The 576,716-nt window shown below is 33.6% G+C and overlaps 2 protein-coding genes across 5 annotated transcripts; one reads left to right on the top strand and one right to left on the bottom strand.

Moving 5' to 3' along the window:
• Window positions 1–12,235: 12,235 nt before the first annotated feature.
• Snx27 (sorting nexin 27) lies at window positions 12,236–98,347 on the bottom strand. 4 transcript variants are annotated; one of them, XM_076474337.1, is made up of 14 exons: window positions 97,932–98,346; window positions 84,010–84,112; window positions 75,342–75,470; window positions 69,735–69,927; window positions 64,779–64,849; window positions 59,382–59,483; window positions 54,511–54,589; window positions 49,130–49,293; window positions 47,416–47,505; window positions 43,964–44,113; window positions 38,362–38,490; window positions 31,693–31,750; window positions 27,183–27,260; window positions 12,236–16,227 (listed from the first exon to the last, which is right to left on the bottom strand). In XM_076474337.1, exons 1-14 carry the CDS (start codon window positions 98,228–98,230, stop codon window positions 16,217–16,219), a joined length of 1,656 nt encoding a protein of 551 aa, XP_076330452.1. In that variant the 5' UTR covers window positions 98,231–98,346; the 3' UTR covers window positions 12,236–16,216. The 4 variants fall into 4 exon arrangements, with proteins under 4 accessions (XP_076330452.1, XP_076330453.1, XP_076330450.1 ...); XM_076474335.1 differs by lacking the exon at window positions 12,236–16,227 and adding an exon at window positions 23,347–23,479 and having other exon boundaries at window positions 97,932–98,347; XM_076474338.1 differs by lacking the exon at window positions 27,183–27,260.
• A 78,310-nt stretch (window positions 98,348–176,657) lies between these two features.
• On the top strand, window positions 176,658–452,511 carry LOC143239527 (lachesin-like). Its single transcript, XM_076480683.1, has 12 exons — window positions 176,658–176,963; window positions 353,226–353,362; window positions 357,866–357,953; window positions 373,179–373,277; window positions 388,265–388,353; window positions 402,198–402,405; window positions 409,152–409,304; window positions 418,762–418,890; window positions 419,852–420,142; window positions 431,274–431,399; window positions 435,813–435,899; window positions 449,612–452,511. Exons 1-12 carry the CDS (start codon window positions 176,897–176,899, stop codon window positions 449,686–449,688), a joined length of 1,551 nt encoding a protein of 516 aa, XP_076336798.1. The 5' UTR covers window positions 176,658–176,896; the 3' UTR covers window positions 449,689–452,511.
• The last annotated feature ends 124,205 nt before the right edge of the window (window positions 452,512–576,716 follow it).

Below are 576,716 nucleotides of genomic sequence, written 5' to 3'. Positions count from 1 at the left end.
TATTAAGTACACTAGTAACAGAGCCCAAACAAGGCAAAAACAGTATAAATAGTTGTATTATGTATATTAACTATTTATTTTGTAAAGTTTGTACATAATGTTAACAGGATTAAGAACTTATAATATTTACTAATTCTTATAAGGAATGTAAGCACACAGGTCCGAAGGTCGTTTTTTCTTTGAAACGGGTCGTTTCTTTGAAGTTAAGCGAAAAACTACACAATGGGCTATCTGTGCTCTGTCCACTACGGGCATCAAAACCTAGTTTCTAGCGTTGTAAGTCCGCAAACGTACAATTATACCACTGGGGGCACCACCGGTTTGGTCATTAGTTTGTTCGTTTTAAATTTTCGCACAAAGCTACTCGAGGGATACCTGTGCTAGCCGTCCCTAATTTAGCAGTGTAAGACTAGAGGGAAGGCAGCTAGTCATCACCACCCACCGCCAACTCTTGAGCTACTCTTTTACCAATGAATAGTGGGATTAACCTGCAATTATAACGCCCCCACGGCTTAAAGGGCAAAGATGTTTGGTGCGACGAGATTTCGAAACAGCGACTCTTAGATCACGGGTCGAGCGCCCTAATCACCAGACCATGCCGGCCTATTAAAGAAAATAAAGAAAAATGCGTACTAAAACATATTTAAATATATCTTAAGTCAGATAAATTATTATATTTATAAAGTGATAAACAAACTGAAATTTTGTGAAACAAATAATTTGATATAAATTATAAATAGTTATTTGTGCACAAGTAGTTGCAATGGCAAAAACAAAAAATGCTCGGCATGTCCAGGTTTGAATCCCTGTCGCACCAAATATGCTCGCCATTTCAGCTGTGGGGGTGTTATAAGTGAAGGTCAATCCCACTATTCGTTGGTAAAAGAGTAACCCAAGAGGTGACAGTGGGTGGTGATGACTAGTTGACTTCCTTCTAGTCTTACACTGCTAATTTAGAAACGGTTAGCGCATATAGCTCTCGTGTAGCTTTACGATAAGTTAAAAAAAACATACAAACAAATGAAAAAAAAATCAAAGTTGAATTTTTCATAACGTCTGGATACTCGAACTGACAAAAATGTGTTTTATTATTTATATATTTTTGATATATGTAAGTTTCACAAAACATCAACTTCTATAATTTTTTAGTTATTTTTTGCTTTGTTTAATCAAACTTTCGTTCTCTGATAGGATAGCGGTAAGTTTAGGGACTCGTATCATTAATGTTTGGGGTTCGACTCCTCCTGGTTGTCACAGAAGATAATTCATGGTGACTTTCCTCTAATGCAGGAAAATAAAGTTGCTAAATACAATTTTTTTTACGTTTTAAAGCACTTTAATAATGCATTTTCAGTTAAATTTCTTTTAAATTTGAATTTGTTGTAACTAAAATTAGCTGTTTACAAAACTGCGCATTTTAATAGTGACGAGTAAATATACTAATAAAATATTATGTAATAGCTAAAACCCGATGTAACATATGTAATTATTAGTTATGTATACTGAATATCTTTAAAAATAAAGAACAGTCTTATGATATTGTTTGCCATTGAAATGAATTATATTTTTATTCCTGTAAAGCATGCAGTTGCGATAACATTTGTGACATCGGTTATTTCATGTGACAGTGTCAATTTAAAATTTCAGAATTTTTTTTTAAAACACGTTCGTTTAGTCTTCTAGGTTGTTATTTGTAGAAAATACATTTTTGAAGTAAGAAATCAAGTGAAACTTATAACTATACATAACTGAGATTTTTTCAGTTAGCATTATGCAACTTTTATTCAAAATGTGCTGTTTTAGTGCATGTATGACAGAACTTCATAATGTATGAATGCAAAAATGAAATTTAAGTTATCCATTTAGTTTATTTGTTGAATTTCTCCAGAACTATATGAAGGTCATTTGTACTGGTCGATTTTAATTTGGAGGTGATAGACTAGAGGAAATGCAGCTAGTCAAGACCACCCATCGCCAACTCTTGGACTACTTTTTTTAGATTGAATAACACTATGTAACAAAATTTTTACTTTTTTTGTTCCTGGACAGAAAGTGTTATTTCTCAATTGTTTATGCTTAAAGTAAATGGAAAAGACCTATTTTTCTCTTCAAACTTCGCTTTTGTGACCTGGGAACCTATGAAGAAAACATGATGGGTAACTATATTTGAGGACTGATACGTGAAAGTGATTTATATTACAGTCGCAAATCTCGAAAAACTACTCACTTCTAAACATTTTTGTATAATTTTAGTATAAATACATGTAAATCTTGATTCATATGTTGTTTTATTCAGACCTTATGTAAATTTGACTTTTTTACACAGAAAATAGGTTCATTTCTAAATTTCATTATCCAGGTCACAAAAGCAAAGTTTGAAGGGAATAATGGCCATTTTCTGTACTTTTACAACATAAGCATTTAATAAATAACACATACTATCCAGGAACAAATTTGTGTTACATAGTGTTATTTGCATTACATAGTGTTACTTGTGTTACAGAGTGTTATTTGTGTTACTTGTGTTACATAGTGTAATGGATGCTGGCTGTCACGCATGACAAGCTTGGTAAATCAGGAAACTTTTAGTTTTTTATTTAAGTCTAATCTTAATTTTACTTTTTCCAAAACTATTTCTATCAATTATGTACAATAAATTTTAATGTAATATACTTCAAAATATATTGACATCTTCACATAAGTAAATGAAACAAATATACTTCATACTCAATGTTTTAATAGATAACCATATTACAAGTTCAAAGAACTCGTATTCAGATACTCGTTTTTACTTCGATAAGCATAGCAGTATTAGTTAATCTACCGACAGATAAGTTAATATTGTGCATGGTTAATTACTGTGCAGAAAAATTAGAAACGAATGGAGTGGAGGATTGTTTGTCACATAAGTTATTTAATGTACTGAGAAAGATGCGAAAAAACTTTAGCATTTGCTAATTACGTACATCTATAATAGTTTGTAGAGATGACAAGGATGTGTGTTTCTTATAGCAAAGTCACATCGGGATATCTGTCCACCGAGAGGAATTGAACCCTTAATTGTAGCGCTATAAATCCGTAGACTTACCGCTGTCCCAGCGGGGGATAGAGGATAAGGGACACATTAATAAAGATAGTTCATTTTTGCTATCATATGTTTAACTTCAGTAAGGAAGACCTGTTTTATTTCAGTTTGAGGTATGATCATAATATTGTCAAATCCAAAATATGTGATGACGATTAGATTTTATTTTGTTAAATGTATGTGTGTGTTTTTCTTATAGCAAAGCCACATCGGGCTATCTGCTGAGTCCACCGAGGGGAATCGAACTTATGATTTTAGCGTTGTAAATCCCTAGACATACCACTGTATTAGCGGGGAGACTTGTTTTGTTAAATTTAAATAAACAGTAGAATTAATTAGTGTATAAGGAAGCCATTCTAAGAAGTTAAGAGACTGGTTATAAGTTACTACAAGACATTAATAAAATATAAAAAAAATACAATATTGTTACTTTGTATGTATTATTAAATAAAATAAAAACTTACACCAAACAAAATGTCGCCGAACGTTCGTGGGGGAGGGGTACTGCGATCTAGAACTGTGTATCCCAGGGTATTTATTCCCAGGAACCTAATGGGACACTATAAATGTTTTCTTCCATGCTTAAAAAAATACACTAATTAATTATATCTCATTGTATAGACCACGCGGATGGTGCTAGTTTACATTAAGTCCGGTGGACTCACCAGATAGCCCGAGGTGGCTTTGCTAAATGAAAACACACACATACATTAAGCCACATTAGATGTAATAAATTCACTGTATGTGTTACACAGATGATTTTAGTCACCTTTTTACAACCATAATGAATGAACGTTTGTCATGCTCCAATAATGTTTTTAGCTAAACTGAATGCATTCTAAAAAAATCACTAGTTAGTGCACAAACCACTGACAAATCTTATATATTGCAGTTTGTGCGATTGGTTCATATAACGAGTTTCCATACTTCCAGCATCATGTAATGCATCCTCTTTTGATATTTTGTACAAACCTCAATACATCTATCTGACTAAGTCAGTCATCTTACAAATCATGGTGGACAGGCAATGTTGTTTCTTTTAAATGGTGTCCATATACTTGTGGCAGTGGTATGGTAAGCACCATAGCTAAATAATAAATGGGCAAATTGTTAAATGAGAACTGAGTAAGTAAACTAGTGATTATGACACTGACACTTATATCCCTGATTATACACCTTGTTTAGACATGAACAGAAGTCTGATTGCTGTAACTCATTTATTTACAACAAATAATTATTTTTCACTCTTCATTGGTCTGTAAATTCTCTGATTAAATTCCACGAGAATTCTACTGAAAATGTGAAAGAGAAGTACAATTGGTGTTAGAAAATGACATTAAATTTATCAGGATAAATATTAGAGAAAATGAAGAACATATATTTAAAGATTTTAAGTGAGAGCATGATCGGTAATTTAGTGAAATATTTCAAGAACATGTCCGGAAAACAAGCATTGAAATATATATATGTATATATAAAACCTAGAACGTTAGCAAAAAATAGCAAATCAAAAACATAATAATAATTATGGCCTGGTGGGTTAAGGCGTTCGACTCGTAATGGGGGGGAGGGTCGTAAATTCGAATCTCCGTAGCACCACACATGCTTGCCCTTTCATATCTTGCACTTACACTGTTCTGAAGAGTGCTGCACAGTGACTATATTTCAATAACACATTTGTTTAGAATATAATACAGTGATTACGTTTTATTTAACCAACAGCGAAGTGCTACGAAGTAAGTTCTAACAGTTGTATTGTTTGGTTGCTTATAACACTATAAATGTAAACATTTGTAAATAAAATATTAATAAGTATGAATGGGAACACTGAAAAGTAAGGAAACTGGGTAGGAATGAGCGGGTTCACATTACAACACTTGGTGATTTTTGATGCGGTGCAACTAGAAACTGGGTGTCACATCGTTCACTTCATTCCTATTTTTTGTGATTTTTTGTAAATTAATAAATTATTCAAACTAAATCAAAGGTGTATATACAGCTAAATTTTTCTGCTGTAAACTTTGTTTCAGCAACAATGTACAAATACGTGTATGTAATCAAGTTACTTGACTCTAATGGAATCTGTGACGTCATAAAGGGTATTTGATGTAGGAAGTGCGAGAAGAAGCTCCAGTGGTCTTACTTTGTTTATGGAAGACATTATGGCTATCTGTTTCTCAGAAAGGTTGGTATGGGTATTAACACTTTTATTGACCTTACATACTTTGAGGTTGTACGTGTCAAAAACCACCGAGTATTGTAACGTTAAATGTAACACACCCATTACTACTTTTTGATGCATCCATTCCTACTTCTGAATTTTTATTTAACAGTTTTTTTAATCTTGTCTCATGGTTTTTTCTGTACCAAGTCTCGAGAGTGGCTGCGCACTAGGCCTATTCTTCTGGTAGCTTTTCTAAGAGGTATCTCTCGACATTTCATGGCTTTTGCTGATATTTTTACTATAGGCGACCTATTCTTGGGCTGGACTAATGGCTTGTTTTTCGTATTCAGCATATTGTTGCTATCGTTGTCTATTTTTGCAGTAATGCTCTCTTTGCTGGGATAAAGACGTTTCAAAGTTATCAACATAACATTTTTTTCTCGTTTCGTTTCATTGAAAGACATATTTTAAAAATTGCAAAGGTAAATTATTTAACTTCTTGTTTTCAGTCTAAAGAACTTGAACAAAGCCGTGTTAGTGTTGATCTTCACGTAAGAGACTCACGTTTTAGGCATCAGTTGCTATGATAAAGTTACTTTGTCCAACACAAAACCATCCACTCTAATTTGCATAACCGAAAAATACCTTTCATAGATTATATAATAGTTATAACCTAAATCTAGATAATTAACGCAGTCCATACTTTTTTATCTGACGAATACAACTGCACGCTTATCACTTAGTGCGTGCACATAAGCAATCATACACCAAAACGTGATATGAATGCAGGATGTTAGTTGGCAACTCATAGAGCGTACTTATAATTTAAAATATGGCTACCAGTGTATTTTTAGCTCATTAGTAGTGTTGCAAAATGTTTATAGTTACATTTTGTTACTACCAAGGTTATTAGTAAAACTACAGTAGCGTAATGCGTTCATTTGCATTTTGATTTACATAAAATGAAGGCAGGAGAGAGTTATGCCTTTCCAGCAACGTTAGTCAGTGAGATTAAGAAATCTGTGTTTTTGTGAATTTTTGTTTTTACTCTTCCCACTTTCTCAATTGCTTTGGTGGCTTTTTACTCTGCAGTTTGTTTGTTTACTACTCAACAGTTTGTACGACGTACTTACTAAATTTATTTTATATGTTTGCAATGTGTGTGTTTGAGATTTTTAATTTTTATTGCACATCTGGCTCATTTTTATTATTAAATACTACCGTATGTGTGACACCATCTTACTTCTTACGCAAACGAAACGCCATTTTCGTACCTCATTGACGCGTTTGTGAGATCTTCAGTAACACGTGCAAAAATGTTGATAAAGAAGCTAAGATTTATCAAGTTCTCAGTTTCTAGTATTGGAACTAAAGATACTATATGAAGACTTGTAATTCTGAAATGTACTACAGCCTGATAATTTCAGGGCTACTGTAAACAACGTGACAAAGTAATTGTACAATTAAAGAAATAATGTAAAAATATTTTGATTAACGAATATACGACTTAGAAAACCAAATCAGAAACTGATTTTGTTCGCTGATAACATTGGGCTAAATTATGACGATTATTATTTGAGCTTGTGGTAAATTTATTTCACGAATTAATCTAATTGTGATTTGTAATATTCATCTATTGGTCTATATGCTGAGTTCTGAAGCCCAATGAAGATATAAAACTAGTTTAGCACATCTAAAAAAAAAAGGACACGATGTTATCATAACTTAAAGGGCTCTCCAGTAAGTGTGAGGGCTTATAACGCTAAAAATTGGGTTTCCATATCCATAGTGGGTAAAACACAGTTAGTCCATTGTGTACATTTGCTCTTAATGAACAAACAAAATAACCTGAACCTACTTTTATTTAATACGAAGGAGGAATAAGTAAGCAGTATTTTGATTAGTTATTTTACGTTTCATGAATACAAATTTTAAACTTTGCTCGACCAGACACTTTTTAGGAACTACTTTTTAACCCTTTCAATATAAACATCTTCACTTGTTTTAATTTTTGTGCGCGGCTCATACATATAAGTAGAGGTATGTGTAATAATCTTTCATGTTAGAACTGACTTGTGCTACTTGTTTGTGCAGCAGTAGACACCACACAATCCCGGGAATTATCGATCGAAACCTGCGCAGAATCTGATCGATTGCTAATCGGTGTTTGCTTGAGACCAGAAGCGTGATCATATATCTTTTGGTTTCCTTGGTAACTGTACAATGACTGAAACGTCGAATTTTTCCACAGGAAAAAAGTCATCAAAAAGCGCATTTGAACAAAGAAACGAACAATATGACACACGTACTAACTAGACAGTTGACTTTAAAAAATAGCCTGCAGTAATTAATAAACTGATATAGAAGATAAACTTTTATCATAACACTTATAGTTTATTAACATGTCTAACTTTTAACTAATTTATATAATACAGATGCATATTTAAACGCTTATTTTTTACTTATATTTGCATAAATATTACAGCTAAACCTAAATAGTAGGGAATCCTCAATAGGCGCGAAACTTGATATTATTTAAGGCAGAATTAGAATAAATTAATTTATAAGTCTCCACCCCATTTTTATTTATTTATTAATTCTATTTTTGTTTGCCACCAATACAAAACGTGGGGCGCGTATACCGATTCAATTTTATTACTTATCAGGTATCTATCGTCAAGTTGAAATTCCTTTAGGCAGGATTATAGAAAATTAATCCATGAGATTTTGCGTGCGATAAGTACATCAACCGAAAGGGATTGGTCTCCTAAATCGAAAACTGTAATTAGATCTCAAATCGATCAAGCAAAGATAGAGGTAGGAGCTAAAAGTTTATGTTTGAAAGAAACGAAACCAAATGAATCCAGAGCTGTTCTATGAACCACTCTGGCGCGGCTAAAAATAACTACTATACAACCTAAACATACATACACGTATATATTAAAATACTTAAATATTTAGTTGCAAAAAATATTAATGAAGATTTATTATTAAACAAAATATATTTTATGCCGTTTATGAATTTTGGTAGTAAATCTAAATGTAATCTAAGAAAAGACGAAATACATATGGTAAAAAAAAAAAGATCTGGTTTGTTTTGAATTTCGAGTAAAGCTACACGAGGGCTATCTGCGCTAGCCATCCCTAATTTAGCAGTGTAAGTCTATAGGGAAGGCAGCTAGTCGTCACTACCCATCGTCTACTCTTGGGGTACTCCTTTTACCAACGAATAGTAGGATTGACTGTAACATTATAACCCTCCCACGGCTGAAAGAGCGAGCATGTTTTATGTGACAGGGATTCGAACCCGTAACCTTCAGATTACAAGTCGAGTGCCTCAACCACTTAGGCCATGCTAGGCCAAAAGGAAAAAAAAAACAAAAACAGTAAGAGACAGACAGAGTTGAATAAGAGGCAATACTACTGAATGGTCATAAAAGTCATGCTTATTCCAGAAAAATGACCATTGTAAGATATATGGAAACTTAGAAATGCATCAGAATATTTATTAGTCACATACGGCGAGACATTACTTCTTCCTAGTTATTTGCTTACCGATACAGTAATCTCCATTCACTTATTTACAACATCTGCCTGTTGTCAAATACAGTGAAACCACTTTATATTATTTACAACATTTATGTTGTCAAATACAATGAAACATCTTTACTTCTTCATAACATGTCTGTTGTCAAATACAGTGAAACTCCTTCACTTCTTTATAATTAATACCTGTTTTTTATCAAATATAGCAACACAACTTTTAAAACACTTTTCTTGTAAAATACAATAAAACTCATTCACTTCTTTACAACACTTTTCAGTTGTAAGATGCAAAGAAACTTTTTCACTTCTTTATAATGCTTGTCAGTTATCAGATATAGTAAAACAACTTCACAGATTCTGAATATTTGCATATTATTTGATATTGTAAACAACCTTCATTTATTCAAAACATTTCTCTATTGTTCTTTACAGCTGATCCCCTACCACTGCTTCAGTACACGTATGCACAGCTAGATACAATGAAAACTCAAAACTGCATCACACAATGTCTATTGTAGAAACCAGTGAGGTCTTACCATAGCGAACAACTACGTGTTTTCAGATACAGCAGTGTTTCCTACACTATTGCTTCACAACACCTACCTATGGTAAATCAATAAAATTATTTTGTAGTGATATTTGTGATGGAAAGTTGTGTCCATACTGTTAGCTATAGCAATTTGATATTGAACTGTTACAACGTGAGCTGTATCAATGAGTGGTATTTAAATCAATGTGGAGAATGTAGTGCTTATGAACTTGACCTGTCTTTCAAGTCCGTTTCCAGTGATAACATGTAATCATTTCCGCATGAATAATTTCAATTTCAATGTGAAAAAGAAAGAAAAAAGCATACATGTCTTTTACTCATATATCATGTAAGAAGTTAATAACACCATGGAACTAAGTACATTCGATGTTTCCTACTCTTACTGCAAAGATAATCCATTATGTACGTGCTGGCTCCATTATTGGAAATTTTTGTATGGTTTGTTTGCTATTGTGCTTTACGCACTGCGAGTATCAAAACCCGGTTTCAAGTATCGTAACTTCGGAGATTGGGAGGCTTTTTGCAACTATTCGAGGTTGTACATGGGCTGTTTTGTTTTAGGACTTTTGACCGAGAATTGGGATTAAAAAACAATCAAACAAAAAACAACCCTGAGAAAGGGCGCGTTTCGTTTAGTTTTTTAAATGTAATAAGCTAATTGTTTTTTACAGTAACTCAAAAGTGTTCCACAGCGTAAATTAGTTATTTTGTTTACTTTTGTGTATTCTGCTCGAGAACAAAGAATTGAAAACATCCTGAAATAAGGCACGTTTTTATTTTAAATAGACTTTTAATTTTGAGCTTCAAGACAAAAGGGCCCCGGCATGGTCAGGTGGTTAAGGCACTCGACTCGTAATCCGAGGGTCGCGGGTTCGTATCCCCGTTACATCAAACATGCTCGCCCTTTCAGCCGTGGAGGCGTTAGAATGTGACGGTCAATCCCACTATTCGTTGGTAAAAGAGTAGCCCAAGAGTTGGCGGTGATGACTAGCTGCCTTCCCTCTAGTATTACACTAGAAGTTAATAACGCCATGGAAATAACTTATTTGGAAAACACACCGAAGATCCAGTTTAAACGGATAAATAATCCGGCTTGTGATTCGAGTTTGGAAGGCATTTTGTATTAGTTAGAATGCAGAGCCGTAAAGAAGCTTTGTTTGTTTTGGAATTTCGCACAAAGCTACTCGAGGGCTATCTGTGCTAGCCGTCCCTAATTTAGCAGTGTAAGACTAGAGGGAAGGCAGCTAGTGATCACCACCCACCGCCAACTCTTGGGCTACTCTTTTACCAACGAAAAGTGGGATTGACCGTCACATTATAACGCCCCCACGGCTGGGAGGGCGAGCATGTTTGGCGCGAACCCGCGACCCTTAGATTACGAAGTACACGCCTTAACGCGCTAGGCCATGCCGGGCCCCAGTAAAGAAGCAATATAACATTCAGGATAGACTATCATATTTGCGTCCATCCCCGAGAATGTCACGCTAGTAGCCATTTTATTGTTCCTTACTGCTTTGCACCAGGTTGTCTGCTTGCCCTAGTCATGGCTTTGAGAGAAATTTACCGGCAAAATACATGAAACACGCTGAGCGAAATAAAGTTTTTTTGCCGTGCGTAGTACATTTATACGTTTACATCAGAGTTATGGATGATGTGTTTCGACTCAGAATACTATTATAGCACTGATAGGCACTTTGCTGTTGGTGTATAATGCCATGGCTGACAAAGCATGTCTCTCAATAATGAAACATTGTTTATAGAAGTACAGTAATGATAACTGGAGAATTACAGGAAGAGGAAACATACGTAAAATAATGCCCAAGCCAAAGTATTAAAATCAAATAACTACTGGTGTGAAACATACGACAGACCGCGTTAAAAATCACAAGAGATCCAGGCCAAAAGGCTGTGACAGATTTAAAAGAGAGCACTCACGTTTCATGATGGAGATTTTTTAAATTGCGGTGGTACAGTCGTCAGAAACGTCGACGTGCAACATGTGCCAAACATACTAGCTTATTCAGCTATTGTGGCGTTTTAACGTGATGGCCAATTCCAGTATTTGTTCGTGAAAGAGCACCGCAAATGTTGGCGATTTTTGTTGCCTCCATCATGGTCGGCAGCTCAAAATTAAAGATGTTGGCAGATAGTCTTAGTAGTATCGCATAAACAGAAATAAACATTTTAGCTAAGAGCCATAAGTCTGTTTTGTTACTATTTAAAATTTGAGAGAAGATTTTTGTCGTCTGATGTTTTCCTTGTGGCAGAAGTTATAGAAATATATAACATTCTTAAGAAAAGATGAATCTTACTTTTTCTAGCATATATGGCCTTACAGCCATCGCGTATGTATTTCAGTGTATATCATCAATACTTTTTTTTGTTTTAGTGCAAAGCTTCACAAAGGGTAGTAATTCGGATATGAAAGGCCAAGAAGCTAGCCAACATCAACCCCAGTTTGACCGGATCTTAGAATTCGACAGTCATTGTTACAATGCACTCGCAGCTTCGAGGTGCAGAGAGCGATGTTTTTTTTGGTTTTTTTAAATAGACTGAAGTAATATCAGTGTTTATATATTAAATCAGAATTGTAGAATTTTCAATTTTACTTCTTTCTGGTAGTTCGTATAAGCCTTAAACTTATGAGTAATTTGGTCGAGTTCGAATCCACATCTGGTGTTGGATAAGCTCAGTGTTCAGGAAAGAAAAGTGCAGCCATTGCTTTCCTTTTGACAGATACCTCTAATTCAATCACTAAGAGTTCACACGTGATTAAATTTGTCGTTTTTCCTCTATTACGATATTCTAGAGCGGTTCTCCTTCCTACACTGTGAAAGGTGTGTTTATTATGTACGTTTTAATTATAAACAGAAAAATAATAGCGTACACATTTTGTCTACAAGTTCTTTAATAACTGTTTCTTTACAATTTTTACAGTCATTTTTCACACAGTTAAAGAAAAAAATCATTTCAAATTCAAGTGATTTTTGCGATTGAACATTATAATACACACAGACATCTGAGCATTAGCTTTATGAAGACATTGATGGATATGTATACTAATTCCTTCTAATGATAAAACTTTTACCATTACACCCGATTAAGGGAAAACGTTTGGCAATAATATTAAGGAAATAAGACAATTCTGGAGCATTATTTTACAAATCATTTGAAGGAAAAATATTATTTTTGGTGTGTCTATATTGACTCCCAGTAATATACAATAGTAACAGCACAGACGGGGGTTAACAAGTGTATTGTACCATAGCTCATAATTTACTCATTAATATTGTATCAAAGCTAACACAATCTTATTGTAACTTGGTGAATTATATCATAATCTAATTAATGACATTCATCTTTCTGATGTTTTAACATATGTAAACGTTTGATTTTTATGTGGTTTTAATTATTACGGAGCTAGCTTGAAAAAAACAAATCTTTAGAAATTGTGTACCATAAACTTAATTTACAAAACACAGTTTTGTATATCAACCTAATGAAATCTGCTTCAAAGTATTATTTTATGCTAAAACATTTAACTTTTTTACAATGTTTTTTGAAACAGTAAAGCTGTTTTATTAAAACTATCAATTGGTTGCATGCCACTTTTCCAAAGATTATGAAATAAAAGTTAAAAATTATTGAACAATAAATTTGGTAAAACATACAACTACACTAGCACAAGGTAAACTTAAATATCTTCATGTAACCATAAATCCTATGTACATATAAAATACAAGAAAGATATTTTCTGAATATCTCATTGTGCTAGTGGAACTAACACAGAATTCTGTGTTCACAATTCTCAAGTGGTCTTCCAAAGAGTAATAAAATCTACAATTTTAGAGGGATAAATACATAAGTACCCCATCTTTCACAGTAACTCTCACCAGTGTTAATACGAACCCCTTTTCAGACTAGGTATTGAAGCATTTGGCAGGAGCCACAGTGATCCAAATATTGACTAATAATCATACAATAAATCATTGTTCTAACTAATATTTTCACTGCAATGTTACATGTTAACTGTGAATCAACTACCCAGTTACATTATCTCTTTATCTGAAGTCTTGTTTTCAGTAATGATTTTAAACAGATTTGATTTCTAACTTATTCAAAGGGATTTACAGGAAATTAAAGAAATGAATGTATGTATTTTACAATATTTCACTCGCACGTTAAAGTGGTTAAATAAAAGTAAATGTTGTTCAAAATAACCTACAAATGTAAGTCTGCCAACAAATAATAAACACTTCTCTTAAAACAAAAGTGTGAACTAATATTAAAACAAGTGCCAGAAATCAACATATAAATACTTAAATAACTGAAGTTCTAAATTTAAGATATTTGTCACAGCAAATTTGAGAAATATTTTATAATTTATTATTGAATTTAAAAAGTTTCAGTTTACAGAATGAAACTCAGATGTAGCTTGTAAAGTTCCTCAATAAAACTGGAGTGACACTGCTATTAAAGTTGTTATACGATGGTTTAAAATGTCATCAGTTGATAGACTAACAAAAACCTCAATAAATGAACTAACTTAAGATAACTTTAGTGTTGACAATACAAGTGCAAATAATCTCTCCATAATAGTATCTTTTTTCAAACACCAAGTAAATCTTACATTTGGAATGGTGAATGCATCAAATGCTTCATGCAACTAATAAAACAAAAGAAGGGGTATATTTCTTCAGTGTACGAATGTTAGAGCATATGTGAGCTTAACCCTTAAACGATGGGAATGTTGAACATAGCAGCATTAATTAGTGATAGCTGCTGTTTAAGGATTAATGTATCAATTAAAGTTTCTCTTTATGGGAAAAAGTAAGATAGACACATATCAACACAATTTACATACATAAATTATGATGATTGTTAAAAATGACAGTTGAAAATACAGCAAACAAAAATATTCTATGTTTTTCCTTGTTTATAGTAAAATTTTTTTAAAAATTAGGTTTATCAACAGTATATATAATGAAACAGAATCATTTATTAAGCCGGTAAATAAAGTACATATTACAGTGATTGAATCTGATAAAAATTATCCAGTTTTAACTGGAGGATATTGTTTGGATACATGTGTTTACAGTATTTACTTGCCTGTTGTTTGTTGGGCAAAATTACCAGAATTCAAAAAGAAAGCATGTACAGGGATGTTTTGTATCTGTTTATTACACTTGATGCACTCTTGACACAAAAATGTCTGTTTGGAAAACGTGAGGAGACAAACATTTTCTGAATTAAAATTTCTTAAGATTTAAATACATGAAATAATAATAATAACAATAACATGACTGCTATTTAACTGATATTTCACAAACAATATGAATCTTTCAGAAATGAAACATACAAGGGATCTGCTTAAACACAAATACCTCTTTTCCTAATTTTGTTTGAGGTCTACAAATAATAATAAAAGAGCAAAAATTCAGCTTTGTGTGTGTATGTATACATACATAAACACAATTTATAAATATTCAACATTATATTTACCCAAAAATCAAATTAACTTTAATATTATTTTCAATTTGTTTTACCTTATTCAATAAAGTAACTTCAACTTGCTTAAAACACACAAGGTGTAGTAATTATAACACTAAGTTCACATTTATTGTTCAGTATCGAAATAAAAAATACGTTAAATACATTTTTGTATATTTTTTTTTTAGCCTTGGAAATGTTTCAGGCACTTTAAGATTTACACTAAACACACACACACATACATACATACACAGACAAATGTACACTCACACAAAATCTTTCTTCCATATTTATTTATTAATTAATGATCATTTTTCTAAGGCCTAACTAAATGGAAAGATTAAAACACACAAGCATTATGAACATAAACATAGAAATTTGAATACTAAATGTTTTTATTAACGATATCTTCCAAGCACTTGATTTTTTCTGTAAATTATTCAAAGTGTGCTTTAACGGGAATTTTGTACAAAAAGTTTCTAAATCAAATTCTCCGTTTATTGTATTATGCTGAGAAATAGTTTTAACAAAACTATATATGAGTACGTATATGAAGATATAAACACTGTACAACAAAATTAGCTATAATCTGATAAATTATCAAATAAACACTAATATCTTGATTATACAACTACCAAAATGTCTGAAACCCAGGAAATGTCTTTTTAAAAATAAAGATGATTATTAATAAGTCTAATGTCTGATTAATGACACAAGTAGTTTTGATTTTATTACATTATTAGCTTCAAAAATTATTTTTTTTTTATTTTTCACTGCTATTCATAACTAAAAACTATCATTTTTTAAAGGTTTATCAATACATTACTCCTATACTATGACAGTTATCTTATTGACTATCAAAAATATTTGAAGGGAAAAAATAATTTCTGGGAAAAAAACTTGCCTTTACTTGAAACGTTTTCTGCTTGAATTTCTGATATACTTCAGAAAATATGTATTTTGTATAATTTTCTAAAGAAAACTTTAATAGCATCATTTAACAATGTTCCATGCTTTACTAAGTAATGTCTGTGATGTTTACTTCTTAAGTATTTTTTTTCTTTGCTTATTTAGATTTAAGAACCTATTTATTTTCCCCAACCCTGCCATTCATATAAATAAAACAATATGAAGCAAGCAAAGAGAATTAATTTGACAATTTCCAGTTGTGTAAATCAACAAATTGGGAATTATTCATTAGTGAATGAGAATGGACTTTACTAACTCTACAACTGTAATGGATCTCTGACAGCGATGGCACAAAGGTTCAACAGCTCATCATGCCAGGTTTATCTACATGAGGAATGCTTCAGTTTTATTTCAAAACCTCTGAGCTTCTCTTCATCTCAGCAGTAATTATGTTACACATTTGGTTTCCCTATTATTCACAACCTGGAAGAATAAATTACCAAAAAAGTCACATATAAATGAACTAACTCCTTGAAGTAGTTTACTAAATTAAACTTCTAATAATATAATTTATTTGTATAAATATGTTATGTATAAGTTTGTTCATAATTTACACAAATTGATCATCAGCAATCACAAGTCAATTTTGGGGCTCATTAACATGGAAAACATCAACTGTGTCTTACTTATCTTAATTTCTAACATGTTTATTGTACAAACGTTAAAACATAACTCATCATTAGGGTTATTATAATAGCATCTCATGCTCAACTGGTACATATACTTTTCTTCATATGTCCAGAACTGAAATACATGTGTTATCTTGGTATGTTTATCCAAATTTATGAAACTTTATATTTTCAGAAGTTTGATGCAAATACAACAACAACAAAACATAAAAATCAAACTACAAAGAAATGAGGTTTCTTAAACATACAGGGTGAATTAAGAGTTCCACTGAAAGCAAATTAATTAGAAATAAGAAGTATAGGAAAATAATTGTTAGTGATATAGAATGAGGTCATACAGGTTTCCTTCAAGCCTATGTCCTTTAGAAATCATACTAATCTGCATCACACACCCAAACTGTTAACACTCCTACGAAAAGACGTTTCTAGTCCTGATTTCTCCAAGCCCATTCCCCTGGCTGTGGTTTCGCTAGATAGTAGATAGGGACAGTGGGAATCTCGTTAATCCATTCATTAATGGATTTAAATGGCAATTTCATTTAAATACAAAATTATTAGCCTAATATTAATAACCTTTCAAGTTGCTCTGGGGCCTATTAGGCCCCACTTTTCGTAGGAGTGTTAATGGCAAATGTAGATAACAGCATATGGAACTGTAAACACAGTTATAGCCAAACAACAAAGCAATATGTTGTTACACAAACTTAGGTTTGATGTTTATGGCCATAATTTCATATATGCAGGTCACTGCATCGTTGAAGAGTTCAAAAGGTTAAAAAGTAATAAAAGCCCCTACATAAGGCAGTAGATATACACTGTGCTGCAACTGGTTCCAAATCATCTAAATAATGGCACAGTTGAAGAACAGTTTAACATTATCTTATTGTATAGAAAGTGTTACTAGAATATCTGGGTTACTGTCGTATTATACGTTAGATAGTTCCTATACAAACATTATCTTTCACATCAGATGACATGAAATGTGTCAGTGTCTGTATGCAACAGACATTTTATGTCACATATGAGTAGCAATCTGAACATGACCTTTGGTTTTTGTCAACAATTACGAATTTGTGAAAACAGCATCTTAAAAAATGTAATATGTTGAAAGTTTCATTATGTTTTGTTGTGAAAATTTTCAGATTCCTGATGAAAAGTCTTCCTTTATTTTTAACTTTTAAGTGTGTTTTGTTATAGCAAAGCCACATTGTAAATTTAAAGACTTACCACTGTTCTACTGGGAGACCTTAACTTTTGAAGGATGGAGAGGTTGCTTAAAAGTTTTTGACAATTACAAAAACATAGGTGCTTGAATTGTTAAAGAGAGTTTTGGTAATATCCTGCCATTATATTGCTGAAAAATGTTTAGTCCTGATTTCTACATTTTTTTAATATCAAAATTCCATTTTATTTACAATGGGATTTTTTTTTTATAAAAAGGTATGTTGATACCAAATGATTAAATAATATAGAAATTAAAATGTACGAGAACAAAAAAGCAGTATGTTGCTGCTATCTCCTTGTGTCTGATGGTTTAAAACTGGGAACAGTGCCACGCTACCTGGGCTTTACATTGATAAACATTCTATGACAGGATTCCATAACTGGCGAGTGCTTGTGACTTAGACAGTACTACAAGTTGTTACTGTGTAACAATAAACATAGCCAGCTACTTCATGTGCACTAAATACAAAATGTAATAATTAATTAGTAATAGGGGTTTCAAACCTTCCATAAATTTATGCACAATCAAAACAAACTTGTTTTTATGGCATCAGTAAAAATTACCACTTGTTTGTCTGCATGCCAGTAAAACAGAACAGAACTGTAAGGCTGGCAACCTTGCATAGTAACTTTGTAGCTATGAAATATACTACTGTGACAGCAATACATCGTGTTCCAAAATCATATTTTTAAACTTTATAAGATGTTTTGCATAAAGTTCAGCTTCCTAACTGCAAAAAAAGAAACATTACATGCAGCATAACTACTAAAAACAAACATTTGAGCTCCACAGTACAGAAGGGATGTGGTTCTAGAAAAAAAAATTTCATAGAATAAAATTCCTTACTTTGAGCCTCATTTTCCCATGTTATGAGTGTAGATGTGTTCTTATGAAAAATCTTTTGTTCCACAAAAGTAATAAAAACACACATACAAATGTAAGAAAACAATTTTAAACACCTATTAATTATGACTAACATAGTTTAATAGTTTACTCAACAAAAATAATTAGGTTTTACACAGAGAAGAAGGATCAATCTTGAAATACACTTATATTCATCAAAGCTTTCTTATTTGAATGACAAAATCACAGTATTAGGCTCAACATATCCCTTTAGAGCCCTTGGAGTTATAAACCTGTACATTAGCAAGGGCTTTAATTTAAAATATCCAGCAGCATTGCCTCTCATAGAATTATATGATCTTTGAAAGCCCTAAACACAGATGGTCTTTTTTTCCTTAAAACTAAGTTCAATCTGCCATGTATTTCCACAACAGCCCCATTTTGTTCACATTAAGACTTGTTCTAGACTGTAACCTCCTCCATCATTAATATTTCCGAGCTCACTAGTGTATCTTCAACATCAGCACTAGTAGTCTCATCATTTAGTTTTCATGTTGTGCAAGTTATAGTCTAACAAACCACCTTTTACTTGCCATGAAGGTTTTTTCTTTAGAACTTCCACTTTGTTCAGTCACCATGCAACCTTTTTGGTTTAGTGTTTGTATAATCATAGTTTTAATGGCACACTATGTTTGACCTGATCCTCAATCCACAGACTCTGGAGTCTTTCTATATAAAGTATCACTTCTATAAAAATACAATGTACAAATGTATCTGCTTTATCACTTTTTTTTTTACTTCTTTATTATTACATATTGTTCCAACTGTAGATGTAGCAAGCCCTTAAGTTTTAGCAAGAGCTAAGTTACTCTATGGTATCAAACTATCACAGAGTTTTACATTCATAGTAATTCCTTTCTGTTCTTTTGTGACTTGTACTTAAACTTGACGGCCCCTTTCCAAACGTGCAAACAACTGTATGACCATATGGCAACTGTCACAGGAGTGTTTGCTGACATAAACAATGAATGTCAACAAAGAGTACCACCTATGACACTGATGCTTGGACATTTGGCCTGTGTTTCTATATATATATAACTGGTCGATCTTTTGCTTTTTGCATTTTGTGTTAAAGTTTTTTAAATTTACCCCACAATTCTGTAAGGGTGAATTTGCAATCTGTACCCAAATTTATTGAACAAGCTTTTAATTCTCGTATGAAGGACATTCCATAACTGGAATGCCTGTAACATGAGGGCAGACTGTATTAAGCTACACAGATTATGTTACAGCATATTTGTTATAAAAAATTTAAATCTACTATTTTTTTAATTCCAAACATATAATATGTAAAAAAGAACCAATCCTTTATAAATGATCTGGTTACCTTTATTATTAATATGCGATTCTCTTAATGACACTGGTATTTAAAGGACAACTAAATGTTATAAACAATAAGTGTCTAAGTGAAAGTTGGGAGGTTAATAAATGTATGAATTAAACACACTTTCTATTAATACATTTCTACAATTACACTAAGTTAATGGGTGTAATTTGGGTTTGATAAACGTAGAAATAAAGGATAGTTTCATAAAAAAAAAAAAGTGTTAATTCTTGTTATCTTTAATAGTTTCCATGCGTTATTATCATACATCAAACCAGCTACAGACAGTAGGTGATAGTATATTTCAAGACAAGATTTAAAGTACCACTAACTTGGTTTTTGTTGTTAGTTGTTTCCTTGTCATAATGTTTTTGTATTATGTCTGATAAACGGGGTATCTCCAGTGATATTAGAAGTTACTGCTGCAAATACTTTAATATTATCTTTTGCATTTCATTGACAAATGGTATAAACTTCAATTTCATTGTTAGCACGTATTACTAGTGTCATTGGTTTGTTTCTGAATTTTGAGCAAAGCTACACAAGGGTTATCTGTTCCTAATTTACAGTGTAAGACTAGAGGGAAGGCAGATAGTCATTATCACCCATTGCCAACTCTTGGGCTACACTTTTATCAATGAATAAATGGATTGACAGTCACATTATAAATGCCCCCACAGCTGAAAGGGGGAGCATGCTTGGTGTGATGGGGAATCAAACCCGCGATCCTCAGATTACGAGTCAAGTGTCTTAACCACCTGGCCATGCCAAGCCTGCTACTGCTACAATGGATTTATTTTGTTTGGATCCATCTTGATGAACATTGTGATTTTAAATTTTGTGATGACATCTCTGTTTTTGAATTTGGTACTTAATATTTTGTTTTGTAATCTACATTTTTTCATCATTGTTAAAGAGTAGAATTTATTATCAATAAACACCTGATGTAATTTATAATTTTAGACTTGTGTACATTTTATATATAAATAAGATAAAATATAGCTTTTTCTGTGCACTACATAGTAAGATTTTTTATGGTATTCATGCATTCGTATTTTAATATTTTATTGTTGATTCATTATTTTTTGTACAACAAGCATTCAATTTCTTTCGTACTAAAAATTTTTTGAAGTATCACAGCAGATGTTTAAATCTGAAACTCTTAAGATATAAATCTCACTATTTGCTTGTGTACACACTGCTTTGAGACACAGTACTTAGTGTTTAACACATGTATCTCTGTAAACCTTGTTTACTCTCATGATACCACTCTTATCAGTGGTGGGCTAGTCTGCCTGCCAGGCAACCATGCAAAATCTTGGTGTGGCTCTTAGAACTTGAGGATTGGTGTCCTCATCCAGTTTATAGTTTACCACAAAGTAACTTTTAAACCCACTTCCACAAATTAGTGTATTTTATTCAGCTGGAATGGCTAAACTATTGTAGAACACTAAAATAAACACTCAATACATTTAGACCTACAATACACAGACTTACAATTCTTCTTGTAAGCCTTGCAGAGGTAACTATAAAATACATTCAAAGCCTCTTGAGGGAAGTGCTTCAAAGAGCTAATCACATCATATTCTGTACATCACTAGTTTATTTTTAGAATTTTGCTTATGAAATAGAGAAGGGTTCTTTAACTTTTTAAGTATAGGCCTAGATGCTTGTTTAGACTTGTCCATGAATGACTGAACATGACTGTATGCTGTACAGGCATACGAATAAGCTTCAGCACCTCACTTCTCTTTTGACCAATAACCTCATAGCTGTACATTTTGTATAAAAATCTGAGAATAATCATGAAATGAATGCATACTTTTCACAAATCCTGCACCTATTGTCTAAAGCTGACACTAGTCTGTAGTATTCATACATTTAAACCATAAATATTGTCAGGGAAAAAGGAAACGAGTCAATGGATCCCAAAATGTAAAAATGAAAAAAATTGCAAGGGTCTGAAAATGTCACTAGAAATAATGAATCAGCATTTACCATTCAAAGTGCCCAGATGAATAATAATCCTCAGGAAGTGGATCTGTGAGTAAACAACTATCAAAAGTTTTGTTAATATAAATATTAATCTGATCACATTATTATTGTCCTATCTGACAAAAAAATAATTTTCCAATGTTAATACTGAAATTGCCAGCTACAAAAATCAGTATTGTGTGAAACCTGTAGGATTTTAAGATGTATAATGGTACAATTATGTTCTATTATAAACTCAACAATTATATTAGGATTAATGGTTTCTTCTGTCTGAAAATTTTGCTGAAGAATTGTATTTGCTGATATTTGGCAAGTATCACCAACAACAATAGGACTGAACAGTGAATTCTAGATTTGTACTTAAGCTACAAAATTATTAGATTATCAATAGTTTGAAAATAGATAGTTTTGCACATAAGTTGGTCAGTAGAATGTTTAACTGATCTTCATAAAATACACTGAATGTTTATTATAGGGTCTTCAGTTGATCAATCATAATTCCCAAAATTTTGAAATCATCATCAAAGAGTCTCATGTCCATATCTCAATATTTAATACATGATCATATATTACATATGAAAATAAATATATTTCTAACATCACATCATGATCAATGCCATTTCGACATTCACAAAAGAAAGTAATATTTGTGTTGCACACAGATTTGATCAGTAGTTTTAAAACAATTCAGCTACTCATGACAAGTAGCACAAGGAGCTGATAAACAGTATATCTGATCAGTACAGGTATGACTGATAATCATACTGCCATGGAAAACTCTGTCTAACATCACCAAAGTTTGCTAGATACAATAAGCTGGATTACTGTTATAAGAACGATATGCAAGTTACCACTCCTACATGATTATGCCACAGATGTGATTTTTATAAGACATAATGACATTATCAAATCTATTGATTTATATGATAGAGAGAAGTACAAAATCATTTCTCACATTAAACATTTCAAAGTAATCAACAGATAACACAAACTGAGTGGGGAAGAACTCTTGAAACATGACATGTTCATTAATGTAAAAATGATGATGATAATACAGCATCAGCTGTATTCCAAACAGCAGTGAGAAATAAAGCATTGAGAGAGTGAAGTAGACAACTCTTCTCATGAAACTGGTGTTTCTGATGATGTGAACATATTCTCTAACCCATCAAGGATAAGAACAGAAAGTTATGTGCCCAATACTCAGTTCAACCACTTGAAATTCTCCATTTAATCCAAAGGCGTACTAATGAAAAAAATTGATGTTACAAAACAAAAAGAAACGATGAACCTCTATCTTCACTATTTACCTGTATTTTTCAAGCAAGTAATACCAGTTTTTCATTTGTGCTTGAACTTAGTGACTGTTACCATGTTCATCAATGTGTAGGGAAACATGAAGAGTCTAAAATTGTGAAATACATGATGAATGTGAAAGGAGGAAACATCTTGTATTATGTATATGACATGTCATCTAATAAACAAAAAGTTAAACTCAGGGAGAATCATAAAGTTGTTGCTAAAATTATTGCTGTTGTCGGGGTTATTAGAAAGGATAATCTTCAGTCTAGAGGACACTGAGGTGGAGGTGCACATAACCTGGAAATAGATGAAATATTGATGTTTTTCCTTGAAAATGATAAAACTTGTCGTCAGTATGACATGCCACTCAGAAACCATTTAAACAAAATAAATGCTAACTTCAAAGAATGCATAAAGTCTGAAAACACTGGAAGAAATGCTTCAGCTATTTACATCAGTAAAACAACATTCAATAAACTCTTTGTTATGCTGAGGAATATTATATCAGATGAAGTTAGAAATACTTGTATGTTCTCAGTACAAACTGATCCCACACAAGTCACCACTAGAACTAACTAGTGTACTGTGGTAGTCTGGTATGTGCTTGATGGTAAAGATGTTGAAAGGCTGTTAGTTCTTGTTTCCTCCCATGGCCACAGAGGTAGTAGACGAGGCCCGTTTGATCTAGTAAAATGTGTAGTTTGAGATTACAAAATCGATATCAACAAGTGTTTCAAACAGCTCACACGGAGTAGAACAGTTTGTCATGAGCAGTATAGTGGCTTTCAGGTAAAGTTATCTCTGCTGTGAACATGCATGGTTCTATGCACTCACTTTAGGTTTGATAAACATGGCAGATGTATTGCAAATTTCTACAAAAGATCCTACAAGCAAATTGATATCTGGAAAAAGGAAACTGAGGTCAAGTTAGAGGTAGGCACACTAAAGAGAATCAAGCTGATAGGTGATACATGTTGGTCAGAAAAATACAGTGGACACTGACAGTTAATTCCAAGGCTCTAATAAGCCTTTGCTAGTATCACCAAAGAGCTGTTTCTTGCTCCTTTATACGCGCGCACGCGCGCGTGTGTGTGTGTGTGTGTACATGCGTGCGTGTAAGGGATAAAATATAAAAATGACCTTAACAATATAACCAGAGTTTAGTACAGTGAAAGTATAACATTAATGAAAGCTTGCGAACTATGAATACTGTGAAAATATTTAGCTATTGACTCAACTATTTCCTGAATGACTGTATTACAAATTAACTGAGTTAATTTTACAAATATCAAATTAATTAAATCTCAAATGTGAAATGAAACCATAACCTAATAACCTTTTTAAGTTATTGAAACAAACAGAAAAATCACAGAATCTCAGAACAGAATAAAGTTACAATTGAAGATTATTATTTCCCCTTCATGTAATTTTATGTACACCAGAAAGGATACTGAGAACACAGAACAGCTACTCTAGTTTAAAAAAAAAACAACAAAGCAAACATTCATAGCTCAGTAACCTTATGGCAAATCAAATAAATACAGGGTGCCCACACTATCTTGGTATATCTGACAATACAAATGCAATGACAAGGACTCCACACATTTAGTGTGGAGAAAGATAAGCCAACACTATAAACCATGTGAACACAATCAAACACAGTAAAACTTCTGTGTAATTACTGTGCTACTGTAGAACCTAAAATATAGTGAATTTATGTACTTCATTTTTTTCTTAACTATCATCTTAGGCCATTTTTGTTTAAAACAGTTTTATGGAGCAAAAAAGTCCTAGCTTAAACAGCATCGTAGTTTTAAGAAGTTCCTGTATGGAAAAAGTATTTATTTTTCAGACACATTTGAGCTATAAATTGCTGTTAAGTATCCTAACAATTTCTTTGGTGTCATTATCAAACAAGTTGTTATTTGTAGTTAACCACAAAGCTACATAATGGACTATCTGTGCTCTGAACACCACAGGTATTGAAACCTGGTATCAAGCATTGCAAGGCCACAGAAATACTGCTTTGTCACTGGGGGACTATCAAACAAGATTTCTAGGTACTGTCCATCAACTTATAAGTGAAACGAGAAACCTAAAATATCATAATCACCAAAGAACTTGATACAACTTGACTTCTATTTAAATTCCTTTTTTTCCAAGAAGGATTTTTATAAAATGTTTAAAATTATGGAAGATTTTAATTAAAATGTTTAAAATTAAAATTATGTGCCTTTTAAAATTAAAAATTATGTGCCTTTTAAAGGTTTTAACCTTTATGATCAAAAGAAACAAACTTTTTCTGTTAACTTTGATTTTTATCAAAATAACTACCAACTGCTTTTTAGATATAAATTAAACAACTCAAGCGTTCACCAAGTATGATTAAAATCAGTTTATAAATTCTACAGGCAAAACTAACTATAATTTTAACTTAACTATAATTACAAAGTAAAAAAAATATTTTTATTTTATAATCTAATTGCCATTCCATGTTTGTTGTTTATCTACAAGAAAGAAGTCTCATTCTGTAGCACTGTGGATTAGAGACAAGACAACAACAGTTTCCAACTGAAATATTTCACATGAAGAAACTGCAACAGAAGGCAGGTTCAGAAAATTTGACAAAACATATCTCTAAAAACCAAACCAACAAGTTTTTAAAAATAAATTCTGTAACAAATGGTTCCAATAGAAGTAGTAAGAACAAAACAACTACCTTTGAGATTTTGTAACTATGGTTTATCGAAAAATCTTTAAAAACTACAATAAGGCAAGTTTAAGACTTCAAACAGGGTGGAGTAACAGGAAATAAGGCATTACAGAAATGTTGCAATGAACATCCAATAACAAGAATGGTGCAGTCATCATTTACTTATAAATATATAAAGTTTAGGTATTGACAGTGAAAGAAGTTTACAGTGCTGTTTGAAGTTAAAACTGAGAGAAGCATCAGTAAAACTATGTATATGGAAGGCAGGCAAGTAATTTGCATGTAAAAATTCTGAATGGATTACCTAATGCATGCACATAAACAAATATATCTCAATTAGAAACACATATTATAGTTACTGACAAGCCATAATATAAACTTAGAATTTCCAATTTCTTTGTTTTACTGAGATATAAAAAATATCAAGTCACATAAAACTGCTTTCCTAAAAAATGTCAATAATTCTCTCTGACGTTGCTACGTGATAATTTATATCTAAAAGGAAAAGCAGATTTTTCTTTACAGATATCTTATACAGTCATTTTGTTTTGTAATCTGCAAGTACATATTTATCCTCTGTTCAGTAGTTTACATTTCTGAGGGTTTGCACACAATTATGGTGATAAAATTTAAGGACCTAAAGATTTTTCAAAGCTTTAACTGTTGTTTTTCAAGGGCTCTCAACATACTCATGAAACTTTTGACATTTAGCACTGACAGGATTCAAATGATTGCAGTTAGGTAATTTTTTTGCAAAGATAAATTTTGTAGAAGAATTGGAAGGTATCCTCAAACTGCTGCATTCTGCTTACACCATACTAGGCACGAACTTCATACAAATAAAATACCCTGAAATCTGTATCCACAATATCAAGAGCATGTCATTGTTTATAATATTTTGTAAAACTTTAAACCTCAAAACTTTAATCAAGGTAGAACTTCACTTGTATATCAAAATTTTATTTCTGAGCAAAAATCACAGTTATATACAGCAAACACAATGTTATCATCGTGGTACATTTGACTCTCTTACAAAATCAAAATCTAGAAAAACCTTCTTGAAAAGAAAATCAACACCCCTACCAAAAACATGATTTGACATTTCTGTTAAAATACGTTTTATTCAATTCTTTGTTTATTTCTTTTAGCTTTTTTTCTTTTCCATTGTAAGGTCTTCCTATAGTTTGACTCAGTTATGAATGTAAGTTTCCCTGTTTACTCAGTTTTTTCTGCTAAGCTGTCAGCAAACTCATTTAACTACTTCCACATTAATATGTTTTCCCTGACCTTTAGTTTCCAATAATTCATCCAAATTATGTTGTTCATTCTCCTGTTTTTCATCCTTTTTACTGTGCTGTCTTTGATCTAAAAGATAAAACATAAACTTCATAACAGTTTTGTGCACTTACAGCTGAGACAAGTAGTTCCTTAGTGTTAGGATATTAAGTATGCCTCTAACTGATCTTATGTACTCATAGATTACATGTTGGGCCACAACTGATCTCTCTTTCAGACTATAAATTTCTACTTCCTTATTTATACGAAAACCTTGTCCAACACTTACTATCCATGTGAAAAGACAAACAGTAGTTTGACAACATTCCAGAAGCATTATGTATGCAGTGTATCCTTTATGACTAAGAAACACATCAACCCACTGGAGATCTTGTCAAATTTTACAAACTTTTCAGAACAAATAACAGAGATCTTATCCAGCAATTACTTTATCAGTAATTTCTTTTAGCATCTTTGCACTTACCAGTTTTCTCAGCAATTTTCCCTGAATTTGACCTTACAGTCTGATAAGTCACAAGCCATTTCCCTTGGGTTCAAGCACAAGAGGTATTTAACCAAGTAGAACAGATGACATTTTTCCAGGATCATCTTTGCAAGATTAACAAGTTTCTAGCTTCAAGCTCATATTCAATGATTTACTTTTTATTACAGTTCAGCTTTTTATTTGCTAGAATACTTATATCAGTCTGTTTGAAGTAGACATATTTTCTTTTTCTTAATACTGATTTGCACAAGTTTTTCAAGACAAAAACAAATGCAGAAATTATGTCACTCTTAATGAATCTTCTTTTGAATGCTTGGACTACCTTGCTCAGGTCATCTGAAATGGAGCAGACTATTGCTACACCTGTTAGATAATCTGTCAAAACAGTTCCTGGTGAAGGATTGTAGCTTGAAAAGTACATGAAGCTTAGCCTTGAAAAGTAGGTCACTAACAGCTTTTCCAATGGTTTCAAATGACTTATACCCTGGTTTTGATATACACTTATTTTGTTATTGCACTGACGTAATTTGCTACATCATCTCAAACTGAGAGCACACAATTAATAAACATGGTTAATAAACTTCTGAGGCATTTGTGCAGTAATCTTCCCTCCTCATTAGAGAATCTTCAAACAAGTAACTCATACATCTTAATACAAGTGAAATTTTCAAAGTAATGACAACAGATTGTGCCTTAAAACTGATTTACACAATATGAAACTAGCATAATGTTTATGAGGGATGTGTTATAATCATTCATTAAAGTTCTTTCTTAATGTTACAGAATTTCTTATTTATGTTTGGGCCACTCCTGTTGATTTAAACCATTCATTAAAGTTCTTTCTTAATGTTACAGAATTTCATATTTATGTTTGGGCCACTCCTGTTGATTTAAACCATTCATTAAAGTTCTTTCTTAATGTTACAGAATTTCTTATTTATGTTTGGGCCACTCCTGTTGATTTAAACCATTCATTAAAGTTCTTTCTTAATGTTACAGAATTTCTTATTTATGTTTGGGCCACTCCTGTTGATTTAAACCATTCATTAAAGCTCTTTCTTAATGTTACAGAATTTCTTATTTATGTTTGGGCCACTCCTGTTGATTTAAACCATTCATTAAAGTTCTTTCTTAATGTTACAGAATGTCTTATTTATGTTTGGGCCACTCCTGTTGATTTAAACCATATTTATTATGTTCAAATAATCCTAAAAAGATTTTAATAAACTCATAAAACATCAAAGTTCAAGTAAATACCCCAAAATTGTATGCATTCCAATAACTTGTTTTGTACATTTCTGTTGATCTACTGTGCAACCTTGAATCATTATTACAGTTATAGCTTTGTACTAATTATCTTAAGTACTTTCATTCACTAAACTCTAATTAATGATGGATAGAAATTATATAAAAGTAAATGAGACTAACATTTAAAAAGGTTAGATTTTAATAGTGTGCTCTTACCTAGAAATGTTGATGCAAAACAACAGGTGACACATCTATTAATCCAACATCACAGGTAAATGTAATGACAAGAACCCCACTTCATCATTACTTCACCATGGTGATTATACAAGAAGAGCAAGTCTATAGTGTTTCTTTGTGTACTATGTTATCTGTTTAAGTTCCATTGTGCCTGAACTTACTTACGTTACATCACTGTTAACTGTATATGCTTGTGTGATCCTAATTAAACTAAGAAACTTAAACCAAAAATTATCAATAGAAGAAATTACATTTATTTCATCCAACAGCACTGAAAGGAAAAACCATATTAAGTAGAAAAACAAATGCAAAATCAAAGAAGCCCTATTTATACAACTAAAACCAAAAGTAAACCACTATAAAGGAACACCTTTATACCTATACAAATTAAAATGTAACATTTAACTGTAATGCACCCTACAGTCATGCACCCATTTACACTCTAGTCCCTAAGATATGTGCCCGACAACGGTCAGTTGCAAACTCTCTTTCTGTTAATCTGAAGATGACTTAAGAAGGTCAAAACCTTCTTATTGTTATTTGCTTTATTACTAAAAGTGTTAACACCTATAACAGCCATGCTGAGATACAAAAACGTACATTTGTTTATCTTCACAGATTGCAATAAGAGTTCTTTAAAGTTTTCAGCTGACCAATATGTATTCAGATATGAAGACTTTCTATTACCACGCTGAAATTTTTCAGCTACATTGGTGTTCAGGGACGTAGCATGATATAATTTACTGATATCAGTCTTACCAGTATAAGAGCTGTTAGAAGCAAAGGTATGAAAAGAACACAACAAATGAGTGTGCAGTGCTTCATTTTTAGAAACAAATTCTGTTAAGTCCTACATTGATAGCTCAATATTGGGGCTATATGCACATGAACATCCAGGATTTGTCCCACTCCTCAAGGAAACAAATGTGCTGCTTCTGATGAAGACTCAATATACAGTTTTCCTCAAAAGTCTTGTGCAATGCTATTCACTTGGACCTTAGCGCACTTTCACCGACCTTGCACAAATCAATTACTATGCTACAAGAGACAAGTCTTACAGTGACATCCTTTGTATTTCTGACCAAATATTTGAATTCATCTTGATATAGCTACTTCCTATTTAATATGCATTTCCTCATGTTGAAAGATAAGAATACTGAAATTCCTGAAAATAGGTTTACATATACTAACTTTTATTATTGGTTTTCCTTACCCATTGTTTCACTTTACGTATGATGCACTCACAATGGAAAATCATGTTAACAAAATATTACTGAAGCAAATCAGGTTTTTACAAAAAACAATATGAGAACTGAATAAAGTGTTTCTTTGGTGAAGACAAAGATAGCTAACACTTTGTGACTAAGTGGCCTGATCATGCATAAAACTAAAGGACAAATTATTCTATCATAAGTTTTTTCAAGTGGTTGTTTTTAAATTCACTAGTGTTTTGAGGAAACATTTGAATTTAAAGAATTTCAAATCTCTGTACAAATCCTAGTTTGTGTTATTCCACTCTGAATAGTTAACAGAATTTTTATCCTTTTCAAAGCTTAGTTAGAAAACTGATTACATTACATGAACTTTGTAAATTCAACTCTAGTGTCTGACAGATATTTTTGTATTCTAAAATACATATTTCAAAGGAAGATTAGGGAATTTGAGGAAAATCAACATATTATGAAAACAAACAACTAATGCTAAGGAAGTACAGTTTCAAATACTTATTAATGAAATATGTTTCAACTAACATATCTTCAACATCTCTCGTTTTTCATTTATATTTTTGTATTGTTATATTTTTTAAAAAGAGTAAAATGTAAAAATCAGTAAAAAATAAATACAATTTTATCCAACCAATTCAAGCTGTATCACATGACTGTAACCTGCTCAGTTGTTTACATTGTTTCTGTTGCTAACTGCGTGTCACATACTTAGGTAAATTTAATTTTAAAGGGTATTGTAAAGTAATTAAATTAAAAATAAACAGATGTAAAAAATTAGATAGTTGAGGCTGTTACAACCTGCAATCACAGTCATTCTACAAAGAGTAAAAGTATTTTCAATTTTATTTCATTTAAAAATATTTTTCGTTTGACAATTTTATTACAGTTAATATTTGTGTACAGAAAATAAAAAAAATTAAAGTTTGAATGAAAAAAAAGTGATGTTCATTATGGAGGTTTTAAACATTATATGAAACTAAGATAAAAAAGTCTTTTTATTCTAAGCATGAAAGTCACCTTTCAGCCATTTTATTAAAAAACTGACTTTTGTGTACAGCAGACTTACTGGATTTACTAAAAGCTGGAAAAATTCTGTGAAAATGTACTTAGTACATTCAGAGCTATAGTACATATAATTTTGTAGTCACATGGTGGTTACAAGGTTTGACAATGTGACAGAGCTAAGAATAACAAAAACAAAACAAACATTTGTTTTTTGTATTGAACTTTAGATTTTGATTCATACATAATCTATTAAACATCTCTGCATTTTCTTACATCTTATGAAAACTTAAATTCAACTCACCATCTTCCCAGCTTCTTTCTTCTTGCACTCTTTCAAAACATTCAAACATGAAAATATACTAAAAAAAAAAAAAATTTATAGATATTCTAGCCAAAGTTACAATTGTTCACAGCAAGTTTAAAACTAGAGTTACTACTAGTTTGAGAGGCATGTATACTTTTATACAATAAAACATAAAATGAATTTAATTTTCCTTCAGTTTGATAACCTTGGCTAAGACTGTGGTTAGAAGCAATACTCAAAACTGTGTCTTAGCTTTTTTAACACAATAAAAAACCCATCATGAAGCAAAAGAATCTGGAAATGTACTTCTTAACATTTTAAATAAATCCAGATAACACTATGCTGAAGAAACTAAGCAACATTAGCCTAATGAAACAAAATATGATTTACATTCCACAGTAGACAACATCAGTTCAGTGTACCTCTACTGGAAAACACAAATTTGTAGCCTAATTACGAGATTGGTTCAAAAACAGACCTCGCATAGTTAGAGTATAGAAAATAATATAATATAAAATATAGTCTTACTGAAAATAAACATTTGAAAAATATTTAGGAGGTTTTAGAAATTATGCAAATAATATTTAAGATTTTTGGTATGAAGCCTAGTTTTTTCATCAGAACATGAAATCACTTTACACCAAGACTTAATAAAAAGATTTCTCACGAACAAAAAATCTGATTTTTCGTGTAAAAATACTTGTAATCTTTACTAAAAATCTACCAAATTTTGTGAAGGTTCACATACTAAAGTTATAGTGCAAATACTTAACACGCAGATGAACTTGTTTATACTATACCGAGTCAATACCGAAAGTAAACAGTTAGAAAACATATGAAAAGCAAATAACATGTAGAAAATGTTACTGTAAATGATAAATTAAAAAACAACTGACAAAACTGTATGGAAATTTTGACAAACTTAAGTGATATAAATTTCAGGATTTGACATTTTTTTGTTTTTATTTTTTACAGCTTCCTAAAGAAAACTCAAGGACTGTTATACACAACTTGCTACACAATCTCCAACAGTATCTATTTAGCCAACACTTACTGTCCATTGCAACTTTCAGTGTTATATTAGTTAATACAGCATAAAATCATTATTAATAGTTCATATTTTAATAGTACCTAAGTTTTAAGTTCTTAATTTTATAAGGCAATTATTTCTAAAAAAATCCTAAATTTCCTCTAGTGAGAAAGGTGACAAATTTTCTCTTGGCATCTTTTCTATTTTATTCAGCACCCTTAAAATACTTTTGATTTTTGGGATGAAGCACAGTTTTTTAATTATAAAATGAGATCACTTTGCAACAATAAATAGTTCACCATAAAATCATTATTTCTCAGACAAACCACAATTTTTATAGTTTTCAATTTTGTTTGGTTACTTAACTGTTACATCCTCTCTTTCAGAATTTCTCAAAGAGTTCTTTCTTATTTTTAATTCTATATTATTTATAACCAATAGAAAGCCAAGGTTTTCATCTATCAAATGATGTATTAAATCATGTTGTGTTCTGAAGAGAGAATTATTAATTTCCCTTAGTATAAGTTTTGTTTTCAACAGGAAAGATAATGACTAGCTTAGATGAATTTGTAATGCCTCTTGTAACACAGTTAGAAAGCTAGAAAAATTGAGATAGTCAGAGGAAAAAAAAAGACACGAGTAAGTACTTATCATTTTTCATATTTATTCTTTATGTATTACTACAGAAGTAAATAAAATGTAAAAAATATGGATCTCTTTAGGTTAGATTAGGTAAAATAAAGAAAAATAATACAATGAAAATATCTCATGAGACACACAAGAAAACAGTTCGATGTAGCTCATGAGTAATCAATTTGATAATGTAAAGTGAGCTGCATGTTCCCCAAGTGATCTACAACTTGCAATATTGCAAATAGTAATTATATATGGTTCAAAGGGCAATAAAACACTAACATCTTATTATAAATTGATATATACTATACAGCAAATGTTATCCAAGGATAGACCAAATTCATCCAATTGCACCTAGATACGATGGCCAATAGGAACAATTGCAGATCATCTATTCTGAAAATGCATGGCCTACCAAGGAAAAAAAACATCACCCCAGGTGGGATGCTTTGGTAAGGAATGAAGTTTTGAAGCATACAGTAAAGACAGTTGTAAACAGTAGAGGTGCAAAGAAAGTTCATGATACTCTGTGTATAAGCTCTGAACTGGGGAAGTGCAGAAAGCCCCAGTGCAAAGTCAAAATCCTTGATGATGAATGGGGTCCAGCATCTTTAAGGCAGAGCCATAGAACAGTGATCTATAGTCGAGTTTCAAACGAATAAAAGCATGATATGTCTTTAGCACAGAACAATGATCTGCTCCTCATGTGGTGGAAGAGAGGACACGAAGGATGTTCAGTGCTCTTTTACATTTGACCCGTAGCTGCTTGATGTGTGGTATAAAGGTCAGCTTTTGGTCAAAGATAAGCACACAGGGAACACAGGCAGCACAACTTTGTGAATGCGGAGTTCAGGATCAGGGTAAATACCCCAACGGCAGCAAAAGTGCATGCAAATGGTTTTAGAGAGAGAGAGAAGTTAAAGCTGTTTGCTGTGGTCCACTTCCAAACGATTAAGGGCAGTCTATAGTTGCCGCTCAATATAAATTCATGTTCAATGACTGACAAGAGATGTGAAAGTCGTCAACATAGAGTCCATTTGCAACAGTAAGAGGGAGTTGTTCAATGATGGCATTAATCTTCATACTGAAAAGTGTGACACTCAAAACATAGCCCTGAGGGACTCCAAGTTCCAGTAGAAAAGAACGGGAAAGTGTTGAACCCATACAGACTTGGAATCACCTGTCCATTAAAAAATGCTTAATAAAAAATGGGCAAATTGCCACGTAACCCATATATATGGAGGTCTTGCAAAATGTCATACTTCAGTTGCATCACAAGTTTTCTCAATGTCAAAGAATACTGATACAAGATGTTGTTGTTTGAGAATGGCTTTTCTGATAGACGTTTCAAGTCGAATCAGGTGGTCTATGGTGGAGCACTGTCGTTGAAACCCACACTGGGTGGATAAGAGGAGGTTGTTTGATTGGAGGAACTAAAGGAGATGAGAATTTACCATCCTCTCAAAGTTCTTACAGAGACAGCTCGTCAAAGCAATTGGACGGTAATTTGAAGGAATCTTGGGATCCCTCCCAGGCTTAGAAAAAGGTAAGACAATAGCCTGACACCAGGCATTAGGAAAAACATTCTCCTGCCAGATTCGGTTAAAAACAAGTAGAAGAATAGTAAGAGAAGCAGGAGCAGCATTTCATAGTGTACATCATTAGGTCCAACCAATGAACCACCAGACCAATGAAGAGCCAGTTTGAGTTCCACCAATGTAAATGGACAATTATTGTCATAGAGACAATCAGCTCGAAAGGACAGAGGTGTTTAGTCTGTCTGAGTCTTGATAGCTAAGAAGGTCGAGGAAAAAGCAGAAGTGTTAGATACTCGGCAAAAGTTTTCACCTAGAGTATCAGTGATGCTTTGGGTATCAGCTGTTTCCAGGCCATCAGAGAGCAAGATCGAGAGGGAAATGGAATTATGCTGCCCACTGACCTGTCAAATCTTGTACCATATGACTTTGGAACTGGTGGTAGAAAATATGCTGGTTGTGAACTTAATCCAAGATTCCTTCTGGCTTTGACGTCTTACTCACCAAGCTGGAAAGTGATGCAGTGTGAGAGTGTGGGATACCTATGAAAAGTATCCAAGGCCAGTTTTTGAGCCTTCCGTGCCATGCGGCAGGCAGGATTCCACCACAGACGAGGATATCGTGCAATACGTGTTAAGGTTTTAGGAATACACTGAGCAGCTGCTTGTATAATACAGTCAGTTACCACTGCCACACAGAAGTCTATTGATGGCTTACAGACAGTGGCAGGATCAAGTTCTGCGAGAGTAGTGAAAGAGGGCTAGTTTGTTTGATCCAGCTTTCACTGGGACATGTGGGTCGGGTGGCATCATCCATAATCAATCTCTCTCAAAATTATAGGAAAATGATCACTGCCTCATGGTTTATTGTCAACCCTCCAAGAAAAATGGAAGAATAGTGAAGGGAGCCAAATGAGAGGTTAATAGCAGTAAAGAACTGACTATGTGCATGAAAATAAGTAGAAGAACCAGTATTGAAAACAGAAAGGTTGTGATCAGTGAGCATATGTTATATGAAGAGACCCATCCTATCAACATCAGCACTTTCCCAGAGGGATGATGTCTATTAAAGTCCTCCAGGATTAAAAAGGGAGACAACAACTGTTCAATGAGAGCATCAAGGTCTGACTGATCATAGGTCTCTCCAGGTGATAGGTAGAGAGAACAAACAGTAATGGTATGACCCAAGGAAACATGGATTGCTGTGGCCTCCAAGGGTGTGTCGAGTGGCAAAGACAGGGTGGGCACATGCTGATCAACCAACAGTGCCACCCCTCCATGCACTCATCCATCACACAGTCTGTGATTTCTATACAAAGAAAACTGCTGAAAGGTGACTGTATTGGTAGGTTTCAGAAATGTTTCCTGTATGGAGAGACCTATAGGATGGTAGGAAGGAATCAGTGTTTTGGTGTCATCCAGATTAGAACGTAAACCTTGACAGTTTCATTGTATCAAGGTGGATATTTTTATTTTCATGTAGCTGAAGTGGGCGGAGAACCCTTCTGTTTACGACCATGTCTTGCTTCTTTACTGTCTTTATTCGAGGATCCATGGATCCTGCCCTAAGTCGTTGGGTAGGTCTTTGCTGTTGGAAAAGGATTCCAACTGAGGACATGAACAAACGACCTTTTTGCATCATGGGGTGGGAGAAGATGTATCCAAGAAAATGCCTGTACCCAAAACCAAAGGAAGGGGATCTTGGGATTTGTTGGAATGTATGGAAGGGACAGAGATGGGTGTTGAAGCTGATTCATTAACCTTTTTAACCATGGAGATCAAAAGACTTTTCATTTGTTTTGAGAATGATTTGTTTGGAGAGAGCAGTCTGTATTCCAACTGTAGAAGTGGAATGGAGTACAACAGTGTATGTCTGAGATGAAGTGGTGGACAACAACTTGTGAGCCTCAGGATAAGTAATGTTATGAATCGTTTTCAAATGTTGCACTTCTTTTTCTTCCAACCATTTAGGGCAAGAACGAAAGTAGGACGGGTGAGAGCCATTGCAGTTGATGCAATGAGGGTTTGTTTCACACTTGTAGGTATCATGGTCCTTGCCATCGTAACGAGCACATGTCAAGAAACCACAACGACGTCTTTGAGTGACTGAATCGCTGACACTGGAAACATCAGAGAGGGTTTTGAATGTACGGCCATACCCTGCAATTGAGATAACCTGCCTTGATGGTGGCAGGTGCACGTGGTGATGTAAATATCAGAACAGGAATACTGGTCGGCAATGTAACTCCATCTTTGTGAGTGAAGATAAGCCTCACTGCAGAAACTCCTTGGGTGGAGACACCAAGGAGAATATGACTCTGGGATGTTCTTCAAATCCCCCTCAACAATAACTCCTCGTGATGAATTCAAAATAGCATGAAGTGTAACCTCAATAGGTGTATCCCCAATTGGGTTTGAATGCAAGAGGAGTTCACTATGTTGAGATGTGGATGTTTCCACCAATATGTCAGCACAATGAAGCTTCTTTATTGTCTTTGGAGAGCCAGCAACTCCCTCCAGTCCCTTCTGAATGAAAAAGGGATACATTTGCCCTAAAGGTTTGTCTGAAAGTGAATGCAATATAAGAAAATGAGGTACAACAGGTGGTACAGATGGTGATGATTGCTGCTCAGAATCTTCAAGATGTGGTTGTTTACCTATGAAATGTTTTTTTCACTATTTTATTTAAGTTTTTATTTGGAGGATCCATAATAAAAAAGGAATATTTTGGTGCCTACTGACCCCACCCATTATGCAGCCCTATGAGGGGACACACTACAATGCCAAACAAGGACACTGCAGCAATGCCAAGGTTCCATGGCACTGTACCCAAACACCAGCATCAAATACAATGTCCACAACACCTGTTGAAAACATCCAACACTGGTACTCGGTTGACCTTAGCCCAGGTGGACCAGCTGACTGACCCAAGAGGAGTCACCCCAAGGCAGCCCGTCTACAGAAATTCAAGGCCAAAGTGGTGTGTTAGGGTTGGACCCCTCAACCATCAGGATCCTCTCCTCCCCTTTATGGGTTACCACACAAGGCAAACACGTGGGTGGATGGTTAGATCCCAGAGATGGGTAAACTGAAAGAAAAGAAACCTTCCGTGGGAGGTCCCCTCACCATGTACAGGAATCTACACCGAGGGGAAGAAAGAAAGGAACTTAAATACTCATTCCAACTGAAAAACCTATACAGAGATAGAAGTTTGTCTACAAAATTTGCATCAAGTTACTTCCCACACTAAGAAATATTTAAAATGCAAAGTTCTTTGGGTAACAATCACTATCACTGACATACCTCAGTAGAAAAGACAGTCCTGAGCTGATCAAGATATGTTTTACATGACCATCTAGATTACACTAGTTGTTTGCAAAATGATGAGGAACTCTTCTAAGTAACAGAAAAATATAATTACTGAAGCTAAAATAAAATCAACATAAATTTATTTGTGAATGAAACTTACATAAGGTGTATATATCTTTATCCAGCGTGGCTTCTTGTCAGGTCGACAGTACTGAAATCCAAAAGCCATTCCTTCTTCATCCACTTCCCACTCTTTAATGCTGTCCCACCTGAATTCAATTATTTGTGACTAGAATAAAAACATAAACAATTAAAAGGTATATTAGAGATATGTTTATTTTCAGAAATTCATGCAAAATATTCATGGATTATTTGTGCTTAGCTCTACCTAACAGACTAATGGGAAGGCAGCTTTTGCATGAAAAAAATAGTGGTTTTTGACTGTACGTCTTTTTAACACACCCAGAGCCATAAAATGTGTGAAACAATTTTTCTTTTTTCCTTTTTGTGGTAATGAATGCAAATGATAAACCTGCAGATCTACAGTACAGCACACTAACTAGTGGTATATGCTTGGTCTTATTACAGATAAAATAATTACCAGTTTTTTGATTTTTTTTAATAACTGGAAAATGACAAGAACTACATAACAATAATAACTGTTTCTTTATACTTAGTTACAACAACAATACACAAAGTACTCTACATGTTTTGTGTTTGACTAAGTGAATAATTTAGCTTACATATACAAAAACAAATGCATCATTCTGTCTAGTAAATAATATATTGGTTGTCTTAATTATATTAGTTGTAGATATTATTTTCATAAAGTTATATTTTAATCAAAAGGAAATGCATATCAATCAGAAGCTCAATCTCACTACAATTAGGGTTTCTGTGCTTCCAAAAGAAATTTTGTTTCCCATAAAATAATTTGTAAAATTCCAGAATATTTATAAAACATTCTTTGATAAAATGTAGTTCGAGAATGACATCATAAACTACAGAATCAAATCATAAAAAACAATGTACATGTGATCAGACTTTTATAGGGCAAAAACATCTTTTATGAAGATCTTTAAAGGGAAGCAAAAATTAAACAATTTGCAATTGCATTACATGATTAGAGTATTTCACTGGAGTGAGGCTGGATATATTTCCTTAATGTAAGAAACACTGACAGTTTCTATTTAGAAATTTTCTAAACCTTACTCTTTCTTCCATACAAATTAGTAAATATCTTTTTTTTTATGTTTGGCTCATTTCTAGAAAGGAAGAAGCTAAAAAACCTTAAAATTTCATTGTCACATTAGTATTAGGAATTGCTGAAAATTAAAATATATGCATAATACTACACATACATAAATAGCATTTGTTTCTCGTTTTTTACGCTGTAGAAGCAGATGAGAAGACAAGACATCCTCAATTTCTAGGATAAAATCTAATAACATCTAAAATATCTCCAATTTACAAAGGTTTTAATTAATATTTGTATGCTAAGAAAATTTCTCTTTTAACACGTAATGCCAAAGATCAATCACATATTAGGTTATATGCCTGGTCTTTTTATTATTAAATAAATTTATGTCAACAAAAATAAACATTTTTTAGCTTTTTTTAATCAACAAACTACTTATAAACAGTAGCAACAGCTTTGTGACAGAAGGACAAGCAATATGGGATACTGAAGTGATAAAAAATAATTATTATTAGTTAGTCTTCGTCACTAGTTTTGTTACTCATATAATATTAATATAAATGAAAATTTTATTGTAGTTTACAAGCTTACTTTAAGAAAAACAAATAGCAGTAGACAGTTATTATAAAAAAAAAACCCTAATAACAACAATTATTATTATTATAAAGCACAAATTGAATTAACAAAACCTAGAAAAATCCCACTAATTTTCAATAGGCCAAGCTTTTCATACTCAAGGAACAGAGTAAACCTTTTCTGTGTCTCAGACATTCAGGTTCAAAATGGCTCCAGAAAGTTCACTAATGGTAGTAAGTGCAAAATTAACATGAAAACAAAACAAAACAACAAGAACAAAACAGACTATCAAGTAGAGGTAAGTTCCAATTCCATTATTAAGTATGTCTTTTTTTGAATATTCTCATATTCTGTCGCGTGTTATATTAATGGAGTTCTATAATGATTTTGATCAAAAACTCCTTTTTGTTATTGAGAAGATGTAATGCTAAGTCTTATTTTTCAACTTCCTTTGAATGACAATAGATGTTATGTTCATTTACTCTAACTGTGAGAAATTATTGTGACCTATATTAACACAGTTAAAAGAAAAAAGCAATAAATACCTTGTCTGTGGTGGGCTTTCAAACAGATTTTATAAAGGGAAAGATAAGGTGAAAGTGTATTCACTAGTTTATAAGATGATTCAATTTTATTCTATTTTAAAACAAAACCTCTTTTTAACACCAAGTGGTAGAAGGGTGTTAGATAAAGACTATCTCTTAACCTATCCACAGTTATTTGATTCACTTTGTTATGAAGCTTTTAACTTTACTGAACAAAACAGTTATCAACTGAAGGATAAATTTCGTGAGAAATGACAAAATATTTGATGTAGTTCAATTCACCATTAATGTTTTTTTCTTTGGAAACAAAAAACGTTCAATACACTTCAAGTTTTTTATATGCTGATTTTCAAAGAAAAAGAATGTCTTGGTTTATTTTGTGGAAACAGGCTTACACTTTTTTTGTATGATGCAACCATACAGTTATACCTTCACTTTATGTTCTAGTTCATAAGTGAATTGGATGTCTGAATGAAATGAATTTACTTTTTCATGAAACTGTTTAAAGAATTTGCTACCATCAGTTAGAGTAAGGTGAATGTGTCATCAAAACACTATACATAGTAATCAAGTATTCATTGAAGAACTTGTTTTCAAAATCATCTGTGAATATAACACAAAAATGAGGGAACAACAGAGTGCCCACACTTAGACCAAGTTTGTTAAAAAGAAAAAAAAAACATCATATTGAAATAGAAATGTGTTGCTGAGACATATTCAGACAAGGTGTATAATTTCCTCTCTGATTAGTAGGGATGGTAAAAATTTCATCTAATCTTTTGAATAATATGTTTAAGATTATATCTATTGGAAATGTGGGGAGTATACATTTTATGCCAAAAGATACCATTCGTTTGTTTGTTAATTTGATAAGAAACCCTTAGATGTTTCTGACACCGTATTTATTTAAATCCACAAGCAGTGATAGTCTGTTCATGAAATATTTGGCCAAAAGATAGGTTGGGCAACTGTTGCAAGCTACAACTCGTCTAAAGGGTAAATCCTTTCTGTGCAGCTTATGAAGAACATAATGTATCTCAAACAATATTAGAAGGCACAACGCTCAATTACTCTCTTTCTATCAAACTTTTAATTTTCTTGGTTTCAGCTTTGGGTTGCACCAAAATGTGTTTTGTTGGGTAAAACTTCAGTTTGGAATATAAACCATTACATAACAGTTTACCAACACCATCATTGAACCACTTTATTGTGTAAAATTACAAGGTCACCACTCACGTGAGTTTTAAAATGTTAATGAAACTGATACAAGACAAAAGAAAATCTATAGTTTTACTTGTTCATGCTTTCATGCAACAAACCACAAAATAATTTTAATTGTTAAAAATTACTGCATAGTCCAATTTCTTTCATCAATGCCATACAAAAATACTATGGAAATATTTGAAAATAAAGAAAACACACTAAATAATGACATGGAATGTGGACTCGATCCGACTTGGAAGCCATTTTTTTTTTTCATATTAATTTACACCCTTATCATTTAGTGAAGCCTGACTTCCCGAGGCCTTTTTGAGTTTCAATTTACAAGATAATGAAAACAATTTTAATCTGTTCCTTGAGAATGATAAGCTTGGCCTGTTAAGACTAGTTTTGTTTTTAGGGTTTGTTAATTCTTTAATGATTTTTGTATTATTATGCTGATGTGTTTTTCCTATTTTTTATCAATTAGCCCAAAGTAACTCCCTTCTTTAGATTGACCATTATTATATTTTTTTTTATTTACCTTAGTGAACACAACACAAATGTTTAAAGTTTATAAATTATACATTAAATAGGTAGTTATCAGACATCTCAAATTATTCATGGTTAATGCAGTCTTTGGCAGAATTGTATTTCAAAACTAAATATTTTATTGCTACCATGCACTGAAACACTAAACTGTCTACAATGCATAAAACTTTATGATATGTAACTAAAGTTAGCCCCCTGCTAGGACAATGGCAAGTCTTCAGATTTACAACACTGAATCAGGGGTTTGATTCTTCTCAGTGGACACAGCAGATAACCCAACATGGGTTTGCTATATGAAAACACACACACACACACTAATGTTAATAAACAGCATGTAACACCAAACCCAAAAACTGACTTTTATAACACTATATATATATATATATATATCTAAGGAATATGAAAAGGATAACACAAAAAACTTTGGGCAGTGTTTGCATTGTCACCACATGAGACAATCACAAAATGGACTATTTCAAGTTCCCAAGGATATTCCAAGATGTTTTAGTAATTTTTCATGATGTTCCAGGAAATGCTGGAACCTTGCAAGTAGCTTCACATTTTAAACTTACTGCTTGTTACTTTTTCATCACCTTTTATAAAAACTATGCCATTCTTATGGTATTACACTTTTTTATATTAATTCTGAAAAGGTCATAGTTATTCAAACTGTATAATATTATTAAATTTCACTTTAATAATCTTACTTAACTTTCACCTTTAATCATCTTCAAATACTGAGTGTATAAATTGTAGATAACATTTTCCTTTTCATTACACTATGTAACAAAATTTTTACTTTTTCTTGTTCCTGGACAGAAAGTATTATTTCCTAATTGCTTATGCTTAAAGTAATTGGAAAAGATCTATTTTTCTTTTCAAACTTTGCTTTTGTTACCTGGAAGGGTATAACAAAAACATATTAGGTTGAGGAATAATTCGTGAGCGTTTTTAAATAATTTCATTCAAGCATTACATGCAAGACTATACAATACTTCAATGCATGAACACATTACACCCAAAACATTTATTATGATACTTTATTTCATGTAATACCTAGGTATATAGTATGCATTGTTTTAAACAAAATTGCAAGAAATTAAATGCAAAAAGCAGATGGTGTCGAAAATGCTCGATTTTGTCCACTTGACATTCCATTTAATTAGCTGAAAATTAAAGCAAAAATTAAAGACATATGAAGATCAAACACACCGTCTATTAGAGCAATAAATAATTATCCAAATGACATGAAATATTTTTCGAAAACGTTTCATTTATGAATATATTTTTTTTAACTTGAATAAACGCTCACGAATTATTCTTCAACCCAATATATTTAGGGGCTGATACATGAAAGTGATTTATATTACAGTTGCAAATCTTGAAAAACTACTCACTTCTAAACATTTTTGTATAACTTTACTTTAAATACATGTAAATCTTGATTCATATGTTGTTTTATTCAGGCCTTATGTAAATGAAAATGTGCAAATTTGCCTGTTTTTACATAGAAAATAGGTTAATTTCCAAATTTCATTATCCAGGTCACAAAATCAGAGTTTGATGGGAATAATGGCCATTTTCTGTACTTTCACAACATAAGCAGTTAAGAAATAACACATACTATCCAGGAACAAAATTTGTGTTACATAGTGGTATTAATTAATTAATCATGTTACTTCTTTTCTTACCTCCAATGTACCATCTTCTTTACATGCTTGAAGCTTTAAACTGCCCAGTCCAATTGTTGCAACTACATGACCTTCCTTCCTTGCATCACAGGCACAATGTGGGAAAGACAGCTCTCCATAGCCATCCAAAGATCGCACCAATTTCAAATACTGCGTAATGGAAACATTTAAATTTACATATTCTGAGCAGAGTGCTAAAATTAACATTAATATTAATACAAATTTGCAGTTTAAATTTTTTGTACCACACACTGAAGTACATGCTGTAATGATAAAATGTATATGTCCAGCATATTAAACAGACAATCAACAAACAGTTCTAGAGTTTTCTTTTGCTGTCAAGTCACATTATGTATACCAAACAAGTTTTATAAACTTAATGTGGAGACATTTTGAAAATTAAATACAAGTCAAATTCACCAAAAAAAAGACGAACAGAAGAACTTATAATGTGAAACAAATAAAGTCTTTAAAGCCTTGGCTGCAGGCCTATTTATTCTTGTTAGGGAATTGTTTGAAAGATTTGTTGCTTCTGAAGGACTGGAAAACATATCCAGATTGCATCAGATTAGAAGCTTAAATTGACAGACAAAAAGACACTGGCATTGTTAAAGAAAGTCTTTAATGATTTAAAGAGGATTTCAAATATTAGTGATAAAACTTGAATAAAGACAGTTCCTCAAGGTCATTGTGAAAATTATACAGAGGACCCTCTTAACTTGTAACTTGGTAAGAAACATGAGCTGCTTGAATCTAGAAGTGTTGATGTTAAAAGCATCATTCAGTGCTGTTCTGATGTTTTCTTAACTGAAAAGTCTGGTAAATGCAGGTGGAGTAAAAGAAATGGAGTGTGATACTATTTTCAAGCAGAGCAAAAAGTTTCTCATTGTATCCCTAAAATCATCTGATTCAAGTGTTGGAATGTTTTAGGGAGAGTGGAACAAATTGGATACAAATTTTCATCTCCCACCCTTTAAGAAAATTCATGAAACTTTGGAGAAGATACAAAACTCTCTTTTTCCTGTCTCATGGATATAAACTTTTCTGTTAGTAAAAAAGTTAGTGCATTAACAAAACCAACAAAACATGTCCCTTAATGCTAGGAAAGTCATAATAGACTACATTAGACATGCTATGGGAGTCCTGGATATAAATATATCTATGAAAATTCTTACCTATGTTGGAAATGCACAGAAAAACTATACAAGAAAAAAAGTCCAGAATCCAGAAGTCACAAAAAGTGACAAAAGAAAGGTTGAAAAAAATGAGTTGCAACTTAAAGATCTCAAACTTAAGACAATCAGACTTGAGTCTGATATTAAGCAGCTCCTTTCATCTTTTCCATTTTAATTTTTAAATAATTCAGTTATATTCGAATACTGCTAAATTAGATATTAAAAATATTACAGCCCTTTCATCTTAAAAGGCATTATTTAAAAACACCTGTATAATACCTGCACATGAAAACCAGTCTGTTCAGGTGCAGTTCCTTGTGTAAACCACACAAAATGGTCCTTAAAAAGTCATAGAATGTCACAAAATTTCATTTCTGGATAGATGCAGGAAGTCTGGAAGCATCTTCAAGTTTTCCCAGCCACTGATGGCTCCATACAGACTCCATTAGCTATACAGGATGGTGAGTACTTGTTGTTCTTATGGAAACCTTCTCCATGATGTCTTAAGCAGTCACATTACAAGATGTACACACCATGAGCAGCCAACTCAATCAGCAACACAAGATAGCATACATTCAGGAAAGGACTATTCATTTCCATTAATAGGCATGTCCTTCTTCTCTGTTACAAGTCCATGATTTTGGAATGTCAATGAGCAGATAAGTTAACATTTTTATTCAGTGTCTTTCAGTTTGACTTACTGTTTTGTTAGTTACAGTTGTTGGAGTAAACACCATGGGAAAAAAAATAGTTTACAGCACAAACACTGAAAAGAATATCACCTATAACTAACTTTGTTGAAACTTATGTTACAATCCTAAGCATCTTGTTATCAGACAAGATCCGTTGACTAGAACTGTCAACACCACACATAACTAATATGCTAGAAAACTAATGAAGACTAAATTAATGAATTATTCAACAAGTTTTAGATCAAAATGAAGAATAACTGCAACAGTTGCTATGGCCAAGATTTGCACACTTCAAGATTGGGGTCATTCTGTTCATTTAGAACTTGTAGCCAAGTACAGAAATGTACATTAAAATTTAAAAAAATTGTATAAATAAAGATATATTTATATACTAATTTACAAAATGGTTTAGTTTATGATAACTGGGTAAAGCATGGCATAGTTGCTGACATGGTTTCCTGTAGATTGGAAGGTCCAAGGGTCAATAAATGGTACATAGCTAAAAACAAACTGCTCTTTCAGCAGCGTGGACATTACAAAGGTAATATTCATTCCCATTATACAGTTAACATGTGGGCTCCCAAGCCTATTCTGCTGATAGTTTCCAGGGTCCCACTAGTCATTTTACAATAACTTACTTTTAGGAAGAGAGTATATGAAGCCGTTGTGTCCCAGCCAATAAGTGTCCCTTCAAAAAGAAAATAGAGCATGACTCACCGGTGGGTCTTACTGGAAAACTATCATGACCCACCAGTGGGTCATGTGGGTACCAATGTGTTATGGATGACTAAGGAAGACAGCAGGTGCTGACAGCTGATTGTTATCCCTCTAATCTGAAATTTTAAATTAGGGATGGTTGTGTCACAAGATAGCATTTAAATTGAAAATACCAAATTATACAGTAGCTTTGTAAGAAAGCATCATGCCTTTCCTCCTTAATACAAAATTGTACATAAATATATACATATAAAAGAAGAAAATAAAAGGTCTGTATCAACATGTGTTCTTCCACTGGAGCTAATATGACTTGCAAATTGAAGTCTATTCAATCATACATAAATTTAACATAAATTTTGTTTACCTAAATATTGCATTGGTCTTATATACTCCAAATATAATTTAGAGAATATTATTGATGTAAACCATATCTAGAGTACACAAGACTTTGTACCTGATATCCAGAGATAGCACTGTAATTTGTATTGTATCTGAAAAGCAAAAAAAACATTGGAGTTGTATCTAGGGAGGCAAGACTGTCAAAGTTACATCAAGAGCAAACACAATAAATGCAAGAGATATGTACAGTAAATAAAATTTAAGTGAAATACTGAAGCAGGTAATGTGATGTTGGCTGCTAATATAATAAAAATTATATAACCACATATTTTCTAGTGATTTTCATAGAGTAAAATGTGTTATTTCTTGAATAGGTCCTTATGTGAGACTGTGCAAAAACAGTTGGCAGATTTCTTTAGAAATTTTAAGATAATCATTTAATGTATAAAATTAATTTTCTAGTGATTTTTCCTTATATTTATCCATGAGGTTATGCATCTTCTGAAGATAAGAAAATAATTTTCCATACCTCAGCTTTCCTGGATGCATCTTGTAAAGCTTTGAGCTCATATAACTTATTTCCAGGTTTAATCTGGCCTTTGTTTACATCATCTATAGCCTGCAAGAATGTAAAGCTTTCCATATAAAACACCTTTGTTGTAATATGGACTAAAACATTATACACAGATTACTTTATTACTTCTACATTTAGTAGATGTCACTGATAAATTTTAAAAGATCACACTGAAAATGACCAAACTTCTATATACTTAAATTGCTATAAATTTATGAGCTAAGTGTAGAAAGAGGTTTGCATTATTTTAATTACACCACAATAGTTTAATTCTACCTTGCTGCTTTACAAAATACAAGTGATCTCCTGAGTTGTCAGCATGGGTTCTAGAATCTGGTTAAGTTCAAACAAAATCTTGTAACTTTTTATGGCATGCTGTATACAGTGCAATACTTAGTTTAAATATACATGATACACACAGTTCCCTAAATATGCCAAATAAAGACTTTAGTAATGTAACATACAGACGTTTCACTACAGCAATTTTCTTTTATAGTCTGGTTACTGCTGCACTAATTTATTGTGCTAGTTAGATATGAAATATTCATACATGAAAATGACTAATGCATTAATAAAAGTAAGACAAGTTAAATCATTTATTTACTTCCTATTGAAAAATATTTTTATTTTTATAACAATAAATAGTTGTGGTTTAAATGGCATATTACTTTAATTAATTAATTATCATAATACATACTACTAAATTAATAAGACATTGCATTATCACTTGAAACTGCTGGAAAACTTCTATTTTCCACCAAAATGTAAAAGAAAATATAAAATAAGCTCTGATCTAACAACTATACATGAAATAAATAAAGTTAATATTCTTACACTAAAGTACAAGAACTGTTTTCCTTGGTGATGTGTTCTTTGATTGATTCTTTTAAATTCTAACTTTAAAGGTACAAATGGAACCCCAAGTTTGTACGTTCCTAGTAGTTTTTATAACCATACTTAACATATTTTTCTTGAAAAAAAACCCAACAAAGAACACAAAAATATTTGTTCTGTACAAGAAAGAATAAGAACCACATTAATATATTTTCTGATTTTTCATCTAAAATATCTTTACTTTCACTGTTCTTATTATCACAGTAGCTGTTTATCTGTATTAGGTATCAAAATAGTGAGGGAAGACAATTATAACATTTTTCTACCAAACCATTATTATTTTGGGTTAACCCACTAAACTTTACTTTATTTCTTTACTGGTTGTTTTTACTTTAATGAGTTTTTTTCCTAAAATTCAACAAATTTTTCAATGTGTACTTTATGGTAAACAATAAAACAAACAGTAAAGTTACTTCACATCATCAAAATAACATAACCCATGTTCTTGTTTGTTTAATTTGTGCAAGCTGATCACATTTAACAAATTTTTGATGCTTTTTAAAATAGCATAATTTTTCAATATATTTACATGCTATGAATACAGCATACCACAAAGTCAGTGAAACTCAACACTTCAAACAGAAGAGAATAATTTATTTCCACACAACTAGAAATACGTCTTACTGATCAACACACGATCCAGAATCATAAACCATATCAAACACTTAAGTACACTAATTTTGTGACCACAGTTTTGGATATATGTCATTTGTTATTTAAAATTTCTAACACTAAAATCAGTCAGGTTATAAAGACATGGGAATAATGTACTAACCTGCCAGAAGAAGAAAGTGCTTGCAATTGTGTCCTCTTTACTAAGTTCTATTTCCTTGCTCAGGGAAAAAAACCACTTACGAATTACTAAGCAAGTTGATGTTGCTGTGCTATAGTTCTGAATATACAGGTTATGAGGAAATTCATTGGTCTGAAGTTTACGCTCTAGACAAAATGGATCAATACAAATGTTGTAACAAGACTTAGGGAATTACATAGTCTAAATCAGTTACTTCAAATGAATCATTTTAAATAAGGCATATAGCATTATACATCTATCTATCTCAGAGAAATAATCTTGACTGTAATAGCATATCAAAACTATTAAAAGGACCAACAGGTTTGAAAGATGGTATCTTTTAATATCTTTAGTTGGTTGGAAGTAATTTCACATATTATGCTGCTCTTCAATCAACCTAATTAAATAAAATAATGATTTGATCTAACTTTGCAATATTATTGGTATTAATATGTTTAAATTCAACATAAGTTTCATGTTAAATATCCAAGTCATAGTCATAGTCCACTAATATGCTCCAAAACAATTTTACAATTGTATCTTACGTACCCATTACAAGAACCTTTCTTTTTCTGTTTTCCACTTTGATTTTGTGATAATAACAAAAAAAAAAAAATTATTTTATTAAAATAAATTGATGTAATTTGAATGTTACATTAATAACTTGTGACTCTCATAAGTATTTAGTTGTTTTATTTGTGTTATTTTTATGAATATTAAATAATGTACTTTTTTATTTTATCTATAAGATTACACTGTTATAGACTGAAATAACATAAAATTCATTAAGACTATTTTTACTGATATGTATTTACTGTATAATCATTTTGATTCTGTTAAAAACTATCATGTATTGTACTTAATTAGGTTGGCCAAAGAGTAGTGTAAGCTGCAAAAGTGCTTTGAATCAACTAAAGATAGTAGTAAATATAGTATTTCAATTCTGTCAGTCCTTTTAACATTTTATACATACACACACACAGTTTAGCATATCGTATTAAAATTAAATTTAGATATGCAAATCAACAAGTCATGTGAAAAACCACAACTAATATAAAGTTGCAGTGGAATGTCAAGTATTAGAATTACTTTTTGCCATTGTTTAGCATTTTGTAGGTGGTATGATGCTACCAAAATACTGGGTGTGTCTGGGAAGGGTATGTAACAGCCTGCTTTTCAATGTGACACATTCATATACTTAGATCATAAACATGTTTTCAGATTGGGGATTTAGACTTTCCAAAATGGTATATATTTTTTTCTTAATGACAATGAAAGCCAAGGAATATTAATCCACCTGAGACACTAAGACTATCCAGAGAGAGTCTTGGAACAAACCACGTACCGATCATGGTAAGTAAAGTGTGAGATCTTGTAATGGTTGAGAATCTACATACACAAAGATCAGTGGCAAAGGTCACTGTGTGCCAAGGGTATGCAACATAATCAAGAAGGCTTTCTGTCTGAAAAAAAAAAGTCATTTACAACAGAAGCTGTTTCTACAGCAAATCCAGGTAAAGAAGACCAGTTGGAGAAAACTATATGAACAGTCCTTAGATGAATAAAGATTATGGTAACTGGTGACACTTATTAACAAGACATTTGTATTCTGATAACTGTAAAAAGTTATTTTAACTTTCTACTGGTGAAAAGGTGGAAACAAATACAAAAATGGTTCACTGCATGTTGTAAAATAGTTTACAAAAGGACAAGTTAGGAATCAACAGAGCGGATATAAAGATCAAGATGAACAATGCTAACCATCAGGTCAATATTCTGGACTCTTTTTTTACCACACAGAAATACTAATTTTGTAGGAAAACAAGGCCAACAGGGAATAGGTTCATCAAGATAATTCTTAAAGGCATATACCCCCCAGTTTAACCTTCATATATCTCAAGCAGCTGGTGAATGAAACATGTAGTCATGCTATTCAATATGAAAACATAACAATCATGCCATTGAACTTGGCATCTATGGGCTTTTGTGATCAGACTATTGAAATTGCAACTGGGAAAATAGCACTCCCATACAGTATATGAATTATGGAAGAGAAGCAGTGTGCTTTGGACATAAAAGCCTTTGTGATGAAAACAATACTTCAGGGCCATTTTCAAGGTGCACGGTCATCAGATAGAGCACAACTGGATGTGGTGACTTGTACTATCATGATGTAGTGAAGCTCCAAAATTATTTTAATATATTTCACTCAACTCTCTCTTTGTTGAAAACAGATAATAGCATTACTTCTCAAAAAATATAACCACCCTGGAAGCCACAGGCACATACTGAAAATTGAGTTATCCCTAAATACGCCTTTAAAAACCAAAAATTCCTTTTCCTGCATAATGCAATTGTATAAAATAGAATAACAGTTTACCAAAATTCTGTACAAAAATATCAAATACTAATATGCATTGAAAGTTCAATCTTACACTTAAAGGATGAAAACGTTATATTTTTATTAAAATCTGTCACCAGTAGATCAAAGTGCACATAACCACGTTTTATAGACAATTACATAAAATATTAATTAAGCTACATTATTATCAATGTATATGACTAACCTTGGCACTGAAACATAGTTTATAAACGAAATTTTAATATTATATGAGTTTCAAGTTTTATATGGAAATAGTTTAAAAAATTCTCAATCTCCCCTAGTATGAGAATTGTGACATTTGTTCTCTAGGTCTTCCCTCTACTTTTATTAACCACCACTCTAAGAAGTACAGGATGTAATACATATTACTCACTATAACAAATATTCCTCAGGCAAAGTATAGTAACCTTGAATTTTGTTTATCTATGGAGCCATAAACTAGGAAATCAGATCTACTTCCAACATCCATTTGTCACATCCTCTCTTTTACAAGTTGCAAATAGTTCTCTTTGATGCCATATATTATTTACAATCTATAGAAAGATAAGGTTTTAATCTATTAAATTATATTACATTATTTTCTGTACAGATAACTGACTATTTCAACTACAGTTCAAAACTTTATTTTTACAGGATTCACATCAACAAGCTTATATAAATTTTAAAGGCTTTGATTACAGTCAAAAAGCCAAAAAAATTATGATAATTACATGTTTGTTTTTTGAAGTTTGTGCAAAGCTGCACAAGGGCTATATGCACCAGCTGTCCCTAATTTTGCTGTATTAGACTAGAGGAAAGACAACTAGTCATCACCACCCATTGCTTACTCTTGGGCTACTTTTTTACCAACACCCTCACAGCATGTTTGGTATGATGGGGATTTGAACCATAAACCCTTGGATTATGAGTCGAGTGCCTTAAACCACTGGCCATGAAGGGCCAAGAAAATTATAGGACATTGATTGTTTTATGCATGTTATGATTCTGTGTTCTTATGTAGATTATTTAATTCAATAAAATGATTCAGTGTAATAGTAGTACCATTAATATATAAAATATGCTGAAGTTTCATTGGTAGTTGACAGTAAAAGCAAGATGACTGAGGTAAGTTCTACATATATTTTTTTCTCGTTATTATAAAAGTAACTAAAATGCAAAAATTAAAAACTTGTCAGATTAGCAGACATTAGATTTGGTAAGATGATGAAAAATAACAATAAATATTCTTCACAACGTACAGCTCATGCTTTATATACTCCGGTGATGTGAACTATATGTTCACCAAGCAATTTACAACTGATGTGGCAGGATTATTAGTTAGACACTGTTTAAAGGGCAATATATGAATAAATTTTAATTAGAAACATTAATGTTTACTATAAATTCTTAATTTACTTAATGTATCTTCAGGAACTTTAGTGAAACTTTTGTAAATATTACAAACATGTTATAACAAAAATATCTGAATTTTCAATAAAATATTTGTACTAAATATTAATTTTCGAATTTACCTCAGTTAGTGTGAATCAGTCTCTGACTAGTCCAGAATAATTTATGTTAATAATAAACATATGTTTTCATCTTGGGTTTTCATTTACATAACCTATAAAACCTCCATAACAACTGAACCTAGTTTTTGGTACAGTTGTTACGAGTACTTCACTGAATTTATATTTACTTGAAACACTTACTTCAGAGCACAAAATTACAACATATACAATAATACAAAGTTCTATAATTATCAAAATTTAACTGGTTTAAGTTAGAGTTTATTAAAATACTTCATCATGATCAAGTGAACTTAACGATAGTAGCTTTGAATGTGTAGGCCAAATAATTTAAACATCGTCATTAGAACAAGTTACCATTAAAAGTAGTTCATTATTAAAATCTTCTGTTTCTGTTAGTTACGAGTAATGTAAAAGCAAACAGAATGAAGTAAGAATATTTTTGAAAGACAGTAAATAACAGTAGGATGTGGCACGAGTTTCACTTTCTTGTTTATTTTTCTGTATATCAAAATGATTGCAGACTATAAAAACTGGAATGCTTCTCAGCAATAACTACAAGTTTATAATCCATATTTAAACTCAGAGGTTGAAATAGGGATTGAAAAAATGTTTAAGTTGGCTATTCAGATCAAGTAAGTGTCATGTGATACACCAAAGTGAAGATACAAGAAATTATTTTAATTTTTCCTTTTGAAATAAAGATATTATGACTTGTGTTACATTAACATTTTAATGCCAATTTTACTGACAAAAATTTATAATAAAGTTAATTTAATTTTGAATGCAAGTTTGTAAAACATTGTGATGTGCACTTTGATCTCTGTCTGTACACAAAGGGTTAACAACTCTCAAATTCATTGAGTTTGATTTCACATATCATCCAAATCAGTGTATTAAAGAGTCAACTGTAGAGCCACTACTGTCACATTAATTGCACAAGATCAAAATTGTTATATTACATGCTACTTATAATGCACTAAACAATATTTACTTGCATAACTTTATGAAAACTATGTCATAACAGCTAGTGAAATTGATACACTACCAAGCATACTCATATTTATAGAAACACAAGTCTTCAAAAATAATGCAAAAGACATTGTTAACTACAAAACATTGGTTTAGGAAGTACACAGAAATAAAATGATGGATAACAAACATATTTTGGAATTGGTAGAAGATATAAGGCAATAAGATGAATGCTGATGTGAAGAAAAGAGTATTTACTTCATGCGACACATCTGTCTCATCAGCTGTCCTTAAGTCAGGATAAGAAAACACGAAGACAATCCTTGCATTACATAATTTAATGAATCATTTATAGCTAGAAACACTTAAAGATTATCTTTTTATTTGTTTTTAGATCTCAAGATACAGTACAGCATACATTTAAAATTCAAATAATTCCTACGTCACATAGTTGTGTACGTACAGGAGCTTATAGGTTCATAAGTCTAAGAAATACTTACCAAAACCATATTCAACAATTTCAAACAAAGCAAAATATTTTGAAATATCAGGAGGTATGTTCAATTTTTCTATAACTGCCTAAAGGAAAAAAAAAGAAGAAGAAAAACAGCAAATGTTATATTTATATACCACCAGTAAAAACGATGAAAATGTACACATATAGTTGTGTCAGATATACTTCACAAGATACAGAATAATACAGTTAGACTGTTTGAGAAGTTTTACTTTATGTTTACAATTGCCCTCAGAAATGCCTTGAAACAACAGTTTGGTTTGTTTTGCAGATTGCAAGTCTCGTAGTAACCTCATTACTAGGCATACCAGGTCCTTGTAGCAAGAAATTTGTATCCAACACGTTAAATATAATGTCCATAAAATGATATGTTTTTTAACTAAGAATTTAATTATTTATTGTTGTATAAGAAACAAGGATCTAGAGGAATGATTCAGGATGAGTCCCTTCCACCAATTTTGTTGTTGTAGCAATAGCTTATATGAATAGCATTCGAACTATTACTGTATTTGTTGTGTTACAACCAGCCTCATGAGTTCTAGATTGAGTGAAAGGTGTTATTATCAATGGATGTGGTAAATACAGTGGTTGAATAGTATTATTATGTACTCTTCTAAATCTTGAAAATTCCCAAGGAACTACATAAATAAGGAAGTGTTAAAAAATACAACAGACCTAATACTGATGTTCAATGACAAGTATCATTAATTATAATGATGCTTTGCCAGCTTTGAAAAGGCATTCAGATCATAACAAATGCTTTTTCATTGTTGATTCCTAAAACATTTTAAAATGGCTATATCGTTTTAAACATTCGTTATTAATTGTTTTCATCTTAATACTAATCACGTTACCAGAAATAAAGATGTAACCTTTGATACTGCTGAATTATAAACTGAATGAGCTAATTATTTGCAGAAATATTATTAATTGTGGTTATAATGTTAAAAACTGGTATCATAATTGTAAAATTGAATCCTTTCTGCAGTTAATGTGGAGGAATTGAAACCTAATGCGGTCACTGAAGTCATTAAGGCTGTGATTTGTTGCTACATTATGTAAAACAAACACTCACAGCATCTGACATCATTTAAATCAATCTGACAGTGTACTAGCCTTTTTAAAACACTAAACATCCTTTAACTATATCAATGGAGTATGACTAGTCAAGCTTCTCTGCACACAAATGCAACAAAAGTTCCAAAAGCTTATTACATTTATTGTGTATAACCTTCATCTACTTGTCTAAAAAGGTATACACATTTACTGAAAAGGGTTCAGAGAAGGGCTATTAGATTGATCCTGGTGATACATTAAAATCTATTATCTTAATTTTTTCTAAGAAAAGAAGGATAAGAAATTATCATATTCAATAAAATTATTTGATAAATTGATAGGATAAAGGCCTCTGATTTCTTTGTGCATACCCTAAAGGTAAGAGGATATTAAGATCTATAAAAAATTATGCTAAGCTTCAGTTAAGATGACTTATTTTTCCAAGAGGGGAGGGTGATTAGTTTATGGAATGAGTTGCCATTGGAAATTGTGGTGATTGAAATATTACACAGCTTAAGAAAGAGTGGAATGAATTCATGCAAAATAAAGAGTGGGTTCAAGAAATTTAGTTTCTTCATGAGTGGGCATGTAAGAACAACCTTATTGTTCTCATGCTATGTTATAATAGACGTACAATGTGTTTTGTTTTTAACATTTTCAAACCTGAATTTATCTGAAGAAAGATTACATAAAGCAAGTTTCTGACATCATATTTTTCAATGTAAGAATTTTTTTAAAAAACACTATACATCCTTCATTATATCAATGGAGTATACCTATTTAAACATCTGTTGAGACAAATGAAACAAAGGTTTGAAAACTTTATTACACATATTTTTGTGTTTTAGAGTAACCATATCACAAATAATAAAATTATTATAATTATTATCATAAGCATTTATTTTAATTTGTACAAGTAAAAATATTAGCTTAGGAGTATACAGGTTGCACACTTTTCAGAGTAAACTTGTATCAAAGGTATTACTTCACTATAAACAACAGACTAATGAATTACTTGATACTGTGGCACATAATCTATGATTCTGTGATGATGGTGTAAAGGGGTGATTATTGGGATAATTTCTGCCAATATATTTGTTAATTATGCTCACTTGAAGTTGTGATTCACATAATGTGTCTAAAGTAAAACTGTTTGTGGCTAAAATGGAAATTATTTTTTTACCATTGTGCATCTGCTTAAAATGTGACAAACTACCAACTTACTCTATTTGGTGGTCTGATGGTAAAACAATGCTAATGACTTACTGCATTTTACTGGTGTAGATTTTTCAAATATTATTATAGAGTATAATTTTTTGTCATATAAAGACTGGGTGAAATTAATTTACTATATTAAAAATATATGTATTTTAGGATTGAATTAAATCACAGAAACATAAACTTGTACAAAATAATAAATTATAACTTTCATTTTTTTATAAAATTGATATATTACCACTTACATTTTTATGGACCACAGTGGTCCTTAGCATGCTCTTTTATAATTTCATGGTAAGTGCTATTTTATTATAGGCAAAAAAACTTGATATTAAATTCAAAAATTACAAATTACACAGTTTTGTTTTTTCAGTTGTTGTCTTTTACCCTTCCACTATGGGTGGGTGTAATAAACCCAGCTCTTAATCATGAAAATATCCATGGGAGTAATTATACTATTATTTTTGATAATGTATGCATATCTTTATAAACTTTTGCAGGTTACTGGTACACATGACAATGCTTCCATAGATTAAGTATTAAAATATTTTAATTACAGATTTTTCTCGTAAATGTTTTCTTTCAGAATGTTGACTATTCAACATGCAGAGTAATACTCACTTTAAGATTAAAAATAGTTTTACACATAAAAACATTTTCTAATTTCAGACGTGAAATCCTTACAACCTCCAAATAACTATCAATTGTTTTTTCAACAAAACTTTACATTTTATCTGTGATTTTCACGATTGAATCAGAATCTCTAAGCATTTGGCAGATTTGACCAATATAAAAAATAGAAAAATAAATATAAATGTTTTTTTTTCATTCTAGAATGACAACAAATTATTATCCTAAAACACAAATGTTTAGTAAGTAGTTAAAACGTAATGACATTATATATTTATTAAATTGGCCTTTCAGCCAGCAATGGTTGAAATTTCAGATATTACAATGATATGGCACATGAGCATTCATGTTACTACATCCAAGAATATAAAACTGACCTTCACAAAGTGACCTGTAAAACACAGTCACATTTCAGTTATAATAAATTATACATGTATATACATTATTAATATTTACAAATAGGTTCTTTGACTTACTTTTCTTAAAAAAATATAACAGTAGATAAATATAGCCAACAATTATATCTTCTTGTTACAACAACCTTTGCACTCATTTGCTGTTTGCTAAGCCTTTTAACATTTTACACATAGAAGATGTGAAATGAAATGATGTTTTTTAGATTTCGTATATGCATTTGAAATAAACAAAAAAATCATAAATAATTATGTCAATACCACAGAATTCCACTATAATTTATCAAATGTAGTAACTAAGTTGTATTGGAGTGCAAAACAAATAGAAAATTTAGAGCAGACTAAAGACACAACCTACCCTCTTGAAGTCTTGTTTTAATAGAACTATACGATGTCAGTATACTTGAAAATAAATAAGAGAGCCACTAGGGAGTTTATGATTAGTTATTCACCTGTCATAGATAGAAGAGTATATAAGAAAAATGTAAAGTATTTTGAAAAATGCAAAACGGTGAGCACAATCACTGATGTCTCAGCAGAAGACAGAAGGTTATTATTTTCAATTCTAGCTTGTCAATATCTGTAAACTGAGTTCTTAGTTCATATGAAATTATAGACTTTATATTTTGACATCAAAAACATCTAAACTGAACCTGTGCTGCATTCAACATATCATGACACACAAAAACTGAGGTTTTTTTTAATATTTACTTTTGAATTAAAAAAATAAATAATGTATAAATCTAATTACAATCTACAATTTAATACTAACAAATTTATAAATATAAATTCATAAAATAGCAGCTCAATAAGATTTTGAATGCAAGTCAACAAATGCACATGATCTCTGACCCATGACCATAGGAAGACCTGTCTTTCTAGGGCTAATAACCTAACTTTATTTACAGTTATTGATAACAGGTTTGTTATGTTTATGCAAAATTTAAAAGATTTGTAAACTCAAAAAGATAGGTGCTGTTTCTGACTTTCAATTTTTTTAAAATCAATCTGAATACAAGAGCACTTCAAGTGTTCTTCCGTTGATTGATACAAACAAGTTTCTTTGTCTCTATAAATATATTACACATTTAAATAGAAGTGTAAGAAGGAAAAAATGTATCAATTTAGATATAATAACAAGAAAAACATTAAAGCTAAAACTGTGTAAGATTTAGTAACAATGTACAATTTCAGGGGGAATAAAGGTGCCAGTGATCTTTAAGTAATATTGGATTCCCATCTCTTCAGTTATTTGTTGAACCATGCAGGGAGGGAAAAAGAAAAGAAAAAAAGATTAACAACAACAAACCGATTTAAGATCCAGCTGCTATAGCCTACACATGTTCCAAGTTCAACTACAAATCCACTGTTATGGCCATCTGTGAGTGCAGTAGTTACCCCAAAACACCAGTTAATATGAAACAATACTTCCTACCAAACCAAATGAAAATATAGTTATCCATAAGGAATGGAATCTAATCAAAGAAAAACAACAACAAACACTTTAATGAACACTAAACTACACAGAAACACTACTCACCTGGTAAACATCATTTGTTGTACTATTTTTCTGGACATTGACAACAACAATATTTCTATCTGGCAGCAGGACTTTCAAGTCAACAGCTACAGAACTGCCTCCCTAGCAGAAAAGATAGTATTAGTAATTTATTTTCTTGAATTTATAGAATCACTATTTTAGCTATTTTGTTGTAATACAAGTCTATATTTACTCTTTTAACACTGAAGGGGCTATTCATCCATACAAGTAGAAGTCTGATGTACGAAACAAAATCAAGGTACCAAAAGTCACATATATATTAATATAAAAGTTTGTGTGTTTTAGATACTTGCACAATGTCACACAAGGGTCATGATCACTAGCCATTTCTAATTTTTAGATGAGAGATTGATGGAAAGACAGCAGTCAACACTACCCTTGGCCTATTCTAATCAAATAATGGTATTTTACCATCACTTTTATAAAGCAGAAACACCTTCAAATTGTGAAGCACAATTTATGAGCAAACTATAAACCCTTTAGTTCACAGTTCACACAATAACCATGGGCCACTCTCCATCAGGTCCCTATTAACTCTATAAATAAAGGTCAGTCCCAGGGACCATTTTTACCTGTTATAAAGTTCCAATAATCAACATCTAATACAGTGTGTGTATCTTCACAAAATTTGGCAGACTTTTAGCACACATTAGTTGAGTACTTGTTTTGAATGGTCCATGTGCAAAGTGATTTTCATATAAAGGTTACAAATACATTTCTAGTTCTTAAAAAAATATCAGATTTGATTTTTGTATTTCCTAAAACCTCCTGAATACATTTTAAATGTTTGCTTATACTAAAACTTTATATTTTCTGTTATTTTCTCTACCTTAACTCTATACAACTTTGGTTAATGTGACTGACCTCATAACCACAAAAAAACAATATCAATCTAAATTACTCTTTTCCTTTATTTCTAGAATGCCTTCAAACTGTAACATGAAACTACATTTGTGTTAAATAGCTTTGAAACTCATAACAGTATATATCTATTCATAGTTCAATTTTGTTTTACTACCATTTGAATAGTGTTTAACTAATATTATTCACACTATTATAAGTTGTAACTCATTTGGGGAATCTGGAGGCTATCTTATGCTATTGCATTACGTTGCCCACGAGCTGCTCACATGTGCGCTTCACCAAACATTTTTATATTATTATTTTACTTAATCTAACCTTAACTAACCAAGAGAGATCCCCATTTTCACATTTTAGTTACTCTTATAATAAATAAAGAATAAAAATGAAAAACACAAAATAAAGTACTTACCATAACTTTTTCTTGCTGTCGACTGTCAATGACACTTAACCCTACTTTCTTATACTAATGATGGTAATGCATTAAATAATGCACCAAAGAATGTAGACTAGTAACAAGTCAAAACAAGATAATTTTCCTAACTCTATCAATTCTTCTGGCTTTTTAACTATTCATTATGAGCCATTACAAATTTATCTAAGATAGTCATTATTTTTCTCATGTTAATGGAGCTTGTACTAACAGTGAAACTGTTTGTTATGAATTTTACACAAAGATATGCGAGGGCTATCTGCACTAGTTGTTCCTAATTTAGCAGTGAAAGACTAGATGGAAGGCAGTCATCACCACCCACCACCTACTGTTGGGCTATTCTGTTACCAACAAATAGTGGGATTGACTGTCACATTATAATAACACCATGTAAGATTTAGTTTTCTTTAATAAAATTTAACTTTAAAAATTAAGCAAAATTATATTCTAACTATTGGAGAAGAGGTAGAATTTACTTAAGTTCCCCCTTTTTTTTTCAAATATTTTAATACATTAGTTGAAGTTGCTTAGCTGTCAAAGTGCAGAAGGTTAATGAAAAATTTCAATCATTAAAATACCACACACTATTGGAATAAATGGATAGAATGTGTGAAAATAAATTAAGAGAGATGTTATTTAAAGTCTCCCCATAATGGTTTTGTGAAAAACAAACAAACCTGAATTTCAAGTTATAGTAAAAGAATACAGAAATCCCTAAATATATATGCACTGTACAGTATATATTTAGTGATTTCTGCATACTGAAATTATTTTTCCTCATTACACCTCATAACTTAGGAGTTGTCAGATGCAATTTATCATGTTTCAAACATACACGAGTTTCATCTCAACTTGTAATACAAATTCATTAGTTCTGTGCAGGCTGGTTATTTACTTTTTTACATATAATGTTTTAACCTATTTGCTATTAGCAGGTCAAAATGCCAAATTTTAGAGTTACTTTCAAAATTTAATTAAACTACTTTATTATCATAGTATACGAATAAAAACTTAATTAATAAATCAAATCTTAATACAAGTTTCAAGTTCTTAAATTTAAGGAAATAAAAAAAATCTCAATCTTTCAAGAAGTGCAGGATGAAATGGAAATTATTAGCATATAAACACCCAAACCCTGCTGCAGGATTCTAAGGTACCCTTATGATTCACAGAGACCTTAATGCACCATGTCTTTGCTTGATGTGTATGTTGCCATTTCCTGAACTTAATTCTTTTTAAAAACAAGTAGTTTTAATCAAGATTGTCAGAGTTGTTTTTTTATATGAATTATTTTCATTCTCCAGTATTCACTGACCCCTAACTTTCTTCCTATCATCTGTTGGCATTTTCTAAAGTTAGTTCAATTCAACATTTTTTCTAATTCTCAGATTTGTCTTTTTATTCCCATATTTGTTTTGAAAACAAGTATTTGCAGAAAACCTCCATATATTGTTCATTTAGTGAGAGAGAATAACAAAACAAAACCAAAAAAAAATTTTTTTTTTTCTACACAAATTTAGGAAGCAGAGGTATGAAGCTTAAAACCTATGGGGCAAAACGATTACCAAAGGTTTTTGGAGTCAAATCTAAAAACAAATTCTCAGTTTCATTCCCTCAGTATCTACTTTATGTGTGTGAAAAGATAAGTTTCCAGGTTCTTTCCATTTGGCACTATATCAATCACAAACACATACACAAATGAATAGCCTCTTTTACTATTATTGAATAAAATCTAAAAAAAATAATACCAAGGCCTACACTCTCAAAATCCCCTTACTACTATTGGTACAAAGTTTCAGGTTTCTAGGTTCTTTCCTCTTAGCACTATGACAGTCACCAGTACACAGGCTCTTTTATTATTAAAGATAATATAGTTATTACTAAGGCAAAGCATAATATTTATACTCTTCACTCCTATTTGTTTATGGAACCATAGATAAAAAAATCAGACCCACTTGCCACTTTCATCTGTTACATCCTCTCTTTCAATAAATTGGTAATAGTTCTCTCTGATGTTTAATACTATATTATTTATAACCAATAGAAAGAAAAAGTTATATTAAATGGTATATTATATTACAATGTTTCTTCAGAGAGAACCATCTATTTCACTTCCAGTTCAAACTTTTTTCCCAGGGGAACATATATTCATGGGCTCAATTGAATTGTTAATGGCTCTTATCTCATAATTAGAAAGGTCGAAAAATTACTACAGTTATAGAACTTTGCCCTTTTTTTTTTTTTTTTACATTCTATTGCTCTGTATCTTTAGGTACATTATAAATACATAATTATTTAGCATATTAATAACATTAGTATAAAAAAAGTAGGGTTATGTTCTACTGATAGTGAACAGCAAAGATGACAATGAGCCAGATAAAAACTATATTTTTGTTTTTATTCTCCTGAAGAACAGTCAACAATTCAAAAGTACTCGAGTTTTGAGTCTCGTGTGAAAACACTGTTTTCCATCCATACTTTTTGTTTATTATTACAAAAGTAACTACAACATAAAAATCAGAAATTTGTTAAGTTAGAGGTAAAATAAAGAAAAATAAAAATAATATTAATATAAAAAAAAAATTATGCAAGCAGCTTATGCATTACATAATTGAATAGGGTAATGTGAGCTACACATTCATTGAGTGGTTAACAACTTGTGTAGTAAAATTATTAGTTAGACAGTTTGATGGGTGATAAAATAAAGTGTAAGTAGAAACATGTAAACTATTACAAGGTTCAAGCAATTAAGGACAAACAAGTGTTGTTTTCTGTTAACTTTGTAGTTTCTTGAAAAAAAGGATAATTTAGATTTATTGTTTTTTTTAAGGGTGGTTATTATGGTGAATAAATTCAGCTGAATTAATGTGGAGTTAAGGTAGAGAAAATAACAGATAAAACAAGGTTTTACTGGGAAAACATTTGATATTTGTTCACAAGGTTCCAGAGATTGTGCAAAAGAAACTTGAAAGTTTTGAAATGAAGAAGAATATTTTTAATCTTAACATGAACATCACTTTCACTCTGTATGACCACAGAAAAATCTTTAGTAAAAATACTTATATAAAAATTTTTTATATTTTTTCTACGAAAGACAATGTTTGCTGAAAGCTTGCCAAATTTCTTGAAAATAATCAAAACACATTAAAAGTTATAGTATGGGAGCTCTGATGGTCAATTTGGGATCACAAAATTATATCAAATGGAAAGTGTTTATACTGAGAAAGTTAATGAATGTGGAACTTTCCCCTGTTTTATAAAGCTACATCAAATTATTAGTCTAATACTTTAGTATTCCTTACTAGTATACATTATGTACACTGTCAAGGCTCTTTCTTGCAAGTTAATCTTTCTACATTTTACCACTGTTATACACTTAAAATACATTATTAATCACAAGAGTTAATTTTTTTTCTCTTTATTTTATACACGCAGAATTGTAACTCTGTTACAAACTGAATTTTGATTCACATTTGATAACTTCTAATTATTTGTAAAACTTCAATGAATACTACCAACAACCTTATTTAGGACTATAACAGCTTCAATAAATAAGAGAAAAAGGTAAACATATACTTAAGTTTACAACAGAAATGGTGAGCATTCTAGGTGCATGATGAGATAAGGAAAACATATACTTAAGTTTACAACAGAAATGGTGAGCATTCTAGGTGCATGATGAGATAAGGAAAACATATACTTAAGTTTACAACAGAAATGGTGAGCGTTCTAGGTGCATGATGAGATAAGGAAAACATATACTTAAGTTTACAACAGAAATGGTGAGCATTCTGGGTGCATGATGAGATAAGGAAAACATATACTTAAGTTTACAACAGAAATGGTGAGCATTCTGGGTGCATGATGAGATAAGGAAAACATACTTAAGTTTACAACAGAAATGGTGAGGGTTCTAGGTACATAATGAGATTATATATATATATATATATATATATATATATATATAATACTACTTTATTTCCACAGGTCCTTTAGTAGAACAAATGTCTTTGACAATTCTCTGGTATGCATATCTTCAAAACACAGAATGATAGGTTTACAATCAAAATGTTCATACTTACATGTTCTTCATCCAAGTCTGTGAGGAATTCTTGCATAACATCATTCTCTGCTATAACACGGACAGCACAAACTGGAAATTTTAAATTAGCAAAAATATGAAAGTTAACAAAATAATTTACTGAAGTAAAATTTAATGACAGGATTCAAAATTTATCACACAACACTTACTTCTCTCTACCAAAGTGAGATAACACCTTGTGTTATGCATGATAAAAATCTTTAGACATGCTTTTCACAAAATTCACAAAAAGTATTGAAATATAGTTCAACCATCTTGAAATTGTTGAAAATCACAAGCAGATATAACCTGTTGCACGTTAGGTGAAATAACAACTTGCACAATGTATAAGCAAATCCTAGAGTCGATGATTTTCACAGAATCTATCAACATGTTGCTGCCACATCACAAAATTGGCTGCCATTTTATATTTGTTGTGAAAGAAGAGTGGTCTATGAAATGGTGTTCCTGATTGAACAGTACCATGTAAACAATCAATTAGCTTAACATTTCATGAGGTCTAAATCACATTAACACATGATGTTGCATGCGAGACAGGAATTAGCAAATGGTATTCTTATAACAGACGAACTGTCACAGTAGACTTTCACCAATTAAGTTGAAGGTAAGCTATCATTTTGTTTTTGAGAAACAGAACAGTACAAGATGCTGAATATATTTAAGAAAACTATGGAGAATGAAAGTAAAGCAAATATGGCTAAGTAAAAAAATATTAAATACAAACATCCTGATAGCTTGATCTATATACATGCAATATGTGTGTACTGTAAGGCAACAGACATATTTGTGATTAGTTAAAGCTGCGACACTAAATGTACTTACAATATTTTTCCTGAAATGTCTAGGCTTCTAATCTTTTTCAATGCAGATATACTTAAATTTATAGTAAATGAGCTTGAGCTTAGGGTTACATTTCAACAGTAAACTGTTATTCACTGCTACAATCTTAGGGTTACATTTCAACAGTAAACTGTTATTCACTGCAACAATCTTAGGGTTACATTTCAACAGTAAACTGTTATTCACTGCTACAATCTTAGGGTTACATTTCAACAGTAAACTGTTATTCACTGCAACAATCTTAGGGTTACATTTCAACAGTAAACTGTTATTCACTGCAACAATCTTAGGGTTACATTTCAACAGTAAACTGTTATTCACTGCTACAATCTTAGGGTTACATTTCAACAGTAAACTGTTATTCACTGCAACAATCTTAGGGTTACATTTCAACAGTAAACTGTTATTCACTGCTACAATCTTAGGGTTACATTTCAACAGTAAACTGTTATTCACTGCAACAATCTTTTGGCAGTAATTTTTCAAAAACTTTTTAAAATTTCACCTACTATAAAAAATCCGTCACTTTGTATTGTTTTGTATAAGTTAAAACTTCCTCCACACACAAAATTGAACTTTTCCCTCTGTTTTCTTGCAAATCTACACGAGAAATTTTAGACTGATGTACTAGTACCACTTGGCAACTCTAACGGAGAAAATGTACAAGGACTAAAATAAATGATACAGTTTTCCTTAGCTGAAAATGTATTTTCCACACATACTCACCTTAACACAATAGAATAGCTCGATTACTCATGCATCTGTCTACGAGATTTGCATGCCACTAGCCTTAAGCTAACTCCTACCTAAAAAGCACAGATTTAACAGGCTTTAAGTACACAAAGGTGACACAACCTCTTTCCACAATAGTTTCTCCTAAGCACCTGTGCACTGGAAGTAGAAAGTACAGGAGGGAATGTGTGGTGATTATCTCATGAAGTGTGACACACTCAATGGCAATGGCTCCATGTAGGCACACCTGTGTCACATCTGGACTCAACCAGGAAAAACTTTTAATTTGGAAGTACAGAAAAGGAAAAGCAGAAAAACAAGCCAACCTGAAATGCTGCAGGGATTGATGGAAGTTTTGCTTGATCAACTAAACATGTGAACACAAGTGGTCAGTGAGCCAAGAAGTGTGTTGTTATGGCATGATCAGATTGTATGGTGTATGTTTGATCTCAATACAATTGGACAGACAGAGACTGGAGTGACAAACCAGTCCTGCAGTGGGAGAAGAAGACACTAGCTGTGTGAGGGTTGACCAACACTACACAGACAGCAACACCACTGCCCTACTATCTGCTGTATTGTGTTGTACACTACCAGTAAGGAACTCCACAAGGTCCACCATCCCATAGGCTAGCAACTGAAGGGTCTCTCATGCTTCACTTAAAGGGTAAGATGGAGTAGAATTCACATTGGAGAGATAAGGAGGAGTGCCCAAATCTCCTCAGATAAATGCTGGAAATGTCTTTTACTGGAGACAGTGCAACAGGAGACTACAAAACCACATATTTATAAGCTTACAAATGCAAGTCAAAGAAGCTGGTAGTCACTTCCCTGGTGTTTTTTCTATGATAATCCATGGAAAGTATGGTGGAGTAGAAAACTAAGTAATTGTAGTACCACAAAGATACCTCAAATGGTTTTGCAGAACACCCTATCTTGAAAATGGTCATTGGTATAGGCAAGGATGGATGGGTTGAGTGCTTTTCATTTATGTGGATTTATTCACATATCAATCTCAAGAATCTTGTCTAATGTTTGGTAGCAAATATGAAGCAAAAGTGAGACAATTCATAAATCTGATGCTATAAAATGTGAAAGTACAACTACTCACCTAAATGGCTGAAGACTCGAAAAAAAAAGCCCAGTCTGAGTAAAGGAGGAAGTATAGTGAAAGAGAATGCAGGAAGAATTAATGGCACATACATTTGAATGATGGTGACCACATGAATGAGGAAGAAAGAAGGAACTACATCTTTTAGAGAAGGATGATATAGTGAACATGAAGCCAATGGTCTGAACAAAGCACATGAAGGAACATGTAAAAGCACATCAAAGTCCCAGTCAGGCATTGAAGGGGGATGAACTAGTGAAGGAAAGATGGATTGGGGGGGGAAAAAAAAAAGATAGGAAGGGCTACTGGAGAAGTAAAGATCTGAGGGGAACATTAAAATTGACTTGATAAAGTCCACTGATAACCAACAATAGTAAAAACTGACAATCCATGGTCAAACAACCATATGAAATAAGCAAAAAGTGGGTCAAAGTAGGAAGATTCAGAGAAAAAGAATAGACTAACATTGAAAACTTGCCACTTCTGTTGACAGACAACAAGAATGAGAGAAGAAAATTGCTACCTAGCCACTGCTGGCAACAAATTGGACAATTCCCACAAACGAAGTTGAAGTGATGCTACCTCTGGGTAAGAAAACGGCATATGTGGTTGGAGCAAGAAAGAGTGGATTGAGGCAGTAGAAGAAGAGGCATTGAGTGTAACCAAGTAAGAGAAAACAGATTATAAGAAGTAGAGACCAATGTGGTGAAAGGAATAAAGGAACCTGTCCAGAATACTCTCTATGGAGTATGATGAATTGTCTCAGATATAAGATGAAGTGATAAGAGGGAGTTAACAAAGAAGCAAAGACACAAAAACTGGGCACTATAAAGGGATACAGATGAAGTTTATTGGCCGACCTCCAAATCAAGTAAATGATTTTAAAGACTGCAAATCAAGGAATGGAAATTAAGAATGTTTGCAAGCCAGGAAAAAAAGAGTCAAGTAAACAAGGGGAAAGAAGCATGTTTAACATGGGTATGCAGTAATTCAAGAAATAAGTCTGCATGGACCTGAAGATAAGGTGAAGGAGGGAAGACAAAGCAGTCTTGAGTATGGGTCTTGAGAAAGAACATTGACTGGTTCTGTGAATCATGAACACTAAAACCAGAGAAACTGAAATGTAATATAAATCAGTAGGAAACTGGTGAAACTTTGAAGTTATTGATCAGCAATTAATGACATATACTGTAGACCATACCAAACAAACGAATGAAATTATTTCATGTGCAAATGCTTAAGGAAAGCTGCTACACAATAAGTTTACGTTGCTCTTCAATTGGTGGAGGGCTATCATCACATGATTATTAGGTGGTAGTTAGCTCTAGGATCTAGTAGTATGCACTGAGGAAGATGCACAAGAAATCAAGGTATGTGTGGAGGTGAGGCACCATTTCAGAAGTTTTTCTTTAGGGACAAAACAAATTTGTTTTAATTATGAGGTTAGTACAAGCTAAAATATTCCAATGCAAGTAAAATGTTACTATTCTCTTGTAGCAGGCATAATGTTATTCTTAATAACAGTAGACCTGAATGGTAAGCAGAAGGTACCATCTGTCTTGTTTCAGAGTTTGCTTCTATCTAAGTTATATATTTTATAATATAATAATTTTGACTTAGCTTCTTGAGGTAACATTCATGTACAGTAGTTGTGTTTGCAAATAACAGGTTTAATAGCTTATTAAAATAATATTCACATTTAAGCAATAGGTAATTATTATTACTACAAAGGGCAGTCACCAGAGGTTATTTCCTGTATGTAATATTTATTAAAATAATTATAACTGAATTAATATACACTAAGTTTCACTTTAAGTCTCATGTAAACTTCCATGGATTGGCTTAGGTGAAATAACATGACATCCAGATATTCTAATTTTAACAATTCAAAACAAAGTAAGAAAAATCCTCAACTCACTTATGCTTTTAAAATTTTAATTTTCTAACCAATGGTTCTATGCAGTTTATTATAGCACTATTCTTGCATATAATTTTTTTTTTCTAGTCAGGTTTTACATGAAACATGTTTTAATACTCAAATTGTTCACCTCTGAAACACACTGGACAAATTATGCATGTGCAAACTGTTCATGAGCTACAACATATCCACAGATTAAAATTGTGGGGAAACACGACTTTCAATAGAAGAAAAACCACTTCCAATTCTAATAGAGTGGAAAACACAGACATGATTCTATAAAGAAAATGCACTAACATGTCATAATTTATTAACTACAGAACACAAGCACCCACCTTTTTCTAAATATTGTTCTAGTCCTCTCCTTCGGGCATCTAGCTGTTGCTCTGACAAAGTGAAAGGCCATTTTCCAGGTAGCTTTGGAAAGTTAAAATCTGGAAATTCTCTTTTTAAATTATTATTAAGGTTTGAGAATTCCCTATAACGTCTGGAACATAAATGCCGACCAGCCATATAAATATTGTACACCTGATAAAATGAAAAATATTGACATATACTTGTACCATCAGAAAAATAAATACTTAATTGTTTTCTTAAATCATATTTGAACATTCTAAATTGTTAAATATAATACAATAAATGGTAAGTGTATAAATAAATAGAATGTTAAAACAGAGTCCATTCAGTAACCTTTACAAATTATTGTGAGTCTAACAAAAGCCATTAAAAACTTAACAAGTATTTTAATGTAAACATTTTCATAAACTGACAATGTATTTCCTGTAATAATTACCTCCTCTCACACTTAAAAGATATTAATTGACCACCAGGATTTCGTTCTTTGTCCATCTAAGCATTGGTCTGATTTTTTTTCACATGCTCCAGTCTTTTATAACCCACTCAAATGCCCTTGGTGGTTTTTATCTTGTGATACTCTCCACCTATGTCAATATGCTCTCTATTCTGGTACTGTATATTAGCATTTCATTTATATAATGTTATCATATTTTCAAGACTGACTCATTTTCAGTCTCTAACACTGGCTCTTAAAGGGGAGAAAGGCAGAAGAGTGTGAGAGTAGGTAAGTTTTTTGGAAACATTTTCAATTTAGGAAAATGTTAACTCCCAAAACATACACATCTCTTCCCCCACTTCCAGCTAGAATCCCACAGAGATAAGGTGGAGGGTCTAAAGAGGGTCATAATTAATACAGAAAGCATCTACATAGATCACGGGTTTGTCAACAGAAGATTAGCACTACAGTGGACAAACCATACTAGATCCAGAACAGGTATGCCTTTCACCCAGAACTGAATTCCTGTACTATGGATAGAACTTTAAATGAATTATCATCACTATAGGTAAGCCCAAACCAAGTGATTGTGAAAGATGCAAAACATCTGCCAAAGAGCCATGGTAAAAAAAAACAAAAAAGAGTTACAGCTGACACTTATGAAGAAAATGGGTTTAACTTTCTTTTAATACACCATTTCCATTGATAAAAAAGTTTATTTTCGACTAAGAAAAAACTGCAAAACCTCTATGCCTGAAGTTTGAGCTTCTGGATAGCTGAGTGTACCATGTCAAATCATGGCTGTCTCCACAGAGAGAGCCTAAAAAAGAACCACAAAAGCATAAACTAGGGTGTAGCAGCTAATTTGTAGTTATCAACAAGACCTAACAATGGGTTGGAACAAATCATATTTGGTATTCTGGATAGCATATAAACTGGAAAAAAGGCTTAAAATTGTAGTTCCATCTTGTCTTGATGGAATGCATGTACTGTCAAAGCCTGATGATGAGTGACTGGAGACCAAATTGCTAGTAGTTGAGTGATCCAATGAGAGGTCATCCCACAAACCACAATTGCAAAATGGGAACCACACACAAAGAATATTGTAATGCAACATCCACTCTAATTAGTTGAATCTGCCACATGCACAACACATGGCAAGCTAGTAGAGTAATATGAAAGGAATATTCCCGAGAAAGAAAGTCCATAAGTTGAAAACAGGGAGCCCTAGACCAAATGCCTCTCAATGAGAAACAAAAGACATTAGAAAAAAAAAGTTACAGTGAATCCTGATGATTTTCCACTCGACAAGCCCAAACTATGAAATTGAACTCTGGAGAGGGTGGTGGTAAATGAACCCATATCATAGTAGTGTCCAGACTTAACAACCCATTGAGACTGAAGAATGATTCTGACTAAGGAAGTTGAGGAAACCAGGAAATTGATGTATATGAACTCTTGGTCACATAAAAGCTATTAAAAGGATTTCTTGTGCTCTCATTCCAAAGGCATGAGAGGTACGAGTGATGTCCACATTCTCAGGAGAGAAAGAAAAATCTATGCAGATACAGAATGAGAAGTAAGTAAAAATGTGATCTCCTATTTCATAGTGTTAGCAGAGCCCAAATGAGAAACAAGATGAAAAGTAAAAATATCCAAACTGATGACATATTGTTGTGTTGAAAAAAATATATTCTTCAGCCCTGAAAAGAAATCTGTCTTGGTTGTTTTTGAAAGTAGAATCATGATGAGGTATGAAGACAACTGTAAAGATGGTGCCAGTAACCAACTGTTCATAAAATGGTATGCACACACTTTGGGGCTAGAGGTGATGAGAAAAGAAACTCGTATTATATAGCAGAAATCATGTGAAGCCAATGCCAATTCAATGGGAAAAACCCAGAACTGCAGTATCTGACTCTTGTATATAATAAATGCCAATAGCAGTGAAACTCCATCACTATGTCACAGTGCAGAGAGAAGCCAACTACAAAAACTTGGCCAGTAGAAAAAAACCACAAAAACATCAACTCAGGTTGGGGAATATTTCACTTGTGAACTTTGGAGAATTCAGACACTGACAAAGATGTGAAAGACTGATGATTGAATGCAAAACGGATGTCTACATAGACTCAACCACAGACAAGCATAACACCTCAGAAGAACTAGCCTGACTCTTCACTACCCCTACACCAATCAAACTCTGATAACCTGAGAATTAAGTTCCAAATCCTTATGATTTGCAGGAGATGAAAACATGACAGGTTTGTTGCCCAATAATGGTGCAAACATGAAATGAATGAAAATAACCTGACTCAAGGACTTGCAAAGCTCATGAATCCAAGTCCATAAATTCTTGGAGTCAAATGCTCAAACCCTGAAGGTGTACAGTAATCATCAATGCCATTGGTGGTTTGACCAAGTAGCAGGGCCTTTGGATATAGACACAATTTATTATGGGTATCAATGTACAAAAGGGGTCCAAATGTTGGGTGTCAGAACCGTGAATAGGGGCAGAACTATGACATCCTGTTAGAGAAAATGAAATTCAAGAATCTAAAGACAAGAGGGGGGAATGTAAAAGCCAAATATAGAATCAACATGCTGCTAACAATGAATCTTACTCATCACCAATGAAGTTTGTGATGCTGGGAATCTTTCAACAAAGTGAAGTGAAAGAAAACAAAATGTCATATTTTAAAGTTGTAAGTCTGTAGACTTACTCTATATCTTAGAGAACACTGAACTATTCAGTTTAAATACAAACCCTACCTTAAAACTCCAAAATTCAAAGGCAGATAGGCAGTGGTAGGAAAAATCACAAAGTTCCAACAAGATATCGGATAAGGCATAACTACAATTGTCCTTGCACATAACTGGCATGAGTGGATGAAGAGAAAACTAAAAATTTACTTCCAGACCATTCAGTCAAACTAAGGTGCAGGCTCAAATGCAATTGCGAAAACCCGAAAACATCTCACACTCAAAGAACCAACAGAAAAAACAAATTAAAGGCAGCTTCTACCAAAGTGGCCTCCTTTTTGTTTTTTCATAGGTCATTTAGAAGCTGTGTTGATTACTATTGACTGGAACAGCATGTTGGAAGGTAAACTTGTTATATAAAAGCAGTGTTAACATATCCCATGTCCAGCCTAGAGAATTAAACCCCAGTGCTGGAGTCTTTAAACTTCCCACTGTCTCCCAGGAGAACTGAAAAGTCAATATATTAAAAAATATATAATAATTAAAGTCACTCCTAATTGTTGAGAATCTCTCTCAACTGCAGCCTTATAACACACCAGAGAATCATCACAGATCCATTAATATGTCTCCATCTGACTACAAATAAGGTCACTGACAGTTGAAAGAGTGGGTCCCTGAGATGGGATAGAAGAGAACTGATTTGGCTCCATGGTGGAAAGAATAGTGTGGGAATTCATACCACGAATCAGTGTGCCAATCAGATTTTTCTTTATTGAATTTACTGTTATTATCAACATGAAAATCAATGATGTAACTCAAATAATGTTCTAAGTATCTCTGAATGATCACAATACTGGGAAACCCGATAGTGATGGTTTGTTGAGAAAAAGTGATAAACTTATCTGAATGAAGTACTTACGTACAGTACCAGAACAGACAGTGCACTGATGTAGGTGAAGAAAATCATGAGATAAATTTTTTTGTTTTGTTTTCTTCTGAATTTCGTGCAAAGCTACTCAAGGACTATCTAAGCTAGCCATCCCTAATTTAGCAGTGTAAGACTAGAGGGAACGCAGCTAGCAATTACCACCCACTGCCAACTCTTGGGCTACTCTTTTACCAACGAATAGTGGGATTGACCGTAATGTTATAACTCCCTCCCCCAAGGGTGAAAGGGCAAGCACGTTTGGTGGGACGGGGATTTGAATCCTCAACCCTCAGAGTCAAACATCTTAACCCATCTGGCCATACCAGGCCCATGAGATACATATTGCTGAGAACAATTGAGTAGGGTATAAATGGATGGAACAAGCAAGAAAATATGAGACCAATCTTAGATAGGCAGTCAAATAATAGCTATAAGTAGATGAGGTGGTATGTATGTATTGGAAAATATACATTAACAAATAAGGAGAATAATGAAGTAAGTTTTCTTTAAAATTATTAATAACTAAATTAAATATCTTGTAAATAAATTTAAATAATTATAAATAATATTAGAGTACAACATATATAATAACCAAGTTGTGATTATTGATTAGAAGTTTAAAATATGTTTGTACTTCTTGATATTCAAGGCTTGAAGCAACAAACATCAGGTTTGAAAAAAAGGTAGACTATTATGCAAGGGATTACAGAAACCTTTAAAAATAAAATAGACCTGCAAGTCATTAGATTTATGTTAGCTGTATAGATCCATGGTTCATTCCTAACATACCTCTATAGAAAGAAAATCTAATTAATTTGTTTTAAAAAGTTTTCCAAAAATATTTTGGAAGATTTAAGTTTAACAAAGAAGAGTAATATTCTGAATTATAAGTTGGATCATACACACACTGTTAGCTCTAGTTAAAAGAATCCTGTCAGCACAGTTACTCAGGGACTAGCAAATATATTTATTATGTTACTTCTACTAAAAATCCACTATTAAGACAAAGTATTTCAGTAGAATATAGACATTCAAATGATTGCAGTGCTGTTACCAAATTCTACTTGACGACTTAAAATAATTCGACTGCAAACGTAAGCTTCAGCTTATATAAGAATTATATCTCATATAAAAAAGTCTTGCATATGAAATACATTTGTTGATCTGAAACTAAGCATATTTAACCTATATGTTAACTTATTTCCAATACAATAACACTAAGAAACATGAAGTTTTCTACTCTTTTATCACATTGTTGTCAATATTATCTTTTCTTCAAAACTCATTTTTGCAGTATTTTATGTCTCAGAATGGCTGGTATGGGTATCACCACTTTTATTGATAAGAAGAGAACAATGTTATGGCCTTCCTAGGTTATCTTCAGGTTAAGAAAGAGAGTTTGAATGTATTTTGTAAGACGGTTTTCATATTTAGGTAGATGACAGAACTGACACAAATCCATATACTAATTTTTTTTCTATAACAGTTCAGTGACAAATTGTATAGAAAGACACCTACAACAAATCTATCAGAATCCTTTTCAACCCAATTATAATCAGGAACAGAGATTGGAAGGGAACGTTTTTCACTGTAGTCAATATAGGAGTAACTTGAAGAGTCATCACTTGGTTCAAGTTTTTCTGCTTCCTGGAATGAAACAAACAAACACCACTTAATCTATTTGTCACTTTATATGACCTTATGTATGAAATGTAAAAATGCCATTTTTGTTCAAAATCTTCTTAATTTTAATGAAATTTTACATCCTCAAAAATAAAATAAAAATATCTTTATTGCAAGTTTTTATATTCATTATCTTGTAACTTTTTAGAAAGCACCCATCACAAGAATTTTAATGTCACAATGAATGCCTCTTATAGAGATGTATTTTTCCTAAATGAACTAGCAACACAAATGAATGAGCTCAAAAAGTTTGACAGAGTTTGACTTGATCTTTCAATATGATAAACATGTAAACTAGTTTTTGCATTATATGCATTTTGTAAGAAAAAACAGTAAACTAAAAGTCTAATGCAAATACAAATTCAGAATTGTCTTAAAATATTCACATAAGTGAAAATACTGAAATTTTACTCTTTCAAAGCTCAGAAAGATAGCATCATTTGTAATAAGATAAAATCTTACAAAATTAAGTGAAGGCATTTTGTATGCTTTTTTTATATGCTGACAAAGTAAAAATGAGTAGATAAGTTTCTTGACTGAAGCAAAACAATTCAAAGTTAACATTTTCCAACACTGAAATAGAATTTCCAATAGATAATTACCTATGCTTACATAATAGCTTTCCTCAATTTTTGCTATCCTCTGTATGCACAATTTTCACTTGCCACTAGCTTTGAGTGTCTTAACTAACATCATATGTCTACACCAACAGAATTGGTTACACCCAAAAGCCAGCCTCCATGATCTGCCACTCCAGTGACTAGGAACTGGTGAGTGGCAAAGACTCCTGTATTTCACTAGAAGAGAGAGGGAGTGCATTAGGAATGCAGCACCTTGAGATTGTTCACTGGGAAACCATAAAACCATATTTTTATAATCAGTCTAATCCAGGTTTATTCAACAATGACCAGAAGGAAAGGCAACTATGTTGACACTGATTTACTCATGATAGTCCACAAGTTGGTGTGGTCTGGGATAGACTTTATTTATGAAACAAGAAAATTTTAAGCAGTCTCATGGAATACAACTCCTAAGGAGTGAGCGATACAGACTCTAATGGTCACATGAAGCAGCATGTTCTGGCAGGCACCTGGTGGGATCCAGAGATGTAGAAATGGGCAAGTGTAAAGGAAAATTATATAGATGAGAATAACTTACCCATTCAGAACCAGTAAAAGGTACAGAGAATGGCAATCAGAAGCAAATGATATTCAGATGAAGAAAAGATGACCAGATGATGAAGATAATGTGTAATGAAGTGAAAGAGTTAGTCCAATGGGCCTACCTGAACAGTCTTCTAAATAGTTGAAAGACGAGGGATCAGGAGAAAGAAAGGAAAGAAGATTGTAAAAGACCTTACAGAAAAAACAATCAAACTATAGTTAGGCCAGCCAGAATGAAGCAGTTAAAAGGATCAGACATGGAGTTATTTAACAAAAAGGAAAGCACCTAGGAAAGAAGACAGATAAAAGGGTAGGATAAAGATAAAGATTGGATCAGGCCTGACTGAATGTATCTACAGCAAGATTGGAATGAAAGGGAAGTTTGATATTGAGGAGAGTGGCAAAAGCATTCAGATGGAAAGTACTTAGCTCTGAGCATAGCTGTTTAAACACTCTATTATTGAGGGGGCCACTCCATTGGGAGAATGTTGTTGAGATGTGAAAAATGATTGACAAGAAGTTTCAGGGCACTCAGGATATTATTTGAATACTGAAGGAGCTTCATTCTTTAAAAATTAAGAGAATGAGACCAAGTACTCTCCTGATGGCATTATTATTGGAATCTACAAATGATGAGTTGCCTGCAGATAATAAAAAGAAAATGATCAAATATTTGCCAAACAGCCAGGAGCTTCAAGACTGTTATGGAGAGTTGATTTGAACATTGACCATCAACTGGTTATCTTCTGAGACTCCAGGTATGTTCTCACCCTGTCACAGATGCATTTGTAAACAGATTAAGATCTAGATGAGGAGGAAGAGAAATGCCAGCAGAGTGCTGTCTATGTCAAGTCACCAGACAAACTTCACCTGCAGGAAAAAGGGAAGCAAAATGGAGGAGTTCAAGAGATCCTAAATGAGGTTGATTGTGCAGTTCACTGTAGATGTTGTAAATGAACACAACCCAAGAGGATGATAATGGATTCCATAGAAACTCAGGTTTCAAAAAAAGATAGAATGTCTTACATTGGGAGAGAAGGAGAAGATATGGCATAGCAAACTAATCTATCCATGTACCTTAAATGAAAAGGATAACACTGGGCTTTGTGAAGATTCTAAATGAAATAATAAACAAACAAATAAAATAGAGTGGATGTAACAAATGCCTACTCCAGGATGACCAAACAAGACATGCAGTCACCCAAAGGACAAAAATCACTGTAGAAAGCTTGCTGGGATGGAGATAAATGAGAAAATAATTATCCAAAACACCCCCTTTCAGTCAACCAAAAAGTTGAAGCAAAAGATTGCATGGGAGCTGACTGAGACTTCAAATACCCATGACTGGACACCAATCCTCTAATTACTTGGGAACAACTAAAGACAGGAATAAAATCCTGAATAAGGATGACAAATGCAATGGATAGCATCTATAACCATTAGGTCTAACACTGCCATGGCAGACATTGACAGGCAACAAGAATCCCCTGGAAGAAGGAAAGTAATGTAAACAAGAGACTATATAGAAGATGGAAAAAACAAAAGGTAATAAGGCTCTTTGACAGAAACCCCAGTAATTAACAATCAGCTGCAAATGGAGGGCAAATATCTGCAGACTGATCTAAATGAGGTTACTCTCTATAAGCATATAGGACAATCACCACCAAGACTGACAATACTGAAAGTTTATGAGTAGTGGAAAGACAAATGAGAACAGAGGAATTTGAAATAGAGAAGAACCAGGAAAACAGGAGACAGAAAAAGTAAATGTGTGTGAGATAAGACCCCCCTGATAATCTGAGATCAAGGAGAGAGAAGACCTCCAAACTGGAAAGCCAAATGAGAAAATATGCAATGCCAGAAACAGTGGGTCCCATTGACCAACAGCAGAAAATATTCCAGTTATGTTGATAAGCTTTATTCATGGAGAAATGATGAATGGACTGAGACAGAAAAGAAGCTATCCACTGGGACAAGCTGAATCTTCTTGTCAAGGACTGGGTAAAAAACAATACATGAAGGCAGAGGACAGGGAGGGCTGGATGAACTACCGGTGACTGAGGTTGGTGAAAGAGATTTGGAGTCAGAAGAAGAGGCAATGGAGGGATAAGTTGGAGCTGGACAAGCTGTAGAAATCAGAATAATCAAGACTTGAGACGGAGTAGCATGGATTATCAAAATTGCCCAATGAAGTCAAATGTGAGGATAGACATATAGGTATTTGTTGGTCCAATCCCGACTGAAAGCATTGACAGCCAAATCAAGAGGATGATGGACTGAAGACCAAAATAGAGGCAATTTGTGGTTGAGAAATATTTTGAAAGCATCAGTGTAAGGAGTACATCAATGAAGGCAAAACCACTCGAAAACAAGAGGATTGAGAGACCACTCCACTGGACAGATTTTGTCTAAATGGGAAAGCCAATCCATGATAAGATTGAAAGCACTCAGAACATGACAACTGATAATATGAATACCTAGCATGCAGGCCAATAAAAAGAAGATCCAACATATGAATACAGAAGGATCAAGGATGGGTGTAAACCATGTAAATGAGATAAGCAACCAGCCGAGGAAGAAGTGGGACACCTGTTGCTGTTTGAGTCTTGTCCAATTACTACTGCAAACAATCAAAAAAGGGCAGAAGAAAGGGTAATAAATAACTGTCAAAGAATTCCTTGAGTTGTGAAGAGCCTGACCTAAAGGGCTGCCATGGAAGACCACATCCTCAGAAGTGATTGAACCTCATGACTTCTATAGAAGGATCAGTAGATTCATGAAGAGCTGAAAGCTTCATCAGACAATGCCAAAGAAAAGAATGTCGGACCCAACCGAGATGGGTGTTTAAAACACAGTCAACTGGACAAGATACTGGGTAGGTCACAAAAATGACTTCTTCAAATTTATTAACAAACCCATTCAAGCTGCCTCCAGGAGCAGTTGATGAGTGTGACAGGTATATTCCTGTTTGGAATGAGCTAACCAAATGTCAGTCATCCATAGAATGGTAAAATCTCAATCCAAGAGCATATAAGTGACCAATCAATAAAAAAAGATGTGTGGCTGAAGCAAGCCCAAAGGGAAGTGCATGAAACTAATAAACCACCCTGTGGTTGACAAACCAAAGACAGGGTCATAACTGATGAGATATCAGAATACACCAATAAGCATATGCAATGTTCATCTTGATCATCCATAAATTTGGAGAAAAAGCCTTCCTGAGGGTGAGCAATGACTCCAAGGTAAAACGGGACAGATTAAGGCACGATAAATCTATTATAGACCAAATGTCTCTGATTTTTGTGGGGACAAGATTTAGCTTGGAGAAAAAGGCTGAACAGGTTTGATGATCTCTTGAAACAGAAGGTCTTGTAATGCCTCTGATAGATGTTGGCTGATGATAGGATCCTGAGGCATAGGGAAGGAAATGTGTGTCTGAGAAAATGTAGGAAAAGTACCCTTTGATAAAACTCAAAGAATCCCACAGATGTGGTAAAAGATCATCGAAGGGAAACAAACCCATGCAATCAAGCTCCCACCAAACTGTAATAGACCAGGTAATCACTAATAATAATGGTGATGTGCCCAACTTTGTCAAATAATACAAGATGAGAAACCCCAGGAAGGAGGTACAGGTAAGAGCTAAGAAGGAACAGACTTGTCTTTACTTCAGTGTGACAAATGTGCTACCAAAGAAAAATGGGTATAGTGATGATGCACAGATTCCAAATGTGATTCCAAAATCTCAGGAACATGAGCACTCTACCTCTTTCAAAACCACCAAAGAAAAAGGGCCCTACATAAATCCCTAAGATAAGGAGATGGCAAACGAATCTGGGGCAAGGCCACATCTCAACCTAGTAGATCCCAACAACCAAAGAAGTAAGGATAAAACAAAGCCATGGATTAAATGCACAAGAAAATCAGGAACTACTTTCACACAGGTAAAGCTGACCCAAGCTGTTGAGGGTTGAGAAATGGACTATCAGCCTGATGGTAAGCTAATGCAAACTGATCTGTAGCCCATGGAGAATGAAGCACACTGGTACCCTTAGCCAGTTGTGAAGCAAGTTGTTTAGCATAAACCATAATATCTGAGAAGGGTGAGAAAACTAAATATGGAGAGAAAGAACTACAATGCAGCAATGAAGGACAGTGATCCTAGGAAATTGATAAAATATTACTGACCTGAGAAATGATGACTAAAAAATCCCATATCAGGCTCAGCTGATTCTGCAAGAGGGGCATAGGAAGATAAGGTAAAAATCAAGTGATGGAGAAAAGGCTATCAAAATATTAATCAGCCTGAACAGGTTCAGTTTGTTCAGGAGGAAGTGGGGCAAGTTTAGGAGAAGGTTGATGCATATAACAGTCAATTTCATGATAGATAATCACAGATAAATATAAGAACTGGCCAATCTCACCTACAACCTATGAAATAGTGTTAATAGAAGGTATGATACCAGAAGTGGTAACCTTAAACTCAAAATTATTGTAGAAATTATCTCAAACAAAAGTTTTAGATGCAAAAATTTCAAGAGTGAGAAAAATGAAGACTGGAAAATTAAACTAAAATATTTCTTCAGTGTAAAGAAAAAATAAATTAATAAAGAAATCCAACTTTGGAAATGAAATGATTAAGATCATGAATGCAAATCACACAAATAGCATAAAAAAAAAGTCTGAACTTGAGTAGGGCCCAACAAGAAGCGATAGTTTGGTAGAATTTAATAGACAAAGTCTCTTGCATCAAGTGTGTATGTTGCACTCCTACTGGTTGAGGATTACTTAATGTTGATTTGTGTAAGAGAGGCATTGGAATCTCTCAATTCCAATTACAAGGAGACAAAAGGCTTGTTGCTTGCACAAAATAATTTTTGGATATAGAGGGCAGCACTAACAGAAAATAACTATTTATAGGAGAAAAAATAATGTACCATATTGGAAATGGGATTTTCATTAATAGTTCAACCTACGATAAAAAAATTTAATTGATTGAATAACATGGAAACAGATATGTGACTAAGAGGTCTACAAACCATGACTGGAAGTTTGAGAAACTAAGCTTGCTTAACACATGCTACAAGTATTAATTCACAGCCCTCCTCCTACACTTTCCAGTCAGAATAAAATGCAATATTTCTAATTCAGTAATTCATTATGTTGTTGTATCAATATCTATATTGCAAATGAAAAGCTTAGTAAAGCATTATTCTTACTTTGATCAAAATTTTAATGAAAGTTTTAAGGTAGGGTTAGGACAAATATAGTATTTCTAGCATAGGGTCACACATGGGTCTGGAAACATTAATTAATTATTAATCTTAACATAATCATAAAAAAAATATGTAAAAAGATAAATTTTCATTTAAACTCAACAAGTAATCATAACTACATTATTTTTTACATCTTCTCATGTGTTTTGACAAGCAATAAAATTATTTCCACAACTTGATATTTTCAATGCTTAAAAGTTAAACATGCATGTGTAGAGAAAGTGAGCTAGATATATAAAATAAAGACTTGTTAAACAAAATGCCTATATCTCATTTGTTCAGTCAAATTTTGGACTGCCAACACAGATACATTGTTTAATTTACCAATATTTTTGAGCTGCTGACCATTAGAATACAACTTTAATTAATACAGGTCAGAGGTTTCATTATGAAAATATAACTTTTATTATGTGTACAAAATTAATATAAATGCTTATTGAAATTTTTCTAAGGCTCAGAAAAGTTTATAAGAGAATGAATACATTTTAGTGAGAAATACTGCCTGTAATTTCCCATTTATATGGTCATGCCAGTTTCTTTTGTTCACAAAATTTAGCATGTGTATGGCTCAAGATGTGTATGGGTTTAACAGTGGCTGGTTTTTTTGAATAAGTTGGGAAAATCTCCTTTCATTCTAGATGCATTTTGTTTTGTCAGGAATATTTTATGTTAGAGTTTACATGTAATTTCTCTTGTAAAAGTGAACAGTAGAATTCTTACAACCAGCAGAGCAGGTGATGTAGCCTTTCAGTTATTTTAAAATGAAATAACAGTTATACGAGTTCTCTTAGAGTGAACATGCTTTTCTGATACTGGACTAACTCTTTCATTCTTCTCAAATTTTAGGAACAATAGTAAACTAGGCTATTTTTGTTAACATTACTTTTTAATCTAAGTAGTTACTATAACTGAATGTTAATTACTATCACAAAAATTATTTCATTATGTTACCTTAGTTTATAAAACTAGGATTTGCCTTATATTTGCTAAGCTTTCCCAGCCAAGTACAACTTTTACCATGGAGTGTTAGTTAATTTTTGGATATTAGCTTAAACGAGTGAAACTTTAGAGCAGTGCAGACATATTGTTGATTAGAATATCCAGTGTACTTATTTTTTATATTTTTTATCACTTGTAATTTAATTTGATGTTTATTACTTTATAATAATGATTCTTTAACTGTTAACTGAGTATATATATAATTAGGACAACTTAGCTTCCTGGTTTGACCAAATCAAGTGATGAAAAAACACATTCTAATTAATATAAGCAATTTATTATTGATTTCTTTTCCTTTAACCAAAATTAAAATTGAAAGTACAATTTATGATGTACAAATCTTATATATTCTTCAATTTGCCATTTCCTCTGCTGTGGATGGCAGTTTCACCTATCCCAGGCTTATCATGTTATTAAATGATTAGTTCAAAGAATTAAACACACTATAAACATTATGAGTAATGTATTAATCAGCTATGCTTATTACTAAGTATATGTTTAGTTCTTATCTAGGTAGGTATTTTGTGTTCATCAGAAGTTAATATACATGTAAATAGCCTTCTATAATACAACCAACATTCAATCTCTTCAATCTGCTAGTCTCTAGCACTAACAAATGCAATATTCCTAAGACATCTCAAATAGTACCTTGTCAAAAAATCTTCTTAAACTGTCTTAAATCCTAAATATACCAAATCCACTGATCTATCCACCATCCAAATCCAGGTTAAAAGCAATTACAATCAAGAATTCTGTTAAGATATGATTAAAATGGGTGTACTGATCTGCAAAGTCACAACTGTGAAAATTGGCACGTTTGATAATACATGTAAATGAGTACTCACCATAAAACTGCAAACATGGAAATTACCAATTATGTACATTGATTAAAATAGTGAAAATGAATACATTTTAAGGAAGTTAAATAAACAAAATCACAAGGAAGGACTGCCTTAAAAACAGCAAATTCAAACCTTTGACTAATTATATATTAGTTTGTTATAACCTATAATATATATTCACTTATGAGGTCACAAATATGCAAAGTGGTAATTCTGTACTCACTTGTGGAGTCACAGAGATGACAGTCAAAGTTAACTTTTCTCCTCCTGATTTAATGAGATCAACTACTTGCTTGTGAGTTGCACCTTCTACATTAACACCATTCCTACAAATAGAAATAGATTATATTTATGTCTGAAGATATAACATTTAACTTCAGACTACATATATACATTTTTGAACGGCAACTGCCTGTTGTGGAGATAAAAGTGTAGAGGATAACGTTTTGAAAGTCTTCTGCCTTTCATCTTTCAGTCAGTCTTGAAGCTGCCATCCATTCTACAAAGTTTCATCATGAATACTCTGCCTAAACAATCTATCAAAGCTCTACTAACTACTTGTGACTTTCTCTTTTAACACACGTTTAACTACTCACCCAAACACACAGGTGTTACAAATTGGTAAAAGTCATTGTTCAAAAATATACTGCAACTATAAATTTTTTTTTTTTTTAACTTGAGTTAAATGTGAAAACTTTGTCAGCCAGAGTTCTGACACAAAAACCAGCAAAATCACACTATGTTTATGTCATGAACTAGTATATAATTTAAAAGGAAAATTATAATTTTCCTGTACTGAAATGGTACTTTTGACAGGTACTTCCCTTAACTCATAAGATTAGTTATTCTTGTTCATTGCTGCCCCCTATTTGTAAGTTTTTCTTTACGTATGCCACAAGCCTTTTGCTACTCCCTACTGGAATCCAGTAATTCTCATGTAAATCATCATGCATCACCTCCTCACTAAAAGGAGCATTGTATACTCACATGATGCATGTGACCCCCTCTATAAGTTTCTACTGAACTATAATTTTGAAATTTGTCAGAAGACAGAAGCTCCAAAAGAGTGGGGAGGGGGGGGAGAAAGGATGGGGAGTGTGCAAAGAGGCAAGTACCTATCAGAAATATATTTTCAGTACAGAAAAATTACAACTTCTGATATGGTATTTCCCTCTTCTCCCAAGATTAGCTATAACTTTACATTGATTAGGAAGATGGACCAGTGTGAAGAAAGAACAGATGTACCCCATAAAAGTGTCCAAAGATATCTCTGTAGATGAGATATTCAGATCAGAAAATCTGAAGAGGAGAAATGCACTACTCCAGACAACATATACTCTTCTCCCAAAAAATATACAAGAATATCCAAGTCGGAGAGAAAGGAGGGAGGATAAGTATCTGAAGTTTTAAACTGACACATGCAAGTCAATCCCATGAAGCAGAAATGTGGGTAAACAAAGGATGAGCCCAATGGTTTAGAGTAGCTAGGGTGCAATGGACTGTACTCAGTAAATCAATTGCATCCAAAACCCATGCTGCTGGGAACTGAATCCATGTGGATGTAGGAAGAGAATCCCACTGTCTTCACCTCAAGCCACAGAGACTGGAATGAAGAGATGTGTTATTTGAGAAATATCTCAATCTGGGAATTTGATATCCAGTATTGAAATATTGTATATGTAAACAAAATCAAATGCCACAACAGCAAAACCAAATTAAACCATCCTATACAAAACAACATCCTTGAACAAAGGCAGATGATGGATAGTAAAAGGACAGAACTGGAGCAATTCCCCTTACCCCCACTATGACCTACAACATGAGGGAGTACAATCAAGGGAGGAAGATAGATAGCCTTGAACATACATAAGGATTTACACTGATTGGTTCATTCTAAATCCAAAACTCACCTGCTGTGTACCAACATTCTTGCAAGGTAAGATAAGGATTTCCAATCAAAGTGGTGAACTGCAATTTAACATTCATTCCTGTAATTTTATAATGCATATTAGAGAACATCATGTCATCTATATGAGCAGAAAACACCTGCCCTACTTTGTACTCAATGGTATTGTCTTTTTTTTAGTGTGGAACATATTCAGCAGGGTGCTTCTAATGGCTTGGAACTGGTAAGTGGTGAGGACTTCATTCTCCATTTGAAGAAAGAAGACAAAAATGCATAGGAGAGACCAGAGGAATGTTACCACCTGAGACAGTGCAATGGAGAATCATGAAACCAGAGCCAAAGATGACAAATGAGTTGAAGTAATGGCAAGAAGGTAGATATCCCCAAATAATCCTTCAGGATTGCTGTGAAGATCCTCAAGTAGGAAATAAATAGTGAAAAGATACTGTAAAAATTATAATGAGGATAACACATAGCTGGGAATATTTGGCATAGATTAAACTGATGGGAGATTTGGAGCTCACCCTCCAAATAGTTAAAGCAGAACCCAACAGTTGATTGTTATGATAAGGACAGTCTACACAATGATAAGCAAGGGTAGATTGATCCAAACTCCTTGGGGAACAAAACATGCTAATGCTGTTGTTTAACTGAGAGGTGAATTGTTTATCATGGACCTAAATGTCAAGGGAGTGGAAAAAACAAATAGGGGTGGGTAGATGTTCATTACTAAGGAAGGATGTGAGTTGTAAGAAATAGGGCAAGGGGTAAAACATCACATACCTGAAAAATAAAGTCCATAAAAACCAAAGAAAGCCAAACCTAGTCCTCAGAAAAGGTATAGGAAAGTATGACAAAATTAGAAGATGGAAACAGGCAGTCAAGTTCCTTATCAGCCTGAACTTCAACAAGTTCAGGGGGAAGTGAGACAAGGACTGGAGATAGAAACTGACCCATGTAATGTTCAATCTCCTGAGAATAAGTGTTGATAAATCTCCTGTGCAGTTGCCCACATTTGAAGCCCAAGATAAAGTGCTTCTCAAAGTTGTGACAGCCAAAGAGGTAATACTGACTTCAGAATACATGTTTCAAGAGTTGACAGATAGTTGAACATATAAAAAGACGAAAACAAAAGTGACTATAATGAGGTAAAATTAAGGTAATTCTAAAAAAACTGGGTAGTTTATAAAGTATAACCATTTTGTGAAAAAACTGTCTCAAACCAAAATCAGGTAAAAAAAAAAACATTCAAGCACAAGCATTGCCAAACAAGAAGTGACAGTTCATTTGAGGAGCACAGAGGAGTTGCTCGTGTCATGAGAATACTATGTCCCTATCAGTGGAAAGGTGATGCATGATGATTTGCATGAGTCTTGTCGCATGCATAAAGAAAATTTTCACGTAGAGGAGGAAGCAATGAAGCAGAATAGCTAATCTCATGAGCAGAGGGAAGTACAACATTTGAATACACAATCTATATAAATCCTGTACACGCTGTATCTGACCAAGAAACGTGACAACCAGAACTGAAGTATCCTGTATAAGCCTGCCATTATTTACATTCATTCACTTTACAAAAGTGCAAGGTACCTAGTTGGTAAACCAAATGAAACAAAAGTACCCTGTATAACATTATCTTGAAGCTACAAAAATGCATATCACTGCTTTACACAAGTGACATTTCAATCAAGTTTGTTGCCAATAATTCCTTAAAAATAAAGTTTCTGTTCATTGTCCCCTAATTATTGTGAAGTAAAAGTTTTTAAATTATTGTAGGAATATTTATGGTGCAATACTATGCACTCATCTAATACATGTATTGATGTACATTTTTAACTAATCCCATTTTCAATCATGAAGTTCAGTAAAAAAGACTAACACTTAACATAAAACTATCTAAATCACAGGTAGTACTAAGCATTAATTAAAAGATCTATAAGTATACTTTCTACAGATGCCGTATTAATATCTTTAATAGCAGTTCACACAATTACCCCAGTGATAGTGCTTATCAGGACCTTAAACTGTTACTTAATATATTAAATTTCTTAATAAAGATTTAATAAGGAGTAAAATAATAAATTAGCAATTTACTAATATTCTTGGAGGAACTGCCACACCATTTTGTTTAGAAGTAATGAAATCTCCCAATTTAAAATTTTATAGACTGAGGTATAAATACAACCAACCTATCTCCACCTACATATACACTCACACGTTACAATTTGGTAAAAGCCAATGTTCAAAATATACTACAAATATACAATATTTTTAAACACAAGTTAAAAGTGAAAATGCTGTCAGCTAGAATTCTAACAAAAAACCCCATAAAATCAGACTTATGTTTATGCTATGAACAAGCAAATAATTTAAAATAAAAGGAAATATATAATCTCTATATATGTAAAAATAAAGTACTGTAAAATGCTCAAATATTGAGGTACAAGTAGAAACTAGGAGAAAAGAGGTGCACCTGGTGCAAATCGCTGGAGTCGTGCTTTTTGGGGATCTGGGTACAAGCAAATATTTTCCACTCATATTACCCCAAAAAGTCCTTCTCTTTCTCAAAAAAAAGTATTTTATACATATACATATGCTGTTGTTGTATTTTGGCAAGTCTTACAAGGAAAAAATAATATACATGATTTAGGAAGGGGAAAAAGAACAAGGAGCCAGAATCAGTGGAAGCAGCAGGACCCAGGTAGTATACTGTAAACACCCAAATGTTAAGCTATAGGTATGTAAATAGTGTACTTTACATACCCAAATATAAAAAGTAAAACATCATGGGCTAATTATTAGATACTTAATATGGTGATCAACCTTATAACCACCTGGCTGAATGAAAAATTTCATAGTCAGTGAATAATTTATCTCAACCTAAGTGGCATCACCACCTTCATGTAACATATTAAATAAGATATATGAGGTCTAGTCCATGAAATTAAAGTATTGTTCCCTATTTACATATACATTTAAATGTGATTATAAAATAACTATAATTTTTAATACACCACTAACATGAACCTTAATGTTTGGAATAAATGCAATGCTCAAGTGTTAACAGTTTTTTTTGTATGTGTGTGTGTGTGTTTTCCACAGATGATAATAGTAAAACATTCTTAATAATAATGTTTTAACTTTTAGGAAACAAGAGACCCTTTGGCCCTTCAAAAAGTTGTTTCTGAATGCCCATAATACAAAAAAAATAATTAAACCTATCATTTATTTTTAAGAAATCATTACTTCTACACTCCTAAACTCTTGAAAGGTGATGACCTTCACTACTGAGACAAAAGATTATTTCATAAGTTAATTAATGTCATAAAACTGCTTTACCTAGTCTTTTTCAAATATTAAACTTGTATTTACTTGTTTTGTTGTCTCTAGGAAAAAGTGGAAAGAAATCAGAAACTTTTATGATATTAATCCCCCAGATAATCTTGTAAACTTCAACAGACTACCTGTTACATTTATTTTTTATAGACAGTATCCTGATGTAGCCCCATTTCTTTCAAATCTCAGAACCACTCTAATGGTCTTCCTCTCAAATCTTTTTGTTGAAACTCTCCTACTATTCTACATACTATTCTAGCTGAGGCCAATAAAGTGATTTTATAAAGATAACAGAATTGACTTGAATTATGTAGTGGTAAGAAGGAAGAATGAAAAATAAAAGAAGGTAAGGAGTAAGTACCATTTGAACTATTTCCCAGGGTTTTAAAATAGGTCAAGAATCAGATACATGCACATGAGCCTAACTTTCAAATTTTTAGAAAATCAACAGAGTATAGGCAAGAATACAAGTACTGGAGAGTTGCTGTTACTACTTGTATTTTTAGAGAATATAAACAGTTACCCTGGAAAATATAGTGTGTGTGTTTCTTATAGCAAAGCCACACCGGGCCATCTGCTGAGCCCACCGAGGGAAATCGAGCCCCTATTTTAGCATTGTAAAATATAAGCCAGTTAGTCTAACTTCTGTTGTGACAAACATTTCAAAGTCTTATAAAAGTAGTTTGGGAAATTTTGAGAAATATAAAAACTAACAAAAACTCACCAAAATGGAAATTTTGCCTTACTAAAATGTTATTTTTTAGTTTCTTTCAAGGATGTCATTTCAGTGATGTCGAGAAAACCCACTTGTAGAGAAATATATATGCAAAAACGGCTCGTTTGGGTTGAGAAAATATTTTATATAGAAGAGCAAACAACGTTTCAACCTTCTATATAAAATATTTTCTCAACCCAAACGAGCCGTTTTTGCATATATAAGGATGTCATTTGTTATTTAGATGGAGGAAAGGGCATGGATATGATGTTTTGTGATTTTCAACACAATATCTATTGGGGTGACATAGAAAGTATCAGCTACTAAAAAAAAAAAAAAAAATAGGAATTGGGAGAGAGTAACTTTACTGAATTTTTGGGCGATCGGGTTTGGAGAAAGCAAAAGGCTGTTATTAATGAAATCCAGTCAAGCTGAATTTTACTACTGGTATATATGTGCGTGTCTTTCATATATTACAAAGGTAAGTGCTTAAACCCTTGACTGTTTTTTAAATTTATGTTAATAATAGCAATAAAAGAATGATTAGAAAACTAAACAAGTTTGTTGATGTTAAACTCTTGATATTTTTAGTCATATTGAAAGAAATTACAGAACCATATGGATCAATAACAAATTCAATAGTTGGAAATGTAGAACTACATGCACATGTAAGGTTACAAAAAAAACTGTTATTAAGAATTTTCAATTTGTAAGGATTTATACCCAACAATATATAGAAATGAAAATAAATATAATTACAGTAACATATACACAGAGCTAAATATAAATATGGATAACAAACTGAAGTTAGAATAATTTTAATTGTATCAAGGATATTTAATGTTCAGAAATTGTCTAATTAATAAGGTTTCTTTTGTCACAAGTTGAGTTTTGGAATTAACAGTAGTAAGGATTTTAGTTTCATATAATGGTAAAATGACTTGTATGTTCACTATGTTAACATTTGCATAGTATGGAGGGTTGTCGATTCTTCTACATAATTTGACTGACACTTCCACACTTCTGTTCATATTCTTATGATCGTGTTTGACACCATCAACACAGAACCTTGTACAATGTTTGCACATATATAAATAAATGAATCATGAACAATAGGTAATTGTAAGGTGGTCTAAATAGTAGAAAACATTTAGTCTGTGAGCAGGTTTAAAGATAATCTACCATTCCACTTGAACATAGTACTGGTTAACTATTCTTCCAAGATGTTTTATGATAATTATATACTGTTTTTCAATGTGTTAAAAGAAATGAGGTACATAGGTACAGTGAGCTGTTTATTATGGTTCAAAATTTTTCATAAGAAGTGTGTGACTTTATTTTAGTATGTTTTATGTAGCAATTCTGACTTAGGATGTTTTCTAGCAAGGAAATTCCCAAGTGAATGACTAGGTGAGTGTAGTAATGGTTGCAGACTTTATTAAATACTTCAAAAGGTTACATCTGTAACTAAATGAAACAAAGCTAACAAACTGAGTAAAAACATCTGTAGGAAGTTCTTCTTCCCCCCCCTCCCAAAAGAGAAATATAAAAACAATGATTGATCAAAACACCTAAAACTAAAAAGGTAGAATGTTGTTAACTCCAGGCTTGTAGATGAATTTTATGGAAGAATGTTGTGATTTAAGATAATCCAAAAAGTCTGGGTATGTTCATTATGAAGAATAAAAACAATAAAAAAATACTGTCAACATAACTTCTATTGTAGACAGGTCTGCTCATGTTTAGTATTGTTACAACATAACTTCTATTGTAGACAGGTCTGCTCATGTTTAGTATTGTTACAACATAACTTCTATTGTAGACAGGTCTGCTCATGTTTAGTATTGTTACAACATAACTTCTATTGTAGACAGGTCTGCTCATGTTTAGTATTGTTACAACATAACTTCTATTGTAGACAGGTCTGCTCATGTTTAGTATTGTTAGAACATAACTTCTATTGTAGACAGGTCTGCTCATGTTTAGTATTGTTACAACATAACTTCTATTGTAGACAGGTCTGCTCATGTTTAGTATTGTTAGAACATAACTTCTATTGTAGACAGGTCTGCTCATGTTTAGTATTGTTAGAACATAACTTCTATTGTAGACAGGTCTGCTCATGTTTAGTATTGTTAGAACATAACTTCTATTGTAGACAGGTCTGCTCATGTTTAGTATTGTTACAACATAACTTCTATTGTAGACAGGTCTGCTCATGTTTAGTATTGTTACAACATAACTTCTATTGTAGACAGGTCTGCTCATGTTTAGTATTGTTACAACATAACTTCTATTGTAGACAGGTCTGCTCATGTTTAGTATTGTTACAACATAACTTCTATTGTAGACAGGTCTGCTCATGTTTAGTATTGTTACAACATAACTTCTATTGTAGACAGGTCTGCTCATGTTTAGTATTGTTACAACATAACTTCTATTGTAGACAGGTCTGCTCATGTTTAGTATTGTTAGAACATAACTTCTATTGTAGACAGGTCTGCTCATGTTTAGTATTGTTAGAACATAACTTCTATTGTAGACAGGTCTGCTCATGTTTAGTATTGTTAGAACATAACTTCTATTGTAGACAGGTCTGCTCATGTTTAGTATTGTTAGAACATAACTTCTATTGTAGACAGGTCTGCTCATGTTTAGTATTGTTACAACATAACTTCTATTGTAGACAGGTCTGCTCATGTTTAGTATTGTTACAACATAACTTCTATTGTAGACAGGTCTGCTCATGTTTAGTATTGTTAAAAATGATATTTGTTTTTAAGAGTTGCAACATGGGCTTCAGGATAGCTTTAGACAATCTGTTAACTAATGTTACTAAAACTTTTATAGAGACAAATATCGGTTGTTTTATGAAGGGAATATTGGCACACAAAAAAGTAATTAAAACTTAAATTAACCATTATATGGTTGTTAAGAAAAGAGTGTTGAATAATTTCACAAGCAAAATTATAGAAGGGAGTTGTTGTGCATTTATTGGTAAAGAGATTTTAAGATTGGCACCGGAAACTTTGTCAAATTATTTATTTTGACTCATGTAAATAATTTACACCACCTTAAAGTTCAACCACATAAACATAAAAAAACAGGTAGAAGTCAATAGTTTTTCTCAGTCTACAATATTTCAGAATAATAAACATTAAAACATTCAGTCAACTGTAATAAGATCTTTAATGTTTTGATATTCTAAGTCAAAAACTTACAATAAAAAATACTAATTATACAATTCCCACCCTCTTTCTTAATACAAATCTTCATACAAGTTGAAATTGTTCTCACTTGTTGTTCATTCTGAATTCTGCACAACTGTTACTGTAAACATATTTGCTTAGCTGATGAAACAATCTAGATGGACTAAGAGGTCCCTTCTTATCCTTGAATGTTATGATAATAGAATCTTTGTTATTTTCAAACATTTGATAAACATGCTTTGTGATTTGGATCAATTGGCAAGTTATACACCTTAAATGAAGAAAATAATCTTAAGTTCTGAAACTGTAAGAGAAAGTTGGAAAACCTCAAAATTAAAGATGTATTGCACAGTCACTTAACCCTACCATGACAGGTCACAAGTCAAAGGCCAAGTTATCTTGTTTGTTGACTTACATTCAAAATTTTATTGAACTACTATTTTATGTTAATGAGTTTTTTAATCATAATATGAAAGTCACTTTGCATTTGAACTAGTAACAGACTTGATGTTTCTACAAACAAATCTGTAGTAAAAATATTTCATTAAAAATATTATTTTCTGTGTACAAAATTTGCAATCTTGACTAAATTTTAATTAAAATTTTTGAAGGTACACGTAATGCATCAAAAGTTAAAGTATAAATACTTAACTTGTATATATTACACTAAGCCTATTGCAAAAGGGTTAAAGCAGTGTGATACAGTGTCAAAGGATCAGTATTATTTCACTTAGGGAAAGTGTTGTTTCAAAAATCTTATATTCTTTGAGGTTGTTACTGCAAGAGTTAGTGAAGGAAATACTATGCACTTCATTTAGAGTTAGTGAAGGAAATACTATGCACTTCATTTAGAGTTAGTGAAGAAAATACTATGCACTTCATTTAAAGTTAGTGAAGGAAATACTATGCACTTCATTTAGAGTTAGTGAAGGAAATACTATGCACTTCATTGAGAGTTAGTGAAGGAAATACTATGCACTTCATTTAGAGTTAGTGAAGGAAATACTATGCACTTCATTTAGAGTTAGTGAAGGAAATACTATGCACTTCATTTACCTTGAATTTCAGGAAACATTTGATAAGATGCCTTTTTACAAAAACTAAATCTGTGGGTATGGGGGAAATGTTATTAAATTGGACAAAAACAATTGCTGTTGAGTAGAAAGCACAGACTAGTAATAAATGGAATTAGATCTCAGTGGATGGTAATAACAAGTGGTGTGCCCTAAAGTTCTGTGATGGGTCCTGTGATGCTGTTTGTGATTTGATGATACTGACCAATGATAATGATTCTGGAATGACTAACAAAACACTGAAGCTTGCAGATGATATTAAGATTTTGGGGTGGGGTGGCTAACTGTATTGAAGATGCTGCAGACATACCAAAAGATTTAGATCATTTGATGCACTGAGCCAATACATGGCAGATAATGTTTAACCATTCAAAATGTTAGGTGATGCATATATATTTTCACAATTCAAATGGGAATACATTAAAAACTGTTATTGATAATAAAGATCATGGTGTTGTGATTGAAAAATCACATATCTAATCAGTGTACTGTAGCTAGCAATAGGACTAATAGAATTTTAAGTAGCATCTATAGAAATATTGAATACGAGACTAGTGATATTGTTTCACTGTATAGAACACTTGTAAGGCTTAATTCATTAAAGTACTGTATACAGTTTTAGGCTTCCTGCCTCAAGAGGCACACTGAATTGTTGGAAAATAATCAAAAAAGAGCCATTAGGATGATACCTGGGATGGTGAGATTATCTTACAAGTAGAGACTAAAATCTCTAAGCTTGTTTTCTCTGGAGAGAAGGGTCAGAGGATATTTGATTGAAATGCTTAAGATTATTAAAGGTATTGATAATATAGATTCATCAAATGTTTTGCATTTAGCAATAAAAACAATAGTACAAAGAGACACAATTTGAGATTTTGGCAGTGCAGGTGTCATCTGCACTTCAGACAGTATTGCTTTTCATACAGGGTGGTTGCCTTTAGGAATGACTTACCTTCAAGTGTGGTAGAGGCAGAAAATTTAACTGAGTTCAAGAAAAACACTAAATGAATACATGAATAATAAGGAGTGTTTAGAGTTGGGAGAAAGAAGACACACCCTTGGTAGACTAATAAGCTCCTTCTTGTTCCTTTAAACTATATGAAACTTAAGTTACTTAATTGTTACTGAAAACAATATTTGGACAACTTTATAGATATGTAGATTATATGTCAAAAAAGTAATTTATTTAAACAAATCATTAGTTGGGTCTTATTTGGATTACTATGCACAATTTTAATCTTATCTAAGAAAGTATATTTAACTTATTAGAAAGGGCTCAGATGAAAGTTTACAAAGTTATCTAGAGTTGATAACATAAAAGCCTGGGATTATTTTGTGTTGCATCCTATGGAAAACAGACCTAGAAGACATATGTCTAAGTAAAATTTATACATATAGTTTTTACACAGTAATTGGTAATGGAATGAATTTTCATCAGCAGTCACGGAATTCTGAGAATTCCTGAAAAATAAAGGGAAATTTATAGTTATTGTTATGTTTCTTTTTATCACGCATGAGTGTGTAATGACAGAACTGAAGTGCCTTGTTATCTATATGTTGTGCTATGAAACATTAAAACTGAAAACAGTTTCAAAGATTTGAGCTTGTCATTTCTGGAGTATAACAGACCTACAGATAGCCTGTTTTATAATTTATGTAGAGCTTGTATAAACTGTCCATGGAAGGTTTGTTAATGGCAGAGAGAAAACATTGTAACTGATAAATTTTAAATATTGGAGGAAGTTGTTATAAATTATGGAAGCCCACATCCTAATCAGTTATTATACAAAAATGTTTTTCCTTTTAGTTGTTAGCTTATAGAATTTTAATAATTTTATCAATGCAATTGGTTACATTAAGGCCATCTGGTTTCTTTATTGGGCTAAATGTTTTTTTTATGTCACTAAGCCTTTTCTTACATTATTCTGTAAGACTCAAAGTACACTGCATGATGGTTTGACCTCAATCTAAGCAACTGATGTGGCTACTTAATAGTCTAAAAAATTACTTGAATTAACCACTCCACAATTCTGTAATAGAAGTGGTTGATAGGGTAGAAACTGGGAAATATCTAGTTACAAGTAATCATTACTGTATTAGGTTTGATGTTTTGCTGCATATGGAAATTGAAAATAATGATATTTTGATTCCAAATTTCAAAAAAGCAAATGATGATGGGATGCAACAAGAATTATCTGCCATGAATCAGGCAGCTGAGTTTTTTGGGTAAAATGTTTGAAGAAAAATGTTCCAATAATTGAAAAAAATATATTCCTTACAGAAAGAAAAGCGTAGTTGCAAGTAAAATAAATAGGTTGGTTTACAAAGGGTTGACAAGATAAAATTAGAGAAAACCATCACAAATTTAAGAAATTTAAATTTAATGACATTATAGAATATTTACAAACCTATACAAGCTCAAAAAAATTTAGTCAAAAAGAAAATTAGGAGATCCAAAAGGATGCATGAAAAATATTTGGTTGAAAACATAAAAACTAACAGGATTTTTAAAAGAACATTAGGGGTAAACAAAATGTTAGGATGGGTATAGTACCTTTGAGGGTTGATAAAGGAAGAGTTTATCTGATGATTAGAAAATGGCTAGATAATTATATTGTTTTTTTATTCAGTTTTTACTAATGAAGATGTAAGCAGCACTTATCATCTTGAGCAATTGATAGATGAAAACAAAGATGAGCGAGACAAATGCATCAATTTAAAGCTTGTCAAAATTTGAAGTTTAAAAAATAAGGCTCCTATGCCAGATAACATTTCCCTGAGTGTTTTATAAAATCAAGAATTGAATATACTAGCCCTTTAAATAGTGAACAAGTACCAACAGATAGAAAATAGCTAATGCCACTCCTATCTTCAGGTGAGGTAAACAGAAATTGTCACAGTAATTATTGGCCTATTAGTCTTGCATCATTTGTGGGAAAGGTTTTGGAAAGGCTGATAAAAACACTTTGTCAAGTCATTTAACAAAGTTTATAATTTTATCAGATAGTCAACATAATTTCACTAAAGGAAAGAAAACCTTGCCTTACAAATTTTTTGGCAAATAGGATTTTAGGTTGTACCTACAGAAATACTGAGTACAATTCTAAAGAGGTTTAATTTAATCATATAGGTCAACGGTTAGATCACATGTGAAGTACTGTGTTCAGTGTTGGACTCCATACCTTAGGAAAGACATCAGATTGTTAGAGTTCAGAGAAGGGTTACCAAATGGTGTCTGGAATGGAATGGCTGTCATATGAAGAGAGATTAAGGTCCTTAAAATTGTTTTCTCTTGAAAAAAAAAAAGAGATTTAAAGAGGATTTCATTGAAGTGTTTAAGATTGTAAAAAGAAGCAATATTGTTGATGCATCAGCATTTTTCATATTTAAGAGTGAGAATTATATAATTAGGGCACATACATAGATTTAGGCAAGGTAGTAGCTATCTTTAGCTAATACAATTATTTTTCAAATAGAGTGGTCACCCTACAAGATGGGTTGCCTTGAGATATTGTGGAGGTAGTAAATTTGAGTGAGTTTAAAAGAAAGCTTGACAGATATATGAATGATGTTTTCATTATTATAATTTTAATTTGGCTTAGAGGATGGGACAACTGAGATGAACTAACAGGTCCTTTGTTGTACCTAAATATTATACCATGTTAGAACTCACGAGTACTAATACGAATAGAAGTACAGTACAAGACTTAACTGTTTCAACAACTTGAGGAAGTAGTATTACTACTAATGAATAAATGAATTATATCAACCCTACTTAAAAAAAAAAAAGCCCTCTGTGTGTTAGACTAGTAGTGCTAACTTCTGATAACAATCAAGATCATTTATGACCTTCTGTATAAGGTGCTCACTTTTCTCATATTTAAAAGCTTACACAAATTTACTCACACTTCTAGGATACGATCCCCTTTTCGAATACCAGCCTTTTCAGCTGCTCCACCTTCCAATACAGCACTGACATGTTGAAGGGGTGCATACAGCTCACCATTAATACTTTTGAAAGTACCACCCTCACTAACTTGTCCTCGGACATTAAAACCAAATCCTGTATCAGTTTTATAGATGGACACTACTCTTGGGCCAAAATTGAATTGTTTTTCGTCGTTTGTGGGGCTTCTATCGGAATCACTTTCCGCCATGATGGGGGGTGTTTGACTCATGGTAAGGTACGAATTAACTGATAACATTAATTTAAGCAGAAAAACTAATAATTGTATTATTGGTAAGGAATATATAAAAAATGATTCCAATTTTGTTTAAACAGATCGTATTTTATATATACCATCAGTGACTAACGTAGAATCATAATTTATTAAAAACTTTCCAATAAAACAACAAAAAAGAATTTTTACTTATGTATCGATTCTTTTAGCCAGGTAAATATTTTTTCACGGATAGAGGGCACATGGCATTTTAAGAAAATGTAAACAGTGTATGATAATTTTATTTACTCACTAAATATTCAAAATGGAAAATACTGTAAAACTCAACCTAATTAACCATTTCATATAAGTTTATTATACACTGAAGTAAGTGTATCTAAGAGATTTATTCCCACTTCATTTTTAAACATGGAAGGAAGGTATGCTTTCTAATGGCGCTTGAGTTTTAAGGTATCTATCATTTATTGTAAATTGTCATGTATGTTTTAGCTTGGCCCGGCATGGCCAGGTGGGTTAAGGCGTTCGACTCGTAATTCGAGAGTCGCGGGTTCGAATCCCCGTTGCATCAAACATGCTCGCCCTTTCAGCAGTGGGGGCGTTATAATGTGTTTGTTTGTTTTTGAATTTCGCATAAAGCTACTCGAGGGTTATCTGCGCTAGCCGTCCCTAATTTAGCAGTGTAAGACTAGAGGGAAGGCAACTAGTCATCACCACCCACCGCCAACTCTTGGGCTACTCTTTTACCAACGAATAGTGAGATTGATCGTCACATTATAACGCCCCCACGGCTGAAAGGACAAGCATGTTTGGTACGACGGGGATTCGAACCCGCGACCCTCAGATTACGAGTCGAACAACTTAACCCACTTGGCTATGCTAAGCCATCAAAGGGCGAACATGTTTGGTGTTACGGGGGTTCGAAATTAAGACCCTTAGATTGCGAGTCGAGTGCCTTAACCATCTGGCCATGCCTGGCCCTAAAAGGGCAGGCATGTTTGGTGCAACCGGGCTTCGAACCCGCAACCCTCGGATTACGAGTCGAACTCCTTAACACGCTTGGCCAATTATAAAGTGACTGTCAATCTCACTATTCGTTTGTAAAAGAGTTGGCAGTGGGTGGTTATGACTAGTTGTCTTCCCTCCGGTCCTACACTGCTAAATTAGAGACAGCTAGCGCAGATAGCCCTAGTGTAGCTCTGCTCGAAATTCAAAACAAACAAACAATATTTTAATTTATGTGATTTCTTAGTGTCATCACGGTCAGCAGTGTATCATCTCCAAATTTCAAAACTGTATAACTGGGAAGTCTTAGGCGTTGCATACGGAAGAAATTAATTATGCAAATAAAATAAGTATTAATAAGCCAAGTCTAAAAACCATGACAGTAATCTCGATTTGAGACGTTTGACCCTAACCTAAATGTTTTGAGTCAAACACAATGGGAAATACCCAGAAATATATTTTCTCCTTATCCCACTCGTGATAAAAAATATTTTACGAGAAAAATATTAATATTGATAATTTTGAGAACAGAATGACAATAACGTGATTGCAATCAATGGTCGGCGAGAAAACCTAGGATTTCACATTTTTACATTTAACGATAACCAAACGGCCAATGTTGGACTCATGGTCTTTCAGGGTGGGGGAGGAATCTGTAAACCCGATAACAAGATTTAGATGTGGGGTATGTTTTATTATAGCAAAGCTGAGCCCTCCGAGGGAAATCGAACCTCTGATCTTAGCGTTGTAAATCCATAGACTTATCGCTATACCAGTGGGGGGTCAGATGTGGGAGAAAACGGGAAAACCCAGAGAAAAAAAAACTCTCTCTGACTAACGCCGAATAATTTCCAAACCAGATCCCGATTAAGAGTGAGTGACGTAAAAGCCAACTGAAGTAGAAGAAGAAATGGGTAAAGTGTGTGGTAAAGGATTACTGTAGTAGAAAACCTGTTTTATTGGACAAACGACTGAAGATGGTGAGTTGTTCTCGAAATTGTCTGTCATAAGATGAATCTTTGTCTTCACTGGTCGAAGGATGGCGAAAGAAAGAGAACTGGATGTAGGATTCTGTATTGTTTCAGGACAATGACTGAAAGTCTACAGAAGTGTCTATAAAGAGGATGTTTGACAAGATAGATTGTGTGTATTTATGGGCGATGTTGTTGGAGGAAGTTTGACGATTAATTATTGTCTTTTGAGGTTCGATCTGCGGCATGGTATGTATGGTCTTCTCCCTCTTGTATGGTTTGATTTGCACGGACTGGGTGGTTGTAGTAAAAGCATCTTTCATGGTAAAGGCGTCTCGTGTATTAGTCGGTGGTGACTTAGTATCCTGGTCGATGGTTTTTCGCTGGACTTCGAGTTTGAGGCACATGAAGTTTTGTGAGTTGTTGTTTCAGGAAGTGGCTGTTCAGCGATCCGAACTATGATTAGCAGGGATAAAGGTTTGGAGATTTACGGTGCTGTTTTTCTGCTGTAAAGTGAAATAAATGGTAGGAGAAGACGCAAGTCAAAATGTGATTTTAGGCTTGCTGCGAGATAGTAACTATTTTCATGAAATTACTTTCCCGTAGTTCCTTAATTTGGTAAGCTGCGTAGAGTTTTATAATTATTGTCTGTTTTATCAATGTTTTGACAACTTCATGGTTTATAGATTGGCAAAACACTTTTAAAAACGCCATAAACAGATAACATCGTCGCCTGGTAATATTGCAGGAAACTGGTGGGGTACAATATCATGGAGCAGATTTTGATGTGGCTTGAAGAAAAATTTCATCTCATCATAGGACCCTGGCCTTGTTGAGATCAGTTGCTGCCCAGGTTTATAACAACCGATGAAAATGATGACCTCACATGGCAAGAAATTAAGGGGTAATCTGTTTAGGATTACAGGCGAAGTTGGCATCGTCATTGAAGGAGAGAGATCATAGTTAAGCAAATGGTGATGGTTTATAGTCTCAGAGGAGAATATTACCAAAATACAAATCAAAAGCAAAACCAAATACCAATAAATACGGATACTGTCTGAACAAGCATACATAAACTAGGGTATATAAATAAGCTGATGTCTAATTACAGTAGGAGATGCACTCAATAATTAGGCTTGAGCGTATTTTGTGCCTGTGTGTGTATGTCGGTAGAAGGTACTACATTGTAAGATTTTAGAATTGAAACTTAACCAAATCAAAGGGAAAAGCGAGCTTTTTGCAATGAGTAGTTTACATTTACATATGGTAAGAATTGGCTTGATTGCAAGGGCTTTAGGGAAAGTTTAAAACTAGATATAGACTGTGTTGAGGTATAAGATAAACTAAATTAAAAGAAATAAGATACACAGGCAAGTTGAGTATAGGAAATGAACATGGAAAAGAATTACTACAAGCTGGCACAGCGGTAATTCTTTAGATTTACAACGATAAAATCAGAGGTTCGATTCTTCTCGTTGGACTCAGCAGTTAGCCCAATGTAACTTTGCTATAAGAAAAAAAACACACACATCCACATACATGTTTCGTACATGCTTTATCTACTCTATTTATACCGATATCCAGTGGCACATCAGCATGTTTGTGGACATATAACACTAAAAACAGGGTTTCAATACCTGTAGTTGGCAAAGCATAAATGTCTCATTGTGTACCTTTGTGCTAAGTTAAAAACACACAGACTATTAATACCAAGATAACCTGTGGGTAGACGTTTATGAAGCTTTTTAAAAGGCCTTCATTACTAAAGTCCAGGCAAACGCACCTCATGGGAATCAAATTCATCTTGCGTTCATACAACTAGATTTTCTTTGCGTTTTTTGTTTGTCTCATTTATATCAATTTAACTTTGCGTGTTTAATATACAGCTTTATTGGAAAGTATTTTTGTGTTGCACAAAATAATTTCCATTTAAGTTAATTAATGATTCAGTAATATTTTGACGTCCAGATATAAAAAGTATTTCTTTGTACAAGTTATGAGACTTTTTACATTTTTCTTCCCGTGTAGATGTATTTATATGCTCATTAGCTGTATAAATGCAGTGGCTTCTAGACTTTTGGTGCCAAAGGACCAACAGAAAATGGTACTAAATAATTTCTCCAATATACAAATATTATCTTCTCTGAATACCCCTCTATTATTTATAGTAGATTATGTTTCTTGAATTAAATTTCAGGAAAATTAATATTTAATAATAAAAATAATATTTTAAGTAAATAGTTTGTTTATATATTTATTTAAATTCATTAACATTTTTAGATCCATCAATTTCTCTAATGCATTGTTTTATTTCTCTATCTCGCACTTTGAAAGAGTTAAATAATTACAGTTCCTTGTTATATCAATTTAAGTTGAATAGTAAGACTGCTATTGGTAAGTTGTTGATTTATATCGTTTTTATTTTCCTCAAGAAAAACGTAAATTCCTTCATCGTGTTTCTATTCAGGTATGCAACCATTAAAAACAACAACATTTTTGTTCGTTAAATATAAGCTATCAAAATATATCTCTTAAGTTATTAGAAAGTAATATTTCTTTTGTTAATTTTTAAATATAATTTTATAAATTTTTCTTATTTTGATTTCTGATATGGCGAACTTTATATTCATTTGTATCATAAAAAGATTGTAAAGTTTTTCATAGTTATGTTTGCGCATGTGTATAGATTATCTTACCTGAGCTGATCACAGATTAGGTGTAGAAATAAATTTATTTTTTTTAACAGTTAAAAGTGTAAATACATATCTAGGCATAAAATAATTTTAATTAGGATGTTCAAACTCTTCTGGTTCTGTGTAATATTTAATCTCTATAATTTAGGTAAGAACAAGCTATGTACTTTTAATTATATGTTCGTATATAAATTAGATAATTTTAACTATACGTTAAACATAAATTAAAGATCAGTGAAGAAGATAAAAAGTATGTAACTTCATTAAAATTACTATCAAGTATAAACAAAGAAATAAGAGTGAAGGATGAAGCACAAGCGTTATGCAAGGTAGGATATGAAGAAACAATAACAGTCTTATAAACCAGAAATCTGGTTTGGTTTGGTTTGCTTTGTTTTGAATTTCGCGCAAAACTACATGAGGGCTATCTGCGCTAGCCGTCCGTAATTAGCAGTGTAAGACTAGAGGGAAGGCAGCTAGTCATCACTACCCACCGCCAACTTATTGGCTACTTTTTACCAACGAATAGTGGGATTGACCGCACATTATAACGCCCCCACGGCTAAAAGGGCGAGCATGTTTAGTTAAGGTGATTCGAACCCGCGACCTTCGGATTACGATTCGAGTGCTTTAACCAGATATAAGAAAAATGAAATTGCAAGTTATTACTTTAGAAAAAAAATTAAGAAATATTAAAGTACCACAATTCGAATCTCAATTGGAATCGACAGTTATAAAAGAACTAAAAACGTATAAAGTTGATTTAGATGAAGGATTAGATGTTTCAGTTTTAGAATAACAAGAATTTGCATGACCATGCAAATTATTTGATAAAGTTAAATTAACTGAATAAATGACTAAAAGAGAAAAAGAGTAAATAAATCTTTGGACAGTAAAATAGCCAGAAAAATACGAACATTAAAAAATTGGAAGGAATGGATATACAGAAAGAAGAAAACAATGGAAAGAATGGATATCCAGAAAGAAGAAAACAATGGAAAGAATGGATATCCAGAAAGAAGAAAACAATGGATATACAGAAAGAAGAAAACAATGGAAAGAATGGATATCCAGAAAGAAGAAAACAATGGAAAGAATGGATATCCAGAAAGAAGAAAACAATGGAAAGAATGGATATCCAAAAAGAAGAAAACAATGTAAAGAAACATACATTTGATGAATCTAAAAAATAAATAAAGAAGCAATAAGTCATGTTAAATTACACATGGTAAAAAAATAACGTTTTGAGAGATGCATCTGAACTCATGAAACTAAATATAATCAATTGTTTGTTTGAAATTAATCACAAAACTATATAATCAAATAATTGATTTATTATACGTTTTATTTAAATGAGAGATAACAGATAATAAAGTCGAAAAATTTTTAATATAGAATTATATAAAGGAGTTCAATTAAAGACAGCGTGTATTTAAGTGATGAGTAAAAAGAAGATTTGTTAACGGCATGTAAAAGAAAGAAGCTATTTCACTTCAAATACATAAAGCCTAAAAATGTAAAGAAAAACATAAATAAAACAGATAAATGACGGAAAGAGAATTATAATATTAAAAATACAATGGACACATTTTATTATTTTCCATCCCAGTATTAGTAAAACTGACAAAGCAGTTCTTAGGAGTAAAAGAAATTATGGACAAAATCAGTAGATCTGGTTTTCCTAAAGGTTTTCATTATAAAACCAGTTTGGAATATAGTAATTCAAAACTGGGAACTACTGTGTTAAGTAATGAATATATAAAGAAAACAAGGAAAGATAAGAAAAATGCTTTAAAGATGCTTATTCTACTAATCTATTACCTAAAAAGATAAAATAATTTGAAAGTGGAAGTATTAATTTAGGCACTCATTGGGTTCATTATTATAATGATCCAAAATGCGACTTCACTGAATATTTTAACCCTTACAAAGAATATGCATGCTCATTTTGCATTTCGCTCAACAATGCACAAGGAATATCTGCGGTAGCCATCCCTAATGTAGTAGTAAAATACTCTTGGACTACCATTTTATCAACGAATAGTAGGATTGAATGTACATTATACCTCCCCCACGGCTACTAGGGAGATCATATTTGGTGGGAAGAGGAATCGAACCTATGGCTTTCAAATAAGGAGTTGAACACTCTCATCACCTAGCCACAGAGCAGACGAAATGAATGTAAAATTGTTTAAAGATATAATACCAAAATAAATTGAACAAAATTGAAGATCAAGTGAAAATTAATTAGTTAAAGTTCAATACAGGTATTATTGTATTACATACATAAAATAAGGAAATGCCAGTCTTAAAATTTGTGAATCGTCAGGTTCACAATGACCGAAGAAGGTCGAAACGTTGTTCGCTCTTCTATGTAAAATATTTTCTCAACCCAAACGAGCCGTTTTTGCATATATATTTCGTCTAGTAGTTAGCTCGCAACTATCTGTGTACTCATCAACTTTCCCTTCCGTAAGACAGGTGTACCCTCTGGCGGCAGACAACTTCTTTTAAGTGTCATGGTGATATGACAACTTCTATGATACTATGCAAGTATCCCCTTAACTTTATCATCATACTCTGGAACGGTGGTTTAGAGATAAGGGCAGCAATCTATTTTTTTAAACGCTTGTTGTTGTAGCGTATGTTCATTACTTTTAATGATTTTTAGACTATTTTTGGTGTATAGGGCTATTTTTGCGTCTTCAAATATTTTTCCTTTTTCAGTTTGTTAACATTTGAGTGACACAAAATAGTATAGGTATATTATTTACACAACAAAGTGCTGTTTATTACTGTTAATCAGCAGCACATATATTTATAAATAGGCTTAGTTTCTTACTGACAATAAATTATTTTCTTCATATCCTTTCCATCTCACATCTCCTGAACTTCTCTCCTATTCCTCATATTGAACTCCTGTATTTGATATTCTTTTCTCAAGCTGAACTGACCCCTTTTTTCCTGTCTATTTCTTTCATATCGGATTACAACGTTTCATAACCATAGGAGTCTTTATTCGTACTGGCTGAACGTAAGAAGACAGTCACTAATGATTTAGGAACTATAATCCCCTATTTCCTTTCTCATCTCTTTAAATTTTAAGTGAAGTTCCCTATATCTATCTTTATAACACTGTCATGTACTGATACGTTGCTTAAAACCCTGCTCTCTGCTTCAGTATCCTGAAAAAAAAATCCTTACAATGAAAACAGAAGATGATCATTAAAATAACCTAGTAGAACATATTGATTTGTGTAGGAAAAGAGATTTTTGTTTCATTCAGTAACTTGTGTTTCTGGATATTTTCATTGCTGGCCATGTTCATTTTATAGCTTGTATACATTTTCAGAAGCTACTGTACAGATATTACGAGTGTTTTAGTCAGAACACTTGAGTACCAAATACCTTACTGTACAGATATTACGAGTGTTTTAGTCAGAACACTTGAGTACCAAATACCTTACTGTACAGATATTACGAGTGTTTCAGTCAGAACACTTGAGTACCAAATACCTTACTGTACAGATATTACGAGTGTTTCAGTCAGAACACTTGAGTACCAAATACCTTACTGTACAGATATTGAAAGTGTTTTAGTCAGAACACTTGAGTACCAAATACCTTACTGTACAGATATTGAAAGTGTTTTAGTCAGAACACTTGAGTATCAAATACCTTACTGTACAGATATTACAAGTGTTTTAGTCAGAACACTTGAGTTGTACAGATATTACAAGTGTTTTAGTCAGAACACTACCAAATACCTTACTGTACAGATATTACAAGTGTTTTAGTCAGAACACTTGAGTACCAAATACCTTACTGTACAGATATTACAAGTGTTTTAGTCAGAACACTTGAGTACCAAATACCTTACTGTACAGATATTATGAGTGTTTTAGTCAGAACACTTGAGTACCAAATACCTTACTGTACAGATATTACAAGTGTTTTAGTCAGAACACTTGAGTATCAAATACCTTACTTACAAGTGTTTTAGTCAGAACACTTGAGTATCAAATACCTTACTGTACAGATATTACAAGTGTTTTAGTCAGAACACTTGAGTATCAAATACCTTACTGTACAGATATTACAAGTGTTTTAGTCAGAACACTTGAGTACCAAATACCTTACTGTACAGATATTACAAGTGTTTTAGTCAGAACACTTGAGTACCAAATTCCTTACTGTACAGATATTACAAGTGTTTTAGTCAGAACACTTGAGTACCAAATACCTTACTGTAAAGATATTACAAGTGTTTTAGTCAGAACACTTGAGTACCAAATACCTTACTGTACAGATATTACAAGTGTTTTAGTCAGAACACTTGAGTACCAAATACCTTACTGTACAGATATTACAAGTGTTTTAGTCAGAACACTTGAGTACCAAATACCTTACTGTACAGATATTACAAGTGTTTTAGTCAGAACACTTGAGTACCAAATACCTTACTGTACAGATATTACAAGTGTTTTAGTCAGAACACTTGAGTACCAAATACCTTACTGTACAGATATTACAAGTGTTTTAGTCAGAACACTTGAGTACCAAATACCTTACTGTACAGATATTACAAGTGTTTTAGTCAGAACACTTGAGTACCAAATACCTTACTGTACAGATATTACAAGTGTTTTAGTCAGAACACTTGAGTACCAAATACCTTACTGTAATATTACAAGTGTTTTAGTCAGAACACTTGAGTACCAAATACCTTACTGTACAGATATTACAAGTGTTTTAGTCAGAACACTTGAGTATCAAATACCTTACTGTACAGATATTACAAGTGTTTTAGTCAGAACACTTGAGTATCAAATACCTTACTGTAGTCAGAACACTTGAGTATCATTACAAGTGTTTTAGTCAGAACACTTGAGTACCAAATTCAGATATTACAAGTGTTTTAGTCAGAACACTGTACAGATATGTACAATATTACAAGTGTTTTAGTCAGAACACTTGAGTACCAAATACCTTACTGTACAGAGTATTGACAAATACCTTAGATATTACAAGTTTTTAGTCAGAACACTTGAGTACCAAATACCTTACTGTACAGATATTACAAGTGTTTTAGTCAGAACACTTGAGTACCAAATACCTTACTGTACAGATATTACAAGTGTTTTAGTCAGAACACTTCAGTACCAAATACCTTACTGTACAGATATTACAAGTGTTTTAGTCAGAACACTTGAGTACCAAATACCTTACTGTACAGATATTACAAGTGTTTTAGTCAGAACACTTGAGTACCAAATACCTTTTCCTCTTTGTGATTGACCGTCATTTTTCTAAGCTATTTACACACATATACCTTTATGGAAATATTTTAAGAAATAGTCAAACATCAGTGGATTTAATATGATGAAATAAACACGAATAATATAGTGTAATTGTATTTTACTCATAAGTTATTTACACATAAAATAGAAAATCCAAGACATTCATATGTTATGTATCGCATTTGATACAAAAATTTGAATATGAAAATAAATTAATGTTTTTGTTTAATTTATAATACAATAAAACATTGAGGAAAAACATTACTTTCATACAAATGACCTTTAGGGCAATATGAGACGGAGTTTTAATCTGTAATTGTTTTTCTACATGATAGAATTCAATTAGAATCTTGCAATAACGTTTCGAAACACATCACACCATTTTAATTACACAAGCTACAAAAGTTACAGTGAAGGAAACGATATTTTGTTGTTCAAAGTAGTTTTACATTTTCTTTACAGTTTTAGCTATATTTTGTGTTTAGTACTCAGGTAATGCCATTTTACAAACATCTAACTTTTATTAAATAATCCTTAATTTTATATAAGTTGTCAGTCTTCGAAGTTATTTGAACTAGGGGATTCATAGTATCATGTTTTATCTCACAATGCTTTTGTCCGGCATGGTCAAGCGTGTTAAGGCGTGCGACTCGTAATCTGAGGGTCGCGGGTTTGCATCCCCTTCGCGCCAAACATGCTCGCCTTCCCAGCCGTGAGGGCGTTATAAAGTTACGGTCAATCCCACTATTCGTTGGTAAAAGATTAGCCCAAGAGTTGGCGGTGGATGGTGATGACTAGCTGCTTTCCCTCTAGTCTTACACTGCTAAATTAGGGACGACTAGCACAGATAGCCCTCGACTAGCTTTGTGCGAAATAAAAAAAAACAAACAAACTCACAATGCTATATATATATACACACACACTAATGCTAAGGAAACTGTATATATATATATATATTATAAAGCCAAATACGGTGCTATACAATGAAAATAAGAAATTTAACAAACGAAAGTACAGGATTAACGTATGGCTAAAACATGCAAAGAAATCTTGGCAACATTTATTGTTTATTTCGCTTTTACTTTGATCAACAATCAGTGGATTTAGTAGCGTGAACTAAACAGAAACTGTAATTACATTTTCCATAGACTTTATTTGCATATATAATAAACAATCGATTACATTCAGGTGTTATGAGTTCTTAATTTTGAGAACGAACTCAAGTCTTTCATTCATGAGAGTGACTCACCATCAATATTTAGGACAAAGAAATCAAGGCATTTAATGTACTATGAAATACAGACAATGCCAATTTGATGTCAGTGTCTGTAATATGTGAAAGAGGTTGACACATTAGTATTTGTTGTAGGAACAATTTAATAATGTGTCAATTTAATGTTGGTGGTATTAACCCTTGGTGTCCGTCCTGTGTTCTGTAACACAGGTGCTGCTTTGAACTCAAGTAACCATGTAAAGAGTCACTTTGGTTTTATGTAAGCTCTGTGTTGTGAAGTGGTACAGTCTTATCTTAGCTTTCGTTCTGAGAGGGTAGTGTTAAATTTATTCAGTATATTCCAACTGTATTAATAAAGTATCTCGCCTCATCATTCTACTAAGAACTCTTATCTTAGTGCTGAGATGTTTTGTATTGGTTAATACGTCAGTTAACCTATCTTCTGTGCAGTAATGTCACTGTACTACTTATTGTCGCATCATTCGAACAACCAACAATATAATATAATAAAGATATTTAGGTCGGTTTGTTTTAAAATTTGCGCAAAGCTACACAAGGGAAATCTACGGTAGCCGTTCATAGTTTAGCAGTGATAAACTCTCCACTAGAGGGAAGGCAGGTAATCAACACCATCCGCCACTAATACTTCTACACTGAAAATGCGAGCATGAATGATAATGGGGATTTAAACCTGTGACCCTCAAGCACCTTAATCACTAGACCATGCCAAGCCCCAAACTCATTTAGCAAAATAACGGGATAGGCATCATGCAGTATGTTGTGATTCACTTTTATTACAATATTTGTTTAAACAACAATTATAAAAGTAAATTGCGTATTTGAAACATGGAGATTAAAGTCATTCAACCTATATATTTTGTATATATCAACATACATTTTGATCTTAATATTTTTAACATTAGTGTATGCATTCCAAATGTAAAACAACAAAATCAAAGATAAAATATACTCGCAACTTGTTTGCTAATTTCTCTAGAAAAAGGCTGAAGGTCGCTTTGAGAAGGGCCACCTCTTTTAAACAGTGGCACTGCTATACAGTAGTTTGTTGTCTGTCATTCAGAATGCTTGAAGTTGAATTTGTACTGTCGTGACGTCAGTAAAACGTGCACTTCCATGAATCGCGAGAAGAATTATATACTGCATGACATATGAACTTCAAAAACAAGAAATACAAAATATTTTCACTGTTAATTTTGGTTTGTTTATTTTTGAAACTTTCGGGGTACCTTGGGGAGATACATCTAATTTAGATTAGACGATGTTTCACAGCTTAGCTATGTTCCTTCTCCAGATCAGTGTGGCGTGGTATGCGCATATTATACATACATCACTAGACAAGCTGTCCGTATAATTTCACGTTGCATGTTTTTTTATCTGATTTGCTACTTGCCAATAACATCTCTAAAACAAAATAAAAGTTACCCAATACACCGCTTTAAAACTTAAGTTAAGAACTATAATTAAAGACCAGCGAATATTACAACTCACCGAGCAAACGTTTCTCATCACATTCTAAAATCATAGAAGACACGTGATAAAAGTATAGCATAAACAAATGAAGAACAAGTTAAGAAAGTTTTACACACACATGCACACATCTGTACTTACAGTGTGTTTGTAATGGAAAGATATCATAGAATGAAAACGTTATGATATTTTGTTTCCATATTTGTTACTTTAAATTTCAATGGTACCTTATGACCATGTCAGAAAACACAAAGTTCCAGTGTAGTCAGCCTTAATTTAAAACTGCTGACCACAGAAGGAGGTCATCCAGTCAACAGCGCCTGCTATCCACGTGGATACCGTTATTTAAGTAGCAGGACTGGCTGCCACAGTTCCCCACGGTACAGAAAGTATTGAGCGGCATATCCGGACTCAATCCGTGGCTCTTTCGATCTCCACTCCAACATGTTAACCACGAGGCTACACCATGCCTATTGTTGTTTTAAGTTAGGTATAGTATAATTCCAAAAGAGTTTAAATTACGAAAGACGTCAACGTTAACATAAACATATGTATATTGATACGAGTGACTAGAAGCCTGATATTTGTCATGAACAATAGTTTGTCAGGGACAACTTGTTTACCAGTAAATATTTTAATGTCATGTTTGTTTGAAGTAATAACAGCATGCGAGAAATGATGCTCAAATATTTGATCCTGTTGAATAATGTAAAAGATTTAGTAATTTTGTGCTGTACGTAGTATTTGATGGTTTAGGGAAGGTACTGATATGTGGGTTCTCAGAGAAGGTGTGTGAGTGTGGACCAGCGTTTAACCTGAAAGGTCCTTGCACTATAACTGCAGAACCAGGAGAGCCAAATGTATTTCCATGTTAAACGAAACATGGTATGGTGTTTTGCAGCGGTATGCCATTTTTGTCATCGATATGTCGCCATTTTGTAAAATTCTTACTGCTATACACCATCGCCATTTTGTAAAATTCTTACTGCTAAACACCATCGCCATTTTGTAAAATTCTTACTGCTAAACACCATCGCCATTTTGTAAAATTCTTACTGCTAAACACCATCACCATTTTGTAAAATTCTTACTGCTATACACCATCGCCATTTTGTAAAATTCTTACTGCTAAACACCATCGCGTACTGACCCACTTTAATCACTGATCGCATGAATGTTGAGATGACCAAAGAAAGAATATTCAGTGTACTAGAAACTGAAACTTACTGATGGTGATCTCTATGGCTGTCTTAACCACAAGATCAATAAAAAAAGACTCGATGCCTTTGAATATTAACTTCTTTTATCGTTGCAAAGTAGGCTTAGTCTGGTATAATATGAATTGAGATGTTACATTTTGCCTGTGGCAAGTGGTTGTGTATAAGATTTGAATAGATTTGGTTATTTACTGATTTGCAATACATAAGTGCGGTAATTTGCTTGTTATTAAAATAAACATATTTATTTAGTATATTTATGAGCGATACACGTATTAGCATTGGGCAGTAGATATAGTACTATAAAATTTCCAAATACGAATGTCGAGCCTAAAGCACCTGATTTATTATGATTAAGATTATAGTATGGTAGCACCATGAAAATACGAAATATTGTAGCTATAGGGCAATAAATCAATCTCCATTTTCTCTTCTGTTTGTTTGTTTATTAAATTTTGCGCAAACGTACTCCAGGGATACCTAATATAGCTGTCACTAATTTTGAAGCAACGGACGTTAGAGAAGATAGCTAAAGAACATCTCCCACCTCTAAATCTTCTGTTACTTTTTACCTTCGATTGCCTGTTACATTATAACGCCCCCGTAGCAGAAGAGACACACGTATGGTGATGGGTATCGATCGCGAGACCAGCAGATTGAAATGACAGGCCTATTTATATTCAACAAGAAGTATATTTGTTGTATTGTTTTCGTCACTATTATTAACATTACTCTAGACATATAAAGCAAGGTCAAATAGTTTTCAATGTGCTGCGTCTAGTGTCTTTTATTCTTTTGGTTTTATCACCGTTACTGTATATATTTATTGCAAACTTTGAACAACGAAACTAAAATCGTACAATGTGTTGCATAATCATACGCTATACAACAGTTACGGAGTGGTTTCCATTAGTGGAAACAGTTCTTAACTGCCTAATAGGTTTGCTTATTTTTTTTAGCATGGGATATTTATTTTGTTGGTAGTATTGTTTGTTTATTTGAATTTCGCGCAAAGCTACTCGAGGGATATCTGCGCTAGCCGTCCCTAATTTAGCAGTGTAAGACTAGAGGGAAGGCAGATAGTCATCACCACCCGCCGCCAACTCTTGGGATACTCTTTTACCAACGAATAGTGGAATTGACCATCACATTATAATGCCTCCACGGCTGAAAAGGCAAGCATGTTTGGTGCGATCGGAATTTGAACCCGCGACCCTCAGATCACGAGTCGGACACCTTAACCCACCTGGCCATGCTGGGCCTTGTTGGTAGTAACAAACGAAGTAAATGAGCCAGCATGGACTATTGGTTAATATGCCATACTTTGAATATGAGGATCCATGACAGAGGCCCCATTGTCATAAAATCGTGCCCCATATTTTGGAGCTATACATATACATATTATGAGAGTGATGATCAAACCTCACTATTCTTATAGAGTAACTAAGAATTAGTGATCAATGCTTTTCAATAGTTGCCTCTCCCTGAACTATCAATTTAAAATTATGGATAACCCTTTTGTAGTTTTGCATAAATATATGAGATAAAAAACAAACCAAATGGCTGATACATAAAATTAAAAAAGTTCCATGGTGCCCTAAACTCGACTCGTGATGCTTTTGACACTAGTTTTGATTCTTAAGTATGTTCTACTTCGTTTTAGAGAGTTTGATCCAAATTGCAGAGACGTAAAAACTAGTTTTATGTGAAACAGTAACTGAGCAGCGTGGAGTATTTTTGTACCTGCAACTTATATTGTTTATTTAGTGTTTTATATCACATATTTAATCCAGTGTTACTGTCAACTATAATCTCTCTGAAGTTTCAGTATTATTAGCTTCGTGTGCTCTCTACATTGTTTTACATATCATCGACTTTAGGCTTAATGTCTAAGACTGTGTTTTTGTGAAAAAGAGTATTTGCCCACGCTCATGAAGAACTGAGCCATCATTTGTTTAAAATCACACGACATAAAAACTTTCTACAGGAGGTCTTCTGGATCGTTGTACTTAATTCTAATGTATGAACACCCCAGCATAGCACTGACGCTATAATCAAGATACTGTTGAGTAGAGTGCGAGCTAGGTGCACCTATTTGATAAATTCTGCTTCACTAGCTCTTTGGTTCTTTTCATTTCCATTATGTAGCTCAATAGCAACGTATCCATTTCGAATGAGAACATACCATTAAAAAGAAATGACTTAAGGTGATATACGACTTTGATTGGAGGCCCATTAGGATTCAGGCTCGGACATTGAGTGTTATTCAATATTCCAGTAAGTCCTCTGAAGGATCCTTTTACATACTCTTAGAGAGTTTAGCCACAATAGTGGCGCTGCTCTTCTTCAACCAAGACATGAAATAATGGAAGAAAAATTAAAAATAATGAGGTTTAACTTGGTGACAGAAAGTTATGTTAATACAGAGGAAAGATATCTCTTTAGGAATCACCAGTCTTCCTGTTTATGTTATTTACACCATTATACTAATGTGCTTGAGTGATAATAGGAAGATGTTAGTAGAAAAATTCAGCTCTAGCCAATAACATTATTGAAATCATTTGCTTTGACTTATTTTGAATTTCGCGCAAGTCGTTCATAATTTAGCAGTAAAAGATTAGAGGAAAGACAGCTAGTCTTACTATCCACGTCCAACTCTTGAGCTATTCTTTTACTAACGCATAGTGAGATTGACCGTAACGTTATAACCCTTCCACAGTTGAAAGAGCGAGAATGTTTGGGGGACGAGGATTCGAACTCGTGATCCTCAGATTGCGAGTAGAGCGCCCTAACCATCTGGTCATTCCGGACCCTTGGGATAAATGAGTAATCCCCTGTGTGAGAGAAGACTTGAGAAGTTGGATGCTGAGCACCACAAATGCGAATACTGTAAAATGCATTACACATGTTGGGGTACAAGAAACAAAGTATTTGCATCAGTAATGCATTTCATGTTAGAATTCAGGCAGGAATTTAACATTTATAACAATGTAGAAGTAAAAATATCATGGCACCGCATCTGTCTTCCCACTAGTTCATTAATGTAACGCTAGTTCTAAGGCTAATGCCAATCAACAGAACTCACTACCTTTGATGAGAAGCAGCTAAACAATTTCCCGATTTATAAAGATAAAGTTAACAATAATTTAGGCAGGTTCAACTGGGTATTACAGTAATTGTTGCATCGAACTTTCAGTCACAAGTTCAAATAAGATATTGCCTCCTGCTAGCTTTAGTTGGAGAACTGGAGTTTCTTCGTTTGGCTATCTCTAATTTTACAGTTCAAGACTAGAAGGAGGGCAGCAGTAAATGCAATTTGCTGGAAATTCTTGGGGTGCTCTTGTCAGATTGAATAGTGTGCGTGTATTTTTCTTATAGCAAAGCCACATTGGGCTATCTGCTGAGTCCACTGAGGAAAATCGAACCCCTGATTTTAGCATTGTAAATCCGTAGACTTACCGCTGTACCAGCGGGGGACAGATTGAATAGTAGGATCTAGCTTTTCTTTTTATAACACACTCACTGTTCCAGAGTACGAGGGATTCGTTGCTTTATCCGACGCTTCATACATCATTACATGTGTCAAGATTTACATTGAGGGTTAATATCACGCTCTTATTTCATAAGCTCAACGTTTATTACTGTTACTAATTCTTAAAAAAGTCCTTATTAAATATTCATTGTGAACGAAGTGAGCTGAAGAAAAATGGTTGTTTCTGACCACTTCTGGCTATCTTTTAGACTCCTTCGGGTCCTGAAAGTTACTAAACGTAAATAGCTATCAATAACCGGACAGCTGGAAGCGAGGTGTATGACTTGTTTTTGTCTTTAACTAGTATGTGAACTGCATAGTCCAGCACAGGGTCACAGTCAGTCCGAGCTGTTTCTGTATCATTAAGTAACTATGTTACAGGCTCGATTTGACAGAAAGTAAAGCCATAAGACAAAAACTTCAAACAGAATATAAGCCTGAAATTCGCCTGCGATAACAAAAAAAAACATTGAAAACAACTGGTATAAGACAGAACCACCTAAAAGAAACACGGGATGCGTGGACACACATCTTGTAGCAACAGATAATTTAAATTTGGTGAAAGTGGCTAAGTTAATTGTTTTCTTGTAGTGTTTGCCTTTTTGGATCATAGATGGCAACACAATATGGGATCTATCGTGACTGAACCTTTGTACTATGGTGAAAGTAACAGATTTATATCGTGTGTGCATTGTTTTGTTCGCTCTTAGTTGGTTAGTGGTTTCCATAGGGATATATGTTGTTAATGTAAATATGAATAGCTACAAAGTTGAATAAAATAAAGACAGTTGTAGGTTTCACAATTATTTCATTTATCGCTACCATGGTTTCGCTGATCAAGACTGTACCCCAATCAGTCTGTACCACTTGACGATACCTTTATTGGTGAAACCATGGCAGCAATAAATAAAATAATTGTGAAACGTACAGATGTCTTTATTTTCCTTTGTTAGGTATGGTGTTCTACCAAGTACTAATAGTGCCTAGTGTTAATTATATAATATCAACAGCTTATTTGCAAAGTTTGAAATGGCACTAGGGTAAAAAAGAAAAATAATGAAGTTTGGAAATTGATGTGTTTTAAATTAATTATTGTACACATTGTCATAGACCTCATTTGTAAAAAGTTTGTTTGGTTGTTCTAAGCACTAATCTACTCAGTGGGCTATTTGTGTCATGCCAACCACGAATATCGAAACTTGATTTGTAGCGTTATGAGCCCTCAGACTTATTACTGAGCCGCTAGTAAGAGGGAAATTTGAGAGAAGAGAATAAGGTAAGTAACAATGGAAATACAAATGTTTTATTATAGCTGTAAATAAATTTAGGTACTCTTACCACACAACTCTAGCAATCTAAATAAAAATATGACAATATATAAGTAATTTATGCAAGGCGAAGTGTGATCTATAGATGGTTGATTGTGTGACATTACATCATAATAAGGCTGATAATAATTTCCAACTAATCTTTCCTAGGCCTTTCCTCAAATTGTATTTGAGTTTGAGTCATTCTTTAATAACAACATTTTAGCCATACAACCGCATACATACATCTTAACAATTTCATAGCTTATGATTTCAGTTTTATTTTTAAAAGTCCACTGCGTAAACATACGATACTATATGTTAACTATGTATCATTATCATTGCCTGTGGTTGTTTTGCTGGAACACTGAGCTGCATTTTAAATGACACAAAACCTCATCTTTAAGAAATGTATAACTGTTTCTGTGGGAGTACTCAACCTTATGCAGTTTCTGTCGTTAGCTGTTTACCAACACATAGAAAAAGAGAATTACAAATTATACAGAACTCCCTACTTACAAAACTGCACAAAGTATTCAGTTCTACATCATGAACCTTTCTATATAAATATGCAAATTTAAAACCACTACCTGACAGACTCCTGCGTAGTTCCCTAAATTACTTTCAGAAAAATTGTAATAAAAAAACAAATTATAACACAAGCTAGACTGCTACCTCACACATGATGAAGTGTTCCGAAGTTCTTCTCTTCAATTAACATTTACCATAATTATATATCTAATCAAAGGTTATCTACAGGTAAACCTAAACATATCGACAGGTTGGAAAGTTATGAGTGATTTAATCTCAAATAAAAGTCCGAGTTATTTAGCCAAACGAAAAGTGTGCGTGCTATCACTGTAATGCGCAAGACTGTCGCACAAACCAATTAACGAAAAACTAAAACAAAAAAAAATCTTCATTACTTACATAGACTTTCAGAGATTTGAGAGTGTATTTGATATTCTGGACACAAGTCCGATCTTCATGATGTAACAAATATAGTATTTTGCCGATGAAATCATCAGCGAAACCTCATTAACCAAATGCCAAGAAGGATACTTCAGGTCAATATCGAACCTGAATCCTTAATGTTTAAAAGACCTGAATTCCAAACAAGTGGAAGATGAGGTTTCATATACTTTCTTTTTAAATATATTCTTTGAATACTGAAACAATTCATCATTGAACATCTACAACAAATTATTTTCGTTTTTAAGTGGCTTGAGTAATACTAATCCTTTTTAGCTTTACAGCATTTTTGTCACTAAGTGTGTTCTGCTTCTCCAAATTAATCATTTTATGCAATGTGTAGTAATATATATATATACGTATGGCGTTCACTGAAATATTTCACAGTGGAGTCATTATTAGTAAGGATCCTGTTTCTCTGCAAAGAGTCTGTTTGTTTTTGAATTTCGCACAAAGTTACAAGAGCTAGCCGTCCCTAATTTAGCAGTGTAAGTCTAGAGGGAAGGCAGTTAGTCATCACTACCCACCGCCAACTCTTGGGCTACTCTTTTACCAACGAATAGTGGGATTGACCATAACATTAATAACGCCTCCACGGCTGAAAGGGCGAGCACGTTTCGCGCGACGGGGATGCGAACCCGCGACCCTCAGATTACGAGTCGCACGCCTTAACAAGCTTGGCCATGCCGGGCCCTTCTCTGAAAAGAGCAGCTGAAGCATTCTAAAAAATTTGACTTTCATGTGAGATAAAAAAAGAAAAACAATATGTCTCTTTTCATCTACACAAACATAAATATCATATTTTTATAATTACTTTTTCTCACCTACGTAGTAATTATAAGAATATGATATTTGTGTTAAATTGTTAATGGAATTTACACCTAAGAAGTGACATATGTATTAAGATTTACTTTAAAATTCATATACTTAACCACCATGTACCTTATTCAGGTTCTGAAGACGACAAGATTTTTTGTGTGAAACATCTTTATTATTTTCTCCAATATTGTTAGGTTTTAATAATATTTTTTTTTGTCAAATGTCAAATCTTGTAACTCTATGTTAAGAATAAAATCAGAAACGTCGTTTTTGACACAATGAAAGATAAACTATTTATCATTTCTTTCAACCAACTATTTTCGATAATGTATTTATTATCATCATTACTACATTTTTTCAGAAAAAAAGAAAATAAACATTCAGTTAATACTCTCTGAATTAGAAGACTAGTTTTAAAAGCTAACCTTTAATTAAGAGTTAAAGTTGTTATTAAAGATGTTTCAGATACTGCGTGTACTGGGGGCCCGGCATGGCCAAGCGTGTTAAGGCGTTCGACTCGTAATCTGAGGGTCGCGGGTTGGAATCCCCGTCGCGCCAAACATGCTCTCCCTCCCAGCCGTGAGGGCGTTATAAAGTGATGGTCAATTCCACTATTCGTTGGTAAAAGAGTAGCCCAAGAGTTGGCAGTGGATGGTGACGACTACCTGCCTTCCTTCTAGTCTTACATTGCTAAATTAGGGACGGCTAGCGCAGACATCCCTCGAGTAGCTTTGCGCGAAATAAAAAAACAAACAAACTGCGTGCATTTAGCTGCTATTCCTTTCACACTTTATTAATACCCTCCAGCTAATAATATTAACGGAGTATTATAAAATTGTGAAAAATACCAGCGCTAGTTAAGTGAATTTAGAGAAATAATTCGTAACTCAGTAAGAATAATCACCTGGCCATGTGGCGTATACACATAAAGTAACTTATAACAAATGAAAAAACATTTCTTGCATAAACAACACAGCAATGGAAAAGTTATAAATACTGTACTGAAGAGACAGAAATAATCCCAGTCGATTTGAACAAAACTCCAGCTGTAGTCATTCAAGGTATGACGAAAATGGAGATTTAATGGCTGGTTTCACAATCAAGAAGAAATGACATTGAACCATGTAATGATGTAGGCAACAAGGGTAAAACGAATGTTGAGTTGTCATCTCAGTAAGATTAGATCCTTTAACTAACGAACGTCAAAATAAATAAATGTTCTTCAAAAGGATTAAAACAACAACTTAGATTAATATAATTAGATAATTAGTATAATAACACAAAATTGGAAGGTGTAAGTACAGAGGCCCCCCAGCGGTATGTCTGCGGACTTACAACGCTACAAAGCGGGTTTCGATACCCGTGGTGGGTAGAGCACGGATAGTCCATTGAGTAGCTTTGTGCTTAATTCAAAACAACAATAAGTACAGAGGCAGTAAGGTTAACTAGGGATTGAAATGTTTGTTTGTATATCTATATTTTTATAACATTGTAGAGAAAAAAGATAAAAAACATAGTTACTGTAGTCAGCAAAGATTAAAACAACTTGGATTTAATTTTTATAATAACGTACAAAAGAAAGCTATTGGCACATAGGTGATAAATTAAATACAGGTTGAAAGTATAAACTAGACAAAAATCTATTCAGTACTGGAAAAATTCATAGAAGGTACAGTAGAATTATTTTTTTTAAATCCTTAAACTGAGATTAGTAGAGATTTCGTGTTAATGTTACTGTTCTTGTGAGAGGAACTGAAGTATTTATAAGACTAGAGTAACTAAGAGACCCAGTTAGAGTAATGTTGGTGTCCTTAAGCTGACACGATAGATAAGAACGAGTGTAGAGCCTCTGAATAAATATAAGAGTAGCTTAAAACTACCAAGCAAGAGACGACACTAGAGATGAAGTGTTATCATGATATTTGAATGAAACTTTGAATGAACAATATAAAATGATGTTTCTAATAGCATTTAAATTTCGAGCTTATTCAAAGTATGGGAATCAAATTCACAATTATTTAAAAGTTTTATCCTGATGGACTTTCTAATTGCCATCCCAGAACGATGTTTCTTAGAAGTGATATAGATTTTGTTGATTTACAATACCCGTAAAGAGAGATTAGCCATTGTGTAGTTTTTAAGAGCATTTGTTAATATAGTTTATATTTTTATTGTTGGGGCTTACAACAATACACCCTGCGATTCAATTATCCGCTGTGGATACAACCGCGGATAATCTTCTGTTTAGCTTGGCCTGTCATGGTCTGGTGGTTAAGGCACTCGACCCGTAATCTGAAGATCGTGGGTTCGAATTCCAATTACACCAAACATGCTCGCCCTTTCAGTGATCATAAATTTATATAACTGTCTGATACATTAATAGTATCTGTACGTCACTGTTAGGGAAGCTGGTATCAGTTTCATCATACATACATACATATTTAATAAATATGTTAATTATTATCTAGATGGTGAGCTAGCGTTTAAATGCAACTAAAATTAAAAAAATATATATACTAAATGATAGAAGGAAATAATACATGATAAACACAACTATAACCATAAATATAAATTACTATCTCACAAGGTGCAAGTAACTTTGGTTCGTAGGATTGATATGTTTGTTTGTATTATACCCGTTAAAACACAATTCCTTTTCATTTGAAAAAAAACACATTAAGTTCGAAGTTTAAAGTATACAAGGAATAACAAAATAATCATATGCTTAAAAGTTTAAAAACTGTTTTATTGCGCGAATGGTATTAACTTTTATCAGCTAGTTTCTGAGACTAGGCATGAGAAATGCACAAAGCCACTGTTTAAAAAAAAAAATTCTATCCATATTTTGCTTTTGGTTGGTTAGGTGGTTAAGGCGCTCGACTCGTAAGCTGAGAGTCACTGGTTCGAATCACGGTTGCACCAAACATGCTCGCCCTTTCAGTCTTGGGGGCGTTATAATGTGACGGTCAATCCCAATATTCGTTGGTAAAAGAGTAGCCCAAGAGTTGGAAGTGGATGATGATGACTAGGTGCCTTCCCTCTAGTCTTACACTGCTAAATTAGAGACGGCTAACTCAGATAGTCCTCGTAGCTTTGCGCAAAACTCAAGATAAACCAAAAAATTTACAGTAAAAAATTTAATGTATGCAGTCGTAACTGATGAGTCATCGCGAAAGAAAAGCCTCCCACTTCATCATAAACCGACTTTATGCTAATTTTGATCGTTCTTACCGATTAACTTTGAGTTTAATGTAATGAGTAAGTTACTTATTTTATAAATAACATTAAACATGTGTTACAGCAGAAAAAGTATATTTTGAATTAATTAATCATCTCGATAATACTCCAGTCAATTAAAAAACAACAACAACAACCTGAAGCCCGAAAAAAGTTCAAATAGAAATGATTTTTTATGTCTGGATATCTTACCAAATGGCATATTAAAATAGACCCAATATGGCCAAGCATGTTAAGTCGTTCGAGTCGTAATCCGAGGTTCAGGGGTTCGAATCCTCCTCGCACCAAACATGCCTGCCCTTTCAGCCGTGGGGTGTTATAATGTGACGGTCAATCCCACTATTCGTTGGTAAAAGAGTAGCCCAACAGTTGACGGTGGGTGGTGATGACTAGCTGCCTTCCATTTAGTCTTTACACTGCTAAATTAGGGACGGCTAACGCAGATAACCCTCGAGTAGCTCTGCGCGAAATTCAAAACAAACAAACAAACATGAAAAAACCCTCTTTTGCTTCTGCGTGCTGAATAGGATATTTGATCATATGAGGCTTTGTATCCCTATTACGTAACGCACAGGGGTTTGTGGGTGAGATAGAGTTAGTTAACTTGGTATTACTGCGTATCTATAATCTATATGTCATCACAAATCTAATGAAATTTGTTTTAACTGGTGTAAGTCGATTTAAAAATAAAAAAAAATGAATGGTTGGTGTAGATGTTGATCTGGCGCCTAGAAATATGTTTCTAAACATATATTTGACGTGATCCAAAGCAGGCAATGACCCAGTAACTGTTACCTCAGAGGTGTGGGTAGTACATGTATTTCTAATTAATTAATAATAGCACTTTTAAAATAGTGAAATACTAAAGAGGAATTAGACACGTTATTGAATTTACTGAGGATAAATGGATGGGCAAGAGGTTTTGATTCACGTTCAAGTATAACATAAGTAAGATTATTATTTAAATAATAACTTAAAAGGCTTAATGCATGTGAGGATGTTCATTAGATATTGTTCTTGGTTTGGTTTGAATTTCGCGCAAAGTTACACGAGGACTATCTGCACTAGCCGTCCCTAATTTGCAGTGTAAGACTAGAGGGAAGGCAGCTAGCCATCGCCACCCACCGCCAACTCTTGGGCTACTCTTTTACCTACGGATAGTGGTATTGACCGTTACTTTATAACGCCCCCACGGCTGAAAGAGCGAACATGTTTGGCCTTCAAATTAGTTGTTTTGATAGAACCATCAATGAAACACCAAGTATCTGAAATTTATTTAGGGAGAGTTTGCAAGTATGAATAAGAAATTTCCGTTATAGTATCCCAATAGCTTTGCAGCTTCAAATTTGAAAATAGTTACTAATGTATCAAGATCATAGCAATCAAAGGACATATTTTAAATAAACAATTTTGTCTTCTCTTGAATAACATTGGTCCTCGTGTTGTAAACGGGTGTGGCCTACTGCTTAGCATATACCCAACTGTGGATCTTAGGGTTCATGGTTCTCGTCTGTAAAACTGCTCTTCGCAATTTGAGGTTGTGTGTGTGTTATGAGAACTATAGCAATGTCCATTACAATAGTAAAAAATTTGGTGGTGATTGCTTTTTATGTAATCTGTCAGGGAAATTCGGGACGTATAGCTTGTGTGCATTGTTTGTTTTTTTATAGGAAAGCTACATTGGACTATCTGCTGAGTCCAGCGAGGGGAATCGAATCGCTGATTTTAGCGTTATAAATCAGTAGACTTACCGCTGTACTAGCGAAGGACGAACGTATAACTTGGATAAACTTATGATACTTTATGCGAATATGCTAAAGAAAACAGATGAAGCGTCTCTTTTTCTTTATTGGTAATAAATATAACATTGCATAGCTTTGAATTAAAACAAACAACTACACACATTACAACCAGTCTTTATTGGTTTTCTTCTATGATATTATTTTATTTCTTTGATAACTTGACAGTTATTGAGTTAATGCAGAAGTAAAGCAGTGGAAAGCATATTGAATATATATATCAACAACAATATTCAATACGTAATAATACAAGGTGGGTGTCAATAATGGCTAAACAAATTCCATGCCAGATTTAGATAAATGTTTGCAAAAATATAAGTAACGGTTATGATAAACTGCTTATTACTGCTTCCTTGCTTATTTCAGATATTCGCAGGTGCAGATAGTCATCCCTAGTTTTGATGTAATAGACTAGAGGGGAGACAGTTAGTTAAGAGCGCCCGTCGCTAACGCTTGGACTACACTAATTAAATAGTGAGATTTGGTCGGAACTTTCATAAAGCATTTGCGGTCCCAAATAGCAGACTGTGGACGTTAACAATGTGCCTCAAATTCATAACATGGCACACTAAGTCATTCCATGCTCATCAATCACAGTAGGTAACACAAATTTTGTTCCTGAATTGTATGCGTTTTTTCTTAATTGTTTATGTTGTAAAAGTACAGAAAATGGCCATTATTCCCTTGAAACTTTGCTTTTGTGACCTGGATAATGAAATTTAGAAATTAACCTATTTTCTATGTAAAAACTGGCATATTTGCTCATTTTAATTTACATAAGGTCTGAATGAAACAACAAATGAATCAAGATTTACATGTATTTATACTAAAGTTATACAAACATGAACAACAATGTTTAGAAGTGAGTAGTTTTTCGTGATTTGCGACTGTAATGTACATGCAAATCACTTTCACGTATTAGCTCCCAAATATAGTCTCCCATCATGTTTTCGTTATACGCACCTTGGTAGCGGCGTTCAAAGTCCAGTATATCTTGATGGAAGCGCTCGCCTTGCTCCTCTGAGTATGTTCTCATGTTCTCCCTGAATTTATCAAGATAAGCATCAACGATATGGACTTTCAGGGATTTCCTGCAGCCCATTTTGCCGTAGTTCTTCATCAGAGTCTCAACCAGTTCTACATAATTTTCAGCCTTGTGATTGCCCAAGAAGCTCCGAACCACTGCGACAAAGCTGCCCCAAGCTTTTTTCCCTTCTTACTGAGCTCCTTGGGGAATTCTTTGCACTCCAGAATCTTCTTTGTCTCAGACAGCTTAGGGAAGAAGTATCGAAGGTACTTGAAGGCTGCAGACTCCTTATCAAAAGCTGTGAAAAATTGTTTCATAAGACCCAATTTTATGTGCAAAGGTGGGAACAATACATTCTGGACGACCACTAGTGGCTCACACTTGACATTGTGCCTCCCCATAGAAAACTCAGTGCGTTGTGGCCGGTGCTTCTTGTTGTAGAGCGCTGCGGTGGGAAAGCAGTTTCCCAAAGGCAAATATAACAAGGAAACTTGGTAAAGCCTCCCTGAAGACCCATCAGGAATGCCACCATTTTAAATCTCTGATAACCTCCCAGCCATACTCATCATACTTCAAGGCTTCTAAGAAGGTCTTGAAACTGTTGTATTCCTCTTTGAGGTACACCGAATGAGCCAGTGGAAGAGACGGATACTTATTTCCATTATGGAGCAGCACAGCTTTGAGGCTTCTGGATGAGCTATCAATGAAGAGGCGCCACTCGTTCGGGTTACAGGCAATTCCAATTGCCTCGCACAGACCGGATACATTGTGGCAGAAGCAGAGCCTATCTTGACAAGTGAAGAAACTTGAAAAATGTCGGTGACGCTTCCTCTGGCTTGCGACTTGCACACTTTCATCTTACAAATCCCACTCATTGAGCCTAGATGTCAAAAGCTCGGCATTTGACTTTGTTAGACCAAGATATCTGGTCAAGTCATTGAGGTTTCTTTGGTTGGGGTAGTATGGGTTTCTCTCACTAGCTGCACCTCTGAACTCGTAATCTGGATCTTCAATGTCCACCCCCTCTTCTGATTTGTTGCTTTCTTCTAAGGATAGCAGCTTTCTCTCTGATGGAATGGGTACAGGGAACTCAGGGCAACGTGGCACTGGGGCGATGGATGATGGAAGGTTCGGATACATGATATTCGGAAACAGATGCATTCTTACCAGCCCAACGTTTGGAAGGGTTCACCATGCAGAAGTAGAAATTGCTTGAGTAGTCAGTGGGTTCATGCCAAATTCTTGGACTAGCAAACTTCATGGTTTTCTTTTCCCCTCTGTACAATCCTGCAAAAGAGCAAAATAAAATTATTATGAAGAATAAATTTATTTCATCCACAACTAGTGTGTAAGAGGTCCATGCAAAATATTTTGTATGTGATATTTTTTTCTATACTATTAGAAATTTAAAAAAAAAGATATTTAAATTTTAAAAGGTCTAAAATTTGTATAATATAAAATCTTACTATTCAAGCAAGCAAAAATTGTCCGCTTTTGCTTCTACAGTTTTCTTGTAGTGCTCGCAGGTAAAATGAGGTGCCCAGGGTTTGTTTTGATCCCTGATAGGCATGCCGAAATATGCCTTGTAGGCTTGAAACATTTTAGCAAATGCTTTTGCAGAGTACTTTTTCGCTCTTGTCTTGATAAATTAGCCACATACATAGCAGAATGCGTCTGGAGAATGCTTGCAGCTTCTTGATGCCATCTCTGATAAAATCAGATAGGTCTATGTGTTCACTTAGGCAGCTAGAACTAAACTGAAGTGGTGAGCCTCTGTATACATATTACTATGGAAAGTTCTAGATAATTCTCGTAAGTTGTACAACATTCAAGAAAATTCTTGTAAGCCATAGCACAACATTCTAGAAAGTTCTTGAAAATTACTGTACGTTCAAGCAATGAATTTACCTGGAATGTTCTGAGAAATTGGTAAATTTGAAAATTTCATTACCCAGGTCACAAAAGCAAAGTTTGAAGAGAAAAATAGGTCTTTTACATTTACCTTAGGCGTAAGCAATTGGGAAATAACACTTTATGTCCAGGAGCAAGAAAAAGTAAAAATTTTGTTACATAGTGTAATGAAACGTATTTTTATTACCAATACGATTGTCACTAATATGTGCAGATATTAGTATATTGATTACTGCATGTTTTGTTATTTTGTTAACTTGTTACAGAAGAAATACTAAAAGGTGTATTTGAGCAAATCAGATATATAGACGCAAGCGCATATGGTGTCAGGTGGAGGCATTCACTTCAACATTGTCCATTATGGATACAAAATGCTATTGTTTTGTACACTTAAATTATATATGATATTTAACTGAAATAAACTTTAGATTTGTGAATTTAATCAATATTCCAAATAATTTGCAGTTAATTTGGAAATAAGTTGCAACTTAGTCATTTTCGTTAAGTCCAAAACACATGCTTCTGTTGGCTACAACAAGACTAATTCATTGTACATCAGGAACACGTTCGAACCTCTTCCGATCGCTCTCCTCACTGTATTATTCAACAACTCCCGTTCACCTTCAGTTTATCTACGTCAGCATCCAAGGGGTATTCATCTCCATAGTCTTTACCTGGTATCAGAGATGTCGTCTCGCTATCACAACTAGCCCGTAGAGATTCGATACCAAAGAAGTACATTACTTCGACAATGTGCAAACCATCCGAGCAGTCAGATCACATACAGTATATACGGTCTTTCTAAATAGGCCGCATTTCACGTCGCATTGCCATTTTCATAAACGTTTCGTACCTTTGGAATTTCAGCAAATCGAGTTAATTCTATATGCTAATGATTACCATTCAGACCAAATATCCTTTCCTGCTCGGACTACCGTGTTGAAACACAACTTTAGAGCATATTATAATGAGGCAGAATTTCAATATGAGTTATTTTGCTGTACAATGATAACACCTTGAAAACCACTTGTTTCCGTTCTATTCTATAGTTTTCTAAAACGACGAACCATTTTAGGCTCATAATTATATACAAACAGAATGAATAAAGTATGCAAATCTCCCAAGATGTAGATAACTTCGTTTTTCGTAGCATCGATCTTAATAGGGTTTCACGGTCCTACCACAGAGTTATGTAAACATTACAATTATGAAGCCAGTATAATTCAGTGAAATCATAAGAAAAACTTCAACCGAGAAAATGATACATAATCAAAATTAAACACCTTCAAAATAAATCGATAAACGAAACCGTGTTTACTTTCCTACAACTTAAGTGGTTTTATATTATGTATTCGTGAAATACCTCAAAGGATTCACAATTTCAGACAGCATATATGTGGAATGAAGTATATATATATATATATACTAGTTATATAAAATCACTTATCCACTTTTACCCATCTCTAAAAGTTTAAGTTTTATTTCAGATAACATTGGAGAACGACTAACAATAAACCCAAACCCACTGACGAATTAAAAAAACAGATCACAAATTCATTTCATCAAACCAGAATTGGTGTTGTGATTATTTAAGTGCTGATGGAACTCAATATGAGTGTCTCAAGCGATGCAGCAGTGTATGTACAGTTAATTTGTTGTATGAAATGTTAATAGTGGTATTTTGCTGTCTTTTAGGTTCATTTACTATAATCTTACGAGATTCGAAATGTGGATATGTTATTTTAGGCCACCCTGTATATATACATATACGCCTGATCTTACATTTTTTATTATGAATCTTTAGTTATATATATATTTGATAAATTGCTTCAACAAGCAGGTTATTTCGAACTAATATGTTACTCTTCAACTATTCACCAAATTATTTTCGGTATTTGATCAAACCAACTTGTTTTTATTTTTAAGCTACCAGAAATTGATTACGTAATAGATAATACATACTTTCTAGCCACGTGGTTACACATTACAATTCATCTTCTATTATATAAACAACATTGACAGCTATCGTGATCTTGTAGTTGCAGTTAAAGCTTTTTTCGTTAAGTGAGGCTATGAAATTTTGGTTCTTGTCCATTTTTTTGTATGGTGTTTCTGTTTAATATTCCCAAAATACCGGAAAATGTTAACAAGATAAGAACTTATACAACATGTCGTTCACCTTTAAGTTTCAGTTTTCTTTTACTTTAACGTTTATGCCTGTTCCAAAGCAACACGCAATCCTGTAACCAGTGAATTATTCATACTTAACCAGGAAAAAGTTAATAGCACACCACAGCACGTGATTATGAAAACGCAAGGCTTACAAGTATCCTTGTAATATGTTGGTCCAGGAGATAAAAGGTTGAACTTCAACTTGATAAATGTGTGATTAGCATACGTCTATTGAAGCAATGTGAAAGTATTAATAAAACCTCAAGCGTTCGGATACTTCTGATTGAAAAAAGAAAGCTAATTGAAAATTATGGCAAACTGTTACCAAAATCTTAGAAAGTTTATGATTAAGAAAAGCTAATTCAAAGTAAACACAAAGTAAAATATGGTTAAATAACAAAGTAAAATAACACGTTAAATTTTAATAAAAATAAAATATTAACAAAAACAAACTAATTAAAATTAGCCGACTACTAAAGTGCTAATAAAAATAATCACGTTATAACATGGAAATGAAGAATTAGCTTGTTAAATAATACATAAATGATAGACCTTAGGTTTAAACTAATTCATTAGTGAAATATAATGCTTTATAAATTCATGTTTGTTTGTTGTAAAATGTAAAGTTATGCTATGGAATATGTAAACTATGCCCATCCAAAGGATCGAAACCTGAAATTTACCATTATAAGTGCTCAAGTCTGTCGCTGAACACCTGAGGATCAAATTTCTCAATAAAATCAAAGTCAGAATTACCTATTTGTGAGTTAAAAAGAAAAAAAAAAGACTGATTCATTACGTTTTTATGGTGGGTTGAATACGTTCAATTAAAACGATTTTGTATAAACAAATCAGCAGATTACACAACAACCTCAGTCGATATAAGATCACGATAGAAACAGATGTGTTAGAGATACATTTTTACATTATTTGGCGTTCAATAGGTAGTTTGATGGCATCGAAAGTTTACTGTTTTTCGGTAGGGCATATTATATGTTACAGCCCTTCTAGATGCAAAATTCTTATACTCTTTGCCCTCCTCAGTGGCTCAGCGGTACGTCTGCGGAGTTACAACGCTAAAAACCGGGTTTCAATACCCGTGGTGGGCAGAGCACAGATAGCCCACTGTGTAGCTTTGTGCTAATTAAAAAAAACAAACTTATACTCTTTGATCATAAAGATGTGTTCAAAAAGGATATTTAGAATTTCCAAAACGGAGATATCATTTGTATTTAATGATATTAGAAAACAAAGAATATTGATCAATTTGGGAAGCTAGAACCATCCATAAAGAGACTTACAATAAGTCGTATTCCAACTGTGGTAAACAAAGTGCACTGTCTTATCACCTGTGGAGAATCTACAAAATCAAGGCCAGTGGCAAATGCCTTTCATCTGCTCTAGGCAACATAACTTAACATAACCAAGAAGGTACTATGCCTGGAAATTAGGTAAATAGGTTCAGATTCACCAAGACAAGTCTTCTGGTTACACCTCCCGTTCAACTGTAGCGTATCACAAGTGGCTGGAGAATAAAACCGCTTTTTATACTGTTTCATACAAAGGAGTACTAATCAAGTCGAAGCAGTGCCTGTAGATTTCTGTTCGATATAGTTGCTGGAATAGCTGCTAAGAAAACCGTCTTCCTCATAAACTTGAAAGATTATAGAAAGCTTGCAAGGAAGAGAGGTTTACTTTGTACATGAGGGTTATTTTTAAGATGCACAGTCGAGAGCACGATCTTGTCTTGCGATAAACAGTGTATCAACGTGGTGAAGCTCCGAAATTTGTGATACAATGTACTCAGTATTTGTGGTCATCATGAATTACGTATTTTACAACGACCGTGAAAAACATTCGTAAATATTTAGTTACAAAATGTGGTTTAAATATAAATTAATAATCAACATTTAGCCCATAAATAAACGAGTGTATCAAATATTTGAAATTGTGCAAAAATTAAAAAAATAGGATCTGCAGTCTCTCAAAAAAAATGAAAACAAGATTAAACAAAGTAACTTTACATCTGATGAAAAGATGTAGATGGCATTTCAATAACGTCTCACTGTTTCATAGATGAGCAATGTTGAGCAACAGTCATGTAAGTTGAAATTCCAAATATTTTGTGGAAACCACAGAAATCGCTACTAGTTTTATACAAGCCAAAAGATTGTTTTGCTTGTTTGTATTTTGAATTTCGCGCAAAGCTACTCGAAAGCTATCTGCGCTAGCCGTCCCTAATTTAGCAGTGTAAGACTAGAGAAAAGGCAGCTAGTCATCACCACTCACGGCCATCTCTTGGGCTACTCTTTTACCAACGAATAGTGGGATTGACCATAACATTAAGAACTCCTCCACGGCTGAAATGGCGAGCATGTTTGGGGTGACGAGGGCGCAAGCCAAAAGAAAAGCGTGACATTTGTAACAGTCAAACTGGTTCCTCTATTTTGAATGATGCTCTCGTAGTCATGACATTCAGTCTTTATTTTTAAAACTGTTGTATTGTCTGCTGCTTTATAAGCTATGGTTTTATAGATTCTCAAGATTATTTCTTTAAGGTTCTCCAATATTTGTCCTATTTTTATTATATAACGTTGACACGTCTTGAAAAATCGCTGATAAAAATGTAAGTTATTAATGAACTTTTTTATGAAACGTAAATGCTTTCACTAAACCTGAAAAGTAAGAAAATGCAGTTAGTTTATACTTCTTCTGTTTTTTACATGTTAGATATATACAGGTTGTTAGAGAAATGCCTTGAAGAAGACAAGGGCTCAACTTCAAGTAGATATTAATATGTCTCAAGTACTTGACATAAAATAAACGAAAATACATTTTTAGAACAAGAATGATTAGAATTAAAGACGCCTTATTCATTAAAATATGAACTTACTGTTTAAACATCATCCAAGTTCCTCTATAATTCGAGTCCTTCACGTCACTGATTTTTATTCTTTTTTACTTTTCTTTCGTTGGTTTGAAATTCGCGCAAAGCTACACCAGAACTATCTGCGCTAGTCGTCCCTAATTTAGCAGTATAAGACTAGAGAGAAGGCAGCTAGTCATCACCACTCACCGCCAACTCTTGAGCTACTCTTTTACAAACGTATAATGGGATTGACCATAACATTATAACGCCCCAACGGCTGAAAGGGCGAGCATGTTTGGTATAACAAGGACTCGAACCCACGGGCCTGACTTGGTTTTCATGGTGTGCTTACTGCAGCGTAAAGTTATAGCAGATTTGTGTTTATATAAATTAAATGTACTAAACTAATAGCAAAAAATATTTTACGAAATAAAATTGTTTTAAATGCGCATGTATTGAGCTATTATATCTGGGTTCGTTATTTTAACTTTACCAATCATGTTAATAAGACGTTTAGTAGTGGCAGAAAATTTTGCCCTTACTGGAGTTTGCGTTTTATTTTCAGATTTAAATAATGGCCCCAAAATTTATAACTAAAATAATGAATTTGAAATCATCAGTTGTCACAACAAGTAACTTAAACATGTTCCCTAAGTGACTGCCTCCTTGATTTTTCTAGTTGGTTGCTCTCATATTTGAACATGTTCCCTAAGTGACTGCCTCCTTGGTTTTTCTAGCTGGTTGCTCTCATATTTGTAATTTGGCTTAAAGTTCTCACTTACCTAATGTTTCAGATATGATTTGTATTAGACGCTTGAAAACAATAGTGTAATACCTAATTTGTGCTATAAAGTGTTTTGATAGAAATTGCATTATTTTTAACATTGCTGTTAATTTCTTTATAATACATACTTTGCTTCTTATATTGCAAGACCAATTTGCATTTTGATGACGAGAAACTCACTTGAAATAACAATGTATCTCAGAACGACTGGTATGGGTATTAACACTTTTATTGATAATCAGAGAACAACCTGAAGATGACCTAGGAAGGTCAAAACATTGCTTTCTTCTTATCAATAAAAGTGTTAATACCCATACCAGCCCTTCTGAGATACACCAATTTGCATTGTTTTGTTTTCCAAACTTTGTGTAATATATATTTTATTAGCCATAATGCAAATCCATCCAACTCTGAATACAACTCACTTTTGAACATACATTTTGTTTCTTAGGTTTGCCAGAGCTGTTGATTATACGTTTCATGTCAACTCGACATTACGCTTAAAGACTTATCGCGCTAAAAAGAAAATCTGAATCCGATACTCGTGGTGAGCACAGCATAGATAATCCTCAGCCTAAAAACAAACATACAGTTTACCAAAGTAATTTTCAACGCGCATAGTTTTGTAAGTGTGTACTACTAGTAATGTAGTTATCCGCCAGTAAACAGGCCTTTCTATAAAAAGTAGTACTTAAGCTCGTGATATATGAAAAGTTTGTTTAGAATTAGGAACAATATATCAATAACAATAACAATATATCTCAGGTGTCAACAATTATTGTTTTTTCAAGGCATTATTTATGCTAATAACGTAATTCAATTGTAAATGCACTATTCCTAAGAAAAACATGGTGTATTTTTTAAAATCATATAAATAATTTGTTAAAACACACTTCCTAGAACCACTTTTTTTCTGTTGTTATTTTATTTCACAGCACCATTCCTCAGTGCTAACAGACACTAGTATTGAGTTTTCCCACACGTATGAGGGGTGTTTGAAGGGGTACATTTTGAGTAATGACTGAATAGTTTGATTCCTCGTCCTTTATTGGCTTCAGTGTTAATTACAGAATCTTCATCAAATGAACTTTCGACAGATGGAAAACTCCATGTAAAGTGAACTATATTGGTCCTGTACTTAGTTTTTTATTATAATAATAAATTTTGCACTTTTATGGCCTATGTGTGTGTTTGAAGGTATTTAAATTTGAAAGAATGTAAAGTGGTCTCACTGTGCTACAGGACAGGTGTGACCTAGTAGGTAATGTGCTTCACTGCTCTTTTCGATCTGTATTTTTGGGTTACTGATGTGCTAAAAGTTTTATGGTCAAACAGTAATAGCCGCAGAGTTTATGCTGGAATCTGTTGGAGATGCTTTTATTCTAGTCTCTTAGTTGAAAATTAGGAACGGCTATAAAGCTCCAATCCAGGACAAAATGACAGATTTAAAGATTCCTAGGCTCCTTTTCCTGTTGTTGATGATTCTGGAGACACTGTTTCAAAGTCACTGCACTACTTTTTGCCCTGACTAAATCAAAGACGTACCTAGATGGACTGAATGCATTTTACTCTCTAAAGTTTACTTTAGTAAAATTCTAGGCAGACTTATCCGAGACACTATTAACACTTCTTAGCAAGTGGATACCATTGCTATTAGTACTCAAATTACAGTAATATTATTATAAGTTCCTGACAGAGTGCAATGCGTAGTAGCGTCTGCAAGTTATATGGATGTTTCCTGATTACAGATAATGTATGACAAAGAAAGAAATACTTGAAAATGTACTATTGCCACCACTTGTGCCACAGAATGTTCCACCAATCATTTTACCAACGTGTCACTGAACTGATATATGAACTTTGATAATCTGTAAAGGGTGACTGCACATTGGATTAGGATGTTGTAAGAGTACAGCCATGTACTTACAGTAAAACTGTATTGTTTGTCATTAACCAGGCTTACAACATGGAAAGCTTATATATTTATTCACAACGCCATACGGGAATGAAAGCTTTTGCAACAACAGTGGTAATAATTATATACATGATGGTTACACTGGTGGATGTTTTTATTTTCGGATATTTATGCAAAGTTACCAAAGAGCTATCTGCACTAGCCATCCCTAATTTTGAACTGACTGGCTGCAACAAATAAAGAAGCTAGTCTATACCAGCTTCCAGGCTACACTTGTTTGAACAAATAGTGGGATATGGCCCTTATCCTATAATTCACCCATGGTTTCAAAGCTTGGCGCATGAGCTTTTTGTGGTAATTAGATAAACAATGATTGGATCTACAACCCAGCATACTAACTACTGGGCTATTTTTTTTGCCCTGGTGAATAAGCAAAAGATGTAGTAAGAAGAGCTTCATAGCTCATATCTAACTTGGATGATACTTTTATATGCAAAAACGGCTCGTTTGGGCTGAAAACACTTTACACCTTCTTCGGTCATCGTCAGGTTCACAAAGAAAAGTGACCGAAGAAGGTCGAAACGTTGTTCGCTCTATGTAAAGTGTTTTCAGCCCATGATTTTGCATATAAATCAACAAGTGGGTTTCTCGTCATCACTGATTGGATGATACTTGTCATGGAGAAAAATGAATCGCAGTCAGCTAATAATGTAGATCATAGCATGAATACATATCACCTTGGATCGTGTGTGATTAGTTGTGAGTGCAGTAAGGTGCAGTGTATACGGTTGTTATAAACTATACATATGGTTCTCAGTTTGTGCTGATAGAACGTTTTGGTGAGAGAAAAGATAACTTTTGCATGAAGGTAAGATTAAAGGTCATAAGGGTGATAAACCCACATGCACAAATATGCTAAAGTGGTTCTTCTGGCTACATCTAAAAGGGGATTGTAAGAAATAATACAAACAGTATATTCTGTAAACTTCCCATAGAAAAACAGCAGAAAAAACAAACTAGAAAGAAGCTGGTTCTTCATTGTAGAGAACAAACCTAGATATGACTAGTCCTCTTTAACAGCTGGTGACACACATAGGAACCATGGGACTAATTTCTACAGTCTGTTATATCCTGAGTTATGCAGATAAGATTGAGATAAAAAGTCCCGTTTGGTAAAATGGCCAATAGAATGAATTATATGTTAGCATTGCTTACGTGACCTCACGCATAAATACACTAATAGACAGTACGAATGTGAATTACATGTTTTATTCTTAATAAGTTTTATCTAAGTTAAGAACTTTGAATTATGAATTATTACAAGGTAGATATTTCACTTTGTTGATTTTAAACAATTGGGAATTATAAACAGCCAATTAAATGAAACACGGTTCATGTTCCCTGTTGTTTTATATTGCACAATTGTTTTATGATAACTGGTTTAGGTTAAGACTTCTCCTCATGGGGCTGTCTTATTAATTACCAATCTATCTATCTATCTAAAGCACAAATGTCTGCTTGTCTGTCTGTTTTCCGTTACCTAACTGCTCTTACGTCGCTGCGCTTGTCTTAACCAGACTTTGAGGGATGATAGTTTGGAACAAGAGGAACGTTAATAAGCGGTTCATAACCCTACTCGTCCCTCATTATTGTCTGTTGTTGAGCATTAATTATCTTTCAATATTATAAGTTATTGTTAACTAAGCTCATAGATGGCATCACATGCTTACTCCGAAACCATAACTTAAATTTTCTATAACATAACATACACCCAGTGAAGGAGAGTATAATAAATGTTTTATATAACAGAGAATTCACTAGCACTCTCTACGTAGAAAAGCAATGAAAAATGGCCGCCAACATTACAATAATACATGAGCTCAGCTGAAGTTTTAACTCCAACAGCTACTGTAAGATGGATATGAAGAGCCGTTTCTTAGGTTATATCCACTTTCTACTTTGATCCTTGACCTTTCAACTTCATTCCGTAAGACACTTCTTCGGTTGATGACTGTCAATTAATTAATCTTCCGCCGGTGGTACAGCATCAAGTATACGGATTTACAACGCTAAAATCAGGGGTTCGATTTCCCCTCGGTTGACTCAGCAGATAGCCCGTTGTGGCTTTGTTATAAGGAAAACACACACACAATTAATTAATCATGTGAAACAGTGTGGAAGGACATAAAGAGTTGGTTGCTGAGAACAGGTAACAGAAAGCACACTTATTACCACAAATTTGGCTCTTATCTAAGAATCACCTAGACCATCATACAATGTGTACCATGTTTTAAGCATATACAGAGTGAGGTCTTATAGCTGATTCAAAACGTTTGGTGAGGCAATAGTGAATGCTGTAATAATATACTACGTTATAAATAATTTGTGTAAAAGTTAGGATTTGTATGTTAATTATCTTAGCATCCACCTTATATTTTTTTAAGTTCATAACTCAGATAAAGGACGGGTACCTCAGCTTTCCTCGTGATATATATTTTGGCAATAATGTATATCATGTTCCTTTGTGTCATTCACTAATGTATTGCAGAAATTGCATATGGCACATGGCCTTTTCAGTACTTGCCGGCTGTATTAAAATGATGACTTAAGTGGTCAAATGCAGTTGCTAAACATAATTCTTTTGTTACAATTGCATGAATTAGAAAAGGACATTTTCTCCATCTTGCAGATTCGTTTAATCCAAAATTATAAGCTAAACTGGCTCTCTAAAAGCAAAAAAACTGCATCTTTTAAATATCTTGAAATACCTTTGTTAAGTTTTTGTTTGATATAAAAATCACATGTATAATAAAATATTTTACTTTGTTTTCATGATATTAAACGTAATTGGTAAAAAAATACATCCAAATTAAGGTGAACATCTTTTCCAACTTTTCCATAAGTATTAGGTGTATTGAGGATGTAAGATTTAAAGTATAATCTTAGTTTCATGGTTTAGCAGAACGAGTAATACATGCTTTCAAGTGGATGATTGCAATGTTTGTTGATTCTGATATGAATTTCAATTGAAATAAACACTTACCATCCTTTACATTAGTGCATTGTGCAAACGGGCAGAAGTCAACTGTTCGGTTGCAAACCACATTTAAATTTGATCAAGAAAAAGAGTTTTTTATAGTCAAACTTTATGAAGAAAAATATCCAGTTTTTAAGACCTGTATTAGTTTAAACTGTAAATTTGTGCATCAGCAGCTAAAAAAGGCTGCCACATGGCAGTTTAGATGCTGTGATAAAGTAATGAATTGAAAAGTTCGAGTGTGATTAGGCAGTATAGATCTGCCACATTCCTCTCATACAAAATAATCTCAACCGTCATAGGACTCTTTCTTATCTCATTCTCTGACAAATCAGCTCATCACACTATAAGCTGCAGCAATCATGTGACATGTGTAAAGACGTTAAACCCTCAAGGTACTGATGAATCTTTCATTTGTTGGTTAGATCAGGCATCATGGGTTGAGACCAAGAAGTCTGATGATAGTCATGGTACTATGAATAGGAGAAAGATACTAAAAGTACTTATATGGTTGTACAAGAAGGTTTAGACGAGAAAATGTTGACAAAAGAGCTTGGTGACTATTTTGATGATTGGCCAAATTTTGTGGACAATGACTTCGTGACTGATACAGTTGAGGTAATTGCCATTAACCAGAAGTTAAGATGGCAGGTTAGTCGACAGACTCATTACTGACAGAAAGATAGATTGATCACTTTTTAAAGGATGGAAAAACTTTGCACCGTGAGATGTAACTCAGATAATAGCTACTCAAGTATTTTAAAGTGATTAATAGAAATTTTAGAACTAAGTTGAAAAGTCGTTTCAAATCTTTCTTTCTGATCTTTTGAGCGATCTTCGGTAGAGCGATATTTATATGATGTCTTGTGACAATTAATTACATCTTTTTAGTTGCATTGTAGCAGAATTTCTGTAGAGCATACAACATAAAGTGGTATATAGGTGTATAGGCAGAACAGCTTATGTTTTGAGATGCAATGCCTGGAACTTTTTTAACTTTGCAGAGTTGAAAAAATCTGTGTACACATACAGATTGAATAAAAACACTTATGATCTTTACCTTATGAAGACTTAAATAATATATTTTGGATTCTTTTTTATAAACTATGTGATATTATGAGTCTCATATTTTATCTATGTATTTCCTCTATCATATTACTCACAAATTATGAGTCTTGTATTTTAACTATGTATTTTCTCTATCATATAAACAGTGTAATAAATCTGGAGATTAAAAAAGCAGTATTACAAACTGTTAGAAATATAGAATAAATTTACTTTTATTTCTTTGCTTTTTTAGAATTAAGCACAAAGCTACACAATGGGATATTTGTGCTCTGCCCACCACGGGTATTGAAACCCGGTTTTAAGTGTGTAAGTCCGCAGATATACCACTGTGCCACGGGGGGGGGCGTTTTTTTTGCTCTGTATGACACGGAGAACTAGATGAAAAGCAATAAATGAATGAAAGATTAATAATTTAGTATAGAAATTATCCGTGCAGTACGTGAAACGAAACTGTAGTTACTGGCCTTTGAACTCATAGAAAATATAGTGCACCTGTTATTTGTTTTCATGTTGGTGAAAAAATTCTTTTAAGTTTGTTGTTAAAACATAGGTGAATTCGTAATAAATGTGAGAAGAAGCATAATAAATATATCCAGTGGTTAACAATGTTAGTGACGAATATTTGTGGTTGGAGGATACGAAAATATTCGTTAATTAAATTATTCTAAAAATGAAGGTTGTTTATTTGTCATAACAAAACTAAATTTCGTGTACATAATATTTTATTTGGTTTGATGTTATATATTTAATCATGCATATTGAAATATTTGCTTCGGAAAATATTTCTTAACATTTATATTTTGGTATATGTTGCAGTCAGAACACGTCAGTACGGTGGTGAGTGTATGAAGTGTGGAACAAAGAAAGTAACACCTGTGTGATGTTGCTTGACAGTTAACTTCAAGTTGTATTTTACTAAAATATAGTTAGAGGAAGATGATGTCTGTGCTACTTGACTCTCATTATTAACAGAATTTCGAGGACAGCTGCTGATTGGTGACCTGAATTCAACTGTTTGGGTAAAGACTTGTGCTTTACCCCTTTCTTCCCATTGGAATTGGTCTGTTTCCATATGGTGGAAGGTTCACGCGCACGTGAGAAATAATTATTTTAGCTGCAGTTATCATGTAATGATTCTGTGGGGAGCACAGTTGTACGCTGGCCATTCATTTACTCCAGACAAAAACTAGAAGACTAGAGCTTTCAGATATGTAGGATAACATTTTCTTTGAGCCATATTCGCATGAATACACGTATTCCCGTAGAAATTTCGCTTGGGCAAAGTAATGATTTTAATACGTCCAGTTCAAACTCTGTTATTGAAACAGATTTTAGCTCTGGCCAGACTGTTATATTTTCAGAACATACTTGAAATAAGTTTTAGTTGTGGCCACAGCAATATTGATCCTTTCGGCAGTTTTGTTTTTAAACAACCGAAAGCTCTGCCATTCAGTTGTTTACCTTTATATTTTAGTTTTCTACTAAGGAAGATAACGTTTTGATTGATAGCATTAGGAGTTACCATAAAACACTCAAGATCACCGAAGCAAGCCTGATCGCTATTGATATACAACCAATGGACAAAGACTCGAGGCTTCCAATGTATTAAAACTATTGGACATTACTAATAGATTGATTGAAGCCATAAAAGCCAGCAGCACCTTCCATTATGTACTTGAATGTTGGGTATAACACAAAGAATACCCTCTTCAAGTTCTTCAATTATCCAAGAACGTTTCCAACGTACTGCATAACAAGTGTGGGTAATATAAGCATCTATCATGATTGACGGAAGGCAAATGATGTTATTAAAGTACCTTATAAGAAACTGTTGTAAAAACTGAAACTCTAAAATGCCGAGAAAGAGTTTAAACATGTCAAGTCACTTAGGAACGTAAAGGGTAATCTTCCCCACTTCCTCTAGTAACTTAGGGACATTTATTTTTTTCACTGAAGCTGTCTCTGTGTTTTTTCACTGGAGAGTCTTGTCAATATTTATTTTCAAAGAAATTTATACAAATATATATATATATGATGTTTTATTCGTTATTTGAAAGAATCTCGTTTTCCACTGCAACATATATTAAGTATGTTTCATGTATTTAGGTGAGAGCATTCCACTCTTGTATATATAGTGCAACTCTAACCACGCGCATCTTTTTGCTTTTTTTTGTATTGAATTTTTTATGATGTTTCATACTACGTAGTTGCAGCTCCTACTCTATATGTTCATATTTATATATAAGCAAAATTTACATGTATTATAATGTTGTGTTGAATTCATTTTCCTGGAAATGTTACTGATGTTATTGTTGTGTTCTGGCGACAATCAGTTCCCAAGAGTCTTTACTTTTATCTATAATACTTTTCTTGTTTGAAAGAAAGTTGAGATCTTCCTTTTTTTCTCTCTCTACGTTTTAAGCGAATTATTATGTTTTGCAAAATATGTTTTATTTATGTAAAAGGGTACTTTTGTGTTATACATATATATTGTATTCTGTTTTTTTTTTGTTAAGGGCAGTGCTGTTTCACTCTGTAAAATTGCAAAGTGTTGAGAGTTTCTGTGTTACGTTGTGTCTCAGCAAAGGTAGAGTGTTATTTTGTTGCACTGTGTTATACTTCCATCTTTGTTCCAGTACTGTGTTGTTTTTAATACTGGGTTGATATAGTAACCATTGTTTACTTTATTATTCTAACTTTTATGGTGTTGAGATTATGTTTGCATTTTCAACGTGTCGGGTTTTATCGGATGATAGATATAAGCACTATGGAAGCACAAATTTGTTTTATTGGTTTTAAAACAAGTGAGAGTGAGCTGTAATATTTGTAAGAGTTTCGTGTTTTCTCTTTCTCTTAGCTTAGAAACATAAATTTTTTATTGTAGAAAAATGTTCAAACATATGCTCTTTCAGAATGCTTACAGATCTTCACATACAAGAAAGCCATAATAAATATTACTGAGTTTAGATCTAGCTTTCGTCTTTTATCTACTGTCTCTAGTGGCATCACTATATCTAAGGCTTTATGCATCTCCAGATTATGTCCTTATTCTGATCAATCAGATGACAGTTTGGAGAAGAACTACGTCATTGATTTGTATTGAATGTTTTATATATATATATATATATGCACTCTCTCAGGCTAGACATGAAACATCGTTGTCTAAACATATATTTTTATCAGTTCGCTTCTGATCAACTTAGTCAAGTTACATCTTTATCATCGTTCTTCCTATTACTTGCGGTTACTACTTGAAGGGTAACTCAGTGTATACCTAAAAATATCATGATATGGCTACCCAGTCATCGATGTCTATTCCAACGCTACTGACACAGTTAACACAGTTGATTGGTTTGGTTTCTTTTGAATTTCGCGCAAAGCTATTTGAGGGCTAGGGATGCCAGGCTCATCCCAATTGCACATCTTAGATGGTAACATCTTAGTTTGAAAATGTGGATTGATGGATCTAAGGCTCGAGTCCACAACACATTGGTGAACACATTTCATATCATCAGCTGTTGATATGCTATAACAATGGTATTCAATACCGCTGTTTGGTTGAGAGTGGTCGTGTAGTGACGATGGTTGTTTAACCTGTCGTTGGTTAACAGCTCTAATCAATATACATCTTTCCCTGAACATTGGAGTTCACGCCGCATAAAGTGCTGTTTACTTTGAAAATACTAAATACCTTAAAAAACACTGTTTGTGTGAGTGATGTAATTCATCTGCTAATATAAACACCCCTCTCAGAACGTTTGGTAGGGGTATTAACACTTTTATTGATAAGCAGAGAACAACTTTTCGACCTTCCTAGGGGATCTTCAGGTTAATTAGTAAGGTCAAAACGTTGTTCACTACTTATCAATAAAAGTGTTAATATCCATACTAGCCCATCTGAGATACATTTTTATTTCAAGTGGGCTTCTCGTCATCAAGAATTATATTTTCCACTTTTTCTAAATCATTGTCTGTACAAGTAATATAATTTTCAAATAACCTACGTTTCTTCTAAATATATTTTTTTCTATTAATATTTACTTGCCATCAAACATTTCCTTACAAACAACAACCCATACCAGAAATATATAATTCATTTATCAAAATATTGTGTTCTAACTTATCAAATGGAAAGGTTCACTTATAGAAAATAACTATTGGAAGTATTAATTTTCAACTACATATTAACATGTGCTTCCTGTAACATGTTTGCCCTTGCAAATGACATAACTTTTTACAAGGCGTTACATGTGCAAGTGACAACTGTTTGCTTACAAACAAAGGACTAATGATAGGCACTTTTATACGCTTGTAATATAATTCCCATGTAAACGTATGCCAGAACACGTCACTTAGTCTATCCACAGCGTGTGTTTGTTTTGTTTGTTTGTTTTTGGAATTCTGCACAAAGCTACTCGAGGGCTATCTGTGCTAGCCGTCCCTAATTTAGCAGTGTAAGACTAGAGGGAAGGCAGCTAGTCATCACCACCCACCGCCACCTCTTGGGCTACTCTTTTAGCAACGAATAGTGGGATTGACCGTCACATTATAACGCCTCCACGGCTGAAAGGGCGCGTGACGGGGATGCGAACCCGCGACCCTCAGATTACGAGTCGCACGCCTTAACACGCTTGGCCATGCCGGGCCCCACAGTGTGTGCTTGTGAGTGGTAAAATTTTACTGGCAATATGCAATTTATTCCAAAATTCTACTTATAGGAGAGAGTCTTATATTAGTATAGAGTACTTTACAAATCAGTACTAGTTGTGATTTCCTGGAGAATACAAAATTCCTTAGAACGTTTCGTGTGTGCGAGTAATGGAAGTCAACGCTTCTCCACAACCTGTGGCAATTATACATTCGCCAGTTAATATAAGGTTTCTTCAAGTGTGCTGAGTATGTAAATGACACAACTTACAGTTAACTATAATGTTCCTTTCATTACAATAAACTACATACAGAAGTGATGTGGTGTTTATTTCTGGCGGAAGGATATGGAAGTAAATTTATGTCTTATTACGAAATGGGAATACCAAAAGAATTTGGCCATCAGCTAAGTTCGAGATTATAGAATGCTGGGAAAGAAATAAAAGAATTAAATACACACACAAAACCAATATTATAGAGAAACTAGTCAATAGATTTAATTACAATTATTTAGTGGGGCATAGAAGTTAAACACTCTGTAGCTGATTTATACGTGTGATGATTTAGATCACGTTCAGCTATTACCAATCTATTGGCTACTCTATCGAAATAACTTGCAATAACTCTATTCTCAGTGAACTGAGGGCTTCTGTCAACAGATCAAGACCGACTTTGATAACATGAACCAATACGTCTATAAAGTCACTTTTTCTCGTTCCATCAGCCATGATTCCGATAAAAGTATCTGGGTTCTTGTGGGCTACTGACTCTAAAAAAGTCTGACTATCAAGGTCAGCAAATCACAGGGAACATAGAAACCAGTGAAGTTCGTACCAATTAGAAAGGGCACTACACCCAAAATAACAGCAGTGAGAAACGGATTTTTAAAGGCAACGTAATTGTGAAAATGTACAATAAGTTTTGTATTTAAGAAGTAAGATCATAGAAGAGAGCTATGATATCTACTTTATAAAATTCTTCTATAGAAGCACAGTTACTTTCAGAAACTTGCCTTTAGGAAAAACACAATTTATCTGTTTGCTTAACGTTTTTCAAAGGCCTGCTCAATTTGAATAATATGAAGGAATTAAGTTTTGCTGAAAGACACAGTTTATCAGTTAATATACAAAAACATGTGAGAATCAGTGTTACATATCTATATTTCTGTTATCTTGTATGAAGAGAGTACATTTACCTACAAATGATATATATACACGCCTATATATTGACTTATGTATCTTTCAACTGAGACAGAGAAAAAAATTTTACATTTGGAACAATAAATTTTTATATGTGAAGTTGTGAATCTGTGGACTGAATTAGTATCTATCCACTTAAATAACAAACTTTTTGAACAGTTGAATCCAATATTTTCTCAGTCTGAACATATGTTTCCATAAGGAATCCAGTAAACAACATTATTTTCATTTGCATTTACAATTACTAAACCATAAATATTATTTTCTGCTAATTTATCAACAAATAATCAACCAAACATTGAACTCTGTACTGTAACCACTGTTTAAATCCATTATAGAGATTCCACTCATGCCACTCATATCTTTCAGTATTTAACCAATTTTGATCTTTTTTTACACTCATATCGTCTAGGATTCAAATCATTACTTTCAAAAGTGATACAATTTGTCTGTCAACTTATATTTTCTTTGAAACCATTGCCAGTGAAAATAAGAAGAGCCTTCTGCTCTCTACAGTTCCTACCAAACTACTGCCAGTATAAATGATGTGATTAATTTAAAATGATAAAATTCTCATGCTCACATTAAGTTTTCTATAAAGCACTCTTGTGATAATTAAGTGTACAGCTCACCATTCAACTTACATTTATTTTCATGGACTAACATATGCTGCACAAGTAGCTGAGTTTCTCTTTTTTTTAAGAAACAAAACACATATTTTTATTTGAGCTGTAGCAATGAACTGAAGTTAGCAATTATTATTATTCTTTGTCGTAGATGTTTTAATGAATTTATTACTAGATACTAGTACTTGCTGCAGGAGTTCAGACGGAGAGAAAATTCACGCCTGCCCCCCGCTAGTACAGCGGTATGTCTACGGCTTTACAACGCTAAAATCAGGGGTTCGATTCCCTCGGTGGGCTCAGCAGATAGCCTATGTGGCTTTGTTATAAGAAAACACACACATACAAATTCACACCTGTAGTGAACAAATGCTGTAAACACATTTAAGGCTTACAATGTTTCTTTTTTTAGTGGTTTTTATAACTTACGACGGCTCGTTATTAGTTAAATAACATCAATGTACATTATTCTTAACTAGAACTAGAAAATATTTGCTGTACGTTATAGGAATGGTCTCGAACGTTATGTACTTCAGTATCCTGTAAATCTTATCCTACATTTGTAAATATTTTATTTGTCCAATTTATCAAGCACAAAACAACAAACGTAATCGTTTATTTTAAAGGTATAGTTCTTTGCTAATCATTAGTAATTTTAAAACATGTTATCCAAACACCTAAAGTATTTTAGATTGTTTGTGATGAGTAGAAAAGGGCTCATTGAAACCAACTAAGCAGCTTATATTCCACCACAGTATGAGCCCTACTTCACTTACTTGCTTCGCTTATTCAAGAAACACTGATAAACTGTACATTTCTCTGTTACAGCGGAAATATCGAATCAGAGACTAGATTAGGCCTGTAATTCATCTCTTCTAAATTAAAATTCACGTTTTGGTGAAGAAAAGAAATTAATAAATATGTGTAACTGTTAGTGAATAACTTTATATTACCAATACAATATTCCAACGTCAGTGTAGGAATATTTCAAGCAAAAGAACCACCCTTCCCAGTGACACAGTGGAATGTCTGCGGACTACTACCGCAAGAAATCAGACTTTGGTACCTGTGGTGAACAGAGCACAGATAGTCCTTTGTATAACTTCTGATTAACTACCAATCTCTAGTCAATATAAAAAAAATATTTTATAGATCGCACAAAATATGAGAATAAAATAATTCATTAAAGTAGTCATTCAATGAGTTTTGTATTATAGTAATCTTATCCATTATCTATAGGAGGAAAAGTGCGCGTTGTAATTACTTCTGTGTAGTTGTAAAGACAACCATCAGAGATTAAGTCTGATTATAACTTTCTCGACAGAGAACCCTTTAGGCTCTGGTAATGGATGAAACGTGATCCAGAAGGAACTACGGTCCTCTCAAAGCTGAATAGGGCCCACTATTTAAGCGTAAGCTCATGTAGGAGTTGGAATTACTTGCCTTAGTAGTACGTGTATAAGATAGATGAAAAATATTTGTCACAGAATAGAGTAATACAGGAATTATAATGCAAGCTCGTGGTTTTCTTTTTGACGTCTTTCTACACAATACTTTTACTTGCTTCTTAAGCACCTCTTAATATCATGCATACAGTAATTTAATGTTCGAGTCTATTTTAACCAACGGTTTGGGGATATTGTTGTGACAAAATAAACAACGAAAGACAGTATTATATATTTAGTTAATGCATAGTTTTTATATACACAAAAAGTGATGTTTGATTCATGCTTACGTAATCAAATCACTAACTTTTTCATTACCCCATAGACATTTATTCTTCCTAATTAAAGTGTGTTAAAATGCTCGTAAGTAACGCAATTCATATCCTACACTATGCTTAAGAACTTAGGATATTAACTCTATCCATTAACTCATAAACAGAAAATTTACGAATATCTTACTGTTAAAGGGTTTGTGTTTGCCTTTTACGTCAGTATTTCAGAATCTTCGACGTAAAAAGTTTTGTATTTAAGATAGCATTCGCGTAACACGTTGCTAGAGGGCGCTACACGCGTGTAGACCTCAGAAAATAGGGGGAGAGAGGAAGGGATAACGATGAAGATCCCACTAGAGACGATGACGGCATGGTTTCACGAAGTGGTGCAAGAGGGCGCTAGCACTGTAAAAGATGTTATCATATAGGGTGCGTCGCTGGGGTTTTTGTTTTTTTTCATTCCGAGTCTAGTAGCCTAGCTGTTAAGACGTACGAATTATTTGCTGCCAAGATGATTCACGTGATTCCAGATTCTTCATCAACAAACTTCTTCATTCCCCTGGTAATTATTGATGAATTTCACCCCTTGACAAATTACTGCCTTCATCGACCGTTACAAACCCGGTGTAACCATTGACTTCAGGATAAACCAGGACCCTCCGATTTGGCGGAATTTTTCTCCATGGACGATCTTATTCACCTATGTAAACCGTGGAGTGCCGACATTAATGTCCGGTACTCCACCGCGAGAAGCCAACTAATCTGTTTTCTGTCTTCCTCAGAGACGTTCATTCATCTATTTCACTAGCCGACATTCAACACTCCCTGGAAGCAGCCACCACATCCAAACTACACGTTGTTCACCGAATCCGATTTAGGATCACAGGCCTACCTGCCCATGTCATGAAGGTGGTCATCTGTTCCAAACAATTAGTCGATTATATACTTACTTGTGATTGTCTTTTGCATTTCTTCCATTACAGAGTCGAAAGTTCTCGCCGAAAGCCACCACTACAATTGAACAAGTTTAAGAATCCTGCCACCCTACGTACTCCAAATCCGACAACCCCTCCAACGACAACAGTCTCTCCGGACAATAATGCCACTTCATCTATTTCACTGACGAAAGACAACTTCACTCAGACCGACGTCGACGACAGCCTCCCGTTCAAATCAACTAAGTGCCACAAATTCAGTTAGACCCACCAATTCTTAAGCTATCAACGACCAGGATCCAAACCCAAACCATACCGGTCTCGACAACCAACACGCAAATTGCCAGCGGACCCAAACCTGAATAATCAGAAAGGACAAATACCTCCAGACTGCAGAAGAACGAGACAACGACTGTCAGTAATTCTTACGATCATCATTCGATTAGCCTACGTTGGAGTCAGAACGCATTAGGGCGTTCAATTGCAGGTTGAAACGCCTATCGGAAGAACTCTGTATATGGAGTTTTTTAAAATTCAAAAGCCGACCTTGACACTCGCTTCCCTGCCGACTAATCAACGTGAACCAATGTTTATTTCCATGATTAACTTTGTGTACTAGGATATTCCTTACGATATATATATTTATATATATTTATATTTTACTAATGTTGCTTTTTCTTCCAGCTACCTCTGGGTTTCTCTTGGGGTACTCCCCCACAGTTGAATTATTGCCTAGTACTGTTGTGTCCTATGATTTCTGCCCTGAAAAAATGACTTCTATTGTAAACTTATCCAAAAGTAAAGTCATTTAAAATCTGGCTCGGCATTACCAGGCGGTTAAGGCACTTGGCTCGTAATCCGAGGGTCGCGGGTTCGAATCACCGTTACACCAAATATACTCGCTCTTTTAGCCGTGGGGACGTTATAATGTTACGGTAAATCCCACTATTCGTTGGTAAAAGAGTAGCCCAAGAGTTGGCTGTGGGTGGTGATGACCAGCTGCCTTCCCTCTAGTCTTACACTACTAAATTAGGGACAGCTAGCACAGATAGCCCTCGAGTAGCTTTGTGCGAAATTCAAAAACAAACAAACAAAACCCTCGTGTAGCTTTGCGCGAAATTCAATATAAACCAAACCATATAAACTCTAAAGTGAATGTTAAAGTCACTCTTAGTTAAAACTGATGGTTAACATAATGCCTGAACTACAATTCTTTTTTTGCAACCAACCATGTATCACACTTGAGTTGTTAAACCTAGATCTCGCTACTCCGTCGCAGTCTTTGTCTCCTCCACATCTGGATGATTTACTAGTCGTTATTCATACCCCATAAAACAGATTGCCAATCGTGCCAAGTCTACTTCCAGCCCTTTCTCGTTTGCTTCTTCCCGGCCTTTCTCATGGACCTCCTCTTTCCAGTTGTGATACTAATTCTCAGCACTTTTATACTTTTATCAACCAATCATGTATCTACTTTTCCCCAATTAAGCACACTATTTGTCTCCTATACTAGCCTAACCTTAATTTGTGCAAGGCAAAAGAGAAACAAATGTTTCTGGTTGTCCTTGGTTGTCTCGCAAGTCCCTTCGGGGATAGGGGGATATTAAGCCAAAACGATTGCCAAGTATAATTGTTTATTGTTGTGGTGCGTCATTAGGCCGCCATGACGTCAGAGACAGTATCGCGTACAACATGTATCAACGTATATTAACTTGGCTGGATGTAAACCGCTAATTCTCTCTATATTTCTATATAGTCTCTATAGTCTCCATTTCCAGACTATTTATATGCAAATTTTCCGGAAAAGAACGCTTATTTAAATATCATGGAATGATTCAAGTTTACTGTTTCACTAATCTGTAACATTAATATAACTTACTAAAATGATTCATTTACATATATTACTTTGTAACTGCAAGACAGTTAAATAGACGACAATTTAGATACAGTGATTTAGTATTGAAGGAAAGAACCCAGAAAGCTCAAATTTTGCACACATACTAAGTGGACCCTGAGGGTTTGCACCTGAGTATTATTACTTATCGACGTGCGTGAGCGCATTGTTTTGCGAAGAAAACTAGAAAAAACTCACATAAGAAAGAATATGTGGCCACCATAGTTTCAAGAACAAAGAACCTAGAAACATAATCTTTTGGACCAATACTAAGTGGGCACTGAAGATCTGCACCTAGGTATTATTATCTATCTCATCCATGGGCATGCACGCATGCTCTTCTTTTTGATGAGGCAAGATAACAAAAAAAAACACATAGAAAAATCAAACTAGCAAAACATCACATAGAAAAAAATGTTTCTTGTATTGCACATAAAAATCCCCGAAAATCACGTATGTGTTTTTATATGTGTTAATTTACTGCCATGGCTCCAAGAGGAGAGAACTTAGAAACCTGAAATTTTCCACTCTTACTAAGTGGCCCATAAGGGCCTGCATCTTGGTGTTGTTACTTTTGTTTTACACGTGTGCGTAAGGGGATGCGCATGCACATCTTTTTAATGAAGCAAGTTAGAAAAAATATATAGAAGGTAAGTGGTTTCTTATATTATAAATAGTAATCACAAACAGACACGTACGTCTGTGCTTTCATATTTGCATATCTATGTATGCGTAACTGCCATAGCTCCAAGAGGAAAGAATCTAGAAAGCTGAAAGTTTGCGCTCACGTTAAGTGGAATCTGAGGGTGTGCAACAGTGTATTATTACTTATCCATGAGCGTTCGCGCATGTGGATATGCGTAATTTTATGCGAAACACAACATAAAAGAAAATGTTACTGCTATAGCTTTAAGAAGAAAGAACCTAGAAACCTGAAATTTTGCACCCACACTAAGTAGACCTTAAGAGTGTGCATCTAAACATTATTAGTTATCTCATTCACGTGCGATTTGGTTTACTGAGGTAAAGTAAGGAAATATAACATTGGAAAACGTCCCGGCATGGCCAGGTGGGTTAAGGCAAGTGACTCGTAAACCGAGGGTCGTGGGTTCGCATCCCCGTCGCACCAAACATGCTCGTCTTTTCAGCCGTGAGGGCGTTATAATGTGACGGTCAATCCCACTATTCGTTATTAGAAGAGTAGCTCAAGATTTGGTGGTGGGTGGTGATGACTAGCTGCCTTTCCTCTAGTCTTACATTGCTAAATTAGGGCTAGCGCAGATAGCCTTCGAGTAGCTTTGCGCAAAATTCAAAACAAAAAACAAACAAACATAGGAAAGAAGTGTTTCTTATATTACAAGCTATAAATATAGATCAGAAACAGACAGACAAAAGACAACATTTTTTTTTAGATTATATATTTCATTTTATACTTGCAATATATAGACTCTTAAAAATAAAATTTGGTTATACATTTATTGCCAAGCAACATTATACAAAAGCTATCGTTTAAACGCATTGTTACCAAAACACACTGACTCTTTTTGTACATTAGAAGTTGTTATGTAACAAACCACTTCTTTTCTGTGTGGTTTTTTTGCAAGTTTGTCTCTTTATAAAGATGTGCACGAGCAGAAGTGTTTGTCTCTCTGCGATTTATATCTGTGGTTTGTAATATAAGAAACCACTTCTTTAATTATAATATTAATTACTATAAAGCGTGTCTGTGATTCACCGCATCGATTGATAAGTACAATGCTACATAGCGGGCTATCTATGCTTTGCTAACCACAGGTACTGAAACCCGGTGTGAGTCTGCAGACACACTGTTGTGCTATTGGGGAACATCTGTCTGTGATTTATTTGGAAAATCAACGAATGTTGTCTGATCTGAAACACTGCAGTGTAAACAAATTTAAACAGGTTTTGATAAAACGTGAGAAATTTGTGATAACAAAATAAAAAAATTGAAATCATGAATGCAATGCTAAAGATCATTGAATATAAATAATTCTTAATTTACTATATTTTACTTATGGATTTTTATGTTTTTGAAAAAATTAAAATGTTAAGATATTTTTGACTGTTTCTCTATGCTACAATAGGTTCAGAATACACACACGGACATAGTCATCTAGAATACATCAACCTAATATCACGAACGAAGCCGGGTACCTTCGTTATTTCTTAATATTTGACAAGATATCAGTCAGTGTAAATGTATGTAATTATTGTGCCCAAGAAATGGTCAGACGTTCAGACTGCGTCAGTCGGCTTAGAATAATTTTCAAATGAAATATTTATTGACCCTTAACATGTACTTGTACATGTGAAATGTATTATATTTCATTATTATAATGCTTCGCAATAACATATAACTTGAAGCTGTGTTGCAATATATTAAACGAAGATTTCAAGATTTCTATGTTGAGATAGGGATAGGTCAGTCCTGATTTACCTTGCAGCAGTGACACTTTTAAAATCATTAATATGACGAAGGTTTTGTTTGGGCAAAGATTTCCATTAACATTCATTACACTGACATTCAATATCACAATAATTACACAGAGAACGTATTAAATATCTGAAATAACTTTGGGAACACAAATAACCGTGTTCACATTTCCTTTCTTCAAAAACAATTTGCCATATATAATTTTACATATTTCATTATAGTCTTTGTTAACACTAGGAATACACGTGTCAGATACTTTGGTAGGTTTTGGTTTCTTTTTAACAAATTTCATAAAAGTCTTTGTTAACACTAGGAATACACGTGTCACATACTTTGGTAGGTTTTGGTTTCTTTTTAACAAATTTCATAAAAGTCTTTGTTAACACTAGGAATACACGTGTCACATACTCTGGTAGGTTTTGGTTTCTTTTTAGTTTCAAATGGTCCTTCATTTTTGTACTGCTACTCTATTGGTTAGAGATAAATTTGATAAATGGGGTCGCTGTTGTTGTTAAATGTTGTTTTTTTTTCAGGACAAGAAGTTATTAACACTTTTATTTTGTTTAAATAATGATTTAATTATCATGTTATTAATATAACATCGTCTAAGATCCTCTTTATTTTATCAAATTTATGTATGTTTTAAAAATGAAAGTTAGTTTGTCTATGATTATTTCAGTTCTACTGTTAATGTTTATGATATACTTAGTCTTAAAAGTTCCATAAATATATGAAATATATTAGATTTCATTATGCAGCACAACAATATATATACTTGAATGATAACAGAGTTAGTTATTTCCAGGTAGTTTTCATAAACTCGTTCACAAGTCCAGACAAATCAGTGTAAAACAGTCTAATTTTTGTTCAAATATTAACATGTTTCAAATCACATGTTATTTTTGTAAACAGCAGCTTGAGACTCAGAAAATGTAATTTTACAGAACTGACATAGAATTATGAAACAATATTACGATAGCTTTTTATTATCTTTTTCACGTAAAAATCATTTTAAAACTTAACTTTATGTACACTATAGCATTTAAAATTATCAGTTTACTAAAGCATCAAATACATTTTTCACAAATAAACAATATCGAAAAAGAGTTTATAGTCAGAATTATAAAACAATCTTTAATTATAAGTTAAGCGATTATTCTTCGACTATTTCAAAACAAATATTTTCTCAAATGGATTTTGAAATTGTAACGCTAATATGAATTATCTTTCATTTAAACTTTATAGAGAAGTAATAAAATGCATACAAGTCAGTGATGTGTGATTTTCTTAAATGAACTCACATCCCATCATAGACTGATATAAAATTTCTAGTATATGTAAATAAAATTTCAGATTTAGATGTCACACACATTGATACATTTATCAACAAAACTTCAAAATAAATTGAGTTACTGTTTACAAAGAAACGTTTTAGTTAGTATATTACTGATCTATACATGTCTAACTTAGTATTTTATGATAAATTAAGCCTCATGAATATAAGTTTCTAACACATTTTCATTTATATTTTATATACAACTAATGTCTCTCAAAATACCATATCTTCACATAATGTCAAAGAACACAAAAGTGAGATTATTCTCTTATAACAAGCACATGTTAAAGAATCACGACAATGTGCCTTCGAATGTCTGAACCACTGACACTGGAAACATCTGAGATCGTTGGGAATATATGGCCATACCTTATAACTCAGATAACCTGCTTTACCGGGCAGATGGGCAATATAAACATCAAAGTAAAAATATTGGCAGAAAGCATGGTTTCTTCTTTACAAAAAGAGATACATTGTACTACAGAAACTCCTTGGTTTGAGAAACCACGGTATCTCCGATTCGGGAATGCTCTTGAAATCCCTCTCAACAATAACTCCTCGTGAGGAATTCGAAGTAGTATGAAGAGTAATCTGAATGGCTATATTCCCAAGGGTTTTCGAAATGAAGAAGAGTTCACTGAGTTTTGTGGTAGATATTTCCACCAAGATGTTCCCAGAACAGAGCTTCTTGACTCACCTTGGAGAGTCAGCAAGTCCCTCTAATCTCTTTTGAATAAAAAAAAAAGAGGACATTTACTTTAAAGGTTTGTCTGACAAAGAATGCATGATGATGAAATAATATGAATATGTAGAATGGGATGGAAACTGCTGTTCAGAGAGAATCTATAATAAAGGGAGAAAGATTCAGTGCCCACTAACCCTCCCTCACCCACTAAGGGGTTTTACGAGGAGACTCACTACAGTGGCAAACAAGAACATTGCAGCAACTCCAATGTTTTGTGAACGCTATACTCAAACATCAGCATCAGACACAATGTACACAACATCTCCTGAGAAAGCCCATCACTTAACCTTAGTCCAACAGAACCAACGATTTTAACATTGGCAGGATAGCGGTATCAAGACCACCCTTTTACAGGAATTCAAGGCCAAGACGGTGTGTTAAAGTTTCGCAGACACCACTCAACCAACAGGATCCTCTCCCCAGCTTCCGCTATAAACGACACTAGGGTAAATATTCAGATTCCATTGGAGATAAACTAAAAGTAGAGAACCTTCTGTGGGAGGTCCTCTTACAACATACAGGAATCCACCTTGAGAGGTATTCTTATGATATTGATGGGAATAAAGACTACTACAAATATTCTTTGAAATACTGAGAAAATAAAGAACTGATATACAAAATATCTTTATTGTGTAATAGCCTACAAACTGGATAAAGTCAGTTATGTTTTGCGTACTAGAAAAATTATGTTTTTAAACAATAATAAAAACCAATAAAAACTGAATATTCAGTCATTCTTTTGTGTATTTTAGAAAGATACAATTTTATATAACATATTAATAAAAACAGGGACTGTGGACACGAAGTCTTTAATGTTTATTAAAAGGTGAAGCTTTTTACAAGACATCGATAGAAATAAAGACTGTTTATACAGAAACACTTTGTGTTTATTAGAAAGGTTCAGGGTTCTATAATATATTGACAGAGACGAGGACACATTGTACAAAAACTATTTATGTGTACTAAAAGGTGTAGTTCTTATATAAACTTCTATGTAAATAAGGTTGGATATACAAACATTCCTCAATGTATATTAGAAGCAAATGTGTATACAAATACTTTTTCGTGAAAATTAGAATTACGTTGTGTATATTTCATAATATGTTTGGATTTGTTTGTTTTGAATTTCGCGCAAAGATACACGAGGGCTATCTGTGTTAGCCGTCCCTAATTTAGCAGTGTAAGACTAGAGGGAAGGCAGCTAGTCATCACCACCCACCGCCAACTCTTGGGCTACTCTTTACCAACGAATAGTGGGATTGACTGTCACATTATACACCCCCACGGCTGGGAGGGCGAGCATGTTTAGCGCGACGCGGGCGCGAACACGCGACCCTCGGATTGCGAGTCGCACGCCTTAACGCGCTTGGCCATGCCGGGCCCATTATTTCATAATAAATCGATCAAAATAAATATTAGATACATAAAGACTCTTTTTCTGTATATTTAAATCATGCATTTTTCGATAACACAACAATAAAACTAAGTACTGAATACACAAAGATTCCTTATTTTTTTAAAAATATAATATTTTCTAAACATGTGAAGACATCAGTAAAATAACGACAAGGTATATCTAGGAAGACTCTTTTTTATCTTCTATAACACACCCAAAGAAATAAAGACTGGTCATATAAAAAACCCTTAGTGTGTATTAAAAATGTTGAATTTTCTGTAAGACATCGACTCCTTATTTTAAATTAGAAATATACTAGTTTCTAAAGATATAAATAAGAACTGGATATGTAGAAACGAAATTTGTGATACGGATTTAAATTATTTACAGAAATCCTTTTTTGTTTTCACTTCTTGAAAAAGTAAAACTTTACGATCACATAGCCCTATCGCGATCACGTTCTGTAGAAGAATGAAATATATACTGTATATATATGTAACCTAAATGTTAACATGCAGCACACGTAGAGCGATCGAATATAGTTACCGACCCTCGAGCTTCATAAGAAATAGAATTACAGGAACATGGTGCAAACGGACACATCCGATAATGTTTCATTAGTATATTGACGACGGAACCTCTTTGTCGGTTTTTCATAAAGCGACAGAATCGCCCATACCAAGAAACTTCCCACTTCTGGTGTTTTATAGCTAGGCTTTTGATAAACCTAGGTTTCTCTCTACCACAAACAGTTATTAATGCCTTTGGCTTCCTATTAGTTTGTAACTGATGAGTTTCATATATCGATTTCAAATGACAAGCATGTTATAAGAGTTAAGTGCAAATTGCTTTTTTGGCAAACTTTAAAACATTTTGTTTCTTAGTATAAAAATTTTGAATTCCTTTTTTAAAGAAATGACATTGAAATTGAGCATTTTTGCCATGATACCTGAAAAAAGTTAGTATATACGCCATCTTTAAAAGTAGTATATATAATATCACTTTTCTAAAATATATATATATCTATACATCACTTTAAAAACAGTGTGTATACCACTTTTTAAAATACTTCAGTTGAAAGAGAATCTTATTAAAAATAAGGACTTTTTCATATTAAAAATTATACGTGACTTTTATCTGCTATAGTAATCTACTATAGAACTATCACGAAAACAAGAAAACTATAACAAAATGAATGTAGTTCGATCCATATGTCCTACCGTAAGACATATGAAAGAATAAGTTGCAATATTAAATAGAGAGGTGTGGCTCAACATTTTGTTTGTTTGTTTAGAATTAAGCACAGAGCTACACAATGGGCTATCTGTGCTCTGCCCATCACGGGTATCGAAACCACGTTTTTAGTTTATAAGTCCGCAGATATACCGCTGTGCCTGTGGGTAGTCGTCAAATTAGAGGTACTGTGTTATGGTTAACACTATTATAATATTTTTCACAGTAGGTTATTAGTAACGTATCATGCTCACAAAAAAATCATATGTCACGAACACATATGACTGTGCTCAGAGCTCACTGACAAAGTCACAACCATGTTTTGCATACACCACAACATAAGTGCTTATTAGGACAAACCATCACAACCGTTTGCAGGCATTACCACTCCTTTCACAAAAATACTGAAGTACCTGAATTTATCTTCAACAGACAATCAACTTATTAACTAACACCATTATTAGCTAATTAACTGTGCTTCTGGTGGGCTTTATTCAGTCTATTATTGTAAACTGTGCTACCACAATACGTTGTAGATGAAAGTTAATTGTTGTTAAATATTGTGAGTTACCCCAATTCAAGATAACGTTTTATAAAATCGACCAGCAATAAAGAATTAGAGCTACATTAAGAACATAATACTTGGTTAACAATAATATAATCTTCAACTTAATTGATATATTAAGTAATTGTAGGTTATTAGTTAGCGGACTGGGCTGTAACCTATAGGGTGCAGGGTTTGAGACACGATGCCGTTGAATATCTTTTGCTCTTTCAACAGTTGGTGGGTTGTAAAAGTGACATTAAATCTTAATATTGAAGTAAATGATCTGAATAAAACTTAGTGGCTTTTTTCTGTCTAGTTTGTACCTCAATATAAGAGAGGTTATAACTTATCTCTAAGATGTCTGATTTAACCATTTGGCTCGGCATGGCCAAGCGTGTTAAGGCATTCGACTCGTAATCTGAGAGTCGCGGGTTCGAATCCCCGTCGCACCAAATATGCTCGCCCTCCCAGCTGTGGGGGCGTTATAATGTTACGATCAATCCCACTATTCGTTGGTAAAAGAGTAGCCCAAGAGTTGGCGGTGGGTGGTGATGACTAGCTGCCTTCCCTCTAGTCTTACACTGTTAAATTAGGGACGGCTAGCACAGATAGCCCTCGAGCAGCTTTGTGCGAAATTCAAAACAAACAAACAAACTTAACCCTTTAGTTCCCGCATACCTACGATGTCAATTAAGTTGAAAATTCCAGTTGTATTTCTAACACGTACTTTATTGTAAGAGTTATTCCTCTGATTGTCTAAACAATTCAAAGTAGATTTTGTTGATGACTAAACTATTTTATGTATAATATTATATGAATCCAATATTTCCTTCTAAATTATATGTATTTATTTTTTGGCAAGATATTTATAATAATAAAAGGATGTGTCTGTTAGTCAGTGGGTTTGTGTGTGTGGGTGGCCGCCATATATTCAAGAAGAAAGAACCTAAAAACCTTAAATTTTGCAAATATACTAAGTGGATTCTGAGTGTGTGCACCTGAGTAACATTACTTATCGCCGTGAGCGCGTGCATATGCATCTTTTTACGAGACAAGCTAGCAAAGCTTGACACATAGAAAAGAAGTGGTTTCTTATATCACAAACAGAAATCACAGAGAAACAGGCAGCCACGCACTTATATGCCTGTTTATGGGCGGATACCACAGTTCCAAGAGAAACAAACATAGAAACTTGAAATTTTTTCACCCATACTAAGTGGAACATGAGAGTGTGCAACTGGGTATTGTTACATATCCACGTGCGTGTGTATCTTTTAATGAGGTAAATAAGCAAAAAAAAACACACACACACATAGAGAAAGAGTTTACTTATATTACAACTAGAATTAACAAAAAGTCTCTTTAGTCAGTTAACGATGTAATCATTTATAATATATATTACCTATTAACTTAAGTTACTGTGGCATTTATTTATATTATAAAATCCATATCTTGGTATACGTTTTGGCTATTATAGAAACTCAGATAAAGAATAAATAAATATAATTTTTTCAAGGATGATCCTTATTTACATTATTCGATAACATTATTTGTGGATGAAGGCGTCACCGTCATTCTCATCAAATTATATGATATAAAGACAATAGAGATGTATTATACTGAACTCAACACCATCATCAGCTTTATCAGAAGCACACACCTGACACCGCCAAATAATCTACATTACAAACTATAATTACTAGTTCTTTCAGTATAGTTATCCTAACCAACTGCTAATAGCTTCTGGACAAATTGTCTAATGTGATAAAATGATAGTCTTTCACCATACATGTTGGAACTAAAGGTGGCACAAAGTTATTTGTACGGATATTTTCTCTAAATCAGGCAGTTGAGAATTGCTGACATAAAACAAGCGGTACATACTACCTTCACAGGCAAACCTGTTCGTCTTTCGATAAGATAAACGTCCATCTTTGCGTGTACATCTTTGGCTATCTGGTCAGACAAGTGGCAATCTAAAAAAATGTTTTTTAACAATTCCAGTGAGGTTGTTATAACCACTCTTACCTAAATATTAAAAACTAGATCCTCTACTTGCTAGTAACATTAAAGGTAAGCTCTTGAGGACGAGAAATCCACTTGAAATAAAAATGTATTTCAGAACGGTTGGTATGGGTATTAACACTTTTACTGATAAGGAGAGAACAACGTTTCAATCTTCCTAGGTCATCTTCAGGTTAAGAAAGAGAGAGTTGCCGGACACATGTCTTAGAGACGACAGTATAAACTCTACATTGTGTCTTCTCTACCTATACCAGCCGTTTTTACATTTATAATTTTCTCGTCATCACGGAAACAGGTACAAGATTCTAGGGGGCGTTGCAGTTGGATGTTAGGTTATTAATTAGTGTAGGTATAAAGGTGTTCCTTTATATTGGTTTAATTTTGGTTTTAGTTGCTGTATAAGTAGGGTTTCTTTGATTTTGCTTTTGTTTATATTTGTTTCCCTGCTTAGTATCTGGAGGTTTTCTATGGTTATGTTGTGTTTATTTGATTTGCAGTGTTCAAAAACGTGTGAGTGTGGTTTCCAGTTTTCTGCTTGCTTCTCCAATACAGAAGTCGTGGCAGTTGTTGCATTGCATTTTATAAATTATGCTAATGTTATATTTTTCAGTGTATTTTCTACATAGTATAGAGTGTTATGTTTTGTTATAAGTTATAAAACTATCAACATAATTTCACATAAAAGAAAACTGAAAAAACAACTTCACACAAAAAGATATTAATTCTATAAACAACTTAAAACAAGACAACAACATCAAAATTCTAAAAGCAGATAAAAGCAACACCATAGTTATAATGAACACAAATTAACACATTCAAAAAATGAACAACATCTTATCATATACAAACAAATTTAAACTACTAAACAAAAATAAAAATCACATGAAAACCAATAAAACAAAATACTACTACAAATGAGAAAACCAACACAATCTAAAAAAACATTTATTGTTACCTACAAAAGACCAACTCATGCACACCATAACTATACTTCACCCCCAAACCTCACAAACCTGATTGTCCACTACGACCCATAATATCGACCTATGAATCATTTAACTACAACCTCGGTACATATATATATATACATAACGTGGGCATTTTCTAAATATATAACATCAGTCAGCTTCTCTTTCAAAGACTCTTTTAACTTTAAGTTTATTCTAATTAACTAAATCATAAATCCTTAATGCCCAGTTTTGATGTAATCTCCCTCTTCACAGAAGTCCGAACAACTGAAGCCCGCAAGATAGCTTTAGAACTTTATATCCAAGACCCCAACCCATTGATACACATCCCAGCAACCAACCCTTAGAGAATTCACTGCCACCAAAACTAACTTTATGTTCAATAGCCAAAACTCCCTACAAATAATTGGCCTAAGTATGGGAATCCCGTGTCACCAGTTCTAGCCAACATTTTTATGACACAGATTGAATCACAAGCGATCAATTCAGTCTCACACCCACCACTATACTGGTACAGGTATGTTGATGATATAATGTTGCTGGATTCACATCTACAGAACACACGCTTAGTGTTTTAATCACGTTAACTCAATACATCCCAACATTAAGTTCACCTGGGAAAAACCTGACCAAATAGCATTTCTTAACTTCAAAATCACTAGAGCTGATACACAGTTCAAAATAGAAATCCACAGAAAAATCACCCTTACTAGATTATCCATTCCCTGGGACTCATCACATTAAACAAAGCAAAAACTCACCATACTGAGAAACTAAATAAACACAACCACAAAACTATGTTTAACTGATAAAATTAACGATGAAATCAACAAAATAAAACAACACTTCATCAACATCAACAAATTTCTTCAAAAAACAGTGGAAAACATTATACACACACACCTAGACCAACAATAATAAATCTCAAGTTACAACAAACTACAAAACCTTACATTGCTGCATACCATATGTTCCGGACACTAGCGAAAAAATAACCAACCTTTGGAAAAAACTTATAATAAAACATAACATTCCAGTAAACACCAAATTTATTCAAAAACCAGGTATAAAACTAAAGTCCATACTATGTAAAAACTACACTGACAAACACAACATCAACATAATTTATAAAATACAATGCAACAACTGCCACGACTTCGAAATTGGTGAAACAAGCAGAAAAATGGAAACTAGACTCTAAGAACACAAAAAACACCGTCACACGTTTTCGAGCACTGCATATTAAATAAACATAACATAACCATATAAAATATCAGATACTAAGTAGAGAAACAAATATAAACAAACGCACAATCAAAGAAGCCCTACTTAAACATCAACTAAAACCATAATTAAACCAATATAAAGAACACCTTTATACCTACACTAATTAATAACCTAACATCCAACTGTAACGCCCCCTACAATCTTGTACCCGTTTATACTGTCGTCCCTAAGACCTGTGTTTAGCAACGGTCACTTGTAAACCCTCTCTTTCTTATCTGAAAATGATATAGAAAGGTAGAAACGTTGTTCTCTCCTTTTTAATAAAGGTGTTAATACCCATACGAGCAGTTCTGAGATACAAAAGTATATTCTATTGAACTACGTTCTATTAAAAGTAATGACTGACTTATACAGAGGCCCTGCATGGCCAGGGGGTTACGATACTCAACTGGAAATCAGAGGGTCACAGGTTCGAATCCCGGTCACACCAAACATGATTGCTCTTTCAGCCGTGAGGGCGTTATAATAGTACTGTCAATCCCACTATTCGTTGGTAAAAGAGTGGCCCAAGAGTTGGCGGTGGGTATTGATGACTAGCCACTAGTCTTACGCTGCTAAATTAGGGACGGCTAGCGCAGATAGCCTGCGTGTGGTTTTGCGCAAAATTAAAAAAAACAAACCATTAAAGTACAGGATATTAAACACTACGTCAAAATATTTCCGAAAACTACCAATCCATCCACTGCACAATACTATTCCCTATCATATGATGTCCTTTCTCTTATATATGCAATGTTAAAGCAAAAACGTGCGAGTATATTACCATCAATGTGACTTGCGCAACACGACTTTAGGCTGATATTTATGACATATACTATGTTCAATAAATAGCTTCAAACTGGATAAATTGTACTTCCTAAGCTTATGTCCTGAACTATTAATAGATCTCCCGTGGCTTATTTGTGGCAATCAATCCATTTGTTCTAGAGGAAGTGCTTGGATTATTGACGAAACAGATAAAAATAGTCCGTTTAATTTTTGTTTGCATAAATACAATTAATATTTATATATGTGTTTGAAAGTTATTAAAAGTATATTGTACATAGTATAAAGCGACTAAACGTGAATTACCGCTTTAGACGCAAGATTTATTTTCACACAAATCGTTAGATGTAAAACCGCTTTAGAGTTTGCGCAGAGGCATTAACTAATTAACTCATTAACATGAGATATATCTGTTATTTTACATTAATATCTGGGTCAAGTATATTTTTGTGTTACTAACAAAGATCATTTTTACTAATGTGTTCAGTATCACTCTAACAAGGAGTGTCTTGATATTAAAATGATCTTAAAATAAAATAAAAGGTTTTATGATTTCGTGCAAAGCCCTTCTCTTGCTTTGATCTAATATTTTAGAGGGAAGATCGGCTAACAAGCAACGTGAACTATGAACCTTGAAGCTATTATTTATGATCGATTTAGGGGATTCGACTATTACTCTTATAGCGCACCAGTGACTCTAAAGTCCGAAGCGCATTCTTGCAGCAACCGATGTGAACCTTAAATGTAGGAGTTACAGTGTGTGTGTGTGTGTTTGTATGTGCTTTTCATACAGCGAAACCACATCAGGCTATCTGGGCTAGCCGTCCCTAATTTTGCAGCGTAAGATTAGAGGGAACACAGTCAGTCATCACCACTTACCGCCAACTCTTGGGCTACTCTTTTACAACGAATACTGGGATTGACCGTCACATTATAACGCCCCTACGGCTGAAAGGGCGAGCATGTTTGGCGTGACAAGGATTTTAGTGTTGTGAATCCTAATACTTACCGATGTCCCAGTGTGAGACATTACAGTTCGGGAATCTAATCACTGGGTCACACCACGATGCATTTCGAAACTCAGTTTGTCTACATAAATGGAATTTATTGTTATTCTTCTACTGCAAAGAAGTATCGATCAATCAATTGTCTTTAATTGTTATTTTTACTTTAATTTATTTCTTGATAAATGTAAAAGATTTTTTACGTTTAACTCATAGAAATAAAAAAACAAACATTCAGAAAACCTGTAAACAATGTTTTACAGATCGTCAATGTATATTTTAAATTTGAATAGTACGTATGTTTGGGATGTTGTTCATGGCTGTCATAGCTATGCCGTGTTTTTCATTTTGAATACAAATAACATAACTGATACGTATTGGGGACGAAGGCACGTTGATGGTGAGTTGATAGATGAATAAGATTTTTTTTTTTTTTTTCTGTTTTGTTCCTTGAAGCTCCAAGGAAGCCAAAGGCGGTAATAACTGTTTGTGGTGGAGAAGAAACTGAGTTTATTAAAAGCCTAGCTGTAAAACATCAGAAGTGGGAAGTTTCTTGGTATGGGCGATTCTGTCGCTTTATGAAAAACCGACAAAGAGGTTCCGTCGTCAATATACTAATGAAACATTATCGGATGTGTCCGTTTGCACCATGTTCTTGTAATTCTATTTCTTATGAAGCTCGAGGGTCCGTGACTATAGCCGATCGCTCAACGTATGCTGCATGTTAACGTTTAGGTTACATATATATACAGTATATATTTCATTCTTCTACAGAACGTGATCGCGATAGGGCTATGTGATCGTAAAGTTTTACTTTTTCAAGAAGTGAAAAACAAAAAAGGATTTCTGTAAATAATTTAAATCCGTATCACAAATTTCGTTTCTACATATCCAGTTCTTATTTATATCTTTAGAAACTAGTATATTTCTAATTTAAAATAAGGAGTCGATGTCTTACAGAAAATTCAACATTTTTAATACACACTAAGGGGTTTTTATATGACCAGTCTTTATTTCTTTGGGTGTGTTATAGAAGATAAAAAAAGAGTCTTCCTAGATATACCTTGTCGTTATTTTTACTGACGTTTTCACATGTTTAGAAAATATTATATTTTTTTAAAAAAATAAGGAATCTTTGTGTATTCAGTACTTAGTTTTATTATTGTCTTATCGAAAAATGCATAATTTAAATATACAGAAAAAGAGTCTTTATGTATCTAATATTTATTTTGATCGATTTATTGTGAAAAATACACAACGTAATTGTAACTCTCACGAAGAAATACTTGTGTATATATTTCTTTCTATGATAATATATACCGACGGAAGTCTGTCTATGCAATCTTATTTATATCGAAGTTCATAAAAAATCCACCTTTTAGTCCACCATAAATGGTATTTTTGACAATAATGTCTCGTCTCTGTCAATATATTATAGAACACTGAACCTTTCTAATAAACACAAAGAGTTTCTGTATAAACAGTCTTTATTTCTATCGATGTCTTGTAAAAAGCTTCACCTTTTAATACATATTAAAGACTTTGTATACACAGTCTCTGTTTTTATTAATATGTTGTAAAAATTGTACCTTTCTAAAACACACAAAAGAGTGACTGAATATTCAGTTCTTATTGGTTTTTATTATTGTTTAAAAACATAATTTTTCTAGTACGCAAAACATAACTGACTTTACCCAGTTTGTAGGCTATTACACAATAAAGATATTTTGTATATCAGTTCTTTATTTTCTCAGTATTTTAAAGAATATTTGTAGTATTCTTTATCCCCATCAATATCATAAGAATACCTCTCAAGATGGATTCCTGTATGTTGTAAGAGGACCTCCCACAGAAGGTTCTGTACTTTTAGTTTATCTCCAATGGAATCTGAACATCCACCCTGATATTGTGCGTGGCGGAAGCTGGGGAGAGGATCCTGTTGGCTGAGTGGTGTCTGCGAAACTTTAACACACCTTATTGGTCTTGAATTCCTGTAAAAGGGTGGTCTTGTTGCCGATATTCTGCCAGTGTCAATCCGTTGGTCCTGTTAGACTAGGATTAAGTGGGTAATACCTACTGGGTATTATTAATGGGCTTTCTAAGGAGGTGTTGTGGACATTGTGTCTGATGCTGATTGTGTGTGAGTATAGTGTTCACAAAACCCGATGTTGCTGCAGTGTTCTTGTTCGGCACTGTCGTGCGTACACTCGTAAACCCCATGGGAGCGGGATTAGTGGGTACTGAATTTTTCTCCTTTCATTACAGATTCTTCCACATCCTCATAAATATTTAAAAAAACAAAATAACAGCTTAATGTTAAACGACAACGCCTTAAAGACTCTGAACAGCAGTTTCCATCCCATCTCTACACATTCGTATTATTTTATCATCATGCATTCTTTGTCAGACAAACCTTTACAGTAAATGTCCTCTTTTTTATTTTATTCAAAAGAGGTTAGAGGGACTTGCTGACTCTCCAAGGCGAGTCAAGAAGCTATGTTCTGAGAACATCTTGGTGGAAACATCTACCACATTGAAGGCCATTGGGAATATAGCCATTCAGATAACTCTTCATTCTACTTCGAATTCCTCACGAGGAGTTATTGTTGAGAGGGATTTCAAGAGCATTCCCGAATCGGAGATACCGTGTTTTCTCAAACCAAGAAGTTTCTGCAGTACAATGTATCTCTTTTTGTAAAGAAGAAACCATGCTTTCTGCCAATATTTTTACTTTGATGTTTATACTGCTCATCTGCCTGGGAAGGCAGGTTATCTGAGTTATAAGGCATGGCCTCAACGATCTCAGATGTTTCCAGTGTCAGTGGTTCAGACATTCGAAGGCATATTGTCGTGATTCTTTAACATGTGCTTGTTGTAAGAGAATAATCTTACTTCTGTGTTCTTTGACACAATGTGGAGGTATGGTATTTTGAGAGACCTATCATTCGTATCGGATGGATAACCATTTACCCATTTTTTTCTGAGCTTTTGATATGACAAGAGAACCCAAGTCCACATCGTTTCAAAATTTTTTTGTTCTTTTACACAGAAACTTGGAGTTTCTCAGGGCTGTGTTTTGAGTATTATACTATTTAGTATCAAGATTAAAGCTTTCACTATACACCTTTCTCCCACTGTTGCAAATGGGTTCTCTGTTGGCGACTTCTACTCTTCATGTCAGTCCTATAAGATATGAGGTTAACGTTTAGGTTGAATCCTGAAGATGACTTAGGAAGATCGAAACGCTGTTCTCTGCTTCTCAATAAAAGTGTTAATACTCCTACCAGCCGTTATGAGATACATTGTTAACTTAAATGTAGTAAAATTCATTCAAACTGAGCTTACTGTGTTAATTTGTTTTTTTTCTCATTTAACACACACAAGAGCATTGTTTTTATTGTATAGAAAATAAAATCCACTGTTCACACTTTCGACGTACTTTTGACATTATCTGATGAGCATGGTTTAACGATTTTGTGTTCTTACAGTAAATGTTTAGTGGTTTATTTTAGAGCAGAAACATCTTGTTCTATCTGTAGTGTCCACCGTGGGATTCAAATCCCGGATTATATCATTTTAAGTCCTTACAATTATAGATGTTCACCTCGGGGATACAATGTTAATGACTGTTGTGTTGAGTCTCTAATAGTAAGCTGTTAGATGATTGAGTTTATTAATCAGTTAGTTAGGTCAATGTTGCGATTATTGATCGTGTGTTTCGAAAAAATAATAAAATACTGACCGAACGCTTTGTACAGCGAGAGTATTAACAAATAAGTGAACCTATCACAGCTATTTCTGTGATTAACTAAGACCTATTGGTGAACATTAGTAACGGTAATTTACAAAACATGAAATTCAAAAAATTCTTCAACTTTGCAAATAAACCAAAATAATTCACCCAATAATAGAAAATAATACAACACTGGTGTCAGGAGTGGGTAGATTTCGGTATGAATAAAATCAAGTCAACACGGATCTGCAAGATAATGATACGTATTCAAAGCGAGATTGCAAATTTAGTGGACATGATGAAATGTTAGAAAAAGTTAGAAAGAGACAAAAGTATGAAATAAAATTAAGAGAAAAGAAATTGAAATTAAGAGAAAAATAACAAAAACAAAGCATGAGATTTATAGAAAAGTTATGAACAAAAAAGTAACTTGATTAAAGACAATATGGAGGAATTAAAAAAAAAGTATACAGCAAAAACAATTTGAAAAAGGATGTCAACGAGTTAACAGGAAGACTATAAGAACAATGACGTACAAAGAAACGTTAATCCAAGGAAAAACGTCAAGAACCAGAAAATGCAAGGTTCAAGCTACTAACATACTTCTCACTGCATCCACAGAAAAATTTGTTTTAAATACTATTAACTATGTCATATGAAAACATAACTATGTCATATTAACTATGTCATATGAAAACATTTTTTACATCTGTTTCCATTAATATTATATAAAAACGTGAAACTGTATAAGTTGTTTAATTGGTTTGGTTTGAATTTTCGTACAAAGCTGCAGAAGGGCTATCTGCGCTAGCCGTCCCTACTTTAGCAGTGTAAGGATAGAAGGAAGGCAGCTAGTCATAACCACCAACCGCCAACTCTTGGGCTACTCTTTTACCAACAAATAGTGGGATTGACCGTCACATTATAATGATCCCACGGCTGAAAGGACGATAATGTTTGGTGTGAGGGGGATTCGAACCAGCGATTTTCGGATTACGAGTCTAGTGCCTTAACCATTTGGCCATTCCAGGCCTGTATGAGTTGTATTTTTACGTTAAGGAACATCAGAAGTCACCAAGAGATAACATTTATGAATTATGATGTTCAATATTCAAGGGGCCCGGCATGGCCTAGCGCGTTAAGGCGTGCGCTTCGTAATCTGAGGGTCGCGGGTTAGCGCCCGAGTCGCGCCAAACATGTTCGCTCTCCCAGCCGTGGGGGCGTTATAATGTGACGGTTAATCCCACTATTCGTTGATAAAAGAGTAGCCCAAGAGTTGGCGGTGGGTGGTGATGACTAGCTGCCTTCCCTCTAGTCTTACACTGCTAAATTAGGGACGGCTAGCACAGATAGCCCTCGAGTAGCTTTGTGCGAAATTCCCTCGGATTACGAGTCGCACGCCTTACGCCTTTGGCCATGCCAGGCCTAGTTATAAAGAAGTTATCTACCCTCTATCAAAGATTTTCCATGTTTCGGCTATTTTATCTGAGTCAAAATATTTTTAAATATTGAATCTAAAGAGTGAATATTGGCAAGTGCAATTCTGTAAAACAAGTGAATAAAATATAGCCTATAGTATACGAAAGATATTGTGACAATTTTTAGTGTCACCATTTGGGTTATACAATTCTGTTGTTAGACTTGAATGACCAACGTAATGTGTTATCTCTGGAATCCTGGAGTGCCGTACTCAGTTACGCGGATGACATAATCACAAATGGAATAATTTTCAATAATGTTTGCGATAGGCAAGAAACAGTACTAGACTGGTTGAAGAACAAAAAGTTTAGGTTGAACCCTCAGAAATGTGAATTGTTCATCTGTAATATTATTTGTACACATAGTCAGTGAAGAGGAAGTGTCTAAAGAAAAAAACACCAAAATTTAATCTGGTCATCATTAGCTAAATAGCCACTGCTACTGTATCAGAAAATCCACGTTTTGATTGTTTTGATTTGTTTGAAGCTTAGCACAAAGCTGCGCAATAGGCTGTCTGTGCTTTACACACCACGGATATCGAAATCCGGTTTCTGGTGTTATAAGTCCGCAGACGTATCATTGTGCCACTGGGGGGCCCACGTTTTGAAGAAATACTCATAAAAATACAGATGGAGGTGTTTTGAAATGGTAGCAATGTTATCACAAGGAAAACACAACAAAGACATGTGATTATCTATTATTACAAGACAATATATTGTAAAATTTGAATATGAACTACTAATTGTTGTTTGAGACCAGAGTTATTTCTGCTATCACCTATATGGCTAATAATTTAAACTCTGCACAAATCATTCATCTCCATATTGAAGTAACAAGGTCCAAAAGGTGAGATAGAAAGGTAGCTTTAGAAATATCGTGATAATCCTAGATGGAACCATGTAAATACGCAAGCATCATAACGAAGACAGGGTATTAACAAAGAAAGTGAACACGATTGAAAGAAGAAATCGCTTTAATAAAGCACAATATAGCAGAATTTAAAGTATCAGTTCCATCGATAAATGAGAATTAATGTGATTTAATATTCAAGTGACAAATGCTCAGGTAAAAGATATGAACATGACGTCAAGTATTCAGTAGATGAGGAATGAAACAGAACAAACCCTATATCAGATAGTCGTTTTTTATATGAAAAATAGGAAAATACAAATGAACAGAATTTATGGCTAATTGGTTTTAATAGTCATAAGCAATCTATAAATTCCATAACTTTTCAATACGCTGGCAATTAACAGTTAAGAAGACAGTGGTTGGACAATAGAAATCTTTAGAGGATTTGAGTAATTAAGTTACCTGTACTGTGAATAAAACAATCCAGGAAAAAAATAACATGAGCGATCATAACAGCACTACTGTGTTGAAATTTAAGAAAGTTTTCACCAATACTTCATTCTCTACAACAGTGAAACAATGGGAATATATACATCTTCTTGGTGATGGATTATTTCACCAAAAGGCAAAAATAGAAACTCGATCAAGGAAACTCGTCACTAAGTGATCACATTGGTGCCATACATGAATTTATTTGAGTGATATGGTATGGCTAGCAACTCACACTATAAAAGAGAACAATTTCCAAAATTAAGTGGACGTTAGAAAGGACATTATGCTGTGTGAAAAGAACCAGTGATGTGAGTTATAGAATCTGGAAGGTCAGACGGTTTAAGTCTATAATAATATTTGAAAGTACATTGATTAGAGAATGATTGGCTCGTGAGCTTCGGAGAACACTTTGTTAAAGTTAAATTGACCTTTGAAAGAGCTTAAGATTCCTGTTGAGATTACTTTCAATGTATCACCAAGGCCAGTACCATCAGCCAACTCAATTGAGTGTCGAGTGTCTTCCCAAAGAGCACTTCACCAGAAATAAGTTGGCAAATTATCATAAAAGACAAAGATTATCCTATCGCCTTACCATATACTACAGAAAAGAAAGCCACCTAAACGTTTAGCAACAAGACAGCTTATGGTAATTAACTGAGTAATAAAATAATGTGTTAATTTGTTCATCGAAATCCTGGGTGTACATTATTTCTAACATTTAAATAATGATTGTGATACGTATATTTATTAAATGGTTTGTTTTGTTTGTTTGTTTTTGAATTTCGCGCAAAGCTACATGAGAGCTGTCTGCGCTAGCCATCCCTAATTTAGCATTGTAAGACTAGAGGGAAGGCAGCTAGTCATCACTATTCACCGCCAACTCTTGGGCTACTCTTTTACCAATGAATAGTGGGATTGACCGTCACATATAATGCCCCCACGGCTGAAAGTTTGGTGTGACAGGGATTTGAGCCCGCGACTCTTAACCACCTGGCCATGCCGGGCCATATTTATTAATGATAATGTTGTCAATTTTTAAGAGATGCTTTATTGTTAATATTGGAAACTTAAGTTTAACATGTTGTTGTTGCATTTTTATTAGCGGATAATTCAAGGCGTTTCCTAATTTATAAAAAGGGCAAAGTCTGAATTTCTAATATATTATTTGGTTAACTTTGCTAGTGTGTTAGTTATTTCAGTGTAGCCGTTTCTGAATGTGTATTTCTACGAATTAATAATAAATACACTTTTGGGTTTCTAGAGTGAGAGTTATGTTCAGACCTATGTGAACAGTAGCACAAATAACTTGTAGAACCTTAAACTCAAGAAATAAAACGCTTTTGTTTCATTAACTACATTGGACTTTGAATTATTTTCTTTTAGTAAGCAATCCTAAAGAACTCGTCTAACGATAGAAAATGTTACAACAACAGCAAGTCAAAGGAAACGGGGTAATTTAGGCTTACTGATAATTTTACTGAGCGAACTTTCAACATAATGAAGGTAAGAGGTCTTATTCCTTTTTTCATAGAGGAATTTTACACCTTAACAGAAAACGTTATTTGAAAATAACAAGTTATTAAACTCAAGAACTTGACGGTGTCAGGAAGTTCTCTGTTTTACCTTTGAAGCTATCACTATAAACGAATTAATTTTCTTTCTCACCCGGAGAGCAGATCCATTATAGACTTCGTCTTTCGTATGGGCAAAGTTTTGAACCCATACAAACTTGTCATTTTAGGTGACTAAACTGTTTGCAGATATTATCTAAGTTACAAACAAACAAAAACTCAGATGAAAAAATATAACTACTTGGAGTGAGGTTATACTTTATCTGTGAGTATCTTTATTTTGTTAAGAAAGTCGAAAAGTGACGAGGCATTCAAATATTACAATATTTCATTGCTTAAATTACATAACACTTTTGATACTGTAACAGTAAAAATAGAGTAAAATTGTATAGAGATATAAATGTATGAATTTAGTTTAGTATCTTCTTATTTTAGAAGTTGCTTAGTTTACCCATTAACACTTTCAAACGTAATACTTTACTTTAGCCAAGCTGAACTTCTATTACGGGGGTTTCCTTTAATAAAAACTTATTTGAGTTCTAGGAGTTAAGAAAAAAGGATTAATATAGATGAAAAATTATTAGTTCATGAGTTTATTCTCATCACGAGCTGGAGTTGAGTAAAACCATCTGGAGACCAGATGATAAAATATGTTAGTTCTGCATTTTTTTAAACAGAAGATAACAGGAAAATACAGGTAAAAACCCACTTAAAAGTGAGACGCATGCAAATAACTTAATTGATTCATATGATCTGTATCAAACAATTTGCTTAAGTACAATAAAACATTAATAAATTAGAATGGAAAATATTTTAATATCTCAAAATAATTACACTATATGGCAAAAAGTATGTAGACACCCCTTCTAATGAGTGAGTTTTTCAGCTACACCCATTGCTAACAGGTGCATAAAATCAAACACACAGCCATGCAATCTCTATAGACAAACATTGGCAGTAGAATGGGTCGTACAGAAGAGCTCAGTGACTTTGAACGAGGCACTGTCATAGAATGCCACCTTTCCAACAAGTTAGTTTGTCAAAGTTCTGCCCTGCTAGAGCTGTCCCGGTCAACTGTAAGTGCTGTTATTGTAAAGTGGAAACGTCTAGGAGCAACAACAGCTCAGCCACGAAGCGGTAGGCCACTTAAGCTTACAGAATGGGATCGCCGAGTGCTGAAGCGCATAGCGCATGAAAATCGTTTCTCCACAGTTACAACACTCACTACCGAGTTCCAAACTGCCTCTGGAAGTAACGTTGGGAGCTTCATGAAATGGGTTTCCATGGCCGAACAACCGCACACAAGCCCGAAGGTTGCCATGCGCAATGCCAAGCGTCGGTTGGAGTGGTGTATAGCACACCGCCATTGGAATCTGGAGCAGTGGAAACGCGTTCGTTGGAGTGATGAATCACACTTTACTATCTGTCAGTCTGATGGACGAATCTGGGTTTGGCGGGTGCCAGGAGAACGCTACCTACCTGAATGCATAGTGCCAACTGTAAAGTTTTATGGAGGAGGAATAATGGTCTGGGGCTGTTTTTAAAGGTTTGGGCTAGGCTCTTTAGTTCCAGTGAAGTGAAATTTTAATGCTACAGTAAGCAATGGCATTCTAAAAAGTATGTGCTTCTTACTTTGTGGCAGCAGTTTGAAAAAGGTTTCTTTTTTGTTTCAGTATGCTAATGACCCCGTGCACAAAGTGAGGTCCATAAAGACATGGCTTGTCGAGGATGGTGTGGAAAAACCTGAATGGCCTGCACAGAGCCCTGATCTCAACCCCATCGAACACCTTTAGGGTGAATTGGAACGTTGACTGCGAGCCTGGTTTTCGCCCGACATCAGTGACAAACCTCACTAATGCTTTTGTGGCTGAACAACAGCGAATCCCCTCAGCCATGTTCGAAAATGTAGAGAAAAGCCTTCCTGGAAGAGTAGAGGCTGTTATAGTAGCAAATGGGACACCAACTCCATATTAATTAATGCCCATGATTTTGGAATGAGATGTTCAACAAGCACATATGGCTGTGATGATCGGGTGTCCACATACTTTTGGTCATGTAGTGTATGCTAAATTTAGGTTTTGTGCATTCTCTGTCCGGCACCAAAAACATTAAATCGTTTGTTGAGCATCAGATAAAACCACAAGCATTCACTAAAAAAACGACAACAACGTAACATGTTTCTTACTGTCTTTTTTTACATTATACGTTTTCAAATTTACCATTGAGTTACCAGGAAGACATTAATTTAGCCAATTCTGGTGTTGAATCTCTACTATCTGTATTTTACGCAATGGAAGTAAGAAACTAGAGTTACATGTAAGATAATATGAGTGATTATTTTATATTTTATTTCGTGGAACTTTTCATGATCCACATAGATTGTAGATAAACACTTGGTTTAGATAATGTATTAATGTTGAACCAACTGACTAAAAGGTACGCCTTTAGAAATTTAAACCATGTAGTGCTTTAGGTAGGTTAATGATTGTGACATATTGGACAAGAAACCTAAATTAATTTGAGTTGAGAAATGTCGTTTCAACCTTGAAATTTTCCAAACTGATAAAAGTAATTTTATTTTAAAACTCAGGGAGTCATATTTTATGAATTGCTTCCTAAATAAAGTTTTCTGGTACTATTTTTTTTATATTTTTAACAAATGCCGAATAAGGTTTTAAACTTCTTGCGATATGTATAATTTTAAATTTCCCACCAGCGTTAACCAAGTCACATTGTTTTCCAGGCCATGAGAAAATAAAATCCATACCACTATCCAAAATTATACACAAAATAAAGTCATGACCACGCCTTTTGTGCAATATAATACCTTGTTCCTCAGTTTCATAAATCCGTTTTCTTCTCCATCCCCGACGCGCCAAACATGCTCGCCCTACCAGCCGTGGGGGCGTTATAATGTGACGGTCAATTCCACTATTCGTTGGTAAAAGAGTAGCCCAAGAGTTGGCGGTGGGTGGTGATGACTAGCTGCCTTCCCTCTAGTCTTACACTGCTAAATTAGGGACGGCTAGCACAGATAGCCCTCTAGTAGCTTTGTGCGAAATTCAAAACAAACCAAATAAACCGTTTTCTTCTCAGTTTTCGCTAGTTTGTCTTTAGAGACAGCCGAAGAAGGTTCTATGATGCCCACTTTCCAGTGTAAGGTGGCTAAAAGCGATATTTGCGTGAAGATAAACGCTTTATTTACTATTTTGAGCAAGAGGAACAGAGTCGGGCCAACCCCTTTCAAATCTACATCTTGGTGTACGAATGTTACCGAAATGTAATTTATTGTTTAGTAAAGTGAGGTTTGTTTGAGGTTAACAGTTCGAGTTCTTTATTGGGATGCATTTTATTTGTCCTAGGTTGAGGATGGGAAACTGTAACACTTCTATGTGACCCACCCTATTCCCTGAATTCTTTCTAATCAACTCGCAGCTGGGTTGTTAAATAAAAGATTTCAGGATTAACCACTATAAACATATCGCTCTACGTTTGGTTCATAGTGTAAAGATTAAAACAGTATAAATTAAAACTAATTTAAAATATATCTTTAGTGATATATGTTTAAATATTTAGGTAATATTTCTAAGTTTTCGTACGGACATGTAGTTTCATATTTTGTTAACTTTCGAGTGCGAAGGAATCATAACGGTTTATTTAGGTGAAGATTACATACGCCAACGCCTTTTAAATACAAATGGTGGTGGTGTGCTTTAGTGTTTTCTTATAACAAGGCCCGGCAAGGCCAAGCGTGTTAAGGCGTGCGACTCGTAATCTGAGGGTCGAGGGTTCGCAGCCCCGTCGCGCCAAACATGCTCGCCCTTTCAGCCGTGGGGACGTCATAATGTGACGGTCAATCCCACTATTGTTGATAAAAGAGTAGCCCAAGAGTTGGCGGTGGGTGGTGATGACTAGCTGCCTTCCCTCTAGTCTTACACTGCTAAATTAGGGACGGCTAGCACAGATAGCCCTCGAGTAGTTTTGTGCGAAATTTTAAAACAAACAAACAAATCATAGCAAAGCCACAACGGGCTATCTGCTGCGCCCACCGAGGGGAATCCAACCTCTGATTTTAGTGTTGTAAATTCGAAGACTTACCGCTGTCCCAGCGGGGTACGAATACAAATAACACAAGATTGTGCCCGACCTGATAACTTCATTTAACAGTGGCTAGTACTCGGGTAACCATACTCTGTACCATTCTCTATTACTGATTGCACCCAAAAATAGGGAGAAACTCTTATTACTTGACTCAATTTGTGTTGATCTAACGATACAGAATGTTGAAACTAATATGAAAGTGTGGGGAATGATTTCCTGGTAAGAGTTAGTTCTTTCTATTGACATACAGTCTCTTTCAAGACAGTTATGCAATAATCCGCCATAATTTATTGTCTGAACTACGTTCGAAAAGCATGATCAAGATTTCCATTTTTTTAGGTCCCCTACTGGGACAGTGGTTAGTCTACGGATTTACAACACTAAAATCATATGTTCGATTCCCCTTGGTGGATACTGCAGATAGCCCGATGTGGATTTGCTGTAAGGAAAAAAACATAACCACTTTTTTTTTTAGACAACACTCATAACATCACAATTCAGATGAATAAGAAAGTGGCATTCACTATCATAATCGTTTGGTGACGTCCGTAAAAAAATCTACTGTATAATTAAGAACAATATGTAATAATAAATACGTTTCAAATGTAATTTTTTACTTAGAAAATGTGCAAAGATGAATCTAAGAGATACTTGACAATATATAAATAGAAGTGTCAGGTTAAATAATTATGTATTTTCAATTGTGAAATAGAGAAATTCATCACATGGTAAAATTAAATCGACCAATAATTATTTCTTGTTGCAGTTTTCAGGATTTTTCAGAATCGATAAGCAATGGTTTGGACCCTTAATATTTATATGACATTTGATCTTTTGCCCTAAATTAATTTACATTTATGTATTTATTTGTAATTTCGTAATTTGTATTTTGTTAATTATAGATTTGCAGCCTATTAAGATGTATATGCTTCTGTATCTCGAAAAAAGCTTTAACTGAATGCATTTTCTTAAGTTACAGTGTTCGTGCGCATGTCCGACAGCGCGGTCATGACGCAGGATTGCCGATAACGTTTGCTGATAAACCGTATTTCACAATAATGGTTAGCTTTGCGAGTCATTTTGCCATCAGACAACGATGAGAGATGAGGTTACTTTGTTGACAGTGATGAGCCACGCTTCGCAAGCAGCGCCTTTCAAACTCAGTAGTTTACGCTCGTATAAAGAGGCGAATCAACAGTTCGAGCTCCTGAGCTCAAAGTGATTGGACAATAAATAGCACGTGCGTGTTTACTGCTAACACGTGCTAATTCGGCGTGGTGTAACTACCAGAAGTATTTCTCATTTTCCTGTGAGCGATCAAGAAAATCACAGATGGCAAGGTCGGCCTGGAAAGAAGTTTATATGTTAGGACTTTTTGTATGTTTCACGTGCTCACAAGGTGAGTCAAATTCCAAAATTTGAAATAATTAACAAAAAAAAAAAATTAAGGTATACTCTCTAACGAACATTAAGTATTACATACACAAACAACTAGCATACATGTTAAAACCTAGTTTCTTTTAAATATTTATGAGATAAATAACATCATAACATTTTTATTTCGGTTATGTGCAGGAAATAGCAAACTTATTATTACCGAACAAAATATTTTTTTTCCGAATTACTGCTGTTTAGGTTTAATTTTGTTTTCATGTAGTTATTGTCACAATTCATTAGGTAATTTTTCTTTCAGTCTATATAACTAAATTTATTTCCGTGTTCCTGTTTAATTAATTGGTGTAGGATGCTTTAAGCCAACTAAAGTTGTATATATGTCTTACAGAGTACGTGTTCAAAGATGCATTGATAAATCCACTGTTCTTTGAATATAGAAAAATTAAAACTTACCATTACTTTTGTCAGAAGTATAAGCTATGAAGAAACTATTCAGGACGATGTTCGATTACAACGTGACTGTGAAGAAAACCATACATTTAAAATTAAGATTTCATAAAACCATATGTCATAGAGTAACAAAGATTCACCAGTCATATTGAAAATGATACTTTTTAATTAGAGAAGTTTGGTTTTGGTTCAGGGCGTTTGAAAACCATACCATACAGCATGCTTAAGTGTTTTTATTGTTATTTTACTTTTGTTCTCTTCAACAGTACAAACTTGGCGATTTTAAATAAATACACGTCATTGTGTGGGACATTGACTAAAACAAGTTAAGCACCCTGCCAATGAAGACGGAAATTGCACCAAACCAACGAATTTAACACGTATGGAAAATCAACTACTAGTTGTTCTACGCACCCTTTTTTTTAAACACTTCTGAGTTAAAATTTATTTCATAAAAATGTTTTACTCATTAAACATAAAAACACATCCCAAACATTCACTTTAATTTCCGAACTAAGACATTAGTGTTTGGAAATTTTGTGAATTTTTTCTGAGCTCATAGTCTGCTAAGAGGAAATTAAAAAATAAATGTGAGCAAAATAGAAACAAATTATATATATATATATTAATGATTTATTCTCATTTTTATCAGAAATGAAATTGAAAATAGGATCTTCAAGCTGGAGGTCTAATGTATTCTTTGATTGGTCGTACCCTCTGTTGTTAACTGCAGTTTCGCCTATTCAAGGCTTAGGTCAGCAAACGAAGTGACGCTAGGCCTTCTGTATTGGTAAAGTGTATATAATACTATATGGGTTTTAAGATCGTTTTACTTCACCGTGTAGTATACCTAAATTAATTTAGGTATGCAAATAATGTTATAATATTTCATCTAATCCATGTTTCGCTATTATACAACGGCCCAACTCTTTAATGATTATTATATATATATATTTGAAAGACTTCTTTCTTACTAGAAGTTAAATTCGAAATAGAACCAATATGAACTTTGTGACTTTAATACAAGTGTATTGTTATGTTGATTTAGGCCGATCACAGTTTCTTAATTTTAGTTATCATGATGTGATTTATCTCAGCTTTGAGAAGTCATAAGTTGGTGATCTGAATATTTAATGAAAATATTTTTTCTGTTAATTTTAAATATGTAAGAAGTATGATTTGCAGGTCAACAAACTTGCAAAGTGCTTGGAACAACGTGATAGAACTTAGCTTGATGATATGTTGCTGAAAGAAAAAAATGAATGATTTTCGTGAAAGTTACAGTGCAGTCCTTATATTTTTAAAGCTTATTTTATCGTTCTGTACTTCATTTAAAATGTGATGTTTGCAGTATGATATATTGGGAATTGGTAAGCATAGTGAGACAAGATTATTTTGCACATGACAGTATAAAAGTTTCTTTTTTGTTGACAAAACCGCTGTTCGTTAGGCCTTGTTTAAATTAATTAGGCGTTATCGGCCTCTGTAACTGCTTTAACAGACAAAGAAAATCACCAAGAACAATTGCAAGCAATATATATATATAGAGAATATGAAAAAGATTACAAACTTATTACATATACTCAATGAAAACACTTTCTTATGAATTTGGCCTGGTAACAAGGAGAAGAAAGTTGTTTCTATTGTACGCTAATGAAACACGATGAAACTGCTTAAAATATTTTTTACAATCGTAACAGAGATATAGTTTAAGTTTTATGAGATAAACTCTTTATTGAAAAGTTTCATAGAGATATAAGAAGAGATAAACATAATTAACCGAAAGTCACAATAAAGATAAGCATTTTAAAATTCTTTCTAAAAAAAGATATCACATTAAAATATTTTCGACTTAAAAAAACCCAAAAAACATAGTAGTCTAATCCAGCCATTGTTACTGTTAAAGGGTGGAAGTACAAGAAATTAGTATGGGTGGCACTTGATAAATAAAATGACTAACATTTATTTTTCATTTGACATTATTCACATTTAATATTTTAGTATTTTAAAAATTATCTCGTTGACTATTTCACACAAATATAATAGTAGTATTAATGCTGTATATTCTTGACATTTCTGTATGACTAAAATATATTTCAAAACACCATACATAATTAAAACACCATTTAGAACTTGCCACTCATTTCAAGGATTATTAGTGAATCATGTCTACGGACTCTTTAACGCATTGTTAAAAACGGACTTTTATTGGTGAATCGTATATAAACTATTTAATACGATATTTAAAATTAACACTCGTATCAAAATACATACATTCACGATATATTTATCACTGAAACGATTATAAGAACTGCATAGTATTATATACAGTGTATAGAATTTATTGCAAGAAGTAACTTTGAAATTTATTTACTCGTAAATAAACCATTCAACACATTGTTTGAAACTTGCACATATAATCAGGAATACTGGTGAATCGTATATAAATTATAGAAACTGGCATTCCTAATCATAAATATTGATTAATTGTATGTAAGCTATTTAAAATTCTTTTTCGTTTATTTTTTAGGATAAACAAGCAAATGTGTTTAAAATATTTTATTCTTATGTAAAATATCCACTTCTAACATGTATATTTAATAAAAATTCATATAAACAGGGTTAGAAAAAACAAAAAGAAAGAATTATGTAAACCAGTTACTCTTCCATACATATTAACTACAATACTAGCCACTCCATGGATTTGTTTCAGGACACACACATACAGAGCATCCATAAAGAAGAATCAATGAGTAATCTTTTAATTTTGCTGTGCTTGTGAAAGGAATTTCTATATTTTACCTTTTGTTCTTCTGTAAAGTATCGTGATCTCAGAAGAATAATGAAACATTAATTTGATTAATATATGTGATGAATTTACTGTTATATACCTATTTCAATATTGATGTTTGTTTAAGTTAAATTTACATTTGGAACTTTTTGTGTCTTTCTAATCAAACATAAAGCTATGTAATGTTACATGTGCTTTGCTCACGATCGGTATTAAAACCTTAATTCTATGGTTGTATGTCTGTAGACATATCACTGTGTCACTGGAGGGGCATTTGGAAATATACATGAATTATATTGTTAAATCTGTATAGCGAAGTTCCTGCTTATCCACTAAGACTGTAGAAAGTTCTCGAGTGCAAGAATCAACAATAAATGTGTGTATGTAAGTTCTGGTTCCCCAGTGCACAACGGTACGTCTGCGGACTCACACTGCTAGAAACTGGGTTTAAATACCCGTGATTGGCAGAGCACAAATAGCCCAATTGTGTAGCTTGGTGCTTAATTCTGAACAAATGAAAAACACAAACAAAAGCTCTGGTGTATTGTCTATATTGTTATGGAAGCTGAAATTTCTAGAAATTCTTCTCACACCTATAAATATAAACAACGCTACGCGCAATGAGACAGTATATATTATTGGTTCGTTATAGTTATGGTGCTATAAACTTTGGAAGCTATAACTGTGATTGATTTAATGCTTATTAATTGGGAACTTTCAATATTTGACCAGGAACCTTTATAGATTTCGAACATTACAACCCATTTAACTTCAGTGGATTAACTTTAGATATCAGTAATTTTACGAAAACATTACATAATTTTAGTAGTGGAATAACTCCGCTTGTGATTAGTTATCTCCCTGTTTAGTGACTTGTATCTACATCAACTCAACCTTTATTCGTTCATTGTGAATTTTCGATAAAATATCAAATAAGTTTTAGTCCAGGGAGAAGAGTCAGTATTGTTTCTAAGTTTGTAAAAGTTTCGTACATAGATTATTATTTGTAATAACAGTTATTGTACATTATGTTATTGTTTATTATTAATTGGATACATATCAACATTTATTTCACTTCTAAATATAATTACAATTTAACTCAATTTTAGTTAATTCAAAATTATAATTCTTATCGTAAACAACAATTTTGGGGCACGTGTTTCAGATCCGAATCAGACACAAAAGTCTATCTAAATCTAATTTCAAATCATATTTCAGTTTATATTTACCAACAAGAATTCTTCATGTGTGATTATCAAAGTTGTCTGAGCCATCCTTCCTCGAACAACTAGAAAGATAAAACAAAAATGAATTATTCGAAACTGTCCACATTTTAGAATTATAGGTTAGAAAAAAGGAAATAAAAAAGTGTATTGTTAAAAAAATTGTCGATGATCATTTGTTGTCTGAGGAAGCATTAGAGGAACACTCTGGTGTCCCTAGTGGATGTTGAGGAATACTCTGGTGTCCCTAGTGGATGTTGAGGAATACTATGGTGTCCCTAGTGGGTATTGAGGAATACTCTGGTGTCCCTTGTGGGTGTTGAGGAATACTCTGGTGTCCATAATGGGTGTTGAGGAATTCTCTGGTGTCCCTAGTGGATGTTGAGGAATACTCTGGTGTCCCTAGTGGATGTTGAGGAATACTATGGTGTCCCTAGTGGATGTTGAGGAATACTATGGTGTCCCTAGTGGGTGTTGAGAAATACTCTGGTGTCCCTAGTGGATGTTGAGGAATACTCTGTTGTCCTTAGTGGATGTTGAGGAATACTCTGGTGTCCCTAGTGGATGTTGAGGAATACTCTGGTGTCCCTAGTGGATGTTGAGGAATACTCTGGTGTCCCTAGTGGGTATTGAGGAATACTCTGGTGTCCCTAGTGGGTGTTGAGGAATACTCTGGTGTCCATAATGGGTGTTGAGGAATTCTCTGGTGTCCCTAATGGGTGTTGAGGAATACTCTGGTGTCCCTACTGGGTGTTCAGGATTATGCGATAAAGTTAAGTTAGAGATCCAATTAAAATACAAACAAATCGAGCTTGAAAAAGCTCTTATCGAAGCCAAGAAAGAAGGAGTCTGTACTGACGCCAAAAAAGAATTAGCTGTTATGGAGTGTGTGTGTGTGTGTTTTCTTATAGCAAAGCCAAAATCGGGCTATTTGCTGAGTGCATCGAAACTTTTATCGAAACCGAAAGAGATCACAAATATCTCACAGTTAAAACAACTATCCTTGAACCAAAAAGAAATTAATTAGAAAGAAATGAAATTTAGACTAAACTCAGATTAACCAAGGCAAAATGACAGTTTGAACTTAATTGATGTCCTAAAGCATCATTATTCAATGAAAACGTAGAAGGTGATAAATATTTCCAACATGGAAATATTTGAGCTGTTAAAGCACATGAAGCTTATACATATCTTTCTACAAGATTCTTGATGACGAGAAACACATGAAATAAAAATGTATCTTGGAACGGTTGGTATAGGTATTAACACTTTTACTGATAAGGAAAGAACAGTGTTTCGACCTTCCTAGGTCATCTTCAGGTTAGCTAAGAAATTTTGAAGTGACAGTTGCCGAACAAGTGAATATAACAAATACATTAAAAACTATTTGCGTGAGTGCTATAATTCGCCTGCTAATTTAAACACTCCTCTTAACATTACATTTCCCATGTATCTCAGAACGGTTGGTATAGGTATTAACACTTTTACTGATAAGTAGAGAACAACATCTATATACATCTGTAGAAGATTGTTTGAATTACGATAAGGTTAAAGTAGCTATCCTCAAAGTATATGAATCAGTATTGGAGGCTTGTTGTCAAATGTTTAGAAGTTATTGCAAGCAAGATAATGAAACTTATATGGAATTTGCTCACGAAAGAAAAGGTTAATTTTATGCATACTGACAAAAGTTTCAACAAACTAAGATGATTATGCCTAATCGAGAAGTTTAAACATTGTGCAGGTGATGACCTGAAAACTACTTGTATGAACAAAAAGTTGAAATACTACAGGAAGCAACTTTAACACATAAATCCACTTTTCATAACGAGGAATTCATGCCATTTCAGCAAAACATGTATCTTTTCAATTCTCTAAAGTTGAAGACTCTTCTAAACAATCCAGCTCCTCTAATTTAAAATCTTTTGATAGTAAGGATAGGCCTCTATCGAAACCATCAAAGCCTGTCTGCCATTTATCGTATAAAACCTGATCATGTTATATCTGACTGTTGATGTTTGAAAAAGAAAATAAAAAAGAGTTACACTAAGTTCATGTGTGTCTACATATGGACTCAGTTTCATCAGAACATCCGATGTCGTTGATTCGGCCAGTGATATAAAGGCTGATGTAGTCAGAGAGGAATTTATACTTTTTGTGTCTGTCGCTTCTGTGTACTTGACAAATGAAGCTGTCAATGCCATACCCATTTGTATTCTATTAGATACTGGGATAACTAAATTATTGCTATATTACCTTTGTATTCGAGTTTTGCCACTGGCGAGTAGGTTATTGCTCAGGGTATTGAGGGTGGCTTTGTTAATATTCTTCTTAATAACATTTATTTAGCATCAGACATTGTTGTGGTCGGAATAAGATCTTCTCTACCTAATTAGGATGTATCATTATTGTTGGGAAACGATATTGATGGGAAAAACGTTGTTGCCAAACCGAGAATGGTTAGTGAGCCAATCACGGATTGATTTAAGGATAAAGTTGTCATTGAGGAGAATGACGATGTGTTTCCTCATATGCTGTGACTTGAGTTCGGGCTAAACAATTGAGTGAAAAATAAGTGATAGACATGCATTCAGAAAATGATATTATAGATTAATCTCAAACATTTTGGGATTTAAGAGGAATCTTGTAGATGATCGTCATATTGACAGATCCTTGGTGAGTAACAATAATGGACATGAGGGATCTGGTTCACGTGTTGAAATCCTGTTTGCTAAAAGTAAACTGACTGCTGAGCATGAAACAAATTCACAGGTCTCTTCACTATTTAACTACACCCTCCCAAAAGATGAACTGGAGAAAATTCTAAATGGCTATTTTCCAAAAATGGTGTGCTAATGAGGAAAGGATATCTGCAAGCTTCAGAGGAATGATACGTAGTTTGCCAGATAGTTGTTTCCAAAGTATATCATTCTGAGATATTGACAATTACTCTTGAATTCCCCATCTATAGTCATTTAGGTTTCAATAAGATATGCAACATGAAACATTTTTTTTTTGCCAAATAGTAGGCAAGATGTTTCTCAGTTTGGTAAAACTTGTCATACATCTAAGATGATCGGAAAACTTAACCAAAAAAATTCTGTTTCGCTTTTGAAACCTATCCAATTTTTCTAAGAACGCTTCAGTCGAGTGATTGTTGTTTGTATTAGACCATTACCCAAAATTCGATCAGGGAACCGGAACTTATTAACTATCTTCTGCGCATCTACTCGACTCCCTCAATCTATCCCTTTAAGAAACACTTCAGCTCAAAAAATTCGAAGGCTTTGATTAATTTCTTTATTTTTGTTAGCTTTCTCAAAGATATTCAGTCTGATCAGGGATCAGATTTTACGTTGAGGTTGTTTCAAGAAGTTTATAAACTCATTGCTAAACAGATCAAATCCAGTGTGTTTTACCCAGAATATCAAGGTGCTCTCCTATAGGTTTCATACTACCTTAAAAAATGAAACGTGGACTTACTGTGTCAATAACAAGAAGGACTAGAATGAAGAAGTTAGTCTATTATTATTTGCTTTTCGTGAGTCGATTTAGGGGTCGTTAGGATTTAACCCATTTGAACTCGTATTTGGCTATTCAGTGTGTGATATTCTGAAGTTGCTGAAAGAACAATGATTGAAAGATAACCTGAAGGAAATGCTCTTATTGGATTATGTTTCCAAGTTTCGGTCCAGGCACCTTTAAATTTAAAAATATTGGAAATGAATGCAACACCGAATTGAGTAACTCTGACATCGTTTCCTGTCTTGATTCGAAATTCAGTCGCTTGCTACCTGAACAGAAAAATAAATTTGCTAGTTTATTGAATGGATATGACTATTTCCGGATGTTCCTAATCAAATCGACATTGTTGTTCATGATGTTCATGCAGGTGATACTTCTTGTGTTTAACAACTTCCTTATCATGTGAATCTAATTAAAGCCTATAAAATGCATAATTAAATGTCTTATATGCTAGAAAACGTTGTTATAAAGTCTAGTAAGAGTGATTGGTTTTATCGTTGTGCACTGGTTCCTAACTCTGGTGGTTCGGTTAGATTTTGTACCGATTTTCTCAAAATAAATACATTGACAAAAATAGATTGCTGTATTACTCCAAGAATGGAGGATTGTGTTGATAAAATTGGAAAAGCCAAATATATATCACAAAGTGTGACCTGGGTTGTTTCTATAACTGACAGGAAAAAGAAATCCCTGCATTTGTTACTCATGATAGTTTGTTTTATTTGTTTATTTGTGGTTATGCACAAAGCCGCACAATGGGCTATCTGCGGTCTGCCTACCACGGGTATCAAAACCCGGTTTCTAGTCCGAAGACTCGCCAATATGCCACCGTGGTATACTCTTGATGGTTTATACTAGTACAATGTAATGCGTTTTACGATGAAAATTCCACAAGCAAATTTTCAGCGAATTGTGTATTAGTATCTCAACAATCTGTCAAACGTTGGAATTTACGTTGATGATATTGTGATTTCCAGTGACACCTGGAAAGAACACTTCTGCGGATTACGTGATGTTTTTTGACAAGCTCAAGAAAACCACTCGCAAAAAGTGACTTTTGTAGAGTCAAAATTGTTTAATTAGGTCATGTTGTGGACCACGGCCTAGTTTTTGATTTTATTGTTTTGAATTAAGCACAATGCTACACAATGAACTATCTGTTCTCTGCCCACCACGGGTATCAAAACCCGGTTTTTAGCGTTGTAAGTCTGCGGACATACCGCTGTGTCATTGGAGTACAAGTTTCTTAAACTCAAGCCGAAGTTTATTGTAATATAAATCATCCAACTCTTGCCAACAAAAAAGAGTTTCATGAGATTTTTGGAACTGGCTGGTTATTACCTGAAGTTTTGTAAACGCATTGCTGATGTCACTGTACCGTTAACAAACCTATTGAAGAAAATAAAAAGTTCAAGTGGTCTAAAACATTTAAATATGCTTTTTAAAAGGTCAAATTTTTATTGTGCACTTACAGTGTATCGATGATACCTGACTTTGATAAGCCTTTTGCATTAGCTGTTGATGTCAAGTGCTAGTACTGTTCTATTAAAACAAGATAACAAAGGTATTGAACACCCTGTTTGTTATTTTTCTCAAACGTTTAATTGCCACCGAAAGAATTATTCTACTGTGTTAAAAAACAACAACATTGACTCTAGTGTTAGCTTTAGAACATGTTCATGTGTATGTATCCGCATTGTAACAACCTGATGTCATTTAAACTGACACTGCCGTTGACAATTTTTAATCCGAATGAAGGGCAAAAACAGAGACTGTTAAACTTGAGTTTATCATTAAAAGAGTATGATTTGAAGATAGTCCTTGTCAAAGAGGTTGATAACATCTGTCCTGACGCACTTTCACGAGCTATCTAATTTTATAATCATAAGGTTTTCTATATTGTTGTCAATGTATATGTATGTTTTTTAAAATCCATTTAAGGTAACTTTTAATTCTATAATGAGGGAGAAGTGATGGATTTACTATCTTAAAGATATATTTATATCAATGCTTGTTTAAGTTAAATTTATATTTAGAAATATACATAACTTCTACTGTTAAATCTGTATTACGAAATTCCCGACTATCCACTAAAATTGTATAAAATTCTCGAGCATAAGAATAAACGATGTACTATATATGTATGTGAATACTATTGTATCGTCTATGTTCTTGTGCAAGCTGAAATTTCTAAAACCTTTCCTCACGCCTACAAATATAACCAATGTAATGCGCTAGGAGGCAGAAAATATTATAGGTTTTCTGTATTTTATAACCTTAGAATCTGTAATGGTGATTGACATAACGCTTATTAATCGGAACTTCAACTATTTGACCAGGAACGTTTGTAGATTTTGAACATTACAAACCATTTAACTTCAGCGGATTTACATCTGGCATCAATAGTTTTACGAAAACATTACATAACTTCAGTGGTGAAATAACACGGCGTGTGACCAGGGAAGGAAGAACACAGAACTAGCTAGCTCTCTGTTAAGTGAATTATATCTACATCAACTCATAATTAATTAATTCATATTGAATCCTCGTTAAAGTATCAAAAAATATCAGTCCAGATAGAAGACTCAATATTGTTTGTAAGTTTGTAAAAATTTGTATACAGATCATTATTTCTAATAACCGTTATAAAGTAAAATATATTTGTATGAAAAAAAAACAAATTCTGTGAATCACTCTTGTTGGGAAGTATAATTTATATATATAAATTCGATACCTACCGACACTCCTTTAACTTCTAAACCTAAATTAAAATTTAACCCAGTTTCAGGCTATTCGAAATCATAATACAGTAAATTTGTCGAAATTCTATCTCCTTTGGCAAATGAAAAATAAATTGAATCAATTGCTGTTATGTTTATGAGTTTACTTTTGGATTTATGAATTTGAACATTGCAGCGTTTAGATCCTGTACTGATACTTCAGATCACTCATTTTTTTAGTCTTTAATAAAATCATATCTGGAAGATAGTTGAACATAAAAACACAAAAAAAACAGCGAGCTAAGACAATATAAAAGAATGTTTGTATTTTGTTAGTTACACAGATAATTCTCTGAACTGCAGGTACCAAAATCCCATTTTTAGTTATAAGTCTTCTGATTTTAGAAAATAACTAATACAAATACCATGTCCTTATTACAAGAATGTGAAATCGTTCTGTAGAAAACAAATAAAGAATGTAAACACATTTTTTGTTGACGTGAAAGTTTTTCCTTAGAAAAAACAACACAATGATGTAATAGTTGATCTCTTTCGCACATTTTTCATAGACGTTGTACAACTTGCGAAATTTGACCTTTAACATTGTTTTCCCTGAAAATATAGAATAATCACTTACAAAATAATAATAACATATATATTTTTTCTTTGGAAACGATAGCCATACACTCCTGTTAGTACAGTTGTAAGTCTACGGATTTACAACGCTGAAATCAGGGGTTCGATTCTCGGTAGGCTAAGCAGATAACCTCCGGTTACTTTGCTATAAGAAAAACACACACAATAGTGATGGAGGAACAGTCACAAAGTTTTGCAAACAAAAAGTCTTAGTTGTTAATAAGTAAAGAGAGCGAACATTTAAGATAAATTTACTAATTAAACACTTTAGTTTCTTGAAGTTAAACATTTATAAGTAAGAAGAAAAGTACAAAAAGAAAGAACAACTGAGTAATGAACTATAGCAGTTTGCAGGATATCTGTGAGTCAAAATTACTTGGTTAAGGTAATTCAAGATATTTTGATTTAGTCAACCAACTTAGCAGTAAGAGAGAGTAAATATTAAGTTAAAATAACTTAAGATTTAATGCCTAATCTACAATGGGCACTATAGTGGATTAAAGAAAAGTGAAAATAAGTTTGAAAAGGAAATACAAACCATTTTGACGAGATCTGTTTGTAAGAAAATATTGTAAGGGGTATAGATGTGGTTTTGCAATGAAGATGTCTGAGGAAGTAAATCATTTAATTAGTATGTAGATGCCTTAGTTCTTAAATTGAAAAATATATTTAGATTTAATTTAAAGAGCTTAAAGGTTTTCAGCTGAAATAATGTTTAGGGGAAATTGGTCAAATTATTCATTTCCTTTGTTCGATTACTTCACTACCGGTTGATTATTGACAGATTCATCTTGCTCATCGCAGGACAAAGTTACTTTAGCGAAAGGAACATGGGGTGAAAATTAACATTGTTAGTACTGAAAGCAAAAGTTGAGGATATATCACAACCATTTGACTGCTGTTTATTGTTGAAAAGAGAAGTGCCTATAAGAAAACAATTATCAACAGCACTTCAATTATATTTGTAAAGCCACTGAAATACCTGAAACAATTATTACATTTGTTGGAAAAATTATATTTTAATGCTTTGTGTTTTTGTGTGTGTTCGTTTGTATTTGTTAGAGAAACAGAGTCAAGTTAAGCATTAGGAAAATTAAGTAGTACAAAACTTTTATCGACACTGTCGAAAAAAAATGCATATAATTAAACCATGGAAAACAGGTTTAAAGTTTAAGGTTTGGCTATAATGAGTAGCTGCAGTCAACAAGAATGCCAAATAAATTAGGGCTATTTTGATTAAGAAAAGTTTATACTGTGTAGGTAAAAGCTAGCAGAATGAGGATTTAACGTAACAAAAATTAAATAGTCTACGTAACTCTCGTGCTCAGAAAATACGTAACAAAGATAAACAGAACGAATTCTATGTGAAGAATAATAAATATTTCTGCAAATGGTTTTGAAATAACAGGACAAACACGCGTTTATAACAACGAGTGTGTTTGTATGTATGTTGGAAGGGCTAGATAATTTTTCAAGGTTGACGAAATTCAGAGCAGCTCTCAGAAAATTGAACTCAGATGAAATTAGGGACACATTCTATAAGAATGATATTGATCAATCATCATTGTTCTCGTATTTAGAAAATAAAAAATAATGTTATTTAATACACTTATTATGAATTTACAGTGAATACGGGTGGAAATAAGCTGTTTCTGTGTAAGGCGACGAAAATAAAATCGAATAAGGGATGCTAAAGGGGACCTATGCATTTTTTTTTACGCAGTGTAGGTCGACTTATTAAACGTTTACTTGACTTAGCAATAACTGCTAATTGAGTTAGCTAATTTTGTGAGTTAACTACATAAGATGCTGAAAATGGTTGACTTACAACTAACAATATTAAGAATTTCAGTGGAAATTCAGTTAGTTTGTATTTTACCAGTATTATAAAATAACTTGTGGACAACAAGAGACTATTTTTAAGGTAATTATACCTTTATTCTCGAGGATGAAGGAATTTTAAAAATTAAAATTTACCCTTTACCTTTTTGGGAAATTATCGATTCCTTTTGTAAAACTCATGTTAATTGTTCACTATTCATTCCATAACCTACCTTTTATATAAATAAAAGTGTCTTACGTACGCCATAACTAGTGTTTCCAAATATTAGGCTTGTGTCTTCTCGTTCTCTTGTTTCTTGAATACAGCACAAAATAACCAACAAAACATATTTGCTCACTAAACCTCTAACGAAATAAACATAAATAAAATACATTTGTTGAACAACCTGAACTTTATGTTACAGTGTCATTCTCGTATAGCTCAGAGAGAAGCTTGAGGACTTATAACATTAAAAATGAGGATTCAGTAGTGAGCAATGAGCTTAAAAGTAAAAAGAAATAATAAAACAATTACATTAGGTTTCTTACAGTTTAGCTTATTTGCTGTAAAATATTTTCTGTTTTAATAACAACAGCAAGTTTTTTAGCCAGTTGTGGATTTAGTTCGTTTTGTAGAAGGCTTTTTAAACATTTCTAGCGAAAGTCAGTTTCATCATCAGTATTTTATACGACAGTGGAGTTTATTCCCTGGTACATAAAAGCATTATCGTAAACATGAGTTGTCTACACTGGAAATGACAGTGTGGATCTTATCGACTTCGTGATTTATGTTATATAACACAGTGTAAACATTCTGACAGCATAATTCTATTGTAGTGGAACGTACGCTTTGCTTAATTACTACATCTAGGCCATCACCTAATAGCACAATTACATTTATCAAATAAGTTAACACTATAGAAGAAACCGTGCACACTAACTGCCCACCTAAGCAGGATCTTTTTCATGGAAATTGAACACATGTTTTGCAAATAACATTTATTTGTAAGAATAGGTTCTCTGTGGTAAAATCAGGTTTTGATATATGTATTGGTCACAGCACAGGTTACCCATTATGTACTTTGTGCTTACCAACAAATAATAAAAACTGTCATAAAGTATACAGGAATCGAATATGTAAATACTCTCTTCAGGCTAGCTTCAATCACAAAGGAAAATATTGGTATAATTTTCAACCTAGCATCAAGAACAACAGAAAACACTTTTCGTACTTATTTCTTTATACTAATCTCTTCTGATTGCATCCATCCAAATGAACACACTACTAGTATATTACTATATCCATCCAAATGAACACACTACTAGTATTATATCCATCCAAATGAACACACTACTAGTATATTACTATATCCAATCAAATGGAACACATTATTTTTATCCAAATTTGCACCTACCCCAACAGAACACATTTCCAACCTCTGCAGATTTGCATCCAATCGAATTAGACACATTAATAACCTCTTCAGATCTGCATCAAATCCAGTTTAACACATTACTAGTCTTGTATCCAATCTAATTAGACACATTAATAACCTCTTCAGATCTGCATCAAATCCAGTTTAACACATTACTAGTCCTGTATCCAATCCATTCCAGTTTAACACATCACTAGTCTTGTATTAATCTCTTCAGATCCATGCATCTGTCTCCAATCTAATTAACACACTACTGCATCGAATCCAGTTTAACACATTACTAGTCCTGTATCCAATCCATTGGAATACGTTATTAATCTCTTCAGACATACATCCAATCCATTTGAACACACTACTAATCTCTTCAGACATACATCCAATCCATTTGAACACACTACTAATCTCTTCAGACATACATCCAATCCATTTGAACACTCTACTAATCTCTTCTTACTTACATCCAATCCATTTGAACACACTACTAATCTCTTCAGACATACATCCAATCCATTTGAACACTCTACTAATCTCTTCTTACTTACATCCAATCCATTTGAACACACTACTAATCTCTTCAGACATACATCCAATCCATTTGAACACTCTACTAATCTCTTCTTACTTACATCCAATCCATTTGAACACACTACTAATCTCTTCAGACATACATCCAATCCATTTGAACACTCTATTAATCTCTTCTTACTTACATCCAATTCAATTGATCGCACTACTAATTTCTTCATTAATAATAACGATAGGCCTGTATATCACATTGTAATAAATTGCCACTGTGTTCAGGCAGGACGCGCCACAATGGAACAACTGTGAAACTACCAGATTAACAACTATTACTGGCAGTGTAATGTTTTTTAATATCATAGGTTCTCACTTACTTTTTTTTCACTAATGTATACATTTCTTTTAACATAATTACTTGATTATGTATCACTGATGACTACAACTTAACGACTTTTTTATTTTAAATTATATCTCTCGTAAACAGCAATTTAATATATGTACTTGTGTTAATGTAAGGTGACTAATGTTTAATACCTTTTCAGTTTATCGTTTTATATGTTAATGTTTCATCAGATTGCGTGAACTATCTTGCAACAGTAAATTACCCTGTTCTTTGTTCATTTTTCACTGTTTTTCTTGTTACGGAATTTCAACTATCTTCTGTCTTCATTATTCCATATCATTTCGCTTGGTAATAAGATATTCTACACTATTGTTGATAAAACGATAGACTTTGTTTCATAATACATCACAAATGCTTACATTAAAAGGGTGAACTATTTGAAGAACAAATGAAAGAAAGAGCACGATTAGGAAGAGTTAGAATTATATAGGTTTATTCAAAGAGTCAAACATGATACACACATTTATTACTATTATTTTTTTGAATGTCTTTGCCTGCAGTTTACACTTTAATGTGTAGATATTTTCATTGTAAGCTTACCACTAATAATTTTCATTACATTTGATTAAATGGCTTTAGTGTTTGTTTTGTGAGGGAAATGTAATGAACATTTATGTGGAAAAGCTTACAGTGAAGATATCTACACTATGGAAATAACTTTAAAACGATTACTCTCTGTTTGTTTCTTAGATTCATAGAGAATAAATATATAGAGCTTCCTTGAAACATTATTTTTTTCCTCTTTCCACGTGACTTAGACACCGTTTGAGACATAATATTTGGCTTATTTTGCGTCAGTTGGAAGTGTATTAGGATACTAATATATTTATGGGTTTATTATACTTGCATAATGCATGCCTATTAATGTTCGAATACGACATATGTCTCAAATTTGCGTGGTGTTGTATCCGTGTCCTTATAGTGCTTGAGGTAAAGGCTATATATGACACCTACATTAATATACCATTTTTCATCCTTTATGAAGAGTCCTTCGAGCTTTATATCTTAATATACAAAGAGACTTAAACACACATTTTAATTCTACCTGCGAATAATTTCGACGGGTTATTTTTCTTAAGTGATTTTTTAATCCCTATTGTCTGTTTCCCATAATATGGTAAAACAAAAGTATATTTTATTTAGTTACTTCCTGTTTGAATGAAGTTGAAAAGACCCTCATATTTAGATTTTCTTCAATAACTTTAGACATAATATTGTTTGAAGAAGCATTTTTATTCGGGATTTCTTAACATTTTCTCTCTCTTTGTACAATATAATTCCTATTCGCTGGTTAATTCATATGCTTGACGAATCAGTACTTTTATGAAGGAGCTTTCTTAATAGGTTATAGTATAAAAGATTTAAAATTAATATAAACATTTTGTGTGTGCCACGAGTGATAATAAATAGGAATCAATTATAAAATAAAGTCTATTAATTAATATACTCAAACAGAGTTCGAATGAACAAAATAGTACAATTCACTTCTTTTGGAAGTTACGAGAGCCGTCGTTTTGCAATACTAATTTTTTTATAGCTTGCTTAGATGATTCTCAAACTAAAGGAATTTCTAGTAAATTAAACGTTAAATCGGGTCGGACATGTTTTTATAAACTGTTATTTTTATAGAATTTTAAAAAGCAGAGGATTAAAGAGTGTAAAAGTACTTTATTATTCATCTGAAATAATATACTGTTCAAAAAATTAAAGGAACAAGTACATATTTCAGTATATGTTTGTCATAACTAAATTTATGCATGAAAAACATATCCGTTCGTCTACAATTGTATGTTTTAAACTTGCGAGTGAAGTTTGAAGCAACTCAAACGAAACTCACCCCACTCAAGGATAATACAACTCAAGGCACCCTATATAAGGTTGTTAAGTGAAACTATGCTGTCCTGATTAATTCTCGAAACAAATACCAACATGGATCTTTTGCGACTCGTTTTGTCAGTGTGCACCTTTATCTTGTACACCCAAGCAGTCAGGCGCCATCTGACAGAGAACGAGGTGGCCAGGACGATCCAGATGCTGGAGGATGGCTAGACCCAAAGGAGGGTGGCACAGCGCGTCGGTGTGTCAACAAGCGTCATCAATCGACTTTGAAGACACTACCAGGAGACGAAATCTTATGATAGGAGACCAGGTCAAGGCCGTCATTGCTTCTCAACAGCCAGAGAGGACTGATACATTATGACTACCGCTATGCTGGACAGGTTAGCTACGGCTCGGTCACTACGAAATGACCTTCAGCATTCCACTGAAACCCGTGTGTCGACCCAAATAGTTCGCAATCGTCTGCGTGAAGAAGGACGCCTTAGGGCCAGACAGTCTGCAATAGGCGTTATTCTGAAAGCCTGTAACCGTGCAGCCAGATTGGAGTTTGCTTATCAGCATCTGGACTGGGAACTTCGTCAATGGGCCACCGTGCTGTGGACAGATGAGAGCAGGTTCACAGTGTCTCGTGATGATGGACATGTGAGTGTATGGAGACTCCGAGTAGATCAATTTTCTACCTGTAACATTGTGTAAGTCGACGCTTATGGAGGAGGTTCTGTAATGGTCTGGGCAGGCACATGCTTGGGTGGCCGCACGGACTTACTCATACTCGACAAGGGTGCTTTGAACGCACGACGATATAGAGACGAAATTACGAAACCCATTGTGAGGTGTTTTTGCCGGTGCTGTCGACGATGGGTTCGTTTTCATGCAGGTTAACGTGCGAGCCCACGTCGCCAGACTGAATATGGACTTCCTTGACGAGGAAGGAATGGAGACGTTTGAGTGGCCCGTCAGATCTCCAGATTTAAATCCGATTGAACATTATTGGGAGTTGTTGTCGAGGCGTGTTAGTGAACGCCAGCACCCTGCTCAGAATGTACAGGAACTCCGACAAGCCCTGGTAAACGAGTGGGCTGCCATACCCAAAGATAACATCGACAGACTTACTCGAAGTGTGTCACATCCAGTGGAGGTCACACTAGATACTGAATGTTTCAAACATTTCTCGAATAAACGCTTGTTTGTTTGTTTGTTTTGGAATTTCACACAAAGCTACTAGTGGTTCCTTGTTATCCATATTTTGTGTTATTCTTATAATCTATCAAAATATCCTAAGCCGTCCTATCAACATTTGTCTTTACAGCCTCTCACCCAACTTAACTCCTAAACCATCCTATTATAACATATAGCTTATCAGCAGTCTCCTAAACCATCTTAAGTCATCTTAAGAGACTTGCCATATTAATCAGTTGACAAAGTAATAGAACTTTGTTTGTTTTGAATTTCTCGCAAAGCCATACGAGAGCTATCTGCGCTAGCCGTCCCTAATTTAGCAGTGTAAGACTAGAGGGAAGGCAGCTAGTCATCACCACCCACCGCCAACTCTTGGGCTATTCTTTTACCAACGAATAGTGGGATTGACCGTCACTTTATACGCCCCCACCGCTGGGAGGGCGAGCATGTTTAGCGCGACGCGGGCGCGAACCCGCGACCCTCGGATTACGAGTCGCACGCCTTACGCGCTTGGTCATGCCAGGCCCCTCGAATAAACGCATGCAAACTGTTCTTTCATAAAATTATTTCTCCGTGTTTTACCGTTCATCACACATTAAAAATGGATACAAATGGAACTGAAATGAGGCAAATTACCTAAAAAAATAAAATATTATCACATTTGAAACACTGAGATAAATTATATAAGAAAACGTACTTGCTCCTTTAATTTTTTTAGCAGTATAAAATTAAATTTTTAAACTAATTAAATTAACAACAGAAAGAAAGTATAGCATTCAGTACTATAATGATCAGAAACGAGTCAAACACGTATATGACTTTCTCAGATCAAGCTGTGAGGGACGTGTTACTATAGTCGTCGTATGTTGAGTTATTTGTACAAACGTAGAATTGTAAAAGCTTATTTTCACTTTCCTTTAATTAACATTCATGCTAGTCTATATCTTTCAAGATTTCAGAGCTCTGTACCATGTCTGTGTCAAGTTTATAGTGGTCTGTACAATGTCTTGACTACTTAGTTATTCCAAACCAGATTTTATTGTTTCATTTGAGACCGGAAAACAAAGCTCGCTATGGAAATGAAACGATTTTAATGAACGCTAGCAAGTGCTTTTCAAAATTGGTCGAACTAATGATTACAACTGTAGTAACTTTTCCTAGAAGAATACCAACATGAAGTCAGATAACTAGACAATATAGTTCATGTTTATTTATTACAATAGAGGCTTTCAAAATAAAGCCATATTAAATTATCATTATTAAACTACTAAAGTTCACCTTTTCTGTAGGAAACATTTTAATATTTTTGTTTCCACTCCTGTTACTTCGTGTTTACATGTAAACAGGGATAACTGCTTCTTCTAAAGCTGCTTTTAGATCACGAAAGACTAGCAATAGTTGGAAAATTTATTGTTATAGCCTTAAAACTAAACAAATTAGTACATCTTACGTGTTTCCGGTGATACAGTGGTAATTCTACAGAGTTACACGACTGAGATTTTGAGGTTCCATTCTTCGTTGTGGACAAGACAGATCGTTTACTGCAGGTTATTTTTAAATAAAAAAACACACCTAAAATTACACAGGGTTTCACGTATATAAAGGAGACCTGTGGTAGTTGGAGTGTTATTTATTTATTACAGTCTTAAAGTAAACTAAATTCCGCATCTAAGGTTATATAAAACTTCGTTCAGATCAAGGAGAACTGGCGATAATTGGAATATTTCTTGATACAGCATTAAATTAGCCAGATTTGGCACCTAAACTTACACAGAACTTATTTCAGATCAAGTAGGACTGAATGGCAATATATTTGTTATTGTTATTTTGAATTTCGTGCAAAGCTGTTCGAGGGCTATCTGCGCTAGCCGTCCCTAATTTAGCAGTGTAAGACTAGAGGGAAGACAGCTAGTCATCACCACCCACCGCTAACTCTTAGGCTACTCTTTTACCAACAAATAGTGGGATTGGCTGTCACATTATAATGCCACCACGGCTGAAAGGGCGACCATGTTTGGGGCGACGAGGTTGCGAACCCGCGACTCTCAGATTACAAATCGCAAGCCTTAACCCACCTGGCCATGCCGGGCCTGCTTGTTTTGAATTTCGTGCAAAGCTACACCAGCGCTATCTGCACTAGCCGTCCATGAAAATATCACTCTTCACTTCTACATCGCATGCTCCACTTTAGAAGAATCTTTCCGACGTAGGAAGAGCATGTGACACCCTGTTTGAATGGCACAGCTCGACAGTTAACTACAGAACGAAATGAACTTAGCTCCAACTTTGACCAACATGTTATGTTAAAACCACATATCGTGTTTGAAACAATTAAATATGGTGATACAAAACGTATTACAACATATGTAGCTCAGTTAGAACGAATGAGTACAGAGTAGTTAAACTGGTTTTGAACTTTGCGAGCCATTCCTAATTTAGCAGTAATAGACTAAATAGAAGGCAGGTAGTCACATCACCCACAGCCAACTCGTGGGATACGCTTTTACCAACTAATAGTGGGATTGACTTAATATTATAACGCCCCCACATTTGAACCACGAAGCCATACCATACCAAGTTTTTGAAATGTTTTACATATAGATCTTCATATATCGAGGCCCGGCATGGCCAGGTAGTTAAGGCACTCGACTCGTATTCTGAGGGTCGCGGGTTCGAATACCCGTCCCGCCAAATATGCTCGCCTTTTCAGCCATGAAGGTGTTATAATGAGACGGACAATCCATTATTCGTTGATAAAAGAGTAGCCCAAGAGTTGGCGGTGGGTGGTGTTTACTAGACTAGCCTAATTCCCTCTAGCCTTTCACTGCTAAATTGGGGACGGCTAGCGCAGATAGCTCTCGTGTGGCTTTGCGAGAAATTCAAAAGAAACAAACTTTTATTATTTTGTCAACTGATTAATATGGCAAGTCTCTTAAGATGACTTAAGATGGTTTAGGAGACTGCTGATAAGCTATGAGTATATGTTATAATAGGATGGTTCAGGAGTTAAGTTGGGTGAGAGGCTGTAAAGACAAATGTTGATATTTTTGATAGATTATAAGAATAACACAAAATATGGATAACAAGGAACCACTAGGTTTGACAGAAGCTCACTCACTTTCTAAGTTAATCACTCACTTAGAAAAAAAAACCTCTTTTTTTTACAAAATTTTGAGTTTGTGCTCATTTGTCCATTTGTCTTCAGAATGCTTTTATACTATTGATTCTTTGAATAATCTTACAAACATCAATAGTTATATTTCTTCTCAAGTGACAGTAACTTAAGAAATATTAATTTATCCACAATAATATAACAATTTCATTCCAGTAAACACACTAAGAGCTTAGCCCTTTCTGATAAGTGAATGTCATTTCTGAGGTAAGGTGATCAAAACAGAATATAGCATTTCAAGTGAAGTGTCACTAGTTACTTGTATAGAGATAATTACTTTGTTTGAATTGTACCAAGATTATATGAACACATGTACATCATAAAACTTTATTAACAATGGAACTAACTAGAGAGCGCAGCATCGATGGCTTAAGAGACCTTTCCACTGTTGCGACAAGATCATTTGCTTCCATTGTACTGCTGAAGGTGTTTACATCTGTATTAAACGTGTGCCGTAAATGAAAACAGAAATGTAATTTCCTGCACATACAATGGTTAAAGATCGTTTACCAAATATTTGTCTAACTTACCAATTAATGCAAGTCATTCTCTATTACATCAATATCTCCAAAACGTTTAGAAACTCCAAAGAGTTTAAATTCTACCAGCAAGCTTTATAAAGCTACTAATTTTGTCTCTAAAGTAATCGTGATGGTAAATATAAGAACAGAAACAAATACATTTGTGTTATTTTGTTTTGTTTTAATTTTCGCCCAAAACTGCTCGAGGACTATCTGCGTTAGTCGTCCCTAATTTACCAGTGTAATACTAGAGGGAAGGCAGCTAGTCATCACCACCCACCGCCAACTCTTGGGGTACTCTTTTACTAACGAATAGTGGGATTGACCGTCACATTATACGAAGCTACTGAATACTGAGGCACAACTCTGGTAACAAAAGTTCAGTTTTACTGAACTTTATTAATAACAACTGTTGCGTGTTACGATTTATCTCGGACAGGCCCCCAATTTATTGTGTTACGTGTTACAACTTGAAATAGCCTGAAATTGAGTTAAATGATAATTTTAATGTAGATGTTAATTAAATTTTGATATGTATCCAATTGATGGTATTTGCCAACAAGATTGGTACATCCAGTCTTATTTTTAATAAATATATATTTTAATATATAAACGATAACACAATTTATAATAACGGTTAATACAAATAATTAGCACAAATAATGATGTATACACATCAGTTTTACAAACGTACAAACAATATTCAGTCTTCTATCTTCTATAAAGAAACAGAAGTAACATAACACATAATTCACTGATGTAGAAGGTGTTAAAATTTTGCATGACATTGGTAAAGAGAGGTAATCTAACTTATCTACCAACACATAATGATTTATACTATTGTGAACGGTTATGATGTGTTGGTTAATAACACTATTCTGTGACAAGTAGTAGCCAAAGAGTTACTGGTAGGTGATGCTGACAAATTACTTTCTCTTAGGGCTAGCATTGCTCAAATTTCAACAAACTAATAAGACATTCATCTTATTTTCTCATATTATCTTAGACTTTCTATTATGCATTTTGTTTCAACAAGTTCTTTGTAAGTCCGAGAAACTTACAACTATACTCTAAATTTTTGTCTTCTTAAGTCTTGGCTGAAATGGTTGTTTAAGCTTCCAAAAGAATGGATTTCATTCTGTGTTTTTTCATTAGCAAGTAAATCGTCAAGGCATGGAATATTATTCGTGTTAGGCGTTATGTGATTTGTAATGCTCGAACTTTAAGTTGATTTAATATGATTTAAATAATTTACTGGATTTCTTTTCACAAGTTATCTGAAAACTAAATTAACAACATGGTTCATTGTATTAATGTCTGCTAATCACATTTCTAGACACTTTTTACTATACAATAAATTTGATTGCTTTTTGTTATTTTTGAGAAGTGTTGCATTAAACAACCGTTTTCGGTGAATCAATTATCTTTACCTTCTATGAATAAAACATTACTTTTAGCTATCTGTTTTCATTAAAAATCTTCACATATCAATAAATTCGAACTATATCCCTTGCAGTGTTCAGACGTTTGCATTGTTATGTGGCAAGAGGGAAACTTAAACTACCCTGATAAGTGCGTGGCTTGAAGTAAATAAATATTGATTTTTTAAACATGTTAATACGCTACGTTACCTGAAAACGTAAAAAAAATGAAACTTTGAAAGCAGTAATCATAATATTATTACATAATGAGTCATTCATTCAAATTTTATACCTCTTGGTATAATATTCATGAGTTCGTCTACACATTTGCACAAATTAAGTATTTGCACTATAACTTTTGATACAGCATGTGCATCACCACAAAATTTGGTATACTTTTAGTAAAGGTTGCATATTTTTTTTGTGCACAAAAAATAATATGTTTTAATGAAATATTTTTTATTAAAGATTTGTTTGTAAAAATTGAGTTTGTTTCGTTATACTAGTCTGAGTGCAAAGTGATTTCATTTTATAAAAAAAACAACTGTTTTTCATTTCCAAAATCTAAAATATTATTTGTGTAATCTCTAAAACATCCTAAATACATATGAAATGTTTTTTTTGAGTAAGACTTTATATTTTATGTTATTTTCTATACCCAGCATGTGGGACCTGTCATTTGACCGAACTCGTGACCATCATAAAAGAAATACGAAGTAAATATAAATTATGCTTTCTTCGTACTATAATGACTACATCTTATAACAGGAACATTCAAATATTTAATTTAAGTAGCTTAAGTCTCCTAACTCTATATATTTATTACTTTTTAGTACATTGACCTTCCAGTCATGCCTAACTAACTAACATTGCATAGCTTGCAATACAAGCGCTGCACGTGCACATTTGTAACGTTTAAATAATATAAAACTGACCTTTAGTTTTCCCTGTCTTGCGTGTGTTTTAGAGGATCCTAGTGTTGTGTAATATAAGTTAAATTTCAATTATTATATATGAATATAGATTATTACTATTTAGAAATAAATTACGAAACTTATTTTTCTTAAAATATAAAACAATAAATCAGGAAGTAAAGCAAACAATTATCTCTTCTCGCTACGACGTTTGTACTCAGTTGCTGCTTGACATACAGGGTGGCTTGTAAGTCCCTACCCATCCGTATGTTATTACGTTACATTCAATACGCATGCATTATAAATTTGTTTATTGTTTTCAGAGAAATATGGCCGATGTAAGCCCATTTACACTTGAAGAACGTATTATGACAAGTATGTGGGTACATGAAATGAGGGACAGCACACAGATACACTGGATACACAAGATATATGGATGGGTAGGGACTTACGGGCCACCCTGTAGATTGCTAAGCCTTTTAAAATTTCACACGTGGAGGATTTATGTTTTATACATATAGTTGAATAACCAAAACATAAATAATTGTACTGATATCATAGAATTTTACTATAATTTATTAAGTTTAGCAACTAAGATGTATTTAGATTTAAAAAAAAAATGACATTTCAATCAGACTAAGGACACAACACAGCTTCGTGCAACCTTTGTTAGAAATAACGTAATAGCCTTTCACAGATTAAAATGGTTGAGAAAACCACTCTGCAGACATTGTAAGCTGTCGATGAGCGTTGAACGGGACCACCGTGTTCGATTCAGTACATACGCCATATCTCAGAAAAATAAAAAAATATGTGAGGTTGTTATTTTCATATTCCAACTTGATAATATTAGTAAAACATTAAAGTTTAAAATATAATTTACAATTTGATTCCAAATTTATTGGCATAAATTAAAAAAATAGTAGGTCAATAAAATTTTGAATGCAAGTCAACAAACATAATCACCTGGTCTTTGACTCGTGACCCATTGCGAAAGGGTAGTGGCCTGGCATGGCCAAGCGTGTTAAGGCATTCGACTCGTAATCTGAGGGTCGCGGGTTCACATCCCCGTCACACCAAACATGCTCGCCCTCCCAGCCGTGGGGGCGTTATAAAGTTACGGCCAATCCCACTATTCGGTGGTAAAAGAGTAGCCCAAGAGTTGGCAGAGGGTGGTGATGACTAACTGCCTTCCCTCTAGTCTTACACTGCTAAATTAGGGACGGCTAGCGCAGATAGCCCTCGAGTAGCTTTGCGCGAAATTCAAAACAAACAAACAAGCGAAAGGGTAAATACGTTACGTTATGTGAAAATTTTAAAAATTTAAAATTTATAAGCAGTAGACATAATATATGAGTCAACTGATTCATAATTTTATACGTATATTAGTCGCTAAAGATGAGTTAATTTATCAGTTAAGATTCGAAAACAATTTAAATTCTTTTGTAGGCCTTACTGCAAACACACGAGTTTTTTAGAACCGCAAACGTAAACGAGCTTGGCAGGGGTTTAGTTTAGACTACAGTGGTTCTTAACCTTTTTCATTGTCTTACCCCCTGAGACTCTCCAGGGTATTGCCGTGACCCCTATAATAATTTTTGTAATGGTGAACTTTGCGTAAAGGTAGAATAAAACAAAACTATATAAAGATCCTAATTTATTGAAAATGTTACAAATAAATGACCTTGAGAAATGCTACAAGTGCTAAACAAATACAAATACAAATGGAATTACTGAACATCATACAAAACCAACTTATTCACTCAGTGTGAGGGTTGATATATATAATGAGAAGATATACTAACTACGATGGAAACTTTGATATTTAAATTTTAAGTTCGATGTATTAATATTATATAGTTAAAAATTTAGGCAATTCAAAACGTTGTAATATATGAAAGGTTTTACTCAAAATTAGACAGGTGGTTGTGCATCTCGAAGAGGTTCAACTGCCGCACTTCAGCGTGTTTCTCATTGGTGGGCAGTTACAGGCACTTACCACAAAAACTACAAACTGCTCCGTGACTTCCTCGATAATTCCCAAACCTTACGTGACCCCCGAGAAACTTCAAACAACCCTCCAGGGGGTCACGACCCCCCAGGTTAAGAACCACTGGTTTAGAGATAGAGAAGTCTGAAGAATTTTCTCCCCAACAAAGGTGGTCAGGAACGTTGTGGCCCCTCTTTGTCCCCTCGCATGAAAGGTTATTTGACTTTGCATGGGAATTTACCTGTATTTTAATTTGACTTGTTTAAGGTGATGAAGTGCGGTGGGGCATTATAAATGAGGGGTGAGAAAGGAGGAGCGAGACAAAAGCGGCACAAGAGAAGTAGGCCAGGCCAGAGCCCGCAGTCTGAAAAACCGATGAGATATCAACTTAACACGGCCCGATTCAGGGCCAGGCAAGAATATTGTCTTGGCTGGGATATAAAGATCCATTGCCTGAGATGTGGATGAAGGGAGAAACGGAAGTGCCCCGAGAAAACCCACTTTCACAGAACAGACGACGAAGGTTTTACCTGACCTGTGCCCGGATCTTGAACCTTATCGCTGAGTGCTTTTTATAACTGACAGTATACTCTTAAGCGTGGGGAAGACACTTTTCTTTATAATTTAGCACAAAACTGCATAATGGACTGTTTGTTCCCTTTTCACTACGGGTATCAAAATTTCGGTTTCTAGCGTTGTAAGTCCACAAATATGCTGTTGTGCCATGTGGGGGGAGGCGAAATAAAATTTCTTTGTTGCATTGTGATCGCAGATAGGATATTTTTGAACACTTCAAGAAAAGAATTGTTTGTTTGTTTTGAATTTCGCGCAAAGCTACTCGAAGGCTATTTGCACTAGCCGTCCCTAATTTAGGAGTGTAAGACTAGAGGGAAGGTAGCTAGTCATCACCACCCACCGCCGCCAACTCTTGGGCTACACATTATACCGCCCCCAGGACTGAAAGGGCGAGCATGTTTGGTGCGACCGGGATTCGAACCCGCGACCCTCGGACTATGAGTCGAACGCCTTAACACACTTGGCCATGGTTGGCCTGCAAGAAAGGAAAGAAATAAGAAAAACGAAGACAATCAGATGAAGCTTTATTTTAGCATAAATATTAAAAATAAAGTGATTTGAAACAATATGTTTACCTCGTGCCATTCACCGTGGAATCTAAATAAAATTCGTTACAATGAAATATTTACATCATGATAATTTAATAAACTGATACTTAAAATATCTAATTATAACCCTGTGCTGTCTGAACCAGTGAAAGATTAACACGTATTTTATAATTTGTGATCTGTAGTTAACTTGTGATTCATAATTTTGAAGTGTATGTTTTCACATGTTGTTTAAAATATAAATGTTTTCACAATGTTGTGTTTAGCGTCTTTTATAAACTCTAAATAATTTATATCATGCAAAGATTTTGTTTGTTATACGAAACTTAAGCATTTTCTATCACGCAAAGCCAGGTGGTTAAAGCACTTGATTCGTCATCCGAGGATTGCGGGTTCGAATCCCCGTCACACCAAACATGCTCACCCTTTCAGCCGTGGGGGCATTATAAAGTGACAGTCATATCCACCATTCGTCGGTAAAAAGGTAGTACAAGAGCTGGAGGTATGGGTGATGACCAGCTGTTTTGCCTCTAGCCATACACTGCTATATTAGGGACGGATAGCGTAGATTGCCCTCGTGTGGCTTTGTGCAAAAGTCAAAACAAATAAAAGAAATCCGAGTTATAACGTCCATACATTGACCTCATTTATGGTTGCCTTTGAGTGAGGGTCGAGCGTATATATCATTATGGTTCCAAGATTCGCATCTCTTTACCACGAAAGAGAAAAAAAACGCATTGTGCGATTTTGGGCTGTGGTTGCAAGATATGAGTGATAATGAAATTCTAGTATTTCATCAGAGAAGCCCACGAATTGCCCGTGGATGCTGTTGACTAGTTTCCTACCCTCTGGTTTATTGTTTGTTTGTTTGTTTTTTGAATTTCGCACAAAGCTACTCGAGGGCTATCTGTGCTAGCCGTCTCTAATTTAGCAGTGTAAGACTAGAGGGAAGGCAGCTAGTCATCACCACCAACCGCCAACTCTTGGGCTACTCTTTTACCAACGAATAGTGGGATTGACCGTCTCATTATAACGCCCCCACGGCTGAAAGGGTAAGCATGTTTGGCGCGACAGGGATGCGAACCCGCGACCTTCAGATTACGAGTCGCACGCCTTAACACGCTTGGCCATGCCGGGCCCTCTGGTTTATTATGTCAAAAGTAAGGAAGGCTAAAAGAGATAGACTTTTTATAGCTTTCGGAGTATGTTTAAAGGAAGCGAACGTATATTGTATTAAAACCATTTTATAAATATAAGAAAAAAGAACAACTAATGTTTCTATTGTTACCCTAAGAATGATTTCCATTCTAAGTTAAATCAAATGAAGTTTGGGAAGCATTGAACTCTCGCTTGGTTGTTTGGCGTTTATTGGTGCAAAACAACTAGGTTATCTTAATCACCTCTAAACAAAATTTATTATTTATTTATTTACTTATCATTTCCTATGATTTCAAATAGTGTGGGTCTCTTACGATTCTGTAAGAGTACTTAAGGGTTAAATAAGTTAACACATATTTTGACTATATTTTCAATAATTTTGGAAAATACCAACAATGAAGGAAGTGGCCTATAATTTACATAATTATTTCCATCTCCTTCATTTATTATACGATGTTTATAATTCTTTTCGAGAAAGGACATCTGGAAAGAATAAACTAAAAATATATACTAATGGCTACAGAATACGAATCGGACACCTATTGGAAGAATAGTGACATCATATCTTAACATCATTCTTGTCATCTTTATTACATGGACGAAACAAGTACGTATAATTAATGTTCTTATTATGTTAAGCTTTTTTAAAATTTCATTATTATTTTCCTTTGTGATATTTTCAAAACAGTTGTTAAAAATCATATGAAAAAATTGCTAAAAATCGTTTTTTTTCTTACTGTATATTACCAATGTATCTGGTGTTATAAATTTATTATTTATTTTATCAAGAAACGTATTTAAAAAAATCCAGTTTTTTTTTCATATTTCATGATTGTCAAATGTCTACTAATTGCACAACGGTATGTCTTCAGACTTATACCTCTCGAAACCAGCTTTCGAAACCCGTGGTAGGCAAAACAGAGATAGCTCTTCATGGAGCTTTGTACTTAATTACGAACATTAATATCACCGTTTTCAAGAACCATTTTTAACTGTCCATCCTTAACTTGTATTTCTGCAATTCTTAAGCTTATCTGTATAGTATTGGTTACATGATATTTGTTTATGTTTTTGTATAATTTATTTATATTTTTATCAAATTTCGTATTTCATTTGTAACATGTTTTTAAAATATATTATTTTATATGCAAAACAAAATTTTTCATTTTATAATGAAAAGAACACCTATCATTTCTGTTAATATTTACAGTGTAACAGTTAGAACGTCGTATCTGTTCTAAAAACAAATATCACTTCATCAAAAATCTGACTTGTAATAAGATATTATTAATGAGTAAGTAAACTTAAACGAAATCATAAACTTAAAAAAGTTGAAGCAATAACTGGAGTTCTGCCATTAATAATAACTCATCCTTGAATTTTTTTTTAAACCTTTATATTACGAGCTTTACAATGTCACAAAACACTTAGAAAATTACTTAACCGTCGAAGTACACGTTAATCGTTTGACCAGTTTTTTAGAATATTTAATTATCTTATAATACAATTTAGTGAAATTATTACACCATGTAACAATTTTTTTACTTTTTCTTGTTCCTGGGCAGAAAGTGTTATTTGTTAATTGCTCATGCCTAAAGTAAATGGAAAAGGCCTATTTTTCTCTTCAAACTTTGCTTTTGTGCCCTGGGAGCATATCATGAAAACATGATGGGAGACTATATATTGGGGGCTGATACGTGAAAGTGATTTACATTACAGTCGTAAATCTCGAAAAACTACTCACTTCCAAACATTTTTATTCAGTTTTGTATAACTTTAGTATAAATACATGTAAATCTTGATTCATGTGTTGTTTTATTCTGACCCTTATGTAAATGAAAATGTGCAAATTTGCTCGTTTTTCTATAGAAAATAGATTAATTTGTAAATTTCATTATCCAGGTCACAAAAGCAAAGTTTGAAAGGAACAATGGTCATTTTCTGTACTTTTACAACATAAGCAGTTAAGAAATAACACATACCATCCAGAAACAAAATTTGTGTTACATAATGTTACTTGTGTTACATAGTGTTATTTGTGTTACATAGTGTTACTTGTGTTACATAGTGTTACTTGATCAAACGAGTGAAAACTTTAATCAATTGACCAAATACCTGATTAAAAGTATTACTGTATCATGTATTCTGGTATTAGATCATTTTTATAGTATACATCTACGTATTTAAGAGGGTTCATATTATTTAACATGCTTATAAGTTGTTGTGTGACATTTAATTAATCATTTGGTGACTTCAGTATTAGGTGTCTCTGTACATTATAAACTATAATTCATCATCAAATACGACTGGTTGTTTTATTCAAATCACATTGTTTTCAAGAGGATAACATTGATCGGTATATTATAATGTGTTAAGAAGTCTTGTTACGAAATGAATGTTCTTAATAACTAAACTCTGTTATAGGCTTGTTACCTACGTCCGTCTTATAAGAAAATTGCTCTTAAGAATTGTCTAGGATACTATCTGTGACCTTTGGTTTTATCAATATAATCGTTATAATACAAATCGAGAGGACACCTTAGCATACAAAAGTAGTGACAGAGCTAATGTCACATTTTCGGGTTTATCATATTTTCATCACAGTTCATGTTTCATGTAGTTCTTAATTGTTTAATCACATAAAATTAATGTATAGACTTTAAGAGTATTTATGGAACATGCAGAAAAATGTTACAGATTGAACCTGAAATACTCTGTTGTTATACATTCCATTTGTAACAAAATGTTTTATAATTTCAGATTATAGTATACGTTTATCAATCTGAAAGACTTACTTTTCTAATTTATTTTTATGCAACAATTGTAGCCTATAAAGTCATGTCGCCAACCAAAAAAGTTTATTATCTCATGATTACAAGGTCATTACATGTGATCATAGCTAGTTTGAAGTCAAAATCTCTAACCAAGAACCACTTGTCACACATGTAGAGTCCTCGCCACCTTTAGAGTTATCGTGTTACTTACACAAATAATTGTCAAAATAACAAATGTTTTGAAATTTACATAAAAATCATGTTATCGAGCTTTACAGTTAGAGTCTCGTGTACTTAAATATATGTTATCTACACATAATAAAACACTAAGTCTGGAGTATTTCCACAGATGTTCCAAGAGCTGAAATACCACAGTTATTATGTTTCTCAACAGATCTGGACTTCCTTAAAATAATATTAAAAAATCAGCTTTATAGCTGCTTCAAATGAAGAAACATAAGCAGTCATAAAGTTATACAGTTTCCATTATTCTTCATATACATATATTTTCCTCATTGTGAGGATGTAAACATATAATATTTAAAGGAGAAACGATATAAAGCCAAATTCTGCAAATAAAGGTTAACCTGAATTAGGGTTAACTAACATACGTTAGTTGTTAATGGTTTTTTATAATGTCCATGGTGAGCTGCGGTACACTGTTCAAAGTTGATTACTTAGTACTTAGAAGAAAGTGGAAAAAATTTATAATGAGTCTATGATGTAATCGTCTAACTTGTTTCCTTTTATTTATAGATTTCCCTGTAAATTGTATTTAATAAAAATATTTTGCCCATACAAAAATGTCTTGTTTGTTTGAAGTTAAGCACAAAGTTACATAATGGGATATCTGTGGTCTATCCCCCACGGGAATCGAAGCCCGGTTTTTAGCATTGTAAGTTCTCATGCATACCGCTGTGTTACAGGGGGGAAAGGCAAGTTATAGAAATGTTAATCAATTTATGGATGTAAGGTAAAAGTGGGCAAATTAAATTTTAAAAAGTGGGTAAAACTTCGCCCAATTGATGTTTATAACTCCTGATGTGTATACAAGTATATATCTACTTGTTAGTATTATTGCCCCTGGAAAAGGTTTTTTCAGATCACCATTGCACTTCTATTGACACTTAAAACGAGAATTACGAACTTAAACAATTCCTGTTTGTTATTTTAGGTTTATTTATCTTAATCTTTTGAGGCTAAGAAATTGGTGTTTTCAAATACATCTGGATAAATCTAGTATAAAAATTTTACAAACTTTTTGCCTCAACATATTTAATAATGAAATACGAAAAACGTTAATATATTAACAATACAACCACTTAAAGATTCAATGGTTAGTATATTGTGTTACTTATTACAATTTATCCCGGATCATCACCAAATTTATTAGGTAAGGAATTATAATTTGAAATTGCCTGAAGCTAAATTAAGTGATGATTTAGATTTAAAAGTTAAATAAATGTTTCTATGTATCCAATTTATGATTGATATATAGAGTTTTCTTTTTTAATAAATATATATTTTAATACATAAACAATAACAATTTACAATAACTGTTATTACAAAAAATGTTGTATGCAGAAAAGTTTTACAAACTTACAAACAACATTGAATCTTCTATCTGGTCTGAAACTTCCTTGATGTGTTATCGAGAGTTTATGATGAACGAATTAATTTTGAATTGATGTAGCTACACTTCACTGAACACGAAGACAACTGGCTCTGTGTTGTTTTTTCTTCGCCGGTCACACGCCAAGTTATTCACTGCTGAAGTTATATATAATGTTTTCGAAAAAATAGTGATGTCCATGTGAATCCATTGAAACTAAATGGTCTGTAATGCTCGAAGTTTATAAGCTTTACTGGTCAAATATTTAAAGTTCCCAATTAATAAGCGTTATGTCAGTCAAAGTTATAGTATCCCAACTATTGCAAACCAATAATATATACACCGTTTATTGGCGTATCGCTCTGGTTATATTTATAGACGTGAGGAGAGTTTCTCGTAATTTCAGCTTACGCAACAATATAAACGACGCACCAGATTTTACGTACACTTTTATAGTGTTGATTTTTACACTCGCAAATTTTCTACAATCTAAGTGGATAGCCGGAAATTTCTTAGTACATACTTAAAAGTATGAATTATGTACATTTCTAAACATAAATTTAACTTGAACAAACATCGATATAAAATAGATTAATGATAGTAAAAATGTCACAACTTACCCTACAAAACAATGCGTGTTCATAAAAATTTACCATTAGCTTATTTTATTGTCTTATTATTCAATGTATTTCACAAACTTTTAAAGCTTTCACCCAGTATTATCTTCTATTAAGACTTCCTGGTTTGTATTTAATCTGTATATACCCTCTATATTCGACAACTAAATGTTGTATTATTCGTTTATCTTATTAAAGTAAATAACAAAATTTATCTTCGTCATTTAACCAATATTTACTTTATTTCCACATCTAAATATTACACTGAATACATAATCCATATACTTAAACGATAGCAGTTTAACTAGTACGTGTTTATCCTCTATTTTTGGATTACTTTTTATAATCTGTATTATAAGTCTTGTAGTTTAACTACGTATTTCCTGTTTCGTATTACTCACTAATATTGTTAGATCTTGTTCTCTAATGTCTGTATTGTGCAGTTTCTCTACTAGCTATGTTATAACTTTTTTTCTTTTGATCTTTTCCTTCCACTATTTTTAACTAGTATTGCATTGTCTACTTTCATTTATCCTGGCTTTATATCTACTTTACATACTTGTATGTCCTTCCAGATCTGTTCTCTTGTAGATTCTTTACATACCATAATAGTAAGGGCATTTTGTAGTTAACCCTTAGTAACCATTTCACATGTTTTAACTCTTATTTTTTCATATCCTGCTTATCTGTCTTATCCATTACCACATACATCATAAAAGGTTTCACTACTGCATCAAAGAGTTTAACTTTTATTCGAAGATCGCTTGTAAACTTCCTTTTTCCTATGATTTAAATTCAGATCATTATTTTTAAATTTCCTTTATCATATGCTATAAATTCAATACACTGTTTGCAGACTTCTTTTCTCGTATTCTATGAATTCAGTTCATTGTTTGTAAACATCCTTTCTCGTGTGATCCAAGTTGAAATAACTGCTGCTCCAGCTGTTGTCGTTTTGTATTTTGTACGAATTATTAATTAATCATTACTTTGAGAATAAAATCTAAAATATTTGAAACTTTGTACACTCCCTGTATTTTCTCCATTATAAAACAATTGTTTATTTTGAGCCTTCATTCCTAATTTTGTGAATATTTTAATTTTGGCTTTATAACACTTAGCGACAATGCTTTTGTATCTAACTATTATTGTATTTTATTTATGGTATTTGGAATTTCCTCAACTACATTTGATACCAAAACCGTATCATCCATGTATGTAAATAAATATATGTTTATGTTTTTAGTACCTGGTTTTCTCTCAGTTGTTCTTCCAAATCTGAACCATATGTATATTGTACACAATCTGATTTAATGCAAATCCTTTTACCTTTATTCTACCCGAACTGTTTACACTTATTTTGATTTAAATTCACTGTATTGTTTCTTAATTTGCCACTGCATTAATCATTTCACCTCCTACTTAACTAGTTTTCCCGACTCACTGTATCAAAGGTAGTTTTCAAATTCACAAAAATGTGTACAGTCGTTTCTTATTTTTCGCTTTAACTGTTGCCCCACCAATATATTTGATATAGCAATATTTTATATTGAAATATTACAGTTTCTAAACCCATCTTTGACATTGTAGAAAAATACCACTACATTCAACTCATTCACATTTTCTTTTTCCAATATTTCAGCAAGAAATATGTAACTTTTACTGAAAAATAATATTCTATGATAATTATTTATATTAATATTTTCATATTCTTCTTTGAAAAGGAAACATTTTAGCACCATTCCTTGTGTGAACCCTCTCCTTTCCAAACTTTATTTAATATTTGTGTCCATTCTTCAACAGATACGTGTATTGCATCTTTGTTTGTTTGCTTGTTTAGAATTAAGCAGAAAGCGAGAAAATGGGCTATCTATCTGTCGTCTGCCCACAACAGGTATCAAAACCCGGTTTTTAGCGGTGTGAATCCGCAGGTATACCGCTGTGTCACTGAGTGACACAAAAAATCTCTATTGCATGTATTCGACCTGTAACATCCAGGTCTTTTCCTTTCTATAACATTTTTGTCTCTTCACTTACTTCCTTAACGTCACCTTTTCCCTTTTGTTAAATTTTTCTCGCATATTTCTAAATTCCCTTTAACTTTTCTATTTATACTTTGTACCATTTTCATACAATATTCTTCCCACGACAACATTCGTATCTGTTTATCTTCCCAACTCTTTTTTCCTATTATGTCTGATAAAATAACATAATTTTAGCTTTCAATTTTGTCATCTGTGAGTTTTACTTACGTTCTCCCTTTTCTTTCTGGACTGTGTTGTCTTGGCGTAAATCCACATAATGGACTATCTTCCAACGTGTCTGTACATCGCAAGGTATTGAACCCAGGATTTCAAAATTTTATGTTTTGAAATGTACGTTGATCTACCAGACGACTTTTTGTGACAGTCTTTTTTTGCATTTTATTTTAATTTTCTTAAAATTAAACCTTCTAATTTCATTATTTTGTTTCCTTCTTTCATTTTTTCTCCCACTATTTAGCGTCTATCCATCCTTTTATTGTCTTTTTATTATTTGTTACATTACTTTCGTTCAACGTCTTTAGTTCCTTATCTATCTTTCTGTCATCTTCTGCTTTTTCTATTTCATCTTAACATTCAGTCTTTCTCTAAAACCTCAAATTATTTCCGCTCCACATATTTTTTTATCTCCTTCTTTTTTTTTCAGGGGCATATTCCATCCTCTCATTATCTTTATTTTTCCATCTTTTAGAACACCATAATCTATAACTGATTTTCCTCTTGCTCCAAAATATGTCCAGTCTTCATCTTCATTCCAGTTCTTCTGCACCAATTAAATTTTCCAGTCATTATCTGTTCTGTTTTGCATCTTGTTTTCTTCTGAGTCACATAGTTATATATACATTAAACATAACTTTATTTTCTCAACTTTGCTTATTGATCTATCTTTCTTCTCTTCAGCCATTTAATCTTCTAATTTACTTACCAATTACTCCCCTTTTCCTTACAAAATTACTTCTTTTTGACATTGCCATATTCCTATTTAAACCAATGTTCATCAATTTTGTCATTTGTTCTTCTCTCTCTTTCTATATTAATAACTCTACTTAGCTCATTTTTATTTATTTTGTTCCTCTATATAATCTTCATCAAAGTAAACACTTGACTATTTTTAATTTTCTTTTTTTACAATTCTGGAAAGCCTTATTCTCTCTCGTAACTTTTCACATTTTCAATGTGTATTTCCTCTACTCTCGAATTTACTTCAATAAAAATTTCTACATTTCCTTGGTTTCATTCCACTTTCTTTTATGTCCTCTAAACTTTTATAACAACAGCATTTCTTCTGCTGAGGATCCAGGGTTCGATTCTCCTTCCCCCGAAATATTTCGCTTGTTCAACCGCGGGTCGTTATAATTTGCGGTCAATCTCACTATTCGTGGGTAATGAGTAGCTGTCTTTCTGGTATTACAATTCTAAATTGGGGATGGCTAGTGCAGATAGCTATCGTGTAGCTTTTCGCGAAATTCAAATCTTTCCTCTTTTTATTTGCAGTTACAAGTTTTAACTTATCCTTCCTCAACTTGTAATTTTGGTTGTTATTGTTTTTCAGTTTTCTCCTTCCTTCTTCAGATTATTACTCTCTTCTATTTTCTGAAATTTGTTTTGAATTTTTAAAACTAATTTTCTTAGTTGTTGTAATTTTCTCTTCATTTCCGTAGTCTATTTTCTTATTAATTGAGCCTCAAACAGTATTTCTTTAATCATTGTAGTTATATATTCGTTTTCGGTTTGTTTGTTTCCACCTGTTTCGTAATTCTTTCGTTTGATAACTGGTGATTTTGGAATATTCTGAACGGGCAAAGTTTAAATATATGTTCTTTTTCACTAATCTCAACCAGCAAGCGATCAAAACAGCCCTTAGGAGTGATTTATCGTATCCACTTTATACAAAGTTATGTGACATACCTTATTTGAAAGTTATATTTTTCTACCTCGTGATTACGGATGTACTGTGAAAACGCAGTACCACCATTGAAAACCATAGTTATCAGATTTGAGATTCTTTTTTTCCACTGAATGTGTTCTGTGCTAACGTATTTGATTTTGTGAATATTCTGTATTGCCCTCGTGGCAAATATTTTACATGCTGCTTCCGGATTAGGACAAGTTGTTGGGTGTTACAATTAGAACGTGTAAATTGTGAATCAGAAACATGCGTCATCATAATGTATTATGTAGTCTTTCCTACCATAGTGTCGTGTAACTCCACGCTCAGGATGAAAAGAAAAATAATTATTTTTAGGAGCACAATTTGTTATTAAAATATCCATATATATATATATACGAGTAAACCAGAATTGTTTATTAGTGTTGCTAGTTCAAAAGGAAATAACTGAAATCATTTTTACTAAAACCTATAAGACCAGTATTCTGAGCATAACATGTCTAATTATTGTTTGTTTTGGAATTTCACACAAAGCTACTCGAGGGGTATCACTGATGTCTAGTTTGTTTTGTCCCAAAGCTACTTATCTGCTAGTCCCTAATTTAGTAAGACTAGAGGGAAGGCAGCTAGTCATCACCACCCACCGCCAACTCTTGGGCTACTCTTTTACCAACGAATAGTGGGATTGACCTCACATTATAACGCCCCCACGGCTGGGTGGGCGAGCATGTTTAGCGCGACGCGGGCACGAACTCACGACCCTCGGATTACGAGTCGCGCGCCTTACGCGCTTGGCCATGTCGGGCCAATCTCTAATTATTGAAATCTCCTTTATCTGCCATATTATCAAGCCCTTTTTGCTTGGCCCAGCATGGCCAGGGGGGGTTAAGGCATTCGACTCGTAATCTGAGGGTCGCGGGTTCGAATTACCGCCACACCAAACGTGCTCGCTCTTTTAGCCGTGTGGGCATTATAATGTTACGGTCAATCCCACTATTCTTTGGTAAAAGGGTAGCCCAAGAGTTGGCGGTGAGTGTTGATGACTAGCTGCCTTTTCTCTAGTTTTACACTGCTAAATTAGGGACGGCTAGCGGAGATTGCCCTCGTGTAGCTTTGCGCGAAATTCAAAACAAACACTTTTGCTTTAAAACAAAGGCTTTTGTAAAAGGTTACATCTTTACATTATTATTATTAGCATTTTGTAATTGTCGCTAATAAAATAATAAATATATAAACTTCCGTTTATTGTTATAATAATAACAATAAAAAATATATTAACAAAGAGAATAACGCAAAAAGTATTTTGAAAAGTAAAACAGTAAAGAAATTGAAACGTTTAAAAGTACAGAAAGTATAGAAATTGAGCTTTCAAATTGCACATGCTTTACTTAAGTGCTCCTTCAATAAATGACTGCACTTTTAGTTTGATGACTTCTCTGATAAATTGTTATTCAGTAGCTTATTTGAAAATTGTAATATATATGCGAATATGTGTCGTATACGACACATATAATCTCGTATAATCCATATAAACATAAAGGACACATTTAACGCAGTGTTTGTCAAAGTTACGTTTTCGTATGGTAAAAGTAGTAAATACAGGGTGTTCGGAAAGTCAATGTGCAGTTTTGTAATCATATTCAGTCTATTTCAATCCAGCAACTGATAGCGATGTTTAGAAAAAAAAAATAGAAGGATCCAGGCCTGTATTGATGCCAACGGAGGTCACTTTCAACATTTTCTATAATTGTCATTCATATTAACCTCCTGTATTCTATATTGAAACATGTCAGTTAATAGATATATAAGTGCACAGTGACTTTCCCAACACCCTGTAGCTTTCTATGAGGAGAACGCCCAAGTATTTCTTAAAACATTGCTGTAAGGAATTTTTGTTGTAAAATACAAAATTAGAAATAATTATGGAAATGAAAATAAAATAAGTATTATGCAATTATTATAGTATTGATTTCTCTAATATGTGAAAATTACAAAGTACAATCGCGTACTCTTCAGTTCTGCAATGATTGGCTATCATTCAACCATTCAGAATGTACCACATCAGCATAATGCCTATAAAAGAATGGACAGTGATACTATTCATAGTAGTAGTGTGGTGATGTATTTATTTCTCATAAAATAGAAGACAAACGTTAATAGATCAATGTTTTGCTGGTGAATACAGACTGAGACAAAATTCCACATCTCAGTAGAAGCTGTATATAAACTCTGAGAAGCTAATGCTGTAGATACTAGAATTTTGTTTGTTTGTTTTCAATTTCGCGCAAAGCTACTCAAGAGCTATTTGCGTCAGCCGTCCCTAATTTAGCAGTGTAAGACTAGAGGAAAGGCAGCTAGTCATCATCACCCACCACCAACTCTTGGGCGAGTCTTTTACCAATGAATAGGAGGATGGACCGACACAATATAACTCCTCCAAAAGCCGAATTGGAAGCTCGTGATATCCAATGGTAACAAAATAACATTTACAACTACGCTATATTATATGAAAGAAAGATATATTATATTATTATCTAATGGAAAACATGAATATATAACAGGTAATATAACTAAAACATTTGTTGTTGTTGTTTATGAATTAAGCACAAAGCCACACAACGAGCTATCTGTGCTCTGCCCACTACGGGTATCGAAACCCGGTTTTTAGCGTTGTACGTCCGCAGACATATCGCTGAGCTACTGGGGGGAGATAAAACATCTGAATTGAACCTAATATTTAAGAAATTTATTTCGCCATTTTCACTTATTATGAAATGCAATCATGTGATGTTGATGTTCCTTATATCCCCAGACCCTGATGGACAAATATCGGTGGGTACATTTATTAAATTGAATATAATTTTCAGTTTTTTTTTTGAATTTCGAGCAAAGCTACACGACGGCTAGCGTAGATAGCCTAATTTAGCAGTGTAAGACTAGAGGGAAGGCAGCTAGTCATCACAACCCACCGCCAACTCTTGGGCTACTCTTTTACCAACGAATAAGAGGATGGACCGTCAAATTATAACGCCCCCACGACTGAAAGGGCGAGCATATTTGGCGCGACGGGGATTCGAACCTCCGACCCTTAGATTACGAGTCGAACGTCTCAACCTACCTGGCCATGCCGGACCATAATTTTCAGAAGAACGTGTGCGTGTGTTTTATTATAACAACGGGCTATCTGCTGTGAGTGGAATCGAATACCCGATTTTAGCGTTGTAAATCTGAAGACGTACCGCTCTCCTAGGACATTTTCAGGAGAAGTATTGAGAATGAAATGGTATGAAAGATATAAACCGATCTTATATTTCACCATCTTGAAATGAGTTTGTAAGCACTGTAACATATTTTAAAAGAAATACTGTCTACCCGTTTGCAAAAGTGTCAATAACACAATACATTTCGAATTTGCGGAAGGTGGGTTAGTGTATTTACTGCTGCTTAAGTTGTATAGTAAACTGGGAAGAAATTTCGTTACGTTGTATTTTTATTATTTTAACAGAGATGAATTTCTTTTATAGGAAAGATTCAGCGCTAGTTTTAAAGCTCTGATAGTCACTATGTTTATAGTTTTGTAACGAAGAATATTATGCTATTATAATAATACGTACGTAAACAGTGATAAGCATAATGGAAAGTTTTGTTGGTGGTGGAACATATTACACTTTTAGACAGAACATTGATCTGCCTCTTTCAGGTATGATTTGTTGTAATATTAGTACTGGCAGGACTTTCAATTTATATTCGTCCGATAAAAGCATCGGGATGCAACGTCTATTCCCCTTACCATGTGTGTTTGTCTTATAGCAAAACAACATCGGGCTCTCTGCTGCGTCCACCGAGGGGAACTGAATCCGTGATCTTAGCTCTGTAAATCCCAGCTGGGGGAGTTTCCTTCGCCCCGTTCGAGGTTGTGGTAGAAACCAGACGAGTGTCTATGTAATTCCAAGGCTTTCTGGAGCTCCTTTTTATTGTGTGGTTTATTTTAATTTACTTCTGGACTTTAATATAAAAGACGAACGATACGGACTTATGGCCCATCAGGGCAGTAGGAGATCTAAAAACCTAATGCCAAGATTTTGGGGCGTGTGTGAAGAAAAGAGGAGTGACCCAAGAAAACAACCACCCTCAGTAAGCAATACAAGGTTTATATGCTGTTACAAAGACAAAAGACCTAGGCATTAAATATTAAACGGAAGTTTTGTCAGCAGATGACACGATGTAGATGGAGGTCAAGTCTGGTCAAGCATCTGAACGGTGAACAGAATTTGCCAAATATTGATGTTGTTATGGCTGTTATCACAGTTCAATGAAAGATAATTTTCTTTGATGATTTCTGTAGTTCTTTGTTTTTAGATGTGAGTTGGTGTAGAACAAGAACTTTGTGATCTGTTTCATACTGATGACGTGTAAAACCGATAAGTGGAAACTCCTTTTGCGAGTGTGACCTTGGTGTTCTTTAAGTATTATTTCATGTTTCATGATGCTAATTTGTTTGTATTATGACAAAAAGGTAACAGTATTGTTATCCATAATAACATGGGTGTATGGCTGTCGTTTCAATAAAAGTGAGAAATAAAACAAAACACGCTAAGTTAAATAGTATAAATGCTATGTGACGTTACGAGTGTTGGCTGTATTTCGGCCAATGGCGTTGGAAATATACTCAAAATTTTTAAAAATCGTATAGTTAGCTACAATAAAATTCCCTACATTATGGTTTTTCTTTAACAGAGATTAACTCTTTTTGTAGAAAGGGTTCAGACCTACTTTTAAAGACTAAATGTCTTCCTCAGTGAGAATTATAATGCCAATAAGCTGCCTGACTTGTTATTGTATATGTGCTCAACATTGATCTCCTATTATTCCTATCTGATATGTTTGTTTGGTATTCAATGGGGCGTGCATCATTACACAATGGCGAGAGTTGATAGTTTCGCGTCAATACCCATATAAATGATAGCACAGGAAATCTTAGAATGTTCAAAGTTGTGAAGCCTACAGTTAACTTGGATTCATAAACATAGCATTCTAGTTTAAAGAGTTACTTATCGATCTGTTTACTAAAGTGGACAGTGTTACAAAAGTGATGTTTATAAATTGCTCTATTTATAATTATATAGGATCTTATTTTGTATAAACGTACAGCACAGGTTCCAGAGTTCATAATTTACTTAATGTTCTATGATTGAGATTGTTTACTGAGAGGTTAAATTTTACTACAAAATCATCTGGATTTTTTCCCGTTGTGTTTGAGATACGACAAAGGTGTTTACAGTAATAAGCCATTTACTTAATGCAGAATAATTCATGCTTAGATCTGCTAGTCAATCTCAAATATTATATTGATGACTGTTTACTTGATATTGGTTGCTCTCAACAATAAGGATGGGAACTTGTCTCGTGGCTTCTAGCTCCATCCTCGTGCCACTCGTGGGGAACTTGAATTCCATATCAGTCTTATGCAAAACGTCATTACTTCACAAGATGTTAAAAATACAGTTAATTCTATAATATTTTGTGTTGTAAGAACCATATGTGAGCATGATGACATGGTTTTGAAATGTTTTTACTTCTGCTCTGCTCATTCTATGGATTTACTATGTAAGCAGGTTATTCCAGTGATTTCCACAGGGGGAGGACCTCTAACATTTAGTGGCGAGAAGCTATCTCAGTAACTTCTGTACAATACTTGTCTGCTTACGACTGTTTTTTTAATTCGTGTTTTAGGTAATCACCTCTTTGATTGGTTACTTTGGAGCTCGGATATCCAAATTGAGAAAGCCATTGGTTCACTAATAAAATGCACTCTTCTCGCCCTACAAATTTTCTCCCCACATTCTCTGTCTAGTAGCTAAATCAAAATTTGTTTGGCTTTAGCCTTTTCTCGCGCTGGGTGAAAAGAAACAAAAGTGCCTGACCAATCTGAGTTGTTTTTTCAGTCCCAAAAAGTTTCTTTGAGGAGTAAAATATTTTTAAATACAAATTCTGCCACGAATTTTGTTTGTTTTGTTTGACAAAATGTACGATCTTTAAACTGTAAGGCCCTGCTAAAGCATTTTACTTGTAAGCGCTATTGGTATTCTGATGTTTATTATATATAATAATGCTTTTATTATGTGGCTATAGTATGTACCATCATCAATATTACGTAAGAATGTTGTATCGTTTCTATCTTATCTAACTGCATACCGTCTACACTGATCATAAATAGTGTAACACGAAGGACGGATCATATCTGCTTTCGTAAAGCATAGACAAGCGAAATTATTCAGCTCTATTTTATAAAGCAGTTTCTTTTAGTGCACTGATGTCTTTTGTTTTGTAGCTCGGGTAATGATGGTTTTTAAATAAATTAGTTAATGATGGTGTTAGTTAATAAGTTGATTGTCTGTTAAAGTTAACTTTAGGTACTTCAGTATTTTTGTGAAAGTAGTGGTAATGCCTGCAAACGGTTGTGATGGTTTGTCCTAATAAGCATGTATGTCGTGGTGTATGCAAAACATGGTTGTGACTTTGTCAGTGAGTTCTGAGCACAGTCATATGTGTTCGTGACATATGATTTTTTGTGAGCATGATACGTTACTAATAATCTACTGTGAAAAATATTAAAATAGTGTTAAACATAATACAGTACCTCTAATTTGATGACTCCTCAGAGTCACAGCTATATATCTGCGGACTTACAGCGCTAGAAACCTGGTTTCGATACCCATGGTGGGCAGAGCTCAGATAGTCCATTGTGTAGCTCTGTGTTTAATTCTAAACAACAACGACAACATCTAATTTGATACTGTATTGTTATATGCAGTTACTGTTTCTTAACCTCAGTTGCCTTGATGTGATGTAGTTACCTACGTATTAGCTTCAAGAAGTCATAGGCTAGTGATCTAAACACTTAATAAATTATCATTATCTGTAGTATGGCTTCTCGGTCAGTGGAGGTTCGAGAAAAGGTTGAGACAAAGTGGTAATAGTTATTTTTGTGGATATATTGTTAGGATAAAGATATTTGTGAACAACTTCCTTCATAAATATATTCTGGTTTATTTAATGCTTTTGACAAACTGTTTATAAAAGTCGACTTGCTTGTAATTTTTGGTATTCTAAAAGTTATTTATATCTGATGCCAGTAGTGGTTGTAAACAAGTGAAACTGCTTGTGATGTTTCCAAAACAAAAATAAAAATTTTAAGGAAAGTTTCAGGAGACAAAAATAATAATTAAAATCTACAAGAAAGGTAAGTATGTTATTTGTTGTTTTTTTTGAAATAATTTCACAATGAAATCTCAAATTGTAAAAGCTGTCAGCTTGTAGGAGTATCACTTAAGAATAAAGTGTTCTACTTGTGAAAGTTACTTATGTTACAGAACATTTATCTGAAGGTTTAAACTATTTTATCCAGTAATTTTGATAATACAAAATATACAACACACACCAGAGCATGACATAGTCGATGCGTCTTTCTACAAAGATTTTGATTTGGTCTTCATTTGTATATAGTGGAATAGTGTCATTGTTGTTCCTGTGCGAGGCATTAGTTTGTATAAGTATCATTTCATTTCATATCCCATGCTTTTGAAGATAGATTAAATTCAATTATACGCAATTCTTGTTTCTTCCATATGGTTTGAGTCATACGTTATCCATCTGGACTCTATCGCGTGTTTTGAGGGATTGTTTCCTTTTCAGGAGTTCTTACCTTGATTTTGCTAAATGATTGTCAGATACTTGATAGTATGAACGGTCTTAGGAAATTTGACATCTTTGTATGTGTTTCTAAATTGTTATATACCAACATATTTTCAAGTCTTTAAGAAGCACACCTCACACACAAGGTAATCAATACAGACATTATGTCTAGTATGCTAAGCAGAGTGTGGTGCATGTTTTGTACATGCTTGTTTATTTGTTCTGTGCTGAGGCCTCAATATTTAGTTCCTCCTTGTGGTTAATTGAGGTCTCCTTTGAGTGTAAGAGTTCTATTGCTCCTGCAGAAACCCATCTGAATGCTATTTCTGAAAATATCGTTGTTTGTAGGCAAAGCCTTAATCACTTATTGTTTAGAGTTCTCTCGCTAATGATCTACACTTTGACAAGGAAGTCAAGTAACGACGACACATTTGCCTATTAGAATAGGACTGTCAGTCTTGAAGTGAATATAAAATAGCCAGTAAGTACAAAGATACACTTCCAGTACCGTGAAGCTTCCAAAAATTATGAATTTAGGCTGACCCACTCTGTTTATAGACTGCTAATCATAAAAATCAACATTTTCGTGTTATTGTCGCCCTCTAGCGACAAAATGTGGTAATGGGTCCTCTTGTTACACTTGGTAAGCTATCAACAACACAGTATGTGTGGAACTGTCTGGTTCAGCTTGCAGATCTAAGCTGTATTTGTTGTTAATTCATATTCAACAGATTCATCCATCGTAATGTTGCACACAACTAGGCTATTGGTGGTTTAGCACCAGGTCTAATCTTACCAGTAGATAAGTCCTTTTCTCAGACTTGTATATATACTAAAACTAAATTAGTCAAGTAGTAATTATGCGATTAACACAAATTAATAATGTGCTTATGCTTACAACAGTATACATTTTGTAACACTGCAAGTAACAATAAAACACGAACTGTTATAACATTTGAAATAAAACACAGTGGCGAGTATTAAACCTACATAGTTGATAACTCTATAAAATAACTGAACTAAACATGTGCCACTTTTACTTATACCAATAGATAAACAGCTGTGTAATTAAATATTTTATAATCATGTAGTAAATTTGTATGTATTCATAGAACTGAAACATGCTCATGAAAACTCATAGATCGTTATAAGACGTTTAGATCATACTTTTGGTTTTCTCCTTGCTTTCGGTTTTCTTCATTTTTCCTTTTTGAGGTATTTGCTAGTATAGATTTCGATTGAGAGTATTATAAAACACCAATAATGATAAACCCAGAAAGCAGAGTTATAGAAATACGAATCAACTTCACAAAAGAAATAAAAACCAGTGAAAGGTGTATTGGGAATGGATTAAAAGCTAACAAAGGACAAATACAAATAGAACAAAAGCAAGTATTGTAAATTAGATAGTGTTCCAGTGGTTTGTGTCATATGCATGGAAATTTGTATATAAAACAGCGCATACACATAAAATTTACCCTCTAAAAGATGTGCTTTTACAACAGTCCAATGAGTAGGGAACAAAGTTATTCTAACAATGAGCCAGGAAGGTTTTACCACCCATAAAGGAGCTTACATTTAAACAATTGTCGTGTTATAGAAGAAATGCAATTCTTTTGCATATCGCCTCTTCGTAAATGAATTGTCTCTAGGACTATCACATGGTTTTCCTTTGACAATTTTGACCTTATACAACATTGTTAATTATGTTTTTGATTGCTTCAGACGCTACTGAGATTGTACTTTTGTCTCTGTCTTTAAATGGATTAGACCATAATCCTAAGAAAAATACAAAAGACAAACAAGCAAATGCAATGTAGAAAGGTTGAGTTAATTAGTCATTCTCTGCTGAACCTCGTTTTCACAGAAATTATAACTGTCTTAAAACTACTGATTCTAAAGGAATTAGATGTTGAATATTCTCGCAAACTTTGAAGAGAACAATAAAGTTTACATTTTGAAAGATTTATGAAAACGTTCTCGTCTGTTTGAAACACAGACGAGCGTGAATTAGGCCTAACAATGATCACACTGATAGTTTCTCGAGACCATTTTAACAAATCAACGTTACGTAAATGGAATAGCATTTCATTTAAGTAAGATTTAGTCTTTATAGCAAGTTATAGTTTGGAAGAACCGTATGTATGCACAAGTGAAAATAAAATATATGTAGTATTCTGTAAATTACAAGCGACATCACAAGGTACACCTCAGGAACATACTGTTTTAATTGTGTTGGATTCGTAAATTTTACCATTTGAATATCAAATTGAGTAGTCGTGCAAGTCATTGGGAGATTATATGAATAATTTAATATTGTTAATAGTGAGCCTTAAAAGTGTGAAAAGAACATATTAGATAACTAATATTATTTACTGTTTTTAATAGTTCACGAGCTCTTATGTGATCGGTTCCTCTAAAAATCAGGAAAACAACATTAAATATGAGGTAATTACATCCACAAAATATATAATTCGTTTAACATATGCATTTTAAACTGACTGTAAGATATAATTGAAATGATCTATCAAGCATATAAAATAGATGTATGAATGATTGCTAAAATAAATGTATGATTATGTTCTCTGTCCGAATGAAAGTAAATAAATGATAATACATATTTTAAGGTAACCACTTAAATGTTTCTTGAATGCTCTTTAGAAATTTCACTTCAACGTTTTATGTATGAAGTTATATCGACACCAGAATGACAATATATAGCGGTAGGAAACGTACTGATAAATTATTCTGTATCGTTAAATCTACAAACCAAATAAAGTTGTTAATAACTGTTGCTGTTTGCTTCATCTGTAGGCCTGGCATGCCCTATCGCGTTAAGGCGTGCGCTTCTTAATCTGAGGGTCGCGGGTTCGCGCCCAAGTCGCGCCAAACATGCTCGCCCTCCCAACCGTGGGGGCGTTATAATGTGACGGTCAATCCCACTATTCGTTGGTAAAAGAGTAGCCCAAGAGTTGGCGGTGGGTGGTGATGACTAGCTGCCTTCCCTCTAGTCTTACACTACTAAATTAGGGACGGCTAGCGCAGATAGCCCTCGAGTAGCTTTGTGCGAAATTCCAAAAACAAGCGTCATCAAGACAGCACTTGGTTTCACATACGCGGTTAAACAACAGATGAAAGATATTATTGTCAACTATTTACACTTACCGGTGAATACGTGTTGACACTTCCTATACAATGAAATAGTTCAAGAGAGTGAACATACGAAACAGTATACTGTTCAATCTTTTAAGCTATTTCGTTGTGTAAGAACTGTCAATACGTATTCAAAACTGATTCAAACATTTGTTTTAAACGTTACTTTTATGGTAATTAAAGCATTTTGTGTTTCAAACAATAAAACAAATGCAATTGTTTCTGAGTTGTAGTTACACCGACTCTCTGAGCTGTAGTTACACCGACTCTCAAGTTGTACTTCATATATTTATGAATCATTGCTTCTGAGAAATGTTTCACTGAATCTTCATGAAACCTCAAAATATTAATTTATTTTATTAATTCAAAAATTCTAAATATCATTGGTGTTCTTTAGTGTTTTTAAAATTATATAAAATATTTAATATCGGGGTTTTATCATCAATGATTCTGTAGCTAGAGAAAATGTTAATATTGCAACTTATTAAGTACAGTTATTACATTAATTTAAAATTATTCTGCACCTAACTACACGAAATATTTCAAAAATATTATTTCCGTGTATGTTTAACATTCCTAATCAGTTGAGTTTTGCACTTCATGAAGTGTTTAATACCAGTGGTGAAAATGTATCTCAGGACTGCACGTATGAGTATGAACACTTTTATTAATAAAAACACCTAGCTTGGTCGGATTTGTCGACAGAGTGAGATACACTCCTGTAAATTTCTCCTCGCTATATAACGTCTTACACTCATGTCGAACGATATCTGTCGGCCTTGCACGAAATTCAAACCAAACCGTAAACTAAGATATGAGAAACATTGTTATATATTAGGCTTAAAAATTGTATTTATCACAATAATAAGCCTAAGGTGTTTATTTTTAGAGAAAATAATCTACATAATTGGCTGCACGTGCTGTTTGTGTTGCGAAGATTTACACTCGAATATTTAGCGTTATATACCATCAAGAATGCGCTAAACCAAGAGAGGTAATGTGATATGACGAACGTATATTTATTGATAGTTTAAACAAATAAACTGAAAATAGTTATATACATAAGCTATACCGCAGCTGCATGCCTTTAAGTTTCAAACAAACATCTCGCTTGTTACTTTTGTTTAAACCATAAAAAAAACTTACTAGTAGCTTTCTTATTTGTTTACCAAAATATTATAGAAATAATTAAGTATTTTTGTATATAAGTTTTATTTTGTAATATTTGAAGAAAAATATAGTTTAAGAAAGCACGTGAATTTTTATGTTGTATTCTTAACTTTCATTATAACCTTTTCTTTTCAGTGATCCACCATGCTATTTTACTTTTGGAGGCTTAGAATGCATATTTATTTAGTTTGAAACTAATTCACAGTAATCAGTATGCAACAGTTATGGTTTGGTAATAGAAGAATAAAAATGAATTAAAATTTACTTTTTATGGAGGGTTTTGAAATTAGGACACGTTTATAAAAAAATAACTTTTATATAATAAGTACATTACAAGAATTTTCTTTCAGTTTTTATATAGGGTTGGAGAGGATTCTATTTGGCAAATGAGGTAGTGCGGCGCACATAAACATGGTTGAGTTGTGTTCCTTAAGATTTTTTTTTACAAGTATGTCTAAAATAATACAGTTTTAAGCTCTTTCTTAGTAATTAAGGAAATACCTTAAGTTCAAAAACAAAATGCATGTATGATATGAGATCGATTTAAATACGCAATCAGATTGAGAACTGTATCAACAGTGTATTATCTCGAACTTAAAAAATGTGTTGTAAGCGTCGTGAAATGAGAAACGTTTTATACGATGACGAAACATCCCGTTACGAGAATATCAATGTATTATTTACTTGTGCACGTGCCATATCAAGGGGCCCGGCATGGCCAAGCGCGTAAGGTCGCGCCAAACATGCTCGCCCTCCCAGCCGTGGGGGCGTTATATTGTGACGGTCAATCCCACTTTTCGTTGGTAAAAGAGTAGCCCAAGAGTTGGCTGTGGGTGGTGATGACTAGTTGCCTTCCCTCTAGTCTTACACTGCTAAATTAGGGACGGCTAGCACAGGTAGCCCTCGAGTAGCTTTGTGCGAAACTCCAAAACAAACAAACAAACAAGCCATATCAAGGTAGATTTCTCCCTCTATCTTTCTTTATCTCAACTTTCCATTTTATCTGGGGGAAGATGAAGATAATCCTGTTTCCATTTAGAATTAGGCGGGAACAGTTGTTCCCGCTGCTTCATTGTCCTTTTGTAACGGGGAGTTAGCTAAGTAATTTGTATTCTAACTGCTATACTGATTGTACTAAGTTAATTAATTAAAATAGTGGAAGCGCATTAGAAATGTTTAATGCCATGATAGTTTAACATACATGCATTTAATCAGCTCATCAATGTAGTAACCAAAAAGAGTTTAATCTAGACAAAATTCAACCAGATCAACAGCAAAATGACCAGAAGAAGTTTGCATTCAACCGGTCTATCAACCCAACATGGAGGAACATGTTTCTTTAGTGTTTTCGTTGTTAATTTTGTTCACATTAAATATTGCAGAACGTCTTTCCAAATCTGTTTGACAGTAGGTAATGTTATTGCTTTCGGAAAGGATATATAACAGCCCTTTCAGGTCCAAAATATTCATTCATACAGGTGTATTGAGACTGAGCATTTAGAAATTTCAATACATCTGTATTCGTTGTGCTTAACGACTTTTGGAAACATCGGAACATGTATTAACCTGGTGCATCAGAACTATCCGTAAAGAAAAATACAAGTCGTGCCACAGCTGTGCAGCTTATTGTAATAGAAGAGAAACTATGAACACAGGCCAGAGGCAAAAGCTGTACACGTATACCAACCATCACATTGAAGAAAAGAGGCTTCCGGCTGTAGGTTCACCAGTGTAAGACTTCCACCAACCATCACATTGAAGAAAAGAGGCTTCCGGCTGTAGGTTCACCAGTGTAAGACTTCCACCAACCATCACATTGAAGAAAAGAGGCTTCCGGCTGTAGGTTCACCAGTGTAAGACTTCCACCAACCACCACATTGAAGAAAAGAGGCTTCCGGCTGTAGGTTCACCAGTGTAAGACTTCCACCAACCATCACATTGAAGAAAAGAGGCTTCCGGCTGTAGGTTCACCAGTGTAAGACTTCCACCAACCATCACATTGAAGAAAAGAGGCTTCCGGCTGTAGGTTCACCAGACATATTTTTAATTCAATCATCTCATACCTTAAGCAGCTACAGATTAAAATGGGTATTAATACTATTATATACGGAAACATACTGGTCTAATCACCAGACTCGACGCCTGTGAATTTGCATGAGATTAGAAAGTTGATACGGACGTTTTGAACCTTTGTCCTTGTAAACGAAGTAGGTTACGGAAAGCATCCTTTGAACATGACAACCTTAAATTGAATCTCTTTCGGTTTGCATTTAAGCAAAAAGTTACACAATAGGCTATGTGTGGTCTATCCGCTACAGGTATCAAAACCCAGTTTTTAGCGTTATAAGTCTACAGACATACTGCTGTGACACTGGGGGCTAGTGGAGTATTTTGCTGTAGAAAATATTCTATAGAGTTATCGTCAAGATGTATATTTGTGAGATAGAACTTGGTCTGATGTGGCTACGTGGTCTGCAACGATGTAGTGGAGCTCCAAATCAAGTTAGTACAACGCTTTCAACTCACTGTAGAAGAAATTTCAGACACAGTTGTCTCTAAAAAAATGAAGAAGTGACTTTATTTACTCCTTGTTGTTGAATTATACAGAAGGCTAAGCGGGAAAAATTTCTTAACGTTTTATAGTTGGCTCGGTAATAAAACTGCTTGAAGAGGGAATTTATACCTGCTTTGGTTAATTTGCAGAGGACTAAAACAAAACCATATTTATTATTTATTCTAGATTATGTGGAGAAACTAAAGGATAACCTCTCTTTACTTTCAGCGGTTAGGTGTATTTAGAAGGTGTATCGATCAGGCTATTTCGAAATGTACACAAATTGATTCTGTCAAAACAGTTATATTGAATAGGATGACTTCAGTTCGTCATTTATTCAGTACAGGTTTTTATTTGTTTAATGCTTGATTTGACTGTTATTTTTACACTACAAAAATTAAGCATTTTAGGTTATTTGAATGTCTGTGCTATGATCGAGTTGATTCATTGGTCTACACTTTGTGATTCATGGTCTAAATTGGATGTTGTTTTTTTCTGCGCTTTAGTAGACTCAACAGGGCTTGGCTTCCCATTGGCCAAAACCGTAAGTATATTTACCTGTCGGTTCTTTGTTGTACTCTTAGTAGGGAAACTTGGTAGAATCATGAACGATATAGAGATATTCTATGAAAGGAAAATAGGTGTTGTTTTATCACCTTTTGCCAAACAGAACAAAACTGCTTCTAGTTTGTATTTTATTGTCTTATTGGTTTTATATCCCACTTTATCGAGTAATTGTAAATCGCAGATAACCTGGGATAATACTGTCGTTTATCATTAGATCAAAATGCTCTTTGTAAACACTGAAATAACTTGAATTATATAGCAATTTTTTAGGAGGATGTCTTGTATTCTAGATAGAGGGCTCAATAAGACATACTGCAGAGAAAGTTAGCTTCGGAAAGTTAATATTTCTGATGTCTGGAGTGCAATGTTTGGCTTTCGTGACTATTTAACGACGTGACTAATTCAGCTATTTGAGCTATGTGTATGGATTTCTTTTTAATTTCTGCAAAAAAAACATCCTGAGTCTAACGAATTTTTATGTCATGCTTGCTCTTGGAGCTAAGATACAAGATACTTTTATGTCATGCTTGCTCTTGGAGCTAAGATACAAGATACTTTCTCTTTCTGATAGATCATTTAAATCTCAGCATCATGGATTTATTGAACACATGAAAATGATATACGTTTTACATTATTGTATTCTGGACATTTTCTGACCTTTGACATCAAATAAATCCTTTGGTGAATGGAAACATCTATAAAAGAAGCTGTAACTATTCCTATGCTATTGGCTAAGTAATCTTGTTTTTTTCTAGTGTTACTTTAGCAATACGCTAATCAACAACTGTAGATATTTGAAAAATAATTTTACATTACATAAATATAAACTATTTTCTCAAGGATACATCATAATTCGTATGCTTTATTGTTATGTGACACTTTGCACAATTGTATTTTCATTGTGAAAGGATAACGTATTTAAAGAAAACAGTGACGTAGCATAATGATTTCCTGAGGTATTTGCAATAAAGATCTTTTATGAATATAAACATGTTTAACTTTATATCTAAATTTATTTATGGCGACATAATACAAATGAAAATCAGCATACTGATCAAAGAATGTGAAACACTAGAATATTGAATAATTTTGTGTGTTGAATACAAAGCTGGTTTGCTACCAATTGCAGGGATCTAGCCACTAATTTCAGCGTTATAAGCTCTCAAGATTATCGCTGAGCCACTGTAGATCGCATAACTGTATTGTACCTCTGAGTCTGTTATAATAAAACATAAAACTATTTATGTTGCAGTAGGCTATATGTGTTGCATCTATGATGGATATTTGGACAGATGTTAGTGTTATGAACCTTCAGACCTGCGTCTGAGCCAAGGGGAAGTGTTTTATAGAGAACCAACACTAGTACTACGTCATGTAGTTAGCAAACGGTACTATGTTATATAGAGAACCAACACTAGTACTATGTCATGTAGATAGTAAACGGTACTGTGTTATATAGAGAACTTTTTATGTTATATAGATTTCAAACACTATAAAGCAAAAAGCTACATATACAGAGAGAGAGAGCCAATAGCACCATGTTGTATAAACCTTACCTACAGTTCTTCTTTAATAGCCAACAATTCATCATTATACAGAAAGTAAACAGTTCTATGTTTGGTTACAGGGACAATCAGTTTTATATTATACAGAGAATGGACAATTCTATTTTACATAGATAGCTAACTGTTCAGTGTAAAGAGCCAACAGTTCTGTGTTATGTAGAATCATCATTTATATGGTATATAGAGGGCCATCAGTTCTATTCATAGTTTTCTCTGAAATCATAATTACTAGTTTTTGATTTTATTTGAATAAAGGACATGATTTAATATACTTCAATAAAAACACATGCTTGGATATTATACAACATATTAAATGCTTTTTATATTAAATTTCCAAAGTTAAAACCAGGTCTAAACTGTTCTCTCAACAAAATGTACCGGCTGTTTTCGCATCACATTTACATCTTTAATTTTTCCTTATAACCCAACATTCATTAATTGTTTAATAAGAAAAACAAAACAATAGCATCTTTTCAGATAAACATATGCATTAGTAAGGCAGGTGTTCCGTAATGTTTTAAGTTGGTGTGCTGGGCGCATGCTCACATCTCTCTCTCTCTCTTTTGTTTTTATGCGAGAACACAAAGAGCAAGATAATAATCTGTTATGACATTTCTAATGTATGGGTAGGATTAATCTATACGGATGTAATTATTTTGTATGTAGATATTTATATATATATACAGACATATTTATATTGACTTCATATGAGGAAACAAAATCATTTTATTTCAGAGATGCTTTTTTATTTTCATTCAATTAGATCAGTGGTTTTTAAACTGGGCGATACCGTCACGGGACTGTGGGATTACCTAGGGGAGCTAAGAGGCAAATGTTGGCAAGGATGCGCCGGAGGTGGGCGGGGTTTTTAGGCAAGAGAGGTGTCAGTACGCACTTGACTTGTTTACGAGACGGTTGTCCTGCTGTGCGCTCCGCTGAGGCTGTTGTCCAGCTATGCGCTCCGCTGACCTTCTCTCTCAGAGCGCGCACTGTTTTGCTAAATAATATTGGTTGGAATTTTTCAAAGTTACTACTCGCATATTATATAATGACTCATGCATAATTATTGAGATAATAGTATAAACTGTTAGCACACTCACACCTGTAATTGTCATGCATGTTTTGCAATGTTTCACAGTAAAACAGCGATGGTTTTGCGTGCATCATATAACATTTCATTGTTGATTGCTAAGTATGGAAAGCCACAGTTAGTGAGGCTCTGAACATTGTTTTGCATAAGTCACCACACTACATACAGTCATGTGAAAAAGTTACGACACCATATGAAAGTCTGTGTATTTTGGTAACATTTTTGGATATATAGATATTTAATCTCAATTTTAACAATACTGAGAAATTATAGGAATATAACTAAACAATTAAAACTGAAGAAAAGACTTTTCAAGATCTTCTGTAAATGTAATTCTACAAAAATGCATATTCTAACTGGGACAAAAATTAGGACACCCCCACATTTATTCCCACATAAAATGGCTCAACTCACACACAGGTGTATCACACCACGTGCACATGATTAGAAGATCGTTACTCAGCATTTTGAATGAGGCTTGACCCATGTAAACCTCAGACATTTAGTTTGGTGTGCTCCTGACTGTTGAAGTGAGAATGAGCACCATGGTGAGAGGAAAAGAGCTGTCTGAGGCCTTCAGAAAGAAAATTGTGGCAGCTTATGAATCTGGTGAGGGATTTAAAAAAATATCCCCCAAAATTTGAAATAAGCCATTCCACTGTCCGGAAAATAGTCAACAAGTTGAGGACTTTCAAAACAACTGCCAACATGCTCAGGAATGGTCGTCCAAACAAGTTCACCCCAAGAGCAGACCGCAAGATGCTAAAAGAGGTCTCCAAACACCCTAACATGTCATCACGGGACCTACAGCAGGCTCTGGCTACTGTTGATGTGAAAGTGCATGCCTCTACAATCAGAAAGAGACTGCACAAATTTAACTTGCATGGGAGGTGTGCAAGGAGAAAACCTTTGCTCTCTAAGAGAAACATCAAGGCCAAACTGAAGTTTGTCAGAGAGAATGTAGGCAAAGACCAGGACTTCTAGAATAATGCTCTTTGGACAGATGAGTCCAAAATTGAATTATTTGGACACCAGACATGTATGTTTAAAGCCTCACTGGTAAGGAATAACTTGATACCGGACGCAGATTAGTGGTTAACATGTCATGTTGTGAACCAACGGTTCTCCTCATATACGCGCCATTGGTACACAAAGTTATAAAAATGAGCAACTGCAACATACTCATTGCATTCTCGTAGAATTTACGTTTAAACGAAACTAATGAAAAATATGCGTAACAGTAATCGATGAAGCATGAACACCATATGTGGGTTTTGACAGTTTTTTTTTGTGAATTTCGACTTATTAACACTTTAGCACAAATTATAATTTCGAGGAATGTTCAAAGAACTACAATGGTTGGAAACTGTTTCAATGAAACAAATTGTGTAAGGTCTTTAAAGATATCATAATCATTGCTGTGCATCTGCAAACCGTCAAAACAGGACATTGTAATCAATTCATCTGTAATAAATGTCATGTAAACAGGAAATATTATTTCCAAGTTCTTCAAATTTTTCTCTGTTTCATAGTATTCCTTTTCTGTTTATATTATTTGTATAGTTTAAAATAAAAATATTTTTATATTATTTGGTGTTAACATATCGTCCGTAATTATATGTCGATATTTGTCTTCAGCTTCCCATTGGTTCGAGTATCAGAACATTGTTTTTGTTTTCTGTTTACAGATATGGATTAATGTATTTCAGAACAGCTGGTATGGTTATTAACACTTTTATTGATAAGCAGAGAACAACGTTTCGACCCTCCTAGGTTATCATCAGGTCGAAACGTTGTTAGAAACGTTGTTATCTCCTTATCAATAAAAGTGTTAATATCCATACCAGCCTTTCTGAGATAATTTTCATTTCAAGTGAGTTTCTCGTCATCAAGAAAATATATGGATTACATCCATCATTCAACTCACAAGCGACATCTTCAACAGTTTACTGTTATTACACCTTTCAGATTTAGCCTGTTTTGGTACATTGGCAAGTTTTGGTAAGTTGAGAATTCTGGATACTGTGCTGTAACCTTAGAGATTGTTTTCCATGCTGTTGGATCTATGTCACGTAAGACAGAGGGTAGAAGTCTCATAGCATTAACATACATGTTTAAAACACAGATAAAGGATCTCGCATAAGCATTTTAACACATACTTAAGTCTTAAATCTTTATCAAAAATACTGATTTTTTTTAGTGGGTTATATGTTTTTTTCACGTGTTCTTAAGTTCTAAAGAAACATCAATCAAAATTTCAGTTAAGGATTTATCTACCGTGTTTTTTGTACCAAGGGTATAAAATGAGTTTGACACTATGTTAGCAACACATTTATAAATCATAAAATGATCCACAGCTCGTCAAGGCCAGGTGGTTAAGGCGCGTGATTCATAATCTGAGAGTCGCGGGTTCAAATCCCCGTCATACCAAACATGTTCACTCTTTCAGCCTAAGAGTTGGCGGTGGGTGGGGATAACTACCTCCCTTCCCTCTAGTCTTACGCTGCTCAATTAGGGACGGCTAGCGGAGATAATTCTCGTGTAGTTTTGCGCGAAATTCACAGAATGATCAGAATATGATTAAAAACCGCTAACTTTATAAACAAGTTGTACATCATACATAAATTATTAATATTTTAGACCAGATATGGAATGTTTTCAATGTATTTGTAAAGTATACTTATTAATTAAACTTTCCAACCCAAACGAACAGATGTTAACTCGCATATACAGATATTTTAATGAAATACTTATTAAACTTTAAAATGTATTAGCTTTCACCCACTAGAAACTTTCAAGAAGAGATAAAGATATAACTTATTCTTAAAGTTTGTAAGTTCAGCTAATAACGATATCTAGTAGCCTTTTTAACATGTTAACTAATATGTTACCCTTCTAATAAAGTATAGCCAGGTGGTTAAAGCACTCGCGGGTCGCGGGTTCAAATCTCCGTCACGTCAGACACGCTCGCCCTTTCAGCCGTGGGAGCGTTATAATGTGACAGTCAATCCCACTATTCTTTGGTAAAAGAGTAGCCCAAGAGTTCGCGGTGGGTGGTGATGACAGTGTCAGGATATCTCCTGAAAGAATGGATTACACTAGCCTCAAGTAACTCATTCCTTATAAACTTTATCTCTATTACTTAGATTTTCGTCAGGGAATGTTATAACATGTTAAAATCTTTAACAGTTCATTACGCTTCTTTTTCCTTAACAACAAACAAACAGTTAAGAAATAATATAAATAGCCCTCATGTAATTTTAATTTCAAGCCAGGCAACCGGAGGTACGTATGGTGATCTGAAAAGCCAATTATAAAGAGACATATAGTAAATGTGCCTTTATATCTTTGTATTTATGAAATTTCACTTCAAAATTTCTTATGCTTGCCACAAAGGAATGGCATTCTGGCACCGATTTTACATAAATCAAACTGATGTGTGTTAATGTCCTGAACTATTTCCATCTTTCCTATAAAATGTCTGTTTCCACGGCATCTTCAGTGCCTGCAGTTACTAGAACGGGATAAGTTCATCTCTCAGGAACATTTCATAGATTCTCTATTGCACGGAACGCTGCTGGGTGTGCATAAGTCACTTATTGCATTTGGCCAACCTGTATATTAGATTTAGTAAATAGTAATAGTCATTGTCGTATATTAACCTTTAAACAGCGGGCATGTGGTAGGTAGCATTATCAGTTGATGATAGTCGCCGTTTCAGGGTTAAGCTGAAATCAGGAGTAATTGCACTAACATACATAAACACACAAGATGTATATATAGTGCAGTTTGTATAATATGTTGTACTGACAGCCCCTTCATCTGTAGAACGTAGAGATAGGTACATTCATCACTGCTTATTGTTACCTATGCTATATTTTTAACTTTACTGTATGTACTACGTTCCATGTGAAAATAAGGTAGAATTTAGTTCAAAATGTTTTCCAAATTAATACATTTCGTTGTCTGGCTGCAGTGCAGAGCAGGACTTATCTGTAAATAAAAATAATGTTATTCCACAACTGGACGCATCTTTGGGACAATTTCAGGTGAATTGTTGTTAGGGGAGTGTTGTTGTCATCTTTCAAGTAGTGTCTATTTCTAACCGTTTAACCAGACAAAGTACCCAGTAGTGGCGGAAAACATATGACTTCAAGCAGACGCCTTAAGATTTTGGCGAACTAGAAATTAAAGACATTGGTTGTCAGTTATGTAGTGGTGGATTGTCTGTTTTCCTTGTCTAAACATTCAAGCGTCTGTATCGTCAGCTTATAAATAGGGAAACATTGTGGTAATTTGTAATTTGCCACAGTCCACTGCAGTTTATCGGTTTCCTATCACTGCATGGTTCTCTGTGTGTTTGTGTATCACTGCATGGTTCTCTGTGTGTTTCCTATCACTGCATGGTTCTCTGTGTTTGAAACATCGAAATGTCTTATTCAAACTCTTTTTTGTGTTTTTTTTGCTTCTGAATTTCGCGCAAAGCTACACGAGGGCTATCTGCGCTAGCCTTCCCTAATTTAGCAGTGTAAGACTAGAGGGAAGGCAGCTAGTCATCACCACCCACCGCCAACTCTTGGGCTACTCTTTTACCAACGAATAGTGGGACTTACCGTCCCATTATAATGCCCCCACGGCTGAAAGAGCGAGCATGTTTGGTGTGACGGGGATTAGAACCCGCGACCCTAAGATTACAAGTCGAACGCCGTAACCCATCTGACCATGCCGGACCTGCTATTCAAACTTGAGTCATGATTTTCGAGTAATTCGGAGCACTTTATTAAATTCGATTAAAAATTAAAACTAAGAGAAAGATGCATTACACCATAACACATATTCTTGATTTAATAAACAACCTTTTGAGACCAAATTATATGCCTTATTTGTATATGGTAAAGTAAAGGTTGACATTATTTTATAGTAGTTGATTTTCTCTATCATATCTGTAAGTCGAGAAAGCTTATTTAACTTTTAAATGTTTTGTACAGTGCAAGCGGATGTAGCTGTTTTAAGAATGTACAAACGAGTGGCGAATCTTTATATACAAAACTAAATCCAAGTAGACATTTAATTCACCCATGAAGTGTTAAATGGTAATTGTTCATAAGTTGCTGCAGATATCTTATCGTTTTGTTTTGTTAAAGAGGACATCGACTGTTCATGTGAGGAGTTAATTAATAACACTATTCTCCTTAACCGAAATTTGATAACATTGCTTAACTTATGATACAATAAAAACACAATCTGCAAACATTCATGGCCTGTATAAGAAAAACTCAGCTTTTATGTAGTTAGGTTTACAGTGAAATTCATAATTTACTTTTATGATAGTCTAAATAAGGCATTTTGCTTTAGTTATGATAAATACATAAATACAGTTTTGTTACAAATAACCAAAATAATGAATTTCACATTTTATTTTTGAACTAATACTTTATTGGAAAGCTTGTTACTTCTTATTTTACTAGCTTTCTCATCAAAGCTTTTTGAGAAACATAAAATGATTGTTACTTTATTTTCACAAGTCTTCGTAGCAAGGTTTTATGAGAGGAACAACATAATTTTTACTTTCTTTTTACACGTTTCTCCGTCATAGCTTCCTGAGAGTCATGATATGATTGTTATTTTGTTTTTACATGTTTCTTTGTCAAGGTTTTTTGAGAGATATAACATGATCGTTACTTTATTTCTACTCATTTTATCCTCAATCAAGTCTCGCTAAGAAGCATAACACTATTGTACTTGTACCATTAAGAGATTTAAATTCAACAGCTAAAATGAGGTTTTTGTGACAAATTAACGATTGCTAATAGATATATTCTTTTGGCAAATCTGAAGGAATGCTTAATGAAATGTTTGTTTTGAATTTCGCGCAAAGCTACACGAGGGCTATCTGCGCTAGCCGTCCCTAATTTAGCAGTGTAAGACTAGAAGGAAGGTAGGTAGTCATCACCACCCACCGTCAACTCTTGGGCTACTCTTTACCAACGAATAGTGGGATTGACTGTCACATTATAACGCCCCCACGGCTGAAAGGGCGAGTATGTTTGGCGCGAGGGGGATGCGATCCCGCGAACCTTGCATTACGAGTCGCACGCCTTAACCCACCTGGCTATGCCGGGTCTAATAATGAAATGTTATTGTTGAGGATGCTTTATACATGTTTATATCACAACTGCCGTTTCTCGGAGCACATCTAGATGGTTTCTATCAGTAGGACGACTTAAGTGATCTCACTTTCTTATTCACATATTGAATAAAGTTGGCGGTTATCAATATATATAATTTTCGTCTTTCCCTTTCTCTATTTAATTAGTTGTAACAGTGTTATGTTATGCGAGATCCACTCTAACATTATATTGAGTGTTCAGTGGAATGTTAGTTAGTTATTATTGAGATGTAGCTTTTTTGATGGTTTTTACGCATACAGAGAATAAGTTCTAACATAATAACATCAGTAGAAACTGTATAAAAATCTGAAGTTATAACATTATTATTTTCATATGAGATACGAAAATGTAAGTAATGTTATAATACGATTCAATCACTGATATATAATTACTACTGTTTTAATTATTTCAGATACTATAGCGAACTGGTATGTACCTTTCTAACAAAACTAGGTCTTAAGTTATACTGAAGGAACGGGTGTTATGAAGTGTTACACTTTTACAGTCACAATACTGAAGGAACGAGTGTTATGAAGTGTTACACTTTTACAGTCACAATACTGAAGGAACGAGTGTTATGAAGTGTTACACTTTTAAATACTGAAGGAACGGGTGTTATGAAGTGTTACACTTTTAAATACTGAAGGAACGGGTGTTATGAAGTGTTGCACACAGTCACAATTTGTTATGAAGTGTTACACTTTTAAATACTGAAGGAACGGGTGTTATGAAGTGTTACACTTTTAAATACTGAAGGAACGGGTGTTATGAAGTGTTGCACTTTTACAGTCACAATACTGAAGGAACGAGTGTTATGAAGTGTTACACATGGTGTTATATTTATTTAAGTTAAATTTATTAGTATTGTTCAATGAAACAAGTTCGATGCGAATATTGAAAGTTGTGATAATAAACAAAGAAAAATATCAAGCATCCAGTAACATTCGAATACATTAAATGAATTAACCACCTTAAAATCAGATTAAACTGCTCACTAACGTTAGTTATGCTGTCTTTGAGAATCTCTCAGTACAGTTGCCGACTGCAATTAAACTTTTAAGCTCAAATTAAACTTATGAGAACTTGCTTAGAAAAACAAACAAACTTCCTTGCCTATCACGTTCAGTATCAACTGTAATTAAAGTCTTAAATTCAAGTCAAGGTTATGACCTCTTGCTAAGTAAAATTGTGTATGTTATGTCTGGCGATTTCTCAGTTTGTTCATCAACTGCAGCCAACTCTTGAGATCTAATTAAACTTTTGAAAATTTGCTAAATAAAATCAACTACAGTGTTTTTCACTTTAGTCGTCGACTGCAGTTAAACTCTTAAGTTCAAATCCATCTTTTCACAGAGCGCTGAGTGATCAGTTCCCTGCCGCTAGGGGATCGTATTTGCTCAATACGTAGCTATAAAATGATCCAGTCTTATAAACTAATGACGAGCAGTAACAATGTATCATGTGTCTCAGAAAGAGTAATGTGTCAGAAAAGGAAACAGTTTATTTAGTTTTACATTAGACAACAAGTTTATTTAGTTTTACATTAAACAACAAGTTTATTTAGTTTTACATTAAACAACAAGTTTATTCAGTTTTACATTAAACAAGTTTATTTGTTTACTCATATGAATCATAACAGTAGTTGGAAGTTGTCAGTTAGTATTAAAATAACAGCCTCTTTAAACACTATTTTCATATCTTTAGTTCGGACTGTTCCCTGGCAGTGTCATCAATATAAGATACAGCTTAATGTTCTATTGTTGTTTAAGACTCATAATGTGCAGAATTATACATGGACTTTTTTCTCCATTAAAATATTATTATTTGCGAGATTTAGGCCCTCTCTGTACATAATTGCCCAATGAGAGCTCCAGTAAGAGGGCCTAGAGCTACCAAATCATTGTGGAGCATAAAATATTGGTTTACGCACTACATACAGTAGTAAGACAGACGCCGTCGTGTAGCTATGTGCGAAATTCAAAACAACCAAACCAAACAAGACAGACGGACTACAAACTATGAGTTTGCAACTTTCATTTGGAAGTAACACTTGGATATATCAATAGTTTTGTTTACATGATACTCTGAAGCAACACATTTTGAAGTATTGTGAGGGCTGATAGTGTGAGGGTACGTGTTAACGTACACATGTGGTTGCTTTAACAATCTGTCAGTAATACCTCCCAAAGAATTTCTGTTATTTTTTGTGCGGGGCCCGGCATGGCCATGTGGTGAGGGTGCTCGTCTTTTAATCTCTGGGCCGCGGGTTTGAATCCACGTCACATCAAACATACTCGCCTTTTCAGCTGTGGGGTCGTTATAACGTGACTGTCAGTCACATTATTCGTTGATAAAAGAGTATCTCAAGAGTGAGTGGTGGATGGTGATGACTAGCTATCCTTCCTCTAGTCTTATACCACTAAATTAGGGACGGCTAGCGCAGATAATCCTCGTGTAGCTTTGCGCGAAATACAAAACAAACCAAAATTTATTTTTGCTTATTTCTATAGAAAAGTGTGGAAATCATAAGAGAAAGTGCAGTTTAGTTTTTTAAAATTTTTACTGTTTGATTTTTAAAATTAATTGTCTTTCATTAACTCTCACGTGTATACCATACTCTTCGCCCCAGAGTACTTTATCATAGCTTTCTGTTTAGCTCAACTATTGATGTTTCCCTATATCAACTGAAATTATAACTTTCATCAGTCGTTACGATATGTTGGTTTTGCTTCTGCTGCTAAAACATTTCATTTTCTGAAATGGTAACCAACAGATGAATGGTCGTTTTCATTAAAAACGGACATGAAACTGGGACTAACAAACTGTCCTCTTTACATGAAAGAAAATGTGAAAAGGATTCAAGATACTTCATGCACTTACTCTACAAGAGAAACCAGTTTCATATTGACATTTCATGTTCGTTAAACCTATACGAAGGTCACATATTAGTCAGTTTTGTAAAGGTTGGGATTATCTTTAATCTCAGGTTCTCATGTAATTTTGCACAAAATAAATCAATCAAGTGAAGAGGTGACGGTTTACAACAATAAGAAGGAACTCTTTCCGTACATAAGAAAAGTTAAACTACAATCTGTTATGGCTTCTTTAGTGACAGGCTTGGCATGACCAGGTAGTTAGGGCGCTCGACTCGTAATCTGAGTATCATGGGTTCGAATCTCCGGCATATTAAACATGCTCGCTTTTTCAGCCGTGGGGGCATCATGATGTAACGGTCAATCCTACTATTTGTTGGTGAAAGAGTAGTCCAAGAGTTGGCAGTGGGTTATGATGACTGGCTGCCTTCTCTCTAATCTTATACCGCTAAATTAGGAATGACTAGCAGATAACCCTTGTGTAATTTTACGCGAAATTCAAAAACCAAGCCACAGCTTTGTAACACGAATTACATATCCCATACCATACGAGTACAACAGATCATACATTCTGAGGCAAGTTAAAGCTACATTGTCCATTTTCTGGCATGGACACTGTGACTACTGTGTGACAATAACCATTCAAAAAAACTACAGGGTGAAGCGAAAGTTGTTCAATTGGTAAGAGTATATATCCTGTTTACGTATTTGTAACGAGAGGCACGACAAAAGAAATAATAATAAACAATAAAAGTGAAATAAATTTTATTTTATATGTACTAGTCATGACTATCATATCTTTTTATGTTTTTACCATTGCAAACTGTGAGTGTATTACAGTACTTTTCTCACATTTTTCACTAACGGTCTCTCTGAAACCTTTGAGATATTCACATGAAGACACCTATAGCTGGTTTCAATTTAATTGACATTTTACTCACCATAACACTCATGAAGCTATAGTAAAGTAAAGAATTATCAAAGTCAAACTGAGTTATCAGTGATTTCAATTAGTCACCAATTACGTGCTGAATATGACTTTATCACATCCTTTCAAATGTATGGATTAACTTTGGAAACGTGAGGTAGTTGTCTCACCTCGCTAACACTAAAATATTGTCAAGAGTACCAGTTACATCGCTCAAGGTCGCTAAGAGTGAGAAAGGTTACATACAACTGCGAATTAATGCACATATTAGGGGCTACTGTTATTGAACTAATGGGTGGTTAAGACATGGTTTTTCAAACTATGCTCCGCGAGGAAATTTTAGAATGGTAATATTTTTTACCTGAAATTATGAAAATGAATCAGAATACGCTGTACAAAAAGTAAAATATATCTTTAATATAACACGTTTATCACATATTGGGCATTTTAATATTAAATTATACCGAACGCCAGACGATTTTATTTAGCTTAGGGGAAGTTCTCAAGGTGAAAGTGTTAATACAATTTCAATTAACTTGGATAGTGGCCTCACTGGTTGCTAGTAGATGTGGCACCACCTTAAGATCACATGCGTTATTGGAGGTGCAAGATAGCCTAGTAATTTTCGTATAAAACATCGATTAACTTGGGGTAGTGATGCCAACTGTCTTTTGAAAGCCAAATCTGGATTAGTGGCTAAATATAGAACGAAATGAAACATCACGTCTTAGCTGAAACTTGTCTACACTCTTGTGCAAGTTAATTGAAACAAGATGGAAAATTACGATTTTTTTTCAATTTTTTGCGTTTTATTTCTGAGAATCCAAAAATTAATCACAAATTAATACATGATATGACCATCTTTATTTTTCAGAAGATCATTAATCCGCTTTGACATCGAGTTCACGAGTTGACTACAACTTTACTAATTTTGGATTGTGGTACCACACCTCAATTATGTCCTCAGTTAGCTTATCTTTCGTAGTACAGTCTTTTCCCCAAAGTCTTTCTTTACAAATCGCCCAAAGATTTTCAATAGGATTTAAGTCCAAAGAGTTTCCTGGTCAGTCCAGCACTTTATTCGCGTTGTAGTCATAAAATTCTTCACAAGTTTCGATGTGTGTCACGGAGCCAGATCTTGCTGAAAAAATGCCAGATTCATCTGGAAATCTCTTTTTCAATTCTGGAACGACTCTTCTCTGCAAAACTTTTTCTTCAAGGGATGTTTTACGAACTGATTGATGTGAGATTCTCGAAGTTTCTCACCTAAAGATCTGCGAACATGCAGACTTCTTTGACCCTGTACGAATAAATGAGTCTCGTCACTGAATAACATTTTCTTCCATTGTTCTTGCGTCCAATTCTTGTATTTCAAACCTCATTGATACAGTTTTTTCTTCATTGAGTTGGTAAGAAGTTGTTTTTTGACTGGTCTCCTTGCCCTTCTAATGCAATTTCGAATGACGTAATATTCCTCAAAATTTCGTCATATATCCCAAAAATAGATCGACCGTACTGCAAAACACAGCTAATGACACCGTCAGTGTGAAAAAAATGACTATTAAAGGAATTCAGCGGGTCCAGCGAGCCTACAAAAGCCGCCATGCTGGAAATATTGTAAAATTAACATTTGTTTCAATTAATTTGCACAAGGGTGTAGATGAAGTATCAATTGTTTCTGTTTCAAAGTATATTTATATGAAGTATAATTATATTTATGACAATTATAATTGCTAATTGTTAGGTTAGGTTAGATTCGTTGTAGTTTAATTAGACAAACTTGGTACCAATGACTTCTGTGACGTCATTCGCCCGCATGACGTCATATGTTATTTTGTTTCATTTCGTTCGAGATTTAGACGCACGTCAGACTTGGCTTAATATTTTGTTATTTGGCTTAAAAACGTCTGCTAAAAAGCAAAAAACAAATTGTAAAAATACCAGGTTACCATTTTAATTAAAAATATATTATTCTAGCGGCCTAGCCTTTTTTCCACAAATCTTTATTTCTGATTTCGTTATGGCAACGTTGATCTTACGTCGGTATTTTATTGTATGATGATAAAACTCAAGTGTTTGAACGAGTTTTCATAAAGAAACTATTTTGTGTACGTGAAATTACTTTTGAAGTGCCAAAGATATAGTAACACGTTTTTAAACAAATTAATAATTAGTTGTTACCCTTATAATGGCTGAATATCAGTAATAAATCTTCCTAGGCCTAGGCCTAACACGAAATAAGTGGTGTTATCGTCGTGTGCAAGCACTTTTAACTCAGGATGATGCAAGACGTACCGAGACAAGAAAGAAAAGAAAGTATGATGAAAGTTTTATTGAATATGGTTTTATATGGACAGGTAATGAAGATGGACCTAGTGGGTTGTGTGTTGAATATGGAACAGTGTTGAGTAGCAGTAGTTTGGATCCAGCAAAGTTAAAACGGTATCTAGAAACCAAACAATCCCAGTTAAAAAATCCAACTTCCGAGTATTTCAAAAGTAAGTGTTTACAATTAATTGTAAGGAGAGCTACATTTCGTTCGTTTGTTCATAAGGACAACAATGGCGCTCTTATTGCTTCATATCGTGTTAGTTACCGTACAGCAAAAGCAGGTAAAGCTCATACAATTGCAAAAGATTTGATAAAACCATGCACAAAAGATTCAATAGAGTGCACGATTGATGAGAAATTTCTTAAAAACATCAACTCTGTGCCCCTTTTTGACAACTCGGTTTCTCGAAGAATCGAGGATATGTCAGTAAATTGCTTAACGAAGTTAATAAGGCGAGTAAAAGCGAGTCCAACGTTTTCGCTTCAGATGGATGAATCAACAGATATCGCAGGTTATGCGATGTTGCTTGTGTTTGTTCGCTACATTCATGAAGCTATTTTTGAAGATAGCATGCTAATTTGCAAACCTATGTGTACTCAAACACAGGCGAAGAAATATTTAACTGACCGATTTATTAATGGAAGAACATGAGATCCAATGGCAGCTTTGCTCAAATATTTGCACTGATGGAGCTGCAGCTATGACTGAAAAATTTTCAGGCGCAGTGGCACACATAAAAAAGAAAAACCCTGACATCGAGAGTTTCCACGACTGTCTTCATTGTCATCTACTTGCAATGAAACGAATGCCAGAAGACTTAAAAGAGGTATTTGGTGATGTCTTAAAAATAGTTAATTTTATAAAATCAAGACCACTCAATGCGAGGATCTTCAGTTTACTCTGTGAAGATATGATAAGTTTTAGAAATTCGCTGCTTCATACTGAAGTCTGATGGCTCTCTCGGGAAAAAGTGATTTCTTAATCTTATGAACTATGTGAGGAGATAGGCTTTTTTTTTTTTTATTTGAATGCCATTTTGAACTTGCATACAAATTAAGGGACAAATGCTGGATACAGAAAGTGGCTTACTTTTCAGACGTATTTGCCTATCTAAATAAAGTGAATGCTATAATGCAGGGTAACAGGGTAAAATGGAAGCGCTTCAACGTAAGCTAAAACTTTGGGGTGAATGTATATTTATGGAAGAACTTTATTGCTTCGAAAATCTCAGTAGTTTTTTACTTATGAATGAAATTTCCTTAAACGAAGGTACAAAAGTTTTAGTGTTGCAGCACATATCTGATTTGTGTACAACTATTAGGGAGAACTTCTCTCCTCATTCAAAAAAAAAAATACTGTAGATTCAAAATCCCTTTGTTGACTCAGCAAATACCAACGATTTTCCTTTGTAAGAGAAATACCAGCTTATAGAAAGTTCAACTGATTACACTCTGAAAACAACATTACAGCAGGAAGAAATTACACAGTTTTGGATTCAAATGGACATGGAATACCGTAAAATAATTAACAGAGCTTTGAAAAATTTGATGCGTTTTCCAACAACAAATCTTTGTAAGCAAACATTTTCACTGTATACAGCTACAAGACCAAATTTAGAAACAGGATAAATTTTGAAGATGATTTGCGCTTACAGGTAACAACCATAACTCCAAATATTGAACTACTTTGTGAACAAAAGGAAGCCCATCCGAGCCACTAATAAATAAATAAGTACACTGTACCGATACTGACATAAATTTTATAAGCAGAATTTTTTGAACAAGTTTGATTGCTTTTTAAATTTCGTGCAAAGCTACTCGAGGGCTATCTGCGCTAGCCGTCCCTAATTTTGTAGTTAAGACTAGAGGGAAATCATCACCACCCACCGCCAAATCTTGGGCTACTCTTTTACCAAAGAATAGTAGGACATATGATATCGCCCCCACAGCTGAAAGAGCGAGCATGTTTGGTGTGACGGTGATTCGAACCCACGACCTTTGGATTACGAGTCGAGTGCCTTTACCATCTGGCCAGTATTTTTGTAAGTGAAAAGTTTGCTTGAGATCGTTTGATCTCTGTTTTAGTGCAACTCTGATTAATGTTTTTATCAAATTTTATACACCCAGCCTTAGAATATTTTATCAAACATTATTTTGCATCACTGAAGTTAAATTATGTAGTTAGGTACATGTACCGAAAAGTCTTTAGTAAAAAACTCTATAGAAATAAGGTGGAGTTGATTTTGAGAACAAGAACCTACAGAATGAGGTTGTGTGGTGGAGATGAAATGAAAAAAAAGTTTTGTTATTACTGTCAACATTAGTTTTGACATTACTAGCAAATAATGTGACACAATTCGTTAACTAATAAATAACAGAATAATATGGTAGTATATGTACATATATATATAAAACGCTGAAAACTGAAGAAAATGAACGTATGCTTTTACAAAGATAATAAGATAATTTACAGCCGTTTTTATAATTATGTATTTCATTAAACATTTTATTTGACCGAGTAGTTTCATTGTTTTGACTTATTGTGGTGTAGCTTAGCCACTAAGAACATTGAAACAAAACGACAACATAACCATATATCACCAATGGTACAGCAGTATATCTGCGTACTCACACTATTAGAAACCTCTATTTTATACCCGTGGTGGGCAGAGCACAGATAGCCCATCTTGTAACTTTGTGCTCAAAACCAAACAATCAACAATAACCATATATACAGACAACAAATCAGTTGTACATATAATTGATACAGTTACTTCAGGTGTACCAAGAAACGTGATTTTTTATCACGCCTGCAATTTTCGTTGTTTAATAATGACTTCATTGTTAATTATTGGTCACGATAAATACTTTTTGCTACGTCAAAAAATGTAGTAATAATGAAACAGTAGGTTCTTCTGTAGTTAATGCGTTGAATGATTGAGTAACTTTTATGAAATATGTATACATTATTTTTATTTCAGTTTGACTAAATACCCTGAAGCACATTTTCAGTTATTATTTGGTTCACTTGTATCTGCTGACAAAACACATGAGTTATATAAAGCAAACAGTTGTAGTAGGCACAGAAAGAAGATGATCATATCACATCTGCCATCTAGTGACAACTTTTAAAACTACATTCACAATGTTAAAAGTGCATAATATGATAGCTACTGCTACTTTGATGATTTCTTGTACATTTATAAGTATTATTGATAATTATATATCTCTAATGAGAGACCGCTATCATAGATATGATTATTATATAAAAGTGTTACATAAACATCAATTCATTTGTCAATAAAGCAATTCACTCCAAAATTTGATTTTCTAACAAGTTATATTGCAAAATGTAACATAAAAATTTGGTAATGTACTTGTTCTATTGTGGTAAATTCATCGACTTGTTTACATTAAAACTGTATGCCAAATATTATGATTGAATAATAAGCTGATTGTAAATGATAATCGAAGTAAAATTACGATTTTTACAAACCTCAGGAGGTCCTTGGGACATACGAATTGTAATTATATGTATTAAAATAGTATGAAATTTTAAATCGTTTAACACTCCTACGAAAAGTGGGGCCTAATAGGCCCCAGAGCAACTTGAAAGGTTATTAATATTAGGCTAATAATTTTGTATTTAAATGAAATTGCCATTTCATTTAATGAAATTGATTCAATGAAATGAAATCAAATGAAATGGAAATTTCATTTAAATACAAATTTATTAGCCTAATATTAATAACCTTTCAAGTTGCTCTGGGGCCTATTAGGCCCCACTTTTCGTAGGAGTGTTAATATTTTATGAAAACATATTTATGTCATACTCTACTGATACATAATATCATTTACGAAACAGCTTAAGTAACACTCGACTTTCATATAACGGAATCGTTTCCTTAATGTGTGAAGGGACAGGATGCAAGACTCGTAGCTTGTTAAAATGTACAATAAACTGGTATGTAGTAAAACTTGTTCTTATACAAATATAATAACGAACCTATTCAGATAAAAATAGGTAAGAAATATATATACGTATATAAATGTGGAAAAAGTAAGGTATATCTAAGTTTCTTTTGTTTTCTATTACTGTCGTGTAATTACAGTTATTTTCGTGAGAAATGTATAGTTATCCAGTTAGTATATATTCGTTGGTAATCTGCATAGAAGTTCGTTAATTATTCAACAACAAAAGTTTAAAGCATACACTTTATCTGCATAACATCTGTTGTTATTATGCATGGATAACCATGTGTTGCGTTGGTGATGTAGAAGGCTTAGAATAATCAGTTTAAATACTTGAGTACAAGTTAACTGTGTAATTATTAACTCATGGGAAATTCCGACAACTAAGTAAACAATATAACACACTTAGCCTCAATGTATGTAGCTATTGAATACTATTCTTCAAAAAATTAATATTTTTATAAACAAATGTTTAGACCTGCTTTTGATCCATTGTAGCTCAAAATTTCTTATTTTGTGTATCCTTTACTAAGTGTAAACATAGAATTAGTTTTTCATCTTTGATAATTACTCAGTCTAGCGTATTGCAACTGAATTTAAAATCGTAGTCAAACTATTGACAATTTTCTCAGTATTATCAGCTTCCCTCTCTCCCACAATCGATACTAACTTCAAATTAAACTATTTCTAAATCGAACGTTAAAAGTAATCTTGCTGTCTTTCATAATTTATTAGTCTAGTCATTTACTACAATAACCACTTTAAATTCAAATCATAAATATTAAATTTTGACAGTCCTACCACAATGTCTCACACATTACTTGTCGACTGCGGTTAAACCCTTTAAGTTTTGTTTGTTTGTTTTTGAATTTTGCACAAAGCTACGCGAAGGCTATCTGTGCTAGCCGTCCCTAATCTACTAGTGTAAGACTAGAGTGAAGTCATCACCACTCACCGCCAACTCTTGGACTACTCTTTTACCAACGAATAGTGGGATTGACCATAACATTATTACGCTCCCACGGCTGAAAGGGCGAGCGTGTTTGGCGCGATGGGGATGCGAACCTGCGACCCTCAGATTACGAGTCGTACGCCTTAACACGCTTGGCCATGCCGGGCCCCCTTTAAGTTCAAGCCCACTCTTTCACAAAGGACTGAGTTATTAGAATTTGTGTCTGATATGTTAACCTCTTTTTTTTATATATAATAAAACATCAAACGTTTCAAAAGTTTCAAGTACAAATTCCTGGTTTGAATGGCACGTATACTGGCGCCATTTTCAGCGCATTTATTAGTACCCGAACATAGCTTTAAATCTTAACAACTTCATTTCTGACTTCCGCCCCAACTGAAATTTAATTTGACCCTACCACTTACGTTTCCTTTCTATACAGATATATTGGTATTCACAGTAAGAGAGTGATCACTTCAGTGCATTACAAAGTTACATTCGTATTTACTGTTCCATTCTACTCACCCTCTTTCTGCTTTATCTCTATTATATCTTTCCTGTTTTTAAATTTAAGATAAGTTTTTAATGACGATATTTTCCTCATTCCCAAATCTGAAGAAATGTTCCATTTCTTTTTTTGAGGCTGCACCCGACCTGTCGTAGGTATAAATTTTCACAAAGCAACTAAAACGACCAGCAATTACACCCTCAATAAAGGCCTACTCTAACTTTGATTATTCCATTATTGTCTGGACTATAAACAAAACCTCAGTGATGTCGAGAAACTCACTTGTTGAGAAATTTATATGCAAAAACGGCTCGTTTGGGTTGAGAAAATATTTTACATAGAAGAGCGAACAACGTTTCGACCTTCTCCGGTCATCGTCAGGTTCACAAAGAAAGAGGTAACGGACCGGAAGCTGACCACATGTTTGAAAGGGGTTGTGTAACTGAGTGTCGGAATGTAGAGGGCGGTATTAGATGTTTGAATATATAATTTTATTTATTTTATTATATTAATATAGGTATAAAGGCGTTCCTTTATATTGGTTTATTTTGGGTTTAAGTTGTTGCATAAGTAAGGCTTCTTTAATTTTGCGTTTGTTTATGTTTGTTTCTTTATTTAGTATTTGAGTGTTTTCTATGGTTATGTTGTGTTTATTTGACTTGCAGTGTTCGAAAACGTTTTCGAATAAAATAAATAAAATTATATATTCAAACATCTAACAACGCCCTCTACATTCCGACACTCAGTTACACAACCCCTTTCAAACATGTGGTCAGCTTCCGGTCAGTTACCTCTTTCTTTGTGAACCTGACGATGATCGAAGAAGGTCGAAACGTTGTTCGCTCTTCAATGTAAAATATTTTTTCAACCCAAACGAGCCGTATTTGCATATAAATATATAAGATATTGTTCGTAAAATACGTGTGTATGTGCTCATATTTTATACCACGACATATCTCGCCTACGATTCAGCAAAAATGTCATATTATTAACAACATTCTATATAGGTAACTCAGTGTTCGCGGTATGTTCTATAGATTCAATTGTACTGTTTGTTCTAAATTGTTATTCTAGACTCTGCATTAGCGATTTGTACATACAACCTCAAACGTTGTGAGAGTGAAATTAGAGTTAAATGTATGCCATCTGCCATGCCCCTTATTTTCCTATAGAATTTTACTTTTATATGATGTTGTTATAAACATTTCTTTATCGTTTTTTTTTTTTTTTTAAATACGTGTACATTTTCGTATTTATACGAGAATTTAAAACAGTTAAAATGAGTTAGATCTATCATCCTAGATGTTTCTGGAAATCGTATTATTATTTGGCCAGAAGGAAGTTTAGTTTAAAGAAATAGGTGTGGCTTTAATGTTTGCAACTTTCTCCAAAATGTACAAAAATATCTGTGCCTTATACAGAACGAGTTACACTAGAGTTATCGGGATGGCGAGTTTGTTAATCAGTTAATGTGTAACTAGTACATTATCTTGTCAGTTCGTTTATTACAATCATCCAGTAGCCAATTTGTTAGTTCACTCCTGTGAATACTGAGTTCGATTTTCGACGGAGAAGTAGAGACATGAAATTTATAAGTGTATGAGTATCAAAATCCTCATACTGGTATTAATATCTGAATTTCAAATGTCTGATCGAAATCCATTAAAACGTAATTTGATTCACCTATCACATGAATGTCTAACAAGTGAAAAGGATTCAAAAATTTGTTGCTAATGATTAATTTACTTACATTATGCCACACAGCGTTTCATCTCTAAGCGGCATTTTTGAAGTGTAAACATACATTGAAGCTGTTAGGAATGGTTCCTCACACGTGTAGAACGTTTCACTTATAACGAGAGTTTGAAAAACGATTGAGCTTTCAAACAGAGAACAAGACACGAATTAGAGAAAGGTTAAAGTATTATTAATTTCAAGAATTGTAACCAATGGTGAAAGTAATTTCAGCTCTCCACCCTTCACTATATTATTCTGAACGTGGAATAATCTCACCCGGCATTGTGAGATAATTGATCTTTATATAAAGAGTTCTTTGCATTGTTTATCATTACACTTGAAAGTACTTTGCTTACAAATAGATGTAAGGTTGTTGGACAAAATACCAATAAATTAATAGTCAGTGCCAGTTTGAAGCCATTTTGTGTCTTCTAATGCATGAGATTACTGCAGATATAAAATACATGTTATTGGACTGATTATGTAATGCATGATGTTAAAGTAATCACTACAATATTTTTACGTAACTGATGATCAGAAAATATTGATATAATGGACGTTCTTACTGTTTATTTAATAGATATTATTGTTAACGTAAAAGACATTGTTACAGTACGTGTAAGTAATGATTTTGCAATGTATTTATGTTATGGGTAATCTTAGAGAGTTGTATCTAATAGATGATTTTACAGCTTATATAAAAAATTATGTTTTATTAACTGTTTAAACAGGCGTTTGCTAAATTTAGGTAATATGTACATGAATGGATCTATAGTTTATTTGGTGGATAATTTTGCATGATTTGTATACAGGATGACTTTACATCATCAAAAGACCGTAAAGACATAGCACAAGAATTGAAAACAAGTTGGTCTGCGGTAATGTATTTAGTGAAGCTGTTTAAAGTGCAAATTAATTCTATCTCTTTATCTAACTTCATTTTATGATTAATAGTCCTCCAGTATTACAGAACTTTTATGTTCTGTGCATGTAATACTGAAAGTAATTTAAATGTAACGCTTAAAAATTCAATATATTTTTTCTTGCATTTCGGAAAGCACACCTATCCTCCTTCTTTCTATTTTGATAGCAGCATGTAATTTGATTTGTACATACGCGTTTGTAATTATATAGGCTAGCCCATGGAAACTTCTTAAATGTAAACTGAAGAACTCGAATATTTCACAGGTAGAACGTCAGTTAATAACTATTGCATAGCAAAAACAAACAAACAGACAAAAAAACACCAACCAAACACGCTTCAAACCAGTTAACACACAGCGTGTGTGAATAAATTGAGAAATGTATATCATATCAGTTACCAAATCAAAACAGCTGTCTAAGATTTTCTTTATCTGTGAATTGTCTCTTTGTGTTCAATTGCAGGAACGTGGTCTTATCGATATTTGTGAGAAACTGTATGCCTATTAATGACTTATTATTTAGCATTTCGATTTAGAAAGTCCAATTTGTTTAAACAGAATCAGTTTTCTGAGATACTAAAGTAAATATCAGAATCTTCTATAAATGCATATTATCACATATTAATTGGAATTTTTGTATTTTTAAAGGAAAAAACTTTTCGGAAATCAAACAAACTGCGTGGGGAAAAGATCGTCTGCTTGTTATAAAAACATATGTGAACTTTAAAACTACTTTGTATCAGTTCGGATCACAAATGAAATATAATAAAAAGTGTCAAATAAAAGTGGTTTTGGTTATATATATATAACAAGTATTATTATATATCTAACAGTATTATGATATATATCTAACAAGTATTATTATATATCTAACAGTATTATGATATATATCTAACAAGTATTATTATATATATATAACAAGTATTATTATATATATATAACAAGTATTATTATATAAATATAACAAGTATTATTATATAAATATAACAAGTATTATTATATAAATATAACAAGAATTATGATATATATCTAACAAGTATTATTATATATCTAACAGTATTATGATATATATCTAACAAGTATTATTATATAAATATAACAAGTATTATTATATAAATATAACAAGTATTATTATATATATATAACAAGTATTATTATATAAATATAACAAGTATTATTATATAAATATAACAAGTATTATTATATATCTAACAGTATTATGATATATATCTAACAAGTATTATTATATATCTAACAGTATTATGATATATATCTAACAAGTATTATTATATATATATACAAGTATTATATATATATATCTAACAAGTATTATTATATATATATAACAAGTATTATTATATAAATATAACAAGTATTATTATATATATCTAACAAGTATTATTATATATATATAACAAGTATTATTATATATCTAACAGTATTATGATATATATCTAACAAGTATTATATATATATAACAAGTATTATTATATAAATATAACAAGTATTATGATATATATCTAACAAGTATTATTATATATCTAACAGTATTATGATATATATCTAACAAGTATTATTATATATATCTAACAAGTATTATTATATAAATATAACAAGTATTATTATATATATCTAACAAGTATTATTATATATATATAACAAGTATTATTATATAAATATAACAAGTATTATTATATATATCTAACAAGTATTATTATATATATATAACAAGTATTATTATATATCTAACAGTATTATGATATATATCTAACAAGTATTATTATATATATATAACAAGTATTATTATATAAATATAACAAGTATTATGATATATATCTAACAAGTATTATTATATATCTAACAGTATTATGATATATATCTAACAAGCATTATTATATATATATAACAAGTATTATTATATAAATATAACAAGTATTATTATATATATCTAACAAGCATTATTATATATATATAACAAGTATTATTATATATATATAACAAGTATTATTATATATATCTAACAAGTATTATTATATATATATAACAAGCATTATATATATCTAACAGTTATTATATATATATAACAAGTATTATATATATATATAACAAGCATTATTATATAAATATAACAAGTATTATTATATATCTAACAGTATTATGATATATATCTAACAAGTATTATTATATATATAACAAGTATTATTATATATAATATAACAAGTATTATTATATATATCTAACAAGTATTATTATATATATATAACAAGTATTATTATATAAATATAACAAGTATTATTATATAAATATAACAAGTATTATTATATATCTAACAGTATTATGATATATATCTCAACAAGCATTATTATATATCTAACAGTATTATGATATATATCAACAAGTATTATTATATATATATAACAAGTATTATTATATAAATATAACAAGTATTATTATATATATCAACAAGTATTATTATATATATATAACAAGTATTATTATATAAATATAACAAGTATTATTATATATATCCAACAAGTATTATTATATATATATAACAAGTATTATTATATATCTAACAGTATTATGATATATATCTAACAATTATTATATATATATATAACAAGTATTATTATATAAATATAACAAGTATTATTATATATATATAACAAGTATTATTATATAAATATAACAAGTATTATGATATATATCTAACAAGCATTATTATATATCTAACAGTATTATGATATATATCCAACAAGCATTATATATATATATAACAAGTATTATTATTATATAAATATAACAAGTATTATGATATATATCAACAAGTATTATTTTATATATATAACAAGTATTATTATATAAATATAACAAGTATTATTATATATATCCAACAAGCATTATTATATATATATAACAAGTATTATTATATAAATATAACAAGCATTATTATATATATCTAACAAGTATTATTATATATATATAAACAAGCATTATTATATATCCAACAGTATTATGATATATATCTAACAAGTATTATTATATATATATAACAAGTATTATTATATAAATATAACAAGTATTATGATATATATCTAACAAGTATTATTATATATCTAACAGTATTATGATATATATCTAACAAGTATTATTATATATATATAACAAGTATTATTATATAAATATAACAAGTATTATTATGTATATCTAACAAGTATTATTATATATATATAACAAGTATTATTATATAAATATAACAAGTATTATTATATATATCTAACAAGTATTATTATATATATATAACAAGTATTATTATATATCTAACAGTATTATGATATATATCTAACAAGTATTATTATATATATATAACAAGTATTATTATATAAATATAACAAGTATTATTATATAAATATAACAAGTATTATGATATATATCTAACAAGTAGTATTATATATCTAACAATATTATGATATATATCTAACAAGTATTATTATATATCTAACAGTATTATGATATATATCTAACAAGTATTATGATATATCTAACAGTATTATGATATATATAAAAAGTAGTATGATGTATCTAACAAGTATTATGATATATCTAACAGTTTTATGATATATATATATATAACAAGTAGTATGATGTATCTAACAAGTATTATGATATATCTAACAGTATTATGATATATACCTAACAATATTATGATATATATAACAAGTATTATGATATATAACAAGTGTTATGATATATATAAAAAGTAGTATGATGTATCTAACAAGTATTATGATATATCTAACAGTATTATGATATATATATATAACAAGTAGTATGATGTATCTAACAAGTATTATGATATATATAACAAGTAGTATGATGTATCTAACATGTATTATGATATATATAACAAGTAGTATGATGTATATAACAAGTATTATGATATATATAACAAGTAGTATGATGTTTATAACAAGTATTATGATATATATAACAAGTATTATGATATATATAACAAGTAGTATGATGTATATAACAAGTATTATGATATATATAACAAGTGTTATGATATATATAAAAAGTATTATGATATATATAACAAGTGTTATGTAACATTTATTAATGTTATACTTAATTCTTTGAATGCTGTGTTTACAAATAAACAACTCTGTCCCAGCAGGAGATTTACTTTCATATATAGAATAAAAGAAACTAGTTTTATTGTTTCATTATTTACTTAAAACTGGTAAACTTTGGAATGTTTGAAAGAAGATGACGTTTGTTTATCGTGGTACTTGATTATTAATTAATTATTAATTAATTCGCATGAGAGAGCTTTGGAGGTGGACACGTATGTGCCCATGGTAGTAAGTGTTTAAAAAGTGACGTTTCAAAACGCTTCTGTGGTTCAGCGGAAAGTCTCGGAGATTAGCACGCTAAGAATCGGAGTTCGATACCTTTAAAATATTTTACACTTAGCAATAAACGAACAAAGAAATTAAAAAAATCCTCTAATAACAGTTTAACTGCACAAAGTTTTATCTGAATATGGCTTCGACTAATTGTGTGGTTTTTGAATAAGTTTCTTAATACATTTTCTAACACTTTTCTTCCTTGATGACCAACATCTGATAGTGAGCAGAAGAATAGCTAACCATTTTGGTTTTTAACTCACCTGTTACTTACAATAATAATGGTATTTATATAGGCAGTTAGTGTTGGTGACGCATATAAGATATAGTATACTTGTTTCCATTTATAATGTTTTATGTGTAAAACACTTATCAATATTTTACTAGTTTTCAGTTATATAATTAACATATTGTACAACATACTTTTACATCTATTTGTCCTGAAAAGAACGCTTATCTAAATCTTCAAATAATATACAATTTAATTTTAACATTTAACTTTATAAGTTGATTTAGTTCACTAACGTTTATATTTAAAATATCTGTGTAAACAAATATGTTTAACCAATACTAATGTAGATCGTCACTGATCATTTTGTAAGCTAATTGTAACAAGAAGATCTAATGAACTACAGCACGTGCACAGCACTTTTTATGAGAAAATTTAACTAAAATCATGAAAAGTTCAGGTATTTACAAAAGTCAATGTTAAAAGTAGAATTTGAGATCATATTTGAACATATTTCATCGTGTATGTTCTAAAAATATATAGTTTTACATATTTTTCTGTTATTTAATAAAAGATACAGCAAATTAACAACATTTTCAAGGGGACACTTTTTGTTTAGTTCCTATATATTCTTATCTTCCTGTAAAATTTTTCATAAATCATTGTCTAGAGATTGGGTTTTGCTGGTTTATATCATTACGCACAATGCTGACTGAAATCAGTCGCATATAAGCATTCCTTTTATTTCTATCTGCGAGTCATTAACCTTAAATGTAAACAGTAGAAGCAACATTCAAACAGTGTAGACAATTCAACCGTATCGGATATCTAGTTTGACACATCATGACTTTTCACTAACGTTTGTATGGCACTGAATATAAAAGTCAATAAATACTGTATTTATACTTTTACTTTGTATAGTGAGTAATACAAATTATCAAAAGTGTATTCGTGCTCATCTATTTTTTAAGCTTATGTAGAAGATGTTGAATATACGTATTTCACTTACCGTACAATTTCATATGTTCTTATATTTACGTTTCTAACAAATGTATTTAAACATCTAATACAAGTCTCCATTTAGACCTACTTTAAGTAATGTATGTAAGTAAAATCTCACATACTGAAACATTTATTCACAATACTTCATGTGTTAGATAGAGCATTATGATCTTTGATCAACTGTTCAGGGTTGTAGCTAATAATCCACAGTGAATTTACAAGAAAAGTCAGACAATGGATTAATGTTGATGTTTATTGTAAATACCAAAGTAAGAAACCTTTGTATTATTAGAAGTGATATGTGCAATCTTAACTTTCAGGATGTGACGGTCCTGTGATACTTGTCACATATCATGCTATGGCGAAACACATCAGTTTTAATTGATAGGGTGTAGTAAGGTTGGGGAAAAAACACACCTAATGTTGGATGTTCTTTCACTATGAGGATAGTCAAATTAGTTATGGATTTCATGTGGATGATATTTTTGTATAGTTTCTATATTAAGAAACTTTTTATGATCATATTAATTCAAATGACTTTGAGAATTTCCCTCATATGAAGGGTAAAAAAAATCAGATTTTTGATATATAAAATGGGTAAAGTACAGATTATTTATTTGTAGTATTGTGCTTAACATAAAATACACAAATTTTGTTACTTATAGGTGGAACTTGTTTGATCGTGTAAAATGTTTTGGCCACTATATGTATTCAAATCTTATCGTATTCTGGTTCATTGTACACACACAAAAAAAAAAGTAGAAAATATGTTTACCCTTATTTGTTAAAGCGCTCTACTTTAGGCTTAAAATAATGATTTTTTTTCCGTAATTTTCGCTTTGTTAAGGAAAAAAACTACGTTTAACTTTTATTATATTCCATCTTTCCTGGGTTAGCAAACATGAAATGTGTGAAAAGAGAGTAAAGGCATAATATAGTTTGATAATTTGAAAAGATAGTAAAGGTATAATATAGTTTGATAATTTGTTTGTTTTGGAATTTCGCACAAAGCTACTCGAGGGCTATCTGTGCTAGCCGTCCCTAATTTAGCAGTGTAAGACTAGAGGGAAGGCAGTTAGTCATCACCACCCACCGCCAACTCTTGGGCTACTCTTTTACCCACTAAAAGTGGGATTGACCGTCACATTATAACGCCCCCACGGTTGGGAGGGCAACCATGTTTAGCGCGACGCGGGCGCGAACCCGCGACCCTCGGATTACGAGTCGCACGCCTTACGCGCTCGGCCATGCCGGGCCCATTGATAATTTGAAAAGATAGTAAAGGTATAATATAGTTTGATAATTTGAAAAGATAGTAAAGGTATAATATAGTTTGATAATTTTACTTTAACATAAAGATCTGGTCACTAATTTTCATTTTGAACTTATCCAGTTATCACTGACTTAACTTGTTCTTGGTTTTAATTCTAGGCATCATTGGTTTCTTATATGAAAATAAAGTTATGAAATTACTGACACCAGAAATGTTTAACCATAACAAATCGGAAACTTAGCTTTTTCAAACTTTCTTCTTTTAATTTCTTGTAATTTCCATGATTCCATCAAGCTGCAAAACATTGGAAGTTCGATCCCTTTTGTACGAGTAAATCAAGAGAGCCTTACGATAATATGACACATATTGTCGCTAGATAAAACATGGTTTCTATGAATAATCAAAGTACTTACTTGTTGTACTTAATTAAGCTTCTTCAGTCTGCCTAATTATTCATGAATCGCTTGTTTGTACAGAATGATGACACACCTTTTTGGCGTGTTAGAGAATGCTTGATTTCAAGTTGACTGTTTCTTGAAGCATCCAATGGTTTGACTTGTTGCTATAATGCAGTACGTGGTTCCTCAGGACGTATTAAACTATGTATTTATAATGTCTGCAGTTTATACAAGAAACAACAAGAAACGTACTCGTAAATAATTAGTTTAATATTATTTACTTGATTTTTAAGGAGGGAGTTATGTATCTTGCATAAACTTTTATTTACTGAACAATGATCCATGTCTTTTGATAACGTTTGTATCTTAAAAATCATAAGACAGACTTATAAACAACTTACATTTACAGATTGCACCATTCAAACTTTACAGTAAGTAAACATATATTCTAATATTGATATCTAATTAAAATATCCAAAGAAACAAGTTAGCACAGTATTACGAATGATCATAATAATAAAATAAAAACTAGAACTATCGCTTAAACCTAGCGATAAACCAATGGACTAAGAAACATTTTTTTTTTCAATTCTATAAACACTATGGTTACAATAGTGCGGAATTAAACCTCTTTGTTTTGTTACTAATCTGCAGGCAGTTGCCGCCAATTCTACAAAGCTTCACCATGAATACTCTGCCAAAACAATGTATCACAGTTTGTTTGTTTGTTTTGAATTTCGTGCAAAGCTACTCGAGGGCTATCTGCGCCAGCCGTCCCTAATTTAGCAGTGTAAGACTAGAGGGAAGGCAGCTAGTCACCACCACCCACCGCCAACTCTTGGGCTACTCTTTTACCAACGAATAGTGAGATTGACAGTCACATTATAACGCCCCCACTGCTGAAAGGGCGTTATAAGGCCCCCACTGCTGTAATAACCTTAATTATAAATTGTATTGTTGTTTGTATATTAAAATATATTCATGTTGAGAAGAAAATTGTGTGTATCAATCTTGTTGGCAAATTTCGTAAATTTGATACACATTAAGGGGGAGTTAAAGAAAAAAGAGCTGATAGCATTATTGTGCTTAGTAAGCTTTTGTTCCATTCATATCCCACTATATAATACGACACCGGCAGTACTTAAAATATTTATCTTTTAAAATATATAATATTCTCTTATATATATACTGTATTCCACTTAATAACTATGGTGAAAAATCTTTTCGTTCTAATCTAAACACTAACGTTAAATTTGAAGATAGTCACTTACGAAATACAAATAGACACGCCAAGGGCCCGGCCTGGTCAGGTGATTAAGGCATGCGACTCGTAAACTGAGGATCGCGGGTTCGAATCCCAGTTAAATGAAACGTACTTGCCCCTTCAGCCGTTGGGACGTTATAATGTGATTATCGATCCCACTTTTCATTGCTAGAAGAGTAGCCCGAGTTTCGAGTTTTATAAACTTGAGGCGAGATAGTCGACACTTGATCAGTGTGTAAAAAAAATATAACCATGGAAAAACAGAGAAATCGGAAGACTAGTAAGTAAGACGTGGATAAAGTCCAGCAGGATTATGGAAGTTTAATTTCTACAATTTTAACTTACTTTCTAACAGTGAGTTAGACAGTGCCTGTTAACATTTCTGGCGTCTATGAATTAGAAGTTGATGAGAGATTTCGAAGTTCAGAGAATTTTCTTTCTACAGTCTTTAAACAAATTATCTTCTTTTAATTGATTTAAGTTCGTATGAGGAAAAGCAACTTTACCTGACAATGAAGAAACAATTCTATTGAAAATCTTCTCAACTGTGAATAAACTGATTTAGGCTTACTGCAAATATAATTTTACAGAGATTCCCAGTCGAATAACCAATATGCATTATATATATCATGGATTGACAATTAAACTCGTTGTACGTTTGTATTATTGAAGATTCAATGACATTTTGTATGAGTTGTGTTAATTAAGTCGGTGTAGAAACTTTATGTTTTGTTCTGCAATGATTTAACACTATTTGTAAGATTTTGTTTGCTTTTTGTTGGAAGCTGGAATATTTTCAGTTTTTCCCTTTTCTGAGCTTAAATAATAGTTTCTGTAGTCTTTTATTTATGCTATTGTTTTTAATTTGGCACACATTTATGTAATGTTGTTTTTTTTTAGCCTGCTGTGATTACAAGATAATACGTGAAGTCTCTGTTGAGATGCTATAAGAAGGGTAGGCTAGGCCTACACGTAGTTTAAGAAGGGTAGGCTAGGCCTACACGTAGTTTTTTGCGTTGCTTTGTTTTCTTGTGTGTACCCCTTTAACTCGGTTGTCAGAAAAAAAAAACGTGTTTTGTTACTAGAATAGCTTATACCTGCAGCAATCTATATGCTTCCGTTGATACTAAACTGGAGTAACCTACTTTAATAATAAATAAATATCGTTCTTTATTTAAACATACATGCACACGTGTTCTTTTACACATTGTTTTCAACCACATATTTTTGTCCGTATTTTCTCCGCATGTTTTGGGTATCTAAGGTTAATTACTTTTTTTTTCTATTGTTATTCTAAGCACTCTCTTCATTTACATTTATGTGCATTAGTTAGTAAATAGAATTTTCTTCGGGGAAAAAAAAAGTCTGTTTAATGTAAACGAAACAAATATATGTGCTTATTGATTTATCTTTAATAATGAATAATTCATAAATTTTGTGTATGTACGGTGTTTAATATCACGCAAAGCTACTCAAGGGCTATCTGCATTGGCCAACGTTAATTTTGAATGGATAGAAGGAAGGCAGCTACTGGATACCGCCCACCGCCAACTAGTGGGCTACTCTAAGCGAATAATTGGATTTAATCATGACTTTTGTAAAACACCCTCGGCCCCAACGTGCAAAGCAAACAAGGACCAATGCTAGAGGAGCGAGGGCTGAGTCCCCTGAAATGTTGTTGGCCTTCCAAGCTATTTCAGTCCATTAATACAATATATCTTATCGGATTCTTATGCAATACACCGGGCCAAGTGCGGTTCAATGAAAATAGTCATGAAAAGCTAGATACAAAATGTAAGCAAATCACGTATGATACGTTCCGTTATTTGGTTTATAGGTCTTGATCACAATGTTAGACCTTAAATTAAAAGTGACATTATTTTGAAACCTTTAAATCCCCACAAACATATAGTGCAATATCTCATTGCGCTTTGTGCAATGTAATTTACAAAGATGGATCTGGTTTTCTTTACAAACAGTTACACTTCGTAATTATATGGCTTAAATAATACGCTTATTCGTTTGTTATCCATAGAAGTATTTAAATTCACAACAAGGGGGTTTATTTTAAAGGATTACTTTCATTCCTCTGAAATTATTAGAAAATCTGAATCTGGTGAGTCAATAAAGGCTAGGAAATCTGAATCTGGTGAGTCAATATAGGCTAGGAAATCTGAATCTGGTGAGTCAATAAAGGCTAGGAAATCTGAATCTGGTGAGTCAATATAGGCTAGGAAATCTGAATCTGGTGAGTCAATATAGGCTTCGGCTGATTGTTGTTTGTTTACTGCAAGCCCTTAAGGCTATCTGCCGTCGTCTCTACGGCTGGCCAGCATCACTCACCGCCAGTTATTGGGCTACTCTTTTTAACGAACGGTGTGATTTACCGTCACATTATAAATTTGTAGCTGAAAGAGGTCAGCATGTTTGGAGTCGAATTTCAGTTCTGGGCCCCGCATGGCCAGGTGGTTAGTGGTTCGGTTCGTTATATGAGGGTCGCGGGTTCTAATCCCCGTTACACCAAACATGCTCGCCCTTTCTTTCAGTCGTGGGGTATTATAATGTGTCGGTCAATCCCACTATTCGTTGGTAAAAGAGTAGCCCAAGAGCTGGCGGTTGGTGGTGATGACTACTAGCTGCCTTTTCCTCTAGCCTTACACAGTTAAATTAGGGACGGCTAGCACAGATAGTCCCCGTGTAGCTTTGCGCGAAATTCAAAAGCAAACAAACAAACAAGTGCAATTCCGCGAACTACGGATTATAAGTCAAGTGTTTTAACCATTAGATCATACTAAGTCCTAATTAATTGAACTGGAAGAACTTTAGAAAAACAAGATTATTTGTTTTCGTAGAATTTTTTACGAAACAAGCAGAAAATATGGTTACAAAAAATTAAGAAAGTGACCGTTTTTACCAGACTTCTGTTGTTTCACGAAAAGTATTGATTGAAGTGCTGATCACCATTTTTGTGTCATATCAACCAGACGATCAGGATAAACATTAAAAGATCTTGAAAATATAAGTATCAGCACTGTTTATAAAACAACTGCCCTTATTGGACTGTCATTTCTTTTCATTCAGTTTATTTAATCAATGAGCGATAGTCACTCAGGCAGCACAATCACGTGACAGTTATACCCATCATACTAAAAAGTTTATTTGTGTGTGTTTGTGTTAGCATGCATCATGTAGATTTAACTGGCTGTGTAGCCTTAAGTTCTTGTGTGGAAAGTGTCTGATGATGTACAAGGGTTAGCATCTAATGAAGTTATTTAGGATTTAATAACAAGAGAAAGAAGAAAGGAAAACATTATTTAACACTATCCTAATACAGTTTTGTTTTCTTAACGGGTACCATTGGCTAAGCACACTTCCTCAGTCATTTACTCATGAATTAACAATAGTAAAGTATGAGAGATAAAAACACTTGAATCGTTGTTTTAAAGGTCTGTAAACAATGGAGCTCATTCAAGCTCTTGTTCATAAATTCATAATCTGATTTCTTTTATTGACCAAAATTCAGTATTTTCAGCATATGTCAATTGGTTCAAGTACGTAAAAGTTGAATAGGATAATTAACTGTTTTGACACGACCCTTCAGATTTAACGAAAATCATCAGAAAAATGTGTTTTCCATTTGAATTGTATGATAACAGTAGGCTTAGGGTGAGTTGAATCAATATAATTGCAACAGATTTTGTATTTTTTTACATTCGAACCATCTACTCACAAGACGAAAACCAAACTATTCAAGAGCATTTTCTTAGTTTGCTTTTCTTCTATTTATATCGCTCTTATAGCTTGTTTCGTTCATTCTACTTGTCAAAGTGTGTTATTACGACAGACGTCAGATGATTAGGGTACACAGTGATAAGAAGAACTGCTGTTGTCTTGGTTCTAGGAAGAATTTTAATCTCTGCTATGTCACGTTTATGTCGTCTAGTAACTCTATTGAGATTAATTTAGAGAAATAGAGCTTGCAGTAAACTACATTGACTAAGTGTTGGTCTGAAGTACATTCCCCAGTTTTCGCTTAAAATTGTGATTAAAAGATGATTAAAAACTATGATCGTTTTCCTCTACGTTTGGATGAATATTAAAGAGTTAGGGTTATACAAGCATTATTAACCTGAACTATTGAGTCACATAAACGGAATTATATGGACTGAACGAAGAAATAATTTCTTTGAAGAAATACAACAACATTATTTCGATAAAATATGTTTGATTCTGTTTTTGTATTGAGCTGCATAGCGGTGATAGACATTCCATGATTGGCTAAACTGCTTACGTGCTGAAAGTCACGAGTGCTATCATTAGATCATCAAATATGCCTTCCTTGTAACTTTACAGAAAATTACCCGCAGCTAGACTTACAACGTTGATGAACATTTGTAAATCTGGAAAGTTTATTGAATGATAATTTATGTTCAATTCACTACATATTTTATGAATATGTACCTTATCATAGTATTAATTAAATTAATTTGTTAATAATTTACTTTCAAAGCTTTCACTTTCATGTATCAGTGAAAAAAAAGAAAAGTCGAGAACTTATGATTAAGTGATTAAAATGTTTAACGTTATAAATTTCTTGCAGTGCTATACAGTTTGCTCTATTGTTTTGATAAGAAGAGTCTTCTAGTCAAAGTAGAAAATGGTGTCCTTCACTTAGAGAAGTGTGTTGACATTTTCTGTTTTTAATAATAAGATTTCGAAAATTTTCTTATTTTCTTTTAAGAATTGAAATTCTATTAGTGTGTGTTGGTTCAGGATGTTGGTGAAGTCTTTATGTTTTTGTTAATTATCTGTTTTAATACACCATTAAAACTTTAGTTAATGAAACCTGCTTGAATGTAATTTATTTTGTCTTTGTCAGTTCTCTGTTTGGTTTCAGTTTTAACGTTCCTTAATTGGATGTATTTTTTATATTTTTGTCTTGATACAGTTTTGTTTTATGAATAGTCTTGATATATTTTATATGCAAATAAGCTTTTCAGTTTAATTATTTTAACAATAATTATGTTATCAGTTAATTATTTTTTTTATAACATAGTTCAACTTAAGTACAAAAGTACATGTGTTTGTTTCTTACTTGATTGAAGAAACACAGTTGTGGAAAATGAATACATCAAGGCAAATATTTATACGTTTTGACATATATTTTTTTACATTATCTTACTATAAAGATGGCCCATTATGCGTGTATTGGCATTTATCACCCAGAATTGGTTGGCGCGATTGCTAGATTTTCTTTATGGTAAATGGAAATTGTTAGACAGTGTACAAGAGCTATTTTATTTTAGGATTAGAAATGGATCCTGTAATAGGAAACATTTTATCTCCAAGTACTTAATCAGTTAAATGAGTATATTAGCATCTAATGAGGTCAGTTGGGATTTAATACCACTAATAAGAAGGAAGGGAACATTATCTAACATTGTCCTATACTCAGTTTTTGTTTCTTAACAGGTATCCTCAGCTAGTAATTAATTATTTTAATAAAAGAACAAGTTGAAAAGAAAAAAAAGAGTTAAAACATAAAATAGACAAATAAAACAAGGGCACAAGCTGAATAATGAAGGAACTGGTGAACATTGAAGACTGTAGTGTTCACCATTATGTTTTAACCCTTGCTAATATAGTAGAATTTATTATTCTAGTTTGTAATTGTGAATACTTGTGTTGTGGATATGATGCCTTTTTCTTTTAACTTGATTTAAATTATCGAACGTAAGGGGCAGCTGTCATACTGTCGTATTTCATGATGGGGATTACTGGTTCAAATTACCACAAGTTAATGACAAGTTGAGTTATGAACAACTGAAGCTAACATGTTATTTAAATGTAAATATTATTCTATCTCCTATATATCTAAGACGCTAGTAGTCTGTTATAACAGTCTACAGAAATGAGATATTAAGGTTTCAAATAACTGTATATTTAAAAACATTACCTGCTTGTTGGATGAAATTTTCACTGGTCAAGTTTCAATTAATCAATTTGGGTAATTTTTTTACCAAAATTAAAAACATATTAATTTCTGAACAGCTAAAGTTAACATCAAATACGGGGCAAACATTTTTGTGTCATGTAAGTATTAAACACATTTTAGACTTTTATAAATTCATTGTAAACATTAAGTTTTAACTCCTTTCATTAGAAGTTGGCATTTAAAATTGCTTTTACTCGTGTTATTGTTTTGTCTTCAATTTTTTTCAAAACAATAAAAAAGTAGAACAGTTTTCAATATTAAATACATTTTAATTTATATTATTATTGTCTTTATGCTGGCAAGATAAACAAAAATATAAGTTACGGAAACTCAGTGTTACAGTTATCGGTTTAATTCAATAAGTAGGAACTGCTTTAATTGTAATTTCTTCTGATAAGTAATACACATTTAAGAAACAGAATACTTTAGCATTCTAATCTATTTGAATGTATGACATAATGTTTTTCATAGCAGAGTGTATGCTAAACACAAAAGAATCCAGAAAGTGTCACAACAACATATGGTAACCCATTTAATGTAGCTTATAATAGACTAAGCCTAATATAACCAATGACACGTTAGGCTACAACATGGCAAAGCAGCTCTTTAGAACAAAAACAATGTTGCATATACCAATGAAATTTGAGCTACAGAATAGAAAGTTGTAATAAAAGACTGAACATTACCTATTAATTAAAATAAATAAAATAAATAAAGCATATGGCCGAAAACAGAAAATTAACACAGAAAAACATACGAGTTAACATGGATGCATAGAATAAATAAAAACTAAATCAAATAAACAAAATAGTAGTTCATCAAACTAAACAAAGCAAATTAAAATATCAAAATAGCAATCAAGATTTCAAGATAGCTAATATGTAAATAGAAATTGTTATGCAAACTAAACGTAGTTTGAAATGAGCCTAAAAATCTAATATAAAATAGAACATCTTTGAGGTAGGTTGTGATGATAGGATACCAGGACGGCTGGTATGGGTACTAACACTTTTACTAAAAAAGCAGAGAACAACATTTTGACTTTCTTAGGTAAACTTCATTATTAACCTGAAGATGATCTAAGCAGGTCAGAACGTTGTTCTCTGCTTTATTAGTAAAAGTGTTAATACACGTACCAGTTGTCCTGAGATATATTTTCACTTCAAGTGGGTTTCTTGTAAACAAGAATCGTTATCACAGTTAACAATCTATACGATCACCTAAGTTTTCATAATTAGTTATTAATTACTAACTAGTTCTTAGCCTACGTTTCGGCTGACAGTCTGCTGTTGTCGTCAAGTTAAAACACTTACATCAATATAACAGATTTTCTTACGTTATTAAAACAAGCAAAATATGACATAAAGCGAGAATAAAACCATAAAGTTTAAAGTAGTGATATAAAACACTGGAGGTATTAATAATTGGACAATTTTTAATTAATTAAAATGTAATACCATCTTCCTACATACTCAATTTTTAATTTTTAAAACTTTACAAAGCAAGTTTTACTATAAAATGAATTTTTAATAAACTACTTTATGACGAGAATGTTTATAAAAATAAAAGTGAAAGTTTTTAACCTTATTTATTCATACCCGTAGATACTATATGTAAATTATCTATTGTCTACTGTGTGTGTGACCGCAATAGCTTCAAGAAGAAAGAACCTGCAAATTGGACGTTTTTCACCCATACAATGTGTATCCTGAGGGTGTGTATCCGGGTGTTATTAGAAACTTATAATTTGTAAACTTGTGCTTAAACAAAATTCAACAATTAAGGTGATCTCATCCATGTACGTGTGTACATTCGCGTGCGTGTTTTTTAGTCAGGCAGGCTGACGAAAAACCGCATAGAAAAGAGATGATTCCTTATATTAACGATTCACAGAACTGTAATTTGTTTAGCACATTCATCTTCCAAGAAAACCATGGATTCAAGCATGCAGAACATATGGTAGAAAGGTATCCAGTAGAAACAGGCTGAAGAAACACTTCCAAATATGGCGTAGTATGCACAAAGTCCCAACATTAATGTTATTAAAGCTGTATGAATGTGTGTGAACATTTATAAGGTCAAAAAATTAAATAACATGGCTAAATTGTGGGAAACAAAACACGATATTTAAAACTTTTTCACAATCGTAAATTAATAAATGTATAATGGCTTAAGAATAAGAATTAATAATTAAGAAACTCAATCCCATCTTACAATTTATTTTATTTTTAAAACTTTTTCTCTAATAATACATTATGTGAACTGCCCTGTCATCCGTTAGGGCGCCATAAATTTTACTAAGTGTCCAAGATTACACTTGTAATGGTCCCCAGTGTTGTACATTTTACTAAGTGTCCAAGATTACACTTGTATTGGTCCCCAGTGTTGTACATTTTACTAAGTGTCCAAGATTACACTTGTAATGGTCCCCAGTGTTGTACATTTTACTAAGTGTCCAAGATTACACTTGTAATGGTCCCCAGTGTTGTACATTGGTCTTGAAAATATTTTCCTTTCTTCTATTTAACGAACTCTCATTGATTATTTCTAAACAACTTTAATTTGGTTTCATATGTCAAGAGCACACAACTTCCACTTTGTTCGTCCCATTGTTTGACGTCTAATGCATATGTCAGATTTTTGGGTTGGTTATATCTCCGAAGCATTGGGGTTTGAGAATCTACACATCTACTAAACTCGTTTAGTGCTAGTAGGTATTTTACCTTTCTGTAGGAAACATTCACTAAGAATAGATCATTGGAGATTTGTACTACATTGTCACGTATTACGCAAAGAGAAAAAACTCACAGTTACTAGTTACTTAAAACCCGGCATGGCCAAGCGTATTAAGGCGTTCGACTCCTACTCCGAGGGTCGCGGGTTCGAATCCCGGTCGCACCAAACATGGTCACCCTTTCTGTAGTGGGGTGTTATAATGTAACGGTTGATCCTACTATTCGTTGGTAAAAGAGTAGTCTAAAAGTTGGCGGTGATAACTAACTTCTTTCCCTTTAGTCTCACACTGCTAAATTAGGGACGGCTACCGCAGATAGCCCTCGCGTAGCTTTGCGCGAAATTCAAAAACCAACTAGTTACTCAACATCACTTTTGTAGAATTTGTGCTTCCTACTTCGATCAATTATATTATCAACTCACTAATCTCATAAACCCTACTTATATATCTTCTAGTGATACATGAAGTTTTACCTTAATCTGTAACATGGTGTAGCTTCCTAGCCGAAACTCCAATTTATATACTTTTGTAACGTGGCATTCCTGAGGACCATGAATGCATTCACAATACAACTTCTGGAAATAGTATTACTCTTTGTCTTCACATTTATAAACATTATGTCCCACTTAGGATGACAGTCAATCATGGTGTTAACTCTGAAAACATGACTGCACTTTACTGCAGATCATTTTTATATGGTATTAAGTATGAGACAATTTTAACTTTACACCCATTTTATTCACTGTTTCAATTATGGTTTACAATACTGTATGTTTATAGAGCCATGGTGTGTGTAGCACATAGTCAAATGTCATTTATTATTGATAATAGTGCACAGCATGCAAAATCCTCCACTTCATAAAAACTACTACAATAAATAAATTATCAAGCCCTTTCATAAAATCAGAACACATATCACAAAATAATTATATCAGAATAATATAATAATCATGCTACTAAAATATTAGATCGTAATAAACGAACACTTTAAAAAATCTTGAAAATTTGACATAACATTTTAGGCACACAGAAGTATTACTATGCAAGAACTCAGTGTCAAAACTTGTTTGAATTGTTACTAAATAATTAAACCTCAATTAACGGTGCTGTCAAAGGGATATTAGTTTACAAGAAATTAGTATCAAAACTATAACAATAAATCTTAATATGAAATTTTAGGCTTTGTATTTTTGGTAGAAAATTCAATAGAGCATTTAAATATGTTTTCATTGCTAGTTTAACCCTTCAAAAACCTACAAAATAGCCAAACCTGTTGTCAAGTTTGAATGCTTTAAACTATAGATAGCCTGCTTTATGTACTTTTGGAAAACTATAAACATCCCGGGTTCACTACTTGGTGATCTAAGGTTTAAATATTGTGGCTGAACTGACATATCATTGTTCTTTAATTTCAGGAGATATCTTGTAATTTCTCTAGTGTCAGAAGGATATTTTTGTGCAGTTGGTCAGGGTGGCCCACGGAATGTGGTCCACTACAGTCAAATTAGCAAGAACTAACACCAGGAAAGTTTGGTTGGCCTATTGAACGTAGGATAGAAATGAAGTCTGGGTTTCACCAAACGTAGAGGGAAATGTTGTAGAAATGCTGGTGAGATTAATCCTCAAATTGTGCTTGTGCTCAAGATGGTATCTGAATGTTGACATTAACAGATGGGTTTCCAAGGTTGCTTCATAATGTTTTCATTTTTCTACAGTTGTATCTTTTTGATTGGTTAGTTACTACTTCCAGACTTTTCTGTGGATATAATCCATTTCTAAGTTGTTTTCAAATATAAAAACTAAACAATACAAATATCAGTCCAAGTTTCCGAAATTCTACTTCACGTACCAAAACATACAGCTCATCCAAACCAGTTAGTTATACGCGAAGCTTAGATATATATACAACCATATATCCCATCTATCTCCGATGTAAATTTCTGTAAATGAATCAGAAATTCCAGTGACGTCATCGCAAAATAATAGGTCTAATATAGCGAAGTTTATGCGGCGAAGTACACCTCATAACAAACATGATAGACATTTCAATGTTGTTTAGCGAAAAGTATCTTGAAAGGGCACCGAAAGATTCAGAGCAGACGTTGTGTATTCTCATGCATAATTATCAATAGCATAAAGTAAAGATGCTGTACACTTTTAGCCAGAAAACCTCCTATTAAAAAGAATTATACCTCTCTAGCCCTGCATGATTCTGTAAACTAGCCATAGATACAGAGTTAGAGGAGATTTGTACCAGACAAATATCCCCATTTTTGCTATCTAAACCTTCTTGATTTCAATCTCGGAGAACAGCTTGATCTTGGTAGCTTTTAGGATGAACTTTGACATGTTTCCGCACTTTGGAATGATTTTCAGCACCTTCCTGGACTTTGGGATGGGCTTTGGTACCTCCTCGAACTCGAATTTGATTATGCAACACAGAAACAAATGTACAGTATCTTAACTTTTTCATAAAATAATACGAAAAGATTTAAGCAAGCATTAGATAAATAATCGGAGCTCTTTCTTTCAGTTTGACTCGATGTTACATGTTTTGCAAATTCATTAGTTTAGCGTACTTCAAACAACAGGCATGAGTACATTAGCTAATTCATACTTGTCAAAGGTGCCATTTGATTACAATTTTTTTTTTTGGTAAAATGATGTTGAAATTATGTGAAAATAAAAATTTTGGATCATTATATGAACACGTTTCTGATTAATTAATAATTAAATTCGAACAAGAAAACTCCTTGAATGATTTATCATAACAGTTCTCTAATTTTATTTTGAGTGATTTAGTGAAAATGACATGAGATACTGTTACTATTCACCAATGAATTTAACTCTTTCGCTCAAACTATGGGATCGCTGATTCATATGGCTTTTATTTCTCAGCAGCTGATTGATTTTAACTTTCATTTCTCATTACCATATTATTAGCTTACAGATTTTACTTTATTCCAACCATAATATGGAAAGGCCAGTTCTGGCATCTTGGTAGCTGTTGTAAAGAGGACCCATTTCGTTTAGTTTGTCATAGTTTGTGTATAAGTAACTTGCAACAGTGTTTATGTCATTGTTGGTTGTTTCATGCATCATTTCTACCGTTCTATTGTTCTCATACCATCAGAAGTTTCTGATGTTGTCAAAGTATGTTGTTTAGCTTGTTTTGCACACACCCATTTCTGTACGCCATTGCAACAGTTCACTTTTCACAGGATAAACTCGAAGATGTTGACATGAAGACAGGGTAACAAAAAATAAACAAATGATAGATCTTAAAATAGTGATAGGTCAGCATTCTGTAATGTTATTTATTTGCATTTCGTTCATCCAGTAATACTTACCACCTTATAGGTGATGTGCAACAATATGAACATATATAATATATAAAAGTCCATACGATATAATTGAGGCTATGATTGCCGAAGCAACTACATACACGTGACTTGTGTCATTTTTCCAAATCTTTCTTCACTATGTCGTGTAAACTCTTACTTTGTTGAAACACTGGGACGGTTTTAGTCACCGACTTTTCCTCGTGTTAACAATATTCTTTCGGTAGAATCAAGATAAAGCTGGAATTTGATCCTTAATTTAAAAAAATCTGTCAGGCAATAATTAGGTTTAAACACACTTCTCAACTGTAATTGTAGATACACCATTCGCATGACATTTCTTAAACTAATTCTTAAATTTCGCGCAAAGCTATTCTAGGGCTATCTGCGCTAGCCGTTCCTAATTTAGCAGTGTAAGACTAGAGGGAAGGCAGCTAGTCATCATCACCCACCGCCAACTCTTGGGCTACTCTTTTACCAACGAATAGTGGGATTGACCCACATTATAACGCCCCCACGGCTGGGAGGGCGACCATGTTTGGTGCGACCGGGATTCGAACCCGCGACCCTCGGATTAGGAGTCGAACGCCTTAACACGCTTGGCCATGCCGGGTCAAGTCAATATTTAATGGACTGATTCATTACTGTAACTTAACATAGCAATATTACATTTGTTGTTTGTTTATTATGAATTTTGCGCAAAGACACGAGAGCTATCTGTGCTGGCCGTCTCTAATATGGAAGTAAAAGACTAGAGGTCATCACCATCCATTGCCAACTCTTGAGCTACTCTTTTACCATCAAATAGTGAGATTGACCGTCACATTATAACGCCTCCACGGCTGAAAGAGCGAACATGCTTGGTGGGACGAAGATTCGAAGACCCACGACCTGCAGGTTGAGAGTCAAGCGCCCTCACCACCTCACTTAACATACAGTAAGAGCCAAAACTTCTGAAAGAAAAGTGTTGGTTTGTTGTACACTTATTACACTCTCTCACCTTTACAACAGACGTAAACAATTAATATCGGGATGTAAGTAACTGAGTAACAAATACTTAACAGGCCTTCCTATACCGTCAGCTATGCATGTATAAATCTTCCGTTTTCTATCTACAGTCCACCATATTTGCCTCAGATTAGGTGAATTGAACACGAATTTCAGATTTATTACACATATATGCCATTAAAGGCTTAAGTGATCTATTACATTAACTATGATGGAAATGTGGTAATTTTGAGTACATTATCTGTAATTAAAAAAAAGGTAAACTTCTTGTGTCATACACTTCCCGTTGATGGCAAGTTTCTTTAAAGGTATACACGGGACTCGGTAGATGCATGGAAAAATGATATGATTGACTTATCAACGCATTTGTTAAGAAATTATTAATTTAAGGGTGAGGAAGTAAATAAGGACGTGGTTGATAGAAGTCTTAACAACAACCAGTAGGAGACTCTGGAAGTCAACAGAAATAAAGGACAGCATTTGTTACTAATATTCGATAACTGAGTCATAGTTTAGTATAAATGTACCAACCTAGGTATGCGTTTTGAAAGAACGATTACTCTCAAGGTAAATATTGACTGTTTGTGGATGTTTAAGAATAAACATATTATTTATATAAAATGCTTAAAAACAAAACTCGTATTTACTATTTATGTAATACTATGAATACGTACATTATTTAAAAATAAGTACCAATTGTGTAATGGAAAACTTAAGTTTACTCCAGGGGTTAGAAAACATGAGTTTGAAGAACATTATGTAGGTATTCACTAACGTTTAAACTCGAATAATTGGTGTCCATTTGTCAATAAAAGCAAAAAATACAAAATTGTGTAAAATACAGTCTTTTTTTGAAAGCTTCTCACGAAGAAAATGTAAATAGGTATATCTGTAAGGGAGGCAGGTAGGATGTTTTGATTTATTCTCACAGTATGTAAGAGTTAGAATTTGGCTCTCTTGAGTGCAGCTTTATTTGTAATAGGTTTTCTTTCTAAGCTACATTCCTTCCATATAGACGACGCAAACGTCCTTATGCATTCCAAAGAAAATGTTTTTCAAATTAGGCTTAAGCCGATTTCGAGGTCCCACAATCCCACAGCCTTAGTACTCTTGGGAAAACAGATGATGAAATATGAATACCAATACACCTGATCACTGAGTGTAAAATAATATACTTGATTATACCCTTGTAGGATTCATAAAGCTGTGTAGGGAATCTGTTATGGTGGCAGTCTGCCAATATCCCTCATTACTTTAGTTACGAAGTCTACTTCAAAGTACGTTACTTCTATAACATTGTTATACGTCTTATTTTTCTCCATTTCTCAAGTTCGACACGTAAAACGAAAATTGGATTTACATTTTAAAAATCTTAATGTTGAATATTTTTTCTTTAAGCCGTTCGATGTGCATTTTTAAACGTTCGTGTCTAAATTATTGTTGATACAATTCCAATTGTCAAGGTGATATAAATGTTGAGCACGCCACTGGTGATAAAATATGTTTTCGTTTCGGCGTAAAAATAAAATAAGGAAATTATAAAAAAAACTGCAAAAGATAATGAAACATGGTCCAAGAAATGTTTTGTGAGATGAACGTACGACGAGTCAAAACCTGTACAAGTTTTCAACCAATGATAACACCTAGTTTCTATAATGAAAATAATTTAACTTAATTTAACTATGAAACGGAAAGTTTAAAGATAAAATTATTGGTCTTTTAGAATTTGTTTGAGAAATAAGAAGTTTTGAGAGTTTTGTTATTTTCTTATTAGCTTATACCGTATATATGTGAAATCAAGAGGAAGTGGAGAGGTTTATACATAGAGAGGCCCTAGGCCTGCTTGATGTTGAATGGTGATAGTTATGGTGTTTAAAATCAATATTCACAACGTAAGTCAGTAAGGTAAAAATAGTAGTAATCACATATAAAATAAATATACGTACATATATTCATATAAGAAGTAAATGTATTAGTAGCTGTGTTAACAAAGAGGTTTCATACTAAAAGTAACATTTTCAGTGTCGTCTTGTTTTGATACGAAATGTGAAACATAAAAACTGGCACAACGAGTTTGAAAAATAATATTATCAACTGCCCGGCATGGCCAGGTGGTTAAGGTATTCGACTCGTAATCTGAAAGTCGCGGGTTTGAATCCCCGTCACATCAAACATGCTTGCCGTTTTAGCCGAGGGGCGTTATTCGTTGGTAAAGAGTAGCTCAAGAGTTGGCGGTGGGTGGTGATGACTAGCTGCCTTACTTCTAGTCTTACACTGCTAAATTAGGGACGGCTAGCACAGATAGCCCTCGAGTAGCTTTGCGGGAAAATCAGAACAAACCAAACTATTATTAAAGTTTCAGTGTTCCGTATCTTCTTCACAGTTTTGCAAAAGACTCCAACTGAAACATGGATTTTTTTCCATTAAAGACTAGCCAATTATTTGAATTTTACATGCTTGTAATGTGGAGTTCCTGTTTTTAGAGCCAAGATTGGATTGACAGTCTTGTACTGGGCACAACAGTCTGTACTTTTATGTACTGTACAACAATCTGTACTTTTATGTACTGTACGACAGTCTGTACTTTTATGCACTGTATACTGGCGTGTCATTTTGTGACTGTTTCCATGCCAAAAAAGCAAATTAAAACCGATCAAAATGTGACCTATAGGTCATTTTTATACATGTTGTCCTCACCAGTTTCATGATTAAACCTGGATACGAAAAAGCTTTGGAGACTTCGTCTTCTATGCTTACATTTTTACAGCATGTATTTGTCGTTCATTCCAGTTCACTCATAATGAATAATCTGCATAAGTTCTTGATGACGAGAAATACACTTGAAATAAAAATCTCAGCACGGCTGGTATGGGTATTAACACTTTTGTTGAGAAGCAGAGAACAACGTTTCGACTCTCCTAGGCACATGTCTGAGAGACGAGAGTATAAACGGGTACGGAATTGTAAAGGGCGTTGCAGTTGGATGTTGACATATTGTCAACGATATTCTCGGCCGTAATTCCAACAACATCTCAAGAAGTATAGCGAATTTAAGAGATTATGTTAGTTCTAAATAAATATGTTAAGCTAAAAATGCGAAACTTTAAAAGAAAACAAATACAAAGCAGTACAAATAAAACAACACTTGTATTAAGTGGTAGGCCGCTTAACAAACAACTAGACCGTTGTATAACGTGTAATTATTATTCTTTCTTTAAGATGAAACGAATATAAAACAGCACAAATAAACAAATAATTGGCTCGTTCAACGCACCACATTAAAACTTTCAAATCTTTTGATGATATGAAATAGCAATTTTAGCCCTCTTAGCAAATTTAAGTGAATCTTCTACCTTGTTAAAGCTTTCTTTAAAAGAGAGTGTTTTCCACCCGTGAATTAACACTTCACAAAAGGCCTAAATGGCAATACTAATGTCCTCTCACCTTCTTCAGGATCATGTATATTGATGAAGTATGAGTGTTACATTAAAACCAATTCTGGTTCAACATAAACTTAACAAGTTTCGTAATACTAATGTCCTCTCACCTTCTTCAGGATCATGTATATTGATGAAGTATGAGTGTTACATTAAAACCAATTCTGGTTCAACATAAACTTAACAAGTTTCGTAAAATGACTTGATTTTATGAGCTTCGATTAATAATATTAAAATGATATTATACCAAGTATTCTGTTTGAAATATTGTTTTTCTTTTAAACTGATATATATATACGGTATTATTAAAGCACAAAGTTGCACAATGGATTATTTGCATTGCTTCCACCACAGAGATCAATTGATTCTCAAATTTTAGTGTTATAAGCACTCAAGCTTACAGCTGAGCCACCAGTGACCAGCTATAGCAAATGTCAAGATTTTAAACATTTTTGAGTTTTCTAAAATTTTAATATGGCAGTATTCAACGCATAATATAAAAGCGTAATGTGTAAGAAACCTGCTGGTTCGTGAGCATGCCGGCCTTCAAATTAAAGTTGTTTAAAATTCAAATTGTTATCTTATTTCTTAGAAAATAATTTTGCTGAAAATACACCAACCTATTCCATTTGTTCTCATTACTTTCAATCACTTACCAAACTGAGTGCAAAGATATACAATTATGAAACTTTAGTCAGTTTTAGTTTAGCACTAAAACAAATATATTCACAAACAGGTTATACCGATACTCGTTTACAGATCTTAAAGCTGATTCAAAAATTAATATATTTTTTCACTTCAAAATAACAAACTAGTAGTTACGAAAATCAGTTTTGTGACATACTTGTAAAGTAATATGTTATGCATGAATTATGCTAGATTCCAAAACAACCAAAACTTTGAACTATTGACTCAAGTATTATATAAAAGCTTCTCACTGAAGAACTCATAAAAACTGTTGAAAGATTTAATTAACACGTTCTATTAAAAAAATACACCATTATTCTCTTACTACTATCCTTTATTGAAATACCGTGTATTAAACACAGATGTATTCAAGGCTAAATTATTGTTTTATTGTAGTTTAAAGTGTCTATTTACAACTATAAATAAATAGAACATAAAATGACATCATGGTTTTAATATGGGAAATCTATGAGTCTTTTACACCAATGTAAAGCATAACTTTTCAAATATCGGTTTTGATCTTTTACACCAATGTAAAGCATAACTTTTAAAATATCGGTTTTGATGTTTCGTAGACATTTTTATCAAATAGAGAAATCTTTTTTTCAGCAGTTTTTGTATGGCACGTTTCAGGTGAGAGTCTTTAATGGAAGTTTCAAATATACTTGGTAAGTTAAGGATTGTTAAGTTTATTTAAAAACAGTAACTAAAAAAACTTGAAATTTTACGTCTAAGCCATAAAAGATTTGCCGACGATCTGCTTCCGCTTTGGAACAGCGGATAACCACTTTATAAGTTGTGTTACGTAACGAAGTTATGCGTGTTGTACTTAACTTGTAGTAAGTGGGAGCTACTAAACAGTAAACGCATTAGCTGAATGTGTAGCTTTATTTTTCAGTTCTAATTGCATACTGGGCTCACTAGGCCTGACTTTACAGATTCAGTTTTTCTAGTTTAACTAAATAGTAAACTCGTTAGGAAACATTATATCTTCAATTCTCAAGTCTAACTTGTAAACTCACCAGGCCTGACTTTACAACTTCAGTTCTCTGGCCTATCTTCCGTTAGGAAACATTATATCTTCAATTCTCAAGTCTAACTTGTAAACTCACCAGGCCTGACTTTACAACTTCAGTTCTCTGGCCTATCTTCCGTTAGGAAACATTATATCTTCAATTCTCAAGTCTAACTTGTAAACTCACTAGGCCTGACTTTACAGATTCAGTTCTCTGGCCTATCTTCCGTTAGGAAACATTATATCTTCAATTCTCAAGTCTAACTTGTAAACTCACTAGGCCTGACTTTACAGATTCAGTTCTCTGGCCTATCTTCCGTTAGGAAACATTATATCTTCAATTCTCAAGTCTAACTTGTAAACTCACTAGGCCTGACTTTACAGATTCAGTTCTCTGGCCTATCTTCCGTTAGGAAACATTATATCTTCAATTCTCAAGTCTAACTTGTAAACTCACTAGGCCTGACTTTACAGATTCAGTTCTCTGGCCTATCTTCCGTTAGGAAACATTATATCTTCAATTCTCAAGTCTAACTTGTAAACTCACTAGGCCTGACTTTACAGATTCAGTTCTCTGGCCTATCTTCCTATGAATTATCTCTTACCAGAACTCACTTGAGATCTCGTTTTCATCTCTATAGATTTTTGTATTACTCAATTAATAAGAGAAAGTTATGGACTAAAGCAAATATTAACCATTAATATGTTCCCTAGACAATAACATTACTTCACAATAAAGTTAAAGAACAAAAGTACAAGTTAAACCTTAAAGAAGTCCCCTGCTAGGACAGCGGTAAGTCTTCGGATTTACAACGCTAAAATCAGGAATTCGATTCCCCTGGCTGGACATAGCAGATAACTCGATGTGGCTTTGCTATAAGAAAAAACACACACACCTTAAGGAAAAATGTAATGTGAGATTCAAAGATGTTTTTACATTATCATATCTGAAGATGAAATGTGATAGTGAAACGTTTATACCTGTGAAAATAGTTTTTTTTGTGGGTATGAATACATTTTATTTTTTCAATGTTACAATTACAAAAAGTAATTCTTCATCTCATAAGTTTCATGTTTGTTGAACTTCGATCTCAGAGAAAGTGACTTTAAATAAGTATATCATGGTTTATTACAGCTCTCAAAATAAGATAATACGTGAGCAATAGTGAAAGGCGGATAAAATGTTAATGAGCCAGTAATAATACTTAATAAGTAATAAGCACGAATCTCTCTTATCTGAGTGTGCAAATTGATAACACAGGCGATAATTTTATTGTTTTGAAATGTATTCTTTTATATTTGTGGCAATTTTTTTGTGAAGAAACAAATGCAAAGCACTACAGAATTCGACAAAAAAGCGTATTACTCTTATTTTGGAATAAAACTTGGGGAGCAAAACAAATCACGTGCTCCACACAAAGTTTGTGTCGAAGAGTTGACTAAAGGTGAGAAAACGTATTATGTAATCCAAGTGGTCTCACGTGCTCCACACAAAGTTTGTGTGGAAGAGTTGACTAAAGGTGAGAAAAAGTATTATGTAATCCAAGTGGTCTCACGTGCGCCTATAAACCACGCATACGATGGATAATTTTGTTCATTTAAAGTGAAAAAACTGAAACACTCGAAATAAAAAAGAAAATTCGTCTTCAAACCTTCAATCTGCTACAAGACCTGTTGCTCATGGACCTGATGTTCCTGTACCTACTCCTCCAGGGACTCTTGATACATTTTCATCTGATTCTGAATGTGATGTTAATAGAAATGATGATGGGGATTGTTGTCAATGTTAAAAGTCTGGTGAACAACAACTTCACACACAAAGTGATCTTAATGAATTGGTGAAAGATTTGGTCCTTCCAAAATATCCTTCAGAGATGTTGAGGGCCAAGTGTGTTAAGGCGTGCAACTCGTAATCTGAAGGTCGCGGGTTCGCATCCCGGTCGCGCCAAACATGCTCGCCATTTCAGCCGTGGGGGCGTTATAATGTGACGGTCAATCCCACTATTCGTTGGTAAAAGAGTAGCCCAAGAGTTGGCGGTGGGTGGTGATGACTAGCTGCCTTCCCTCTAGTCTTACACTGCTAAATTAGGGACGGCTAGCACAGATAGCCCTTGAGTAGCTTTGTGCGAAATTCAAAAACAAAACAAACAAACAGATTTTGAGACTCATATTACTGTCTAAGAAATTCCTTTTTTCAGGAACATGATTTTACTGGTACGGAAATCATGAGAAACGGTTTATACCATACTTTTCACAAGAGGATTAACTGGTTTATTGCTGTAATATTGCTGAATTAGTCCTAATTCTAGGAGTTGCAGTTTATGAACCAAATGAGTGACGACTGTTCAGTGATTTATCTAAAAATAGTCTAAAAGGCGTTTTATCTTCATAATGGCAACATACATGCATCTTTCCCTATTGTTCATTCGATTTACTTGAAGGAAACGTTCGAAAATTTTGAACTTGTTCTTAATAAGGTCAAACACAAATAACATGGAGACTTATGCTTTAGAGATTTAACATTCTTTTATATGTTGTTGGATCAACAAGTCGGTTATGCAAAGTTTCCATGCTTTTTTGTGTGAATGGAACAGTGGAACATGAAATGAATACCAGACAAAGAAACTATGGCCACTGAATGTGAAAGTTTGGTTGACATCAAGTAAGTGCTGTTTTCTTCACTTCACACAAAACTAGGCTTGATGAAGCAGTTTGTAAAGGCCTTAGACAAAGATTGAAATTGTCTCAAGTATTTATGTGGGAAGTTCTCGGGTCTTTTAGAATCAAAATGTAAATAATGGATTTTTTGTTAAGGCCTCAGATTAGTAAAATGACTTCGGATGAGCAGATCTCTGTTTTATGTTAAGAAACAAATGTTAAACTTGTAGTGTTTACTTTTTAATACTGTAATATTTGACTTCTAACGCCTGGGAAAAAAACAATGAAGTCCCCAGTGGGACATATTGTGGTCATATTCAAACACTGATTTCTTTACGTCTTTCTCCGGGGCAGTGGGGTGTCTAAGAATACACTCCAGATTTAGTGACAATCGATTTGGCGGATCTCCAGTTATAAGCAGACACATTACTTAAAGATATTTATTAAGTATTGGTTTAAAATATCATGAATAACAATAGTGGTTTATAATAGGGATCGCCCTGAAATTTCGCAAAATTTCTAATTGAATATATGGGCAGAAACCATCTTAAAAAGTAGAGTTGTTCTTGAAACAAGACTCAATACCTATCCCAATAGTTAAAACTGCTAAAATATTGAAAATAGCGATAAATCTGATTTTCCAAATATTAGAGAAAATTCATTAATTTGTCCTTCATATCATTCTTGTTTCACACGTCTTCAGAAACAATGACTATGAATATTTTATTCACACCTGGGCAGGCCTATTAAAAGTCTTGTACAAGTCGTGAGACTATTTTGATTTGATTTTTGAAGATTTTATCAGTTTTGTCATCACTATTGGTCAAGTTCCTCTTCCACACTATTCAAACACAAAAGCAAAAACTACGGCCCCTATTGGTACGGTGGTAAGTCTTACAACGCTAGAATTAGATAGTTCGATTCCCTTTGGTGGGTACATCAGATAACCCAATGTGACTTTACGATAAGAAAATACATATACACGCAAAAACGGCTAGGTATACTGCGCCAAAATCATTGCATAGCAATTAAACAAACTCCTGTGTAGGTTAAGGAACATTTTTTAAGTTGATCTACCTTCTAAAATTATCTAACATCTTTTTCATTACCAACATATATTCTACGAAGCCTTTCAAGTATTGCAGAAATCTAGAATCCATTTGAGCACCATTATACTATTTAGAAATATTTCTTTTTATTAAACTAAACAATATATATTTATAATAGCGTCTCCAACCTTATTATTTATTATATTTTCTCAAATCACTACAGGAAAAACTGCTACGAATATTTTACTGAAACTTGGACATTAGTAATGAATGCAGTATTGAGTAATTCATAGGGTAGTTTTAAAATTAATTAAAGTGTCTTAATTTTTCGCCTTGAAGAATTTCTCTAAGTCTTTTACTTTGAACCATTAAAAACATCTGGTGTTTTACTAATTCACGTTAATTTGAAAACAATTTTTGCAACTTATAGCGTAGTAAATGGAAACTGTTACACTGAGAATTCATCATTTTTCGATTTTGCTGTTGTACCACGACTATTACAGTGAGTTTTCTAAATATAGGCGATTACCATGTTAGATTTCTCTACTCTTGCGAGTGGTGATTTATTCTACTGATTATCGTACTTTACTGATATTGTAAGTGCGTATTTTAGTATTGTTTCATTGTTATTATTCACATGTTTTTGTTTCACAAGCTTATGGGAAAATAAGTTGAATATCTTGCACCAAATCCTAAACATGAATACTGTATAACAGGCTGCGAATGTCATGAAATATTTAAAATGCTCATTATTTTTGATTGAAAGTTGATTTTCGTGACTGTAATGACAATATATATATATATGACGTTGCTGTGAGAGGATTGCCTTGTACTCGCCGCTTATCAAACGGGTGTATTACACGAAACCTCAAGCACAAAACCAAAACAAAACAAAATATTAGTTGTGTGCAAAAAAACAACAACCAAAACAAACCAATGCAGCGGTAAAGTGTTGAAAAACATGTAATATTCAAATGAATGCATACGCATGTATGTAGCTTAAACTTTATTCTACATAAATGAACCTAAAACCTTAAAAAACAAGATAATCAGAAATTATTAATTTACAAAGAGGAATAAGTATCATCAAAAAGTTACAAAAAGATAATTTGAATCAAAATGTGAAGATCATTTTTCAAGCCTACTATTAAGAACACTAAAAAATTAAACAAAAATCTCAAGATAAGCTTTGGTTTGTTTTAGATTTCGCGCAAACCTACACGAGGGCTATCTGCGCTAGCCGTCCTTAATTTTGCATTGTAAGACTAGAAGGAAGGCAGCTAGTCATCATACCCTTCGCCAACTCTTGGGCTACTCTTTTACCAACGAATAATGGGATTGATCGTCATATTATAACGCCTCTACGACTGAAAGGGGGAGCATGTTTGGTGTGACGGGAAATCAAACTCGCGACCCTCGGATTACGAGTCGAATGTCTTAACCACCTGTCCATGCCGGGCCCCTAAAGATAAGGATTTGTAGCTTGAGAAAAGAATGTGGACGCTATTTCAAGCGTAGTTTCTTTACCTTTACGTAGATCCTGGTAAAAGAGTAGCCCAAGAGTTGGCGGTGGGTGGTGATGACTAGCTGCCTTCCCTCTAGTCTTACACTGCTAACTAAATTAAAGACGGCTAGCGCAGATAGCCCTCGAGTAGCTTTGCGCGAAATTCAAAGCAAAACTTATAACCCTCAGTTATAGGCTTGAAAATAAAATCTTTGCTTTATGATTCAACTTGTTTTTGTACTTATTTTTTGGCGATCCATCTTCTCTTTTCTAAATTAATTATTTTCACTTATCTTGTGGCGTATAACAGACATGATACGCTAACAATACCTCGTACAAATTTTGGCACATATGAAGTCCTCTTAAATGTTTATGAAATTTAAAATCATGGAGCATTATCGTATATCAATTTAGATACTGTTTGCACTGCACAACAAAGTTTTTGCTTCTTGAACACTGTTGGAAGTGTCTCATAGATTTTTGGCTGCTGATCACGAAAATCACATCCAAATTTGCCCATCACGTATCGTTTCATCGAAATCTTCAGTTTCACCAGGACATTGTTACAATGGAAAAACGATATTAGGGCAACTGGAATCCGTCAATGCTTGCTGACTACTGTTGGACACTGCAACGTGATGCACCGGACATTGAATACAAACGAAAATCAGGAGCAAAACACTGTTAATTATGTTGAATTTAATAGCATATTAGAAACATAAACGCAATTAAATACGTTATTGCCGGTAAACAGTTAACTGTCTATTTCTTACATGATGAACTTAGATTTCTTACGAGTTGAACGCCTTAACCCACCTGGCCATACCAGGTCCCTTGTAGGATGACTTGCCTTTTGATGTAGTATGTGATCGTAGTTGAAATTTAAGCGTATCACAGTACTGGACTCAGATGAGAAAACAAAAATTTAAATGTACGAAGAAAAGTATTGTTGCTACATGACAATATAAGATCCGGTGATAAAGGAGGGCAAGAAACAATGTAAGAAATCGAAATCCGACTTAAACATGAACCAGAAGATTGGTTCCAGCTAGGACTGGTTTCTATTGTCGAATGGGTAACTTTATCACTAATGTACGTTCGTCACCAAGGATGTTAAAACGCCAACTTTGGAATGTCACATTCCAATGCATAGACAGGGTCTTAATATTGATTTGAAGCCACCACAACGAGTAGGCGTATTGCGAAATTGCATTCAAATACTTAAACAAGAAAATTTATATCTAACATTAAATAAACAATTTGATCTTTATTAAGACTTCCAAATGATTTTTAATTCCATTTTAGCGTACGTCATTACGTTTGAAACATTTATCTGAATTAAAAATACCTTGTATAAATTGGATTCGTTGTACTTTAATAAATTTCACATTTTATTTTGGCGTTACATACTATCTGAATTGGCCCGGCATGGCCAAGCGTGTTAAGGCGTGCGACTCGTAATCTGAGGGTCGCGGGTTCCCATCCGCGTCGCGCCAAACATGCTCGCCCTCCCAGCCGTGGGGGCGTTATAAAGTTAGGGTTAATCCCACTATTCGTTGGTAAAAGAGTAGCCCAAGAGTTGGTGGTGGGTAATGATGACTAGCTGCCTTCCCTCTAGTCTTACACTGTTAAATTAAAGACGGCTAGCACAGATAGCCCTCGAGTAGCTTTGTGCGAAACTCCAAAACAAACAAACCCTAATTTAGCACTGTAAGACTAGAGGGAAGACAACTAGTCATCACCACCCACCGCCAACTCTTGGGCTACTCTTTTACCAACGAATAGTGGGATTGACTGTCATATTATAACGCTCCCACGGCTGAAAGGGCGAGCATGTTTGGTGCTACCACGATTCGAACTCGCAAACCCTCGGATTACGAGTTGAACGCCTTAACACACTTGGCCATATTTCCCGTATGAGTTAAACTAATTCAGTTCAGTGAGTTTCAACTTTTATTTTTACTTTAATTATTACCTGCATTAATAATAAACACTGCGTTTCAAAGTTCTCTGAATGTTAACTTTTGTTTTAACGAACAAAGACCACGGAAACTACATTTCAATGAGTTGTAACATCTGTCGTACTTTATATTTCATGTTATTGAACAAATAAAAAAAAATTCAAGGACGGTTCTTTGTAACCTGATCAGATGATTTAATTGTAACTAATCTAATTTTTTAAAAAATTGAAAAATTTGTTAGATAATAAATGTTCTCTTAAGAACTTTCAGATTTCTGTCTTACGTAAACAGATTATTTTAACGTACCAAAACTGCAACCTTTCAAGAGTTTCTGAGATTAAATGTCTAAATGAACAAAAACTATTATTAGTGTATTATAATAGCTTCAGTTTCCTGTCATATTGTTAATTAAATACATAATTCTATCGAGGTTAAATTTGAAGTTTTAATTTCTTCAAGTCGTTAAATCTTACCTATGAATTTGGAAGTTTCATCTGATTCTATAGGCTACTCAGAAGAATGAAATAAACTCTATATATCAATTATTTTTAAACTGTTCTCAAGAGATATTTCGCCCCCCGCTAGTACAGCGGTATATCTACGGATTTACAATACTAAAATCAGGGGTTCGATTCCCCTCGGTGGGCTCAGCAGATAGCCTGATATGGCTTTGCTATAAGAAAACACACACAAGAGATATTTTAATTTAATTTACTATTGTGTAAACAAATAACAGGATTTATGTTTGTTCTGTGTTATATGTTACAAGAGAAGAAAAACTTTAAAGAATAAATGTATGATGGTTAATATCAACCTTTCTAAAGCCATGTGAACAATATAGTGTAGAGCTCGTAAATGTTATGTCTCACGAACTCCGTTATAGGAGCATTAATATATTGAACTGTAGAAATCATGTAGGTGTCATACCATCCTGTAGAACTTGAATCTTTCTGGCAACGGAAATCTTTCCCAATCTGTGGGCTCACTTTTAAAAATACAAACTAAGTTTGATGTTACTTGTGTTTAACTCTATTACTGGTATATAATACAATTGTGTTTCGGAACAAATTTACAAGTTGGTTCTGTATCTTGTATAGTTTAAGTATTCACTATATCAAATGCATGAAAACTGTTATAAACACATAGGAGTTGTAAGCATAGCATAATTTTAATTTTGACCGACCTTACATCAAACTTCTGATAAGGTTTAAATCTGCATGCATACAATTTTTTGGCCATCAGAAACAATTCTATGCTAAAATGCGATAAGAAACACATACACTACAAAACAACAGGTGAAAGAAAATATAACCACTAGGTTATTTGACGCAGATAACCCATTGGGTTGAAGAATAATTCGTGAGCGTTTTTTCAAGTTAAAAAATATATTCATAAATGAAACGCTTTCGCAAAATATTTCATGTTATTTGGTAGATAATTTTTTGCTCTAATAGACGGTGTGTTTGATTTACATATGTCTTTAATTTTTGCTTTCATTTTCAGCTAATTAAATGGAATGTCAAGTGGACAAAATCGAGCATTTTCGACACCATCTGCTTTTCGCATTTAATTTCTTGCAATTTCGTTTAAAACAATGCATACTATATACCTAGGTATTACATGAAATAAAGTATCATAATAAATGTTTTGGGTGTAATGTGTTCATGCACTGAAGTATTGTATAGTCTTGCATGTAATGCTTGAATAAAAGTATTTAAAAACGCTCACGAATTATTCCTCAACCTAATAGTTGCTCTGCGCCAATAAAAGCTGAAAAAACAGCTACAACCACAGTGTAAAAAATGTTACAATAATGTCTGTAAGACTGTCTACACTTAGTAAAGCAAACATGAGACAAAAATAATAGCAGTAAGCTGAAATCAAATACTACTGCTGAGGATCTGTTGCACTGAATAAGATAATTAATAACAATGATGTCTAATCAATGGTATATGAAAGTAGCCTCAAATATGATGACTGACTTTTTTGTAACTCTTTTGCACAATTCTGTACAAGTAACCAAAATTTTAAATTCCACGATAAAAGAACACCATAGTGTCTTCTCCAGTTGCACTAACAACACTGAACAACAATGTTTTTGAAAAGTTTTGCTTCCTGAAAAGTTTCTGCTGACTGTGACAGGTACCTGGTGGGTATGCACAAATATAGTTTTGGTTTTGCTTCATCATGTAGGAACTAAGAAATAGTTAGATAGCCCTCGAGTAGCTTTGTGCGAAATTCGAATACCAAACCAACCATCCTACAAGCTCATAACCCTCATTTGTAGAAACTGTACTTTGATTTAGAAACTTTTAGAATGAGTAAGTAGTTAATTCTAGTCTTTTAACACAATAGAGAGTTTTAAGTTTATTTTAATAGTAATTTCATTTTATCCAAATATCCTTGAAGTTTTCTGCTTATTCAAATGTTTTTGTGGCTTCTCTTTCTTCAGATAACCTTGAAAGTTTTCAGTTTCCGTTTATTCATATACTTTGAAATGAAATCGCTTCCATTCATGTGATATCAAAGAGTTTACTAAACACATTGCCATTTTATCTTAGAAATAATTTGTGAACGTTATTCAAACACCACCAAAAAGACGGTTTTGTGCAAAAAAACTTTAAGTAAAATTCATAGAATGAGACATGAACGTTTTTACTGGACATGAACGTTTTTACTGCACAATAATTTATTTGTAAGGTTTAAAAAAAATTAAAAACTGTATATTTTAGTGGAAATAATTTCACCATCTTCAGAAGAATAAATCACGAAGTACACATGAAGTTTCTTATAAACCGTGTTTAATGAGCATGTTTTTACAGTGACAAAATTTACATCAACAATTTTCAAATCCTGGGCCTAAATCCGTATTTTTATTCACTTTGTTTTAAAATTCCTTAGGATTCTCTTATATTTAGTTCACCTTTACCCTTTAGATCTTTGAGAATTTTTCGTTTATTCTTGTCAATAACGTACTTATAATCAATCACGTGCTTCGGCAAAGCCGATTCACCCGTTTCTAATTTAACCATCACATTTTAATGTTGTTTTATTCAAAATGTCAGGTTTCTAATTGTCTATCGAAAATAAATTAGATTATAGGTGCATGAACTTTTATATATACCACATTTATTGCTTAATTTAATTTTATCTTTCAAACCATTAATTATATGACTTAATTTTAATTGAGGAGAAAATGTCACTCGTCACTTCATATTTTACCTAAACACATTAACTATTCTAATTGATCATGATGAAACGTAGTCTCTCTCTAGCAACATTTTTTTGTTATCTGTAATTTAGTACATCCATAAATTTTTTACAAAATGTACTATACATTCTATTAATGATTTTAGGTTGATATCCTCCATGAGTCGATACATGTTTTTAATACACTAATTCTAATATCAAATCCTCATCACGTTAAGAGACATTAACAGCCCTATAAGTCCAAAAGTCACAACAAGTGTCTTTATAGCTAGTGAGTGAGAGTACAAACACAGCGATACCGATTTCCATGGGATCTCTGAACACAAACTGATGCAAAATTCGAGCTCAGCGAACCTGAAACCACAACATTCCTAGGTTTCCAGCACAATAAAGCTCCTTTTATTTTTATAGATACACCAAAGGGATACAAACCCGCAAAACAAGACTTGTTATACATGAGTTCCTATGACATAACGCACTTGTTCCAGTTAACTTGTGATAGTGAGGGTATGAACAAAGTATTAAACATGTCTTCTCCAGGATCTCTATGAGAGTCAGAAAAATAATATAATGACAGATTCAGGCTCAGCAGCCCCGAAAATCTACTGTTACTTGTAAGGAGGTTATGTCATATAAAAACAAACAAACCCCGATCTACACCAAGTCTAAATTTCTTCCTGCTAGCTCTAAAGCTGTGGGGAGTTCGCGAACAAAGAAACAAGCAATTAGATACATACAAAACGTGAACTGATGTAAGATTGATTCAGATAGCGTTAGAGGATACACAAAATATTCAGACTCTTTGAAACCACAGTAGTTTTGAATTATCCCGAGGTAGCGTGAAGTTTACGTGAAGTATAACAGTTCCAAAATTTTAAATTAGCCTTCAGATTTTGGTTTGTTTTGAATTTCGCGCAAAGCTACACGAGGGTTATCTGCGCTAGCCGTCCCTAATTTTGCAGTGTAAGACTAGAGAGAAGGCAACTAGTCATCACCACCCACCACCAGCTCTTGGGCTACTCTTTTACCAATGAATAGTGGGATTGACCGTCACATTATGACGCCCACACGGCTGAAAGGGCAAGCATGTTTGGTGTGACGAGGATTCGAATTCACGACCATTGGATTACAAGTCGAGAACCTTAACCACCTAGCCATGCCGGGCCAGCCTTTAGAATCGAGCAGAATTGTAAAATTCATTGATTTACAAAATATGCAGTCATTCAAATCATTTTAAATATTAGTTTGTTTGTTTTTCATTATATCGAAGCGACATTAGGCTATCTACTGTGTCCATCGAAAGGAATCGAACCTTTGATTTTAGCTTTGCAACTCTGTAGAATTACTGCTGTCCCAGCGGGGAACTTTAATATCATAGATAGCTTTAAAACTCATTAAAACGGAGTAATTTTGTTTCATTATGTAACATTTAAAATTAAGGCTGAATTTCAAATGTATTGAAATACGTTCTATGCAGACATAAACCCTTTCAGCTAACCAATATCATGAGATAGCACTTTCACGCTCAATAAAGCAACGTTTAATATTCTATCGAAATTCCAAATTAACTGAAATTATATTAATTAATACTAACTTCCAATCAGAGCAAATTACCTAGTTAGAGCGAAGCTTAAAATGCAACTGTGTAATTAGTAAAGCCAACTAAATATACTTTTCTTATGTTATTACTTATAAAGATTAGAATGTGTAATTTCACCAGTTGGGTATCCTCTGTGTTAACGGTATTTTCGGACGTAATCCTCATTTTCAGTATAGCATTTAGCGTACTGAAAATCTGTAAGGTTCGTTCATTCACATAATCATTAACATCAAACAGATGTTTTATCTTGATGATTCGTGACGTCAAAGAGAATTATTCAATTCAAGGACAAAAAATTAGTTTCTTTCATTGGATAGCCTTCATTGTTCGGCAGAGCTTGTAATTCAATAGGAGTAAAATTTGTGATAAAAATCTCTTAAATTGGAAATGTTCCCTTTTTTTTTTCACCGTCTTCTTAATTAAAGAAGAGCCTTCAATACCATGGGAAAGACAACAATTTCAAACACCATTGGAAAGACAACAACTTCAAAGTCTTAAAATACACGAGTTTACATTATCTCGAGAACGTGCGAAATTACGAATTTATGGAAAATACTTAGTTTTCCTTTACTTAAATAAACCTTTTGTGTGCGATAGAATTTATAAAGGTTTTTAATTACAGAAGGATAATTCACTCAGATAACATGAGACATCATTAGAACACAGTTGTTTTTAGCCATTTTTATACATTTTATGAAAGTACGCCACTTTTAATACATTTAAATATTGCTACAGTCCAAATGTAAGTTTGGATTATTTCAAATACAGTATTTTCCTTTTAATTAAAGTGGTATTTGAAATACACAAAACAAATTCTTGAAAAATGCTTTCAACAGTGATCGTTGAAGTAGTGTTAGACATCAGAGAGAAGCCACAATTCATTAAATAATTTTCTTTTGTTAATGCAATCTTTAAAATCGCTGGAAATTAAAAATAGGTCGGTTTCAGTTGATTAATATGAAATTTAAAGTCAAACAAAATATTCACATTAGTAAAAATACAAATGTTTTCACTAAACTAAGAAAACTATAATACGCAAGTAAAATAACGAATTCAATGATTTTTTTTTTACTTTCACTACAGGCCCGGCATGGCCAAGTGTGTTAAGGCGTTCGACTCATAATCCAAGGGTCGCGGGTCGCATCAAACATTCTCGCCCATTCAGCCATGGGGGTGTGATAATGTTACGATCAATTCCACTATTCGTTGGTAAAAGAGTAGCCCAAGAGTTGGCGGTGGGTGGTAATGACTAGTTGTCTTCTCTCTAGTCTTACACTGCTAGGGACGGCTAGAGCAGATAGCCCTCGAGTAGCTTTGCGCGAAATTCAAAACAAACAAACTTTCCCAGGTCATCTTCAGGAAGGCCGAAAGGTTGCTCTCCGCTTTATTAGTAAAAGTGTTAATACCCATACCAGCCGTTCTGAGATACATTTTAACTTTAAATAGGTTTAACGTCATCAAGATGTAGTTCGGGCTGGATAAAATATTTATATCCCACATTTTAACTCTCATGTTTGATACTCAAACATTCCAAATGCAGTCTGGAGAAAACATCAATATGTGTCACGTTTTTTTAAGACTTTCGATAAAGTTTGCATTACAGAAATATAGTGACATTTAGCACTGATTCTAAATACAATACACAGTACCGAATGACAAAAATGACGCATAACATTTAAAGTTCTAGATACGAATGCAGACAAAACTGATGACATTAAATTGTGACGTTAAAAAGTAATAGCAGATCTGATAATTAGCCAAGTTTAGAACTATTTAGTAACATACAATAAAACTGGCCATTTTATTAAAGCATTGCCCGAATATTTCATGGAAAATGTCAACTTATACTGTAAGTAAAACAACCAAATCTCAGGAGAATCCTTTGTTCTGTAAATACTGAGAATTCCGTCATGTCTTGGCTTGTAAAAGAATCGGTAAAAGCAAGGTTTTATTTCCGTTCAAACGAACATAAATAGGGCAGATACCCTTGTTGTAGTAGCATCGTTAGCGACTAGAGTTATGAATGTAAGTGTAAATATGTTCTTAAGGGGCAGTTTTTGTGTGCTGTTAAACGCAAAGCTATAAAATGGTAATCTGTGCTGTGCTCACCATGGTTATAAAAGCTTGGTGCTTAGCATAATAACCTTAAGATTGTTGCTGTGCTACAGGGGTGAAGCAAAAGATAATTAAAAGAAGTATATTGGTAACAAGAAAAACTGTAGACAAGCTTGTAAGAACCCTAAATTAACTGGTTACTTCAAGAATTTTTTTAGGATTTCACAATCGCAAACTGTACAATACGAATGGTTTTCCAGAAACTATTATGTAATTTATTCATCTCGATATACATACATGCTGTGCACAGTACAAACATTCAATAATTGAAACTTATCTGAGAAAAATATTTAAAATTTTCCGACACTCCTTTAACGTTTTTGACATGACAGAGAGGAAACAAACCTCTTGTACAAGTAAAAACCATAGTTTTCTTATTTTTATTTTCATGTTTATTATTAGTAAACAGTGATATACATCTTTAGAAGTAAACATTTACTGTTAGAGAAACCCCCAAGATTTAGACCAAAACTTTTGTGGAAGCACTTAATCCTGCTGAAGAGATGTGGAAGTCATATCATATGATATAACCACTGGAACACTTGGGGTTTCTCCTGGGATGCATCGTATTCATAGCCAAGGGATATGATAAAGGAAGGTTAGTATACTTTGTAAATTTTACGGTGCAACGCCCACATTCAAACAGACGTCATATTATATACCTTATGGCACAACGCCCACATTCAAACAGACGTCATATTATATACCTTATGGCACAACGCCCACATTCAAACAGACGTCATATTATATACCTTATGGCACAACGCCCACATTCAAGTAGATATCATGCCGCAGAACCTACAGCAATGCAACGGTAGGATTAAGTTAGTATACTAGTCGTATCAACAAATTTTCTGTTTAATTGTGTAAACACAGAGAAGAAGAGAAGATATTGAAGGGAGAAGAAAAAGCTATATACGTTACTGATAAAATGTAAAAAATAGCCATAAGGTTTACTGCGTGAATTTTTTTGTGCAGTTTTTTACTTGCTACAAGAGTATATGTACATACATCGAACATTAGGGGATCATATCGAGTCGAAGTACACAGAATCCACTTCGCTTGTGAGCTCCATGAGCGAGGAAAAAAATCATACTAGCATTCGTCGACAAACTCTTCATGAATTTTACAAAACAAAAACTTTTTTCGTCATGTTATCTATAATACAAGTACAAAATATCTTAACGTGACTCAGAGCCTGAGGCAGGACTTGTACCACCGAGTGAAAGTAAAGAAATTCTCAATAGGATTATAGTCAACTTTTCATCTTTTACCAAGATAAGCATATTTTGACCGTTTCTGTTACTCAATTCCCTAAAGTGCATGCGCTGTTAACAATACCTGCCACCATCACTGTCCTTATTTAAAACTGTAGGTGTTCACACAACATTGACATTAAGCAAGTTACAAAACTCGCTAATACTTTTAAATACTTAATGTTTTCCTGTGTTAAATCGGCTTTCCAAAAGCGGAAAGAAACGAAGGCCTATTCTGTCATCCTTACTTAACTTAGGAATTGAAGTAGGCTTAAGGATATGCTTTAGTTATTTTAAACGTATTTTAAGTATTATGTTTCTTTCTGTGCTCAGGTAAAAATTTTACGTTGTATGTGCACGTCACATATTTAGGAACAAGTTACTTCTTAATAAGTAAATAATGTTTGTCAAATCGAAATATTATTTGAACAAACGAATTTTCTTTTTAGATCTCCATTGACAAACATTTTTGAACAGCAAACTTTGTTTTGAAACAAATGGGGAAGAAAGTAACAAAAAACAACAAGACTTCTCATGTGTAAACTGTGTTTACTGCCTACAGATAACTTCATTTGTAGAGTTAGACTTTAATTTTTCTAAGAAATAATAATGAAAAGCATGTTAAGAGGAACCTTGGCTTGATAACTTTGCACCTGTTTACATAATTTCCACACACTTAAAACAGTTATGTCTTTTACACACACAGCCAAATAATAGAACTTGTATACTGAAATTGGTTTCAAGTAGCCCTCCGCTAATACAGCGGTATGTCTATGGATTTATAACGCTAAAATTAGGGGTTCGATTACCTTCGGTAGGCTCAGCAGATAGCTCGATGTGGCTTTACTATAAGAAAACACACACACATGATTTCAAGTAAAAATAAATATTTATTGTTTTAACGTGTACTAATAAGTGTCGAACTCTTTCATATGATTAGAAGATTTTACTGTTATTATAAAAATAAATATTTTTTGTTTTAACGTGTACTAATAAGTGTCGAACTCTTTCATATGATTAGAAGATTTTACTGTTATAATAAAAATAAATATTTCTAATTTTCAAACGTATTTAAATGTCACGTTTTGAAATAATCACAATGCGTATAGGATAGGACCATTATGGTGAGGAATCGATAACTGTTAGGTGATATACGTACTTGTGACTTCTGAGGAGAGAATGAAAATTAGTAATATATAATACCACTAGAGGGCGAAATGTTAATTACGTAGCTAGTGACATTCATTAACACAATAACGTTTCATTAATGAATGTCACAAGTTGCGTGCACTGCCCTGTAATAAATTGTATATAATTGATTTCATCATTATTTTGAAATTGTACATATGAATAAATTATGTAATCAAAATAATAATAATAATATACAATTCACTTTCACATATTTTGGTTTGCGCGTCTTTGCGCTTAACAAACGTCCTGGAAAATCACTTAATAAAATCAAAATTATATATTATTCGCAGACGACACCTCACAATTTGATTGACGTGACAAAAAGACATACAATGTATGTTATACCTGACACAATGAATTACTTAATATACTGGTAAAAGTGATGCCTTCATTTGATAGTATTTATGCAATAATTAACGCTACGATTTCACGTAAGAAGTATTTCTAATTCTATCATGATAGTTTATTAGATATTGTAGATGCTTGAAAATAAAACATCTCTTCTATTATAAATGAAGTGTATATGAACATAATTTCGCAGTTTTCAATTTTTGTTGGTTAAAACACTTTTAGTCCAAGATAAACAATGGCCATTAGATTCTTTGTTTTTGAATTTCGCGCAAAGCTACATGAGGGCTATCTACGCTAGCCATCCCTAATTTAGCAGTTTAAGACTAGAGGGAAGACAACTAGTCATCACCACCCATTGCCAACTCTTGAGCCAGCCTTTTACCAACGAATAGTGGGGTTGATCGTCACATTATAACGCCCCCACGGCTAGAAGGACAAGGATGTTTGGTGTAACGGGGATTTGAACCCGCGACTCATCACCTACGAGTCGAGTGCCTTAACTATCTAGCCATGCCGGGTCTAAAGTTAGTAAAACACATTAGCTTTTCTTAGTTGTTTCTTGTACATTTTATGACAGATCTCTTGATTTTCAGTTAACATACAAGACTAGCTCTCTAATCTCAAGCATTTTGTGTATGAATCTTTAAATACGTGAAAGTTATTTGACAGCACGAATAAAAAGTAAATGCATATTTAATAAATGTTTCATGGTTTGAACAATCATTCTGTTGACAATAATATTTTCGTTTTGCGTTAAATATGATTATTTTAGAACTTTTACGTGTTATTATTATTTTGGAAAATCATGTGACGAATATAATTTTAATTGTTTTAATAAAAATGTAAAAGAATATTTTGAGTAAGAAGACAAATTAGTGTTTTTTAAAATATTTGGTCACAGGCTGTAAATCAACATACCTATTAAAAATGCATAGTTCATAAGAGGATGACGTTGAATAACTGCCTAACATTTAATCTATAATTTAAAAATTACAAACAACTAGCACTCATAGCCCTAGAGCAGTAATAGAATTATCAGTGGATGAAGTTTTTGTTGCTCTATGTCATGTGCAACATCAACTTCTTAGTCATTGGAGCTCCCAGAACTGTTGATGTGTATATTGAACACTAGTCGTCTAAGTCGTGATTCTTGTGGTTTAGTGTCCACTTTAGTCTTTAGCATTTCTATTAGCATGGTATAGGGCATTTTTCTTCTTGATAAAAGTCTGATATCACTGCACTAGCGAAGGTTTGTACAACTACGCTCAATACAAGTACAAAATGTTACTGATTCCTCAAGAACACATTAAGATTTACACGTTTATTAATACTAAGGGCTACAAAGGCACTGTAACTGAATTATACTAAACTGGTTATTATCAATGGTGTTAAAATGAACAAACTCTTCACCTTTACTATTTATTCTAAGTAAATAGGGAAGCGTAATCAGTTGTAGAACTAAAATAAGCCTTCTCAACCTGATATCGAACTGATGAAATCTGTTTCTTTACACTTTATTACAAATTATTGTCAATTTTTTCAACTAAAATTACACTGAATTTCTGCAGTGGCACTAGAATGAAATGAAGACATACAGGTAGTGTATGCATATGCATATATATGCATATGTATACATATATAAGTATGCATACTATATATATATAGAAATAGGTTTTTCATAAGCTATCACTTTACACAAAACTAATCATAAAATGACCATTCGGAATTTCCAGGACAATGTCGGATCAGAAATTGAAAATGATCAATTTCCAAGATGAAATGATCACAAAATAGAAATAGTTTAAAATTGTGGAGGAACAGAAAAATGCAGACTTTTGAAAATACTGGTTTAAATTTTGGATTTTTATAAACTATTATTTTTAATGAAATAGAGTTACAGTAAAATAACTATAGTTTGGATAACAAAAATATATCTCTTCAATTTTCCTCTTCAGTTAATCTTTAGTAACCTCAATACTAAATAATTTAATACCTCAAATAATTTTACAAAGAAAACTTAAAATGGAATTGATTAAATTAATAAAGAATGAGACTAAATCAACGAAATAAATATGTGAGCAAAAAACGACTAAAAATTAATTATGTGGAGAAAAATGAAGGTAACATTTCAAATGTTGCAGTTAAACAAGGAAAAGAGGGTTCTTCAAGCGTACCTAGTATCAAAGAAAAAGACATATAATGCTGCCAAATGAAGATGTATTTTAGAACCGTATGGGAATTTGGAGGGCAGAGAAAAGGAGAAAACTGTATACAGAATAGTTAAAGTTAGGGAAACAAAAATAAGAAATATGGGTTGAGAGATGGGATTCATACTTCAAACACCTATTAAACAAGTTGAATGAATGGAAAAAAAAGGAAAAATACGAATATGGATTACTAGCTATCTATGTCACGATATCTGTTGTTTAATGCCGATTTTTGTTCTTAACATTTCTATTAGTATGTCATAGGACGTTATCCTTCTTCAGAAAAGTCTGATATCACTGCATTAGCGAATAGCTTTACAACTAGGTCCAATACAAGTACAAAAAGTCACCAAATATTCAGGATGGAGAAATCATGAACCGTGTGTTAGCGGAAACAAAAAAGAAAGACTTGGAGAAAATGAAAAATGAGAAAGTAATAGATGATATACCTAATGAAGCATTTACAAAGCTGTGAAGGCCAGGGAGCCGGATGCTGTGCAGATGTTTCAATATTATAATGAGAGAAGGGAATATGCCAAATGTTTTCAGATAGAGTATGCTTGTTCCAATATTCAAAAGGAACTATTTTGTGCGGGACTGCAGCAACCATCGAGGTGTAAAATGGCTGTGCCAAACAATGAAGCTTTGGGAGAAGGTTGTATATAAAACTGGTAGCAGAGATGAAAATAGAGAGAAACATTATGAGTTATGTGTATGCACTATTTATATCAAGACAATAGATAGAAAAGTTCAAGGAATAGAGAAAACCTTGTATATGGTATTCATCAATCTGAAAGGAGCTTATAAAAGAATGACAAAGGGTTGATATGGTGTTGTTAAAGGAAAGAGAATCATCAGAGTTATATGTAAGACTGATCCAGGAAATGTCAGTATAAAGTGTGGTAGGCGACTCAGAGAGATTTTCAGTGAATTTGAAAGTCCATCAAGAATCAGAAGTTTATAGTTATTTTAACAATGGTGCTGGACTCTAGAATATGTAGGACATAAAAATATAAATACCAAAGTACATGTAATTTGCCATATAATGTTGTACTGTTTGGTAAGAACAAAAGTGTTAGTTCAAATGGAACTAAAGAATATCCATAGAGATTTGGAGTGAAGATAAGTAAAACACAAATAGAATACACGGAAGAAAGATTTAGTGAAAGGGTAGTAAAAGAGGATGACAAGGTGCTCCTGGATGATAAAGAGTTAAATATATTGGATCAACTAAACAGGAAGATAGAGAAGTGAGTAAAGAGGTTAAGTAAATAATAGAGAAAGCATGTGTGAAGAGGAGAGAAGTGAGAGGAGTGATGTGTGATAAACAATTGCCATTAAAGCTGAAAGAAAAGATCTGTAAGACCCTGATACTGTATGGGGCTGAATGAAAAAGTTTAAGATAAAGTAGATTAAAAATACAGTAAAGATGGAAGTTTTGAGGTGAATAACGTGGGGTGTCAGAGAAAGGCCTAATCAGGAATGGAAGAGGATGAAATTTGTACCAATTATGGAAGAAAATAAGAGTAACTCACCTTAGATAGCTCGGCTATGTACAAAGAAAGGAAGAGGAGTGTAGCAAAGCTACAAATGTAACAGGGGAAGATAAATAAGAGTAACTCACCTTAGATAGCTCGGCTATGTAGAAATAAAGGAAGAGGAGTGTAGCAAAGTTACAAATGTGACAGGGGAAGATAAATAAGAGTAACTCACCTTAGATAGCTTGGCTGTGTAGAAAGAAAGGAAGAGGAGTGTAGCAAAGTTACAAATGTGACAGGGGAAGATAAATAAGAGTAACTCACCTTAGATAGCTTGGCTGTGTAGAAAGAAAGGAAGAGGAGTGTAGCAAAGTTACAAATGTGACAGGGGAAGATAAATAAGAGTAACTCACCTTAGATAGCTTGGCTGTGTAGAAAGAAAGGAAGAGGAGTGTAGCAAAGTTACAAATGTGACAGGGGAAGATATATAAGAGTAACTCACCTTAGATTGCTTGGCTATGTAGAAAGAAAGGAAGAGGAGTTTAGCAAAGTTACAAATGTGACAGGGGAAGATAAATAAGAGTAACTCACCTTAGATAAAGCAAATGTAACAGGGAAGATATATAAGAGTAACTGTGTAGAAAGAAAGGAAGAGGAGTGTAGCAAAGTTACAAATGTGACAGGGGAAGATAAATAAGAGTAACTCACCTTAGATAGCTTGGCTGTGTAGAAAGAAAGGAAGAGGAGTGTAGCAAAGTTACAAATGTGACAGGGGAAGATAAATAAGAGAAACTCACCTTAGATAGCTTGGCTATGTAGAAAGGAAGAGGAGTGTAGCAAAGTTACAAATGTGACAGGGGAAGATAAATAAGAGTAACTCACCTTAGATAGCTTGGCTGTGTAGAAAGAAAGGAAGAGGAGTGTAGCAAAGTTACAAATGTGACAGGGGAAGATAAAAGATGGATAGATTTAGTGAGAAGGGGACATGATCTAACCTAAATTGTCTCCATACCAAAGAAATTTGTTTATATTTTAGTGAAATGCTTTTGAAAGAACTGTAAGACAAAACTTTGAGTGTCCAATAAAGAAACATAATAAATTTGTTGTTATGAGATCGTTTATTTCTAGTATTAAAATACGGTTTCTACTGCTTATTGTTATTATCTCTCTTGTCTTGGAATTTTGAGTTAGAAAATGGATGTTTTTATATTAATTAATCAATTGTTCATATAGAGAGGATACTATTGAAACTTTGTAAATATAACGTTAGGTTCAAGTGAAAAATCGATTCTTGTGACGTCTTTTATTAACTTGATGTTAAGTCGAGAAACACTTGGAAGGACGAAATTTTAGCAGCATAATTTAAAGTCAAAGCGACCAAGGAAGCCTTGGAAATCTCGGGATGGTAAATTTAAATCTAGAAACACAAAGAGTCGTATTGAAATGTCACAAATATTTTGTTGAATTTTATGATAGAAGAAAATGTTAAATATTTTACAACTGTAATATGAATTAAAGAACACAAAGAAATATTTGAAATCGTACCAATGATTCGTTACTTCTAAGAAAGAGTACCAGGAAATCATATAAACTTTATCAATGCTCTATTAGACCAAAGAGTCCAGAGAAAATATGGATATCTCGATAGCATCATATTATATCTACTAAAGCATAAAGGAATCAGAAACATTTTTAGTAACTCTTTATGTCTAAAAGTATTAGATAACTCACATATTCAACGACACAGCACAAGAAACTATCTGAAACACCAGTGATTTTTAATGTTTGAAAATATGTAAGTAAACTTTACAAATATTACTGATCAAATCTGATTGAAATCTTCTCTACAAAATATTAAGTTGACGAGCATAAGGAAGCGTTGAACGTTTCTTTTCCAATATAACATTGATTCTAAAAGCATTATTGAAGACTAAGACACTAAAGAACCAATAGAATATAAAGTTAAACAGAAGTTATAGGAAACCTTAGTGATTATAGAATCTACGGGCATAAAAACAAAAGTGTAAGTGCCTTTAAAGAAAATATATGTTGAAGGACAGAGGGAAATTTCATAAGTATCACTAATACAATATCATTCCAAGAAGTGAAACGAATCTTTGTACGTCTTATCAATCTAATGCAAAGTGAAAGAGATCTCACCAATGTAAAATTGTTAATAAACATAACGTAATGATTTATATTTTTAAGAACATGGTACTTATTTCGACAGAACGTTGACCTGTCATCTTCAGTAATATATGTATACATGTCCATCATAATATAATTTAAATGAATACTGCCCAAACATGAATATAATACAATAGCTACACCTGTGTGTTATACTTATAGGCTCAGAAAAGTTGTGAGCCATGATTAAAGCTTTAGAAAGCCAGTCAACAATTTTTAGCATCATCCACGTAACTTTTGAGCACCTGTAGAAGGATAACCTGAGAGAAATATAGTACCAATGAAGTGACATTAAATCAATAGTGATATTACTCCGTTACGTTTATTATGTATCATTTGTTACTACTTGTTCTCTAGATTTCATTTTTTATATCTCAATTTTTAATTTAATCGGTTTTCTTCTCAGCTCTGCTATCGCGGTGATATGCCTATTTTGATATCCTGTTTGTCTATCTTCTCTATCATTAGTTTTTCCATTAAGTTTTTCAACAAATTTGGATATCATGTGATATGAACCGTAATAACTCCAGTGGCATTGGCTGTTTGTGTGCAGTTAAACTCAAAGCTACACAATAAGTTATCTGTGCTCTGCCCATCACGGGTATCGAAACCCGGTTTCTAGCACTGTAAGTCAGCAGATATACCGCTGTGCTGTAGGGAGTTAACGGTAACTCTGAGTTATGCTTTCCTACATAAAACGCTAAAAAATAGGATTTCAATACTGGTCGTCGGCAAAACACAGATAGACCTTCGTAGAATGGACGACAACTGCCTGTTGTCGAGACACAAGTGTAGAGACGACGTTTCGAAAGTTTTCTGAAGACGAAAGGCGGAAGACTTTTGAAACGTCGCTTCCACATTTGTGTTTCCACAACAGGCAGTTGGCGTCAATTCTACAGTTTCATCATGAATACTCTGCCAAAACAATCTATCAAAGAGTACATAGATAGGCCGTTGTAGTGATAACGAGAAATCCACTTAAAGTAAAACTGTATTCTCAAGATGACTGGTATGGGTATTAAAATTTTAATTAAAATAAAGTAGAAAACAACGTTAACAGGTTAACCTGAAGATACCTAAGAAGGTCGAAACATTGTTCTGTACTTTAATTAAAGTGTTATTACCCATACCAGCCGTCAACAGTGGCTGTTGTATAGTTTTGCCCTTAGCAACAAACAAACTGCATATTTGTGTATTAATGTTTTCTTTAACTTAAAACAAGTGGAATAAAAACTTAAGATACAAATTATCAGTTGACTAGTTATGTTTCCGGGAAGAGACTCTTTTTTTGTGTCTTTTTTTATTCTTTTCTCTTCCACTCACACTTCAATCAGTGGACTGACTTGAAACTTAGTCCTGTTTTACCGTGGTCCAATAGCCTAGATAATGTTTTTTTTTCTTATTTAAGCCTTTTTGGCGATTTTATTGGATCAAAGATCAAACAACCCCAAAACGTATACTCTGGGCTTTTGTGCGATCATGTTTATACCAATCAAAATGAAAATTGGCACAAAAATAAATTTTCATGTGCTCATTATATTGAGATACAGTACAATATGTCTATATGGGTCCCTTTAGGGGAACAGAGGTAAAAAATATGTTTTTGGTGTTTTAGGTCAATTATTTGACCATCTTTTGACTAAGTTATGTGGGTTGATACTTTTCTATAGGTTTCACACATTGACAAACAAAAAGGGCGGTTTTTTCATTTTGTGCTTCCCCCCAGTGGCGATATGCTAAAATCCGGGGTTTGATACCCGTGACGGGCAAAGCACAGATAGCACATGGCGTAGCTATGTGCTTAATTCTGAAAAGCACACACTCATTTTTGGTAGTTATAGGAGGGTCAAGATGCCACAAAAACGTAATTTTAGGGTTTTTTGACAATTATTTTGCCGTTTTATTTACCATTTTACATGGAATTTGTTGCAAAGATACTTTGTTCCAGGTCCAATACCTTGGTTATATCCCCTATGTTACTTATTAGTTATAACGAGTTTGTGCCTTCTGTATTCTAGAAGATGTCGAGCAAATGTTAAGCCTTAAATCTAATTATACTTGGATAACATCTTTTAGATGGGTCTTCCAGTGGGACGGCGGTAAGTTTATAGACTGACAAGGTTAAAATCCGTAGTTCGATTTCCTGCATTGGACACAGTAGATAGAGCAATGTGGGTTTGCTCTAAGACAAACAACCTGCTAAACCACTACTGACAATGTTCATTGTATTGTATTTGTCGTGCGGCATAATAGAAATGATTCGATTATATGTTGCATACAACCTTATAAGAATTACTAAAGTCTATTATTCTAGTATTAAAGAAAAAACACAAATAAAACAAGAGGAAGTGATCCCAAAATTTCAACTGTTGCATTAACCGGTAAGGGTCTGCAAAGTGCTGATCAGTTACGAGATATCGTGTGACGTGTGTATTCAGTGCACTTCTAAAGTTATCAAGTAAGTTGTATAAATGTCTATCAGATGTTGTGTTTGTTGGAGTTCTTACAAAACTACAAGACAGCTAGGCAGTTGTGGTAGTCGTCCAGATCTTTGGATACTCTTCTCAAAACTACAAGACAGCTAGGTAGTTGTGGTAGTCGTCCAGATCTTTGGATACTCTTCTCAAAACTACAAGACAGCTAGGTAGTTGTGGTAGTCGACCAGATCTAGATATTTGGATGCTCTTCTCAAAACTACAAGACAGCTAACTAGTTGTGGTAGTCGTCCAGATCTTTGGATACTCTTCTCAAATCAAATGGCAAAATTTTACTGTCATTCTTATAACGCCACAGTCTCGAAATTTAGAGTTTGTTTTGGCAATGGTGCGCGAAATGCAAGACCTCAATTCCACAGTCTAGCAAGCTAATTACTGGTCTACGCTTATTATCTAACTTGTAAAATATACTTATGTTTACTGTGTTGTACAGATAACATGGATGTGATTCATATATTAAATTATTATATGTATATAAAGCGCAAACATCTGTGTGTCTGTCTGTCCGTCATCTAACTACTCCTTGATAGCTGATCCAATCTCAACCACATTTTGTGGGATGATAGTTTTGGAACAAGGGGAGTGTTAATGGGGGTTCACAACTATTTCCATCCCAATTATTTTTATTATTGATCATTTGTTATATTATACGTAAGCTAACTTTGGCTGCATTCATAGGTGTCGCCACGTTATTTCACCCAAACAAACTTTATCATACTTTCTATAACACAACATAGATACAGTGTGGGAGAAGGCACACAAACGTCTTATATATCTCAGAGAGTACGCTATGACCTAACTCTCTAAGGGTAATGCAATGAAAAATATGGCCGCCACAGTTTCATAAACACAGCTGAAGTTTCTACTTCAAAACCACCGTATCAAAAGGTTGATACGAAGAGTAGTTGTGATTTCTTGAGTTATATTTTGGCACTTCCAACTTTGACCCGCGACCTTTCAACTTCGGCCCATAAGACATTTCTGTAACCAAAAATTGTTAATTAATTAAACATGTGAAACAATGTGGAAGGACATTAAGAGCTGGGTGTTGAAAGAGGGTAATAGAAAGTACCCCTGCCGCCACAACTTTCATCGCTACCTCTTCATTCAAAGCTACCCTGACCATCAGACATTGCATACTATGTTTTAAGTATATCGAGTTATTATAGCTTAAACACAACTTTTGGTAAAGTAATCGTATGTTATGTTATAAGTAAATTGTGTAAAAGTTATGATTTTTGTGTTATTTATCATTGTATCCATCTACTTATTTGTTTACGTTTAAAACATGAAAATAGGAAGGATACATCACCATGTATATTGTAAAAGAATTTAGAGTAATAGCTTTTAATCTTATTCACGTCGTGGTGGATGCTTTGGTGATAAAACATTGCCTCAAAACTTTCTAATGAGTGACTTTATTTTTAAAACACCTTTGTACAAAACCCCTATATTCTCTCTAATATAAATAGCTATCAGCCAGGGGCGTAGTTTCTAGGGGGGATGGGTGGGATACATCCCCCTTCATTTTAGGTGGGGGGTATGGTGCATACAATCATCCCCCCCTACAGTTTGGTCTGTTGAATTGTTTTATTGCATCACAGGCTTACAAATTATGTGTTTGTTCTTGTGATTCTCGTGTTCTTACCAATCGAATTACATAATTAGGCCTAGATGTAGGCTTTTTCAATAGCCGAAATGTACATCTTTAATATAGGCGTGCTTCTAAGCTTTTCGATCTAAGCGATAGTTCGTAAGTATCAGTCAGTAGGCCTAAGTGTACATGCAAGTATTGTGGCAACAAGATTACTCTGTGACTGCATGTTTACAGCTTTCAGGTTCACGTAATCAGAGATTCACAATTTGCAAATTGAACAGTCCACATAAGTGGTTGCAAAAATCATCCCCTCCATTGGGTGTAAAAAAATCTACGCCCCTGCTGTCAGCGTTATAGAAATATCAAAAATATTACTGAGTGATTCCATAGTTTTTAGAATTCTGCTAAGGGAAGCTTGTATCCAGAATTTCAGGGATATGTGGTCCACCTCAGAACATTACTTAACCACAAGTAAATTAAGTTTAGAACAAAAGTTATCGAAACATTTTTCATTAAAACCTGTACTTTCTCCCTCGCTAGTACAGCGGTATGTCTCTGGATTTACAACGCTAAAATCAGGGATTCGATTCCCCTCGGTGGGCTGAGCAAATAGCCCTTTGTGGCTTTGCTATACGAAAAAAAACACTCTTTCTCCCTCTTGAAAAGATTATTATTACGTAGTAAACCAACTAGTCTTTAATATTGTTCCCTGACAGATGTCTATCTTTATGTAACAATTTATTTAAAATATATTGTACATTATAATGACATATGTCTTATCCACATTTTTCAGTTACCATTATTGTGTTTTCTATCTAAGATAAAGCTGCTATTTTCTTCTTTTTCATACTATTTTTTGATAGAAAGAAGTATCACAAGTGTTAGAGGTACACGACTGAACAAGTTAATATGAGTGTTATTATGGGATAGGTTAAGTACAGCGTTATAGTAAATTTAGTTATTTTTAAAAGCTAAAGTTTACCGCAGATTTGTTCATGTAATTGTGGCTCAAGTGTTGTGAACTTGTGCTTATTTTATTATTGTGTCGTATTACTAGAACCTTATATATTTTGTCGTTATTTTGGTTGATTATAATCACTCATAGTGTGTAGAAAGTTCTAAACCTCAATCAGGCTACATAAAATGTAATTCAAGCTAGTTAGAAAGGTGAAGTTAGTTAGGTAGATATATATATAAACAAACAAAACAGGCTATTTGTTTGCCTTAAAGCAAATAGGCTTTCTGTGACTTCTGAAACAGAGAAACGTGCATTCTTTTATTAAACGAAAGACAAAAGTTTTGTAAACACATCTCCGGTCACATTTTTTCAGTATTGTCAGGACATTCATTAGATCGTATTTTTTCATGAACACTGAAAATAATACATCGTAAATCTGGTTACAAATTTTAAAATTAAAATTAAAATATGGCATCAGTTTAGGAGGAAAAAAAAGTTAAATCATTCGTAAGATAAGAGAAAACAAGAACTGTTTTACAATACATTTTCTATTTCCTCTTCTAAGAGCATGTTAGCTGTAAATCGAGATTGGCTTCCGTCGTATTTATATGAACAAGATATTATTCCGCAAAGTCCTCGAATGTGTTCTGTTTCAAAGGTAATAAAGGCGACATGAAGAGTAAAATATACTTTGTCAAGTTCATATGTCCTGTTGTATTGCAGCCTACAGAGTATATAATTCTTCTCGTGACTCATGACATGCGCATGTTCTACTGACGTCTCAAGAATACAAACTGTAAAATTAAGCATCCCTTATGTGACGACGTTTTAGTGTCTACTGATCGATTGACAGACAACACGTTTGGTTTTGGAATTTCGCACAAAGCTACTCGAGGGCTATCTGTGCTAGCCGTCCCTAATTTAGCAGTGTAAGACTAGAGGGAAGGCAGCTAGTCATCACCACCCACCGCCAACTCTTGGGCTACTCTTTTACCAACGAAAAGTGGGATTGACCGTCACATTATAACGCCCCCACGGTTGGGAGGGCAAGCATGTTTGGCGCGACGCGGACACGAACCCGCGACCCTCGGATTAGAGTCGCGCGCCTTACGCGCTTGGCCATGTCGGGCCACAGACAACACATTACTGTATAGTCGTGTAAGTATTTTAAACGGCTCAAAAGATTTCTTAATAATCAGATAAAGTATAGACACAAGCATGTAGTTTAAATTCAGCTGGGCATATTTCTTGTGTACTTTGTTCAATTCAGATGACTTCGCATAATTCAACTAGTTACAATACATGTAAATGTGCTTTCACTTAGTATCCTCTTTTGATTTAATATTAAATTAATTTTTCGAAACCAATGAGTTCTTTACCAATTCAGAGAAAAATACCGAAACACTAAGAACGTTTCTCCCTTCCTAAGCCTTTTTATTAAGAATAATATGGTTATTTTTATCCAAATTAATAAAAAATAGCTTTTAATTTCTGTTAAATTTATAATATGCGTTTTTTTCATTAAATTATATTATTTCTTCTTCATTATTTTTATTATTTGGTGTTAAACGCAAATTTGCACAATGGGCTGCGCGTGCTTAGCCCACCAGGGTTTTTTAAACTCGATTGCTAACGTCAAGCTTTCAGACTTGTCGCTGAGCCATTAGGGGTACTATATGTTTTAAGAATAGTAACAAAAAAGCAGCTGTCGAGGTTTTATAACTTTAAATCAAACATTCAGGAGTGATGAAACTATCTTTTCATATAAAGCAACAATGTATTTTGAGCACAAAACTACACAACGTGTTATCTGCGCTTTCAACCACTGCGTCTTTGAGCATTTTAAGACCCAACAGAGAAAAAAAATATTTTCGAGAATATTATTACCATTTTGTGTAAAATTTAAAATTAGTTGTTAGGGCGATCGACTTCGGGTTGAGGGTAGGAATCCCCATCACCAACATGATCATCTTTCTATGGAAGGTACAATGATACGGTCAATCCTACTGTTAGTTACTAAAAGAATAGCACAAGAGTTAGCGGTGAGTGGTATTGATTACGTTCTTCCCGTCTAGTTTATCACTACTAAATTAGGGATAACTAGCACATACAGCCTAGTGTAACTTTGTGTGAAATTCAAACCAAATCAAAACGAAACAAATTAAAAATTAGATTAACGAAATTGGCTTCATGTATGTATCTACAAATACAACAATAACGAAGAATAATATGTACAATGCTTTTTAACTTGTTCTATAATACTTTAAACAGATTATCAATTATTTACGTTATTATTGAACGTCCGTTAAACATTTTGTTTGCGTACAAATATAATAGGCCGATGATACCAAATAATTTCTGACAGTTCTATATGACTAACCTTTATATAAATAATCCATATGACTTACCTTTATATAAATAATCTATATGACTTACCTTTATATAAATAATGATGTGGTAATTTGTACTCGTACATTGTTTGTCTTGTGAGTTGAGGATTTAAAGCACAAAAATTCTATAATGTTGGAGATGCTTATAATACATAGTTTGTATGGTGGTATCCCCAGAATTGCCTGTATTCTAAGGATAAAACAAATAAATATCACAATCCAAATAAAATGATAAACCAAATGCCCTCTAGTAAAATAAGAAATCCTTGAAGCGCATAGAACATCCTTTTTTTTTTTTTTTCCACTTGAACGACTTATAAGTACGTTCTCATTGTCTGTAGGCAAACAAGGAAAAACGAACTCAAGACTCTACCGCGAGACTAGCAATAGCAATTTCAATCTTTTCAAACATCACGGTAAGTTGAAGTATGGTACTCCACATGGAAAAGTGCTTACTTAATTTACAAAGCTCAATTTGAATATATTTAACCCCCAGCGTTTCATTTACAAAGGCAAATTATGGAAGATTAAGCAATTCGTCTTATTCTCTTTGATGGAAGTTCCAAATATTGATTACTACATTTCCCTTGGTGACCTTAGACGGTCAGGTCAAAGCTTGAAGCTTGCTAATGAAATTAATTGAAACGTCAATATTTACCCTGTTATGTGATAACGATTTCTATAGCTTCTTCGTCAATATAGAGTTATGATAATTTGCCATTCTCCTTTAGCAATTCTCAACAGAAGCATAGAGGTCCAAATTTTGACTCAAAATTATTAACATAAAAAAATTAAAATAATTCAAACCTCTCATGTTTAAAATCGAAGATATTTAAATTGCCTAAGTTTATACAAAGTTCGTTTTCAAAAATCCAAATCATATTTAAAGTAGAAGGGGTATCAATAAGAATTGCTTCCTATAGAAATGTTTGGTATGTAAATATAAAGCATTTTATATTTGATGTCTGCTTTAATTTAAATTTGTCCTTTTATTTCATTGTTTTCATTGTGTGGAGATTTTGCCTAAACGAGATTTAATATTTACATCTCAAGGTGGTAACGTGTTGAACCTGTGTATCAAGACATAAAAACTGATGTTTAGTTGGTGTTACTGATCTTTGCAAGTGGCATTAAACAATCTGATCTAACTTTGGCCTCAGTTCAGAAAAGCCATTGCTGTTGCTGTTTTGAATTAAGCACAAAGCTACACAATGGGCTATCTGTGCTCTGCCCACCACGGGTATCGAAACCCGGATTTTAGCGTGTAAATCCGTAGACATACCGCTGAGCCACTGGGGGGCCGAAAAGCCATTGAGGTGTGCTTTTATTTACAGTGAAAGAACTGAACATCTGCAAGCTGCTCCTAGTAAGCGTTCATATCTTGGAGACGACTGATACAGTATTTAAAACTAGGAAAGAAATTAATCGAATGAGGACAGTACCGACGGTGTACAATACTAATGCTAGCGTTTTATTAGTTGTTTAATTAATAATTTATTTTCGTATCCAAAAGACTTCAGTTACCAGAATGAACTTTCACTCCATGATGAATAATCTTAACAATTATTTCTGTTAAATATTTTAATGGCCAAAAGAATGTTAAAATTTAAGCATTATGCGCTTTGAATTCTATACAATATTATAGGAACTGATTCTTTCTAAGCAATATATACTGGTGGGAAGAATGTTCTTGTACCAGTATTGTCTGGATCAGTATGGAATTTTGAACTTCCATTTATTACACCATCAGAACATCTCGTCTTTCTATAATCTTACTGGGATCATGATGCATATGCAAGGTTCATCTAAACTACATGATCCTTCTCCAACATGACTTTTTATAACCCACATTAGTCACTCTTTAGAAACGTTTATAAAACTTATGAACGTAAAAATGGTCGCATCTCTAGATAACTAAATCTTGCAGTTGTGTATTCGGTGTGAATTATACGTGTAACACATAACTTCAAATAGATAAAGAAACGCTTACAGTATCGTAAAGGATCCTATATTTTTAGAATCTACAGATGAACCAGAAGTGTATACAACTCTGTCTTCACACAATTGCTTTTTGTATCAGATTCGTTTAAAAAGACTTCTCTTCTGACGAGTCATGTCATCTAACCATTACTAAATAAAATTTAGCTAAATTTTTGTCCGTTATGAGATACTTGTTTACTTATGTTATTTAATGTCTTGATTGTTAATTTCGTACACAAAATTTAAATAAATATTTTAAAACTGGTGAAGTGTGCATGTTTAATTTCGCTGTTTCACAGATTTTGTCCATAATAAATATTATATATGATTGTAAAAATGATTACTGCTAATCTCTTGCTCTCTATATATATGAATACACTGCTGGCCAAAATCTTAAGGCAAATGAACATAAAGAAAAAATATGCATTTTGCGTTGTTAGACTCAACCACTTATTTGAGTAGAGCTTCGAAAATGAAAATAAATTTAGCATTTAATAGAGAAAATGTAAACACTATGAAATTAGCCTAAATACTAGCTGGTCAAAAGTTTAAGACCGTACCGAAACAAAGCGTTAATCGGTAAACACGTAACGAAATTTAGTCATTTGTGTTCAAGCATTAGCATTGTCAACATCTTCCACTGACATGTCCTGTGTTACATTGGGTAAAAACATGGCAAAGGTTGAAAAGTAAAAGAGTTTGAACGTGGCAGAATTGTCGAGCTGCAAAAGCAAGGTCTCTCTCAACATGCCATCGCTGGTGAGATTGGGCGTAGTAAAACTGCTGTTGGAAATTTCCTAAAAGACCCTGAGGGATATGGAACGAGAATTTCAAATGGTCGGCCTAAGAAAATTTCCCCGGCGTTGAGCAGGAGGATTCGACAGGTTGTCCGGCAAGACACCAGCCGATCGTTGAACCAGATTAAGGCTCTTACGGACGCAGAATGCAGCTCAAGAACAATAAGACGGCATCTACGAGAGAAAGGCTTTAAAAACCGTAAACGTCTTTAAAGGCTACGCCTCCTTACACACCACAAAACAGTTTGGTTAAACTTTGCTGAGAAGCACCAAACATGGGATGTAGAAAAGTGGAAGAAGGTTTTGTTCTCTGATGAGAATAAAATTAACCTGGATGGTCCAGATGGCTTCCAACGTTACTGGCACGATAAAAATATCCCACCAGAGACATTTTCTACATGATTTGGGGTGTTTTCTCTTTCCATGGAACAATGGAGCTTCAGGTTATACAGGGGCGTCGAATAGCATCTGGCTACATTGGCATGTTGGAGAGAACATTCTTATTGACTGAAGACCCTCGCTTGTGTGGAAACGACTGGATCTTTCAGCAGGATAACGCTCCAATCCACAATGCCCACAGGACAAAGGACTTTTTCATGGCAAATAACGTGGTTCTTTTGGACCATTGAGCGTGTTCGCCCGAACTGAACTCCATTGAAAATGTTTGGGGGTGGATGGCAAGGGAAATCTATAGAAATAGACGTCAATTCCAAACAGAGGATGATCGTCGTGAAACCATCTTCACTACTTGGAATAACATTCCAGCCAGCCTTCTGCAAACGCTTATATCTGCCATGCATGCCAAAGCGAATCTTTGAAGTTATTCGCTATGATGGCCGTGCAACTAATTATTGAGAGCTCTTGTTGGGCATTTCCTACCCTGTTTAGAACTTCGTTTCAGTATGGTCTTCAACTTTTCGCCAGTTACTATTTAAGCTAATTTCATAGTGTTCACATTTTCCCTGTTAAATGTTAAAAAAGTTTTTCCCTTTTTCTTATTTTCATTTTTCAAAGCTATACTCAAATAAGTGGTTGAGTCTAACAACGCAAAATGCATATATTTATTTATGTTCATTGGCCTTAAGATTTTGGCCAGCAGTGTATGTTTGGATGTTTGTTAACCTGACTGCTTAATATTTTTTACTACCAATATTTGCTTGTGTAGATATAATAAACTGGTTTTACACTATACAATATTTTGTGTGTATTACCAACCCCTTTGAGAGGATATTATAATCTGGTTTAGAATTGTATGATATTTTTGTGTATCACTAATTTTTGCTTGATAAAATTTAATGAACTAGTTTTACACCTTATAATATATTGTGTTTATTACCAACGCTACTTTCAAAGAATTTAATGAACCTGTTTCACACTATATGCTTTTGTGGATAGTATTTGTCGTTTACAGAAAAGCTTGTACTTTTTGCCATGGAAAGATTTTGTTTGTTATTGAAAACATAAGCATCCTGCACCATACATAGATTTAACTGTTATAAGAGACGTAATCATATTTTATCAGACTAAGTTTCTCTGTGTTATTAGAACCTTCAAACATGCAAGGTTTTGCCTGTTGTACACAAACTCTATGCGCTTTTTACCACAAAAGATTTTTACTGTTATACAAGACGTGAACACTCTTTACCATCGAATTGTTTTCTGTTATAAAATATATCTGAATGTTCTATATATACAAAGTGCTTTCCTGTTAATAAAAACCTACACACTTTCTACCAGCACTCCAATGACACAGCGGCATATCTGCGGACAAGCGTGCTCGAAATGGGTTAAGCAGCACACATAGCTCTTTGGGTAGCTTTGTACTTAAATACAACCAACTAACGAAATATAAAACTAAACATTGTCTACCATACAATTTTTTATTTGGCTGTAGAAAAACCCTAACACGTATACCTAAGAAAAGTTTCACGTATTGCATAAGTACCCCGCTGGTACAGCGGTAAATCTTCAGATTTATAATGCTAAAATCAAGGGTTCGATTCCCCTCGGTAAACTCAGCAGTTAGCCCACTGTGGCTTTGCTATAAGAAAAACATACACACTCTATTGTGTAAAACCTGAACTACTTTTACCATGTAACTTATTCTTATACAAAACCTGAAAGCTCCTATTTATGCAAAGTTGGCCTTTTTTATGTAAAACCTAAATTCTCTCTACCATGCATCATTTTGTCTGTTGTACAAATACCACAATATAAAAAGTATTTCCTGTTCTAAATAACACAAGCGAACACTTACTACACACAAATTTAAATTGTTTACGCTTTCAAAAAACTTCTACCACTTTATATTATGTAAAGTGTTGAAATTCTAAAGACTCTCTACATTGAACACTTTTGAGCTGTTAAACAAAACTTAAATATCTCAACAATACCATGTTTTACAATTTATACACATCTAAACACTTTCTACTATTCAAAGTTTTACTTTTTATACACAATATAACCCTCGCTAAATTTTTGTCTGATATACACAACCTTAACACTCTTCAATGTGCAATTCTTTATGCCAGTTACACAAAATCTGAACACTATTTGACAGGCAAAGGTTTTGCCTGTTGTACACAAACTATGCACTTTTTACCACAAAAGCTCTTGACTGTTATACAAACGTGAACACTCTTTATTACGCAAAGTTTTTCTGTTGCACAAAACCTAAACATGTGTATTATATAATTTTTCTCTTTTTGTACTATCCGTAACCTCCTTTTACTATAAACCGTTTTACGTGAAATCCAAATTCTCTCAGCCATGCAAAGGTTTTGCCTTTTATACAAAAATCCTGAGCACTACATACGTAAAGTGTTCCCTGCTACAGTAAACATAATCAATCTCTCACATGCATAACGTCTCATTATTATACGAAATTCGAACACTCACTGAATGCAACGGTTTTTTGCGTTTTTTTTACACGAAGTCTAAACATTCTCTACTTGTGCAAAGTTTACGCCTCTTCTACAAAAACAACGCTCTGTTATTCAAATTTTCCATCTTTTACAAAATATAAGCGCTTTTTTATAGAAAGATTCTCCTCTCATAAAAACATCTAAACACTCTTTCACTGTAATATTTTGTTTGTAGAAAATCCTAAAGATTGTGTTTACTAGGCAAAACAAAAACACCTTCTATCATGCTAGTACCTTTATTGTTTGTTTAAAAGATCACAACGGTATTTTCATGTTGTGCAAAGCTTAAATACTGTCTACTAAGTGAAGCGTTCACCCGTTGTACAAAACAGGTAGACTTTCTATCAATAAAACTTTCCATCTGTTGTACATAATCTAAACACCATGTAGAGTTTCCATTATACAAATCCTGAACACCGTCTACTATGCAATAATTTTGCTTTTTTAAAATCTATAAATATTCTCTATCATTTAAAATTTATTTCTGTTACACTAACCTTCAACACTGTACCATGATTTTGTGTTCTAAAATCCTGAGCACCTTATTCATGCACAATGTTTTACATACAGTTTGAGGACAACAAGGGATCTATTGGTACATCTGGGCTGTCACATCCACTAAACTGTCATATAAAAATAAAATATTCAAGGCCAGCCCTTATAATTCAAATACTTATCAAGTCTTCTCGTACATTTCTTTAAACTAATCGCGTCTACGACTTTTGAAGGTAACCTATTCCAAAAGACAAACACCCTGTTAAAACACTCAAGCTAACTTAGCTGAAGATGACTCCTACCCTATTCTTTGGTAGATTGTTTATAGTGAGTATTCATGATGAAACTTTGTAGAATGGATGGCAACTTCCTGTTGCGGAGGCACAAGTGTAGAGGACTACGTTTCGAAAGCCTTCCGCCTTTCGTCTACCCTATAAAACTTGTCCCTCATCATTCTTACCATTAAATACGAAACCAAGAAGACCAATCAACATTATCAATTCTCTGTGCAATCTTAAACACGTCAATCACATTCCCTCTATTGTTTTTTCTCTTTACAACAATAAATAATTTAAAACTATTATCCTATCCTTATATGACCTTAGCATCCTAGGAATCATCCAACTTGTCATTTTCTGAACAGTTTCCAACAAATTTTAATGTCCGTCTTATTACAGTAAGCTCAAGACTGAACACATTACTTCAAATGTAGTTTATCCAATGTTCTATACCAAGGATTCTCAAGCTGTAGTACGCATACCACTGGTGGTACGTGGAGCTAATGTCGGTGGTACACAGCAAAATTTGTATTAAAATAATAAAATATGTAATAAGCCCCATCAGAGTTTTTACGTATTTATACATGTTACACTCCCCCTTATAGACTCACCCTCCTCTTGCATAGACTCGCCATTATTTTATTACCTTAAAATTGACAGAAATAGTACCACGTACTATTCAATCACGCCGGGGAAAAAAAACCGTATCCCTCGCATTAATGGGAAAGTGCTAAAAATATGAATTCTTGTTACTGGGTTTTATATTTTTATAATTATGGCTTGATTTATAATTTAAAAAAATCAAAAAGGTGGCGCGCGAGTCTGAAACGTTAGAGAACCACTGGATTATATAATTACCTCATAAATAACACTGACAAATTTTTTGAAAAGTTTTGCTGACTGTGACAGGTACCTGATGGGTATGCACAAATATAGTTTTGGTTTTGCTTCATCACATAGGAACTCTGAGAAATAGACAGTTAACTGTTTACTGGCAATAACGTCTTTAACTGCGTTTATGTTTCTAATACGCTATTAAATTCAACATAATTAAGAGCGTTTTGCTCCTGATTTTCGTTTGTATTCAATGTCCGGTGCATCACGTTGCAGTGTCCAAAGTAGTCAGCAAGCATTGACGGATTCCAGTTGCCCTGATATCGTTTTTCCATTGTAACAATGTCCTCGTGAAACTGAAGATTTCGATGAAACGATACGTGATGGACAAAGTTGGATGTGATTTTCGTGATCAACAGTCAAAAATCTATAAGGAACACCCAACAGTGTTCAAAAGCAAAAACTTTGTTGTGCAGTGTAATTACATTCGGCTTGTATTTTATATTTCTGTAGCTAATATCGTGTTTGCATTACCGTTTCAGAAAACGAAACATCCTCGTGTTATCAAAGTTTTTCCTAATGTAAAAACCTAAACACTTAACACATGCAATTTTCAATTTTTTATCAAAATATTTCTGTGTGATACAATGTGTTAAACTGTTGTATAAAATGTAACACATTGAAGTGTATGTTTTCACATGTTGTTCAAAAGATAAATATTTTTACAATGTTATGTTTTAGCGTCTTTTATAAAATCTAAATAATTTCTATCATACAAAGATTTTGTTTGTTATACGAAACTTTAAACATTTTCGATCATGAAAAGTTTTTGCTTGTAGTACAAAATACAAACACTATAATGCGAATGTTATACATAATGTTTGCTGAAATAAATAAATATAATCACCGTTTGCCAGTAACATTTTTTCCTTTCATAAAAAGCTTGAAAACTCTACATATGCAAATAATTTTATGTTTCAAAAGGTTAAGAAAGTCTCTATCATTCAAAGATTTCGCCTCTCATACAAACTCTTAACACACTTTGCTGTGCAAACTTTTCTTGTATTGTGCAAAATCTGTTTACCTTTTAAATGCACATTTTTCACTTGCTGCACTAAGTTGGGCATCTTCTAAAAAGCAACGTTTTCTCCTGTTAAACGAAACCTGAACTCCCCTACGAAGCAAAGATTTGCTTTTGATATAAAACGTAAATATTTGTTTATTTAAAATAAAATAGTGTATATAATTATTTACGTTGGACAAGAATATTATTTTATATATTTTATGGTAGGTGAATTATCCATTAAGAGAACACAATTAAAAGAAACTTAAAGCAACTTACATTTACTTGTATTAAATTTTTTATTTGTTGTTGTTCTAAAAGTCTATGAAGATCACCTATATTTGAAAACAATATGTTTTTCTATGTTTAACGCCAGTTTACATATGTGTTTTCGACGTTAGTGATGTTGTTTACGTTTAAAGAGAGTTAAATGATGTTAGAAAATAATTTTGTATCTACATTTGAGAACATTTATATTATAAATTTTACGTTTGCTTGTTTTTAATTTCACGCAAAGCTACACTGGGGCTATCTGCGCTAACCGTCCATAACTGAGTAGTGTAATACTAGAGGGAAGACAGCTAGTCATCACCACCCACTGCAAACTCTTGGGCTACTCTTTTACCAACGAATAGTAGGATTGACCATCACATTATAACGCCTCCACGGCTGAAAGGGCGAGCATGTTTAGTTGAGGTTGATTCGAATCCGCGACCTTCGGATTACGATTCGAGTGCCTTAACCAGAAATATGAAAAATGAAATTGCAAGTTATTACTCTAGAAAAAATTAAAAAAACGCATTTCATAATATTAAAGTACCACAATACGAATCTCCATTGGAATCGACTGTTATAAAAGAACTAAAGTATAAAGTTGATTTAGATGAAGGATTAGATGTTTCAGTTTTAGAATAACAAGAATTTGCATGATCATACAAATTATTTGATAAAGTTGAATTAACTGAATAAACGACTAAAAGAGAAAAAAGTAAATAAATCTTTGGACAGTAAAATAGCCAGAAAAAAACAAACATTAAAAAATTGGAAGGAATGGATATCTAGAAAGAAGAAAACAATGGAAAGAATGGATATCCAGAAAGAAGAAAACAATGGAAAGAATGGATATCCATTCCTTCCAATTTTTTGATGTTCGTATTTTTCTGGCTATTTATAAAGTTGATTTAGATGAAGAATTAGATGTTTCAGTTTTAGAATAACAAGAATTTGCATGACCATACAAATTATTTGATAAAGTTGAATTAACTGAATAAATGACTAAAAGAGAAAAAAGTAAATAAATCTTTGGACAGTAAAATAGCCAGAAAAAAATAAACATTAAAAAATTGGAAGGAATGGATATCTAGAAAGAAGAAATCAATGGAAAGAATGGATATCCAGAAAGAAGAAAACAATGGAAAGAATGGATATACAGAAAGAATAAAACAATGAAAAGAATGGATATTCAGAAAGAAGAAAACAATGGAAAGAATGGATATCCAGAAAGAAGAAAACAATGGAAAGAATGGATATACAGAAAGAAGAAAACAATGGAAAGAATGGATATTCAGAAAGAAGAAAACAATGAAAAAAATATTCAGAAAAAGAAAACAATGGAAAGAATGGATATTCAGAAAGAAAGAATGGATATCAGAATGAAAAAATGGATATTCAGAAAGAAGAAAACAATGGAAAGAATGGATATTCAGGAAGAAAAAAACAATAGAAAGAATGGATATCCAGAAAGAAGAAAACAATGGAAAGAATGGATATACAGAAAGAAGAAAACAATGAAAAGAATGGATATTCAGAAAGAAGAAAACAATGAAAAGAATGGATATTCAGGAAGAAGAAAACAATGGAAAGAATGGATATTCAGAAAGAAGTCAACAATGGAAAGAATGGATATCCAGAAAGAAGAAAGCAATGGAAAGAAACATGTTAGAAGATAAATAAATTATCTATAGTTGCAGGAACTTAATTATTTGTTTTGTAAAACAGTTAAAGTTCCACATTTTAGAAAAAACACTGAATTAGTTATACAAAAAAACAGTCAAATTATATCTATGTTTGAAGATGCTTATATTGTCTAAGTTTAAAAGGAGAAAACTACCGAAGGTAATTGGGAACATGAGATAATAAGAAAAGAAAGTACCTGAAACGTAACATAGTACACATTTGATGACTAATTGTTACTATATCCTAATAACTTTGTCTTGCATGAAGAGAACATGGAAATAAATATATAGATGCGTAATATAGACTAGTATTAACATATACCAACACTGTATATTTCATTTGGATACGAAAACATGAAAATAAATACACTGGTACATGATGTAACTCGGTATTAACATATACTGACATTATATATTTTATTAGTGATGTTAATAAAACAGGTAGTTTCAAGAATGACAGAGATGAAAGAAAAACCCTATAACCTGAGCGCTTTCGAAAGGTTGTCTTTCATTCTTTAGTGTTAATTTAGTATATTTCATTTGGATACGGGAACATGGAAATAAAAAAACAGATACATGATGTAACCCAATATTAACATTTACTAACATTTTATATTTCATTTGGATGCGGAAACATGGAAATAATAAGAAATAGATAGTGTATTATAATGTTAAAATATACTGATATTGTATCTCTGATTCAAATATGAAAATCTATGAAGAAGCACAGATCCACGTAATGCATCTCTAAACGAAATATGAAACTACAGTAATAAACGTGTAAGTACATAATATAGCCTAGTGTTAACATTTCCTAATACTGTAACTCTAAACCAGTTACAAAAGTCTCTAGAAATAAATAATAAACAATGTAACATAATTTTGTGTTAAAATATCCTAATATTGTATCTCTCACCCAAATATGAAAACCTAGTGTATTTACATTTCTCTTTCTTTTATTAGCTTATTGTTACGTTTTAAGAATACAGAGAAACAACAATAGTTAACTTCATGTATCTGATATCACCATGAATCAAACTTACCCGGATAGTGTGGGTTCCACATAGCATTCTCTATTCGATTTAACATTGTTTTCGAGGATGTTAAAATATTCGAAAATATTTGAACAATTGGGAATACTACTGTTAATTGGAACCTTACTAAACATAACAATAAATAGATATAATGAATATCTCATAAATTATATTATACAGTTAATATTGCTAATTTGCTTTATTTAGTTGACGACTTAAAAAAAACTCTAATTAGGGAAAGCTGAGTGAATATCCTTTATACACAAGCCAAAAACTTAACGGGCCCGGTATGGCCAGGTGGTTACAGAACTCGACTTGTATTGTGAGGATCGCCGGTTTGAATCCCCTTCACACTACACATGCTCGCCCTTAAAGCCGTGTGGGCGTTATAACGTGACGATCAATTCCACTATTCATTGGTAAAAGAGTAGCCCAAGAGTTGGCGGTGGGTGGTAAATTAGGGACGGCTAGCGCAGATAGCCCTCGTGTAGCTTTGCGCGAAATTCAAAACAAACCAAACCAAAAACTTAACTTCCGCTGTTTTTAGTTTATTTCATTTTAGTAAGTAAATAAGAAATTTATCCAGATTAAATCCTCGGTGAAATATGTAAATACATGCAATAAGCTTTCGTTTGCTTATAACAGATGTTGCTATAAATTAATCATTTTTATGTTGGTGTAATTTTAAAATATTTTGAAAATTAATATGTTGATTAATTTATATCGGTTATTACTTTACTCAAGTAATTAATTTATGCGCTAGATTAACATTTTACAAAACATTTCTATTACATCTTTAAGCACGATATCACAAGAATTATGTACTTTACAAAGACATTTTAATGAATATAAAATTAATAACTTAAGGCTCGATGTGTGAATTAAGAAGTTTAACTGTTTTCATGACTATTTTGATTTAAGCCCAGTTAATCCATAACATATCACAAGTAATGCCGCCAATCTCAGAGGTTTAATTGTTTAGCATGATTCTTATAATTCATGTTTGGAATTGAGTTTCTACTTAATGCCAACTTAATGATATAATTTAAAACGAGTTTCCTTTCTTCCATTTATTTGCAAGTGAATTACCTTTATTTATATCTGAGCTTGTATTTAGAAACTTCCGGTATAACTAAGATCAGTCTCTATACGTGATTTCCCATTATGCTTAACCTTACTGCAAGAGAAAATGCGTGTTAATATAATCAATTATATGTTTCTCAACACTAGCTTGTTTCGTTTGGTTTGTTTTGAATTTTATAACGTATGTGGAACTAATTTGTTTTGGTTTTTAATTGTAAAACTAAATATGTTCTTCCATTCACCTGGTAACGTTATATAACAAGCATAAGCTCAACATTTGTTGTGAATCATCTACTAACGATATTTGAGCTTTATGACGTTTCGCATTTATTTCAATCACATATCAAAAATTTGAAGCTTACAAAATATCACAAAAATTGTAAGAACGAAACTGGCAATGTTATATAAAATGAACTTCACTGGAACTACCATTCATTCTGCTGAACTTTGACCATGAAAATGTCAGTGAGGTTGCGTATATAAAGTAATAAGATATGATGGTGAACATCAAACGGTGTGGTTATGTTTTTATGTTACAAGAATGCTATTATCATAACAGCGTTTTTTGTCACTCGTTATCCTTTAGTTGACAATTCACTGGCTGGCTCTGGAATAGAGTTTCAGCAGGGTAATAATTTGAAACATAACTTTCTGCTGAATAAAAGATACTCAGAGACAAAGAAAAAATAATTTATATAAGAGGTATTAAATACATGTTAATAGAACCTAGCATCCTGGTGGTAAGGGTGCTCTACTCACAATCTGTAGGTCGCAGATTCAGATCTCGTTAACGAACATGCTTGCCCTTTCAGTCGTTGGGTCGTTATAATCTGACGTAAAAATCTGAGTAAAAGCTATCAATAATACATATTCATTCAATGGCTTCCTTTTTTCAAAAGTATTTTCAATTTCATTAATTTAACATGGGTCAATATTTTATTTGTATTAATGATAAAATACGAATCAGTAATTACACAACTTAGAGTACATTTTTCTTCTACTTTGATTTTTTTTCCTCAAAGATTAGCGGAAAATGTGATTCATGAATTTCATAAAGGAAAGTTAATAAGTGGTATATTTAATATCATGGTTGTAGAAGCTTTTTTAAAATATTGCAATTGTAAATCAAGGTATGATTTGATTACAAGAAGGTGTGTGTGTGTGTGTTTTCTTAGAGCCCACCGAGGGGAATCGAACCGCTGATTTTTGGCGTTGCAAATCCGAAGACATACCGTTATACTAGCAGGGGATAAGTACAGGAATGGTTACTCAACAACTCGCTACTCCAATATAGATTGCGTTACAATACAAACTCTACATAGAACACAAACAGTAGTGAAACAATGGGTTATAATGCCTTGGAACTTTTATCCTAGGTATACATCATATACAAGCCTCTGTAGTATTGATATATTTTAATATATATATATACATACACGATATGATGTTTAATGAAGCTCAATGAAGACTGTGAAAATAAGCGTATACGTCGAATATGATGTTTCATTTTTATTTTGAGGGAGGAAAGTATGCTTTTCTATCACAGATTATTAACTCTACATCAGATTTAAGATATAAGTAATTGCTTGCCATAAACTGAAATTTAACTCAAAGATTACGATAACGTAAAAAAAGGGTTCTGCTTAATAACTTCTCGCACGTACACACCAAGAAATAACAATATATCTGAAATGTTATAAATTCTTATGCCTAATATTTTAATACTGTGCATACATATATTGTGTTAATTACAACAAAACCCCTCCCTTGTAATATTCGTGCAAACTTTGTCTTGGACTCAGTGTTTTAATATCTAACTACCACATGAGGCTAAAAACTTGTTTAGAGGTTACAGAGGGTTAAATGAAATTTATAAAATTATTTGCGTGTACTAATATGGTGACGTGTCGCACACAAGAAAAATATTGTCATTGGCAACATATTCAGTTTTGATTGTTGCTGTTTTAGCGCACAATGAGCTGTCTGCACTCTGTCCTTCACGGGAAATCGAATAACAAATTTTAGCATTGTAAGTCTATTGTTAGGCACACGTTTAGCGCATTCATATTATGTGTTGCGTGATAAGTGTGGAGGTTGTGCCAAAGATTCGCTGGAAGAATAAAAAGTTTATTTACTGATATTGTTTTTATGATTTATGTGTACAGTCCAGTGATGCTGGTAACACTCCCAAATATGGACTGTCTGGTAAATAGATTGGCAGCTATGTCATCATCATACTATAATGGAACTCTTACTTATGTGCATGATACTGGAAAAACTATTTTATTGCGTAATGCGCAACCTCCAACTTCGCGAAATTTTTATCCTGTATGCATGCAGATTTGCAATAGGGGTCACAGCTTTCCCGTTTCGCATCCTTTTTCCGTCACGGAGAACTTTATTTTCTCCATTTAAATGCACAGAAAAAAAATTGAGCAGCTAAATTTTCCACGCGTAGTGAAGGAAAACGAAGGTGAAGAGGTTGCACATATATTCAATGTTTACGGAGCTATAAAACGGCGAATAACGTCAGAAACAGTTCTTTATCATCAGTGTTTCAAGTATCTACCGAGTATTTAAACGAAAAAACTGTCGTTTGTGGCCAGAAATTGAGAAAAAAATGGACAAATATTCTCTAACGGTGCTATTTGTTTACAAACATGCTGGGTGCAAATATGATGTCATTAATACGTCCCATGCGGATTTAATTGTTTTTCACGAATTACAGAGTCACAAAGCAATGGCATTGTTATCCCTACCAGTTTCTGGCACCCCAAGTGAGCACTTGTGTTACGGATGATCGATCAGTTTGTATGATTATATATAGTTTAGTTGTGGTGATGATACTACCAGTTGTAGAAAGTCTTATAAATAGATTGGTAATTATATTTGTACATACTTATTATTGCTATATATATTTGGTTCACAGTAAATTTTCAACCATTTGACAACACGGCGACGCACTAGTCTGATTGAGAAAGAATATTCGTATATTTGAGTAGCAAAGGTAAGCAAAACATGACGCACACCAATTTAAAAAACCAATTTCCAGCATTGTTAATAATATAGAAAGGGAAAAATTGACACCCACAACTGGTGCAATCATTGCCAAGGCCTGCAGACTTGTCACCAAAGAATTCTTTCAATTCACCAACAAAGTATTTGCTACGAAGTTGCAGATACATTCAAATGAAGTGTCCAGAAAATAGTTCACAAACACACTGACCTTGTAAAGAAAATTAATCAAAACCTTACTCTTGTAAAGAAAATATAATTCCCAAAGACCTTACTCTTATAAAAATATAATTCACAAACACCTTGCCCTTGTGAAGAAAACATATTTCTAAAGACCTTACTTTAATAAAGAAAATGTAGTTTACAGAGACCTTGTATTTGTAAGAAAATGTGTAATTCACAAAGACCTTACTTTTATAAAGAAAATATAGTTTACAGAGACCCTATTGTACTGAAGAAAATATAATTCAGAAATGCCTTGCCCTTGTAAAGAAAATGTAATTTATAAAGACCTTACTCTTATAAAGAAATATTGAGCAAATACTGCATCATTTGCTCCCCAGATATGTTGGTAAAAAAACACAAAGGATAGAAAATTGTGTTAAAATATCTAGCACGTGAAACGTAAGCTTGTTTAATATCAGATGACGCCTATCTGTATTTGAAAGACTGCAGTTAAGAAACAGGTGATTTTCCATGGATTACGAGACGATAAAGACGGAACACATAAATATATGTAATCTAAAGGAATTTATGTTTTGCTTTTAGATCGTCACTGTTTGTTAAGTGATAGAAAACGTAAACTTCTTTAAGTATGCAGTAAAACAAAGTTAAAGTTCCTGCCGAGAGAGAATACTACCACCTATTATCCGAGAGAAGATTCATACACTGTATCTACAGTACACCATACAATAGCTGTGGCTACATTAGGATAAAACATGACTTCTCGTATATAAGTTTACAACTAAGTTTTGAAAAACCATGGCGAATAAAACCTTTTCTCCAACATACCTTTGAAAACTGAATCAGTTAACTTATTTGTATGTTTTAGAACTTCTTTCTGAAGACCGACGTCCATGCACAGTACAGAATTCACAATAAGTTTCTCAAGATGCGCTGTCTAAAAGTGACTTCGCTATCCTTTGCAAAAAAACACGTTACATTGGTAACAGTATTATTATAAAATAGGGTTTATCATGGCCATCAGACAGTCGATATAGGAGGAAGTAGTTTCAGTGGAAACATTGAACCCATAACATACGAATTAATTTTTGTATGTGAAGAACACACGCAATGTTATTTAATGTTATATAACATTTATACTTATATTTGAAAATTTTCCAAGCACATTCTAAAATGAATGAAATAGCAAAAAACTCATGTTTACACTTTTATTAATGTTATGTACTTTATTTTACATTACAATAGCCCACTTATACATACTAATGTCTTACTTTCAGCTATAAGTTATATCAAGGTATTAAATGTTACTAAAATGTATGTATTTTAGCCTTAAATTCTAGAACTATTTCCCCTAGTGGCGGAATGTCTACGAACTTACATCGCCTGAAAGAGGGAATCGATATCTGTGGTGAGCAGAACACAGATAGTCTTTTCTGTAGCTTTATGCTTAATAAACAAAATCAGAAACAGCTAAGCAATTTTCACAGTCTGTCACAAGTATTTCATGGCCATATTGTTTTCTAGTTACATACTTATTTCGTTTTTTTTGCTCCACAGTTAACGGATTATAAATGGTAGATGTAGATGAACACTAATTGTCATTGTATTCTTAGCATTAGTTCTACTGGACAGGCAGACATTATTATTATTCACCTTTGAATGTCTCTAAATGTGTCAGTCTTTATACTACTAGTATCACTAGGCTATTTGAAAAAGGTACTGAAACAAACTACAAAATATAAATCGATTCCTAACACAACCAATAAATGCTGTTCTACAAGTTATACGTTTATATTGTTATTTTTATGCGTGGTTTTGAAGTAGCGATTTTAATATTTTAGTCATAGAGTGGTGGACCGATTGGTAAATATGAGAAATGTATTGAGGAAGAACAGATTATCAGTAGTTAATTGAATAAATGGGTTGATAAACAATGGATAGATATAAACTAAATATATGAGTGATGGTACAGAAGTATCCTGAATAGAACGGTGAGCAGAACGAACGACTATAGTTTACCATAGGAGTGATGGTGTTTCAAGTAAGTTAACTGAAAGCGTGTCTGATGAAAATTTTGAGTGAAATTGACGAAAGACGGGTAGGTATTGATTCAATAAATAATTTTACTCTTTAAATTACAAAAACGTTTTTGGATAAGTGGAAGGTTTTGTGGGCTATATTTTAAATTTATAGTAGAATATGGATTATTTAGAAGGTTAGCATCTCATCGATGTACAGATAGGTTAATTAAAGGAATCATAAAATATGGTGCTAAGACGTGGTATGAAATAAACCACGCCCATTTCATTTACATGTGATAGAAATAAGAAAAGGGCAACGTAAAACTTAAATTTATTAATTTTGCTACGAAGGTGATGTATCCACTAAAGTCTCTATTATGACAACCTTCATGATGTACGTGTGGTACGCACGTGCAAGCCTTTCTCAAACAATTTCACTCATATCGTTCCTGATTTTAAAAATTTCTGTGTATTTTTAAGCTATTACGTTCAACATCACACCAAAACTTTAAACTCAACTTTATTTTTTAACTTCTACATCATTTATTTGTTGTTCGTGTAGTTTTAATAATGCTATTAAGGGACAGTCTAGCTATGGCAAGAAATACTGATAAACTATATTGTTTTAGTTAACTTAAGAAGTTAACATTTTAAATACTTGCTGTAACTTTATCAAACTTTGTTGGATTTTTGTTGTTGTTGTTGTTAAGAATGTTTTTGTGAGATTTTCGTTTAGTTTTCTTAACTTCATTATTTAAAGATGTAAAAAATGTCTGGGTGATTTTTCACAAGACAGAATCGGTGTGAGTTAAATTTAAGTCTATCGAAACTTACCTATTCTATGTATATATACTGAGACTTAATTTTGTACAGAACTATAAGATAGAGAATAAGAGATAAACTAATAGCAAAAGGCTTAGAGTAAGAATACCTTAATATTTTATACTTGTGCACATATGTAATATATATAATAATAAGAAAGACAATAATTACAGTGATATGCATTAATGGGGGAGGCAGTCAAACTGTCTCGAAGTTGAAAGTTCAACCTTCAATATAATATTTGGACACAAGTGCCAGAAGTGAAAGGGTTAAAGCTGTGGAACGTTTTGCACCCACATCTCCCATTTTCTCCCTTTTTTAAGTATATGAGGCCGAAGAAATCGGGGTTAAAACCAGATAGACGGTTTAACCCCAAAGTAGTTTGGATCTTACCTTCTGCCGATACCTAAAAAAACAGGACATGTTACATAATGACTCACCCTGTTATTTGTGCCCTGGTGCAGGATGTTTGTTTCTCAAGTATAATCCTGTTAATCTATTTATTTATTTGTTTATTTTATTTTACAACATTTTATTTTACAAAATTACATCTAATTATATTTCATGTAATGCTTGGATATGATATGTAAAATTTAAGCTATTTTTTCCTTTAATGTAATTTGTGTCAAAACGTTTTTCAGTTTAATTAAATAATTATATATGTATATGTATCTATATTATAACCAAAATTTTTAAGCGATAAACAAAACGCATTAACATGAAACAAATCGCGCTGTTTATTTAAAATATATATATATATATATATATACATGGTAAAGGATTCTTCTGCCAAAGAAGATAATGACCTCAAACATTCATCCAACATGATTTGATAGATTTGATATTTAATGAATTAGAAACCTGACAAATAAAAAGTGACTTCTAAGGAAGAACTTTATGAAAGTATATTAGAGACATTTGGAGTAAAAGTTCAAAGAACGTTTTGATCGAGTATGTTGCAACAATACCTAAAAGACTGTCACTGAAACAAAAGGAGGACACGTCAAATATTAATTGCTTGCTGAACTCAAGCACTTCTACTGAGTTTCTGTTGTACTTAGAAAATTAATAGAAATGTGATGTTCTACCTGTGATTTACCTTCCATTGTTTTTTTAAAAGTAACCTGAAATCTATTTTTTGTCCTTGTTTGTTTTGTTTTTTTGAATTTCGGACGAAGCTACTCGAGAGCTATCTGTGCTAGCTGTCCCTAATTTAGCAGTGTAAGACTAGAGGGACCACCCACCGCCAACTCTTGGGCTACTTTTTTACCAACAAATAGTGGGATTGACCGTCACATTATAACGTCTCCACGGCTGAAAGGGCGAGCATGTTTGGCGCGACGGGGATGCGAACTCGCGACCCTCGAATTACGAGTCGCACGCCTTAACGCGCTTGACCATGCCGGGCCCTTTTTGGCTTTGTCTTAACACTTTTGCATAGTACTTTAAATATATGTATTTTTCAAATATCTTACCTTAAGAGTTACATTTACAATTAGTAAAACAATTAGGAGAAAACTTAAAATATGTCCACAATAACAATAAAATTGAAAAAACAAAGATACAGGCAATAGAAGTAACAAATCTGATGATGAATCTGGTATTTAAAAAAAACAAGTTTTATAAGTGAAATAAACTGTATTTAACAAAAACTAGAATAATCTATGGAAATGTTCAGGACATTTCCTTGACATAACTTAGAATTATAGTTTATTTTCTTATAACTAATGTATAATGACAAATCCTTAAACGAGGCCCCTATTAGGTTACCTGGTTTAGCTATACGTCACAAACATGGTTCCATTTAAGTTACCTAATATAATGAGATATTAAAGTCATAGTCCGTTTTAGTTTACCTTTACTGTAATGATACACCAAGAACATGGGCTCTTTTTAGGTTAGATATGGTAATGAGACATGAAAAGATGGCCTCTGTTAGGATAACTGATGAAGTGAAATACCATAACATTTCAGGAAGACATCTTTAATGAAACATTACAACTGTAATTCCTTTCGGAAAGAAAGTATTGCAGTAAAATATGTAATATCACTTGCATACGTAATGGAGTAAAATCCTAATATTAACAAACCATGGTTCTTCTCAGGATGAATTAACTGTGTCTTATGGGTATGTAAACTTTGACAACGGGATAAAAACTTCATTATTTCGTGTTTATTATATAAGTAAAAATATTTTAAAATGTTTTTATTCCTCTTCAGATTTTTAAATGTTTTATTTTAAATCACAGACAAAAACTTAATGTGTAAATGATAATTATTTATTTTGTTTATGTCATTTGATTCTGAATAAATTGTTTGTACAAACATTAAAATCGTTAGAACGAATTATTCTCTTGTTACAATTTAAACACCGAAAGCTAAAGAACTATTAGAAACCAATAAAACTAACGTTTGTGATAAAACTAATATAAACCGCAATTGTATGTTTTTACATTCGTCTTAGTTTCTTCGTTTTTAAACTCACAATCAGAGGCGTATAAAAATAGCATTTGATATATATATATTTTTTGTCTTCCGTAAGTTTATGTCCGAGAGATCTTACGTATAAAATCAAAACTCTTCAGTTGGGCTACACGATAAAATATTCTCTGAAACGCTATTTTTATATATACAGCATGATACTTTAAAAGTCTTAAAAAGTCAAACGAATGTAAAGAAAAGAACATATGCAGTTTACGCGATTTTATTACAAATTTTAGGCTCATAAGTTTAAAGTTATTCATACTCACAAAGTAACGAGCTTCAGGTACTAATGTACAAGAAGTGTCATGTTCACAATGTAATTCAGTTTATATGGAAGCACTGATGTATAATAAACGTAGTTTCCAGAAAATAGCGTATTTTATGATATTTTATTAGTATATTTTATGATAATGTATCAGAACTAATTTAAATTGTATTAGATTTTAGATAGAGAAGATAATATATCAGGACTGTAATACGTCGAATGAAATAGATTTCAAATAGAGGCGTTACTGTTTCAAAGCATTCATACTTAGAATGTTTTAGAACTCATAATTGTACTGTCACACCCATAATGCACTTCAGTTTATACAGAAGCGTTAATATATCAGAACTGTCATATTTATACTGTATTAAAGTTTAAATAGAAACAATAATTACTTAAAATATTTAAATTTAAAAAATAACTACAATATAAAAAAGAAAATAATATAAAAGTATGTTATATCGTCTCATAAAAAAACATTCACAAGATTACTCCAGTATGTTCATAAATAAATTTGTTATTAAATAATAATAAATTAACCAATTTTTTCATTAATATTCATACAGTTTAAATCTATTTTAACATATAATAATTTTCAATTCCTACGTTAGGTCCGCCATGGCCGGGTGGTTAAGGTACTGGCCTCTTAATCTAAGAGTCGCGGGTTCAAGTCCCTGTCAGACCAAACATGCTCAACCTTTCAGCCGTGGGAGCTCTATAATATGACGATCAATCCCACTATTCATTGGTAAAAGAGTAGCCCAAGAGTTGGTGATGGTCTTACAGTGCTAAATGAGGGACGGCTAACGCAGATTGCCCTCGATGTAGCTTTGCGAGAAATTAAAAAAACAACAACAAATAAATTCGTATATTTATTTACATTAATATTATGCATAAAACTTTTTCGGTTATTTTCTTTTAAAATAATAATAAATGTTAATTAAAAACACTGAGAATCTGAATTGGTTACCTTAATGAGAACGGAAATGAACTGATATTATTAGTTAGTGTTGGGTGACCACTGAAAATGTATATTAGTTATTGTTGGATGACCAATGAAAATGTTTTTAATAAAGTTCGTAATCCGTGGTTCCGGCATCGAGAATTTTAAAGTTTTCTAGATGTAATGTGTGCTTGTTATCCTTACCATGCAATCAAATACAAGACTCAAGTGGATTACTTAGCTTACATCCGTTTCTTTTCTTGCTGAAATTCCCATGTGCTCGTATTTGTAAGTCAAGTGTAGTTTTATCAAAATAGTTAACGTTACAGTTACCAAAAGTGTATTTATATACGACATCAAAGCGCATAGGAATGGTTAGAATATTTGTAGTTTAAAACGTATTTTTATGTTTGAACTTAAAACTGCGATTGCCAATGAGAAGAATTAGTGTATATTCTTGGAGTGTGTGTGACGTTTTGAAAAGTTCTACCTCAACTGTTAAAATTCTTCGTGTGATACAGTGTAAAAAATTGAAATTATAACCATTTGTTTGTAACATGCCACGAATTTTTTGAAGTTTCTGAGTGAAGACAGAATTAGTTAAAACAGATATTATATGTTCTCTTTAGAAGATTTAGAACAAGGTTATATTTGAAGGAGTCTGGTATGAAACTGTCGAACGAGTGTATAAGGCAGTAAATGTTTTCTTGTGGTAAATAGATGTGACAAAGAGATTGTTTTATTTTGTTTAGCTAAGTTACTGTTTCCTTCCACCTCACATGTAATGTTTATACATTAATCATGTAAATTTAGAAATTATAAGAATTTCTTGGTGTGATCACAGTTGTGAAAATGTAAAAATGTATCATTGACATGTAATCTGTGTAATGCTGGTTTATAAAAAATTGGGTACTTATCTATCCATTGACATTCGTAATAATACAGAAAAATATTTGTAAAGGTTAAAGGTCAGATGTAGAGGTGATCCCATCGCGACTCCGTTCATCTGGTTGCAATTAAAAGGAAGGGATTGTCCGTGAGGGTCAGTTCAGTAACCTCTTAGATAGGGTTAGAGTGCAGGGTATTTTTTGGAATGAAATCGCTTTTACTACTTATTTTGTTTGCTTCCTCAAGTGGGATGTTAGTGAATAAAAACTGCGAGTCAAAGCTGGCCATAATCAATTCGTCTGCGTTAGAAACCTTAGATATCTCTCGAGCATAGGGTGTTGTTTTTGTTTTGAATTAAGCACAAAGCTACACAATGGGTTACCTGTGCTCTGCCCACCACGGGTATCGAAACCTAGATTTTAGCGTTGTAAGTTCGCAGACATACCGCTGAGCCACTGGGGGGCTTGAGCATAGGAAAAAAATATTTCACAATAAGTTCGTTTTTGGTTAGTTTGTTTTGAAGTTCGCACAAAGCTACTCGAGGACTATCTGTGCTAGCCGTCTCTAATTTAGCAATGTAAGACTAGAGGGAAGACAGCTAGTCATCACCACCCACTGCCAACACTTGGGCTACTCTTTTACCTACGAATAGTGAGATTGACCGTCACATGGTAACGCCCTTACAGCTGAAAGGGCGAGCATGTTTTGGTGCGACCGAGATTCGAACCCGCGACCCTCGGATTACGAGTCGAACGCCTTAACTCGCTTGGCCATGCCGGACCTTCCCTGGTGTCTTGATAAAACCTTTCCCCTTGTTCTTCGCTAACGGTATCGAGATTTTTTAGGACATAGTGAATATGAGAGTGTAAGAAATGTGACTTTAAGTTCATATTAAAAGTCAATTTTTTGAACTTATTGAACATGTTAATGACAATATTTTCATAATTTGGGTCCTTAATGTTTCTTTTAAATTTTGTCAATGACATATTTAAAGGAAACCTTCTCTTCTTTTACAACAGGTCCGGCATGGCCAGGTGTGTTAAAGCGTTCGAGTCGTAATCCAAGGGTCGCGAGTTCGAAAACCCGTTGCACCAAACATGGTCGCCCTTTTAGCCGTGGGGGCGTTAAATGTGACGGTCAATCCCACCATTCGTTGGTAAAAGAGTAGTCTAAGAGTTAGCGGTGGGTGGTGATGACTAGCTGCCTTCCCTCTAGTCTTACACTACTAAATAGGGACGGCTAGCACAGATAGTCCTCGAGTAGCTTTGTGCGAAATTCAAAAACAAACTTTTTTCAACTTTCCTCATTGTCCTTTCGAATTTTTTACCCGAAGTGAATTTCCTAATCTGAAGCCCAACAAAAATCACTTTTTTGAGTATCGCTTCTGAATGAACCGGGAATTGCTCACACAGACACTTAAGATAGTCATTTATACAGCATCTTGCTGCTCTATTGACGAATAAGTTATATTGATAAGAAAAAATAAGGTCAAAGTGCACACACAAACAAAAAATTTTTGCTTGGAGGCAGGTGGCACATCATGCGGCCTGTTAATCGTTTATATAATAGCGGTGGGTTTCTCCTGGGTTCTAGAACGATCGATAAAACTCTCACGTCATGATTAGTCTAGAAAAATCTGTAGCCAATGACTTTTTAACATTAAGAGCATAAAAATGTGACCCAATTTTAATGAAAATGATTCTCTTATGTAAAAATAATATGACGTTTTGTGAAAAATCTGTACGTTATGGAAAAAAATCTGATATAATTTTTGAAATTAACTTACAGGAATTACTGTAGAACATGCAAAAATTTCAAGGTGATAATACTGTCCTAGGACAATTTTATCAGATCTAGCATATTCATAATTAAGTGAAGTTTAAATGAAAATTTAATATATCAAAACTGTCAGACTCAGAATGTAGTAGGGTATTTGTGCGAAGTATTTACACGGATATACATAATACAATATTATTATATTTATACACATGGCGCCAGTATATTAGATCTGCGTGTCATGTATTCATGACGTCATAGTTGCACCCTGAAAATGGAGAAGAGTAAAGTTCTTCGTGACAGGAAACGGAGGCTAAACGGAAAAATCGTGACCCCTATTGACATTCTGCATGCACACAGAATAAACATTTCGCGAAGTTGTGGGGATCATATCGCGTAATAAAAAAGTTTGTCCAGTATCATTCAAGCAAGAGTTCCATTATAGTATGGTTCTGATACGTGTGTACGTATCAAATAGTTGATACTTGAATTGTATTTGAGTAAAAACAGTTGTACTAATGTATCAAAATATCATGTTCTCAGTGTAGGACAGCATACACAGATGCGCTAATGTATAAGAACTGTCATATTCACAACACCTCAGAGTTTGAATAGAAGTGCTGACGTGATAGATTTCCCATACCCACAGTGTACTTGAGTTTAGACTGAGGCACTAATCAAAACTTTAATACCAACAATAAGAGATTTAATGTATTAGAACCGTCATTCTTCAAACACTGTGCAGCTTAAATACGAGGACTAAAGTATCAGAACTGCAACTCTCCGATGTTGTAGTACACTATAAGTATCGTGAACAGTCGCAGTCTTAATAAAGTAGAATCTAGATAATTGTAGTTATGCACTCAATTTGTCATAACTTCCATGTAATAAATATTAGATGAAATCGCTAATTTTTAAGGCCTGACGTACTCTTCATGAAGTAGTTTATGTAGAGGCGCTAATGGACCAGAATTATTTTACTCAGAATATTGTACAGTTTCATACTTAAGTACTGATATATCAGAACTGTCATGTCCACAATTAGATAGTGTAGATATAAGCGCTAATGTATCAAAATCCGTGATACTCAAAAGATAGTAGAGTTTAAATGAAAGCGCTAATGTATCAAAACCGTTACACAGTTTATTAGAATTTGAGTAGAAAGCCTAGCGTATTAGCATTGTTATAGTTACAATATTATAAAATTTAATAAATGAAAACTGTTAAAGCACTAATTCTTCAGGACTTTCATAGCAGTAGAAGCTAGAAATACAGAATAATATAGATATATACAGAAACGTTAATATATTGGAACTGTGATATTCAGAATGTACTATAGTAAAGTGTTTATATATATAGAGAGAGAAGCGCTACCCGTTGTCCCGAGCGCTTAGGAAAGACGGAACTTTCTCCTTCAGGGCGAACTGGACTTTGCTCCTGAAGAAGAAAAGCCACCTTTCGAAAACGCTTAGATCAAGGCTTCTTGAACTACGTCTTTTTCTAACACCATGATTATTCACAATATTGTGGACCTTAGAGAGAAATGCTCTTGTTGATACACTGTCACAATGTAGAAGAGTTTAGGTAGATGCTCTAGTGTAGCAATTCTGATATAACTGTCATATACATAATGAAATAAAGTATAAACAGACGCGTGTACCAGAACTGTTATGGTCAGAATGTAGTATTGTGTAAACAGAAGAGATAATCTGATAGCAGTGTCCCACAGTCAATACACTTCAACCAAATGTGCTAATTTATAGTGGTGTCTTTCTCACATTGTAGTATAATTTATATATAAATGCTATTGATGTGAAATGTTATACCCACAATGTAGTAAATACCAGATATAAGCACTAATGTATGAGAAATGTTATACCCACAATGTAGTAAATACCAGATATAAGCACTAATGTATGAGAAATGTTATACCCACAATGTAGTAAATACCAGATATAAGCACTAATGTATGAGAAATGTTATACCCACAATGTAGTAAATACCAGATATAAGCACTAATGTATGAGAAATGTTATACCCACAATGTAGTAAATACCAGATATAAGCACTAATGTATGAGAAATGTTATACCCACAATGTAGTAAAGTCTAGTAAAAAGTGGTAACACATGAAAACTGTCGTACTCAGAATGACCTTTGAAATAAGTGCGAATTTATCAAAACTGTCATATTTTGGATTAAAATTTGGATAAAAGTGTCCATCTATTGGATCTGTAATACTCACAGTGTACTTACCTTCACATTGAGCTACTAATATACCAGAACTGTGATAACAATAATGTAGATTATATAATAGCCAATATATTAAACAATTTATTACATTCACAATGTAGTGAATTTTAAATAGAAACACCAATGTGTTAGAGCTGTCTTACTCGACTCGTAAGTCGAGGGTTCGAATCCCCGTGACACCAAACATGCTCTTGGGGGTGTTATAATGTGATTGTCAATCACACTATTCGTTGGTAAAAGAATAGCCAAAGAGTTGGCGATGGGTAGTGATGACTAGTTGCCTTCCGTTTCGTCTTACACTGATAAAGTAGGGACGGCTAGCGCAGATAGCCCTTGTGTAGCTTTGCGCGAAATTCAAACAAACAAAATAGTTAAATACTCGTATAGTTTGAATGTAGTGACGTCTACGCATTACACGGAACTTGTCATACAAAGGTGTCATTATGGTTTAAACAAAAGTTCTATTGCATCACAACTGTCATACCCACAGTTGAGTTGAGTTTAGATGGATAAGACCTTGTTTAAGAACAGTCATATTTACTTTATAATAGAGTATAAATAAAAGCGCTAATGCATTATCGTTGTCGTTCTCACATTCTAATAGAGTTTAGACAGAAGCAGTGTTGTAAAATGTAGATAAAAATGCTGATACATCGTAATTATCTCATTCAAAACTTAGTGAAATTTAGAATATACGTCCTAACGTATTAGTACTAACATATTCAGAATGTAATATAGTTTAGACATATGTGTCAGAAGTCAGAACTGGTATAACCAGATTGAAAAATAGTTTAAGTGAAACTTTCTTCATCGTAATTTGGTATAATTTAGATAGAAACATTAATATATGTAAACAGTCATACTCAGATGGTAATAGAGTTTAGATAAAAATGCTAATATATTAGAAAAGCTGCAACAACGTAATGAAGTTTAAATGTATTGTACCAGGTCTGTGATATTCGTACTTTATTAGGGTTAAAATAAAAGTTTTTATTTATCACAGTTGTCATACCCACGATACAATAGAGTTTAGATATTTGTTCCCTTTTGTTTAAACTTTCACGTTCACGATGTTTTAAAGTTTAACTGGTAGCTCTACTGTATCGAAAATTTCACGCTCATAATGTTGCTCAAGTTTTGTGTATGACAACAGTCATAATCAACATTTCGTCCATGGAGTCTTGGATAGAAGCTCTACTATGTATCAGAACTTCCATCCTCCAAATATAATACAATCTAGATAGAAGCGCTAATGTACCAGGTCTGTAATATTCACAATAGAGTAGAACGTAGGTAAATACACAATTATATCAGAAATGTCATGCATTCACAATATAATAAAGTTTACGTAGAAGAGCTGTTATATCAAATCTGTCATTCTCACAAATAATACGAGTTTTGATAGAAGGAACATTATATCATAATTGTCATATTTAGAATTTACTAAGCTAAGGTAAAATAGAGAAACGAAGATAGAAGCAATAATGTAATAAAACTATCATATTTAGAATATAGTATAGTTTGGTGTTACTTTATTAGCTGCAGGTTATTTATCCCAAAAGGTCTACTTAGACATTTTTAGGGAAATGATGCATACCCACAAATTCATTCTTGTCTTATCTTCAGAGGTGCTTTAAGGACAAAAGCCCTAAACTCCAACGATCAGTGAATGTTTATAAGTAGACATAGCCTCTGTGCTTAAGGGTTGACTATATTGAGTCAACAGTCGATTTCTACAGTAAATAATTAATAAGCGTATTGTGTATTTTGTATAATAAATAACTCGCTGATTCTATTGTAGACACAAAAATGCGATGCTGGAATCAAGAAGAAATTATTCGACTTTCTTAATATTTTTTCATGCTAATATATGAAATACAATTAGTATAAGAAACAATAAATACCATTACGATGACACACGTCATTTACGTGCACGAGTCATGATCCAAGCTACTTATCAGAATACGTAATTAACTATATTTTTATATTACCAAAGTCAATATGATTTTAAAGCTTGAACACTGTATGTTTTAAAATGTAAATTTCACCAACTGTTTGTTTATCATTTAAAACAACTTCGTTGATTCATATTAACAATTCTTTGATCCTTTAATTCTTTAACAATTCTCGTAATATGAGGGTCGAGGGTTCGAATCCCGGTCGCACCAAACATGCTCACCTTTTCATCCGTGGGGGCGTTATAATGTGACGGTCAATCCCACTATTTGTTAGTAAAAGAGTAGCCCAAGAGTTGGCGGTGGGGGTGATGACTAGCTATCTTCCCTCCAGTCTTACACTGCTAAATTAGGGATGGCTAGCGCAGATAGCCCTCGAGTAGCTTTGCGCGAAATTCAAAACAAAGAAACAAACAAGCTTTTTCACGTGAAGTTTTACTTTTTCCACGTTCACGTGGGTAAGTTAATGCTCGCTGCAATGAAATATATCTAGTGACAATTAGTAACAATATTTTGTAATACTAGTCTTGTCTAAGATCTCAAGCCTGTGCATGTGATTTTTATAATTCTTTACACAACAGACTAGGAAAATGATTTTTGCTTTCATGTAACATTCGAAAAATAAACAAAACTCGTTCGACACACATACACATTGAGGCCAATAACAAAAACAAAGTCAGTGACAACAGATAACCTGGTTATGCATTACTTAGTAGCTACGCATTATTGTATAAACAGACATTATATAAAATAATCATTTTTAGCGCTTATAACCGTATTCTTAAAACTTTTTCGTAAACTTAAGACGAAACTTTCTACATTTTACCACGACACTTAGAACTGGAGAAACGATACCATTATCATTAGTTTATGTGCACGCTCACTATGAACTTGGAATGAAAAGCATGTGCGTTTCCTTTTAGCAAAGCCACATCAGGCTATCTGCATTTTCCACTAAGGGAAATAGAACCCCTGATATTAGCGTTGTAAATCTGAAGATTTACCAATGTTCCAGCGAAGGACAAATGAGAAGCAAGATTCGACATTTAAGTTGCTATGGTATAAACTTTTCTATGTATTTTTCATGGAGTAACATGAGAAGCATGATTCTATCGGTAATTCTATTTACCATGGAGCTGCAAGAACGATTTTTCCTCTTCCTTTCAGCATCCGCGCGTTGTCTCGTGCATTGTTTATTAATCTCACGCTACATAAAGGTGACATCAAGGCGCACTTCTGAGATGTTCTGCTTATATCTTATTCTCAGTAAGTCATCTCTTACACTAAGAAACCTTTCTAGAAACTAATGCCGAAACTAGATTTTCTTCGAAACGTCAGCAATTAGGTTGGTTAGCATATTGTGTTTTCAGTTCAGAGCATCCAAACTTCTTTAATTGATTATCAAAATACTCTTTTTTTTACATTTTTCTCAACAAACATAAACAATGTTCTAGTCATATAAATAGAATATTAACATAGAATAAGTTCACTGCGATAATAATGTGTGTGTTTTTCGTATAGCAAAATCACGTTGGGCTCGTGCTGAGTCCCCGAGGGGAATCGAACCCTTGATTTTAGCGTTGTAACTTCGTAGACTTACTGCTGTACCAGCGGGAGACTGTACTAATGGGTGTAATATAAAATCACAAGTTTACTTTCACACTATTTGTGTTATATTGCATAGAATGTAATAGAAATAGGGCGTCAAATATGACAGTGTAAAAATTGGTAATTTTGAAGCTATTTGTACTTTCTTGTATACATATCTTATAAAAGGCTAGCAGCATGATTCATTTTGATGAGAAGGAATACCACTAAACTACTCATGTATCTAGATTGCTTTATTTTTCACATTGTGTTAACAACGTACATAAAGTTCTATGTATCTTACTGAGGTACACGAAAAAGTATATATGGTTATACGTGTATCTTTATATACTCATTGAAACCTAGTCTCACTTATAAAATATGGACCTCAACTTGAGAAAAAGCACCTAAATTGTTACCCACTTCCACGGTGAAACAAAATTGCAAGTTTAACCTACTACAATTGCTTCGTTATATAGTATCGCATTGGAGATTCATCAGTGGTATAATAAAATATGAAAATGTTCTCTGAGTGCTAAAACTAGATTTAAATGACATGTCACTACTTTAATTTACAAAAAGTGGCCACAGAGTCTGTTTCTTATTTTAATATTTGGTTGTGCTCCCCTTGGCTTTAAAAATGTTTTGGCATCACCGTGGCATAGAGGGGCTGATTGTTGGCAGAAGTCAGTTCATGATGCTACTTGTGATTTAAGGCTTTCTGCAGTTCAAAGGTGCATCTCGGTTTCTTCTTGTGTGTCTTTTCACCGACTACCTTTCATCAGCTTTTAAACAGAGTTGTTATCTCGTCCAATGGCACAGGAGTATATTTGCGGACTTACAACGCTAGAAACTGGGTTTCGGTACCCGTGGTGGGTAGAGCACAGACAGACCATTATGTAGCTTTGTACCTTACTTCAAACAAACAAAAAACAAAACCAACTCGACAGGGTTGATATCTGAGATGCTATCTGGTCACTGTATGTCTTGATCCTCTTTTTTAACTGAAGCAATGAAATGAAACCCAATATATATTTTCAATGCACATAGAATGAAATTTCATTTGTAATTCATGGTTACTACATAATGGATACGAATATTACAATCCTTTTTACCTCACGTCGTGAACAGGAGCCATCCTGAAATGATCACTGGTCAGCTCCACAGAAGTGATATCGATGTTCTTGTTGGCACTTACAATGCTCTTTACAAAATGAAGGCATTCCCCAAGCCTGACAAGTGACGCGTGCTCATGTCATCGGACTTGTAGACGTTTCACAGTTTCATTCAAACACTATTCCTCAGAATGACATCGTACAAAGTGCTTCCAATCAGACTCGTGGAAGTTGAACATTAACTCTTCTGAGAAGATCAATTTGCCCCAAATTGCTTCAGTCTCCATGATCTATGACAAGGTTGAGTCTCACTTTTTTCTTCGTTTTAGGCAGGAAGGGATTTACTTTTTTGTCAGTGTTGCTGGGAAAATTAACGCAGGCGAGACCAGATGATGTAAGCGGTGACCCCTGATATTTCTAGCCACGCTCTTTTGAGATCTGTGCACAACAGTCGATGATTTTGCAGACTCATATGTTTTAAAATATGATCTTTAACTGAGGTGGAGGTTTTTATCACTTTTCTTCCACTACTGCATACAACCAATCTCTCTACATAATGGCTCACAGTAGGCTGGTTAAAATTAACTTCCACTACTGCATACAACCAATCTCTCTACATAATGGCTCACAGTAGGCTGGTTAAAATTAACTTCCATTACTGCATACAACCAATCTCTCTACATAATGGCTCACAGTAGGCTGGTTAAAATTAACTTCCACTACTGCATACAACCAATCTCTCTACATATCTCTCTACATAATGGCTCACAGTAGGCTGGTTAAAATTAACTTCCACTACTGCATACAACCAATCTCTCTGCATAATGGCTCACAGCAGGCTGGTTAAAATTAACTCTGACAACAATCTGCTTTGTCGAAAGTATCTTTTAATTCAAATAAATAATGGCTGCTTTTTTCCTGTGGCGTTAACTAGCAACTTTTGGCAATAGTAACTTCACACATGTTGTAACAGATAAACCTTTAAGCTGACTCTCAATAGGAACCTCCATTTGTAACTAATAAACAACTGTTTCAGTACCCAGTCAGCTTATAAAGCTGCTAGTGTAATACTGCATTATCCAAGAAATATCCTCGCACCTGTATGCTTTAGGGCCTCAAAACAGGCGAGTATTTCGACGACATTTGTGACAAAATAGGTGATGCAATAAATTTACCCATCTCAGAACGGCTGGTATGGGTATTAACACTGTTATTGAAGTTTAACTGAAGATGACCTTGGAAGGTCAAAACGTTGTTCTCTGCTTATCAATAAAAGTGTTAATATCCATACCAGCCATTCTGAGATACGTTTTTGTTTCATGTGGGCTTCTCGTCATCAAGACAATTTCCCACCACTGTAGGGTGAATTCGTGAGGATGTTTATTCGAGAAGCCAGGTAAAATTATCCCTTGAAGCTGAAACGTGAGGTTAAAACTCGCACCTTTATCAAGACAACCAAGGTTTTGATCCTACCTTTTGCCACAATATACTGTTAATCTTAAAACTTATCTGGAGCCGAAACTTAAGGTAAAAACTCACATATCTAACAAAATGACTATGGTTGTGATCCTATCTATTGATTACATAGAATCGATCTTGAAACTCACTTGAAGCTAAAACGGAGAGTAAGAATTTACACAACAAACAAGAATATTCAGGTTTCGATTCCTGCTCTTTCCACTACATTAAGTTTACATTAAAACTCTCCTGAAACAAAGGGTAAAAACTACAAGTAATTAATCAATAAAAAACGATAAATAATTAGTATTTAGCTATGAAATCATACAGACTGCTAATTGTGATAACCATTAACATTTGAATAGTTATACCTTCAGGCAAATCACAATACGATCCATGAAACTACAGTAGAAGATCACAAGTTACTCTTACCTGGCAACTTAATATCAGATTGAAAACAATAATAGCAGTATAAGTAATCATACGTGCATTGTACTGTGTTTTCGCAGTGATAGCTTAAATGAAAAATAAGTCTTACGTACATGTTAACCCAGTATAACAGTAAGAAGTGCAAACAATGGTATTCACACTGTTACACTGTAATTACTGAGAAGTACAATGGGTAAGTAACTGTATGGTTACATAATGGGAAGTACAACAGAAATACAATTGATCGCACATCGCACGCACATGGCCATTCATAATTTTAAGCTACTGATCAGATGAAAACTAACGTTTGTAATGTTAAAAATTGTAGTCCGATTTATAATTGGCCATAGCCCAATGCTTTACCAGCTCGAACTGTGAATCAGAAGGTTCAAGATTTGTGGCCTGTTGCCACTAATGCGTGCAATACACTTTCGGACCATGGGTGTGCTATAAGAGTGATGGTCAAATTCCTGTATTAAGTCAGACAAGAGTAGTCAAAAGCTTATAGGTAAGTGCTGTTGATTTCCTGCTTACCTATGAGGTTATCAGTTTAAAATTAAGTATTGTAAATGTCTCTTTGTTTGGCTTTACGCCGGAATTTTAAAACAAAAACCAGCAAGACTTCTGTCTGCTTTAATGCACTAAACCTTTTCTGCAATAAAGCCTTTAACTCGATAAGAATATCATGAAATAAACTAAACTAAAAATAAAATATGATATACCAATCATGACACAAAGCCGCTCATCGAGTTAAAGGAAGCTTCATTGTGTGATTTTAAAGTGTGTTTACATTCATTACTCCACCTTGAGATACCACTTTTCTTTCTCACTTGGAGGATTCAAAACATTAAACAAGTAATTAACTTGAAAATCATGTTCTGTCAAACAATATCCACAAATATGTTATACCTATAATGTAGTTTTTGGAAGCATATCCAATGTCTTACGCACATAACTAGTGGTTACTGCAACATAACTGTTGTCTTGTTGTCCTTTTTTTTTTGTTCTGCTCACAGCATTTAAGAAATAACAAAAATAAAAATAACGAACTAAAGGAAGTTCGAAATAAATGTTGTGTATCTCATTTGTCAGTAAATTCATTTACTACTTGCTGTACATTATCAAATATATTTGATGACTCAGCGGTGGTGATATCTTATGAGTAACGCTTGAGGCCTAGAGGTTAAAATTCAGAAGCGTGTTAATGAACCATGTGTGCATTTTGGTAACTGACTAACACTTAAGAGATTATGAGTTCCGAGTAGCGATAGCAACGTAACCTTTATAGGATAGCTAATTTAATTTCAGAGAAGCATGCGCCAAGTAGTATAAACCATTTAAGTAGTTATTCGACTTTGAAATCATCAACTTTGAAACATAAGAATATGTTACAATAATAAAATATGTCCTTATAAGGAAGTAAAGATGTTGTTCAGATAATATACATAATTACACAGACAGTTATAATTGACTTGGTATAAGACTTAAAGTGAATATCAGGTAGCAAAACTTAAATTTAGCTAAAATAAATAAAATATAAATCACGATGAATTATAATTGTTTCAAATGAAAAGAAGTATTAGCGAAACACTGGCATATCCGTAGGTTTTAACACAAAGCTCTTCCAAGCGTAATATATTGATATGCTTTTAGCTCCTTCCGTAATAAACGGAAGAAAAAATTAAAGAATATAAATATATTACGAATGTATGATGAATTATAAGTTACATGAGATAATTATAACTATTCTCTGTTGCATTAATGAAGATTTTTATTATCCTGTTGACTGCCAAGTATTTCACTTGCTACAATACAACTCTAATGCTTCTTTATTTTGTAACTTTTTCGTGACGCCATTTTCGATCGAAAGTGAAACAATTTGTAAGTAGGTCAAATGCATGTATGGTGCTGACATCTAGCATTGAAATTAAGTATTATTGAGAACGAAGTAACTCGTTCGTGGCACTGTGTTACCGATCGGCTTGGACGAGTTATTTCGTCTACAGCACTAAACAGGTTAATCTTAAAAGATTTGGATTAAATGCAAATGTACACCAAAGGTAAAAGAAAAATGCAAATAATGTTTTCTAGTGACAAAGTAAATTTTCTGCCATAAAATGTGGGCAGAATATAAATCTCTAATGTTCTACTTTGAGGTAGTATTTGACAGAGAAAACATTATTTCATGTATAACGTTCGAACAATATTTTGCTTCAGTAACTGCTCAGTCACTTGTACAAAAACCCGTTGAAAAGAATGGGTTGAATAATTAATGAAAATTTTAGAATTTAATTAAAGTAAACTTGTCTGTACATCCAAAATGCGCCTACTCTTTAATTATTTCATCAGCCTCGATGTAATTCTTTAATTGCAGTTTTTTGTAGTGAAAACTATGCAGAAAATGAACAAAAATATATGTGTACTCTTAAAGAGGTTTAAATAGCGCTTTTGAGCCTTTTGACTGCAAGCTATGTAACAAAGTAGAAACAAACTATCGACATTTCAACACAAACTTTCAATTCTTTCGACTGTGCAAAGGATGAAATATGTTAGGTAGTAATAAACGTTTATTTTTATTTTTTAAGACCAAGCAGATAGTAAAAAGTTGAAACAGCAAAAATATTTATTAGTTAATATTTTCTCGCCACTCAAAAATGTTTTTAAACACTTATTCTATAATGTTAACAATTGCAGGCTTAGCTCCAGTCCCATTTAAGCATTAGGCTTAATGCCTAAAAGAAATGTAAGGCTTGACTTAAACACTAATTGGTAAATTTTATTTTGCTTTTGGCTACAACTCAAAATTATAAGGCTTCTGAATTAAGCTATTTTCTTGTTATGTCACCAAAGATATCAAAAATAAACTTTTCTAATAATTCAATGTGAATATTGAGCATTCAACAAAAACACCACAGTTTGGCTAAGGACAAACAGGTGATGGTTTGTTGCTATATGATGATGTCTATAGTTGAGTATTACAAAAACAATAAAGAGAGTGAAAGTATTCTTGCCAGAGTGACAAAGGGGATAAGTTTTGTATAGTTAGTGATGCTAAATGTATTGACGTATATTTATAAAATAGTGGTTCAATAACATTTTGAGTGTAAAACCACTAAGCATGATGGCATGACTTCTTACCTCTATCTAAACGGTTACCTGAAAACAAAAGCCTTACCTCTGACGTTTCTACTTATATCTTCATACCATCAAATGATATATTCAAGGTAATATTTATGCACTTTTGTTTAGTCATTTTGAGACAAACAAGGTTTCGACTTCTCATGTTTTTACACGAAAGAAATTTATTAATTTATTCATTAGATTTAAAACTTGTAAAAAGTTGCAAATCTAAAGGCAAAACCTGTGTCTCACTATTCAACATTCTGTCACTTTTTAATAGAATAAGATTACAGTTTTTACAGAGGAATACATAATACTTTTGTTGGTGTTAACATTTAATAAACATTGGCATTTCGTGATGGCACATTTACTACGAAAAAATGTCTCCCGCTGGTAAGTCTCCGGATTTACAACGCAAAACTCTTGGATTCGATTCCCCTCGGTAAACTCAGCAGATAGCCCGATGTGGCTTTGTTATAAGAAAAACGCACGTGCACATATTACGAAAAATCTCAGGGTTTTAAAATTGAAATGTATATCTTTGAAGCTGCATCTACCAGGAGAATAAGCCCAAGAAAAGTAATTAGGTTAGAACACCAAAAACATCCAGTGAATTCATCTTTGACCTTTTTGCTTAAAGTACTAATACTGCTACCATAAACTAATAATTATAGTGCGAACAAACAGATGTTATGAAACAAAATATTCCCATAAAAAAAATATATAAGAGAAACTAAATATTTAAGTGCGTGTTTCGTATTTTAAATAAGCAAGTGAAGAAAGTTGAAATGAAAAAATATTAAAATTTATTATACAGACTAGCCGATTACCCGTGGCGCCAGTACTCACTTGGGGTACCATTAATTGGTAGGGATGACAATGCATGGTGGCTATGAACGATTTGCAGCCTTATATAGTAATCTCTGTTGAATTTTTTTCTTTTCTAAAAACAAAAGACATTTATTTAGCTATTTGTGAGCAACGTGCATAGGAAACGTGCGTTAGCTGTTCCTAATCTAGTAGTGTAATACTAGACGGAAGGCAGCTAGTCATCAGCACCCACCGCCAAATCTTTCAATACCCATTTACCAACGAATAGTGGGATTGACTGTCACGTTACTCTGTCCCCATGTGAAAGGGCGAGTATGTTTGGTGTGAAGAGGATTCGAACCTTCGACCCTTAAATTACGAATCAAGGGCTCTAACCATCTGGCCATGCCAGGCTGATGAAAGAGTGAGTAGGCTGACTGCTTCTCTTTAAACATTCTCTCCTAATGATTGCATCCAAACTGATTTTATAATTCAAGCAGCTGTTTAGTATTTTCGTCCTTAGTGATCTCCTGCTAGTAGGTATCGAAGGCTCAGAAACGACCCTGAAATACATTTTACAGGTATCTCGCTATTTCCAATAATAGTGTTTTCCAACACACACATGTGTCCATGCTCTGCTGGTCCGAGTCAATGCTGGAAGGAATCTTGAATCTCTTCTATCACCAGTTCCAAAATCGTTTGGAACAGGATTCAAAATGTCAATAATAACTATACTTTCCATTCCCTTTTCATCTTGCTCTCAAATGGTCCAGAAGCTGCTGATGTATAGAGCATCTCCAATACACTCAGAGAGAGCTATTATTATCTTTCCAGTACTTCTGTTTCTTCCCTTGCTTCATTAAGTCTCGTGCTGAGTTATCATATCTTTCCTTTTGAGCTGATCATCTCTATGATAATTACTGCCTATTTGGACTGGTGGACACAGAGCTTACTCTTTATCATTCTGGTAGTACATCAATCGGACCCAATAAGATATATTATGAGATATTGCGCCATGTCTGTTATGCCTTTCTTGTTCTTGTTTTGGTTGTCTTTAACCTGATCCTGTAATAGAATATATTTTCAGATACATGATGCAGGGCCATTATTCTTCCTTTTTCAACGCATGGGAAGAATCCCAAGATTCCTTCTAATTATCGTCCAGTTGCTTTAACTAGCTGCCTCTGTTAGATCCTGAAGAGAAGGGCTAATGCTCGTCTTGTGTGGTTCCTTAAATCAGATTGCTTCGTATCGCCGACCCAATGTGGTTTTCGTCGATAGTGCTCCACCATGGACTACCAGATTTGCATGGATACCTCGAAAAGGGAAGCTTTCCTCAAGGAAGATAGCATATAGTTTCTGTTTTTTTTTAGCTTGAAAAGGCTTGACACTACATGGAGTCTTGGCATTTTGTGAGACTTTCATTCATATGGGCTGCATGGCAATATACCGACTTGTATTCATAACTTTTTACGTGATAAACGATTCCAAGTTTATGCGAGTTCGGTTCTTTCCCATTTCTTTACACAGGAACTCAGAATTTTTCAGGGTTGTGTTTTGAGTGTCATACTTTTCTGTATCAAGACCAATGCTAACGCTAAACAACTTCCTCTTACTGTTGCAAACGGCCTCTATGTCGATGGCATTCATATTTCAGATTGTTCTCACTCGCTTGTTGAAGTGAACCACAGCAAATGGTTTTACTTTATTTTCCTCTAAAACTGAATGCATTCATTTTTACGACCAAAGAGATTTACACTCTTATCCTGATCTTCGTCTCGGTGATGTAGTTCTTCCCATGGTTCCTGAGACGAAGTTTTTGGGGTTTATCTTTAAATGTAAGCTTACTTTAATTTCTCACATTAAGCAGCTCCGTGTTAAGTAAGTGTACAAGGGCATCGAACACCCTTTGTGTCCTCTCTTTCACCTCTCTGGGATCGAACAGATGTTCTATGTTGAAGATCTATCATGCCTTTGTACATTCGAGTTAGACTATGGATTTTGGTCTGTGGTTCTACCAGAATATGTAGCCTGAATATATTGGACCCTATACACAATCTGGGGCTTCGGTTCTGCACGGAATGCTTTCCACGCTTTGCCAATTGAATGTCTCTACACTGAGTCCCATGAACACCCTCTTCTCATTCATCATTAAAACAGCTGTGGTATAATGCATTAGAGAAACTATAGTATAATACTGCTATATGCGTTAAAATAGTTGTTTATAGTGTTATTAAAATGCATTAAAATTGCTATAATATGTTACTGCAATTCGTCTCTCGCTGTAACAGCTTTAAGTCTTCGGAATTACAATGCTAAAGCTGGAGATTCGATTCACCTCGGTCGAAACAGCAAAATATGGCTTTGTTATAAGAAAACACACACACATATATAGCAGTGAGTTAAAATGTTATAATATAGTGTTATCACAATGTATTAAAACAGCTGTATTACAGTGTTACTACAATGTATTGAAACAAGTATATATAGTGTTACTACAATGTATTGAAACAAGTATATATAGTGTTACTACAATGTATTGAAACAAGTATATATAGTGTTACTACAATGTATTGAAACAAGTATATATAGTGTTACTACAATGTATTGAAACAAGTATATATAGTGTTACTACAATGTATTGAAACAGCTATATATTACAGTGTTACTACAATGTATTGTTACTACAATGTATTGAAACAAGTATATATTATAGTGTTACTACAATGTACTATATAAACAAGTATATATATAGTGTTACTACAATGTATTGAAACAAGTATATATAGTGTTACTACAATGTATTGAAACAGCTGTATTACAGTGTTACTACAATGTATTGAAACAAGTATATATAGTGTTACTACAATGTACTGAAACAAGTATATATAGTGTTACTACAATGTATTGAAACAAGTATATATAGTGTTACTACAATGTACTGAAACAAGTATATATAGTGTTACTACAATGATTGAAACAAGCATATATAGTGTTACTACAATGTATTGAAACAAGCTGTATATATAGTGTTACTACAATGTATTGAAACAAGTATATATAGTGTTACTACAATGTATTGAAACAAGTATATATAGTGTTACTACAATGTATTGAAACAAGTATATATAGTGTTACTACAATGTATTGAAACAAGTATATATAGTGTTACTACAATGTATTGAAACAAGTATATATAGTGTTACTACAATGTATTGAAACAAGTATATATAGTGTTACTACAATGTATTGAAACAAGTATATATAGTGTTACTACAATGTAAACAAGTATATATAGTGTTACTACAATGTATTGAAACAAGTATATATAGTGTTACTACAATGTATTGAAACAAGTATATATAGTGTTACTACAATGTATTGAAACAAGTATATATAGTGTTACTACAATGTATTGAAACAAGTATATATAGTGTTACTACAATGTATTGAAACAAGTATATATAGTGTTACTACAATGTATTGAAACAAGTATATATAGTGTTACTACAATGTATTGAAACAAGTATATATAGTGTTACTACAATGTACTGAAACAAGTATATATAGTGTTACTACAATGTACAATGAAAAACAAGTATATATAGTGTTACTACAATGTATTGAAACAAGTATATATAGTGTTACTACAATGTATTGAAACAAGTATATATAGTGTTACTACAATGTATTGAAACAAGTATATATAGTGTTACTACAATGTATTGAAACAAGTATATATAGTGTTACTACAATGTACTGAAAACAAGTATATATAGTGTTACTACAATGTATTGAAACAAGTATATATAGTGTTACTACAATGTATTGAAACAAGTATATATAGTGTTACTACAATGTATTGAAACAAGTATATATAGTGTTACTACAATGTATTGAAACAAGTATATATAGTGTTACTACAATGTACTGAAACAAGTATATATAGTGTTACTACAATGTATTGAAACAAGTATATATAGTGTTACTACAATGTATTGAAACAAGTATATATAGTGTTACTACAATGTATTGAAACAAGTATATATAGTGTTACTACAATGTACTGAAACAAGTATATATAGTGTTACTACAATGTACTGAAACAAGTATATATAGTGTTACTACAATGTATTGAAACAGTCGTGCTATAGCATTATTACGATGCATTAAAAACAGCTTTAGTGTGTTTCCAGAATAAATTTAGACAGCTTCAGAACGGCGTTATTACAATGCATTGAAACAGCTTTGGTATAATGGCACTATATTGCATTAACAGCAGCTGAAATGTAGTGTTACCATAATACATTAAAACATCTGTAGTATAGTGTTGTTACAAAATGTTAATATAATACATTAAAACATCTGTAGTATAGTGTTGTTACAAAATGTTAATGTAATACATTAAAACATCTGTAGTATAGTGTTGCTACAAAATGGTAATATAATACATTAAAACATCTGTAGTATAGTGTTGCTACAAAATGGTAATATAATACATTAAAACATCTGTAGTATAGTGTTATTACAAAATGTTAATGTAATACATTAAAACATCTGTAGTATAGTGTTGTTACAAAATGTTAATATAATACATTAAAACATCTGTAGTATAGTGTTGTTACAAAATGTTAATATAATACATTAAAACATCTGTAGTATAGTGTTGTTACAAAATGTTAATATAATACATTAAAACATCTGTAGTATAGTGTTGTTACAAAATGGTAATATAATACATTAAAACATCTGTAGTATAGTGTTGTTACAAAATGGTAATATAATACATTAAAACATCTGTAGTATAGGGTTGTTACAAAATATTAATGTAATACATTAAAACATCTGTAGTATAGTGTTGTTACAAAATGTTAATGTAATACATTAAAACATCTGTAGTATAGTGTTGCTACAAAATGTTAATGTAATACATTAAAACATCTGTAGTATAGTGTTATTACAGAATGTTAAAGTAATACATTAAAACATCTGTAGTATAGTGTTATTACAGTAACCTTTTATTTAGGTGTATTGAAAGATCAGTTGGTTGAACATCAAAATTTACCTAGACTGTAATTTATTAACATCATTATTTACTTTTAATTAATGGGCTCTTCTTATGCATCCGTAAAATGCTGTTTATGTTCGTCAATCATATTTTAATACAGTTGAGAGCGTGTTTCAATGTGTGTTTTTATTGCATTTTCTTAACAGAAAGATTTTCCGAGAAACTGATAATGAAGTTAATATGAAGTCATAGCTGTTTACATTAGTTAACATATCTATACAACAACCAGCCAAATACTGCAATTACGAACAATGTCAGTTCTTATCAGATAATGTGAAACTTCATAAGACTTTTGATGCGAGAGATGGTTCTTACATAAAAGGTATTTGCACGGAGATAGATGGAGAAGCCTTAATTACTACTTTTAACTGGAAACTATCTGCCAAATATAGAACTTAAAGATATTCGTATATCTAAACAATTGTAGTCAGATGGGTATAATTCATTTATTTCGAAGAAAGAATGTAAAAAGACATAGCTCTCTGTAGGGAAGATTCTGAAGGTGATACAAGTGTATGATATCTGAGTTACTACTTTATAAAGGTGTTTCAGGACATCTATTGTTAGTTAATATTCTATCGCATTAAAACTCCTGTTTTATTCTATAATATAGTTTCATTTTTATACAGTTATTTACGCCCAATAATTACCTTTTTTTTTTTTTCAGATACGCTATTGATTTCAACCGTTTCCAGACGTACCAGGCATTCACAAGCTTCTGATCGTAACACGCCTGTTGATCCGAATTACTATACACTACATCACAGTATTCTAAGGGCCCCAGGAGGCACAACTTCTATACCAGTAAGTTCTCTTTAGGCACAGAAGAATATCCGATCAAGAAGATTATATAAACAATAACTATTCTACCATGTTCACATTTCCTTTGACTTGCAACGTCACTTGTTGATTATATCCAAGATTCGACTAAAACAGAGAATTCTTTGAAAAACAACGTCTTCAAAATGCATAGTAAAGTTTTGCTAGCATATAAAATTTTATGTTGTTTAAAATAATTATTAAACACCGAAAATATAAATCTGCGGCAAGCTATAAACACATGGATTTTTATTGTTTCATATATATTATAATGCTACTTGTTTGACTCTAGATAGAATTATCACAGGTATGTATGCTTTCACTGAGGAATGGAAAAACTGTTTTTAACATAATAAAACGGCATGCCGAAATTATAAATCACAATTACTAGAATAATAATTAGCGTAACTAAGTTCTATCAACGTAGAAACACTTGTTGCATCAACAGTTTTTAATAATACTGAAATGGTAAACATTTCTCTAAAAGCATATATACGCATGTGATATATATGTATATATATACTTTTTTCCGAAATTATAAAAAAAATATTTATTTGATTAAAAGAAGGTATTTATTATCGGTTTGCTTTGGTTTTTATAGAATACTTTAAGTATTCTACTTGGATTTATGAACACAAATAACCAGCTATATTTAAATAATAATCATTCTTAATCTAGGAGAAGAGATCCGTGTTTAGTAGTAAGCTAGGTTTTATCACTCTGTTCAGCTCCTTTTTTAGTGAAACATCTCTCCTAAACATGTTCAGAGATGATGTAAACGCAAATTGTGACAGCAGTTTTGCGTTTTCCTTTAACCTCAGAAAAGCCGAATAAATCACAACAAATGTTCAATATGTCACTTTGTTTCCGTAACAACCAGTCAAAACCTGTGTAGTACATTATTCTCTAATTTAACACAAAAACATACAGAAGGCAAACACTACGAGCAAATTGGAGCAAAATCCTTCCCCTATAAAGTATTAACAATTTTATATATATATAAAATGCTTTGAAAAAAGCTACTTGACTAAATCTTAGTTATTGTGATCAAAAGCACAAATGTTATTCGCCATTTGCAAAATCACAGAATATATGCACATGTATTACAAAAAAGTGGGTCATAACTGAAATATAATAAACCTGGTGGAAATAACACGTATTTGTAAGTTACTTCCAAGTTAAACACGGTCTTACACGTATGTAACTTGTTACAAATAACATAATTTTAATGTATCTCTTTTAAGTTAGCAGAAGAACCTGTCTCGGGGCGGAACCAGGATGTTCTTATTTATATGAAGTTCCCTTATGAAGAGGGTATCAAGAACTGCTAAAACGCGCCCTGTAAGTCACCGAAGCATTATAGTTTCTAAAAGTGAGTTTACAGGATCAGTGAACGTGAATCTAGTATAGGGTGTTTTTAGCCTCCTTTTGAGTCCTCGAGGACCAGACATATGTATCCTAAAGGGGTTTTGTTCAGGTACGGACACTCATTTGGATAGCTATATAAGTAATTGGAGATGACGTAAAACCTTGATCGGTACAATTGAGTTTCTGTGAATCACGAATCGGTCTTCGAATTCCACAGCAGAGCCCACGTATATTTTTGCTGTTATGTAGTAAATACTAGACATTTTAGGTATAATTACTGTCTGTAATATCCTTTGATGATCACGACTAGCGTGCATTAATGTAGGCATATGAAGAATAGTTTACATTAATTTTCCCAATTAATTATTGTATATCACTTGATGTATCTCCAAAACTGTCCATTCTGGAGCGAAAGAAACCCTATGCTCAGTCCGCTTCTAGATTTCCAATGAGCATTTTGTGGTACTTTAAAGTAGGTTTTCAGAATCACTGAGCTTGAATCTAGCATAGGGTGTTTCTAGTTTACTTCTGAGTCCTCAAGGACCTAGAACATGTATCCTAACGAGGTTTTGTTCAGGTACAAACACTCCTTTGCTTAACTCGTAAAATTTTTACTCAGCACCTGCTTTCAGTGCTTCGGAAATAATTCTCTCGAGATAAATAAATGTGTTTCATGAGTTCAAGAATTATAAGCGAAGACTATATAAATCATATATGTTGTGAACCATACGAAAATGTGTTGCGTACCAACGATGGCCCTTCATCATAGGCAGAAACCTTCACTTCTTGCCCCCAGTAGCACAATGGTATGTCTGCGGACTTACACACTAAAAACCGGGTTTCGATACCCTTGGTGGGCAGAGCACAGGTAGCCCATTGTGTAGTTTTGTGCTTAATTGAAAACAAACAAACCTGCACTTATTTATGTGAAATGTGAAAATATTGCGAACAGAAACAGGTTTTGATTTGCTTATTTTTCGAAATACGAAATAATAAATTTTAAACAGAAGATAGGAAAATCAAATGTTCAACAAATTTAGTTATTGCGCTAGTTCTACTGGAAAGTATATGAATAGTTTTCAATAGAAAACTTTTAAGCCGAACCAGTACTTTCCAAGTTAAACTGCAATTATAGCGCCATCTACTTCAAACAGAAATTAACCACAACATGAATCTGCATCAGGTGTGATGTCTAAGAACTGAACTTCGAGAATGGAGCATTCAGTAAGTTTTATAATAGATAATGTTTCGTACATTAACAACGGAGCAAATTTTACCAGGCATCTGTCGTTTTCTAGTAACAACATCTTGTTTATGTAACAAAGAGACAGCCTACAAATTCTGATGTAACTGAGTGTTTAGACGTTGTATACTTACCACAAGCAGTTTCTAGCGTTACCACCATTGTGATAATCACATACATGAACTTTGTGCTCCCAAATTATTGTAATATTAAACACATGTTTAGTAAGATTTGTTACCTTCTCTGTAAAATAAAAACGAATCTGCTAAGGTAACCTCGTATTTAAAAAATCATATCTAGAAACCTTCACCAAAGGCGAAGTAATTGTAACCACTCCATTAGGCTGTTTCCTAGTAAGAAATATTTTGTTTCACACACATATTTCAAATAGTCTGATTGCGTATAAAAGATTCTATAGTCATTACAATTATTGGAATTTATGGTGTAACTGTAAGTGGCCGTTCAAGTTGTTTTGTCTCCATTACATTAAAGCTAATTCATAAACTAAACTACGATCTCCATCAGTCAGCTTCATCAAGTCCAACAGAATGTTAAACCTGTTACCTCTTGTATAAAAAAGGAATAAAAAAACCCCACAGGTTTAGTAAGATCAATAGACTTAGTGATATAACCATGAGCATGCCAAGCCATGTTGGAGGGTGGCACACAGGAAAAACAGTAAATCACTGATCCTCAAGCATATACCATGTTGTGGTCTATATACAATTTGATTACTTATAACAGAAATAGAAGTTAAATTATGGTATTCACTGTGGGCATATTTCTAATCACCAACGACTTATTCATGCATTGTAGAGATTATTTTACGATGGATCAAAAACTTTATAGACCACCGGATATGAGAGTTTGCATAGAATACTGAAAGATTAACAAAAGTTTATCTTTGGAGATACTAGGGATATAACAATAAGTTTTAAACAGCTTGCAGTTAAAAAAATGTTATTTCCGTTAGATGAAATTTTATTCCAACATAAGAATTATTTGCCGTTGTTACTTGTGATGTGTCAAATAAGTAATCATTCTCAAACTTAAGGTCAGCGATGACCCAGACACATCTCAACGTTTTAACTTTGTTGTTTATTCATCGACAAATATCTTGTCATTGAACCATAAGCTAAGAAGAACCCAACTAATAAAAGTTAACTCCTCTAAGTTAGGGTTAGACAATGAAAATGTTTGACCGGATAAACTGCAATTTTTACATTCGCATTTGGTATGTATCTGTAATCTAACTTATACCTACCTGTAAATATAATTAATTAAAAATTACACACGAAAAATATTATAGCTTCAACATTCTTCAACACAAGGAAAGTTGGCTACATTTTCATTCTTCGTCTTCATATCCAAGTATTCTTAATCGGCTTTTTGAAGCCATGAACAAGAATAAACTAAAACAAAACCTATTGTTTTAACACAATATTCGTTTGAGTTTACTTAGTGGTGATAAATATTTTACGTGTTATAAACTTTAGTGTAAGGAATATTTTGTATTTAAACAGGTACGACGTTTCTTGTAAGTGTTTAAATTAAGATTTCTCCTTCTGTAAAACCGTAATTTTTAATATACATATTGAAGTGTATGATTTATGAGCACAGCAAACCATCTAACTTAGAGAAAGTCCAAATACCATACGATATCTAAGTTATTAAGCATTCAAATCATGCGGTCTATCTCACTAATAACAAAAAATATCTTAATTTTTTACTGCCTAATTAATTTTCAAAAAAAAATACCACATACTTACTTCGTCAAGTACATATTTATTGTAGGAACAACCTAATTACTCCATGTGCATAGTAAGAGAAATTCATAGGACAGGAAAAAATGTTAATTTTTTTATTTGTACTTACAGAAAGGATCGCATGGCTTCAAAGTTGCTGTTAATCAAAGTTATGAAAATATTTTGCTCGACCAAACATTTTTTACTTTTCAAACAGGAGGTAAGTCCTTAGTTTAAATATCTTGCTACACAAAGTTTCAGACATGTTTTACGTTTTCTGGGTGACATGAGAGGATTTTTAATTGAAATACAGTACTATAAGCTTGTAACACTTCAGGTAGATTGCTAATAGAGGTACTATGTTTATGGTTTTTAATGTAGTAAATGGAATAACAAACACTTTATTTTCGTATCTATTAGCGCAACAAATGTTCGTGTTATTAACTTGATAGTTCACCAATAACATATAGAAATGGCTATATCTGTTACAAATGCCATAACACAGTAGCATTAGATTTATTGCATTTCTTTTTTAAATACAACGCTTAGTAATTGGATTCGTACGGTTTTTTTTTCCGAGAAGAAGAGCGTATAATGTTTTTTTAACCACACTACATCTATTGTTGAAAAACTGTTTCACTCATAACTCATTAAGCCAGCTATCTATCTATCTAACTCATTAAGCCAGCTATCTATCTATCTAAGCTACAGTCATCCCTCCAGTATTTGATATTGTTAGCTTACCGTGTTCCCTGATTCCTGCTTCCATCACTATATTGTTCTAACATCTTCTTTTTGCCTTCCCGTAGATTTTTCCCTATCCCAGGTTGCCATTCCATTCTTCTTAATGCCCACCCATAATCAAAATACATGCCCAGCCCATGTCCATATAATTCTCAGAATAAACCTTACTGCATCTATTATATTTGTTGTTTTTCATATTCTGTCATTTCTCCATCTGTCTTGTAGTGTTATGCGAAGTATTTTTCTTTCCATAGCTTTTTGTTGTTTCTATGTTTTTCCATATCCATTTCATTAGTGCCCACGTATGGTCACCATATGTTAAGGTTGGTAGTATATATACATTGATTCATGATCGTTTCCTTCAAAATAGCATCAAAACATCACCTTGTTACTTTTATTCTAACCAAAATTTCTTCTACTGTTGTGATTTCCATTTTGAGGGTTTGTCCTAAATAGTTGTACTCTGATGCTTTCTACATTTCTTCATTCTCAACTTTAATGGTATCTATGTCATGATAGGTGGTCACATATTTGGTTTTTCTTATGTATTTGAATCCTGTTTTTTTACTACTAACTTTCAAACTGTTTAATAGCACGTCAATTTTTTTTGTTGAATTTGTAAAGAGATTTACATCATATTATTTCTGTTAGCATCTTATCATCTGCATCTGTACCTTTGTTCACTAACTCAATTGAGATATGTACAGTTTTTTATATACAATAACTATTAACGAGGAAACAGGAACACAAATGAAGCAGATAAAAAACAGAAGTACCTAAAAGTTTACTCTCGAAAATTAAGAGTACATTGACTTAGGTGAAGAACAGAAAATCTCAATAAAACGTTATGATCACCAGCGAAATTTCAAAAGCAGGCGGAACTGAAACATAAAAGCAGGCCCCCCAGTGGCTCAGGGGTATGTCTGCGGACTTACAACGCTAAAATCCGGGTTTCGATACCCGTGGTTGGCAGAGCACAGATAGCCCATTGTGTAGCTTTGTGCTTAATTCAAAACAACAACAACATTAAAGCAGATAACAGAATTATATATATGCAAAAACGGCTCGTTTGGGTTGAGAAAATATTTTACATAGAAGAGGGAACAACGTTTCGACCTTCTTCGGTCATCGTATATTTCTCTACAAGTGGGTTTTCTCGACATCACAGATAACAGAATTGTTTAACAAAATATTGGAGTCAAAAGATGCCAAAGGCAAAGATCATCACTTTCTATGAGGGGAGAAAACAGATGTAAAGAACTTAGCATCCCATAATCCTAATGTCTCACTTATTTAATCAAGAGTGCCAGGAGAACAAGAAACATTTCGGAAAGTTTCTCAACAGCTGATTATTTACATGCAACTAACCAAATAATCACAACTTACCTTTATGTGTGGAATTTATGGATTATGAAAAAGTATTTGACTATACAGAACACAGTGTAATATTAAATGCTTTAGTTACAATAAGTGCGAATGTAACGTACGTCAGGATAGTTAGGATACAATAAACACTGCAACAACTATTTAAAAAAAAAAACTTTTGTTGGATGCCCGGCATGACCAGGTGGGTTAAGGCGTTCGACTCGTATCTGAGGGTCGCGGGTTTGAATCCCGTCACACCAAAGATGCTTGCCCTTTCAGCCGCCTAGGCGTTATAACATGACGGTCAATCGCACTATTTGTTGGTAAAAGAGTAGCCCAAGAGTTGGCGGTGGATGGTGATGATTAGCTGCCTTCCCTCTTGTCTTGCACTGCTAAGTAAGGGACGGCTAGCTCAGATAGCCCTCGTGTAGCTTTGCGCGAAATTCAAAACAAAACAAACAAATCTAAAGGACTAAATAAACATTGTAGTGTTTGAAAATACAACAAACCTCATACTATTGTCTTGTGAAAGGTATTATTGATTGTAATCATTCTTACCAGCAAAGATGTCAACACAATAAAAGCTGTAAGACTATATATAATTTTAGTGTTATGCAATAAGTTGACGTAAATTACACATAATTTTGTTAAAATTTTGAGCGTCTGAGTTACCGTTTATTTGTAGTTCTAATATGAGTATTACTGTAGTTACCTTAGTGCTAATGTGTGCCTTATTCGAGTAACTGCAGTTCTAATATGAGTATTATTGTAGTTACCATAATCTCACTGTGTGCTTTATTTCAGTTACTGATTAGGTGTTGTGTTATTTTTAATGTGTTAATTCAGAGATGAATGATAAAGCTACACAAATTGTCTTCTGAAAAAAAAAACAAACCCTGATTTCGTCCTGATAGACTATGCCATGGATAGTAATTCAAAAGTACTCACCGCCAAAGCATGAGTTTTTTCTTATCTAACCGAATACAGGGTTATGACTGTTACTGTTATTGAGCACTCCCGGTCCCAACGTGGGAGTCGCGTCTTTTTTGGCAACGAGCCGCGAACCATGAACTTTTCGATTTACAGTTAAAACACGATAGTCATCAGGCCAAGTTTGTCCAATAGACCAATAAAAACGTATTGTGTGTTCTCTGTACCCCGTGCGAAAGTGTTATCACTTCGTGGTCAGTAACCTATTTATTGTTCTGGCCATTCAGTGAACGTACACATAAGATTTCAATGATATTTCACTAAAGTCCTATCTCTCACATATGTGATATTTTTGGAACAGGTTGTTTCACCGGTGTGTATCTAGAACAACTAATGTACTTGTGGATTATGCTTCACCCTGTGCACAGAGTTTTTCACAATTTTTTCATACTCATGCTATTCTGCTATATGTATAACCGCGAAGTACTGGGACACAATATTCTATTCTTACGTCTAATCGTTACATTTTACTGTGACCATAAAATCACCTTGAACCAAATAAATGGCTTGCATGCGACATCACAAAACTTCATTCATCACCGCTGTATTGGATGTCAAACATTCTTTTCTAGCGATCAACAGTAATTCCTATAGATACAAGAATCGGTAATACTTAATGCGTAAATATCTCTGTTCACCAAATAAATTGATCCTAAGCTCTAGGCTATGCAGTTTTTTTATATCTTTTTCTTAATGCGCATTGATAAGGTGAGTTACAGGGTCAGAAAACAAAGAAGTCAAATTTGTATTTTTCATTTACTAGGAAAACGGCAATTCGATGTCCAATATGGTGAGTAAACTATAGACCATAATAATTTTTGACGTCAGTTGAAGACATGTATTGGTTCTAAACATGTAATCCGCGCTGAAAAGACTGTTGCAACACTACACTGTATTAGCATGAGTAAGTCGTTCATAGAAAATGCGATTAATCATACGTAATTATTGAATTCAAGAGTAGGTTTACTATAGAATTTGAACATAATTACTTTTTATTAAAATTTTATCTAAGACTTTGATTTAAGTGCGAACAGCTGAACGTTTTCATGTTTTAGGATTTTATGGGTCAATTGTGGTGCATTCTCTCGATCTTTAAAGCAGGGCTCACGTTTTATGTTTTTGTTAAGGAATTTCAAGTTAGGTTTTTCAATAGAAATTAGTCAAACTGTCATAATAAGTGTCTGCTACTAACCCTTATTTATTTAGAAGAAATTACTGATATAATGAATATAATTCCAATTTCTACTGTTTAAATGATGTAATTACAAGAAATGGATGAAGTAATAAATATCACTCAAACATTTACTTGTTAAAATATTCATTTACAATAAATTACTCTGGTAATAAATATAACTTCAACATTTAATGTTTAAATCACTTAATTATAAAAACTGACTGAAGTAATAAGTGTAGTTCTCTCCTCTACTATTTAATTCATAATTAATAATTCATAATCCAAACTCTACTGTTTAATTCATAATTATAAGAAAAGACTGAAATAATAATTATAACTTCAAGATCCAACGTTAAAAGCATTAAATTAAAGTTAATTATTGTGGTAATAAATATTGTTTAAAATATCTGAAATAAATATTACAACTCTAATATTTACCGTTTAAAGCATTTAATTCGAAAAAAAATGAATTTATTATGAAAAAGTCTTCTGTTTAAATCATTAATATACATGAAATGAATAAAATAATAAGTATAACTTTAACATTTACTGTGTTAAGTATTTCATTGTAATAAATGACTGTGATAGCAAATGTAACTCAAACATTTACTTTTCAAAGCATTGAATTATTAGAAATGTCTGTGGTTATAAATACAACTTCAGCATTCTATGTTTAAATCATTAATTATAAAAAATGACTGCAGTGATAAAAATATCTGAAACATTTAGTGTTTTTAATTATAAGAAATGTTTATGGTCGTAAATGCAACTCGAACATTTTCTGCTTAAAGCATTTAATTATAATAAATCAGTGAAGTAATAAGTATTACTCCATTGTCTTCTATTTAAGATATTTAGTTGTAAGAAATGGTTCAAGTATTATGTTTAGCTTCAACATTTATTGTTTAAGTCGTTTAGTTACACCAAATGAGTGAATTAATATTTACAACTCCAAAATATACTATTTATGTCGTTTAATTATAAGAAATGAATGAAGTAATAAATATAACTACAACGTCTGTTGTTTGAATTATTTCATTATAAGAAAAGACTGAAGTAATAAAGATTCATCGTTTATAATTTAAATTGTTTAATTATAAGGTATGATTCAAGTAATAAATATAACTACAACGTCTGTTGTTTAAATTATTTCATTATAAGAAAAGACTGAAGTAATAAAGATTCATCGTTTATAATTTAAATTGTTTAATTATAAGGTATGATTCAAGTAATAAATAGAACCACAACGTCTGTTGTTTAAATTATTTCATAAAAAGAAAATACTGAAGTAATAAAGATTCATCGTCTATAATTTAAATTGTTTAATTATCAGGTATGATTCAAGTAACAAATAGAACCACAACGTCTGTTGTTTAAATTATTTCATTATAAGAAAAGACTGAAGTAATAAAGATTCATCGTTTATAATTTAAATTGTTTAATTATAAGGTATGATTCAAGTAACAAATAGAACCACAACGTCTGTTGTTTAAATTATTTCATTATAAGAAAAGACTGAAGTAATAAAGATTTATCGTCTATAATTTAAATTGTTTAATTATAAGGTATGATTCAAGTAATAAATAGAACTACAACGTCTGTTATTTAAATTATTTCATAAAAAGAAAATACTGAAGTAATAAAGATTCATCGTCTATAATTTAAATTGTTTAATTATAAGGTATGATTCAAGTAATAAATATAACTACAACGTCTGTTGTTTAAATTATTTCATTATAAGAAAAGACTGAAGTAATAAAGATTCATCGTTTATAATTTAAATTGTTTAATTATAAGGTATGATTCAAGTAATAAATAGAACCACAACGTCTGTTGTTTAAATTATTTCATAAAAAGAAAATACTGAAGTAATAAAGATTCATCGTCTATAATTTAAATTGTTTAATTATCAGGTATGATTCAAGTAACAAATAGAACCACAACGTCTGTTGTTTAAATTATTTCATTATAAGAAAAGACTGAAGTAATAAAGATTCATCGTTTATAATTTAAATTGTTTAATTATAAGGTATGATTCAAGTAACAAATAGAACCACAACGTCTGTTGTTTAAATTATTTCATTATAAGAAAAGACTGAAGTAATAAAGATTCATCGTTTATAATTTAAATTGTTTAATTATAAGGTATGATTCAAGTAACAAATAGAACCACAACGTCTGTTGTTTAAATCATTTCATAAAAAGAAAAGACTGAAGTAATAAAGATTCATCGTCTATAATTTAAATTGTTTAATTACAGAAATAACTGAAACAATAAGCACAATTTCATCAATTACTCTTTAAATCATTTAATTACAAGAAATGACTAAAGTAATAAATAGAACTCCAACATTTACTGTTTAAAGCATTTGATTGAAACAAATGGCTGAGGTGATAAATACAACTCGAACATCTACTTTTTAAATCATTTAATTATTATAAATGATTGAAGTAATAAGTATAACTCTAAAGCCTACAGTTTAAATATTTTGATTATAAGAAATGACTTAAGTAATAAATATAATTCCAATGCCCACTGTTTGAGTCGTTTAATTATAAGAAATTATGTAACTAATAAGTATAAACATTTAATGTTCAAGGCATTTGATTATGAGGAATCATTGTGGAAAAACATACAACTCGACTACTTACTGTTTAAAGCATTTAAAAAAGGAAATGCTTAAAATAATGAATATTATTTTAAAATTTAATTTTAAAACAATCAATAATAAGAAATGACTGAAATAATAAATATAACTCCACTAATTTCTGCTTGAGTTGTTCATTTGTTATAAAAATGGTTCAATAAATATGTTTAACTCCAAAGACAACTGTTTAAATCCTTAATTTTGAGAAATGACTAACGTAACGAGTATAATTTCACCATTTACTGTTCAATGTATTTATTTATAACAAATGGCTGTGATTATAAATAAATTTAATATTTGAAGCACATAATTATACAAAATGACTGGGTTAATAAATATATAACTAAACAATTTAATATTTGAAGCATATAATCATAAGAAATGGCTGGGTTAATAAATGTGTAATTACAGTATTTAATTTTTAGATTGTAATTGTTTGTAATGATAACTAAAAGTCCAATGTTTATTCGTAAAGGCATTTAATTACAAAAATTACTGAAGTTATAAATATAACTCTAAAGTATACTATTTAAATCGTTTTATTTTAACGTATGATTGAAGGAATAACTGTAGCGCTTAAAGTCTACTGTTTATTTTAATTATACAAAATGACTGAAATAATGTTCATAACCTCAAATTCTACTGTTTAACTCCTATAATTATAAGAAATCACCGGAATAATAATTGTAATTCTAATGTTTAATATTAAAATGGTTTTATTACAAATTTAACATTTACTTTTTAAAGCAATTGATAATAGCAAACACCTCTAGTAATAAGTAGAAGTCAAAGATTTACTTTTTAAAGCATATAATAGGAAGAAAGGACTGAAATACGAATTATTTATATTCATTATCATTCTTACATTTACTGTTTAAACCATTTATGAATTTTAAGTAACTGAAATAATGAACACAACTGGAAAGTTTATTTTCTTTAGAATCTTAATTGCAAGAAATGCTTGAATTTATTAAATATAACTCCAACTTTTACTCTTTAAACATTTAATTATTAATATGAAAAGGTATTGAAATAATAAATATAATTTTAAAGTTTTCTGTTTAAATCATCTAATTATAAGAACTGGCTGATGCAAGAAATGTAATTTCTACATTTACCGTTCAAAACATTCAAACTGAGAGAATAAATGTATAAAAAACAATTTTATAGGAACTATATACAAGTCCTTGCTGTTATTCTTGAGGCGATATTTACTTAAAGAGCAAAGTTTCTTGCATTCGAGATTAAATTGACTATTATCAGTGACTACATTTTAGTGACGAGAATATTCATTTAGGTAAGAAACAACGAACAAAATTATCATAGTTTCAGATGTTTTTAATACATTGTTCTCTTTTTATTGTTGTTTTTTTCAGACAAAATATAGCATATTTTTAAACACAAAAGAGTAAAATAAATCTTTTGTCTCGCAAATTAAATTTACCTTTTGCTGTAAATCTTTATCAAAAATTGTTTGATTACAACCAGAGCAAAGAAAATGATCTCATCCATAAATTAATAATTTTTATGGATAGGATAAGTGTAAATGGCTCTTATCATTTGAAATATGCACACATATATATACACAATGTTAAACTGTTATCCCTCCGTTTTTCATAATCTAGAAATATAGGACTGATGTATTTCTTAACATATGCTTTAGGCTATCCTTCAAAGTATGAAACCCATCAAGCATACATTAGGATACATTCAAATATGCTTTAATTAAAATGTTTCTTCTTTTACTGGTTCTGATACGATACAAATACTTTTAGAGTAATATATTTTAATCCCATAACTTAAACCAATCGTATCAATATGTTATTTAAACCTTGTCAACTTTATTTCACCCAAAGTCTTATCCAGGACAAAGTATTGTTTACAACTTGCTCTAGAGTCTTAATGGTCACCCTAGTGAAGAAAGCTAATTCACTACTAGTTAACCAAAGTTTGATGTTACCTAGAGTAATCAACAAGCACCTATGCCACTTGACTCGCTTTCTAGGTGTCGCATTTCTCAGGTGACCTGGAACTTTTTGAATGTCGTACACATTGTATATTTCTACTATCTTTCGGGTATCACAAAGTGATACATATTTCAATTGTTCATAAAAAAATAATAAACGTTCCAACAAAATGTATAGTTTGTAAACTGTATTACATATACATTTATCACACATAGTTTTAAAATTAAATATGTTTGGAGCTCACTTCAATTCTAAACCAGAATAACCACTTGTAACTTTATGATATCTTCATATTAATTACTAACCGTTCAAGTATTTCCATTTTCTTTGCTTCATTTCAGGAAAACAAGTATCTGTGAAATGTGTAGTTAATATTATTAACTCCTTATTGTACATAACCTCAAGTAGAACTGATTCTCACATGAACAACAATGTTGTAGCGTTGAGTAACGTTGATAAAATATGGGTTATTTCTGTCACTCTTGAAACAATGATATAAAATATATGTTTTGTTTTTATTGTCATTCGAATATGTGGAGTATATTATACTAAAACGTAAATATAATTTACTGTTTGTTATATAGTTGTTTTTTTACAATGATTTATTTTCCAATTGCTCGTTCCGTAAACAAGCATCATAAAAGACATTTGCTATTTGCCTTATTAGTTAGTGAGAGTTTTATTGACATTGGTTGATTATGGGTTTTTTAATTAAACTTAAAACTCTGCATTTATTCATTATCACCTTTACTACTTATCACTCAATTACTTCTCTCTCTCTTAACTAATGAACTCGCTTTGCATTGATTTCGTTTTGCGTTTACAATACGTACTTGTTTTCCGTTTACAACTCTCGAGCTACAACAAATGTTTCTGAGTGGACTTTATTTTTTCAATCTGTGTTATCGATTTCAGAGACTGGCAACCAAAGATCAGGATAAAAATTCACGAACAATTGGATAAGCTACGTTCCATGTAGTGTTGCACCTTCAATTACTGGTTGTAAATACAAAGAAAAACATCACTCTGAGAAATAATAATCTTTCATAATTTTTTTTTTGATTAAATGCAAATAGACCTGATATGCTACAACTGTCTTAAATAGAATTTCAGTATTATGGCTATTCATTTCAAATCGAATTTTTCCTCTCTTCAATCCACATATTTATAGAAAGAAAAGAAATGTCATATATGTGCATAAGTTTGATCGATATACATGAATTAAGTGAAGACAGCATGTTTAGCATGTTGTTAACATCACGTTTCTGAGCAGGAGTTATCACTATTTTTTTATTCATTACTGTTTGTTAATAGTAAGCATCAGTTACCAACATATTTCATATATATATATTTAAATGTTACATTATAAAGACTATCCTACTTCTCAGACTACCGAATGGAAATGTATAGTATCTTACTTCCTCGAAACTCCACAGGGCTGTCCGAGAACGCTAATTTTCAAAGGTTGTTAACGATCTCTGTAATAATTTCATATCCAGTCTCACTCTCTTGGTCATTGTGGCCTGTGTGTGACTGCTTGAGTTAAAATTTGTAACTTATTGTGTAACTTAGCCCATGGCGCACCTAAAATTAAATTATAATTACATTATAATACTTTATAAATATGTGCTCAAACCGGAAATTTAGAATTTATAAGATTTGGAATATCTTTGTACGCAATGGTATAGGAAAACAAAGATATATGGATTAAAATGGGACACTAAAATCACCCATAAAGATACGTGGTCATTCAAGCTCGGCGTCTTGTAAAAAGCGAGAATAAGTGAGCACAGATTTTTGCGGCAAAAACGTCCATGTGTTACGGGCAATAGTATATAACCTAATTAACAAGGAATTCAGTCTAAATTGTAATAAAAATCACTTGTAATAATAAAAATCAGATGTTTCCACGAATTACTGAAGTTATAAATATAACTCTAAAGTATACTATTTAAATTGCTTTATTTTAACATATGATTGAAGGAATAACTATAGCTCTAAAGTCTACTATTTATTTTAATTATACGAAATGACTGAAATAATGTTCATAACCTCAAATTCTACTGTTTAAATCCTATAATTATAAGAAATCACTGGAATAATAATTGTAATTCCAATGTTTAATATTTAAATGGTTTTATTACAAATTAAACTCAGGTAGAGTGTTAATTGGGTATACGTATTATTCCTTATGAAGACATTCCAGTCGACTTGCCAACCATACTTGTCAGCTCAGGAAATTCTGTTATCAAACTTTTAAAAAAGATGTTTTCAGACTACCGTTCCCCAAGCTATTTATGGGTGTTAAATAGTGATAGTATTGCGCTTGTTAGGGACAACCTCACGACGGAGGCTTTTGAATTGGAAAATACGTGGAAGAGCTATTATCAAATGCATAACGTCAGTTATAGCATGATCGGACATGGTTTCATGGATTGCAACCACGTGGTGAAGCTCCGAAATCATTATAATATAGCGTAATTAACCTCTAAAGATAATTAATATATACTTATAAATATTATAATGCATTGTTTCATATTGTAATATCTCACCAGATTTAGCCAGCTTAGGATCCGAGCTAGTCCTGAATCCACATTCTAAGCTAACAATGCAAAATTATCTGTGTAATAAAAGAGCCCCGAACTTTAAAATACGGATTCAGTTCCTCGTAGTGGATAAGATATCCACTGTGCAGTTGTACGCTGAAACGAACCAGACAGACTATAATTTAAATGCAATAATAAACTACTTAAGATAATAAAGATAAGTACATTAAATATTCTTACCAATATTACTAATAAAAGAAACACTAAATTAATCATAGAGCACAATACGTGCACTACAGACTAATGGTCCATAATAACCAGATCTATCACGTAGAACACAATAGCAAGGAGAAATGATAGATAAAAAACATTAGTGCTTACTGGGTATTTGCATGGAAACTGAGGTATTTTGAGTCATAGCTTCTTCGCTTAACTTTCTGAATATACAAACGAGCCGTTTTTACATATATATTTTTCTCTACAAGTGGGTTTTCTCGTCATCACTGATTATACTGGTTACATACATGATAATTAGTTGGTTCAGTCGGAACTGCTTTGTATGTGTAACATTTCTCTATATTTTAATGTTAAAGTCTGAGAAAACTTAGGTTTAATGAGCTAGCCCACCAGAGAAAGGGACAGTCAAATAGAATAACATTCAACTTTTAGCCAAACATTTTCAAAGTTTATGTCTGGCTCAGCACAGTATTGACGGTGACGTAACTGTTGTGGCCAAATGTTCAAATACTTACTGTATGACAAATCAGTTGGTTTTCGGTTTATTCTGCATCACTACAACTTTCTACGCTTTTAACTGAATTTCCACAACATAAGAATTATTACTTTGTTCAGTTACGGCCGTTGCAAGTTTTTCAGATGAAGTATAACAAATTTTAGTTTGTTTCTAATGGCTCTGTTTGTTGATGGTAAAACTTAATAAATAGTCCTCAGTTCAACCAGGATTCCAACTAACTTTAGGGTAGAGTACAACTAGTTGACGGTTTAGAGTTGCTCTTATGGTTCTGACATCATTAAATGTTAACAGTGTAACGTGTGTACTTGACAATTAATAATTTGTCCTGCCATGATCGCAACTAGTTTTCAGGTGTTTATCTAGTTTAAATGTTAACGTTGCTTTTAAGGCTCTGCCATGTTTAAATGCCTATTTATAGTGAAATTTATATATTTAATAATTAATTATTTGTTCAACTACAGTGGCAACTAGCTGTAGGTTTAACGTTGTTTTCTAGACTGTGCCCTGTTTAAATCTTGGTCATAAGTTGGATACTTTTCAAATCACTGTGTTTTACAAAGAAGTATCTTTCCAATGATATTACACTCCACTTGAAAATGATATTAGCTAAAAATGAGCCAAACTTAAGCACCTTAAAATATAGAGTAAAGTTAGTACAGAAAGTTAACATGAACTTCATTATGTCGTATCAAATTGGGAAATCGTTTGAATTATATTAGGTGTAAAGTATAAAATGTGCGTATTTGGATAAAGTAAAATTAACTAAACATGTAATATTGAGTTTTAATTTTGAACATTTTGAAGGGTTACGATTAGGGTAACCTTCACTGAAGTCTCAAAACCAATTTTATGTAAAATGCAGTACTATTTTCAGCATTCAAACTATAATAACTCATTTTAATAACCAATTTAAAGTATTTTAATTGTCTAGTAGAATACGGTGGTTTTTATAACGACAACTAATGAAATCTGGCCTTAATGAATGTGAAGTAGTAACATATTTAATTTATAATCACTGTGATATTAAATAATGAACTGGGCCCGGCATGGCCAGGTGGGATAAGGTGTGCGACTCGAAATCTGAAGGTCGCGAGTTCGCATCCCCGTCGCGCCAAACATGCTCGCCCTTTCAGCCGTGGGGGCGTTATAACGTGATGGTCAATCCCATTATGAGCTACTCGAGGGCTATCTGCACTAGCCGTCCCTAATTTAGCAGTGTAAGACTAGAGGGAAGGCAGCTAGTCATCACCACCCACCGCCAACTCTTGGGCTACTCTTTACCAACGAATAGTGGGATTGAACGTCACATTATAATGCCCCCACGGCTGAAAGGGCGAGCATGTTTGGCGCGACGGGGATGCGAACCCGTGACCCTCAGATTACGAGTCGCACACTTTAACACGCTTGGCCATGCCGGGCCAAAATCTTAATAATATCTATTGGGTTTTGAATTAGTTTTGCTTCACAGTGCAAGCACAACTAATAAATTCGATGAAATGTTATACCATTACTTAGATACCTAAATTAAGTTAGGTGACGATAAGGTAAAGTAAAACGGGCTCAAACTCTGTATACGTTTGTACAGATAGCTGTCAATAATTGATGAAATAGATACTTTTGATCCAGATTCTCTACGTACAAACCAGTTTTTCAGATGCTGGTCATTATTATTTGTTATAGCTAATTTTTATAAGCTTTGTACAAGTCGTCCAACATACAGATCAGTTGTACAGATGATGGCTATTACTTATTGTAGTTGATGTTTTGTGTCTTGTTTGTGGCGTACAGACCAGTTGCAATAATGGTTATTACTTGCAATATTTCATTTTTTAGCCTACTTCCAGACTGCTTAGCGTAAGCCCAGATGTACAGAGAATGTTTATTATATGGTGTATTTGATTCTAAGTCGGCTATCGTGATGATAGTTGTCTGGCAGTCTATCTATACTTTTCCCATAAAAAACATAGGTTTGTTAATATAATCTGCAATATCTCTTTCTGTCTTTAAACAACAGACAATTACAATACTCTGCATTTTAAACAACAAACAATTACAATACTCTGCATTTTAAACAACAAACAATTACAATACTCTGTATTTTAAACAACAAACAATTACAATACTCTGTATTTTAAACAACAAACAATTACAATACTCTGCATTTTAAACAACAAACAATTACAATACTCTGCATTTTAAACAACAAACAATTACAATACTCTGTATTTTAAACAACAAACAATTACAATACTCTGTATTTTCATCAAAAACCTTTTACCACAATCAATAAGCAACACTGTTAAACAGCTATAAGGAAAAAGTTAAAATTGAAGTAAATTCTCTAACAGAATGTAAGTGCTTTAGAAGTAATTCTATTGGGATAATCATTTTATTTTTAAAATGCATGACAAAACATAAGACATTGAAAAGTTCTAAAATTAAGAGTTATATTTTCTATAATAATATTGACTTGAAAGTACATTATATGTTTCTTTCGAACAACAATGACTAGTGTGAACTACAGCTTTCTTTATAAAAGATGTTTGCCCTTTTATTTATGATATTTATATTTCACAAAAGTATAGATTACATGCCCTTACTGGGAAATGTAAAATAACTGTATTCAGTGGAACAGTATTTGCAATATTAGCTCCACTGAAAAGTAAATACGAATTGTCATTATTCGTTGGTTGATTTATCTGCAATGGTCAACTTATCTCTTCTAAGTTCTTATGTTAAGGTTTTAGCAGGGAAAAGTAAAGAAAAATCCTGATCTTTTTAGTTACGTATTTCGTATCATAGGAAAGAAAAATTGAAAACGTAGAGTAAAACGTTTGCGAGTCCAGTCTGTAACTGGAACTTTAAAGTCTGATAATCAACTTGTTTACCAGTATATGAGAACAGCATAAGTTCTAATCCCGCTATGTTATTTTTCAGTTAACTTGTTTATAGAAGATTTTAAGGATAAAATGTGAGCATATTATTCATTACTTTTGGAAGCGCGCTGTTTTGCATCAGATATAGTAATCAGATAAACATATGGTATAATGATATATCTGGTGTAAATGAACCTTAGCTTAATGATTTCAAAAAGAGACACTTAAACAATTTCTGACATTTTATCTTTACTTACGTTTCCTGGTTTTTTTCTGTTGTTTATTTATAAAAATATCATAGCTATGTTCATTATCAGTATTTATTTTCATATATATTAATCACGTGATCTGTTTAACCATGATATATGTATAATATTGCAGATTCAAGTGCCAGAAAGAAGGGAATAACACAACCTATAAGCAGATGGCGCCACCTTTTCAAAAAGTTAAAACGCAAACAAAGAAGAAGTATTAAAGAAGGTACGGATTAAGTGTCACCAACTCTCTCTTCATGTTGTTTTTAATTTCAGTAAATGAAGCTTCGATTTGATTGTATAATATTTTGTTAAACTTTTATGCTGTCGTGTCACTAAAGGTCAACTATATGTTGATAAAGAATGTCATTATATCTTACCGTTTTATAATTAGCTCTGTTGTTACCTTTTCTCCCAAACAGCAAAATACCAGACAAAACTTCTTCTTTAACATCTAGTAATATACTGAAAACACATATTCTCTGACAAGCTAACACAAAAGAACGAGATCTAAATTAATGTAAGGAAGTGTGAAAAGTGAAAAAGGATGTGAAGGAAAGATATAAGGAAGTGTGAAAAGTGAAATAGGATGTGAAGGAAAGATATAAGGAAGTGTGAAAAGTGAAATAGGATGTGAAGGAAAGATATAAGGAAGTGTGAAAGTGAAATAGGATGTGAAGGAAAGATATAAGGAAGTATAAAAAGTGAAAGAGGATGTGAAGGAAAGATATAAGGAAGTATGAAAAGTGAAAAGGATGTGAAAGAAAGATATAAGTGAAGGAAATAGGATGTGAAGGAAAAGATATAAGAAAAAAGAAATAGGATGTGAAGGAAAGATATAAGGAAGTGTGAAAAGTGAAATAGGATGTGAAGGAAAGATATAAGGAAGTGTAAAAAGTGAAAGAGGATGTAAAGGAAAAATGTAAGGAAGTGTAAAAAGTGAAAGAGGATGTGAAAAGTGATAGAGGATGTACAGGTCAAGAAGAAACGAATTTAATGTTCTGAGTTCAGCAAACAATTAAATTAATTTTTATTAAAATGGTATTTGCCTTACATTTAAATGTTTCAGATCTTACATAAGACAATTATCCTATAGTTAAATTGGAATAATATTTTACTCAAACTGTCTTGGTTATATCAGTGCCATTGAGAAAGTGTTGAAAGCTTTCAAATTATTTGGTATAGCAGGAGAATTAATGCAACATGATGTTACTATAAATGATCACAGTTCCTTGCTTAACTTTCGTATATCTTGCATTAAGTTTAATGAGAGAAAATATACATCTACTATAATTTTCTACAATATTTCATTAATAAATCCAAAGAGTTTAATGATACTAAAAACTGAAAAAAAATATTGGATCATGGAAGAGTTGAGATTGGTCTCAGAACAACTTAAATATTTCACATCACTAGGATTAGAACAGAAGTAAAGAAATATTTGACCACATCACACTCTTCTGCTTCTCTCTTAGGTTCTTCAGCCAACTTACCAATTCCAGGTTACTTCAAAAAGCCATATCTTTACCAAATAAAATTTAAGTAGAACAGATTCAAATACTAAAATGAAACTACGATATTAAGTTTTTCCGAAGAATTTCTGAGTCGCTTCTATTTAAGCCACGTTGTTTCTTATTCGTAAAGTGATTAGCTAACGAATAAGCACTAGATCATTAACCAGGAGCTAACATCACGTACATATAACACTTCACCCTGTGTAGCATAATTTTAACTTCTAATCATGAGTATCATCATCAGGTTTGAACTATGCTTAATAAATTAAAAGTATTCACACTGTTCATGTTTTTCATACATTTTCAACGTTATTGTTCACTTTAAATCAATTTTTTTTTCTATTAACTAACGTATAGCCTGTCAAAAATTGTGGATCAGCTGCTACCATTTACACCCCATCATATTCTCTAACCTTATGTTTCACAGCTAAATGAAAGTTTTAAAAATTACGAAATCAAGCTTGACCAATAAAAAGACAGAAAAGTACAATTGAGTCAGTAAAGCATAAGTAAATTCCTTTGTGAGCCAATCAAAATTGAGATCATTCGTGAAATGAATTCGTGACGTATTCATAGCATAGGTATTGGTAAAAATCAAATAGATAAAGTAATTCTAATACGATGAAAAGCCAGAACGTTTTGGTAAGAGTACGTTTCAACAATGGTTTTTATCTTACGTTGTTTAGCAATAGAATTATAACCAAATATTGTTGTTATCTGTGTACTGATAGTAAAAAATGAAACGTATAAACTACAAAACTGAAAAAAATATATTTTTTTTAAATTTAGAGTCTCCGTTGATTAAAGAGATTTGTTTTTTATTAAAAACGTTAGCGATATAACGGAAAATAACTTACTCTAGGCTAGGCAATTCCACAATACGTCTTTACTTTAGGCTTACTATACGAACACTTACTACATATGTAAGGTTTAAGGGCACCACTACTTCTGTCACTAAAATCGTAATGAACAGACAGTAATTGAACTATTCGATCTGGATAAATTATTTTGGATTTCGTGGCTCCTATGTCAAGGAATCGAGCGTGACGTGACACACATTAGCTTTCATATAGGTTAGATGATGAATTTGAAAATTTGTGTTTGGTTATCATTTATCACACATAGGCCCAGGATGGCCACGTGGGTTAAGGCGTTCGATTCGTAATCCGAGGGTCGCGGGTTCGAATCCTCGTCGCATCAAACATGCTCGCCCTTTCAGCCATGGGGGCGTTATAATGTGACGGTCAATGTCACTATTCGTTGGTAAATGAGTAGCCCAAGAGTTGGCGGTGGGTGGTGATGACTTGTTGCCTTCCCTTTAGTCTTACACTGCTAAATTAGGGATGACTAGCGCAGATAACCGAAATCCAACAGGACGTAAAAACTAATATGATCTAACTCTCAAATGAAAATTGCTCAAACAAAAGATGTCAGAAAGCTAATCCCACAGTGCAGGGAAAAAGAACTGCCTGATGATGGAGCTCAGAAAGAAGATATATTTAGTGACGTGTGATTCTTTATGTCTATTGGAAAACTTGCTATATAAAAAAAGAGAAAATACAGGTGGGAAAAACTTACAACTTGAGTTGGAACTTCCACGATCACAATAACCAGAAGCTTTCCATATTCTACACAACTTTCCATCAACTGGTTACTTAGATGTTACAAAATATCTGGGGAGAATAAGGAAGTGCTTCTACTTGGTCTAATACTAAATATGAAATAAAGATTTGCCTAAATCCTACAAACTATGTTGTGAACAAAATGGTCCACTAAAGAAATAACTTGGGAAACTACACAATTGAAGGAGATGCCCTTGATATGGTTCGCAAAGTAACAGTGACATAGTAGGAACAAACTCGTCATTAATGGGTAAAAACAAATGCTATTCCTAACCAAAAACTGGAATATCTACCAAGAAATCTTGAGAATGAATTTCTTTTAAAATTATGGAGCTTATGAAATTTCATTAGCATCAGGGACGGAAATTACAGTAAGACTTCTTTGTGGAGAAAGACACGGACAACAATTCTTCCTGCCTTTTCTGTAAAATGATGTAGAGGTGTAACTATAATCCATTACATCACTACCATTACAAAACATGAAATTGATATATTTCATTTTTACTCACGAGCTGTTAAATATTAATCTTTTTTTTTAATTTCGCACAAAGCTACTCGAGGGCTAACTGTGCTAGCCGTCCCTAATTTAACAGTGTAAGACTAGAGGGAAGGCAGCTAGTCATCACTACCCACCGCCAACACTTGGGCTACTCTTTGCCAACGAATAGTGGGATTGACCGTCATATTATAACGCCTCCACGGCTGAAAAGGCGAGCATGTTTGGTGCGATAAGGATTCGAACCCGCGACCCTCAGATTACGAGTAGTCGAACGCCTTAACTCACCTGGTTATGCCGGGCCTAGATGACAAGAAAAGAACCATTCGATCTCATGTTCTCACAACCTAAGTGTCGTCACACAACAAAATCATAAACAGTGTATAACGTAAAACCATACACTTTATTTTACTCGAGTATGACTTAAATTAACTAGTAATAGGATAAGCATTTCGTATGATGAAAATGCTAGTAAGATTGGACTTTATTGTGTTGAAGTGGGTATGACTGTGTGTTTTGCATGCATACCTTGTGTTTCCTATCACCTCAGGTAGTATGTATTGTTTTGCAAAATTAACGTTGATACTTTGTATGTGCTCTCAGTTCACTCGCTATTGGCAGGTCAAAATGAGCATATCACGGCCTTTTAGAAGGTTACACTCGAAGGTTAATAACGTGACGTCGAAATGTAGTTAAATGGACATAGTTTAATATTACATAAGTAATATGTAAAAAAAACAACTTAAGTCTCCCTTGGAATTATACTTGTGACATTTGTTCTATAAGTCTTCTCTAGTTTACTTACTACCCTCTCTGAAGTACGAAATTTGACATAAATTGCTCATTATAATATAGATATTACTGAGGGAAAGTCTAATTTTTATAGCCTTCAATATTACTTGTTTAGGAAGTCATAAACTGGAAAACCAGACACACTTGTCTTAACCACTTATCGCATCTTTTCTTTCAGAAATTTCCAATAATTTATTTCTTACAAATATCTAAACAATATAAAGGCAAAGTTTTAATCTATCTAATGACGTATCAAGCTACGCTACTTTAAATTTAGAGTATTGTTAACTTCGTCTTAGGTTATTTGGCGTTGTTCAGATCAAGTAGCTGAGAAAATTAATTTCAGCCTCTCGTATCCTACTTAGAAAGCCAGTTAAATTATATAGTTATATGAGACTGCTTAATTTGCGTGTGTTATAATTCTGTGTTCTTAGATGCATTATATAAGTAAATAGACACTACTTAGTTTACTAGCGTCATTATAAATAAGTAGGCTTAAATTTTTATTGACGACCGATAGCAAATAAATGAAGTTAAAGTTGGACAATACATTTCTTGTTTTCCATATATGTTTTTATTTATAATCATAAAAGTAATTAAATGTAAAAATTAGGATCTTATTAGGTTAGGTGAATTTAAATTAATTAGTATAATGAAAAATAATAATGATAGAAATTATTTAGGAGGAACGCTCGAGAGCAATTCGTTTATTACTTTATTTAATATAATAATGAGGACTAAGCATTCATTGAGTAATTTACAGTTTGTATTGTAAGATTATTAGTTAGACACAATTGTTTTTGAATTTTGCGCAAAGCTACACGAGGGCTATCTGTGCTAGCCGTCCCTAATTTAGCAGTGTAAGACTAGAGGGAAGACAGCTAGTCATCACCACCCCCCGCCAACTCTTGGGCTACTCTTTTACCAATAAATAGTGGAATTGACCGTTACATTATAACGCCCCCACAGCTGAAAGGGCGAGCATGTTTGGTACGACCGGAATTCGAACCCGCGACCGTCGGATTACGAGTTGAACGCCTTAACACGTTTAGCCATGCCGGGCCTAGACACAATTCATAGAGCAATAAAACAACAAAGGTAAGTACAAACAGATGTAAATTGTAGATGTATAAAGCTCTACGGATAAACAAATATTTGTTATGTATTCAGGAGTATTTAAATGTTACACGAATAAAAGATGAAAATATTTAGAGGAAGAAAGATATTTTTAATATTACCATGATAATCGCTTTGCACTGGGAAGCTTGGATGTCAGCAGATGAAAGAGATACATATTCTACAAGCAAATATACACGTGAGTTCACATAAAACTATAGGAATGTCACTTAACCATAATATTAATAATTTCAGTACTTTATCCTTAAAGAAAACTTTGGAGCGAATGGCTAATGCAACTGAGATGTTGCAACTCTAACCAACAGTTTTAATCAAAATATTAACCATTTATAACTCGATTGACTTTACATTTAAACCATGATTATTTTCCATTTAAAATCAAATTCTGAATGCAACTGATTGTATTGGAATGGCTGTGGAGTTCTCAGAACCATAATGTCTTTCTGCTGAACAGTCAGTGACTGTCAAGTCATTGGAAGAGGGCCCTTCCCAGCCAACAAAACCTTGGTTGTCTCAACATCAGTTTAGGAAGAATTAGTGGAGACGTCAGGATGGCAAGGAAAAAAAAAACATTCAAGTATTCGAATGAGTATTTTTTGTCAAAAAACATTGACCATGTGTCTGCACATATTATAGTATCACCATCTTCCATGGCCTAAGAAAACTTTATTAGAATTAAAATACTTAAAGACAAGTGATAGGTAAGCCTAGTGATGTCTATAACTTCAGAGGCATGACCATTATTACTCATCCATCACCGTCTTGAAAATGTCACAATGACTCATTATATCAACGTAGAGACATCAACATCAACTCTTGTACTTTTGTTTCCCAAATGATCCAGAACTCTTGGTCCCCCAGTGGCTCAGCGGTATGTCTGCGGACTTACAGTGCTAAAATCCGGGTTTCAATACCCGTGGTGGGCAGAGAACAGATCGCCCATTGTGTAGCTTTGTGCTTAATTCAAAACAGCAGAACTCTTGACTCTGTAGTCAAAGATTTTGAAACTTCTACACACCTGACTGAGATAATTGAACACTCAATACTTTGGTAAATATTAACCTTAAAGTACTACTATCAAAGGCAACCAGGAAAAAAGTCTAAACTTTACCTCCAGTTAGAATTCGAGGTGTGCCCTTCCTGAGATGACCTGACACAAATGATAAGTCCCTTGTGATAATCCTAGATATTATCTTTCAGACTACCACAGCTCACCATCAATCAACCACTGCATCGGAAAACCTACTTTTGGAGCTTCATTAAATAAGAGGTTCGAATTTCCTCAGAATCACTTTTATAAATCTATAATTTCTTCGTGTTATTTTGTGTTTATTTGCGTTACTATCATTATTTTGCTTTTCAGTTGTAATCCATATTTCATTTCACTGTAAATATTTATATCACCATTGAATTTATTTTAATTTGACAGTGTGTGTGTTCCATTTGTGCATTTACATATCTTTGAGTTAAAAACTCTGATTTTTTTCTTTTCTACATATTTATTTTTAGCCGCAGCTGAGTAACTCATAGAAAGGCTCTGAGATCGTTTGTATTTCAAATGCAAAGTTTTAGCTCATAACTCCATTTTCTCTTTATCGATTTGAGATCTAATTACAGTTTTGAACTCATGAAACGATCTCTTTTGATTGATGTATCTTACCATGCTCAAGGTCTCATAGATTATTATAATCCTGCCTAAAATAATTTCAATTTGAAGGTAGAGTGTTGGAATCCTGATGAGTAATAAAATCGAATCGGGTATACGAGCGGCACACGCTTAATCTTCCTATCACACAAAAATATAGTTCCCAGTAAGAGAAATAATTGTTTGTTTTCAAGTTGAGCACAAAGCTACAAAATGGGCTTTCAGTGCTCGCTTTAATGTGTTTTTCTTATAGCAAAGCCACATCGGGCTATCTGCTCAGCTCACCGAGAGGAATCGAAACCCTTATTTTAGCGTTGTAAATCCGGAGACAAACCGCTGTACTAGCGGGAGGCTACTCGCTTTAAACATCACTGGTATCTAAATCCGATTTCAAGCAATGTATGTCCGCAGACATTGCACTGTGCTATTAGGGGATAAAGGGAAACAGGTTTCATTGATAAAATTCTAATTCTGTCTAAAAAGGTTCAAGTGTTACGCTATGAAGGATTCATTTTTTGTTATCTGTTAAAATATTTATTTACTTTTTTAATTTTACATATAAATGGTTGTGTCTTTAAAATATTTTATTTGAAACTGTTTATGTGTATTTTTTCAATGGTTTATCGCGTGAATTATTATTATTTTGTTATTATCATGACACCATCATGTTTTATCTTAAGAATTGTGTTTCAATTTTGCATTTTGTTATTTCTTACTGTATAGGCCCAGTTTTGAGCTGTGTTTCATTTCAATTTTATGTTGTAACTACCTTTGAGTGTATTGTGTTTGGTAGGTATCCTGAAGTTTTAGTTTTATTTTATTTTTTATTTTACTGTAAAGTTTATTCCCTTTTTAATTATTGGTATTCTGATGTACGTTTTGATTTATTGACTGATACACGATATATTTGGAGCTTTTTTTTAAGTTTTAAAGTTAGAGATGGACATGTTGGTTAAAAGTAAAGTGGGAGGAAAGGTTTGGTAACCAGGCTTGTCATATGTTTTGTACTATCTTAATTAATTAATATATAATGTTTACAAAACGTTTGTTCATATTTAACGTGTGTTCGTAATACAAATTATTATTCAAGGAACCCTTGTTACTCAAGGAATTAGGTCATTCAACTGAATGTCACGTCTTTTGTAGGAAAGATTGCTGCAACGTCGAGAATACTGTTCAGAAATTAACAGTGATTACTTCCTCTGGCTAGTTAAGTGATACCTTAGAAACACAACATCCTTTGTTTTAAAACGAGAGACCAGAAATTACGTGGGTAGTGCCATAAAAAGAATAAAATTATTATTTTTTTGTACTTAATACCAGTTTTTCGGTTTAGAATAACTGAAACGGTTTAAATATTTTTTTTAATCACTAGATTAAATAACAGCTACAGTTATAGGACATTTACTGTTTGTTTGTTCCTACAGACATGATCTCTAACTAAAATTGTAGTAGTAGCAATAAGGGTAACCTTAACTAAGTTGTTGGGGTGAAGAAACTTGCAGTGGTAGTTTCAGTGGCTCCACCAGAAATACAGCAACAGAGTGGGTCAGTACCACAATGCAAGTGGCCACAACAGGTGATGCTAATCTCATACATACAAGTAGGGTGACATGATTCTACCTGAAAGGCTTTAACAAAGACATCTATCGTTGACAATCCAGTTTAACCAGTGATAAAAGTTCTGAGATAACCAGCCAGATCCATAACAACAGCATTTAATGAAAAATGATTACTATAACTATGGATAATAGTTTAGTCATTAATAATGTAGATGCCTTTTAGTGTTTGTACAGAAACATGGATATCCATAAAATAAACCAAATGTTCATCAACACGCTAAGGTTTAAATGCTGATAGATTTGCTAGTTAGCAATCTATGGATCACAGTTGACTTATAGTCTAAGTGAGATCAACTATCTATCCTTTTATTTAGTTTCTATATGGACGAATATGGTTTTGTAAACTCTTTCAATGTTAATATAATTTTTAGTTAGTGTGGGTACTAATGATCTTTATTTTAGTTAAAGATTTGTTCCTACTAATGAGCTAGGTTTCCTGACTATGCATCACTATTGGTGCCTTTAATAAGTACGTGCGAGTTACCAGTGTTTTAGATGTTTTAAATACGTTACCTTCTAGTAAATATGTACATAGTATAAACTTCACGTGTGTTAAAACTTTAGAATTGCAACTAAAACATGGTAAAAACTGTAAACTTCCCAATACTGTAGTTGTTATTTTATCTAACGAAGAGAGAGAATTTATTCACGTCGTCTCAGATGTATCATCTACTACTAAAATAAAGGTAATGTCTGAAATCTAAAGAGAAACAACTGCAACTGCTGCTACTTCCCGAATAATATGATATATTCTCTTTAAAACTTGTAATTATATTAACATAAATTAGTTACCATCTGAGGTGGCCACCAGTAGAGTGATTGAAGGAAAAGTGGTGAAAACTGACATTGTAACTATATTGTTGCCCTGCACATCACTATGCATACACGAAGCTGCCAGTACAATTCAGGCCATTAGCTGAAAAATATATAGTGAGTTCAAACTAGCGAAGAAAACTGAAAAACTACTGACAGGGTTTGTGAATGTATTTGTTTGAGTGTTCACTGGAAATAAAAAGCACAACTACCACGACATAGATACTGGACATGTGTGTCTTATAATGCAATTTTTATAGAGTTGTCTTTTGGAGCACAAGTGACGTTACCAACACAAAAATAAATACAACGCTCACATTCGACTTGTGGAAATGTTTGGTCGTTGCTAATGTTTTTGTATAAAAAAGAGAGATAGAAATAACAAGATTATTTGTGTTTGTCAGATAGTTCAGGTATCTTAAACAATTGAGACAAACAAGTCTAAAATTAACACCCACGTCTGGTAGTGATAGACTGGCTGACCCCTACGATAAGTAAGTTGAAGATTTCTTGCCTTAGTAACAAATTATACACGCCTTCTGACCAACCATTTCTCCAGAACAATACTATTTCCTGCATTTACTAAAATAAAATTCCATTTTGTATATGATGCGATCTGTGAAAAGTCACTTTAGTTGAACAGTGGATAGCCCACTTTAAAGAACCAGAGAGGATTGATATTGGATAACTACAGAACTTTAGGTGTAAGTTGTTTGTTAACTTGTGTAAGATAAAAACTATAGTTTATTTTATCATTGTTGGTTTCTTGTTTACTTAAACAGATCATTTAAATTGTAAAACGTATACACTTGCAGCTCATAAACAGCCAAAATGAAGCTGGGTTGAGATTATCACTTACCATATGTATTGATGGTGCACCATGTAACAGAGTAACGGTGTATCAGCTGTTATTTTGAGGAATTAATAAGACTACTTGTAGGACTTATACACAGACTGTTCCAATCTTTTGACTTCCCAGTGTTTCCAGTATAATATGTAATGTAGCTAACATTCATATCACCTAATATACACGAGTTTTCATGTAACACAAAAGGAAGGTGGTAAGAGACAGAAAATGAACACATATGATAAGAAAGTGAAAGGACATTGGTTCAATCAGGAAGACTGTGTGTGGCTCTGGCGCACACCAACATAATATAAACATAAAAAAATATATGGTTGAAATGAATCTAATCTTATGATACAATAAATAAATTCATCAAAGCACGAAATTTAGTGAAATAGTTATGGCCTCGGGAACACTGGCTTGTCCATGAAATATAGCGAGAATGAGTTGAGGTTTTAGTCAATAACGAACAATGACAGCACCACTGAAATACTGTTATGACTCAAAATAGGAAGAAAAATATGAAATTGAGCACTTTTAAGCTGTCTATACTGATTGTTTGGATGCGTAATTGCTTCCAAGTAGTTATAGATAAGAATGGTAGAACGTTTTCTGTATTAGAACAGCTGGTGAACCGTAGTTCATGTATTTGTGAGATTAACAACAGAAAATAGTTTTAATCTTTGTCAAGATATTAGGTGCAGTTTCATGGTGAACTTTCTATAAAGTATTTTCTAATAACTACATTATTATAATATTGAGTGATAAAGGCTTAGAATTAGCAACTGATGCACTGTTAACTGTAAATAAGATATCTCGAATGTCACGAACATTGTAAAAAATACTGTGTTCGTGATTTTATTATCACTGCTTAAAGAACACACATGTAGGTGATATATCATGGACAGTTTATCGTTCTGATTTTTACACGAAAATCGCTTGTAATTGTGCTAAGAAGAAAATGTGATTATTCGCTAAATGAAAGTACGTAGTGAAACTGTTTATCAATTGTGTTTTTTATCCTAATCAAGATTTCTAGTATGTTACATTATTTCTTTTATTTTCTTTTAGTATTTATGAACGTGTGTGGTCATAAGCGGTTATATGTGGTGATAATAATTTGAGTTAAGGTTCTAAAATGAAAATGTGTGACACTGTGACTGATTTTCTTATGTGCTTAAATCTCCTATTAATCAAAATCCGTACGTTTCTATATGCATATTCATATGTACATATTTATGTAGAATAAATATTATTAAAATCAATTTGTCCAAAACCTATAAATCTACTGAAACTTTAACAAAGAGACTAAGAAACCGATAAAAACAAACAAACATAATTCAAGGAGAAAGAAGGTGAGCTATGAAACATTTTCAAAACTCCTGAATTTCACCAAAAGAAAGGTCAGCTTTGGCTGTGCTACTTGTGTAAACTTTTTTACTTCTTGGAAATAGTATACTAAAGTTACTACTAGAAAATAGCATGTTTAACGTACAATATTCCAGAAAGTTAGGAAATTTACATAAGTTGGAAACCTCCCTCAAGTTGTTGTACAAAGTACAAGTATTTAGTATTGTGTATTCCTCTTCTTGTATATATACAATATACAAGAGTTCCAGAAGAGTCTATGTGTTTTTTATAATAAAACTATATCAGGCTATTTGTTGTATCTAACGAGGTGAATGAAACCTTTGATAATAGCGTTGTAAACCCGTAGACTTACCAGTGTCACAGTTACCAGTGAGGAACTCCGAGAAGAACAGTCAATAATGTTTGAAGGATTTTTTGTTTGTTTTGAATTTCGCGCAAAGCACCAAGAGGACTATCTGCGCTAGCCGTTCCTATTTTCGCAGTATAAGATTAGAGGGAAGGAGGGAAGGCAGCTAGTCATCACTACCCACCGCCAACTCTTGAGCTACTCTTTTACCAAAGAATAGTGGGATTGAATATCACATTATAAGGCCTTCACGGCTGAAAGGACGAGCATCTTTTGTGTGACGGGGATTCGAACCCACGACCCTCGGATTACGAGTGAGTGCCTTAACCACCTGGTCATGCCTGAAGGATTTGTTTGTTTGTTTTTGAATTTCGCACAAAACTACTCGAGGGCTATCTTTGCTAGCCGTCTCTAATTTAGCAGTGTAAGACTAGAGGGAAAGCAGCTAGTCATCACCACCCACCGCCAACTCTTGGCCTACTCTTTTACCAACGAATAGTGGGATTGACCGTCTCATTATAAAGCCATCACGGCTGAAAGGGCGAGCATGTATGGCGCGACGGGGATGCGAACCCGCGACCCTCAGATTACGAGTCGCACGCCTTAACACGCTTGGCCATGCCGGGCCTTTGCCTGAAGGAAGGATAGGTTAATGCTGTATTCTACATACACTCTACAGCAGTATTTTAAGTCTTTATAGTTTAACTGGTCTCCAGGTCATTTCAGGTGCACAATTTTAATTCAGCATTAAACATTTAATTTTTCAATCCCTGTTATATTTGCTAAATTATTAGTGTCAAGTAGTGAACCGACTGACTGTTTTTCTCGTACCTTCTCACAGAAGATGAGCCGTGTCATGTTTGTTAAACTGGTTTTACTACAAGAAAAGCGACTTTGGTAGAGTTAATGAAAAGTGACAGATTAATGTATGAAAATTAACGTAAGTTCGTGAACTCCCTCTGATCATTGTACAGAGTATAATTTTATTTAGTGTTCTGTATTTCTCTTTTTGTTGTTCTGTACTATATATATAACCTGCAGTATTATATATCCTTACATTATTCGCTTCGGTTAACTCTGTTTTAAATTAGACATTTAGTTCAATGGATGCTGTTTTATTAATACCATACTTCATTTTTTCTACTTGTATTTCACAGAGATGACAGTGGTATCGAGAGTAATGCCAGTGGCATCGAGATTAATACTATAAACATGCAAATTCATGTATTGCAGAGAAAAACACAAATTAAGTCGATTCTCTTTTTTTTTCTTCAGAAGAAAACGAACATATATTAAAATTCATATAATTCATCTCCACTGTGTACTTCCAGTACATCGATAAACTGCATCAGTTCATCACATCCTCGTAGTTTTCAAACCTGGTGAAGCTAACTTAAGACTGCAGAAGTTATTCGACTTTGTGTTGACATAATTAATGTACGAACTGTATTAATAACACGTTTAATTACAAAAATTGTAATTCAAGTATCATATAAAAAATTACAACCTCATTTCTCTTTCTAAGCATTTATTTTTACATGATTAAATGTCTTTTATTGCTCTGTCTCCAAACGGTTTGTCTTAACCAATTATATATTTCTTCGGAGAGAGTTTTTTATTTATTTACATTTGTTTATAAAACTAGTTATTTCATAGATTACAGTATGTACATTTGTAACCTCAACATTAATCCTTATACAAATCATTTATATTACTTGTGAAATTAAATATTCATAAAATATAACTAGTTTTTTCATTAATTATTTCCACTTCTCGTTGACAACCATACACGAAGAGCACAGGAACCCTAATGTGTGACCATAACAACAAACAGTTATAACTAACACCGATTTACTGTCCTAAAAATAGATTGAAGCCATGATATAAATACAGGTGAAATTTATTTATGTAGTCTCTTGAAATATCTCTACTCTTCACTTGATTTTAGTTGTACATGTGTATTTGAGAGAAATAATGTTGTACTTTAAATGCACATACATTCTCTTTTTTTAATCCGAAATTAGCACCAGAACATTTTGTTCAGTGAAACCAGAACGGAACTTTTGTTGCAATATATTGCTTTAAGTTCACGTTTGCGTTTTCTTTGTTTTTATTTCGATATCTGTGCTGCTGAAAATAATTAAGAAATACTTAGTTTTCTATATTCTAGCTACTAAAAGGCATAGCTACTGTTATTAAATAACATCAATGAATTTCTGAGTTTACTCTTATAAAAACAAGTTTTTGATGCTTCATAATGATATGTAAATACTTATCTTCTATTGCATCTTTTGTACCACAGATATTCCTGTTCAGTAAATGATTACAGAAAGTGTTTTTTCATGAGACATATACCCCCTCTAAAACGCTAATTTAAGTCTTACATTAATGTAAAGAAAACTTACAATCGGTGAATCATTGATGAGCTATTTCGTGATTTATCACCGATCAAACGATAAGAACATTCAGACAAGATACATATAATATAAGAAAACAACTTTGCCTAGTAAAACATTGTGAGCTCTGTTTACTGTCAAGCGAATGTATTAATACCAGTTTCTGCTATGTGTGCCCAGGACGCCAAAGATATACGTCTGCATTAGGATATGCTGTTGTTGAATTACTTGTATAAATAAACACAAATACCTGTAGAATCCTCGTTGCATGCCCATGAACATCTGTGCAGTTGATTTGTTTAAATGTCCAGGAAATCGAAGTCCACTTAGAGTGAAATGTCTGTGAAAAGTTTACCAAAATGTATGGTTTGAAACTAATCCTTCACATTGGTTTCTTACCATATAAATTATATTGTTTAAACCATAATACGTAATCAGGTAAACAGACAAGGATCGAGGAAGTAGACCCATTAGGGACTTCATTCTTATGAGCTTCAAGTAATCTTGTGTAACAGGACATTTTACCTTTAAGTTTATAGTTCATGTTTGATTGCATTTTGATATTAAACATGTAAAACCTACGATCTTTTAATTATGTTTCTCTTACACAAGTAACCATCAAACCCATAGAAGATGTCGATGTGGTCGTTGGACAAGATGCTCTACTGAAGTGTGAAGTAGATAACCTTGGAAACCACAAGGTAATAATCAGTATAACCTTAGAAACCACAAGGTAGTGTTTTATATTTTAAATGTGTTCAGCCATGAAAACCTTTTAAACACACAATAAACCGTCTCTTACCATAGAGCAAAACTTGATCTATATTTACCTACTTATCCTATAATAAAAACATTTCTTACAAAGTGAAGAAATTACTTTACGTAGAGTATGTTATAATACAAAGAAGCAAACATAATTCTTTGGAGTCACAGAACGAAAGTCTCTATCAAACGTGCTTTTAAAGGTTTATTGAATAAATATTTTTCTGATTCTAAATTTTCTAGCCATCAAAGTTCGCAGTTGACAACTTTATATTTTCTAAATAGCTGGAAATGTGATTGTTTACTTGAAATACAAGTGCTCTAACTAGCTAAACTATGGGATTCGAATGTCACGACGTTTTTGAGAGTGCATGTCTAATTGTTGTTTAAAGCTATCTATGCTTTGCTTAGCAAGGGTATTGAAATCCGATTTTTAAAGTTATAAGTCTATAAACGTATCGCTTAGTAACTGGGGTAGAGGTGGTAATGACATTTTGTAACGAATTCTTACAAACAAAAATCATACGTGCATCTGCCTGTAGCAAAGTCTGAAGCAACATTCTTATTATATAAATTCTGTTTGGTTCAAGAAAGAAAACAATTGGATTATGCTTATAAAGGCCAGATATTCTAAACTTTCTCTAAGGCTAATGAAGTTAAAAGCTTACTTTGTCCAAAAGATGTCTTAACTTTCTTAGTCTTTCTACAATCCTTTCTACACTATAAATTAACTTATTTTCTGAGACAAAAACGTAATGTACTTCGCTTTAATGTACTTAAGTACTGAATGTTTCAAAATGAAAGAAAACTTAAAACTGTAAACTTAAAACATTTATTGAGATGCAGAAGGTTTGTACTCGTATTTAACCTGGAATTATTTATCATTGCTTTATTATTACAACAAGCATAGACTTTTACGATTAACACTCCTACGAAAAGTGGGGCCTAATAGGCCCCAGAGCAACTTGAAAGGTTATTAATATTAGGCTAATAATTTTGTATTTAAACGAAATTGCCATTTAAACACATTAATGAATGGACTAACGAGATTCCCACTGTCCCTATCTACTATCTAGCGAAACCACAGCCAGGGGAAATCAGGACTAGAAACGTCTTTTCGTAGGAGTGTTAAATAATAGATATATCACACCGACAGCCTTTGTTCATACTTTCAGTAGAATGACGACATCATAGTTTTATGCACACAATGATTCAGTTGTAAAAGGTTAAAAAAACGCGATGCATGTTTCAGTGCACATTATGTTGATAGTTTCGTAAATACATTTATCTTTAACGTACTAGAAACATTTACTTAGATAATACTCATACAAGATTGACTTAAGTAATTAAATTAACGTGAAAATAACCAGAATTTATTATATTGTGTGTGTGTTTTTCTTATGACAAAGCCACATCGGGCTATCTGCTGAGTCCACCGAAGGGAATCGAACCTCTAATTTTCGCATTGTGAATCAGAAGACATACCGCTGTAATAGCGAGGGGGGATTTATTATATTATAAATGTTCTGCAATTAAACGTATTTGCAAAGCGCAAATGCACCTGCATCTGTACGTGTGGCTTCTTATAGCGAAGCCATATCGGGCTATCTGCTGTGTCTCCCGAGAGGAATCGAACCCCTGAATTTAGCGTTATAAATCAGTAGACTTACTGCTGCCCCAGCAGGAACGAACCTATACGTTAAACATCATATACAATGTTAATAAGTGTAGTAAATATAGTTTATATTCATGTAACTGTTTGCCTGTTTGCCGTGCTCATTGTTGAAATGTATTTCTATACCAGCTGGAGTATCCCTCTCTTGGACTGAAGCTATTTAAATTCGTGATTAACGAAAGGTTATCTTAGGACATGAATAATTACTTCCTTTATATATAATGGTTAAAAACGCCCATAAAAACTGAAAAACTCAAGTAGTGAAACCGCAAGTTTGCATGTATCTTTGTACGGACACAACAAACCTTCATGCCAAATTTAATGAAGCTTCATCAACAGAGGGCGAAGTAGTGGTAAAGAAATGTAAAATAAAAAAAAAACCCAAAAAAAAACCCACAAATTGCAAAACGGAAAATCCACACGTATCTCAAAAAGGACCTAATATACTTTCACACCAGTTCTATAGAAGATCCGTCTGCATCCTGCAAGTTAGTTAGATGGACAGAAAACAGGCAGTTCTATTATTTTTATATAGATACACTACAATGAAAGCTAGTTCCGAATAACATTTCATTTTCTGAATAGTTTTCATTTAAAATGTGATGAATAAAGAATTACTTTTGAAATACGTAAAAAGTAAGTGCATTTTTTTAGGTACTTCTATAATTTTTGTTAATCATTTCACAATGGTTTACCGTCATTTTTGACAGGCTTTTATATTAATTATTAAATAGATTACAAAAGAAAACCGAGTAACTTAGCACACCGATACTTGGCATTTGATTTAAACAGAACATTCTTATCAATATGCCTCTCAGTGATTCAGCGGTATGTCTGCGAAATTACAACGCTAACAACAGGGTTTTGATACCCGTGGTGGGCATAGCACAGATAGCCCATTGTGTAGCTTTGTGCTTAATTCAAAACAACAACTTATCAATATACATTTGTAAGATATTAGTCCAAATATCATATGTTATTCCCCACAATTCAACAGAGTCATGTAATGCCATTTTTCCTTCCAAGAAAAAATAGTATTTAGGAAATTGTGTAGGCCAAGTATTAGTTCTATACACTCACCTTCTCTTTTTTATTCCCAAATGTCGATTCACTATATTCCTGCATGATGAGGATCATGATCTTGACATATCTAACCTGTGATTGTGATTAAGAACCTACTGGTACATGTGGATATTTTCAACATTTTTTACTGAGATACAGGCCATAATTGTACTGATCCCCATTACGTTTCACTTTACGTTTACGTAAAATGACTGTAATGCCGTCCTCTTATCAACTGAATAAATCATTGTTGATTGTTCACAACAACTAGAATTCACAATAATTTGTAAAGAGCTTCCTTATTCATCCCTTTGTTTGAAAATAATTTCAACGTTTTTATGTTGGTTATGTTTCTTAAGCAGTAGTGTTTGATTAATGTTACTTTGTGCAAATGCATATCTTATTGTTTTAAGGTAAAATTTACACTTGTAATTACAGCTAAGTCACTGGCAAGATCTCCAGTGGATTGTTAGGTATCACGTAAGATGACGTCTTGAGTTACTTAACATTAGTTTTGAAGAGTTTGAACTTCTTACCTAGAGGTTGTTTTATTACTGCCGCGCTAGTTTCACATACCTTGTGGTATCTAACGGATGATCAGCAATACAGTCAACAAGGTGGGCAGTCAAGAGTAAGACAATGAGATTGCATTCTTACCAGTTAAAGATTGCTCCCGAACTGCCGTTAAGAGATACATACAAACAGTTAAACGTTTCTCTCTGATTCTTGGTTCATGTAGATATTAGCACCACCTTAAGTTATTATGAAATGATGAATCTTATTTTGTTTGTCTAAATTCAGACCAACATTACAACTGTGTTATCTGAAGAGAAAGCAAAGCACAATGCTTTGTTGAAGCAGCCAGCCATTTAAAGTGGAAAAGATGCAGTCTGGATTGGATTAAGAAAAACATTCCTCATTGGGTCTATACTATTTGAGGAATCTATATGTAACGAACTGTGACAATAAATGCTAGTAATAACAGTCAGCATGAGTAAGAATGATGAATGCACAGGTGGCACCCAAGAAATAATGCTACATAACAAATGCATAATAATTACAGAGTTTGTTAGTGAAAACTATTCTATGCTGTAGATTGAGGAAACATGTATTGTTTTTTGTAGGAGCTATATGAAAACTCTGAAGAGAGTTGTTATACAAGGACATACTATATGGTTTCTACCCTTTTAGTTAAAAAGTTGTTATACAAGGACATACTATATGGTTTGTACCCTTTTAGTTAAAAAGTAAAATTTTCCAAGTTATGTATTTCTTCATAGTTTCCCATGGTTAGTGTTAATAAATGTATTTTAACAGAATGATGCTGAGGAGTGTATTCTAAAGATTTTATTTAATTAATAAGATGAACGTTTTCGGATCTTAAACTTGGATGTAGAGTTCCCAACTAGTGTTAAACCACAAAAAAAAAAAGAAACTGCATTTAAGTTTATACACAGAATAAATGTTTAATTACAATCTTACAGTTTAATACACAAGCAACAATTCGCTTCATTACAATAAACAGCTATATAGTAGACAGAAGGATATGTGACCTGGACTTTGTGTGTTAACAAAGGATGTGAAGTGTTGTAAGAACTAATGTGTTTTGATAATGGATGTTCTACCACCTGTAAATTAGGCTGTAAATATTAACTAACCCTACTATAAACTATATTAACTAACCCTATTATTAACTATATTAACTAACCCTATTATTAACTATATTAACTAACCCTATTATTAACTATATTAACTAACTCTATTATTAACTATATTAACTAATCCTATTATAAACTATATTAACTAACCCTATTATTAACTATATTAACTAACCCTATTATTAACTATATTAGCTAACCCCATTATTAACTATATTAACTAACCCTATTATTAATCATATTAACTAACCCTATTATAAACTATATTAACTAACCCCATTTTTAACTATATTAACTAACCCTATTGTTAACTATATTAACTAACCCTATTCTCAAATCAAAATGTAAAACAATAAAATTGACCATCACACTAGCCTCTATGAAACCCAAGCTTCTACTTCTTTCTTCTTTGTGTTGATTATCTTTGCATTTCTTTACAGCATTTATGGCCCATACTTTTATGCCCAACTATTCCGTGAAGTATTTTATTACATTCGTTCGTGGCAAATGTAAACAACTTAACTGAACTACAGGTGAAAGGCAAAACGCACCCTCAAAAATTAAAATGAAAGAGAGAGCTTGACCAGGCATCTAAGAATAAAACAAGAATAAACAATATATTATTTGTTACAAAAATCAAAACAAGAAATTTAGGAGGTATTACGTATTAGTTAATGTTAAGAAAATATTTTTTAAAATATTGTGTCAAAATCTCAGATAAGAGCTATGTCTGTTTCTTTCTTTAGAATTAAGCATAAAGCTACACAATGGGCTATTGCTACTCTACCCTCGCCCGGCATGGCCAAGCGTGATAAGGCGTGCGACTCGTAATCTGAGGGTCGCGGATTCACATCCCCGTCGCGCCAAACATGCTCGCTTTTTCAGCCGTATGGGCGTTATAATGTGATGGTCAATCCCACTGTTCGTTGGTTAAAGAGTAGCCCAAGAGTTGGCGGTGGGTGGTGATGACTAGCTGTCTTCCCTCTAGTCTTACACTGCTAAATTAGGGATGGCTAGCACAGATAGCCCTCGAGTAGTTTTGTGCGAAATTCAAAAACAAACAAGCAAACAAACAAAGCTACTCTACCCACCATGGGCGGCTCAGCATGACCAAGTGTATGAGGCACTCGATTCGTAATTTGATGGTCATGGGTTCAAATCCCCGTCACACCAAACATGCTTGCCCTTTCAGCTGTGGGGGCGTTATAATGTGACTGTCAATCCCACTATTTGTTATTAAAAGAGTAGCCCAAGAGTTGGTGACGGGTGATGATGACTAGCTGCTTTCCCTCTAGTCTTACACTACAAATTTAGGGACGGCTAGCGCAGATAGGCCTCGTGTAGCTCTGCGCGAAATTAAAACCAAACCCACCATGGGTATCAAAACCGGTTTCTAGGTGTGTGAGTTTACAGACATTCTGTTGTGCCACTGGGAGAAGGGGGAATTTATGTCAAATCTAATCTTTTTGATCCTGCAAAAGAATCTATCTGAAAATCTTGTAAAATGTGCTCTTTCAAGCCCTAACACTGTCTTAAATATGTTAGTAACTAAGACACAAGAAACCAGCCATTAGTGTTTGTTAGATCAAGCAGTGAAAATCAAGGGCCAGCGCTCCTATTATCTGATTATTGGACAAGAATAACTCAGTTCTCTGACTTAAAATAACATTTATATTGTTGTGAGAAAATCAAGCAAAATATGCACCAAGGGTGCATTTAAACTAGTTGGTGTATTAAAGAAAATGAAAACAAGAATCTCAATTTGAGCACCTCTGCTTTCCACGTGGGGAACTATGAAGAAATACATAACTTGGAAAATTTTACTTTTTAACTAAAAGGGTACAAACCATATAGTATGTCCTTGTATAACAACTTTTTAACTAAAAGGGTAGAAACCATATAGTATGTCCTTGTATAACAACTTTTTAACTAAAAGGGTAGAAACCATATAGTATGTCCTTGTATGACAACTTTTTAACTAAAAGGGTAGAAACCATATAGTATGTCCTTGTATAACAATTTTCTTCAGAGTTTTCATATAGCTCCTACAAAAAAACAATACATTTTTTCTCAATCTACAGCATAGAATAGTTTTCACTAACAAACACTGTAATTACTGTGCATTTGGTATGTAGCATTATTTCTTGGGTGCCACCGGTGCATTCACCATTCTTACTCATGCTGACTGTTATTAATAGCATTTATTGTCACAGTTCGTTACATATAGATTCCTCAAATAGTATAGACCCAATGAGGAATGTTTTTCTTAATCCAACCCAGACTGCATCTTTTCCACTTTAAATGGCTGGCTGCTTCAACAAAGCATTGTGCTTTGCTTTCTCTTCAGATAACACAGTTGTAATGTTGATCTGAATTTAGACAGACAAAATAAGATTCATCATTTCATAATAACTTAAGGTGGTGCTAATATCTACATGAACCAAGAATCAGAGAGAAACGTTTAATTGTTTGTATGTATCTCTTAACGGCAGTTCGGGAGCAATCTTTAACTGGTAAGAATGCAATCTCATTGTCTTACTCTTGACTGCCCACCTTGTTGACTGTAGTAGGAGTTTGGTGTGTTTGAAACCAGTTCAAGTGTAAACCTGTCTGGATAGAATCTTATTATCTTACTCCTGACCATTCTGATTTCCAGTTGTAAAACTCTGGTGTGCTCGGCAAGTTAAATAGTGTTGCATTCCTCCTGGGGCCCCTAACTCCTTCTTTAATAATAGGGTGATCAGAGGTCTCACTTTTGCCAGGGCAGTCCTGTGTTTTAGTAGTTTGTTTAAATGCTCCAAAAAATTTCTTGGAGCGCACAAATTGTCCCGGTTTTGTGATATCACACTGTCTGTCACATAATAGGCCTACTTGACTTGCTCATCCTTGTAGTACGCACTCTTTTGCCGCCAAACACCCTCAAAAGCTCCGTCACTGTGTGATGAGAATTCCAGATCTGGATGTGGAGACACAGTCATGTAGCGAGTTTTATAACGATTTGAAGAAAAAGAACAAAACCTCTCCGTTCCAATCATTCTTCACAAAATATATCTAATAATCTTCAGGGTAATGCTAAAATGCGTATCTTTGAAAATGTTATGGATTCTTAATAAATCCAGGTGTGAAGTAGTCTATTTTAAAGTGACCTGGATACAGTGGATAATCCTTGTACGGATAATTTGACTATTTTTACTCATTTGTTTTGGTTTATCGCCAAATAAAGTAGTTGAAATTATTTCAGAAACAATTATGGAATAATCTCAATAAATTTAGAGTAAATCAACTAAAGGTTAAACTATTTTAATTTTGAAACAAAGGTCAAGGGCTGGGCTGTTCTGGATTCGGAAATCTGTCTACCCTCTCCAATAACGATTGTCATTCTTGTGACTTCTGCCACAATCAAAACGTTTTGACAGCTTCCGATAAGCTTCATCGGTTTGGGGTCCTTTTCGCTCACTTTTCTCTGTCAAAATATCGTATTTTCATTACTGTCATTGCTTTATTAATGCTTTGAAGAAAAATTTATCATGAGATTTATAGATAATCTGTTAGGTGTCGGCGGATATTCATTAGTGTTAATCAGTTTTAGTAATGGAATCTCCCTTTCCATCGTCTCGTTACCTTTGATTTCAAATTCTACAGTTTTCTGGGGATTATTATTACTTATTATAACCTTGTATAACAATTAATCGCACACTTCATTGAGAAAAACCTAACTGGTAAGTCAATGTCACTCGTTTGTGCCGTGTGTAAACTGGAATAGCGAACTTTCTACATTTGCTAGAAAAGTGTAGACATTTGTAAAGAGTGTATACAGGGACACGATAATTTTGTACCTTTCTCCAATTTAAAAGTTCAAGCAGAATGAAGAACTTGGTAAAAACATTTAATCTAGTCTGAGCTTCGTAGAATGTGATATATTATCTGGAATGATTTGATCTAGTTAGGCAAAATAATATAAGATAGAAACAATACTTGTCCCAACCTACAAAGTGGTCACGAATACTAATTTATATTGTTAATAAGTTAAGTGAAAGAACAGTCCCTTCTATGGTTAGTGTTAATAAATGTATTGTACAAGAACCATGTATTTTAACAGAATGATGCTGACTAATGTATCGTAAAGATTTTATCTAATTAATAAGTTTTAAAGATTCGGACTAATACTTGTGAAAGTTATTTTTCTTAAAGTATATATTTATTATTTTGTGTTTAGTGACATTACGACTTTCATCTAGTATGAATATCTACATATACATAGAGAAAATGTTTAAAAGATATAAATGATAACAACCCTTTCCATCGCTACATAAGTAATGCAGGTTGATCGTAAGTCAAATTCAAGGTAGGGATAAATACATAATTTTTATCACATTGATTGAGCTTACGTAATATTGCTCCCACTTTAGCTAGTCTGAATATTTCTATAGGTATGTGTTAGAGCAAAATTAGACGTGATTTGATACAAGTATGACATTAATTCTTTTTCATAGGTACATAAAATACAGCAGATCTGATGGACAAACTAAGTCTCAAAATGGCTTTGAAACATAAAACGAGATCGACAATAGCAAATAAACAGATTAATACTGCATACTTATACCATTGGCAACATAATGTTTTTATTGTCGTACATTTAATATAAAATGTGGCACAACCACTTTAATCAATCCGTGTAACTAACTCCTGAATAATCACGTCTATATATGGTTAAGTGATTAAAATAATAAATACCGAATAAAAAGATTATGCTTAAATGTCGAAATTTTATTGTAATTTTAATGTCACATGATGAAACCAACAAACATAATATTGTCACGGTAGAGACTTTTATTGGTATCCAGAAGCTTGAACCAGAAAAAAGAATAAGTTAGGGTTGTAGTTGCAAGGCAAGCCGCTGATTGGCTGCTTCAGGTAATAGAGGGGAGAAGCAGAGACGAATACGAAGTGTCACCAGGGGGCGAGACTGTCTTAGGGAGGAGTGCCATCATAGCTAGACACCAGAGGGCCTGTTGCTATCGGTGAACAATATTACGCTAGACGGACAGTGTTCCTAAGGAAAATGTTTCTATAGGTGGACGAGTTACTAAGCATAGTGTTTCTACAGATATATTGTGTTACAAAGGGCATAGTTACTGAAGGTGAATGATGTTACTAAAATCAGTTTCTATTCGCAGCCGCTGTTACCAAGGGTAGCGTTTTTATAGGTGGATCGCCTTACTAAGGATAGTGTTTCTAGGTTCAATATGTTAGTGAGGTTAGTACTGCTAGGGCAGATGATGTTACTAGAAGTGGATAGTTCTATAGATGTATGAGCTCATTGTAGAATATTTCAACGTGTATCTAGGTTATCAACATTGTAGTCTATATATGAATATTTACCCTAAAATGTTATAAGTAAAACTAGAGAGTTAGTGTGCTGATTCTGTTTAGAGTTATTAATTAATACGTCATAACAATTTTTAATACTTTACAAACAAAGTTGTTTATTTGGAATCAAGTATAAAGCAAACAGTACATCTGCCCACCACGGGTATCAAAACTCAAATTCTAGCGGTATGAGTCAGCAGACATACCACTGGCTCACTGGGAGCTTACAACAAATAAAACCATTATTTTAACAATACAGCTATTATAGTACAATATATTACAACATATGTCATGTGAAAAAAAGTTTTATCACACATATTATATCTTAGTTTGTTCATTATTTGAACAAGGCAAATGTTATAGCATAACCAATAATTATATACTCTTTTTATATTTATTCGTCAGGTTATGTATAAAGCATTTTACTAATTCATCAGTTCCATAATTTTTGCTTTAATTGATATATTATGCTATTATCTCTCCTGAAATGTTTTGAAAACTCATATTGTATGGTTTTATAAATACTAAATTAGACAGTTACGTTATTATTTCATAGTCAATCATGTTTTATTTTCATTTAAGTATAGTATTAATGCATTGTTATATATGATTATAATTTTGTTTTTATATATAATGTGCATGACATATATTTTTGTATTTTCTGATGTTATATATTATCTGTAAAACAGTTATCGCTAATTCATTTTTTACATTTCTAGAATTAATATATTGTATAAAATATTTTTAATTATCTAATTGTTTTACTGAAATGTAGATTTATTGGATCTATATAAGTAGTTATTTTTAAACATTAATATTGTAGAAAATTAAATTCATTCCTTTCTGTAAATATTTTCTCAAATCTGTATGCATATGTTTACTGATCTTTACTAAAACTAATTGTATATAGACGTTCTTTACATTTCTTTTTAAGGGTCATTAAACTTGAACGTAAAGGATAGAAGCAGTCCTGAAACAGTGTGAACGCTAACTGTACTGAATGCTAAGTTTAACTCATCATGACGAGTTATTAAGCTTTTACATGTCACTGAATATAAGAATCAATAGATATAACTTATCGATTCTTTTACTTTATATATTGATAAAACCCTAAATGTATGATATTCTATTTATCAAGATACGATGGGATTTGTTCAACTTGTACATTTCAGTTAGCGTACAATTCTTGAAAACTGTCTACTTAATTCAACTTCATGAACTGTTTATTCATGTTTCTAACAGTTCTGTTTAACCATCGAATACAACCCATGTATGATAGATGTGCTATCATCCATAATCACAAACTCTTATTTATAAGGCTGTTTTCAGACATAAAGACAAAAAGATGTTTTATAACTAATGGTACATAGGTCAACAATAAAGGTCAACAATAGGTCAAGAATAAAGTTAACTATCATGATATGGTTTAATTTATACTTTTAAAAAGTGTATATATAATATGAGGGAAGGATATCACGTGACACACAGAACAAAGGTGTATGTCTAGGTTATTTTCTGTTACCTAACAAGACAAGTATCAAATTTATTAACAAATCTTTTAGTATTAAACACATTAATATACTATTTAAGAAAACTACAAACAGACGCCATTACAGTATTTGATTTACATAGTCTTTCCATTACAATTTTACAAACAAAATCCAATCACTTATTTTCCGATCTTATGTCATAAAAAGTTAGAAAATTATCCTAATATTTTTTTCTGTTGAACATTCATTTTGAAGTAATCTTTTAACATTCTAACAATGAAAACTCATAAAGTTGTGTTTTGGTGTCTTTGAAACTGGCATACGAATTATTGTTTTTGTTTTTTGGAATTTCGCACAAAGACTACTCGAGGGCTATCTGTGCTAGCCGTCCCTAATTTAGCAGTGTAAGACTAAAGGGAAGGCAGCTAGTCATCACCACCCACCGCCAACTCTTGGGCTACTCTTTTACCAACGAATAGTGGGATTGATCGTTACATTATAACGCCACAACGGCTGGGAGGGCGAGCATGTTTAGCGCGACTCGGGCGCGAACCCGCGACCCTCGGATTACGAGTCGCACGCCTTACGCGCTTGGCCATGCCAGGCCATAGCATACGAATTAACAGTGTTAATAGGTAGAATGTTTATCATTATATAATATGCTTAACAACTAACTAAAACTTCATAAGTGTATACATAGTAATAAGACTGATGACGTTTCTTTGTAATGTCCTCTTTACTAATCGTTTACTACAGACTTTAAATGAGATGAAACGTAACAGTGTCTGGAATACACGACACTGCGCCCGCCATTATGGACTTTTTTCTAGTACCTCAACTGTTTGAAGATCTGCGAAAATTAATAAACTTTATTGTAGTGAGACAAATATGTTAAGGTCATTTCGCGATATTAAACAGTTCTTTCTTAAGTTACAGTGCCATAAAACCTATGTTTAGTCCATAGTATACTTACAGTGACTGTAGTGAGACAAATATGTCAAGGTCATATCACGATATTAAACAGTTCTTTCTTAAGTTACAGTGCCATAAAACCTATGTTTAGTCCATAGTATACTTACAGTGACTGTAGTGAGACAAATATGTCAAGGTCATATCACGATATTAAACAGTTCTTTCTTAAGTTACAATACCATAAAACCTATGTTTAGTCCATAGTATACTTACAGTTACTCTCTGAAGTTGTGAGAACGCCCTAACATAAGGAATAATAGAATAGAATAGTAATAAAACAACTGATACATATGGGCATTCACAAGCATTGTATAATTCATAGTATTATATTATTATAATCCTATTACATAATGATTATTACAGATATATAAACAGTTATTTCACCATAAACGACACACACTGTTACACACTGTTACACTTAAATACTAATTATAATGGTTAAATCAGTTACTTTGAAATATTTTACAGTTTTGATTTTTTACATTTTTTACATTTTCAACCTAAACAGTTATTTCACCATAAACGACACACACTGTTACACTTAAATACTAATTATAATGGTTAAATCAGTTACTTTGAAATATTTTACAGTTTTGATTGAAATAATATTGTTCATATAAGCTAGAGATTCATTTCCGTTGAATAAAACTACATAGATTTAGCATGATAAGAACTTTTAACAAATATTTTATATTTAGATCGCGCAGTAGAAAATATTCCACATGTCTTGAATATAAGCGCATTTCGACTAGATACAAAGACAAGGAGAGAAATACAATTATAGTTTAATAGCAGCACTAGACAGCCTACTTAGGTGCGAGGTAATTTTGACAGCAAAACTCTGTTATGAAATGGTTCTACAAAATATTGTTGTTGAATACTAAAGGAATTTAGGTTACGTCTTATGGTTAACATGTTACATCATGATCCATTTCTCTTTATGTTCTGAAACATTTATTCAACAAATGGAAACAAAAATAACAAAAACTCAAGACAAAAATGGAAGATTTTCGATTCTCTGTTCTTCCCCTTAAAGGTGCCACACATTACCGTATTTGGTGTGATGAAAGTGTAAGGAGGCTTCCTCGTGAAACATGAAACGTGCCACGATTTTACTTTTATAAACCATATTCCCAGTACTGCTGGTCAGCACCATTTTGTAATATATATAGTTGATATGTGTATAAGTAACTCTACATAACCATAACATTAATATTAGAATATTAATATGGAAATAGGTTTTAGTTTTGGTTTTTCAGTGTTATAATGTTACAGCTTTGTATTTCTACTTAATTTGGTTCATTTTAATGTGATTTTCATTATTTTGATCACGTTTGAATTAGCTTCTGGTTCATCTTTGAAGAATTGTATTCGTTCCGACTAACACGTGTTTGAAGTGTTGGTCAAAAAAGGAAACTTGTTTTTTATGAAGAATGTTTAATTTGTCTCTTTATATAATCAACTCTTTTTTAACTTCTCGTACAAAATTTGTTTATTTCGTAATAGAGCACGAATATATTTTTTGACAATACATGATAAAGTTGTGATTATTGCAGGTCACTTGGACGAAGTTGAATACTAGAACTATTCTCGCAGTTAACGATCGGATAACTGGTCATAATAACCGACTGTCAGTTTACCACAAAAACAGACACGTCTGGATGCTTAAGTTTAGAAACGCTCAACCTGAAGACGAGGGATTTTACTTGTGTAGAATTGAAACTAAGCCACCCGTTTCTGAGGTCGGACACATAAAAGTTTTGGGTGAGTAAAAATGCATAATAAATAGAAATCTTTCCAGTTTCACAGAGAATAATTTATTATTTTTATAAATAAACGTAACATATAGCTTTGTTGTTTTATAACAAATATATTCGTTGTAAAATACAAGTTGTTATGAAATTAAGGTAGATATATGTAAGAGTTTGTAGGGCAACTGTACATAAACTGGAAGAAATATTTAATATAGATGTAGGAGAATGTTTTTTTTTTCTGACATTTTCAACCTAAACAACCTCGTGTAAACTGAGGAACTAAGATAAATACCTTAAAGTTTAACTAACCCTAACTGGCAATTAGTTCACAGAAGAAGAATATTCAATCTACAACTAACCCTAAATATGTGATTATTTGCGGAACTAACTCTCGCGGTTATAATACTTAAACATTGGCGTATGCATATGAAACCTTGAGTTTCTGATCCGCAGCCCAGCATTATAACCGCTAGGCTGTATAAAAAAATCACGTAAACTTTATAGAACTCATTTGTGAATATAGTCCCAGCGGCGCCATTATAGCAGTTTTTTAATGCTGTAACCACAATTTTCAACTAAGTACACGTTGAAAATATTATTTGATTTTACAGCACACAACAAGGTAAGCCTTCAGGTCTAGAAAACATAACTTTACGGTGTCTCTTCTTGTAACACAAAGCAAACAAATAAACAAGTTTGTAGCATATAAATCACGCCTTGAGTGTTGCTATAGAAACTGATACTACGTTTTAGTTAGTCATGATCTATGGTAGAAAGGTTTGGTTTTGGTTTTGTTTGAATTTCGCGCAAAGCTACACGAGGGCTATCTACGCTAGCCGTCCCTAATTTTGTAGGGTAAGACCAGAGGAAGGCAGCTCGTCATTACCACCCACCATCAACTCTTGGGCTACTCTTTTACCAAAGAATAGTGGGATTGACTGAAACATTATAACGCCCCCAAGGCGAGCATGTTTGGTGTGACGGTAGAATGGAAAATGGCTACTTTAGTTTCTAAAAGCCACTAAAAATAATAGTAGGTCTGTCGAAAGATCTAGTTTTATATACCCAATCTTATAATTTTCTGTCTCATACACTAATAATAAAAATAGTTCAGCATGTAACATATTCCCAAATGGCTCCTTTCGGTTGAAGAATGACTGGTGTTTTATGCTGGTAGTTCCATAATTAGTAACACCTGCATCCTAACCTTCAGTGTTGGCTACATTTTTTACTTCTCAGAATTTCTAACACATATTATGTTTATTCTGTAGTTGTTACTCACAGAGCTGCCTTTATGTTGGAGGCATTTTTATATAGCAAATGAATACGATCCCTGGTTAGCACTGAATTAGTCCCTCCGAATAACGATTATCCGTTACGTCGCATATAACAGTTTAATTTTCTCACAGCATATGGTATCATCCATATGTACTGTTTTTAGAAAACAAAGTAATATGTAACCGTGATTCCTTATTCATATACGTAAGTTCTTTACCTGAATTACTCCATGAATCTTCCAAGTACTCGTATAGACTTTATATTCACCTTGTACGTAAATGTGATGAAGATAGAAATAATTCTAACTGTACAACAATTATATTATTATTTCACCTCTATATCTTGTTAAGACTAGGAAAGTAATAAATAAACGCTTCATCTTCACAAATTTACTTGTTTGTTAGCTTCAAAGGTCAATATCTTGGTCAATTGGGAAAGGTAAAGTGATAACTAGCTCTTCATCCTCGGACATTTCCTTGTTTGTCAGCTTCAAAGGTCAATATCCTGGTCAACTGGGAAAGGTAAAGTGATAACTAGCTCTTCATCCTCAGACATTTCCTGCTTTGTCAGCTTCAAAGGTCAATATCCTGGTCAACTGGGAAAGGTAAAGTGATAACTAGCTCTTCATCCTCAGACATTTCCTGCTTTGTCAGCTTCAAAGGTCAATATCCTGGTCAACTGGGAAAGGTAAAGTGATAACTAGCTCTTCATCCTCAGACATTTCCTTGTTTGTCAGCTTCAAAGGTCAATATCCTGGTCAATTGGGAAAGGTAAAGTGATAACTAGCTCTTCATCCTCAGACATTTCCTTGTTTGTCAGCTTCAAAGGTCAATATCCTGGTCAACTGGGAAAGGTAAAGTGATAACTAGCTCTTCATCCTCAGACATTTCCTGCTTTGTCAGCTTCAAAGGTCAATATCCTGGTCAACTGGGAAAGGTAAAGTGATAACTAGCTCTTCATCCACAGACATTTCCTGCTTTGTCAGCTTCAAAGGTCAATATCCTGGTCAACTGGGAAAGGTAAAGTGATAACTAGCTCTTCATCCTCAGACATTTCCTTGTTTGTCAGCTTCAAAGGTCAATATCCTGGTCAACTGGGAAAGGTACAGTGATAACTAGCTCTTCATCCTCAGACATTTCCTGCTTTGTCAGCTTCAAAGGTCAATATCCTGGTCAACTGGGAAAGGTACAGTGATAACTAGCTCTTCATCCTCAGACATTTCCTTATTTATCAGCTTCAAAGGTTAATATTTGAAGGATATTGAAACTTAAACATTTTACGTCTAAGCTCAGCGAACTTGAATTTTCCTGGTTGAAATGTCGTAATTTACAACAAATTAAGTGTTTTCAATGTTTCAATAATGTAATAATACACTCTTATTGTTGAAAATCTAGGTAAGAAGCGAAAGGCATTAGTATCTTTTATGTTTTTAAAGAGTGTTCGCAATGACCTATATAGCTACAGCATACAAACATACAATCTAGCTTTATTATTGTTCAGCTCCCAGTGGCACAGAGGTGTTTCTGCGGACTTATAACGCTGGAATCCGATGATTTTAAGGTTAGCACCCCGTTATCACCAAAACGTATTTTTTCACTATGGGACTATGGGTGTGTTATAAGCGTGAAAAATCATACTATTCACTCACATAAAGTTAGCTAGGGCTGAATTTTTTCTATTTTATCAGTTCAGTTAGGGACGGTAATGTGCAAATATCTATTGTGTAGCTTTGCGGTAATGTGCAAATATCTATTGTGTAGCTTTGCGGTAATGTGCAAATTTCTATTGTGTGGCTTTGCGGTAATGTGCAAATATCTATTGTGTAGCTTTGCGGTAATGTGCAAATATCTATTGTGTAGCTTTGCGTGAAAATTCTAAACGAAGAACTAAAAGTTATGTTTCATTTAAATTTACGAGTCCCTTATTCAGTTTTAATATGTGTGATAATATGGAATGTTACTTTATGTTTCTAAATTTAGCTTTCACGTATTTTTCTTCCTTAATTTGGTTGATTTCTGAATTTTCATATTAATTTACATATGTAACTTACAGTTGTATTTTTGCATCTTTACAACAGTTCTGTGTATCCTCAGACTTGGAATATAGCATAATTGAACACTTTCATTACAACGAAACTTTATTAGCAGGGAAGTTACGAAAATTCTCTACGTTTAATGTGTTTATGCTTTCATTTGCAAATTTAGTATCGAAAATCAAGTTTTCTATTTTAGACCATTTTCTTTCTACAACTAAGAACCAAATTTTATGTATTTCCACGTAAATATAATGCCAAACTTAACAAGTTGCCAAAAATAATAAAGAATTTTATACGTTAGGAATACAAGAAGTTTTAAAATCAATTAAAGACAAAAGTACAAAACCCAAAGTTCTTTCGAAGGGTAAAACCCTTATTCTTCAGGGGTAAACTGGGAATGATGAAGGGTCTGTTTTGTTTTGTTTTATGTTAAGCACAAAGCAAGATAAGGGGATATTTCTGTTAACCAACCATGGATATTGATACCCAGTTTTAGCGTTATATTCCTATAGACTCATAGCTGAGCCATTAATTGCCGTGATGAAGAGAGGTCCACCTTTGGAAAGCGCTGTAAAGTTTTGTATGTTTGAGTTTTAGTACAAACTTTATAGTTTACTATAAAACTTCTTTTCAGGAAATGTGGTAGTTTGTTATTGTACAAATCGAAAGTTTTTTAGCTATTTTGTTCGTTCATATATAAATTAAACATGATAATATTAGTGAAAAAGACGTTTCTTACCCATTTATTTTGTATTTTATTTTATCACAAGTACAAGCCTTGGTTCCACAGAGAACATATTTAGAACATATATAATTGATTCACTCAAAACTCCCAACCATCGGACACTGTACTATATTCATGGCTAGAAATAGGCTGAGGAATCTAAGTTGCTTTTTTGAAGAGAAATATTCATATAGTAAGACTGATAAACGAAGTTGAGTTGATGGATACGTAATTTGAAAGAAAATTAATTTTAAATTACCCGACGGTAATGGAACAACTTCCACAGCACAGGATTTAGTTTACTTGACGAACTTCAAAAACCAAACCCAAACCAGATCAATAGAGAAAAGAACTCTTTGAGGAAACAAGGCGTATATATTTTGTGCTGTTAGTAAGATAACAAAACATATTTCAAAGTTAACGAAGGCTCAGAAAGCGAAATTCATAATATTCAAACCATAATTCATAATCCATAACTGTTTTCACGACACATGTAGTGGAGGAAACTGTGATACCAGTAATCCCTTTTAACACATACCTACTACGTTTTCTGATGCAAATACAAGATGAGTTTCAGTCTTTGGAAATCGATGTCCAAATGCAGTAGAAGGTTTATGGAAAGTTTGTCAATATGTGTGGGATAGCATTGGCGTTGCTTTCCTCCAAACTTCTTAAAGGAAACTTGTAGTCCAGAAAATATATTGTACTCATTACAACTGAACTAGAGTGATCAATGGCTGATAAATTAGCGCTAAAAAGTACATGAGAACTGGAGCACAATTTTGTAAAGTGTGGTTTGCTCCAGTATAACATAGAAAAATAGTTATGCATAATAGATATCAAGATGTTGGTGAAAATTTTTTAATGATTATTTTGCCGAACTTCACGTTGTTCTTTTTTGTCACTATTAGCAGAAAAACTTAGAAATGATTGTAAAACATTAATACTAGTAACGGCTTTTTATTCATATATTCTGTTTGCTCACAATAACATAATTTTTTTCTAACTTTATTATTTTACTATCATTTATGCTGTCCATTTATAAAACGGTTTGAATATTTTACATTAAAGTGATTTTGTACACACCAATAATCAAGTCACTTGAAAACCACAGCCAGTATAAGATCGCTGTAAAACAAAATGTATCAGAGTTACATTTTGATTTTATTTGTCTGTTCATAGGTTGCGTCATAACACCAAAAATTTACCGCTTTTGAAAAAGGTTCGTAACACTTTTTTCTGAACTAAAAGTTTCATACATTCACATATACACTACATGACCAAAAGTATGTGGACACTCGATCATCACACCCATATAACGTACGCAACCTAGGTATTTACTGGTAGGTATCACAGTCTAAATCCATGAATTACAGGACGTTTCTATGCATAATATTGAAAGCTTTTGTTGTTGTTTTTTGGCACGATTATTAACTTTTTGCAATTAGTAAAATTAATATGGTACTTTAATCCTTGAACTACCGACTTCTTATTGTACCATCCACTATCGGCAGAGTGCTTATACATTGTACAATATTGAACAATTTTATATTCTTTGTTTCATACCCACTTTAAAAAACTTATCTAACAAAAATGGGTCTAATTGTTACGTTCAGTATACAGGTGACCTTGGCATTGTTCAGTGGGATTAACTGAAATGTTGTAAGTAACGTTTGCTTATTTGCTAACAAATATTGATAAACACGAACCGATTTAGGCCTAAACAGTTTAGGCCTAACTAGTTTAAACAGATGTGCTATGAAGTCGTTGAATTTTTGGATCCTGGCGATAAACCTAGAATTAAATAATTAGACATAATTGAGAATAAGTAGTGAAAGGTTTCTCTGAGTATCTTAATTGTAAAGACGATAACTCAATGGACTGTGGGAATGTGAAGAGAGAGCTGCACATTAATGTGGTATGTGTTAAAGAGCTACAACCTGATAAGTCGTGATGACGAGAAACCCACTTGAGGTAAATATGTATTCTCAAGGTTTGTTAACCTGAATATGACCTAAGATGGCCGAAACGTTGTCTGTACTTTATTTTAATTAAAGTGCTAAAACCCATACCAGCCGTCTTGAGAATATATTATAACCTGATGTTAAAGGATGTTAGGTCATTTATTAAGTAAACTGTTTGTATCGTTTCTTTCATAGATACCTGAACAACTAAAGTAAAAGATAAAAAAATCAGTGATGTCGAGAAAACCCACTTGTAGAGAAAAATATATATGTAAAAACGACTTGTTTGGGTTGAGAAAATATTTTACGTAGAGGAGCGAACAACGTTTTGACCTTCTTCGGTCATCGTCAGGTTCACAAAGAAAGAAAGAGGTAACTGATCGATAGCTGACCACATGTTTCAAGAGGGTTGTGTAACTGAGTGTAGGGATGTATAGGGTGTGCTTAGATGTTTTATTATATTTATTAATATAGGTATAAAGGTGTTCCTTTGTGTTGGTTTATTTTGGGCTTGAGTTGTTGTATAAGTAAGGCTTCTTTACTTTTGCAAAGAAGGTTGAAACGTTGTTCGCTCCTCTACGTAAAAAATTTTGTCAACCCAATCGAGTTGTTTTTACATGTATAAAAGGTAAAAAAGCTACAACCAAAGCTTCTTATTTTTGTTAAGCATTGATGTTGAAACAAAAAACATTTTACCCACACTTTAAAACACGAGGCATAATATTCAGTTTGAATACGTTTTATTTCTTTTGTAGTTCCTCCGACCTTCAAGGACAAACACACAGAAGAGATCACAGTTCAAGAAAATAGCAACATAGTTATCAGCTGTAAGGCTCAAGGTAATCCTAACCCTACAGTCAAGTGGCACCGAGAAGACTACAGACCCTTCTTTATTAACAGTAAAACTGGTATGTAATCTCTTTTTTTTTTAGTACAGAATTTATATGATATTTTAACACATTAACTTATTGCAACGGAGAGGTTAGCAGATGTCATGACGAAAAAAAAGAATAAAAGGTTGTGTCAGAAAATTGCCAAAACAAGATAAGGTGAAAGAGATCCGATAAAAATACTTTATAATATTTGTAATTATTTCTTCTTATCACAATCTGCATGTCTAATGATAACATTAAAATGTTTGAAGACTATAGGGGGCTACTAAAGAAACCGCATCCCAGTTTAGATAATGATAAAGTGCAAATGGTTATTTCTTTCATAATGGTTTCCCTTTCTCTTTTTTGTGCTTAAGGTATGAACATGAACTATGTTTTAGGAAATGTTTTTATTCTTCATTTATGAGTTTTTATTATGTTAACGTGGTTTCCACAAACAACCACATTCTTGTATTAAATCAATTTTTATGTTTCAGACGTTAAGCTTTCTAAGTAATATGAAGAGTAGTCTGTGGTGGCCATAGTGGTCCAAATCAGTTTCACTTAAACCAATGTTTATACAAAATATTTGAAAATAATACGAATCTGCACAGTTAGATGGATGTCGCCATAGACCCACAGACAAATGTGCAGATTTAAGAGAAAACTGGAAACCCAAGAATGTATTATGCAGTTTGACGTGTAGACGATGTGGTTCTGTGTACATCAGTAAAATAAGAATAATTATTAGGAACTGCGTTAACGAACATTTTTGAGATCTTCACACATTAGACAGTACATAGCTAAACATTCTGTTGGCAAGCACGCTATAATTGATATTGACCGTCTCATAACAGCAAACATTGTTACTCGCTGCCACAGTTTTTTAAATGCAAAGAGGTTTTTGAGATTTCAAATAATATAGCGCAGTCAAACACAAAATAACCTTGGAATTTTTAAGTCTACTACTTGCATTTTATTAGTATAACACATGCGTGCTATTGATAGCGTAATATTGTCCGTTTGCATGCGCTTCCAATTTCTTTATGTTCTCGGGCGAAACGCATCTTACTGCGCAAACTCTTATTATTTTGAAATATTTTGTATAAGTCTAAATCAGTTAGTAAGTGACCCCCAAATAAAGCAGTAATGGGAAAACGTTGACTTAAATAAAACTAACTATGTTTTCTGGAGTAATATGTCACATTTTCTTTCTCCTTTTAACAATAAATAAAACTTTACAGTTCACACGATACACTTTAAATAGGTGAAATAAAATAAAAATAAAACTGTATCACACGATACACTTTAAATAAAATCAGTTTTCGGTTTTCACCTCCGCCACCTGGACGGAGATTATGCTAAAATTCTTGTGTTTGTATTTTTCTGAAATATTTTTGAAAAGCGGGTGAATGTATTTGGACAAAAGCTAGCATAAATTTTGACTATTACTCAATATAGGAGTGAGCAATTTTTAGAGGGTCAAGGTCACAAAATTCCCTCTCTATTAATATAGGAACCAATTTTCACATATTTTTTTCCTATATAACTCAGTCAAAAATGGCTGTATTTTGAAGAAACTGTATGAAAGTTTTGTTGAATACAATTTTTCATTGCCCTTCGTGAAATGGTCCATGTCCGTGGATAACAATGAGCATGTGGACACTAGTTTTTTGTGAGCCAGATATGATCAACATTGCGTGGCAGGAGTATGTGCTCCACTGAGTGTCCCTCTAGTAATTTTTGAAACTTCACTCTTACATGGTGTTATTGGTTTCAGAATGTCATATTTATTACAAAATATTGATGAGACTATAACACTGTATTAATCTTAACATCACAAAGCTAGCTTGAATAAGCAAGTAGATGCATCGCATACTTTCAAGACAAAGTATAAACTTGATGCCGAATCGTTATTGTGTGATCACAAGAATACTGGCTCAGGCTGGTGTCAGTAAAGAGTCATGTCCATACCTTGAAACCTTAAGTTTAAATACATTAGTCATAGAAACTTCGATACTACTGACAAAGTACTTGAAAATATAATTTGGACGATGCAAACTAATTTTTGACAGTCATGTCCTTAAGACAACTATGATGATGCTCTCTGATGACCATAATAATAACACATTGAAAAAGTAATTGTAACATGTAATACGATACATAAAACATAAAGATAATTTCACTTGAACTGCATTATTACAAGCTCGATAAGTGATAAAAACATTAGTGCAAAGTGATTTCTGCTTTGAATTTTCAAGGAAAATATGAATACATCCATTGTTTTACGTACGAATTGTTGTTGGTGATGCTGTAAAATTTATTATAGAGTTTTAAATTTATTAACGAAAACAAAACACACACCTGAGTTCAAATCTAAATAAGCTTTCTTGTAAGTGTTTGATTTGAATAAGCTTTCTTGTAAGTGTTTGAAGACATACGGCACCTACGAACTTTATTAACTCCTGTATTAATAAATTATGAGCATTTCGAAGTTTAGAAGGAGCAACACAAACAAAGTAATTTTTTTAGAGGTCTAACTCTTATATTAAACTTGAAGTAGTGAAACATTACAAGAGGATTCACAATTCACACAGAAAAAGCTGTGACAGGAAGAAAATACGTATACTGATTTGGTAACATAATCACATGTGTATGTTATTTGAAGGGGCATAATCAGTATGATCTGACATAAATATAACACATAAATCGGTAACTAAACACAGGAAGGTAGCAGGGTTAGCTATTATTCTTTTGTTAGTTTAATATACATTGGGTATGTATAAAAAACATTGTTCGAATTTTTTCGTTCATTACAATTAATGTTTTACATCGAAGCCGCACAGTTCAGTACGTTAAAGATGATAATTAAAGTCCGTCCATTTCTAACTGCACTGCATTAATTAGAATATATTAAAAACTGGTAAACTCGATTATAGCACACGTGAATGTGACATCAATGAAAGTCGATGCTCGGCATTACACATTGTCTTCTTATAACGTATATTGTCGTGGGCTCCCAGTGACACAGCGGTATGTTTACGGACTCATATCCCTAGCGACTGGGCATCGATATCTGTGGTGTAGCTTTGTGCTTAACTTACAAACAAACAGAAGTTACTGTGTCACACTTATCAAACAAAGAACACTTTTTCAAGCATGCTTAAAACTTTCAAGTTGTCAAAGTACCTTATTTGATTTTGTTCAAGTTTATACTTTAAAATGAGTAATGCAACTTTTGAGTACGCATGTTTTGAGTGATTATAAGCTGATATTTTGTACAAACGAATGTCTCGGATTGTCCAGGTTTCTCTGTAACAACTCAATAACTCATTTAAGTTATAAAATGAATTTGTACAATAGATCTTAAGCCAAATCGTCATTGTCATCTGAACTAAAGTGCACAAGCTGTGAAACTGAAAATAAAATACAACTATTTCGATATTTCTTGCAAAATATATTTTCCGGGTCAACTTCACGTTTGAACTTTCTGTGTCACCAGGAAACTCTTTTATGGGATAAAGTACTTACCTTCAATGAAAAATTATGTAACAGTAGCATATAACTTTAAGTAGTTTACAACACTTGGGAATAACTACTGTCAGTGAAGATCGTAACACATCAGTGTGCCCTACAGTGGATTTTTTTGTTTATTTGTTTGTTTTTTTTAACTTTGCGTAAAGCTACACGAGGGCTACTTGCACTAGCCGGCCCTAATTTAGCAGTGTAAGACTAGACAGAAGGCAGCTAGCTTGTCATCACCACCCACCACCAACTCTTGGGCTACTCTTTCACCAACGAATAGTGGGATGTACCTTAACATTATAACGCCCACACGGCTGAAAGGGGCGAGCATGTTTGGTGCGACGGGGATTTGAACCCACGACCCTCGGATTACGAGTCGAACACCTTAACCCACCTGGCCATGTACGTGCCCCCACTGTAGAACAGCGCTAAGTATACAAACTTACAACGCTAAAATTTAATGTTCAATCCCCCACAGTAGTCAGAGCAGGTAACCCAACGTGGTTTTGTTCCGAAACAAACTAAACATCAGTGTAGCTAAAAACAAAAACTGAGCAACCATCCGTGTTACTTCAAGCTTTGAATATGAGGTTTGGCAATTAAAACATTATATTTACCTTCTTTGCCATAAACGTACGTCTCCATAAATCTGCTTTTTAATCAACTAAGAAGAGTTTCTTCTGAGTGAGGATAAATGTGAGGATACTGGAAAAATGTGCATGTCTTCAACTATTTTGTAGCCAGTTGATTCTCCTGAGCTCTAGATAAGTTTAAACTGTCTACGGTCAAGAATGACTTCATTTTATTTCCCTGGTCTCTCTCAGGATTAGACTGGTTTGCTCTTGAAATACTTTTATTGCTATTTAGGATAGGATTTTTATATTATTCAGTTCTCTGCTCTAGCTCTTGTCACAATATCTTCATATTGATCATCACTATATCCCAGAAATATTATTCATTCTCCTTAATAGTTGCCTCTTCTCAAAAATCCTTGGTATTGATGAGATAGGTACAAGCATCAATGTTGTATTTACTTTTTGCCACAGCAACTTGAACTTACTGAACTCTGACCCAGACGTCTCATATCTTCCTCTTCCGCCTTATTCTAACCACAATAATGGAGCATAATAACTCTACCTAGGATACATATATAGAACTTTCTGGACAATGGCGTGACACCTCATTACCTCAAACTTCTGTTCAATGGTTACAAAGTGTCACCTGGGACATGGATTTAACTATTATCAGAAGGAGCTTTTGTTGGCTGAACAAAAGCTTCGTTGTCAATTTGTACATTTCTGCTTGTAGCATGCAATTCAACGTTTACGTTTCATATTCAAAACTCCTTATTGAACGCACATCTTGCGGCCCTTTAGTTATAATTTTACGTCCGCTTTCAATAATAATGTAAAAGAAACAACATCTGGTAATACATTACAAGCTCACAAAATTACAATAGCTTGGATTGTTCTCCCTACCTCCTCTAGGGAATTATGGAACTGTTTTTCTTTTCTTATTTTAGAAGGCAGATAAACAGTTGAAAATAATATATACTTGGTTTTCGATAAGATAAAAGCTTGTTTGTTTATCCGCAGTTTCCTGGTTTCTCAGTCTGCCCTGATTTATTATTATTATTTTTACCTGTTCTGGGGTTAATACTGCCAGATAAATGATTATCTATCATCAGGAACAACTCGTGTTATTTAGCATGTTTTCCTGTTGTTTCTAATTAGTTGAGGATACATTCAAATAAAGCTTTAAATGATAAATTAGAAACTACTTTATTATAATGACATTCCAAAGGGAGACATGATCGCACCGTGTTTAAGATGGTCGTGTTTCCCTTCGTAGAGGCACAATGCCACCACGATAAGACGATTTTCTATTTATCCATTAAAATTCGTATTATTAAAATATTTATAAGACACTGATACCTCTGCAACTACAACTCAATCACTGTTTCGTAATATCTACATAGATATTTCATGCCACTTATTTACACTTAAAGTCTTTGTTTTAACTTTTTCCACGTGTATTAATTATCTCTTTCTATTGTTCAGAAATCATTCCTTAAATATATCAATCTTACTTTATGTTACTCTTTAGAACATAAATGTAAAAGCTTATACTTCGTTCAATATGATTTACATTTTGATTCATATGTCAAAGTACTCTAACTTGCTAGTTCCTACAGACGCACTCGGACATTTTTTTACTGTTCACATAATTTAAGAAACAATTTTTAAACTTTACCTTTTCTAATTTTTCCATAACCTCATTTTACTCACGTGCAACAAATGTATTCGAATTTTACCTTGTTTAACTGTTCAATATTTAAATGTATATCCTTTGTCTTACAAAGTAACGTTGATCATACATTTAACTCTTTTGTTTTATCTTTCACAAATACGGGGATTTACCATTTGAAATTAATTGATGACAATATGAGGTGACCATATTCTTCCACAGCTTAAGCAGCAAAACACCCTGGTTCTTTTGTCCTTTTGTAATTCCTTTTAGTAGGCCCAGCATGGCCAGGTGGGTTAAGGCGTTCGATTCGCAATCTTAGGGTCTTTGAATCCCCCTCCCACCAAACATGCTCGCCCTTTCAGCCGTGGAGGCGTTATAATGTTAGAATCAATTCCATTATTCGTTGGTGAAAGAGTAGCCAAAGAGTTTGCGGTAGGCGGTAATGACTAGCGGCCTTCCCTCTAGTCTTACACTGCTAAATTAGGGACGGCTAGCGCAGATAGCTTTCGTGTAGCTTTGCGCAAAATTAACAAAACAAACAAGCTTGAAGTACATTTGAGTAGCTTTTAAGGCCTTTAACTTTATCAGTTTTATTCAATATGCTCTAAACTTCTAAATTACTTTTACTATATTACAGCCCGATATCAGAGTTCCAAGTTAAGTACGACATACTTTATTTCCGGCAAAAGTTCGCTCGAGAGGACTGAGTTTTTTAAATTTTTTTCACACATTGTTAAAATTTTGTTTGAAATTTCTCTCTAATATTAAAAGTATAAAATTCTTTTCTATCATTTTAATTTTATTTTAATTTTGTTTTGAATTTCGCGCAAAGCTACTCGAAGGCTATCTGCGCCAGCCGTCCCTAATTTAGCAGTGTAAGACTAGAGGGAAGGCAGCTAGTCATCACCACCCACCACCAACTCTTGGGCTACTCTTTTACCAACGAATAGCGGGATTGACCGTCACATTATAACGTCCCCACGGCTGAAAGGGCGAGCATGTTTGGTGCGACCGGGATTCGAACCCGCGACCCTCGGATTACGAGTCGAACTTCTTAACACGCTTGGCCATGCCGGGCCATGTTTTATTTTGGCCAGTAGCCAACAGTCAGCTTATCCAACATAATAAAAGCCAAATATATAGCGGTACAAATTGAGAAAAATCACCATCTCATGAAGAGTTTAATGTGTTGAATAAAATTCTGGACTGACATTCCTTGTCGTCATTCGCTTCTTGTTGATAACAGTTATTACAAACATCAGTTAGATATCTATTTTCAATTTTTATGAACATAAAATATAGCTTTCTTTAAATAGTAACTTCCTGTCAAACTTTAGAAGTCAGTGCTTTCTTTGTGCTTTGACGCCATACGCTATACGGATACTTTCTAACAGCTTATCTTTGATTGACGCGATAAAATGTATTTGAAATGATAAACTACCTTGTTTTCATATGGATTCTTAAACATGTAATTTTATCGCAACAGAATCTGTTTTAACTTCAGTAAACTAAGTTAACTGGGTGTTTGCCTTCTGATATTTTATTTTTCGATGTAGCTGCCAAATGTTGGCTCCACATATTGTCTCTTTCGCGTTATTTGTTCATGTCAGTAAATACCAAGTCAGCTCTGATCGCAATTATCAGAAGATGCTAGTATACGGGACTCGTCGTTTGTTCTTCCAGAGAAGGTCCGGATTTTTATCTATTAGACTTACATAAATATTATTATATTTGGTTATACACCATATTCTTCCGAGATTTAAATTAATTGTAATTTTTGGGAAATCAATTCTTTATATTGCATTTAAAATGTACACAAAATTTATACCTGTTTAATTATTTTTATATACATCATCTCGCTCTAGTATGAAAAGGGAAAACAACTTTTATTTAACTAAATGTAGTAGTTATATTCACGAACACCCATTCTAGGATGTAGGTGTGTTTGGTGAAGCTTTGGATCATAAGAATCATGAAACTAAAGTGTTTATAACTTTTCAGTCGATTTTTAAACTTCGTAGTTGTTGTAATGAACTTTCTATTCAGGTTGTGACGGGTGTGTTGTTAACAACGTAAGTGACTTCCGCTGAAACCTGAAAACCTATCAGTTCTGCATTGAACAGTAGCTTATTGAGTCTGTTAGATTGTCAGAGTAAGGTTATTTCGCAATTTGGAGACATTAATAACGTATATCTTATATGCTGGGAAGGTTCTTTCAATTTTATGTAGAAAACTTCTGGTTATTATTTTCATCAACCAGAGTATAATTCTTTTCAATCCAGTCTATCTTCTCAGATTCTAAAGCTATGTGGTCGTTAATCAACCAGAGTATAATTCTTTTCAATCCAGTCTCTCTTCTCAGATTCTAAAGCGATGTGGTCGTTCATCCACCAGAGTATAATTCTTTTCCATTCAGTCAACTTCCTCAGATTCTTGTTCTGTAGCTTTACAGAAAGAAAAGTATCTTTTCAGTTATGATAGATTTATGAATATACTTTATTACATTACTGCTAACGGTCACATGCTCTAAAACTTGTGTGATTGTGAAAGTCCAATCAATTTAACTATCTTTAGGATCAAAATATTTGCCAAAGCCTTCCTGGGTCTCTGTTTACATAAGTTCGGTCTCCTAAAGAAAAATAAATATATATTTCATGAGCTTCCACAGAAAGATATCCAGAGGAGTATATAACCGGTGTATGTACCTTATTTTCTTAGGGAAGATGAATTATGGAGATTTGTACATTTTGTGAACAGGCAGCCTATGATACACCTTTCGGTCCTTTTGAACATTTTGCTCTGTTGGGCAGTTTTTAGAGTGACTAGCATGTTTGTATGTTAATTGTTTCTTTATTTCCACCTTTCTCTGAAGTAGTGTTAACACATGTAGATTTCATTAACTCATTAAACTATCGGTCTATAACAACGAAATACACACAGAAATAAACGTGGTAGTTCTGCGTGACATATGAAAAGCACATGTGTCATCTTTAAAGGAAATCACGTAACAATTTGCAAGATACTCATTAAATCTTTCCCGTTATATATATTATTGTATACTATTTTTTAAAAAAGTATTAATTTCAAAAACTATTTTAGAGATCCGCTTGAAAAGGTTAACCATTATTTGATGACAATATGTGTTGAAAATTACATTTATCCTCAAAGAAATTTAACAATCTCGAATTAGGAAGGCTGTGTGTGCAAATTTCTTTTGGGACAGAAGACCACGTAGGACTAAAACAGACTGATGAACGTATCTAAACTAGTTTTCTAATCTTTGTGCTAACACTTTGTTTAAAAATATTTATTGATTCTTTTACGTCAACTTAACTGACGTAGGACTAAAACAGACTGATGAACGTATCTAAACTAGTTTTCTAATCTTTGTGCTAACACTTTGTTTAAAAATATTTATTGATTCTTTTACGTTAACTTAACTGACATACGCGGTATCGTGTATTTTGCATAGTTGTTACAAAATTACGAACTGGAACTGAAAAATGCTATTATAGTTAGTACAGCAATGAATAATATAGTTCCAAACTCATCAGATTTACTACATAAGCAAATACGGTAAGAACTGAAGCCTGGGAAAAAACTAATTCTTACAAAGTGTTTAAAATATCCAAATATAAATTCACCGAAAACCTTTGTCTTTCATGAACGTCGTGAAAATACTATAATTGTTTATTGGTTTTGTTTTTCTACATTACAGTTACACAGAATGTAAAGGAAGAGCTTCATTTTGAAAAGGTTCATCGTACTAACATGGGTGCCTACTTGTGTGTTGCTGATAACGGAGTGCCACCAACCATAAGTAGACGGACATATTTAAAAGTGACGTGTAAGTTAAGTTACTGGATTTATCAGGTGTTTTTTTCTGACAGACTTTTGATGGTTGATATAACACTCATTTTAAGATGTAATATATATATATGTATATTGTTTTCCACTTTGCTTTCTGATCACGTATTACATTACTTTTTTATTATACACCACTATAAGTTAGTACCATTACATATTTGCACCATGCAATGAAAAAAACAAAAGCTTTTAATTTTGTTTTATGTGTCTAAATCTTTCTGTTCATGGCGAGTGCTAGAAAGAGTTAGAACTTGGCATTTACCTTGTTTCCTTGAGGAAGATGAATTATGGAGATTTATACATTTTGTGAACAGGCAGCCAATGATACACCTTTAGGTCCTTTTGAACATTTTGCTCTGTTGGGTAGTTTCTAGAGTGACTAGCATGTTTATAAGTTAATTGTTTCTTTATTTTCACCTATCTCTGAAGTAGTGTTAACACATGTAGATTTCATTAACTCTTTAATAGTACAAGTTTACCGTACAAAGCACAAATATTGTGAAGCTGTGGGGCGTGGCTTAGTAGTTAACGTGCTCAACTGTGATAATGGTATCCCACAGCCGGAACAACATGTGCTCCGCATTACAGGCCTATAGATGCGTTACAAAAGTGACTGCAAATTCTCTATTAATCAGAGAAGTTCGAAAGTTGGCGGTGGGTGGTAATTACTAGCTATCTTCCCTCTACACTTTCAAGTGAAAAGTAGGGATAGGTAATTCAGATATCTTTTGTGTAGTTCTGCGCAAATATCTGAAACAAAACAAATTACTCCAGACTTTCGACAGTCTTCATCAGATTCAATCAAGCACATACCTCAACTTTAAGAACACAGCCAAGATATTTAACAAATTATCTGAGCTTATTGTATTTGCAAACCTGGTTTCTCTAAAAAAAAGTTCTTTGTTTACTTAATGTGTATTTTTTTCCTTTCCTTTTTGTAGTTTCACCAACAATATATGTACGTCATAACATGGTGACAGCTCCACTTCGAAAGGACTTGGTGACGTTAGAATGTCGTTCAGAAGCCTACCCACCATCAACAAATTATTGGCTCAAGGACAACTACCTGGTATCGAAGTTACCTAGAAAGCACGAGGAAGTTTTAGCTCGAAGCAGCACGAAAACTCACATGAAACTTGTTATTAGACACGTTCAGAAAGACGACTACGGAAGATACAGTTGCGTAGCCAGTAACAAAGAAGGAGAAGCCGAGGGTTCAGTGTATTTTCACGGTAAGATGATTCCTGTAAATGAATTATTAAAAAATAAATTAGCCATTATTTTATCGAAAAATTAAATATTCTTATAATTGTATATTTTTTCATACATTTCACCCTATAACGTATGTCGTTAAAATGTCTAAATGTTTATTTTTGTAACATTGCTAAAACTGTTTGTTTCATTATAACTAGTGGTGGGTAGCTATGGATTTCATAATATTCGTTTGATGCTCTGGTATGTTACTATGGTTTGTACATGTTGTTTTGAGTAGTTGTTCTTCAAAAGAAATATAAACATCCGTTTTGCGTACAAGGTTGTGCTTATTGTGTGACCTTTCTCGAAAAAGATGAACACTTTATTCAGACAACTTCTCTGTATTTAGTGTAACGTCCTACCTCGTCAGGTGCCAAAAGTATTAAATAGTCAAATTGTTGGTTTTTGTTTGTGATTTCGAGAAACCCACCTGAAGTAAAAATGTATCTCAAGACGCGCAAAGCTACACGAAGGCTATCTGCGCTAACCATCTCTAATTTAGCAGTGTAAGACTAGAGGGAAGGAAGCAAGTCCTCACCGCCAACGGCCCACTCTTGGGATACACTTTTACCAACGAATAGTGGGATTGACCGTTACATTGCAATGCCCACACGGCTGAAAGAGCGAGCATGTTTGGTGTGACGGGAATTCGAACTTGCGACCCTCAGATTATGACTCTAGCGCCCTCACCACTTAGCCACGCCAAACCATCAAATTGATCGAATGTTCAGAAATGATATGAAGCAAACGGACATTGCCAGAAAAACAGGGTACCCTAGTGTACTCTATCCAGAATTCCGAAACGTCATTGGACTGTTAGAAATATTGTTTCAAAAAAGTTCACAGGTAACGTGGAAATCTTATTGCTAGAGACGACCGTATTTTCATAAGGTTGACACGTCAAGGTTGAAAGAGATCTTGCGACACTTTACAACAGGAATGGCATGAACACATTTATTCCAGAGTATCCAGATGACGAGTTAACAGGTGACTGACCAAACAAGGTTATTTTGCAAGCAGACCATCTGCAAACCTAATATTAACAAGAATTCATTGTCATCATTGCGTTTCTTGGGCAAGACAGGATACCAACTTACAATTAAGGGACTGGCATGTCACTTTTTCATAAGAGTCCTGTTTTCGGCTCGTTAAAATTGATGATAAGGTTTGTGTTCGTCGTTTGTCAGGAAAACAAATGAGGGAAGACCGTCTTTCCCACAGTTAACACACAGTAGATGGTGTAGTCCATGTTGGGCAGTTATTCATCGTGTTAAAAAAAACTGCTCTCCATATCAATGTCATCCCATACAGACATACATGGAGGAGTTTATATTTCTACCTTGCTCCAGGGACAAATTTGACAATAACTTTGTATTCCAGGATGACTCTACCACTGCCCATAGTGCACGTATATTGTACAAGATTATATCGCCAGGAAGACGTTACAAGATTTCCATAGCCAGCAAAGTCTTCATATTGTAATGCCATTGAGAACTGTTGAGCAGAGCAATAACCTTATCTACAACATACCACATTGCCTTGTGGAGGTTATTAGCATATGAGGAGGACCAACCAAGTACCGAATTTTTAATATGAACTGAAATAAAGTTACAGATGATACTTATAATTGTTATATTCTAACATTACATATGATTTGGTAAGGTTTTGTTTGAGGTGACAAGTGTAATACTGAATTACATATCTTTCTACAGGTGACTGAAAAAAATTGTTTTTTTGTTGTAATGCATGGTTCATGATGTCCATATAATCTGTTTCATTATGCAGATTTATTATGTAAATGTGTAATATGACATGCATTTCTCAGTTTGACAGCGTTAGTGTATTTGTAATCTATTTTAATAATAGTAATAATCTTATTTGTTACAAAATATGTTAACATTTTCCATAAGATTGCAATTAATTTAATGCATAGAATAAAAAATATTAGTGCCCCGGCATGGACAGGTGGGTTAAGACGTTCGACTCGTAATCTGAGGGTCGTGGGTTCGAATCCACGTTTACACCAAACATGCTCACCCTTTCAGCAGTCGGGGCGGTATAATGTCACGGTCAATCCCACTATTCGTTGGTAAAAGAGTAGCCCAAGAGTTGGCGCTAGGTGGTGATGACTAGCTGCCCTCCCTTTAGTCTTGCACTGCTAAATTAGGGACGGTTAGCGCAGATGGCCCTTGTTTCGCTTTGCGCGGAATACAAAACAAACAATAAAATATTAGCTCTTTGTTCCATAATACTTAAGCGTTCAGCCTTTAAATCTGCCAATATCATATCACTGGTAGCACTGTCAAAAAATCTCACTATTTATATTCTAAACGACGTTATAAAGTGTATAATACTATCATCAATTGCCAAATTTCTAACGTCAATTATATTAACTCTATGAATTAAAATACACTCACTGTATACTTTTGAAGATTCTGGACACGAATAATAGTAAATTCGATCTACAAGTAGAAACTAAATAGACTGACCTAATTATTTTCTTGAATGACCTCCTGAGCTATAGAAATAAAGATGCGATAAAAAGTTCAAAGGGGAAACAAAGCATAAGACCAAACTATTTTCTTTAATCATTCACTTGTAGATCTTTGTCTTCTGTCAATATTAGCGATGGTATATGTTTTCTACTAGGACAAAATGAAGCCAGAATCACTGATGACTAGCCAAGGAAGCATTCGATTTGGCATAATTTTAAAATGCAACAGACTTTAGTATACCAGCTCCTTCAACAGTGCTAAGGATTCAATCGTATTTAACCATATGATCATATGATGTAAAAATATTACCCCAAACTGTTACATAACAGCTAAAACGAAGCTTCAAAACTATTTCAGATGGAATAAAGAAATAATTTATTGATTGGAAATTGAAGCACAATTGTGGATAGTTAATAATTGGAAGCTTGTGATGCGTCTGTTAACTTGCATTTCACCTCTTTTCTATATTGATGGTAGAGTGAAAACATGGGACTGTATGAGACAGTGAAAGATGTAATATAATTATTTTAATATATTATCAGGAGTTATTTGATTCTCCCAGAAGGCGAATAACATCCCAAGTATACTTAAACACTGTTGCCAACTACGTACGCCAAATAGTGCAACATTTCCTTTCTAATGTTTTTTTCCAAGATGATAATCCAACAATCATCTTTGTTCGGAAATGGTTCGACTTCAATCCTTCGTCAGCACATTCATTTTCGTTGCGAATTTGAACCTCGCCTTCGTTACTAGAAATATCTGGGCGAACACGTTGGTAAAATAATGTATTATGATTTAAACAAGGCAGGTAGCCTTCATTGTCTTGCTGAGTTTATGTCATACTGAATAATCCAACCTGATATGGTGTAGGGATCTTCATCAGCTAGCGATACTCATACAAACTGTAACTGACATTGACAGACTACTGTTTCCATTATTTTAATCAAATTATTTCGGTATTCATCATTTTATATTACATAAAACCCAGTCTCACAGGATAAATCCTGTTGGGCGCGGCATGGCCAAGCATGTTAAGGCGTTCGACTCGTAATCCGAGGGTCGCGGGTTTGAATCCCGGTCGCACCAAACATGCTCGCCCTCCCAGCCGTGGGGCGTTATAAGTTGTTGGCAAAAGAGTAGCCCAAGGGTTGGCGGTGAGCGGTGATGACTAGTTGCCTTCCCTCTAGTCTTACACTGCTAAATTAGGGACGGCTAGCGCAGATAACCCTCGAATAGCTTTGCATGAAATTCACAAAACAATAAAAACAAATGAATCCTGTTGTCGTTTTCAATCGTATAACTTTAGCCTCGTCCCGCACATGTTTCTTATTGCAAATTTAAATGTAAATAGATGAATTATTTAAACATTATTTACATTCCACGAAACCTTTACTTCAGTCTCAGAAATCGAAATTTGGATTCAGCGTGGACCTTGTTTTCATAGTGCAAGGCTGTTTGTTTACCGTGAGGAATCGAGTCCCTTATCTTAACATGACGAGTTTATAATTTTACTGCTGTCTCACTGGGGGACTCGTGAACTTTGACACTTAAAACACTCTGTTAAATACTTCTTTTGTAAGCAGTTTACAAAAATAAAACAGGCTTATTAATCACGAGCATTTCGTGAAACAGACATGGACATCAAATGTCTTTAGTAATGTATAACATTGGTACAAGCTTCTAGCAGTGAATAATCAATAACACTGGAATAGTTACAAAGTTCTTGTACTCAGAACTACATCAACCAGTAGTATAGGTCGTCAATAATTATGTGTCAAGAACTATTTAGTAAGTAATCTAGAACACTAATAATTATATGCCAATAACTACTTTAGTAAGTAAACTAGGACACTTGTAATTATGTGCTCATAACTGCTTCATTAGGTTTGTTTGTTTTTAATCAAGCATAAAGCAATACAATGGATTGTCTGTGCTCTAGTCACCACGGGTATAGAAACCCGGTTACTAGCGTTGTAAGTCCACAGACACACTGCTATACCACTGGTGAGTTTGTTTGTTTGTTTGTTTGTTTGTTTTGGAATTTCGCACAAAGCTACTCGAGGGCTATCTGTGCTAGCCGTCCCTAATTTTGCAGTGTAAGACTAGAGGGAAGGCAGCTAGTCATCACCACCCACCGCCAACTCTTGGGCTACTCTTTTACCAACGAATGGTGGGATTGACCGTCACATTATACGCCCCCACGGCTGGGAGGGCGAGCATGTTTAGCGCGACGCGGGCGCCAACCCGCGACCCTCGGATTACGAGTCGCACGCCTTACGCGCTTGGTCATGCCGGGCCACCACTGGTGAGCACATTACTAACTAATCTAGAACATTGATAATTATGTGCCAAGGACTACTTGAGTAGTTACTATAGGATTCTGATAATTATGTGTCAATAATTTCTTCAGTGAATCATCTGGGATATTTGTATTCTTATCCATTTTGAGAATAAATTTTTACTTTAAGTAGGTTTCTCGTTGCCACGAATCCAAGATATTACTAATTATGTGTACAGAAAAATTTTAGTAAATAATGCATGAGTTTCAAAGCTTTCAAATGTGCTGTGAGCATTGTAAACTCTGTAAAACTGGCACATACGGAATCTCTTTTAAAGTACATTTACATCCTCCTTTTGTTTTATCCATTGGAAAAAGTGCGCGCGCATGCGCGCTTAGATAGCAAGAAGCGCGCTTATTTTCTGGACAGACAAAAATTTATTATTATAATAACAGATTATTTATATTATATCATTCAGGTCTATGTTGTTTATTTATAGGTAAGTGGAGTTTAGCATTAGCCATAGTACAAGCTCTCTTCCCTTCAGCCAATTCTGTCACACAACATTTGTTAGTACGCAGATCAGGGAGTTTGATGCTGTTTCTAATTTTGAACTTACTAAAGAGAAACAACCAACCAGCAGCAGCCACTTTTACTTTATTAGTATTAACAAACGAATGTCCATTTATAATACATATTTTTGTTTTAACATCATTATTTTAATCGTGTTACATGTACTATTACTTTACTCTTGAGGATTTTGACACTAACCTCAGCACAATCGCTCCTCCCTCTAATAATTTCTTGAAAGGTATTGTAGTAATAACATCCAGTTCAAGTGGTATTTGTGCTTTCAACATAGTTTCGTGCTATTCCACTTCCACCCTTCCAGTTTACGAGAGTGACCTCTGTTTACGATCTTCCTCTGATCTCAGTGTGCATGCTACCTCATTAACGATCCAATTCGCAAATGTTACCAGGTTTCTCCAGGGTTAAGCCTTTCCAGTTAGGTGTTCAACTTTCTCTTTGAATGATATGCCTCTGTGGACTGGAATGTAAGTCTCTCAAAGACGTTTTCCTTGTCCTGTGGATACAATTCTAACCTTGTGGAGATGCTCAGGGAACTATCAGAAGTACCATCCTGTTAAGAACGTTGATGTTACTGGTCAATTAGACAAGCATTTCCTTGTTTGCTTCATACTCTTGTTTGAGTGAATTAAGTTGTCAGGGTTCGACCACTGACCATCAAATACTCGAAGTACGTCTTTTCACGCTGCTTCTTCCAATTTAGTCACAACCGTGACACGGTCAATTATTCAATTGTAATTAATGCTGTAATGTTGGTGTCATTTAGAAGTGTTAGACAATATATCTGAGATTGTGTAAAGATAAACTATTCCACTTAACAATTGTTATTTAATGTATCATTTTATTAATGTTAAATATGATTTAGAACTAAAATAGCAACGAGTAATCAATCATTTTAATTCATCAATGAGATGTTTTAGAAACAGTACATGTAAAGATAGATGGATCAAAAACATAGCATTAAAGATATATTAATTTTCATATTTAACATTGGTTTAAAAGAGGTCGTTAAACAGCGTAATCAAATAATTTGTGAGAGTAGAAATATATATCTATAAAGTAATAAACAGATATATGTATTATGTGTATACATATATTTATATACAAGCTAAAGTAGTCGTCCTTTGTCCGGGTTGTGAATTTTATAAAAAATTTAGGGGTGAATGCTGTGATAAATAACACAAGTATCTTAACATTCCCACAAGTCATTAATAACATAACATGTTACTGCATTATTCATTATTACCTCACCAAAAGTTTTGTATAAGTTTTAATAACTCAATATGCATATACTTAAAACATAGTATTCATTCTGCATTGTCAGTGATGTCGAGAAACCCACTTGTTGAGAAATTTATATGCAAAAACGGCTCGTTTGGGTTGAGAAAATATTTTACATAGAAGAGCGAACAACGTTTCGACCTTCTTCGGTCATCGTCAGGTGACGATGACCATTCTGCATTGGTTAAAGTGGCTTTGTATTAAGAGATAGTGGCCAAAGTAATGGCGGTAGGATATTTTCTATTACTTGCTTTAAACACCCAGTTTTTAATATCCTTTCACAGTGAATCATGGGATTAATTAATTTCCTGTTATTGGCTACATAAGTGCTTTATGGGCTGAAATTGAAAGGTCATAAGGCAAAGTAGAAAGTAAGTATAACTCAAGAAATGGTTGCCCATATAGGCCTTATGGTGACTATTGGAGTAAGAGCTTCAGCTGAGTTTATGTAGCTTTGCAAGAGTGGTGGACATTTTATTTCATTGCATTCCTCCATAGAGAGTAATAGTGAACTCTTTGAGATATATAAGACATGTGTGTGCCTTCTCACACACGTTTTTCGTTTTATCTTTGATCTAGGAGAAAGCATCATTTATGAATGTAGTTAGTGTTAACTTACGTCAAAGATAATAAATACCCAATAAAAGCGATAATGGGATAAGAAGAAATTGAGAACCTTCCACTAACATGCCCCTTATTCCAAATTATTATTCAACAAAGTTTGATTATGATCGGCCTAGCGACATATGAGTAATTAGATAACTGACAAACAGGCAGACACGTAATTTTTTTTTTTTTTTGCTCTTTATATAAAAATCAAAATCTAATAAAGATCTTTTGTAATTGGCGCCATCTATGAATATAGTTAACGTTAACTTAGTCAAAGATAACACTGGTCAACAAAGTTTTTGTTGCATTTATATCAAAAACTTGGTATTACATAATTTCTTGCCCTGATTTCAGATCTGTAGTTAGTTTTTTCCTCAGTGCTCTACTTTTTTTGCAATCAAGGTATTTAAAAATCTCAAAATTTCGTCATCATCACATTGACGTCGTAGTCTATCATGAAAAATATGTGATAAAATATGTTATAAAACTCTTTAATATAGCTGGGTAATAAAAAAGGAAATGCAAGATAGTATAAATGTATTAAAGTTATTTATATAAATTCAATTTTATATCAAGTTATAATTCAATTTATTTATATAAAACTGATTAGTAGATAAGACATTTGCTACTATGAGGAGGCAAAGCTCAATTGCAGTCTACTCAGGCATAAATTTCCGCTTGTAGCTCTTGCGTTTGTGGACTGTCTCAGGGCATTCTCGTTTAATGCTCCAGGAGTAATCTGCCATCATATGTTTGTCCCATCTCCCTTGGTAACGCTCTTCCATGGTCTTGAGGTCCTAATGGAACCGCTTGACTTGCTCGTCACTTACAGCTCCTGGGTTTTCAGGGAATCTGTCAAGATGACTGTACAGGTAATGGAGTTTGACACTCATGTTACATCCAAGATCGCGAAAAGCTGACAACATATTCGCTACAAGGGTTTCATAGTTGTCAGCTTTTTTATTGCCGAGAAAGTTTGCCATCACCGCCACAAATGAAAGCCATGCAGTCCTTTCCTTGTCGTTCATCTTTCTGGCAAATTCTTGATCACGCACAAGTGCACGAATCTGTGGTCCATCAAAAACACCTGCCTTGATCTTCTCGAAGGACAAATCAGGGAGCACAGAAAATATGTGTTGGAAGCATTCACCGTCAGTATTCAACGCCTTTATAAACTGTTTCATCAAGCCCAGCTTGATATGGAGAGGAGGAAATATGATCTTTCTCGACTGACAATTGGATCGTTGACAATATTTGGCATACCCGCCTTCAGAGTCTCACGTATGGGCCACTCCTGGTTCCAGTACTTTTCTCGAGCTCGGCTGTCCCACATGCAAAGATAGCAGGGGTACTTTGTAAATCCTCTTTGTTGACCTAGGAGGAAATTAACCATTTTGAGGTCCACACAAATTGTCCAGTTGTGCTTGTGGTATTTTAGTAGGTCAATTACAGTCTTAATGTCATTATATTCCTCTCGTAAATACACAGAGTGTCCAATTGGAACAGCTGCATAGACATTGTCATTATGAAGTAGAACGCACTTCAAACTTTGCTTAGAACAATCTAGAAATAATTGCCAGTCATTTGGATGGTATATTGGCATCCCTAATTCCTGGAGAAGACCTGAGATATTATGACAATAAACAAACATATTCTCCTCTGTAAAAAATGGCACAAAAGCCTGCTCCCGATTTTAAAAGTATGACACTTTAGTTGTATGGCTCAGCTGATTCTTTTCTTGAATCCTGGAAGCTAACACTTCAGCTGCATTTTTTGGAGAGACCCAAATCACGCACAAGGTCATTCAACTCTGGCTGGCTAAACTGTTGAGGAGTTAATGACTGTGGGGTCTCATAAGAAGGATCGCCAGATTCTGAAAGTATTTCTTGAGTTTCATCAGCAGTCTCTTGCTCTTGGTCACTACCCACATCTTCAGATGGAAGAAATCCTTTAAAAACTGGGATTGGGAGCTCATCAGAGTGCAGAGCAGGTCGGATTGCTGAGGGAATACTAAGATATGAGATTTTGTGTCTGTTTTTCTTGCCAATGCCCTTTGTATTGACCAGACAAAAATAACAGTCAGTTGTGTGTTCCATCGGTTCTTGCCAGGTCATGGGGAATTCCGAAAGGTAAACCCTTACGTTTCCCTTTTGTCCAGTCACGCAGCATTTCCTCGCAGTTATGACACACAATATGTGGGGCCCATTTCATGTCTTGGTCACCAAGAGCAAGTCCAAAGTACGCTTTATAAGCACGCCTCACAAACGATGTTATATTATGCCTTTGACGAATAAGCGTGAAGCATCCACAAATACAACAGAAAGCGTCCGGCTTGTTCTCACATTGATGTCTCCTTGTAGCCATGATCAGATCTGAAACAAAATCAAAACAATTTTAATATCTCTGTTGATAACATAAACGTGTAAGTAATTAACACGTTTCCTGCGATGGGACCTACCGGTGTCCCACTATTGTCTTACCTTTAACTAAGTTGCAGGCTAGAGACAAATGTAACGACAACCTCACGTTATCATAGCTCATGCAGCACTGAAGCTGTTAGATGTACAAGAGCATCGCAGCAGTTGCCGGTTTGTCAATATAGGCATCGCAGGAAACGTGTTAATTTGACCACAAACGGCTAGAATAAAAAACTTAAAATTGCATTAAAACTAGAGCATGTAGAGCTGAACCGTTTTCATATTTGAATTTAGCAGGTCACAAAGGGTAAGAATGAGTAAAAAAATCTTATGCAACTGAGATTTCGAAAAAATTTGTTGACCTGTTCAATGCTCAAGAACAGGAATAATAGGGTGTAAAGGTTATAAACTCCAATTAACATGCATATATAGAGATAGATTAAGAGCTATTTTTGTGTAGACATAGCGCGATCTGTGAATGTGCTTAGCGTTAACTAAAGTCAAAGATAATAAGTGCTCAATAACAGAAATAAAGGGGTTAAGGGCTGTGAACTCCCACTTGCATGCCCTTTATTCCAAACCAACAGGCCCGGCATGGCCAAGCGTGTTAAGGCGTTCGACTCGTAATCCGAGTGTCGCGGGTTCGGATCCCGGTCGCACCAAACATGCTCGCCCTTTCAGCTGTGGGGGCGTTATAATGTCACGGTCAATCCCACTATTCGTTGGTAAAAGAGTAGCCCAAGAGTTGGAAGTGGGTGGTGATGACTAGGTGCCTTCCCTCTAGTCTTAAACTGCTAAATTAGGGACGGCTAGCTCAGATAGCCCTCGAGTAGCTTTCCGCCAAATTAAAACAAAAAAGAAAATCAAAACTAACGTTTTACAAAGATTGTTTAATACTGGCCCAGCAACCTAGTAATTAGATAACGAACATACAGACAACAAATTTGTTTGCATTGTATACCTGTAGATTTAATAATATTTTTTTTGTTTCTGGTATAAGAAGGTGGTACCAGCTTTGAATATATTTAATGTTAACTTACGTCAAACATAATAAATACTCAATAATAGAAATAGTCGGGGTGGAAAGGGTTGTAAACACCCATCAACATGTTCCTTATTCCAAACTTTCATCCCACAAAGTTTGATTGCGGCTGGCTCAGCGACCTAGGCGTAGTTAGATAACAGACAGATATACAGACATATAGATTTTTTAAATTTATATATATTTGTATTTATATATATATAGTTTGATACAAAGTAGTAAGTCTATTTTAATCCATAAGCTTGATATTTTAATTTCCCTTTCTACACAAACAAAATTTAGTCAGTGAATGTTTTTTCACATTGTTCAAAGTTCGACTTGATATGTTTAGTTTAAATCTAGTTTCCACAATTTTAGATTTTAATTTGACGGTTCTAATTTCTACTACTCTATAGAAATTCCTGAGCAGGTTGATAGTCCTAATCACTTAATGGAGGATATTACCAGTAGTTTTAATAACTCGTGGAATATGTTTGGAGAGGCTTCAAATTACGCAACCTCTGCTCAAAACTTCCGTAACGGTAAGTAAAATCGAACCAGAAACATAAAAAATCGTCTATTTGAAACGGAATCAATTTCATTTTGAAATAAGTGCATACTTAAACCGTTCCGAACCTAACTGAAGTAATAGCGATACTGGTATCTCTCTTTGTTTTACAACCTGATTCATATGTTATAGGTATAACATCGCATTTACGTCAACTCTTTAAAAGAAATATCATACGATTTTCGGCAAACAGACCCAGTGATTTGCTAGCGGAGTACAGTTATGAAGCTGTGAACTAAGTCATTAGATCCTGTCTTCAGAATGTTGTCATATGAGGCTGATCCATTCCGGTGCATACATGAAGTTTTTACACAATAAAAATATACACTGATTAAGCTTATACATGTAATGAAAATAAAAATCACATTACTCAACATATTATTGATCGCAGTTTGTTTACAGATGAAGAAAGGGTGGATAGGTCCACTGGAACACAACTACCTGGTGGACTGGTGTATTTGGCATTATTAAAAATTGAATTCAATTTTTAATTGTTTAGCCAGCATGCAGCATGTGATATTATTCGGATTGGCCCTATAATGACAATATGTCCCGGATTTTATGTTTTCATGATTGGCCACAATTAGATACAGGAGTTGTTACTCCTTTAACCATGGAGGGCAAGAGACTCATCACATGGTTGGAGAACGACTCTGTCGGAGGTAGGAAATGATCTGTCTACACTCCTTCTGTAACTGTGGAACATAGTGCAGCAGCATATGTCCCTGTTGAAGTGGCTACAGTAGCTTCCGAGCCTCGAGGTCGGAAATATTGTTCACAGTCTTTAAACGTTTTTCTCTTCCACCCACCTAGGGCAAAAACGAAAGTAACAGGCTGGGAACAACTGCAGTTAAAACAGTAAAATTCCATTTCGCACAGATCAAAGAACCATGACAAGATGCCTTCGAATAACCAAACTGCTAACATTGGAAATATTAGAGAGGGTTGGGAATATGTGGTCTCACCTTGGAGTTCAAGGTGAACGTGGCGATGTAAACATCAATATAAGAACATTTATAAGCAACATAATTCCGTCCTTATGAATGGAGGTATGGCGCAGTGCAGAAACGCCTTGGCTGGAGAAACCAGCAACGATCTCCAAATTGAAAATGTTTTTTAAATCCCTTTCAATATTAACTCTTATTGAGGAACTCAAAGTAGCAAGGAAAGTAGCCTTGATGGGTATATCCTTAATGGCCTTCGAATTCAGGAGGAGTTTGTTGTGTTATGGTGCAGATGTTTCCACCAAAACGTTGTCGTCAAAGCACAACTTTTTGACTGATTTAGGTGAGCCAACAGGCCTCTCTAATCTCTTTTGAATTAAAAAGGGAGTCATCTATATTGAAGATTATAGGTAATGAATAAAGAATGAGAAGTCAAAGTGTGGAATCCGACTGTGATGGTGACTGCGCAGTCAGAGCGTCTATGCTTGGGCGTTTCCCAATTATCTGTTTTTTTTTCAGTCTTACTATTATTTTGGATTGGGATATCCATAATAAATAGAGGAAATTTCAGCGCCTACTGACCCCACCTGCTATGAAGACCTGCGAGAGAACTTACTACAATGTCAAACAAGGACACCGCAACAACGCTAGAATATCTTGAACACTACACTCAAACACCAGCAACAGACACACAGTCCATAACACCCGTTGAGAACGTCTAACACTGGTACTCACTTGACCCTACCCCAACAAGATCAGCCGATTGAGCCTTAGGAAGCTAGTTCAAGACTACCCGTTTACAGACATTCAAGGCCAGAGTAGCCTGTTGGGGTCAAGTCCCTCAACAGCCATAATTCTGTTCTCCCGTTCACGGGTCACCATGCACAGCAAACACGCTGATGGATGTTCAGATACCAGAAAAGGTAAACTGAAAGTACAGGACCTTCTCTAGAAGGTCCTCCTCATCATGAACTGGAATCCATTGATGGGCTGGACAAGAGTAATATTCTCCTCTATGTTAGGTTTGAAATAATATTTCGTTCTTGTTTTGAGCTCATACATTGCAGTGTAAGTTACTGCAGCTATTTGACACTATCTTGTGCGTTTCTGCTCTGCTTCTTTCCTTCTCGTCTCAGTTTATGTCAAACGATTAAGTTGTCTCTTTTGTGTGATGTTAAGATCTTGCTTCACAGTATTAGTGATGGCTGCTGCAGAACATTCTAAAAACCATACTGATCACAAGTCCTAGCCAGTATAGTCATACGAGTTCTTATCTCATATGATGTAGAAGGTTCAATCATTCTTCCACCAGATGAGTTTGAAGTAACAACTGTACCAAAATTGTTAGGCTCAACATTTTGAGTCTAATTAAAATTATGAAGAATCTTGAAACAATTCTGCAATACTCGTACTTGCTTCATCTTCTAATGTCCTCTTCTGACTCTTCGTTTGACGTTCATTACATTTTCATAGTTTCTTTGTATTACTAGCTGGGGCGACTGTACCCTGGACGGAACTCATGTAAATTCATGATTAATGAAAGGCTATCTTGGGATGTGAAAAGTTGTTGTTTTTTTATTTATAATTAAAATAGAAAATGCCCATAAAAACAGCAAAACAAAAAAAATGTGAAACCATAAACTTGCATGTATCTCCTCATGAACCCAACAAACCTTCATACAAAATTTGGTGAAGATTTATCAACAGTGAAGAAGTAGTATTAAGAAAACACGCAAAAAACATGAAAACCGCCAAATAGAAAATCGAACATTTGTGTGTATTTCCTCATTGAACTAATAAACTTCAATGCTAATTTTAGTGAAAATCCATCCATACTCTATGAAATATCTACATGGGCATACAACATAGAGAACTATTATATTTGTATAAATGACGCCGTTGCATGTTGCATTAAATCCGCGTGTGACATATTCATGACGTCTTATCTATACCCTGAGAACGGAGAAAAATAAAGTTCTCCTTGACGGAAAACGGAGGCGAAACGGAAAAATGTGACCCCTATTGCAAATCTACGTGCACGCATAATAAAAACTTCGTGAAGTTAGGGGTTGCACATTGCGTAATAAAAAGGTTTTTTCCCAGTATGATATAAGCAAGAGTTCCATTATAGTATGATATTTACTTTTTCAGTGTCAATTTTTCGTTGTGTTTGCTGGATAATCAAAAATTCTCTTTCATGAATAGGAACTTGATGAATTGGATCAGATTTGCGAGATGTTAAAATACTTTAGCAAGCAGCTATATCAAACAAAATCATTCTTTTCTTGAGTAGGTTCTGCCAGTTAGAATCGAAAGTAGGTGTTCTCGCTTTCTTAACTTGATTTCGTCCAAGCATGATATTTGACATGACACTTTCATATCTTCCTTATCCAGCTAGTATGAGAAATGATAAAATTTGAAGCTTTATCCTTCATAGGTTTTCTACATTGAAAGAAACTTTCTCAGTGATTTCAAAAACATTTAGCTCAGCATCTGATGCTAATGGGGTGAATTTTAGTTTGAAATAACATCTGTTGTTGTTGTTAGAACATTCATTTTTAAATGTCGTGCATCAAATGCTGATACCTGTGAAAATGCCGATAGATGTTTATTTTCAGTCCACCTTGTCAAACTCATGATGAAAGAAAGTGCAAAGAAGCTTAGCCCTACGTTAGCGCGACAATCTCTCTTCAAATAACGTTTTACTCACAAATAAGCATCGACACACAGAGTGCACTGCACCTACGCTATAACTCCTAGCTCAAGGAAGGTTGCCAACTAGCATGTATTTATAGCTAGTTATCTATAAGGAACAGATTACATAAAGAATGCCAATAACTGACACGCTGTTACCAGTAAATATGAGTTGAATAATATTAATTAATTTCTAGGCACAAGGAAACTTTAGGTGTCTTATGAAACCAGTAAGTTAATACAAAACCGAATAATATTTTACATATTTATTATAAATATACAAATACAACAATTATAGTCATTGAGAATTTGATATGCTATACAATAATTTTTCTCTTTATCCTAATGTACAGCTCTTTGTATATTGCATATTTATTTCTTATGTGACAGAAAGTTATTACATTAAGCACGTAAAAGAGTGAATGGTTAAAGTTATTTAAAATTTTGTCTTCGAGTTTAGTAAGGGTTCTCCATACACTGTACTGTACAACTAAAATTTATGTATAATATTTAACATTATAGTTTTTACTTTATCTTCTCGCACTGACGTTTAATTTTGTTGGATATTTATATTTGCTGTACTCTTCTATCTTTTAATGCATGAAATAAACCGGTGAATCATATGAAAAATACGAGTGACAGATATCAGTTTTCAGGGATAATCTAATGAAGGTGTTTCTTCTTTGTGTTTCATTGTCGAATTATTTATTTGTTTTATTTTTGTGTGTTTTTTTTTTTTTTTTTGTTAGAGGACAAGCCTCACCGCCAATGGAAATCCTCCCAGCAACCTGGCCCAACGTCGTCTGCGGAACGCGTTAAAAACGCTGGTTCGCCGGGTAAGTGTAATGTTTAAAGATGACGTCATTATCTCGTGTATGTACGTATTTTTTGTTCGGTTTTACAGGGTATATGAAAACCATGAAACCATACGCACTCCAACGAATTTTGTAGAATGTGTTCCACGTGCTGCCCTTGTAATTCACAACAAGTATGGTTTAACATCAGGATTAACTAAACGTTCTCACGGTTTGACAGCGCCATAATCTGTCAAGTAACTAAAATTAAGAAAAACTGCAAATCACATTTGGTTCTAGATGTTTCGATTTGTTTTGAATTTCGCGCAAAGCTACTCGAGGGCTATCTGCGCTAGCCGTCTCTAATTTAGCAGTGTAAGACTAGAGGGAAGGCAGCTAGTCATCACCACTTACCTCCAACTCTTGGGCTACTCTTATACCAACGAATAGTGGGATTGACCGTCACATTATAACGCCCCAACGGCTGAAAAGGCGAGCATGTGTGGTGCGACCGAGATTCGAACCCGCGACCCTCGGATTATGAGTCGAAAGCCTTAACGAACTTGGCCATGCCGGGCCTCATTAAGACTAATGGTTCGTCTACAAATTTTCTGTTAGAAAATGCAAATAACAAGAAACTAACGTTTTTATTATAAAAATGAAATGTTGAAGCAAGAAATAAACAAACGATCAATTGGTTTATCCTGAGAACGAAATATGAAACACAGTTCGTTTCGTTACCGCTTTATATCATGAATTATCAGAAGAACTGGTCTTTTCATAAAAATAATATCTGTTATTACATATAATATTTTAGTCAAATTTTATAATTTAACTAACAACCACTAGAGGTGTACTTTGCGCATTATCTGAAGCATGAGGGGAAAGTCATAAAAGGGATTAAACTAGATAAACTAATTTCATTCACTTGTGAAGCACAAAATACACATTCTGGCCCGGCATGGCCAAGCGTGTTAAGGCGCTCGACTCGTAATCTGAGGGTCGCGGGTTCGAATCCCGACCGCACTAAACATACTCGCCCTTTCAGCCGTGGGGGCGTTATAATGTGACGGTCAATCCCATTATTCTTTGGTAAAAGAGTAGCCCAAGAGTTGGCGGTGGGTGGTGATGACTAGCTGCCTTTCCTCTAGTCTTACATTGCTAAATTAGGGACGGCTAGTGCAGATAGCCCTCGAGTAGCTTTGCGCGAAATTCAAAACAAACAAACAGACATTTAGATCATCTGTACAAATTTTAAGAAACAATAACTATTAAAATATTTATTTAAGTTGAAAATATGTATGAACTGAAGATATCACAAACATTTATGAGTATAAAATAAATAAATAATAGTATATGTGTGTTTTCTTATAGCACAGCCACACCGGGCTATCTGCTGAGTCCACCGAGGGGAATCGAACCTCTGATTTTAGCGTTATAATTCCGTAGAATTACCGCTGTTCTAGCGGGGGACAAATAATAGTAACAATACAATAATATTAAACTAGTAAAAGCGTCCATTCAATATTAATTCTATATTGAAGAAACATTTGGAAGGGAAAGTGAATCCTTACAAACAAAGCTTGGCATGGACAGGTGCCCAGGGTGCACAACTCGCAATTTGCAGATCGTTATTAAACTATTCCTTGTTAAAAGAGTATTTCAAGAGTTGGCAGTGATGTCTATCTCCCTTCTCTTTAGGGCTCCGTTACATTGCACAATATTTAAACCCTTACGCATGAAGTATTTTTAAACGTATTCACCATAGCGATAAATGCGAGTGAAAATTAATAGGTATTGATTTGTTGAATTACTAATGAACCGCACAGCCACATTATTTTACGATGTTAAAAAACCGGGTAGCTATCAGTAACAACATTTACATTTCGTTACATCTCTCTGTACAATTTGGATTTCCTTTGTTTGCTTATTTTTGTTAACCTGAAGATGACCTTGCAAGGTCGAAACGTTGTTCTCTGCTTTATTAGTCCTGAGATGTATTTTTTAACCTGTTTGTTTCTGCTTTATTAGGTTTGTTTCTGCTGATAATAATTATGTTTTGATATTTCATCAAGTATTAGTGTAGAAATACGTAACTTCTGCTACCATGTTTCTTCGATAGTAACCAATACAGTTTGTCATTGTATACCTTTTGTATTGACTTGTTGTAAATATAAAATCACAACATTTTCCCCATTACTCTATCTAAACATATACATGTTTATTTATTTATTCTTCCACTGTCTTATGCTTTGTTTAGTTCTCTTGTTTGTTTTTAATGAGTTTTGTTTTATTTTGGCAATTTCATTTTAAGTTAAACTTTCTTACCATTTACATAGAGCTTATCAGTGTGACAAATCAACATTTCCTCAAAATTCAAGGCACATGCACGACAGACATATCTGTTTAATATATATAGTAGAGGAAGTTCACGTGGCTATTTTCACATAAAACTGAACCATTAGTTAAGAAAAACAAGGATATTTTATCTTAAACTTCTTGTTAACAGTTTTACAGGCAGTACGCTGTATAAAACCCATAAAGTGATTGAAGGGACAAATGCTTAAGTGAAATTGGTAAAAAAGAAAATGTAATTAAGCCCACATAACTTTTATTAAAACACTTTACTAAGTTTATTTTCTGGTAACAATAACAGAGAGTAATCCCCTGAATGACAACAGCGTCACTAGGTGGTTTGATTTGTTTTTAATTTCACGCAAAGCTAGACGAGGGCAATCTGCGATAGCCGTCCCTAATTTTGCAGTGTAAGACTAGAGGGAAGGCAGCTAGTTATCACCACCCACCGCTAACTCTTGGGCTATTCTTTTACCAGCGAATAGTTGGATTGACCGTCACATTATAACGCCAGCACGAGCATGTTTGGTGTGACGGGGATTCGAACTTGCGACCTACAGATACGAGTCGAGTGCCTTAACCACCTGGCCATGCTGGGCCCACCAGGTAGTAAGATGCCATAAGTTAACTTTCGTTTTTCGTTACTGTGGAGAAGCTGACTCTTTGTATTACTATTGACTAGTCACTGCCAAGCAGTCAAACACCGGTTGAACCAGTAAGAAAACTGTCGTGAGGTGTAGAACAAAACTCAGTCTATACTAAGAAATAAATTGTCGTTCCATACATTTTGTTTGCTATTAATCACAAAGCTACACAATGAGCTATCTGTACTGTGCCCATCACAAGTATCGAAACCAGATTTTGAGAGTTATAAGCTAACTGCTGAACCAATGGGAGGACCTTCCAATACAAAACTGGATCAAAGAAAACCATCGTATGGTACAAAATAAAATGTTTCCTGTATCATCAATGTCGTTTCATATCAAACAAAGACTTTCAGTACCAGATTTAAATTGCAAAAATATCTGTGACCGGTTTCGTCGGTTTCGTATGATTATGGGACGATGTGCGTCACTTTGTTGGCTTTAACACACAAAGTAGTAGGAGGGGGAATTGAAATAGCTGTTATATTCGTAAAAATAAAAAAAACGGATAAAGTAATGAGTTGTAGAATCCCTTCGAGATTTATCCAAAATTCCTTCAAATTAATAAAGATCTATGTCAGAAACCTGGACAAACAAACAGACATACAGATCCAAGCCGCTTTACTGTATAAAAGTAACTGATATATATTAGTTTTTTGGGAAAAATTGGTTAATGTTGACTTAAAAAGATGTTGATTGACGGTAGCATTAATTTGAGTTGATAAGCATTGAATTTAAACTGACATGATGGACATTACCCTTTGTGGAACCTAAACAGTAGTAACTTTAGTGACATTACCCTTTGTGGAACCTAAACAGTAGTAACTTTAGTGACATTACCCTTTGTGGAACCTAAACAGTAGTAACTTTAGTGACATAACCCTTTGTGGAACCTAAACAGTAGTAACTTTAGTGACATTACCCTTTGTGGAACCTAAACAGTAGTAACTTTAGTGACATTACCCTTTGTGGAACCTAAACAGTAGTAACTTTAATGACATTACCCTTTATGGAACCTAAACAGTAGTAACTTTAATGACATTACCCTTTATGGAACCTAAACAGTAGTAACTTTAATGACATTACCCTTTATGGAACCTAAACAGTAGTAACTTTAGTGACATAACCCTTTGTGGAACTTAAACAGTAGTAACTTTAGTGACATTACCCTTTGTGGAACCTAAACAGTAGTAACTTTAGTGACATTACCCTTTGTGGAACCTAAACAGTAGTAACTTTAGTGACATTACCCTTTATGGAACCTAAACAGTAGTAACTTTAATGACATTACCCTTGTGGAACCTAAACAGTAGTAACTTTAGTGACATAACCCTTTGTGGAACCTAAACAGTAGTAACTTTAGTGACATTACCCTTTGTGGAACCTAAACAGTAGTAACTTTAGCGACATTACCCTTTGTGGAACCTAAACAGTAGTAACTTTAATGACATCACCCTAGGTTCCACCTAAACAGTAGTAACTTTAGTGACATTACCCTTTATGGAACCTAAGTAGTAATAACTTTAATGATATTACCATTTATGGAACCTAAACAGTAATAACTTTAATGACATTATCCTTTATGGAACCTAAACAGTAATAACTTAAATGACATTACCATTTATGGAACCTAAACAGTAGTAACTTTAATGACAGTACCATTTATGGAACCTAAACAGTAGTAACTTTAATGACATTACCCTTTATGGAACCTAAACAGTAGTAACTTTAATGACATTACCCTTTATGGAACATAAAAAGTTGTAACTTTAATGACATCACCCTAGGTTCCACCTAAACAGTAATAACTTTAATGACATTACACTTTATTGAACCTAAGTAGTAATAACTTTAATGATATTACCATTTATGGAACCTAAACAGTAGTAACTTTAATGACAGTACCATTTATGGAACCTAAACAGTAGTAACTTTAATGACATTACCCTTTATGGAACATAAAAAGTTGTAACTTTAATGACATTACCATTTATGGAACCTAAACAGTAGTAACTTTAAAAAGTCCATGTACACCTCTTTTTGTAAGATTCTAGAACAAAAAGTCCATGTACATTATTAGTTTCCAGTCCAAAACATTACGGCATTCGAGCCTGCCAAAAGCTGAATGATGAATGCTGACACACAGAGACAAAAATAATGAATCATCTTTATAGTAAGCTGTGTTTTTTTTTGTTTGCAGTTAAGCACAAAGATACACGCTTGGCTATCTGTGTTGTGCCAACCATGGGTATCGAAACCTCGTTTTTAGCTTTATAAGTTCACAAACTTACCGCAATGCTATTGATAGCACCAAGATGCGACAAACAGATAGAACTGTTTATGTGTTTATAAGACTGGAAAAATTAAGCAATAAATATTTATTTTAATAAAGCAGTTTGCATTTTGTTTAGGTAGTTTTAATGTAAACCGTTACTTAAGGAAAAACAAAATATCTCTCATTTATTAAATCTACAGAAGTTAAGAAGATGACCTAGGAAGGTCGAAACATGTTCTCTTCTTATCAATAAAAATGTTAATACCCATACCAGCCGTTCTGAGATATATTTTTATTTCAAGTGGGTTTCTCGTCATAAAGAATGGTTAACCATTAGTTTCAAGTTCACGCTAGTTCGGATAAAAGTTCTACAATCTAAAATAATTTTACAATTTCCGAAAGTTCTAGAGCGAGTCTAATTAGAATAGATATCTAAATGGCTTGTTTAATAGCTTTTGTAATGTAAATAGCCTAGTCGTCAGAAGGAAAATTAACTGATGAATGATATTGGATGTTTAATGAAACTTAGAACACTTTGAAGTTTGATTATTCCTCAAATCGGAATCAGTTTACAGAATTAATAATGTTAGAAGACCGATTCGGTCGTAATTTTTCGACAAGAATCTCAGTTTTTAGACAGTCCAGCGCAGAAATAAATAAAACGATGGGAGACAATATTCAGGGTTAACAGAGCAACGTTTAGTAATTACGAGAGCCATACTTAACAGAATATGTTCAAAATTACTATAAATGGAAGAGAAACACATCAAGAACTTAGAAACGTATCTGGTAGAGAAACAGCATTAATTAATCTTCATACGTTCTTGATGTGCTAGAAATGATTGTTGTTAACAGATAGTCACGTTAACGGAGTCTTTGCTTAAGGACCGAGCAAAAGAGCAGACGAAAAGAAGAATAATTTATATTATTATGATTTAACCAAGTAAATATTACTCCACGTATCACGTTTCTTACATATTTTGGAAAAATTACAGATCAATGGTTACGAGAAAGAATAAGGTATGACTTATACTTAGAAGGTCGAGTTAAACTAGAATAAGGATGAGCTTCAGTGGCTTAGGAAGATTAAGATGGAAGTAAAGAGACTGAAGAACAAAACAAAAAGAGGAAAAACAACTTGAAGAGTGTTACTATCACAAGCAAGCACTTAAGGTCACGAAAGAGCCTTTGAATCAAATAGTTTACTAAGAAGAAAAGAAGTAACATATTTAAGTTGTATCTGAAATGTGGATTATCTAGTTTCATGATAAAACTATACAACCAAACCGTAGAAAATGTTTTTCTAGAAAAAAACCTACAATCTGTTTCTTAAAAACAAATAACGTAGACTTACGATTTTATAGTATTATTGTGTGTAGTTGAGCACAAAGTCACAGAATGGACTACCTGTGCTCTGCAAAACGCGAGTATCGAAACGCATTTTGTAGTAGTGCAAATCCACAGACATACCGCTATGCTACTGGGCATTTTGTAATATTAATCCTCAGATTAAAGTTATCTTTAATATTGCTAGATGTAATTAAATTAGATATATAATTTTGTGGCATTCGGTCAAGCAGACAGGTTGTCCACTAACCGCATATATTTGGAATCTGTAATTTATTACGAACGGAAGTTTCGCTTTCCACTTCTTTGACAGGTGCACATGATTATTTACTGGGCATTTTAAAAACGTGTTAAAATATTACTTTTACGAATACCAGTACTGAAAAGGATGGTTATATAGAAAGTTCCCTATTTAAAATTATTATTTTAATTTGCATATCAAGTTTATTCTTAAATTAATTATTGTGAACATTAAGTGTTTAGTTCTAATAACTTTCAGTGCGAAATATAATGTACTATCGGAGCAGAGAAGAAGTACAAACACAAAAGCAATGTGAGTTTGTAAGTAGGCCCGGCATGGCCAGGTGGTTAAGGCACTCGACTCGTAATCGGAGGGTCGCGGGTTCGAATCCCCATCACACCAAACATGCTCGCCACAATGTGAGTTTGTAAGTAGGCCCGGCATGGCCAGGTGGTTAAGGCACTCGACTCGTAATCGGAGGGTCGCGGGTTCGAATCCCCATCACACCAAACATGCTCGCCACAATGTGAGTTTGTAAGTAGGCCCGGCATGGCCAGGTGGTTAAGGCACTCGACTCGTAATCGGAGGGTCGCGGGTTCGAATCCCCATCACACCAAATATGCTCGCCACAATGTGAGTTTGTAAGTAGGCCCGGCATGGCCAGGTGGTTAAGGCACTCGACTCGTAATCGGAGGGCCGCGGGTTCGAATCCCCATCACACCAAACATGCTCGCCATTTCAGCCGTTGGGGCGTTATAATGTAATGGTCGATCCCGCTATTCGTTGGTAAAAAAGTAGCCCAAGAGTTGGCGGTGGGTGGTGATGACTAGCTGCCTTCCCTCTAGTCTTACACTATTAAATTAGGGACGGCTAGCGCAGATAGCCTTCTTATAGTTTTGTGCAAAATTCGAAACAAAACAATACTTTACAAGGAAATATGTTTAGGTGTACAGCATTAAAACGCTGCCCCATGTCCAAACTTTTCTGAATAAAATCCTTTTTGTTTAAATACCACTGATGAAAATTTGCCCCCTACTACAGAATAAGTATAGTTTAAGATATCAACCGTCACTACGTAGTTTTCATTATAATTACTATGTAATTCTCAGTGTTCTATTGACAGAAAAGGTTTATTTTTTATTTTTACAAAGTAGATATCCTGAGATTATAAAACTGTACACTTTTATTTCATTCACAATACCTTGTGTAACACTACTTCATTTTGTTTGTTTGGAATTAGCAAAAAGCTACACAATGGACTGTTTGTGATATGGCCACCTCTACTATCGAAACCCGGTTTCTAACAGTGTGAGTCCGCAAACATATCGCTGTGTAACTGGAGGGGGGGAGACATTACTTCATACTTTCCATCAAACTTAAGTTTTATGTTTGTATACCCTCTAATATACAAGTAATGCAACACTTTATAGAATTAACGTACAACTGTTTGTTTGTTTGTTTTTGAATTTCGCACAAAGTTACTCGAGGGCTATCTGTGCTAGCCGTCCCTAATTTAGTAGTGTAAGACTAGTGGGAAGGCAGCTAGTCATCACCACCCACCGCCAACTCTTGGGCTACTCTTTTACCAACGAATAGTGGGATTGACCGTCACATTATAACGCCACAACGGCTGAAAGGGCGAGCATGTTTCACGCGACAGGGATGCGAACCCGCGACCCTCAGATTACGAGTCGCACGCCTTAACACGCTTGGCCATGCTGGGCCAACGTACAACTGAAATTTTGTATTTAGTGTACTCATAGCATATAGAAATAACCTGTTTTTGTTATGAAAAAAAAATTAAAACCTGTACATTAACTTCTTGGAGATTTTATACAGTTCTGAAAATTGTGCCCTGAAACTAATAAGACTACGACACAACTTTTTGATTAAGGTTACAAATGTAAATATTCTTACACTTCTACATCTTCCAACCAAGATTTCCACTGATCATACAATCCGGAATATGAGAAAAGTAAACTTGAAAGTGACTCATTCGACATGCACCTGTTGGACAGTATCACATTTAGGTTTTCACGACCTTTTCTCATCTTGGAAAAGAACGAGAAAAAAAAACAACACTTGCAGCGCCACCTAATATGATTCAAAATTCTATTTTTTTTTCTATTTCGTGAAATATAATCAACATAAGTCAAGGTTCATGAATTTTTTATTGCTTGAAAACGAACCTCATACTGGGGCACAAATGACTTATAAAAAGTTAAAAGCTTTAGCTGCATATATCTGAATAAAGAGTGCCATAAACATGTTGAAAGGAGTACTTATAACTGGATCTTGCGGTCGTTTGTATTAGTAATACTTATTTTGATGTGAGAAAGATATATTTATGATGTATCAATGTAGTTTGAACTTCTGAATAGGACATTATTGAGGTTAGAAAACATCAAAGTACATTGGGTGAATTTATAAATAAATGCATACGTACATACACACAAAAATGAAAGAAACGGTTCACCACAAAGAGTATTCTGAACGCATGTGAAATAATAGTATATTCAAAGTGAAAGAGTTATGTGTTACATTACGTATTCAACCAATGTTGCCTTCATATATTTTTATGCCATATATTTACGAAGCATGTTTTCATATTCTTTAGCGACTACGCTTGGTCCTGAAAAAGCTGAGTGCCAATATAACGTAATTTGTAAACACTTGTTGGTGAATTACATGTATAACACACATAATCCGACCAATATTATCGTCATGTTTCGTCTTTCTCATTTTTAATTATTTACACCTTTATATTGTACAAATATAATACCTTAACACAGAAGTAACTTATAAAACAGCTAACGAAGTAGTGTTCCAAACATAAATGTGTGCTTTAAAAATTTGTTTGCTTTGTTATTATGAACAAAGATACACCACGGGTATCGAAACCCGGTTTCTACCAGTATAAGCCCGCAGACATACCAATGTGCCACTGGGAGCAGTAATTAAGTAAATACCTTATAAACACTGGCGTTTAACAAATAACACTCAGTAGAATGTCTGAAATTAAATTATCAGTAAAAACCAAAAAACACATGTTTTTTGTAAGCACAAAAAAGTATAAATACCATAATAGTTATGTCAGCTGACTGATTTCTTTGACACATCTACCATCAAGGGTTCTTCATGGTGTTCCTTTGTTTTTATTATTAATATTCAGCAGCACAATGTGTCCAAAATAAAATTACTATCACTCATTTAAAACATATATTTCAATAAGCGAAAATAGATATAGCTATGGCCAATAACCTTCATAAAACTTTGTGCCATGTGGAGATATGATTGTTGATATTATTCATCGCGATTTTATCCGAGCTTGTCACTAGAAGGCGCGGGAGCTCATCTACAGTAGATGGTTTAGGATCATGGTTGGCAATTTTCCGGCTCAATTCTTAATGTATTACTGTTTGGAAACTTTGCTGGCCATAGCAATCTTGTGATTAGTCACGATCTAGTCACGATAATTCTGTACAGTATGCACACTGTAGGCAGTAGCATTGCCATCTCAGAACACAAAGGTGTTTCCAGAGCTTGCCATAGCATATGGCAGAAATATCATCTCCATGTAATGTCTGTATAGAAGCCATTGACGCTTCTTTAGAAGATATGAAGAGTAGTTTTTTCTACCATGATGAATAGCTCCCCAAATATGTACTACACCATCTCTTGAGTGCTTCCTCTGGAAAAGGTAATCTTACCTCGTCTGTTCTCTAGACAAACTATGAAAATAAGTTCTATCATTAGCATGAATTAGCTGAGAACAGAATTCATCTAGAAAAATGACATGCCAACTTACAGTTAGACAAGGTGACGGTGGTGAATTCTGGTTAATATCAATTTGCCGATAGCTCTTCTTGAAAAATAATCTTGGATTGAACGTGTTCCAACAATTCCTGTCGTAAGGTATTGCAAGATTTCTTTCGACCTTGACGTATTAAACAGATCACAACATGGTCATCTCGGGCAGTAGTTGTTTGACGTCTACCAGTAGACTTTCCTGGAACAACGTTTCCTGTAGTCCAATGACGTTTCAGGATTCTGGATACAGTACACTAGAGTACCCTACTGGTCTGGCAATGTTTGTTTGCTTCATACCATTTCTGTACAGTCGAACAATTTGATGCTCTAAAACAGGGGTTCCCAACCGATGGGTCGCGATCCCCTGGGGGGGTCGCGAAGCCTTGTTACAAGTAGCTTGGGATAACACTAATTTTATTTCATCAATTACATTTTCATGCTCTTACATTTTTTTTGTTTCGGTGCAAAGCAAAACGTGTGCTACGTTAGTTCAATGTCATTAGGTGATATTATGGGTGTATGTATGCGTGTCTGTGAGTGAATGTGCCTGTGTTAATGTGTATGTGTCTGCAACTGTATGTATGTGTGTACTAGTGAGTAGCGAGTATGTGAGTGCACGCGCATGTGCGTATGCTTGTGTGTCTGTTTAGCTGTGGTTAAGTGTGTGTGTGCTCGCTGTCGACACGTGAGTCACATGTCCGTTGCTGATTGGTGGATGACGAATCGCGCGACTGGCCACGCTCCCTTCCCTCCCAATACTTACCCCATCATTACTCTACCTGCACCCTCCACAAGTAGTCAGTGTAAGATCTACAGTTGCCAAAGCATTCATTATTCAACATTTTTATTTTATTTTAACAAGGAGATAAGTAAGCAGTAGAGGTGAGTTGTGTCCATGGCTAAACGTCGCAGTTACTCAGAATGCTACCTCAACATTGGCTTCACCACTGTGCTCGCCAACGACGGCATCGAGAAACCACAGTGTGTTTTGTGCCATGCTGTCCTGAGTGCAGAGTCAATGAAACCATCAAAACTCAAGCGTCATCTCGAGACGAAACATCCAGAACACGATATGCTCTCGCCAGTAAGACTTTCCCTGCCTCTCTGCAGGAAGTGCTTGAATCTGTAATCAAAATTGTAAATTATGTGAAGACTCAAGCACTCAACACTCGCCTATTCAAAGAACTATGAAAAGACATGAATGCTGACCACGAAGTCCTTCTCTTCTACACAGCAGTACGTTGGTTGTCGAAAGGAAACGTTATTAATCGTGTCTTTGAAATGAAAGATGAAATAAAGCTATTCCAGGAGACGCAAGAAAGGAAAGATCTTGTAGCTCACTTTGAAGATGAAGTATGGAATAAAAGGGTTGCGTACCTAGCCGACATTTTTGACCAGCTGAACAAGCTCAATTTGAAGCTTCAAGGAAGGGAAACACATGTTCTCCTTTTTCAAGATAGTCTTCGGGCCTTTGTTTCCAAACTGCAGAACTGGCGTCAAAAAACCAATCTTGGAAACATCGCTATGTTTGAAAAACTTTGTGGAGTGACGGATGAGTCTCAGATCCAACTGGATCAGTTCCTCAAGGATGAGATTACCGAACATCTTCAGTCTCTAGAAAAGGAAGTCGAGCGTTACTTCCCTGAGCTATCACAGGAACAGGAGGTCCTGGTAAGGAACCCATTTTGTACTGAACTTGATGTATCCAGCATCCCAGATGATATCCAAGATGAATTTCTGGATCTAAGGAACGACTCTTCAGCTCGTGATCTCTTCAAGGTGAAATCCGTGACTCAGTTCTGGTGCGCTATGTATCAGTCATACTCCAAAGTCAGCATGATAGCTTTACGTGTCCTTGTTCCATTTGCTTCTACCTACTTGTATGAGGCAGGATTTTCCACTCTTGTCAATATAAAAACAAAGAATAGGAACAGATTGGATGTTGGAGATGACATGAGACTGGCTCTATCAAACGCTTGGCCACGAATTTCAAAGCTTGCTGCTGAAATGCAACATCAGGCATCTCACTAGCTGGGTTGGATAGCTGTTCAAACCTATGTTAATATTATTTAAAGAAATATATGTTCTTTTTGTGAATTCAGGTTGGACCAATGTGATTTAATTTGCTAATAAATAATTACAGAATTTTTAAATATCTTTTTAGATGTTTCTTTCCCTCTCCTTCACAGAAAATAAAAGAAAAATTAAGCTGCTGATAGTAAGCCCTAAGTAGGGGTCACATGGGTTTCAAACTTTTAGGTAAGGGGTCGCGAGTGCCAAAAGGTTGGGAACCCCTGTTCTAAAACGTTTGACATGTGACGACCCATGGCTCTACACTCAAGTAACTCAAGACAACGTATACAGACTAGAATAAGAACTCGTACATGTTTGTCCGATCGTACGTTACCTTCTATGTTACTTCTCGCATTTACTTAATAGCTACTCTAAGCGTACAAACATTTTGGTCAAGACGGTATTAGTTGTAATTCAGCCATTACATCATTGAAGTTAGAGGACAAAGAAGTGTATGTGACAAATTATACCATGCGACTTGCATAAAACGTTAGTCGTAAGGTTAAGAAATAGCATTTGCATGATAGTTAGATACTTAGAAAAATTGTTTGTTCTCAATTTCGTGCAAAGCTACACAAGGGCTATCTGTGTTAACCATCCCTAATTTAGCAGTGTAAGACTAGATGGAAGGCAGCTAGTCATCACCACCCACTGCCAACTCTTGGGCTACTCTTTTGACAACGAATAGTGGAATTGATCGTAACATTATAATGTCCCCACGGCTGAAAGGCTGATCATGTTTGGTGTGACAGGAGTTTTGTACATATAGAGTCTGTTTGTTCTTTCTTATGTGTAAAAGTTTGAATCCGCTGCATATCATCGACCAATGTTAATCTTCTTAAAGAATAAAATAAATAATTATATAGATTTTGTATGATTCTTTAGAAATATTTAAGTATATACATATATATAATCAACCTATTTTCTTCAAATGTAAAATACCGATTTACTTCTTAATTAAGTATTGTTACATCACTGATGAAACCCCTTCTTTCTTTCCTTGTTTTAGGCACGAGACCGATCCCGCTTCTCCAGCTGTTATTTAGCTGGATCTACCTTCTCCAACATCAATATCTTCAACTATAATTACTGGATAAATATCCTTATTGAAGAATGCTGTATCTGTGTTTCCTTTAAATATTTCTTACATGTCATACATACAGCGATGGCTTTCTCTCTTATCCATTATCATCACCACTCTTTCGATTTGTTCAACATTCACTTTGAATATCAACACAGATGTAATCGATAATTATGAACCAAGTTACGTCACTGAGAATATAATCACTTTGACAAGAAAGGAAACTGAAACTGCAGGACTGAACTTGCTAAAATATAAAAAACAGTGGTCATTGTATAGTATATGATTAACTGTTTATAAATTATGTATATTGTTATTTATAAAAAGGTAAAAGTGCTTTAACATGTTCATTAATTAACTCCATTGCTTTTACTTTAGTTAACTTGCCTCTTTCTAGCCTACTGAACATTCACTGTTTCGATTATTAATAGGTTTAGACTATAAAACAGATAAATGGAAGACACATACATAGGAAATCATTTTATCATTCGAAGCCATAAACTCGCTGTTTATGAATAATTATTCTATCTTCTATTGTGAGCTTATTAAGAAATAAGTTTCACTCAACTGTACCTGTGTAAAGTTGGATTATATTTAATGTCAGAGTGATATAGAAAAGAAAAAAAACACATTTACTTTGAATGTCTTGGAAGACTAGGATTTATTCAGTGCTTTTGTTTTTATTGTGGTGTTCGCTAAAAACTGCTCAAAAAGTGTTGATGTTGTTTGATACCAAAAGGTCAAGGTAAAGGAAGCCTAACCCTTTCTAATGTTGTGTGTTAATGTACATTAACCTGACCTTCAGACAACCATAATTGCTTCTGCTAAGCAAATTACTACAAGTTATTGATGACATATACATAATTTTATTAATATATTTTGAAATTTCTCTTTGATTGTCAGATAAGATACCGGCAGTTGTCTTAAATGTTAACTTTATTCTAAGAGGATTTTAACATAAAAAAGTTGCTTTATAACATGAAGTCAAAGGATACTAGCTGTTAATGTTCATAAATATCTGTTTTATACTAGATGCTTAATACTGAAACTAATCGACAAATGCACTTTAGTACCGTTTACACACTCCAGACAGCGTGAGCAACAAATTAGACTTTCCACATATTACTCAGCCATATTCATATACGTATGTATCAACACCTGTAATATCAGTTTGAAAAGCGAGATTACATCTGTTAACATGAACGTGATGGCATTGATACAGTATTTAAGCAACTACAGTTTTAACGTTTAATCGTTATTACTTTAGAAGTGCCGAAATAATAGCGGTTGTTAATATTAACTGCACTATTAAATGTTCTCAAAACAAGTCATTAACTAAAGATTCGCCGTTACGTTACCGCCAAAATACTTTCGCATAAATGTCTACAAGAGATTCTATTTACTTGTTAATAGGCTTAAACTACAAAATATAATACGATATAATAATAGAATGGAGAGCTTAAAATAAGCCAGATGGAATTATTATTTTAATATGATTATTTTCATAAATATATTTGAGAGTACTTGATGTTGTTACAACTTCAAATCAGGTCCTTTGAAAGAAAATCTCTAAACTACCTAAAATAATCTGAGAAACAAATTTAAAAATTATTGTTCCATGTAACATTTAATCCATAATTAAAATTGAAAAACAACCAAAGAAAAATTTTACCAGCAATTTTCTCTTGTACGAATTAATCAAAAAGTGCCCCACCAGTAGGTAAGCGGTAAGTTTAAAGATTTAGAGGCTGAAACCCTGAATTCCATGTGGTTGGCGCTAGGAAATCATCCTCAACAACAAAGCAATCAAAAGTGAGCTTTCCATACAAATGTGTGAACTAATTTTAAAACATTTGTTTTAATGTTTATCTTCATAAGGAGATAAATCTCATAAAACTAAATCTGTTGTGTAAATGTTTGCCTTTATAGGAACATGAAACCCATTAAACGAAAGCTATTATTTGAATGTTTACATTTATAAGGACGTAAAACCCACTAAACGAAAGCTATTGTTTTAATATTTACATTTACAAGGATGTAAAACTCACTAAATGAAAGCTATTGTTTCAATGTTTACATTTATAAGGACGTAAAACCCACTAAACAAAAGCTATTGTTTTAATGTTTACATTTATGAGGACGTAAAACCCATTAAATGAAAGCTATTGTTTTAATGTTTACATTTAAAAGGACGTAAAACCCACTAAATGAAAGCTATTGTTTCAATGTTTACATTTATAAGGAACCTAAAACCCACTAAATGAAAACGTTTATTTGGATGTTTACTTTTATATGGACGTAAAACCCAAATGACTAGATAGTCTTTATTAAGAAGATTTAACTAGTATTATATATTTTTAAGTAGTAACAAATCTAATGGCTGGGAAAAGCTGTCCTCATATTCTTTATTATTCCAGAAAATAAGTGTTTAACAATTCACTAACCATTTCTAATAACTTGAAAGTAGGTGAATGCTTGGCCATGAGGTTATTCTTCAGATTCGACATATATTAAATTACTAAGCTGACGAATATTTTGCATAATAGCAAATAAAATTGGTATTCAATAAAATATACATCTTACAAAATATTTGATGTTTTTTATTTCAATTATTTTATTTTCGAAATAAATTTCATTTCATTATTTCTATTCAGTTTTCCAAACTATCAAATAACCATGATTAGATGATGTAAGCTTACGTTAGTGAGAAACAATCATATTTTGTGTCATTGAATCTGCTGAACAGTATTAGTTGCATATCCATCCAATGGAAGTATTTAATCTATATTTAATAATGTATCACCTCCAAATATTACCTTGTCTCAAACTGCGAGTAACTGAAAAAAAAAATTGTATTTCTTTCTTTGTTAATTTTGAAATCAGATTTAATATTAGAGTTTAAAAAATTACACTGAACATATTATCTTTTCCTTACGATAAAAATTCTTGCAATCTTTAATTTTAAACATATAATTTTTCGTGTGAGACATATATATATATATACTCCACCAGCTTTAACTTCATATTTCGTTCATTTCGTAAAGCTTTCTATCACCATCTTAACTTAAAATGGATAATTTCAATATATATATATAATAAATTATCACTATCCAGATCATATCTTGGTGCTGAATGTAACCATTACTTTACATGCTCAATTTCTGTCAATTTCAACGTCCATTTACTAAAGAAAATTATTATTCATTTATAGATATTTACCTTTGCATCATCTATAAAATACATTATTTGTATCTACAGCTAATACCATATAATACATAGTGTAGGAACATGCAGTTCTTATATATATATATGATGTTTATTTGACAGAAGAATAGCGGAGATGTTTTTAAAATCAGTATACGTATATGAATTTATTTTGATAATTATATTGAGTTTACTAACTTTTATTACGTACGATAATTGCAGATAAACGTATTTACTTGTAACATATAGTACAGATAATTATTATATTATTCAGAATTGCCTATGTATTTATCTTCATATTATATTATTGTTTTACTCACATATATCCCTCTATAAGTTAAAATAAATATTGGCATTGAACTTCAACCTGAAATTTGCTTCAATTTTATTTTTTGTTCCCATAACAACGTACAAAGTTTGTTACTGCTCATACCTTATCATGATGAAGTGTGATAACTTTAATATCTCAAATATAATCATATTTTAAAATGGTCTGTTATATAATAATTTTTTATTTTGCTTCTTAAAATGCTTGATGACTTTCTTAAGTCGTTGTTATTTTATATTATTTAATTAATTATATACTGTCTAAAATATTTAGCTTCATAACTTGCATTGTACTTTATTACACGTATTATTAAGTTATTAAAACAAACACATTTGATATTTGCATAAAGTTTATTTATGTCATCATATCTATATCATATTACACATCACTAGCCTTTACAATCCTTTTAGATGTTAAAACCTTAGAGTTTATTAAGTGTGAAAAGATGGTAAATATGCTCAAGATATTTTAATTAATTAAAATGTAAAATTAGTTTTTGGTGTGGTTTACTTAGGCTTTATTGTGTACTTTTTATTGTTGCTATACCTGGAAAAGTTAATGAATTTTCCTTGGCAACCTTTCAACGGATATTCCATCATGGTCACATCCGCATAGAGTATATTTATTACAATTGAACCATCTTTTCACTTTCCAGGTGCAAGTAAAAGGAGGCACAAGACTGTCTTCTTATGTGTTTTATATTTAACACTTTGAAACAAAAAATGAAGCAATATACTTTTAGCCAACAGTTGGAAGATATTAATTAGGTAAAGTAAAGTGGAAAGAAGTTATTGGTATTTCGTTTTCACGAGATGAATGCTCTAATCCACATCTACTGTTCTAATATGTTATAGGAAGATTTAGCTATTTTCCTGATAATACTCGTCCAGGATTGATTGCCAGTCTGGGCTTGGTTAAGTTACAGATTTAGTGCTCAGAATGAATCATCACGGTTTATAATTTTTAATCATTATATCACAGTTACAACAGTAAGAAATTTTTAATTATAACATTAAATACTAATCACTATTAATACCCGTGTTTCATTTATTTCATTTCAATATCTATCGGTAAATTAATATTAGTTATTGATCATGTTATATTGTATTCAAGGTTAATAACAGATATCCCAGATTAGTTGAATAAAATGTCTTGAGGTAATAATTGAAAAACTGATTAATTGAATCTATTAATCAAGTCTTTGCTAATTGGCAAAACACTTTCACATCAATTTTCACTGCTAATTATTTCCCAAATCAGCTTTAAGGTTTTTCTAGTCCCAAGCAAAAACGTATTTTGTTATTTAGTTTGTGTAAGCTTAAGCTAACTAACTTATTCCCCCCAAAAAACAAATTTTTAGTATTTTTTACATCATAAAATTTATGCATTTATCATTATATGCAACGAAACTGGCTCTATTTTATCTTGAAATATGAAATACAAACTGTCTAAAATAGCTTGAGGAACACCATATTTGGTTCACCCTTTTCAAAACCTAATTTAACGTGTATATGTTACAAACTTTGCAATTTTTTTAAAGATTATGATTGGTTTCACGAAGCTAAAACATTTTGTTATACTATAATTTTATGCTTGTACATAAATAAATATCTAAAAAATATTGAAAAGTAACAAAATACTAAAAAAATTTGAGTTTTAAGAACTTGTAACTCAGACCACTGTATTACGCTCAAGACACATTGTAAGTCCAAGATAGTTCTCTATGTAATACAACATGACAAAGTGTGTACCCACATGGTTAAGTGTCAGATATTATTAAAACTAAAAAAATGACTAATAACTTATGGGTGAGTAAATATTATAGTAAATTTCTATGCTTTAAATGAAGAACCACAAATCAAAATATACTTTATTTAATAAAACATGTTTACGGAGATAGAAACTTCAACTGTAAAAATAGTTGACAAATTTTAACTATATGATAGCATATTCCATTCACAAACCAGTCTGTATGTGATTTAAAATCAATACAACTTTCATCTACCTAAGTACACAAAATAGATGAAATAAGCTATCGTATGATAAATCTGAGATTCACTTTTTACAACCATTTCAAAACGATCCCCTCTGAGCGTATAGACAATAGAAATTTAACTTTAAGTGTTTAAATACTTAATACCGTAATTATGAAATAATTTAAACAACAAATCACTGAAGAACTAGTGTGTTTTTTGCTAAGTTTTACTTGTAAAACCCAATTAATTTCTCGTGATTTTTCAGGATGGATTATTAAAAGTTAAAAAGGCATTTTATTAAAATCAGGTGAAATATGACTTTCTATAAGAATATTGTAGTTTATATAGTAATTATTAATTTCATTAGCTCAGATGTAGTTAAGAAAAGTAAAAATAATTTTTCATTTTAAATTCTTTTTTCTTGTCAAATTAATGGTAGGAAGTTTGGTTAGGCTAAGCTAGTATATTAAGTAAATTCTGTGAGTTAACATATTAAAGGCACTCTCCACCATGATTCTTTTTATGCTAATCGGCCTCACCCTTTATCACATCTCTTCTGATTTTTATCATTGTTACAGATGTCATGACAGTGTTAATATTTAAAAGCATAAGTCTTGATGCCATTACCGGAATTTCTTTTGTATCGTGCATTTTAGCGAAGGTTTGAAATTATCAGGGGGAAATTCATGTATTTTTAATACGATTTGCTTTGCACTGATAAATAATTCATTGGAACTCTGTGTACTGAGACTGGAGAAATATTTGGTTCAATCCTTACAATTCCTCTGTTATTATTAAAAACGGCTTCTGTCCATTTCATTGCCAATGTATGACAGTTTGGTTACCACAACTTCGCGTTTCCTGTCAGATAAAGTAGGGTTTTGTATTCACTATTTGAGTAATTATGATCTCCTGACTGCTTTTTCTTAAGATACTGTAAATAATCTTATGGGCACTATTTTCCAGTTTCCCTTTCAGTACTGGGTTATATGGTCCTTCTTAATGTGTAGTATATCCTCCTGCCGCTGTTGTGGTACATACGTACACTGGTCGCTCGTGGGTTTTAACTGGAATTAAAGACTCCAACATCTAGATGATGATTAAGGTGGAGATCATATTACAGCTTGTGATTGTGTGGCTATGACACTGGCATAAGGTGTGAGGCCAATAGTAGGCCAACTCAACCTAAATAGCTTTGACCCTGTTGGGCAGGCTGTCCAAATCTCTAGTCAAATATAAAGTTTTCCATTCATAAACGAAGCTAGGGTCAGAATACTAAAGACAAGATAACCAGTGCTCAATATTAGCTTTACTAGCACAAGCTAGGATCGAAAACACCAAGACAGCTAATTCTGTATTAGGTCGGGAGTTCCATAAGCAATGTAAAGGTTGACCACTCAGATCACAACCAGAAATTTTCAAGGAAAAGTCGTCGAGACAGAATGTAGTGTATTATTAATAAACAAACTTACCTCCCAACCACAAAAATGATCCTGTTTTAAGTACTAGTTTATGTCTAAACTGAATAGTTACTATAACACACTTCACACTCAGTTACATTAACCAGAGTGATGGTCACACTGAACCCTGACAATGGACTACTAATCAGCGAATACAACCATCTCGCATACACGCAAATGTCCTTACCCTTGCCTGGCTACTTAAAAAGCAAAGCTCCAGTTCCAACGGAGAAGGGATATTAAAAATTTAAAACAACATTTTACACTACTAACTGAAACTAAGCCAACTACTTTACCACTTGTAACTAAAGCTTCTAGCTGAGATGGCATTGTAACTTGTGAGCTCATAACTTCAGATTGCCTTTTGGCACAAGTTAAATATAATCTGAGTAAATAAGTACATTCAGAAGTAAACTTAGGGTTATATTAATATAGGCAGCACAAATGTTATATAACAATAATAGAAACAAATGTTGTTAAAACAAAATTTGTATACATTGACTACATGATTCAAAAGTAGTATCAGGATAAAACATTAGGTAATATACACAAAGATGTATAAATGAAACTATCTTAAACCAAAACTGCTTGAAAACAATAAGCACACATGTTTTATTTCATCGTGAAAAAACAAGTATTCGCAATTTTATTTTAATAGAATTTTTAAGTGACAAAATATATAAGTATTCTTGTTATCTCAACAAACATATTTGAGACTAAACTAAAGAGGAAGGGTACTACAGATCTAATGGTATTGCGAAACAAAATTAATCACAAATAAAAATAAGCAGAAACTTACGTTCCTGCTAACCACATAACATTTTGTTTTATTAAATTATAAGAAAATACCCACGGTCTAACGCAGTGATTGAATTAGTCGCACAAGAGAAAAGAGCAAATACTTTTATTGTCATAACACAGCGGAGGCTTAATTCGTCATACTTTCTCTCAAGCCCTGTCATCTAGGGGCCATACGATAAACTAAATAAAATAAAATAACTCAAATTAAAATCTAACAATATTATTTTTAAAAATTGCTTCTTTTAATAAGAGCACAACACTCTTACTGTATTTCATGAGGCCTACCAAAATATCGGGCACGATATTGCATGACGACACAACATAGATAAAAATGAAATAGACAGATCCACCTTTCGAAAGCGCTCGGGTTATAAGGTTTTTATTTCATTTTTATCCAGACTTCTTGGAACTCCGTGTTTTTAGAACATCATGGCACAACAAAGATGATACCAATATGCACACGAAATAACAATTTTATTCAGAACATTTCTGCAATAGTGATCTGTTAATAGAGGTGCCATGAAATTGAGTAAGATAGGCAAATAAGTTATGGCACGATATTCCATCAATGTCCCTACTAAGTACCAATCGACAGTTAAAAGAGTAGGAGTTGCAATGTCCTTTCAGTTGTTGATCTAATTAACCATCTTAACTGTACAATTATTGACAGGGTTTTTTGTAGACATTTTACTCTGCAACTCAAATCATCAGTTTGGAAAGTAAGCAATATCCCCTCTTTTCTGTTATTGACTTTATAATCAACTGACTGTTTTAACTCTTTTTAAGCAGTAGGCCCAGCAGACCTGGTGGTTAGGGCTCTGGACTCGCAATCTGAGGGCCATTTGGTTCGAATTCCCATCCCACTAAACATGTTTGTCCTTTGAGCCATGATAATATTATGATGTTCTAGTCAATCCTACTATTCATTGGTTTGTTTATTTGTTGTTATTAAGCACAAAGCTACACAAAGAGCTATGTATGCTCTGTCTACCACGGGTATTGAAACCCGGTTTCTAGCAGTATAAATCTGCATACCATTGTGCCACTGGGGGGACATACTTGTCAATCAAAGAGTAGCCCAAGAATTGGTGGTCAGTTGTGATGACTAGATGCCTTCCCTCTAATTTTTCGCTACCAAATTAATAATGGCTAGCACAGATAACTCTAGTGTAGTTTTGCGTGAAGTTCAACTGAAACCAAACCAATAACAACAAGACTGTATGCATTAACTTAAATCTATTGCTTCGTTGTGCCCATGTTAGGATTTTATTATTGATATGGGAAGAGACATGAACGAGACAGTTCAAGCAGACAAAGTGTTAGAAATATGTAAAGCTTTCTTGAATATGTGAGTAAAAGCATAAGAAATGTAACATATATTTATCATGTATATACATAATATTCAAAATAAATGAATAATAATCACTGAATTCTATATTTCAGCTATGAAAAGACATAACTACTGATATTTAATAACGTCAATGGCACCCTAACATCATTTTTATGCAAAACATATAAAACTAAAAAATGTTATTCAAAGTAGTTACTAACCTATTATTTCGCTTGCATATCGTTGGCGTTAAAACACTTAATTATCTCAAACGTTTCCTGATGATTTATTGGGACATAGAGTCCATTATAGCCAATTAACGTTTCTGAACGTGATGTAAGACAGTTACTCCAACAGCTCATTTAGTCACTCATTGTAAGCTTATGAAATTAATATATATTTTACAACAGTGAAAGAGGTTATCATATGAATTATGTTAAAATATTTTTAATCAGTTATTATTGGGAACCAATGTCTATAATGCCAAATGACTTTATAGACATTATCTCGATATTTATCACAGCCAACTAAAGTCACTGTACAAACAGGCACTAAAGGTAACAACCAGGTGATACTCTTGCATAAAGATAAACACAGACAAATTATTCACGTTATTTAATAACTTGGCAATTTGGTTTTATATGAAAGCAAAGGAAATTATGTTCTCGTTTATCAGTTTGAACAATAACAAAATTCATTTAAAGAGATCCAGACTGGTAATGAAACATATTAGAATCAAAAAAAAAAAAATGTTCTAAATGTTACCATGACTTTGAGGAGAGCAGTTACAACACATTGACTACAACACTAACAGAATATTTTCAGCAGAATGTAGACTCATTTTAAGGCCATCAATGTATAGTCAGGGTAGGACAATATCAAAAACTTCAAAATATGACTATTGTTTCACAGTATTGGATACAATCAACTCGCAGACCTCAGCTTTCAAATTGAATTAATGTTTCAAAGAAGCTACTGGTGATACATAAGTGCAGAAATGGTCAGAAATTCGTTTCATAAAGGTTGAACTTCATTCCAGATGACCAATGGCGTAATTTCGCTAATTCTTCACCATAAAATATCATGCTTTCGGTAATGTCAAGTAAAAATTTGAATTGGTTAACTGATACATAACAAATGCCTTGTTCACATATGGATCATATCTTGTAGCAAATATGAGACACACCTATTTAGAATGAGACGTAACCCAAATTTTATGGAGTAAAAAACTTCACATTGTAGCTTTGGCTTTCTAGATTGGACAGAGATCACAAAGATTAATATTGATAATTATGGTAACCTTTTTGTACTACGACGTGACACTGTAAAGGTCATGATATAGGAATGCAATATGTATATATACGTACTGCTGGTTAAGACATTCTTTTGATTATTGGTAATACTTGTCCTCAGTATGATCATCCACATAGTAATTCTCGAAAGAAGAAGATATCGTACATTTGTGGACTTGAATATTAACAGGTATGAAATTCTCTAACAAAACGCTCAATAGCACGCGATGTATCTTCAAGTAATGTTAGTGAACTGGAAATAGTTCTGATGACAAAGTAAGCCATTTTACAAGAGTAACTCGTTACTTTTTACATTAATTTACATCTTGTATTAGTGTTTGTTGTGATCATAGACCTCAATATTATTATTTTTAATCACTTATTGAGAATCGTTGTCTATAGTAACAAGTGAACATTTATGAACAAAAACTCCAGGGTCAGTGTAGCAGAGTGACAGATGCCTGGAGACAAGAATAATTAATGTAAACAAATAAAATGATTCTGATCGACCGAAAAATTCTCCATCAAGCAGAATCGGCATTTTATGGTAAAGTATAGAGAGTTAGAAACAAAAAACAGTGTAACTGCCTGCAGATGATTTGTGGAAAATTCGTCAGTATCAGTATATATGTCATGTCATAGCTACTATATAATTTATATTTATTTTGACCAGTGTTTTCAAATATACATTTTTTAGTTGTCCTATAAACATAAAACTATGAAAAGGGCTATCTGTACTGTGCCCTACATGGGTATTGAAGCCATATTTCTAGCATTGTATGTTCCCAGACATACCACTGTGCTACTGGGGGGGGGGGGGTCAAATATACAGCACTGTGCAAAAATGTGAGAACAAGAGAATATTTGTCATTCTTCCATACTAAAATTTCCTAAAAAGTACAAAACTGGACTGTTGATGATTGGAAACGTGAGTCATGGACGGATGAGTTGAAGTTTGAAATACTTGGATCAAAGTAAAGGTTTTACAACCAGCAGAAAAAAGATGAAAAACACTTACATCGATACATAGCACCTACCACAAAGTATGGAGGAGGCATTGTGATGGTTTGGGGGTGTGTTTTGCTGAGGTAACAGGATATATTTGCAAAATAGATATAATAATGGACCAATGCAAGTACCATTAGATACTGTTCTGTTATAGTATGCTTTGCATATTATTAGTAAATAATTCTACTACCACTAATAGAATGACCCCAAAGACTCGCCCAACGAGTTACCGAGCCAAGAAAAAAACCTTGGAGTCATTCAAATTATGCAATGGTTCTCACAAAGCCCAAATCTCAATCAAATTTTGACAAACCAATAGCGACTTCCAACGAGGTTTATTGGAGTTTATTTGAGACACTTGGAATAAAATCCTGAAGGACACTTTGATTAAATATGTTGCAACAATGCCTCTGCAGTTATTAAAGCAAAAGGAAGATAAAGAAAATATTTGCTGCTTGTTGAACTCGAGCACTTTCATTGAGTTTTTGTTTCATCTTCTGATGAAGATGAATAATATTTTGATCGTTCATTTGTGATTTACCTTCTATTGTTCTATAAATGTAGCTTTAAATCTAATTTTTGACTTTGTTCTAACACTTTTGTACAATACTGTACATACACTATTTACTAATTAAATAAAGAAAAATTAAAGAAAGTAAAAAATAAAGAAACGCGGACAACATATTTATGAAAAGAATAGTTACGTCACTGGCTAACGTAAGGACCAACCTCCCTCACATCTATTTAAGCCTTGAGAACGGACCCTTTGAAGTGGTTGTTGATTTTCGGTTGGTCGCCATTATATCACATATGACGACTTTCGCCCAAGCCAAGGTCTGCCTGATCTGATTCATCACTTTTCATAGATGAAAGCTCTGATTGGGAAAATAGCATTGATCACTACCGAAAGCAATATTTTTCCAGATTATACAGAGCCGAGACTCTATTTATTTCACTTCTGGTTCTTCAAAATGCAACTTGGTTACCTTGATATGTGCCAAGAAAAGAACCACGATGATGGTGATTGATGAAGTTGTGAGCATGGTGACTCCTTTTCGTTGTTGTTGTGAAGGTTACTCAATTTTTTTGTGTCCCACGATATCCGTGGTGGACTATTAAAGTGTAAACATACTCTCTCCTTAATCTTAAAGGTTCTCACAACTAACAATGAGGCCTTTCTAGCCAATTGGCTATGGTCTTTAGTGATATTATGAATATATGAATAGGCCCGGCATGGCCAAGCGTGTTAAGGCGTGCGACTGGTAATCTGAGGGTCGCGGGTTCGCATCCCAGTCGCGCCAAACATGCTCGCCCTTTCACCCGTGGGGGGCGTTATAATGTGACGGTCAATCCCAATATTCGTTGGTAAAAGAGTAGCCCAAGAGTTGGCGGTGGGTGGTGATGACTAGCTGCCTTCCCTCTTGTCTTACACTGCTAAATTAGGGACGGCTAGCGCAGATAGCCTTCGAGTAGCTTTGTGCGAAATTCCAAAACAAACAAACAAAGATATTATGAATTACTTGAACTACTGCTGAATATGGTACTTTACGAGATGATCTTTTTTTTTTCCTTTGTCAGATATCGTCTAATGGGACATCTTAAATGTAATTTTTTTATCAAACAATAGCAAAAAACTGATAAGCTTGTATTGTGAAATATAGCCTCTTGGTTAGTCCCTGGCTCCATGTTCAATGAGCTCTTGATGGTTGAAGATTGCGCTGTTATGAATGTCTGCCCAGACCCACGTGACCTTATATCTACCAAACGACATTTCCAATTAGATCCCTAATATACGATGTTGTGGCCTGGCATAACCAGAAGATTCGGGCACTTGACTCGTAATATGAACGTCGAGGATTAGGATTACCATTACACAAATATGCTCACTCTTTCAGCAGTGGGGACGTTATAATGGCACGACCAATCCCACCTTTCAATGTTAAAAGAAACCCAAGAATTGGCAGTGGGTGATGCTGACTAGCTATCGTCCCTCTGGTTTTATACTGCTAATTTAGGGATGGCTAACATGGATAGCCCTCGGATAGCTTTGTGCAGAATTCAAAAACAAACAAACATCATACAATGTGTTAGTCAGCAATACATTTCCATTCATGGATTTTACAACGTGAAAAGTAAAGCCACTTCAATGTGCCTTTTGGTCATTAGGGAAGGGCAGATCATCAAAAAATATCATAATTTTAAACCTGGTCTTTTCAACATTCTCCTTCAGTGGCAGCATAAGGAACCTGGGACTTCTGAACAATAACGTAAACTGCTGGCTAACTGAACAAAACAAATAATCAAAGCAGTTCAGAACGCAAAATTTGAAATTTGAAATGGAAGAACATTGAATTCTCAGTAGGCAAAAAGTCATCAAGATATGTAGGTCGAAAGAGGTCTCAACCTGGTTAAAATTATTACCTTAGTCTAAAAACTATTTTATAGGATGAGAAATATGTGAGACAACTTGCTCAAATAACATTTCTATGGGGAGCACATGTGCTCATATCTCAACCACCCATAGAAGACGTATTCCTTGTGCCCGTGAATGGTTTGGAATACATACTTTATTGAGTCTCCACTTGACCAATACCTTTCTAATGATTATATTCTCTATCACCAACCAACATCACATTAACTGTAAAACTGGGCACTACTAACACCAACTGGTGTTTATTAAGCAATGTTAACTTTTACTTTTAACTGTTGTCTTTTCTTATGGACCTTCTTTAAATTACAAGTTAGGTGCTAACCAAGATGTGATTTACAAATTTTATCCAAGTAGGTGTTACTTTCTTCTTCAATAATTTCAAGAAAATATTTAGAAAATTGTGTGCTTTACTAAATGTTTCAATTTTCATGAATGAAAATATTCTATAACAACTAAATAAAAGTCTGAGTAGACTACATTTATATTTGTTATAATATCTAAACTACTGCCTATGAATTTCGTGCAATATTAATAATATTGCTTACTCATAGACATTTCGATTAAATTCAATCGAAATATCATGCACTACGTACACCGAAAATCAACAGGTAAATCTGTGTTTTCTCTAAGATGTAATAAAATTCTATCTAAAACATAATGTTTAGGGACAACAAAGGACCTTTTAGTTCATCTAGGCTGTCCCACCCACTAAACCAAATTAAAACTATTTACAAAATCAAAGCCAACCCATATAATTCATATTTCAATCAAACTTTCTTTCAAACTGACTCAAATTTACTGCTTCCACAAAATTCGAAGACAACTTATTCCATAGACCAACAACTCTATTTGAAAAATAAATTTGTCTCAGCTGAAGATGGCTTTTACCTTCCCTAAGTATATATTTGTGTCCTATAGTTCTATAATTCTTGCTGTTAAGTATGAAAAATATTAATACATCAATATTATCAGTTCCTTTTATAATGTTAAACACTTCAATTAATATTATCAGTTCCTTTTATAATGTTAAACACTTCAATTAGATCTTTTTTAACCCTTGTTTTTTTCATGGGAAATAAATTTTAAGGATCTTCATCTCCTTTTATAAAACAATCTCTCCTTCCTAGGCACCATTTTTGTAATCCTTCTCCGAACCTTTTCCAACAATTCACTTCTTTTCTAAGGTAGGTAGCCCAAGACTGAACACAAATTTCCAAATGTAGCCTAACCAGTGACCTATACAATGAAATTATAACCTCTTTTCACTTGTATTCAATATTTATTTAGATACACCCTAAAATTATATTTGCTTTACCACTAGTAACAGCAAACTGCTTGGATGGTTTAAGAAACTGATCAACTATTACATCGAAATTCTTTTATTTCATTACACTCTTAAGGTTAATTCCATCCATATTATACTTGTAATTTAAATTATGGTACAACACATGTAATAACTTGCATTTATCATAATTTAACTCCATCTCCTATATATTTGCCCAAATCACTAATGATCTAAGTCCCTTTGTAAAGCAGTAGCACCATTTTCACAGCCAGCAACAACCAAGACTTTCATACCATCAGCAAATTTAAGTAATGTATTGACAATTCCATCATTAATGTCATTAAAGTAAATCAAAAAAACAACAGTCCTAAGACTGAGCCCTGAGGTACACCACTTGTAACATTAATCCAGTTAGGGTGAAATCCATTTATAGCAATCCTCTGCTTTCTTCCATCAAGCCACTCATTTATCGAATTGGTTAACATATTCCCTCCACCTATAGAGGTAAGTTTATTTACAAGCCGTTTATGTGGCACTTTGTCAATTGCTTTCTGGAAATCAAGGTACACAAAATGTACACCCTTTCTCTTATCTAAATATGCATTAATACTTTGAAAGCATATCAAAAGATTTGTAAGTCAAAGCTTCCCTTAGTAAAACCATGTTGAATGTCTAATAAAATTCTGAACTTTGTTAAATGATTTTGCAACGTATCTTTTATCAGACTTTCTAAAACTTTCCACGGCTGATGAAAGACTAATAGGCCTATAATTACTGTGACAACTTCTGTTATCTTCCTTGATGATAGGAATGACATTAGCTAATATCAAGTCTATCGGTACTTGTTTACTCTTCAAGGACTTAGAAAACATTGTGGCAACTGCTTCATATAATTAATCCTCCTTTAAAACCTTTGGGGAAGTATTGTTTAGTCCAGAAGCTTTATCATTCTTTAAACTTAGGAATGCTATTTTAACAAGCTCAGAATTCAAATGATTGTCTTGTTCAACTTTGTTTTCACCTATCAGTTTTCCAAAAAGAGGAATACTGCATTAGTGTTCATTAGAAAAAGCTGAAAAAGTTGTAGTTAATAACTTACTCATTAGATTTAAGTCTTTCTTTACCCCTAATGCAATTTTTAAAATCTTTACTGTCAATTTTTATGTTTCCAGTTAATTTTTTCATACATTCTTATTTGTAATAATATTCTTATTACTCTTTTGTAATATTCCACAAATAAGACACGCATAACAAAATACAGAAACTCGCCTAGGAATATTTCTTCAAAATAAATATTTCACATATCCTATAATTTTTGAATGAGCAGTAAATGCAAGTATAGAAAATATTTAAATATTAAGCGATAATATAATGGCACATACAAGAGATATAATAAGTGTTTTTTTTTCCCTTGGCCTTTATTTATACAAAAAAAAAGGAACCTACTGTTTTATCATACATACTATAAGCGAGAAATATGATCACTTTTAATGAGTCAAGATCACAAAGCTATGCTGTTTGACTTTTCTTTCTGTTCCTTAGCTGCTGCTAGAATCAATTACAATGTACACACAAACACTTGCACGCACATAAACAGCAAGCTACTGCAGTATTACTGGAAAAACATGAACCAGATTTATCATCGCCCATTTTCAAACTTTCACACATTTAAGGAAAGACTTTATCAAATGTGTCTATACGCACAGTAGGATGCATGATGGAATTTAGCAATTATTAACATCACTTTATTGATATAAGATACAATGAAGATGAGCTCTAAGTACATGACTGAAGAAAAACAAAGAAATCAAGTTATTGTCAAAATAAAAGTTGTAACTAGAAGAGATAATTACTTGCTTTGTCTTTATTTATTGCTCTGTATTTTAAGAAAAATAAGTTTAATAATTTATTTCTAAATAGTAATAATCTGTATACATATATAATGTATAATAATTGAAATGTGACCGAATATTACAAAATACTAGTGTACTAAAACACGGCCAAGGCAGGGAAGACTAAAGGTCAGTTTTATATTATTGGATACTGTAACATGAGTGCACATGCATACAACAATGAAAGTTATGTAATGTTAGCTTGGCATGACTGGAAGGTCAACATTACAGAAATAATAAATATATATAGATATATAATGTTATGAAACATAAGCTACTAAGACTACACATTTGTATTTTCATGTTATAATATGTTATTGTTTTAGCAGCACAAAAAAGGCATAATTTATATTGTTTCCTGTTCTTTTTATGATGAGCCCAAGGTCTGTCAATTGACAGACCCCACAGAGTTATGGTATAGAAAGTAACATACAATATAATGTCTCACTGAAATGTTATTTGAAATGTATTTAGGTTTGAGATATTACACAAATAATATTTGAGATTTTTAGGATGAAGAAGAGATTATTTTTATCATAACATGAAATCACTTTGCAATTGGATAAGTAACAAAACATGCCCAATATTTTAACAAACTTTAGGAAAATATTTCATTAAAAAATCTGGATTTTTGTGTAAAAAAAATTGTAATATTTTCTAAAAGTCTACCACATTTTGTGATGATACATTTGTTGTATCAAAAATTATAGTGCAAATACTTAATGTGTCCAAATGTGTAGACAAACTCTCGTATATTATACCAAGCCTGTTGCAAAAGGGTTAACACAAATTTTGTTTTCACTAATGGTGACATGCGAGATGTGATTGGAGTGAAACATCTTCAACTTTGTTTTGATTTTGTTGCTTTCAGCTTATAAGGTAGTTGTCTCTTCTGTTTGTTTGTTTTTCATTTTTTTAATTTCACACAAAGCTACACAAAGGCTATCTACACTATCTGTCCTTAGCTTAGCAGTGTAAGACTACAGGAAAAGCAGCTAGTCATCACTACCCATTGCCATCACTTGGGCTACTCTTTTACCAACAAATAGTGGGATTGAGTATCACATTATAATGCCCCCATGGCTGAAAAAGCAAGTATGTTTGGTGCTATGAGGATTCAAACCCGCGACCCCCAGATTACAAGTCAAACGCCTTAAGCCACCTGGCCATGCTGGGCCCTGTCTCTTCTGACTTTGATTTGGATATCAGCAATTTAAGGATCAACCTACTTTACAAATTGTAAGTCAATTTGTGAACCTTTTCAATGACTGAAGAAAGTCGAAACATTGTTTGCTCTTCTATGTAAAATATTTTCTCAATCCAAACAAGCCGTTTTTGCATATAAAGTGTACTACATGATTATATCTTCAGTAGAAAGTCACAGTACCTCCTAGTGTGCAGATGAAATTCTATGGTGTATCACAAACTAAATATTTTACTGCCATCTACTATCAGGATGAAATCAATACATGAAATGGTTTTTGTTTTGTTTTTCCAGAAAACAAGCTGTGTTTCTTTAAACAGTTACATGGCTCAAGATGCAACAACCATGATGCTGATCTGTAAATATGGAAATTTAATGGTCCAGTTTACAACTACAAATGGTAATCAGAACAAATACACGATAGCCAAAACATCTGAGATCATTGGCTAATAATTCAGCAAGGAATATGGATCCAACATGACAAAAATTCAAAATATTTCTGATTAAACATGTTAGTGTGCACATGGAACTAGATGACCATTTTAGTCAAACATCTATAACCCTCTACCATATACCAACACATGGTGTGTCTGAAAAAAAACATTTAAAGTTCACACTTCTCTGGAACACTAGATTTATAACATGTAATTAGATATAGTAGAGGATGAAGATGGATTAACTATGCCTTTAGAAAGCTCTTGGGTATTTTAGTGACATTTTTCATGAAGATGACAGGTTTACCACGATTCTATGTTTATTTTAATTAATGCAGGTGAATGCACTAAGATACATGGATGTCTTATCATTCCATGGGCATATTTATGTCTGGAAGTGTTGAAAAGAGTTCCATTTATACAGCACATTAAGCATGATTTATGGACATTGCAAGTTATAGTAGATTATGTAGCAGACTTAAGACGACTTTTAAGCACTTGAAACTACTTTTGTAAACTTTCTACCATGCCATCTGGTTTGTGTAAGGCACTTGCCATTTGCAAGCAGCTCATGTAGCTTACATCAAAATAGAAATAGAAAAATGCCGATTCAATGTTGAGAATGCCTTTATGTTTGGAAACACATTTCATTTGGTGACTAAAAACCCACACAATGATTTTCCATCAAATGAAGAAGACAAGCTTGAAACTGAAGCTGGTGAAAAGATTGACATTATGGGTAGAAGTCCATAATCGTCATACTGGATTTAGGGACAGTGGCCTGAATAAATTAGGTTGACTATCTCTGACAAAGAGATTCAATTTCATAAATTTCTTGCTGTACAAATGGTAGTGTATGGCAATTTTTTATGACAACTACACTACTGTCCATATTGACTAATCCTGAAATTTGTTTTAGATGGAATGAAGATGATGACCAAGCATCTTAGAGGCAAAGCCCCAAATAACTTTAGATGTTAGTATATCTGAAATTAGATATTCCATTAATTCTAAATAGTGATGGCAGTGACAGTAGAATTGAAACAGTATTATTGCACTTACAGGATGGAGTATAACACGTAACTGTGTGCATTAATTGCTCATGGCTCCTAATTCTTTACTACAACTTGTAGTATTTTTCAAAAAGTACTTGTATGGAAAGATGATCAGAATTCAATTACTAGAGCCATGAATCACTGAAATAGCTTATGGTCTTTAAAAGATGAGAAGGGATGACTGAATTCTGGATAATGACATTACAGGAAGTATGACTGTCATAAATTATATACCAGGCCAGTAACATGGAAATGTGAATTGTTTCATTAACTGGTGAACGTGAAAGGATTCTTAAGGATCAAGGAGCTAATTTTAATAGTTTTTGCAGTTATGTAGGGTGTTGTGTGTGGCAAATATGTGTGCCTAACTGTATCACCCATACTATGAAGAATATGTTTATGAAGTATTTTAGTCCTAAGTGTTCTGATAAGGATTACCATTTGTCAAATGTATCAATGATAAGTTGTGTTACACAACAGAGATCAAGTGTTTGCATGTCAAACTCAATGTTTACCAAGAGATACAACTCCCTGCATAAGCAGGTAAGTTACACATCAGCACTTAGATAAGATTACTTTCTGGTAAATGATACACACAGACAAAGTAATGAAGGTATAAAGGCAATGCATGGCTTTGGTACATGCAAGCAATAAAAGCACAATTTGGTTCCATGCAAGCTGGACTTTATCCCATTTTCAGACCATCCATCCATGGGCTGTAGTATTTTTATGATGGCACGTAATTTCACTGAACATGTTAATAACCTAAAGCCACACATCACTGATGAATCTCTTATGCATTGGTTGGATCACAAATCAATAATGAAAATAGATGTGTTAAGAGACAGTGAGAACAGTGTTTGTTTTGTAGAATCTCAACTTAGCTAATGAGATGATGCTAAAAGTATTTATCCAACTAGGTAAGAGTCAGATGAGGAACCCCCAGTGAGTGAGAAGTATGACAACTATAACTGGCCAAGATGCTTACAATGATCTGCAATTAGGATAGTCATCTGAGCAAACAAGTAATAATTGAAAGGAAGTAGCATTGCTTAGTTTATAAGCCATTAAGTGGTGTTTACAATAAAGTGTATACAAGACAATGGGTGATAGTCATTTGATTATTAAACCGTTAACATAATTGACATCAGTAGATGTTATGCATAGGAAATAACAATTTATTAACTGGAGATGTTTGCCAGTAACTTAAAAACACTTTTAAGCAAAGAGAGCATTTGCAATCACTGTTTAACAAGGTCTCGAGTATTGTCACACAGAATGTTTCTAGGACATTGTGTGACAGCCAAATTATTATTAAAAATAACAACAGCTTATGTTAGTAAACATAATCCATAGAACTTTACAGTTCATATGGCATGAGATGTTTGCTTGGACAACATGGTGTTACCCAAATGTGAATAGGTGTTTGTGAAAAAATATCTTTTTTTTACCTGATAAAAATTAAAAATAATAAAAACTTGCTACCTTCACTGATAGGTTACAAAATTAATTTGCTAGCCTACACTACATTAAGAGAAAGCCCAGTCTTACTGTTTGTTGTTTATGAGTCAAAGCAACAGAAAGAATAGCATCCCCAATTATTTCAATGATTTTTTTATCTAATATGCTCAACTTCATAAAATTTATATATGTAACACATTAATAGTTTTTGCTGAATATTTTCTTAGCATTTAATTTTCTGCACAACTTTTAGGTTGAACACAAACTTGTATGAACAGTACTTATATGGGTTGAGGGTATAAATAAGACCCAGTGGAACTGCTCTGAAGCTCCTTCAAATTTGTTGTGTGAGGAATTGAAGTAAATGAAAGTAGGATGTTCATATTAAAACACTATCATAATCAGAAGAAAGTAGATGATACCTGTGAAGTAGCTAGCCTGATTTCAACTATGTGTGTAGCACACAACATTAGCAGTTTTACCCCTTCTTTACCTCACATTTAGGGATTTTTATGTGATCAGACTGTTGAAACAGAAGCTAGGAAATTATCATCTTTGTACACAAGATGGATCATCAAAAAACAAGCAGGTAGAAATAGTGTGGTCTTACCATTGAACCTTACAATGAAGCATTTGCTACAGACATTATGGTCCAGGGCTATGGTGAAAATGTGCAATTACCAAATGCAGGATTGCTGTTCTATACATCAGCAAATCACGTGGCAACAACAGCCAATATAAAGTTGCAATGAAAGAGAGCTGTATTTCAACATTGGTTTCCATCCGATAACTGTTTGATGCAACCAAAAATTAATTACTGATAGGAAGGATATTCAACAGTCTCTTCTGAGATAAAATATTCATATGTTTTGATCAAACAGATGTGTAAAGGCTGAGTATACAGAATTTCCAAGATGAGGATAACCCTCATACTTCATGACACTGAAGAACAAAGGAATATGGATCAACTTAGGATACAAGGTCCATCCAAAAAATATCTGCAATAGCTTGCAGCCCTATTTGTGGAAAGTAAGTTATGGTACATTGAAACAGATGAAAATCCAGAAACACAATGACTGATGTCAAAAGAATTCCATATACCTCAAGCAACAGATCACAAAATTGTCCAAAAGGATCTCTCCTCTAAAGTGACAGAAGTTAATATTTTCCTTACCTGAAAATGTATTTCCGACATATATTTATGTCTCTACACCACTAAGACCCATTACCTTGTGTGCAACTGCAATGGTATTTCCTGCTTATGTCAAAAGCCCTGAAAAACTCCCACTCCTACACGTGTCTGTGTATTGCATTACCATATGTTATTGTAATAATGTTGTAGAACTCCATCACTAGGAAGGCAACACAACCTCTATGTATGTGATGTCCATGAACACTAACATACAGTCAGAGGCTCATTTTTCATAAGGCAAAAAAATGCACTAGAAATGGGAAAGTTGTGCAGAAAGGTAGTTATCTATCATAAGTACATTTTTAGGTAAGAAAAATCTTATCTTCAGAAATGCTACCATGTCTTTTCACCATTAAGAGCTAGAATCACACACTGAAAATGGTGGAGGACCAACTACAGAGATGAGCTCTTTTCTGAAAAGGGAAAGTCCATAGAATGTGACTTGCTTTAAATCAGATATCACTATGTATAGCAGCATCTAGTAAGAAACTGTCAGATATCACTATGTATAGCAGCATCTAGTAAGAAACTGTCAGATATCACTATGTATAGCAGCATCTAGTAAGAAACTGTCAGATATCACCTTGTATAGCAGCATCTAGTAAGAAACTGTCAGATATCACCTTGTATAGCAGCATCTAGTAAGAAACTGTCAGATATCACCTTGTATAGCAGCATCTAGTAAGAAACTGTCAGATATCACCTTGTATAGCAGCATCTAGTAAGAAACTGTCAGATATCACTATGTATAGCAGCATCTAGTAAGAAACTGTCAGATATCACCTTGTATAGCAGCATCTAGTAAGAAACTGTCAGATATCACCTTGTATAGCAGCATCCAGTAAGAAACTGTCAGATATCACCTTGTATAGCAGCATCTAGTAAGAAACTGTCAGATATCACCTTGTATAGCAGCATCTAGTAAGAAACTGTCAGATATCACTATGTATAGCAGCATCTAGTAAGAAACTGTCAGATATCACCTTGTATAGCAGCATCTAGTAAGAAACTGTCAGATATCACCTTGTATAGCAGCATCCAGTAAGAAACTGTCAGATATCACCTTGTATAGCAGCATCTAGTAAGAAACTGTCAGATATCACCTTGTATAGCAGCATCTAGTAAGAAACTGTCAGATATCACTATGTATAGCAGCATCTAGTAAGAAACTGTCAGATATCACCTTGTATAGCAGCATCTAGTAAGAAACTGTCAGATATCACCTTGTATAGCAGCATCTAGTAAGAAACTGTCAGATATCACCTTGTATAGCAGCATCTAGTAAGAAACTGTCAGATATCACCTTGTATAGCAGCATCTAGTAAGAAACTGTCAGATATCACTATGTATAGCAGCATCTAGTAAGAAACTGCATCCTTTTCAAGCAGGAAATACTCTTCAACAAACCTGTTTTTGCTTTAATTGGTTCACTGATATATTTCACATGCACAACAGAGATTTACAATGGCAGATACTGGGAAAAAAATTCAGTGCTTATGGTAATGTGTCACAAAGATGAGAGATATATTCAAGTGCAGAGTGTAACCATAGTTTAAAGATCTTCCATCTTGGTGAGACACTTACAATGACAGGTGGACAGTTGACGAAATTTAACTATAGTGTTACGACAAATATCAGTCCCACCTGACTGGACAGATCCTCCATAAACTGCTCGAGAAATATTTTAATAGAATATCTTATACTATACTTCCAAGAAACACACCAGCCCTGCATCTTAAACAAGGGACGACCCCAATCAAACTCTTATCGAGTCAAGGCAAGATTATGTGAGGAACATTAAATATCGACTTCCAAAATGGGTAATTATGGATTCTCCCATGCTCCTCTGGCAGAACAATGTGGAGAAGGATATGTAGAAGAGACAAAATTAGTTAGTGTGTGAGAACCACTGTCATCAAGCATGATCATTTGGAATTGGGTATCCACTGAAGGGCAGTGTAATTTGTTACTAGGAATCCAGACAGCAAGTATGAGCAAAGTTGAAGAGCAAAATCATACTTGGTACTGTTTTTGTTTTTTTGAAGAAGTCTTTTCAAGCAGACTTACACCTCAATGGTGGGCAAAGAGCACAGTGCCAGACTGGTTTAAAAATTTGTGTTTCTGTCACTTGATGTGTATTTAATGTAAGTTTTCACTGTGAGGCAATACTAACTGTTTAACAGGTTCTGATGGCACTAAGCATAGGGAATGTAAGTTGTAAATCCTCATTTAGCATTCATTGTGATGAGTCTTGTCTACTTCTGTTGTTGTTTAGGAACTTGTAATTTACTGGAATATGTACAAAAATCATAGTACACATTTAAAGGTATCATAAGACAATTGAATGACATGAAGGTGACTGAAAAACATAATAGGAAAAATTCACAGCATTAGTGCCTCTGACTAGACTGGAGAATGGTGAATGAAAGGAGGTGAAAAATTGATGTATATGATGTCACCTACTAAGGAAAGTAATGTGAGGTAAGCAAAAAGTGACAAAAAGAGGCAAGACAGGCTGTTATATGTTGAATCCACTAAGAGTAGACACAAAAGAGTGTATGTTCAGACTTACTCAAAGAAAAATATATGAAATAAATGAGCTGATAAATTCAATCATTTAACCAGAAGATGGAAATCTGTCATGATTAGAAAAAGATGATGGCAGTTTCCATGAAAATGGGAAATTTGAATAAGAATAGTGATCATACAGTGAGAAAAGACAGGAGACATAGATGATAGAAAATGCCTGATAGCCCTCTCTCAGGTAGCCCAGATCTTCAGAAAAAAAGAAAGATTTAGATATAGCATCAGCCAGTCTCTAGGACAGAGCATGGGAAACACTGAAGAAACAAATGATGAAAAGCAAGAGGAAGAAATGTTCTGTGAGAAACAAATGATATAAAGAAAAAGAGATAAAAGGCTCGAAGAGGCATGTAAGAACCTAAAGAGTCACACAAATGTCCCAATCAGGAAAAGGACTGGATGAGAAGGCAATGGACAAAGAAGAAGGTCTGTCAGAACAGCCAAAAGGAAGTGATTATCACATGATCAGAGATGAAAGGTCATGAAAACTTCACCCAGCAACCTGCTGAGTACAAGACAGAGAAACCCTCACTAAAAAGCCAGATAAAGAAAAAAAGTAGGATGACAAAACTGAATAAAGCAGCAAAGAGATCAGCAGCAGTGAACAGCTCATTTACAATGATAGAGCGCTTGAGTATATGGGATACAAAAATGAGAGAGAAAAACAGGATACTCCATGAAGTACAATCCAACAGAGGACTAAAGGCTATAAGAGCCATTTTGGGGGATGGATCCTCTCAAGGCAGGAGAAACAATCAATCACCGTGTACAAACCCAATATCCAAGGAAAATGCCATCTCATATTGGGAATATGACAATTATAGGCTTTACAAAGGAAGCCCAGAGTGAGAAAGCACAGGTCCCAAGAGCAGATATCTCTGTGAAAATTGACTGAAGTAATGCCCATAAAATTGTAGAAGTGGGTTATTACAAGATCACTAGACACTGATCAAAGAAGAAGACATGCCTGATAAGCTGCAGCCATCAACAGAAGTTGATATGCAGATAACTTCCCCTTCGTAGATCTGCCTTTTGTAGAAAGTGTTGAATTGAGAACAATATCCAAACCAGAAAGAGTAACATCAGCGTAATGATTCAAGTCAGGCCAAGGGTGGATGTGGTATACTCCCAGTTGTGTTGAAACTGCTGAGCCATAATAACAGATAAATATAGAGAAACAAAGGCAAATAACACTATGTAACAAAAGTTTTACTTTTTCTTGTTCCTGGGCAGAAAGGTTATTTCCCAATTGCTTATGTCTAAAGTAAATGGAGAAGACCTATTTTTCTCTTCAAACTTTGCTTTTGTGACTTGGGTAATGAAATTTTCAAATTTACCCATTTTCTAGAACATTCCAGGTAGATTCAGTGCTGAGCAGCTGATAGAGAATTTTCTCAGACTTACAAGAATTTTCTGGAACTTTCCATAGTAATACATATACTATGGAAGTATATGTATTAAACTTTAGTTTAATTTTAGTTTTAGTTTTAGCTGCCTAAGTGAACACATAGACTTATCTGATTTTATAAGAGATAGCATCAAGAAGCTGCAAGCATTCTCTAGACACATTCTGCTATGTATGTAGCACATTTATCAAGACAAGAGCAAAAAGTACTCTGTGACAGCATCTGCTAAAATGTGTGAAGCCTACAAGGCATATTTCAGCATGCCTGTTGGGGATCAAGACAAACCCTGGGCACCTCATTTTACTTGTGAGCAATGCAACAAAAATTTTGGAAAGTAAGACGGACAATTTTTGCTTGCTTGAATAGTAAGATTATATATTATACAAATTTTATACCTTCTGAAATTTAAATATCTTTTAATCTTTTTTAATTTCCAATAGTACATAAAAAATATCACATAAAATATTTTGCATGAACTTCTTACACATTATTTGTGGATGAAATGAATTTATTTTTCATAATAACAATTTTATTTTGCTCTTTTGCAGGATGGTACAGAAGGGAAAAAGAGAGCCATGAAGTTTGCTATTCCAAGAATTTTGTATGACCCACTGACCACTCAAGCAATTGCTACTTCTACATAGTGGACCCTTCCAAATGTCAGGCTGGCAAGAAAGCATTTGCTGTCATGTATCCAGACCTTCCATCATCCATCGCCCCAGTGCCACTCTGCCCTGAGCTCCCTGTACCCATTCTGCCAGAGAAGAGAGCAGCAAATCAGATAAGGAGGTAGACGTTGATGATCCAGATTACAATTTCAGAGGTGCAGCTGGTGAGAGAAACCCATACTACCCCAACCAAAGAGACCTCAATGACTTGATCAGAGATCTTGGTCTAACAAAGTTGAATGCTGAGATTTTGACATCTAGGCTCAAGGAGTAAGATTTTTTAGATGAAAGTGTGCAAGTTGCAAGTCAGAGGAAATGTCACCACCATTTTTCAAGCTATTTCACTCATCTGCCACAATGTATCTGGTCTGTGCAAGGCAATTGCAATTGCCTGTAAACCGAACGAGTGGCACCTCTTTGTTGATAGCTCATTCAGAAGCCTCAAAGCAGTGCTGCTCCATAATGGGAATAAATATCTGTCTGTTCCTCTAGCTCATATGGTACACCTCAAAGAGGAATAAAACAGCATCAAGGCCTTGCTAGAAGCCTTGAAATATGATAAGTATGGCTGGGGACTTCAAAATGGTGGCATTCCTGATGAGTCTCTAAAGAGGCTTTACCAAGTTTCCCTGTTATCTTTGCCTTTGGGACAGCAGGGACACCGCAGCACACTACAACATGAAGCACTGGCCACAACGGACGAAGTTCTCTGTGGAGAGGCATGATGTTAAGTGTGAGCCATAGTGGACCTCCAAAAGGTGTTGTTCCCACCATTGCACATAAAATTGGGTCTCATGAGACAATTTGTCACAGCTCTTGATAAGGTGTCTGCAGCTTTCAAGTACCTTTGAGACTTCTTCCCTAAGCTGTCTGAGGCAAAGGTCAAAACTGGTGTGTCTTTGCTGGACCACAAATAAAGAAGATCTCGGAGTAAAAATAATTCCCCAAGGAGCTCAGTAGGAAGATAAAAAAATCTTGGGGCAGCTTTGTCGCAGTGGCTTGGGGCTTCTTGAGCAATCACAAGGCCAAAAATTATGTGGAACTGGTTGAAGCTCTGGTGAAGAACTTTGGTAAAATGGGTGGCAGGATGTCCTCAGAGGAGCAAGACGAGTGCTTCCACCAAGAAATACTGGACTTGAATGCTGCTACCAAGGAGCGTATAATGAAAACATGATGGGAGACTATGTTTGGGGGTTGATATGTGAAAGTAATTTACATTACAGTCACAAATCTCAAAAAAACTACTCACTTCTAAACATTTTTGTTCATTTTTGTATAACTTTAGTATAAAAACATGTAAATCTTGATTCATATGTTGTTTTATCCAGACCTTATGTCAAAGAAAATGTGCAAATTTGGCCATTTTTGCATAGAAAATAGATTAATTTCAAAATTTCATTATTCAGGTCACAAAAGCAAAGTTTGAAGGGGATAATGGCCATTCCTATGAATATAAGCAGTCAAAGTGTTGACTTCTCCAAGTGCATAAGTCATTTTCATATTAAAATCAAAATCTTCATCTGAAAATTGTCAAATTTCATTTGCATAATCCTTAAAACCTCCTAAATAATTTTCAGGTGTTATTCAGTAAAACTTTATATTTTATCTGTTATTTTCTCTACCTTAATTCTATACAAAGTTGACCAACCTTGCAACCATCTTTAAAAAAATCTCAAAACTAAATTAGCCTTATTTCTATCTAAAATAATTTAAATTGTAACATGAAACTACATTTGTTTATCCTAAATAGCTTTAAACCCTTAACAGTGTACATCTATTTATACTTTAGTTTTTTTGCCATTTGAACCACATCCAAATAATAATAGTTACACAAGTTGTAATCACTTGACAAACATGTAGCTCATGTTACCCAATCATATTATGTAATGCATGGGCTATTGCAAGTTGCTTACACGTGTACTCATGAAAATGTTTTCTTTATTTTACATGTAACCTTATCTAATCTCTAGTTTTCAAATTTTAATTACTTATATAATATTAAATAAAAAAATTCAAATGAAAAAAATGAAATATAGTACTTGTGTGGGTCTTTGTTTTTTGCCCTTGACTATCAAGGAAACTTAACCCTACATTTTATACTCATAGTATCACTAAACTAAACAATTCTTACTCAATTTAATAATTCACCAAATAACACAGAATAATAACAAGAAAAAAAAACGTCTATAACTATCACAACTGTTCTGGCTTTCTTAACTATGTGACAAAATCCTTTAAAAATTCAGCTTAATTGATCAATGTTTCCCAGGGAATAAAGTTTGAACTGTAAACAAAATAGACAAGACTGAAGGGTATATATAAACATTAAATTGTGCTTCAGTAATAACAATAATATAATGAGTACTTTATATTAAATTTCATACTTCTCAGACAGGTGATGAATAAATTACAGAAATGAAGATACTTAGAGAGAAAATATCACAATTTTCATACTAGGAGAAATTGAGGGTTTTTAAAATACTGCTTTATAAACCTAAGTTCTGAAGGCTTATATAATATCAAAATTTTGATTTTTAGCTATGTTTCAACACCAAGTTTATTTGTATATTATGACAATAAATTATTTTAATTAAATTGTGAATGCAACTCAGTAAATGCTTATGGAATGTTTGTATTAAAAGAGTTAATATAATAAACTCAATCTTCTGAACAAGTAAACAAATTTAAGGTTACGGCCACCAAAGAGCAATGTACTATCTAGGACAATGTTGTATGAATAAGGGTCAAAAGGGTCAAAGTTTAAACAATTCGAAGCTACAGAATACAAATAAAAGAGGGGCACTTCACAAGCTGTGTTTTAGAACATATATTTAATTTCAGTTGTCCTTGTATCATAACATGATTTTTCTTCACCTACATTTCAATATTATTTCCATACTCAGCCCTCTCTTTAGCCTTGTCTTCAATATCATCAGAGTCATTTTAAACTAATAGGGCAATTTTTCAGCAAATTGTGACCCTTAAAAGATAGACTCTATTTAAAAATATCCTTTTCCACATTTCTAGAATACACAAACCAGTGTGTACTGGAGGATCATGCAGTTATTGCAGAGGATGAAAGACAGTTAAGAACGGCAACAGGTACTTTCTCAAAATATACTTTCAATACGTCAGAAGAGACAAACTCTCCAAGTTTTCAACATTTACATACAAACTACCTTTTCTCACCAATATCAAGTATAGCTTCTGCTGTCTTCCAGTAATAATAACACCATTAAACTATTTTACATTTTTTCCTTTATAGAACACTCTCCATATATATACAATGATGTCACTTGCATTTAATCCTTCAATTCTGTAAGAGTATGTGTTGTATGGAAGTGTCAAGATTAAAATTTCTGTTAATAAAATATTTTATAACCACTTAACATACATAAACTAAAACAAATTTCATTACGAACTACTTAGAAATTATTTTTCTATCAATATGATTCAAACTTTCTTTCATAAATAATTTCAAATGTAGAAAAATACTTTTAAATTTCTTGTTATCTCTATAATTTCAAATAATTTAAGCCCAATTGCAAGTGTTCAGCGATTGCAGAACAGTTTGGAAAATGTGTGCTTAGAAAAAAAGAAAGTTTTTTTTGGTTTTTCTGAAAGCTTTTTAAGAAATACATAAAGTAATTTCATAATATATTAAACAGAAAGTACCTTCCTTCTGGTGTTTTCTCATATCTTGTACTACTTATAAATCCCAGTCTTCCATCTTCTATCTTTCTTACAAATCCTGGAAAAATTAATTCAGTTTTATCATGTGCTTCCAAGCTAAATAAATACAGCAAACAAATTCAGCTTTATCTTATACATTCTAATTAAAAAAGTTGTGACCCTAAGTGAATTTGCTACCTGTGCTCATTTTATTTTCAGTACCTGCTTTTGTGGTTACTTGATACTGTTCTGATGGATATTGGACTTCTGAACACCACATGGGCTTTCATTTATGATCAAAACAAGTTTGATTTTACGTCTATAAGAATATTGAGCATTTAATTATCAGTAGTTGTTTTCTACCAACTGTTGCAATCCAAGTTGAGAAAATAAAACAACAAAAAACTGTAGTTAAATCCACTCTTTTCATCAGAATTTGATTTTTGTATCAGGATTGTTGATGAGGGGTGGGCCAAATAAAAAACAATGTTAATCAAGCATTACAATATTTTTAATCATATTTCATGGCAAAAAACAAAATATAAATATAAAATAACTGGTTAATCACAGTTACAATTAAATAAATTAATGTTATGGAAATAACTATCTAATCACAAATTATAATTTTCCTATACTGAAAATGTATTTTTAATAGGTTGTTACTTCTAACATTAATAGTTACTGTTATTCAGTGCTGCCCTCTATATGCAATGTTTTTACTGTATGCCACAAGTCTTTCAACTCCCCTCCATTGGAACTGACTGATTCCAATGTATCTCTCATGCAAATGATTGTGCGTCCTCTACCAATAACAGTACGACATATACTCATGACACGATTCCCTTTATTCACTTCAACTGAACTATCACTTTGAGCTTTGGCAGAAGATAGTTGTACCAGAAAGGATGAGAAGTGTGAGAGGAGATAAGTACCTATAAGAAATACAGCAAAATTATATCTTCCCACATGGTATGTTACCTCTACTCATATAAATAGAGACTGTTTCAAGGGAAATAATGAAGTATCTATCAAAAGCATCAACAGGACACTCCATAAGAGGAGACAGTCAGATTCTGAGATCTGATGTGGGGGACTGCATCACTTCTGAACCAGGTATACTCTTACCCGATCCTAGAAAGATGTTACACATATTGGCAGAAAACATAATAGCATATCCAAGTGGAAAAGAATTAAGTTCAGATTGTGTGATCCAAACCATATAATGTGTATGGAACTATATCCAATAAAATAAAAAAGTGTATAAATTAAAAGGATGTACTCTAGGTGTAGAGTGGCTAGGGCACAACGGACTGCACATGGTAAGTCAAATGTAGTCAAAACCCAGGCCACTGGGAACTAACGTCCATGTGAGGGTAGGATGATGATCATACCATCAATAAGTTAACTGTCAGGTACCAACATTCATGTGGGAGTAGGAAAGAGAATCACACCACTGACAAGTTGGCTACAATCCAAAACCCAGCCATCTGTTGGGGTAGCAAAGGGAATCACACCATACTTACCTTAAATTCATGAGGAGAGAAGTAATTGAGGGACCCTAGACCCATAAATAGGGCACATGTTAATATAAGAAATTGGTATCTCAATCCAGGAGCATGACATCTGGTATTGAAAATATGTCTTCAAAATGTAAATAATCTCCCTCAAAACTGAAAGTGACCAGAACCACCCCAAACAAAGTGACATCCTTGAAATAATAAAGATAAAGGGGAAGAATCATAATAATCTGCTGGTATCTCCACTATGACTCATAACACTGATGGAATAGCAAAAGTACAAATCAGGGAGGAATATAGTCATCTATAATAAATGTTTTAGGTTGATTGGTTCAACTCTAAATCTAAAACCTAGCCTCTGAAAACTGACATCCAAGTGGAGATAGAATGAGGGATCCCAATCAAATGGTTGAACTTCAATTTTGATAGCTCACTCACATCTATTTTTGTTTGATATTGGAGGATGTCATGTAATCTACACCAGCAGAACACTACTGCCCTACTCTCAACTGAATGGTTTTATAATCACATCTATATTTTGTTTGTATTTTCATTAACACATTCAGAAGGATCAAAAAAGACAATCTGCAACAAGATTGAAAGCACCCAGAACATAATATGCAATAATATGTCTAGCATGCAGGCTCAAAAAAGAAAATCCAACCTTAGGAATACTGAGGGATTAAGAACATGATTTGCCTTGGTGTGTGAGATAAATACCACTGTAAAATTATTATAATGAATCATTACCAGATGATGTCTGGCCAGTTGGAGAAAATGAACAAAACACATTGTAGAGTGAGAAGGTCCAGGATGTTAATATAATAAGCCCTCTCAGCCATAAACCAATACCTCAAAGCTTCCTGTTGATAGATTCACCCCCTTTCATGAAGGGATGCATCTGTGAAAATGTGAAAGACTTATCCAACCATCAATGCAGCTCATCAACTGGGATAGGAGGAAGTGTAATAAGAGCCATCAAATGATCCCAAGTGAGATTCTACTAGTCATGAAGAGCACACTGCAGAGCAAACAAATGAGCCTGACTTAGGGAAATAGAAGCTGCCATGGAAGACCACATTCTCAAAAGCAACAGAACATTGCAAACTGTAATTGAGGGACAGTAAGAGCATGGACAACTAAAAGTTCCATTGAATGACGTCAAAGTGGAGAAGGTAAGGCTTGACTAAGACAGATGTTGAAAAAAAACACCCAAATGGACAAGAAACTGGATAGGTCATAAGAATGACTTCTCCTACATGATTAGTCATCCCACTCATGCTACCTACAGAAGCAGCTGATGAATTTCATGGGCAGATTCCTGTTCTGAATGAGCTAACAGTAGCCATTTGTTCATATAATAATAAAAGCACAACTAATAAGCATACAAGTGATGAGCAAATGCTCTAACCATCCAACAAAAAAGATATGTGGCCAAATAAAGCCCGAAGGGCAGTTTGTAAAACTGATAAACCACCACATGACAAAAAAACAGATCACAACAGACAAAATATCGGAATCTACAAATAAGCATATATAACATCCATAAACCTGGAAAAATATCCTACCTAAGAGTGAGAAATTATTCCATGGCAGCATGGGGTATACTGAGAAATTGACTGAGAGAGGACAAATCTATTTCAGGCTGCCAGTCTCTGGTTTTCTTGTTGGCAACAAGCAGCCTGGAATAAAACCTTAGAAAAAATTGTGAAAGGGTTAATAGTTTGTTGTGATAGATGTTGTACTACCTCTGACAGACATTGGCTGGTGGTATGATCCTTCAGCATAGGGAATGAAACAGGTACCTGAGATTAAAGGGGAGAGAAATTGTAAAACAAATCCATCTGATAAAACCTGAAGAACTTACAGATCTGTGGTACAGGATCATTAGATGGAAACAAATTCATACAATTGAGCTCCCACTAGATAACAATGCTGTTGGTAATGTACCCATCTGTGTTGAATATTATGATGACATGAGAAACACCTGGAAGGAGGAATAGGTAAAGGCTGAGAGGGACTAGGATCAAAAAAGAAATAGGGGCTTATCTTGGCTCCAGCTGTAAGAAATATGCTACCAAAGAGGAAGAGGTGGAATGTTGATGCACAGACTTGATACATGATTCCAAAGTCTCAAGTACATGATCAAAAAACATACAACTAAAGAAAAAGAGCCATAAATAAATCCTCAAGATAAGAGGGCAGCAAATGAACCTGTGGCAAGACTGCATCTCAGCTCAGAAGATTCAAAACAGGAAAACACATGTCTAAAATGAGAGCCAAAGATAACAATCTAGCCAACATGGAGGTAATAAGGGAGAGAATATATCTTGAGAAACCCTGAGGATTTTGGTGAATTGCCTCAGCAAGGAGATGGATAGTAGATAAAAATACCCTACAAGGCAAATAAAGGTAACACATAGGTAAAATTGAGGCCAACTGTTGAATTGAGAAATACAAGCACTGCCAAATAAAAGTGATAGTTCAGTAGAATTCAATAGAGGGATTCATGAGTGCTATGAGAGTATGTTGCACTCTTGTTGGTGGAGGGTTGGCATATAAGAATTTGTATGAGAGATACATTGGAATCACCAAATTCCAATGGAAGGGAGCTAAAAGGGGGAATAAAGAAGTCAGTACTGAATGAGAATACTTATTTATGTGAAGAAAGGTAATGTACTGTATCAGAATAAATGTTTCTAATTACTACTATTTCCAAATATTCCATCTACTGAAGATTTGTGAGAGTAAACTATAAGTTTAATGTAATCAATTAATGAACCTGACAATTAAACAATTAGCAAATTCCACTAATTGATATCTAACTGGAATTACTCAGGTATATAAATATACAGTGCACGTCTATCTTCTTGTAGTAATTTATTTATTCTGAATTCAGTATTTCTGAACAGTTATCTCTGTTTCTTTGTTGTTTTGTTTGGAGAGAACATTTCTTAACGCATGTTGTGTAAAGTTGTCAACTGCAATGTCCTTCAATTGTTTGTTCAGGTAATATCTTGAGGTTATATCCCCATCTGTATTGCAATAAGAATGACCAGTTGAACAGTCATTGCATATTACTTGCTGCTCTGGTTAACTGCAACATTTCTTGCATACTAAGGACCCTTTGATCTTGAGATTATGAAACTTTATCCTCTTTAAAGATATTGTCTGAATAGTCAGTAAAAGTTACAGTCCAATGTGTTTAAAACATCTAAGCAGCCACACACACACATACACAATGTTTATGTTTCATTTTGTGTCTAATCTCTGTTTTATTAAACACCAATTCAGTCAGATTTAGTATTATTCTGTAAATGGTATTTTAATCAAATCTCCAGTTACTAAGTAAACCTATCAGGTGAAGCTCTACACTTATCTCAGTTTTATCTAGATATTCCATATTACAGTAGGGTGTATTTGCAGTAATGAGCTTATTTATTGCCACATTCTTATTAGATTTGATGTAATCTGTTATGTAACTTTGTTCAGTTCAAGATAATTTTTCTTAATTTTCATGTTTTGAGTGCCAATTTTAAAGAACTTGACTTTTCAATGTGTTGTTTATCATTATGAGATATGCTAAAGATTAAAATATTAAAGTGCTTAAAAACAGTGCTGACAAAATACAAATTCAAATTGTTATTTTATACACACCACTGATTTTAAGCTGCAATAGACATGTTAAGAAGAACATGAGAAAACACATCTGCAGGAAACTTGATTTGTATAACAATTTTTAGGCCTAATGATTTCCCAAAGTTTACTGGCTCTCATCATTTAAACCATAATTTTTCAAGCATTACACTGCATAAATAAATAGTACTGTATATAGTTTCTAGCATCATATTATCCAGTCCAACTAATAAGTTGCAGTGACTTGTGGAGAACAAAAAATGGAGCTCAAATACTGACTTTACACATCTCTGATGTTGAATCACGATGGACAAGTTATGAAACATGTGGAGTAAAGAAACATTTGCATCTAACATTTGTTTTTGGTTTCTGAGAATTCCCAACTTCCAGTGTTTAAAGTATTTTTGAAATATATTGATGTTTCTACTTAACAACCAGCATTGTAGATGTCAGAAGAATGTTTCCAAGCTAAAGTATTCTTGTTTCTGGAAGACTTTTCATAATCACTAAACACCATGAAAATTATATTACATTTTACAAATCAAGAAATCAAACCTTAAACTTATAAAAAGTTTTTTTGAGAAATTAGCCTAAGGATTTTCTATTGTTCAAAGTTACCACCAAAACATTTACTCATAATTCTAAGAAAGAACAATATGGGAAAATACAGTACGAAAGATACAATGTACATATAGTTGGGTTGTCTAGAATATCTCTTGAACAGACTCATGTATGACATACTACAGATTACATAGTAACAGTGGTTGGCATTAAATTTTAAGAATACCAGACAGCACCAAGAAGTAGATACTTTGGATAGTGCTTGTAGCTGGTAGAGAAAATTTAAAATACTTTTGTAAGAAGTTTTCACTGCATTTACTAAATAACACCAACAGTCAATCACTTAAAACTGAACAGTTATTCTATATTATTTCTAGGACCAATTCAAAATCACAGAAAACGTCTGGCAGCTACTGAATTTTTTTTTTCTACTATTGGATTTCAGATATGAAAAAAATGGACTCAGTAATCCAGCTAGTGTGATGCTATTCATGAATATAGTGATTTAGAAGACTGTAAAGTCCAACACATTTATTTAGAAAGAATATGATATATTTATCAATAAAATAGCCAAAAACAAGAGCTGGAGACTAAGTTGAAAATTATAGAAGAAAAACTATGTTCTCAATGTTATTTGATTGAGGAATTGCAAGAAATGCTCCACTGAAGTTAATTCTACTGCATTAAAACTAACAAAGGCTCACATAGTAAGAGGTCAGAAAATACCTCGTAATAACAAACATACACAAGTATCATAGCTTGAGAGAACATATGCAAATGAATATAAGATAACTACTGTGTAATCTACGAAAATGATAGTGAGAAACTAACCAATCGGAGTTGCATAATAGCCAAGCGAACGTGTCGTTCAAGTGACAAAACAGGACACTTTTTTGAATATGTAAAAATACAGTAGCCATGTTATATTGCAAAAGCAAATATGGTGTGGGTACACTACTAAACACAATCATGTATTCATACTTGCAGATTCTGAGTTTAATGTGGTGTAATTACTTAAAGGACGAGATGTGATATCGAGGTACCTGATATTTGGCTGACAAATTTCAAGTATCTGTAAAACACAGATTCCAAAAATATTATGCTTAGATAAAATTAATTAAAAAGAAATATAAATACCAATGGACATAAAATAATTTCAAATTTTAAAAATCATGAAGTATAATACAAGAATTGTTTACATTTAAAATGTTGAGTATTTGTTAAAAACTATAACAGTAACTAAACAGAGCAGGAAGCGAAGTTTAATGTTACTCTTCTAGCCAAACAATTAAAATAAACTAACAAATGAACATACACTACAAAGAAAATGTTTTCATCCGACAGAAACAAGCCCAGAGAAGCAAACTATAATAGTTGTTATTGTAACGTCTAGATTAAATAAGGAGTTTTGACTGCAGTAAGCTCAATTAATTTAAATTTAGATACATTTGACAACAGATTTATTGTTGATTTACGGTATCTTACATATCACATAATGACCGTGGGTGAGCATAGCTCAATCAATCAGTCACCATAAAAATAATATTTGTGGATTTAATATGCAGAACAACACATGCAACAAAATAGACATATGAAAATTAAACATTTCATTCTGGAGAAATGTAAAGTAACTGGCTGATCAACCTAAATGTAGTAGAACTACTGCAAGATGTTGAAGTTAAAATGTTGAATAAACAATGGAGTTAGGCTGTTTTTAATTATTTAAATGGAGAAAGTGAACTAGAGGTAAGTTTACTTATGATAATAAAAAGGCATGTGTGAGTGTGACAGCCATAACTCCAAAACGAAAGAATCAAGAAACCTGAAATTTTTCCCCATACTAAGTGGACCCTGAGAGTCTGCACCTGGGTGTCGTTAATCATCTTATTCACATGTGTACACATGAGCATCAAAGGTTCTTTGTGAACCTGACGATGACCGAAGAAGGTCGAAACGTTGTTCGCTCTTCTATGTAAAATATTTTCTCAACCCAAACGAGCCATTTTTGCATATAAATTTCTCAACAAGTGGGTTTCTCGATATCACTGATTAAACATTCAAAATATGAAAAATATGCAGACTGTACCAAGTGTTAAGTATGCAGACGTTATCAAGTATTAAGTATGTAGACTGTTCCATGTGTTAAGTATGTTGACTGTACCAAGTGTTAAGTATCCAGACTGTACCAAGTGTTAAGTATCCAGACTGTACCAAGTGTTAAGTATGCAGACTGTACCAAGTGTTAAGTATGTTAAATGTTCCAACTGTTAAGTATGCAGACTGTACCAAGTGTTAAGTATGTTGACTGTACCAAGTGTTGAGTATGTTGACTGTACCAAGTGTTAAGTATCCAGACTGTACCAAGTGTTAAGTATGTTGACTGTACCAAGTGTTAAGTATGCAGACTGTACCAAGTATTAAGTATGTAGACTGTTCCAAGTGTTAAGTATGTAGACTGTACCAAGTGTTAGGTATGCTGACTGTATCAAGTATTAAGTATGAAGTCTGTTCCAAGTGTTAAATATGTAGACTGTTCCAAGTGTTAAGTATGTTGACTGTACCAAGTGTTAAGTATGTAGACTGTACCAAGTGTTAAGTATGTTGACTGTATCAAGTATTAAGTATGTAGACTGTACCAAGTGTTGAATATGCAGACTGTACCAAGTGTTAAGTATGTAGACTGTACCAAGTGTTAAGTATGCAGACTGTACCAAGTGTTGAGTATGTTGACTGTACCAATTGTTAAGTATGTTGACTGTACCAATTGTTAAGTATGCAGACTGTACCAAGTGTAAAGTATGTTGACTGTACCAAGTGTTAAGTATGCAGACTGTACCAAGTGTTAAGTATGTTAACAGTACCAAGTGTTGTGTATGTTGACTGTATCAAGTATTAAGTATATAGACTGTTCCAAGTGTTAAGTATGTAGACTGTTCCAAATGTTAAGTATGTTGACTGTACCAAATGTTAAGTATGTTGACTGTACCAAGTGTTAAGCATGTAAACTGTTCCAACTGTTAAGTATGTAAACTGTTCCAAGTGTTAAGTATGCAGACTGTTCCAAGTGTTAAGTATGTTGACTGTACCAAGTGTTAAGCATGTAGACTGTACCAAGTGTTAAGTATGCAGACGTTATCAAGTATTAAGTATGAAGTCTGTTCCAAGTGTTAAATATGTAGACTGTTCCAAGTGTTAAGTATGTTGACTGTACCAAGTGTTAAGTATGTAGACTGTACCAAGTGTTAAGTATGTTGACTGTATCAAGTATTAAGTATGCAGACTGTACCAAGTGTTAAGTATGTTAAATGTACCAAGTGTTAAGTATGCAGACTGTACCAAGTGTTAAGTATGCAGACTGTACCAAGTGTTAAGTATGCAGACTGTACCAAGTGTTAAGCATGTAGACTGTACCAAGTATTAAGTATCTAGATTGTACCAAGTATTAAGCATGTAGACTGTACCAAGTATTAAGTATCTAGATTGTATCAAGTATTAAGTATGTTGACTGTACCAAGTGTTAAGTATGCAGACTGTACCAAATGTTAAGTATGTTGACTGTTCCAAGTGTTAAGTATGCAGACTGTACCAAGTGTTAAGTATGTTGACTGTACCAAGTGTTAAGTATGTTGACTGTACCAAGTGTTGTGTATGTTGACTGTACCAAGTATTAAGTATGTAGACTGTACCAAATGTTAAGTATGTTGACTGTATCAAGTATTAAGTATATAGACTGTTCCAAGTGTTAAGCATGTAGACTGTACCAAGTGTTAAGTATGCAGACGTTATCAAGTATTAAGTATGTAGACTGTTCCATGTGTTAAGTATGTTGACTGTACCAAGTGTTAAGTATCCAGACTGTACCAAGTTTTAAGCATGTTGACTGTACCAAGTGTTAAGTATGCAGACTGTATCAAGTGTTAAGTATGTTGACTGTACCAAGTGTTGAGTATGTTGACTGTACCAATTGTTAAGTATGTTGACTGTACCAAGTGTTAAGTATGCAGACTGTACCAAGTGTTAAGTGTGCAGACTGTACCAAGTGTTAAGTGTGCAGACTGTACCAAGTATTAAGTATGTAGATTGTACCAAGTGTTAAGTATGCAGACTGTACCAAGTGTTAAGTAGGTTGACTGTACCAAGTGTTAAGTATGTAGACTGTACCAACTGTTAAGTATGTTGACTGTATCAAGTATTAAGTATGTAGACTGTTCCAAGTGTTAAGTATGTAGACTGTACCAAGTGTTAGGTATGTTGACTGTATCAAGTATTAAGTATGAAGCCTGTTCCAAGTGTTAAGTATGTAAACTGTTCCAAGTGTTAAGTATGTTGACTGTACCAAGTGTTAAGTATGCAGACTGTACCAAGTTTCAAGTATACAGACTGTACCTAAGTGTTAAGTATGCAGACTGTACCAAGTGTTGAGTATGTTGACTGTACCAAGTGTTAAGTGTGTTGACTGTACCAAGTGTTAAGTATGCAGACTGTACCAAGTGTTGAGTATGTTGACTGTACCAATTGTTAAGTATGTTGACTGTACCAAGTGTTAAGTATGCAGACTGTACCAAGTGTTGAGTATGTTGACTGTACCAATTGTTAAGTATGTTGACTGTACCAAGTGTTAAGTATGCAGATTTTACCAAGTGTTAAGTATGCAGACTGTTCCAAGTATTGAGTATGTAGATCTGTACCAAGTGTTAAGTATGCAGACTGTACCAAGTGTTATGTGCAGACTGTACCAAGTGTTAAGTGTGCAGACTGTACCAAGTATTAAGTATGTAGATTGTACCAAGTGTTAAGTGCAGACTGTACCAAGTATTAAGTATGTAGATTGTACCAAGTGTTAAGTATGCAGACTGTACCAAGTGTTAGGTATGCAGACTGTACCAAGTGTTAAGCATGTAGACTGTACCAAGTGTTAAGTATGCAGACTGTACCAAGTGTTGAGTATGTTGACTGTACCAATTGTTAAGTATGTTGACTGTACCAATTGTTAAGTATGTAGACTGTACCAAGTGTTAAGTATGCAGACTGTACCAAGTGTTGAGTATGTTGACTGTACCAATTGTTAAGTATGTTGACTGTACCAATTGTTAAGTATGTAGACTGTACCAAGTGTTAAGTATGCAGACTGTACCAAGTGTTAAGTATGTAGACTGTACCAAGTGTTAAGTATGCAGACTGTACCAAGTGTTGAGTATGTTGATAGTACCAATTGTTAAGTATGTTGACTGTACCAATTGTTAAGTATGTTGACTGTACCAAGTGTTAAGTATGCAGACTGTACCAAGTGTTATGTGTGCAGACTGTACCAAGTGTTAAGTGTGCAGACTGTACCAAGTATTAAGTTTGTAGATTGTACCAAGTGTTAAGTATGCAGACTGTACCAAGTGTTAAGTAGGTTGACTGTACCAAGTGTTAAGTATGTAGACTGTACCAACTGTTAAGTATGTTGACTGTATCAAGTATTAAGTATGTAGACTGTTCCAAGTGTTAAGTATGTAGACTGTACCAAGTGTTAGGTATGTTGACTGTTCCAAGTATTAAGTATGAAGTTTGTACCAAGTGTTCAACACTAGTGGTTTTCAATTTCACTGCCTGTTTTAATTATCTTCGTTTTCACTTTCACTTCAGTTTCAACACTGTTGGTTTTCACTCTCATTAGCAGTGTTGATTTTCAACTTCACTACCGGACTGCAGTTTCAACACTTTTGGCATTTAAGTGTCTGTTTCAATTTTAGTGGTCTTCAATTTTTCTTCTGTTTGTACACTGATGGTCTTTACTTTCACTTCTGTTTCAACTTTGTTGGTCTTTAGTTTCACTTCTGTTTCAACACTGTTGGCCTTTAGTTTCACTTCTGTTTCAACACTCTTGATCTTCAGTTTCATTGACTGTTTCAACACAAACTGTCTTGAATATCATTGTCTCTTTTGATATTGTTGATCTTGTCTTTCAGTACTACTGGTCCTCAGTTTCACTCACTTTTTACACACTGTTAGTCTTCACTTTCACTGGCTGTTTTAACACTGTTGATCTTCAATTTCACTATCTGTTTCAACATTATTGTCCTTCTGTTTCACTGTTTCAACAGTAATGGTTTAAAATTTCACTCTCTTTCAAGAATGTTGTCTTGATTTTCAGTTTGTTACAACAGTGTTGATCTACACTTTTACTCTACATAATAACACCACTGGTCTTCAATTTCAATGACTGTTTCAATGGAGTTGATTTTCAGTCTCACTCTCTGTTTGAACAGCGTTGGTCTCTAATTTGACTGTCTGTCTCAACAGTACTTATATTCATTTTTACTCTACATTTTAACACTACTGGTTTTAACTTTCAATGACTGTTTCAATGGAGTTGGTTTTCAGTCTCACTGTCTGTTTGAACAGCGTTGGTCTCTAATTTGACTGTCTGTCTCAACAGTACTTATATTCATTTTTACTCAACCTAACCTAAACCTAAACCTAAACTAACCCAACCCAACCCAACCTAAACCTAACCTAACCTAACCTAAACCTTAACCTAACCTAACCTAACCTAACCTAACCTAACCTAACCCTTAACCTAACCTAACCTAACTTAACCTAACCCTTAACCTAACCTAACCTAATTTAACCTAACCTAACCAAACCAAACCAAACCAAAACCTAACCTATCTTGTGAACACATCTTCACAATCCATGAACATGATTATTTTTCATGACCATCACATACTTTCCCAAATGTGACAAAGTCTTAGTGACAACCAACTACATACTAAATTACAAATAATGTTGCTACTGTACCACTGGAACCTTATATTCAAGATGTTGATTTGGTTATTCAACATTATTTTAATATAACATTCTGAACCCTGTGCATCCTACTAAAAATATAAATTGTATTAAATCATCATACATAAACAATTTTAATATTTCAGTAAATATAGAAATGTTTTCTTGATCAGTTTCTGTTAAAGAATAATTTAGTTTTGAGTGAATCAGGTTTGATCGAACATGTTATGAAGATTTAAAAACTTGTTTGTTAGAATCTTTTAAACAAGCCTATCTAATAATAGTAGAACTATACAAAGATACGATAAAATGTAAATTAGTTAGTACTTTGTATTTTCAGAACGTAGTTGTATTGAAATTAACAAATGTAAAGAAATTCCTCATATTGGTTAAGAACCGTTGTAATGAAAATATATCAGACAAACTGTCTCTTCACTGTTTAAATAATTCAGTCTTTAATTGTTGTTTTTTTATAATTTTATTTTTACAGCACATCTACAGTTTTGATCAAATATTATTGCAAAAACATATACATGATTTCAATTATTCGTATCAATAAATAATCTGAACATGTGGATATAGTTTCTTTGAATCTCCTCTGAATAACATGTTTCAACAATATCCTTACCATAATTGATGTTTTGGACTACATGGAATCAGATATTACAGTTACATCTTTTACATATGTCATTATATCTGCGATCTGCCTTTACAGGATAAACATACTGATAAGTTATGACGGTAAGTATTTTGTATAAAGAAAACCAAATAATTCTGCTTTTGAACTTACAAACAGAAGGACCAATAAATACGTTTATTTATAGTTATTTATATATACACTAGGTTATACACATAAAATTTAAACACAGTTTTGGTAATGTCAATTTTCAGCTTTGCTTTACATCTGTAGTTTCTATATTTTTTAAAGAAAAAGTTATTGTACGTTGATTGTGAAATTATGAAAACTTAATATTTCTTATACACCGTAAATATATTTCCGATAGATACCACTTCTCATAAGATGGCTTTACTGTTCAGTTTCTGCCGACACTAGTTCCACCTACCCGAGGTTTCAACAGGAACGTGACTACTTCTACTGTCGCAGCCGCTTCCAAGAAAAGAAGTACCAGAAGTGTCAGTCGATATCACGACATCTTACCTGAACTCACACTGACTTGGTTGAGGAAACAGTGATGAGCACCCTTCGGAAAGTGTCCAAATGCATCTCTATTGGAGTACAACATCCCAACCTAGAGGAAAACACAGGCGGGACAACGCTCATAACCAGATACAGTCTTCGCCCATCTTGACAGTACGTTTCACTAAACTGGGTGTCAAAAAGAGGATGACATCCTTAATTGTAGATATGATGGTTGGTCCACCTTTCCCATGGTAATGTGTGATATCCCAGCCAACACAGTGCATCTAGACCAGTCTGTCTCCTTTCTTTTCCAGACCACCTGGGAATCAACATTTTGAAGAAGATATGACAGGGGTTTCTTAACCAACTAATACTATTTGGTTGGTCCAGTACTTTTCTAAAACCAGTTTTACCACAAACTAATCAGAAGGAGATTGTAGCCGTCAGTTATAACATTCTCTAGTATAGTATAGGAAAAATGATATATAGACATGAAAAGTAAATAAGCTACATGTACAGTTTGTTATTAAATAAGACAACCACTAATATCTACCTGACATGCGCAGTTTCTGAGGAATTGTCCATACGTAGCTTCGTCATCAACATTCGTACAACGTTGACTGAGAAGACAGTGTTACCCTAAAAAAACAATACCAATAACATTTCTATTTAAATTCTCGTCCATCTACACCTATGTACTTACGTATGTATGTGTATATATAAATACAGTTATCGTGGTAAATGAGTGAGAAAGTGTATGAGAACCTACGTAAATTATTTATATATACACCAACTTGTTGTGATTTGAGTCGAGGAACCTAATGGTGATCTATGTTTGTAAATGGTGAAATATACACTAACAAACGGTACAAAACGCCGGTGTACTTCTCCACGCCACACCAAACATGATCGACCATTCTGCCATGTGGACATTATAATAGTAGACTCAATCCCATTATTCGCTGATAAAATAGTAGACCAAGACTTGGCGGTTGGTAGCGATGTCTGGTCTTTCTGCTACATTATGGCCGACTAGCGCAAATAGCCCTCGTGTAGCAGTGACTAAAGACAAATTGTAAGATTGTGTGATACTCAAGAGAAAGTGTGTTACATGAGTTTCGGTATTCTGTGTTTAATGTTCCATGTTTGTATAGAAAGTGTTCTGCTAAGAACAATTTAACAATAACAAACCGTTTTGTCACATTCTGATACATAGTGTTATTAATTCATAACAAGTTGGTGTAGAATATCCTGTTTGTTGTTAACATTATTCAAACCTGTTCTACTGTTATTTAAAAAGTTAATGTTGTACTTTGACTTCATCCATAGCTTTTCACACTCAACATGAAAAGTGAAGCCGTTATAAACAGGAGACAGATGAACTGATGGACAGACACCACTGTTCACAGTATATATAAAACAAGTAGTTCAGTTGTACAGGGTAATTTAGTGAACCAGGTATCCATGTTGTTCAGTTGTACAGGGTAATTTAGTGAACCAGGAATCTATGTTGTTCAGTTGTACAGGGTAATTTAGTGAACCAGGTATCTGTGTTGTTCAGTTGTACAGGGTAATTTAGTGAACCATGTATCTGTGTTGTTCAGTTGTACAGGGTAATTTAGTGAACCAGGTATCTATGTTGTTCAGTTGTACAGGGTAATTTAGTGAACCAGGTATCTATGTTGTTCAGTTGTACAGAGTAATCTAGTGAACCAGATATCTATGTTGTTCAGTTGTACAGGGTAATCTAGTGAGCCAGATATCTATGTTATTTAGTTGTACAGGGTAAATAGTGAACCAGATATCTATGTTGTTCAGTTGTACAGGGTAATCTAGTGAGCCAGATATCTATGTTATTTAATTGTACAGGGTAAATAGTGAACCAGATATCTATGTTGTTCAGTTGTACAGGGTAATTTAGTTGTTGAGTGGTATCAGTAAAGTAATCAACACGGTATGTATGTTTTACAGATGTACCAGGGGCGAAGACCTTCTCGTTGTTAATGACGCTTCCATACACGACACTGCAGATAGCAGTTTACCCTTGTTTTGACAGTACAATAAGCATGTTTTGTTCCATCAATGGTTGAATAGCTTTCCTTGTCTGTTTCTGTATTTAATTAATTCAAACACTAAATGTTAAAAATGTTTTGGTAAATGAGTAACATGCGAGTACGTACCATGAAGAACTCGAGAGGACTGTATCGATACGACTTGTGTATCTGTATGAAATGTGACAAACTTTCAGTATGCATAATATAGATTTTTGCTGAAATTTAGTGATTCAATAAAGAGGAACATTGAGTAGTACATGCTGTCTTCATTTGTTTGATAAACATGTTACCTGCAAAGTAAAACTTACTTTGTATGTGATGCTATTAAGTAACATAACAAATTAACAATGACAGAATGAACAGACAAATATTACGACTGTGGTTTTGAAGCGTGTGTCGCGGACACCTGTGAACATCGATTAAGCAAGCTCCTTTGGGCTGTGATCTGTCCAGCAGTGTCTTATAAGTACAAGCAATACATTCCCGATGCTTAATCACAGGATTGAGTGCCCCAAGTAAAAATTTCAGTCTGCCGGTGAGGGCAGTTCAGGGTGTAAATTAGTCTTTTCTTCAAGCTATAGGTTAACTAAAACTGGGGGAAGACCTTCTTGTGGTTTATGTTGTTTCTATACACGACACTGCAGATAGCAGTTTACCCTTGTTTTGGCAGTAAAATAACCATGTTTTATTACACCAATGGTTCAATAACTTTCCGTACCTGTTTCACCCGTATCCATGCTTTCTCCCATCCCAAAGACATGTGTCCGGCAACGGTCACTTTTAAACTCTCTTCTTAACCTGCAGATGACGTATGAAGGTCGAAACGTTTTTCTCTCCTCAATAAAAGTGTTAGTACCCAAACAAGCCATTCTGATATACATTTTTATTTCAAGTGGATTTTTTGTCATCAATAATTTTTGTTTTATTTTGCTTTAAATACTGAAGGCGGAATCTGTAAAATATTGAAAACTTTATCTCTGTTTATTTCTGTTGTATGAATCAATTTCCTCATCTTCAATATAGTTACACTATTAATCGTCAATTTGTTTTCTTTCAGAATGAATTCTTCGACAGGTGATTCCAAAGTTTATCCACTTTAAAGAACCACACCGAAATGTTCGAAAGTCGACAGATTATCAGATTTGTCTGAAAATACTATTGTTTTGTTTTACATTTGGCTTAAAACTGCACGAGGGCTATCTACGATGGTCGTCCGTAATTTAGCAGTGAAAGAATAGAGGTACCTAGTCATTACCATCCTATAACTACTATTTCAAAATTGAATAGTGAGACTGACCCTAACAATATTCTTCCCCAACCCCCACACACACATCATAAAGGGTGAGAATGTTTAGTGGAAGAAAAGTTGGATCAAGAATTTCGAACAAAACATCAAAAGAACATACATTTTACTGGAAAATTCAAAGTGTACTGTACTAACCCTAATTAGAATTGTTGATACCACAGTTGATTACACCATTGTGCTAAACAAGTGGAACCAGTGGAAGGAAGACAAATTGTTCAGTGTAAACATGTCCAAAATTTGAGGATGAATTGATTGATTAACAGCATTTATTCCTAATTTCAACCTGACGACCAGATTGTTAACCTAGGTAATTATAACATAAATAATCAGTGCTAGCTAAAGGTCTTCAGTTCTCTCTTCCATCACGTAAGCTCTATGTACCTAACATAGTTTACACTTTCAAATCACAATACAGACACTAAAAGGACCTTGTTACGAAAGATAAAATAACTCTTTATCGACTCAGTAACTTTTTCATAACGAAAATAAAGAAATCTGCCTTTTCTACTTTTTATAAGATTATGTCTTATATTCGTCCTTACTGTTTAAGCCCTGAATAAATCTTTTAAAATAACTACTATTAAATAAAATATTTGTGTTACATCCTCCGTCAGTTATTCTGACGTCAGTTATTTACTGAAATAATTACTTGATCAAAATGGTGGTTATTCTTGAGAACTCTACCACATTTAAAATCTTTATCAATGCCTATTCATTGTCATCCAACGTAAAGAAACATTCCAAAGATGCCTGATGGAGCTTAGAAAGAAAATTGCCGTAGACATTTGACTGATGATGAGACGACACCAGGTGAACCATCACAGTATATTAATTTGTTATTGTGAGTTATATAGGTGTAATTATCTTAAATTTACTAAAATCACGAAATAAAAGCACAGTTAATTAACAATACAGCAACATAATATAGGCTATCTATTAAGAATTGCAGCATTATGTTATGTTGAAAATAAATATTTTAGTAAATCGAATACAAAGAATTACGTTATATTTTCTAATCTTACTATTATCTAAAGGACATGACGTGCATATTTGTGTCTATGTGTCCGAAATAATAAATACATTATGTCACAATTTATTAAATGGCACCACGCACAAAAATCTATAAAAAAACTTCCACTTTGGTATTTTAAATTCAAACAATTATGATACGAACAGCGTTTGTTTTTGAAAGAACAGAATTTTAAAGTAGTCCTCGTAACAAAAACCCCACTTTCACTAGGGCTAAATCTGAAGGTTTGATTATATCTTTGTTGATGAAATTTATAAATATACTTTTAAGGAGCGGAGTTTAGTTTTTAAATAAACGATAACACATTTAATACGCCAAAAAATAATGTTTGCTTCGCACAATGAGAACAGTTTTCTACTGCATTAATTTTTCAGTTCGATGTTATCTAAAACAGCCCAGTATTTGCTAATCCTAATTGCTAAGCCTCTCGGAGTTTGCAGAATAAAGTGAATGATACTAGTCTTCTGACTTTTGTTTCTTATTTCAAGAATTTAATTGAAAGTTATAGAATCATCTTATGTGAATATACAATTAAAATATTTATACAACCTTTATACCTACAAATTGTGCTGGTCGAAATGTCCTTAGAATGTAAGTTGGGTAATTTTTTGCAATAAAATTTTGTTCTTTCTTCTCAAAGTTCGGCTTTTATTTTAATGTCAGGTCTCCATAGTTACGATATGCAAATATTCAGAAATATTGTGGTTTAACATTATTGTTGTTTTTCTTCACAGTTTGTATTGATTACAAGTGTAACGATACTCTTGAATCAATTGTTGTAACGAAATGACGTAAGCAAAAGAGGAAGAAAATGACAGAAAAATAAAACTGATAAGTTAAGTGATGAAAACGAAATTTTATTCTTTAAATCTAGTAAACAAATTGTACCTAGATAATAAATAAAGGGTTGTTTCTCGCGCTCACGTGTATGACAATTTGTCGGTATAGATCTCAGAGCAAGAAGTTTTAAATGTAACAAGTTTTTTATCGTCTGTCGATTCATTCTCTACATACGACTTTAAACTTTTATATTTATATATAATATATGTATGTATTATATGAAATATAAAAATAAAGAGAACCACAAATATTTTAAGATTAGATTAAAGTAAAGCATCTATTTATGCTACTAAGAAACAAATATTTAAAGGTTAGGTTACCGTGTACAACTGAACAACATAGATACCTGGTTCACTAAATTACCCTGTACAACTGAACAACACAGATACATGGTTCACTAAATTACCCTGTACAACTGAACAACATAGATTCCTGGTTCACTAAATTACCCTGTACAACTGAACAACACAGATACCTGGTTCACTAAATTACCCTGTACAACTGAACAACACAGATACCTGGTTCACTAAATTACCCTGTACAACTGAACAACATAGATACCTAGTTCACTAAATTACCCTGTACAACTGAACAACACAGATACATGGTTCACTAAATTACCCTGTACAACTGAACAACATAGATTCCTGGTTCACTAAATTACCCTGTACAACTGAACAACATAGATTCCTGGTTCACTAAATTACCCTGTACAACTGAACAACACAGATACCTGGTTCACTAAATTACCCTGTACAACTGAACAACATAGATACCTAGTTCACTAAATTACCCTGTACAACTGAACAACACAGATACATGGTTCACTAAATTACCCTGTACAACTGAACAACATAGATTCCTGGTTCACTAAATTACCCTGTACAACTGAACAACACAGATACCTGGTTCACTAAATTACCCTGTACAACTGAACAACATAGATACCTGGTTCACTAAATTACCCTGTACAACTGAACATAATACATGCCCAGTTGACTACTTCACTGGTACATCTGTACAATTTACAACTTTAATCAATAATTATAAATCTGTACGAACAGTTTTACTCAGATATACTTTAGACTTCATAATTTAGTAAGTTTTATTGAGTCTAAGTCACAAAGATGTGAGAAACCAATCGAGACTTTCATGTTTATTTATATGTAAAAACTGACGAGATTCTATAATATACAATTTACCTATTCTTTTTAACCCTTAATCTCAAAGCCTATAGACGTGTTTTAACAATAGACAATTACATTTCTTTACATAGTAAATACTTAAGCCTCGTTTTTCGTACAATTTTCTTACAGGTTTACTTTTTGCAGACTTTTTATCTCACCCATTTATGATGTTACAGAATTCGATCTAAATACCAATCAGTGAAGACCGACTTTGAAAGCAGCTGTAAACAATATTTGATTGGACAGAGAACATTATGTACTACTTGTTTTATATATACTGTGAACAGTGGTGTCTGTCCATCAGTTCATCTGTCTCCTGTTTATAACGGCTTCACTTCTCATGTTGAGTGTGAAAAGCTATGGATGAAGTCAAAGTACAACATTAACTTTTTAAATAACAGTAGAACAGGTTTGAATAATGTTAACAACAAACAGGATATTCTACACTAACTTGTTATGAATTAATAACACTATGTATCAGAATGTGACATAACGGTTTGTTATTGTTAAATTGTTCTTAGCAGAACACTTTCTATACAAACATGGAACATTAAACACAGAATACCGAAACTCATGTAACACACTTTCTCTTGAGTATCACACAATCTTACAATTTGTCTTTAGTCACTGCTACACGAGGGCTATTTGCGCTAGTCGGCCATAATGTAGCAGAAAGACCAGACATCGCTACCAACCGCCAAGTCTTGGTGTACTATTTTATCAGCGAATAGTGGTATTGACTATCATATTATAATGTCCACATGGCTGAAAGGTGGATCATGTTTGGTGTGGCGTGGAGAAATACACCGGATTTTTGTACCGTTTGTTAGTGTATATTTCACCATTTACAAACATAGATCACCATTAGGTTCCTCGACTCAAATCACAACAAGTTGGTGTATATATAAATAATTTACGTAGGTTCTCATACACTTTCTCACTCATTTACCACGATAACTGTATTTATATATACACATACATACGTAAGTACATAGGTGTAGATGGACGAGAATTTAAATATAAATGTTATTGGTATTGTTTTTTAGGGTAACACTGTCTTCTCAGTCAACGTTGTACGAATGTTGATGACGAAGCTACGTATGGACAATTCCTCAGAAACTGCGCATGTCAGGTAGATATTAGTGGTTGTCTCATTTAATAACAAGCTCAGCGATGGTAAAAACTATTTTAAAATTTGAAGAAAAATAAACATATGAGTATCTAGAAAACTATGGGAAAATATCTGTATATTTAGTGAAGTATTTGTTGTATTTTTTACTTTATAAGTAATTCTATCTTTCTAAAAGTAGTAACATAGAAATTCAAAAATGTTCTGGTGTTTGTCCTGTTTGGAATTGTTTAGATTTTTATTGATTACTTCAATTACCACTTCTCAACATATTTCACACCTGAACATTGATAATAAAACTGTAAACAGTTTCAGGTTTGGTTTGTTTTCTTTTAACCAATAGTTTAACCTTTTAATGTACTTCTATACATCAGAATTCCCAGATGTTGAGTGATTTATAGAACTGTGTATTCTTAAAACACACTTACTCATTACAATAAAATTTATATCAGGCTGTGACTGTTATACAAGATTAAATATTAATATAAATAGATAGAGCTTAAAGGATTTACCGGAGTTTTCAAAATCTATAATATAAAAATTAGTCACAGCCTCAGACTCACCAGAATAAAGAATCCGCGAAACGTATTAAACATTTTATTGGAAAGAAATGTAAACAGCTTTCCAAAGGAAAATAAATGTCAGAAGAGAATAAATAACTGTTTTTATAGGAAAGTTATCAAAGGTACTGCGCTTCTTTTCTGTTTACTCGGAATCACTTATCTTCTGCATCAGTCCTCATGACGATACTCACCTATAGAGGGAGTACATGGTAACTAACGCCTTGTTGTAGTCCTCCAAGTAAGTCTTTCAAGTCTGATTTGATATGAACTGGGAAAACAGAAAAATGTGGGTGTGGTTCTTACTGGCCATAAATCTGTTATTTTCACATCGCTTCCAAATCCTTGACAGTGCTGGATATTAAACCTTACGGTCCGTCCAGTTACTATTATTTCTGTATCTTACACAGTTCGTAAGTTTATGTGTGTGTAGCAAAGCCACATCGGGCTATCTGCTGAGGGGAATAGAATCCATGAATTTAGCGTTGTAAATCCTAGACTTACCGCTGTACCAGCGGAGGGGAAGGGGACAGTTCGAAAACTGTCTGACAGAATATTTATTAATCATTTCTCTGGTATGTCAATGTATGTATAACCACAAATATCTAGCTATAATTCTTAAGCCTATTGAACTTACTAAAAGAACAACAGTGGGAAATTATCATTACTTAAACTTAAGTCAAATTATTTACCGACAAACTAACTCAGTGTAACATCTAAACTGGTCATCACCAACCATCGCCAAATCTTGGGCTACTCCTTTACTAACGAATAGTGTTATTGAAGGTCACATAATGACACCTCAACGGCTGAAAGAGCGGCCACGAATAGTAACTAAGGAGACAAGATATTAAAATGAGAACCGAACTGTGCGAAGAAAAAAAACAAAATCTTATGGAAGAAAGTTTCTCACACTGCTGTTCATGGGTACTTCGTCCAGCACAATTTGTAGGTATAACGTTTTCTATAAATATTTTAATTGTATATTCCCATGGAAACATTTTATACATCTGAATTAAATTCTTAAAATAAGAAAGAAAAGTTAGACAATTAGTAAGTAACATTAACTTTACTCCACAACCAGTGAGAAGCCTGGTAATTAATGTTAGCAAATACTGGTCTGTTTTCAATAACGTCGTGTTGAAAAGTTTAGAAAAATTGAACATTTTCTATAAAGAAAGAGAGAATCTTTTTACGACAAGTACTGCATGGGAAAGGTTTTCGGACTGTTCTAATATACACTATATTTTATTATCTGTTAAATGTGGTACCGTTTATTGAAAAAAATAATTTTTAAACTCCATTTCTTAGAACTGTATCCATAAATAATATCAATAAAAAAAGATATTACCAAATCTTCAGGTTTAGTTCTAGTGAAAGTCGGGCTCTTGTTATACGAATAGTAATTAATATTCATTTCTGTGAAAAACAAACGCTTGTAGTTCGTATTGTAGTTACTTTTAAAATTATCCGAATTTAGAATGATAAAGTTGGAATTTTTTATATATTTCTTTTTATAGAGACATTTGATAAATAGTGACACACTGTATTTATTATTTCGGTCAAATAGACACAGATATACACGTCATGTCGTTTATGTAATAGTGAGATTAGAAAATATAACTTAATTGTTTATATTGGATTTACCTAAAATATATATCCTGAATATTATATAATGCTGCAGTTGTTAATACGTAGCGTAAAATATCTTACATATTCCACATTCACTATTTAAAGCAAAACAAAAATAATGTATTATTTCTTCCTAAATAACTAAAATACATTGCTAAAATAACAATCATTTAATCAAAACTAAAATTTATAAAAAGTAAATTACTAAAAATAACAAAATGCTGTACATATTTTAAATGGAACGATTTTAATGAAGACTACATGATATTTGGTGTTGGTTAAAGTTGTTTGATGTGGATGATTTCTTTAAGTACTAATTCCAGACCAGTGTAATCTCTACAAAGAATATTTATATTTTATATTTCATGTCCTGTTTCTTCACTATGTTAGCGTATAAACGAAAACCATGTGTCATCGAACATTTCTCTGTGTTTTCATGAACAATCCCATATTTTATTAGTTCTTACTACTAGATGGCGTTCGGCTTTGCCAGTACATTAGGCCATGCAGTTTTCTTGGGTGAAAATATGGATAAAGATAAATTTGTATGTCTTTAGTCAGAAGAATTCTCTTGTATATGATATGGGGTTAAACCTAATCTGTTCCCATCTCGAAATTACGGGTCACTACGTTGGGTGTAAAATGACATTTTAACTGTAGATATTCTGGCTGGTAAACCTTCTTTCCATGTTGGGGAGGGGACATGTTAGCAAATACAGTACATATAAAGTAGTCCACTTTCTGACCCATTGTAGAGTGGGGAGCATTTTAGTAAACACAATACATATAAATTAGTCCACTTTCTTTCCCATGATTAGGTGGGGGGCATTCTTACCAATACAATAACTCTAAATGGGTCCACCTTCTTTCCCAGAATAGGTTGGGGAGTATCCTATCCAACGCAATACATCTAAACAGGTCCAAATTTTTACCCATGTAGTGTTGGAGCATCTTATCAAACACAATGCACATAAATAGTCCGCCTTCCTTCCCAGGATACAGTGGGGAGCATTCTTGCCAATACAATACCTCTAAATGAGTCCACCTTCTTCCCAGGATAGGGTGGGGAGCATCTTTCCCAACGCAATACATCTAAACGGGTCTACCTTCTTTCCTATGATAGGGTGGGGAGCATTCTAGCGAACACAATACATCTAAATAGGTCACCTTTTTCACATGGTAGGGTGGGAAACATCCAAGCTAAGACATTACATCTAAAGTGGTCCACCCTCTTTCCATGATTGGGTGGGAGGCATCTTAACCAACACAATACATCTAAACTGGTCCACCTCCTTTCCATACCAGATCTCCAAAGAACCATCCTGCAGGAGATGGTATGAATGGAGTTTCTCGGTATGTCCTTTGGCTGTTACAGCTCCTTCTGAAACAGGATAAACCTTTTAACACAGTTTAGATATCATCTCTGTTCATTTGCCTTAGAGATTTGCTCTTTAGACAATTGTCATCTTAACTCATGAGATTTCTCATAATTCAACATATGTCTTCCAACAATCTTAGAAACACCAACTTCCTATTTTCTAGTTCTCTCTATAGTTTTGCGCTCGTAAAACTTTAAAAAAATTGTTTTGTAAATTTGCTAGTTTTTTAATAACAAATATTTGTTTTGTGTTTCAAATTACATTTTTATCATTTAGTAACTTAGATGTCCATATTACGATTTCTCTATCCTTTGTGAGAAAAGAATCTTTTCGTATAAGTGAAATTTCAACAGTGACGAGGAAAGGAAAGTCACGTGTTGATGACGTGACAGCCACTTTTCACATATTAGTGAACACCATTATGTAACCTGCAAGCTCATTCATATATATTTGACTCTCTTTCATTCCTTCGATTTCAATAAGAAATTTAGGAGGAGGTCAGCTTGTTTGTTTACTTTCATCTACTTCTAAGGTTATGTGAACTTCCCACTGAGGACAGTATCCGACCATCCTCTCATTATGTGGGCTTAATACCTCATGTATATTCCATTCCAGGTCTTTTCCCTCTTTCACAATCCCGTTTGTATAAATCTAATCCGGATGCATTACTTGTTTTTCATCAGTTACTTTCATTTGCATACATACTGATTTTTTTTAGACCAACTACATTTCCAGGACCATATGTCTGGTCCTAGTAGTATTACTTTTCCTACATTAAGAATTATAGGTATTTTTACATGCATTATCTAGATTTACAAACTGTATTGTTTTCTGCATTTCTTTACTGTTCAGTATTCTAAGAGAAGTAGCTGAAATTTTAAGATACATTTGTAAATAATAATAATATATAGATGTGTAATGTATTACAACTGAAATGTGATTTAATTTACAAAATACTAGTTCTCTGGAACAAATGAAAAACAGTTGCACTAATTAAAGGCCAGTTTTGTAATATTTTATATCAGCTGTGATTGCATGTGACTCACTGATTTGTGAATTAAAAATTGTTGTAATTGTGTTATTATACTTTGGATGTTTAACTTAGCTGGAAATTGGCAGTTATAATAAGTTAAACTGGGTGATGAGGTTTGTCAATGACTTATGTTGATTTAAATAGTATTCACTGAAACAGTAGTTAAAAAAGGAAATCTCAAATTAAGATGTTGAAATTACATCTTCAGAAACCACGTTTACTGAGTGACTTAAATATCATGATACTCATTTCAATTTCTGTGAGTCAGTAATAGAGACTGGATTAGAAAATTTTACCAATTACACAATAATTTATTCAGGCTGGTTTAATTGTTTATGTCTTCATTACTTGTAATACAAGACATACTCAAGATTAGGGGTTATTATGAGCTGATAATTTGTGTTTAATATGTACAATGGAAATTGTTAGTTTAAGTAATTAGGAAGCTTTCATTGTGACTTAACACTGTGATGTGTGTTGTACTTTTGTTCATTTTCATCTTTCATATGAATACTTTTTTCCAGCAATCAGAACATGAAACAAAACTGACAATGAACTGAAGAGCCATGGCAACATATGTAAACCTCTGTAATGAATGTTTTTAAATTACATGTACACTGCTGGCCAAAATCTCAAGGCCAATGAACATAAAGATAAAATATGCATTTTGCGTTGTTAGACTCAACCACGTATTTGAGTAGAGCTTCGAAAGATGAAAATAAGAAAAGGGAAAATAAAATAAAAAACCTTTTGGCATTTAACAGTAAAAACGTGAACACTATAAAATTAGCCTAAATACCAGCTGGTCAAAACCATACTAAAAAGAAGTCCTAAACAGGGTATGAAATGCCCAACAAGAGGTCTTATTAGTGAGTTGCACGGTCATCATTGCGAATAACTTCAAACATTCGCTTTGGCATGGTCGATATAAACGTTTGCAGAAGGCTGGCTGGAATTTTATTCCAATTGGTGAAGATGGCTTCATGAAGATCTTGCACTGTTTGGAATTGACGTCCATTACTATAGACCTCCCTTATCATCCACCCCCAAACATTTTTAATGGGGTTCAGCTCGGGCAAACACGCTGGATGACCCAAAAGAATCACGTTATTAGCCATGTAAAAGTCCTTTGTCCTGCAGGCATTGCGGATTGCAGCATTGTCCTGCTGAAAGATCCAGTCATTTCCACATAAGTGAGGGCCTTCAGTCAATAAAGATGCTCTCTCCGACATGCCAGTGTAGCCAGCTGCTGTTTGACGCCCTGTATAACCTGAAGCTCCATTGTTCCATGGAAGAAGAAAGCACCCAAGATCATGATGGAACCTCCTCCCCTGTGTCGTGTAGAAAATGTCTGGTGAGATATCCTTATTGTGCCAGTAACGTTGGAAGCCATCTGGACTATCCAGGTTAAATTTTTTTTCATCAGAGAACAAAACCTTCGTCCACTTTTCTATGTCCGATGTTTGGTGCTTTTCAGCAAAGTTTAACCAAGCTGTTTCATGGTATGGAAGAAGGCATGGCCTTTGAAGACATTAACGATTTTTAAATCCTTTCTCTCGTAGATGCCGTCTTATCGATTTTGAGCTGCATTCTGCATCCGTAAGATTATCTGGTTCGATGATCGGCTGGTTTCTTGCTGGATAACTCATCGAAACCTCCTGCTCAACGTCGGCGAAAATTTCTTGGGCCGATCACTTGAAATTCTTGTTCTGTATCCCTCAGGGCCTTTAAGAATTTTACAACAGCAGTTTTGCTACGCACAATCTCACCAGTGATGGTACATTGAAAAGAGATCTTGCTTTTGCTGCTTGACAATTCTGCCAGTTCAATCTCAGTCAACTTTTTAGCCTTTAACATGTTTTTACCCAATTTAGCACAGGAGATGTCAGTGGGAGATGTTGACAACGCTAATTCTTGAACACAAATGACTAAATTTTGTTACCTGTTTACTGATTAATACTTCGTTTCAGTATGGTCTTAAAATTTTGACCAGGTAGTATTTAGGCTAATTTTATGGCGTTCACATTTTCCGTATTATTTTTAGCTCTAGGTGAGTCCACAGATGTTAGCGACACTGCACGGTTGATATTTTGTTTCGATATGTAACTTCAGATCTTCAAGTGAGGGAAGAAATACTTGGCCTTTGTGGATTACGTGATCTAACATGTGGAAAAACATCTTTAAAAAATTTCTTGAAATGTCAAAAAAATTCAATCTGGATTAAAAAAACTGGTTTCTGTCAAAATAGACGGTGCTCCTGCCATGAGTGGAGCTAAATTACAATTTATTTATCTTTTTAAACAGAGTTTAATTGAAAATAATGTGAAGTTCACGCTGCCATCTTTCCATTGCATTTTGCATCAAAAATTTATATGCTCATATGTCTAAAAGTGATTAATTGAGAAATGTGAAGGACATTGTTATAAAAACCATGAATTATATTAGAAGTGGAAGCTCTTTCATCCATCAACAGTTTGCTGAGTCTCTGAAGAAAATCAGTAACTGTAATTTTTATCATCTTGTTTGTTTGTTTTTGAATTTCGCACAAAGCTACTCGAGGGCTATCTGTGCTAGCCGTCCCTAATTTAGCAGTGTAAGACTAGACGGAAGGCAGCTAGTCATCACCACCCACCGCCAACTCTTAGGCTCCTCTTTTACTAACGAAGAGTGGGATTGAACGTCACATTATTAACGCTCCCACGGCTGAAAGGGCGAGCATGTTTGGCGCGACGGGAATGCAAACCGCGACCCTCAGATTACGAGTCGCACGCCTTAACACGCTTGATCATGCCGGGCCTTTTTATCATCTGATTAAATTTGCAAATGTAAGATGGTTAAGTAGAGGAAAAGTTGAACGATTCACTTCCTCATTTCTTCAAACAAAAGAGTATCTTGTTGAAAAAGGTAAGATTGAAAATTTGTCATGGCAGTGTGATTTGTACATTCTGTGCGACATGATGGCTCACTTGAATGATCTGAATACGAAGCTTCAGGGAAGAGGAAAAATAATAAGCGAGCAATCACAGTCTATTCATGAACTTCAATTGAAGCTAAACATCCTTGCGGAACAATTACAAAAGAATGATAAGACACATTTTGCAAATTTGAATAGTTTTCTAGAAGATAGTTAGGGCTATGAGTTCTCTGATGCTAAAGATGATCTCTATTTTCTCAAGTCTAGATACAGATCTCGGCTTAATGACAAATTTAGAGCCAGAAACAAAATGCTCATGGAGCATAGATATTCAGTCAAATTTCATGAAACTTGTTGATGAAACTCCATCTATTTTCACATTGATGGTTAGTTGAAATACAGTTATTTTGATTAAACTAACATCATTATTTTTTTTAATAGTGTGGCAAACGTTGTTTTCATTAGCCACAGTTGTTGTGGCCACTATGAAAAATAAGTTGTCCATCCCTGCTCTAGAGTACCACACAATCTTACAATTTGTTTTATTAGGGATAGTAAATTGTGTTCTTTAAGCTTTAAAATATACAAATAGATACTGCTAAAAATAATCTAATCATAATCGATGATGTCGAGAAAACCCACTTGTAGAGATAAATATATTTGTAAAAACGGCTCGTTTGGGTTGAGAAATTTTTTACGTAGAGGATCGAACAACGTTTCGCAAAATGGAAACCAGATTCAAAAAACCTTCACACGTTTTCGAACACTACAATTCAAATAAACACAACATAATCACAGAAAACACTCAAATACTAAATAAAGGAACAAACAGAAACAAATGCAAAATTTAAGAAGCCTTACTTATACAACAACTCAAGCCCAAAATAAACCAATACAAATGAACACCTTTACACCTCTATTAAAAATAATAAAATAGATAATATAAAATTACATATTCAAACATCTAAACGCGCCCTCTACATTCCGACACTCAGTTACACAAACCCTTTCAAACATGTGGTCAGCTTCCGGTCAGTTACCTTTTCCTTTCTTTGTGAACCTGACGATGACCGAAGAAGGTCGTTGTTCGCTCGTCTACGTAAAAAAAAATAAATCTCAACCCAAACCAGCCGTTTTTACATATATATTTTAATCTAATCATAAAACATTTTGTGGTTCACTCTATTCTGAAATTTCTTACAGTACAAACATATAATATATATAGATAGAAATGTATATAATATATAAATCAACAGACGAGAAATATGACTTCTCACATCTCAAATTTCTTACTGAGATCTACACCAACAAACGATTATACAAGTGATCGTGAAGAACGACCCTTTATTTAAACTCTATGTACAATTTATTAACTAAAGTTAAAAGATAGATTTTCTTTTTTATAACTTTACTTTTAACATCTGACTTATCCCACTGTTAACCCTCACTAATAAGTTTAGTATTTCTCCCATTTTCCTTCTCTCTCGCTTTCGTCATTTTATTACAACAATTGATTCACTAGTATTGTTACACCTCCAACCAATAAAAACTGTGGAAAGCAAGATTAAATAGAATTATATTGTTGAATATTTGTGTATAGTAACTAAGGCGATAAGTTATTAACGTAGAAACCGAAATGTGGAAAGAAAAAACAAAATTTTATACTCGAAAGTTTCTCACCTTACATTTCACGAGCATTTCGACCAGCACAATTTGAAGGTATAAAGTTTGGTATAAATATTTTAATTGTAAATTCAAATAAGATCATTCGATAAATCTGAATTAAATTCTTGAAATAAGAAACAAAAGTTGCACATTTTGCAAATATCATTTACGTTACTCTTAACTCTGCGAGAGGCATAGTAATTAGTGTTAGCGAACACTGAGCTGTACAAACAGTAATTTTTTATATATTAACTATGGTACCGTTTATTGAAAGAAGTTTTTCTCTTGAACTTCATTTCTTAAAACTATATACACTGAATTTAAGTGGTGGAAAAGAGAAATAAAGACCTTTAGCTAGCACTGATTTACACTAATTATTTATGTTACAATAACTTAGGTTAACAATCAGGTCGCCAGGATGAAACTAGGAATAAACGTTATTAGTCAATCAATCCAGCCTCAAATTTTGAACATGTTCACGTCGAGGAATTTGTCTTCGGTCCACTGGTACCACTTGTTTAGTATACCGGTGTAATCAACGCTGTTAACAACGACCGTAAGGTAAGTAGAGTACACATTGAACTGTTTCAGTAAGTTTGTGTGTTGGTGTGTAGTGATCTCTAGATGCCTCTCTTCTTTCACTGCTAAATTACGGACGACTAGCGAAGATAATCCTTGGATAGCTTGGAGCCAAATTTAAAACAAGCCAACAGTCTCTTTAGAGAAATTTGATAAGCTAACGAAAATTTTGGTTTGGTTCTTTAAATTGGAGAAACTTTGGAATAACGTGAAGAAGCTTGAATTCTGAAAAAAAGCAAATGTCAAGGTTTACTTTTTAAGTACCATTTTTCAGAGGCACAACTTACAGGCAACAGTTCATTTACTTATGATCATATCTGGGTATTAGAGATCGGTGTGCTCGACGGAAAACGATTTTTGACGATTTATAGGATAACTATATTGGAGATGAAGAAACAGTTTCATGTGACAGCAGGAACAGAGATAAAGTTTTCGGAATTCTACAGATTCCGTATTCATTACTTTAAAGCAAAATAAAAAAATATATTTCTAACTGAATAACTAAAATACATTGCTGAAACAACGATATTTTAATCAATACAAAAATACAAAGAAAGTAAATTACTAACAATAAAAAATGCTGTACATATTTTAAATGGTATAATTTTAATGAAGGTTACATGATATTTGGTGTTGGTTAAAGTTGTTTAATGTGAATGGTTTCTTTAAGTATTGATTCTAGATCAGTGTCATCCCTACAAAGAATATTTATATTTTATTGTTCGTGTCCTGTTTCTTCACTATGTTGGTGTATAAACGAAAACCATTAGTTACTCAACTTTTTTTTTTGTATTTTCATGACCAATACCATATTCTATTAACTCTTACTACTAGATGGCGTTGTGTTTTGTCAATGCGACAGCAATTGCTGTCTTCACACGTGAAAATACGGAGGAGCCATGAACAAATATGGATTGAGATGTCTTTTTAGTCAGAACAATACCATGTACATGATATGGGGTTAAAACTCAACTGGAACTAAAACATACTTTGTGAGTTATGACAAAGCAACTACCTATCACCATATTGCTCTGTGCTCTTCGAGTTTTTAGCCTATCGTTTTACTTCAGTTTTTTTATACTACCATGACTTATGAACATCTATCAGATGTTGAGTGCACACCCACCTATCAAATTTTAAACTTTAAGTAAAAATAATTATAAATCTGTGCGAACAGTTTTACCCAAAATTTATAATTTTGTGACATTTATTCAATGTAAGTCACAAAGAAATATGAAATCCATCCAGACTTTCATGTTTATTTACATGTGACCAGATTCTACAGTAAACAGTTAATCTTTTTTAATTAATTTTTAACCTCTAATCTCAAAGCCTATGGACGTGTTTGTTAACAAATCTTTATCACTTGATAGACTGAACAACCACCAATGAAGACCGACTTTCAAAGTAGCTGTAGTCAACATCTGAATGTGATTACTTTATGTATACTGTGTTTGTTTGTTTTGAATCTCACACAAAGTTACTCGAGGGCTATCTGTGCTAGCCGTCCCTAATTTAGCAGTGTAAGAGTAGAGGGAAGGCAGCTGGTCATCACCGCCAACTCTTGGGCTACTCTTTACCAACGAATAGTGGGATTGACTGTCACATTATAACGCCCCCACGGCTGAAAGGGCGAGCATGTTTGGTGCTTAGGGGATGCGAACCCGCGACCCTCAGATTACTAGTCGCACGCCTTAACACGCTTGGCCATGCCGGGTCGTCGTACACTGTGAACCGTGGTGTCTGCTCGTCAGTTCATCTGTCTTCTGTATATGACGGGCACTCCTCGTGTTGAGTGTGAAAAGCTACGGATGGAAGTAAAGTTCAATATTAACTCTTTACATAACTGTAGAACAGGTGTGAAAAATGTTGACAACAAACAGGACATTCTACACTAACTTGTTATGAGTTAATAACACTATCATATACATACCAACATGTGACGTAACGGTGTGTTATTGTTGAATGGTTCGTAATAAAACGCTTTTTATACAAATGTGGAACATTAAACAGAAAAACAAAACCCATTTAACACATTTTCTCTAGAGTGTCACACTATCGTATAGTGTTTTTATCACTGCGAGTAAATTAATTATCCTTTCAACTTTAAACGTTTTTTTTTCTCAGCAGCATCTATTTGTGTACTTTAACCTAATCATGAAACATTTTATGGTTCTCTCTATTTTTATATTACATGTAATACAAATATACATATAAATCATCAGATGACCAGTATGAATTTTCACATATCAAACTTGTAACTCTGAGATCTTCACCAACAAACTGTTATACACGTGATCGTGAAGAACGACCCTTTATTTACACTCTATGTACAACTTCTTAACTAAGTTTAAAAGGATATTTTCATTTTTATAACTTTACTTGTAACGTCTTCTAACTTTTCCCACTGTTATCCCACACTTATCAGTTTTATATTTCTGTTATTTTCATTCTATTTTGCTTACGCCATTTCTTTACAAAACTGAATCACCAGTATTGTTACAGCTCCAACCAATACAAACTGTGAAAGACAACAATAAAACGGGACCACAGTATTAGTAAATATTTCTATACAGTAACTAAGGAGACCAGATATTAAAATAAAAACCAAACGGTGCGAAGAAAGAACAACATTTTGGATGAAAAGGTTTCTCACCTTGCATTCCACGTATACTTCGACAAGTACGATTTGTAGGTATAAAGTTTTGTATAAATATTATGTTCACATAAGGTCATTCTATAAATCTGAATTACATTTTTGAAATGAGAAACAATTACGTTACTCTAAAACCTGCGAGAGGCTTAGTAATTAGTGTTAGCGAACACTGGATTGTTTTAGATAGCGTCGTATTGAAAAATTTAGAAAAAGTAAACATTTTCTGAGAAAAAAATCATTTTACAGAAAGTACTGCAGGGGAAAATCGTTCGGTTTGTGGTAATGTAAACAGTACTATTTTATCTGTTAATTGCAAAAATAAGTATTTTAAGCTCCATGTCTTAAAATTATATTTATAAATTACATCAATAAAGATGTAATCAAACCTTCAGTTTTTGTACAGGGGTGGATGAAGGATTTTTTTGGTAGGGGGAGTATGATCGACAAAGTAACAGTGTGTTAAACCTGACCAGAAGTAAAATTTTCCTTTTTAGTGCAACGTAAATTTCATGAAATTCATTTAGAAACAAATAAAAGAAATATATATGACTATGAATTTTCATTTATTGATTTTATTCCAAAATATCAAGTTACAAGTAATCGTACACAATTTTGGTATGGTCAGTGGGGATGCATCCCCATCCCTCTCTGGATCCATCCCTGGTTTACTCCCAGTGAAAGTCGTGTTCTTGTTACAAGGACAATACTTAAAATTCTGTTCTATAATAAACAAAGGTTTGTTTTACGTATTGTAATTTTTTTGTTTTGTAATTATCTGAATTTAGAACACCAAAATGGGAATCTTACAGATTTTTGTCTATGTTACAATGTAACACGTAGTGATACAATGTATTTATTATTTTTGTTATAAAGATACAAATATACACGCTGTGTTCTTTGTATAATAATAAAATTAGAAATTATTTACGTTCGATTTACAAAAGATATATATCTTCAACATTATTTTATGCTTCAATCGTTAACACAGTCTGTACTATGTTGTTGTACTATTAATTAACTTTGCTTTAAGTTCGTGATTTCAGTGAATTTTGTATAATTATTTTAATTTAATTTACTATATATACTATGATGGTTTACCCGGTGTCGTATCATTATTACTAACAACAACTTAATATACTGTGATGGTTCACCTGGTGTCGTATCATCATTACTAACAACAACTTAATATACTGTGATGGTTCACCTAGTGTCCTATCATCGTTACTAACAACAACTTAATATACTGTGATGGTTCACCTGGTGTCGTATCATCGTTACTAACAACAACTTAATATACTGTGATGGTTCACCTGGTGTCGTATCATCATTACTAAGAACAACTTAATATACTGTGATGGTTCACCTGGTGTCGTATAATCGTTACTAACAACAACTTAATATACTGTGATGGTTCACCTTGTGTCGTATCATCATTACTAACAACAATTTAATATACTGTGATGGTTCACCCGGTGTCGTATCATTACAGAACACACACACTCGTGAAGTATGGACAAGATGTTGTTTTTTTGTTGTTTTGGAATTTCGCGCAAAAGATACACGAGGGCTATCTGTGCTAGCCGTCCCTAATTTAGCAGTGTAAGACTAGAGGGAAGGCCAACTCTTGGGCTACTCTTTTACCAACGAATAGTGGGATTGACCGTAACATTATAACGCCCCCACGGCTGGAAGGGCGAGCATGTTTGGCACGACTCGGGCGCGACCCCGCGACCCTCAGATTACGAAGCGCACGCCTTAACGCGCTAGGCCATGCCAGGCCCAAAGTATGGACAAGCCAACCCAGAAACACACACACTCGTGAAGTATGGACAAGCCAACCCAGAAACACATACAATCGTGAAATATGGACAAGTCATGAACAAAGATAAATTCGGATGTTGTTAGGAAAAATCCCATGGGTATGATAAGGTGTTAAATAATCTGAAACTATAACATAACTTATGAGTTATAAAAAAGCAATTATCTATCACCTTATTGCTGTGTGCTTTTGGTTTTTTTCATCTATCTTACTGCTTTTTTTACCCTACCCGGATTTGGGAGCACCTTTCACATGTTGAGTGCACACCCACATATCATATTTTAAACTTTAAGTAAAACATAATTATAAATGTATACTAACAGTTTTATTCATAAATTCTTTAGACTTTATAATTATAAATCATTCATTCAGTGTATGCCAAGAATTTAAACCAATCCAGACTTTTATGTTTGTTTAAATGTGAACGAGTTTCTCCAGTAGACAATCTACCTATTGACTCCAAATCCCATGATTGTATTTGTTAACTAATTATCATTTCTACACATAATAATTACTCATGTCTTGTTTTTGTACAATTTTCTTAGTGGTTTACTAACAACAATCTTTTTATTTTACTCATGTATGATATTACAGGATGAATCTACACAGCAACAAAGAAGACTGACTCTGAAAGTGGATGCAGACAATATTTGAATGTGGCTGGACATTATGTACTACTTGTTTTACATTGTGAACCGTAGTGTCTGTCCATCCGTTCATCTGCCTCCTGTGTATGACGGTCACTTCTCGTGTTGATTGTGAAAAGCTACGGATGAAAGTAAGTTCACATTAACTATTTAACTAACAGTATAAGAGGTATGAATAATGTTGACAACAAACAGGATATTCTACACTAACTTGTTATGAATTATTAACACTATCATTCACATATCAACATGTGACGTAACGGTATGCTATTGTTGAGTAGTTCTTTACAAAACACTTTCTATACAAACATAGAAAATCAAAATCTCATTAACACACTTTACTTATATTTTTATTGTAACTTATAATTATTCTCACTCGTATTATCCAGATTTAGAAACTTTGAAATATTTGGGACACGTTTGCAACAGTGACCAATTGAGTTCAGATCAACAGCTCAGCACACAGTTATCCTATTTCGACCCTTCACTGTATACCTCTTTACCTTTTGTCTCACCAGAACACAACAAATATGAGTTTCAGTTACCAGAAGCCCCACTAGAGAACTCCAAACATGAGTTTTCACTGACCACAAGTCTCACCACAACACTACAAACATTACTTTTAAGTGACCAGAAGTCCCACCAGAGAACTACAACCATGGGTTATCAGTAAGCAGAAATCTCACCAGAGTAATACTATAACATGAGTTATCAGCAACGAGACGTCTCACCAGAACACGATGAACATAATTTTATAGTAATCAAAAGTATCACCACAACACTACAAACATGAGTTATGGGAAACAAGAAATATCAGTATAAGATTACAAACATGAGTTTTTATTAACGACAAGTCCCACCCGAGAACAAGAAACATGAGTTATCAGTAACCAGAAGTCCCACCAGAGAACAAAAACATCAGTTATCAGTAACCAGAATTTTCACTAGAACGATACAAACATGAGTTATCTGTAACAAAAGTCTCACCAGAACATTACAAACATGAGTTTTCAACAACGAGAAGTCTCAGCAGCATACTAAAACAACAATAAAATTTTCAGTGAAATTGAAGACCAACAATGTTGAGACAGTCAGTGAAAGTGAAGGCCAAAAGTGTACAAGCGAACAGCAAACTTGACGACCAACAGTGTTAAAACAGCCAGTGAATCTTCAGACCAGTAGTGTTAAAACATACAGTGATGTCAAAGACGAAAAGTGTGAAAACAGACAGTGAAATTGAAGACTTAAACTGGTGAGATATTCAGTGATACTAAAGACGAACACCGTGAACTTGATGACTCTATTGGAAGAGTAATTCAAAGTGAAATCCAGTTGTGTTATAAGAGACACTGTTGAAATACGCAGTCAAGTTAAAGACTATCATTCTTCAAAAACAGATATTGAAATAACTGAAAATCAGCACTGCTGAAGCTGACCGTGAAATTGATGATCTTCACTGTTAAAAGTGGAGTGAAACTGAAGAACAGTTTTCAAACAGACCATGAAATTGATGACTGACACCACTGAAACAGCCATTGAAAGTGAAGACAAACACTGTTGAAACATTGTGAGATTGAACAACACTGCAAACCGTTAGTGAAACCGAAGACCAAGGTGTTGATAAAGTTAGTAAAACTGAAGACGTTGACTGTTGAGACAGTCATTGAAAGTGAACACCAACAGTTTTGAACCAGACCGTGAAGTTGATGAGCGATACTACTGCAACAGCTATTGAAAGTGAAGACCAACACTGTGCAAATTGTCAGTGAAACCGAAGACCAAGGTATTGATAAAGTTAGTAAAACTGAAGACGTACTTTGTTGAGACAGTCATTGAAAGTGAACACCAACAGTTTTGAACCAGATCGTGAAATTGAAGACTGATACAACTGAAACAGTTATTGAAAGCGAATACCGACACTGTTGAAACTCAGTGAAACGGAACATTGTGCAAATCGTCATTGAAACTGAAGACCAATAATGTTGATAAAGTCAGTAAAACTGAAGACGTACTCTGTTGAAACATGTAGTGCAAGTGAAGAACGACACTGTTGACACATACCGTCAAATGGAAGTCCAACATTGTTAAATTACAGTGAAAGTGAAAATCAACAATGTTGAAGGAAACTTAAAATTCAGACAACACTATTAAAACAGAGTGAAATTGAAGACCATTATTATTGAAACACACTGTGAAACAGAAGAACTACAGTGTTCCAACAGACAATAAAATTGAAGACCAAAATTGTGAACACAGTCAGTTTAATTCACGAACAACAGAGTTGAATCAGAAGCTAAAGTGGAGACCAAAACTGTGTAAAAAGACAGCGAAACTGAACAGCAAGTTTTAAAACAGACATTGAAATTGAAGACGAACAGTGGTGAAACAGGCAGTGAAAGTGAAGACCAAAAGTGTACAAGCGAACAGCAAACTTGACGACCAACAGTGTTAAAACAGCCAGTGAATCTTCAGACCAGTAGTGTTAAAACATACAGTGATGTCAAAGACGAAAAGTGTGAAAACAGACAGTGAAATTGAAGACTTAAACTGGTGAGATATTCAGTGATACTAAAGACGAACACCGTGAACTTGATGACTCTATTGGAAGAGTAATTCAAAGTGAAATCCAGTTGTGTTATAAGAGACACTGTTGAAATACGCAGTCAAGTTAAAGACTATCATTCTTCAAAAACAGATATTGAAATAACTGAAAATCAGCACTGCTGAAGCTGACCGTGAAATTGATGATCTTCACTGTTAAAAGTGGAGTGAAACTGAAGAACAGTTTTCAAACAGACCATGAAATTGATGACTGACACCACTGAAACAGCCATTGAAAGTGAAGACAAACACTGTTGAAACATTGTGAGATTGAACAACACTGCAAACCGTTAGTGAAACCGAAGACCAAGGTGTTGATAAAGTTAGTAAAACTGAAGACGTTGACTGTTGAGACAGTCATTGAAAGTGAACACCAACAGTTTTGAACCAGACCGTGAAGTTGATGAGCGATACTACTGCAACAGCTATTGAAAGTGAAGACCAACACTGTGCAAATTGTCAGTGAAACCGAAGACCAAGGTATTGATAAAGTTAGTAAAACTGAAGACGTACTTTGTTGAGACAGTCATTGAAAGTGAACACCAACAGTTTTGAACCAGATCGTGAAATTGAAGACTGATACAACTGAAACAGTTATTGAAAGCGAATACCGACACTGTTGAAACTCAGTGAAACGGAACATTGTGCAAACCGTCAGTGAAACTGAAGACCAATAATGTTGATAAAGTCAGTAAAACTGAAGACGTACTCTGTTGAAACATGTAGTGCAAGTGAAGAACGACACTGTTGACACATACCGTCAAATGGAAGTCCAACATTGTTAAATTACAGTGAAAGTGAAAATCAACAATGTTGAAGGAAACTTAAAATTCAGACAACACTATTAAAACAGAGTGAAATTGAAGACCATTATTATTGAAACACACTGTGAAACAGAAGAACTACAGTGTTCCAACAGACAATAAAATTGAAGACCAAAATTGTGAACACAGTCAGTTTAATTCACGAACAACAGAGTTGAATCAGAAGCTAAAGTGGAGACCAAAACTGTGTAAAAAAGACAGCGAAACTGAACAGCAAGTTTTAAAACAGACATTGAAATTGAAGACGAACAGTGGTGAAACAGGCAGTGAAAGTGAAGACCAAAAGTGTACAAGCGAACAGTAAAGTTGACGACCAACAGTATTGAAACAGCCAGTGAAACGTCAGACCAATAGTACATACAGTGATGTCAAAGACCAACAGTGTGAAAACAAACAGTGAAATTGAAGACTTAAACTGATGAGATATTCAGTGATATTTAAGATCAACACCGTGAACTTGATGACTAACTCTATTGAAAGATTAATTCAAAGTGAAAACAAGTTATGTTATAAGAGACACTGTTGAAATACACAGTCAAGTGTTCAAAAAACAGATATTGAAACAACTGAAAATCAGCACTGCTGAAGCTAACCGTGAAATGGAAGATCTCTACTATTGAAAGTGGAGAGAAAGTGAAGAACAGTTTTGAAACAGGCCATGAAATTGATGACCGACGTTACTGAAACAGCCATTGAAACATCGTGAGATTGAACAACACTGCAAACCGTTAGTGAAACCGAAGACCAAGGTGTTGACAAAGTGAGTAAAACTGAAGACGTTGACTGTTGAGACAGTCATTGAAAGTGAACACCAACAGTTTTGAACCAGACCGTGAAGTTGATGACCGACACTACTGCAACAGCCATTGAAAGTGAAGACCAACACTCTTGAAACTCAATGAAACGGAATATTGTGCAAACCGTCAGTGAAACTGAAGACCAATAATGTTGATAAAGTCAGTAAAACTGAAGACGTACTCTGTTGAAACATGGTGTGCAAGTGAAGAACGACACTGTTGACACATACCGTGAAATAGAAGCCCAGTATTGTTAAATTATAGTGAAAGTGAAAATCAACAATGTTGAAAGAAAGTTAAAATTAAGACTACACTGTTGAAACGTAGTGAAATTGAAGACCATTATTATTGAAAAACACTGTGAAACAGAAGAACTATAGTGTTCAAACAGACAGTGAAAGTGTAGACCAAAACTGTATAAAAAGACAATGAAACTGAACAGCAAGTGTTAAAACAGACATCGAAATTGAAGACCAAAAATGTGAAAACAGTCAGTTTAACTCACGAACAACAGAGTTGAATGAGAAGCTAAAGAGGAGACCAAAACTGTGTAAAAAGATAGTGAAACTGAACAGTAAGTGTTAAAACAGACATTGAAATTGAAGACCAACAGTGTTGAAACAGCCAGTAAAGGGGAAAACCAAAAGTGTACAAGCGAACAGTAAACTTAACGACCAACAGTGTTGAAACTGCCAGTGAAACTTCATATTAATAGTTTAGAAACATACAGTGATGTCAATGACCAACAGTGTGAAAACAGACTGTGAAATTGAAGACTTAAACTGGTGAGAAATTCAGTGATATTGAAGATCAACACCGTGAACTTAATGACTCACTCTATTGAAAGAGTAATTCAAAGTGAAATCCAGTTGTATTATAAGAGACACTGTTGAAATACGCAGTCAAGTTAAAGACTATCATTGTTCAAAAACAAATATTGAAATAACTGAAAATCAGCACTGCTCAAGCCTACCGTGAAATTGATGATCTTCACTGATAAAACTGGAGTGAAACTGAAGAATAGTTTTCAAACAGACCATGAAATTGATGACTGACACCACTGAAACAGGCATTGAAAGTGAAGACAAACATTGTTGAAACATTGTGAGATTGAACAACGCTGCAAACCGTCAGTAAAACCGAAGACCAAGGTGTTGATAAAGTTAGTAAAACTGAAGACGTTGACTGTTGAGACAGTCATTGAAAGTTAACACCAACAGTTTTGAAATAGACCATGAAATTGATGACCGCCACTACTACAACAGCCATTGAAAGTGAAGTCCAACACTGTATAAACATCGTGAGATTGAACAACGCTGCAAACCGTTAGTGAAACCGAAGACCAAGGTGTTTATAAAGTTAGTAAAACTGAAGACGTTGACTGTTGAGACAGTCATCGAAAGTGAACACCAACAAGTTTTGAACCAGACCGTGAAGTTGATGACCGACACTACTGCAAAAGCCATTGAAAGTGAAGACCAACACTGTTGAAACAAAGCGAGATTGAACAACACTGTGCAAACCGTCAGTGAAACCGAAAACCAAGGTGTTGATAAAGTTAGTAAAACTGAAGACGTACTTTATTGAGACAGTCATTGAAAGTGAACACCAACAGTTTTGAACCAGATCGTGAAATTGAAGACTGATACAACTGAAACAGTTATTGAAAGCGAATACCGACACTGTTGAAACTCAGTGAAACGTAACATTGTGCAAACCGTCAGTAAAACTGAAGACCAATAATGTTGGTAAAGTCAGTAAAACTGAAGACGTGCTCTGTTGAAACATGGAGTGCAAGTGAAGAACGACACTGTTGACACATACCGTCAAATAGAAGTACAGTATTGTTAAATTATAGTGAAAGTGAAAATCAACACTGTTGAAGGAAACTTTAAATTCAGACTACACTAATAAAACAGAGTGAAATTGAAGACCATTATTATTGAAACACTGTGAAACAGAAGAACTCCATGTTTCAACAGAGTACGGCTTCAGGTTTACTGACTTTATCAACATTATTGGTCTTCAGTTTCACTGACGGTTTGCACAATGTTCCGTTTCACTGAGTTTCAAGAGTGTTGGTCTTCACTTTCAATGGCTGTTGCAGTAGTGTCGCTCATCAACTTCACGGTCTGGTTCAAAACTGTTGGTGTTCAATTTCAATGACTGTCTCAACAGTCAACGTCTTCAGTTTTACTAACTTTAACAACAGTCTTAAATTTCAATATCTGTTTTAACACTTGCTGTTCAGTTTCGCTGTCTTTTTACACAGTTTTGGTCTCCACTTTAGCTTCTGATTCAACTCTGTTGTTCGTGAATTAAACTGACTGTTTTCACAATTTTGGTCTTCAATTTCATTGTCTGTTGGAACACTATAGTTCTTCTGTTTCACAGTGTGTTTCAATAATAATGGTCTTCAATTTTACTATGTTTTAATAGTGTTGTCTGAATTTTAAGTTTCCTTCAACAGTGTTGATTTTCACTTTCAGTTTAATTCACGAACAACAGAATTAAAGGAGAAGCTGAAGTGGAGACCAAAACTGTGTAAAAAGATTGTGAAACTGAACAGCAAGTGTTAAAACAGACATTGAAATTGAAGACCAACAGTGTTGAAACAGCCGGTAAAGGGGAAAACGAAAATTGTACAAGCAAACAGTAAACTTGACGAACAACAGTGTTCAAGCAGCGAGTGAAACTTCAGACCAGTAGTGTTAACACATACATTGATGTCAAAGACGAAAATTGTGAAAACAGACAGTGAAATTGAACACTTTAACTGGTGAGATATTCAGTGATACTGAAGATGAACACCGTGAACTTGATGACTCTATTGAAAGAGTAATTCAAAGTGAAAACCAGTTGTGTTATAAGAGACACTGTTGAAATACACAGTCAAGTTAAAGACTAACATTGTTCAAAAACAGATATTGAAACAACTGAAAATCAGCACTGTTGAAGCTAACCGTGAAATTGAAGATATCTACTGTTGAAAGTAAAGTGATAGAGAAGAACAGTTTTGAAACAGACCATGAAATTAATGACCGAAGTTACTGAAACAGCCATTGAAACATCGTGAAATTGAACAACACATTCACACCGTTAGTGAAACCGACGACCAAGGTGTTGATAAGCTAGTAAAACTAAGACAGTCATTGAAAGTGAACACCAACAGTTTTGAAACAGACCATGAAATTGATGACCGCCACTACTGCAACAGCCATTGAAAGTGAAGGCCAACACTGTATAAACATCGTGAGATTCAACAACGCTGCAAACCGTTAGTGAAACCGAAGATTAAAGTGTTGATAAAGTTAGTAAAACTGAAGACGTTGACTGTTGAGACAGTCATTGAAAGTGAAGACCAACACTGTTGAAGCACAGTGAAATTGAATATAACTGTGCAAACCGTCAGTGAAACCGAAGACCAAGGTGTTGATAAAGTTAGTAAAACTGAAGACGTACTCTGTCTAGACAGACATTGAAATTGAAGACCAACAGTGTACAAGCGAACAGCAAAAATTAACGACCAACAGTGTACAAGCGAACAACAAAAATTAACGACCAACAGTGTACAAGCGAACAGCAAAAAATTAACGACCAACATTGTACAAGCGAACAGTAAAATTAACGACCAACAGTGTTGAAACTGCCAGTGAAACTTTAGACCAATAGTTTAGAAACCTACAGTGATGTCAATGACCAACAGTGTGAAAACAGACAGTGAAATTGAAGACTTAAACTGGTGAGATATTCAGTGATATTGAAGATCAACACCGTGAACTTGATGACTCACTATAATGAAAGAGTAATTCAAAGTTGTGTTATAAGAGACACTGTTGAAATACGCAGTCAAGTTAAAGACTACCATTGTTTAAAAACAGATATTAAAATAACTGAAAATCAGCACTGCTGAAGATGACCGTGATATTGATGATCTTCACTGTTAAAAGTGGAGTAAAACTGAAGAACAGTTTTTAAACAGACCATGAAATTGATGACTGACACGACTGAAAGAGCCATTGAAAGTGAAGACAAACATTGTTGAAACATTGTGAGATTGAACAACGCTGCAAACCGTCAGTAAAACCGAAGACCAAGGTGTTGATAAAGTTAGTAAAACTGAAGACGTTGCCTGTTGAGACAGTCATTGAAAGTGAACACCAACAGTTTTGAACCAGACCGAGAAGTTGATGACCGACACCACTGCAACAGCCATTGAAAGTGAAGACGAACACTGTTGAAACATAGTGAGATTGAACAACACTGTGCAATCCGTCAGTAAAACCGAACACCAAGGTGTTGATAAAGTTAGTAAAACTGAAGACGTTGACTGTTGACAGTCATTGAAAGTGAACACCAATAGTTTTGAACCACACCAGAAAGTTTATGACCGACACTACTGAAACAGCCATTGAAAGTGAAGACCAACACTGTTGAAACATAGCGATATTGAACAACACGGTGCAAACCGTCAGTGAAACCGAAGACCAAGGTGTTGACAAAGTTAGTAAAACTGAAGACGTACTTTGTTGCGACAGTCATTGAAAGTGAACACCAACAGTTTTAAACCAGATCGCGAAATTGAAGAATGATACAACTGAAACGGTCATTTAAAGGGAAGACCGACACTGTTGAAACTCAGTGAAACGGAACATTGTGCAAACCGTCAGTGAAACTGAAGACCAATAATGTTGATAAAGTCAGTAAAACTGAAGACGTGTCTGTTGAAACATGGAGTGCAAGTGAAGAACGACACTGTTCACACATACCGTGAAATAGAAGCCCAGTATTGTTAAATTATAGTGAAAGTGAAAATCAACAATGTCGAAAGAAACTTAAAATTAAGACTACACTCTTGAAACAGAGTGAAATTCAAGACCATTATTATTGAAAAACACTGTGAAACAGAAGAACTGTAGTGTTCAAACAGACAGTGAAATTGAAGACTAAAATTGTCAAAACAGTGAGTTGAATTATCGAACAACAGAGTGTTATGAGAAGCTAAAGTGAAGACCGAAACTGTGTAAAAAGACAGTGAAAGTGAACAGCAAGTGTTAAAACAGACATCGAAATTGAAGACCAACAGTGTTGAGGTAGTCAGTGAATCTGAAGATGAATAGTGTTAAAGAGTCAGTGAAACTGAAGACCAACAGTGATGAAACAGATGTGACAGTGAAGACCAACAGTGTAAGAACAGATGGTAAAACTGAAGACCAGTTCTGTTAAAAGAGACAGTGAAATAGAATATCAACAGTGTTTAAACCGCAAGTGAAACTGCAGACATATATTGTTTAAACAGTGAAGTCTAAGACCAACAGTGTTGTGACAGTCAGTGAAAGTGGAGGCCAATAGTGTTCAAACAGCCAAAGAAAATGAAGACGAACAGTGTACAAGCGAACAGTAAACTTGACGATCAACAGTGTTGAAATAGCTAGTGAAACTTCAGACCACTAGTGTTAAAACATACAGTGATGTGTAACACCAACAGTGTGCAAACAGACTGTGAAATTGAAGACTTAAACTGGTGAGACATTCAGTGATATTGGAGATCAACACCGTGAACTTGGTGACTCACTCTATTGAAAGAGTAATTCAAAATTAAATCCAGTTGTGTTACAAGAGACACTGTTGAAATACGCAGTCAAGTTAAAGACTATCATTCTTCAAAAACAGATATTGAAATAACTAAAAATCAGTACTTCTGAAGCTCACCGTGAAATTGATGATCTTCACTGTTAAAAGTGGAGTGAAACTGAAGAACAGTTTTAAAACAGACCATGAAATTGATGACCGACGTTACTGAAACAGCCATTGAAACATCGTGAGATTGAACAATACTGTGCAAACCGTCAGTAAAACTGAAGACCAATAATGTTGGTAAAGTCAGTAAAACTGAAGACGTACTCTGTTCAAACATGGAGTGCAAGTGAAGAACGACACTGTTGACACATACCGTGAAATGGAAGTCCAGTATTGTTAAATTATAGTGAAAGTGAAAATCATCACTGTTGAAGGAAACTTAAATTTCAGACTACACTATTAAAACATAGTGAAATGGAAGACCATTATTATTGAAACACACTGTGAAACAGAAGAACTATAGTGTTCAAACAGACAGTGAAATTGAAGACCAAAATTGTGAAAACAGTCAGGTTAACTCACGAACAACAGAGTGTAATGAGAAGCTAAAGTGGAGACCAAAACTGTGTAAAAAGATAGTGAAACTGAACAGCAAGTGTTAAAACAGACATTGAAATTGAAGACCAATAGTGTTGAAACAGCCAAAGAAAATGAAGACGAACAGTGTACAAGCGAACAGTAAACTTGACGATCAACAATGTTGAAACAGCTAGTGAAACTTCAGTCCAATAGTGTTAAAACATACAGTGATGTGTAAGATCAACAGTGTGCAAACAGACAGTGAAATTGAAGACTTAAACTGGTGAGACACTCAGTGATATTGGAGATCAACACCGTGAACTTGATGACTCACTCTATTGAAAGATTATTTCAAAGTGAAAACCAGTTGTGTTATAAGAGACACTGTTGAAATACACAGTCAAGTTAAAGACTAACATTGTTCAAAAACAGATATTGAAACATCTGAAAATCAGCACTGCTGAAGCTGTCCGTGAAATTCATGATCTCCACTGTTGAAATTGGAGAGAAAGTGAAGAACAGTTTTGAAATAGATCTTGAAATTCATGACCGACGTTAAGGAAACAGCCATTGAAACATCGTGAGATTGAACAACACTGTGCAAAACGTCAGTGAAACCGAACACCATGGTGTTGATAAAGTTAGTAAAACTGAAGACGTACTTTGTTGAGACAGTCATTGAAAGTGAACACCAACAGTCTTGAACCAGATCGTGAAATTGAAGACTAATACAACTGAAACAGTCATTGAAAGCGAAGACCGACACTGTTGAAACTCAGTGAAACAGAACATTGTGAAAATCGTCAGTGAAACTGAAGACCAATAATGTTAATAAAGTCAGTAAAACTGAAGACGTACTCTGTTGAAACATGGAGTGCAAGTGAAGAACGACACTGTTGACACATACCGTGAAATGGAAGTCCAGTATTGTTAAATTATAGTGCAAGTGAAAATCATCACTGTTGAAGGAAACTTAAATTTCAGACTACACTATTAAAACATAGTAAAATTGAAGACCATTATTATTGAAACACACTGTGAAACAGAAGAACTATTGTGTTCAAACAGACAATGAAATTGAAGATCAAAAATGTGAAAACAGTCAGTTTAACTCACGAACAATAGAGTTGAAAGAGAAGCTAAAATGCAGACCAAAACTGTGTAAAAAGATAGTGAAACTGAACAGCAAGTGTTAAAACAGACATTGAAATTGAAGACCAACAGTGTTGAAACAGCCAGTAAAGGGGAAAACCAAAAGTGTACAAGGAAACAGTAAACTTGACGACCAACAGTGTTGAAACAGCTAGTGAAACTTCAGACCAGTAGTGTTAAAACATACAGTGATGTCAAAGACGAAAAGTGTGAAAACAGACAGTGAAATTGAAGACTTAAACTGGTGAGATATTCAGTGATACTGAAGATAAACACCGTGAACTTGATGACTCTATTGAAATAGTAATACAAAGTGAAAACTAGTTGTGTTGTAAGAGACACTGTTGAAATACACAGTCAAGTTAAAGACTAACATTGTTCAAAAACAGATATTGAAACAACTGAAAATCAGCACTGCTGAAGCTGTCCGTGAAATTGAAGATATCTACTGTTGAAAGTGGAGTGAAAGTGAAGAACAGTTTGAAACAGACCATGAAATTGATGACCGACGTTACTGAAACAGCCATTGAAACATCGTCAGATTGAACAACACTGCAAACCGTTAGTGAAACCGAAGACCAAGGTGTTGATAAAGTGAGTAAAACTGAAGACGTTGACTGTTGAGACAGTCATTGAAAGTGAACACCAACAGTTTTGAAACAGACCATGAAATTGATGACCGACACAACTGCAACAGCCATTGAAAGTGAAGGCCAACACTGTATAAACATCGTAAGATTCAACAACGCTGCAAACCGTTAGTGAAACCGAGGACCAAGGTGTTGATAAAGTTAGTAAAACTGAAGACGTTGACTGTTGAGACAGTCATTGAAAGTGAAGACCAACACTGTTGAAGCATAGTGTAATTGAACAAAACTTTGCAAACCGTCAGTGAAACCGAGGACCAAGGTGTTGATAAAGTTAGTAAAACTGAAGACGTTGACTGTTGAGACAGTCATTGAAAGTGAACACCAACAGTTTTGAAACAGACCATGAAATTGATGACCGACACAACTGCAACAGACATTGAAAGTGAAGACCAACACTATTGAAACATAGCGAGATTGAACAACACGGTGCAAACCGTCAGTGAAACCGAAGACCAAGGTGTTGATAAAGTTAGTAAAACTGAAGACGTACTTTGTTGCGACAGTCATTGAAAGTGAACACCAACAGTTTTAAACCAGATCGTGAAATTGAAGACTGATACAACTGAAACGGTCATTTAAAGGGAAGACCGACACTGTTCAAACTCAGTGAAACGGAACATTGTGCAAACCGTCAGTGAAACTGAAGACCAATAATGTTGATAAAGTCAGTAAAACTGAAGACGTGCTCTGTTGAAACATGGAGTGCAAGTGAAGAACGACACTGTTGACACATACCGTGAAATAGAAGCCCAGTATTGTTAAATTATAGTGAAAGTGAAAATCAACAATGTTGAAAGAAACTTAAAATTAAGAATACACTGTTCAAACAGAGTGAAATTGAAGACCATTATTATTGAAAGACACTGTAAAACAGAAGAAATATAGTGTTCAAACAGACAGTGAAATTGAAGACCAAATTTGTGAAAACAGTGAGTTGAATTCACGAAAAACAGAGTGTAATGAGAAGCTAAAGTGAAGACCGAAACTGTGTAAAAAGACAGTGAAACTGAACAGCAAGTGTTAAAACAGACATTGAAATTGAAGACCAACAGTGTTGAGGTAGTCAGTGAATCTGAAGATGAATAGTGTTCAAGAGTCAGTGAAACTGAAAATTAACAGTGTAAGATCAGATGATAAAACTGAAGACCAGTTCTGTTAAAAGAGACAGTGAAATAGAATATCAACAGTGTTTAAACCGCAGGTGAAACAGCAGACATATATTGTTTAAATAGTGAAGTCTAAGAACAACAGTGTTGTGACAGTCAGTGAAAGTGAAGGCCAATAGTGGTGAAACAGCCAAAGAAAATGAAGACGAACACTGTACAAGCTAACAGTAAACTTGACGATCAACAATGTTGAAACAGCTAGTGAAACTTCAGTCCAATAGTGTTAAAACATACAGTGATGTGTAAGACCAACAGTGTGCAAACAGACAGTGAAATTAAAGACTTAAACTGGTGAGACACTCAGTGATATTGGAGATCAACACCGTGAACTTGATGACTCACTCTATTGAAAGATTATTTCAAAGTGAAAACCAGTTGTGTTATAAGAGACACTGTTGAAATACACAGTCAAGTTAAAGACTAACATTGTTCAAAAACAGATATTGAAACATCTGAAAATCAGCACTGCTGAGGCTGTCCGTGAAATTCAAGATCTCCACTGTTGAAATTCGAGTGAAAGTGAAGAACAGTTTTGAAAGAGACCTTGAAATTCATGACCGACGTTACTGAAACAGCCATTGAAACATCGTGAGATTGAACAACACTGTGCAAAACGTCAGTGAAACCGAACACCAAGGTGTTGATAAAGTTAGTAAAACTGAAGACGTACTTTGTTGAGACAGTCATTGAAAGTAAACACCAACAGTCTTGAACCAGATCGTGAAATTCAAGACTAATACAACTGAAACAGTCACTGAAAGCGAAGACCGACACTGTTGAAACTCAGTGAAAGAGAACATTGTGCAAACTGTCAGTGAAACTGAAGACCAATAATGTTAATAAAGTCAGTAAAACTGAAGACGTACTCTGTTGAAACATGGAGTGCAAGTGAAGAACGACACTGTTGACACATACCGTGAAATGGAAGTCCAGTATTGTTAAATTATAGTGCAAGTGAAAATCATCACTGTTGAAGGAAACTTAAATTTCAGACTACACTATTAAAACATAGTAAAATTAAAGACCATTATTATTAAAACACACTGTGAAACAGAAGAACTATTGTGTTCAAACAGACAGTGAAATTGAAGACCAAAATTGTGAAAACAGTCAGTTTAACTCACGAACAACAGAGTTGAATGAGAAGCTAAAATGGAGACCAAAACTGTGTAAAAAGATAGTGAAACTGAACAGCAAGTGTTAAAACAGACATTGAAATTGAAGACCAACAGTGTTGAAACAGCCAGTAAAGGGGAAAACCAAAAGTGTACAAGGAAACAGTAAATTGACGACCAATAGTGTTGAAACAGCTAGTGAAACTTCAGACCAGTTGGGTTAAAACATACAGTAATGTCAAAGACGAAAAGTGTGAAAACAGACAGTGAAATTGAAGACTTAAACTGGTGAGATATTCAGTGATACTGAAGATAAACACCGTGAACTTGATGACTCTATTGAAATAGTAATTCAAAGTGAAAACTAGTTGTGTTGTAAGAGACACTGTTGAAATACACAGTCAAGTTAAAGACTAACATTGTTCAAAAACAGATATTGAAACAACTGAAAATCAGCACTGCTGAAGCTGTCCGTGAAATTGAAGATATCTACTGTTGAAAGTGGAGTGAAAGTGAAGAACAGTTTGAAACAGACCATGAAATTGATGACCGACGTTACTGAAACAGCCATTGAAACATCGTCAGATTGAACAACACTGCAAACCGTTAGTGAAACCGAAGACCAAGGTGTTGATAAAGTGAGTAAAACTGAAGACGTTGACTGTTGAGACAGTCATTGAAAGTGAACACCAACAGTTTTGAAACAGACCATGAAATTGATGACCGACACAACTGCAACAGCCATTGAAAGTGAAGGCCAACACTGTATAAACATCGTAAGATTCAACAACGCTGCAAACCGTTAGTGAAACCGAGGACCAAGGTGTTGATAAAGTTAGTAAAACTGAAGACGTTGACTGTTGAGACAGTCATTGAAAGTGAAGACCAACACTGTTGAAGCATAGTGAAATTGAACAAAACTTTGCAAACCGTCAGTGAAACCGAAGACCAAGGTGTTGATAAAGTTAGTAAAACTGAAGACGTACTCTGTCTAGACAGGCATTGAAATTGAAGACCAACAGTGTTGAGACAGTCAGTGAAAGTAAAGGCCAGTAGTGTTGAAACACCCAATAAAAGTGAAGACCAACAGTGTACAAGCGAACAGTAAACTTAACGACCAACAGTGTTGAAACTGCCAGTGAAACTTCAGATTAATAGTTTAGAAACATACAGTGATGTCAATGACCAACAGTGTGAAAACAGACTGTGAAATTGAAGACTTAAACTGGTGAGAAATTCAGTGATATTGAAGATCAACACCGTGAACTTGATGACTCACAATATTGAAAGAGTAATTCAAAGTGAAATCTAGTTGTGTTATAAGAGACACTGTTGAAATACGCAGTCAAGTTAAAGACTATCATTGTTCAAAACAAATATTGAAATAACTGAAAATCAGCACTGCTGAAGCCGACCGTGAAATTGATGATCTTCACTGTTAAAGTGGAGTGAAACTGAAGAACAGTTTTCAAACAGACCATGAAATTGATGACTGACACCACTGAAACAGCCATTGAAAGTGAAGACAAACATTGTTGAAACATTGTGAGATTGAACAACGCTGCAAACCGTAGGTAAAACCGAAGACCAAGGTGTTGATAAAGTTAGTAACACTGAAGACGTTCACTGTTGAGACAGTCATTGAAAGTGAACACCAACAGTTTTGAACCAGACCGAGAAGTTGATGACCGACACCACTGCAACAGCCATTGAAAGTGAAGACGAACACTGTTGAAACATAGTGAGATTGAACAACACTGTGCAATCCGTCAGTAAAACCGAACACCAAGGTGTTGATAAAGTTAGTAAAACTGAAGACGTTTACTATTGAGACAGTCATTGAAAGTGAACACCAACAGTTTTGAAACAGACCAGAAAGTGTATGACCGACACTACTGAAACAGCCATTGAAAGTGAAAACCAACACTGTTGAAACATAGCGAGATTGAACAACACGGTGCAAACCATCAGTGAAACCGAAGACCAAGGTGTTGATAGAGTTAGTAAAACTGAAGACGTTGACTGTTGAGACAGTCATTGAAAGTGAACACCAACAGTTTTGAAACAGACCATGAAATTGATGACCGACACAACTGCAACAGCCATTGAAAGTGAAGACCAACACTGTTGAAACATAGCGAGATTGAACAACACGGTACAAACCGTCAGTGAAACCGAAGACCAAGGTGTTGATAAAGTTAGTAAAACTGAAGACGTACTTTGTTGCGACAGTCATTGAAAGTGAACACCAACAGTTTTAAACCAGATCGTGAAATTGAAGACTGATACAACTGAAACGGTCATTTAAAGGGAAGACCGACACTGTTCAAACTCAGTAAAACGGAACATTGTGCAAACCGTCAGTGAAACTGAACACCAATAATGTTGATAAAGTCAGTAAAACTGAAGACGTGCTCTGTTGAAACATGGAGTGCAAGTGAAGAACGACATTGTTGACACATACCGTGAAATAGAAGCCCAGTATTGTTAAATTATAGTGAAAGTGAAAATCAACAATGTTGAAAGAAACTTAAAATTAAGACTACACTGTTGAAACAGAGTGAAATTGAAGACCATTATTATTGAAAAACACTGTGAAACAGGAGAACTATAGTGTTCAAACAGACAGTGAAATTGAAGACCAAAATTGTGAAAACAGTGAGTTGAATTCACGAACAACAGAGTGTAATGAGAAGCTAAAGTGAAGACCGAAACTGTGTAAAAAGACAGTGAAACTGAACAGCAAGTGTTAAAACAGACATTGAAATTGAAGACCAACAGTGTTGAGGTAGTCAGTGAATCTGAAGATGAATAGTGTTAAAGAGTCAGTGAAACTGAAGACCAACAGTGATGAAAAAGATGTGACAATGAAGACCAACAGTGTAAGAACAGATGGTAAAACTGAATACCAGTTCTGTTAAAAGAGACAGTGAAATAGAATATCAACAGTGTTTAAACCGCAAGTGAAACAGCAGACATATATTGTTTAAACAGTGAAGTCTAAGACCAACAGTGTTGTGACAGTCAGTGAAAGTGAAGGCCAATAGTGGTGAAACAGCCAAAGAAAATGAAGACGAACACTGTACAAGCGAACAGTAAACTTGACGATCAACAATGTTGAAACAGCTGGTGAAACTTCAGTCCAATAGTGTTAAAACATACAGTGCTGTGTAAGACCAACAGTGTGCAAACAGACAGTGAAATTGAAGACTTAAACTGGTGAGACACTCAGTGATATTGGAGATCAACACCGTGAACTTGATGACTCACTCTATTGAAAGATTATTTCAAAGTGAAAACCAGTTGTGTTATAAGAGACACTGTTGAAATACACAGTCAAGTTAAAGACTAACATTGTTCAAAAACAGATATTGAAACATCTGAAAATCAGCACTGCTGAAGCTGTCCGTGAAATTCAAGATCTCCACTGTTGAAATTGGAGTGAAAGTGAAGAACAGTTTTGAAACAGACCTTGAAATTCATGACCGACGTTACTGAAACAGCAATTGAAACATCGTGAAATTGAACAAAACTTTGCAAACCGTCAGTGAAACCGAAGACCAAGGTGTTGATAAAGTTAGTAAAACTGAAGACGTACTCCGTCTAGACAGGCATTGAAATTGAAGACCAACAGTGTTGAGACAGTCAGTGAAAGTAAAGGCCAGTAGTGTTGAAACACCCAATAAAAGTGAAGACCAACAGTGTACAAGCGAACAGTAAACTTAACGACCAACAGTGTTGAAACTGCCAGTGAAACTTCAGATTAATAGTTTAGAAACATACAGTGATGTCAATGACCAACAGTGTTAAAACAGACTGTGAAATTGAAGACTTAAACTGGTGAGAAATTCAGTGATATTGAAGATCAACACCGTGAACTTGATGACTCACTCTATTGAAAGAGTAATTCAAAGTGAAATCCAGTTGTGTTATAAGAGACACTGTTGAAATACGCAGTCAAGTTAAAGACTATCATTGTTAAAAAACAGATTTTGAAATACCTGAAAATCAGCACTGCTGAAGACGACCGTGAAATTGATGATCTTCACTGTTAAAAGTGGAGTGAATCTGAAGAACAGTTTTCAAACAGACCATGAAATTGATGACTAACACCACTGAAACAGCCATTGAAAGTGAAGACAAACATTGTTGAAATATTGTGAGACTGAACAACACTGTGCAATCCGTCAGTAAAGCCGAACACCAAGGTGTTGCTAAAGTTAGTAAAACTGAAGACGTTGACTCTTGACAGTCATTGAAAGTGAACACCAATAGTTTTGAACCACACCAGAAAGTTTATGACCGACACTACTGAAACAGCCATTAAAAGTGAATACCAACACTGTTGAAACATAGCGAGATTGAACAACACGGTGCAAACCGTCAGTGAAACCGAAGACCAAGGTGTTCATAGAGTTAGTAAAACTGAAGACGTTCACTGTTGAGACAGTCATTGAAAGTGAACACCAACAGTTTTGAAACAGACCATGAAATTGATGACCGACACAACTGCAACAGACATTGAAAGTGAAGACCAACACTATTGAAACATAGCGAGATTGAACAACACGGTGCAAACCGTCAGTGAAACCGAAGACCAAGGTGTTGATAAAGTTAGTAAAACGGAAGACGTACTTTGTTGCGACAGTCATTGAAAGTGAACACCAACAGTTTTAAACCAGATCGTGAAATTGAAGACTGATACAACTGAAACGGTCATTTAAAGGGAAGACCGACACTGTTCAAACTCAGTGAAACAGAACATTGTGCAAACCGTCAGTGAAACTGAAGACCAATAATGTTAATAAAGTCAGTAAAACTGAAGACGTACTCTGTTGAAACATGGAGTGCAAGTGAAGAACGACACTGTTGACACATACCGTGAAATGGAAGTCCAGTATTGTTAAATTATAGTGCAAGTGAAAATCATCACTGTTGAACGAAACATAAATTTCAGACTACACTATTAAAACATAGTAAAATTAAAGACCATTATTATTGAAACACACTGTGAAACAGAAGAACTATTGTGTTCAAACAGACAGTGAAATTGAAGACCAAAAATGTGAAAACAGTCAGTTTAACTCACGAACAACAGAGTTGAATGAGAAGCTAAAATGGAGACCAAAACTGTGTAAAAAGATAGTGAAACTGAACAGCAAGTGTTAAAACAGACATTGAAATTGAAGACCAACAGTGTTGAAACAGCCAGTAAAGGGGAAAACCAAAAGTGTACAAGGAAACAGTAAATTGACGACCAATAGTGTTGAAACAGCTAGTGAAACTTCAGACCAGTTGGGTTAAAACATACAGTAATGTCAAAGACGAAAAATGTGAAAACAGACAGTGAAATTGAAGACCAAAAATGTGAAAACAGTCAGTTTAACTCACGAACAACAGAGTTAAATGAGAAGCTAAAGTGGGGACCAAAACTGTGTAAAAAGATAGTGAAACTGAACAGCAAGTGTTAAAACAGACATTGAAATTGAAGACCAACAGTGTTGAAACAGCCAGTAAAGGGGAAAACCAAAAGTGTACAAGGAAACAGTAAACTTGACGTCCAACAGTGTTGAAACAGCTTGTGAAACTTCAGACCAGTAGTGTTAAAACATACAGTGATGTCAAAGACGAAAAGTGTGAAAACAGACAATGAAATTGAAGACTTAAACTGGTGAGATATTCAGTGATACTGAAGATAAACACCGTGAACTTGATGACTCTATTGAAATAGTAATTCAAAGTGAAAACTAGTTGTGTTGTAAGAGACACTGTTGAAATACACAGTCAAGTTAAAGACTAACATTGTTCAAAACAGATATTGAAACAACTGAAAATCAGCACTGCTGAAGCTGTCCGTGAAATTGAAGATATCTACTGTTGAAAGTGGAGTGAAAGTGAAGAACAGTTTGAAACAGACCATGAAATTGATGACCGACGTTACTGAAACAGCCATTGAAACATCGTCAGATTGAACAACACTGCAAACCGTTAGTGAAACCGAAGACCAAGGTGTTGATAAAGTGAGTAAAACTGAAAACGTTGACTGTTGAGACAGTCATTGAAAGTGAACACCAACAGTTTTGAAACAGACCATGAAATTGATGACCGACACAACCGCAACAGCCATTGAAAGTGAAGGCCAACACTGTATAAACATCGTAAGATTCAACAACGCTGCAAACCGTTAGTGAAACCGAGGACCAAGGTGTTGATAAAGTTAGTAAAACTGAAGACGTTGACTGTTGAGACAGTCATTGAAAGTGAAGACCAACACTGTTGAAGCATAGTGAAATTGAACAAAACTTTGCAAACCGTCAGTGAAACCGAAGACCAAGGTGTTGATAAAGTTAGTAAAACTGAAGACGTACTCTGTCTAGACAGGCATTGAAATTGAAGATCAACAGTGTTGAAACAGTCAGTGAAAGTAAAGGCCAGTAGTGTTGAAACACCCAATAAAAGTGAAGACCAACAGTGTACAAGCGAACAGTAATCTTAACGACCAACAGTGTTGAAACTGCCAGTGAAACTTCAGATTAATAGTTTAGAAACATACAGTGATGTCAATGACCAACAGTGTGAAAACAGACTGTGAAATTGAAGACTTAAACTGGTGAGAAATTCAGTGATATTGAAGATCAACACCGTGAACTTGATGACTCACAATATTGAAAGAGTAATTCAAAGTGAAATCTAGTTGTGTTATAAGAGACACTGTTGAAATACGCAGTCAAGTTAAAGACTATCATTGTTCAAAAACAAATATTGAAATAACTGAAAATCAGCACTGCTGAAGCCGACCGTGAAATTGATGATCTTCACTGTTAAAAGTGGAGTGAAACTGAAGAACAGTTTTCAAACAGACCATGAAATTGATGACTGACACCACTGAAACAGCCATTGAAAGTGAAGACAAACATTGTTGAAACATTGTGAGATTGAACAACGCTGCAAACCGTAGGTAAAACCGAAGACCAAGGTGTTGATAAAGTTAGTAAAACTGAAGACGTTCACTGTTGAGACAGTCATTGAAAGTGAACACCAACAGTTTTGAACCAGACCGAGAAGTTGATGACCGACACCACTGCAACAGCCATTGAAAGTGAAGACGAACACTGTTGAAACATAGTGAGATTGAACAACACTGTGCAATCCGTCAGTAAAACCGAACACCAAGGTGTTGATAAAGTTAGTAAAACTGAAGACGTTTACTATTGAGACAGTCATTGAAAGTGAACACCAACAGTTTTGAAACAGACCAGAAAGTGTATGACCGACACTACTGAAACAGCCATTGAAAGTGAAAACCAACACTGTTGAAACATAGCGAGATTGAACAACACGGTGCAAACAATCAGTGAAACCGAAGACCAAGGTGTTGATAGAGTTAGTAAAACTGAAGACGTTGACTGTTGAGACAGTCATTGAAAGTGAACACCAACAGTTTTGAAACAGACCATGAAATTGATGACCGACACAACTGCAACAGCCATTGAAAGTGAAGACCAACACTGTTGAAACATAGCGAGATTGAACAACACGGTACAAACCGTCAGTGAAACCGAAGACCAAGGTGTTGATAAAGTTAGTAAAACTGAAGACGTACTTTGTTGCGACAGTCATTGAAAGTGAACACCAACAGTTTTAAACCAGATCGTGAAATTGAAGACTGATACAACTGAAACGGTCATTTAAAGGGAAGACTGACACTGTTCAAACTCAGTAAAACGGAACATTGTGCAAACCGTCAGTGAAACTGAACACCAATAATGTTGATAAAGTCAGTAAAACTGAAGACGTGCTCTGTTGAAACATGGAGTGCAAGTGAAGAACGACATTGTTGACACATACCGTGAAATAGAAGCCCAGTATTGTTAAATTATAGTGAAAGTGAAAATCAACAATGTTGAAAGAAACTTAAAATTAAGACTACACTGTTGAAACAGAGTGAAATTGAAGACCATTATTATTGAAAAACACTGTGAAACAGAAAAACTATTGTGTTCAAACAGACAGTGAAATTGAAGACCAAAAATGTGAAAACAGTCAGTTTAACTCACGAACAACAGAGTTGAATGAGAAGCTAAAATGGAGACCAAAACTGTGTAAAAAGATAGTGAAACTGAACAGCAAGTGTTAAAACAGACATTGAAATTGAAGACCAACAGTGTTGAAACAGCCAGTAAAGGGGAAAACCAAAAGTGTACAAGGAAACAGTAAATTGACGACCAATAGTGTTGAAACAGCTAGTGAAACTTCAGACCAGTTGGGTTAAAACATACAGTAATGTCAAAGACGAAAAATGTGAAAACAGACAGTGAAATTGAAGACCAAAAATGTGAAAACAGTCAGTTTAACTCACGAACAACAGAGTTAAATGAGAAGCTAAAGTGGAGACCAAAATTGTGTAAAAAGATAGTGAAACTGAACAGCAAGTGTTAAAACAGACATTGAAATTGAAGACCAACAGTGTTGAAACAGCCAGTAAAGGGGAAAACCAAAAGTGTACAAGGAAACAGTAAACTTGACGTCCAACAGTGTTGAAACAGCTTGTGAAACTTCAGACCAGTAGTGTTAAAACATACAGTGATGTCAAAGACGAAAAGTGTGAAAACAGACAGTGAAATTGAAGACTTAAACTGGTGAGATATTCAGTGATACTGAAGATAAACACCGTGAACTTGATGACTCTATTGAAATAGTAATTCAAAGTGAAAACTAGTTGTGTTGTAAGAGACACTGTTGAAATACACAGTCAAGTTAAAGACTAACATTGTTCAAAAACAGATATTGAAACAACTGAAAATCAGCACTGCTGAAGCTGTCCGTGAAATTGAAGATATCTACTGTTGAAAGTGGAGTGAAAGTGAAGAACAGTTTGAAACAGACCATGAAATTGATGACCGACGTTACTGAAACAGCCATTGAAACATCGTCAGATTGAACAACACTGCAAACCGTTAGTGAAACCGAAGACCAAGGTGTTGATAAAGTGAGTAAAACTGAAGACGTTGACTGTTGAGACAGTCATTGAAAGTGAACACCAACAGTTTTGAAACAGACCATGAAATTGATGACCGACACAACTGCAACAGCCATTGAAAGTGAAGGCCAACACTGTATAAACATCGTAAGATTCAACAACGCTGCAAACCGTTAGTGAAACCGAGGACCAAGGTGTTGATAAAGTTAGTAAAACTGAAGACGTTGACTGTTGAGACAGTCATTGAAAGTGAAGACCAACACTGTTGAAGCATAGTGAAATTGCACAAAACTTTGCAAACCGTCAGTGAAACCGAAGACCAAGGTGTTGATAAAGTTAGTAAAACTGAAGACGTACTCTGTCTAGACAGGCATTGAAATTGAAGACCAACAGTGTTGAGACAGTCAGTGAAAGTAAAGGCCAGTAGTGTTGAAACACCCAATAAAAGTGAAGACCAACAGTGTACAAGCGAACAGTAAACTTAACGACCAACAGTGTTGAAACTGCCAGTGAAACTTCAGATTAATAGTTTAGAAACATACAGTGATGTCAATGACCAACAGTGTGAAAACAGACTGTGAAATTGAAGACTTAAACTGGTGAGAAATTCAGTGATATTGAAGATCAACACCGTGAACTTGATGACTCACAATATTGAAAGAGTAATTCAAAGTGAAATCTAGTTGTGTTATAAGAGACACTGTTGAAATACGCAGTCAAGTTAAAGACTATCATTGTTCAAAAACAAATATTGAAATAACTGAAAATCAGCACTGCTGAAGCCGACCGTGAAATTGATGATCTTCACTGTTAAAAGTGGAGTGAAACTGAAGAACAGTTTTCAAACAGACCATGAAATTGATGACTGACACCACTGAAACAGCCATTGAAAGTGAAGACAAACATTGTTGAAACATTGTGAGATTGAACAACGCTGCAAACCGTAGGTAAAACCGAAGACCAAGGTGTTGATAAAGTTAGTAAAACTGAAGACGTTCACTGTTGAGACAGTCATTGAAAGTGAACACCAACAGTTTTGAACCAGACCGAGAAGTTGATGACCGACACCACTGCAACAGCCATTGAAAGTGAAGACGAACACTGTTGAAACATAGTGAGATTGAACAACACTGTGCAATCCGTCAGTAAAACCGAACACCAAGGTGTTGATAAAGTTAGTAAAACTGAAGACGTTTACTATTGAGACAGTCATTGAAAGTGAACACCAACAGTTTTGAAACAGACCAGAAAGTGTATGACCGACACTACTGAAACAGCCATTGAAAGTGAAAACCAACACTGTTGAAACATAGCGAGATTGAACAACACGGTGCAAACCATCAGTGAAACCGAAGACCAAGGTGTTGATAAAGTTAGTAAAACTGAAGATGTTGACTCTTGACAGTTATTGAAAGTGAACACCAATAGTTTTGAACCACACCAGAAAGTTTATGACCGACACTACTGAAACAGCCATTGAAAGTGAAGACCAACACTGTTGAAACATAGCGAGATTGAACAACACGGTGCAAACCGTCAGTGAAACCGAAGACCAAGGTGTTGATAAAGTTAGTAAAACTGAAGACGTACTTTGTTGCGACAGTCATTGAAAGTGAACACCAACAGTTTTAAACCAGATCGTGAAATTGAAGACTGATACAACTGAAACGGTCATTTAAAGGGAAGACCGACACTGTTGAAACTCAGTGAAACGGAACATTGTGCAAACCGTCAGTGAAACTGAAGACCAATAATGTTGATAAAGTCAGTAAAACTGAAGACGTGCTCTGTTGAAACATGGAGTGCAAGTGAAGAACGACACTGTTGACACATACCGTGAAATAGAAGCCCAGTATTGTTAAATTATAGTGAAAGTGAAAATCAACAATGTTGAAAGAAAGTTAAAATTAAGACTACACTGTTGTAACAGTAGTGAAATTGAAGACCATTATTATTGAAAACACTGTGAAACAGAAGAACTATAGTGTTCAAACAGACAGTGAAATTGAAGACCAAAATTGTGAAAACAGTGAGTTGAATTCACGAACAACAGAGTGTAATGAGAAGCTAAAGTGAAGACCGAAACTGTGTAAAAAGACAGTGAAACTGAACAGCAAGTGTTAAAACAGACATTGAAATTGAAGACCAACAGTGTTGAGGTAGTCAGTGAATCTGAAGATGAATAGTGTTCAAGAGTCAGTGAAACTGAAGACCAACAGTGATGAAACAGATGTGACAGTGAAGACCAACAGTGTAAGAACAGATGGTAAAACTGAAGACCAGTTCTGTTAAAAGAGACAGTGAAATAGAATATCAACAGTGTTTAAACCGCAAGTGAAACAGCAGACATATATTGTTTAAACAGTGAAGTCTAAGACCAACAGTGTTGTGACAGTCAGTGAAAGTGAAGGCCAATAGTGTTGAAACAGCCAAAGAAAATGAAGACGAACAGTGTACAAGCGAACAGTAAACTTGACGATCAACAATGTTGAAACAGCTAGTGAAACTTCAGTCCAATAGTGTTAAAACATACAGTGATGTGTAAGACCAACAGTGTGCAAACAGACAGTGAAATTGAAGACTTAAACTGGTGAGACACTCAGTGATATTGGAGATCAACACCGTGAACTTGATGACTCACTCTATTGAAAGATTATTTCAAAGTGAAAACCAGTTGTGTTATAAGAGACACTGTTGAAATACACAGTCAAGTTAAAGACTAACATTGTTCAAAAACAGATATTGAAACATCTGAAAATCAGCACTGCTGAAGCTGTCCGTGAAATTCAAGATCTCCACTGTTGAAATTGGAGTGAAAGTGAAGAACAGTTTTGAAACAGACTTTGAAATTCATGACCGACGTTACTGAAACAGCCATTGAAACATCGTGAGATTGAACAACACTGTGCAAAACGTCAGTGAAACCGAACACCAAGGTGTTGATAAAGTTAGTAAAACTGAAGACGTACTTTGTTGAGACAGTCATTGAAAGTAAACACCAACAGTCTTGAACCAGATCGTGAAATTCAAGACTAATACAACTGAAACAGTCATTGAAAGCGAAGACCGACACTGTTGAAACTCAGTGAAACAGAACATTGTGCAAACCGTCAGTGAAACTGAAGACCAATAATGTTAATAAAGTCAGTAAAACTGAAGACGTACTCTGTTGAAACATGGAGTGCAAGTGAAGAACGACACTGTTGACACATACCGTGAAATGGAAGTCCAGTATTGTTAAATTATAGTGCAAGTGAAAATCATCACTGTTGAACGAAACATAAATTTCAGACTACACTATTAAAACATAGTAAAATTAAAGACCATTATTATTGAAACACACTGTGAAACAGAAAAACTATTGTGTTCAAACAGACAGTGAAATTGAAGACCAAAAATGTGAAAACAGTCAGTTTAACTCACGAACAATAGAGTTAAATGAGAAGCTAAAATGGAGACCAAAACTGTGTAAAAAGATAGTGAAACTGAACAGCAAGTGTTAAAACAGACATTGAAATTGAAGACCAACAGTGTTGAAACAGCCAGTAAAGGGGAAAACCAAAAGTGTACAAGGAAACAGTAAATTGACGACCAATAGTGTTGAAACAGCTAGTGAAACTTCAGACCAGTTGGGTTAAAACATACAGTAATGTCAAAGACGAAAAATGTGAAAACAGACAGTGAAATTGAAGACCAAAAATGTGAAAACAGTCAGTTTAACTCACGAACAACAGAGTTAAATGAGAAGCTAAAGTGGAGACCAAAATTGTGTAAAAAGATAGTGAAACTGAACAGCAAGTGTTAAAACAGACATTGAAATTGAAGACCAACAGTGTTGAAACAGCCAGTAAAGGGGAAAACCAAAAGTGTACAAGGAAACAGTAAACTTGACGTCCAACAGTGTTGAAACAGCTTGTGAAACTTCAGACCAGTAGTGTTAAAACATACAGTGATGTCAAAGACGAAAAGTGTGAAAACAGACAGTGAAATTGAAGACTTAAACTGGTGAGATATTCAGTGATACTGAAGATAAACACCGTGAACTTGATGACTCTATTGAAATAGTAATTCAAAGTGAAAACTAGTTGTGTTGTAAGAGACACTGTTGAAATACACAGTCAAGTTAAAGACTAACATTGTTCAAAAACAGATATTGAAATAACTGAAAATCAGCACTGCTGAAGCCGACCGTGAAATTGATGATCTTCACTGTTAAAAGTGGAGTGAAAGTGAAGAACAGTTTGAAACAGACCATGAAATTGATGACCGACGTTACTGAAACAGCCATTGAAACATCGTCAGATTGAACAACACTGCAAACCGTTAGTGAAACCGAAGACCAAGGTGTTGATAAAGTGAGTAAAACTGAAGACGTTGACTGTTGAGACAGTCATTGAAAGTGAACACCAACAGTTTTGAAACAGACCATGAAATTGATGACCGACACAACTGCAACAGCCATTGAAAGTGAAGGCCAACACTGTATAAACATCGTAAGATTCAACAACGCTGCAAACCGTTAGTGAAACCGAGGACCAAGGTGTTGATAAAGTTAGTAAAACTGAAGACGTTGACTGTTGAGACAGTCATTGAAAGTGAAGACAACACTGTTGAAGCATAGTGAAGAACAAAACTTTGCAAACAGTGAAACCGAAGACCAAGGTGTTGATAAAGTTAGTAAAACTGAAGACGTCAGTCTAGACAATTGAAATTGAAGACCAACAGTGTTGAGACAGTCAGTGAAAGTGTAGTGTTGAAACACCCAATAAAAGTGAAGACCAACAGTGTACAAGCGAACAGTAAACTTAACGACCAACAGTGTTGAAACTGCCAGTGAAACTTCAGATTAATAGTTTAGAAACATACAGTGATGTCAATGACCAACAGTGTGAAAACAGACTGTGAAATTGAAGACTTAAACTGGTGAGAAATTCAGTGATATTGAAGATCAACACCGTGAACTTGATGACTCACAATATTGAAAGAGTAATTCAAAGTGAAATCTAGTTGTGTTATAAGAGACACTGTTGAAATACGCAGTCAAGTTAAAGACTATCATTGTTCAAAACAAATATTGAAATAACTGAAAATCAGCACTGCTGAAGCCGACCGTGAAATTGATGATCTTCACTGTTAAAAGTGGAGTGAAACTGAAGAACAGTTTTCAAACAGACCATGAAATTGATGACTGACACCACTGAAACAGCCATTGAAAGTGAAGACAAACATTGTTGAAACATTGTGAGATTGAACAACGCTGCAAACCGTAGGTAAAACCGAAGACCAAGGTGTTGATAAAGTTAGTAAAACTGAAGACGTTCACTGTTGAGACAGTCATTGAAAGTGAACACCAACAGTTTTGAACCAGACCGAGAAGTTGATGACCGACACCACTGCAACAGCCATTGAAAGTGAAGACGAACACTGTTGAAACATAGTGAGATTGAACAACACTGTGCAATCCGTCAGTAAAACCGAACACCAAGGTGTTGATAAAGTTAGTAAAACTGAAGACGTTTACTATTGAGACAGTCATTGAAAGTGAACACCAACAGTTTTGAAACAGACCAGAAAGTGTATGACCGACACTACTGAAACAGCCATTGAAAGTGAAAACCAACACTGTTGAAACATAGCGAGATTGAACAACACGGTGCAAACCATCAGTGAAACCGAAGACCAAGGTGTTGATAAAGTTAGTAAAACTGAAGATGTTGACTCTTGACAGTTATTGAAAGTGAACACCAATAGTTTTGAACCACACCAGAAAGTTTATGACCGACACTACTGAAACAGCCATTGAAAGTGAAGACCAACACTGTTGAAACATAGCGAGATTGAACAACACGGTGCAAACCGTCAGTGAAACCGAAGACCAAGGTGTTCATAGAGTTAGTAAAACTGAAGCCGTACTTTGTTGCGACAGTCATTGAAAGTGAACACCAACAGTTTTAAACCAGATCGTGAAATTGAAGACTGATACAACTGAAACGGTCATTTAAAGGGAAGACCGACACTGTTGAAACTCAGTGAAACGGAACATTGTGCAAACCGTCAGTGAAACTGAAGACCAATAATGTTGATAAAGTCAGTAAAACTGAAGACGTGCTCTGTTGAAACATGGAGTGCAAGTGAAGAACGACACTGTTGACACATACCGTGAAATAGAAGCCCAGTATTGTTAAATTATAGTGAAAGTGAAAATCAACAATGTTGAAAGAAAGTTAAAATTAAGACTACACTGTTGAAACGTAGTGAAATTGAAGACCATTATTATTGAAAAACACTGTGAAACAGAAGAACTATAGTGTTCAAACAGACAGTGAAATTGAAGACCAAAATTGTGAAAACAGTGAGTTGAATTCACGAACAACAGAGTGTAATGAGAAGCTAAAGTGAAGACCGAAACTGTGTAAAAAGACAGTGAAACTGAACAGCAAGTGTTAAAACAGACATCGAAATTGAAGACCAACAGTGTTGAGGTAGTCAGTGAATCTGAAGATGAATAGTGTTAAAGAGTCAGTGAAACTGAAGACCAACAGTGATGAAACAGATGTGACAGTGAAGACCAACAGTGTAAGAACAGATGGTAAAACTGAAGACCAGTTCTGTTAAAAGAGACAGTGAAATAGAATATCAACAGTGTTTAAACCGCAAGTGAAACAGCAGACATATATTGTTTAAACAGTGAAGTCTAAGACCAACAGTGTTGTGACAGTCAGTGAAAGTGAAGGCCAATAGTGTTGAAACAGCCAAAGAAAATGAAGACGAACAGTGTACAAGCGAACAGTAAACTTGACGATCAACAATGTTGAAACAGCTAGTGAAACTTCAGTCCAATAGTGTTAAAACATACAGTGATGTGTAAGACCAACAGTGTGCAAACAGACAGTGAAATTAAAGACTTAAACTGGTGAGACACTCAGTGATATTGGAGATCAACACCGTGAACTTGATGACTCACTCTATTGAAAGATTATTTCAAAGTGAAAACCAGTTGTGTTATAAGAGACACTGTTGAAATACACAGTCAAGTTAAAGACTAACATTGTTCAAAAACAGATATTGAAACATCTGAAAATCAGCACTGCTGAAGCTGTCCGTGAAATTCAAGTTCTCCACTGTTGAAATTGGAGTGAAAGTGAAGAACAGTTTTGAAACAGACCTTGAAATTCATGACCGACGTTACTGAAACAGCCACTGAAACATCGTGAGATTGAACAACACTGTGCAAAACGTCAGTGAAACCGAACACCAAGGTGTTGATAAAGTTAGTAAAACTGAAGACGTACTTTGTTGAGACAGTCATTGAAAGTAAACACCAACAGTCATGAACCAGATCGTGAAATTCAAGACTAATACAACTGAAACAGTCATTGAAAGCGAAGACCGACACTGTTGAAACTCAGTGAAACAGAACATTGTGCAAACCGTCAGTGAAACTGAAGACCAATAATGTTAATAAAGTCAGTAAAAGTGAAGACGTACTCTGTTGAAACATGGAGTGCAAGTGAAGAACGACACTGTTGACACATACCGTGAAATAGAAGCCCAGTATTGTTAAATTATAGTGCAAGTGAAAATCATCACTGTTGAACGAAACTTAAATTTCAGACTACACTATTAAAACATAGTAAAATTGAAGACCATTATTATTGAAACACACTGTGAAACAGAAGAACTATAGTGTTCAAACAGACAGTGAAAGTGAACACCAAAATTGTGCAAACAGTCAGTTTAATTCACGAACAACAGAGTTCAATAAGAAGCTAAAGTGGAGACGGACATTAAAACTAAAAACCAGCAGTTCTGAAACTGACTGTGAAATTGAAGATCTCCACTCTTTAAACATTCAGTGCATTTGAAGAACAACTGTTTTTAAACACCGTGAAATTGAAGACCGACACCACTGAAACAATCATTGAAAGTGAAGAGCAACACTGTTGAAACACAGTGAGATTGACCAACCCTTTGAAAACCGTAAGTGAAACCAAAGATCAATAGTGATGATAATCTTAGTAAAATTGAAGGCGTACACTGTTCAAACATGCTCTTGAAGTGAAGACCAACACTGCTGACACATATCGTGAAATTGAAGACCAGTAATGTTAAATTATAGTGAAAGTTAAGATCAACAGTGTTGAAGCAGACTGAAAATTAAGAGTACACTGTTGAAAGTGAAATTGAAGACTATTAGTATTTAAACACACAGTGGAACAGAAGAACAACAGTATTGAAACAAACATTGAATTTGATAACCAACAGTTTTGAAAGAGACAGTGAAAGTGAAGACCAATATTGTGAAAACAGTTGAATTCAGGACCAATACCGTTGAAAGAGAAGTTGAAGTGAAGACCAAAAGTGTGAAAAATACAGTGAAGCTGAACACCAATGTAGAGTAAAAGTGAAGACAAATACTGTTGAAAAAGACAGTGAAATTAAAGACCAACGTCGTTTAAACAGAGAGAAACTGGAAACCAACACCATTGAAACAATGATTGAAATTGAACACCAGCAGTGTTAAACTATAGTGAAAGTGAAGATCAACACTGTTGAAACAGATCGTAAATGAAGAATACACTGTTCAAACAGAGAATGAAATTGAAAACCAACAGTGTGAAAACAGTAAGTGAAAGTCAACACCTAGTGTATTGAAACAGTGAAATTGAAAACAGTCAGTGAAATTCAAGATCGGTAGTGTTGAAAAAAGTGAAGCTGAAAACCAACAGTGTGAAAAATGACAGTGAAACTGAAGACCAGCAGTGTTTAAGCAAGTAGTGAAATCGAAGACATTGAAATTCAGGACCAATAGCGTTGAAGCAGACAGTGAAATTCAAGACAAACGGTGTTTACACAGTCAGTGAAACTGAAGACTAACAGTGTTGAAGAGTGAGTGAAACTGAAGACCAACAGTGTACAAACTGACAGAAAAACTGTAGACCAGAATTATTGAAACAGACGGTAAACCTGAAGACCAACAGTGTTCAAACAGCCATTGAAACTGTTAAAAAAGACTGTGAAGTTGAATACCAAGAGTGTTGAAACATCGTGTGAAACTGATGACCAATTGATTTGAAACAGAAAGTGAATTTGAAAACCAACAATACTGACACACTCAGGGAAAGTGTTGATCAACAATACGAAAAGAGTCAGTGGAAGTGAACAGGAATAGTGTAAAAATAGAATTGATGTGAATACCATCAGTGTTGAAACAGACAGTGAAATGGAAAAAAAGTCTTAATAAACAGTTAAATTGAAAGCCAACAGTGTTGAAACAGATGTGATAGTGAAGACCAACAATGTACAAACAGACAGTAAAACTGAAGACCAGTGCTATTAAGACAGACAGTGAAATTGAATACCAACAGTGTTGAAACAGTCAATGAAGGTGAAAACCAAGTGTTAAAACAGGCATTAACTACGATGAACAACAGGGTTGAAACAGCCAATGAAAGTGAAAACCAACAGTGTGAAAACAGTAAGTGAAGTCAACACCAATAGTATTGAAACAGACAGTGAAATTGAAAACCAACAGTGTTGGAAGAGACAGTGAAAGTAAAGACCAACAGTGTGAAAAGAGTCAGTGGAATATGAGGCCAATAGTGTTGTAACAGAAATGAAAGTAATAATGAACAGTGTGAAGACAGACAGTGAAATTGAACACATTGAAATTCGAGACCAATAGTGTTAAAGCAGACAGTGAAATTTAAGACAAACGGTGTTTACACCGTCAGTGAAACTGAAGACTAATAGTGTTGAAGCGTGAGTGAAATTAAAGACCAACTGTGTAAAAATTGACAAAACTGTAGACCAGAATTATTGAAACAGACAATAAACTTGAAGACCAGCAGTATTGAAACTGCTGACCAGTAGTGTGAAAACAGACTGTGAAGTTTAATACCAACAATGTTGAAAGAGTCAGTGAAAGTCATGACCAATAGTGTTAAACAAGCAGTGAAACTGGAGACCAACAGTGTTGAAACGAAGTGAAAATGAAGCCAATTGTGTTGAATCTGTCAGTGAAATTGAAGATCAACAGTGTTGGAACAGTCAGTGAAAGTAAAGACGAACATTTTAAAAAGAGTTAGTGGAATTGAAGACCAAGAGCTTGAGAACAGACAGTCAAACTAAGGAACAATATTGCTGAAACACCGTAAAAGGGAAGACCAACAGTGTTGAAACAACCATTGAAACTACACACCAGTATTGAGAATACAGACTGTGAAGTTGAATATCAACAGTGTTGAAACAGCCAATGAAAGTGAAGACCCACAGTATGAAAACAGTCAGTGAAAGTCAACACCAAGAGCGTTGAAATGGAAATGAAAGTAAAGACCAATAGTGTTGAATCTGACAGTGAAACTGAAGACGAACAGTTTGAAAACAATTAGTAAAAACGAATACCATCAGTGTGAAATCAGCCAGTGAAACTGCAGACCAATAGTGGTAAAACAGACTGTGAAGATGAATACAAACAATGTTGGAACAGTCAGTGAAACCAAAGAACTTGAAACAGACAGTAAAGTTGAAGGCCAGCAGAGTTAAAACAGCCTGTGAACATGAAGACCGATAGTGTGAAAACAGTCAGTGGAAGTCAACACCAACAGTCTTGAAATGGAAATTAAAGTGAAAACTAAAATTGGCAAATAAACTGTGAAACTGTAGACCAATTCTTTTAAAAAACTCAATGAAATTGGAGATCAGTAGTGTTAGAATGGTAAAGTGAAGACAAACACTGTGGAAAAAGTCAGTGAAACCGAAAACCAATGGTATTCATGCAGAAAATGAAATTGAAGAACTACTCTTTCCAAACTTTTAGTTAAATACCAACAATGCCGAAACAGACCGTGAAATTGACGCCGTTTAAACAGACAGTGAAACTGAAAACCAATACCATTGAAACAATGATATAAATTGAACACCAGCAGTGTTAAACTACAGTGAAAATGTAGATCAACACTGTTGAAACAGATCGTAAGTGGAGAATACACTGTTGAAACAGAGAATGAAATTGAAAACACTTAGTATTCAAACTGACAGTGAAATGGAGAAACAAGTATTGAAACAGCCAGTGAAAGTGAAAACCAACAGTGTGAAAACAGTCAGTTAAAGTAAACATCAAAGTGATGATAGAGACAGTGAAATTGAAGACCAACACTGTTGGTCATTGTTGGTTAAATAGTCATTGACACTGCAGACCAATAATTTTAAAACTGTCAGTTAAATTTAATACCAGTAATGTTGAACCACCGTGTAAAAAACAGATGACCAGTTGAGTTGAAACAGAATGTGAATTTGAAGACCAACAATACTGACACACTCAGGGAAAGTGTTGATCAACAATGTGAAAACAGTCAATGGAAGTGAGCAGGAATAGTGTGAAAATAGAATTGATGTGAATACCATCAGTGTTGAAACAGACATTGACACGGAACAACAACAGGGTTGAAAGAGACAGTTTAATGGAAGAAAACAGTGTTAAAACACAGTAAAAGAGAAGATCAACGGTGTGACAACAGTCAGTGAAACTGAACACCAATTGTGTTGAAACAGAGGTGAAAGTGAAGACCAAGAGTGTGCAGACTGACAGTAAAACTAAAAACCAGTAGCATTGAAAATTTCAAATTAAACACCAACAAGGCTGAAAGAGTCCTTGAAAGTGAAGACCAATATTGTTGAAATAGACAATAAAAGTGTAGTCGTACAGTGTGAAAACAGTGAACACCAATCGTACTGAAACATACAGTGAAATTCAAGACCAACGGTGTTGAACAGTTAGTGAAAGTGAAGTCGAACATCGTGAAAACAGACATTGAAACTGAAATAAAGTTGTGTTGAAACACAAGTGGAAGTGAGAAACAACAGTGTGAAAACAGACAGTGAAACTGAAGCTACTAAGTGTTTGAGCAGACAGTGAAATTGAAGAGCAACAGTGTTGATACAGTCAGTGAAACTGAACATCAGTGATGTTAAAAGAGAGGTGACTCTAAAATCAAAACCAGTATAACGAAACACCAGTGAAATTGAACACCAGTGTTGGAAAAGTCTGTGAAAGTGAAAACCAATATTGTTGAAAAAAGGGTGAAATTTCAGTCCATTAGTATTAAAACGTCAGCGAAATTGATTACCAACAGTGTTTAAACAGACCGTGGAATTGAAGACCATTAGTGTTAAAACAGTGAATTTAATTTCAAGACCAAAAGTGTTGGAAGAGAAGTTAAATGAAGACCAAAAGTGTGAAAACATATAGTGAAACTGAAGACCAACAGTGTTGAAACAGTTGTGATAGTGAAGACCAATAATGTAGCAACAGACAGTAAAACTGAAGATCAGTGCTATTAAAACAGACAGTGAAATTGAATACCAACAGTGTTGAAACAGCCAGTGAAACTGCAGACAAATAGTGTTAAAACAGTGAAGACGAAGACCAACAGTGTTGAAACAGTCAGTGAAGGTGAAAACCAATAGTGTTAAAACAGACATTAAACACGATGAACAACAAGGTTGAAACAGCCTATGAAAGTGAAGACCAACAGTGTGAAAAGAGTCAGTGGAATTTGAGATCAATAGTGTTGTAACAGAAATGAAAGTAATAACCAACAGTGTGAAGACAGACAGTGAAATTGAAGACATTGAAATTCGAGACCAATGGTGTTAAAGCAGACAGTGAAATGTAAGACAAACGGTGTTTACACAGTCAGTGAAACTGAAGGCTAATGATGTTGAAGCGTGAGTGAAAATAAAGACCAACAGTGTAAAAACTGACAGTAAAACTGTAGAACAGAATTATTGAAACAGACAATAAACTTGAAGACCAATAGTATTGAAACAGCCATTGAAACTGCTGACCAGTAGTGTGAAAGCAGACTGTGAAGTTTAATACCAACAGTGTTGAAAGAGTCAGTGAAAGTGATGACCAATAGTGTTAAACAACTCGTGAAACTGAAGACCAACAGTGTTGAAACAAAGTGAAAATGAAGACCAGTTGTGTTCAATCTGTTAGTCAAATTGAAGATCAACAGTGTTGGAACAGTCAGTAAAAGTAAAGGCGAACATTTTAAAAAGAGTTGGTGGAATTGAAGACCAAGAGCTTGAGAAGAAACAGTCAAACTGAGGAACAATATTGTTAAAGCACCGTAAAAGGGAAGACGAACAGTGTTTAAACAGCCGTTGAAACTACACACCAGTATTTTTAAAACAGACTGTGAAGTTGAATACCAACAGTGTTGAAACAGACCGTGAAATAGATTACTTTACTGAAATAATCATTGAATGTGAAAATCAGTTGTGTTAAAAGAGACACAGTTGAAACACACAGTCAAGTTAAAGACCAACACTGTTCAAAAACGGACATTGAAACAAAAAACCAGCACTGCTGAAACTGACTGTGAAATTGAATATCTTCACTGTTTAAACATTCAGTGCAAGTGAAGAACAACTGTTTTGAAACACTGTGAAATTGAAGACCGACACTACTGAAACAATCATTGAAAGTGAAGAGCAACACTGTTTAAACACAGTGAGATTGACCAACCCTTTGAAAACCGTAAGTGAAACCAAAGATCAATAGTGATGATAATCTTAGTAAAATTGAAGGTGTAGTCTGTTGAAACATGCAGTTGAAGTGAAGACCAACATTGCTGACACATATCGTGAAATTGAAGACCAGTAATGTTAAATTATAGCGAAAGTTAAGATCAACAGTGTTGAAGCAGACTGAAAATTAAGACTACACTATTGAAAGTGAAAGTGAAGACTATAAGTATTGAAACACACAGTGAAACAGAAAAACAACAGTGTTGAAATAGACATTGAATTTGATTAGCAACAGTTTTGAAAGTGAAGACCAGTATTGTGAAAACAGTTGAATTCAGGACCAATACTGTTGAAAGAGAAGTTGAGGTGAAGACCAAAAGTGTGAAAACGTATAGTGAAACTGAAGACCAACAGTGTTGAAACAGATGTGATAGTAAAGATCAATAATGTAGAAACAGACACTAAAACTGAAGATCAGTGCTATTAAAACACAGTGAAATTGAATACCAACAGTGTTGAAACAGCCAGTGAAACTGCATACAAATAGTGTTAAAACAGACATTAAGCACGATGAACAACAGGGTTGAAACAGCCTATGAAAGTAAAGACCAACGGTGTGAAAACAGTAAGTGAAAGTCAACACCAACAGACAGTATTGAAACAGACAGTGAAATTGAAAACCAACAGTGTTGGAAGAGACAGTGAAAGTGAAGACCAACAGTGTGAAAAGAGTCAGTGGAATTTGAGATCAATAGTGTTGTAACAGAAATGAAAGTAATAACCAACAGTGTGAAGACAGACAGTGAAATTTAAGACAAACTGTGTTTACACAGTCAGTGAAAATGAAGACCAACAGTGTAAAAACTGATAGTAAAACTGTAGACCAGAATTATTGAAACAGACTATAAACTTGAAGACCAACAGTATTGAAACTGCTGACCAGTAGTGTTAAAACAGACTGTGAAGTTCAATGCCAACAGTGTTGAAAGAGTCAGTGAAAGTGATGACCAATAGTGTTAAACAAGCAGTGAAACTGGAGACCAACAGTGTTGAAACGAAGTGAAAATGAAGACCAATTGTGTTGAATCTGTCAGTGAAATTGAAGTCAGTGAAAGTAAAGACGAACATTTTAAAAACAGTTAGTGGAATTGAAGACCATGAGCGTGAGAACAGACAGTCAAACTAAAGAACAATATTGTTTAAACAGCTGTTGAAACTACACACCAGTACTGTTAAAACAGACTGTGAAGTTGAACACCAACAGTGTTGAAACAGTGAAGTTCAATTCAAGACCAATAGTTTTGAAAGAGAAGTTAAATGAAGACCATTTATTTCAACACCTAATGCACATTAACTTTATCGTGTTCCCTATTTTAATATGTACTTGACTTCTAATACTGTTAATTTTTATGAAAGTTTATAATCTTTAATTCCGTGTTCAATGTTCTACCTAAGAATTTAAACAAAGTATTTGAGAGGATTCTTTTAACCCATTGATATAATTACAATCTGGTTACCGTTTTAATTGCGACCACCAATCTATCCTTTCTAAACGTAAGAAGTATCGAACACACAATTCACAGAAAGGTTTTATGTTATTTTATTTATATAATGATACGTATAACCAGTGTTAATTCTTCTCGTTAAAATTCACTTTTACTCTTAAACGTATTTTCTTCTCAGCTGCTTTTACGTGTATTGAAAAGAACATAACTTCTCTTCATGTTGGTTTTCTCTTTAATTTTTTTATAAATGTAACCATTATAACATAGTTTTGTTAATAATTGGTTTACACTGGTTTCAAATACCCTCCCACTTTATGTATTTATCTACCATAGCTTATTCAAGAAAACAAATACATATTTATTGATTGCATTCATACATACATATTCCTTATTCAAGTGTAGTAAAAAATCTGGTAAACTTTTAAAAAAAAATGGAAGAGTTTGAGAAGCAACTCTGTACCCGTATTTGTTTGTTTTTCAGGGTTTATACAGGGTGTTCGGAAAGTCACTGTGCACTTATGTATTTATTAACAGGCATGTTTCAATATAGAATACAGGAGGTAAATATGAATGACAATTATAAACAATGTTGAAAGTGACCATCGTTGTCATCAATACAGACTTGGATCCTTCTTATTTTGTTTCTAAACACCGCTACCAGTTGCTGACTTGAGATAGACTGAATGAATCACAAACTTTGTAGAGAAAACTAAATAATAAACCAATTGCAATACTTTATGTGTTATATTATTCAATATTTATACAATTTATTTAGATACTTTAGCTTTTGTAAATCAACCTAACTTACAAATAACATGAAATATACCTTGAATACACGAGTTAATTCTATATGGTCAGGTAGTTAAGGCACTCGACTCGTAATCAGAAGGTCGCGGGTTCGAATTCCCGTCACACCAGATTTGCTCGCTCTTTCAGCCGCGAGGGCGTTATGAGGTGACGCTCAATCCCATTATTCTCTGATAAAAGAGTAGCCCAAGAGTTGGTGGTGGGTAGTGATGAATAGCTGCCTTTCCTCTAGTCTTACACTTCTAAATTAGGGGCGGATAGCGCAGATAGCCCTCGAGTACCTTTGTACGAAATTCCAAAACAAACAAACAATAGAGCTAATAATAAAAAATAAATACTTGCATAAGAACAACGATGCTTGTTTAGTAACGAAACAAACGCCAAGCAGATTAATAGGAAGAATAAAAATAAGCAAGTAGCACGAGTTTTAAAAAATAAAGATATTATACTGTAATCTATCTGATAACATAAATATCTTATCGGGACACTAGTGATTGATAAATCTGTTAAACTCATGTACGCCGTGGGAGAACCAGATTCACTCAGAATCTTGTGATACCAGACTTAATGATTATCAGCTAAAACCTGCGAACCAATCAACAACATGTAAAATAAGGAAAGGAAAGCCTGTGATTCTTAAAACTAGGTCTATATACTTTGCTTTCAAAATAAGTATAATATACATAGGACTGGATCATGATAGCTGGGCAGTTACGTGCAAAACAGCTACGCCTTTTTAAAGATACAATCAAAGAATAAACGTAAATAACATTTCCATATTTTGCATGTATCACGAGTCTGGTTTGCTATCGAAATATCTAATCACATGGAAATAAGTATATAGTAATTTTATAGCGGCCCCATTACTGACATCTTTTATAGTTTCATTTTTAAATGGATAACTTATTGACAAAGTGAAGAAACATACTATTAAGATTGGAGCAATATTTTTATTATAAGTAAGAAGTAATTTTATATTCTGATATATATGAACATTATTAATTATCTTTTTTTAAAAAAAAACTTAAAAGTGTGTGTTGTGTGTTTCCTTATAGCAAAGCCTCATCGGGCTATCTACTAAGCCCACCGAGGATAATGGAACCCCTGATTATAGCGTTGTAAATCCGTAGGCTTACCGTTGTACTTGAAAGGGCCATTGTCAAGAGCCACTTTCAAAACGAATAAAACATTTTGAAAACCACAGAAAGCTAGCATTTTTATACGAAACCCAAAATATAGCGATGTCTTTATTATTTATCAAACAACATTTATGTTACCCTTTCTTTAGTTTATTTACTGGGGAATAATATTTCAAACGATGTCCTCAGTGGCATAACGGTATGTCTGAAGACTTACAACGCTTAAAACGGGCTTGAGATATCCGAGACGGGGAGAATACAAATAGTCTTTTTTGTTTTTTAATTTTGCGCAAAGCTACACAAGGGCTATCTGCGCTATCATTCCCTAATTTAGCAGTGTGAAGCTAGAGGAAAGGCAGCTAGGCATCACAACCCATCACAAGCTCTTGATTTACTATTTAACCAACGAATAGTGGAATTCCCTGTCACATTATAACGACTTACAACTAAAAGGGCTAATATGTTTGACGTAACAGGGATTTGAACCCACGACCCTAAATCGAACGTCCTAATCGCATGGCCATGCCGTGCCACCCTTTTGTATAACTTTGTTCATAACTACAAACAAAAACAAAAGAAAACGTCTTCAACAAGACAAGTAGAAATCATGTCCTATTGATAAAGGACATTAGGACATTCTTATTTGGGTTAGAAATCATGTCCTATTGATAAAGGACATTAGGACATTCTTATTTGGGTTATAAATCATGTCCTATTGATAAAGGACATTAGGACATTCTTATTTGGGTTCGAACTCTACCAATTATGGCAGCAAAGTTTTTTAACTTATCGTTTTAACAAAAGAACAGAGTTTGATGAAATTACCTTAAAATCCAATAGAGTTTTCTTAAAAAACAAAACACATCAGTTTAGAGTTTAAATCTGTTTGTTTGTGTGTGTGTTTTCTTATAGAAAAGCCACATCGGGTCATCTTCTGAGCCCACCAAGTGGAATCGAATCGTTGATTTTAGCGTTGTAAATCCGTAGACTTACCGCTGTACTAGTGGGGACAAATTCATTTGTTAAACAAACTAACAAACAAGAAAATTAGTAATTTCTTCACACCGTAATCACAAATACTCCAGTTAACAGATTCTGTTCTTTGTCTTTTAACTATAATATCGTTAGTTCATCATATAGAAAATGAGTTGCTTTAATGGAAGCTTTAAACGGGAAAAATTCTAGTCCAATTTCTCATACAAAATTTTGCCTGGTTCAATTAGAGTTCGATCTTCTAAAAAAGCTATTAAACTTTCGTAATCCTGTTTTATTGTTGATGAAAAGTTCTCCCAAGACAAAACTGTTTTTGTTCAGGTCCATACCATTCTGACATTTACTTTCTAATTTCGCGCAAAGCTACTCGAGGGCAATCTGCGCTAAACATCACTAATTTTGCAGTGTAATACTAGAGGAAAGGCAGCTCGTCATCACCATCCAATGCCAACTATTGGGCTACTATTTAATTAACAAATAATGGGATTGACCGTCACATAATAACGCCCCCATGGCTGAAAAGGCTAGCATGTTTGGTGCGACGGGGATTCAAATCCGCGATCCACAGATTACGAATCGAACGCATTAACCCATATCGCCATGCTGGGTTTACTAATACTTTATAAATAGTTTTCAACATGTATATAACATACAGTACACTATAAATTTAGTTGAAACACAAAATAAACGTTTTTCACCCATTATCTCCTTGAGAGACAGAGTCAGATTTACGGACTTACAATGCTAAAAGGTAGGGTTTGATTCTCAACGGTGCGCACTTCAAATAGCCCAGTGTGGGTTTGGTATGAGGTACACAGTTAATTCCTAAGGTTTTATACGTTCAGTTCTGTTAATTAATATCGAAGTCTATCAGTCAGGGTACGACGTAAGGCGATATAATGCTCGCAATTAGAATAACAAAACATATTATTCGATAAATAGCTCTCGCTTCACAATTTATAATCATCTTTAGATGAAATTATTATGTTCATAACCTCATACATATTTTAACTTTACACAAATACGCTTTAAAGGTTAGGTTAGGGTTAACGTTATTATTAGACATTCAAATATTGTATTTTACCAAACACAGCGACCAGAACGGCCTTCCTGGTACATTACTTTGTAAAAGTCAATGGATTTTTACAAAAACGACATGGATGGAGAAGGTGAAGAAAAAGTAATCATTAAATGAGACTTTCTCTACAAGTGATATAATAATGAGCACAAAAATAGTAATGCGAAAAAGTTCTAAGGAATTATATGATTTGATCGTCGTGATTTGATTGCTAATATTTCTAAATATCAGATTTTGAATCTCTTGAACTAACATACTCATCCCTTAAGCCATCGAAGCGTTTCAAGTGTCACTTTTCCATCAATGTAGCCACAGATATGGCAAAAGTGACAACACGTATTCACTTGTTACTTCAAAATAATGGATGATAAACGAAGATAGCCCTTTAATAAACACAGGAAAAACAATTTCACACCCAGCATTTTTGATAATTTTATCGGCTAAAAGTGGCCTTTAAAACAGCTCTAGTTTGGTTTCACTATGGGCTCTCTTTTAATATTTATGTTGTCGTAACATGAAAATCATTTCTAAGTTCAAACTAAAGTTTACACGTGTATTAAATTCTTGAAGAACTTCAATAATTAGAAACAATAACTTCTCTTTAGTTTCATCTTCACAATTTAATATTTATTGAATAAGCTTTGAGCTTCTTCAGCGTTCAAAATTCGCTTCACTCTATAAGAATTAGTATGGTTGAAGAATTATAAAACTTATTAAACTTCTGTACCCTACGTAGTATCTCGATATTGTGGAAAGCACGCACATGATGTGTTCGCACAATTGAAGCTTGTCGTGCAAGAATATTTACTGCGGGAATTTGTATAACTTTGTTGTGATGTTTAACAAATGGCTTGAAGAAGGATAGAATAATATTTTCTTTCAATTGAAAACAAATTAAAACTAAAGATTATATCTGTGTTTTTCTTTCCCACTCACAAGTATCGACTACATGCCTTTATCAATAAATGTACTCAGTCGGTACGTGTATGGCGAGAGTGTATAGACGAAACGAATACTCTTCCCACGTAAAACCGAAACAAACAAAGAAGGACCGTAAGACAAAAGTATTAGAAAGAATAAAAAGAAGTCGTTCAGGTAACTTACGAATAATCGAGCACAACAAATAAATGAATCTTCATTGCATAGTTTATTTAAGGTTTTGAAATATTGCTTATAAAATATTGAAAGTGGATTATGTCTTTTTATCGTTTTGAAATCTCATTTTATTTATTTTTATATTAATATAAAAAATTGGTGAATGTCTCAGGTTCCTGTCCAACAACCGTTGTGCTTGTTACTTTCACTTCTCACATCATAGTTTGTTTACCGTTCGATAATGACTGACAAGATAATCTGCTTTAATGATGGCAAGCGGACGTGGTGACATAAATGTGAGAATGAAGACACTGGTCGGCACAATAATTCCATCTTTGCAAGTGGATATACACTTCACTGCAGAAACGCCTTGGGTGGAGAAACCAGTAAGAATTTCTGATTAGGGGATGTTCTTCAAACATCTCTCAACAGTAACTCCTCATGATGAATTCGAAGTTGCATGAGGTGTAACCTCAATAGGTAGGTGCCCAATTGCCTTTGAATGCAAGAGGAGTTTACTGTGTTGAGATGTCGATGTTTGCACCAATACATCACCAGATAGAAGCTTCTTTACTAACTTTAGATAGCCAACAAGTCCCTCCAGTCCCTTCTGAATAAAAAAGGGGACATTTGCCCTAAAGGTTTGTTTGAAAGTGAGTGCAATATAAGAAAATGAGGTACAACAGGTGGTAAGAATGGTGAAGATTGCTGCTCAGATTCTTCAAGACGAGTTAAATTACATTTCGACTGTTTTTTTACTATTTTATTCAAATTTTTAATTGGAGTATCTACAATAAAGAAAGGGAAATTTTGGTGCCCACTGACCCCACCAACATGGGGATACAATACAATATCAAACAAGGACACTGCAATAATGCCACGGTTTCATGAGCATTATACCCAAACCCCAGCATAAGACATAATGTCCACAACACCTGTTGAGAACATGAAACACTGATACTTGGTTGATCTAGCCTGAGTGGACCAGTTGACTGATCTAAGGCCACCCGACTACAGAAATTCAATGCCAATGTGGTGTGTTAGGGTTGAACCCATCAACTACCAGGATCCTCTCCTCCCGTTAACGAGTTTTCACGCACAGCAACCATGTGGGGGGATGTTTAGATACCAGAGGAGGTAAACTGAAAGAACAGAACCTTCCCTGCAAGGTCCCCTCACCACGTACGGGAATCCACACCGAGGGGTAATGGTAAAGAAGGTTCTACTAATTATATCAACATTCAACACCCTTGAGATGTGCTTAATTTTTATAATTGAGTGGTTACTTACACATGCATATCAACAGAAACAAAAATACATGTAGAAACACATTTTTAGTTTCTGTTAAGCCTTATTCAAAACTTAGATAATTTAAACTGAAGCAAATTACATTCACCTGCTTTACTTAATTATTAATAAATACAATTTAAATTCCAAGACTCAATAAATAAGTCAGAGTTAGTCACTAACATTGAAATTTTTGTCCATTTATATACATATATATATATCACTATTCATTTTGGTTAGTGTTGCTTTTTAATTACCTTAACATGCTAATAAATAAATGCAGGTAAAATTAAACTGCTGAACGGTACCAAACATTTTTCAACAAACTGAATGACAAATTACTAGAAATGTTTAAACTTTTTAAAGTTACATGAAAATAATCAGATACTAAATACTATAGAAATTAACTTACTTTCCATTTACAAGAGTGTCCTCACATACATTCAAAATCACAGAATCTTGGCAGATGGTTCAATTCACACACACAGCTTGTTAAGCTTATTTCTGTTTGTACAGATAGTCATGGGACAACACCACTGATATAATACAAAATTCTGTTTTACCACATGTAAGAAAGGAGTGTATTATCCAATGTAAACTTTTAGATAGGCTAGAATCATGATTCATCTGGGTGATAAAAACACAGCATTTAAACACGAGGTATAGCTCAACACAAGTACTTGTTTATAAAAAGTTATTCTGCATTTTCAAAGATTTTGTTGCCCAAAAATTATATTACAATGATCCATTTATTTACTCTGAATACGTAGATGAAGATCAAAGCTACAAAATAGTAGGTTATGCTCTAATTAATATATATTAAATAGAAAGTGTTGTTTTTCTATCTCACTTTCTGAACAAATGTAATACTTTTATTTACCTGAAAGAAAAATAAAGACACTAAAATATAACTACTTTTTTATCTTTAACCCACACATCAATTTTAATACTTACACAAAGAAACACAGTACAAAATTTGTTCACAAGAACACATCGTTACTCAGTATTTTAAATTTGGTATAAAATATTTCTTATACAATACTTAAAGGAAAATTACATACAAACAGAGGCTTTAAATAAGTTTGATTTTATTTTGTTGTTGTTTAATAAATGTAACAACACTATCAACCTTATAATAACATTACTTGAAAACAACAGACAGCTGTCAGTTAGGTTTGCACTTAGCTGATCCAATTTTCTATGACAGTGAGCTTTAGAAATCTCTATACAAGTCATACTTATTCACCAAGCTGATATCATATCTCTTACTGTACACAAATATTGACAAATTTGTTTACAAGGAGTTTTCCAAACATGAATTCAAATGTCATCAGTTTAACACTATGACTTGAAAAGTCAACTCTGAATATTTCAAATTTTTACACATTTTACTAGTAGGATAATATTATTTGTGAATATAGATGTCTGTCCACTACATTCAAATATGAATAAGAAAATAAAAATTTAATTTGTGTTTCAATAATGTCTGTTGTATAATTTTTTTAAATTCTGTTCAGAAACTAAATGTTTTGTTGAGTTCTAAGTATTTATGTGTCTGTAATTAAGCACAAATATACACAATCAGCTACCTCTGCTTTACCCACCATGTGTATCAGAACACAGAACCAAGTTTCTAGCATTAAAGGTCCACACACTGTGCTGCTGGTTGTGGTGTAAGGATTCTAAGAAATCTGTTAACAAGTGCAAAACGTAGATAACTAATTCAAACTTTTGACAGAGGGGTGTTATAAAGTCATTCTGCTCTTAACAAGTGCATAAAAATGGATAACTGTTTGAAAATGTGATAAGTACTCATAATACCAACACTGCTGTAAAATTATTGGAAGTTACACCTTTTATAGTAAGAAGGAATATTTTAAAAACAAGTACAACATTTCAATCTCTCATGCAATCATTCTCAAGAACAAAAGTTTTTATGACAAAGAAAATTCCAGTAATTATATCCACACGAAACACCCTTAAAATGTGTTTAAATTTTATAATTGAGTGATTACTTACACATGCATATCAACAGAAACAAATTCAGATTTATATACTTATAACAAATAAATAAAGTTAAAATGAAGCTACTGTCATAAAAGGTTTTGAAGATTTTAAAGGAGTTTTAGAAAAAGTACCTATATTAGCAGCCAAATATTTGCTTTTGTGGTTAACTAAGAAATGTAAGTGAAGTAATACAACTCTAAATATTTTGGCACTTTCCATCAGTCAACTACAGTTCAGAAAGAAAGTATTGTAAAAATAATTTCTACCAGAGTAACTCTAACTGAAATTATCATCTTGAAAGGCACCTTAGGAGCTGAATCAGTAAATGATCAGATCAGTCACACCCAGAATTCCCTGTTCTTTATTTTGTGGAAGCATGTTCCCTTTCAATATAAAAAAAATATCGCAATTAATGTTTTGCATATTTTGAATTCTTAGCCCCTATATTTTCAATGTCTTATCAAAAACTCTGAGAACCACAGTAAACCCTTAAAAGTATGAAAGCTAAAAGATTTTCTATTTAAATGCCCTATTTACATTCCATTTTCATGGCAGTGTGATCCACAATTGTTTTTATCCACTTTTGTTAACAATTTTACCCAGTTTGTCTGTAATTCCTCCTCATTATCAAAATGCAGATTTTCTTATTACTACTTCCTTTCAATGGACTGTATCAATAACCATTTATTGATGAGTCAATCAAAAATGTTAAACTCTATGTGTTAAACAAAGAAAATACTTTCACTTATTCATGTAGTCTAACAAAATGTTTATTACCCTTGTAATTCCTGAATATTTTAATTTGGACATGAAGCATGGTCCTCACAAATCAGAAACCAGGAAGTTTCATGGCAACAGATACACAAGCAACTGAAAAAAGACAAGACTAATAAGCTTAGTAGCAGCACAAGAGAATCACTTGGTAGCAAGATTACACTGGTAGTGTAAGTACCAGTTTTGAAGCTAACATCTAAACACAATTCCATGATGCAAGGTGCTTCTAAGAGAAAATCTAAACATTTGTATACTTTTGAAGGTACCGTAACAAAGAAAATATTACACAAGAAAATATTCACAGTCGTAATATGTTTGTTGATACGGACAATCTATCACAAGTAGCAAGGGAGTTTCATCAGTGTTTCTGAGAGATTGGTTGGTTGGTTGATTTAGAGTTTTATAGCACAAAGCAGTTAGGCTATCTATGTCAAACATCCAGTAAAAAGTTAAAAGAAAATTTAGTAAAATTAATAAAAGGAAATTAAGGTGAAACAAAATAATGTTTAAAAAAACATAAATAGCATAAAACCAAAGTTAACATCAAGTCTACAACATTAAGAGAAATACTACAGTGATTCAAGTTGTAAAGGACTTTCTGTAGTGTGACTGTAATTATCATAACTCACCAGGAGGACAAAGAGCTAAATACAAAATCCACCATAAGTCACCTGAAGTTGGCCTTTCTAGTCCTGGTTCCGAATTATTTGACGTTATGGCCATCTTCAAAAGGAAAGTAACAAGAGTTTTAAAAGAAGTGTAGCAAAATTATAGCCAGGATAACTAATGGGTAGTTCAAACAGCAGCATTACTCACCTGAAGTTTGCCTTTCCAGTCCTGGTTTCAGGTTATTTAATTTTACAGCCAGTTTCTAATTTGAAATCAAATTACATATACTGTGATTTTCATAAGGGAGCCACATTAAAAATGTTTAATGTATATATTAAAAAAACTTAAATGGCATTAAAAAGATCAATGAACTTTATTATCCATGAATGTTAATAAACTAGACATTAAATCATATTTATAATTAAAAGTTTTATACTATCTGATACAGAGATGCCAACTATTTCAAATGACTGAGTATAATGATTGTAGACAGAACCATTCCACAGTTTTAGTCCTTTTAGATTTGCCAGAAACAAGACAATCTGGTGAACGAGGCCTCTTTTTTCCAACATGTGAACCATCGCATTGGTGTTTCTATGCCGCTTAGAAAATGATAAATACCCATCGACACGAGCACTGATTGGCTGACAAGCACTGATGACATAACTATGGATTCTCCCACGTACCCAGTAGGAGAAGCACCTCACTTAAACTATTGGTAGACGTCAGAGATACAAATATTTCTTTATTATTTCAAGCACAAACATGATTATTGCAAGTAGCCATTTGGACTATGTCGTTTACTTCTTATCAAAATTTATTTGTATTTCACAAGAAATTTTCTTTTCACCCCTTTCAAGTCCTGGGGAACAATTTATCACTTTATTGTATTGGCCAAAATAATATATAATAATTTGGGAGTTCCAATAAGTTGTAATATTTGTCTGTATGAGCATATAGTTGTAATGTATACACCAAAATTGTAATGATTATGTTCAAATCATAATGGTTAGCAGTTCTGCTGATGTTCATGATTTAATTTGTCAGGTATGCAGTTTTGTGCTCAGAAGCAAACAAAATAACATTTTTATTACTTGGATAAATAAAATTACCAAAAATAGAGAAAATTGTTATCTCTATTTGCAATTAGTTTATTATTATTGTGACAACTGATTAAGTCATAGTCTTGATTAAACTGCACAAAACTAATCAATGTAAATACTGCCTGAAGGTAACCAATTAAATTTTCCAGTTCTAAACAGTTCTCTCAGTTGTTTAGCATGCAAGTGGTACTACAATACATGCTACAATAACATGAAGAGGGAAACTTCAAGTCATTTCTGTGTAGACCACAAATTATTTGTATACACAGGAAGGTTATATTAAATAAACAAACAATACTGTCATCACAAACTGAGACAAGTACCTTTATAATGCAATTTGTTCATACGTATGATGTAGCGTAGGTTTATCCATAGTTACTGAAAGTTTAAGAAATCCTCTTAATTCTTAAATATAAAATAAAACAGTGAAAGACCATACTTACGATGCATGTACTGAGATGGTATGATTCACCATAAAACCCATTCTTAAATTTTTGAAATCGTAGGCCATATTTTATTAAGCTAATTTTCTTTGCTCTTATAAGAAAAATAGTAAAGGTGTCACAAATTAGCCTTAATATTTGCAGAACAAGTGTCTAATCCTCCATAAAACAACTCTACTGTTGATCTTATCAGTGAAAAACATTTTCCAAATAAATGTTCATTTATTAAACCTTTTAAAAACTTTCTCAAAAGCATCATTTTAGCATCAGAGCTATCACTCTAGTGGGTCTCAAGTCTTTCCATATACTTGAAATTGTTTGATTTTCATTTTTTTTGAATTTATAAAACATTTTACACTAATAACTTTTGTTACGCAACATGAAGTTGTAACCTGTTTCTGTCAGTATTTTTATTACAATTGTTAATATGAATTAGTGAAAACAAATACGTTTTATTGAAGTGAAATATGTAAAATCAGAAGGAAGGACTGCATTAAAAACGGCAAACCTAAACCTCTGACTAATTATACTTCTTTGTTATAACCCCAAAACATGTAGAAAGTTGTAAACTTGAGCACCCACACCTCTCTCTCCTAATTTCTAATTCTATATCTATTGTATATGTAGGGCTTCTTTGATTTTGTATTTGTTTTCCTACTTAGCATCTGGAAGTCTCCTATGATAATGTGTTTATGACATTTGTCGTATTTGAAAAACGTGCGAAGATAGTTTTTTTGTGTTCTGTGAATCTGGTTTCCATTTTTCTGCTTGTTTCCCCAATATAGAAGTCATGGCAGTTGTTGGATTGTATTTTATAAATCATGTGTGTAGTTTTTATGTGTAAAAACATGTTCCACATTGTTTTCACATGTAGGAAGATGTGGGCTTGAGCACCTACGTCTCACTGTCCTAACTTCTATTTCTATATCTGTTGGTACTCTATTTCTTATACGAGACTGGTGATTGGAGGTTGCAGTGTGGGTACTATTTCTTCAGTCACCTCCAAAACCTAGGGTACATATTATGATCCCACACTGTAGCTTGTACCCTGGGATATTTTCAGTCGATGCAGCATTTTTTAAACTTAATTTGCTTTTCAATTATAACAAAATAATGTACACGTTATCTATATGTTTACTGATATTCCATTTCTGCCTTTACAAATGCATCATTAATGTAAGAAAAAGGTATAGTTTGTATAACTGTAAAGGTTTCTCCATTTAGGCCTATACAGTTCCCTTGGAAGTATACAAACTAGCTTTTAATACATATAAATATCAAATATCCCAAAATAAGACACTGATAAACTTAAAACAAATTATAATGGGTATTCTAATCAAATGATGTATACTTTATACCATACTCTTCTTCCTACTTAATTAAATTTTTATTCACTTCTGAAACTCTTCCAACTAATACAATAATTACTTTTCATGCAGAATGATACAAAAACATTAAAATGATGAACATCAACAGAGAATGGCTTTAAAAATTGCATAAACCTCACAAACAATATTATAAATAAGTAAGAAAATAAACACTTTATTAACATTGTAAAAACTTCTAAGTATCAAACATTATTATACTGTCAGTAAAAATATTTAGTATGAAATATTAAGCGATTTGTTGGACCTCAAGCATGATGCAAGAACATAATTCTTGGTTTAATTACAAATACTCAACTAACAAAATTAAAATAATAAAACATTAGAAAAATGGCCCTGTAAATATTGTATGCAATATATGTTATTCATTTACTCAAATTATTGTTAATATACTATCATTCCCACTGATATTCTGAGCCAAACTAATTTAAATTCTCTTAAGTCTTACTCTAACTTCGTGGCCTGGCATGGCCAGGTGGTTGAGGCGTTTGACTCGAAATCTGAGGGTCGCGGTTTCGAATCCCTGTCGCACCAAACATGCTTGCCCTTTCAGCCGTGGGGGAATTATAAGATGACGATCAATCTCATTATTTGTTGGTAAAAGAGAGGCCCAAGAGTTGGCGGAGGGTGGTGATAACGAGTTGCCTTCTCTCTTGTCTCACACTGCTAAAGTAGGGGCGATGAGCGCATAGACCTCGAGTGGCTTAGCGTGAAATTCAAAACAAACAAACTCTTAGTTATTACTTCGTTTTTCCCCCACTCGAACATAATAACACTATAGCACACACAAACAAAGAAATAGCCGAAGCTTTCAAAGATCAACTCCAAAATACATTTAAAACTCACACTGATCCAGACATGAATACGTATTTTTACAATAAAGTCATAAATCACATAGTAAACAATAAACATCAATTTAAACCAATTTTTCCAGCAAACATAACTGATACAAATACAAGCTCCGATACAGATTATGCAAGCACATTACTAACACATGAAATATCCCTTCAGGAACTACTAGAAGCAATAAAAAACACAAAAAACAAAGCACCAGGTGAAGATGAAATACAAGCTATCCTCCAACAAAAGGGCACTCCGAAATTGTTTGACCACCAAAATTCACTTTTTAACCATTTCTCTATCCTCAGGATACATCCCAGTTTCTTGGAAGCTTGCAAATATATTAATGTTTCATAAGGAAGGAAAGCCAGCGAATAAACCTAATAGCTACCGACCAATCAGCCTGACCAGCTGTGTAGGCAAAATTCTTGAAAGAATAATCAGTAATAGACTCTCCACATTCTTGGAGATAACATCAAAATTACCAAAAGAATAAAATGGATTCAGACAATTAAGACAAATGACAAATCACCTAATCAGATTAACAGAAACCATAATAGATAGCTTCAACAAAAAAGAACGTACAGTCGCTTGCTTCCTCGATATCAAGAAAGCATTCGACACAGTTTGGCACGATGGTCTAAAGTTCCGAATGAATGAAATGGAACTACCGCGAGGAATTATTCGCTGGTTATCTAACTTTTTGGAAAACAGAAAATGTAGAGTAAATGTTGAAGGAACTTTTTCTGAATACTTTACTCCACAAGCTGGTGTCCCTCAGGGAGGGGTGGTTAGCCCTATACCCTATACTCGATATTCTCTTCACAGTTCGTAGATGATGTGGCAGTCTGGAAAAGTGCCGCAACACCCACGATAGGAGCCACGAACATACAACCACAACTAAATAGAATAAGTGAATACTGTCAAAAATATAGAATAAAAATAAACACAGCAAAAACACAACTCGTAGTCTTTACGAAATTAACAAAAAACAACAGCCACGAACATACAACCACAACTAAATAGAATAAGTGAATACTGTCAAAAATATAGAATAAAAATAAACACAGCAAAAACACAACTCGTAGTCTTTACGAAATTAACAAAAAACAACAGCCAGAACTATATATGAATGGCACTTTACTCCAGACTGCCCCAACAGCAAAATTTTTAGGTCTGGCCTGTGATTCAAAACTAACTTGGATCAATCATGTGAACGAAATTAAAAATAAAGTCTGGCGAAGAACTAATTATGCTAGGAGTCTAACTGGTAAAAACAGTGGAGCATCTACAGATAACATACTAAAAATCTATAAAACATATATCAGACCCGCAATAGACTATGCAGCTCCAGCATGGATAACTGTAAGCAATAAAATAATTAAAACTAAACTACAAACAATCCAAAATACACTCCTCATAACTGCATACAGAGTTCCAAGAACTATATCATCTCAATTCATTCACAAATACTCGAACATACCAAACATACCAGATAGACTCCTACATATTACAATAATGTACTTTAATAAGAATTCGATGAAAAACGAATTAATGTGCGAACTAGACCGGTACCTCATACATAATGAAGCTAGTCCTAAACATCTCTCCCCAGTTAATTTGTATTTCAAATATAAAAATAAATAATAATAATAAAAATAATAAATAAAATATATTTATATATATATAAAAAGTTAAAAAATAATAACAAAAAAATTATTCTTAGTTTACTTATTTATCTAATAAAAACAAAATGCCACCAGCAAACTTGACATTCTGCTAATAGAATAAAACTGTATACGAGCCAAAATACATGGACATTGTCCTGAAAAGGACCAAATAAAAATTCAGTTCACAGCCAAAATAACAAACAGCCAAAAATATTAGTACAGGCAGGAGGAAGAGGTTGTAGAGATCCTGACCCTCCAGGGTATGAACTTGTATTACACAAATACCGACGACATTCTTACTTCGTTTTTATCACATTGTTACAACTTCCTTCGCGCTTTATTACAAATCCCTTAAAATATGTACTTAAAATCATGATTAAATCTAAGTCTGGATACAAGAGTCCTACATATACATAACAAGTTGGTGTGTAACTTCAGTTTCCAGATAGCTAAATTTGGCTCGAAATCGAATTAGGCATCCAATTTCATTCAGTGTCATAATCTATTTTTTATTCAAAGTTCACATATCAAATATGTCCGCTTGATGAAGATGGTCTTGTAAGCGCAGATTAATAATATATTATTGTGGTGATACATAAAAATTTAATTAACAGGAATCAAATTATTAACGCTAACTACAAACTTCAATGACGATACTCACAAATTATATCCTAACTCAAGAACGCCGTCATATATTCACAACTTTCACCTTTGAATTGGTTTCGCCAATCACAGTCAAGTAGCGTTTCTGACGACTCCACATACATTACATTTTAAAGAAGTATAAACAAAATTAATAAATGTGTTTTTTTAATAAACCTATTTGAAAAATTTAACTGATTTGAAAAACAATTAATAAAAGATTAAATAAATTTTTTATCATTTTCAAACTGTGATAAGTGCACGTACATACACATTTTTTTCTGACAAAGTTACTTTCAAAGTTTGGTTTGTTTCAGAAGTTTTCATGCAAAGCTAATCAAATAAGTTCCTACGCATAGCCGCCAGTATATGTGAAATGATTTGTTATTTTTGATACTTTGTTTTGTTTCTGAATTTCGCGCAAAGCTACACTAACGGTATTTGCGCTAGCCGTCCCTAATTTAACAGTGTAATACCAGAAGGAAGACAGCTAGTCATCACCACCAACCGCCAAATCTTGGGCTACTCTTTTACCAACGAATAGTGGGATTGATTGGGACATTAAAACGCCCCACGGCTGATAGGACGAGCATGTTTGGTGTGACGAGAATTCGAACCCGCGACTCTCGAATTACGAGTCGAACGCTTTAGCCGGGCCGTTTGAAATGATAGGCTGCAGTTTGTTTATTTAATTTCTTAATTTCGTGCAAATCTACGTGAGTACTATTTGCGCTTGCCTTCCCTTAGTGTCTTGTTTTGTGTTGATTGGTCAAGATTTGTTTGTTTGTTTGTTTTGGAATTTCGCACAAAGCTACTCGAGGGCTATCTGTGCTAGCCGTCCCTAATTTAGCAGTGTAAGACTAGAGGGAAGGCAGCTAGTCATCACCACCCACCGCCAACTCTTGGGCTACTCTTTTACCAACGAATAGTGGGATTGACCGTCACATTATAACGCCTCCACGGCTGGGAGGGCGAGCATGTTTGGTGTGACGACTTGCCGATTGGTCAAGAAATGAGGAAACATGGAAGGAAAATTTATTCAATGATAGTTATTATTTCACTCGACAATAATATTTGTAAATGTTTAAGTATTATTGGCTGTTGTCGTTTATTGATAAAACAATGCATGACGTAACAATAATTAAAAAGTAATGCTTAGATACGGAAAGACGAATACATTTACGAAATATAGTTACTACAAGACAAGTCAGTGAACGTTAGCAAATAAAATAAAATAAATCTGGGAAATAAGAATCTCAAGTGAAGTAAGTTGCTATAGCTTGATATTTTGCCATGTTTCCTGAAGGAATAAAAACAACGCGATTGAATATCAATGGAATCAGACACAGGATTCCAGTTGAAAAGCTCTCCAAGTGTGAAGTAGACAGTTCCCTTACCACTCCAGCACGTCAACGACCTTGGATCTGCCTAAAGATAAGAAATATCAGTTTCAAGGATGTAGGACCATATTCCCTTTCTTTATTCATTATATAAAGACAAAACATTTCATTGTTCCTGGAGACGATGGGAATATTAAAACATTCCTGCAAGGAATTAAATACTATGAAACTAAACTTGCAGAAGTTCTTGTTTCACAAAACCTCACTCTTCTTCAATTTCAAAAAGAGCGTGAGGATGATTTCATCAGCTGCATTGATGAAACGTTAGTCTTTCAAACGGAATTTACTGATCGTGGATATTTAATGACGATTCACGGCTCAAAGAAAAATTTGATGGAAATTTTACCAAAAGTGAAACCAAAGGCTGACAAACAATTTATAAATGTTGGATGGAAGGTGTCCATGTATTTTAAAAAGTATTACAAGTTTGTAAAGGCATTATATAATTGCATTCTGTTTCAGTCTGTGTCAAAACTAGGATACACTATCACGTGTTCTTCTGAGTGGCGCAATAGATCAACTGAAAATCTCACAACCCAATTGTTACTTTACAGACAACGCATCATTTGGGAAAAACAACCAAAGCCAAAAACGACTAAAATTAGAAATTCAGTTCACCGTATTTTTAAGAGATTGAAATTTTGGAAAACATAAGAAGTTTTTTTTTAATTTTAATTTAAATTAAACTTAATAGTTACCAGTTTCAAATTTACGTGTACTGTTATTATAAGAATTAATAGTTTTTGCTGATGTCTTTTGAGAATAGTACAATCTCCATGATTGCTTCCTTGAAGTTCATAGCTCTATGTGAAAAATTGATATTGATGTTAAAATTACTAATTGAATAAACGTTTAAAGAAGAAATAAAATAATGAAAAATTTATGTAATTTAAATAAAAAACAGTTTCGTAATTCTGCTATTCTTCATTCTTTATAGATGTAAAGTTTTTTTGTGTTTGTACCTCAAATAAAAATTATTTTGAAAAGACACACGCGTGTGTGTTTTTCTTATAACAAAGCCACATCGGGCTGTCTCCTGTGTTTATCGAGGGGAATCGAGCACCTTATTTTAGTGTTGTAAATCTATAGACTTACTGCTGTCCCAGTTGGAGATTACTGTTATATTTCCGAATAAAAGATTCTTCGAAAGTTTTTCCTGAAAGTGTTATGTATAAACAAATATTCGAAGAGCAATAAACAAGCTGAAGAACCTACATTACGATATCTTACACAAGCGATTTATATTAATTCATTCTAATTTTTTTTTAAAAATGTATATTTTGTACATATTATAAAATCGAAGTTTTGAGATACGATATGTCGCTGAACACGATTTGTATCTTCAGCTATGGGGGTAATTTTAGAGTGGAATCAATCCTTTTATTTGATAGGTGAGTAGATAGGTGAAGACGGATTTCATTCCTTTTGGTCAGCAGCTCTAAATTAGATGTGAATATATCTGAACCTTAATAGTCTCTGACACCAGGATCATCAAGGAAGATATTCGTAAGAAGGATCTTCAAAGAAAATCGTGACACAAACATATAAGGCTTACTTACTTCATTTAAAGTTGGAATAACACGATTTGGGGTGAACTAGCGTGTATTTTAGTATGGTTTATAATCATTAAAAGATTATATTTCACAAATGGCGGGTAAAGGGAAACAGTATTTGAACATTTGAAAACTTACAACTTTTCTCATCTTCTCATCACTGACTGACCATTCAGAAAAGACTTTGAGAAAAATTTATCGTAATCTAGAATATTTGTCAAAATAAGTAAAGTTAACAACGCTAAAATCAGGAGTTCGATTCCCCTCGGTGGGGTCAGCAGATAGCCCCATGTGGCTTTGCTATAAGAAAACACACACAAGTAAAGATAAATTACCTCTGATGAGCAAACAGTCTGCTTTAGTGGAAAGTTTACTATGAGATCTCATGTGGTGTCCTTTAAACGTCAAATTACCAAGCTTCTTATGTATATTATTCACAACAGATGAGACCTATATATTTCAACATATTTAATATTTCCTATTTTTATCTGTTACACCAAAAATGTAGGATAAAATGACTCATTATCTAGTGTTAAATGCTTAGAAAATTGAAGTAACAATTAGTGGGTGTAATTTTAACACTTACATATATATATATATCTTACTTCTTGTGTCTTGTGTGCTTTGGATCGTATAACCATTGAAGTGATGATTCAGAAAAAAGTTGTTGGATATATTACTTTAAAAAGCCAATATGGACTTCACCGAAACATCTATGGATTATGAGAAGAAAACATTAGTATTCAGAATCACTTAAAATATTAATGAAATGAAAATTCACATTCTTTTCACGAATTACGTCGAGATAATAGTAGCAAGTAGAAATTTACGGAAATGGTTTACCTTCCTTGAAAATAATACTTTGAACGACGTTTGGTTCCATTTCTATGCATTTTCATCAGGTTGAGATATATTGTTATTTGCCGTTGACATTCTTGATTAGTAGTTTAATGTGGCTTTTAAGGATGCAACCGCAGCATTAGATTATCGTTCTTAATCAGAATATTTAAAAAAACAGAAAAAGAAAAACGAAAACGCTCACAGCAGATTTTAGTGGGGGTTTGGACTGAGCGACAGGTGTAGGTAAAATGTTTTGGGCAAACTTGGCATGGCCCGAAAATGGTCGAAGGGTCGTTCAGCTCATCAGTCGGGTTATTTCAGGGGCTTAGGCCACAACAGCTTTGTTCGGGAACCGAGTTTATGCTCGACAACTGAGACATTTTTTTTTCTCAAACAATATGTTCGAAAACCGAATAGTTCAGGAAGGGAGTCATTCAAGAACCGAGATACCACTGTATTTGACTTCATTTTATATGTCATTATTCCATATTTTAAGTAAGTTATGGATTCCACGTGAACAAAGTTCCTTGAATTTGGATTCATAAAACAATCTTAAGTCAGTTTTGAGTTCCTCGTTTTTACAAACCTTTCTTCATCTTAGTAATGCTGTGAGGATCTTAAAACATGATAATCAGACGGAGCAGTATCTAGTGAATAGGATCGATGAGGCACAACTTCCCATTTTAAGGCCTGAAGTTTTTCTTGGGTCATTTATGAAGTGTGTAGGATTCAAAACACAATCTAAAGTCGTGAAAAAACATTAGTCTTCTATATTGATTAACGCAGTTCTTTTCCTTATCAGTGCTTGGTGTTAGCACTCCAACTGATGACAATATCTTTCAGCTGTGATTTGGATCAAAAATGTTGTGATAAACTGCACTTCCCAGATCCCACCGAACACAAGGTACAGGTGTGAAACAAAGATTCAACAATTGTCTCTTACGTTGAGTATGCTAATAAAAAAAAAACACTCTCGTTGCCACTAACAATTCTTTCCAGAATTGGTTCATGAGCATTCATTTGGTGTCGTATCATCATTACTAACAACAACTTAATACACTGTGATGATTCACCTGGTGTCGTATCATCATTACAAACAACAACTTAATACACTGTGATGATTCACCTGGTGTCGTATCATCATTACTAACAACAACTTAATACACTGTGGTGGTTTACCTGGTGCCATATCATCATTATTAACAACAACTTAATATGCTGTGGTGGTTCACCTGGTGCCATATCATCATTACTAACAACAACTTAATATACTGTGATGGTTCACCTGGTGTTGTATCATCATTACTAACAACAACTTAATATACAATGGTGGTTCACCTGGTGTCGTATCATCATTACTAACAACAACTTAATATACTGTGATGATTCACCTGGTGTCGTATCATCATTACTAACAACAACTTAATACACTGTGGTGGTTCACCTGGTGCCATATCATCATTACTAACAACAACTTAATATACTGTGATGGTTCACCTGGTGTCGTATCATCATTACTAACAACAACTTAATATACTGTGATGGTTCACTTGGTGTCGTATCATCATTACTAACAACAACTTAATATACTGTGATGGTTCACCTGGTGTCGTATCATCATTACTAACAACAACTTAATATACTGTGATGGTTCACCTGGTGTCGTATCATCATTACTAACAACAACTTAATATACTGTGATGGTTCACCTAGTGTCCTATCATCGTTACTAACAACAACTTAATATACTGTGATGGTTCAATTGGTGTCCTAACATCGTTACTAAGAACAACTTAATATACTGTGATGGTTCACCTGGTGTCGTATCATCATTACTAACAACAACTTAATATACTGTGATGGCTCACCTGGTGTCGTATCATCATTACTAACAACAACTTAATATACTGTGATGGTTCACCTGGTGTCGTATCATCATTACTAACAACAACTTAATATACTGTGATGGTTCACCTGGTGTCGTATCATCATTACTAACAACAACTTAATATACTGTGATGGTTCACCTAGTGTCCTATCATCGTTACTAACAACAACTTAATATACTGTGATGGTTCAATTGGTGTCCTATCATCGTTACTAACAACAACTTAATATACTGTGATGGTTCACCTGGTGTCG

Source organism: Tachypleus tridentatus, chromosome 13 (genome assembly GCF_004210375.1).
Source record: "Tachypleus tridentatus isolate NWPU-2018 chromosome 13, ASM421037v1, whole genome shotgun sequence".
In the NCBI taxonomy this organism is placed as follows: Eukaryota; Metazoa; Arthropoda; class Merostomata; order Xiphosura; family Limulidae; genus Tachypleus; species Tachypleus tridentatus.
The sequence above is the reverse complement of the archived record's forward strand: the minus strand, read 5'-3'. Positions and strand labels throughout refer to the sequence as shown.

Excerpts from the sequence above, each read along its gene's own strand:
- Snx27 (XM_076474334.1), bottom strand. The coding sequence starts at position 98,230 with ATGTTATCAGTTAATTCGTACCTTACCATGAGTCAAACACCCCCCATC. Across the intron at positions 38,491-43,963 it reads AAGAAGATGGTACATTGGAG|TCACAAATAATTGAATTCAG; the intron begins GTAAGAAAAGAA and ends TTTTTATTCTAG. Across the intron at positions 31,751-38,361 it reads TAAAGATATATACACCTTAT|TATATTTTCATGTTTGAATG; the intron begins GTAAGTTTCATT and ends TTTTTTTTTTAG.
- LOC143239527 (XM_076480683.1), top strand. The coding sequence starts at position 176,897 with ATGGCAAGGTCGGCCTGGAAAGAAGTTTATATGTTAGGACTTTTTGTA. Across the intron at positions 431,400-435,812 it reads TGCTCAAAACTTCCGTAACG|AGGACAAGCCTCACCGCCAA; the intron begins GTAAGTAAAATC and ends TTTTTTTGTTAG. Across the intron at positions 435,900-449,611 it reads TAAAAACGCTGGTTCGCCGG|GCACGAGACCGATCCCGCTT; the intron begins GTAAGTGTAATG and ends TCCTTGTTTTAG.